This window comes from Tursiops truncatus, chromosome 5, assembly GCF_011762595.2.
Source record: "Tursiops truncatus isolate mTurTru1 chromosome 5, mTurTru1.mat.Y, whole genome shotgun sequence".
Lineage (NCBI taxonomy): Eukaryota > Metazoa > Chordata > Mammalia > Artiodactyla > Delphinidae > Tursiops > Tursiops truncatus.
The window spans coordinates 35,994,594-36,458,216 of record NC_047038.1 but is presented as its reverse complement, the minus strand read 5'-3'; the positions used below and the strand labels follow the sequence as shown (position 1 = coordinate 36,458,216).

The window sequence follows — 463,623 nt, the reverse complement described above, 5'->3', positions numbered from 1 at the left end:
TAAATGATGCCTGCATTTGCAGACCAGGGGCGTCAGGATGGTGCAGTAGAAAGAGATGGGCTTTGGAGTCAGACAGACCTGAGTTAGAAACCCAGCTCTGGAATTTGCAAAGCTGGTGGCTCTTAGGGAGATATTTACTCTATCTGAAGCCCACTTTCCAGAGGTAAATGGGAATAGTAATATCCACTTCTGAGTCTAAAGAGTTCTGAGGAGTTGGGCTTCCCTGGTGGCGCAGTGGTTGAGAGTCCGCCTGCCGATGCAGGGGACATGGGTTCATGCCCCGGTCCGCGAAGATCCCACATGCCGCGGAGCGGCTGGACCCGTGAGCCATGGCCGCTGAGCCTGCGCGTCTGGAGCCTGTGCTCCGCAACGGGAGAGGCCACAGCAGTGAGAGGCCCGCGTACCGCAAAAAAAAAAAAAAAGAAAAAAGAGTTCTGAGGAGTAAATGAGAATGTCCACAGAAGAAACAGCACACAGAAGCCCTAGCTTCGTCCTCTCATAATAAAAAAGTCTCAACCATTTCCGGTCTCCCACTGGCCACATGAGAATTCAGCAGAGATTTTGAGTTGCCCACCAGTACCCTTTATTCCACTTCTATTTTACTAGAGAGCCCCAGTTTGGGCGATGCCATTTCCAAATGACGTTTCGCATCCTCCCTTGCACTTGGGGTTGTCATGTGATTTAGTTCAGGCCAATAATTTGCAAGCAGACCTTATGAAGTGGAGCTTCTAGTAAAGCTCTTTAAAGGGGATTGCCACATCTGGTATATTTTGCTCTTCTCCTTCCTCTTTCCCTCAGCCTAGAATGAAGATGTTATGATTGGAGTTGCAGCAGCCATCTTGGGACCATGAGATAACCGGGAGGATGGAAGCCATGCACCTAGGATGGCTGAGCAGAAAGATGGCACTGGTGACATTGTGGAACTTCTGTCCCAGCCTGGATGTCACTTCTAGATTGTGTGTCATGTGAGAGAAAATTAAACTCCTACCTTATTTACATCACTATTACCTTTTTTTTTCTGTTACATGCAGCAGAACTCAATCTGTAACTGAAACTACGAGTGTCTGCTGATACGCAAATCTACCCAATCATAGCACAATAGAAAAACTGGTAAGAAAAGTTGATTTTAAGTTTTATTATTGTTATGTGAAGTAGGTTTTAGATACTCCTAAATGAGGAATATGATTAGAAGGTAAATTATGAAAATTATTTTCTTTATACCAAATTTCTGATTTTAGATACCATTTTGTGCACTTATCTGATTACAAAGGCAATAGAGATTCATTTTAACAAATTTAGAAGCTACTTAGAAGCACAAAGGAAAAGTAAAAGAAAATCATCTGTAATCAATTCTCCAGGGGCAAGTAATGTTAACATTTTACTCTACTTTCTTCAAGTTCTTTTTTTATTCTACATAATCATTTGAAAAACAAGGTTCCTTCTTTCCTTCCTCCCTCACTTCCTTCCTTCCTTCCTTCCTTCCTTCCTTCCTTCCTCTCTTCCTTTCTTCCTTCCTTCCTTTCTTCCTCCCTCCCTTCCTCCCTCCCTCCTTTCCTGTTTTATTAATTCATTTACTGAACAGACATTGATTAAATGCTAAACATCGTTATCTCTCATAAGTCTGCTTTTTTTTTACTTATTTGTATTTGTTAAAGCTCTCCTTTGTCATTAAATATTCATGAACACCACTAAACAACTGAATAGCAACAATAAAACTGAATAAAATATAGAATATTTATATTATGTTATACTACCATAAAAACTCCATAACAACACAATCAGCCAACATTTGTTAAGCCCTTAATATGTGCTGGGCATTGGGAGTTTGCTTTTTCTTTTCATCCTCTCAACAACCATAAGATGGGTACTATTTCATATCCTCACTGTACAGGTGAATAAAATTAGTATAGAGGTTGAGAAACTCTTCCAGAGTCCCACAGCTCGTCAGGGGGCAAAACAGAGCCTCAAGTTTGGGTCTGTCTCATGCAGTGTTCTTCTTTCTCCAGCTTCTTAATGCAGAAACTTAGATTATTGATTTTAGATCTTTTGTCTTTTCTACTACACCCATTTGATGGTATACATTTCCCCATACATACTTCTTTGGCTGCATCCATACATTTTGTTAGGTTGTATTTTCATTTTCCTTCAACTCAAAAAATGTTTTTAAATTTTCTCGAGACACTTTTGGAGGATCCATATGTTCTTTAGAAGTGTGTTGTTTAATACCAAATACTTGTGTGATTTTCCAGCTGTCTCTCTGTTTTTGATTTTTAGTTTAATTACACTGTGATCTGATAACATACTTTGTATAAGTTCTATTCTTTTAGATTTTTTTTAGTTGTGTTTTATGGCCCACAATGTGGTTTATCTTTGCGAATTTTGTACGTGAACTTGAGAAGAGTGCATATTCAGCTGCTGTTAGATGGAGTATTTCTCCTTGTAGTTCTATCAGTTTTTGCCTCATGTATTTTGATACACAGTTGTTAGGTGCAAACATATTTAGGATTGCTATGTCTTCCTGGAGAACTGACTCATTTATTAATAGGTAATGTCTTCTTTATCCATGATAATTCCCTTTGTTCTGAAGTCTGATTTGCTTCACTGTATAAATCCAGACTTTTCTTTCTCTTTTTGGTTAGTGTTGGCATGCATGGAATGTCTGTCTCCATCCCTTTACATAGAATCTGTCTGAGTCTTGGGTCTTGGCTGTGACTCTCCTGATTGGCCCATCCCTCCAGATTTTAGGGGGGGAGTTTGCCCTGTGACTTCAGTTCTCTGATAGGATCCAGAAAAGACATTGGTTTTCAGTTTTTTCAGCTTTTCTTCTTGTTGGAAAGACAGAAGTTCTGACTTCTAAGCTGAACATGTCAGAGCTGAAACCAGAAGTGGTGTGAACTCTTTTTATATCTTCTGTTTCTCCCATCATGTTTATGTTTTCTCCTTCATTTTGAACATATGGGGAATGTATAATAGCTGATTTAATGTCAACATATGTTAATATTTTCATATCTGTCATTTCTAAGTCAGTTTCGTGACCAGGTGTTTTTTTTCATACTTATGAATCTTATATTCTTGCTTCTTTGCTTGCCTGGTAATTTTAAAATTTTTTATTGGAGTATAGTTGATTTACAATGTTGTGTTAGTTTCTGCTGTACAGAAAGTGAATCAGCCATGTATATACATGTATCCTCTCTTCTAGACTCCATTCCCATATAAGTCATTACAGAGCACCGAATAGAGTTCCCTGTGCTATACAGTAGGTTTTTATTAGTTATCTTTTAGTTATAGTAGTGTGTATATATCAATCTCAGTCTCCCAATTTATCTCCCCCTCTTGGTAACCATAAGTTTGTTTTCTACATCTGTGACTCAATTTCTGTTTTGTAAATAGGTTCATTTGTACCATTTTTTTAGATTCCATATGTAAGTGATATCATATATTTGTCTTTCTATGTCTGACTTCACTCAGTATGACAATCTCTAGGTCCATCCATGTTGCTGCAAATGGCATTATTTTGGTCTTTTTTATTTGCCTAGTAATTTTGGATTGGCTCCAGGCATAGGTGAGTTTATGTTTCGGGGGCACTGGATTATCTTGTATTCCTGTAAGTGGCTTCGGACTTCGTTCTGGCATGCTGTGAAGTCACTTGAGATCAGTTTAAATTGTTTGAGTCTTGTTTTCTTCTTCTTTTTTTTTTTAAATGGTTTTATCAAGATAGAATTTACATACCATAAAGTTCACCCACTTGAAGTGTACAGTTCCCTGTGTTTTTTGTATATTTACAGAGTTGTGCAATCATAGCTATAATCTAATTTTATAAAATTTGCGTTACCTCAAAATGTACCCATCAGTCATCACTCTCCACAATCCCCATGCTCCTGCCCAACCCTCATGATTCCAGGCAACTACTTTCTGTCTTTATAGATTTGTTGAGACTTGCTTTTAAGCTTTGCTATGGTGAATCCAGAACTGTGAATTTATTCCCATTACCAAGGCAAGATCCACCAGAAGACCAGCTGATGCATCACACTCTGGCTGGTGGGAATGGGAAATATTCCCAGTCCTTGGTGAGCTTTGGGAATTGTTTGGAAACTACGTCTTTCTGGTGGTTCTTTCTCCCCACTGACAGTTCACCCTCATGTACACATGGCTCAGTATTCAGACAAAGACTCAAGGGGGTCCTTTTATTGATGCGAACGTGCCCTCCCTCTTTCTCTTTCTCTCTCCCTCTCTGTGTCTCTCCTCTATATTCTGCCTCGTAAATCCCAGTTGCCTCAGCCTCCCTGAATTCCGCTCTCTGTCTCCTCAACTCAGGGAGACTGCTGGGCTCTGTTTGGGTTTTCCCTTCCTGATCTGCAGCCTTAAAACTGCCTCCAGGCACTAAGCTAGGGCAGTCATAGGGCTCCCTTCATTTATTTCCCTTTTTTTAGATATCACGGTCCCATGCTGCCTATTGCTCAATGTCTGAAAATAGTTCTTTCCTGTATTTTGGCTAGTTCTCTAGTTGTTTAAGTTGGAAGTTTAAATTCAGTCTGTGTTACTCTATCATGGCCAGATGTCCTTTCATGTTATGTTGAAGTGAATCTCTAACAACATATAATTTCGTCCATAAATATTTCAGTATGTTTCTCCAAAAGATGAGTTTTTTTTTTTTTTACCATAACTATCAATTATTCCTAGCCAATTGTTAACTCTAGGGAAAATGAAAAGTTACACCAAAAAGGAAATGTAATTAAAATGCACTACATGGATCAGCTTCAAATAAAATTTTATTAGTTATAATAACATAAATGCTGAATATTTAGTGAAAATTGGACTTTAATTGCATTAGATAACTGGAGAGGAAGGGTGTGTGTGTTTACATGTGTATAAGAAAGCTAAATTCTCATCTGCTGTAATAGAAGGTCAATATATGTTATGAATGATACAGCACTGAGAAGTTGCACTATGTTCCTAATAGTATAAATCTTGATGCCACAAGAAACAGCTAAACAGTTGAAATTAGTTGCTCCTGGAAAAGAAGAAATTAAAGGTAAGGAGTAGTGGTCAGGGGACTACAGGGGGCTGTAAGAGACTGTACTTTAATCTTAAATAGAAAAAAAGAAATACTAAAATTTGTTGTATCAGAAGTCAAAGAAACTGAAAATAGGACAATAGAAACAAATCAAGAAAACATAAAACCAGTTCTTGGAAAAGATCAATAAAATCAATATACATGTAGCCATGTTAATCAAGGGAGAGAAAAAGAGAATAAGCTCATTACATATTGGAAATGGAAGAGTGGTCATCACAACTATTCTCTTGGACGTTAAAAGGAAAACAAAGGAATATTTTCCAAAACTTTATGCTTGCACATTTGATAACTTATATGAAATAGACCAATTTCTCAAGAGACACATGCTACCAAAACTCACACAAGAAGTAACAGACAATCTAAATAGGCTTATATCTATTAAGGTAACTGAATCAATAATTAATACCCTTCCAAAACAGAAAGCACTAGGCCCAGATGGATTCACTGGTGAAACTATTCCATATGATAATTATTATTATTCAAGGAAGAAGTGATACCAATTCTCTACAATCTCTCCCAGATAGTAGAAGCAGAGGAAACACTTCCTAAATCATTCTATGGGACCAGCACTACCTTAATATCAGATAAAGATATTATAAGAAAGGAAAACAACAAACCAATATCTTTCATAAATGCAGATGCAAAAATCCTCAACAAAACATTAGCAAATCAAATCCAATAAGAGTGACATCTTTAAAGTAGTGAAAGAAAAAAATTTAAACACTGGAAACCTAGAACTCTACACTCAGTAAAAACAGCTTTTGAAAATGAAGGCAATAGAGAGACTTTTGACACAAAGTGTGAGAAAACTCATCACCAGAAAACTTGCACTAGAAGAAATATTATGGGACATTTTTTATGAAGAAGGTAAGTGATACAGATGGAAATATGGATCTACATAAAAGAAAAATGAGCACCAGAAGGTGCAAATATTTGTAAAAACATATTCTTCTAATTTTAAGTCTTTAAAAGATAACTGCATATAAAAAGTAGAGTATCATCAATGTACATGGGAGTTTAACACAGATAGAAGCAAAAATGTGGTTAACAATAGCAGAGAGGATAGAGCAGGGAAATGGAAGTGTATTGTCGCAAGATTCTTACACTATATGTGAAGGTACGTAATACTATTTGAAGATGGAATATAAGTAAAAAATGTATATTGTAAAACCTAGGACAGCCTCTAAAAAAAAGATATGATAGGATTTCCCTGGTGGTGCAGTGGTTAAGAATCCACCTGCTAATGCAGGGAACACGGGTTCAAGCCCTGGTCTGGGAAGATTCCACATGCCGCAGAGCAACTAAGCCCGTGCGCCACAACTACTGAAGCCCATGTGCCTAGAGCCCCCACTCTGCAACAAGAGAAGCCACTGCAATGAGAAGCCCACGCACCGCAACGAAGAGTAGCCCCCACTCACAGCAACTAGAGAAAGCGCACGTGCAGCAGTGAAGACCCAAGCAGCCAAAAATAAATAAATAAAGTTAAAAAAAGAAGTATGATAATAATCCAACAGAGAAAATAAAACTGAATCATAAAAGATACTCAATACCAAAAAGGCAGGAATGGAGGGAAAAGAGAACAAATAACATGTCAAAGAATGGAAAACGAAATAGCAATTTGGTAGATTAAAATGCAAACACAACAAATATCAACAAATACATTAAATATAATGGTCTAAACACCCCCGTTAAATAAAAGGCAGAGATCTTTAGCATCACCCCCACAGCCTGTAAGGAAACTCTGGGAGTCAGTGATGGTTCATCTCCTGGGGCTGGCAGAGGAATCCCCTTCCCCTGAACATGTTACCACACAAATGAAGTAGGGGTGCAGTAAAATCAGGGAGGAAGTACTCTCAGGTGGGTGAGAAATGGTCGTTCCCATATACATTAATGATGAGTAAGGTCATTTCATAGCAGGTTATCTGTCAAATAAGATTAGTAACATCTCCTCTACCTGGTCTTCTTGAGGATTAGGAAAAATTTAGATAAATCTTCAAGTGATGTGCCTGATCCAGAGAAAGCAAACTCACGAGTAATGGTGTTAGTGCTGTTGTTGGTGGAGTGGTTGCTGGTAATTTTGGCAAACAAAGGCCAGACAAGCAAGGACGCATACAAAGCAGAAACAGAATTATCTCCACACTCCCTACCTGTAGCTGTGTATTGGAATACAGAAGCCAATAAAAAGCCCAAGTAACTGCTTCTACTCCTGGACCATCCTCCATAAGACCTTTAGAGTTCCTTTCTAAAACAAATCATATCATGTCACTCTGTTTACAAACTTTCTAAGACAACAATAATAGCTAGCATTTATTGTGTGTTCCCTGCAGCAGACACATTACAGTATCACTTCATTAATCCTATAAAACAGGCGAGGGAAACAGAGGTTCACAGAAATTAGGTAGCTTCTCTAGGGCCACAGAGTAAATGGCAGATCCAGGAGGCAAACCCAGATCCACCTTCTTCTTTGTGTCTCATTGCCAATCAGTGGCTCCGTGGAAAGTAGAGGCTTCCCCTAGAGACACGGGTAGGAAGGTTATTAGCAGATAATTCATGGAGGTCTTGTAGGCATTGAAAAGTTTTTGGAGGTCTTTCAGCAAGGGAGTGACTCAGATATGGCTACCATAGAACAAATTGACTTGAGACAACCTGGAAAGAATGGACGCTGCTGGCACCATCCAGGAGAGACATGGCCTGGGAAGGAGTGGAGGGGAGGAAGAGGGCATCAATGTGAAGGTTAATGCAGTAGTCCAATCAGCAAGACGTAGTCATCATATTTGGGGGTTGAAAACAGGAAGATGTCTAGGATGACATGTAGGTTTCTGACTTGGTACCATCTACTCAGAGATGAGACATCCCATAGTGGAACAGGTTTCATAGGAAGCCAATGGGTTCAGGGCTGGACAGGCATCTGTGACAAATGTGTCTGGAGCCCAAGAGGAAGTCCAGTCTGGAGATAAAGATTTGGGGTCAAAAGCTTAAAGCTGTCCCCAAATATCCCCAGTCAGGCTGCATCTCACTCCCAAACTCCCACAGCATGGTTTTCAGAACTCTATTTTATCCCTTGCACTTAACGATGATTGATTTTTGTGTCTGTCAACTTAACTAGACTGAACTCTTAGAAGACATGATCCATGGGACACTGAGCCTCAGAGAGGTTAGCAATTTTCTCAAATTCTTCCAACTTGTAAGTAATGGAGCCCCATCTTGAAACCAAGTCCTCTCAATTCAAGTTCCCTGGAGCTTCTCTCTTATGAATAGGCTTCCATGTATTGTGGCAGGTACAGCCCTTCTAGAAGGGTCACTGTCTTCATGTTGGGTGAAAACAGGAATGAAAGGAACCACAAAGCTCAATGTTGTATGTAAAAACATAATAAATAAGCTACATTTATTGCATATCAACATTTTATTGAACACAAACATTTTATATAATATCCAATATCTTCACTCTTTGTGACATCCCTACCCTAAGGTAGGTATTAGGACCCCTGTTTTACAGATGAGGAGACTAAGATTCAGAGTGGTAAAGTGACTTGCTTAAAAGTTGTAGAGCCAGGATTTAAACCTGAGCTACCAGATTCCAGGAGCACAAGATTTCCCTATCACATCTTCGTGTTTCTCATGCAGTGAGTTTAGAGAAATTAAAGCAATAGCTAGTCTTTGTCTATTAACATAACGAGTTATTATTAGGTTCAAATGCTGTATTTTGAATAGTTTGAGCACCTCCTGTTGTTGCTAATAATATATTCAATCAGCCTTCAGCCCATAATTTTGACCTATTTTTTCGAATCCTTATGTGCAATCTATTTTCAACCATGCATAATTCTAGCAGAGTCCTAGAATCAGGAAATTATTAGAAAGGCAGATGGGTCACCTTCAAGGAATACAGAAGGACATAGATGTGGCAGGTGCACACCACCACCAAACACTTTACTGATCCAGTTTCATCTAATCCTCATAACAAGGGATTCTCATCATCCTTTTGTTGATGAAGAATATGAGGCTCTGAAAGGTCAGGTGAGTTCCACAGGACACACAGCTCACGAGCAGCAGAGCAGGATCTGAACTTAAGTAAGCTTACATCAAAGACCATGCATTTTCCACTCCACTATCCTGTGTGAAAATCACTGTTCTTTCTCTCCTCTCTCTTCTCACTTGAGCTTCTGATGGGAAAACTGACCCCATCCACTCTTCTCTCCTGCATTTTAACTGCTTACTTGTGCATATCTGCTAATGCAGAGATATGGCCAACTGGCAGCCACTATGATGGTACACAGCTGCCCCCGGAAGAAGTGCAACTCCAGGCAAAGATCCCTGATCACCATGCTGCACGCATGCTGATGGGAAACTGCAAATAAGACTTGACCTTCAGGTTGCCAAAGGCAATGCGATGTCTCATGGCAGGTAAGGGTTTGAAAGCTAGGAGACTTGGGTTCAAAGTGAGGATTCCTCCCTTACACATGGTGTGATCACAGGCGAGTTACTTAAACTTTCTGAGTCTCAGTTTCCTTGGCTGTAAAACGGGAGTAGTGATCCTCATCTGCTGGGTATTGTCAAGGATTAAGAAGTGGGTTCAATAAAAAGGAACGAAGTTGGGTCATTTGTAGAGACGTGGATGGATCTAGAGACTGTCATACAGAGTGAAGTAAGAATGAGAAAAACAAATATCGTATATTAACACATATATGTGGAACCTAGAAAAATGGTACAGATGAATTGGTTTGCAGGGCAGAAATTGAGACACAGATGTAGAGAATAAACATATGGACACCAAGGGGGGAAAGTGGCGGCGGTGGTGGTGGTGTGATGAATTGGGAGATTGGGATTGACATATGTACACTAATATGTATAAAATAGATAACTAATAAGAACCTGCTGTATATATAAAAAAAAAGTGGGTTCAAGTAGCTGTAAGGGTCTAGAAGCAACTCTCATGTAAGAGATGCTTCATCAGAATCCCTTTTCTTCTCGTTGGTGACAGGATTCCCTCCCTAATCATTTCCCACGCTTAGGAAAGACCCATTATAATTGTATTCTTTGCCTGGTTCTCAGAAAAGCTCATATAATGATCCAACCACACTGTGAGGATGGAGAGGGTCAGGGCACAGGAAAGCACTTTGTGCAACACGAGGACCTGTGTGCAGTCAGTTTGCTGGCAAACACCTGAGGGCAGGTATGTGTCCATTTACCAAGTCCAGGAGAAGGGACAAGGGTTTGGGGCCGTAAAGAGTTCAGTGAGTCCTGACTTTGTTACTTAGTGGCTTTATCATCTTGCCTAAATCCCCTCACCTTCTTAAGCCTGAGTTTCCTGATTTGAGTTGGATATGGTATCGCCCAGTGGTTGGCGCATCTTCTGGCCCCTGGAAAGATGGAGGGCAAATTTCCATTGAACATCATGATGGCCAAAACCCAAGAAGGGATTAAAAATAAATGGTTCCTACAGAAAGCAAAGACGAGTTCCCTTGAGAAGAGCTTTAGGGAAAATGCTCTTCTTTCAAAAGCTCCCTTGATAAAAATAGCATATGTAACAAACACACAATGTGAGAGAAGAGAGAGCCTTGCCTTCAACATACAGCCCACTCTTCAGCCAGGTGTTGAGGGGATGTGAATTAGGGGCCCGGGACTCCTCTAGACCTTCAGCAAGGTGGGACTGAAAGCAACGAGGGTTCACGGGCTGGTCCCCCGTCTCTTCATGTCCTTTGCGATGCTGAAGGGAAATGGGCCATCTGGGAATTCATGGGACCAGATTAAACTGAGTCCATGAAAGTCGTGGTGAGGGAGGGAGAGTGGATGTATCTGTCCTCTGCAAGTGCAATTAACACCTGCAAGTTGTACATTATAAACGCATACACACACTCACGTGGGCAGGAGAAAACAAATCTTTCTGTCTTCAGACTCCCTGGAGCTTTCCTTTGGGCTAGTTCATGCCCAAGGCCCAAGTGGCCTTTTTGGCATTCAGAAAGTTCTTCTTCTTTTTCCTGGGAGGAAGGTGCAGTGAGATCTCCGGCTCCTTTGGATTTCTGAAGATAAAGAGCTTTTCGCCAGTGTTTAATAAATCAATGGTTTCTGCCCCTACAATGGGCACCGGGGCCAGTTCACCAACGGACTCCAGTGACAGGTGTGGCCAACTGCCTTTTCCAGAGAATATCACCCTCTCTCTGAGAGGGGGACACGTCTTCTTTAATAAGCTAAAGAAAGAACAGAAGATCAGATACGACGTTTTTGGCAACTGACTCTCCCGTGTCCTGAAAGAGTTCTCTAGGAAAACCCCCTCTTGTCCCTAGGGCCCCAATCAAGTGTCTTTTAAAGAAAGGTTTTTCCCTGTGGTTGCCAGGTTGCCCCTGAGATTAGCTGAAGCCTGTGGCAGCGGTGGCTGCAGACAGCTCTCACCAACTCATGACTGTTCACTTTTGTGGAGTTTTGTGAGCCTGTGGTCATCATATTGTCAGCACGGAATCAGCCATGGTGGGAGTGTTTCACACCACGGAAACTAAGTGCTACAAATCAGAGCTCCCATCTGCCCCCGGAACAATTGTGAGACATTTCCTAGGACACGCCTGCCTGTGGGCTTCACACTAAAAGCAGGCTGATAAAACCTGATTATAAAGCAACAGTTAGAAGTTAGGTAAAATGTGTTTGAAATAGGACAGAGCAACACACTTCGAGAATATCCTGTAAAAGGACTGCTGGAATCCTGCCCATAAGCAGTCCAGTCTCTTGATAATGGTTCTGACTCCTCCTGAGAGCGCTCTACAACCTGAAAGCCACAGGGTCCTGTGCCCAAGTGGTGCAGGACGAGGCCATGTCACTGGGGGTCGACCTACTGGAGGCCACTGGTAGGCTCGTGGGCCCTTCCTGAACAGGCGTGGCCAATGAGGCTCCATCCCCCTCAGCACGAACTCCTGCCCTGGCAGCTGCATGATCTGAGCAAGGACTCAAAGGCAACTCGGACTGATTCACAGTCTCTCCTCCTCCCACCATTGTACACAGCATCTCAAGGCAAAAAGGCGAGTACAGTGATCCGAGACAGTGGCGCCAGGGTTCTCCTGATCTGTACTCGCCCACCCGTGTCAGTGCAGCCCAGGAAGGCATTCAGCGGCCCCATCCCCATGCTAATCTAGAACAACTGACTTCCGTTCCTTCGTGGAGCGCTTCACAGTACACAGCTTGAATTTAATTTTCTTGGTTTGGGCTCAGTATCCGGTTCTAATTTCTCTGGGACTAAATTCTGATACCTGGCCCATTATCAATGGCTCCCAGAGTTTTATTCATGGACTATTTGGGAAGCTTGTCTCTGCGGCTTCACCGGAGCCCTGAGAAATTATGGAAGGGGCAGGACACTTCTCTTGGACATCTTCTGTTTCCAGAGCACACTTTGGTTATCACATTTTAACCTTGTATGTTAAACGGTCTAACGTAACTCTTGTGACTCACGTTACCCTTTTTCCGAATCTCTAGTGGGAAACACGCGAGACCCTTGGTCTGTTGTTTGTAGCACCCTAAAACCACACTGCCTCTAACTTGCCTCTGCTCTCCAGGTGAGCAATCACCACAGCTGAAAGAGAAGGCACTCAAGAGAGTGAGCAGAGCGCTGGCCCAGAAGTTCAGGGAAATAAAGGGACCCTAAATCCCACGGTCACTTTTAACAGCTGCAGGCATGGGGTCTCTTCCTCTGACCTCCCTGAGCTGGTGAGGCGTGGCCGTGGCATTTCCCTCACTTTCCAGGAAGTGGGGAGGCTCAGTGCAGCAAGGCGAGAGAGGGCTTTGTAAACTATAAAGTCTGAACATTTATAAGGACTTATTCTCCTTCTAATGAGATTCCATTTAAAAAGAGCCATTAGTTAAAATAAATACTGCAATTAAAATGCTAATAAGTGACAACATTCTCCCACTGATAGCTGGTGGCTATCTTCAGCTCATAAACTAAGTGCACTTTGCATTTATTTTTTCAATTGAAGTATAGTTGATTTACAATATTGTGTTCGTTTCAGGTGTACAGCAAAGTGCACCTTTTCCATTTTAGGTTATTACAAGCTATTGAATATAGTTCCCCGTGCTATACAGTAAATCCTTGTTGCTTATCTATTTTATATCTAGTAGTTTGTATCTGTTAATCCCATACTCCTAATTTATCCCTCCCCACCCTGCCCCCGCTATCCCCTTTGGTAACCGTAAGTTGGTATTCTATGTCTGTGAGTCTATTTCTGTTTTGTAAATAAGTTCATCTGTATGACTTTTAAAATTCCACATATAAGTGGTATCATATGATATCTGTCTTTCTCTGCTTACTTCACTTCAAACTAAGCCCACTTTGAATAAAGACTGCGGTCTTTAGGGAAGGAATGTTGACATGTTTGCAGTAACCCTCCCTTTGTGGTCCCCTCCGCCTCCCCTTCCCAGCTCACAGGCAGCCTGGCTGCCCTCCTCAGCCCACCTGAGCAGATGCCCTCATTACCTCTCCTTCCTCTTGTGAGCCCAGAGCATCTTTTCTAATCCTCTGCTTATCAGTTCTCCTCGAAGTTTGCTCTCAAAGGCTTGCCACCAGCCCTGATGTTTCCTGAGGGCAAGAAGGGAGCGTTCTTATATTTTCAAAAAGAACAGAATCTTCAAGCGAAGCAAAATCTTAAAAAGCACTATGGGGACTCCTTCCCTCAGCTTGACCTTTGGCTGACATGAGAAACCCTGAGAGTTTTCACGTTTGTTCTCTCATTCACTCTGTGAACACCGATCAAGGATCTTTTCTGGCCGAGTCAAGACACGGTCTCTGCCGCAAGGGGTCCCCAATCCACGGGTCACAGACAGGTCCCAGGTGACATCAGTCAGATAAAGGAAGGCTGCCGAGATGCGGGACACTTGAGCTGGATCTTGGTAGCCCAGCAGGGAGCGCATGGTGCATTCGAGAAGGAAAGGGCTCCTGCCTTGGCTTCTGTGCAGTCCACCTCCCCCGCTGGAGCGGACACCCCATGCAGCAGGACTGCCCCTTACTCTCCCACGTGCACCAGTGCCTAAGACAGTCGACATGCTAGGATCTCAGTGAGTGTTCATGAATATATGAATAAGAAGGTTGAGAAGGCACAGTGGAAGCTTGGAAGGTGGGTGAGGCAGGGAGTCCTCATGCCATGTGAAGAGGTGTGATTCTCGACCGAAGAAGGGACAGTGCATAAGGAATAGGGGGTGGGGAGGTGTTCGCAGGCTTGGGCTCAAGTTAAGTCAGTAAAGATCAGCGTAGCAGAGAGTCCTGTCTATGCCTGCCTCTGGCCAAGTTCATACTCTGCCTCAGCTGGTTCACACTGCCCAGCTGGTGGGGTGAAGGACCCTTGCCCACGCTGGGCCAGGCTCTCTGTCCCAGGAGTCTAGCTCTTGGGCAGAGAAGGCTGGTCCTCTGAAGGGAGCACCCAGAGAGGATGGTCTCCGTGCTCTCCTTGTCCTGCCCATACAGGGACCCGGCGTACAGCTCTTCCTGGATTCTGACAGGTCCCTCACACACCCTTTCTTGCTTAGATTCATCAGTCAGTTTCTGCTGCGTGAAACCCAAGACTCTGAACTGACGGTGTGCCCAGGTACCAGTCGCTCGGGACACAGGAGTAGTGACTGCCCTGCCCTCAGAGGCTATGGTGAGTGGCTTTTGACTCCAGACGTCATCCAGTCTACTTGGCCATGAGGTCGGGCTACACAAGGGCATGCCCATGCTCCACACTCCTGGCGACACGCCACCTGGGCGCTCCTGCTTTGTCCCACATCCACCTGCCCATGCCGGCTTACCAGCCTCCCAAACTAAACTGGCCGAAGGGGAGCCCGTCAATAAGGTCCTCGTGGGCAGCCCTCAGGCAGAGGTGACATCGCTGTGACCCTGCACATTCCTGCTCCAGCGTCACCACCGACATCTGCCACCTTCATGCTCTTGCCTGACTGGGCACTGAGAGAAACCAGGCTGAGACATGCAACTCTCTGACCGCACCCAGCTCTCTGACCACGCCCACACCAGCCCTGGCCCCACCCACACCCCAGCTCCTGTGACCACACTCACATCCAGCCCTCGTGGTGGGCCCCACCAACTCTAGGAAGGCTCGTCCCAGCCCCTGTGGACTCCCACCCCTGCTCAACAGCTGTTGTTCCCAGGCTCCTATCCTTCCTTTCACCCTAACCCTACTCTTAGCCCTCAGCTGAGTCAGGGACCCCCTTTACGCGTCAGGAAAAATAATGTATATACACACCTTTCCACACAATCATGCCATTTTGGAAGACTCATGGGCTCCGAGACACCCGTCCCCAGCCTCCTGTGGGTCCTGGTTGAGGACCTCGGCTTCACTGCCTGGCCTTCAACACTTTCAGGTCTGCTCGCGGCTTTCCCTGTAGCCTCACCCCCAGCAAATTCTGCTCTCAAGTGGCACCACTGGCTGCCCCAAACCCACCTTATCCACAGCCACGCTTCATGTCTTGACTTATAAAGACCCTTAACTGATCAAACGCACACCTGAAACTTGACCCTAAAAAAGTAGCTCTGCAACATTACCCATAATTGAGGAGAAATGAACGCAAACTAAATGTCCAGTAAGAGGATAACAGTTACATACCCTATGCTACACACCTCAGTGGAACAACAGGCAGCTGTTAAAAATAGTATCTATGGAGATGTTTCAATAACTGGGAAAAGTATGAATTTTAATTTGTTAATAAAAACAGCAGAAATAGCGTCAAAATAGTGTGATGATTAGAAAGCCGTCTGCACGTGGACAAGAGTCAAAAGGTAATAAGCAAACTTGCCTCTGATATAAGGTTCTGAAAAGCACGACACAAGGTTGTATATACTGGGATTCCTATACACACACACACACACACACACACACACACACACACAATGCACACACTCATAAAACCCAGCAGAGGAAACATGTTCTGGAGGAAGAATGGTAGCAAAACGCTAACAGCCATTTTCTCCAGCTGATAGAACCATGGATATATTTTTCTTCTTTTTCTTTATGTATTTATTGTATTTATTTATTTCCTTTATTATTTATTCCTTGGGCTGTAAATATGCATATATGGCATATTTACAGCCCAAGGCAACTTATTCTCTTAAGATCCTACTGGGGAAATGAATTGGTGATGAAAAGAGAAGCTGTGGACAAAATACTTGGGTCTGCCGTGACTTACACAGAGGATGCATAGCGACTCTCTGGGATGCTGTCTGTTTCTTGAGCAAAGAAACTCCCCTGGGAAGGCGGGTGTGCTTGTGCCCCGTGGTCCCGCTCCCCTCTCCCATCCGTTCTCTCTACAGGGACCTCGTTTTCCCACCCTGTACTCACCCCCTCCTGCCCAGGTCAGCCTGCACCCCGCCACCGTCACTCTCCGCTGTGTGGTCCTGATGCCTCTGGCCCACGGGATCCAGCACGGAGAGCAGCTCGGGCTGCAAGGCTGCAGGCGCAGCCACGCTCAGGAGCCAACGCAGCGTGCTCCCCGGCAGCATCGCCAGCTTCGACAGGTAGGACGCCAGTCTCAGCTCCTAGAGGAGTGAACGCAGGGACTCAGGGCCTCACGGCTCTAACCTTGACGAACAGCACGTTTTAACGGATCACAGTCTTAGGACTTTTTGTCCCAGGGAGATAAGTATTTTAGTACCTCAGTCTTGAAACCGTGTTCCCAAAGTCACAGAGCTGTCAGGAAAAATCTATTTGGCCAGCAGCCTTGGCTTGCCATGACATTCCCCAAGCCTTTATCCATCCCTTCCAACTTCTCTCCACTCACTCTTCACAGCTGCAGCCTGGGCCCATTAGTAATTTCTCCTTCTGCTCATGTTCGATGAGGCGATAGGGCTCAGAGGGAACAGCACAGACTGGAAACGACTGAAATGTGCCCAAATCCGTGGATGGTTAAAGAAACTGTGCTATGGCCGTGCCATGGAATACCAGTCTGCAGGGAAAGGAAAGAACTGGATGGATCCCTAGGGCGTTTCGCTGCGTAAAAAGAGCCAGGCCCCGCTGTACTTCCACGTGAATAACATTCCAGAGGTGACAAAGTTTAGAGATGGGGAACAGAGCTTAGCGGCCGGGGTTGGGGGTGTGGAGGGGAAGTGGATATAACTATGAAAGCGTAGCACAAACAGGTCTTCGTGGTGACCAAACAGTTCGACATCTTAAATGCGGTGTCATGCTAAACTACATGTGGTAAAATGACACAGAACTATACATGCATTTTATATGCATGTCAACTTTCTGGTTTTGATATTGTCCTAGGGTCCTGTAAGATGCAACCATGGGGGGGAACAGTGAAACAGGGGTCAGGGCACTGGAACTCCCCATACTAGCTTTGCAACGTCTTGTGAACCTAAAAGTATTTCAGAAAAAGGTTTGAAAAGGAGAAAGAGTACAGGCAGGCTCCGCACGCCCCTAAACCTGTGTTGGCTCCCAGCCCCACTGCACAGAACTGTGTGTCCTTGGGAAGTGTCTTTATTTCTCTTCGGGCCCCAGCTCCCTCATATTGTAAAATGAGTTAACAATAATACCTATGTCAAAAGGCTTTGTGAGGACAAAATGAGCTGTGACGTGTAAAACTGGTCTGTGTTAAGAAGGCAAACTCCCTTTCCTAGCAACAGCGTGGGCATGCCTGGCCACCTGGCCAACCAGAGACCTTCCCTGGGATTTTACACAGCAAACCCAGGAGAAAAAAGCACTTTATACAGCAAAACCAGGAGAGCTGGATGCTGAAAGGCCATCAGCTCGGGGCTGTCAGCTTTCATGTCCCTTCCTGTGTGGAATAAGCTTATTAGTGGACACAAAGAAACAGGGGAGAGAGACAGAGAAGGAGAGAGAACCACAAAGAGTCCTTTGCCAGTTGAGCCCCCAGAGCTCAGCTCTGCTCTTGGAGGGGACAGTCAGGGTATTAATACATTTCGTTTACACTCAAACTAGTTTGAAATGAATTTCTGTTACCTTCACCTAAAAAGAATTCTGACTTTACAAGACATCTAAGTGCCGTGCTTGACAAATCAAGGTCATTCAGTGAGTGCTGGTCGTTGCTGTTGTTACAGTATTTGTATGAGCTTCCTATTGCAGCTGTAACAGATCACCCCAAACTTGGGCTTAAAACAACACACATTTATTCTCTTACGGTTCTGGAGGCCAGAAGTCTGAAATCAGTGTCACTGGGCTAAAGTCAAGGTCACCCAGGCTGGCTCCTTCTGGAGGCTCCCGGGGAGAATCCCTTCCCTGGCCTTCCCTAGCGTCAGCTGCTGCCTGCATTCTTTGGCGTATGGCCCCTTCCTCCACCTTCAAAGTTCATCCTCCAATCCCTGCTTCTGTCATTCTCACATGGCCTTCTCTTCAAGCTGTGACTCCTGCTTTCCTCTTGTAAGGACACTTGTGATTATATTTAGGGCCCACTGGGATAATCGAGGATAACACCCTCATCTTAAAATCCTTAATCACATCTGCAAAATCCCCTTTGCCATAGAAGGTCATATTCACAGGTTCTGGGAATTAGGACTTAGACATGTTTGGTGGGCCATTGTGCCAGATTATTAGTACACTTATTCATTCAACCAACACCACGATGGGGTCCTACTGGGCGCCAGACCCTGTTCCAGGCACTGGAGGCAGAGCAGTAAGTAGCACAGACAAAGTCTCTGCCTTCATGAGGCTCACAGTCAGTCAAAGAGACAGATGGTAAGCCTACAAAGAAACCCCATATCAGGCAGTGTAGGTGCCAGGACGCAAAACAAGGCAGGATAAAGAGACAGAGGGTGAGGGGCGGGGGTGGCTGATATATGAGACAGGTAGTCAGGGAAGGCTTCTCCGAGGAGGTGACGTCTGAGCAGGGACCTGAATGAAGTGAGGAAGTGAACCACGGGCACATGGAAGGGAAGAGCTTTCCAGGCAGAGGGAAGGCAAGGGCAAAGACCCTGAGGTGGGGATATCCTTGGCACGTTTCATGGAGAGCGAAGGAGGCCAGTGTGGCTGGCATGGACCGTGTGAGAAGGAGAGTGACAACAGTTAAGTTGGGACAAGTGGCGGGGGATCAGCTCATACGGACCTTTTCATCGTAGGGAGAATTTTGACTTGTCTTCATGGTGAGCTGGGGAGTCACTGCAGGAATTTAAGCAGTGGGAATGGCATGAGCTGATTCTCATTTTTTAAAGATGACTTCGGATGACACAGGGGCCATGAACCATCTGCAACAAGTGAGGTAGCAGAGGGGCAGCATCTCAGGCAAGAGATGGTAGCTGTGTGAGCCAGAGTGGTGGAGGGGAGGTGGTGAGAAGTGGTGGGACGCGGGAGACTCTTTGATGGTAGAGCCAACAAGGTTCATTGAAAGACAAGAATAAAGGATGACTCCACCATCTTTCACTTGGGCTGCTGGGTAACTGGTGTCATTTACTCAGATGAGTGGAGCAAGCCTGGGACAGGGGACTGTCAGTCACTCGGAGTTCTGTTTGGACAGGTTAAGTCACTAATGGCAATGTCAAGTCTCAAGTTCAGGGCAGGGGTCTGGAGCTAAGATTAGATGGTAATCAGTGTGGTGATGACATCAGCAAGGGAGTGAATGTAGATGAGAGGGAATGAGGTCCAACGACCGAGTCCTCAGGCTCGCAACGTCCAAAGGCCACGATGCATCCAACACAGGGGCTTGACCACAGGTAGCCAGAGGGCTGGGAGAGAACCAGGTGTCCAGGGTTTGGAAGCCAAGGAGGGAACATATTCAAGAAAAGGGCAGTGGATCAAGTGCCACAGAGAGGTCAAGAAGGACAAAGACATGGACTTGACCACTGGATTTGGAAACATGGGGCTGCTTACTACTCTGACCAATGCTTTCAGTGCCGTGATGGGGAAAAGTGTTATTATAAATACCAAGCTCTTTCCTTGCGACCCGTGTGCTTCCTTCTGCCTGTAGTACACTCTTCCCCAACGTGCTCTCTGTCTGGCTCTCCTCAACTCATTCTTTTGGTTTTTACACCCGTGTGGGGCTCCTGGAAGCCTTTCCTGACCGCACATTCTGGGACAGATGCCTCTCCTCTGCTTTTCTCTGGTGTTAATCAACTCTCTTCTGTCCAATTCTTGTATAAAATTCAGTTGTCCAATTTCTCATGTATCTCTGCAGGGAGGTTTTAGGATGGGGTCAGCATCATATGCGTCTCTACCTCCAGCATTTAACCCGGTTCCCAGCACAGAGAAAAACATCAACAGACGTGGGTCGAATAAATGAAGGATAAACTCCATCAACACCCTGTAGACTCACTTCTTCCTGAGGCAGAGGAGTAACCCTTCATCACCGGGATCCCCACTGGTGAATATGGGGACCCGCCGGCCCACTGCCATGGCTCTCCCAGCTCTGAAGCTTTCTGATCAATAAAATAATCCTTAACAAAGGTCAATTAACTGGGTCGAGTCTTCCTGAAGGTGGTGACACAAAAAGCATCTGTGTGGGTCACTTCTAGAGACTGAAATGAATCACAAAGCAATGTGGGGACCGGCTGTTCATGCAGAAGACGGTGGCAGAAAGACCAGGCTTAACAGCAGGCCCTGCCTGTCCCTCTCTCCTGTTCTGCTTCACCACCACTGGACCCGGCACGGATTTCCGTTGTTTGGGTGTATCTTGGCATATTTCATCCTTGCCTTGATCTTTAAGAAATACTGCTAATTTAAAGGAATCAAACAATGTAGAAAAGCATAAAAATGTTAAAGTAATTATTCCAAATGCCACTATCCAGAAATAGTTATCAGTACCATTAGGCAAACCACGTTCCAGGAATATTTTTAGGCATATACATAAGTAGATGAATGGAGGGATGGATGGACGGGTACACAGATGGACAGATGGGTGAATGGATAGATGGATGATGGATAGTGGGTGGATGGATGGATGGGTGGTTAGGTGGCTAGATGGACGAGTGGCCAGATGGACAGATGGATAGATGGATGGATGGATGGTGGGTGGGTGGATGGATGGATGGACAGACAGATGGACTGATGGATAGATGGGTGGATGGATGGACGGGTAGACAAATGGACAAGTGAATGGATGGATGGATAGACAGACAGATGGAGTGACGGCCAGATGGATGGATGGACATGACTATAAAAATGAGATCATAATCCACATAAAATACTATTTGGTTTATGTATTTATTTTGTTAATTGCCTGCTTTCCCCACCAGAATATCAGCTCCTGAGAGCATGGGCTTTATCTGTTTTTTTTTTTTTTTTTTTTTTTTTTGCGGTACGCAGGCCTCTCACTGTTGCGGGTCCTCCCGTTGCGGAGCACAGGCTCCGGACGCGCAGGCTCAGCGGCCATGGCTCACGGGCCCAGCCGCTCCGCGGCATGTGGGATCTTCTCGGACCGGGGCACGAACCCGCGTCCCCTGCATCGGCAGGCGGACTCTCAACCACTGCGCCACCAGGGAAGCCCTATCTGTTTTGTTTGCTGCTAAAATCCCAGTGCCTAGGATAGCACTTGCCACTTACTAGGAGCACAGTCAATATTATTCAAGAACAAAGCCCGTTTAGAAGATCTTAAGCTGAATCTAAGTCATCCTTTATGTGGTTAGAAAAGAATGCCACTCTGTTGTCTACAGTGGCTGCAGTCATGCTGGAGCCCCAGGGGAGAAAGGAGGCGAGTTCAGTGAGGACCACAGATGGGGTCCCAGCCTCTCCCCACAGCACAGGGAAACTTCCTGCCTTGTGGGGTTAGTACCATTCATTTTTAAATGAGCACCCCCTTCCTGTTTTATTCATGAAGCAATTAGGAAATACTTTGCTTTAAAGGGAATTGTGCAGTAGCATGAAATGGAATGAGGAGAGCCTTTAAAGGGAAAAAATCCCTGATTTTAAACCAGCCCCCACTGACTGGCTATGGGACCCCGGCTAAGTCACATCACCTCTCTGACCCTCAGTTTCTTCATCTGTCAGGTGATGATCCTCTCCATGCCTGTCCTCAACGCTGGGCTGATATCAGCTGCTGTTTGTATCATCACCATCACAGAAGGGCTGATGGATTTGCAGCAGTGCCCTGGGGAGGCTCTTCCCACTGCCAGGGTCCCCAGAGCAATGGTGAGCGTGAACTGGGATGATGTGTGATGTGTCTAGCACAGAGCAGGCATTCGAGAGTGTTATTTAGATATTGTCATAAACATGCAAAAAAGGAGGAGTTGGCAAAGTTGCATAAACATGAAAACATGGGTGCTCGTGTGGAAACTATCCTTCATGCAAATTTGGGAATTCAAACTATGCTGTCCCTAAGGCAGTGTAACCATGAGGAAAGAAAACAGAAGAGAGAGAGAGAGACAGAGACAGAGAGATCACAAGAGAAAGAAGAAGAAAAAGGAGGAGAAGGAGGAAGAGGAGGAGGGGAGGAGGAGTAGAGTAGGAGGAAGAACAGGGAGACAGGGAGGGAGACCTGGGCCTCCTTCGTTATCATCTTGCCTGGTACAGAGAAGAAACAGGTGAAATACAGGAGTCCTCTAAACAGGGAGTGATGGTTAACTTTACAGGTCATCTTGTCTGGGCCACAGTGTCAAGATATTTGGACAAACATCATTCTGGATATTTCTCTGAAGGAGCTTTTGGATGAGATTAACATTTAAGTCAGTGGACTTAAAGCAGATTGCTTTGATGTGGGTGGGCCCCATCTAAGCAGGTGAAGACCCAAACAGAAAAAAGACTGACCTCTGAGCCACAGGGAATTCTGCCAGTAGTGGGCCTTTGGACTTGAACTATTAACATCAGCTCTTCCCTGGGTCTCCAGCCTGGTGGTCTATACTGCCAGCCTACTTGGACTTGCCAGTCTCCATAATCACATGAGCTAATTCCTTAAAGTAAGTCTCTCTCTCCTTCTCTCCCCCCGCAAGTCTTTGTGGTTCTGTTTCTCTGAAAAATCCTCACTAATACACAGGGGCTGGAAAAGAAACAAATCAGTTGAGTAGACTTTGCTGAGGGGACTCTACAAGGCACAGGGTTGGGGGCAGAGAAAAACCACCCCCTGACCATAGGGCCAATTCTTCAGCAGAATTCACAGTTTAAAAGAGCCAACAAATCAGAAATGAATCTGGATGAAATTCCACATGTGACACTTTGGCCGTCTGTCAATTCTCTTAGTTACAAAGAAGAAAGGGGGTGGGGGGGCAATCAGAGTGAGTGTGGAGATGGCTCAGTTCCCCCAGAGACCCAGGCCAGGGGCATCATGTGCTCTGCAGGGAAACTGAGCAGAAAGAGCACACCCTGTGTAGTCACCTACCCCAGGCTGAATCCTGAGCTCCAAGGAACGGCAGTGAGCCCTGGAGCCCTCACGCCACCAATCTGGGCATGGTTCCTCTATTTGAAAAATGGATATATTAAATGTATATATTAAACTTACTTAAGACTGAGAAGAAGAAGGTTTGGGTGCCTGTCTAATTACAGAAACTGACCAGGGCAATGATTACTATTGTCATTGCTGCTGCCGTGACCCCCGATCAAATGTCCTCTATGTGCTGGCCCTGGGCCAGGGGTTTTCACAGATCTGCTTGGTAGCTCCCAAGGTTCGTGTTATCATCCCCATCCTGAGGGTGAGGAATCGTGGACACTGAGAAAAGGGTGAAGTGACGACCTGGCAAGGGATGGACCCAGGACATGGCAAACTTGTTCTCACCTGGCTGTACAGGGTCACAAAGGTGTCCGTCTCCATATTCTCCAGCAAATCTTCAAGCATGACACTGTTCTCTTGCTCCTCTCTCAAACTAGAGTGAAAACAAAATCTATATGAGTCCAGTTTTGTTATAAAGCTAGTTATTTAAATCCTAGTTATTTAAACAACAAGGGATCACAGATCTAATCAACATGATTTAAAAAAAAAATCCATCCAAAAAGGTGGTCAGAAGAAGCTTGCTGGTTTTTAGCTAGATTACCTTGCAAATAATGTTATCAGGGAGGGCTCAGCAGGATGGAGAGCTCCTCGAAGCAAGAAGTTTTGTGGGAGCCACATGGAGACTTTTCTGTGGCTTTGCAGGGCAATCTGTGATCTGCATGGCTATTAGCGTAACTGATGCCATCTTGGGCCCTTACAGTCTCTCCTGTCCTTCTGCTGACCCACCTAGGACTGTGCAGTGAATCACTTCTCTGTCATCAGGGCTTTGTACTTAATAGATATTGTTTAATAATCATTAGGACCAGGTAGCCTCTATGCTTTGTTCGTCCCCAGACAAGGATGAAAACCTTCCCTGAAGTATTCCTGGCACCCACGAGACTAGCTACCCGTTCATAAATCTTGACTTGGGAATGCACGTCCTATTTCCAAGCACCTATCCCCATACCTTAGGTTAACTATCAAATTGTCCCAATGGCCCCTTGGTGGTGCGGAATGCAGCTGTGAAGGCTTCTGGATTATCGTCTGCTTGACCCCACCTTGTGAGGATGTTACCCTAGATAAACAGATCCATTGGTTATACGGAGCTGCCTGCCTTGTTTTTCGGTCTCCAGATGCCTGCTCAGTTCGGTGGGCACTTTTCGTTCCCTCTGACCTCCAACCGTGATCCTAAGTTGAAAACTCTCAGTATTAGTTGTCATGCTTGTGCTCAAGAACACCAAGATCTGGAGTCTTCAATTACCATGTGACCTTGTGTTGAAGCGGGCCCAGAACCATCTCCCAAGGATGGACCTGACTCTGACCACAGAGGCTGGATGGCACCTTATCACACGAGGTCTCTATCAGGCGTCTTGACTTCCCCACAAGGAGGTCCTCCCAGCCTATCCCTCAGCCAATCAAAGTTGGCATCTTGGGTTATCCATCCTGCATTCCTGCTGGTTAATACAATCCAAACCCAATCTGCAGGTACACTTCATACCAAAAGCTCGATCATCAGCATTTTCCACCATGAAGCATGGAATACGTTACTAAAATCCTAAATCAAGTCTAAATAAAGTCAACATCTCTGAGCATTTTCCTCTGATCAAACAGATTCAGTCTTTTATGCAATTATTTCAATGGAAAACAGAACTGCACTTTGATGTTGTGTTTACACAGAAAAGCGTAATCAAATACATTAAAATAACCTGCAATCTCACCACACAGAAATCACATCTATTACAATTTGGCCTATTTGCTTCAGTTAATTTGTGTGTATGTTTTCAAAAATGAAATCATGCTGTATATATAGTTTCTACCCTGTCCTTCACATGTCAACATTATATTCACAATGGAAAATTATGAAGCTGTTAACAATTATGTTTTCCAGAAGATATATGTACCTCTATGTTCACTGCAACACTATTTACAATAGCTAAGATATGGAAGCCACCTAAGTGTCCATCCATAGATGAATGGACAGAGAAGATGTGGTATATATACACAGTGGAATATCATTCAGCTGTAAAAAACGGATGAAATCTTGCGTTTGGAGCAACATGGATAGACCTGGAGGGTATTATGCTAGGTGAAATAAGTCAGACAGAGACAAACAAATACCGTATGGTTTCACTTATATATATGGAATGTAAAAAACAAAACAAACGAACAAACAAGACAGAAACAGACTCATGGATACAGAGAACAAACTGGTGGTTGCTGGGTTGGGTTGAGGGGAAGGGGATGGGAGGAAAGTCAAAATAGGTGAAGGGGATTAAGAGATACAAACTTCCAACTATAAAATAAATAAGTTATGGGGATGTAATATACACATAGGGAATATAGTCAGTAATACTGTAACAACTTTGTATGGTGATGGATGGTAACTGGTTTTACTGCAGTGATCATTTCATAATGTATAAAAATATTGAATCACTATGTTGTACACCTGAAACTAATATAATCTTGTATGTTAATTGTAACTCAAAAATAAAATAAAATACCTAGACTCTGTAAGGGAAAAAGTATTTTTTTTCAACAGTTCTTAATGCCATGGGCAAAGGCTAATTGTCTAATTAATTGAAAAAGAATGCAAAAAACAACAACAAAAAAGAAGATCAGGGGGTTCTGTCTGTTTTATAATTTTACAAAAGCAGGATATAAATATTATGTTTATGGTGAGGCCTGAGTAAGGCCTGTATTCACTGCATCGTGCAAATGTCAATTCCTGGTCTGGATAATGTGTTGTTATCCTGTGAGATGTTGCCATTGGGGGAAGCTGGGTGATGGGCCATGGAACCTCTGCACTATTTTTTTCAACTTCTTGTGAGTCTATAATTATTTCAAAATAAAAAGCTGAAAAATATTACCTTCAGTAAAACCTCAATATTAAATATTCAACAGAAATTAAATATTAAAAGACTCAAAAAATGAAGTATAAAAAGATGTCAGGGAAGAAGCCTGTTACAAAGTTAACAGCTCGTGCCTGAGTGCTGGGAGGACCTCTCAGACGGCAGCACGACAGCCCAGGTGGGCCTTATCCCGCTGAGTCTGAGAGGCCAGGTGCCCCCCTGGCCTGCGGGGACTGAGCCTACACACTGCCCTTGGGCCCTTGGCTCACCTCTGCTGGTGATGCTCCAGTAACTTCTGACCCTTGCTCAGGGCCCGTCGCAGGACAGCCGAAACCTGCCTTTCAGAATCTGTCTCCTCCTCCGGCTCGTGCAGAAGCCCAGGCCCCTCACCTGCCCACTGCTGCCGACTCTCCAGGGCCCGCTGCAGCTGGGCCGCCTCTTGGTGCGCCAGCTGGTCCTCCAGCTTCCTCTCCAGTTCCTGGAGCTCCTGCACACAGAGGGGCAGGTGATGAGCCCAAGGCAGGTGGACCGCAGGATAAAATCCGCCCCGCTTGGCACGGCGCTGCAAGCCTAGCACCACCTCCTTTTGCTGCCTCCCGGATCTGGCCGTGCCAAACAGCATGAAGAGACTGCATCTGGGTCTCTCACCCCTCCGTGCCTTTGCACACACTGTACACCCACCTGCAGGGCCTTTCCCCGTTTGCCTGGCCAACTCTGAGTCTTCTTTCAAGGACTGGCTTTAGAAGAACCTCCTCAGGAAAGAGCTCTGTTCTGTGTTGGTCTCAGCCTGTGGACTGTGACGGTACTAGCTGGAGATGCCTGGGGGTCCACACTCCCTGGGGCAGCGCCCACAGGCATTTTCCTGATGGGCTGATGTCAAGGTTGAACTGGCCCTTGTGGTTCTTATGATTGCAAGACTCAACCTCAGCAACAACCATCAGGGACCTTGAAAAAACAAGGTTTATTCCTCACAGGCCCTGGAGGGTACACGGCACACCCAGGCCACACAGCAGGGTCGCAAAGAGAGAGACAGCATGGCCCTTGGATGGTCAAGGGTGGGGTGCCTAGTGTTTCACTGGTTCACTCTTTGTTGGTGAACTTAAATCATAAGAGCAGGAATTGAGGCGCAGGGAGGGCAAAGCAGGGTCACTCAAGAGGTCAGGTATGTAGGTCAACCAGAGCTTTCCAAAAAAGGGAAATTCATGGGTGGGGCAGCCTGACTTTTATCTAGTTGTTTAGTTGGCAACCTGTTTATTTTCAGACGATGTCTTTGAAACGGATGCCTCGACAATCAGAAGCTGAATGTCAGGCACTTATATTACAATCAAAAAAGCTAATTGTCAGGCACTTACTAACGGCTCCCTAAGTCCCCTGGGAGATGCAGACTCCCCCTCCTCAACTGTCCACTCACCATCCTTCGTATTTTCCCATCACAGACTGAATGAATATTTGTGGTCCCTCAAAATCCACATGCTGAATCCCTAATCCCCAGCGGGATGGGGCTTGGAGGTGTGGCCTTTGGGGGTAATTAGGTTTAGATAAAGTTACAAGGATGGGGCCCCCAAGATGGGATTAGTCCCCTTATAGAATGAGGAAGAGACCAGAGCTCCCTCTCTCTGCCATGCGAGGACACAGTGAGAAGGCAGCCGTCTGCAAGCCAGGAAGGATTCTTCTCAACAGAAACAGAATCAGCCGGCACTTTGAGCTTAGACTTCCCAGTCTCCAAAACTGTGAGAAAATAAATGTTTGTTATCTAAGCCCTGCAGTCTATGGTATTTGGATACAACAGCACGAGCAGATTAGGACAATGCTCCACTTTCTGCTAGAGTGTGAGCTCCTGGGGGGCAGGGCTGCATTTCCATCCCCCAACCTGCAGCACATAGCAGCTCCCTGGCAGCTCCCACCTGTTTCTAAAACACATGGGTTGGGCTTCCCTGGTGGCGCAGTGGTTGGAAGTCCGCCTGCCGATGCGGGGGACGCGGGTTCGTGCCTCGGTCCGGGTGGGCCATGGCCGCTGCGCCTGCGCGTCCAGAGCCTGTGCTCCGCAACGGGAGAGGCCACAGCAGTGAGAGGCCCGCGTACCGCAAAAAAAAAAAAAAAAAGTTAAAACACATGGGTTATCAGCACGTAACCTTTCGTGGCGAAAGCTGTGCTGGACCAGCAACCATGGATAACACCTAACACTGACAGTACGCAGGTCAAGCCTGACCCACTCTAAGTGCTCTGTGTTTATTCATCTCATTGAATCCTTATAACAACTGTAAGGAATATATACTTATTTTCCCTGTTACAAATGATGCAACTGAGGCAGGGAGACAAAGTAATTTTCCAGGCCATGCAATTCTTAAGTGGCAGAACCAGAATACGGGGCCAGGCCAGCCGGCTCCAGGGTTTGTGTCCTTAACCCCCAGGCTATACTGTCTCTCACTGGCCAGACAGAAGAAATCTGCATTCTGAGGCCACCAGAGTCAGAGAATCTGGGTACAAGAGACTGTCCACAGCCTGCTTAGATGGGTAAGAGAGGGCGAGCAGGAAGGTCCCAAGCCTTGTAAAATGCACACACACCGAACCTATTATTCACCAACTGGCCAGTGTTCTATGTGGGGTGGAGTGAGGATGGGGCTCAATCGTAAGAGGCCTTGGTTAGGTGTCATCAGGAGATGGTGGCCCTTGGTCCTCCTAAATTTTGTGCAAAACCGTCTGCCTGTCTGCAGAGGGGCCAAAGCTTGCATCAAGCGCTCAGAAGGGTCTCAAAGTCCCCCAGAGGCTCAGAAACCAAGGCAGAAGAGAAAATGGCCAGAGAGGTAAACTGAAGTCGTAGTGTGGAGAGTGCCTGGGTTGTGCCGTCAGGGCCGTGGAAGCTTTGGAATGCTCTGAGCGTGGGCTACCATCACATTGAGATTTCCAGTTATGACCATCCTTCTCGTTGCTGCGTCCCAAATTGGAAACATAACCAAACACAGCATTTCCAACAGCACTAATGAGTTTCCCTCAGCGTGTTCTGTCAGCATGCCCGGAGCCTGGTCACGGACCAGGCTTCCACTGAGGCAGCCCCCAGCCCACAGTGTGGGGAAGGAAAGGACAGACCCACGCCTGCCAGCGTCCCCAAAACAGGCAGAGCACAGAGAGCTGGCGAGTCACACTTTGATTTTCCGAGACTGGGTTAGCCCTGGTTAGGAACAGGAAACAAGGTGGGAACCTGGTATCCTGCAGGTTCTAAGATGCTGATGGGAGGTTCTCCCAGAGGTCAGTTCTCCTCCAAACCCCTGCCACTTAGCATAACTGGAATCCAAGATTCGGTTCTAGAACTGTCTTCCTTAATGCCTGCTCTCTTCACTAGAGTTTAGATGCTCAGGTAGGGGCTCTGGGACTGTCTTGTTCATCCTTCTCCCCAGCAGGAAGCAGGCACCTGGCTTGTGGACGAGTCACAGTAATCAGCAACATCTTACTAATAGTAATAATAACAACAATTAGCACATACCAAATGCCCACCTTGCGCTAGATTTGATTCACGCTATCTTTACATGAATTAGTTTATTTAATCTTCACAAAATAGCACAAGGTAGTCCCATTTTATCGATAAGGTAGCTCAGGTGCAGACAGTGTAAGGAAATCTCCTGAAGTCCCAAGAACCCAAGAGAGGAGTGATTTTAATTTCTCTGACTCTGGGCCCCATCTCTCGCTTCTATTGTCTCTGGAAAGCATTATGTAGGCATCTTTTGAATGAATGGGTGGTTGGACAGATGGACAAATGATGATGATGATGAAGACAGACAGACAGGCAGATAGAGAGACAGTTCCAGGCCTTTTATTGGGCACAAGGGATGCTGGGGTGAATGAGACATGGCCCCTAGACTCTGGAAACTCACGGTTTAGCGCGGGAGACAGTTGTTCAAACACAGTAACAGTGACAGGTAACAGCCCGTCTCTGGGAATCGCGATGGAGAGTTATTTGAGTACAGAGCTGGGAGAAACCAACTCTGTCCAAGGGAATCATGGATGGCTTCACAGAGGAGGCAACATTTGGCTTGTCTAAGAATATGGAGAGGAGTTTGTACGTGGGCAGCAGAAGCATTCTAGGCAGAGGTCCTTCCAAGGAATGGAGGCCTGAATGTGTCTCAAGTGTTCAGGAAGCTGCAAGAAGGTCCAGGGGCTAAAACTCAGAGTCCGAGGGAGGGAGGGGTAGAGGATAAATATTAAAATATGGAGCTGGGAATGGGGCTGTCACTGATCATTTTTATTTTTCAGAAAGCCTCCTCTGGCTGCAGTGTGGAGGAGATTGCAGAGGGAAAGAGGAAGGCGGGTGGAAATCAATGTCAGGACAGGAGCCAGGCTTTGCAGGCAGGAGGTGTGGGCTCTGCTTTCCAGCTGTGGGACCCTGGTGAAATGCGTTAACCGTCCTAAGCTTCAACTCCATCTGTAGAATGGGAATAAAATCATCCTGGGGTTGACAGAAAGTTTACACACTTAACACGATGCCTTGGGCTTAACGAGAGCTCAATGAGTGCAAGCTACTCTTGGTGTGATTTTTGGTTTTCAGATTTGTCTGAAGAGTGAAGCTGGGCGGCAAAGGTCAGAAGTGAGAAAATTCCAGCAGGATCGACAGACTGGGTGACTGGCAGCAAGTGGGCAGTAAGGCAGAGGGGAGAAGAGAAAGATGTCCAGTCCAGGCTTGGAAAAGTGGATATGCAGCCACTGAAATTGAAATGCAAATACAGTGGGTACAGTCAGTCTGGGGTCACATTATCTGTATGAGTAAGTCCATCCCATTTAAATTTGCCCATGATTCAGTTATGCCTTTGCCTATGTCCCAATTTCACAAAATGAGTCTAAATCTTTCATCAAGTGAGGGGAACTTGATATAGTTTTCTTAGGAGTCATTGCTTCCAAAGCATTTCATTTCATGCTTTTTTAAATTCTCCTGAATGTGAAACAGCTTAAAAGCCCGTTCCCAATGGGAAAGTGGTTTTCCCAGAATGATCAGATTGCAGAATGAAAGTCTCATACCAGGAGCAAAATGACAGGTTTGTCTTCCCTCCAAATGCAGATTTTCGCCGCAAAAAAACCCGGCATCGTATCCATCGCTGTACCAGGAATTTAATAATGCAACATCCTCTGATTTATCATCAGTTGCTTCCAATTCAGGACACATTAACTCTTCTATTCTAAACACGCTTGAGAATAAGAAAGCTTTGATGTTACTCAAAAGGGCTTTAAGATAAAACTGAAAATGTAAGTGTTGTGCTGCCCAATTACTAATGGGAATAAGGGTCATTCCAAGTGGAAAGGGCCATTCGGTGTCTTAGGGCTTAACTGAGGTGCTCCTCAGAGCATTTATGATGAAGAGGTGAACTGGGAACTGAAAGCCAGAGGTTCCTAGTGTCTTATTTTGTTCCTCATTTGTTTGATACATGACCTTGGACCTGCCCTTCCTCTGAAGGCCTCACCTGCTTCATCTATAATTCCTGGCAATGTCCACCTCCATGCCAATCACCCGGCAGTGATACTTACTGTGGGTTTTGGGTAAACATCCTGCAGGTATTTCCTCCTATTATGAATTTGCTAAGGAGTCTTAAGTTGAATGGGTGCTGAATTCAATAAAATACTTGTTCTGTATATACTGAAATGATCATAGGAGTCATTTCTTTAATCTGTTAATCTAATGAATTTTGTACATGAATGTTTTAATGTTAAGCCAACCTTACATTCCTGAGAAAAACTCAGTCCGGTCATGCTGTATTAAATCCTTTTTACAGACGGCTGGATTAGGTCAATATTTTGTTTATGAATTGTACATCTATGCTCAAAGTAAGACAACTGTAATTGTTCTTTCTTGTATTATTCATGTCTGCTTTTGGTGTCAAGGTTATCTGAGCTTCATGAAATGAGGAATATTCCCTATTTTTTTAACATCAGAAATAATCCTTATATGAGATTGGAAAAACTTGCTACCTTAAGGTTTGGTGGAGCTCACCTGTAAAACTATCAAGGTAAGATATCTTTGCACGTGTGTCAGAAGATTTCAAGACTACTGAGTCAATTTCTTTCGTGGTAATAGACCTATACAGATTTTTTTTCTAGTTGAACCAATTTTGGTGATCTATAATTTTTTAGAAAATTTTCTTTCATTGCAATGTCTAAAGTCATCTACATAAAATTATTGTTCACAGAATTCTCTTATTTTTTAAAACTCTAGGGCATCTATTGTTATGTTGATTTTTATACTTCTGATATTACTTGTCCCTTATCTCTTTTTTAAATGGTCAGTCTTTCTGGATATTTGTATATTTATTAGACTTTTCTCAAAAAATTCAACATTTCACTTTATTGATTCTCTCTACTGTAGTTTTGTTTTTAATTTTATTTATTCTCTCTTCCTTCCCTCTACTTTCTACAGGTTCATTTGTGGTTATTATCCCCCTAACTTTTTGTTTTGTTTTGTTTTTTGGGGGTTTTTTTGCGGTACGTGGGCCTCTCACTGTTGTGGCCTCTCCCGCCGCGGAGCACAGGCTCCGGACGCGCAGGCTCAGCGGCCATGGCTCACAGGCCCAGCCGCTCCGCGGCATGTGGGATCCTCCCGGACCGGGGCACGAACCCGCGTCCCCTGCATCGGCAGGCGGACTCTCAACGACTGCGCCACTAGGGAAGCCCCCCACTAACTTTTTATATGATTTCAATTGTGAGCCTTTCTTCTTTTTCAATATAAGTTAAGGGCATAAATTTCTCTCTAACAACTGCTTTTTTAGAGGGAAAAAAAGCAGTTAGAAACGTCGTATCTACATTATTTTTCTGTTCTTTGAATTTTAAAATTTCCATTTCTTTGATTTGAAAATTTCCATTCTTTTGATTTGAAAATTTCCATTTCTTTGAAAATTTGATTTCTTTGATCCATGAATTATTAAGAAGTATGTTTAATACTTCCAAAGTATGGAAGTTTTAATCTCTTAAAAAAACGGATTTAAACTTAATTGTCCTTTTTCAAAAAGGTGGTCAACAGGGTAATGCGTGGTCAATGACTTTTTAACTGTCCTAATATGTGCTGAAGAAAAACGTATGTTCGTTAACCGTTAGCTGTGAGATTTTGCATGTGTGCATTAAATACAGGTTGTTAAATGTGTGATTCAGTCCATCTGTATCTTCACTGGTGTTTCATCTGATCAATGTTCAACCACAGAAGGAGCTGTGCTGAAAGTTCCCACCATGATGAGAGATCTCTCAATTTCTCCCTGTTTGGTCGATTTTTCTTTTTGTTGTTTTGGGTCTTTTACCACATACATGCAAGTTGAGAACTCTCTGCTCTCTGGGTGAATGAAACTTTGAAATCATTTTGGAATTATCTTTAACTTTTTAAATCATTTCATAAATCATTCTTTTATACTCTATACTGATAATTCAGACATCTACAGTCCTTGGGGATTTTAATCTGCTGGTGTTTTGTTTCTCTTACCCACAGGTCCTCTTGTCTTGCATCTTTATGTGTTCAGTGACTCTTTAAATTTTAATTGAGAACTCATAGAAATCCTGAGGTGCCCGGATTGAGAATATTTTCCTCTGGACAGGATCTGCCTTAGCTTTAGCCATGCACCAGGGCAGGCATCCCACCTGGACCTATTTAAATTTAATTTATCACCTTGGAGATTTCCCGACTGAATGGCTAAAGTACTTTTGGATTCCTTCGTCACATTAGAAGAAGCCTTTGGTGACAAATTCAGAGGAGGCTCACACCCCGACCCCCTCACCCCCTGCCACCAGCAGGGCTGAAGATGGACAGGTTACCCTGGTGGCTGCTTTGACCACAGGTGGCTTTCTCCTCCCGCCTCACTGGGCATTCTGTCTCCTCAGGACATCCCACAGCCCCATCTCCTAGTCCTTCAAATTAATCCCCTATCCCTGGGCGTTCTGGGTTTCACCCTTTGCCCCTAGATTTCAGCCTCTGGAATTGCTTCTATCTCCCTCTATGAGTTCAGCTTCTCCAGGCTATCCTTAGCCCTTGGGGATTTCCCTCATTCTCTTGCAAAGTCACAAAGCATTAAAAAGTATGTTTATTTTTATTTACCCAGCGTTTGGATGTTTTGTGCTGGGATATCAGCAAAGCTTCCCCTTCTTTCCTATCCCTACGAACAGGCGTCACAGTGCAGGGTGCACCATGTTTGCTGGAAAAATAGCTTGGACTCTTCAGGGTCTCATGTTATTTATGACTTCTGTAAAGAAATGACGGGAACCCCCATTAGCAAGATCAACTAGTCCATGAACATGACCCAGGGGTCTGAAGTGAGAAAGGGATACATTTCTGGCTCCTGTCACTCAGTAGCTCTGTGGACCTCGGAAAGAACTTGACCTGCCACCTGCCTGAATCTCATTTCTTTACTTGAGAATTGAGCACAGAAAAGGTACCGACTTCATGGCATGGCTCGATGATTAACTGGCATAATGCCTGACAAAGCGCGTAACTGCAAAGCGGCATAAAATCGCAACTTATTAATAATCATGCTTAAATGATCATCTTAAGACGCACAATTAAGTAATGAATTGTTAATGCTTAAATGAGAGTACACCCATTTCACAGCTCATTAGTGCTTGCCTGCCACACACGTGACACTCGATAAATGTGAGTTCCCTTTCCTCACTGTAACTATTATAATAATACATGAAATTCTAAAATTATACATACATCCTCAAAACCATTACGTCGGTAGCTTTTGTTTTACGAGTATACCTCCCACGCCTTGTAAAAAATGCAGCAGGTAGGAATAATTAGAATTTTGAAAATAAAAAATAATCCGTTATTTCACAGCATCTAAGGCGCCATTCATTGAAAGCGACACAGCTATTTTTCATAGTAGTATGAAAGATACAATACCGCTGTTGGCTGCAAGAGGCATCCCAGTTTCCCAGATTTTAAAAATGTTAAAATTCAAAAGGTTTGCTTCCTTGGAGGCAATGAAATAGAGCAGCCTTGGGCTGCAAGGGTGCACCACGCTCCCATGGAAGTTTCCTCACTCAACCCTCTCCAGGACGCTGCAGTGGGCACAGGGCAGTTGACCACCCACCTAATGGTGGGAGAAGTGGAGGTGGCCACCAGAACGAAACACCAAGGTATGTGGTGCGGCCCCCCGCGCCTTCCTTCCCAGGTCTGTCACTCACCGGGCTGTGCGACTCCAGGATCTGCGTGCAGGCTGCCTTGGTCAGGGTCTCTGACGCGCTCAGCTCCTCCAGGAGCAGGTCCTGGATGGTCAGGAGCGCAGTGTATGCCCACAGGGTCTTGGCCATCCTGGCCGCCTTCTGGAACTGCAGGGAGACGAGGGACTCGGCAAAGCGTCCCTCCTGGGCCTCCAGCTGCTGCACCCTCTCGCGAAGCAACTCTCCTCGGACCTGGGAGGGGCGGCCAGAGAACCAGAGAACAGTAAGTGGAGGGACGGCGGAGGACAGAGCACGCGGCTGACAAAAGCCGGTGTATGTATATTCCTGCAGGCAGGCAGCCGGTCATCGATTCGGGATTCTGAAGAAGGTCTCAAGGCAGCAGCGTTGGAATCTCAGTGCGCAGTTTAAGACAGCAAGGGCCTCTCTGCTTATAAAGATGCTGCGGGGCTTTCAGAGTCCAGCTGTTCATTCCACATGTATCACTCTCGGAGGTAAATCGAACTGTGTTGCTCTCCAGGGCAAATTCCTTCAAGCCTCCCATCTTAAAGGATGAAAATTCAGTCTTCCTAACACAGCCCCTAAGGCCCTCCCCTCCCCGATCCCAGCGAAGGTACAGCTGGAAAGGTCTGGTCTGTTCTGCCACCTCCACCCACATACGTGGGACTTCCATTGCTCCTGACAGTTCAGGGCCTTGCACACCATGCTCTTTGTGTCTGCCATCCGAGCACTTCGCTATGATTCAAACATCCCTCATCTTTGTCCTCCTGAAAATCTCCTACTTGGCCTTTGCGTCTCTGGTTCCCAAGGAGCCACTCTGAAGCATCCTCACTCTGCACATCTGTCGCCCTCCTTGTGTTTCTTTTGTCTCTCAAGCTCCTCTCCCCAGCTGGTACCACACTGTTTACCCCACCAGGACAGAGCTCTTGCAGGGGAGGGCCCAACACCCGAGGGGCCCAGCAGCCTCTAGATGAGAGAATCCATTCATTATACTCATTCACTCAACTAAGTAGTTCATTCCAGCTTCTCTACATTTTTTCTCTGCTATCACTACCTCTTACACTTTCTCTAGGAAACTTGCTACAGGGAACAACATAGTCTACTGCTTCTCTGATTTCACCACCCGAGCCCCTAAAGCCAGGTCCCTGTAAGTGTGCACGCCTCTCCCCTGCACAGGAAGCTAAAGTACAACCCCAAAAGTAGCCTACACAAGCATCGTATCTCGATGAAGCCTTTCATTTCATCTTTAAAGGTTTGTGGAATATATTGACAATAGCCAAAGTCAAAGCAACCCAAGGACCCCCTCAACAGATGTACGGATAAACAAAATGGGGTCTATCTATACAGTGGAATATTATGCAGCCTTAAAAAGGAAGGAAATTCGAGCACATGCTACAACATGGATGACATTAGAGCCGAGAGAAATCGACCAGTCACGAAAGGACAAATCCCGTATGATTCCACTTATATGAGTTTCCTAGAGTAGTCAAATTCACAGAGTCAGAAAGTAGGACGGTGGTTGCCAAGGGCTGGGGAGAGGAGGGGGTGGGAGTTAGTGCTTCATGGGGACAGAGTGTCAGTTTGGGAAGATTAAAAGTTCTGGAGATGGATGGTGGTGACAGCTGCATACAACATGAATATACTTAATGCCACTGAACTGGATCCTGAAAAAATGGTTAAGGTGGTACGTTTCATGTTACGTGTATTGTACCACAATAAAAAAAATGGAATTTTGTTTGCTGCTACGTAACCTATTTTTAAGATTTGTATGTTTATATTCAGAGGTTATAAAGTAGCTGGCCCAAGGGAAAATATTTACACGGCACAGAGGCTGGCAGAAGATGGTGGCCCGGGTTCTCCCAGGGCTGTGCAATTTTCCTGTGCCCATTGTGTGTCCTTCAGAGGAAGGCAAATCCCAGGTTAAAGAGATCAGATTTCACCTGTGTGATCTGTCCTTCAGGAAAAACTCTGCTGCAGGAAGGAGGAAAAAGTGCCCCAAAGAAGCAAAGAGCCCACTTTGTGTATTATTGGCTGGAAAAGAAAACTCTGCTGGGGGACCTGCAAAGGCTTCTTGGAGAGGTGGTGCTTACCACAGGCCATGGAGAAGGAAGGACAACAAGTGAAACTAGCTCTTCAAAGACACGCTGTGGGGACCTGCATATTTGCAGCCCACGAGCAACAGGGATCAGAGGCAATAACACACAGAACTACGGCATGAAAACAGCTTCTCTGGAAGAAGACACTTCATTTCCCTGCTTGAAAGGAAACATGAAGTCTTGTTATCAAAAGGATGCTACCAGACCCCAGTCTTTCCCTAGTTTGGAGCACCAGGTGACAGCCACTTGTGACAGTCCGGTGATCTGTTTCCACGGTAATTACAGATCACTGGCCTGCGCCTTCCAGGTGGGCTTTCTTCGAGGGCCAGCAGCTATACTCAGCTTGTGTGGAGGAGCCTGCACAGCTCGTAGAGGTGGTCCAATGTCCTTGCAAGACTGGGCGATGCCCTGTGAGAATGGGGCCCCAAGAGCGCTGTCTGATTACTTCCTCATGGGGACACTTGGAAACTGAGTCTCTGAAGTGCTTTATAGATCCTAACGGTCTTCCAGCAAACTCTTTTTTCCCACCGTTATTTTTTTCACAGTAAGTTCACAAACAGGAAATATATTTACATCTTTGTTCATTCATCCAAAAAAATTTAATGAGCACCAAATATGTATAATATAAAGGAATGTGTGACGCACCCAGGGAATGGGGACGGGTTCGTCACTAGACACGTATCTAATCCTGAAAGCTCAGAATTGAGGAGGGAAGTAGGCACCATGGTGAAAGGCACAGGCTCCAGAGCCAGTACTCTAAATTGGTTTGATATTTTTGCACTTTAATTATCTAGATGATGGGGTGGGTGGCAATGTCTTTCCAGGCATAGAAATCAATTTTTCTATCTTAAATTTAAGCACTAATGATGTTTACTCAGCCGGGTGTTATGTTTATTTAGTCATGCACATGACTTAGCTTCTCCGAATTCCTAGCTTTGTCTTCTTCACTCGAGGAGTCCACCAGGTTCTGCCTGGTTTCCTTCCCCTGCGCCATGGCCTGGAAGCTCTTTCAGGGCCGCACCCAGGACAGTCACAGGGCTCAACTCATTTGCTCCCTGTTTCTCAGGGATCACTTTTGACTGTTGTCCAGTATTTTAAAAAACACATTATTTCATACATTTTGTTCATTGTTTTTGTTTTGTTTTAGGTGAGGGGATAATTTGAGGCTTCAATTCCGTTATGGCCAGAAGCAAAATAAGTCCCCAGTAAGGTTATTTTGATTATTAAATAATCTACTACTTTGAGAAAACCATAATTCAAAAAGAGTCATGTACCAAAATGTTCACTGCAGCTCTATTTACAATAGGCAGGATGTGGAAGCAACCTAAGTGTCCATCGACAGATGAATGGATAAAGAAGATGTGGCACATGTATACAATGGAATATTACTCAGCCATAAAAAGAAATGAAATTGAGTTATTTGTAGTGAGGTGGATGGACCTAGAGTCTGTCATACAGAGTGAAGTAAGTCAGAAAGAGAAAAACAAGTACTGTATGCTAACACATATATATGGAATCTAAAAAAAAAAAAATGGTCATGAAGAGCCTAGGGCAAGACAGGAATAAAGACACAGACCTACTAGAGAATGGACTTGAGGATATGGGGAGGGGGAAGGGTAAGCTGTGACAAAGTGAGAGAGAGGCATGGACATATATACACTACCAAACGTAAAATAGATAGCTAGTGGGAAGCAGCCGCATAGCACAGGGAGATCAGCTCAGTGCTTTGTGACCGCCTGGAGGGGTGGGAGAGGGAGGGTGGGAGGGAGGAAGGTGCAACAGGGAAGAGATATGGGAACATATGTATATGTATAACTGATTCACTTTGTTATAAAGCAGAAACTGACACACCATTGTAACGCAACTATACTCCAATAAAACTGTTAAAAAACAAAAAAAAACCCAAAAACAAATACTTGAAAGAAAATAAATAAATAAATAAATAATCTACTACTTTTCATTGACTGTAACAGTGCCTGACACACTGAAGTGTTGAATGATGGCTAGCTGTTGTTGTTTATTGTTTTTTTTTTTTTTTTGCAGTACGCGGGCCTCTCACTGTTGTGGCCTCTCCCGTTGCGGAGCACAGGCTCCGGACACGCAGGCTCAGCGGCCATGGCTCACGGGCCCAGCCGCTCTGCGGCATGTGGGATCTTCCCGGACCGGGGCACGAACCCGTGTCCCCTGCATCAGCAGGCGGACTCTCAACCACTGCACCACCAGGGAAGCCCTGTTTATTGTTAGTATTAATTTTATTATTAAAGGTAGAACATGGTTGGTGGCATAAAGGAGGTCCATATATAGCGCTATGATATTTTAGAGGATGGAAGAGGGGGAGGGGTCAGGGAAGGTTGTGAAGATATCAGCTTTTGAACTGGATATTGAAGGATCCAAGCATTAAGGAAGAGGGAACAGCACAACCAAAGGCACTGAGGCAGGAGTGTATGGGGTCTCTATGGGGTTAGTGAGAGGGTGAATTAGACCAAAGCTGAAAGGAAAAGTGGAAGATAAGGACCTAGAAGTCAGACAGAAACCACATTACAGAGACCCTCACTGCTAAGGGGAGGTAGGTAGCCTTTCTCTGGAGACAACAGAAAGGGCTTTGGCAAGCCTGTTAAAGTTACTAAAAAGGAAAAACATGAGTGACAGGCAGGTGAACAAGAAATGGATGAGAGGCCCCCTCCTTACACACCTGCATGAGCTCATCCATATTTCCTCCGTGTGGTTTCAATCTTCCCCACCACTGGACAGGTAGTGGCCCAAATACCCTGTAAGGCCTAGTCCCCTGCAGAGACGCAGGGCAGAGTAAGGTGGCCATGAGGGATATCTCATTTTACTTATGCAAAGTCATTCCTAAAATGTGGGATAAACGTAAAGCCTTTTGCATGTACTTCGAGAACAACTTGCAGTGAAATTAACAGAAGAAAGAGTCTCTAACATCCTCTTTCTTCTTCGGAAAGCTTAATTTCTTAATTCTAGCCCTATGAGAATACGCCTCCGAAGAGGGCTTTCATCCTTGTTTAAAAGAACTCCTGGGAAAAGATACAGATTTGCATTTCTATGAGGTATTAATGACAGGCTTAATTAAATATTCAAGCTACCTAAATTAATAAAAATTCATTTGCAAAACAATATGCTGCTAAATACTCTTATTTTAGATGTGAAGTTCAAACAACTTCCTAACTGGTTTCCCTGGTAGAATGTGCAGTTTTGAAGGAGTAGTTTCTTCTATTCATTGGGATGTCCTTTAAACACAAAATAAAATCAACCTGTCAATCATCAGAGAATTACTGAGATTCTAAGAAGTTCAAGACCTTACACCCCTCCTCCTTGCACAAGTTTGGAAACATATACAACTGGATGCATGGGTGAGCCAGACGGACACCAAATGTCAGCTCTGATATTGATGGAAACTAGACTGGAGAATGCGGCTCAGATGTGTTTGCAAAGGAGTGGACAGTCCTCCAAACAGCAGGCCTCCCCCCTAGCTCATCACATTGTAGTCAGAAAATGGGGGCTTCCTGCAGGCAGGCTGGCTTCCAAAGAGAGGAGGGAGTTGCGCTGAGCATGCTCAGTTCCTACTTTAATCTCACCAATCAGGTAACACTCCTTGGAGAGAAGTGGGCAAGGAATGCAGAGAGGCCAGGATGTCACTAGCAAAGTCCCTCCATGTGGAAAGAGAGGGGTCAGAAAGGAGTCACATTAGGAATCTCACATCCAAATGCTGGGAGGAGATGCTGATGAAACACTATTTAAATATAAGAATGTACTCATATTCTAGTGGCTGGCCCTCTCAAAAAGCAGGTCAGTTTAAACCATGCTTTGCAGGATGGGTTTGAAATTTAAGACTCTCTCCTTTATCTTGCATCAGGAGGGGAGTGGACTCAGTAAAGGTGTGTTGGGTTAATGTTTATTGAATGAAATAACACCCGGCTAAATAAACATCATTAGTGCTTAAATTTAAGATAGAAACTTGATTTCTATGCCTGGAAAGACATTGCCACTCAACCCCTCATCTGCATAATTAAAGTGCAAAAATCTCAAACGAATTAAGAGCACTGCCTTAAACTAGTCAGCATAGTTTTATTTCTTGTGTTTATGGCTGATCTGTTATCTCCTACGTAAAAACTTACCACCTAACTAGCTGTGTGACCTGGACAAGCTGCTTAACCTCTCTGAGTCTCAGTTTTATCTCTGAAAAGCAAACAATAAAATGACAGGGAACAATCCCTGTAGAGTCTGTGGTACCTAATGAGCCCCTAATAAATAGTAGCTGCTGTATTCTTACCACTAGTATTATTTTGGTATCATTACTATAATTAGTTACATAGAGTCTCCTTTGGGTTGCAGGAAAAAGATAAAACAATAGTTTATAATATTGAGAGTTTTCTTTCCTCCTTTAAAAAGTTTTTTCATTTCTAATTATAAAAAAACATGCACAATGTAGAAAAATATTAACAACTGAGATTCCTGGAGAAAGACAGTAGATTTATAACATGCATCTACTGCTCTCTTTAAGGCAGAAGGACTTAAGTAAAACTCTACATACTGACTACTAAAATCTCAGTTCTCTTCCCTCATTTGGCTCCTGACATATGGGCAGCAAGGCCTTTACCATTTAGGCAGGAGACTGGTCTTCTCTGGGCACTCTGACCAGATTTTAAGAAAGCTCTAAAGTTACAGACATTGGGAATTCACCAAGTGCGTGGTCCAGCCCAGTCACAGCAGCGTGAAGGTCACAGTCTGCAAGGCCTACTTACAGGTCAGAGCCTCCAAGTAGCTTTTAAGTACTCGACTCTTTTTTTTTTTTTTTTTTTTTTTGCGGTACGCGGGCCTCTCACTGTGTGGCTTCTCCCGTTGCGGAGCACAGGCTCTGGATGCGCAGGCTCAGCGGCCATGGCTCACGGGCCCAGCCGCTCCGCGGCATGTGGGATCTTCTCGGACCGGGGCACGAACCTGTATCCCCTGCATCGGCAGGCGGACTCTCAACCACTGTGCCACCAGGGAAGCCCAAGTACTCCACTCTTAAATATGAGCAGACCATCAAGGATGGCCACATACCTGGGAAAGCCTCTAATGAACGTAGAGGTAATAATAAATATGCAGGAATTTTTTGAAAAACTTAATGTTCTCAGAGAGATACAAGAGTTATTGTAGCCTTAAAGCAACAAGACAATGTTATTTCATAGAGAGCATTCAGAGAGAAAAAACTCTTGAAAAATTAGAAATTAAAAATATAAGTGGGCTGCTTTGGGAGCAGTGGGAAACTATGAAGCTTCCCTTAGGAACTCTGTTCAATATTCTGTAATAACCTAAATGGGAAAAGAATTTGAAAAAGAATAGATATGTATATGTAAAACTGAATCACTTTGCTGTACACCTGAAACTAACACAACATTGTTAATCAACTATGCTCCAATATTAGATAAAAATTTTAAAAAAAGGAAGAAACTTTCCTTAAAATGGTGTTTCAGACTTTGACAGAGTCTGCCTCAAGGGATAAAACAGGGGCAAGAGTAGACATGAAGAGAACCGTCTGGAGGCTTTCCCAGTCTTGGTAGGTGGATGAAGGGATTTTCTCGCCTCTTCCTAAAATGCATTCCCTTCCAATATGCCTTCTTTTCTAAGCTTTATAAAGACCTGTACCATCAGTTTTCTCTCTTGTCATGTCATCTGAAAATGAGCACATTATTCTCATGCTTAAGCTCTAGCCACTTCTGAAATGACAGGTGTGTGAAGAGCTGTTCCTGACAGAAGCGCCAGCCACCTCTGCATAATTGCCGAGGCTGCTGCAGAAACACACTAGGATGCGTGGTTGATTGCACTGCAAGAGTTCCACTCCTGATGGAGGGGTTGCTAATGAAGTATGCAAGCATGGCATCTCGTGAAACCCAGAAATAGTGAGTGAATAATGGATGGGTGAATGGTTATGTGGTAGACACACCACCCAGATGGAAGCAACATCATTAAAATAGTACCAGAAATCGTGGGTGAGCAGAAAATACGGTCATGTCACTTTCATTTATATTGAAGTGCTCCTAGAGAAAATTTATGAGAAATTTATATATACTTTGTGCAAAACCAGCAAGAGAACGCACCGAAGATGAACTGAAATATTGCCTTCGTTTCTAGATCCATCAATTAAAATTCTGCTAACAGAACACAGAGGTGGGCATCGAGAGACTGGAACCTTATCCTTGCTGAAGTGTCTGGCCTCAGGGCCCCTCAGTCCCCAGAAACCAGTCCAGCTCTTGACGGGGGCTGGGACTGCAACCCTAACCTCCATCTCACACTGACAAGTAGAAGGAAGAGAACAGGTCAGACTAAGACACGGTCCCCAACCCCTAGAACCAACGAGAGCAGAGGTCAGGAGAGGAGGACTGGCCAACAGAGACTGACTTCTAGAACTACTAATGAATATATCCTGAGAGATACTCTCTACGAAGTGCCTAAATCTTGTCAATTTTCCCTCAAAAGGTCTGAGCTTCTCAGTTAGCTGTCAGGATTCTCATGACCTGGGTCCTCCCTGCCTCTACTGCCCTTGTCTCCATATCTAACAGAAAATACTCAGCCTTTTTGAGGACAAATAAAGCCACGAGGTAAGCCTCAATAAATTCCAAAGACTTGTTACCATATACACTTTGTTCTCTATCTAAAACATACTAAAAGTAGAAATCAATAACAGAAGGATAGGGTTTTTTTCTTTTTAAGGATCTGTTAGAAGTAAAAATCAATCAAAAAGGGATAGGTTAGAAAGTTCTGCTTCTGGCCATGATACAGGAACAGGGAACAAATTTACTCTGTAACCAGATTTGCTTTCCCACAGCTAGAAAACTAGACAAATCACATGATGCAATGGTTTTCAGACACTGGACAACAGGCAGCACAGAACTGGGATACTTGAGAGAAGGGAAATAGACAAGGTGAGCCCCACGGTTGCCCCAGCTTACAGCCTGAATGCAGTTCCTAGTACACAAAAGGATGTGTTGGGGAACCCAGGGAGAGACCAGCAGGCTCAGTACTTTCAGAAAACAAAAGCAGAGTTTGGGAGGCCCCTGTGCCTAGAATTTGTGGGGCAGAGTCCTAAAGAGGAGGGAGCTGCTGAGAGAGAGAGAGAGAGAGAGAGAGAGAGAGAGAGAGAGAGAGAGAGAGAGATCCAGAGATTTGCAAGGGGCTTTGGCTGAATACTGTGCATGTTTGAAAAAAACCCAAATAACAAACCAATGTCAGGCCAGGGAAAGAACCACCAGAAATAATAGGCAGAACCATTGCTGGAGCTCACACAGAGCTGGGAAGAGCTTGTGTTCCCACAACCCAGAGTGAAAAGATCCCATGACACACAAAGTATCAGGTAGAGTCCTCAGAAGTGTGTTGCCTCAGCAGCGGGGATACGTTAGTCCTCGACTAAAGGCAGCTCTTGACCCAACCTAACAAAGCTTAAAAGCAAGCCTTGAGGTGAGCTGTGACAAAGCGAGAGAGAGACATGGACATATATACACTACCCAACGTAAGGTAGATAGCTAGTGGGAAGCAGCCGCATAGCACAGGGAGATCAGCTCGGTGCTTTGTGACCACCTGGAGGGGTGGGATAGGGAGGGTGGGAGGGAGGGAGACGCAAGAGGGAAGAGATATGGGAACATATGTGTATGTATAACTGATTCACTTTGTTATACAGCAGAAACTAACACACCATTGTAAAGCAATTATACCCCAATAAAGATGTTTAAAAAAAAAGCAAGTCTTGAAAGGATAAAATTAATCCAAAAGAACATACCTACACGTCAAAACTCCACTATTAAAGAAAATACAAAATCCAGTACCCAACATGTAAAATCTACAATGCCTACCATCCAATCAAAAATTACCATGCAAGCAAAGAAGAAGGAAACGATCCATAATCCAGGGGAAAATCAACCAATGGAAATGAGTGAGATGATGGAATAAGCAGACGAGGACATTGACACACTGCTAAGAAAAAGAAATGAGGCGTAAGAATCAGAAAGGAGGCTACGAAGCTGTGATTATTTGTAGACGTTACGACCAAATGCAAAAAATCAACAGACACATTCTCACAAGAATCTTAAGAGGTAGGTGTACCTATCATGCACACTTGAAAGATGAGTATGCTAGGGCATAGAGTGGTTAAGTGACTTGCTCAAGGTCACAGGGCTATAAGTGACAGAGATAGGGACTTTGGACCCAGCAGTCTGGCTCCAGAGATAGAATAAGGGAGTCTGGAAAGACTTATAAAAATTAGTAACATTTCTTTACATCAGTATCAAATAAGCCCAAAACATAACTGAAAATAGGTAATAACTCACAATTGCAACTAAACCTATCATGTGTCTGGGAATCATCAAAAAGAATACACAAGACCTTATGTATATGTATAGCTTACCCATAAGGTGACCCTATGATTTCTCGCCCAAGTTGAGAGTAAAAGGAAGAGCTAACAGGAAGGGACGTGGGGATGACAGGGGAGACTGGGACTGTCCCAAGCATATCGACTTAATGGAAGCAAATATAAAATCTATTAAAGATCTTAAAAGAAGATCCACATAAAATAAGAAACATTCCACCTTTTCGGAGGGGAAGACAATTCTCAAATTAACCTGTAATTTCAGTTCAATCCAACAGAAATTTATCTTGGAACTTGATTAACTTATTCTCAAATGTACCTGCCCTCCAGAGTCCTCCAGGTTGAAAACCATGCATCTGTGCATTTGTAAGGAGCCCATCAGAAGGACTGGGATGTCTGTGGAGTGTCACAGGTGCACAACAGCCACTCAGGATGGCTGCCTCTGACCGGAGCTGGTAACCCATCAGCTGGACAGAAAAAGTGGGCAGGCAGGAAGTCCACTTTCATCCCTCTGCCTGTCTCTTCCTCCCTGAATCAGTCGTACAAGTCTTTCTGAATGAGTCACGTACCACTCATTCAAGGCGGAGCTCAGCATAGTCAGGTGGCTTCTATGTGAAAGCAGGAGGCAAACCTGTAAACGGTCGATGTACAAACTTGCTGCTCATCTAAAACCGTGAACATCTCAAGTGCAGGATCCTGCAACAGCGCCCGGCCCAGAAAACAGGCTACAAAATGTTCTAAAGGAGGAAGTGAAGGAGAATGAGGGAAAGGGGAAAGCTGAGCAGGGCAAGGAAAAGGAAAGAGGTGGAAGAAAGGGAGGGGACGTGGGGAAGAGGACCAAACAGCCCTGCTGGGAGGCTGAAGCCTTCTCGCTGTCACTGTGGACCCAGCACCATGATGGAAAGGACATGGGTGATGGAAGCAGACGTGCCTTGTGGGAGCCCCAGCTCAACCACTCACTGATGGCGTGACCTTGGGCAATTCTGCCGACCTCTCCAGATGGCAGAGTCCAGACCAGGGACATATCAACCTGGGGCTGAGGGTTGCAGATTCTAGTAAAGAAAGGGGGCACCTGGCAGGTGCTTCCAGCATGCTCTGCAAACCCCAGCTGTGAAGCCACAGTCCCTTTGGGGACAGCATGCTGCCAGCCAGGCAGTGGCTTGACAGTGGGTCTTGGGACAGTGGCCATTAGGTCCCTGCTCCATCTTGATAGCTACATGAGCTTGGAAGGGGTTCCCAGTGCTGCTGGCATCCCCCCAAGGGCTGTCATTTCTGTGCAATTACCCTGCAAATAAAAAATCTGAACAATTGCCACTCAGATGCTAAGAGATGCAGTCGACCGACTTCAGGAGGAACATCAAAGCCGCTGACTGGGGAGTACCTATTGTATTGGCACTTGCCACAGTGAGATAGCCATTTGTGAAGATGGCCTGTCATGAAAAGGTCACGGCTGGCAAATGACTCTTGGCTGCCTTTCTCCATGAGGCCGGAATTAGGTAGCCTATGAGTTGCTCCATTATTGGGGAAATGGGCACTGGAGCCCACTCCAAAGTTAAAAAGCACCTTCCGATCCATTTGTTCCTCACAAATCCGGTGACTAGTGGGTTATCATTGTCTCAATCCTGATTTTACGGATGTGGGAGCCAAGGCACGTTTATCTAACATTACACAACCGTGGGAAATAACCATGTTCCGTGAGAATATTCCCTGTCAAAGATGAAGAAGAGATAGAGCTTTAGTTTGAAGTGCTGGATCCACCACCGCCTGGCTGCAGAAACCTGGATGAACTCACTGTGGAGACTCAGTTTCCACATCTGTAAAATAGGGATATGGACCGTTCCTACTTCTTTAGGAAGTCGGGAGGGGTAAAGCACATAATGGAATGAAAGAGACAGGCTAGAATGGGGGAAGCACGTGCGGTCAGGTGAACTCACGGTGGGTGGGCTGCTGAGTTCGGCTCAGGAAACCTCGGGACCTTCTCAACCCATCCTTCATCCTGTCCCTCTCCTCCTTCTACAGCACTGGTGAGACTCGGCCCATCTTCCCAGACAGGCACTTGAGACCCTCCACCCCAGGTCTGTTCCCCCATCCCCTCGGGAGACCCAGCACCCCAGCAAAGCAGCCTTTTCAGGGGGCTGCAGACTCTCTGGGCTCCCCTGAACCTGCATTGTGTCCTTGGCCACGGCTCAGGCCATGCATTCCTTCCACCAAATCAAATCCCCACTTTTCCTTCTCTGACAATAGCTACCTTAAGTGTGACAATGGGTCACAAACCAGCGTGCACTGGAGGAAATGCCCTGCCCCGCCCCCCATGCGGCTAGTTCCTCCATGTAGTCCCTGCCTCACTCCACCCCTCTCCTCGTCCCCTCCTGGGTGAACTGGGAATCCACCCCACTGGGCAGGCTTGGCTCAGCTCTGCTCTGGGAGCCCCACTTCTGCTCCTCCAGGTAGGCTGCTGCCAGGACCCCCCCAGGGACACCTGTGATCGTGTGACTGAGTCTGTCTAATTCTGGAATGTTTAGCAAGCCCATCTGGCTCTCATACTAATTTCTATCTTCTGAATTAGCCTTTAACTGTAAGACAGATGATATTTCCACCTGTACCTGCCTTAGTCTTTGTCTTGTGTCTCAATTTTATATAGAACACAAGTGGGAATAGGGTGCTACTTCTGTGTCCCTTAAGACATCAACAACCTGTACACACCTGGAAGGAGCCATGACCTTGCCTGGAGCAGGTTCTATGGCTCTCTGCTGGATTACGCATTTGTGTTCTGAGAAATACACTTACATTAAAAAAAAAAAATTAAAATAACTAGGTAAAGGACCCGAGGGACAGAAGGTAGGAACAAGACGAGCAGCTCTAGAATATGGTCTGCGCATCCACTCACTGACAGTCCTCTGGGAGTCTGCCCTTTGCTGGGGAAGGCAGCGGGCCCCCGGCAGTGACAACACGGTGTCGACTCTTAAATGTCACCTCCTCAGAGACATCTCACCTGACTCTCCCACCTACAGTGGATCCCACTTCCCCCTCGCCATCCCCCCACCCCGTCACTATCATACCGTCTTGTTCATTTCTTTATCGGCACTGATCATGATCTATCATTTTAAGTGCTCTTTGTCTAGAATGTGCATTTCTGAGAGCTGGGACCACCCCAGCGGTCGTGAACACGATGCCTGGGACATTGCTGCCTCCTCAGCATCCCAGAGGAATGAAGGAACAGCGTGAGATATGCTAGGACGGGAAAGGAAGTTGGCAGGGGGAGGGGTAAGTGGGAGAACTGGGTGTTCCGGGAAGGCTTCTTGGAAGAGGGGGTACCTGAGGACAGAGGTTGTGCCTTAGGACAGCTGAGGACAGAGTCCACTTGTTCAGATAAAAAGAGGTGGAAAGGTAAATCCAAGAAGAGGGAAGGACACGGGTAAGCAGCACGTGGTCATACGCAGTACGCGCAGAAACAGAAGTGTAACAAAAGGGGGCTGGTGAGGGAGGCTGGGCTGCTTGTGGCGCACAGAGGAGGGTGTGCAAGATAAATGCAGAGATAGAAGTGAAGCAGCACAAGTGAACCCCTCAGCACAGAGCCAGGCACAGGGATGGTGGCAACCACAGGCCACGGAGGCAGCACCAGAGATGAGGCCAGAAGAATGGACCAGAGAGAGACCTCCTGGGGGAGAAGTGGAGGAAGAGGGTTCCAGGCAGAAAGACCAGGTGAAAAGGGGCGGGGGTGGGGGTGGGGTGGGTCCCACCTGCAGGAACACAAGGTAAAACCCAGGTGCTGCGGGGAGGGGGAAGGGTAAGCTGGGGCGAAGTGAGAGAGTGGCATGGACATACATACACTACCAAACGTAAAATATATAGCTAGTGGGAAGCAGCCGCATAGCACAGGGAGCTCAGCTCCGTGCTCTGTGACCACCTAGAGGGGTGGGATAGGGAGGGTGGGAGGGAGACACAAGAGGGAGGAGATATGGGGATATATGTATATATATAGCTGATTCACTTTGTTATACAGCAGAAACTAACACACCATCGTAAAGCAATTATACTCCAATAAAGATGGAAAAAGAAAAAAACAGGTGCTGGGTGGAGATGGACAGTCACAGCCCCCAAGGGCTCTGTGTGCCCTTAAACTGGGCGGCTGCCAGCCCTGCCGTGTGCTATGAGGAGTGACAGATCGAACACTGACCTTTTCAACCAGGTCTTCGGGGGCCTGTTCCTCAAAGAGCTGAATTTTATCTTCAGTGCACTTCTTCAAAAGGTCTGTCTTGCTTTTGCTCTTGGAGCGTGGCTTCCTTGCCTTGGACTGTGGCTGGAGAGAGGGGAGAAAACATGGGCGAGAAAGTGATCACCAGTAGGTTGGTGCAGCCCCTGGTCTCCCCAAGCCCAGAGAGGCTCCTGCAGCTCTTGGCACCGCACAGCTGTCTTAGCCAGAGAGGGGAGGAGAGATGAACACTCTCCTGGAATGAACTCCGTTCATGGGCCTTCGGTCTTGGCATACTTTGGGAGCTTGTCCCGCCAAAGGGAGGAGAGGGATGCTCGTGGGCAGAGCCGGAGCTTTGCAGTCAGACAGATAGCGGCCCCACCTGCGTCCACCTCCTCTCCAGTGGGGGACCTCAACCCGTCAGCCTCTGTGAGCAGGCACAGGACGGAAGAGGTGCTTGTCCTTGGGAAGCTTACAGAAGAGCGGAGGAAAAAATCAGTAAACGTGAAAACAAATAACCGACCAAGACATTCTCAGAGGGTTGGTGAGTGCCATGAAGACAAGGAGACAGATATTCTCTGGGTATTATCTTACATTAGGCGGACGGGGACACGTCTGCAGAGGTGAACGGCTGCTGAGGACATCCGCATGCATGCATTCACGGAGGCATTATGCGTGGGCTTTCACACATACCATCCTCCTAGAATAACAGCTGCACAACCTACACACACATACCAGCTCCTCACAAATGTAAAGAAGTGACATTGCAGCTGAGCCCCGCATGACAAGGTGTCAGGAGTGTGAAAATGTGGGAATAGAAGGTTCCAGACCCTGAAGACCTGAAGCCCAGAGCAAGGGTGAGAGGGGTCGAAGAAGAGGTTGTGTGGGACTTCCCTGGTGGTCCAGTGGTAAAGAATCTGCCTTCCAACGCAGGGGAACCAGATTCGATCCCTGGTCAGGGAACTAAGATCCCACACGTGGCGGGGCAACGAAGCCTGCGTAACACAACTACTGAGCTTGCACGCCTCAATGAGAGAGTCCATGTACCGCAAAAACTACAGAGCCCACGTACGCGCTCTGGAGCCTGCCCGGAGCCCGCACACCACAAAGAGAAGCCCGCGCTTCCATAACGAAGACCCAACACAGCCAGAGGAAAAAAAAAAAGAAAGAAAAGAAATAAATAAAATAAATAATTTAAAAAGAGAAGAGGTTGTGGGTGCTCAGTAAATTGATATTCAGCGAATGAATGAATGAGTGTAGAAGATGCTACCCTCTCTGAGCCTCAGTTTCCAGACCTGTAAAATGGAGCTAATGATACCTACCTCATAGGATTACCGCAAGAACATAACACAATGGAACATAAATGGAACATAATCTAACATAATAAACAGAAAAATATAACAACACAGCATACTGTAACACAACACGATAGAACATAACAACATGCTTAGAATGTAGCCTAAATGAGAATATAACAATAGGACATGACATCACATAGCAAAACAAAACAGCATGCAGTAGGGCATAATGTAGCATGACCAACACAACACGCACCACATCTAAGATGCTTGGTGCAGTACGTGGCCGCTGGTCACTCCCCATGAGGGCCAGTCCTCCTCCCTTCCCGGCTCACATACCCACCCTTCCTCTACTCTTTCACTGGCACGATCTCCCAGAGCCTGCTCTAGACCTGGACTCAGGCCTGCCCACCAGACTCTGACCCGGCGCCTATGGCCGTGGTGTTAATGCAAGAGAAGACCCCCATGTCCTCAGGGCCGGCCCCAGCGCACTCAGAGGAAGCAAGCACGTACACAGCAATTCACTGAGTTCAGAGACCCCATGTGACAGAGGAGGAGACTGAGGCCAGAACAGAATCGGTGGCCTCAGCCACATCATGGGAGCCCTAAGAACTAGATGGTGAGCTTCCTGACTCCTGCACCCAATGCCTTTAAAAACTCGGGCTGGGCTCAGCTAATCCCATGAGTGAACTATAGTTTTTATCTCCTGATCTAATGGTGATAATACCAAAAAGAGGAAATTGGGGGTCAACCCCTCTTAGGAACAGAGCTAGGCTGGTGGGTAAGACCCTGACGCCCAGAGCAAGGACTGGCACTGGAAGCGGGGGAAGCCAGAGTGGGGCGGGGGTGGGGCAGATCGTGTGCATCCCTCCCAGCCCCACGCACAGTGATGTCAAGTCGGTAGCCTGAAATTGGCCTTGGAAGGAGTATTTACACCAGGGAAATAGGCAAATGCTACAAGTCAGGAACTCTGAACCCCCAGTGAGAGTCAGTTTACCAGCACGTGACTGATCAGGGGTCAGACCACAGGGGGTCTTGAGATCATGGTAGAACTTATAGCTGGGCAGAGAGCACCAAGGATGTGCCTGAATTCTGTTTTCTCCTCAAGGAGAAGCAGTAGGTTTAAAGTCAGAAAGCACCAGCTCCAAGATGAGTCCTTCTACTTCCTCCTACGTCGGTCAATCACTTCTCCTCTGCTGGTTGGTGCTTTCATCTGTAGAATGGGGACAAACTATCTACCTCCTGGCCCTGCTGTGAACCACAGATGAGCTACTGGAAGTGTAAGTGATTCGAAATGTTTTCAATCTCAACATAATATCAACTCAAGGGAAGTCCCCGCATTCCGCCCACATCCGGTGGTTGGTTGGTTCAGTCAATAAAGTTTATTGCACACCTATTATGCACCAGGCACCTTCTAGGTGCTGGGATGGAGTGGTGAACGGGAACTACAAACAGGGAGCTTGTTGGCAGTGGGAGCACAGACCGTGAGTTAAGTCGAGAAACCAGGACATTGCAGATAGCAATCAATTCTCTGAAGACGTGGGAACGCAGCATGGGATAAAGGATGGCTGGGAAAGTGGTGATCTTGGATAGTGGGCAGGGAAGACCACTGTGCAGGTGACACATTTGAACTGAGATGTGAAGAGACCATAAAGAGCTGGCCCTGTGATGTTCTCGGCAGAGGAAACAGCAAATTCAAAGGCCTTGTCTCCGGTGGGATTCCCCAGAGGCAGAGCCAGAGACGGGGACTGGGGTGCACGCAGTTTCCGGAGAGAGGACCTCTGAGCAAGGCGTAGGGGGTGAGGGAACCAGGACAGGAGGGGGAAAGGGCCACGCACGGTGGAGGTCTCAGGTAGGGTCTGGCCTTGACTGGTCCATAAGGGGCTCCAGAGTAAACCCTGCACCCAAGAGTTGCCTCGTCTGCGGCCCATAACACGTGCTCACCACAGGCATCTGTCAATCATCACCCTCCGAGGCCCAGGGTGAGAGATGCCCTTTTCCACCTGAGCTGAGCATCCTCCTTGTGCCACTTACAGAAGTACTCTGAGTGGGTCACTGGCTGTGGCCAAGGGAGGGGGCAGGAGGAAGAGTCACCTTTCAGGGCAGGTGGCTCCCATCACTGAGGGGAAAGCTCAGGAGAGGGGCGCAGCTGTGAGCCGTGAGTGGCAGAGACTCAGGGCCACTGGTGGACAGTGCAAAGTCCAGGTACCAGTGTGTCCACTACAGAACTTAAGGTGCTTCCAGGAACAGCTGACGCCAACAGGGCCAGAGAGGAGAGGGTGGGAGATGAGCTGAGGGTGGGTGGTGGAGCGAGATCCTACAGTATCAACTGCCGGAGGAGGCCCCGCTTCTGCACCCACGAGGCCCCGAGATGCCCATCCTACCTGCAGCTCAGGGGCAGCCAGCGCCTGGTCCAATTTCAGGAACTCTGCTTCTCGCCATGCGGTTTGAAATTGCTGCAGCAGGACTCGGGCCCGGATTTTGGGAAGGGCCAAGCTCCTGTCCATCTGAGCGAAGCAGCCGTGAACTTCCTGCCTCATCCCGAGCAGCTCCTCTTCGGACAGGGAGAAGGCAGAGGACCAGAGCTTTCTGGAAAAGCAAGAACAGTGATATGTTTTAGTGGAGAGAAGACAGTGCGGGTTGTGCTGGGGGGAAAGTGTAAATTCAAGGCTCAAACTCCACTAGTCAAATCCACGTCTGGAAAAAAAAACGCCATCTCCTTAATCGGGCATTCATTCCACAAGGATTTCTTGAGCATCTAATGTGTGTCATGATGGACACAATATCATATCGGGGCTAGGAATTCAGAGTTGAATGAGACAAGCCTGTGAGCAGGCAACAGGTGTCCCGGCACTCACGACCTTGAAGAGAACCTGTCTCTGTTTAGAACAGACATGAAGACAAAGAACTGTCCACCGAGCCTGGCCAGCAGCAGACTGTAAGTAGGGACCAGCAGCCCGGAGGAGAGATGCCCAACTCGGCAGGCCATGGGGAAGGGGGGGCCTTGTGCTGGGTCTTTCTAGGATGATGAGTGACAGCTCTCATTTAGGGAAAACCTATTCCGTGCTGGAAACCATGCAGGGTGATTTACCATTAGGGGCTGACTGTGTCCTCCCAAAAGATATGTTCAAGTCCCAACCCCTGGTACCTCTGAATGTGATATTTGGAAATAGGGTCTTTGCAGAGGCAGTTTAGAAGTAAGTTAAGATGGGGTCATGTTGCAATAGGGTGGACCCTTAATCCAATATGACTGGTGTCCTTCAAAGAAGAGAAGACACACACACAAGAAGGCCATGCGATGAGGGTCTACGAGCCAACAAGTGCTGAGGATTGTAGCAACAGCAGAAGCTAAGAGAAAGGCGGGGATCAGATTCTCCCTGGAACCTTCAGACAGAGCATGACCCTGCCAACACCTGGATTTGGACTTCTGGCCTCCAGAACTGGGAGCCAATACATTTTTGTTGTTTTAAAGCCCCTGGTCTGTGGTGCTTTATTATGCCAGCCCCAGGAAACATCTACCTGCATCCTCACTGATCCTTTGGCAACTCAATCCTCAATTTACAAATGAGGAAATTTTTTTTTTTTTTTGGTACGTGGGCCTTTCACTGTTGTGGCCTCTCCCGTTGCGGAGCACAGGCTCCGGACGCGCAGGCTCAGCGGCCATGGCTCACAGGCCCAGCCGCTCCGCGGCATGTGGGATCTTCCCGGACCGGGGCACGAAACCGTGTGCCCTGCATCAGCAGGCGACTCTCAACCACTGCGCCACCAGGGAAGCCCACAAATGAGGAAATTAAGGAATGTCCCCCTCTTCCTCCCAGGCAAGGCCTACAGCCACTCTACAGGGGAGAATGGCCACAGGCTCTCTTTCCCACCTCTGGGGATCCAGTCTGGCCAACGAGATGGAAGAGGAGGTCGGCTGGGACTTCTGGACAGAACGTCCTCCCTGACCCAGGAGACAGCATCTGGGGGGAGGCCATCTCTTCTGTCCTGCTTTGGGCAACGTGTGTCTGTTCATTGATCACTCAAAAAATCTTCATGTCGGCCTGTGGGACTTCAGCTCACCTAGAAAGTTCTCTCGTGGAAGCAGAATAAGACCGAAAGGGCTGACTTGGGCCCCCAGACAGAAGCAGTCTAAAGGCCCCAAGCCCATGTCTTGGGTTCCCTGGGACTCACCAATTTTTCTGAAGTACTTTAGGAAACTGCAGCTGTTCCTTTGTACCTTCCCTCGTGGAGAATCTTTGCCCCACGTGTTTGCTGCTTACGTGGACTCCAAGGTGAGAGCAACTCTGAAATGAATCTGAGTTTTTAGTCTTGCCAATCTTCAAACCAGATTGGCCCAGGGTGGTCTGGCTTTAATGCCTCCACTAGGTAGGCACCAACGTAATACAGAAATATAGGAGATAGGGTCTTTGCCCTGAAGGAATTTAAAATCCAGGCAGGAGTTTAGCAAAAAGCTCTCAAAGACACTTTCCCTGGCAAAATATGCAACCTTATTAATTCTTATTTTATAGGACCAGGTTGACAGGAACTCTCTCTTGCTTGAAATTGAGAAGCTTATAAAAATATGTTTCAAAACTATTGTGCAAAGCCATTTCTACTTAATGCCTCAGAAATAAAGGCTACAACCTTTTAGGGTCTTAAATAAGCAAAGTATATAAGCAGACTCAGATTGTGTGTATTGTTAGTTGACCCCCTTTAACCCTTAGGAAAATCATAAAGCGTTTTCTGATACCAAAGTGAGATCTCTCTTTTCCTGTTGAACGACTCAATCGGCGGCCGCTTTAATAATACTCCCTGCAAAATGGAACCACATGAATCAAAGAAGATGACCACCCAATAATGGGAAGGTCACGTCCAATCCACACACTTTGAAGAGCCCAAAGCAGGCTGGATGGAGCAAAGAGACTTTGGTCGAATGTAGATTGAGCTGAATAATTACTGCTGAGAACAATTAGTGGGAATAAGAAGTGGCATTGAAGCATCTGACTTGTGTGGGCTTGGAGAAGACAGCAACTTGTTTGTTCAAGAAAACAAAAACGAACAAAGATGGCGAACTGAACAAGGACAGAACCATAAAGAAAGAGAGATGAGAAGGAGGGGAGAGGTCACTTCATCTAAACCAAGACAATCTCACCCTCTGCGAACACCTGGGACCTCTCCTCCCTGGCAGCAAGGTCAGTGCCTGGGAATGAGCACTTAAGGAGGAGGCACTGCATCCTTGAGGCCAGGAAGACCTTGTTCCATGGGATGTCACTGCCACCGAGGAAGGATGGGCACTGCAGAACGATGCTCTGCTATTTGGTATCCCTGAAAGGGTTCAAGGAGAGCTCAGGCCTTGGTGCAGATGGGGAGGACCACCGACGTCCAGCGAGCAGCATGCAGGATCAGTAGAGGAGGGGGACAGAGGGACCAAGCAGACAGACTGAGAAGGGCGCCTTCCCCTACCCTCCCCCAACGCCCACCCCCAACACCCCCTCCACAATCCACAATCCTATGTCGATGCAACCTTTTCTAATCAAAAGGGCTTCAATTCAATTCAGAATTGAAATTGTGGCTAAGATCCAAACTGAACTGTGGAGTGGCCATACCGAGGGAAGAATAGTCAAAGGGCTTTGGTTTTGTTTATTCGCTTCAATAGTGTTTTCTGGGTTGGTTGGTTCCTTTAAGGAACATTGATGGGTGGGTCCATTGGTTAAAAGGAAAAGAGCGCTATGTTATAGCCAAACGGGCACCGTTACGCCCTTATGTGTAAACAGTCTACACTACTCTAAATAAACAGACTGGGAAGGTGGTGGTTACTGTTCATCTTCACTGCGCTGCTGTTGCTGGGGGGTTTGATTCTGTCTTTCATGCGGTGAGACTGGTCTCCCCTCTTCACACCCAGACAAGGACCCACCCAGCTGTTCCACCGCCTGGTCTTGCCCCGCCTCAGCAAGGCAACTGTGGGCAGTGTCCCCTTGTCTCCGGCTCCCAGTACCAGGTCAGTGGCCGGCGCCCAACATGTACCTTCTTCAGAGTTGGTACCTGGTTAATTACTCCTGCTTTGTGTATCACAATCATCTAGTTATGTGTCTGTTTTCCTCCTGATAATCTGAGTTCTTCCAGCACAGGAATGATGGTGGTGATGATAGCAGCTACCTCTTATCATCCACTTATTGCAGACCAAGGGTTGTGTTAAAAGACTGACATAGGGCTTCCTTGGTGGCGCAGTGGTTGAGAGTCCGCCTGCCGATGCAGCGGACGCGGGTTCGTGCCCCGGTCCGGGAAGATCCCACGTGCCGCGGAGCGGCTGGGCCCGTGAGCCATGGCCGCTGAGCCTGCGCGTCCGGAGCCTGTGCTCCGCAACGGGAGAGGCCACAACAGTGAGAGGCCCGTGTACCGCAAAAAAAAAAAAGAGAGATGATGTATGTGACACCTGGAGCTGCAGCAGCCATCCTGAAACCATGTGGGGCTGAGCCCAAAGACCAAAGCGGCACACTGAGTATAGTGGAGCAGAAGGATGTTGAGGGCTGGATCCTTGATAGTATCATTGGGTCATGGAATCAAAACTAGAAAATTTACCCCCCGACTTCTTATAAAATGCTTTCTTCACCTTCTAACAACCCAATAGTATCATGTGCTGCTGAAAGCACCGTAAATGATTTATCATTGTCATCCCATTCTACAGGCAAGAAAGATGAGGCTCAGAGAAGTTAAGTAACTTGCCTACACTCAGACAGTTGGTGGCAGTGCTGGGATTTAAACCCAGGTTTTTGGTCTACACTGCCCACCTTTCATTCCTCTCTGTAGCCCCATGTGGGCCGTGTTCGAGGCTCCTCCAGTTTCCAATCTGACGTGCCAGCCCTAAACAGTTGCCAGATAGCTGTGTCTATCACACAGCTGATGGCCCCTTCTGGGCAACGTCAAATCTCAGTCTGCACAAAGAGCTGGCGAATGCTGCAGGGCAGTGAAGGACTGTCAACAGTGGCCCCTCTGGAATCTGATTTTAACTTGTCCTCATTGCTTCCATAGCTCTCCAGTGGCTTTGAAAACATGAGTGGTGCAAATTATCCATTATTTTATAATTATTACACCAGGATTGCTGGCGGGCAATGGCTTACAGCATCCTAGTCAGAAGTGGATGTCATTCCATGGTTCTTGAATTCAATGAATGAAGGGGACCCATAAAGAGATGGTGCAGCGGGCCGTAAGGCCTGGAATGAAGGCCCACTACCATGTGCTCCCTGACATCTGCTGACACAGGGAGGGCCTCATGTGGCTTAACTATAAGTTCCCCTCCCCATCCTGCTCCTGTGGACAAGCTCCCCTCTTCACACAACACTTCTCATCAAGGGGACCAGGTGCAATTCCTGCTTACTCATGAGCAGTGGGTTTCAGTGCCCTGCCAGCCTGTAATTCTCCAAACAAGCCCATCACATCCTCCCACGGGAACCAGGGGGCACCTCACCCTCCTGTTGCTCTTGCGTTGGCCAAAAAATTTGTTTGTTTCCCCGCTCACATGAAAAACCCAAACTTTTTGGCCAACCCAAATACAAAGCCTGCCTCCCACGAGCCCTGGTTGTTTGCTCTGCAACCCCTGAGTGGCCTGGGGGGGGGACATGCACTGCCCGTCTTCCCTGGGCTGTGGGTATAAGTAACTAATACACTGCTGTCCAGCGTCAGATGGCACGTGTCTGGCCATCCCCGTAACCAGGCGGTGGAATCCCTCCCCCACTAGTGGGAGGAGAGGAGGTGATGAAAACACACAGGGATTAAAACTCACGTGAAGATCAAGTGCTCCCAGTGTCTCAGCTCCGCCTGCTCCTCCGTGGAGGCCTCCAGAGCATCGTCCTTCAGTCTCTGCCTCACGCTCTGAATGCCCTCCTGGCCTCTGTCCCTCTCCTCGCCCTCGAGCCGCTCGGCCCGGGCGGCCAGGTCCCTGCTGTGCTCCTCCAGGATCTGCTGCAGGAAGAGCCAGGGGACCCCGCGCTTGAGCAGCTCCTGGGTCATCACCGAGTTCTGCAGCCGCCGCAGCTGCTCTGTGGCTTTCTCGGACAGTGAGAGGGTCAGGGCCCTGAGCTCGTCCAGGGCAGCCTGGTCCAGGCGCTCCTGCAGCTCCTCCAGGGTGGCGCTGTGCTCAGCCACCAGGCTCCGCCACTGGCCCATGTACTGGCGAGCATCCTCGGCCGCCCCGAAGGCTTCAGCGATGGACAGCCGCTCCCTCCGCTGCTCCTTGTGCTGGCAGGAGTTCCAGAACAGACAATTAACGGGGGGCGGGACTCGGTTGTACAGCTCTTGGGGAAAACACTCTGGTTGCAGGAAGCACCGAATGTCAACATCTCTTTCCCCAATCACCTCACATTCAGCAAATTATTCTTGAAAACAAAAAAAGTAACATAATAGAAAGACCAATGGAGATTGCCAAAGTAGCAGCAGAGGAGAATTGAGCCACGAAATGGAAACTTTGAATAAATGCTTTGCTCTTCTAAAACCTACTAAGATTTTTATGCAAGTAGGCTAATAGGACAGAAATACTGCACGAGCGTGTTCAGAACTGGAAGGACTCTTGATTTCTCCCCATAGTCAAGTCTTAGACAACAAGAGAGGAAATTTCTATTAAGGTTTTTACCTTCTTAACACATCCTCCCCAAAGGAGAAGAGTGCATAACCTGGTTGATCTTTAGCAAAATGTGACCACCTTTTACTCATTTGTTTCAAAGAAGGATCCAGGACATCTTTTTTTCTCTTCCTTCACTCAGATATAATATTCTCTCTATTCTCTCTATCTTGCTCTCTTCTTCTGGACTAGACAAAACCTGCCTCTGTCTATGTTAATCACAGTATTCCAGAGGCAAGGGGTGGCAAATTTCATAATTCAAAGATTTAGGGTGAAGATTTAAGCAAAAGGCTTAAGCTGCCTCACCCAACTGAGCTTTTAGCAGTACCTCCTTTGTTTGAGGTTGCATCGTTTTTAAATGAATCAATAAAGTTGATCGTCGTTCCCCCCTCCCAAAAAAACAAAATTATTCTTTAGAAAATAAGCCAACATGTAGTGAAAACTTCATTTGTTCAACATTTATTGAACACGTATCTATTGAGTAGTAAAACCCAAGAGGCAGACCACCTGGGCTCCTATCCTGGCTTCTCCACTTACAAGCTGAGCCACCTAAAACGAGTGTCTGGCCCTGTCTGGGCCTCTACTGCCTAATCTGTAAAATGGGGATAATGATAGGATCTACTTCATAGAGTAGTTGTGAGGATGCAATGAGTTGCTGAAGACATGTGTAACTCTTAGAGGAGGGCCTGGTGCAGAATTGGCATCAATGAATGTCTGCTATTATTATTACCAAGTCCCAGGCACATGGGAACTGAAAATTGAGATATCCTAAGAGAAAACCCCCCTGAGATCCATGAGAGACAATTTAAATGAGGAGGTCACAGAAGGCCTTTTAAAGAAGGAGACCCAAATGGATAAACAACAAGGTCCTATTGTACAGCACGGGGAACTATATTCAATATCCTGTAGTAAAACATAATGGAAAAAAAAAAACAAACAACAAAGGCTAATCACCACCAAGAGTAATTATAGTAATAATATGCTACTACTAATTTTAAAAAGTTAAAAAAATAAAGAAGGAGACCCAGGCTTCCCTGGTGGCACAGTGGTTGGGAGTCTGCCTGCTAATGCTGGGGACACGGGTTCGAGCTCTGGTCTGGGAGGATCCCACATGCCGCGGAGCGACTGGGCCCGTGGGCCACAACTACTGAGGCTGCGTGTCTGGAGCCTGTGCTCCGCAACAAGAGAGGCCGCGATAGTGAGAGGCCCGCGCACCGTGATGAGTGGCCCCTGCTTGCCACAACTAGAGAAAGCCCACGCACAGAAACGAAGACCCAACACAGCAAAAATAAATAAATTAATTAATAAACTCCTACCCCCAACATCTTCTTCTTTAAAAAAAAAATAAGGAGACCCAAGGGAGACCTGAGGGATGAGGTCATATCTCAGCTGGGTTAAGATGGGGGAAAGGATATTCCTGGGAGAAAGAGCAGTAGGCATAAAGGCCCTGTGCTGGGAAAAAGCTGACATGCATAGAGATGGACATCACGGTGTTATTAACAATAGTGCATCTGTGGACAGTCTGGGTTCTATTTTGTGCAAATATGTCTTGTTCATGGGTCCGGGTGACCAGAGAGTGTCAATTCCTTCCTTCTACACTATTGGCTGAGCACCTACAATGTGTCCTCAGAGCTGAGGATATGACACAAACCTTTGCCTTGGTGGAGCTATGTTCTCACTCTGTACCACTCACAAGATTTATCAAAAGCAGCTGTAAGAAACAGTACTCATGGGAAACTGCTGAAATATCTGCAGTTCTTCCATCCTTCCAGACCCTAGCCTGGAACCAGGCCAGACCATCAGAGAAGTGTGTTCTTGGGCCTCATTGCTTTGATCCTTGAGCCAATGGAGATGGATGAGGTGATGCTAAAGATGGGGTGGAGTTCAACGGTCCAGGTGAGAATGCTGGGCCCAACACTTGATAATAAAAGCAGAGTTTTTAATCAACCAAATTAAGTTATTGTTTCCCTTTCCCTCCCGAATGGCATCAGACCACCCCCTGTGTTATCCCATGTATCTAGTATCTCCTCTGAATCTGTCCTTGTTCCCATGCTCAGGACATGCTCTCATCCGTTTTGACCTGGTCAAGGTCTACAGCCTCCCATTGGTCCCATTGTAGACCTGCTCAAGGTCTACAGCCTGGGGCTCCTCCAACTCTATGGCAGGCTGCTCACAGGAGCTTCCTAAATCCCAAATCTGATCTTCCTTCTGAAACTGAGCAGGACCTGTGGGGCTCCTGGGCACGGGAGCCTTTTGAACAGCTGCTAATCAGGGAAGGGAGGGGAGGCAGAGACAAGGGAGGGGCAGCCAAGAAACAATAGTGCAGCCTTGGGGCGGGGTCCCGGTTCCGCCTCAAGGGATACACATAACAGTATCTTTGAGCTCTTTTACAGAACTAAAACCCCCGACAAATGGAAGATATTAGCATTCTTCATTCCAGAGAAGGTAATGACCTTCAGGAGACCACCTGAGGCCAGATTAAGGAACTGCGGGCACTGCACACACCCTGACCCTTAGCAGCAACTCCGCCCTTGAACCACTGCTACAAAACTCATCACCAAATCCTCCCCGGTTGGGACACACAGTTTTTCAGGGCACGAGCCCACTGCGTCCTTCTTTGCCTAACAAAGCAATAAAGCTGTTCTTTTCCACTTCACCCAAAACTCTGTCTCCAAGATTTGATTCAGCGCTGGTGCACAGAGGCCGAGTTTTTGGCATCACTTCTCCTCCTGAAAACCCTTCAGTGTTCCCCACTGTCCTCGAATGAAGGTCAGCTGCTAGCCCGGCACACTGCCCTCATTGACGAGGTGCTGCTTCCTGGGAGTGCCTCCTCCAGCCCCCGCCCTCTGCCCTCCCAGCTCTCAAGTTCTCGGAGCTCCACGCACAGCGGGGCACCCTCGCCTGAGTGCTTCACCTTTGAACAAGACGCCTCCCCATCCCCTGCAGTGTCCTTCCTGCCTTGCTCGCATCAGATGCTCATCTGTCCCCCAGAACTCGGGTACCCCAGGAGACGGTGACTTCCTCTCTGTGCTACCAGAGCATGTAGGGAGCACATGATGTCTTTCTGTGGTTGCTGGTTGGTCTCTCCCCTCTCGAGGTTCACAAACAGCTGAGCGGGTCAGTGTCAAGGACAAGACTGAGGCTCTAAGTCAGACAGGCCTGGGCTCAATTCCACATCTGCCACTCACTAAACATGTGACCTTGACCTCATTACTTAATACTGTGATCTGAATGCTTGTGTTCCCCCAACATCCATAGGTTGAAACCTAACATGGGACATGGTGGTGTTAGGAGAGGGGGCCTTGGGGAGGTGCTTAGGTCATGAGGGTGGAGCCCCCCGAATGGGATTAGTGCCCTTATAAAAGAGGCCCCACACTCACCCACCAAGCTTCCTCCCCCTTTCCACCCTTCTGACTTCTTCTACCAGCAAGAAGTCAGCTGTCTGCAGCCAGAAGAGGGCCTTCACCAGAACCCGACCTTGCCGGCACCCTGACCTTGGACTCCCAGCCTCCAGAACCGTGAGATATAAATTGTGGTTCTCTATAAGCCACCCAGTCTGGTACTTCGTTATAGCAGCGCAAATAGACCACAACACTTAAGCCCTGTCAGCCTCGAAGTCTTCATTAAAAAAAGAGAAAACAGGGCTTCCCTGGTGGCGCAGTGGTTGAGAGTCCGCCTGCCGATGCAGGGGACATGGGTTCTTGCCCCGGTCCGGGAAGATCCCACATGCCGCGGAGCGGCTAGGCCCGTGAGCCATGGCCACTGAGCCTGCGCGTCCGGAGCCTGTGCTCCGCAACGGGAGAGGCCACAACAGTGAGAGGCCCGCGTACCATAAAAAAAAAAACAAAAACAGAAAACAGTAGCATCTACCTCATAGGGTTAATGTAAGGATTAAATAAAATGCATAATACACTTAGCACAGTGCCAATTAAACACTCCATAAATGTTGTAGCACCCATCGGTCATTATTCACTGGAACCAGCACTCCTATTCCCTTGCCCTGGCAGACATTACTAACCTACCGCAACCCTCAGCTTTGCTAGGACCTGTAGAGATCTTGACGCAGCATTCCAAAAAGTCACTACCAATCAACTGTAGATGGCACATCAGGATGCCTGCCCAGCTGCCCTTCGGATCCTAGCCCTCTGATGGCAGTGCCTGGCATGGAACCCGGCACTTGGTGGGTGTTCACAATGGTTATGTAAAGAATCAAGAGCATAATTCCTTATATACCTTTTGCAGCATCTCTCGTCTTCTCTTAATTATTAATTTTTGGTGGAGTTTTTTCTTTTCCTGCTTTAAGTCATTGTCCAACCTCTGTTTTACAGAAAAGACTTCTGTCTGAGCCCGCTCCAAGAGCACCCGCATCTGATCTTCATCCAAGTAGCCTGCTCTAGATGAAAAAGATGCAGGGTTAGTTAACACACTATCCAAACTCACCTGCAGCTTGGCTGTGCTGTGGCTGAATGTTTATCTCCATATTAGTTCGGTTCGAATCAGAGAAATCTCTACCATCAGAAGGAGCAGGAGAACAGGCAGCTAAGACGTTACGAAAATGCAGGAAGGGTAAGGTCAGCTTTTTCAGAGATGTGCAGAGAAAGAGAGAAATTACAATTGGGCAAGAGTTCTCGGAGGCAGCAACATTCAAGGGGACCACTGTGGAACAGATAGAATCTTCCAAGAGGAGATGGTAGATTAGGAAGTCCTAGTGACAGGAATGGCACAAGTAAAGTCCAAGAGGTAAAATGCAGGGAAAACTCGCTGTGAGGGTTAATTCTGTTTATCAACTTGACTGGCCAGGGCGCCCAGATTAAAGATCACTTCTGAGTGTGTCTGTGCAGGGGTTTCCAGGTGAGACTAACATTTGAATGGGTGGGCTCAGTAAAGCAGAGGATCCTCCCCAATGTGGGTGGGCACCCAGTCCACTGAGGGCCTGAACAGAATAAAAGGTGGAGGAGTAAGGAATTCACTTTTTTTTCCTGCCTCACTGTTGAGCTGGGACATTTCATCTCATCCTCTCCTGCTCTAGGGCTGGGATTCCCCTGGTTCTCAGGCCTCTGGACTGCATTACACCACTGGCTTTCCTGGGCCTCCAGCTTGCAGACGGCAGATTTTGGGTCTTCTCAGCCTCCACAGTCACACGACACAATTCCTCATACATATCCTACTGGTTCTGTTTTTCTGTTGCTACCACTATCACCACTACCATTCCCAGTCTGTCTGCATCCTTGGGCTGGGCCCCCTGCTTGGCATACCGTAGATTCCCCATGGAAGCTTCCTGAAGGAGTGAATAGGTGACTGAGCAAATGGCAGATATGCATTTCAGAAATATAAGTCTGTGCCAACCTATTAAAATAGGATTTAAAAATCAGAGGTACAGAACACTTCCCTGGTAACTGCTCCCCATGGTATAACCAGCTGTTGGGTGCTTCCATTCAAGGCAAGGAGCTGTTTCTTTCACTCGAGTGAAAATGAATCAGGAATGTCAAGTTAACTGCAGGGACAAATTCATTAGCATCTTTGGGTGGGAAGTGTTCACATAACTTGCACCTTACTGAATCCTCATTAAAGAGGACAAGAGACGGCTTCCCTGGTGGCTCAGTGGTTGAGAGTCCGCCTGCCGATGCAGGGGACACGGGTTCGTGCCCTGGTCCGGGAGGGTCCCACATGCCGCGGAGCGGCTGGGCCAGTGAGCCACGGCCGCTGAGCCTGCGCGTCCGGAGTCTGTGCTCCACAACGGGAGAGGCCACAACAGTGAGAGGCCCGCGTACCGCAAAAAATAAAAATAAAAAATAAAAAATAAATAAAGAGGGCAAGAGAGCTGCCAAGTTCTAGTACAATTACTCAGGTAGTAGAACCAATTCATAAAAGCACGGCTTGTCCTAAGAAAGCCAACCTTATCGTCATGGCCCTACTCATTTTAAAGCTTGTAACCTACAAAGAATAAATTTCATTGTTGACAATTATGCGTCTCATAGACTAGCTGAGAAGGAACGCTGCCGAAGGGCTAGAGGCTGCAGCGAACAGCACCATTTACCTGGCTGCATGGTACCCCAGTGCTGCTGAGAAAAGATACTCAGAGTCCAAGATAAGCATCTGTGTATTTATACTTAATTCCAAAGGCCAAGACATGGAGGCAACCTAAATGTCCATTGACAGATGAATGAATGAAGAAGATGTGGCATATATATATATATATATATATAATGGAATATTACTCAGCCATAAAAAAGAATGAAATAATGCCATTTGCAGCAACATGGATGGACCTAGAGATTATCATACTAAGTGAAGTAAGTCAGACAGAGAAAGACAAATACCATATGATGTCACTTATATGTGGAAGCTAAAATATGATACAAATGAACTTATTTACAAAACAGACTCACAGACGTAGAAAACAAACTTACGGTTGCCAAAGGGGAAAGGCATGGAGGGATAAATTAGGAATTTGGGATTAGCAGATACACACTACTATATATAAAATAGATAACCAACCAGGACCTACTGTATAGCACAGGGAACTATACTGAATATTTTGTAATAACTTATAAGGGAAAAGAATGTGATAAAGAATAGATATATATATGTATGTATAACTGAATCACTGTGCTGTACACCTGAAACTAAGTCAACTATACTTCAATTAAAAAAATACAAAAATAAAAACAAACTCCCCCCCCCGAAAAAAAAGAAAAACAAAGGTGAATGCAAGAGCCAGCGGTGTCCTAGAGCTCAAGGAGAAGTGGGCTATCCCATCACACAGTTCATGAAAGCCTCCACCATTGATTTCTCTATGAAATGTTGGGGATTTGCTTTAAGATAACTCAGGGCAGGGATGTATAGCTACATCAAGATTGCCCACAAGCTGTACCTACTGAAGCTGATGACGGGCACACGTCGGCTCACTGTATGGTTGTCTCGACTATGGGGTATGTTTTAAAAATTCTGTAATGCAAAGGATTCTTCCAACTAGAGAATTCTTAAGAAATAAGTCAGGAGCAGCCAGTGCATGCGCTGCATGAACAGAAGTAGATGGTCTTTGATGAGGAACGTTGGGGGCAAGGCTGTTTGTCTGCATCATTTTGGGTGGTTTGGGGGTTTTACCTCTCGTGTTTCTGGATAAGGAGGGTCAGCTGAGCAGAAGCAGTGCTAAGCAGGCCCTGCACACGGGTCTCTGATGACTGTATGTTCTGGACCAGATACTCCCTGTGGCCAAATCTTTTACTGAGATGGTATCTCTTACTGGCCTGGAAAAAGTCCATTAGCTCTTCTACATTGTCCTGTTTAAAAAAAAAAAATCAAGAAAGTATGCTTAAATAAAATTTAAAGACAATTCTTTCTAGTCAGTTAAAATATTACATTTCCTTTCTGAAGAAAATACACGGGGATAGAAGCCCTGGGATTAACACCTTAAATGTCCCTGCCTCGAACAAAAGCTCAGAAGAAATGAGGGCTTTGAGAAGTGCATTTGAGACCCAGATGGTAAAGAGTTATCAAAACAACTAACTTTGCTTCCCTAGAAATGGAATATAAATTTCTCTCAGGCATCCTTCACCCACGCGCACAGTCACACCTGTGGTGCTCCCCAAACACAGCACCAGGACAGGTGCTGAAGTTCTGGGATAAATTAGCCACCGGCTCTGACCCCAGAACTCCCACTCTCATGGAGGACATGAGATGAGCCTGGTCACAGAGTAGCACAAAGTTCTTATAATGTACAAAATGCATAAGAACCCAAGCAACACAAGAGAGTAATAATAGCCTTGCATATACTGGGTGTTTTTGCTGGGCCTGGCATTGGACCCAGAGCATTTCTCGTCTTTTGTAACTTAATTTAGGGACAGGATACTATTATTCCCATTTCACAGATGAGGAAACTGAGTCCATATCACACAGCTGGTAAATGACTGAGCAGGGATTTGAACTCAGCCATCTAATTCCAGGGCCTGTGTTTTAACTTCATAATAGGCTGTCTCCCAAATCCAGCTTCAACCAGTAGCATAATAATCAGACCAGCAGTAATTGAACCCACGGTAATTAAAACATCAGCCTCAGTGTACTATCCCACTGACTGGCTCTGCTGTCTTTTTTCCATCTGGGGAAATACTCTCCATGCAGTGGGTTACCCGAAAGTTCAACATTTTGTTCAATAAGAAACGTATGATGTTTTTCTTTCCACACAAAAGCTATAATCTCTCCAGGTCCAACACCTGAGGATTTGCACTCTCCTGACAGTGAAAAGCAGAATGGTCGGTGGGATGTGGCCAAATGCCAGCTTCCCTCTGAGAGCTCCTGGCAGCAGAATCAATACAGCAGGAACACTGTGGTGACATTTCTATCCTCTACGGAGCTGGATCACGTGAGTCAGCTGACCTGAGCCCTTGCCGTCGGGAAGCTCAGAGTCGGGATCCTCAAATCCTAATCTGTCTGTGCCTTGGGACGGTCACCAGGGCTGTTACTTTTTTGTCCCCAGTATTATTAACAATAACACGTGTTCTTTCCAACATGGAGAGTCAGCCACAGCTTATCACGAGGAGCGGGCAAAACGACAGCAAAATCTGTTAATCCCTAAGTGATGCTGTGGGGTCTGAATACCTACCCAGGACTTTATTTACTCTCCTAAAGTTTTACTGGGAAAAACCAAGAGCAAAACGGAGAGGCTGGCCGGCTCTCTTCATGCCAAGATGCCCAGTGCTTTCTGACAGTGGTCCTCTCTTCCCAAAAGGCTCACGAGAGCCGCCTGGTCTCCTCGTGGGACAGCCCTGATCTGTTGCAGCTCTCACTCACGAGGCCTGTGCCAGGACCAGAAATCTGGTGCTTTATTGCACACCAGTGATGCACTGTGTGTACAGGCACAGGTAAAATGCCTCAGGCAGGCCTCATAAAAATAGTGACAGTCTCATAAACTATTTTCACAGTCATCTAGGAATTTATTCAGTCTGGGTTAATGACACTCACACTCAAGCTTACATGCAAAAACACCCACAAATTCACCCAAGAATATCGAGACAGAGAACATAAACCCTAGGCATACATTGCCATACATACGTGTATGCACATATATATTTATATTTTTAACCACTATATATATTAACCATATATTGTGCCAAGCACTGGCTTTCCATGAATTAGATCATGAAATCTCCATCATGCCCCTTTTAGTGTGGGGACTCTATTACCCTCATTTTACAGGTGAGGCAACTGAGTCTCAGAGAAGTTAGGCAATTTGCTTAAATTCACAGAGCTGATGGGTAGTGGAACTGGAATGCAGGTCCAGGTGAGCCTGAGTCTAAGGCCTGTGCTTCAAGCCCCCATTTGCCCTGCTTATTGGAAACTCAGCCGCCGCATCAAGAGGTCGAAGGAAGACAGCATTAGTTCACTGGAACCCAGCACAAAAGAGATAGGACTTAGCTCAGAAAGAGGAGAAATTTACTGAAACAGTTCAGGAAAATGACTCCTCCATCAGAGAGAGCCTCATTTGAGGCATTACCTGTATTTTAGAGTAATCTTGCAGCAGCATTTTCGCTGCCTCTGGCTTCAGTTCCCCTTTGAAAATAGCACTTTTTATCTGGGTAAAAAAGATACTGTGCAGTTCATTCCTCTGGAAAATGGCCAGCTGCCTGTGGGCCTTGGCAAAATCTTCCTCCTGCTGCAGAGCAAGGGACCTCCTCAGGTGCTCCTGTTCTAGGCCATGGAGGGTCCGCAGGAGGCTGCTGCATTCGATAGCGGACTGTGGAGAAGAGCGGGGCACGTGGGAGGTGACACACTGGTCAGGCATGCACAGGCACATGTGTACAACATGTGAGCACACACATGCATGCGTGTGCACATGTACATACACGCATGCACCAACACACATGTGCACAGTGCATCCAGCAATAATGCACATACAGGCACACGTACATGCATGTGCATATGCACACACGTGTACAGAGGACACATACATGCACCATCAACATACACACATGCACAGTGCATACCAATGCCCACAGCAGTAATGCACATGCACGCACACACATGCATGCACGTGCACAGGCACATACACATACGCTCAGCACACAGACATGCACCACCAACACACATGTGCACACATGCACATGCACAGTGCATATAAACGCGCACAGCAACGAACAGTGCACACACATGCACAAAGATACAGGCACACACAGCAATACAAATACAGAGCACGCATGTGCACATGCACACACAAGCATGTGTGTGCACACCCACATGGAACACACACATGTATACACACAGGCATACACACACACTGAATCCCAAATTTGCCATGAGGAAGCTGCTAAACTCTGGGAAATGCTGTTGTAACCTGTCCTCCCTGTTATCTTAATGTTTTCCAGAACCATCTCAAAGAAAAAAATTCACAAGAGTGGAAATTTTCAAATCAAACTGCCTGAAAATAGCCCGCAAAACGGAAACATCAATGGACTGTGCTGTTAGGCTCTCACGCTTATTTCCATCATCTTTCATCCTTAACTTAGATGAAGAAAAAAATACGAGCAATCAGGCCCAAGCTGATAACCTTTGTGTTAAAAGGGAGGCAAAGGGGAGGTAGGAAGTGGCTCCTGGGATGCCTCCACTTTATGTGGTCCAGAGGGAGGGCAGCAGGGGGGTGACACGCCTTCACTAAGTTCCTGATGCATCTGCACTCCCATTACCTCAAAAGACTCATGCCGCAGGAGGGTGTCTTAGTCATTCCACGTGCAGAGGCGGAATTCTAAGAAGCCCCCAAGATTCCTGGCCCCCGGTGTAAGACGTCACAGAAATTCCCTCCCTCTGAGTGTGGACATAAACTTTGAATATGATGGGACTGTCACTCCAATGGTCAGATTATTATGTGGCAAAGCTGAAGGGGTCTTCTCTTCTGGAGAGAAGTAGTTATCCACAGCTGACTTGATCTAAATTACAGAATGCAAGTCACCCACAATGAGGGTGTTGGGCCCCTGGTTCTGGGCAGCACAGGGATGCTCTGCTACCAGGGGAGTAGCTGGTGCCCAGGTAGGTCCATTCATCCATGAAAGTGACCTTCTATTTTGACAGTATGCAATTCGACAAGCTCCAAACCTCAATTTATTTTAATTAATAGGAATGAAACAGGGGTGAAATCCATTTAACTCCTCACAGCCAGGACAAAAAGCAAGCACACAGCACACGTGCACGCGCGCACACACACACGCATACACACGTGCTTGAGTGCGCGCGTGCAAATCCTAAAACGTAATTATCTGTCCTTGCTTAGAATAGTATTTCTGAAGAATAAGGCATGAGGAAATGTGTTTGTGTCATAGTGAAATGCTCCTTAAAATAACTTTTGGTGGGAGTCCCCCCCATTTCCATGTATACTGCCCTCCTAAGGGGGTCCAGAGACCCACAGAAATGTGTTCATCCCCTGCTCTAGTTCAATCCTTCTGTGGCACAGAGGAGAAGACTAAATCCTAAAACAGGGGACACCACGGAGGCCTGCCAAGCAGGGGAGGTCATGTGAGGTAGCCTGGGAAGCACTGTACTAGGGGGCATTGGGGACTGGGGTATAGTAGAGAGAGCAAGCCCTGCTTACGGGGTCAGCCACTGCTCAGCCCACCAAAGGGGGCGCTGCAGGACTACGCACCTGGTGTGGCCATATCTTTCCATTTTTTTTTAAGAGAAGCTGAAAGTCTGGATTTTCTATCCAAAATTTTATATTTTAAATATTGGCAACAAATGTGCATTTTTAAAGGTACATTAAAATAATGGTCACTCACCCCCAACTCCCTATTGAACTTTCCACTAAAATAGACTTCTCAGAGAAATGAGGCATGTTTATCCTTCGGCTTAAAAGGCCTAAAAAAGCAACTTGCATGGAGAGATTGGGAGGCCTGGATCAGGATAGGGTACTTCGATCCTGGCTCGAGAATCGCAGGCCTGTGCCAGGCTGTTCTGACAACTGCTCATCGCGCTGACTCTAGGCCATCAAAAATGTGAAATCGCGTCAGGAAATTATGACTGTACTAAATGACACTCCCTGTACTCAATTTAGCAAGCTGGACAAATTGTGAAAATGTTTTATAGAAATAAAACCCCCAGAGATGGTTCCAGCGTTAAGAGTTCTTGCCCTTAAGGCATCTTTTCCTTTAAGACACACTCAAAGGAGTTAGGAAACCTCTGGCAGCTCAGGGCAGGATGCGCTGCTGCTGCCTCTTCTCCAAGTAGCTGGGAAGCACGTGGATCTGGAAGAGGGTCCCCCTACAAAGTACACACGCTGAACGGCCAGTGGCTGCTTGCAGGAAGCTGGGCACGACACTTCTCCTCTGGGTTTCTGTTTCTCCAGCTTGAACTGGAAAGATTTCACATCCTGACTGTTTTATGTCATGGGCTTCTTTAAAGATTACACTAAATAATGAAACTGGATAGAACAGGGCTGACACTGCCAAGCATCGGTCTAAGTACTATACAAGTATTGACAGTCCTACATGACAGGCATCATTATTACGCCCAGTTTAAGGATGGGGAAACCGAGACCCAAGGAGCCTGAACAAGGCATCTTCTGGAGGAAGAAAGTGAGATCTAAACCGAAGCCACCTGCCTTCAGAGTCTATATTTGCCACTACCCTTAAGAGCTTCTCCATGCAGAAACGCTTTACAGACTGTACGGGATCATATAGATGTTTAAATGTGAACAGATTTCATCGCTATACTAATTACTGGAATTCCTAAACTTTACTCAAAAAAACTGATACTCCTCATTTAGCTTTTTTTTTAAAAAAAAACAAAACAAAATCTAATTCTTGGAGGAATAATATGGCCAAAATATTTTCATGCATTTTATTTAAAGAATACTACAATAAATGAATAGATGACAAAGTCACTCTAAGATGGAATGACTTGCACAGATGGGGTCCCCTTAGCATAGTGGCGTCTCCAGGCTCAGACACACAGCAGGAACTCAACAAACAGGCTGAATGAATGTTTGTCTACTGTTGACTGGTGGAATGTGTTTCAATTTTTTTCTGGGTTTTTCCTTTTATGCTTTGGAGCTGGAGTTGGCAGACTTTCAGTAAAGGCCAGATAAATATTTTAGGCTTTGCAGGACACATCAGGGTTCTGTCACATATTCTTTTTTTGTTTTTACTTTTTACAATCCTTTAAAAATGTAAAAACCATTCTCAACTCAAGGGCCAGGAAAAACAGGCCGGGCAGGATTGGACTCATGGGTCCCAGTTTGCCGACCTCTGTTTCTGAGTACCTTCCAAGCCTCCCTCATTGAATGCGTATTATTTTTATCAGAAAAAAATATATAACAAATTGAGGACATAAGAGAGAGAGAGAATGAGACTGTTTGGGGCTGAAACAGTGAACAGTGTGTTTAACACATTCTTTTAAAGTGCTGGACTCAAGGAAACACAGTGCTGACCTGTGCAATCATGGATGGAGGTCAGAGAGCACGGTCAGCCAGGGGAACAGTGGTGGGCTGAACGTTGCCCCCTCTCCAAAAAGATACATCCACATCGTAATCCCAGAACCTATGAACATGACCTTATTCGGAATAAGGGTCTTTGCAGATAATAATACAGGGTCATTTAGCTAGGTCCTAAATCAAAAGATGAGTGTCCTTAAAAGAGGCAAAAGTGGAGGTGACAGGGTCATGGGGCCATGTGAAGACCAAGGTCAAGATTGGAGGGATGGGGCTTCCCTGGTGGCGCAGTGGTTGAGAGTCCGCCTGCTGATGCAGGGGACGCGGGTTCGTGCCCCGGTCCGGGAAGATCCCACATGCCGCGGAGCGGCTGGGCCCGTGAGCCATGGCCGCTGAGCCTGCGCGTCCGGAGCCTGTGCTCCGCAACGGGAGAGGCCACAACAGTGAGAAGCCCGCGTACCGAAAAAAAAAAAAAAGATTGGAGGGATGCAGCCACAAGCTAAGGAATGCTTGGAGCCACCAGAAGCTGGCAGAGGCAAGGAAGGATTCTCCCCAAGAGATTTCAGAAGGGCCATGCCTGGCTGACACCTTGATTTTGGACTTCTGGCCTCCAGAACTGTGAGAGAATAAATTTCTGTTGTTTTAAGCCACAGATTTCTGTTGTTTTAAGTCTGTGGTCATTTGTTACAGCAGCTACAGGAAATCCATACAGGAGCCAAACAGAAAATAAGCCACACCCTAAAATGAGATGTGTGTTGAGGCGAGGGGATCCCAGCTGCAGGGGAGTGGCTGGGGGTGAGACAGCGTGAATCGCACCTCTCTGCTTAAGTGCCCAGCCCGTAGTCTGACCACAGGTGACCGACCATCTGAGAGCCAGGCGCTGTCACCCTGAGAGCTCTCTACTCTCTCCCAGAGGATTTCTGTGCACGGCTGCCAGTCTGCAGAAGGGAGGTTAGGAGTTCAGAAGCTCGTTCCTAAGATGTTAGACCTCCCTAGGTTGATAAATTTTCAGAACAGGTTATGTGGGCTCAAGTCACCAGAGGGAACCAGCCATCTCTTCCATGGAGGAAGGTAGAAATCAGACTGGATTTGGTGCGCCCGGGAAAAAACTCTGGCGTGATTCCTTTCAAGACGGAAACTGACACTCTCTTAGGAAAATGAGAGCTGATCTCCGATCAACAGAGACCAGCCCTGGGAAGGCCGAGAGGTCAGAGATCCCAGAACTGGGCACTGTGCACGAGAGCCTACTGCAGCCCACACCGGGGCTCCTTTCCTGCATTACTTCTTCCAGCTGCTCTGAGAGGGGGGCGCCCTCGGCCTTGACTCACAGACTTACAGAGGCTAGTTAAGGCCTTCTGGAGCTGAGCTGGAGTGTACTAGAATATGAGTCCAGGTTTGTCTGACGCCAGAGCCCGTGCTGGAGAGAACTTAGTGTGGTGCAGTCCAGACGGACACACGTGTGCACTGACATCACAACCCCCCTGAGCTGTGCTCTTGTGGACATGCTTTTCTGTGAATGAAGCCATTCTACCTGTCCCATGACACCCCACAGCACTGTGAACGTACCTCTATTACAACATGGCTGAATGAATTCACATGTGTTATATGCGAGAATCCTTCATTAGACTGTGAGCTTCTCAAATGCAAGAACCATGTCTCAGTGCTCTCTGTACCTTCACTGCCTAGACAGTAGTGATCAGTAAATGCTTTCTAAATGAATTCTGGATGGATGGATGGAAGTGTAGATGGGCAGGTGGATAGAAGGGTGGTAGGCGGATGGATGGATGGGTTGGAGTTTGGATGAATGGATGCATGGATGGGTGGTGAGTGAATAAATGGATGGATGGATGAGTACATGGACAGATAGATGGAAGGGTGGTAGGTGGGGAGAATGGATGGATGGGTGGGTGGATGGATGAATGGGCAGGTAGATGTATGTATGTATGGATGGACGGATAAATGATGAAGGAGGGAGGCAAAGGAAAGCCTTCCTTTCAAAGTTGCCTTACCCTCTCACTAACACGTTTCAGCATCTCTTCTGCTTCCTCCATTGCTGCCATCTCCCTCTGGTACTGGCTTTCTGTCTTCTTTTTTGTTTCTAGGTCACACTCAGCTGTCAAGGCCACCATCTTCCGATCATACTCGTCTTGAATTTCTTTCTCCAGCAACAGAAACTGCTTTTTGAAAACAGCACCCATCCTCCTCTCTACCTGAGGGGAGAGATGGCCACTGCTGGTCAGATTTTTCAGTAGAAGAGCAATGATATCTTTGCTGATTTGGGTTCGACAAGCTTCCAGATCTGAGTCTGCCCGATTCAGGGTTGCAATTTCCAGCCTGGGAAACACAAAGGTCAAGAGAATTCCATTACATAAAATCACAGCAGAAACCAAAGGTCCCTCAGAGCTCTGAGGTTTCAACTTATTTGTAAAGTAAGGTCTTTCTTTTTTCCTTTTCCTTCCTTCTCTTCCTTTTCTCCCTCTCTTCTGCTCCATCCAGTTATTGAAGGACAGTGACTAAATTAGCAGAATATTATTTAGTAAATTTGCAGGGTACCATGTTGGAAACTACAAGGAATATAATTAATATAAGACATGGTCTTTGTCAACAAGCAACAAGTCAACAAAAACAAGAAGACCAGGAGAAAAATGGTTAAATATTTGGAGGATTTGAAAAATTAGGTTCATTTTACTTTTTTCCAATTAAAAATTAATTTATAGATATGTCAAGTAAATGTAATGTAATACCCTGGATTGAATCCTGGAACAGAAAAAGGACATTAAGTAAAAACTAGGGAAATCTGAATGAGTATGGACTTTAGTTAATAAAAACGTATCAGTATTGGGTCATTAATTTTAACAAATGTACCACAGTAATAGAAGATTTTAATAACAGGGGAAACTATGTACAGGGTATGTAGGAACTCTCTGTACTATCTTCTCAATTGTTCTGTAAATCTAAAACTGCTCTAAAAATGAAGTCTACTCAAGAAATATTTGTGAGATACTTCACAGAGTCACAGGTTCTAAAACTTGATTGTAATGTTGTAATGGTGGTTGTACAGCTATATATAGTTACACATATATATCAGACTGTACTCTTAATGTGGGTGAATTTTATGGTTTGTTGGTTATACCTTTATAAAACTATTACAAGATGCACAGGACAAAACTATGTCTATGATAGAAAAATCTGGAAAATAAACACAGAAAAAGACTTCATTCACAGTAGGTCTATCACCCAGTCAGAACCAATGGAGGTATTTGTTGTATTTGCTTCCAGTTTTTTTTTTTTGTCTACACATATTTTCCCCGTGGATGTATATTGTTTACATAGATGCAAGTATAGTTTTGTCCTGTTTTCAATTAATGTTGTAACAGGCATCTTCCAGTTGTATTTAAACACTGTAAAAGTTTCCTTTATGATGGTTGCAAAATACTTCATGATGTGGTGTACCATGATTCAATTAACCATTCTTCTAGTGGTGCACATTTGGGTTACTTGCAAAATTCAAAGTCTAAGATAAACTGAAGTGAACATCTTTGTAAAGAGTTTTTGATATTCACAATGAATTTTTCAGTACGATTTCTACAAAGGGAATCACTGGGTCAAATGCTAGCAATATTTTAAGCCTCTTAGGGCATCCTGCCAAACTGCTTTCCAGAAGTTCCCCAGCAATGCAGTAGGATCCTTATTTCACCCCTCCCTGTAAAATGTTTAAATATATTTAATAATTTGATAGGAGAAAATGGCATCTGACTGTAAAAATATAAGGGTTTTAAGAAAACCTTATTATGGGGCTTCCCTGGTGGCACAGTGGTTAAGAATCCGCCTGCCAATGCAGGGGACATGTGTTCAAGCCCTGGTCCAGGAAGATCCCACATGCCGCGGAGCAACTAAGCCCATAGGCCACAACTACTTAGCCTGCACTCTAGAGCACGCGAGCCACAACTACTGAGCCCGTGTGCCACAACCACTGAAGCCCGTGCACCTAGAGCCCATGCTCTGCAACAAGAGAAGCCACTGCAATGAGAAGCCCGCGCACTGCAACAAAGAGTAGCCCCTGCTCACCACAACTAGAGAAAGCCCATGCACAGCAACAAAGACCCAATGCAGCCAAAAATAAATAAATAAAATAAATAAAAATTTTAAAACTTATGAAAAGAAAAAAAAAGAAAACTTTATTATGGAAATTTTCAGGCACTTAAAGTAGGTAGAATAATCAGACTCCCAATGTAATCATTACTCAACTTGGAAAACTGTCAATATTTGCCAATCTTGTTTTAGTTACTCCCTTCAAAGTTTGCTTAGCTGGGCTTCCCTGGTGGCGCAGTGGTTGAGAGTCCTCCTGCCGATACAGGGGACACGGTTTCGCGCCCCGGTCCGGGAAGATCCCACATGCCGCGGAGCGGCTGGGCCCGTGAGCCATGGCCGCTGAGCCTGCGCGTCCGGAGCCTGTGCTCCGCAACGGGAGAGGCCACAACAGTGAGAGGTCCGTGTACCGCAAAAAAAAAAAAAAGTTTGCTTAGCATTTTAAAGCAAACCCCAGATTTTTCATTTTACCTTTAATTTCCTCAGTATGCATCGTTAACTGTCAACTGTATATATATATATATATATATATACATATATACATATATACACACACACGTGCATATGTATGTCTATATATGTGTATATATGTGTTTATGTATATCAGTTTTGCCTAACCTTGATGTCATTATCATATTCAATACCATTTAACCGTATCATATTTAAAGTGTTAAACAATAATTCCAATAATTAATATCAGTCATTATTCAAACTACCTCAAGTGTCCCAAAATAATTTTTACAGTTGAAAGTTTAATTCAAGAACCAAACAAAATCCCACAATGTTGACTAAGTCCACTTTATTCTATATCATTCTGCCCTTCCTTTTTTTTTTTTTTTTGCGGTACGCGGGCCTCTCACTGTTGTGGCCTCTCCCGTTGCGGAGCACAGGCTCCGGACGCGCAGGCTCAGCGGCCATGGCTCACGGGCCCAGCTGCTCCGCGGCATGTGGGATCTTCCCGGACCGGGGCACGAAGCCGTGTCCCCTGCATCGGCAGGCGGACTCTCAACCGCTGCGCCACCAGAGAAGCCCTCTGCCCTTCCATTTTCCCTTCCATGATTTGCTGGGGAAACCTGGTCGTTCATCCTGCAGAACGTCCCACATTCTGGACTTGGCTGATTGCTTCCAAAGGGTGTCATTGTTCCTCTATCCCTTGTATTTCCACAAACTACTAGTTAGATCTAAGGTCTTGATTAGAGTCAGATTAAATTTGTTTTTTTAAAATGTACCATAAGTAGTACCGTGTGCTTCCTGTAGGATCATACAATGGGTAAATACTAAGATGGATCACAAGTTCAAGTGGTTCCAGCATGATCCCTATATTATGAAATTCCCTATCTACCTTTCACCTAATGGTTTTAGTATACATTGTAATTGTTACCTAGATCCATGATATCATCAGGGGTTGAAAAATCACACTTTCTAATTCTATCATTTCTTCTGTATTTTTTTAAGCTGGAATTCTTCACAAAGAACTTTCTCTCCTCAATAATGCAGTTACTCTGACATAAAGCTTATAATTATGATAGATGTTTGATTCTTTGCTAGTTAAAGAGCTGGTGTCATCGCAACCTCCCATGGTGACAAATGAGTTGGGGTCTGTTTGTTAGTTGGTTTATTTGCTTGTTTAGGTATGAGAGCAAAAGGTTAATAAAACTTTTTCCAACTTCCTGAGAATCTGAGCTTTGGCTTTTACCTGAAAACCTCAGAAGGACAAGAACATCAAATGTCATAAAAAATGAAACCTGATTGGTAAATTACATCTGGATGGGAGGACCTGTAAATGAACCATAAATCCCTAACAGGGAAGCAGACACTGTGCTTTGAACTTTCCCGAGTGAGGTCATTCTTGGACCTGGGCATGTCCCTTGTGGAAATGCTGGAACCCATGCCCGCGAGTTATTACAAAAGATGCTGGCAACTCTGGGGTATGAAGCGTTTAAGCCAGGAAGGCTCCCATAGCTGCCTGATGTAGACTGAACCTCCTTGCACTAGAGCTGTGTGACTTGGGGAGAAAATACCTCCTGGACAGCTATAGGTTGCAGTGTGACCTGAGGCAAGGGCACCCACATGCCCTCGAGTTACATAGAAGGGGTCAAGTGTGGCCTATGGGAGTCTGAAGAGTGCAAATGTTGAGCTGAATCTAGGAAGACCCCATGCCTCTGCATAGAATCACTATGAAATTGTATATATTTGGTGGGTTTCAATCGACTACAGCCATTATTCTTTTTAATGCTCAAATTTTACCATCTTAGATCAAAATGTCTCCCGTGTCCTTTAGACCAAATTAATATAGTTTTAAACAACAGTTCGTTCATTTCATTCTTTCATTTCCTCAACGGGTACTTACTGAACATGGCATGTGCGGAGAGTGTTTGCAGGTTACAAAGCAAGGAAAAAGCAAAGAGATGCTTCCAGGTGGTGTGTGCATGGTTAAATATCCAAGGAACCAAACAAACCATGTTCCACAGTCTCAGAAAAGAATTACTTCTCTACTGAGACAGACAAAATAGATTTCACACCTTTAATGAAGCTTTTTGTGGTAGACAAAATAATGCCCCCGGCAAAGATGTTCACGTCCTAATCCCCAGAGGCTGTGAATCTGTTAGGTGACATGGTAAAGGAGAAATAAGGTTGCAGATGGAACTAAGGCTGCTAATCAGAGATTGATAACAAGGTCTTTAAAAGTGGAAGAGGGAGGTAGAAGAGGAATGGGAATCAGAGGGAGATTCGATGAAGGAAGCGGGGGTAGGGGGGTAGGAGTGATGGAATCATCAGCTTTGAAGATGGAGGAAGGGGTCACGAGCCTAGGAATGTAGGCAGCTTCAGGAGGATGGATAAGGCAACGAAATGGATTCTCCCCTACAGTTGACATCTTGAGTTTTCCTAGCGAGGCCCGTGTTGGACTTCGATGTCCAGAACTGTAAGATAATACATTCGTGTTCTTTTAAGCCACCAAGTTTGTGGTCACTTGTTACAGCTGCATATGAAACTCATACACCTTATCTGACTCACTCCATCCATCATCCATTCATTCATTCATTTATTAACTTGTATTAGAAAATGGGTGGCTGCCTATTGGGTAAACTGCAAGTGCTTTGCCAGGTACATGGGGATTGAAATGAACAGGAGGACATTTCCATAAGTTCTCTGCTGTTAAATCGCTTCCTAGCTTAAGCGAGCTGGGTAAAGGACTCGGCTTCCCCACCGCACAATGGGGACCATCCTCATAGGTAGTTGTTCAGGGCTAAAAGAGATAAGATATAGAAAATACATGGTGCGGAGTCCGGCATTTTGTTGTTTCTAAATACAGTAGTTTCCTTATTCTTTTCTATTCTCTCTCCCAGGAAATTGGTGGCAGAAGAGAGTCGGTCCTCACAGCTCACCCTTCCCGATCCCCTGGGAACACAAGCTCACAGACACTTTCTGTTTTAATGGTATTAATGTTAATCACCATGGATAAACTCTCAGAAGTAACAATAAAACTGTCAGGGTGTTCCAAAGCCACAAAAGAAAGAAAAATGTCCCTTTAAACCAATTAAAATAGCATGCAATTAATGAAGGTGTCATCTGTTAATTTCCCAACCAGCCACAGAAGAACTAAATGCATATTAAGAATGCATAGTTTACATACAGGATTGGATCCACTGGTAAAATTCTCATCACCCCCTATGGTACTTTTAATTATTTAGACAACAATGAAATACACATATTTTCCCACTCCCCGCCCCCTCCAAAAGTCCCTAATGCCTCCATGAAACAAAGACATTTTGAGTTGCACAGGCTGGACTGGGATTCTTCACCTTCTTTACTACTTCAACAAGTTGGCAAAGTTAGCAAGATTCAAACGCTTCTTTCCTAGAGAACATTTAATTTTTTCAGGTCACAGAAGTGTCAGCTTTTGTCACTGTACTTTAGAGAGGAATGTACTTACTCTGGCCAGTTTTGCTGCTTATACATCCTGTACAAGCAACAGCCCTCTTATAAATGAGTGATTTCCCATGGGAGTTAGAACAATGACCAGCACCGAGGGAGCGCTTCATAAATATAAGCCGTTAAGATGTATTAGTGGCTTTTTCCCATGACAACATCTTTGCAAAAGAAATGGTACAGCTTAACTTATCCCAGAACTGATTAATACTTTGCGTAGCTACGGACGATACAAAAGAAACAAAGACATAGGTGTCTTTTTCCTTATTTATTTTGTATAAAAATGAATCAAGTTCTCACCAAATGGCAAGCAAGGTGTCAGAAAGAAACTACAGTAGGATTTGCTACAGAAGGCGGTAGGTGTTCTCCTGAATGAGAAAGAGGACTCATTAACGTGGAGGGTAACTCATTCAGAGTGAAAATGAAATGGCCATGCCATTTTTTATAATACAAGTCTCCATGTTGGCTGATGTAAGCATAACAGACCCACAAAAACCAACTGAGTATTAGTGAAAACAAAATTTTCCTCATAGGAGCCAATTTCCCTGGCATCTTACTGCAGCAAGATTCCATGTAGAGACCATAAATCATATTTATATCCAATCGATTTGAGGGCCTGGACAATAAGAATTCAGGGGAAAATACCTCCTGGGTATCCTCACTGTCAAAACTGTAATGGCAGGTTAAATCAGAGTAAGACTAACTACTGTGTGTGAGTGAAACACTGGTTGAAGTTATGATAAACCCTAAATTTTTTAGTTTGGTATAAACTCAAATAGATTGTCAGATCCAGGGTCAGCATCCTTGTCTTTGACTTTTTCCTCTTAAAGATCTCTTGGTTTAGAAGTCAGCTTGGGCCCTCCCTCTCCAAGCTTGAAGCAGAGGCTCGTTAACTCCTTCCATCCTGGCGTTTCCACATCACTGCTCACTCCCCAACCCCTCGGTGGCCAGACCTGACGGGACAGCTCTGGAACAGGCGAAAAATGTAAGGGAGAGTTCCTCTCTCCACTTGGCCGTTTCTCAAGAGATGGTGTTTCACTACGTCTGAAAACATCATGAGCTCGGGAGTCACGCCAACTTAGCTTCCAATCTCAGCTCCCCCTCTTAGGCGCCGGGTGACTCAGGTGAGTTATTTGATGTCTCTGATCCTAGATCCCTAGTTGGTTAGTAAGAATATTATCACCCATGTCAAATGAAGGCCACTGAGATGCACATGAACTTATCTACAAAACAGAAACAGACTCACAGATGTAGAGACAAGACCTGCGGTTGCCAAGGGCAAGGGGGTTGGGGGAGGGGAGGATTGGGAGTTTGGGATTAGCAGATGCAAATTATTATATATAGGATAGATAAACAACAAGGTCCTACTGTATAGCCACGGGAACTATAGTCGATATCCTGTAATAAATCATAATGGAAAAGAATATGAAAAAGAAGATATTTATGTATAACTGAATCACTTTGCTGTACAGCAGAAATTAACATTGTAAATCAACTATACTTCAATAAAATACATTTTTTTTAAAATGAAGGTCATTGAGAGGGTTAATAGTGCCTTTTATGCACAGGCTTTGTTTTAATAGCTTGATGGATATCAAGCCATTTAATCCCCATGATGATCTTATAAGGTAGGTGAAGAAACTGAGACACAGAAAAATTACCTTGTTGAAAGTCACAATGCTATTAGGTGGCAGAACTGGGATTTGAAGGCATGACATGTCTCCAGAGTCCTGGCACTATACTCTGCCCCACTGCCTCACACTGACACACACAAAGCACTTAGCTGGTGCCCGGCACAAAACAGATGCTGGAAAATGTTACTTCACACTGTTGTTGCTGTGGTTATGGCCATCAGAGTCTTCCTTGGTGTCATTCTTTATGGCAAAGAAAAGAAAATTTGAAGGGAACATAAACAGATGGATAGATGGATGGAGAAGTGGAGAGATGAATGTTACATAAATAGATTACATTTGAAATTCTTATTTGTATAGCTGGATCTTGCTCTACCTGGAGATTAGATGACAGTGATGGGAAAGAAAATATAAGGTGGAACATTTAAAGACGGCTTTAGAAATGAGATCAACCTTGGACATCAGCTAAGTCATCTTTCCAACCAACGCCCAGGTGTCCTCATTATCTTTCCTGCAGAAGTCCCCCAGCCACCACTCTGCACACGCATGGTGAGGGGTGCTAACTGCCTCTCTGGGCGGGCTTTCCATCGTGGGAGAGCTCAGACAGTCAGAATGGTCTTCTTTGTAATCCACTAGAAGCCACCTCCCTAAAATGTCTATTGTTGTTCCAGGTTCCACCATCTTCTTGATGATTTCAGAGGTATCTGGCAATGGTGACCATGTGTACACTATTTCCAGTTGGGGCAGACGACACTGGTTTACCAAGAGCAACAGGAGGCTGGCAAAGCCGGGGTCAGTGAAAAGAATGGATTGAGGGTCCGGGATGGACGTGAGGTGAGTGCAGGTGGCCGGTGAAGCCATGGCAATGACCAGGAATCGGGTGGTAAAGGTGAGATGGAAAGAGGGGAGAGGTCTGGGAGAGAGAGGTGAGGGGCCCCAAGGAGAGGCCGTGTCGGGATGACGCCCACAGTTCACCAGGCTGTTTGCTTGCTCACGTGGAACCTTGAATGGGGACTCCTGGTTAAAGATGAGGAGGGCCTTTCAAGGACTACAAGCTGCCTACACTGAGATGGACGACTTATTGGTTTCCTGGAGCTGCTGTAACAGAGTCTCACAAACCAGGTGGCTCAGGACAACAGAAATGCCTTGTGTCACAGAAGAAGTCTGGATCAAGAGGTGGGAAGCTATGCAGGGGGGTTAAGACCCTCAGGAGCATCCTTCAGGCAGTGAGGGCTCGGAGTTGCAGATGAATGGTCCAGGGTAAGAGAGACAGAGGGCTGGAGGGTTTGCAGTTTTACACGGGGAAGCTTGGGACTCTAGAACCAACTAGAGGATGCACGGTTTGGGCACACGGGTCTCCAGCAGAGGCTCTCGAACTATTAGGCATCAGAAGGACCAGAATGACTTCAAGTCATGTTAAGATGCAGATTCCCAGCACTACTCTCAGATTCTGATTCCGAACAAATGGATTAAGGTGCTGTATTGGTTTCCTAGGACTGCCTCATTAACAAAGTACCACCAACCAGGTGGCTTCAAAGAACAGAAATGTATTCTCTCCCACTTCTGGAGGCCAGAGTCTAAAGGCAAGGTGTCCACGGGGTTGGTTCCTTCTGAGGACCATGAAGGAGAATCTGTCCCATACCTCTCTCCCAGTTTCTGGTGTTGCCAGCAATCTTTGGCATTCCTTGGCTTGTAGAGACATCACTAGTCTTTACCTCTGTCTTCACATGATGTTCCTCCTTTCTGTTTCTGTGTCCAAATTTCCCTCTTATAAGGACACCAGTCATACTGGCATCTTAATTGTATCTGTAAAGATTCTACTTCCAAATAAAGTCATATTCACTGGTGCTGGGGTTTAGGACTTCAATATATCTTTCTGCAAGGACACAATTCAAGCTCTAACAGCAGCCTCCCAAGAATGGAAGCCCCTCACTGTCAATGAGATATCCAAGTAGAAATGGGTTGACCATCTGTTGGGTGTACTAGAGACAATGGAATGGAGAAGGACCCCATGGTCCTTGCCCTCCACCTGCCTCTTGTCTATAGAAAAACTTTAGCCAAAGAATAAAATTAATCAGAGAGGGCTTCCCTGGTGGCACAGTGATTGAGAGTCCACCTGCCGATGCAGGGGACACGGGTTCGTGCCCCAGTACGGGAAGATCCCACGTGCTGCGGAGCGGCTGGGCCTGTGAGTCATGGCCGCTGAGCCTGCGCGTCCGGAGGCTGTGCTCCACAACGGGAGAGGCCACAACAGTGAGTGGCCCGCGTACCGCAAAAACAAACAAATAAACAAACAAAAATTAATCAGAGGGTGAGAAAATGCAGAAGCAAAGGAAAACAGTCAAACACGACCAAATAACAATAGTTCAGTCATTAAGCAAAGTCAAGGACTTTTAGTTCTTCTTCAAGGGCTATAGATAATATTCTGAGCCATGGCCATATCCTCTGAGCTGTTCTGTAGATACTGAAACCCCCGCCAGGTGGAAGAAGTTAACTACATGATAATCAGACTGTAGCCATGACATAAGCTGCCACAATTCTGAGAACTAGCCTCAAAGAAATAGGAACAAACTGACCCAGAAACTGAAGATTAACTGTACTTAAAACAATCAAGATGACGCTGATCAGACCACTGCATGACCAATTTCCAGATGACTGTCAGAGCTGACTGTGCTGCTTCTGCACGTAGCCCCCTCCCTCCACCTACACACCCCTGAAAATTCCCTTCAAAAGCTCTTGTCCACTGATTATCAGGGGAGAGTTGGCCTTTGGACACGAGTCTGCCTTCTCCCCCGGTTGCTGGCCTCCAAAATAAACGAAACTTTCCTTTCCACCAACCTTGACTCTCGAGTATTGGCTTTCAAGCAGCGAGCAGCCGACCTAACTTTTGGTAACAGAATACTTTTTCCCTGGCCAAGAATTTAGACCAGATGACCTCTAAGATCCTTTGCAGCATCAAAACTCTAAGACTCTATCCTCCCAGGAAAGTAGAAATCACTTTATACTTGATGTTAGCTAACAGATGATCAGCAATTTGTGAAAATGGTTTTCATCCCACATCTATCCTTTCACTAGTTTATAAGGGTGTACTCTTACATAACCAAGAAAAGCTTATTTTCCCACTCATTGATCATACATATAAAATGTGCCCTTTGTTGCTCATTTAACCTTCACCACATCCCAACATATCATGACAACCACCTCCAAGGTGTGCCATCCTGGCAGCCCCTCACGAGCTCAGCCACCACTGTTTCAGGAGGTGAACGAATTTCTGGGCTTTTTATTGTCGCACTTGCACAGTTTACGATTTTTCACTTTACGTGCACTGGACACAATCACAGCATTAATCCTATTCTTGTTCACTCGTTCACCAACATTTACTGAGCACTCGGGGTGACTTGTCCACTTCTCGGGACTGGTGCTGATTACAGGGCGGACACGTGCTAAGGGCAAGGAGATAAAGCTTCACGGTGCCCAGCACGGTGTGGAATCATGTATTTTTCCATGTGGTCCTCTGCTGATTGTCTGTCTCCCTCAGTAGACTATAAGCCCCGAGGGCCAGGACCCTGCCTGTTGAGCTCACCCTTGCATTTCCAGCCCCTTGCCACCTACTGTAGACTGAATGACTCATGCGTGGGCAGTGGAATAAGGAGTCAGGAGTCACCGAGGAAATGCTGGCCATTTTTGCAAAATCCATGAAACTGAGCCATAGAAAGAAACCATGGGGTTCAGTGGGCAGAATAGAGCCAAGAGCTAAAATGACTGGAAACAGGTGAATCACTTACTGTGAGCCAGGCATCGCCACGCTCAGGTCTGGGTGTGTGGGAGCTCATTAAACCTTCACCATCCCCGTGTTCAGATGAGGACACTGACACACAGGAAGGTTATGGGTTGTGGTCAAGGTCATTAAATGATTAAATGGCGGAGCCAGGAGTGGGGAAGAACCTTGCAACTCAAGCAGCCCTGCGCTAAGCCCAGGCGACCTCCTCTGCTAACCAGACAAGAAAACACAACTACACCTTCAACGTATGAAAAGCTGTCCAACCTCACACATTATAAGAAAAGTGAAAAATTAGAGCTCCAGGGAGGTGCAATGGTTTCCTATCAGACCGACACAGGTAGAAAGATCAGCTGCCCCTATGACTAGGGTGTGGGAAAGAGAGATCCCAAACACTGGGGGTGGCAAACTGGTCTGGCCTCTATGGTGGGCAATACCTATTTTTAAAAATACACACTAATGCAGCAACTTGACTTTGAAGAATTCATGCTACAGATGACCTTGCACACGTGCATCAAGACGTCTGTGCCGGACAGGCACCGCAGCACTGTGGGAGGGTGTGGTTAAGATGGTAGGCTCTGGGGGCTTCCCTGGTGGCACAGTGGTTGAGAGTCCGCCTGCCGATGCAGGGGACACGGGTTCGTGCCCTGGTCCGGGAGGATCCCACATGCCGCGGAGCGGCTGGGCCCGTGAGCCATGGCCGCTGAGCCTGCGCGTCCGGAGCCTGTGCTCCGCAACGGGAGAGGCCACAGCAGTGATAGGCCCGCGTACCGGACGCATGTCCTGACCACACCTCCTACTTGCCTTGTGACCTCTGGAAAGTGACTTAAACTCTCTGGGCTTTAGTTTCCTCATCTGTAAACAGTACTTAGCTCAGAGGCTGCTCTGAAGGGTAAATATGTTAGTGTCAATGTCAATAAAAAAACCAGATCAGTGTCTCATTCGTATTAAATTCTCCAAAAATTCAGTTATGATTATTGTTATTGGAATATTATGCAGCCACTTAAAAGAGCAAGGTCGCTGTGTATAGATCTCCAAGACTGCTGCAAAGTGGGAGAAAAGGGAGCAAAACAGTGGGTAAAGTATGTGATTATTTTGCATTTTAATAAAGGAGTATACGTGTAAATATACATATAGTCATCAATGATCTCCAAAGGGTACATGACATGGGTAATAGACTGCCTTTGCCTCTGGGGATGACAACCAGAGTGCAGGTGATGAGAAGACAATTTGGTTTTTACAGTATGGCCTCTTCTGTCATTCTAGTTCTTGGCCATGTTCATTAGTTACTATTCAAAAAACTGAGTACAGAAACAGAAAAAAAGCAAACATGGGTGTTACCAGAGTCAGGGACTAAGTGTCCCTGCAGGACAGAATGAATTTCTGGGTCGCTTCTGACAACCTCTCTTCTGGCCGCTCTCTGTGGCTGATGCCAGACCAATGTGGGTAGTGATGTCAAGATGGTGGCCCAGGCCAGGGCCTCAGAAGTCGGCTAGAAGCACCACCACACCCAGAGCACCCAGCCCTACCTGCCAGCACACACAAACTTCCATGAACTAGTGTCCATCACTGCAGCTGACTGATGGCCTGTGCTGGGGAGGAGCCATGTGCCTTTTCCCCCTGCTTACGGCCCTTCCACGTGGAGAAGATCTGGGAGCGGAAGTGACGGAGGACCGAAGCAGGAATCCCCTGCAGTCAGTTTTAGGGAGAGGCCTGCAGTGGGGCTGGCTATGCTTCCAGATAAAAGCCGCATCCTCCAGCCTAGCTCTTCTAAGCAATAAAAGTGATGGGTGATTTTTCTGGCTGGACTGGACAACATGCCTGATGTATGTCTTATCTCCCAATTGGCTCAGAACTCAAGGCGGTGGGAGATGGGAGCTGTTTACTGACCCCTCAGACACGCCCAACTGTTGAGATGATTCCTGTTATGTCTAAGAAACTCCTAAGAGGATGCACGAACCTTGTGATTTGGAAGGGGTGTTGTGAGGAAGGGGAGATGCTGAGTCAGAGAGCACACCCATCACAGCCTGCAGTTGTTAAATGGACCATTTGTAACTCCTTGGCACACAGGCGAGGGGCTGCAGTGGGGGTGAGGGTGCTAGTCGACGATCATCCCAGCCTGCACCGCGTCTCCCTGCACTGCATTTAGTCGTCTGGGTTGATTCTCCCCGTAGACGGCTGCATGTTGGGTCCTCACTTGGTCTGGCTTCCTCTCCAGCACCTCACCCAGCTCTGCGCCAAGCACTCAGCGGGAGCTCGGTAAACACTTGCCGAAAGAAGGTGTCTGTGGGACACAGAACTTCTCCGACAAACACCTGGCTGCAAAGACGAGTGAGGGTCACCATGGAAACCAGAGTGGCACTGCTGCTGCTCTGCTCAGCAGCGGTCTCATTATGTCCCCATGAAAATCCCCCTCTGGCTGGTCGGGCACTGGTGGGACCCGGGGCAAGGCACAGGTGTGAGGACAGGGCTATTTTCTGCCTCGGTCGGCCTGTGTAGCAAGATGCTTGGCCATTTGATGCTCTAGGTGAACTTGCTCCTTCCAGAAAGCCAGGAACGGCCCAGGCTTGGGTTATTTTCTTAAGAGCCCATTCACTTCCTGACAATGTCTCAATGACCCTTCAACATCCAGTGCAAATTTCACCCACTCATTCATTCACAAGACGATGGCTGATGCTTACCTAGTACCACCAGACTGGTTCCCTCCGAGGGCTCAGGGTCTAATGTGGAAACAGACACACAATCTGGGCATCACAAAACCATGTGGTAAGGGCCTGACGGGGGCCCAGGGGTGGGAGCACGGGTGACTCTTGTTTGTGTCCCACCATATGGCACGGTATCTGACACATACTAGATGCTTAATCAATACACGAAGAAAAAAAAAAATGAAGGAAGAAAAAGGAAAGAAGGAAGGGAGGGGGGAGGGGAGGAGAGGGAAGGGAAAGAGGTATCTTCAAAGTCATTTAGAATTTGGGAAGAAAAGAGGAGGGAGTTATTTACTGGCCTCCTAAAACCCACCACGACCCTACTAGTCTCCAGTGGGACATCCAGCCCCAGGCGACGAGGTGCGATTCTTCAAGGCCATAAGTATTTTCTGAACCCCTGCCACCTGCAAGCTGCCACTTCTATCCCAATCCCACTGAGGGAAGTGGGGAAGCTGTACCATGAGGGGGAAGGCTGCCCCCACCTGGATCAGGACGCTTTTCCCTCCTGGGAAGTCTCCTTTTGCTTATTTTGAGAAGACTCTCCATCAAATGCTTTGTAGACAATGAGGAAGCGCTAGAGGGTACCCAGCCTTGGTGTCCGGAGACTCACATTTGAGCCCTGGACCAACTACTTCTTAATAGAGAGAAGACCGTTTCCAACAGCGCTTGTCTGAAGAGAACCCTCAGGAACATTCCAGAAACAATGCTATAACCCACCTCTTTGAAACCCCCCAACCCACAGACCCCCTCCTCTCACTTCTTCATGAGACCCCTCAAGTCTCCACTCCCTTCCTCATTCTTTTGAGATTTCCTGATCATTTGCTGGAATAATGGCCACCCAAAGATATCAGGTCCTAATCCCTGGAATCTGTAAATGTGGCCTTATTTGAAAAAAGGAACTTTGCAGATGTAAGTGAATAATCACGACTGGGGAGACCATCCTGGATTATCTGGTGAGCCCTCAATCCAATCACGAGTGTCTTCCTAGGAAGAAGCAGAGGGATTGGATACATACAGAAGAGGAGGAGGCCACGTGGGGGAGAGATTGGAGTGATACGGCCACAAGTGAAGGACTGCTGGCTGCCCCCTGATGCTGGAAGAGGCAGGAATGACTCTCCCCAGGAATATCTGCAGGGAATGCAAGCCTTCAACACCTTGACTTCAGCCCGGTGAAACCGACCTTGGACTTCCGGTCTCCAGAACTGTGGGACAATAAGTTTCTGCTGCTTGAAGCCATCGTTTATAGTGCTTTGTTAAAGCAGCCACAGGAGAATACCACACTCCCCTCGTCCCTCTCCTGCTCACCTGGAAAAGCCCTTTCTGTGCAGAGCAGGGGACCAGCCACTGTCCTAGCACTCTCCGAAGCAGGCACAGTTATCCCCATTTTATAGAAAAGGCAACCAGAGTCACACAACGGCCAAGTGGCAGAACTTGGACCCCCACCAGGAGGCCTGGTTTCTCAGCCTGAGTTCCTAAACCCTGGGCTCTACAACCAACCTTCAGCTGTCTCTGCATCCACCCAGAGTGCTTTAAGCATTTCCCTCTCATGGGCCCATGTTCTCCTTAAGCTTCGGCTCCGTTTCTCTGCTCCCCTTCATAGCAAAGCACCTTGAAGGAACTGCCCATACTTCTTGTCAGCATTCTACTCACTCTGTTCTGGTTTTCTGCCCCTGCCTCTCCCCGAGAGCTGCTCTGATCTTCAATGGTATCCCAGTAGCTGAAAGCAAGACACTTGACTGAACTCCAGGCAATATCAGGCATGGTCAGTCACCTCTTTTTTCTAGGACCCCTTTTCTCTTGACTTTCCAGACCTCCTTGTTCTCCTGGGTTCCTCTTACTTTTCTCACTTCTAAATGCTGGCATTCCTTAGGGGATCGTCCTGGTTCCCTTCCTTCTTGTCCTCTCCCATAAGTTCCCCCATGAACCCCCATCTCTACCTAGCACCTCCATCCAGACTTTCAGCCAATAACAGACCTACACAGCTGACTGCCCACCTGACACCTCCATCTGGGTGTCTCAAAGGCATCTTTCAGTCACCATGTCCAAAACTGACTTCCAATCTTTTCGTCAAAATGCAATCCTGCCCTCTCCTTCCTCATCTTAGGAAATAGCACCACATTCTCCCTGTTTGTCAGCCTGAAACTTCGGCATCATGCTTGATGGCCCTTTCTCCCTCAAACCCCATTCTCAATCCATCATCAGGTCCTGCTGAGTCTCCCTCATCATTCCTCAGTTCCACGAGTATATATAGAACCTGTAGGATGGACTTTGGACAGACCTACATCCTAGCGGTTCTAGTTTGAGTAGCCTTGCACCTTCTAATCTTTGCCATCAAATTAACCAACAGTGATTGTAAAAAGCATCATATGGTTGGTACATAAAAAACTACTCAATGCCGGCAGACCTTGTTTTATTGGGCTCTGCTTTACTGAACTTCACAGCTACAGTATTTTTTACAAATTGAAGGTTTGTGGCAACCCTGTGCTGAGCAAGTCTATCGGTGCTATTTTTCTAACATCGTTTGCTCACTTCCTGTCTCTGTGTCGCATTTTGGCACTCTCACAATATGTCCGATTTTTTCATCATTATTATGTTTGTTAAGGTAACCTGTGATCAGTGATCTCTGATGATACTATTGTAATTGTTTTGGGGCGCCACGAACGGCGCCCATACAAGATGGCAAACTTAACCAATACCGTGTGTGTTCTGACTGCTCCACAGACTAGCCATTCCCTCATCTCTCTCTCCCTCTCTTCGGTCCTCCTTATTCCCTGAGACACAACAATATTGAAATGAGGCCAATTAATAACCTGTAACAGGGAAGAGCCAATTTTGACTCCACGTTGGATGCTTTTCTTTGACTTTAGCCTTTGCTTTTTGTTGCTTTTGTTATTATAATCATACATATTGGCCTGCTTCAGGGAACCCTACCCACCTGTGGATGGCTGCAAGAAAGAAGAAATTAACACATCCCCTCCCCCCTCCCCTAGGCTGGCCATTCCAGGAGATGTTTTGCAAGACTGATGGCCCTTTTTACTTTACTTCCTCTCCACCTCTTCCTCTCTATTCTGCCCTTTTACTTTACCTCCCCCTCTGATTCTATAAAAGAAACTGGCATCCAGACCCCTACGAAATGGTTTTTTGGGGGACCCTAGTCCACCATCATCTCGGTCTGCCGGTTTTCCGAATAAAGTCATGCTCCTTGCCTCAACACCTCGTCTCCAATTTATTGACCTGTTGTACAGCGAGCAGAGCGAGCTTGGACTCCGTAACAGCCCCACAATGACCTCTAAGGGTTCAAGTGAAAGGAAGTTACACATCTCTCACTTTAAATCAAAAGCATTTTTTGGCAATAAAGTATTTTTAAATTAAGGTATGTGCATTGTTTTCTTAGACATAATGCTATTGTACATTTAATAGACTACAGTATAATGTAAACATAACTTTTACACGCACTGGGAAACCAAAAAATTCATGGAACTTGCTTTACTGCGGTGGCCTGGAACAGAACCTGCAGTATCTCCCAGGTATGCCTAGACACAGGTTTAAAGGCCTCAGTTTTACAAATACTCTGAACACCCACTTGGTACTGATGCCAAAAGCTCAGCCCCTCAGCACAGGTGTCGAATCAAGTCTTGGAAACAGAGTTTTGGGTGAAGTAGAAAAGAATAGCTTTATTGTTTTGCCAGGCAAAGGGGAACACTGCAGGTCCCTGACCTTGAAAACTATGTGTCCCAACCCAGGAGGATTTGCAGGTCCCTGACCTTGAAAACTATGTGTCCCAACCCAGGAGGATTTGATGGGGAGTTTTATAGCAACGGTTCAAGGGTGGGGTTGCTGATAAGGTTAGGATGTATGCTTGGCCTGCACCTCTAATCTGGTCTCAGGTAATCTTCTCGATGAGCTTCTCTGGTTCCTTTAATGTAGCCTCAGGTGGTCCTTCTCCTATGAAGAACGTGGACATCTTAAAGAGCTTAAAGGCACTGCTATGTGTATCCCTTGAGTTGGAACCAGGACCCTGCCCCAAGGCTGCACTACTGTTTCTTGGCTGCCCCTCCCTTGTCTTCGCATCCCTTCCCTTTGTGGATTAGCAACTGTTTGAATCTGCCCTTTGGAACTCAGGGAAGGTCATGGAGGTTAGAGTCAAGAAATGGGACATAAAGACTTCTGTGCCAGGAGCCCCACAGGGTCTTGCTCGATTTCAGTACAAAACATGATTCTGAGGCAGTTTAGAAGGTAATGTCGGTAGCATCGAAAGATAACAGTAAGCTTCCTTTTAATAACAAAGGAAATAAACGCAGACCTGGACTTACTAGCTACTCCTATTTTTCTTTGCCTCTCTAGAAAAACCTAAGCTCAGTCTTTAAAAAGCTGTTCTGTCAATAGAACGGTGGATTTGAAAGCACTCAGGCCTGGACAAAATCTATCACCACTTGTGTGACCTCAGGCAAAACCAATAAACCTTCCCGAACGTCAGCTTCCTTTGTTAGAGTTGCTATGAGGATGAAGTAAGGGCATGGGTGTGAGATGCTTGGTGGTGGTCAGAGCCAGAGCAAGGCTGGAGCTAAAACCCTGTGGGCACACTATGCTTCCAGAAGCTTCCAGGACCAGCAAGTCGTGGTCATTTCCTCCTTTCTCCTGTCCCAGCATGACTGGGGCTGAGCCACCTCCATTATAACCATTGCTGGGGAGCCTGATAAATATCAAAGGAAATATTCCTTCCTCAAATGCTCTGTGTAGGAGGCAGCCTATGAATAAACAATGTAAAAGATAAACAACCAAGCAAACCAAGGAAATGCTCTTTGTCAAAAATAAATCAGCAATATAGGGCAAAGTTATGGCTCTGATGGGTCTCGGAAATGAGGTGGCAATCAAATCACAGGCCTATTTAGAATCCCAGCTAAACCTCAGGTAAGAATTACAAATGGGATAAATGATTTGCTGCAGAAAAACTCTATTTTTAGTGGGGAGACTATCACAGATTCCCATGCATATTAATCCCCTGACATTCTGAGTGACATTTTTCTTTCTGGGAGTTTCTACGCCTGACATAAATCAAGATGGAAAGATTAAAAGTAATTGGCAATGTTACGATTTTTAAAATAATCACCAGGTCCCAAAATGAGCGTCCAATCACAGTGCTTTAAACAGACCTGGCATGCAGTAAATATTGAGTGTCAGGATGGGGAGGGAGGGCAGAGAGATGGGAGAGGAAGCGAGGAGAAAATTTAGTTCTCTAGGTGAGGATTTTCAGGTCATGCTTGATAATCAATGTTAAACACTCCTCAGACAAAATAAGATCAGTTCCCAAGGAGAAATAAATATAAAAGTCCAGAGCTACTAAGTAATTTACAAGAATAAAATCTTGGTGAGCCCCAATATCCCTATTGCATTCACACACCAGGATCAGCAAATTGCAGCAGCTGAGAATAATCTCATAAAATATAGGGGTAAAGGAAGACTTTATCCCTATATTTAGTGTTAGCTTTTCATAGGCTAACACGTCTTGAATCTAAAACAAAACCGGGATGATCAATACTTTCCTATTTTATAGTACTAATGACACCGAGCAAGACCCTATGGTGCTCCTGGGCAAAAAGCCTTTCTGTGTCCCCCATTTCTTGATCACAGGAAATAGGTTTCATTCAGCCTCTATGACCTTCCCTGAGTACCAAAGGGCAGGTTCAACCAGATGTTAATTAGGGAAAGGAGAGGATACTAGACAAGGGAGGAACAGTCAAGAAATAGTGCAGCCTCGGGGCAGGGTGCTGGTTCCCCCTCAAGGGATACACATAACAGTTCTGCAGATACTGAGACCCCCACCAGGTAGGAGAAATTAACTGTGTGCTACCCACAAGCCCATAGACCCCAGGCCGGTTGGAACCAGAAGGTTGGTGATGCTGACTCCCGCTTACCTCACCCCCAACCAATCAGAAGAATGTCCACGAGCTGATCACGCCCTGTTTGAACTATTACTATAAAACTTCTCTCTACCCGCTCCAGGTTGGCACACACAGTTTTTTTGTTTTGTTTTGTTTTTAAATTTTTATTTATTTATTTATTTTTTTGCGGTACGCGGGCCTCTCACTGTTGGCCTCTCCCGTTGTGGAGCACAGGCTCCGGATGCGCAGGCTCAGCGGCCATGGCTCACGGGCCGAGCCGCTCCGCGGCATGTGGGATCTTCCCAGACCGGGGCACGAACCCGTGTCCCCTGCATCGGCAGGCGGACTCTCAACCACTGCACCACCAGGGAAGCCCGGCACACACAGTTCTGCGGGCAATATCCCACTGTGGCCCCCTTTGCCTGGCAAAGAAATAAAGCTATTCTTTTCTACTTCACCCAAAACTCTGTCTCCAAGATTTAATTCGGTGTCAGCGTACAAAAACTGGATTTGGCTTCATTAATTAGGTCAGAAGGTGACAGAGTCTGATCTACTCGCAAAATGAAACATCTAAGTGCTGATCACACAAACCAAATCATTTCACTCTACTCATTTTCAAGTTTTGGAAGAAAACAGACTTTTAGTTACAAAATACATTGATAATCACCTGCTCCTACCACTTAATATAATTAGAGATATTTACGAATCACCGCCATAACCACCCCCCTTCTCCCCACTGCCTGTCCTCCCTCCGCTCTCTCAGACAGTGTGGAGGATTTTAATTTGTCGCCCTTGGCATTCTGATGAGGGAATTCAGCTAAAATGAAGGCTCACAACTGAATGGCTGCACAACCATGACACCCAGCAATGGATTAACAGGCCCAATTCCCAGCTGGGTGCCAGGTCAGCCCAGCACTCACGAAGCTGATGGCCTGGCCCTGCACCGAGGCACTCACTCAGCTGGGAAGGAGCTGCCTTTCAAGCAGGAGGAAAGCCCCTCTCTGCTTAGAATACCCTCAGCCCACAAAGTGCTGGGAGTCAGACGCAACAGAGTTCTCCTCTCGGGCCGATAAGCGGTCCCTCTGAAGACGAGGAGGCCACACTCTCTGTTTCTGACTCTATCTTGGGTCCATGTCTATTCACCATCAGGTTCCATGGAGAGAGGATCACACAGATGCTCAGTTTTGCCTCTGAGCTTGTAACAGAGCAGGACCCTATGGGGCCTTCCTGGGACAGACCCCTCCCCCATATCCTCTGCTGTAGCTCCTCTCCGAAGGACCTAGATAACAGTATCGGATGCACATTTCTTGAGCTGTTTTACAGATGCTAAAACGCCTACCAAATGGAAGAAATAAACCACTTGAGCATGTAGCCCACCCCCCCCACCCCCCCCCCCCCCCCGCCACCCCCTGGACCTACTGGTGCCTGAGGACTGATAACGTTAACTCTTGTGACTCCACCCTGTTACCTCACCATCAACCAATCAGAGAACAGTGCAGGAGCTGATCACATACCCTGGGACAGTCCTGTCTCACCTGGCCTTTAAAAATGCCTTGCTGATGGACTCAGTGCCCTGTGGTGACCTAAGGGGGAAGGAAATCTAAATAAGAATGGATATATATATATGTATAACTGATTCACATTGCTGTACAGCAGAAACTAATACAACATTGTGAAGCAACTATACTCCAATAAAAATTTTTTTTTAAAATGCTTTGCTGAAAACTATTATATATAGAATGGATGAACAACAAGGTCCTACTGTATAGCACAGGGAACTATATTCAGTATCTAGCGATAAACCATAATGAAAAAGAATATGGAAAAGAATGTATATATGTATAACTGAATCACTCTGATGTACAGTAGAAATTAACACAACACTGTAAATCAACTATACTTCAATAAAATAAAAGTTAAAGAATTCTTTGATGAAACCTACCCGGGAGTTCGGGGTTTTAAGCTCCAGCTGCCCTGAACTCCTTGCTTGGCGCCCTGCAATCAAGCTGTACTTTCCTTCACCACAAGCGGGTGTCAGCAGATTGGCTTTACTGCACACAGGGGAGTGGACCCCAGTTTGGTTCGGTGACAAGCTCTTCCATTTTCGGTTCTATCTGCAATGTTCTTGAGAAAGACTCAAGAAAGTGCTGATCATCTTGAACATTTCTCTTCAGCATCTGCTAATCTCCCTTGAACTGAGATCCAGGCTTAGAGGTAACATCGCAGTGAAAACTCTACCATCATGTATCTTTCATATCAGTACACTTCACAGTATCCCAGAGCAGTAGGTTATGGTTTCTCCAGATGAGAGATGAGGAAACTGAGGCTCAGGGAATATTTGTAAAGTATCATGTGCTCAATATTAAATTCTGAGAGCTCGAGACCTGTTCTGTCACCTACTAGATGTGTGACTATGGATAAACCTCTTTACTTAGCCATGCATCAGATTCTCCAACTATCAACTACTAAAAATAAGATGCCCTAAACAGCATCAGGATGAGGACCAAATTAACTAAGGCCTGGGAGAGAGACTGTACATGTTTATACACTACCCAAATATGAGTTATTATACAAGAGTATAAGGCATTATAACTTATCAGTATGGTAATGACTCAAAATTCATAGAAATTACTCCCCAGTGGAAAATGGGCAGATGAAGCTATGCCTCTTGACTCTAGACTCAGAAAAAGGTTGCTGTACATGGAATCCAGTTTGAAGAGTTCCCACATGGTCCCAGTATTAATAATCAGCAGTCAATCAATAATCAACAAGAAAGCAAAGAAAGCATAAATAAAAAGCGGATAAAACCAAATGAGAATCCAATCTCTTCAGATGGTATATTTGGCATACATAGATCTTCCAAAGACCTCTGCCCCAGATTCAGCATCTAACTACTGTCCTGAAAGTGAGCCCCTCTCCTTCCTCCAATCTCCTGGACACTTCTGCAGCCTCTGGATCTACTGAGCAGCTGGAACTGTTGGGTGGTCCCCCCCGCCTCAAACACAAATACATAAATAAACTAACAAACAAAACCCAGAACCCTGGGGAGTCATCCAAAAATGTTCCCTCCCCTTCAATGTCCAAACTGCACCCACCCTGTGCATACACACACAGTAAGGTAACAACGAGTTACCCGGTTCTGTAGGCTCTTCTCACTTGACCCTCTCCTCCTCAAGTCTACCATTCCCACCCGACATCACACCTCAACATCTCCCGCAAAGTCTCCCTCACTCTCCCCTCTAAGCCATTTGCCATCTGCATTCAGAGTAGTCTTTTAAAACAAAATCTACCCGTGTTAATAAACCATTGGCTGGGTCTCCAATGCCTACTCTGGAGCCCTGACATCCAGAGATCTCTGTGACCCAGCTCCTCTTCTCCATCCTAAGCCATCACTTAAGCAAGTAAACCAAGGCCACATGGGGATACAGCCCAGATTTAAACCTGACCTAACTCCAGGGACCATGGTCTTAACCAATGCACTCAATAGTCCTATTGCTCTATGCTATTTTGAGCCTTGTCTGTTTCCACACCAATCTCCCTCCTAGGCTGCCACTGATAACAGGGACTGTATCTGGTTCATTGTGGAGAGTATGAGTTACACAAAGAAGGATTCTGTTCCTATTAACAGTGGTCTAGGTAATTTTGACAAACTATCCCACTGAAAACAGTTAGAAAATTTGGACAAAAACAAAATCTGTTTGAAAGCATCTGAGAGCTAACAAGGCAGTGAGTAAATATGAGGCTAAGATCTAGGAGAATAAGGAAGCTCAGAGATGGCAGTCCCATATTTGGGGTCACTGTGTTCCTAAGAGCATCTTGTGGTTCTAGAAGAGGCAGCCCAGGGGCTGAAAAGCTGAGCAGAATTTCTGATGATGAAAACTGGAGTCCAAAGACTGCAGAGGAGATGTCACCATGATAAAATCCCTTGGCCTTTTGTTTAGTATTCATACCTTAGTAGTAAAGGACACCTGAAACAGATCAGCCCTTGGAGGAAATGAAGCCCAGCTTCGAATGAACTCAATTTCTGATGAGATTGAGGTAATCCATAATAAAACCCTTAGTTGCCTGGAGGAAGATAACATCATCCTAGTCCTCAAACTGTCTTCTCCATTTTCATTTACAATGTCTGGCACACAATCAAAACTACCTAGGCATACAAGGAGACAGGAAGATAGGATCATAAACTAAGAGGAACAAGAGGTAATAGACACAGGACAGGGGTAAAGATAATGAAGTTTTCAGACAGAGACTTAATAAGTATACTTAATATTCTTCAGGAAATAAAAGATAAGACTGAGAATTTTAGCAACAACTGAAAAAAGGGAACATATAAAGAAGTCACCTGCCAATTATCTGTGAAGTGAAAGAAGGAAAGGCCAAATTGATGAAACTTACTGAGCTACAGTCAGCCAGCAGACTGTGTCCATTGCCTGGCCAGGAGAAATTGTGGTCAGTGCAGCACCCTGATTAAGGGCATGTACCCTGGAGCCACAGCAAGTGGGTTTGAAACCTGCCCCTCTCATTTACTAGTGTGTGCCCTAGGGCAAGCTTTTTAACCTTAAGTCCTCACCTGTAAGATGGTAAAAACATCAATGCCTGCTTCCTAGGGTTGTTGAGAGGATTATACATATTTGCAAAGTTCTTAGAACCATGTCTGGTTCTACGTTCTATTACTCATACATAGAACATTATAAGTATTTGTTAAATAAATAAAAATAAATGGGTGGACTGGAGGACATCAGCATCATGGTGGAGTGAGACACTCTCTTTGTCTCCCCTTCAATCAGTAACCAGTAAGGCACCCACAATGCAACAAAGGTGCCTCTGCCCGACAGGATGCCAGAGAATTCCACATATTTGTACATCTAAAGGTGAGCAGACTGGAACACACAGAGGGGGCAGAACTGGGGGAACAGCAGGACTGGTGCCTGCAGTCCTGGCCCCCCAAGCCATGGCAGATGAACCCACAGCCCCCGAGATCCCAGTAGCAGCAGGGGGAAGAAGCACACAAGACTGACATCCTGGCCGCAGCAGCGCCCATGGCCATAGGTAAGTGGGCAGCAGTGGCAGTGGGGTCTGGGACCCCGTCCCTCCAGCCACTGAGGCACCCATGACTCTGAACCCTCAACCCCCTAGCCCCCAGCAGCAGAGCTCATGAACTGTGCAACACTGGACAAGGCAGAGGTGCCTGTGTGAATCCAGCTCCCCTCTACTACCCCTTGTGGTGGCAGAGCCTGCAACTCAAGGATTCCCAGACGCGGCAGAAAAGCCTTTCCTCCTGGTGCCCCAGGTAGCAATGCCAGTGACCGTGGCAACAGCAAGGCACCAACAAACCCGGAGACACAAGAAATGATAAGGAAGACATGGAGCCACACCTCTGACAGAGGCAGTGGAGGATGAAAAGTGCCAACTCTCAGATCTAACTAGGGGCAGCTCAGAACCAAGCACAAAGGTGTTTGCTACTTCAGATGCACTGGCAGGGGAACAACTCATCAAGCACCATGAAGAACCACAGTAACACTGCACCACAAAAAGAAAATGACAATCTCCAGAAACCAAACTTAAAGTCACGGAATACTGGGATCTAACATATAAAGAATTCAAAATAGCTGTCATGAAGAAACTCAGTGAGCTACAAGAAAACTCAGAAAAGCAGCTCAATGGGCTGAGAAATAAAATGAATGAATAGAAGGAATGCTTTACCAAAGAAATTGAAACTCAAAACAAGAATCAAACAGAAATTCTAGAGCTGAAGAACTCATAAACAAGGTAAATAATGCATTAGAATGTTTTGGAAATAGAGCAGCCCATATGGAGGAGAGAATTAGTGAGCTCAAAAATAGAAATCTAGAAAGATACAAGTAGAAGAGGAAAGAGAAATCAGATGTTAAAAAACAGGGAAATTCTATGAGAGCTATTCAACTCATTTAGGAAGGGTAACATTAAGGTAATGAGTATTCCAGGGAAGAGAGGGAGAAAAGAACAGAGAGTTTATTTAAAGAAATGATAACTGAGAATTCACAAAGTTGGGAAAGGAACTGGATAAACAAGTCTGTGAAGCTAAGAGAACACCTAATTACTTCAAGGCAAAAAGACCCTCTCCAAGACACACTACACTAAAATTGTCAAAAGTCAATGACAAGGAAAGAATTTTAAAGGCAGCCAGAGAAAAAGGTTCCTACAAAGGAATCACCATTAGGCTATCACCAGATTTCTCCACAGAAGCTTTATGGGCCAGGAGGGAGCAGAATGACATTCTCAAAATACTGAAAGATAAAAACTGTCACCCAATAATATTCTATCCAGCAAAGTTATCATTCATATATGAAGGAGAAATAAAGGTTTTCCCAGACAACAACAGCGGAGGGAGTTCATCACCACTAGACCTGTCTTACAAGAAATGTTAAAAGCAGCCCTTTGTTCAGAAACAAAAAGGCAAAGTACCCCAAAGTTTGAGTAAGGTGATAAATAGAATCAGAAAATTGTTACTCTTTCCCAGAATAGGTTTTACAATATTTTGTCATAGCATAAAGGTTAAAGGAGGGGGAAAAAGCAGAAAAAATAATGATAACTACTTCAGTTTGGTAACTCACAACATAAAAATGGATAATTTGAGAAAACAAAAAGGGGAAGAGGAAAAAGGTGGAACCCATAGAGTTGAACGAAGATAAGATGCCATCAGCATAAAAAGGACTATTTTATCTATGAAAAGTATTACACAAACCACAAAACATAAATCTAGGGCAGAGACATGAAACATAAAAAAGGAAACTGAGAAAAACATCAGAGAAAACCACCAAATCAAAATGGCAGACAGAAACATAGGGGGAAAGAAAACAGTGGAGAGACAGAGCAACCAGAAACAAAAGGTAAAATGGCAGTACTAAGTCCTCATCTATCAATAATAACCTTAAATGTAAATGGACTGAATTCACCCATCAAAAGACATGGGGTGGTTGGATGGATTAAAAAACAAAACCCAACTACATGCTACCTCCAGGAGGCCCATCTCAGCTCTAAAGAAAAACACATGTTCAAAGTGAAGGGATGGAAGATGATACTTCAAGCAAATGACAGCCAAAAAAGGGGGTGTAGCCATACTCATATCAGACAAAATAGACTTCAAGCCCAAAAGGTAACAAGAGACAAAAATGAACAGTATATAATTATAAAGGGGAAAATTCACTAAGAAGACATAACAGTTATTAATGTATATGCACCTAACATAGGAGCACCAAAATATATAAAACAATTATTAACAGACCTAAAGGGAGAAATTATTTCACACAGTATTGGAAGTCCTAGACAGAATAATTAGGGAAGAAAAAAACTAAAGTTATCCAAATTGGAAAGAAAGAAGTAAAGCTGTCACTATTTGCAGATGACCTAATTTTATACATAGAAAACCCTAAAGACTCCACCAAAAAAACTAAAAGAAATAATAAACAAACACATAAAATTGCAGGGTACAAAATCAACATACAAAAATCTGTTGCATTTCTATATGCTAACAATGAGCTACCAGAAAGAGAAATTAAGAAAAAAAGTCCCATTTACAATCACAGCAAAAAATATAAAATAACTAAGAATAAATTTAACCAAAGAAGTGAAAATATGTACACTGAAACTTATAAAACACTGTTGAAAGAAACTGAAGGAGGCACAAAGAAATGGAAAGATATTCCATGCTAGTGGATTGGAAGAATGACATTGTTAAAGCATCCATATTACCTAAAGTAATCTACAGATTCAGTGCAATCTCTATCAAAATCTCAAGGACATTTTTCACAGAAATAGAACAAAAATTCTAAAATTTATGTGGAACCACAAAAGACCCTGAATAGCCAAAGCAATCCTGAGAAAAAAGAACAAAGCTGGAGGTATCACACGCCCTGATTTCAAACTATATTACAAGGCCATAGTAATCAAAATGGTGTGGTACTGGCACAAAAACAGATATATAGATCAATGGAACAGAATTGAGAGCCCAGAAGTAAACCCATGCATCTATGGACAATTAATTTACAACAAAGGAGCAAAGAACATACAATGGATAAAGGACAGTCTCTTCAATAAATGGTGTTGGGAAAGCTGGACAACCACATGCAAAAAAAAAAGTGAAACTAGATCACTATCTCATATCATACACCAAAGTCAATTCAAAATGGATTGAAAACTTAAATGTAAAACCTGAAACCATAAAACTCCTAGAAGAAAACATAGGTGGTATGCTCTTGGTCATGGGTCTTAACAATATCTTTCCAGATATGTCTCCTCAGGCAAAGGAATCTAAAGCAAAAATAAACAAATGGAACTCCATCAAACTAAAAAGATTCTGCACAGCAAAGGAAACGAAACTATCAGCAAAACCGAAAAACAACCTACCGGATGGAAGATATTTGTAAACAATATATCTGATAAGTAGTAATACCCAAAATATATAAAGAACAGATACAACTCAACAACAAAACAACCCAATTGAAAAATGGGTGGAGCTGAATAGACATTTTTTCAAAGAAGACATACAGATGGCCAACAGGCACATGAAAACAATAGCATGAATTATTAGGGAAATGCAAATTAAAACCACAATGCGATATCACCTCACACCTGTTGGAATGACTATTATCAAAAAGGCAAGAAATAACAAGTGTTGGTGGGAATGTAAATTGGTGCAGCCATTATGGAAAACAGTATCGAGATTCCTCAAAAAAAATAAGAACAGAACCACTATCCAGCTATCCCACTTCTGGGTATTTATCCAAAGAATATGAAAACATTAATTTGAAAAAAATACATTCACTCCTATGCTCACTGCATCACTACAATTGCCAAAATATGGACGCAACCTAAGTGCCCATTAACAGATGAATGGATAAAGATGTGATATGTGTATGGAATATTACTCAGCCATAAAAAGACGAAATCTTGCCATTTGCAACAACATAGATGGACCTTGAGGGTATTATGTAAGTGAAATAAGTCAGGTGGAGAAAGAAAATATCATATGATTTCAGTCATATGTGGAATATAGAAAATAAACAAAAACACAAAATAAATGAACAAAATCAAACATGTATATACAGAGATCAGAATAGTGGTTACCACAGAGGAATGGTGGGGGAGGGCAAAATGGGTAAAGGGGATCAACTGTATGGTGATGGATGAAGACTAAATTTTTGGTGGTGAACATACTGCAGGGTATACAGAAGTAGAAATATTTAATGTGGTACACGTGAAATATATAATGTTATAAACCAACATTACCTCAATAAGTAATAAAATAAAATAAAGATACTCAGGTCCTGTCCTTAAAAGTAAATTATAGATAGATAAATAGACAAAAATTTAAAATAAAATAAAAAATAAAAAGAACTGAATTCAGTTTAGCCAACAATCACATCACCTGGTCTGGCCTCTCTCTCAAGGTGTTACTTCCTCTCCTTCAATACACTACTCAATACTCCAATCAACACATCAATCATACTGAGCTCCTTACACTTCACCAAATGTACATATCTTGGTCACTTCCTATCTTGGCATCTGTCCTGTCTTTCCTCTGCCTGAAAAGCCTCTCCTCCCTTCATCTACTTGAAAAACTTCTGCCCGTGCTTCAAAAATTAGTTAAAATATCTCTTCCTCTGGGAAGCATCTCCATGGCCTGCTCAGAGGTAATTACTTTTTCTCCTGGGCTCAGCTAGCCCCGATCTTAGCATGGTACTCATCAAACTTTTATGGTCACTTCTGTTTCTGTGTTTGTCTTCCCACTAGGTCAGACTGCCTCACAGCTCAACCTATGTCTTATCTCTTTTCTCAAATACCAAGCATAGTGTTCAGGGCATGGCAGTTGTTCGATTATGACTACTGAATGACAAATTAATGATTAAGAGGATGAATTAATGAATGAAACACACTCAGTGTTTGCTCTCATGCTGCTATAGGTAAAACATTCATCATATCCATGGAAGTATAATGTGACTTAGAATTCTTACTCTTCTAAGGCTTGAAGCATGCTCCCGGGGTCCTCTGAAGACAGAATGTCTATCATTTGGTCATTTAGCGCGAGATCTTCATTCATACCATCAGCTGAGGTGAACTGGGAGCGCTCCAGCTTGCTCTCGTGATGCTGAACCTTCAGGAGAATTTCAGAAACCACAATTGAGTAGGCCTTGTGAACGTCACAAGCTGGAAAAGTCATGAGGGTAGGTGGGGATCTGCAGTCAGAGAACCTAGCTGGCCCCACCCACTTGTGAGCTGGTAAGACTCAGGCAAGACATTGCACGTCCTTGAGCCTCATTTTCTCATCAAAGAAGTGGGATAATAATTCTGGTAGCCCTGCACAGGCTTGTTGTGTGGATAAAGCAGAGCAATGGATGGAAAGACCTTTATAACTATAAAGATGTAATAAAAATACTTCACCATCATCATCACCACCATCATCATCACCATCCCCATCATCATCATCACCATTATCACCATCATCATCACCATCCCCATCGTCATCATCACCATTATCACCAACAGCATCACCATCCCCATCATCATCATCACCATTATCACCAACATCATCACCATCCCCATCATCATCACCATCCCCATCATCATCATCACCATTATCACCAACATCATCACCACCCCCAGCATCATCATCACCATTATCACCAATATCATCACCATCACCATCATCATCATCACCATTATCACCAACATCATCACCATCATCATCACCACCATCATCATCACCATCATCACCATTATCACCAACATCATCACCATCACCATCATCATCACCACCAACATCATCACCATCACCATCATCATCACCATCATGCAGAGGAAAATTACAGTTGGCAGATGGACGTCAACATCATGGATCTGGCTGGTTTCTAATCAGACTATAGAGTTGTCACATGGAAGTGACATCAGAGATAATTAAGCTCACCCTCCGATTGGGTAGATGATATATCTGTTTTGCTCACTATCATCATTATTTCTGCAGAAATGCATGATAATTATAACCAACATTTAAGAATTCCTGTCCCTGTGCCTGTATGTGTCATACCATGAAACCGTCACACCAAGTCAGTGTTGATGCCCCCACTTTACGTATATGGAACTGCAGCTCAGAGAGATGAAATGACATTATCTGAGTTCACACAGCTCATAAAGAGCCTGCTTGGTTTTTGACCCAAAGTCTATCTAACTCTAAAGGCTGCCTTCTGTTTACAGCATGTTGTCTCCTTGGTTACTACCACGATGGAAAAAAATTTTTTTAATGTGAAGAGAGATCGTTTTGTGATGTCGGGAAAAAAAAATTCTATAAGAGGCTTCAGATCTTAAGTCAAATTCACACTGTGCTTTCCTCCTGCGGTTGTAACAATCAGCCTTTAATCTCCAAGAAATGAATCCTGCTCCTTCATCGAAGTAGCAGGATGAGTTCTGTTCTGTGATTGATAACAGCTTTGGGAGAGTAAGTGGAATGTCTTTTTTGGAGAGTAAGTGGAATGTCTTTTTAGATGGGCCATTTTTCTTTTCCTCACTTCTGCCTGCCAAGGAGACTGTGGGCTGACCTCACTTTGAAATAACAACTCTCTTCTCCAGGAAGCAGAAACAAAAGGAACAATGGCACAGGACTGCCAGCCTCCAGAGAGGGCGGCAAGGTGGTCCTCGGAAGCCAGGTCCAGCCTACACTCGGCCACGTGAAGCAGGTTGTTGAGCTTCACGGGCCTCAGTTTCCTCACTGTACGGTGAGGGAGAAAGATGATCGATGTTCCTTCCAAGCTGCTGGACCTCTGGGTGACAGAGTCACAGCAGCTGCAGCCTCCATGGCCCTGAAGGAACAAACAACCTACCAGGGTGCTCAGTCCCAGCAGTGCCTTCTCACCCTAGGACTGTGCCCTGCTTTCCTTCCTCTGTCTGCCCATCCTCTGGCTGGGGGCTCATTCATTCCTTCACACATTTACTGAGTGCCTTCTAAGCGCCAGGCTCTGTACAAGGCAATGGGGATTACAGCAGCCAGCATCCATGCTTCATCCGTGTCCCCTCGCCCTTGCCACTCAGTGCCTTTTAGCCCAAGATCCACCGGCCAACACCTATGCTGCTTCCTCCCCTGAAGGCTCCTGCTGGCTTTCAGAGCCTATGCCAGGGAAATAACGTTACCCTTTGTCCTGGCCCCCTCACCCCCTTGTCGTCAACCAATGACCAATGGGATTTGATGGCTAAATACCCTGGCTCCTTCTCCCCTCAGGCTTTATCCTGGGTGGGATAAAGCCCCAGGTGCCCACAGTGGAAGCTTGACTGACTGCCTTCCCTTCCCGCCTCACTTCCCCACCTCCTACCATTACTTCCTGGCATCACTTCCCATATAAACTGTTTGCATTTGGGTCCTAGTCTCAGGATGTGCTTCTGTGGGAACCCAGGCCAAGACAGGAAAACAGAGATTGAGGAGTTCACAGGTGGGGATAAATGCTGGGTGGGGTCCAAAAGCTAGTGCAGTAACCCAGAGAGAGAGTCCCCAACTCAGCCAGGAAGTGGCCAGGGATGACTTCCAAGGAGAGGCAAGGCCCGAGATGAGTCTTAAAGGATGCGTCAGAGCTCTGCTCATTGAAGAGCGGAGAGAGGATTATAAAAGCATCCAGGTGAGTGTGGAGAGCTCAGCAGTCATTGGGTAGAGCCGGAAGTTGAGGTGTGAAGCTGGACCACAGGGGACTTTCTTTATAAGCCATGCTAAGGCATCCGGGCTTCACCCTGAGGTCAAACAAAGTAAGTCTTCAAAGACTTTTCAGAGGGAAGTGTACACCAGGACCTGAGTCAGGGTGTGGCATGAGTGCACAGCTGGCCATACAGGTGGGCGCTCAGTTATTCAGTCAGACTGCAGGGGTTCCCAATCCTGGTCGTTTTTTAGAATCATCCAGGGAGCTTTTAAAAACCACTAATGATTGGGCATGGCTCCCAGGACAAAGCAGTCAGAGTCTGTGCAGGAGGGCCTGGGAATGAGCATGCCTCACGGTTCCCTGGGGGTCCCGACATCGATACAGAGTTGAGACTGACTGACTGAAGGATCAACTTCAACCTCACATCTACCACCAACCAACTACCCTCCAGGGAGAGGATGCACGTGGACTCCCACCTGATGTCTGGTAAGCATGCTTCCCTTCAGACACTGATATCGAACCATGAAGAAAAGCACAGCCCAGGTCAGCACCAGGGAGAGGATGAAGGCCACGAAGAACCCTGCTGCGTGGAGGCCGTGGTTTGGTAGAACCTATGGGGATAAGAGAGAGAGATTTGTTTGTGGCCACACTTTACATTTTTCAAGTCAAGTTACAACTGCGTTAAAGCAGAACAAGCGCAGAGTTAGTGAAACCGACCTGGGTTTAGACCGAGCTCTGCCACCTATTAGCTGGTTGCCTTGAGACCATTGCTGGACCTCTCCGGGCCCAAGTTAAACGGGGCAAGCACTTCAAGGAGCTGAGCATGGAGGCCTGCACACAGTAGGACCAACCACCCCAAGCCTGGCACATCACAGGTGCTCAGGAATGTTAAATTCTCAAATCAAATATGTAACAAACCTAAGGCAGCACTAAGGATCTGTGAAATGTTTTGAGTCGGGCAGAAGTTTGCAGAGGGCAGAGGAAGAATCCAGGGTGCCCTCAACTTCCCTCAAAGCTGTCCGCTCTCCCCGCCCTGGGAACACGTCCCATTAGGGGTGCAGCCCGCTCTGGACTTCAGGATCACCCTGGAGGATGCACGTGGCTGGGGAGGCATCACACAGCGGGAGGCAGACCAGCTGCCAGGCAATCCAGTAAATGACCCGCCAGGGGGAGCTCGAGAGTTCACGTGAGCTTCACTTAATGTGCTCAGCGTACTTCTCCCTCCTCAAAGGCTTCCTCCGGGCTCCAGTCAGCGACATCCTGGGACCAGTGTGAGTCCACTGATGGGCCAGAAGGGGCTGGCACCAAATAACAACTGTGAGAAGCAGTAAGTTCTAGACACCCCACATTCCTCCCCTCCCTCCACCATTTCTTTGGGATCTAGAACGTGATGCCAAAGACAGCAGCAGCTGCTGCTGCACTCAGCATGGGGCAGGCTTGGGGCTAAGGCTGTGCTCCTACGTCGGAGCTCACATCAGAATCACCTGCAGGGTCTGTGCAAACAAATTGCTGGGCCCCTCCCTCGGGGATTCTGAGTCACTAGACCTGGGGCAGGAACCGAGAAGAGGCATTTCTAGCAAGCTCCCAGGGGAAGCTCCCACCCTTTGAGAACCCCTAGGCTAAGGGTTTCACAAGAATTAACTTCTTGAATTCTCCCAAAGACACTCTGAGCAAAATAAAAACAGCTCTGGTTTCAAATCCTACAGGCCTGGGGCATCCCTGGTGGCGCAGTGGATAGGAATCTGCCTGCCAATGCAGGGGACACGTGTTCGAGCCCCGGTCCGGGAAGATCCCACATGCCGTGGAGCAACTAAGCCCGTGCGCCACAACTACTGAGCCTGCGCTCTAGAGCCCGCGAGCCACAACGACTGCGCCCACGTGCCACAACTACTCTAGCCAGCAGCCTAGAGCCCGTGCTCTGCAACAAGAGAGAAGCCACCGCAACGAGAAACCCGCACACCGCAACCAAGAGTAGCCTCCGCTCGCTGCAACTAGAGAAAGCCCACGTGCAGCAATGAAGACCCAACACAGCCAAAAAAAAAAAAAAAAAAAAAAAATCCTACAGGCCTGAATTACAATGCCTCCTCTATCGAAACAGCTCTATACTTTGGGCAAGTGACTTGACCTCTGGAAACCTGAGTTCTCTCATCTGTAACATGGGGATAAAAATACCTCACAGCATGAAGATTAAACAAAATAATAATGTAGAGGAGTTTGGTGTAAAGTTTGGCTTATCTATTTAGTCGACAAATAGGTACTGGGTGTCCCCTGTGTACCAGGCAATATGCTAGAAACTAAGAAGATGCTGATGCGTTCTCCCCTCGTGTGATTACACTCTTCCTGTGGACACTGACCGGGGCTGACCCAGCCTACTTGCTTCTCACAGATAAGGGCCTGTAACAGCACAGAGAGTGAAGTTTGGGCTCTAGACTCAGACCCCTGGGTGTGGGACCCATCTCTGCTACTTACTGGCCGTGTGGCATTGGGGCAAGTAACTTCATCTCTCCTTGCCTTTGCTCTTCCCTTGTAAGACAGAGACAAGAGCCTTCCAAAGGTTGTACTGAGGATTAAACATGAGACATGAACAGAGTCCAATGAAGTCACTAGAAGAGGGCCTAACCCATGGCACTCACTGACTAAATGTAAGTGATTCTGGCCCTGCCTTCCTTTGTGGGTTGGGTGACCCAAGGCCACCCCACTGGTACAGAAAGGGAGATGCTACGTGGTGACCGTTACCCAGTCATTTCTTCAGAACGTGACCTCGAAAACAGGCCTGGACAAAAAGAGACTAAGATTTTTATGATACTTCCATCCTTTGGAGTGCTCTCACCAAAATGTCTATACTCAAAAATGAAAGGGAAAAAATGTCTGTGTCCATAACAAGGGGCTTTAAAATGTTCACCCCTTTAACCTAGTGATTTCATATCCAGGATTCACTCCTCAGGAGATAATACAAAAATAGGCATAAAAGCTTATACACAGGTTGGTTTGATCCAGAAATATGCATGAAGATTTATTTATATATAAGGCTGCTTTTAAGAACATCATATAAAATAACACAAATGGGACGTATCCTAAATGCTGCACAACACAAAGAAGGGTTAAATATTTTAAGCTTCTATGAGTTATTCTATCCATAACGGCCAATCATGCAGTCATTTTACAAGTTTTGAGAAGCAGAATAATGCATGCCTGCTAGGGGAAAAAAAGGTGTTTAACAGAAACCAAGGGTTTAAAAAGAGAAGCAAATATCCTGTGTGTCCTTCTGCATCCTCTTCTAACCCCACTTCCCAGAGGCAACTATCTTAGAGATACTGGTTTCAGTTTCTATGGTTTAGTGAACCAGAATGGTTAGTTAACTTAAATACTCTAAAAATTATGCAGACATCTTTATTCCTTGATGTGTCAACATTACTTATGAATTCCTGCTACGACAGATGTGGATTTTAGCTGACGAATTTTTACCCCCAAATTTTGAAGGATTGTTACCTACAAATAACCCTCCCTACACTTTCTCCCAATTTCAATGGTTATATTCAGTTAGCTACCTTTGTCTAACTTTAAAAAAATGAAACAGTTTGTATATCTTCTTTGGAGAAATGCCTATTCAAGTCTCTTACCAATTTTTTAATCTGGTTGTTTGGTTATTATTGTTATTGAATTGTAGGACATTAGGGACTGAATGTTTGTGTGTATTCCCAAAATTCATATGTTGAAATTCTAACCGCCCTTGTGATGGTATTAGGAGATGGGGCCTTTGGGAGGTAAATGGTGTCCTTATAAAGAGACAAATGGACCAGAGCTCTTTCTGCTCTCTGCCAAAGGCGGATTCAATGAGAAGATGGCCATCTACAAACCAGGAAATGGGTTCTCAGCAGATACCATATCTACTGGCGTATCTACTTTGACCTTGAACTTCCCAGCCTAAAGAACTGTGAGAAATAAATGTGGGTTGTATAAGCCATTCAGTCTATGACACTTTGTTATAGCGGCCCAGACTAAGACATAGGATTTCTTTATGTGGTATAGATATTATCCTTTTATCATATAAATGATTTGCAAATACTTCCCCCCATTCTGTGAGCTGCCCTTCACTCTGTTGATTGTGTCCTTTGGTGCACAGAAGTTATTAATTTTGGTGTAGTCCAATTTATCTGTTTTTTTTTTTTTCTTTTGTTACCTGTGCTCTTGGGTCATATCCAATAAATCAGTGCCAAATGCAATGTTATGAAGCTTTCCCACATGTTTGCTTCTAAGAGCTTTATAGTTTTAGGTCTTACATTTAAGTCTTTGATTAAAATTAACAAAATTAACAAAATTAACAAAAATTAATGAGTTAATTTTTGTACATGGTATAAGGTAGGGGTCCAACTTTATTTTGGACCCCAACTTTATTTTGGATATCCAGTTTCCCCAACATCATTTACTGAAATGACTATCCTTTCCCCACAGAATAGTCTTGGCACTCTTGTTGAAAATCATTTTATTATAGATGTGAGGGTTTTTTTTTTTCCTGGGCTCTCTATTCTTTTCATTGGTCTTTATGTCTGTCTTCATGACATTACCACACTGCTTTGATTATTGCAGCTCTGTAATAAGTTTTGAAATCAGGAAGCGTGAGACTTCTAACTTTGTTCTTTTTCAAGATTGTCTTGGCTGTTTGGGTTCCTTTGAGATTTCATATGAATGTTAGGATGGGTTTTCTTTCTATTTCTACAAAAAAAATGTCATTGGAATTTTGACAGAGATTGCACTGCATCTGTAGATCATAGCAATATGAAGTCTTCCAGTCTATGGACAAGGGATGATTTTCCACTTATTGGTCTTTAATTTTCTCTTGGCAGTGTTTTGTAGCTTTCAGTGTACAAGTCTTTTACCTCTTGGTTAAGCTTATTCCTAAGTGTTTTATTCTTTTTGATGCTACTGTAAATTAAATTGTTTTCTTAATTTCCTTTTTGGATTGTTCATTGTGTATGTATATAAAAGCAACTGACTTCTGCGTGCTGAATTTTTAGTAATATAAAAAATGTCTATATGCTAGCATAATATTTTAAAAGAAGACACAAAGTTGTATATACATAAAAATTCCAATTACATTAAAATAATACATATACACCCATATACATATGGAACCTTTGAAGAAAATATTCCAGGATTTTGTTGAGCGTAATTACTTGATGAATTTTCTCCTTATGTTTCTGTGTTTTCTATAATGGGCATGTATTACTTGTATAATCAGGAGACAAAAAATGATAATAATGAGTTCTAAAGGTAAGTTTGGTAGACAAGGAGATGCACCACCCAGATCTCCCTTCAGGGAAGGACTAGGTGTCCAGCTATGGGCAGTGTGGTCAGTAGACCTCCCACTTCATGGTCTAGATCAGCTGCAGAGAGCCACCTCACCTAGGTCATGCCGACATCTGGTAACAGAACAAGGCAGAGGCATAATGGCCAGCCATTTAGCCTGATGAGGTACGCTCAGACAGGTGACAACACTTGCCCCACAGCTCTCTGCAAGGTGAAGCTTTGTCAGCCTGGATCACACTTGACTTCTTTCTCTGCCCAAACCTGCTTCCTCCTCCTCCCCTTCACAGGTGATCTGATTGTGTTGGGGGAACCCCACGACCACCCCCAGGTTAGATGATTCACTAAGACTCATATATAATCACAAAGTACTCAGCATATAATCATTCTCACAGCTATGATTACAGTGAAAGGATACAAAGAAAACTCAGCAAAAGGAAAAGGCATGTGGGGCAAAGTCCGGGGAAACCAGGAGCAAGCTTCTAAGGTCCTCTCTCAGCGGAGCTACAAAGCGCACACTTAATTCCTGCAGCAATGAGCATAAACGCTGTCCACCAGTGAAGCTCATTTGAGACTCGGTATCCAGGGTTTTTATTCAGGACTAGTCACTTAGGCACCCTCTGCCTGGCATGTACCAAAATCCCAGACTCCAGACGGAAATGAGGTGTTCAACATAAAATATATTCTTTATAAAAACAGTTTAGGTGGGTGAGCCACCCATAGTTCAGTAAATGGTGAGAATCATCCTGAAATCCAAGTTCCCAGATGCCAGCCAAGGGCTAACCTTGTAAGTAGGGCTTTCTAAGGATAGCAGTCTCAGGCCAGCTATGTCAACTTTTCTGCACACTGGTTACCATGTTATACCCCAACTCTGTCTTGGCATCTGCTTCCAGAGAAGCCAACCTGTGACAAGTTTAATTCAAAATGGTTGCAGGCCCCAATGTTCATTGCAGCACTATTTATAATAGTCAAGACATGGAAGCAACCTAAATATCCATCAACAGATGAGTGGATGAAGAAGACGTGGTACATATATACAATGGAATATTACTCAGCCATAAAAAAGAATGAAATAATACCATTTGCAGCAACATGGATGGACCTAGAGATGATCATACTAAGTGAATTAAACCAGACAGAAAGACAAATATCCTAAGATATCACTTATATGTGGAATCTAAAAATATGATATAAATGAACTTATATACAAAATAGAAATAAACCCACAGACATAGGAAACAAACTCATGGTTACCAAAGGGGACAGGTTGGGAGGAGGGATAAATTAAGAATTTGGGATTAACATATATACACTACTATATGTAAAATAACCAACAAGATCCTACTGTATAGCACAGGGAACTATACTCAATATTTTTTAATAACTTACAAAGGAAAAGAATATGAATAAGAATATATATATGTATAACTGAATCACTTTTCTGTACACCTGAAACTTATGCAACATTGTAAATCAACTATACTTCAGTAAAAAAGTGGCTGCAGATTACGGGAACATTTGATGCATTATGTAGGAGCTGGAAGACAACTAACGCATTCCTCATTACTGTGGTCACAATGCACACTGTAGTTAAGGTTAAATTTTTCTGACAGACCAACAAAGCCAACCTGACCTTCCAAACAGTCAAAGCCAAGCTAGGTTGGGAACAGGAGCTTCGGTCCAGACAATTACTGGAACCTGAATCAAAGTGTGTTGCCACATATGACTCACCTATGATGAATCAGCCTCTGTCCATAGAGGCTGTTATCAGAGGTGGTCAGGAAACCAATTCTGTTTTCAGACTCAAACATCCTGATTCTAAATCTTACATTTTCATTAGCACCAAATTGAAACGCAAGTTCTCCATTTGCACTGGAAATAGCCTTCTAAGCTCTGATTTGTGAACCTATCAGATAAGAAGAAAATCAATAAACTGGGTAACTATGAAAAGCAGTGCAAACAGGTTACATTAAAATACTGATGGAAAGGAGACAAAACATCTGTGTCTAAAGAGAACAAAAGGCTATAGATCAGCGATTTGTCTTCAAAGTTCGCTACTGACAGAAGGCAAACACTTCTAATGTTACAGCCTTAGGGAGAAGAATGGAGAGGTAAGGGAATGAATGACATTTGATCACCTACAATATGCCACTCCCTGGGCTAGATGCATGTAGGGGGTTGAACTGTGTCCTCCAAAAAGCTATGCTGAAATCTTAACCCTCAGTACCTATGCGTGTGACCTCATTTGGAAATGAGGTCTTTGCACACATAGTCAAGTTAAGATGAGGTCATACTGGATTAGGGTGGGTCCTAAATCCGGTGACTGTATCCTTATAAGGAGAGGGAGATTTGGAGACAGACACACACAGAGAAAAGACTACATGACCATGGAGGCAGAGATTGGAGTGATGTAGCTACAACCAAGGAAGCATTTCCAGGAGCCACTTGAAGCCGGGAAGAAGCAAGGAAGGATTCTTCCCTAGAGTCTTCAAAGGGAGCATGACCCTGCCGACACCTTGATTTCAGTCTTCGAACCTCCAGAACGGTGAGAGAATAAATTTCTGTTGTTCTAAGCTTTGTGATAATTTGTTATGTCAGCCCTAGGAAACTGAAAAAGTGTGGTATTGCTTTATCTCACTCAATCTTCAGCAATCCTGCAGGGGATGTATTATTCCCATTCCACTGATAGATAAATGGAGATGCAAAGAGATCAGGTAGTTAATCAAAGTCCATAGTTAAAGAGGGACAGACTAGCTCTGCTTAATTCCAAAGTCTGTGTTCTCCCCGGTACATTACACTACTTGCCGTCCAGGGGGCTGTGTGGTTTTCTAAACACATTTTTAGTCTCAACCTCCCACACCGTGGTAGAAGTTACTTGTCTGATGGATGAGAACCAGAAACAGATATTGGGACAGAATTACAGGCAGGCAGCATCCACGTACTAAAAAAATCAGGAACAAAACTAACTCATTCTCTCAAAGTCTCCCTCCCTTCCTGCTTTAGGAAGTAGAACAGCCAAGACAAGCCACCTCACTCCTCCTCTTCCCACCTCCACCTTCTCTGAATCTCCACGTTGAGATCTTGCAATTCCTACTTTCCAATACCAGGTGATAAGCCAACCTAGGTAAAGACTGCCTACTTGGGGCAAGCCCACTCACAAGTCCCACTTTCTTCTTTTCAACCGTCTTCATTTACCTCTGTTACTAACTTAAGCTAGGTCCTGATCCCCTGACCTGTCCACAACGCCTCTAGTCTTCAACTTCCCTCCTCCATATAAATGGCCAAAGAAGACTGAATCTCAAGATTTAGCTTTATGGGAAGGAAAATCCCCATAATCGCTCATATCACCATCATCATCATCATCATCATCATCACCATCAACATCACCATCACCACCACCATCATCATCCTTACCATAACATCACCATCATCACCATCAATATCATCATTATCACCATCATCACCACCATCATTATAGCTAATACGTATTGAGCAGATACTGAGTGCCAAGGATAGTTCCAAGTGCTTTACATGTTTTATCCATTCACTCCCCATGGCAATAGTATAAAGTGGGCACTGTTTTAATCCATATTTTACAGATTACAATGCCAAAGTATAAATAAGTTAAATAAATGGCCCAAGGTCACAGAGCTAACAAGTAACAGACCCAGGATTCACACCCCATGGTCTAGGCAGTAGTCTTCAGACCACAGCTGCCTCTCCAGGACTCAGGCTCCAGCCTGGCCTTTTACCAGGAGCCCTGCATTGAGTCATCAGGGGCTTGTGCCGCTGTGAACACTTTGACTCCCTCTCTGAGTATACAGCTCACCCTTTTGCGGTAAGTGACTAGCAGGGCAGAATTTTAGAATTCCTGAGTCTCTGGCTAAAAGCCATCCCTTCAAAACTACACTTAACTATCAATATCTTTATTGAACTTTCATCAGAGGCCAAGTAATTCCTTTGAAATCTTTAGAACAATGCTTTAAATACAGAATTCACACTTCATGGGTACAAAAACCAAGCTTTGCTATAATTCCATTTCCCTGAAAATTTCTATTAAGTGGCTATATCACAATTACTGCCAGGTTTGACTCAATGTCTAGATGTGGTGGTAACCTTTCTTGACAAGGAAAGACAAGGAGGAAAGAGACCCAGGCCCTGCTCCGAGGAGCTCAGCATCCTATAGAGGAATGGCCAGGCACACAGGCTGGGGCAACATGTGTGACTAGGGCAAGGAGAGAAGAGGGGCAGTCCCTAACCCAGCTCAAAGGACAAAGAAGACCTTCCAAGAGGTGACCCGTGGGGAGAGGACAATGAACCATGCCAGGAGGAGGGTGAGCCAGGCAGAGGGAACAACATGGGCAGGACTTGCAGATGGCAAGAGACACAGCCCAGGTCCCAGAGGGCCTTCAAGAGAAGGTTAGGGATTTGCGACATCAACCTTCAGGCTTAGGGGGCTCCCTGCAGGGTTTTAAGCCAGGAAGTAACATGGTCATATCAGTATTTTAGAAAGAGAAAGCCTGGAGGAGGGTGAACCTGGATGACACAGCCAATGGAGAAATGATGAGAACCACAAACAATGCTATGGGAAGCAGCAGAACATACTCGTAAAGACCATGGACTTGGGCCCTCATTGCGGGGGGCTCAACTCTCAGCTCCTCCCCTACCACACTGTGGGACCCTGAGCCTTTCCCTCCCTGAGCTGCAGTTTCCCCATCTGTAAAATGAGGGCAAAAATCTTGCAGAAAAATTCCACTGATAATCATTGTAAGTACAGAATTTCAAAGAGCCTATCTACCTTAAACTTCATTATCTAAGAATAAAGAAAAAGAGGTGGCTCAGTGATCCCAGCTGTCTCACCCCCAGAGCCCGCACTAACTTTCCTTCTTGTCTCTGGAAAAGGATCCGTTATTATCACCACTTTAATCACATATTAGCTGGTAGCAGATTCCTTTGATGCGTTCCACCACTGCATTTATGAAGAGCAATGCCAGACAAAAAAAGATTTTCAAAAGAAATGCTTTAAATGCTTCAAATCCGATAACAAGTTACAAGAGCATGAGGAAAAATTGTTTATACAATTTGACTTCAATTATGTAATAAATATATTTATAGACTTGCAGAAGGCAAGGAACTACCATGCTAGCAATGGTTATCTCTGGTGGCGGGGATATGAAGAAATGTTATCTTATTCTTCTAACTTTCTCCTTGTGTCTGTCTGTCTGTCTGTGTGTGTGTGTGTGTGTGTGTGTGTGTGTGTGTGTGTGTGTGTCTGTGTGTGTGGAAGGGTTTTTTGTTTAAAGTGTCCATAATAGACATATATTAAATCCCACCCCCTCCCCAAACCAGGAAAAGTTTGAAGGGGAGAGCATACAGAATGATTTCTCTGAAAGACATTTTAGGAGTAATTTAGTTGAAATCCTTCAACTGCTTGAAGAAGCAGAGGAGTCAGTGACTTGCTGACCCTTGTCCTACAGCCCTTGAGGGGCAGCTCTGAGGGCAGAAACTCTGATAACTCTGGCAAGAGCAAGAGCTTGAAGGTAACCATAAACAGAGACGATCACACTCACTAACAGAGGTCTGTAAGTTACAATCCAGTGAATAAGGCTTGGACTACAGAAGAAGCTGCACAGCACGATTCCATTCCTCAATGTTGTATCAAGCTTCAGGACCTTGGCCAGTTCCCAAAGCCTCTCAGGACTTGAGTTTTTTTCACTCTTAAATGAGGAAGTAAAACTAGATAATCTTTAAAGTCTCCCCCTGGGCAAAAATTCTATTCTGATGTCAACAAAAATGTATTAAGTGCCAACCAGGGGAATAGTCTCAATGTCACAGAGTGACAATGTTTATCAGATGTCCCAATGCCACTAGATCCCAGCAAGGGGTGCCACCAGCCTGCTTGGGGGATGTGAAGGAATCACAGAGGTGGAGAAAGTTGGTCAGGGTCCTGCAGGATGTTTACGAGCTGCCAGAGGACAGGAAGGAAAGGATCAGCATGTGTAAAACCGGAGCGATGTGGAAAACACAGGAACCCCACGGCACAGGGAGCTAGCAGAGGTCACCTTTCCTGATGGAGCCTGAATCCTAACTAACTTAAGGGAATTGGGCTTTATCCAGCAGGCAACGGGGAGCCCCTCCAGAATAGAAAGTGAGCAGGCTTGTGTTTCAGGATGATGGGCTGGAGGGGAGCAGGACTGAACAGGCAGAAGGCTGGTAAGTCATCCAAAGAAGTGATCCAGAGAAGGCAGACGTGATGATATGCGACTGCATGCTTCCAGCCCTCCGAGTTAAACCCAAAGCCAAATGGTTTTGCCAGTGGAGTTACACGTTCCCTCCACTGTGCTCAAGGGCACACGCTGTAAATCTTTGTGTTTGAGAAATTCTCATATCGTACATAGCTATCTACTGAGGCATTCTTTACCTTATTAATGAATGGGAGCTCTTTATAATATATTATAAAGACATTAATCCTTTTTAATGTATGCTACAAATATTTTCCCAAGTTTACCCCTGACCTTTTTTAATACTGTTTTCAAATGTAAAGTTTTCAACTATTTTGTGTACTCAGACCCATGGTTTTGCCCCATGGTTTTTTTCATAGCATATTAACCGATATTTACTCTTTAAAAATTGTTTTATCCATTTAGATTTAAATCTGTTGAGGGAATTCATCTTCATTTTTCTTCCAAAAGATCCTGTCAGTTGTCCCCCAAATTACAAGAAGCTGGCGTGAAGTCCAGCTCAATCAGAACACCTCCACTCAACTACTATCCGTAGGATAAACAAGGTCCTACTGTATAGCACTGGAAACTATACTCAGTATCCTGTGATAAACTACAATGGAAAAGAATACGAAAAAGTATATGTATATGTATAACTGAGTCACTCCGCTGTACAGCAGAAATTAACACAACATTGTAAACTGTAAATCAACTATACTTCAATACAATTTTTAAAAAAAAGAACACCTGCACTCAATGTCCGGCACAGGGTGGAGGGATTCTTTTCCTCTCTATTCATCCAGGAGGCAGAAAGGGTAAGAAGATTTCTTGGGGTCTTAGTTGACATCTATCAGTTTCACCCTCAGGAAATTAATAAGAAATTAAGGAGGTGATGGCGTCTCTTCCAAGTGTTGCAGTTCCCAAGTTACACAATGGGTTACTCAATGTCTTTGCTTTGTAGTTTTTAGCTGCTTGATAAAAATGTCAGAGGAGCTTATACCTCACTGCTGAGTTCCTCCTATTCATCACTGTCACACTTTCCTAGTATAACGACGTTATCTCTGCAGGTGCCCAAGTCAACCATGCTAGAACACACGCTGCAGCTGGCAAGGGCTGAGCCTCCTCCTTACGTATACCTAAAAGGTGCCAGGCACTGTGCTCGAGCCCAGTAAACCTTGGTTCACGTCCAACCGACAGTCAAACAGGCTTAACCTTGACGTCAGATCTTCAGATACATATTTTAGAAACCTCTCCTCCACCCTTAATTAACTCCTTCAAGATCCAAGTGAATTCTTACCTCCTCCAAGAGGCCTGCCATCCACCCAGCCCGCCCAGCCCATCCTTTCTCCCTTGTCAGTACCCCCAGCACCTATGATCTGTACGTTGGGTCACAACCTCACAAGTTCAGTCATAGCTGATGTACGTGGTTTGTTTGTCTTTTTGCCCTTGTTTAATGTCTCAGTGTGGGGGAGGGATGGTGGGTGATGGTCGATCGGAATCTCCAGGCTGCCTCAGACTCCTCTGCGCCCTAGAATCTTGCGTGGGCCTGACTCACACACTTACAGCACCGGCGCGGCCCTCGTGGGAATTTAAGCTTGAGACCCTGATACATAACATTCTTTTCGCAATTAACACAGAACACTTGCACAGCAGCGTTATTTCCATGTGTAATGATACTGATGATGTTTATTGAGCGCTTACAGGATGCAAGGCACTGTGCCGAGCGCTTTGCCTGCATCAATCCTTTTACTTTGACGACCACCCTATGAAGCGGGTACTATTATTATTCTCATTTTACAACCAGGATACTGAGGTCCAGGGAGGTAAGTAATGTGCCCAAGGTCACATACAATCTGTGGAAAAACAGGGATGCAAGTCCAGGCCTCTGGTGCAAGGGCCCGTTGTTCCCACAACACTCTAGGGCCATCACCTGCATATGTCTCATCTCCCCACTCGATAATGACCTCCTTGAACATGATCCACAGGCAGAGGTCACCTGGCCCAGGGGCCAGCGGGGCTGAAATCCAACCCATTGCTCCACTGCCAAGCCTTGCACCCATGGGACTGCAGCCCAGGGGGGCCACCTATGCCTGTTTCTCCTGAAGGCAATGAGCTGGAGACAGCCCTGAAGACCTGGGTGTGGCTCGTCTCCATCTATGTGAGGCGGTCTGGGCCACGGAGAAAGGGCTCATAAATACTGATTAAATGAATGTCCTCTGACCTTTATTGCAATCACGCAGCATTGACAACAACCAGCTCAGTCACGGGATATTTACCCGTTGAGTGCCACCCACAATGTAAGGCACCGTGCGGGATGCAGGAAGGAATCAGACATGGTGCCGCCCGGAGAACTGTCTGCACCTGTGTGCCTGACTCGGGTTTTGTGCTGGCCTCATCTGTGCAGCCATTCGGCTCACTAGGAGGCAGTGTGGCCCGCTGCCCAGCAGCAGGGCTCTGGAGCCAAAGGGCCTGGGTTCATATCTTATTCTAACACTACCTGTGCGGAATGGCGTTCACACAGCAGGTCTGAGACTTCCATCCTCTGGGAGGGCCTGCTTAACGTGCTGGGCCTTGGCTGGTGTCTGGGAACTCAGGTTTCAGAGGGTTCCCACCATCTCCTGATAGGAGGGGCTCACAGGGCCTAAACTGTTGGGCAAAGGATGTGGTGTACACTGAATACATGCTGTCCTCCTGGGAGGTACCAGGCAGAGGGTGCCCCGTGCCCAGCTCCCAGTACAAACCCTGGCACTGGGTCTCTAATGAGCTTCCCTGGTAGACAGCACTTCACATGTGCTGTCACAACCTGATGCCAGAGGCATTAAGCATGTCCTACGGGTCTCCACTGGGAGAGGACCCTGGAAGCCTGCACCTGGTGTCCTCCAGACCTCGCCCTGAGTCCCTGTTCCCTTTGCTGATTCTGCTTTGCATCCTTTCTCTGTCATAAATCAGCCTGAGTAAGACTATGTGTGCGGTCCTGTGAGCCCTCCTAGGGAATCACTGCACCTGGGAGTGGTCTTGGGCACACTGATACCCTAGCCATGTGACGTTGGGCAAATGACTTGACCTAAGTGTGCCTCAGTTTCTCCATCTATGAAATGGAGGTGATTTAAAATACAATCTCTTCCCTCAGATTATGGTGAAGATGTCACAATTCAGCAAATGAAGACCGCTTAGGATGCCTGGCACCTAGTAGGTGCTTAAGAAATGTGGAGCGTGGTTATATAGTGAATAAACACTTGATGAACATGTGAATGAGTGAATGCATGAGCTGTGGGTGATTGAATGATGAACAAAAATGGAGAAATGTTAATGGTGAACAGCAGAAGCAGGCCTGCAGGGCCCTGGGCAGCTCTGGGAAGACAAAACATGACCACCCACTAGCCGTGGGGTGAACACTGCAGGGCGGGTACCAGCCGGCTGATGGGTGGGTGAGGTCCCAGCCTGTCCAGGCAGTGACCGACCCGTCTTGCCCAGATGAAAGGGTCATCCGGGAAACTAGCCAGACAGCCTCAGGCCACACTGGGGGACCCCAGACTGCACAGAGCCCCCAGCCTTGGCTCGTGTCTGGGAGGCTAAGGCCAGCGGTAGGCTCCTACCCTTGGCTCTGAGGACAGCAAGAGACCACACACCAAAGACATAAAAAGACACACTGGGGGCATAAAGCGGGTGTCCAGGTCAAAGATTTTCTCCTACCGTGATCTTTTCTTCTGTTGTTATGGTGAAAAGGGCTTTTAGCTGGGCTCTGTTCTAGAAAAAGGAAAAAGAAAGCACTTCAGTAAATAGGTTTTGACATCTGAGACACGGGGTAACATTTCGTGTTTCTGACCCACTGACCCACCGTGCCTGGGCCCCTGACTTTGCGGGTGGAGGCTTGTGGAGGTCTTAAAATCCCTTTGGGGGAAAGGTCTATGAAACCGTGATGCCTCCTTCTCTCCTAGAGGCGTGTATGAAATCCAAACACCAGTTTCCCTAATTGCCAGGGAAACCCAGGCAGTGTGCCCTGGTGGTGAAACACTTGGGGTTACGGTCAGGTCGGGCTGGGGTGAGGGATGACCCTGTGACCTGGAGCAGCCGCTTTCACCCTCTGGGATCTAGTCTGTACCCTTCAGGAAGGGGGAGAGAATCACAGGCTCTGATGGCATTGCTCCAATTGTCAGCTCTCTTTCCAATGCCCCCAACACCCCTAAACCCCAACTCCCTATGTGTCTCCTCCCAATACCTTCTAATACTCCTCTGCTTAGAAAACACAGGAAATGGAAAAATGAAGGGTGAGCGTTATGACTGCTATCTGTCCAGCCATGTAGTATCTGAGGAGACTCAACATGAGATCATACTTCTTCCTGAGGGTAGAGTCAGAATATCTTGCAACTGAAAGGCCGTGCAGGGTAGTCTGGAGAGAACCAGACTACCCCAGTTCATGCCTGGCTCTATCACTCTCCAGCACTCTGGCTTTGGACAAGTTATTGACCTCTCTGTGCCTCAGTTTCCTCATCTGTACAATGGGAATTATATTCAACTCGGAGGGTTGCTGTGAGGATTAATTAGAAGAGTGCCTGGCACATAGGGAGGAGTGCTGTGAAAGTATTACTGCTATTGGGTGTAGCAGGTGGTGATGGGTGGTTGTATCAATGTAGGTAACCCGGCCTAGAGACTTGGAACCCGAAGTCCAGTGAGCTAGGCAACCCCTGTGTAATCCTATCACGGCCACTTGGAGGCATTTTCCCTTGACCTGAGTGATGGTCCACCTGAGGTAGGAAACCTCCTGATCCATGCCCTACAGTTGTTACAGCAGCCACACTGGGAGCACTGGGGCATCCCAAACGCATCATGGGCCAGCAGGACAAGCTGATGGAGGCTTCCAAGGGAAGTCGAAATGCCACAAGCTTTCCTTTTCAGGAGGGAAATGGAAATTTTAAGAAACAAACAAATAAACAAACAAGTCTTTAAAGAAGAGACACCTATGAAGCAATAACTTGGCCCTTTCTGTTCCTGAGTTGTCTGTGCTTTGGAATATTCATGGTGCCCTGTGAGTTTCAGGGTCTCCTGAACTAGTGGGTTCAAAGGCCAGTTTCCTCTCTCTTCACTCCCTCTGGGTCCCTCTTCCCTGTGTTTCCTGACACTCAAAGTCTCAGCAGAAAGGGGCTGAAAGTGTACTTCATCTCTTTGCAAAACATGAATCCTCAGCCCCGCGCCTACAAAAACTTCAAGGCCTGAGAAACATGTTTTAGATCACAGCCTGAAGTCAGGAAACATGGACCACGTGAGATCCAGTGATGGTTTTATAAGGTGGGCAGCATGTTTATACAATAAATGGTAAGGAACTGGAGATGAATGTTCTAGATTTTCCCCTTTGACCTCCCTTCATCTAGGTCCTGTCTCATCTACCCTTGTATGAATTTGAGGTGCATGTGTGTATGTGTGCATATCCACATGCATGTGTGTATCCATGTGCATGCGTGTATGTGGGCACATCCACATGCACGTGTATGCATGTGTGTCCACGTGCATTTCCATGTGCACACCCACGTGCACATGTGTGTGCGTGTGCATCCACGCACACATGTGTGTATCCATGTGCATATATCCACGTGCACATGTGTGCATCCATGTGCATGTGTGCATATCCACGTGCATGTGTGTGTATCCATGTGCATTATGTGTGCACATCTGTGTGTGTGTGTTTGAGAAAGTAGTTTCCAGATCTAAACATAATGCATTTCTGACAGTACCTACCTCATGCTGTGAGGATTAGTAAGTGGTAACTATTTTTATTACCCTCTCCACTGCTCTCATACCATGTGAAAATGTCAGAACTAGAAGAGATTGCGGGGAGTCTTCCTACCCCTCTCATTTCTCAGGTAGGAAAACTGAAACTCAGAGACACCGAACTGTTCTGAAAACACAGCGAGGACAGCATTCCCACCTCTGAAATACCAGACACCAGCTCCACACTAACTTGAAGGACTTCAAGTTGGGCACCTGCATTTTTAAATAACTCCTTTATTCTCCCATTTGTAGTGTCAGCCTCTTCATGGCTGACAAGCAGAGCAGACCAATGTTCTCTTGGGGAGTTGTCGTGAGTCTCACTCAAACTTTGATCATGTTCAGCCCCAAATACACTGGACCTTCTTGCCATCCCGCAGGAAGGCCTAGGAGTCACCCAAAGAAACTGTGAAGTCCAAATGGGTGAACCGATTGGAGAACGAGGCATAGGAGCCACTCACCATTATCAACACTCATCCACTCAGCAAATGCCGGCCTTCCACGGGCCTTTTCTAAGGCAGGGCCAGGAAGGGTGATGCTGACAGTCTAACGCAGGCAGGAACCTACAACACATGGAATCTCCAGGTGGGCAGGGGGGCTCTCCGCTCTGTCTACAGAACTGCCCAGAGAGCACCTGAAGGCTTGGAAGGGGACGGAAAGAAACTGCAGGCCACGTGCAAATATAAAATCACCTCTTTTATCCCCACAAGAGACTGGAGACTATAGAACAATCTCCCTTTTACTGATGAGAAACTAGAGGCTCAGAGAAGTTAAAAAAGAAAACAACCACACCTGCCCAAGAACCATTAGTTCACTGATCTATTCATTCGTTCACTCAACAAATATTTACTGAGCAACTAGTGTGGGTGGGGCTCTATTTTTGGCACTGAGAACACACCTGGGAATAGGGCCAATGGGGTTCCTGGTCTCATGGAGTGACATCCTAGTGGCGGATGGGGGTTTACTGGGGGGATGCGGTTGACATGACACAGACAGGCACCAAGCAAAGCAATGGACAGGACCCGTCAGGGGGTGACAGCCAAGGAGGTCGCCCTGGGATGAGAGGCCCCGGACCTCATGCCTCCTGCTTGCCCCACCAGCCTCCCCAGGCTCTTCTGGGAGGTGAAGCTGCCCTGGCCTAACGTCCCCTCCCTACACGAGGAGGTGGAGGCTTCCAATTTCACTGGGTTTCTGAGTTTCTCACTGTTGGTTTCTCACTGTTGCCTTATCTTAAATTTTGATTTTAACATATTTGGTTTCCTCTCCTTTGAAATTCGGATGGTATTTCTTCTGGGACATTTTATCTCCATTTTTGTATCCTTTGTCCTCTGTTCTTGACTTTGCACTTAATTGTGTTCGGAGACATCTGTCTTTTCTGACAGTTTTATACAGTTTTCTCATATCTGGTCTTTACCTTTTGGGAATCTTTCATTTTATTTAATCTTATCCAGGACTATTTTTCTTATTGCAGCAGAAACACTGCACACAGGCTCCCCAGCCTTGGATGGAAGGATCCGGCAGCTGTGGGGTCCGATATTGATTCTGCCACGTGACCTGGGGCAGTCACCCTTGGAGCCTCATTTTCTAAGTCTATTATAAAAGGTACTTTCTCCAGGGACTGAAATCAGAACAAAATGACCAGAGTAACTAGAGCACGAGCTCCTTGATCTCGAGGCCAGAGATCTTGATAATACTGTCTTGACAACACAGACAATACCGGTGATGAACTCTGGAAGGAGAGCTGGGCAGGAAGCATCGGAACCTCTCCACTCCCAATATCTCCGGCCTTGAGCGGAGCACAGATCTCCTCCTCTGTATTCCCAGAAGTGTACAGCATGTACCACGGGTCATGCAACCAACCACATTCACTGCCTACGTGGATTAACAAAAAAGTGAATGGAAAATGAAGGTGCTAATAGTAATGCGCTTACAGGTTAAATCACGTCCCCCCCAAATCCATACGTTGAAGCCCTAATCCCCAGTATTTCAGAATGTGTCTATATTTGGAGACAACCTTTACAGACGTGATTAAGGTAAAATGAGACCACCAAGGTGAACTCTGATCTCACCTGAAAAGTGTCCTTCAAAGAAGAGGACACTAGGACACAGACACACAGAGAGGCACGACCATGTGAGGACACAGGGAGAAGACAGCCATCTACAAGCCAAGGACAGAGGCCTCAAAAGGAACCAACCCTGCCCACACCTTGATCTGGACTTCCAGCCTCCAGGACTGTGCACAAACAAATTTCTGTTGTTTTTGAGCCATCTGGTCTGTGGTACTTTTTCACAGCAGCTCTAGCAAACCAATACAAATGGGAGATATTTAGTTGTGCTTACTACGCCCAAGACACAGCGATGAGAGATAATCAGGTCCACAGAAGTTAAAGTAATTAAGGTCACAAGGAGCTTCGAGGGAGCCTGATTCGTGGTGAAGCGCGTGAGATTCCAGGGCCTGCGCATTCATCCAGAATTGGGTATCACTGAACAAATGAAGGATGGAACGAAGAAAAGAATGAACTAACAGATGTTGTGTCCAGGGTTTCTAAAACAACAGTGACAAGAAAGAAATCAAAGTAACAAAGACAATACCGGTGATGAACTCTGGAAGGAGAGCTCGGCAGGAAGCATCAGGACCTCTCCACTCCCAACGTCTCTGGCCTCGAGCGATGCTGTGTAGCTGACGGAGAAGGAGTCTCCAACTGCTCAGAGAGAAGGCACATGTGGGTCAAGAACGGGGCCCCTGCCACACCCCAGACACAGCCAAGCAACCAGAGGCGGCTGGCATCACAGCTGACAGCGGCAGCAAGAGCCCCTTTGATCCCACGTACTTTTTATCAGGGAGAAGAAACTGGGCAGGTGTGCTCTTGGACCCCCTCTTTTTTCACTTGGAAGGGCTGTCAGCACCCTTACAAGGAGCTTTACCTGGGTTCCACTCCATCCTGGGGCTGGGCAGCCAGTCCTCCTAATTCAGGATGTCATACACTTAGGAAATCCAGAACCTTTTTGTTTTGTTCTGAATCCAGGTGGGGACCTATTTGTTCCCAATGATCCCATCCACACAATGATGAGACAGAGTTTTTATAGGACTTTTGGGCGACACTAGCTGCCGCTTTGACACCTCCAGCTGGTTCTGAAAGCCCAGCACACAGCACAGGGAAGCAGTGCCAGACTGGGCCCGGGAGGGGGCAGTGGAGAAGGTCACTCAGGCTCACGTAGGGTCTCCTCCAACCTCACGGTCTCTGGCTGGCCTTCGATGGCTTAGTTACACAAACAGAGAAGCTTCCTAGGAGATGGGGTTTCTGACTCAAAGCTCCCCTTAGTCAGAAGCCAGGACTGGTTAGAAGAAGACGGCTCTGCTATAGGGAGGGGCCACACTCAGTCACACCCCCAGGTGAACAAGCAGGCTCTGGAGGCATGGGTGGAAAAAGAGGGACCCCCAAAGAAAGCGGGTGACAGGGTGGCCACCACTGCAGGTTTCCAGTTTTGTAGGAGGCAGGGATGTCTCAGCCCCACCTTCTGGCGGTAGAGCCGGCGTGCCCTGGGGACCCTTCTGTCTGATGTTGGAAATAGACTGTGCCCACCGTAACTACTAAAGGCGGAGTTCTTCCACTGAGCTGACGTTCTCAGGTGGGCTCCAGATATCCAGCAGAAACCGAAGGCACCTGTGAACTAAAGCAACATCTGTCCTTGCTCTTTCTGACGGATGGCTCTAAGCCCCAGCCATGGCCTGGGGAGGATGCTGAGTGCTGCTCTGGGGACACGGCCGTGTCTGTCCAGAGGCTCAGACTGGCGGCTGGTTGTCTGAATAGGGTGGATGTGGAAATGAGATTGTGATATTTTTTTTTTTTTTTTTTTCGGTACGCGGCCCTCTCAATGTTGTGGCCTCTCCCGTTGCGGAGCACAGGCTCCGGACGCGCAGGCTCAGCGGCCATGGCTCACGGGCCTAGCCACTCCGCGGCATGTGGGATCTTCCCGGACCGGGGCACGAACCCGTGTCCCCCGCATCGGCAGGCGGACTCCCAACCACTGAGCCACCAGGGAAGCCCGAGATTGTGATACTTTTTTTAAAAAAAAAAAACAGCTTTGAGATAAAATTTATACATCACCCAATTCACCTGTTCTAAGCGTGAGATTTAGAGAATTTTGTATACTTACAGAGTTGTACAGCCATCACCACAGTCTGATTTCAGAACATCCTTATCACCCTAAAAAGTAGCCTGGTGCCCAATGGCAGTTACTCTCCATTGCCACCCCCAGCCCTAGGCAACCACTATTCCACTTTTTGGGGACTAATTGGCCTTTTTGGACATCTCATAGAAATGAACTCATACGAGCTGTGTTCTTTGTGTCAGGTTTCTTTTTCTTGAGGTTCATACACGTCGTAGCGTGTACCAATACTTCAGTCCTTTCTACTGCAGAGTAATATCCCACCGTATGGATAGACCACATTTTGTTTATATGATACTCTCATGTCCCTTACCTCCATAGAAATTTTTTAAAGTGAAGCATATGAAAAAATTGGGGTTCAATGAATTTCAGCTTCTGAGTCAAGGAGCTGCACCCTTCTGCTGAAGGAACCCCAACTCCTCCCAGCAGCAACAACCATCAGGGGGAGTCTGGACAGAATAAGACAATGGGAAGATGGTCTGGGGAAGCTTAATTTAAGAGTTTTGACTGTGGACTTCAAAACTTACAAGGGCAAAGATTTTGATCTCAGATTTTAATTCCTTTTGGACTTGAATATATTTGGATTTCTATCCGTCAGGGATTCATTCCTGAACTTTTCACTTCTCTGGGAGAATTTGCAAAAGGGAGGTGCTGGCAGGTCATTGTTGGAGGATCTTGATGCGAATGAACTCAGGGTTGTCCTTGAATCCTACTGCAAAACCCCTGACATACTTTGTTTAATAGCATAGCAGGATGTGATCTGAATGGGCTTTAGAATTAGGGAGAATTTCCAGCATTGGGTCTGGAGTATCCTTTGAGTTTATTTCAATAATGTAACACTCGAGTCATTTCCAAAACCTTCATGGGGCTGGAAAAAAGATTTCTTCCACCAACCAGCAGTCCCAGAGGGACACACACAGGGGCAACGAATGTGGGTTTGGGGGAGCAGGGCTGTCCTGAGTCCCGACCAACAGCTGTTCTCCTTCCCCAGGGCACTAGTCACCCCCCTGACAATCCTCAGATTAACCAGAAGCCCAGTGGGTTTGGAGAACAAAACGACGGAGATCGGCAAGGGAAGCACATACCCACCACCCTTGAGGTTTCTGTCCCTGAGCATGGGTGCCCCACCTGAAACAGGGCTGGCCTCTCCCTGCCCCTCTCTCACTGAGCAATGCACACCATCCGATGGAAAGTTTGCGTATGCATTGCCAGTCAGCCTATCTTACTCGTGGGAGTGGGCTACTGGCAGAAAGCAAGACTCAGCTTGCTTGTTTGTCAGGATGGGGGAGCCATCCCAACATGTCCAGTGGGTGACAAAGCCTGTCCAACTCTGCTGGTCAGCCAGCCAGCCCACCTGATCTCACCTACACTTGTCCTCTGACTCTGTCTGTACCTGTATCAGGGGTGATATTTTATCCCTAATACGCTATAATGTGCTTCATCTCTCAATGTACTGAGACCTCAAAAAGATGTAAAGAAAAGAGGAGAAATTAGCACTGAGCCTGTGGAATCCCTAAGATTTTTGTTTTAAAAATCTTCAACATTTTAACTTTGTGTATAATGATAAAAGTTAGATCATAAAGATAAGCTGATAAAGATTAAATTGCTAATTAAAATGATAATACCGGTGAAGGTCATTATAATCAGACCTGGCAGTGATTTTATCACCCTCAAAATGTCTGCAGGACATCAACCAGTTGATCCCCAAATGGTGTCCTGAGACAGATGGAAAGTACAATACTTCCTGTTGCAGACAGAAGAGAAAACTGAGACTGACGGAGATGAAGTGACTCGTTTAGGGTCACCCAGTTAATAAGTAGGAAGCCACCCCTCCCTCTTGGACTTGTAGCTCTTTTAGAGCAGCAAATGATGATGATGAAAATGATATTGATAATGTCAGAGCATCAATGAGCTGGGGTCGGATGGGTCATTTGATTCTGTAGTTCTATACTTATTCTTTGGGAAAAAAGTTTCATGCCACTAAGTTGAAAACCAATGTCATATCCCTTGAGATTGCAGTAAGTTACAGACAAACATAGTTTGGATATTACTCTCAGGGCATGTAGAATCTAGCAGGCAGAGGTAAGGCGAGGGCATACATACAATAATATACAGTCACAAGAGTAAACATAGTTGGCGGCGGCTGGGAGGCGGGGGGCAATGGAGTTGCTATTCAATGGGGATAGAGTTTCAGTCACGCAGGATGAAAAATTTCTACAGATCTGCTGTACGACAGTTAACAGTACTGTACTGTACACTTAAAAGCTTGTTAAGAGGGCAGATCTTATGTGTTTTTTACCAAACACAAAAATAAAAAATAAAGATAATCACAACAAAATAGCCATGGACTTGGGAGCACTTCCCACGGGCTAGGCTGTGTTGCTTTTCATGAACGAACTAGCTTCTCCTTAGAAGGACTCCCTGAAGTGTGTCACCAGCACCCACAGTTCACAGAAGCAGAGGCTGAGGTTTAAGGGTGTGCAGAGCTCATGTGCTGGGGTGGAAGTCAGTGAGTTCATGCATGAAGTGCCTGGGTGGTCCAGGCTCCAAGCAGGTGAAATGCAGGAGGGGCAGGTGAATGAGATGCAGGGAAGGAGAGAAGGACCCTCCAGACGGACACAAGAGCAGGAGCTGATGCCGAGCCATGGGAGAAAAGTGACAAGTTCGGTCCGCAGGAGCATGGACTACAAAATACCACTGGAGCAACAAGACAAGAGAGGCAAGCCACACTGGAGCAGGCAGAGCTCCAGGCCACATCACCTCGTCTCGCCTCTGCAACAGCTCTACGAGGCTGTTATCCGCATGCCACATCTGGAGTTCAGAGACGGTGATTTACAGGGGCCACACAGCTCCAAAATGGCTAAGTTAGGAGTCAAGCTAGGTCTGTCTGAGACCGAGTCTGTGCTCTGCTTACAGCCCCACGTTCTTTTCTCTGAGCACCAGTTTAAGAATTGGGGGGATTTATTTTTACATCATTGAAGAAAGGCACTGAAGATCACTTAGCTGGGATGTATCATACAGTTTTTATGACACTGCTTAAACCAGAGCCAGCAAAGAGGTCATTACTTGTGGGCCAACTCCACTGGTGGCTTCTGTCAATAATATGGTGTTAAGAAGGATTCTGAGGCTTCATCTAGACTCAGAGAGAAAGAGTGGTGGATTGATGAGCAACGTGGGCCATGTGTATGGAAGTGGAGAGGTTGGTAAGCGTCCCAGGCGTGTGAGAGGCACTAGAGCATCCTGGGTACGGGGTGGATGGAGGAATCCAGACTTTCTGAGTTTGAATCTCAGCCTTGAGTGCCAGTCCTATGGCCTTGGGCAAGTTCCTAACCACCTTAGTCTCTTTATCTGAAGACAGAGCACGTACTCAGAATAAAAGAAATCTCACCTTCCTAGGAAAACTGACAGTTCTGAAGTCATAGTAACAACTGCATCCAGAATTGGTTTTAAATCTCCTTAATTAACCAATGACAACTCGCCTCAGGAAACACATCTCTGAAAGCCAATGAGTGACGGTGTCATACCTTGACCAATCAGTAGCGGAGTTACTCCCGTGAACACGCCTGAACACGCTTGAACATGTCAAGAGCATGCTTCCAGGGCTGATGTCAGACCACGCCCATGTCTGTCCAGCACTCCCCAAAACAAGCTCTTCATTTTACTGAGTGATGGTCATTTTGGTCATCTGGGTGATGGATATATTGGGGTTCACTCTAATCTCTGTGCATGTTTGAAATTTTTCATAATAAATGTTGAATATATATATATTTCAAAAACTCTTTCCCCAAATCCCACCTCTCTCAACCTAAGTGACAAGCCAGCTACCTGGCTGCAGATACTGAGCAGTGGCCTCCTCCTCTGATGCCCTGATAGTACAATCCGTTGTGAGGACCAGCTGCATGAACACATGTCACGTGTCTAAGAAGATGCCTGCTGCACATCCCGTGCTCTGTGAGTATCTGTACGTATTTTCATCATTTTCCACCCCTGACTTCATACACATGGCTATTACCTTGCAGAAACTTCTTCCTGAAAGCCTGGAACCCTCTTGAGGTCTGGTTTCCAGCCGACTCCCTAACGGTGAGGCCGGTGATGTTGTCCAGTAAGAGCAGGTCAGAGAGGTTGGCAGCCGCGGGCGTCCTGGTGTTGTTCACAGACAGTCGCACATGAGCTGTCGGCCACTCGCTCTGCACGGACACCTAGGACAGGAGGCAAAGTGAGGATGGGCTTGCTGGCAAACCCGACTTCCCAAAACGAGGCCCCAGCTCAACCTGTGCCCGTGGGAGGGGATTAAGGTCTCACAAAGGTTCTAGAATTTATCAGGTTTGATTTCAAAGGCCCCAGGAGAATTTTGACTCCCACTTGCCAAGTTGTTGCTCAGAGATCATCTCAAAGAAACCGGGACCCTGAAATGCAGTGAAATGATGCCCACAGAGAAACTTAGAAGAAAAAACAGCCACGCACAGGACCACAGTCAGGCTGGGGAGATTGTGACAACTGGTGTCCCCAGGAAAAGCAAACAGTGGCTCTTTCTTACTCTACTAGTTTGAAGATTCAGCCCCAGCCAGTCCACGGCCTCTGACTGCCATCTGATCTCCAGGTTTGCCCCAAGCTGGTCTCCTGTCTCCTGGCCAGTCGCCCCCTTCAGGGTTCTGCCTGCCCATGTGTTTGAATAGCTCAGGGCTAGGGACTTCCCTGGTGGCCTAGTGGTTAGGATTCCAGGCTTTCACTGCTGTGACCTAGGTTCAATCCCTAGCCGGGGAACTGAGATCCCCCAAGCCATGTGGTGAGGCCAGAAAAAAAAAAAGTTAAATGAATAGCTCAGCTATTCAAAGCCAATGGCCCACCAGCAGCCTGGCTCCCCACCTGGCCTCTGTGACGTTGCCCTGCTCCCTCTCTCGAACCCTATCTCCCACCACTCCTGCCCTTCCTTCATCCCAGCTCTGCTGAAACAGACACAGGAGCTGAGAAAAGAGAGGGCAGCCATGTATATCCCAAGAAGAGTGAGCTCTGGAACATAATAAATGAAAAAAGCAAGTTGTAAAACTTCGGGTATGGAATAGTGGCACCAACGCAAAAAGGGGAAGAAGGAAGGTGTGTGTATGTACCTACGTGCATACGCACAGACACACACACACACTCATAACTGAGTGCATGTGGCAGGAAACATCTTTAGAAGGACACAGGAGAAACTGGTAGTACCAATTTTATCCAGGAAGAGGAGCAAGACAGCTGAGGGCCTGGGCTGAAATGAGGGCTGTGCAGTACATGGTCAGCTCAGCAGGCTTGGATTGTCCAAACCTTGCACATCCCAAAGAGAGCACCAGCTCCTGGGAGACTAACCTCTAAAGCCCTTGGCATATCCTGCCTGATAAGAGTGTCTTTATATCCTACGGCTTTGGGCCGCCCCAGGTAGTCTCTGCAAACAATGTGGTTCACGGTGAGGGCCTTGGGCCAAGCTATGCTCAGGTGACCTGAATAACGGAGGTCAGCGACATGGGTGCTCCATGCCTACGTGGTGGATCCTTAATAAAAGTCCTGAATTCCATGGCTTGGGTGAGCATCCCGGGTTGCTGCCACACATCACTGCTGGGCAAATTAAACGCCGTTCCTTCAACTCCACCAGGAGAAGACTGGCTGTCTTGGGCCTGGTCTCCCCAGAACTCTGTCCTATGTGCCTTTTGCTTTGCTGACTATAATCTATATCATTTTGCTGCTATAAACTGTAACTGTGTGTAGAACCGCTTTTCTGAGTTCTGTGAGTCCTTCTAGGGAAGCATTGAACCTGAGGGTGGTCTCGGGGACCCTCAACACAGGATCATGTGAAAGCCATCTCATGAGATTAGTAAGGGTCAAAGACCTAAAAGACATTAAGTGAGTTTTTAAACTGTCGGGCATCATATCAATGTTAAAATCTGAGAGAAAATATATACTTTCTCGTTTTAAATGATCACAGAGGATTTTCACTGCCAATAATTTTATTGTTACCAAAAAATCTTAGTCCTAGTGCTGCCGTGTAAAATATAAGATCCCTGTGGGTCGCGTCATCACCCGTGTCCAGACATGGGTAGATAACCACGTGATTCGCCAGTTCTTTAAGTACATAACTCTGCTAAGATATGATTTGGGCAAATTCAATTATTTTCTCTTTAAGTATAAACTACCTATGAATACTCACCACTGCACATTTCTGAAAAATTACTCCATTCTCAGAAGTTCCTTGAATGTCTCTTGAAATGTCTCCATACTACAACAAAATATAGAAATCATTAGAAAATGAAAAATATTTCGTGCTACATTTGTCAAGTAAAAGTACAAGATGAACTTTATTTTTTTTTTTTTTTTGCTGTACGCGGGCCTCTCACTGTTGTGGAGCACAGGCTCCGGACGCGCAGGCTCAGCGGCCATGGCTCACGGGCCCAGCCGCTCCGCGGCACGTGGGATCTTCCCGGACCGGGGCACGAACCCGCGTCCCCTGCATCGGCAGGCAGACTCCCAACCACTGCGCCACCAGGGAAGCCCAAGATGAACTTTTAAAAGGGCCAGGCAGAGGGGTTACTTCTGCTGGTGTAGTAACTCCCATCAATCCTGAAAATTTTTTTAAAAGGAGTATTACAGGACTGGAACTTAAAACCTATGAGGGAAGAAGAACGTGGACGTGGATCACATGGGGCTATGTCCTGGTCTGGGGTGCGTGTCAATGACACCATTATCACAGGGACTCAGCAAACCAGGGTTGACACTTCAGCAGGAGGAATGTGAGAAGAGCTATGGAAAAGTCCTTTAAGGACTGCACGCATGTCCTGTGTGGGGTACAACAGCCACACAGCAGGGACTGAGTGAACGTGGACCACAGCATGGTGGGGCACCTCCCATGAGCTGGATGCATCATCAACAGGGAGAGAATCAACCCGGGATTGGGCTCCTCCAGCCCCACGATGGCTCCCCTGGAAGGACACCAGTGGAAAGCCAGAGCTCGCCCACCAGATGCCAGCCCGGCTGCCCCTCGTAATCACAACCGGTCCCTGCTCATTTCCGCCCTTGCCAAGTGCCCCGTGACCCCAGGCCATGCCTCCCCGCTGTCTGCCCTGCCCCCCTCCATCTGCAGTGGGTGGGGCCATACTCTCAGTCACAGACCACGGCAGCTCTCAGTGATACCAACGATCATAACAATGGCTATTCTTTCCCAAGTGCCAGGCATATGCCCATCACTGTACACACATGAATTCTATTACTCCCATTTTACAGAGGAGGAAACTAAGCCTCACGAGGGTTAACGCACTTGCCCAAGGCCGCATAGGCAGGAAGCTTGGACTCCACCCCAGGCTGTGTGCTCTGTATCCTATGATCCTCCCACACCACACACCCTCTCCAGAGCGCGACCCCCTCATTGTACAGAAGCGAACAAAGACACAGAAAGGGGAAGTGATGTTCCTGAGAACACGCTGACCACATGCAGCAGCATAAGCTGACCAGGCCTCCGATTCCAGTTGAGTCTCTGTCCACGATCCCACCCTCGTGCTCTGACGTGCCAGGCCCCCAGTGAGTCCTTGAGGGCAGACGCCTGGCTTTCTACTCTTCTGATCCCCACACAGCATCTTGCAAACGACAACTGAACAAACATAGCTTGTTGGGCAAAGACACACAGGAGGGGGGATGGAGGTGCTGCCTCCATCCTGGGCAAAGCACAGGAGGGGTTGAGTCACCTTTCACTGGAGAGGGTTGGAAGGACGATGACCAACATGGTGGGTTGAATGTGGCTCCACGTCCTAAAGCCCAGAAGCTGGGAATGTCACGCTATTTGGAAAAGGGGTCTTTGAAGATGTAATTTAGCCAAGGCTCTCAGGATGAGATCATTCTGGATTTAGGTGGATTGGATTTAGCTAGGCCCTAAATCCAACGACAAGTGTCCTTATCAGTGACAGAAAAGGAGAATACACACCCACAGAGAAGAGGCCACAAGAAGGTGGAAACAGAGTGACAGTAAATGTTACACGTCAACTGGCTGGGCCATGGTACCCAGCCATGGTACCCAGATATTTAGTCAAACACGTCCAGATGTCACTGTGAAGGTATTTTAGATGAGAGCAATGTTTAGGTCAATGGACTTTGAATAAAGCCAATGACCCTCCATGAGGTGGGTGGGCCTCGCCCAATCAGGTGAGGCCTTCATGGAAAAGACTGAGGTTTTCCCTAAGGAAAAGGGAATTCTGTGGCAGACACCTTTCCAACTTGAGCACCAGCTCTTCCCTGGGTCTCCAGCCTGCCCTGCAGAGTGTGGACTTGCCAGTTCCCACAATCACATGAGCCATTCCTTAAAATAAATCCCCCCCTCTCTCTCGCTCACATGTGTCCTACCTGTTTTGTTTCTACCAGTTTTGTTTCTCCAGGGAATCCTAATATAGAGATTGGAGTGAGGCAGCCACAAACCAAGGAAAGCTATCAGGACCTGGAAGAAACAAGGATGGGTCTTCTCCTACAAGCCCCCAGGGACAGCACGCCTCTGCTGACACCTTGACTTCCCACCTCCAGAATAGGGAGAGAATAAATGTCATTGTTTCAAGCCACCACGTTGGTGGAAATTTGTTACACAGTCTAGGAAACTAATACAAACATGTAGCCGGGGGCCAAGAAGGGGCTTGTGGTCATGGTAGCCTGTTGGCCGAACGCAGTGGTCCTCAAGGCATTTTAAGTCATGAAAGCTTAGGTGAAAGTCAGCGCTTTGTGAAGCCAACACATTACACAGAATATGAAGGACAGCGGGGCAGGGCCAGTGGTTAAGAGCAGGGGCTCCAAATCCTGGCTCTGCCACTTCGGCCTGTGGGACCCTGAACAAGCCTCTTAATCTCTCCAATCCTCATTTCCTCTCTGTAAAATGGGAATTAAAACAGTACCTATTTAAGAAACTCGTAATGAGGCCCCAGTGAGATTATGCATAGTCAGTGCTAAGCCTCATGCCTGGCAAATAGAAAATATTTGTTAAACACCTAGCCCTATTGTCGGTAGCAGCATTTTTATAACAGGGGCAAGTGAATCAGTCTGGTTAAAACAGGACCCCCTCCCCCGCTTTAGAACCAGCTGACGCGGGGGCCCAATGCTCAGATTCACACATCCTGTTCATCTAAATACTGTATATTGTACGGAAGCAGCAGCTCTCTGGAAAGTAAGAGGGATTTGCTTCCTAATGATAACTCTATTCAGTGAAAGAGGAAGAATAGGTTTTTTGGAGGAACAAAAGCCTGTGATATTTTCTACACATATGGTCCAAAATTGGCTTCTTTACAACTTCTGATATGTCTTTTAAAGAACTGAACATGTTACTTACCAAGTGGTGTGTTACAGCAGACTCTCTTTTAAACAAGGTCTTCTTGGGCCACGAGGGTATAAAAGCAAATATGGAATGAATCCATGGCCCACTAGAGGCTGCAGAAGTCGGGGGTGGGTTAAAGGCTTCAGTTTTCTTACTGAATTTCATTCTAAATGGTGCTTCTACTGCAAAATAACAACGCACATGCATTACATGATACAGAAAGGCAGCGGTTAAACTCCAGAGGCAAACCACGTGGTACGTGAAGGCACTTGGAAAATCTTTGCTGAGTAAGTGAATAAATGAGTGAATGAATGAATGGCTTACCATCTCTTTGCCAAGAAGATGAGGCATTCTCATTGGGAGACACAGAGCTTAAGGACAGTGTTTCTCGAAGTCTGTGCTCCTTACCTGGGCTGTAGGCTGAAATGTACATTCCTGGGCCCTGCCCCAGACCTACTGAGTCAGAACCACTAGGCAAGGGAGGAGCCATAGGTGATTCTTACACACCCGGCATCAGACACGCCCTGTGTTCGAATCCTGGCTCTGTCACTCACCAGCTGTGTCCTTGGGAAACTCATCTGACCACTGTGTAAATTTATATTTTGAAGTGACCTGAATTGTGGAGTTGTGCCTTTTCAACATTTATCTTCTATCCAGATATAAACTTACACTGACTGAGAACGAGTCCTGTTATTCAGTCTTTCTTACACAGAGTATTGATAGCAAGGTCTTTAGAAGTGCTTTTGAACCCTTTTTTAATAGAATTTCTAAATATATGTAGGAAAAATTAAAATTAAAAGAAAAAGGACGTGGAACTGGAATCCTAGATAAAATCGATATCTTTTTTTCTAGAATAGTATCTGTGGTTGATTCAGTTCGTGATGCTGGAATGGCAACGAAGGTGAGCATCGGGGAATTGACAGCCCTCACACGGAAAGAGGCAGGAGCTCTCCCAGGCTGGCTGCTCAGTCGGGATTGTTTGAGCCAATCACACAAGTGGGACAGGACACCCACCTCTGGACCGCAGCCCAGCCCCTCGGGCTAAGAACAAATGCTTTCCCAGGAGACTTGCTGGATGTAAAATCCTAAGGCCACTCTGGGCTTTATCTCTGGTGCAGGCATCCTGCAGGTACCCCCTGCTCCTCCAGGCCTTCAGAAGGCCCAGCCGCAGGCTCTGATGAGGACCTGAATGAGGCAGCCACTGCTACTGTCCACAGACAGTATAGAAGGAAGTCAAGCTCCGAAGTGACCATCACCACCCACTGCATCATTGCCCAGAGCCTCCCCACTAGTGCCACTGTCACGTGGGTCACCTGTACTATTTGTGCAGGTGTTTGGATGCACCCTTACTCCCTCGCCTCTGAGCTGCCACAGGCCTGGAAGCCTCTCCCTCCATCCCCTTGTCCTGCTAACTACCACTCCTCAGGACTCAGTTGAGCAGCACCTCCTCCAGGAAGCCCTCCCTGAAGCCCTCCCAGTGGCCTTAGTCCTCCACCCCCTGCTCTCACTACAACCACAGTCCTTAGTGCACTGCACTCCCTTTGACAGACAAGTCTGCTTAATCAGCGGCTAAAAGGTCTCTGTGATTTCTGTGATATCACCTCAACCTATTTTATGCAAATGAAAACATTGGATTTTGTAAAATGTAAAGACTGCAGAGAGTAATAAAAGATATAAAAAGTACTTTTAACTCCCCCAGGAAATGAAATATGTTTATCCCTGGTATAAAACAAAGAGGTGTATTCATAATCTGTGCCGAGAAGATTCTGGACAAAAAAACTATTCTGCCTGCCCAGTACCCCTGCCTTCATGGTAGCCCCCCCCCACACACACACACACTAGTCAGTAAGATTCTTAGTCTATATAGAAAAACCTGGATCCCAGCCCATCCTGGTCCCCAGGAGGCCAGAATTAGGCACAGAACCCAGAACACTCTCCCCACAAGCCCCAGTGACAGAGTCAGGGACTGGCATGGGACCCAGGCTGCACCCACTGGTCTTTCCTGAACTTTTGCTGAGCTACTGGGAAGTCTCTTCCTTTCTGCAAGTGGCAGCAGTCAGACTCCTGGAAGTCCAGGGCTGCCAGTGGTTGTCTTTCCCACCACGTGGAAAGAATGTTCCTGAAAATCACACTCACCAGAGGAAAGCAGGGGCCGTGATGAAAAGAGAAAGGCAGAGCCCTGACATATATACACTACCATGTGTGAAACAGATAGCTAGTGGGAACCTGCTGTATGCTCAGGGAGCTCAGCTTGGCGCTCTGTGATGACCTAGATGGGTGGGATGGGGGGCAGGTGGGAGGGAGGTCCAAGAGGGAGGGGATATATGCATACATACAGCTGATTCACTTCATTGTACAGCAGAAACTAACACAACATTGTAAAGCAACTATACCCCAATTAAAAAAAAAAAAGAGAGAGAGAGAGAGAAAGGCAGAGTCCTGAGAACACCACTCCCGCGTCCAGCAGTGCCGAGGGCCTGCGAGGCCCAGTTATAGGGACCAACAAATTCCTCTTTGCTTAAGTTAGTTTCAGTTGAATTTCTGTCACCCAGTGTGGTAGGCTGAATGACAGGCCCCAAAGATACCCAGGTCCTAATCCCAGGAACCTGTGAATATATTACCTTATATGGCAACAGGGACTCTGCAGATGTGATTAAATTATGGGCCTTGTGATGGGGAAGTAACCTGGATTACCCAGGGGCCCATAAATGTAATCCCAGGTGTCCTTAAAGAGGGAGGTAGAGAGAGATCTGAGAGGCAGAAGAGAAGGCCATATGCCCGCTGAGGCAAGATGCTAGTCTGCTGGCCTGGAGGCTGGAGGAAGGGGCCATGACCTGCAGAATGCAAGGAATACAGCTCCAGATCCTGGAGAAGGAAAGGCCTTCTTCCTAGGGCCTCAGAGGGCGTGAGGCCCTGCTGACACCTTGACTCAGACCAGTTAGACTGATTTTGGACTTCGGCCCTCCAGAACCATAAGAGAATATCTTTGTGCTGTTTTCACCACTAAATGTGTAATAACTTGTTACAGCAGCAAAAAGAAACTCATACACTTGGCTAATACAAACGTTCTGCATTTTCTTTATCAGATGCCTTCGGGGGGAATGAAGACAGACCACCTCACCCTGAATTCTGGGCTGTGCAGCCAAACTCCAACGTGCTGCTGTAGCAGGTGACACATTGCCTTGCTCTGTAAGGCACGCTGGTGAGCAGGGGGCAAGGGAGGCAGAAGTAGGAGGGCTATGGCTTTAGGGTCTGGTTCTCTCTCGTGGTCACATCAATAAAAAATCAACCAAAAGAAAAACTTACCTGCAGTCAGAAAGTGAGAGCTTTCCACACTGGGCCAAATCCTATGGGGCAAGTCCTAAAAAGAGTCAAAAGGCACAAAGACATTAACGAAGGACATACTAGGAGTGGCTGAAAGCCATTTTTGTAAATGGCTCACGTGGAGAGGAGCTGCACTTTTATCCAGAAGTCTGATGTAAATCTTTCTAAGTCGATCATCCCACCAGCTTTTGAGTATAGGATGATGTAACTGCAGTTCTGGGAGCTGTCTAGGGAGGCAGCAGGGTGTAGGGGAAATTTTATATAGTTGGACAGACCTGGGTTCAAATCCCATCTCTGCTTTTCACAAACCCCGTGATGCTGGGAGAGCCTCAAATCTCTGAACTCCCAAGATCGTGCAAGTTTTCACAGAGTGGCACATAAAACACTAGCCCGGGAGTCCGGAGAACTGGATTCGAACTGGACCATTTACTCGCTGTGTGTCCTTGGCCAAGTCTCCCAGCCTCTCTGAGCCTCAGATTCCTCCTCTGAAAACTGTGGACCTCAAAGCGTCCTCCCAGCTTGCTTCACCTCGTTCAGTGATGAAAACTTGTCTAAATGGGGCCCAGCCAACCCCTCCACTCTACTTTTGTAAAATACTGAGGCTTGGAAAGGCCCAGATCCCACCACCATAAAATAATGATAATAATAATTACTGTTATTATAGTGCCCTGGCTACAGCCATTGAAGTGGGCCAAGCCCAGTCTGTTCGCAGCAGCATTATTCACAGTAGCCAAAAGGTGGAAGCAACCCAGCGTCCACTGATGGATGGATAAGTAAAAGTGGTCCATGCATACAATTCTACTTATAGGAGGTATGTCAAATTCATAGACAGAAAGTAGAATGGTGGTGGCCAGGGGCTGGGGGACAAAAGAATAGGGGGGGTTGTTGATTAATGGGGACAGAGTTTCAGTTTCACAAGACGAAAAGAGTTCTGGAGATGGAAGCACTAGAGTGTGAATGTATTTAACATCGCTGAACTGTTAAGAGGGTAAATTTCGTTATGTGTCTCGTGCAACAATTACAAATATAAACAAAGAAATAAATAAAGCAGATCTGTGATCACCTAGAAAGAACTCTAATATATATCAAGTAAGATCCCTAGGTCATAAAATTATGAATAATATGGTTTCATTTAATAAAAATGGCATTTTTGTATGCTTAAGACATTATTATATATTTAATAATTACATTTATGTATTTATATTATCTTTAGTTTTATATAAATTACAGTTAGTTTACTAGTATATATTTACATATTTACTTACATATTTAATAACTTGAAAGTATATCTATATATGTAGATATTTAACAATATAATTAATACTAATTATTTATACATTTAATATATAATTACACGTTTTAACAACATATAATATCATAACCACACATTATTTTTAAAAGCCTAGAAAGGAGTATGCTGAAATTTTAGACTTTGGGTCTTGGGGACCAAGTCTGTGCACAGTAGAGGGGAGAATCCCTTGTTTCCACGCCACCTATATTGTTTCATTTCTTGTAAGAGGAGCGTGTGCCCATGTGTCATTGCAACACCAGCAATAAGGAGAACATAGACTGAGTGATGGGAACTACGCCTGTTCCTTCAGGGTCTTCCAGGCCCCCCACCCCCAATGTGAACGTTGTCCCCGACACCCCCTCGGACAGGTGTGTGTGGCCAGGACAACCACTAATCCATAACGTGCCTTCCACAAGGTGGAAAGAGATGCCACTTCCTCAGAAGAAGAATGCCGTGTGCCAGACACTGATGTGGATGGAATAAGTCTTTGCTGCCATCTGGCAGGAAAAAACAATCTCCTAAGAGCATACATCCAGCCTGCGCATAGTGACCTCCTTCTAACAAGTACGGTGCAGGGGAGGGGGTAATTTCACAGTGGAGCAACCTGGCCAGCGCTGGTCCAGCTGGGAGTTCAAGGTCAACACCGACAGCGAAACATCCCAGAAAACTTCCTCTTAATGGCTAATCTCTACTTCTGAAATTGAAGACCGTGGCATAGTTTCCAACTTATTTAATATTTCTTTCCCTTTGACTGGGAATCCACTAAAGAATCATTTTTGTCATTGTGTGTTTCATTTAAGGAAACATTTACTAATATGATCATTTTTACTGTGTGAGCAGATGTCTTTTCCCAATTTAATTCCTGGAAGCCAGGAAGAATTCCAAGCAACTCACAATTATTTGACAGTCTTCCATCTTTGTTTCCACTGGTAGAAACAGCCTTCTTAAATGTTCAACTCTTTCAAGTAAATTAATAACATCTTGAATTTATGTTCATGTCTAATCTAATGTTCCCAAACTGGGATAATTTCTAGTCAGAGAAAATTCCCCAAAGCTGTTTTGTAGGACAAGGTGTTCTGTACATTATTTTTTATGTGGTTGCATATCATTATAAACATAGAAACAACAGTTTAATGTATCTAAATCTGTCTTCCTTTGATGCTCATAAATTGAATATGCCCTTAGGACCATGTGGGTGTTTTTTCACTGTTATAAACTATAGTGAAATCTGAAAACAAACAAATGAAAAAAAAAAAAAAAACGCCAATAGCGATAAATCATGTTACTAGATGCGCCAAGATGAATCCCAACAGAGGACACCCTGCAAAGTACCTGCCCAGTCCTCTCTAAACTGCTGAGGTCCTCAAGACAAGGAAAGTGACAGCTACACGTAAAGTGGTGTCCTGGATGGGGTCCTGGGACAGAAAAGGACATTGGGCACAAAAGCTAAGGAAATCCGAATAAACTATGGACTTCTACAATAGCATATCAAGGTTAGACCATTAACTGTAATAAATGTATCTTACTAATGTAAGACACTAATAGTAGGGGAAACTGTGTATTGGGGGGGATATATATGAATTTTCTTTACCATGTGTACAATTTTTCTAAAATCAAAAACTGTTCTAAAAACTAAAGTCTGTTAACCAGAGAAGACTAGAATTCATTCGTGAGGTCTCTGGGGCAAACAGTGGTGCTACGGGGCACCCAACTCCGACACGACTGCCTATACGACCCCTGCCCCTGGAACTTTCCATCCATTCTTTCACCCAGCCTTTGCCACTCGGCAGGCTCTGTGGCAGGTCCCTGACCTCACCGACGGACAGAGGTCCCCTTCCCAACAGACGCTTCCGCTTGAGGGGGAGGGGCAGGATCCCAGGTAGCAAATGACTCGGGAAGCCCTCAAGTGCCAGGGACCCTTGGGGACCCTTGGCTGTGGCTCCCTGAGGTCTCGCCGGATCCTGGGTCTCACTAGCCTAGGGGTGACTCTCTGGGGGCTCCTTGGCCGCCGTGAGCAGCCTGCTCTCACAGACACCACACCAACTGCCAGTCGATACCCACCTTCAATATCCAGCCTTCCCCTCCCTGGTGATCCCCTTCTCCGAGATGACACAGCTCCTGACAAGGTCACCAGGACCTCTACAAGGCCTCAGTGCACAGCCAGCTCTCCATCCTTATTGCACACAACTCACCAGCAGCATTTGGTATGTGAGTGTATTAGCATCCTATGGCTGCTGTAACAAATCATCACAAACTGAGCGGCTTAAAGCAAACACATGTCTATTACTGTGCGGTTCTGGAGGTTAGGAGTCTGACATGGGTCTCACTGAGCTAAAATCAAAGTGTCTGCAGGGCTGCATTCTTTTCTGGAGGCTCTGGGTAAGCCTCTTCCAGCCTCTAGAGGCAGCCCACACTCCTTAGCTCACGGCCCCTTCCTCCATCTTCAAAGCCAGCAGTGGTGGGTTGAGGCCTCCCCGTGCATCCCTCTGACCTTCCGATGTTACATCTTCTGACTCTCTCCTGCCTCCCTCTTCCATTTTTAAGGACCCTTGGGATTACCCTGGGACCACCGGGATGTTCCAAGATAACCTCCCTTTATAAGGTCAGCTGATTAGCGACCTGAACACCACCTGCAATGTTAATCTCCCTTTGCCATGTGATGTAATACGCTCACAGGTTCCAGGGATCAGTATGTGAACATCTTTGGGGAGCCCTCTCTCCCTCTGAAATACTTTCCTCCCTTGACCTGGGGGTCACAGTCTTGGTCTTACCTCCTTTGCTGGATGCCTGGCCCTGGTGTTGCTCCAGGCCTCTGCCCTAAGGCCTCACTCTTCTCAAACCAAACCATACCTACTCCCAAGGGGAACTCAGCCAGGCCCTGTGGGGTTAAAGGCCTGTGTACACTGTCCACTCCTTGATATAGATCTCCAGCTCAGATTCCTCCCCCAGATCAAGACTCACCCATCCCCCACTCTCCTGTACATCTCCACCTGGATGCCTCATAGGTACGTCAAACTCAACAAGACCAAATCAGAATTCCTGATTGCCTCCAAGGTTTCTGCATATTAGCTAATGGTATCTCTAGTCTCTCATCTGCTCAGGCCCAAATCCTTGGTTTCATCCTTGACTCCTCTTCCTCTCTCTCAACCCACATCCAATCCCAGCAAATCCCCTGGCTCTACTTTCAAAGTATATCCCCAATCCACAACTTCTCAGCAGCCCTCCACTAACCTCCCTGGTCCATTTCACCTCCATCGTCTGCCTGGTCTCCCACATGCCTCCTCTCTTGGTTTTTCTTTCCACCTCTGCCCTCTATCCTCTACTCCCACACCTGCCATGGGGATGCTTTAAAAAGACGAGTCAGGGCTTCCCTGGTGGCGCAGTGGTTGAGAGTCCACCTGCCGATGCAGGGGACACGGGTTCGTGCCCCTGTCCGGCAAGATCCCACATGCCGCGGAGCAGCTGGGCCCGTGAGCCATGGCCGCTGAGCCTGCGTGTCCGGAGCCTGTGCTCCGCAACGGGAGAGGCCACAACAGTGAGAGGCCCGCGTACCTCATAAAAAAAAAAAGGACAAGTCAGAGCAAGCCACTTTTCTGCTCAAAACTCACCCATGGCTTCCATCTAACTCAAAATAACAGCCAGTCTTAACCATGGGCCACAGGGTCTTTCCTGATCTGGCCCCCCTCACCCTCTAGCTTCACCTCGTCCCCCTCCTCCCTTCTCCCCCGACCCCTACTCAGGCCACACCAGCCTCCTTACGGGTCCTGGGCCACACTAAGCACTTCCCACCTCTGGCCTTTGTCCTCACTATGATCTCACTCTGGAAAGTTTTTCTCCAGAAGCACCCATGCCCCTCCCTCATTCCATCCAAGGCTCTGCTCCACTGTCATCTCCTAAAAGCGCCTTCCACCCTGACCACGGCTCTCAAGGTCATCTCTGCCAGTCCACTTTGCCCACTGTATTTCTCTCTACAGCCTGACCACCAACTGCCACACTATAGACTAACACCATTTAGTGTCTTTCTCCTGCCCCAAGAATGCAGGTCTAAGAGCAGAGACTGTCTTGTCCCCTTGTATCTCAAGCGCCCAGGACAGTCTGGCACCCAAAGGCCCTTCCATAAACACTCAGAAGCCTCTTGTCCACTCAAGCCTTCACTGTTTCTCTCCTTCTGACAAACTTCCAATAGCACTTTCTGGGATGATGGAAATGCTCTATGGTCTGGGCTGTCCGATATGGGAGCCACTAGCACATGGGGCCATCGGGCACCTGAAACGTTTAAATTCAAACAGCCACAGCGTGGCCGGAGCCAATGTACTGGACACAGCAGTTTTAGAACAACTGGGAAACAGTTGTAAACTGGCTGTTAGCTTGCCCTCTGCAGGAGGGGAGAGACAATAAGTTAATGTGAGCATTTGGGTTCCAGTTTTCAAAGCACTCTTTTGCAGAGCCTGGCATCCATGTAAATGTTCTGGCATTGGCTTCCCAAAGGAAAGATCAGGCGAGGACAGGTGAGTGAGCTCTGAACGGGAGAGCCATTGTGAGAGCACACGACAGGCCTGGGGGTTTGGCTCCCTGGGCCTTGGTTTTCTCATCAGCAAAATGGGCCAGATACTTCCCACCACACCAGACAGGAGCAAGTGAAAGGACCTTGTGAAAATGTTCATCATGAGCTTTATAAAAGCTCAGTAAATTGACACAGCATTATTACTTTGTCTTCTCTAGTGAAAACCTAAGAACTAATCATAGACAGGGAAGGGAATCTCATTTAAGGGACCTAAAAATCTGTAGCAAGTGTAGCAGGCACCCTGGGGTCTACAGGGAGAAAACTCAAAAGGACAAGAGGAGCCGGGCCCTGGGGGAGGGCTGGGAGGACCACAGGGCAGCGAAGCGCCAGACCACTGGACAGACGTTCCTGGGAACAGAAGCCTGGATTTGCAACAGGGGTCAGGGTGGAAAGGGGATATAAGTGGCGAGTGGGGGGCGGGGCAGAGTGGTCAGGTGTCTACCATGGACAGGTCACCTAGAGGTGGGGGGAGGAATGGACGGGAAATTAGGGTGTGAGGGTGACCCAGAGGAAACAACCGTCAAAGGCCAGAGGCTGAGGGGTGGGGACTGACCCTAGTGGATGCAGCCGGGTGAGCAAGGGAGTGGGGAGTAGACATCAGAACTGATTAGGAGGAAAAGGCAGGGGGACTGGTGACCAGATTTGGCGGAGGGAGAGGGGAAATCTAGGGTGACAGCCAGAGCTCTGTGCCCTCCCAAGTTAGGGACCACACAGGAAGGGGCAGGGTGAAGTAGAAAGTAACTAAATTTGCAGTCACGGGAAACCCCAACAATAGTGCCTTGTATCAACTGCTACACTCTCCCGAAGCGCTCACCTGTGTGAGATGCGCTACCTACATTCCTGAGCTCATCTAAACTCTCACATCGACCCTCTGGGGTGGACCCTGCAACAGTTACAGATCAGGAGACCGAGGCACGAGAAGTGAAGCTACCTGCCCTAGGTCACAGAGCTCTTAGGTTGCTGAGGGGGGTCGACCCGGCCTCTGGCAAGGTCCAAACCCACAGCCACCAGCCACACCGCTGTCTCCACCTTTCCAGGGAGTTTTCTGGCCACAAGCGTTAAGGAACACGGGTTGCATCCTACTCAGATCCCGCCCTCCCGTTAGGGTAATTTCCCTAACCCGAAGGGGCCTCCCCGCCGCGGGTATAGGGTGAAGCCAAACTTCCCAACTCAGTCCCAAGACTGGGGGCGGGCCCTCCTTACCTCCGCGGTCTGCTCGGGCCCCACCCCGGGAGCGGAGCGGGGATCCTGGGGAGGCTGGGCACCGAGGGGGCGCCGGAGGGGCCCCGGGTCCGCGGGGAGCCGGCCTCGGTCCCCGGACCCCGCAGGCAGCGCCAGGGCGGCAGCCAGGAGGCCCCCGGCCAGCACCCACGTGGCGCGCCCCCGGGCGCCCGCCGAGCCCATCGCCAGCCAGGGACGCGAGACCCCAGACGTGGCTGGGGAAGGCCGAGTTGGAGCAGCTTCCGGACCCCAGGCCCGCCCCGCCGCCGAGCATGCTCAGTGAGAGCCTCCGCGGAAAGTTTCCTGGAACAGACACAGGCATCTGGGGCTTGGCGGGACCGGAGGAGGCTGAGGACCAAGACTGGCGAGGGAGGGAGGGAGCCAGGCTGGCGCGGCGAGCGCTGGGCGGCCACACTTGAGTTTGATCGCGCCCCAGACGGGGTCTCTACCAAAATCAGATTGGGTGACCCCTGCTTCCAAAGATTTCAGGGGTTCCAAGTGCCCCTCCATTAATGCCTCCTCCGTTCTCTAAGTCTCAGCTCAGACTCACCTGCTCCAGCAAGGCTTCCCTGACACACACACACCGCGCTGAATCTGGAGTCTGCCCAGGCCCACCAGCCCCCTATTAGAGAACTGTGAAACTTTTGGAGAGGCAGGGTCATGGGGACACAGGACAGCAAGGAGAGGGGCTGGGAGGGAAAAGGCAGCTCAGAGGCTAGAAAGGAAGGCCGCTGTTCATGTCCTGTTGGGTTCTGTTCAACCCAGTGAGGTTCCCACTGTGTGAACCCTTGCTGTGGATGAGCCCTTGAACATGTCCAAGAAGCCACCCTCACGTTCCCCCAGGAGGGAGGGGTGGGCAGGTGGTCAGGACAGCCACTGGGGGACCTCTCTGGGGAACCAAAAATAGGGGAGCTGGTGTCTGGAGCCAGGAGGCAGCAGCTGAGCGAACTCCCAGAACTCTCCATGGCAGGAGGGCTGTTACTACCCTGGGCCCCCAGCGACAGCTTACACCTCTTCACCCTCCTGCAGCCTTCCTGCAGGGCAGCCTCAGGCCAGGAAGCCTGGCACCTGTGCTCCTTCTTACCCAGCCCCTCCGAGGATCGTCCTTTCCTGACTTGACAGGGACAAGACAGTGGGGTTTGGGAATCTGAGAGTTTATTAGCCAAGCTTTCCACACAGGGTACACTGTCCTTGGGGGTATGCAGCGTGTGCCAGGAGTGAGACAAGGCCAAAGACTAAATGCTAGCATATTGCTGGAGCATTAATTCTATTAGTGAGAAATGTAAAGGATGATTTCGATATGCAACCAATTTTATAATAAACATGCAAAGAACACTACATTTTAAGAAATGAAAGCCTGAGTATCCAAGGAAATAGCCAGCATAAAGCAAGAACTTCTGGTTGCCCTCATACATGTTCCCAGGAGCCTTGGAGCTGCTCCCAAGCAAACATTTAAGAAGCACCGCATGGCAGAGAGTGTGAGTCCTGAAACCAGACAGACACGGGTGTGAACATATGTGCCCAGTTTCCTATTGCAACACCTTGAATGAGCCACTTCTCCTGTCTGGCTGTCAGTTTCTTCATCTATAAAAAGTAAATCTAGGTAATAGTTCCCATCTTGACAACTTGGAAGGAGTGAAGAGGAAACGAGTTAAAAAGCCAGAAACTTGAGCTGGACGTCCAGGTCAAGGACAAAAAACCCCTCTCTGGATCCCCAGAGATCCCCATGGTACCCCTGCTCTGGCCCTCACAGGGAATTAAGCTCCAAAGGGTAGGGGTGTGAGTGCATTCATGCGCGCATGCACGTGTGTGTGTGTGTGTGTGTGTGTGTGTGTGTGTGTGTGTGTGTACCCCAGCACCCAGAAAGAGAGCTAGCATCAGTAAATGTTGCTTAAAGAAAACAGTTGCTGAATTCTGCCTATCTCCCCACATAGCTGTGAAATCCTCACTGGTGGACCTTGTCTGGTTGGTGGCTGCCCTGGTGCTGGTTCAAACAGCAGGGTCTCTGGAAATGCTGAGTGAATGAATGACCACGCAGCATCTCCTGGCTAGCAGGGGCTGAGGGTAACAATCTCCCTACACGTAGTCTTAGAGGAAAGCATTGACCATCCTGGAAGAAAATAGTATTAAAACAGGAGTCTGCAGGCAAACAAGTTCAGAGGCACGGCCGGACTGTGCGGTCCAAAGGGGGCCAATTGGTAGAGGTCAGGAGCAAGGCTGAGTCAGACTCGCAATGTATCACTTGGTGCTGACCCTGAGCCTCTCAGCAGGAAGGGCGCGTTAATAGTGCCCATCTCCAGAAACTAACACGCCATTGTAAAGCAATTATACTCCAATAAAGATGTTAAAAATTAAAAAAAAAAATAGTGCCCATCTCCGAAGGTTGTTAAGAAAGTTACTCGGATCATCAGGCTAAATGCTTAACAAATCCTAAGCACTCAGTAAACAACCGAGCAACACCCTCCTCCCTGGCTGTGGTCCCCTCCCCCTCTGGAAGTCAAGAGGCCCGTGCAAAACAAGACTCCTCTCAAAAGGTCCTCCTGGCTGAGAAGCACGCCTCTGGCCGGGCATGCTCAGTGCAAAGGCAGGGCTGGAGGCGGGGGTGGTTCAAAGTTTTGGGCGGAGGGTCCAGGCTCCTCCCTCTGGCTGGGCAGCGCCGGGAAGCTGGAAGGGGAGCTGGAGGAAGGAGGCTGCACAGGCCGGAGGAGTCGGCGGAGCGCGCCGCGCCCCTGGCCCGCCGGGGACCAGGTCCACGGAGGACCCGGCGGGGATGGAGCTCCGAGCGGCGGGAGTGGGCAGCGCGCGGCAGCGGGTGGGATGCGGCGGGCCGGCCGCCTGAGCACCCCCGATGGCCCGTGGCGCGGCGACCTGCGGGAGCGACGCGCGGCTGCAGCTGGGCCGGGACGCGGTGCGGCCGGCACCCGCGCTGCTGGTCCCCGCCGTGCTGCTGGGCACCGCGCTCGGCCTCGGCCTCGGCCTTGGCCTCTGGCTCGGCTGCCGCGCCGCCCGCCCGCGTCCGCCGCACCAGGTGGGTCGGCCGAGCGTGCAACCGGGGTGTGGGGCGCGGGGACGCGGTCTTCCTCGGCTCTGTGGTACGGGTTTCCATCCCCCTTCTCTGAGCCCATTTGAGCGTGATCTTGGGCATCGCTTGCAAAAGGTCTTGCCCTGGGGGATTCCCCTTCAGCTGCGGGAGGCGGCTGGAGACAGTGATTTCAGGGGGAGCCGGCCAAGTGACAGCAGGGCTCTGGCTTGGAGTTGCCCCGAAGTGTCTGCTCCATCTGACAACGCTGTGTGACCTTAGCTGATGAAGGCCTGCAGGCCTCAGTCTCCTCATCTGTAGCACTAAGCGTTTGGACTTATGGGCGGAGCTCAGCGTGGTGGACAGGAGGGCAGGGGATTTCCCCGCCCCTGGATGTCCGTTCTGCTTCCTTGCTGTGTGCATTACCCAGTTAACTCCTCTTGAGTCCCAGCTGCTACATCAGCATGCATTCAACATTCGATCACACAGCAAGAGTTTGCTGAGCACCTTCTACTGCCAAGCATGGCCTAGGGGCTTAGAGACCACATCAATGTACAGGATAAACCCTGATCCTGCCCCTGGAGGTTCACAGCCTCTGGATGGACAGATTACAAGTAAACACTTGATTATAACACAGCCTCATCAATGAGTTGTGTGATGGAGGAATGAAAATGCTAGGATTTATTGAATTCTGGCTGTATGCTGGGTGTTGAGCTACACTTTCTACCTGAAAATGATCTCATTGACTCTGCAAAACAGCTTGTGAGCTTGTTCCATTAATGGCCCCATTTTGCAGATGAGAAAACCGAGGCACAGAGGGTTAAAATAACTTGCCAAATGACAGGCGTGTGTGTCTAACCCCAAAGCCACTGTATAGGAGGTGGATGGGATTGGTCACAGGTGGCTGCCTGAAAGGGATTCATGGATGCTTCATATGGCAGTTGTTATGGGATCGGATGTTGTGTGGAGGTATCGGGCATGCAGCAGGGATTCCATCACTGGTGGTATGATCGCTGTCTTAGGTTCCTGCAGCTTTGACCTCTTTGAGGGATGAAATCTGGTGGGATCTGAGATAAGGTGGTGTGGTTTTGTTCCCCCATTCCTGGCCCACACAAGAAGGGGATGCATCCAGCAGATGTAAGCATCTCACATGGCAGGGGAATTCAGGGGTGTGTCGTGCTGCAAAGTGGTGATAAAAGTTGAAATTAACATAGTGCAAGATGCTCGTAGGTAAGTTTGAGATTGTCACATCCCGCTGGTGATTAAGAGACACTGGCTCCTTGTGTGAAGAGGGAAATAACACGTCAGAGCCTTTCCTGGGTGCCGGGCCCCTTGCCAGGAGTTTGCGGGCATTTGTTTCTATATTCTCACTCCAAGCCTTTGAGTGGGGGGGACTGTCAGCCTCACTTTCCAGGTGAGGACATCTAGGCTCTGCAAGGTTGTTCTCTGTCTGGGGTCACATGATGAATAAACAGTGGCTGGACTTCAACTGCAGTCTGTCTGAACCCCTAAGTCAGAGTGTTTAGTCATCCGCTACCTGGTAAGGTGGCAGTTGGTATCTGTCTTAGTCTGGGCTGCTATAACATAAATACCATCAGCTGGGTAGCTGATAAACAACACAAACTTATTTCTCACAGTTCTGGAGGCCGAGAGTCCAAGATCAGGGTGCCAGCATGGTTGGGTTCTGGCTAAGGTCCTCTTCCAGGTTGCAGATGACTGACTTCTCGCTGTGTCCTCATAGAGCAGAAGGGACAGGGGAGCTGCTGGGTCCTCTTTTATCAGGGCACTAATCCCATTCAGGGGGGGCTCCACCCTCATGACCTAATCACCTCCCAAAGGCCCCACCTCCAAATACCATCACCTTGGGGGTTAGAATTTCAACACATTAACTGAGAGGGAAAGGGACACAAGCATTCAGACCATAGAGCAGCCCATTTCGCAGCTGAGTAAGCCGAGGCTGACAGAGACTCACCAAGCTGTCTGGGTTTCCACAGCTGGTCGGTCACAGCTGCACTAGTCCAGTTGAGGGTGGTCGTGGCTCAGACCAGGTTTGTAGCTATGGAGGGGGCTCTGGCTCAAGGGTAGGGCTGATTGGATTTTCTGATGTTTGGATGTGACCTTTGTAGCACTCCTTTCTAAGTGTCCTCCTTTCCTCCGTCTCCCGCCTCTAGTTTCTATTTCTAAAATAGAAGCAATATGACTGTCCTAGTTAAAAACCTCCAGTGGCTCCTGGTTACCTGAACAAGATCACATCCAGTTTCCTTGCATGGTATATAAGGTGACTGACCTTCCCTGGGACATGGGCGCCCATGCATCCAGCCACCCAGAATCCCCTTGATTCCCAGATGTCGCTGCACTTCTGCACATCTGTTCCTTGCCTCTTGTCCCACCCATCCTTCAGGACCCAGAAAGAAAACCATGTAGGGAAGTGTTCCCAACCTCAGGCTGGATCAGACACTTCCTCCCTCTTGGGTCCCGGGTACTCTGTTCTCCTCCTGTGGTCCAGGTCACCCAGCTCATAATTCTGTCTTGCACCCCTTTCCCTTTGTGGTTTCTGTTTTATTTTGTTTATTAGTTTTATTTATTTCATCATTAAAACTTTTTTTTTTGCATCAAAGTTACACATTCACATAATTTAAAACGTTCATTTGCAACCATTTCCCACTTTTCAGAAGCCATCACATTCGACTCTTGTTCAGCTGGCCATCTTGGTCATTTACTTCTAAATAACCTGCTGACATGGCTGCTTGACTTCCCACTGAGGAAGTGCGCAGTGATTTAGCTCTCTTCTCCCCTCCTTCCTATTTCCACCCTCCCCATCCACCGTCACCACCTCCCTATGTGGTTATGGGGTAATTTTGGTGAAATCAGTATTTGGTGTTTTCGCTATTACAATTCTGTAAACATAATTCACTGTCAACCAAGGATCCGCTGTACTTAGGATTACTTTCCTTTTTTGCACAATACTTTGTTTTCCCTGAAATGAATAATTACCCGTTTTTTTCATTTGCTTAGACTCTGTGTACTTATCATCTGTTTAACAGTAAACTTTCCCCCATTTGTCTACATTTTCTTTTAAGACATTTGAATACATTAGGTATTTGATCAGTTTTATCTTCTAGGAAAACTTCTCTCCCAGAAAGCTTCTGAACTCTCCAATATGAGCCGGTTGCCTCTAGACCGTTGCTGCTCTCATAGTGAACCAGAGCAATCTCATCAGCGTCACCTGGGAGCTTGTTAGAAATGCCAGTTCTTGGGCCCCACCCCAGATTTACCGATGAGAATCTCTGGAGGTGGGTCCAGCAAGCTGTGTTTAACAAGCCCTCCCATGGTCTCTTTATTCTTAAAGTTCGAGAAACATCTGCTGTAGGCTTTTGCTGTCACCATTGGCACCTCTTGGGGCCATCATGCTGGAACTTCTTCACCTCTTTCCTGGGTTGGACTCTCTTTCAGGATCTCCTGCACTGCCTTTATTGGCTAATTTCCTCATTTGGGTGGAGCACATCTTCCAGTAGCTTTCTGAGAAAAGGATAGGTGGAAGTTCTTTTGAGAATTTCTATGTCTGAAAATATCTTTTTTCTATCTTTATACTTAATTTGGTTAGAGTAGTTAAGTGATAGAATTCCAGCTTGGAAATAATTTCCCCCCAGAATTTTGAAGGCATTTTCTCCATTTGTCTTTCAATTTCCATTGTTGATGTTGAGAAATCAGGTTGTATTCTGATCCTTGATATTTTGCATGGTATCTCTTTTTCCTTCTGTTCCTCAATAGAATCTTAAAGGATCTTTTCTTTACTCCCAGTATGTGAAATGCACCAGGATGGGTCTTGGTGGAAATCGAATGCTACTTATTGTGCTGTGCTTTCAGAAGGCCCTTTCAATCTAGAAGTTCATTTTCTTGATGTCTTTAATGACTCTTTTCTTCCTCTATGTTCTGGTGCTTCTTTCAGGAACTCCTATCAGTTTTTGATTAAATTGGGCCTCTAATTATCTTCCTTCTCTCCTATTTTTGATCTCTTTATGCTGTTTTTTGGGAGACTTTTCTCAACTTTATACTTGTACTGAGTTTTTCATATTCGTAATTTTCAAGAGTTCTTTTTGTCCTCAGAATATTCTATGTTTTTACTAGCCTGTTCTTATTTTGTGACTGTAAAATCTTCTCTTATCTCTCTGAGGATATTATAAGTGTTTGTTTTTAGTTTTCTTTTCCCCATGCAGTGTCTATTTCCTGCCTGCTTTTTCCTTTTGTTTGTTTTGGGGTTTGTCTTTCATATTAGAATCTGTCCTGAAATGGCTGGTGACCCTTGATCCCCAGGCCATTTTTAATTGGGGAGCAAAAAATCTGATACTCTTTCTTGGGTGACTGAGGTTTTTCTCCTGGAGTCTTTACTGTACAGTGATTGGACCGGGTCCTTCCCTGCAGAAGCCTTGTGCTGGTCAGCTATGGCTGCTAAACAAACAACCCCCAAATCTCTGGCTTCATCTAACCTTGCCTACCCCACCCCCAACTGCTCCAGACACATGGGCTTCCCTGGGCATGCTGAGCACGCTTGTGCCTCAGGGCCTTTGCACTTGCTGTGCCCTTACCCTGAAATGCTTGTCCCTGTGATATCTGAATGGCTTGCTCTCTCACTTCCATCAAGTTTCTTTTCAAATGCCACCTTGTCCAAGAGGCCTTCCCCTCCCATCACTCACCATTCCCCCATCCTCCATTGATTTTCCCTATAGCACTTACGCCTCCAACACACTATATATTTATTTCTTTGTTTGCTTATGTCTCTCTTCTGTCACTAGAATGTAAACTCCATGAAGGCAGCAGCTTTGTTTGTTTTGTTCATTACTCTATTCCCAGTGACTAGATTAAGGCTTGTCACTGAGTAGATGCTCTATAATAGTTGGTTACTAACTCAATGACAAACTGGTGATATAACCTCGGTTCAAGATTATATCTATGAGCAGCCAGTGGTCAAAGAGAGGCTTGATAAGTGTCTCTGGCATAATAGGATTTTCAATACAGTAGATAATTATGTTCTATAAAATCAGTGCAAACATAGGATTAGCAAATACTGAAGCATTGCTCCCAGGGGAGACGCAGGGTTTTGTTTCTACAAGATCCTGGTCACAATATTTTCATTAACCAATCAATACGTGTGTTTATGTGTGTTTCTGTTTAAAGATGCCTCATTTAACATGGCTGATTCATTAACCTTGAACTCACAGCCGATAGCACTATAACTCATGCCTGAACAAAGGGAATCTCATACATACATTTTCTCCATAAGGCACATCACAGTCTTCTTGTCCTTAGAAACACTAGACAGCACTTAGGGGTCATTTTCAACAAAATCACCAACAAAAATGCTAAAAAAGAATGGTACTAAATAGAACATAGAAAGGACACTTGTTTGCAGTATGAGCTCAGACAGAAAGTAGAGTGTGGCCTTGTTCAGTCTCATTTGGAAACCGCACATCGGGCAATTCACATTTTTCACATTTCTGCTCGTGTCCAGGAAGGACCGCAAGTGCACCCCAAGTGTAGGTTTGGGGGATTACAAATAAATTTACCAAGTAGGCAAATTTGCAAATACAGAATCCACAAATAATGAGCATAAACTGTAGCTCACAACAGAAACCATTCTATAGTTTAAGGTTACCTAAGATATTGTCTTAAAAATTATCCAATCACATTATAGGAAGTAACAGGAATTTTAATATTTATGTGTCATTCTCCATGTTAAGCGGTTACCCCACCCCAAGGAGCTCACAGGCTACAGGAGCTGGGGAAGTGGGGACCAACTCAGAAAAACAATGGAATGAGCTTTTTAAAAATTAATTAATTAATTAACTGATTTACTTTTGGCTGCGTTGGGTCTTCGTTGCTGCATGCGGGCTTTCTCTAGTTGCAGTGAGCAGGGACTACTCTTCGTTGCAATGCACGGGCTTCAGTAGTTGTGGCATGAGGGCTCAGTAGTTGTGGCTGGCGGGCTCAGTAGTTGTGGCTCGCGGGCTCTAGAGTGCAGGCTATAGTAGTTGTGGCACACGGGCTTAGTTGCTCTGCGGCATGTGAGATCTTCCTGGCCCGGGGCTCGAACCCATGTCCCCTGAATTGGCAGGCGGATTCTTAACCACTGCACCACCAAGGAAGCCCTGGAATGAGCTTTGATCCAAGTATTGCCTCCAGGTCCTGAGGACATGCTGAGATGGGGCTTTGGGGCTTGTCAGGAGGGTGACACCTGGACAGTCTTGAAGGATGTGGACCTGACTCCAGGTGGAGAGAAGCACTGCACACAGAGGGCCAGGCCCGGAGCAGAGATGAGCAGCTGTGATGGCTGGGGGTGGGGAGTAGATGGCTAATGTCACAGGGGCACTAGGCTGACCAATTTCAATGTGTTCCCCCCACCCCCACCTTTGGATTTTAGAAAGATGACTCTCAGAGTCTGCTCAAGAATTTGGAACCTAACGTTCAGACGCCGTCGGAAACCGGCTCCCCATCCAGGAGGAGGAAGAGAGAAGCACTGACTTCAAAGGATGAGGAGGCTCTGAACGTAAGCTGGGTATTTGGGGTGCATTGGAAGAGACTCACGCTGGGTGTCCCGTGCCCTACCTGGATTTCATCCAGAGGAGCCCCAACAGATCTCATGTCCCAGTAGGCTTCTTTTTGAGGTATAATTTACATAGAAAAAATGCACAAATTTTAAGCTTACAGTTTAATGAGTGACAAGTGTATACACCCCTGTAACCAACACCCCAATCGGGAACGTTCCTTTACTCCGGGAAGTTCTCTAGTGCCCCTTTCATAGGCAGCCACTGCTGTGATTTCCATCGCCATGATTGGTTTTGCTGTTCTAGAATTTTACATGAATACAATCACATGCTTTCCTGTGCCTGCTGGTCCAGGTCGTCGTTGCACTTGTCCCTATTAATTGCTCAGCCTACTATGGGGATGTGTCACAGTGTGGGTTGTTTTCCAGTGCTTGGCTGTTCTGAACAAGGCTTCTGTGAATGTTTGTGTGTAAGTTTGTTTGTTTTCATTTTGTTTTATTTCTTTTAAGTAAATATCTAGGAGTGGGAGTTTTGGGCCTCTGATGGAGATGTTAAAAGATGGGTGCTCCCTGTACCTTCCTCGTTGCTCCTCTCCCCGCTCCATCCAGCCTGAATCAGCCCATAGGGCATCACTTCCTGCATAAGCTCCATGGATGGAGAGGGCGTTTCTTCCAAAGATGTGTTCTTTCTAGTCACTTCCTGGTCCCTAGAAAGGACCAGACTCCAGTCATTTGCCCATTTGACTCCAGCCTCAATTGCCCAAAGGTGAATATAGACATCTAGGTAGGTAGGTAGGGGGAGAGAGAGAGAGAGAGAGAGAGAGAGAGAGGTGCTGGGAAAAGGGGAAAGATTGGAACCAAGTTTCTTATTTAGCATCTACTGAATTCCAGGCATTTTCACGTGTCATTTTTGAGTCCTGTAAACACTCGTGTGAATTCTCTCATGCAATCTTCTCAGCACCCCATGATGTAGACCTTGTTTATTTGCCCATTTTCCAGATGGGGAAACTGAGGCTCGTGGAGCCAGGTCACTGTCCTCAGTCACGTAGCTGACATTTGGGCCTGGGGGTGTTCAGCTCCTGCCCGGGAGGGCTGCTTCCCCACACCCCGCAGCCTCTGACACTCAGTCATGTTCTGCAGCTTCTGCTTACCAATCAAGGAAAGTGCGTTGGGTATTCTAAAACAAATTTCACCAAAAAGTTGGAAATGAATAGGAAAAGCTTCTAATTAAGCTGAAAATTCAGTGCTCGAGTCACCCCCCTGTCTGTACTTCCCAGGGGTTCTGGAGACAGGGCTTCCCTTCCCCACGCTGGGCCAGATCCCGTGGAGCAATCAGCTGCCCTCCCAGGGCTGAGGCGTGGGGAGCTGGAGAGGAAGAGAGAGTGCCTGGCTGCTCCCGGAGATGAGTCCTCCCTTCCTTGTCTGTGCTGTGTGTCTTGAGCTCACACTCCCAGCCTCTCTGTTTCCAGGTGCTTGTCTTTCCATGTGTGTCTGTCTATGTGTGTATCAGTGCATCTCGCTGCATGTCCATCTCTGTTTTTGTGTATCTCTCTCCATGTGCATCTCTGTGGGCCTGTGTGTGAGAGTGTGACAGTGTAGCTTTGTGATGTCTCCCTGTCTTAGTTTCTCTCTCTCCCTCATCTATCCCTATGCCTCTGTTCCCCTCACCCCATAGGATTAAAACCCTGCTCACAGCAATGAAACATACGTCCACGCAAAAACATGTGCACAAATGTTCCTGACAGCCCTAATCACAATAGCCAAAACGTGGAAGCCCAAATGTCCATCAGCTGAGGAATGAATGAACAGAATGTGGTCCTTCCATACAATGGAATACTGTTCAGCCACAAAAACAACATGACTGAAACTTGAAAATAGTACGCTAACTGAAAGAAGCCAGTCACAAAGGACCACATGTTATAGGATTCCATTCATCTGAAATGTCCAGAACAGGTAAACTTACAGACACCAAAAGTAGACTGGTGGTCGCTTAGGGTGGGGCGGGGAATGGAAGGGGTAGGGGTAATAGCTAAAGGGTACAGGTTTCCTACTGAGATGATAAAAATGTTCTAACACTGACTGTGGTAATGGTTGCACATATCTGTAAATATACCAAAAAGTATTCAATTTACATGGTTCAGTTGCATAAATTATATCTCAATAAACCTATCTGAAAAAAAAAAAAACCCTTCTCACAGAGAGGGCAGCCTCAGATATGATACAAACAACGTTGGCTTTGGGATCCAGAATCCTGGACCCCAGGCCCAGCTCTGCCACCTGTGTGCTGTGTGATGTTGGGCAAGAGAAATAACCTCTCTGAGCCTCAGGGTTCTCAGTTTTGTGTTGACAGTAGTGGTGGCGGCCCCACAGGGTCACCCATGAATCAACCCTGTGAACAGTCCTACCACAGAATGAGTCAGTCTTTGCCAGGGAGCCAAGTCTCTCCACGTCCCCAGAAGTCTATCTAACCCATTTCTTCCACCTAGTAATGTTTTACCTGTTAACCATTAGCTGTGCCTCGCCGATGCCCATTATCAAGCTAATAATTGCCAAGAGTTAAGTTAAAGGTCTGCCCGTTCCAGTGACCGGCTTTGCCAAAATGCCCCTGCCCTCTGCAGGCTGAGCTTGTCAAGGAATGAGGACAGGACTGATTTTGACAGGGCCAGTTGAGCTGTAACTCTGACATCCTCCAATGCCCAGAAAACCAAGGCATGTGGGGTCCACGGCACTCCTTGCATGAACTCTGTTTTGATAAATAGCTCACGTTAGCCACAAACAAACAAAATTCCAGAAGGCTCTGAGGCATGCTACTCCCCAGCCTCCTCCTGTCCTTTGGCTGTGGAGGAGGGAGGGTGCATACCTCCCCTCTGGAGGTATTTGTGCATTTGCCGCAAAGAGCACCTTTTGTCAGAGAGTGAAATGGCTTTTCTTTTCCTACAATTATGTTTTAGCTAATTTTCAGAATAATCGCACTGGTTCAGTTGAAGAAGTATTACACTGTAAATTTGCACTACGGCCAATTTTCTGAATAATTGTGTTGCTGTGGTTGGGGAGATGATCAGACTTTGGAGGACTTCTGAACTTAATAAGAAGAGCCGTGAAAAACTGAAAACAGCCCAGGCTCCCGGTTCCCAGGTTCTGCTTCTGTCCATCTCAGGTGGACCCCTGTGTCTATATTCTTTGCTTCCTATATTATGTTTTTCCCCTGAAATGCAATGTTTGGTGTCTCCTCTTTAGAAGATGCACTCCTGGAAGGCAGAGACCAAGCCTTCCTCTCATTTTCTACCCCTTTCATTCCGTCCTTTCTTTTCACCTTTGTTTGGAAGGAGTTTAAAAATGCGCAGTGCAGGCTTCCCTGGTGGCGCAGTCGTTGAGAGTCCGCCTGCCGATGCAGGGGACACGGGTTCGTGCCCCGGTCCGGGAAGATCCACATGCCGCGGAGTGGCTGGGCCCGTGAGCCATGGCCGCTGAGCCTGAGCCTGTGCTCCGCAGCGGGAGAGGCCACAACAGTGAGAGGCCCGCGTATCGCAAAAAAAAAAAAAAAAAAATGCACAGTGCTCTTTCTGCTTGTGCATCGTTCCTTGAAAAAGTGTGTTTCCACTGGACCATCAGCCAGGGCCGGCTTCATAGGTGGACATGCCCTATGGTCACACAGACCCCGTGCCCAGTCACCACGCCCCCTTCTCCCCCCGCCCCCCGCCAGTTTCTGGACTCTGCTGTCTTGAAATTCTTAATCATTTTGACTAAGACCCACCTGCCCTGCCGCTGTTTTCATTTTGCACGGGGCCCCGCAGATTATGTCACCCGTTTTGAAGTCAGCCTTTTTGGTCTTACTGCCATGCTTTGCTGTTGTACCAGTCCCCCAGCTAAGAGAGTGGGACTGGCTGCTGGGAGCTGGGGACGGACCTTGCCCTGCTCCCTCGGATCCAAGGAAAGCCAGGAAGGGTTTTAGCACCAACCTCCCCAAGCTGACTGTCGTGTGATAAGGAAATGAGCAAACACGCGTCAAATGCCAGCACATAGTAGGCCCTCAATACATGGATGGGGAGCCAGGGAAGAGGCTGTTGCTGCCCCTTGGGGTAAATATAATGGTGGCTTGGGCCAGGGCTGTGGATTTGAGAGATGTTTAGGAGGTGAAGTTGGTGGGATTTGTGGTCGATTGGATGTGGTAGATATGGGAGCGACCAGTATCTCAGGATCCAACTTGTGTCCCTGGGGTGTGGTGAAGCATGGCTTTTCCTCTTGTTCTCATTTGTGTCATGTCGAAGGAGATGGATGGTGTCAGCTGAAGAGGAGGGACTCTGGAGCCAGGGAATTTGATTCAAATCCTGATTCTGACATTTAATAGCTGTGTCACCTTGGGCGCACAGCTCAACCTCTCTGTGTCATCTTCCCCATCTGGGAAATGGCAGGATCCTTGGAAGTTTAAGGATGGATAGATGGACATATGAATGGTCCTTAAGTTTAAGGACCACATGTTGGTGGTCTTTCCCCATTCTTGTCATCTAAATCTGTTTTTGCGAGTCCGAAGAGAGAGATAGACATGACAAGAACTGGGGCCCTTGCCCCAGAGCTTCCCCCCCTGCCCTGCTCAGAAGGGCACACGGCGTCACCCTCTCAGGAGATGTATACGGGCCACGTCACGGGCTCTGTCAGGTGCTGTTTCAACGTCACACAACGTGAGGAAGCCATAAATTCTTCTGCTTTCCTCGTGATAGGATATGTAATTCCAAGGAGAACTCAGCAATCAGAAATCAGTCATTGGTTATGGAGTTGTTTTTTTTAAGATTTAGTTGCAAAGCATTGGAATCGATGTGGATGCAGTTTTCACCTGCCAGCCAGTTCAGAATTGCTGAGTAGAGATTCCTCCCGGCCTGGAGTGCCGGGTTCCTGAACTGCTGCCCGCTCAACTTCATTCACCCGCTGGTTGTGGCCAAGCATTTGTTCAGCACCGACCGTGCAAAGTGCGGGGGCGACCCTGACAGGAGAGCGATATGGAAAGGATGTGGGGCCTTTCTATGTCGTGTGGAGCAGGCACGAGTCAGTCCATCCAGCTGCGGGTGGGGAGATGATCCCTGCGCAGTGTTTGTTGGTGGCTCTTCACTACCGTGACTTAAGCTGTCCATCGCCTCACTTCTGCTGTGTTCCAGCAGCTCTGCTGGGAGCTTTATCCACACCGTCCCTGGGGGCAGATGCGCTACCTGCTTACTGCCTAGGAACACTGAGGCTCAGAAAAGTGAAAAGACCTGTCCAACCACTATTTTTTGTTTGTTTGTTTGTTTTGCGTTACGCGGGCCTCTCACTGTTGTGGCCTCTCCCGTTGCGGAGCACAGGCTCCGGACGCGCAGGCTCAGCGGCCATGGCTCACGGGCCCAGCCGCTCTGCGGCATGTGGGATCTTCCCGGACCGGGGCACGAACCCGTGTCCCCTGCACCGGCAGGCGGACTCTCAACCACTGCGCCACCAGGGAAGCCCCAACCACTACTTTTCATTTAAGGGTCTAATCAAAAGCCTTGCATGCATATTGCCACACGTAAGTGCTTATACACCTGGCAATGCTAAAAATATATGCTTCCTTATTCCACCAAAAAGTGGTTCACAAGTTTTAGGAAACCTTTTGGTGTTGTCAAGTTATTTAAATCCTTACTTCTTCCAAAGCTGACCGCTTGGAATTAAATGAAGAATGTGCTATTTAACTTTGGTCCGTTCGCCCACCCACCCATCTGTACATCTACCCCTCCCACACCCATCCCTACACCCATCTATCCATCCATCCACCTGCCCATTCATCTGTCCATCTGTCCATCCATTCATATGTCTATCTATCCATCCATTCATCCATCCATCCATCCATCCATCCATCCATCCTTCCATCCATCCATCCATCCAACCTTCCATCCCTCCATCCATCCCTCTAGCAAGTGAGCACTAAATGTACTTATTATGGGCCCTTCCCGAGGCCACTGTTACACACGGGATGTGGCATTTTGGAAACTCTTGGTGGTTTGTCCTTCATTTTGCTGAAAGCCCCCATATGCCGTTTGTTTTTTTTCCTTCCCAGGAATGTGAGCCGTCTTTCAAGGGCAATATCACAGCGTTTGCACTGAAGGCAAAAGTCGTCTATCCCATCAATCAGAAGTTCCGGGTGAGAGTCCTGAGCTCCGTCTTAGAAATGCAATTAACCAGTAATGTGCTAGAGATTGGGGTAGGAGAAGGGGGATTCAATGTGCAATTTGGGGTCCTTTTTGAGGATTTTATGGCAAGTCATTTTAATAGAGATGATTTTGTGGCTGTGTAATGGAGCATAACTTTAGGGTTAGTCCATTTCATGACAGTGTTGTCAGGGACAGGGTATGCCCGTGGTATATACAGCAAGGTATCCACAGGGACACCAGGTGACAGCACAGTAGGGCAGCATCTGCCCTGACCTTTTAACACTAGTACAAATACTAACAAGTTACTGACATTAATCCTTACAGACCCTGGGACTAATGCCAGCAGCTGATGCTGAACATTTACTGCGGGGCTGGCACAGTGCTAAGCATTGTCATACAGTACACATTTCAGTATTCCTTGCAACATTCCTAGAAGGTAAATAATATTGTTCTCTCCACTTTATGCATGAGGAAACTGAGGCCAGGAGAGGTTAATGATCTGCTCAAGGTCATACTGCAGGAAGTGGCAGGGCAAGAGTCGTACCCTCAGGTCTTACACCTGGAGCCAGGAGTTCACACCTGTGGCTGGGAGTTTTGCAGAGAGCAGCATATTCCTTGATGTTTCAAGGAGGCCTCGGCCTATGGGATGCTCCACGAAAAAAATAGTTCCCTGGTCAAGTAAGTGGAGGAAAGTGCTGCCTGCTCTCCTGGAGATAAAGAGGACAGACTCAAACCCAGCTCCTATCTCAGCCGTTTACTCTTGGCCATTTCCTGACTTCTCAGGACCTCAGTTTCTTCATCAATAAAATGGGGGTAAAGGGCCCTCCTGCCTCACCCAGTTGTCTTGAGGATGAGATAGGGAATTAGGCATAGGGCTTAGAACAGTGTGTGATGTCTGCGCACTCAGTACGTGTTCCGTTTTTTAAATTATTATTTGCTTTTGAGGACAGCCAGAGCCTATCGAAGGCTCTGAGAATTCCTGTACCAAAGAAATGATTCTACCTTGTTCATGCAGACTTTCCCAAACTAATTTTTCTGTGGGACCCTCACCGTGAGCAGTAACTGGTTATAGTTCATGGGACTGCTCCCCGGAACACACATTGGGAACCACTTCCTTCACCATCTGGTGGGTGCGGGAAGGTGCAAAACTCCCAGAACTGGGACATTCATTCGTCATCAGCACCCGTGCCAGGCAGGCTCTGTGGTGGGCACTGGTGATTATCCAGTGGTCAGGAGAGCACTGTCCTCACCCTGGAGGCCCTCCCAGCCTGGCGGACATTGCAGGATGGCGTGTGATAGCAGGCAGGACAGAAATGACCAGGGTCCTGTGGAACCCGGTGTGGGCCAGGCCCGGGGATCAGGGTAGGAAGATTCAGGGGTCTGTGTCTGGAGGGAGGGATGCTTCAGCCCAGCAGACAGTGAGTTAGGGGTGTTTCAGGCAGGGGGACAAGAGTCTGGAAAGGCTCAGAAGCATGAAATGATAGTGAGGGTTGGAGCTGGCCACCAGCTCAGTGCTACCTGGGCATGCACCTCTGGGGGCAGCAGGAGACGAAGCTGGACATAGGGATGGCTGACATTTGCTGAGCTCTCTGGCTGTGCCAGGCACTAGGCTATGACCTCATGTGGTCATGGCAGTGCAAGGGGCTTGAGTTCCTCGTTAAGGGGCTTTGAGTCTATCCGAGGGCAGGTCAGTGGACAGAGCGGGCCTGGGGTCTGGGTCAGCAGCCAGAGAGGTGGGGCAGGGCAGGCGGGCTGCTGGGGAGGCCAGAGCTGGCGGCCGAGGGTGGGTACAGGTGGGCCATCGGGGAACAGACCCAGGCTAATAGCTGGAGGGGAGGAGCCTGGTGCAGAGGGGCTGGGCTTTGGGGACAAATGATGTGACAAGAGCTGTGACGAAGGCCCCTAGGGCCGTGGCCGTGCCCCTGGGGCAGAAGCTCCACGGTGTCCGCTCATACCCTCCCTGCCTGTCCCGGCTTGGCCTTCCTGGGAGCCACCGCGTGTGTCACTGGCGGAATTACGGAAACACTCATGAGGGGTCATGTGGATTGAGAGTACGCTTTCTTTCCTGCCCCAGCCTCTGGCCGACGGTTCCTCCAACCCATCTCTCCATGAAACCTTAAAGCAGGCAGTCTTGCCGAACCAGCCCGTGGAGGCATCGCCTTCCAGCAGCCTGGGGAGCCTGAGCCAGGCTGAGAAGGACGACTGCAGCTCCTCGTCCAGCGTGCACTCGGCCGCCAGTGACGACAGGTTCCTCGGTCGCACCTTCCTGGGGGCGAGCAGCTTCCCCGAGGCACTGACCTGCGAGAGGTGAGGAGGGGGTGGGATGGAGGATGCAGACTGATAGGCTGTATCATGCTCAGTGGAGGAAGTGGAGGCCCAGAGAGGTTAAGGACTCAGCCATGGACACACAGTGACCCAGTGTCAGAGCTGGAGCTGAATGTGTGCTGTTGGCCAGCATGGGGGTCAGGGAGCCAGGCCTGAGCCCTGGGGAGAGACAGAGGGGACCTCCTTTAATCACTGACCTGCCCCGTGCACTGCATAGCAGCAGCTAGCACTGGTTAAATGTCTTCTGTGTACAAAATAGTAAGCACTTTGCAGGGATTAATTCTCTTTTGAGCACGAGGAGAAGGTCTGTCTTATTCACAGCTGTGCACGACCACCCAGTGGGAGCCTGGGACAGGCACAGTGATGAGCAAGTATTAATCAGTCAATGAATTAATTCCTCTTAACAGCCCTATGTTGTTAAGGTTGTATAGTAGATGCTAATATTGCCCTCATTTTCAAAGAATAAAATGAGACACAGAGAGGCAGAGTGACTTGCCCAAGGTCACGCAGCAGGTGAGTGTTGGAGCCTGGTGTGACCCCACCACCTTATCTTGCAGCCCATGCTCTAAATCGCCAAACTGTCCAGCCCAGAGTAAGGCTTGGCACCCAGTAGGTGCTCAAAAAACTAGTCAGCAGGTTTGCACGTCAGTCCTCAGGCCTCTCTCAGATCTGAATTTCCGTGAGTCCAAGGAGCCCTGGGTGATTTGAACCAGGCATGGCCTGGCTCAGGGCTGTGCAAAGAGTGGGCTCAGAACTCTGAGCTTGGTGTTGACTCTGAAGGTGGACCCGGGAAGGAGGGACTTCGTTTAATTGCAGCCTTCTTGGCTCCCCTGCCTGGCTGGGAAGGGGTGTTTCTTCCCATTCGGACAAAGAGGACTTGAACAGTTCAGGTGGGAGTGTAGTCATTTAAGATGCATTTGCCTATGTCGGAGAAAAGGTCAAAGGCCTTTATCTTCACACTGTCAGTTATCTGCCCCCGTGACCACGTGACCACGACTTGATTTCTCTGACCCTTGATTTCCTGAGTCAGTTTCCTCATCTGTAAATGGCTGTGAGAATGTGTACATGATGGCAGAAAGGAAGGATGACACGTGACACTAGACATGAAAATGCCGGGGGGGGGGCCTGGGGGGGCGTGCTCTTTTTCATCTCTCACCTTCCGTCTCTTCCTGTGTCCTGTCTTTGATGTCTCGGGGAGCCGTTGCCTTCTAGTCACAGGTGGCTTTCAGAGGCTACTTGGATTGCTCCTCGTGCACCTGGGGTGGCTGTGAGCAATCTCTGCGTGCCGCAGAATTTAAAATCTGGAGTCAGGATGCACCATGGCTTATCCTGCAGGGATGCACTGATAACTCGGTAACCTTACCCCCCACATCAAATACTCTGAAAGTCTCTTCTGTTTCTCTTTGGACTTTGCAGCGTGGACCTCGACTTGTGTATCTACAACCTTCACTTGAAAGACCTGCTGCATCTGGACACGGCGCTGAGGCAGGAGAAGCACATGGTAGGTAGAGGACTCGAGACCCGGGAGACAGGCTCTCCGTGTGCATGGAGTCCCGGAGACCCTTGGGAAACGGGTGTCGGTGACAGTGGAGCCGCCACAGGGGAAGGCAGAGCAGGGTTAGGCGTCCGACCGCAAAATGGAAAAGCAATTCGTGCCTGCAGACGGGAAGCAGGATTTACCTTACCCAGTGCCACTGGGGTTAAAAGCAGAAAGCTGGGTACCTACTCTCTGCGCACACCTCCTGATGGAGACCAAAGAGCACAGAATTTTTAGCGGAATGATAATAGGGATCATAAGGTTTATGAGTGCTCACTATGTACTAGGTCCTGGGGGTGTTACACAGGTGGTTATTTTAAAGCTCACACAACCTGGCGAGGTGGGTGCCATCCTTATGTCCACTTTACAGATGGGGAAACTGAGGCACAGAGTGGAGACTGGCCCTAAGTCATAAAGTTCTAAGTTGGGGCTGAGATGGGAAGTTGAGTACCTTCGTATGGGTGTGCATTCTCCGAGTGAAGGAAGGAGAAGTCAGAGCCACGGAGGAAACAAGATTGGTCCCTGCCAGATGCACATGGGTCCACACTGGATCCAGGTCACAGAAAGTCAGAGGGATGCGTCCCACTGTAGCTGCAGAGCCTCCATGGGTTAGCCAGGCAGCAAGGCCACTGGGGTTTAAAAAAGAAAAAGAATGATTTCGGGCTTCCCTGGTGGCGCAGTGGTTAAGAATCCGCCTGCCAATGCAGGAGACACGGGTTCGATCCCTGCACCAGGAAGATCCCACATGCTGCGGAGCAACTAAGCCTGTGCACCACAACTACTGAGCCTGCTCTCTAGAGCCCGTGAGCCACAACTACTGAGCCTGCGTGCCACAACTACTGAAGTCTGTGCACCTAGAGCCCATGCTCTGCAACAAGGGAAGCCATCACAGTGAGAAACCTGTGCACCGCAACGAAGAGTAGCCCCCGCTCGCCGCAACTAGAGAAAGCCTGCGCGCAGCAACGAAGAGCCAACACAGCCAAAGATAAATAATGAAAATGAAAAAAATTTAAAAAAAGAATTATTTCTCCATGAGACACATCCTCTGAATGACTGAATGAGGGAGGAGACCTACAGAGAGAAGGGAGGAGAGAGAAGGCCTGTTGGGAAGAGAAAGGGAGGGGTAGATGGAGAGAGTGACAGACAGACAAAGATATGCCCGCAGGTGCTTCATTGTAAACAGGAGAAATAAAAGAATATTAAGTTGAGGATGCAACAGAAAGAAATTTTGCTCTGTGTGAGCAGAACGGGCCTCGTAAACAGGTGCCAGTATTTGAAACCATAAATCATCCTAGGATTCCAGAAATCGAGCCTGTTCCTACAGCCCCACAGACCCCTGTGCAGAGGCTCATGGACATGAGGCACGAGCCCACCTGCAGCTGCAGGCTGCTTTCACTTAGCCACACCTGGTTCTGCTTGGGGGCAGGTGGCCCTGGCGATTTTCTCAAAGGCTGTGCTCCCTGGAGGGTGATTGTTTCTGTGCTCAGAGCCCCATCCAGCTGGTGAGTGACGTGGTCCTGGCCCCTCGCCCCTGGAGCAGCCAGCAAATGCCCACAGGGAAGCAGCCTACTGTCATGAAGAGAGCATTCACTGTCACTCATCTGTGGGCAGCCTCCCCGCCCTTCTGGACACAATACTGGGGACAGCCCCTGCCTTTATGGAGCCCACTGTCCAGGAGAGAGATGGCAGTCAATGGACTGCACAAAATGCACAGAGGCAAAAAGTATGACAAAGCGAATGATGGAGTACCATGAGGGCATGTAAGAGAGGACCTGAGGGTGTGTAGGCTTCAGGGAGGTGGTCAGGCTTCCCTGGAGGGAGATACTTAAGCTGGAACCTGGGAAAGTTCCAGGAGCACCAGATTAGGAATTAGAAACTTGGGTTCTAATCCACCCTTTGACACTTAAGAGCTGTGTGACTTTTTGTAAGTCACTTCCCCTCTCTGGGCCACTTTAGGAAAGGTGTGAAAATAATATACTTCCAGCTTTTACTCCATGGAATTACTAGAAGTGAAGTCCCACTTTGAAAGTTCTCTGTAGGCAAAGTTCTGGGCTCTGTTGGGCTGTGTGATCTGCGTCATCACAGCATCATTTATGAAGCACTGAAACTCTGCTAGGCTAAACACTTTAAATGTCTGATCTCATTGAAACCTCAGTGCTGTTCCACTCATGAGGAACCTGAGTCTCAGAGAGGTCTAGTCAGTTGCCCACGATCACACAGCTGGTAAACTGCAGAGTCAGAACCCAAATGAGGTTTGTCTGAGTCCAAGGTCTGTGTATCCTCAGAGCCCAGAACAGTGCCCTACACATAGTAGGTGCTCAATGGAAATGTGTCTGGTTGACACCGTCGCCACCCTGGGAGAGCTGCTTTCTAAGCATGGCCTTCCATTCACTGCAGGGCATGTCTTCATTGTGTGTAAGACCTAGAGAAACATGGGGAACAGGAGGGAACCATGTTACACAAAGACTTCAAATTTCATCTCTCTGGTAGAGATCCACTGTCACAGGTCAGGATTCAGAAGTGACTCAGACCAGATGTGACCACCATGCAGCCAAGAAGCTTAGAGCTCTCTGGTGGCCCTTGAGGAGGAAGACACTGGTGCTGGGCTTGTCTAGGAAGTGGTAACCTTTAAAAGCAGAATGGCAGAAAAGAAAATAGATCAGGGGATGTGGGAGCGGGGTGGCTAATATCAGAGGAGCACTAGGACTAGCGGATTTCTCCTGGTGCTGGAAAATTCTCTATCTTGATTGTGGCAATACATGGGGAAAAATTGCATAGATCCACACGCACACATATACGCACAAATGAGTGCATGTAAAAATGGGTGAAAACTGAGTAAGGTCTGTAGTTAACTGTATTGGACCTATGTCCATTTTCAGGTTTGATATTGTACCACAGTGATGTAAGATGTCACCCCTGGGGACAAAGCGCACAGAACTCTGTACTGTTTTTCATCTTCCTCTAAGTCCATAATTATTCCAAATTAAAAAGTGTTTACAATTCAAAGGAATGGGACAAGACCTGTAAACGTTACTGATTCAGTTTGGGGTCAAAAAGAAAATAGGTTTGAGATTAACATCTTGAGAAAAGAATGTTACTGTACATAGCCTCAGACTTCAGTGGTTGGAAAGTCAAGACAATTTTTGTCTTTTTAGAGCTTATTAGCATTGGCAAGCATAATGAAGGTTGGTGAAGAGTTCTGGGTCTGTCCCTCATGGATGTCCCTTGTGACATGAGGCCAGTTGTCCAGATTTCTCAACTGAGAGTTCCTCATCTGTAAAATGGGGAATATTGTACCAACCTCCCACTGTGATGATCATTTGAGGTAATAGATATATTAGCCTGGCACAGAAGAGTGTTTAACAAACCTTAAAACAAGGATCATAAACTATGGCCCTTGGGCCAATCTGGCCATACTATTCTTTTACACATCACCTATGGCTGCCTTCGTGCTGTAACAGCAGAGTTCAGTAGTTGCAAAGAGATAGTTTGGCCTGCAAACCCCAAAATATTTACTTTGTGGACATTTGGAGAAAAGCATTTGCTCACCCGTGCATTTAAAAGTGTCTTACCATGGGGGCAGTCCAAGATGACTGCGTAGGAAGATCCTGTTCTCACCTCCTCCCATGGACACACTGAATCTATAGCTACGTATGAAATAGATCCCTCTGAAAAAGACCTAAAAACTGGTGAACATCTCCTTCATGACTAACACTCTTGGCATACCCTCAACAAGTGGGACCCATCAAGAATAAATTAGGCTGCTGCGGAGCAACTAAGCCCGTGAGCCACAACTACTGAAGCCCACACGCCTAGAGCCCATGCTCCACAACAAGAGAAGCCACCGCAATGAGAAGCCCACTCACCGCAACGAAGAGTAGCCCCTGCTCACTGCAACCAGAGAAAGCCCGCGTGCAGCAATGAAGACCCAACACAGCCAAAAATAAATTAATTAATTTAAAAAAAAAAAGAATGAAAAAGAATATATTAGGCTGCTTAGATAATCACAAAGGTTTGAGAGACAACCATGAGCTAGGGCAAGGTTGAAAGATAAAGTTCATCTTTTACAAGTCCACTTCTTCAAGACTGGGAGAGGTAGCTGTTTTGCCTAATACATAGAAACCAACACAGTCAATCAAAATGAGGAAACAGAGCAATATGTTCAAACAAAAGAACAAGATAAAACGTCAGGAAAAAAGCCTTAATGAAAAGGAGATAAGTAATTTACCTGATTAAAGAGTTCAAATAATGGTCATAGAATGCTCATCAAACTCGGGAGAAGAATGGATGAACAGAGTGAGAACTTCAAAAAAGAGATAGAAAATATAAGTACCAAACAGAAGTCACAGAGCCAAAGTATACAATAACTGAACTGAAAAATACACTAGGGGGTTTAACAGTAGACTAGGTGAAGCAGAAGAAAAAATCAGTGGTCTAGAAGACAGGGCACCCAAGCAGAACAGCAAAAGGAAAACAGAATTTTAAAAAGTGAGGATAGCTTAAGGGACCTATGGGACAATATCACATGAAATAATGTTCGCAATACCAGGGGTCCCAGAAGGAGAAGAGAGAGAGGGGCAGGAAACATATTTAAAGAAATAATGGCTGAAACTTTCCTAACCAGGGGAAGGAAACAGACATCCAGATCCAGAAAGCCCAGAGAGTTCCAAAAAAGATGAACCCAAAAAGATCCACACCAAGATACATTAAGATTTAAAAGTCAAAAGTTAAAGAGAGAATCTTAGGGCAACAAGATTAAAAAACAACTTGTTAACTACAAGGGAACCCCCAAAAGACAATAAGCAGATTTTTCAGCAGAAACTTTGCAGGCCAGAAGGAGTGCCACGATATATTTAAAATGCTGAGAGGCAAAAACTTCCAATCAAGAATACTCTACCCAGCAAGGTTATTGTTTAGAATTGGAGAGATAAAGGGTTTTCCAGACAAGCCAAAGCTAAAGGAGATTATCACCACTAAAGCAACCTTACAAGAATTGTTAAAGGGACTTCTTTAACCTGAGAAGAAAGAGCATTAATTAGTAACAAGAAAGCATACAAAAGTAAAAATCTTACTAGTAAAGGTAATTATATAGTAAAGGTAGTTAATTAATCACTTATAAAGTTGGTATGAAGATTGAAAGACAAAAGCAGTAAAACTATAACTATAATAATCACAGAAACACAAAATAAAAAGATGTAAAATGTGACATCAAGAAGCATAATATGTGTGTGCCAGGAGCAGAGGGTGGGTGGGAAATGTAGAGTTTTAGATTGCACTCAAACTTAATTTGCTATCAACTTAAAATATACTGTTAAATATATAAATATTATATGAGCATCATGGTACCCACAAAACAAAAACCTATATTAGATACACAAAAGATAGTAAGAAAAGAATCTAAGCAAAACACTAAAGAAAGTCATCAAACCACAAGGGAAGAGAGCAAGAGTAAAAGAAAGGAACAGAAAGTAACAACAAAACAGCCAGAAAACAATTAACAAAATGGCAATAAGTACATACCTATCAATAATTACTTTAAATGTAAAAGTACTAAATTCTTTAATCAAAAGACATAGAGTGACTGAATGGATTAAAAAAACAAGACCCAGCTATATACTGCCTACAAGAGACTCATTAAAGGTATATGTACACAAGTACACACATGGACTGAAGGTGAAGACATGGAAAAAGATGTTCCATGCAAATGGAAAGCAAAAGAAAGCTGGTATAGCTATACTTACATGAGAAAAAAGTAGTCTTTAAAATAAAGATTGTAATAAAAGAAAAAGAAGGGGATTATATAATGATAAAGGGGTCAGTGCAACAAGAGGATATAACATTTGTAAATATTTATGCGTCCAATATAGGGGCAACTAAACATCTAAAGCAAATATTAACAGATCTAAAGGGAGAAACTGACAACAATACAATTATAGCAGGGGGCTTTAATATCCCATTTACATCAATGCATTGATCATCCAGACAGAAATTCAGTGAGGAAACGTCAACCTTACAGTACGCATTAGACCACATAGTCTTAATATATATAAACAGAATATTTCATCCAAAAGCAGCAGAATTCACACTCTTCTCAAGTGCACATGGAACATTCTCCAGAATAGATGATATGTTAAGTCACAAAACAAGCCCCAATAAATTTAAGATCAAAATCACATCAAGCATCTTTTCCAACCACAATGGTATGAAACTAGACATCAATTACAGGCATACCTTGGAGATATTGTGGGTTCAGTTCCAGATGACTGCAATAAAGCAAATATCACAATAAAGTGAGTCACATGAATTTTTGGTTTCCCAGTGCATATGAAAGTTATGTTTATACTGTAGTCTATTAAGTGTGCAATGGCATTATGTCTATGAGAACAATGTACATACCTTAATTAAAAAATACTTCGTTGTTTAAAAATGCTAACCATTATCTGAGCCTACAGCAAACTGTAATCCTTTTGCTGGTGAAGGGTTTGAAATATTGCAAGAATTACCAAAATGTTACACAGAAACACAAAGTGAGAAAATGCTGTTGGAAAAATGATGCCGATAGACTTGCTCAACACATGGTTGCTACAAACCTTCAATTTATAAAAAATGAAATATCTGCAAAGTGCAATAAAGCACAGTTCAATAAAACGAGGGATACCTGTACAGGAAGAAAACTGGAAAAATCACAAATATGTGAATATTAAACAATGTGCTACTGAACAGCCAATGGGTCAATGAATAAATCAAAGGAGAAATCACAAAATGCCTTGAGACAAATAAAAGTGGAAATGTAATTTACCAAAATCTATGGGATGCAGCAAAAGCAGTTTCTAGAGGGAAGTTCATAGCCATACAGGCCTACCTCAAAAAAAACAAGAAAAATCTCAGAAAAACAATCCAATTTTACACCTAAGGAACTAGAAAAAGAAGAAAAAACCAAGCCCAAAGTTAGCAGAAGAAGGGAGAATAAAGATCAGAGCAGAAATAAATGAAATAGACTTTAAAAAAAGCATAGAACAGGTCAATGAAACAGTGGCTGGTTCTTTGAAAAGATAAACAGAACTGACAAACTTTTAACTAGCTTCACCAATAAAAGAAGCGAATGGGCTCAAATAAATAAAATCTGAAATGAAAGAGCAGTTACAACTGATACCACAGAAATACAAAGGATCATAAGAGACTACTATGAACAATTACGTGCCAACGATTGGACAACCAAGAAGAAATGGATAAATTCCTAGAAACATGGACTCTTCCAAGATGGAATCACGAAAAGAGAAAATCTGAATAAACTGATTACTAGTAAGAGGATTGAATCAGTATGCAAAAACTTCCCGACAGACAAAAGTACAGGACCAGATGGCTTCACTGGTAAATTCTACCAACACTTAAAGAAGATTTAATACCTATCCTTCTCAAACTCTTACAAAAAATTGAAGAGTAGGGAATGCTTCCAAACTCATTTCACTAGGCCAGCATTTTCCTGATACCAAAACCAGACAAGGATGCCAGAAAAAAAAAGAAGAAAATTACAGGCGAATATCTCAGATAAACATAGATGCAAAAATCCTCAACAAAATATTAGCAAACCAAATTCAGCAACAGATTAAAATGATCATATACCATAATTAAGTGGGATTTATTCCAGGAATGCAAGAATGGTCAACATGCACAAATCAGTCAACATGATATACCACATTAACAAAATGAAAGATAGAAATCATACCATCTCAAAACAGAAAAAGCATTTAACAAAATTCAACATGCATTTGTGATAAAAACTCAACAAAGTAGGTATAGAGAGAATGTACCTCAACATAATAAAAGTCCTTATATGACAAACCTGCAACTAACATCATACTCAACAGTGAAAAGCTGAAAGCTTTTCCTCTAAGATCAAGAACAATACAAGGATGCCCACTCTCGCCACCTTTATTCAACATAATATTGGAATTACTATCCAGAGCAGTTAGGCAAGGAAAAGAAATAAAAGGCATCCAAAATGGAAAGGAAGAAGTAAAGCTGTCAGTGTTTTCAGAAGACATGATTTTATACATAGAAAAGACTGGACAAAACCTGTTAGAACTGATAAATTCAGTCAAGTTACAGGGTACAATGTACAAAAATCTGTTGTTTCTATACACTAAAAACAAACTATCAGAAAGAGAAATTGGGAAAACAATCCCATTTACAATTCAATCAAAAAGAATAAAAGACCTAGGAATAAATTTAGCTGAGGAGGTGAAAAACTTGTACACTGAAAACTTGACATTGATGGAAGAAATCAAAGAAGCCACAAATAAATGGAAAGGTATTCCATGCTCATGGGTTGAAAGAATTAGTATTGTTAAAATGTCTGTCTTACCCAAAGTAATCTACAGATTCAATGCAATCCCTATCAAAATCTGAATGGCATGTTTCAAATAGAACAAACAATCCTAAAATTTGTATGAACCCACAAGACCCCAAATAGCCAAAGCAGTCTTGAGAAAGAACAAAGCTGGTTATGTCAATTATTCTTCAAAAAAAAAAAAAGCGCCTTACTACACAAATATGTCTAACTGACCTTTGACAGAGGTGCAAATGGAGTTCAGTGGAGGAATGATAAGCTTTTCATTAAATCATGCAGTTGGACATCCATAAGCAAAACAAAATGAACCTCAAGCTAAACCTCATACCTCATACAAAAACTAACTTAAAATGGATCATGTACTTAAATGTAGAATATAAAACTATGAATCTTTTAGAAAAAAAAAACAAAGGGGAAAATCTTTGGGATCTAAGGAAAGAGTTCTTAGATTAACACCAAAAGTGTGGCCCATAAAACGGAAAACAAATTGAAACTCATCAAAATAAAAAACTTCTGCTCTGCAAAAAATCGTGTTAAGAAGATGAAAAGACTGAGGCAATATTTTGCAAGCCACATTCTAAAAAAGGACTAGTACCTAGAATATATGAGGAACTCTCAAACCTCAATCCTAGAGTCTGTCATACAGAGTGAAGTTAAGTCAGAAAGAGAAAAACAAATACCATGTGCTAACACATATATATGGAATCTAAAAGAAAAAAAAAAAAAACTGTCCTGAAGAACCTAGGGGCAGGACAGGAATAAAGATGCAGACGTAGAGAATGGACTTGAGGACATGGGGAGGGGGCAGGGAAAGCTGGGATGAAATGAGAGAGTGCTACGGACTTATATATACTACCAAATGTAAAATAGATAGCTAGCGGGAAGCAGCCGAGTAGCACAGGGAGATCAGCTGGGTGCTTTGTGACCACCTAGAGGGGTGGGATAGGGAGGGTGGGAGGGAGACTGAAGAGGGAGGAGATATGGGGATATATGCATATATATAGCCGATTCACTTTGTTATAAAGCAGAAACTAACACACCATTGTAAAGCAATTATACTCCAATAAAGATGTTAAAAAATAATAATAATAATAGAAAAAGAAAAAGAAATAAGTAAACAATCCGATTAGAAAATGGGCAAAAGACATGAACAGATTATTTCACCGAAAAGAATATACGGCTGGCAAGGAAACACACACAAAAGCACATGAAAAGATGTTCAACATCATTAAGCCATTAGGGAAATGCAAATTAAAACCACATGAGATATGACTACACACCTATCAGAATGACAAAAATAAAAATAACAACGCCACCAAATGCTTGTGGGGTTGTAATGAAACTGGATCACTCATACATTGCTGGTGGGAATATAAAATGCCACTCTGGAAGACAGGTGATTTCTCATAAAACGAAATATACAATTACCAGGAGACCCAGCAGTTGCAGTCTTGGACATTCATCTCAGAAACACATATGTGCAGTCAAAAACCTGTATGTGAATGTCCATAGCAGCTTTATTTGTAATAGCCCCAAACTGGAAATACTCAGATGTCCAGCAATAGGTGAATGATTAAACCAATTGTGGACACAGCACCCTTGGACTTGCCAGGGTGTCCCTGCCTATGGAGGACCCTTCTTGGGTCCATGTCCATCCATTGAGACAGGGGGTTGGAGTAGATGACTTTACACATCCCATTTCTGTACAACCATCTCTCTGATTCTTTCCACAAAGAAGCAACCCCCCTTCGCCTCGTCTGTTTTCTTGACTCATGGAAACGGGGAAAGTGGGGGCTTCCCACAGAGTGGGCTCCTCATAGATATGTGCAGAAGAAATGAAGCATTTTTCTTTAGAGGCTTCATGAAAATGCAGTCCATTACAGGCCATTGTCATGACTTTTAATCTGAGGTCTTTTCCTAGAGCAAAAAGTGTGTGGGCAGTTGGGGGAGAGAGAAAGAAGGAGGTAGGAGAAAAAGGAGGGAAGAGAAATACCATTGTTGAAACCTTTCTCTTTGTTATGTTTCCCTTTTTGGCAATAGATGTTTATTCAGATTTTTAAAATGTGCCTCCTTGACCTTCTTCCTAAAAAGAAGACGGATGATGAATTATACCAGAAGATTCTCTCAAAACAAGAAAATGTAAGTCTTCAACCTATATTTCAAAGTAACTTAAAAATAGTTTATTATGATATATAAAACACATTATAGTAAAGTATTTTTTATGTATAAACATAGTTTATTACAATATATACTTTTCAACAAATATGGTGTATAAAAGTATAGCTATAAACATAAAACTAACAGTGCGTATTATTAAAATGTGGAAAAATATTAGAAGTAGAAAAAAAAAGGATGTTGGTCATACCCACTACTCAAAGAGAACCACTATTGATTCTATTTTCTGTACAAATGTGGGGTATTTTAAAATATATAATTCGCTTATTGGTTATAACTCTTCCTACTACTTTGCATTCTTCTCATTTCAGTCTTTTATACAAGCTTTATATTGTTTTATGTGCAGCAAAATGAGTCAGGGCTACCCTGGAGTCACAGTGGTGGAGATTGATATCCTGGTCCTGTCTTTCACAAACACTCAGAATCCTAGGTTGTTCCTTTGTGCAATGGGATTCTAATTCCCATCCTGTGGGATTACAGAAAGAAGAAAATTTGTATGAAGCACCTAGCAAAGTAACAACCAGACCCTGATTATATGATCGCTGCCGTCATTCCCATTCCCACCAACACCAGCACAATCATCTTCATCATCATCATCGTCATTATTATTGTTTTATTACCAACACAGTCACCACCACCACTATCATTAGCATCATCATCGCCATCGCCACCACCATCTTTATTATTTTCATCATTGTCGTAATCATTCTTATTATGACCATCACCACTGTTATCATTATCTTCCTCATCATTCTCATCATCCTCATTACCACCACCATCACCATCCTCCTCATTACCACCACCACTACCAACATTTCATCATCGCCACCATCATTGTTGCCATCATTCTTACTCCTCCCATTGCCACCGTCATCCTCATCTGCATCGTTATTCTCATCCTCGTTACCGTGACCATCACCACCTCCACCATCATCCTCATCATCCTCACTTCTGCCATCACGACTTTCATCTTCATTATCATATCATTGTCATAATCCTCATTCCTTCCATCACCACCCTTATCTTCATCATAGTCATCATTACCATCCTTATCACTGCAACCATGAGATTTGGGGGACTGGGAGGAGGGAGTGTTTCTTCCTCACTCTTCTGGATTCCAAGGGGGAGGATTCATCACTCCCTCCCAGGGAGAAGGCAGTACGTCTTCATTTTTGTTAACATCATTGTCATCATCCTCAGTACCACCACTACTGTGATCGTCCTCATCAGGCGATGCACAGAGTGCTTTACACACATTATTTAATCTTCACAACAGCCCTGTGAGTGACCATCATTCTTTTTGTTTATAGCTGAGGAAGTTGAGGCTCAACGAGTTTAAATGACTCTCCAATGACAAAAAGAATGATAATGGTGGCGATACTTGTAATTGTACTAGTAATGAATGTCATATGGAAAGAATAAGAGCTTTGGTATCTGCAGGCCTGGGATCAAATCCCACCTCTACCGCTTTCAGAGCATCTTAATTATGTCAGTGGCTACTGTTCAGTGGAGGTAGTCTGACCAAGGGCTTTAAATGCATACTTTCCTATAATATTGACAACAGCCTCAGAACTTCTAGATGAAGATGAGAAGTGCCCAGAAATAGCAGCTGCTTTGGAGAGAAGCAGCATAGTGTGTGCAGTTAGAAGAGTGGGGCTCTGGAGTCAGTGAGCCTAAGGGGCCTCGCCTAGCACACCACTTCCTACTGGGAGACTTTGGACGAAATATCTCAACGTCCCATAGATAAGATTCCTCATCTGGAAAAGAACCCTCATTTCTCTCTTGTAGAGACGCTGTGAGAATTAGAAGTCACATATGGCTTCTGCTTGGATAATCAATAATGGATTTGGACCCACACCAGCATTGATTACATGTCAGTGAACATAGGTCTAGAGAAAGCAGAACAGCCCAGAAAACAGGACAGAACAGAAAACAAACCCTCCACACTCCAGGTTGGGGTTTGAAGGACTCCATACATAGGGTTCCCCTTTTCCTTCTAAGTTCTGAGTTAATTAAGAGAAAGCGTTGGGGAGACAGAGAAATGTCAGCTTCATCACTGAAAGGGGCCAGCTTGGAAGACATAGCTTAGGTGCACAGCGATCATGGCTTGCTTCCTAACACTGAATCCCAGGATTAGCTAAATTGCTTACTGGCAAAGCTGGGCCACCTCAGGCCTCCCCACACAGAAGATGGACCTTTGCTGCCCAGCTCACTCTGGGATGAGGCCACACCAGAGCAGTGGCCTCCCCTGAATGGTCCATCCCAAAGAGGAAGAGGTTGGGCAAGCTAGGGGCTGTGCTCACTTCCTGCTTTGGAACCGCCAGTCAAATACATATCACTTCCTCCCTGGGGTGTACTAAGTAATCCTTCCCCATGGAAACCAGAGGAGTGGGGAGGAGACATTCCATCCCACACCCCAGATGTCATGACATGTTCCCGGACTTCACAAAGATAGGAAGATACTATTTCATTGTTTTTAAAATATGGCCTATTTTGGGGGGATGAGGGAAAAACTATAGAAGAAAATACGTAATCCATTATTCCCGAAGCCCTTTGATGATTTTTATCATCAGTCCTTCAGTAGGACAACACCCAAAGCATTTAATTATGGTTAAGAAATATTTTATGATAATGGGGCGAAAATAAAAGCATTTCTTCTCTAGAATTTAAGATACATTAGGTTTTTTTCTGTATTTACCTTTTTCTTTTTTTCTCCAGGATTTGGAGGAATTAGAAAAGAGACTTCAGGTCCGACTGTCAAACACGGAGATGTTGGGTGCTGGTGACTCTGAATACATCACCCTGGCAGATGTAGAAAAGAAAGAGAGAGAATATTCTGAGCATCTAATAGCTAATGTATGTGGTGGGTTTTCCTTCCCATATAAAAAGCGTGGTTTCTGGGACAGTTCGTTTGGCGAGATTAAAGAGATGGTACCTAGAAGCATGTTTAATGCTGGAATTCCCTGTTGCATTCTGCTCTGGAGCCAGGGATCCAGTTTCTGAAGTTAGTGATAGAGAAGGTATAATTAAGGGGCCAAGATTTACTGAGGGAGTCTTTTTTTCCTCTTAATGAATTCTCCTTGTTTAAATTTTACATCGATCTTTTTATCATTCAAAGCAAAGATCACTCTAACCCTATGTGTCCTTACCGCCTTGTGGCTTAGAGCAGATGCCAGCTGCTAACTTCTCAAACTCCAGGCATCACTCATAAAAGCATGTTTTAAATTCTAGAGAGGATGGCTTCCCTCAAACTCTCTTTTTTGCTTTGAGGTTCTACTACCTGCTGTTCACATATTACAAATTAAACAAATATTTTCTTGGCACGCAGGTGTTGTGTTGGACTCTGGGAATTCAAAATGAACTTAGACCTGGCCCCGCCAGGGAGATGCCCAGGCCTGTCTGGTGGGGGGGACTGACAGGCGAACGGATGAGGACTTTGTGGGTTACAAGTGCCATGATAGATAGAAGTATGGGAAGACTGAGGTACAGTGGGGAGAACGATTCATTTTACCCCAGGGTTGTGAAGGTCTTTGTAGAAGAAAGGGTCATCGAGAAGCTTTTGGAGAGAAGTGTGGATGGATGCTGTCCAGTGGGTGGGTAGAGAAGGGAGCCAGGGCTACGAAGCAGGCTGAGCAGGATAAAGCCAGAGGTCTTCCCTGAGGGTTTTCGTCTCATGCCAAGGAGATGGGAGTCACTGAAGCAGCAGAGGGTGGCTTGGCCGTGTTTTAGAAGGACTGCCCAGGCTGCTGTGTGGAGGGTTGTTAGGGACTTTGGGGCTAATCCAGTAGGAATTTCAGGAAGGCAATTGCAGTAGGGATGGAGAGGTAAGAAAAAGTGGGAGAGCTGATAGGGTGGTATCTAAGGAGGTGGTGGGAAGAGGAGGGTATAGAGGATCCGGTCTACAGAAATAAGGATCCCAGAAGGAGAACAAGTTGGGAGGGAAGATGGTGAGTGTGGCTTGACATCCTGAGTTGGAGATGCCTGGGGGTGGAGAGTCCCCACTAAGCTCAGGTAGGATCACACGGAGAGCGGGGATATTCTCGGGATGAGATGGCTAAGGGAGGGCACTCAGCCCAGATTCTGGTGGTGCATGGACTCCCCAAAGCCGTGGAATATCTTGTCCGTGTCTGCACATTTCAGGCAGAGGATTGATCATTCTCATAAGAGTCTCTGAAGTATTGGTGTCCTTCACTAACTGAGATGCTTCTGGTCCAGGGGTGTGTGTGGAAGGGGTAAAGAAAGGAGCCTCATGCCAGATCTTGGATCTTGGCAGCACTGAAGGAGCCGGAATCAAGGAGAATCAAGACAAGAAGCAGAGTATGGACCTTTAAGAAGCAGGAGAAAGTCAGGTCATGGATGCCAGGGGCATCACGAGTTTTTCAGAAGAGCGGAGTGGGCATCCTCGTTCTCTGCGATGGGAAGAGAAGAGGCGAAGCTGCTTGGATGTAGAGCTCTGGTTCCGGGTGTGCAGGAATTCACAGATGATAGTCCACATTCTCTGATAGTTGGAAAGGAAGTCGTCTGATGGGGCGAGAGGGGGCGAGAGCCGGGTGTGAATGTGAGGGAGGAGGTGGCCAGTGAAGATAAAGGGTTTGCTGAGCTGCCACGAGGCCCTTGAGACAGGACAGCAAACTTACGAAGAGGTGCTGGTTCGCGCAGGTGTGGGTTTTCTCCTGACCCTGCCCAGCAAGCAACATCCTTCTCAGCATCTGAGAGGTGGAACCAAGATGGAGAAAATCACAGCTGTGGGACTTGAAGGGACCTGCATCAAATATGCCTCTGCTTCTTGTTGCCTCTGTGACCCTTGACGAGTGACCTAACTTCCTGAGCCTGTTCCCTGTACCTCCGATACATATTTTATCTAGAAATAAAATGCGTGAAGGACGGAGCCTGGCTTGTAACCTGCGTGCCGTAAAGGAAAGTTGCTATGACTATGGGCATCGTTGTTCTTAGGGTCTGGAAGGCTGCAGCGACAAAAATTTAGCCCCCAACATTCTAAACCACTTGGCGATTCCCTACTCTGCTCCTGATAAGATGGTGGAGAAAGGAAAAAGATTTGAAGGCAAAATGTTTTTATGGTCGTCGTCATCTCTGTCATATTGTTCTTTTATACTTTTAGGACAATAATCAATAATTAAATGGCCATTCGTGCTTTTATTTCCAGGATGCGTTTAATCCCCTTTAAAGATCTGGAAGCTTCCAGGAGCGCATTGTGGAATTTCATGCACCCACCCCGCTCCCTACCCCACTGCCGGGCAGTCTTTCAGCTGTTTGAGAGATTCATGGTGCTTGCCTTTCTTATCAGCAGCCCGTTGGTGTTTGCTGAAAAGCCACCTCCAAACTGACTGGCACCTACAAAGAGAATGGAGAATGTGATCGTTGCCAAGATAACTTTCTCCAACTTGTAGAATTGTTTCTAATCTCAGTTTGTGATAAGGGGTGAATAGTAATGCCCAAGCCTGAGCCGGACAGCTTTAAAGCTTTCTTAAATAAGTTTTCTCCCCCCACCTCTTGCATCTCATTCTCATTTCACAGATGGAAGCTTTCTGGAAACAGATGGAAAACATCCAGCACTTTCTGGTGGACCAATTTAAGTGTTCCAGCTCCAAAGCCCGACAGCTCATGATGACTCTGACAGAAAGAATGATTGCAGCTGAAGGGCTATTGCGTGATTCTCAGGATTTGCAGGCTCTGGTAACGCTGGAGGGGGCAGGGAGGGACCGTGATATTCAAACTAGAGGCGTGGAATCCGGAAGCTTGGAGCACCCGTCGGGGTCATTAAGTTCAAAACCTGCAGATTGTAGAAAGGGATATAGAGGCCAGAGAAAAGCAGTGTGTCCATCCATCCCTCCATCTATCCATCAGTCATTTATCTGTCCGTCCATCCATCTAACCATTCCTTCAGTGGAGAGACTGGCCCGCCCCACATCACTACAGCATAGGACACTGGTGGTTCTCAATCCTGGCTGCACGTTGAAGTTATCTGAGGAGGTTTAAATAGTACTGATGCTTGGGTCCAAGATGGGTCCCCACCCCAAAGATTCTTAGTCTGGATTTTTTAAGGTTCCAGGTGACCACAGTGAGTAGTCATAGTTGATGCTCACTGGTGTGGACGGAGCTTTGGTTAGCTCTCCTGGACGGCCCCATGTACCACCTAGGGGGCTTAAAATAATGCCCATGTCCTGGGCCTCTTACACAGAGATCCAATCTGATTGGTCTGAAGTGGAGGACCTGGCATTGCTGTTTTTAAAACTCCCCAAACAATTCTGATGTATAGCTGGGAATGCAAACCACTGGCGCAGAGGAATCCACAAATCCAAATCTGACTTTGAATCTAAGCTTAGCCACTTGAAGCTGTGTGATCTCGAAGAGGTTACTTAACCCTTCTGAGCTTCAATGACTGTACTTAAAAAAGGTGGTCCCAGGAGTTGCTGCAGGCAGGGCCCGGGGAAATGCTCGGTCACTGCTGGGTTTTGTTGTGGAGGTTTCGGTCTAGCCCTGCTGTGTGCAAAGGCCAGGGTACCTACCCACCCATTTCCCCTTCCTCTGACCTTGAGAACTCATGAATTACATTTCAGACCTGTGCACCTGCCCAGGGCACTCCTGACTCAGAAACCTGCAGCAGCCGCCCTGCCCTCAGCTCAGAGACTCAGCTCCTCAGACTCCGCACAAACTGCTCTGCTTCTCAAAGTGTGGTCCGCAGACCGGTAGCATCAGCGTCACCTGAGAGCTGGTTAGAAATGCAGAATCTCGTCCCCCCTCCCGAATCAGGATCTGCATTTTTAACAAATTCCCAGGTGCACACAGCTGTTTGAGAACTTTCTTTGCTTTTGCTTGTCACGTACACGTATAGTTTCCTTTCCCTCCTCCGCACTGCTGAAAGACACACAGATATTTCATCCCCGAAGAGCAGAGGAGCCAGCTAAGCGACTCACCTAGGACTCCCATGTTGCCTAATGATATCGCTCAGCCTGTGCCCCAGGCTTCCTGGTTTGCCGTCCAAACCCTTTGAATTGGATTTTGATTTGATAATGCTGCCGATATGAATGCTTATCAAAGAGAAAGATCTTTTTCCTTTTATTCTTTTTTTCTTTGTATTTAATTATTATTCCATCAGCAGGATATTGATGCAGAAGAAAAACGTATCCTTAGCTGACTCTGGCCCGAGTGTTAGCCGGTCACTTCCACATAGGAAGAAGGGAAATAATTTTCTCCAGGTTATCTGTAGGCCTTTCCTTCTGTCAGCATTTCATGAGCACCTGCCGTGTGCCACATCCTGTTACAGGAACAGTGTTGCAGACGGGAGCTAGAAACCTGAGCTCATCCCACAGTTGCCTTTTATTAGCTGTATGACGTTGAACAGGTTACTTAACCTCTGTGACTCAGTTTCATCATCTGTAAAATGGGAATCTGAATAGCATCAGCTCTGAGAGTGTTAGAAAGTGGACAACATGTAGGACCTTTAGAACAGAGCCTGGCCCAGGGGAAGTGCTCAGTATGTGATACGGATTAGACAATGGCAGGCCAAGTGTCAGCAAACAAAAGAGACGTAAACAAGTCATCGTAATGATGTGTGGAAAGAGCTACAGTCTGTGTTTGTACAGAGAGGGACGGGTTGGCTCTGCCTGTGTGTCAGAGTATGTTGTTGATAAACTCCAGAAGAATTCAAATTCTCAGGCTGCAGGCGTCTGAGAACTCTGGCCTGGGCAGTCGGAATGTGTCGCATGGAGTTGCTGAATATCAGAACTGGAAGAGCCCTGGAAAGGGCCCCAGAGGTCATCAGAATCAGCTTCTAGGGATGCTCGAGAGAAAGAGGATGGTAGGAGGGATGTGGGGACCTGCTGTACGTAATTATGACGACAGCTTGCATTCATGAGCACCTACTGTCTTCTGGTTGCTATTTTAAGTGCATTACCTATTTTAACTTATTTAATGCTCACATCCACTCTGTAAGTCAGGCGTAGGTGAGGACTCTGTGCCCAAGGTCATGCAGGTCTGGAGCCAAGTTTGAGCCCGGGCACGTCTGAGGACTGGCTACAGCTCTCAGAGCCAGCGGTGGCCCCCTCGCCTCCCACGCAAGTCCCTTTACTCCTCCCACCTTCCATCTGATGCCCCTCTGCTCATGCTCGCCTCTCGACTCTACTCCCGTCTTTCCTTGAATATAAATCCAGAGGCTGAGCTGTCACTCTCCAGCCGGGTGGCGTGACCGTGATGCCTCAGAGGTGGCTGCTCTGGGCACTGGGCGCTGTCCCCCACGCCCTGAGCCTCGCTGGATCCCTTGCCGTCCACACCTGCACCGAGCGCTTATCCTCTTGCGCCCTCTAGCGGTCATGGGTCCGCTGACGGCCGTCGGGCTCATGTAGTTGGCGGAGAGGAAGGTTCAGAGCCGCTGTCCCTGGGCTATTTGGGTGGCGTTCCAGAATAAACCTCAGTGCTCTTGTCCATAACTGGGGGAATCATTGTCCTTGCCCTGTTCACACGTTGCTCAAACACAGACCAATGCAGTTCAGCAAACAGTGAGCCCCAGGGCTGGTTACTGGGTGTTGCAGTTATGGCCGCTGTCTCAAGGGCTGTCAGTCCAGCCTGGGACTGTCCCTATGCTTAGACAGAGGCACAGGAGCAGCAGAGACGAGAGGAGGGGGCCGTGGAGGTGGAGGGGGTCAGGGAAGGTGCCACACAGCGCGTAAGGACGAGCAGGACCTGGCCAGGCAGGGGAGTGAGAGGAGGCCGGGAGGGTGTTGCAGTGTGTGCAAAGGCCGGGTGTGCTGGGCAGCCAGGAGCAAGGAGGTGTGTGGGACGAGGCTGGAGACTCAGCCAGGCTTGGTCCTGAAGGGCCTCGTGCACCGTGCCCAGAAGTTTAGACTTGGTTTGAAGGCAGTGACTGCAGGGTTTGGGCCCCAGGATGGCAGAGCCACGTTTGCACCTCAGAAAGGCCCTCTGCCTGCCATGCGTGGGGGGGGCGGGGCGGGGTGGAGCGGAGCGGGCAGGTGGGAGGCTGGCAGAGCAGGTACTGCCCAGGGCGGAAGTGACCTGGGCCTGAGCTGGCCGTGGCTCTGGGCCAGCTGGAAGGAGACGGAGTGGAGGGGTGTGAAGGAGGCCAGGGTGCCGGCGTGGTGGGGAAGAAGGGCAGAGGCGAACTCAGGCCGCCGTGCCGGGGGTCCTGGGGGCCCACCCCTAGGTGGGAAAGGTGTCCTTCTGAGGCGCAGGGCGTGCAGCTTTAACGTGGTGCACGTGCTCTCATTCTACAAGGTTCCTGGAGCGGCTGCTCTCTGAGACGCGAGGACAGGAGACGCAGACTGCAGGGTCCGCCCCTGCCCCTGGTGGACATGTCCTCCACGGGGGAGGCGTGCTGTCCGAGAGCCGTGTCCTAAGTGAAGGACAGCGTGGCAGGGCAGGCAGGCCTGTTCTAAAGTCTGACGGCCGGGGCCCCCCTCCAGGTCAGGCTTACCCAGCAAATCTCTTTAATCCCCAGCACTCAGGTTCCCGGAGGCTCGAAAGCCAAAGGTCCCGCGACCTTTATTGTTTCTCTAATGTCTCTCCTCCAGGGCTGTGGAGGCCCGAGGCCCCGTCGACTGGGGGGGGATGACAATGGGAAAGGGGGACTTCCCTCTTTGGTCGTGTGCATTTATTAAATTCCTCCCCAGAAGCCTGGACCACTCACCGAGTACCCAGCGCTTTCCTTGTGTTATGCGGCGTCAGCCTCACCACGTCCCCGTGCGGGACCATTTTGTCCCCATCTGAGGCACACACACGAAGCTCGTGAGAGCGGTTTGGCCTGTGCTCTGCTCCTAGGGAGGTGGGGCCCCAGGACCAAGCCCGTGACTGTTTACAGACCCTCATGGCCAAGGACTGACCCAGGGCGTTCCAGCCCCTTGTCGCCTGTGTTTCTCTTCTTAGGACGCCCTGGAGAGGACAATGGGGCGGGCACACGTGGCCAAAACAATCGAGTTCCTGAAGCTGCAGATCCGGGAGGAGACCAGATGCCGCCTGGCCGCCATCTCCCACAGCCTGGAGCTGCTGACCGTCGAGGGGAAGCTGTCGGGACGGCAGAGGGAGGAGTTGCTGACTCAGCAGCACAAGGCCTTCTGGGAGGAGGCGGAGCGCTTCGGCAGGGGTGAGCGAGTGGGCCAGGCCCGGGCGCCCGGCACCCCGTGTGTGCTGCAGGCTGTGTGGGCCAGGGCTGGTGGCGGCACCTGCAGGCGTCGGGAGCAGCTCCCGTGAGGCTAGCGCAGGCTGCCATCCCAGGTCACCTCCTCGGGTCCGGGATTGCACATCGCCATCAGTGATTCAGGCTGCCAGAGAAGCACCCGGAACATGCAGAGGGCGAAGGAGGAGGGAACGCCCGGAAGCCCTGCATGTGGCCCGGGGCCCGGCTCAGCTGCAGGTGGGTGAGCGTGGACAGGGGTCAGTCACGTGGGGCAGGAGAGGGAACCCAGCGTGGCTGTTCCCCACACGTGCTGCTGCTCCCGGGCCGACCCTGGGAAATGGGCAGATCAGGGCTCAAGACATCAAGGGCATCTGAGAATTAGTCCAGGTCACACCGCTGGTGGGACCCGCAAGAGGAAACCCAGGTGTTTCACCTGCAGGAGGTGACCACGTGGAAAACTTTCTGTTGGCTAGAACTTTGGACCATGTAGAATCTGAATGCATCTGGCCTTGGGGGTCACCACACACAGTGGTCTGGGCTTTATCAGTGGGAAGCGAGTGGCTGGGATGGGATGGTGAAGCAGCCCCCTAGGTGGGGCTCTGTTGAACTTGGACAAGATGGGGGAGACAAGGAGACAGTCAGGGCTGGAGGGAGGAGTCTAGGCAGAGGGAGGACTCCGGTCTCTCCTGGCCACACTCTTTTCTTTGGTGCCAGAGGCTAAACAGATTCTCAGGTCAAACCTAAGGAAGTGTGCCTGCCTTAGGCCAAGTGCAGAAGGAGGTGTGACGTGTGTGTGTGTGCGTGTGTGTGTGTGTGTGTGTGTGTGTGTGTGTTTGTGTGTGGCGGTGGGGATGGTGTGAGATGCTGAAACCAACACTTCCGAGGACTGCAGACCTCTCGTCGCCAGGCCCTCACTTGCTTCAGCAGCTTCTTGCTCAGCATCTCCCCCAAAACCCAAGTGGACAGAATCTGACCAACCTCGTCCTTGGCGCTACTCCCAGGAGCCTTCTCCGGGGTCCCACGCTGCGCGTGCCCCCTCTTCCGCCCACCCCCCCGCCCTGCCACCGCCCTGGCCCTCATGCAGCATAATTTCTTCTCCTGCATTCCATGAACATCTTGAGAGCTGGGCTGGGTCCTGCTCACTGGTAGACCCCAGTTCCTGGCCCTGTACTTGGCGCACTGCTGGGGCCGAAAGACGCAGGTGGGCTGAAGGGTGGTTTTAGGCCCCGCCCCTCTCTCCCCAAGTTCACCTTCCCCTGCCACAGGGTGCCTTGCCCTTGGGTTCACCCTGCTTCTCTTCTGCTGATCTAATAACTCACCCTGGCAGTTTTTGAATCTCGACTCCAGTCTGACGTGTCACTATCTTCCTGAAGACTCAGGCTCTCTGTACCCTGTGTCACCTGTCCCTCCCTCTGCCACCTACCCCTCCCTCACACTCTTTTCTCCGGGAAAATACCCCTTTGTTTACTTCTTGGTCAGGTTGGCCGGCCGCCCTGCACAGCAATTACATGAAACCTCTTATGTTGCTCTGAGTCCTGGACCCCAGGGAGAGGGCCCTGAATGATAAAACCAGAATAAAAAGGGGACTTGCCCCAGAGTTTCTGACCCTCCACGTGCTGGCAGAAGCAGCCAGTGGAGGTTTCGCTGGGGGAGCAACCTTGTTTTATTTCAATTTCAGAGTTTGTCCAGCGAGGCAGAGACCTGGTCAAAGCGTCACTGGTTCACCAGGCGGAGGGGATGGCAAGGATCACGCTGGCCCAGCAAAAGGAACAGAGGAGCTTCCTGGCCACGGCACCGCAGACCGCCGACCCCGAGGAGTTCCTCCAGGTGACCTGCTCCTGACTCGCTCCCACGTCCGCGGGCACAGCCGTCCCAGGGAGCCACGCGGGTTGATCAGGGTGGCAGGAGGGGGCTCGGCCCCCCGCTACTGCGCTTGGGAAGCCAGAGGCCTTGGCATTTGCCATTCGGGAGGTCTCTCCTTGCCTCCCACCTGTCAGCCCAGTCACCTTAGCCAGCTCCCTTGGGCTCTGCATCCCTAGCTTCCTGGTCTGTAAGCCAGTGGCTCGAGCAGCACCGCCCTCACTGGGACGATGGAAAGACGGTGGGAGGGGCCGTGGAGAGGGCTTCACACAGATGGCTCAGGGCGAGGGCCCAACCTGCGATGCAGACCAGCGTGCGATGTCCCCAGAGGGGACAGGCGTGTCCTGGATGTAAGGCAGGCTGTCACACAGGGATGGCCCCCCTCGCTGGGTCAGGTGGCAAGTCAGGGGAGGACCCTGCATGGGGGGCTGAGCAGGCAGGACCAGCGAGGTGGCCAAGGTAGCCAACGCTCGTGGTCTTGACTGGGAAAAAGACAAGGAGACCGGCTGGAGGGCAGGAAGCAAGGTGTCACTCTGCTTGAAGGATAGCAAGGGAGCTGGCGCCAGCACAGGCTGGAAGGACCAGGGCTTGCAGTTCGCAGAGAGAGAGCAGGACTCTGCCTCAGTTTCCCTGTTGGTGGAGGGGGCGGGGATAGGCAGGGCTGCTTGTCAGTGGCGTCCCCCAGGGTTGGTAAGCATTTGGGCGCTGAGGCAGCAGGACCTGGGTTTAGATGCTGACTCTGCCGCTGTGTCTGAGCGACCTTGCTAACCCTCTGGCTTCCTCATCTGTGCAATGGGCGTCATAGCGCCGCCTTGCCGGGTTGTTGAGGCTCAGCCAGACCAGTAAGGGGCAGCCACGGCCTGTGTCTCTGGGTCCTTCTCTCCTCGCTAGCATTTGCTTGTCTCAGCTCTGCCGAGGGGATGGCAGGACTGTAGCTGGGTCCAGGCTCAGGCCAGAGCCCAGACACGTGCCCTCCTTGGGGGCCGGCATGGTGGCGGCGGCTATACCCGAGTGAGAAGCCAGCGGCCAGAACGGAGGAGAGGTCTTCACATCCCTGGTTCCCTGGTCCAGTGCCCTTCCGCACCCACAGAGCCTCCTCCCAGGGCCCACGCCTGGGGTTTCTGGGGTTTGTCATACCGTGGGGTGGGGGGCTGTTTCTGTCTTGAAGAAGATCCATTTGAAATGAGAGTGAAAAGATACGATTATACAGCAGTTTGTTACTCTGAGATTTCTAGGCCCTTCTCTCTGACATCACATTGCTCAGTGCAAGTCCTGAGTGTGGAAACGGTGACAGCGTCAGCTCTGCAACCCAGGACTTCAGCACAGCCAGGACCTGGTGCTCAGGAAACATGCTGGTGCTCAGGAAACGTGGGACCAAGGAGGGAAGGGTTGAGCGCATGCATGCATGCGTGCATGAAGGAATGAGGGAATAACTGAATGGACAAATGAATCAATGAATGATGGATGGAAGAACAAAGGAACACATAATTGAATGAACAAAGAAATGAATGAAGAACCAACAAATGAAAGAAAAGTCAAACAAATGAATGAAGGAAAGAATGAATGAACACGTGAACAAATGGATGGATACAAAAGAACAAATAATTGAATGAATGAACAAACAACAAAAAAGTGATTGAATGAACAAGGAACTGATGAATGAGCACGGCCTTTGGCACCACGTGCAGCCCCTCCCTCTCAGCTCCCCTCCCACTCTGCCCCCACCAAGGCCAGAGGGTTCTAACTGCCTGGTCTCTGTTGCTGTAGCTCCTTGAGCTGGGACTGGGTTGGCCCCCCACCTTCCTTCCAGGAACCGCTCCTTGTCCTTCAAGACTCAGCTTACTCATTTCCCCCATGGGGCCTCTTCCCCCACAGCTGCCCCCTAAGAGGAGTCCACCGTCCGTGGTTTCGCCTTGCGGTGCCTTCTGCCTGTGTCTGGGGCACCTGGCGCACGCCTCCCTGTCACTCTGCTGGGCTCCTTGAGGTCCATTGGTCAGAGCGGAGTCTGGCTGGCCACTGACCGCGCTGACCTCCAGTGGCCCTGCTGGGCCTCGGGCTCCACTGGGTGGGCCTCCCAGGGCCTGGATGGTGGTCCCCAGCAACTGAAATCAGAAAATGATGTCTGGGTGGCCAGGAGAGAAGGGTGACAGGGATGCTGGTCCCACCTTCTCCTGCTGGGTACACAGACAGAATCACAGTCTGTGGTTTTCCTGGAGGTCGAATTCACTGGTCCCGGCCTCAGCCACAACTCACAAGCCATGAAAGTCACATACATCCCTGTGCCTCAGTTTCCTTGTGTATAAGTTGGGGTGAACATCCTTCCAACCTGAGAGGCGGGGTCCGTTGAGGTTTTTCTGGGAAGAACATCAGCATTTTCCTTCCAGATTCAGCTCCCGTTTTACTCACAGGGTTTTCACGAGGTCCTGGAGAGGCAAAGGCTGAGTCGGAGTGACCTGGAGGAAGAGGAGGATGTCAGAGCCACCAAGGCCGTGGCCGCGCTCTGCCAGGTATGTGGTTTTCAAGTGGGACTGGCAGGAAAACCTCAGGATCCAGGCATGTGTGAGAACCTCACGTCCTCCTGGGCGGGGGACCCCGAGACCCTCTTTGGCAGAAACCAGGGAGGGAGGTTGGCCCAGGTCACATCTGAGGCCCTTTCCATTTCTGAGGTGCTCGGGACCCTCACCTCCAAATGTCCCTAGAGGCAAAGGTCTTTGGAAGTCAGCTCACCCAGGATGAAAATAGGCCAGCGTTTGTGGGCGTCATGAGTGTAGAGCGGTGATGAGGAAGGAGGGTTGGGCTTGAAACGGAGGCCTGAGTTTCAGTGCTGGTGCCACCTCTTTCTCCCTGGGCAACCTCGTGCAGCTCTGGAATGACGGCTGGCTTTCAGATAATAGGAAGAGAGCACCCGAGCCCTCCAAAGCCAGAGGGGCTCCCGGGATATGGCAGTGACCGAGACAGGCAGAGCTCCTTGCCCCGGGCAGGACCCAGAGCTGCTGGGAAGGTGGAATGTGGCCCCGGTCAAGAAGGAAGGTCACAAGTGCCACCGTGGTGGGGAGCACCCTGGAGAAGTTTCACCTGGACCCAGAGTGCTTGTGTCTGCGTCCTGGCTCTCCTCCCTCCTCGCTGTGTGGCCTCCAGAACATTACTTGGCCTCTCTAGTTCTCAGTTTGCCCATCTGTGAAATGGGGCCAGTGATGCCCATCTTCATGGTGGTGGTGTGAACACCAAATGCACGTGAGGCCCTTGGACAGCAGCTTGCACCTGGGACATGCCCAGTCCAAATTGGCTGCCCTTACAAAATCCCTGCTGACGGGTGCAAAGAGGAGGGTTGAGAGACATAGGGGTGAAGGTGAGGTCAAGGATGGCCATCCGCTGGAGGTGATGCCTGAGATGGGCTTTGAATCAGGAGGTGAGCTCCAAGTGGACCAGGAGTCAGGGGGCAGCCCAGACAGGACAGGAGGAAGGACAGGGAGTGCAGCCCCTCGTCATGATGGCGACTGTGTGGGGTTCAGTGGTGTCTGTGAGTTTTCAGAGGCTGCCGTAGCAAAGGACCCCAGCCTGTGCCTTAAACACAGACATTTATTTTCTCACTGCTCTGGAGGCTGGAAGTCCAAGATCAAGGTATCATCTAGGTTGGGTTCTAGTGAGGCCTCTCTTCCTGGCTTGGAGATGGCTGCCTTCTCACTGTGTCCTCGCGTGGCAGAGAAAGAGCTTGGGTGTCTCTTCCTCTTACAAGGACACCAGTCCTGTCAGGTTAGGACCTCACCCTGTGACCTTTCTTAAGCTTCATTATCTCCTTAAAGGCCCTATCTCCAGATATAGTCACATTGGGGGTTAGGGCTTTAGCATATGAATTTTGGAGGGACATAATTCAGTCCATAATAGTGTACCTCAAATTTCATGTGCACCAGGAACCTCAGAATGTGAACTTATGTGGAAATAGAGGGGCTTTGCAGATGTGATTAGTTAAGAAGAGATCATTCTGGATTAGCATGGGCCCTAAATCTAATGACTGGTGTCCTTATGAGAAAGTCATTGTGGAGACAGACACACAGGTAGGTGGCCGTGTGAAGACAGGCAGAGACTGGAGTGATGTGGCCACAAGCCAAGGAACACCTGGGGCCTCCAGAAGCCAGAAGGGGCAGGAAGGGTCCCTCCAGAACCTCCAGAGGTAGCTGACACCTTGATTTCTGGCCTCTATAGCTGTGAGAGAATAGACTTCTGTAGTCTTGGCTACCCAGGAAACTGATACCAGAGCCAGTCTTGTTCAGAGCCAGCCACTGTTGTAAGTGCTTTCTGAGTATTTGATCATTTTGTCCTCATGAGAATCCTGTGAGGCAGAAACTGCATTTTCCTTCCTTCACAGATAAGGAACCAGGAAGGATTTTCTTGGGAAAAGTGCAGGGTGGGATTCAACTTGTCAAAGCCCCAGGCTCCCAGGCGGGAAAGGAACACCACCATGCCTGGGGGGAGTCAGGACTCAAATCCCTGGGCTGGGAGTGAGCACACTGAATTCCAGTCCCCTTCTGGGCACTAACATGCTGTGTGACCTTGAATTGGTTACATAATCTCTCTGTGCTGGCCCAACCATCCTGCTCGAGTCCTACAGCCAACAAGCAGAGAGATGGGATCTAAAGTAAGTCTCTCTAACCTCAGTGCTGATGTCCTCGCCATGACCCATGCTGCTGAGCGTGGGCTGTGAATCCTGCAGTGAGGACAGGCTCTGGACTCAGATGGCCTGGGGTCCAGTCCCAGCCCAGCCATTGACCAGCTGTGTGGTCGGCAGCAGGTTATCTAACTTGTACCTCAGTTTCCTCTGATGCACAGCAGAGTCTGAGGACCGCTGCCTTGGGGGGATGGGGTGAGAGTCCAATGGACTTAAGACTCATGGGCAGATGCCATTGATGATGCGCCCACCTGAGCTCTTGTCCAGCAGGGGACAGTGTGTCCAGCAGGCTGACACTTCCTCCTTGGAGCTGCAGTTAGAATCTAAAGTCTTGGTCGACTAAATGCCACTTTCGTCCTCCACAAAGCAAGGATAAAACACTGAGCACTGCTACAGGGAGGAAATACATGTGGAAGCGCCGCGCCAGTCTCAGTGGGTGGCAGTGAATACATCATTTTCAGTAAAGATTTGATGATGCTGATGTGACCACAGCCTCACGCCCCAGCAACGTCCTTAGGATATTGTACACTTGGCTTACCGTTGCCAGCCCGTTGAAGTTTGGGCCGAGGAAGTAAAGACGCCCTTGTTTCTAGCATCAGGAGAACCCAGCAGGTGTGCGTGAGGGGTGGTGGCTGCTGGAGTCTCTGTCTTGGAAGCAGGCACTTGGCAATGCCCTGCATGAGGAGGGGTCAGCGGCAAGGTGAAGGGGGGCCAGCAGTTCTGTGCATCTGTGCAGGTCCTTCTGAAAGCAATGGCCCAAGGCCTGTGCCAGCTTCTCTCCCAGAGTCAGTGCAGAGCTCTTTCCTATGATTCACGTCGTCATTGCACATCAGGCCCTCTGGTACCAGATAACTTTGGTTTATTTTACATCCCTTAATTGTGGAAATCATTGCCTTGGGTATTGGAAACTGCTTTATCTGATATTTCCAAAAGGTGGAGGTTGAAATCCTCTGGTGTGGTGGAAAGAAGCCAATTGGAAGATTGGAATGCTTGGCGAGGACATTCCCGGGTGGGCGCCCAACATTCCTGGGTGGGCGACCTTGGGCAAGAGCCTTAACTGCTCCAAGCCCATTTCCTTATCTGTGAGATGGAGACAGAGAGCCTGGTGACCATTATGGCAGCTCAGGAGGGCAGGGCTGAGGGCCTCACGTGGCAGGTGCTCAGTTAACACCTTCCCTTCTGCCCCGTCACTGAGCGTGTTGATCAGGAAGCCTTGAGCCCAGGGATGGTGAGCATGACTCTGGACCCGGGGCCTGGGGGAGAGTGTGGCTTCCTCGCCGACCAGCTGTAAGCTTGCGAGCCTGTTGGTTCATTCATTCAATGAATATTATCGAGCACTGCTTTGTGCAACCCACAGTCTCAGCACCGGGGCCTCAGCAGTGAACCAAACAGATAAAGGGCTTATTTTTGTGGAGCTGGAGAGACAGCAGCACATGTGGGGTTCCAGCAGCCGCCGCAGCAAGGAGGCCAGTGTGGCAGCTCTGGGGGAAGGGGAGACAGGTACGGGCTAAGGTCAGAGTCTTGTAGGGCCTTGCAGTCCATCCGAAGACGTTTGCATTGACTTCTGAGGGAGATGGGAAATTGCCGGCATGTTTTGAGTAGGGAGATGACTTGCCTTATGTTCCCAAGGATCCCTCTGGATTCTGTATGGCGGATGGACTGTAGGGGGCAAAAGTGGAAGCAGGGAGGCCTGGGGAGGCATCGCAGCGGTCCAGGCAAGAGATGCTGGGGGCCTGGGCCAGGATGGTGCGGGTGAGGATGGTGAGGAGGCCTGGGCTTGGGGTCTGTTTTGATGGTCAGTATCTGGGTCTCCTCTTAAAATGGGGTTGGTCACTATCTGGGTCTTCATATGGCTATTCAGAGGTTTGGATAAGTTCACACATGCTAAGCATATAGAAGAGTGTGAGGCCCACAGTGAGCACTTAAATCTGTTACCATGGTCCTGGTTAGTATCACTCACCGTCTAAGCAGGTGTGTGTGCACATAATTCCCCCCTTTCTTTGGGCACTGATCACGATATTGTAGGCATGGCGGCTGTGAGATAAATTTGATCACCACCTAACGGTTCTCAGGCTGTAGAGAAAAGTGCATTTTTCTAAACCCCCACTGTCTCTTGGCCTCTAAACAAACAGTGAATTCTCATTTTGACTGAGATGGATGCCTTGTAGAGAGATTCCTGAAATGAGCCCAGAGTCTTGCTGATAATGACAGGCGCAGAGCTGAGTTTGCCACGGTTGCATCACAGGGTGCCCCGGAGACCTGCTTGTTTATTTGTTCATTTCTGACTGTCCTCCCCCTACTGTTTCTCCTGAAGGGCTCCTGGGGGAGTAGGGTGATAACAGCCCTGCCAAGGTCAACCGTCTCAGCTTCAGAGTCTCATGGGAAGTTAGGGCTGAGGAAACTAAGAGAAAAAGTGAAGCTCTGTCCTCAAAGAAGACAGGAATAATAATGGTCAGCACTCATGAAGTGTTTGGGAGTAGACCACCCTCGCTTCTGATACCAAATGCAAGTCCAGAGGTCCCCAGGACCACCCTCAGGTTCTTCATGTCTCTAGAAAGACTCATACTGAAAGCTGTTCTGCTCACGGTTATGGTTTATTTCAGCAAAAGGATACAGATTTAAGTCAGCCGAGAGAAGAGGCACATGGGCAGAGTCTAAAGTTCTAACTGCAAAGCTCCCAGGTATCCTGTCCTGGTGGCGTCGTGGACAGTGCTCACTTCTCCTGGGAACAATGCGTGGCATTACACACTGAGCGTTGCCATCCAGGGAAGCTCACCCAAGCCTCAGTGTCCACAGTTCTTACTGGGGCTCAGTCACATAGATGTGGTTGACCACCACCGTGGCTGACCTTAAGCCCCAGCCCCTCTAGAGGTGGAGCTGATGCCACATGGCCCAAGGGCCCCACCCTAAATCGCATCACTGTCATAGATTGTCTGAAGCTGCCCGAGGTTCCCAGGTAAATAGAGACCCTCTTATCAGGCAGGACATTCCAAGAACTTACAAGTCACTTCTCAAGAACCGTGGACCAAGGCCAGGCCTCTCTTTCAGCAAGGTCAGTTCTTCACTGCACAGCACTGAAAGGTTAAAGTATTTTGTTCAAGGTCACACAGCTGGGGGCCTGGGTTACAGGCCCAGGGCTGTAACCTTCAGGTGGGGAGAAGTGATTTGGTGGACAAGAGGAAGGCGGGGGTGTGGAGTCCTTGCTGGGAGGGCTGCGGTGTGTTCTGCAGAATCCAGCTGGGGATGACACATTACAGGCAATCAGGCAACACTGATGAGTAAATGAATGGGTGAATCAATGCATCAGTGAATATATCAATCAGCTGAAACATTGGCATCCTGAAGATGGTGTGTTATTGCTGATAGAACAAACTACCACAACTTAAACTTAAAAACAACTTAAAAACAACGAGAGTTATTACCTTACGTTTTTGGAGGTCAGAAGTCCAAAATGGGTTTTAGTGGGCTGACGTGAAGGTATCGGCAGGGCTGGTTCCTTCTGGAGGCTCCAGGGAAGAATTCATGTCCTTGCCTTCTCCAGCTTCTAGAGGTGCCTGCATTGCTTGGCTTGTGGCCTCTTCCTCCATCTCCAGGCCACAGCCATACTCTTCCTGCCTCTGCTTCCATCCTACATCTCCTTTCACTCTGACTGCCTGCCTCTCTCTTTCATTTACAAGGACCCTTATAATTATGTGGGCCCCACTGAGATAACCCTGGATAATCTCATCTCAGGATCCTTGCTTTTCACTTAGTCCTTTCATCACATCCACAAAATCTCTGACTGTGTGGCACATTCAGAGGTTTCAGGGATTAGAACATGGACATCTTGGGGAGCCATTATTTTGCCTATCACAGGTGGGAAACAGTAAGTTTCCAAAGAGTAGAAGAAACTAGGTTTGGGAGAAATACCAAAACAATGATTTGGGGGCAGTGTTCTATTGGAAGTAGATCTTGAGAAGGAAATTGACAAGTGTAGGCACCATACAGCTCCTGTCACTGGAAAGAGGATTTCTGTAGGTGCTACAGAGGGTGAGTCAATTCCATGGTCCTTTATCAAGGTTAAAGTGTGATAAATCATCACTAAGTATGACAGGTCTGAGAAAGATAGACTGGCATGCTTATATCTACTTTACTGTAGCAAGCTACGGGAACGTGGCTTTTTGTTTTATTTTAGCAAGACTAGTAGAGTAATTCATTTATGTTTTCTTCATGTACAGAAGTAAAACTTGCCGGTGCCCTCAGGGTACCACTGCTACCCGATTATACCTCTCCCTCCTTTTAGTAATTTTCACAGTCAGCTCACCTCCCTGCAAAGAGTTGCAAACTGCAAAGGAGAGAAGAGTCACCCAGGAATCAGACAGGCCAGGCTGTGGGCCTGATTCAGCTCTGTACCAGCTATGCGGCCTGGTCCATATCATTTAACCTCTCTGATGTAGGAATTCTTAGCTGCCTTCTTTTGTAGATTGACCATATGAAAGAACCCACTTAGTACCCCAGAATGCCACCCATAGCTCTCAGGATAAAGTCCAACATCCTTAACCTGGCCATGGTGACCACCCAGCCTGGCCAATGAAGTGTTCACGTGGCCTGACCCATGAGACCCATCTGACTTGGCCCAAAGGCCAACCTAGTCTGGTCCATGAGACCCACCCAACCTGGCCCATAAGGCCCCCTGACCTAGCCCACAAGGCTCATGTGACACAGCCCACTCACCACTTGTTTGGAGGCATGTCCCTTGCTCCCTGCCTTCCAGCCAACCTCAGACATCCCTCAGCTCCCCAAAGGTGGCCCAGTCCCTCCTGCCCCAGTGCCTTTGCATGTGCTCTTCTGCGGCCTGAAATACCATTCCCTCCATCCCCTCAGTTTGGCTTGTTCTCATCTTATCTCAGCTTACCTGTCACTTCTTCGGGGAGCCCTTCTCCGACTCCCCCTCAGATCGGTTAGATTCCCTGGTCTGTCCCTAGGGCTCCCAGCCTCCCTGTCATCACACTTGCCATAGGATATCGTGAGTTCCTGTGCGATGTCTGCCCCCTCACTGGGGGTGCGTTCTCTAAAGTCAGGGTCCACGTCAGCTTTGTTCACCCTGGCACAGAGCCTTCCTGCAGTAGGTGCTCAAGAGACATTTGCAGGATGAACCCGTGAAGGCTGTGAGGATATGACACCTTTACCCCAGAGCTTTCACCTTTAGGGCCCCTTCTGTCCGGTGTGGTATCACGTGATTATGACCACAGTAATGCTGTGCAACAAGATACCTCAAAACCCTGTTGCTGAAAATGACAGTGATTTATCCCCAGGGTCTGTGCGTCAGCTGGTGGTTGTCTGATCTAGGCGTGACTAACACAACTTGGCCACGCACACAACCGTCTCTACTCTTCCTAGGACCAGTGGGCTGGCCTGGGAATGTTCTCATAGCGATGACAGGGGTCTAGCCTCCAAACTAGCCCATTTCACCTCCACCTCATTCTGTTGACCAACACAAGTCACATGACTGACCCGAAGTTAAAGGGTTGGGGAGGCGCTTCCCACTCCCTGTGGGAAGGCGTGCAAGGTTATGTGGCAAAGGGCATGGCTCTGGGGGAGAGGAAGATCTGGAGACACTGTGCCCATCCACGCACACGTCTCCTGTGTCGCATGTCCTCAGGAAGCAGGTATCATTTTCCTCCTCTGTTGGGTGAAGCCCCAGAGAGGAAGAGAGTCGCCCCTTGTCACACTGCTGGCAAGTGACCCAGTGCAGGTGGGTTCCCAGGCTCCTGACCCTTGATCCAACCTACTTCCAGTTTTGTGGGTTTTTTAACATCTTTATTGGAGTATAATTGCTTTACAATGGTGTGTTAGTTTCTGCTTTATAACAAAGTGAATCAGCTATACATATACATATATCCCCATATCCCCTCCCTCTTGTGTCTCCCTCGCTCCCTCCCTATCCCACCCTCTAGGTGGTCACAAAGCCCCGAGCTGATCTCCCTGTGCTATGCGGCTGCTTCCCACTAGCTATCTATGGACTTATATATAAGTCCATGCCACTCTCTCACTTCATCCCAGCTTCCCCTTCCCGTTTTTAAGAGACCCAGTTTCACCTGTGCTCTCAGCACTGCTCTGTCCCAGGATCCTGTGCACACCTGACTCTGAAGGAGTTAACTGTGCATCTTCAAAACTGTCAGGGTGTGGTCCCTGCAGAGGAACATTTCTGGTTCCTGTGATGAACCGGAAACTCACAGGGAGCCGGGCCATGTCCATGGGATCCTGGAAGTACATGTTTTATTCCCTCAGTCAGCACTCACCCTCATCAGTACATCTTCAGACCTGGCCACATCCGCGCCTTGTGTGAGCTCCTTCACGGGTGCAGGCTGCCAGGTCTTGACTCCTCCGCATGGCATTGAGCTCCCTGCCCCCCGGAAGGCTGACCCCCTGCTGCTTCTCTGCTTCCACACATCCTGTGCTTCCGCCCACTGGTCCACCTGGCTTTCTCCCAAGGGCACCTGCCCACCTCTGCTGGGAACGCCCCCTTCCCTTCCCTCTCTCCTCCCCACCCTGCAAGCAAATGGAAACACACACTGCCTTTTCTCCAAAATGCTCTGTTCTGGGAATGAAAAGAGCAACAGGTAACATTTATTGAGAGCCACACGCTGACTTTCCCAACCTCTCTGGAATGAGAATAGCCGGCGTTTATGAAGCGTTCGCTCTGTGCTGTGTCCTGTATCTAATCCCTGGCAATCAGCCCTCAAGGCAGGTGCTGTCTTTACAGATGTAGTTCGCATCTTATTCCTTTTGCAGGCACGAAAACTGAGACTTCTTTTCAAAGGTTTCAGAATGTGTGCCCTTCCCCTGCCCCAGTCCTTTCTCTGCAAGAAGCCTGGAGAGGACGCTGGATCCTCTGGGTCAGGCTGCAGAGGTGGAAACCTCAGTGAAGGACGAGTCAGGGTGAAATCCCGCCCTAGCCTGGGTTCTGTGTGCTTCTATTTGAGGAAAAGTGCAGGGCTGAGGCCCAGGGCCAGCCTCTCCCCTGACCAGTGTCCCCTGCTGTCCGACCCCTCACACACGCTGAGAGAGAAGAACACGGATTAATTCCTGTTCTATTTCAGGCACAGGATAAATCATCATCTCCCAAACGAAACGTGTCAGCGTTAAGTGGGAAGCCATGTGTTTCATGGCCTATCAGAGCACGTGCGATGACGCGGATGTGTCTCTGTCCAGGGAGCAGACAGAATCCAGCACATTTTTTTATTAGAAAGAGCCTTGACTAATGGACCATGTAGTTTTTACAAAGTTCACCTTTCTTGAATTTGCAAACAGTGTATTTTTGCAGTTTGACCATCATGAACACAAAAGAAAAAGGTGTGTCTTAGTATCCCCAACTGCTGCTGTGGAAGGATAGATTCCAACATAGGAGAATCAATTTTTAAAATCTGTCTCCTAGCAGAAAATTGGGATTTCCAGAGGCTGGAAGAAAATGTAAATCACTCCCATCTTATTAAACCATTTTTATTGTGAAATGTAATAGACACAAATACATGGATAACATGTAACCTTATGGATTAACAAATGACTATTAAAAACACCCATCTATGTAACACATAACCCTATGGATTAACAAATGACTATTAAAAACACCCATCTATGCAACCCCCATCCAGATCAAGAAAGAGATCATAACCAGGACCTCTGAAGCCCCCTCACACCTCCTCCCAATCCCAATCCACTCCCTGCTCACAAAACAATATTAAGAAAAATTAATAAGACCTAAATAAATGTAAAGATATACCATGTTTCTGGATTGGAAGATTTGATATTGTCAAGATGTTCATCCTCACCAAGTTGATCTATAAATTCAAAATGTTAATCAAATTGGTGGCTACTAGTTATGGAGGATATGGACTGAAGCTACACACACACATAGCCCAACAATTCTGCTCCTTGGCATATGCCCAAGAGAAACAAGTGCACATGTGTATCAAACGGCATCCACGAGAAAGTTCATGTCAGCAGAATGTGTGATAGTCTAAAATAAGAGGCCACACAAATGTCCCTCAACAGTAGAACGGATAAATGGTGGTGTATTTATACAGTGAAACACTACAGACCAGTGAGGAAGAATGAACTACTGCTACACACGACAGCACAGAGGAATCTCACAAGGACATAGAAAGTTGAGATACACAAACCTAACATGCTATATGATTCCATTTACATAAAATCAGGACCTTTGTAGTTTCCACCCTCAGGTATAATGTTTGCTATAGTTTTTTTCTTTTTTCAGATTGAGGAAGTTTCCTTCCATTTCCTATTTTGCTAAGAGTGTTTCTTCTGCATGGAAATTAAATTTTGTGAAGTACTTTTTTCTTCATTTATTCACATAATCATCTTGATGCTTTTCAGCTTTATTTTGTTAATGTGACAAATTGCATCGATTTGGGTAATGCCATTAAGTGCATACAAATTTAGAACCTTTACATCTTTCTGGTGAATTAAAGCTTTTGGTGCTATGAGCTGATCCCCTTTCTCTCTAGAAGAGCTTTTTTTCTTAAAAACTATTTCATCTACTTTTTAAAAAAAATTTATTTGTTTTTATTTTTGGCTGTGTTGGGTCTTCATTGCTGTGCACGGGCTTTCTCTAGTTGCGGCGAGCGGGGGCTACTCTTCGTTGCGATGCACAGGCTTCTCATTGTGGTGGCTTCTCTTGCTGCGGAGCACGGGCTCTAGGTGCACAGGCTTCAGTAGTCGTGGCACGTGGGCTCTAGAGCACAGGCTCAGTATTTATAGCACGCGGGCTTAGTTGCTCTGTGGTATGCGGGATCCACCAGGGCCAGGGATCGAACTCGTGTCCCCTGCATTGGCAGGCAGATTCTTAACCACTGTGCTACCAGGGAAGCCCTTTATCTACTATTAATGTCACAAAAAGTGACCCTGTGTTTATTAGGTGCTGCTTATTCTCTCATCCATTCTTTGTTAAAAAAAATTACCTAAGAGCATCATGGTTAGATCAAGGGTGCAGGAGCCTGACCATCGGGGCCCTGTGTGTGAACTTATGCAATTTATTTAACCTCTCTTTTACATGTACAGATAAAGCCTCAGTTTCCTCATCTGTAAATTTCTTTCATCAGTTTTGAGAGATTTCTCAGCCATTATCACTTCAAATATGACTACTGCCTGGACTCTCCCTTCTTTCCTTTGGGGACTCCAATTAAACATTTTGGACTTTCTCACTGTATCTTTTAGCCTTTATCTTCTCCTCCATATTTTCCATCCCTTAGTCTCTCTTTACTTTGTTCTGGATTTTCTCCTGATCTTTCTTCCAGTACTAATTCTCTCTCCAGCTGCATCTAAACTGCAATGAAACCTATACATTGGGTTCATATTATTGAGCAGTGTTCGTCAATTCTAGAAGTTCTGACTTTTTTTTAAACTAAGTAACGTTACTTTTTATAATTTCTAGCTCTTTGCTTTAAGGTTTAAGAGTGGCTTTTAACGTCATGAGCACGGTAAGCATCAATCCTTTAAAGTCCTTGTCTTCTAATTACACTCTCTGGACTACCCGTGGGTTTGTTTTTCATGTCTGTAGTTTGTATAGGTCTTTGGTCATATTCTTATCTCCTTGTGTACCTGTTTATTTTTTCTACATATGCCTTGTCTCAGATTTGTACATATATTGGTAAAAATATTTTCAAGCATGCAGTGAGGCTCTCCTCCCGCAGAGAGGATTTTCCTTTGCTTCTGCCCAATGACTGGGCCTCTGATGATTCAGAGTCATGTTAATTCAAGGTCTGGACTTGAAATATGCTGGGTCACCCACATGACCAGACTGCAGGTTGCCATCTGTTTAAACCAGTCAGATCTGGTTTCCTTCCATTTCAATCATGTATCTCTGGTGCTGCTTTTTGGGTTCCAGCCCTAGGTGTGGAATGGTTTACGAGGCCCCAACCCATATGAGCTGTGAACTCCACCTTCTGTCCCTTCGACTGCTTGAGGCTGTCATAGGTCCATCAGCTGTGCAGCCATCTCCCCTGGATTGACCTACACCCCTTACGTAAACACAGCCCAAGGGCTGGGCACACTTCTCTGACTGCATCTTCGCCCGACCTTGGGCACCACATCCTTCACTACCTTGTTAGCTCTTTCGGACTTCTATGATGATTTAATAAACATTTTGTCCTGCTTTTTAAAAAAATTCATCTTCAGTGGGAGAAATTGGTTCAAGTTACCTGGTTGGCCACTCTCGGAAGCAGGATCTCTAAATCTTTTAAAAAGGTGTGGGTCCCTTGTGCCCCTGTCATGGTCACTTTATTACAAACAAAGTTCAGCTTGGCCATGAACTTTTTAAAACATGGCATTCATTGGGTTTCGTTAACACTGATTTGAGTTAAATTTAACTTATATTCATTGAGCACACCAAGTATGACTTCAGTACACCAGAGGAGGTGCTGAGAATTTTTTTTTCCAAAAATAACCAATTATCCTTGTAGCATACAGGTTAAGAGCATGAGTCCAATAGTCCAACAGCCAGGACCCAACCTCTACAAATGTCCAGTTACTTATCTTCTCTGGGTCTTAGTTTCCTCATCTGTAAAATAATGGTAATTATAATAACATCTTCATTGGACTGTTAGAAGGATGAATGGGATTATACAAGAAAAGCGTTTATGACACTCTCTGGCACATGGTAAGAATTCATAATTATTAACAATTATTATTACCTGATATTTGCCAGGTGCTTTTCTAGGCCCTATAGATGCTAAAGTAATAAGACTTTATTCGTAAAAAACCCTGTGGTCGGCATACATATGGAATCTAAAAGAAAAAAAAGGTTTCTGAAGAACGTAGGGGCAGGACAGGAATAAAGATGCAGATGTAGAGAATGGACTTGAGGACACAGGGAGGGAGAAGGGTAAGCTGGGATGAAGTGAGGGAGTGGCATGGACTTATATATACTACCTAATGTAAAAGAGATAGCTAGTGGGAAGCAGCCACATAGCACAGGGAGATCAGCTCAGTGCTTTGTGACCACCTAGAGGGGTGGGATAGGGCGGGTGGGAGGGAGACGCAAGAGGGAGGAGATATGGAGATATATGTATATGTATAACTGATTCACTTTGTTATAAAGCAGAAACTAACACACCATTGTAAAGCAATTATACTCTAATAAAGATATTAAAAAAACAAACAAACAAAAAAAACAACCCTGTGGTCGGGAGGCCTTCCCAGAAGAGGAGACCTCAAATTGAGTTTGGAACATGTGAGGGGAGTTTCTAGATGGAGAAGGGGAAATGGGCATTCTGCATCATGTTGGTGTGTGATGCATTCAGAAACTGCAGTCAGGTGCTTAGTCTAGGAGGGTGTGAGATGTGGGTGCAGATCTGAGTATGATGCAGCCTCTGCTCTTGGGAAGTTGTGGCCCAAGAAGGATGACAGATAAACTGTAGTTTTGATGCCCTGGTGGGGCTAACCAAAGAGCTGCAGGAGCCCAGGGTGAGAAATGTCCATGTTAGTCTGAGTGGCCCAGGCAAGGCTTCACAGAGAAGGGATTATTTTGCAGGGGTTTTGCAGGGTGAAGAGGAGTCCATTTCAGATGTGAAAGTGCCTGGAGGTGGGGAGAAGGGGAGAGGCTTTAAAAAGCATCCATATAATGAAACATGCAACGAGATGCCATTTATGTGAAGTAACACACACACCAAAAGCCACATTTATGGGCATCATATATAGTGAAAGTATAAAAATATAAATTGGAGACAGAGATGCTGAATTCATGGGGATGGCTATCTCTGAGGACACTGGGAGGGAGGGGAAAAGAATTGCAGAGCGAACTTAAAGGATTCCAACTTAACCTGTAAGGTTTAGTGTTTTTAGTCTGAAACAAAAAGGAAAACTGAGTGGTGGATTCAGAGATGTTTAATGTATTATTATCTACAGGTTTTTGTTTTTCACAATTAAAAAGAGTTTTAGAAAGAGAATGGAGTGGGGGAGGTGGGATGAAGGTAACAGAATGGTGAGAAATGAGGCAGCCCCTGAAGTCCTGCTAGGCAGGTCTGATTGCGATGGGAAGAGAGGTCTTCCAGGTTATTTGAGCTGGAATTGAAGGATCTATGCTTGTGCAAATAACTCGCCTAAGTGTGGAGGGTGGAGGGAGGCAGGGAGACCAGTGAGGGGTCGTGAAAATAATCTGGATGGAGGTTTAGAGGAAGTGCCAGTGATTAAGGGCTCATTGGGTCAAAAGCGCAGGCCTGGCACTTGACAGGGTGAGGGTGAGAGGGCTGGAAGGCAGTGGGCGTTTCCCAAGACCGAGTGTGTTTGTGTGCATGTGTGTGCGTGCACGCGCCTGTGTGTGATTTGAGAGCTCCCTTCGCTGGATTTCCTCTGTGTCCTGCGTGAAACACTCGGCCCTGCCCTGGTGAGAGCCTGACACGTAGCTCCGTCGTGTGGCTCTCGGCTTCAGGAGCTGTATCGCAGCACCATGGAAACGTTCCAGAAGTTTGTGGACGTCCTGTTCCTCCAGACGCTCCCCTGTGTGACTGACCTCTCCCAGGCAGAGTGTGAATACCTCAGGCAGGAGGCCCAGGAGAACGCGGCCCAGCAGCTGGAGAAGTTGGATCGCTTCCGGAGTCAGCAGTGGAAACTCTTCCAAGATCTCCTGGAGCAAGAAAAGCAGGTGCAGCATTTTGTAAACTGGGTCTGGAGTCTGCCTTTTTTTTAAACTTCTGAAGAATAATGAGGGATTTCCATCTCTGAGCATCCCCTAGTGCCTATGCTAGATGCTTTACCAAGATTCTGGTTGCCAACCTTTCACAATGGGGAGAGGGGGAGAAGACAGCAAGAGCCCTCCTCTCCCAGGATAGGAGGTCAGTAGATGATGCCTTCGGTTAATCCGACAAGAAGGGCAGCAAAGCCTTCTTTAGAATAATAGAAATAAATGACAGAGAGCGGTTCTTCAAGGGAGTGGACTGGTTGCGGGGAGGAGCTGCACACACGAGACTCCTGTTTTTCAGTGAAAGTCTATTTCATTATTAAAACCATGTATATATGTGGTAGACAGAATAATGTCGCCACATCCTCATCCCCAGGACCTGTGAATATGTTACCTAACAGGGCAAAGGGACCTGATTGCGTGCTATCAAATTAAGGATCTGGGGATGTGAAGATTATTCTGGATTATCTGAGTGGCCCAGTGTGATCACAAGGGTCCTTTTAAAAGGGAAGGAGGAGGGTCAGAGTCAGAGGAGATGTGAGGACCTAAGCAGAGGCTAGAGTGATGTGCGCATCGGCCAAGGAATGCGAGAGGCCTCGAGAAGCTGGAAGAGGCAAGGAACAGATTCCCCCCAGGGTCTCCAGAAGGAACTCAGCCCTGTTCCCTTCATTTCAGACTTCTGACCTCCAGAAATGTAAGATACTAAATTTGTGTCATTTGAGGCCACAGCGTTTGTGGCCATGTGTTACGATAGTTATGTAAGCTAATATACCTCAATTTTATTTTTAAAGAATTAAGTTTTTTTTGTTTTTTTTTTGCGGTACGCGGGCCTCTCACTGTTGTGGCCTCTCCCGTTGCGGAGCACAGGCTCCGGACACGCAGGCTCAGCGGCCATGGCTCACAGGCCCAGCTGCTCCGTGGCATGTGGGATCCTCCCGGACTGGGGCACGAACCCGTGTCCCCTGCATCGGCAGGTGGACTCTCAACCACTGCGCCACCAGGGAAGCCCTCAAATTTCTAAATGAAAACGCCCACATTTCCTTTCTCTCTTGCTTTCCTGCATGCTAGAGGCTGTAAAACTAACATGCTCAATATCCCAGCATCTAGAAGTGGCCGCGTGCAGTTCTAGCCTATGAGAGAGGGTATGGTACCTGCACAAGGCTTCTGTTCCCTAATACAGAGGCCAAGTGTTGCTAGGAGACATCCTCCTCTTCAGTGTTCCCTGTTCTTTGTGCCCAGAGCAGGTACAGGAGGACTGGAGGTATGCTGGCCTTCTTCTGACTTAGAGGCAGGATTCAGGAGGGTGGGGCAGAAAGGCGGACTGTCTCAGCCCTGGACTGCCTACCCCAAGGTGCTTGTTATGAGAAACACCCTGTCTTTTTACATTGAGTGTTCAGTTAGGTACAAAAGAGCGCTCAACTGATGCAACCAACAGAGGTTTTCTAAAGCAACTAACGGGAGCTGTCCAAAATACCAATAAATAAAGGGAAGCATCATGGGGCCATTTCCAGCCAGGGACGAGCATAGCGCCTAGTTTCCTGCCTGTCCAATTTATTAGACCTCCTTCTAATTAATTTCAGTCCGCCGTCAGCTGCATTGTGTTGTCCTGTCACTGGTACCTTGCAGTCTCCTCCATATGGCTGTAGGCTCCTGGAGGACAGCAACCCTGCTTTTCATATTTCACTTCCTTAATCAAAGCCCAGTAGCTGGGATATAGCAAATGCTCAGGAAAACTTGGCTGCATTTCCAGCAACAATAGTGCAGCTTTGGAAATTATCACAGGGTCACCAAGGGTAAATAAAGCTGAATTCCTCTGATTCTTAACCAATCCTGGGCCCCAGACCATATAATTTACCATCTCCAGGGAAAGAGGGGAGAAACCTGGGCCTCAGCAGTTTGGAAAGATCACCAGATAAGTCTGATGTGCCTCTGATGTCGGCTCCCAAATGGGGATCAGGCCTTGTAGAGACAGTTGTGGTCTGAAGACAGGCTTCTAATGTTGGAAGCTGAATGCCTGGGTTTGAACCAGAGCAACCCCGTTAATGGGCTGGGTGACTCTTGCCGGTCACCTGGCAGATTTCCCACAACTCTGCTTTTGCACAGCTCGCTAAATTTCTCTGAACCTCAGCTTTCATGTGAAAAATAGGGATCAAAATACCCAACAGGGTTGCTGCGAGATAATGCAGGTTAAGACCCTTCAAGCAGTATCTGTTCAATTGCTTAATGACTGACACTGAAAAAAATCTAGAACTTCATTTCTGATAAATTATTAGGCAAACAGCCATGATTCATCTAAAAACCTCTAGTTATGAGTCTTAAGTTACTTTACGCAGATGTCAGACAATGCATCGCTTCTGGTTTTTATTTTTTATTTATTTACTTTGTGAGCATATACATGCGTGTGAGTATTCCTTTGCTTGTGCAGAAGTATTTCAAGAGGAGTTCTGCATGCAAGAAGCAAGCAGAAGTTAATAACCTCATCAACTGATTAAATAAGTATGACCCAAGTCTGTTTTCTCAAAGTTTGGATGTCAAAATTAATTTACTGATTGATTGTTTAATTGCCTTAAATTACCACATTTAGAGATCCAGATTCTCTCTCACTTGGCATATTTCCTTGTTGATGACAAAAATGAGATGAACTTTCTGTGGTCAAGATGAATATTTAGTCATAAGATGAAAAGGCCCACAAAACTATTCCTGGAAAACCTAACACACACCCAGACTATGAAATGCATTTTCCACTTATTTTCTATCCAAAAGGCCTTGGTGATTTCATATCCTGTTACTCAGAGAAGTTGTTAAATGTTGTGGAGTTTGTCAGTCACACAATTGGAACAGGTTGTAGAATGGTGGTTCTCAAAATGTGATCCGTTCTAATGCAGGTTTGTGGGCTTCTCCTCAGTCTGCTGAGAGCAAGCCCTCTGGTCTCCCTGAATCTACGGCCCCTTGTGGTCTATTCTCAACCTCCAACCAGAGTGATACTTTCACTTAAAACTTTTTTTTCTCTTCCATTTTATTAAAAAAATTTTTTTTCTCTTCCATTTTATTAAAAACATTTTTTTCTCTTCCATTTTTACCGAGATGTAATTGACATTATAGCACTGTGTAAGTTTAAGGTGTACAGCATAATGAGTTGACTTCCATTCATCATGAAATGATGACCACAGTAGGTTTAGTGAACACCCATCATCTCCTATAGATACAAATTCAAAGAAATAGAAAAAAATATTTTTTCCTTGTGGTGTGAGGATTTACTCTCTTAGCAATTTTCATACAGAACATAGAGCAGTGTTCATTATACTTGCCATGTTGTGCATTACATCCCTGGTACTTATTTATCTTACAAGTGGAAGTTTATACCTTTTGACTATTTTTATCCAATTCCTCCTCCTCCTTCTCCGGTAACCACAAATCTGATCTCTTTTTCTATGGGTTTGTTTGTTTCTTGTTTGTTTTTGAAATATAAATGACCTCAACACTACGTTGGTTCCTGTTACACAACACAGTGATTCAATGTGTCTGTACATTTCAAAATTATCACCATGATATGTCTAGTTATGACATGTCACCATACAAAGATATTAAATAATTATTGACTGTATTACCCACAGTGCATACCCCTGACTCATTTATTTTGTAACTGAAGTTTGTGTCTCTTAACCTCCCTCACCCATTTCTCTCCTCCCCCCTCCCCCCTCCCCTCTGGCAAGCACCTGTTTGTTCTCTGTGTCTCTCTCTTTTGTTACGTTTGTTCATTTGTTTTGTTTTTAAAAATCCACATAGACGTGAAATCATACAGTATTTGTGTTTCTCTGTCTGACTTACTTCACTTAGCATAATAGCCTCTAGGTCTGTCCGTATTGTCACAAATGGCAAGATTGCATTCTTTTTTATGGCTGGGTAGTATTCCATTGTATATACCACATCTTCTTTATCCATTCATCTATCAAGGGGCACGAGTTTGCTCCCATATCTTGACTATTGTAAATAATTCTGCAATGAACATAGAGGTGTGGATATCTTTTCTAATTAGTGTTTTAATTTTCTTCGAATAAACACCCAGGAGTGGTATCGCTGCCTTATATGGTAGTTCTGTTTTTAATATTTTGAGGAATTTCCATATTGTCTTCCATATTGGCTGCACCAATTTACATTCCCACCAACAGTATATAAGGGTTCCCTTTTCTTCACATCCTCGTCAAAACTTATTTGTTGTCTTTTTGATAATAGCATTCTGACAGACATAAGATGATACCTTATTGTGGTTTTGATTTGCATTTCCCTGACGACTGATGATGTTGAGCATCTTTTCATGTGCCTGTTGGCCATCTGTATGTCTTCTTTGGGAAAACGTCTATTCAGATCCTCTGCCCAACTTTTAATTGGGTTGTTTGTGTTTTTGATGTTGAGTTGTATGAGTTCTTTGTATATTTTGGATATGAACCCCTTAGAGGATACATCATTTGCAAATATCTTCTCCCGTTCAATAGGCAGCCTTTCCGTTTTGTTGATAGTTTCCTTCACTGTACAAAATCTTTTCAGTTTGATTTAGTCCCGTTTGTTTATTTTTGCTTTTGTTTCCCTTGCCTGAGGAGACATATCCAAAAAAATCTTACTAAGACCACTGGAAGGTGAGGCTGGCCTTGGGGCTAGTGCTGGCCCACCGGTGGGCGGAGCCAGGTCCCGGGACCTCTGGCTGCAGGGTCCTGGGGGTCCTAGAGTTGGTGTTGGACCACTGGTGGGCAGGGTAGGGTCCTGGGCCAGCTGGAGGCTCTCAGGGGTCCTAAGGCCGTTGGCCTACTGGTGGGTAGGGCTGTGTCCCTGCCTGGTTAGCTGCTTGGCTTGAGGTGTCCCAGTACTGGTGCCGACAGGCTGGTGGGTAGGCTGGATCCCTGCGCTAATGAACCAGAGGGAGGCTTCCGAAAGGGCGCTTACCAGCACCAGTGTCCTTGTGGTAGAATGAGCTCCCCGAAATGGCTGCTGCCGGCCTCTGTGCCCCCAGGGGGAGCGCCAGTTGCCTCCTGCCTCTCTGGGAGGCTCTCCAAGATCAGCAGGTGGGTCTGACCCAGCCTTCTTTCAAATTACTGCTTCTGCCCTGGGTCCTGGACCTTGTGAGATTTTGTGCGCACCCTTTAAGGATGGCTCTCTATTTCCCATGGTCCTCTGGCTCTCCCGAAAACATAAGCCCCACTGGCCTTCAAAGCCAAATGCTCTGGGGGTTCATCTTCCCAATGCAGGACCCCTGGGCTGGGGAGCCTGATGGGCCTCGGACCCCTTACTCCTTGGGGAGAACCACTGAAGTTGGAATTATTCTACTGTTTGTGGGTCACCCACCTGGAATTATGGAACTTGACTTTACCGTGACTCTGTCCCTCCTACCCATCTCTTTGTGGTCCCTTCTTTATACCTCTAGTTGTAATTTTTTTTCTGCTAGTCTTCAGGTCTTTCTCATCAATAGTTGCTCTGTAAATAGTCATTTTGATGTGCCGTGGGAGGAGGTGAGCTCAGGGTCTTCCTATTCTGCCATCTTGGCCAGTCACTGCTCCATAGGGAGCATATCATATACCACTCTTTTTTTTTTTTTTTTTTTGCGGTACGCGGGCCTCTCACTGCTGTGGCCTCTCCCGTTGCGGAGCACAGGCTCCGGACGCGCAGGCTCAGCGGCCATGGCTCACAGGCCCAGCCGCTCCACGGCATGCGGGATCCTTCCGGACCGGGGCATGAACCCGTGTCCCCTGCATCGGCAGGCGGACTCCCAACCACTGCGCCACCAGGGAAGCCACCACTCATTTTTAAGATGCAGATTTTAATACCATTTTAACATCTCTGAGATTGAGGTGCATCTTAATGTAATTAGCAGTGATTTTTCTCTCTGTGTGGTACCTCAAATAACTGCATCTCATAATTACTGGCACATTAGATTTGATGAAAGACACTGTGTCACATCGTGTCATTTCTCAGCTCTAAACCCCCTTCTCATTTTATGCAGTGGAAAAGCCAGAGTCCTCACCATGCCCTACACAGCCCTGCCTGTCAGGACCTGGTTACCCTCTGACCCCCTCCCTGTCTCCCCCTCTCACCCCATTCCAGCCTCCCCGGCATCCTTGTGTCCCTCCAGCTCCCTGGGCGCTCCTGCCTCACTCGTCCTGCTTCAGATCTTTATCCTGAAGCCACCTTCACCTTGAGGCCTCCTCTGACTGTGCTTTTAAAACTGCAGTGCCTCCCTCCTCCCAGCACTCCAGTGTCTGCCTTAGGTGTTGACTTTTCCACCGGCCCTACCTCTAAACCCACCGCTTTTATAGGAGCATGTACCGGGCATGCACTGCCTGTTGGTTCCTTTTCCCTTTCTCTCCTTAGTAAATGAAAATTTGAAACAAAGAGTAAACATATGGGAAACCACAGAATAACCTGGTAGCAATGAACAGGGTCAGCGCTCTAGCCCACGGAAGCAGCTTTTTGCGTCGGAATTTAAACATTCATGAACCTGCGTTCGATAACGTTGAAGAGGGTGGTGTGACCATTGCAGGCACCATCTGATCCTATGATCTCCGTCCTCTTGATCGGCCTTGGATCCCGTTGCTAGTCTTATCTGCCTTCTCAAAACGCACACCAAAGACCCCCATGTTCTTAGTGACGATGTTAATTTACCTTTTAGAGAATCTGCACTGTGTAGAATTTTCTAGAATGTTCTGGTTTCCCAAGCACTTTGACAGGTTATTGTAGACCCCTCACAAGAGGAGTCAGAGACTGACTTAAAGGAAGAGTTCTGAGTCACACAGTGTGATTTTGTGAGATTCAGTATGAGCTATGAATCTAGAAGGAGAGAATGAAGGAGAGATAAAATTCAAAGTGATAACAGATAAGAAATTTTCAGAAGTGCTGACTGTCATGAATTCTAAGGTAAAAGAAATGTTGATTAACTTAAGATTTCTGGAGGTGGGAATGTACATTAAAAATTTTAAACCACTGAAGAAATAGAAACAGAATAGGTAACTTTCAAAGCAGTAGAGGAGAACAGTGATAACATAAAGATCCTCTTCAGAATAAAAGCTACAGGGAGCCTGAAACATCCCCTTCAGTATCAAAGCTACAGGGTGCCTAAAAATAAATCTGACCAATGTTTATAAGAGCTTAACAGAGAAGTTTATAAAATGTTGTTGAAAGGATAAAGCAAGAATTGAGAGAAAAGCCTTGTTTTTGGATAGGACAACTCAATTTTGGAAAAACAGTGATTCTCTACAAATTAATCTGTAAATTCAATCCAATTAGAAGAAAATCTAAAAAAAGCTGTTTTCCCAAACTTGATAAACTGATCCTAAAATTCATATGTAAAGAAAAGCAACCAGGGCTTCCCTGGTGGCGCAGTGGTTGAGAGTCCGCCTGCCGATGCAGGGGACGCGGATTCGTGCCCCGGTCCGGGAAGATCCCACATGCCGCGGAGTGGCTGGGCCCGTGGGCCATGGCCGCTGAGCCTGCATGTCCAGAGCCTGTGCTCCGCAACGGGAGAGGCCACAACAGTGAGAGGCCCACGTACCGCAAAAAAAAAAAAAAAAAAAAAGGCAACCAAGCATAGTTAAAACAGTTTTGTACAAAAGAATATGGAAGACTTGCCCTAGCAGCTATGAAGTCTTCCTATAAACTACAGGAATTAAAGCAGTGAGGCATTTATATAGAAATAAACAGACAGATCCACAGAATAAAAGAAGGAGCCTGGAATGAAATTCATATATATATGGAAACTACATCAGACAAGGTGGCATGACAGGCCCATCATAAAAAGATAAATTATCTAATAAATGGTGCTAGGACAATTAGTATCAATTTATCCAAAGAAAATTAGATCCCTTCCTCATGCCACAGAAAATATGTATTAAATGCCTTAAGATGTACGTGCAAATAGGAAACATTTTTAAACTTTAGCCGAAAATATAAGAGAAAAATGTAATTAAATCAAGGGAGAAAGGGATTTTTAAAAAATAAGAAACGAAAGATATGATCCAACAAAGCAATGATGGATGAAATGAACTTGAGTTGACCCCTGTCCCTCTGTCCTGGGGTTTAGGTATGGATGGAGGAGGGACTTTTAAAAAAATCCCTTAAGAAAGGGATTTAAAAAAAATAAGAAACAAAAGGTATGATCCAACAAAGCAATGATGGATGACATGAACTTGAGTTGACCCCTGTCCCTCTGTCCTGGGGTTTAGGTGTGGATGGAGGAGCACACACTGTCCACTGTGCTGCAGACACACCTGCGGGATGACCAGGACAGCATCGTCCACCGAGTCTTGGGCCAACTTGGCGGCCTCAGTGAAGAGTGAGTACAGCCTTCTGGAGGGTGGGGGCCTGTGTCCTGTGTGATACTCCGTGCTAACCTCAGAGTCCTCATCCGTAAGGTTAACCGTACCCCGGCCTCCCTTACAGTGTGATCTCGAGACCACATTGTGAATATAAATGTGAAATAGAGCGATAGCAGAGTGCCGCGGATGAAAGCTCGGAGTCAGAATTGATGTGGGTGCATGACTTACTGGATATTTTACATGTCTCTATATTTTCAACCCCATGAGATACTAGTTTTGGTTTCTGCAGTGAGTATTCATTTAGACTTACCCTTTCCGTTGCTCTTGATGGTTTCCTGTATCATTAAGTTTCCACCTAGGAGTATTTTCTTTGGCATGAAGGTTCTCATTATTTTAGATGTGCTGGTGACAAATTCTCTTAGGTTTTGTTTGTCTGAAAATGTCTATCTCATCTTCATTTTTGAGGAATGTTTTCATTGGGTATAGAATCCTAGTTTGGTTGGTTTTTTTTAAATACTTTTAAAGGTAATATTTTGTCTTCTGATTTCAATTGTTTCTGGTTGCTTTTAAGATTTTCTTTTGTTCTTTGGTTTTCATCAGTTTATTATAATATGCCTAAACATGGATGTGGTTTTTTGTGAAACTCTTGTTTGCTTGTTTTAAATAAATTTGTAGTGCTTCTTGAACCTGTGATTTGCTATATTCCATCAGTTTTTGAAAATTCTGAGCCTCTATCTCTTTAAATATTCCTTCTGCCTATTCTGTCCCTATTTTTCCTGGGGCTGCAGTTACACGTTTATTAGATTATTTTCACCTTATGTCCTTTGCCTCTTAGAAGCTATTCTGTATTTTTGTTCCCTGTGGTTCAGTCTAGATACTCATTTTGAACTATCTTCCAGTTCATGCTCTCTTCAGCTGTGTCTTATCTGCTGTTAAACCCATGTACTGAATTCTTAATGTTGGTTACTATGTTTTCAGTTCTAAAATTTCCATTTTATTTTTGTCATAGTTTCCAGTTATCTGCTAAAGTTCATCTTATCATTTAATTTCCTAAACATGTTCATCATAGCTGATTATTCTAATGTCCAATATCTTGTGGGTATGTTTCTATTATCCATTTTTTCTTGTTATTTTTGGTCACTTCTTATCTGTTTGCAAGTCTGGTTATTTTTACTGAACACTGGACAGTGTTATTAAAAATTGTAGAGATAATTTGAGACTTTGAATGATGGGATCTTCCTCCAGAGAGGATTTATCTTACTTCTAGCAGGGATTTCAGAAAGTGACAAATCAACCACTCCATTGGTGAATTTAGCTGATTCAAAATTAGGTCTTTATAAGGGATGATTCCTTATTCTTAGGATGAGGGCCCCCGGCTGGAAGCCTGGAGTGTTTGCCAGGTCTCTTCTCCTTGGTAAACTGACTGACAGTGCCTTGTTCAACTTCTCAGGCTGTCAGAAAATACCTCAAGTTATAAAGCCAAATGTCGAGGCTGCTGGGTAGACCGAGGTTTTCTACTTGACTCATTGGGATAGGAACTCAAAAATAGCTCATGATTTCAGTTTTGGATGTGTTAATTTTGAGAGCTATTATGTAAGAAATTTGAGTGGATATGTACTGAAGGCAGCTGCATATATGCACCTGAAACTTGGGGCAGAACGTGATAAAGTTAAAAGGATTAGTAAAGGAACAGTTGGCTGAATATAACCCAGGTCAGCACCACGTCTAAGAGGATGGGCAGCAGGGGATGGGATAATTCCAACCTACGACCTCTGTAAAGGCTCCCTGTGGGGCATGACTATTGGGGGCATTTCTTGGTGGGTCAGTGTACTAGGATTCTCCAGAGAAACAGAACCTATAGATATAGATGTAGATATACAGAGAGAAGCTGAGATGTCCCAAGATCTGCAGCTGACAAGCTGGGGACTCAGGAGAACCAATATGTAGTTTCAGTCCCAAGTCCAAAGGCCTAAGAACCAGGAGGGCTAATGGGGTAAGAGCCAGTCTGAAGGCAGCAGTCTCAAGACCCAGGAAAAGCCAGTGTTTCAGTTTGAGTCCAAAACGAGAAACCTATATCCCACTCAAGGCCTTCAGGCAGGAGGAGTTCCCTCTTACTCATGGGTAAGTCAGCTTTTTCCTGTCTTCAGACCTTCAACTGATTGGATGAGGCCCACCCACATTAGGGAGGACAGTCTGCTTTACACAGTCTACCAATTCAAATGTTAACCTCATACAGAAACACCCTCACAGAAGTTCTCAGAATGATGTTTGATCGCATGTCCAGGCACCCCACGGCCCAGTCAAGCTGTCACATAACATTAACCAGTCACACTCAGTGGAGCCGAGAATATTGACCCCTCAGCCCGGCCCCCACTTTCTCCAAAGGTCCACGCAGTGCATCCTGCAGGGGCATGACCTGCTCTTACGCTCAGCTCTCCGGAGGCTGGCTCTCCGCAGCAGCGCCATCACCACCCTGACCCAGATGAGGCTGTCAGGGAAGAAGAGCCTTCTCCAGGAGTTGCGGGAACAGCACGCCCTGGAGCAGGACTCCTCCCAGTGTCTGGACGAGCATCAGTGGCAGCTGCTCAGAGCCTTGGTAAGACTGTGCGTCAGCCCCCTGCCCCGCAGACAGGAGTGCTGCTTCCTCAGCCTCCAGGTTCCAGCCCGGTTTAGCCAAAACCCCAACCCTGCCCCAGCATCGTTGTGGGGTCAGGACAATGGCAGCCCCCCCGTACTGGGTCACCCAGTATGCCCAAAGTTTCTGGTGTACGTTATAATTATACTAAAAACGCACGTGAAATCAGAGCACGGATAGGTACAGTCGTCACCGGGCGTTGGGAGAAAAGGGCTCTGTAGTCTGTGTTAAGGTTTTAACAAATCAAAAGAAAGACTGTAAATTGTGGGACTGGGATTTAAACCCAAGCAAGCTGACTGCAGGTCTCCTGTAGCCACTGAGCTATAGGAGCAGCTGACGTTTTCTGACCCCTTCGCGAGGGACAAGCTCACAGTCTCTTTTGCTCGGCCCAGGAGGGCTTGGTGGGAAGCAGGCAGGACTTACTGCCCTACCTCTGATTCCCCCACCTCCTTCTCCAGCTCTTATTCCTTCAGGGAAAGGAATCCCCGTAGGCCTTGTGTTGGCCTCCATGATGTCCCAGACGACTCGCGGACTCAGACGTGACTTTAGAACCCGCTCTGCTGGGGGACTTATAGAAAGTTACTTAGCCTCTCTGAGCCTCTGTGCCCTCATCGCTGCTAGTGTTCAGGCCTCGCGGTGTTTGGGATGAATGAGGAAGTGCTTGTATATGAAGCCACATGGCACTGGGCACGTGGTTGGTGCTCAATAAATGCCTTGGGGGATCGTCAATATACCCAGGCCCGTCAAGTGCGTATAGAGGTCCTCACTTTCCACCCCTTCTCCATTCCTTCTCCAACCTTCCTGGGACCCCGGGCAGGGCCGACCGTACATCCTGGTCCTGGCCCTGACCGGAGCATCCGTGCAGGGCAGCAGTGGGGCTCCAACCTCTCCCCGCCCGTCCTTTTCAGGAGGCGCGCGTCCTGGAGGAGGCTGGCCGGCTGGAGGAGGAGACGCAGCAGACACGGCTGCAGCTTCGGCAGCAGCTCCTGGCCGAGGCCCAGGAAGTCGGGCAGCTCCTACAGCAGCACACAGAGCGGGCCATCGGGCAGACGCTGCTGGGCCACGCGCGGAACATGGCCTCCAAAAGCCGGGCCAAGGACAGGGATGACTTCAAGGTGCGAGGCCACCCCGGCCCCAGGGAGCCCGAGGCACTTTGGGCTGGGGTGGGGGGCGGGGGCGGACAAGAGGCAGGATTTGGGCAGAGCAGCAGCCGGGGCCTGCCCAGGGGCTTCTGGCCTCGCAGGGCTGACCTGGCTCCCTGAGCCTCCTTTTCCTCACCCGTAAGAGGGAAGGCCTCCCCCGTGGAGCAGTGAGGACTTGTGCCTGCTGCCTGGCCCCGTGTCGCACCGTTCTGAGCCCTGGCTCGGTCCTTGCAGCAGCTCCGAGAGGGACGTGGTTTCACTCAGAGCTGCCCTGCCCAGCCGGTCAGTGGCTGACGCAGGATTCGAACCGAAGCCCCTCTCCTGGGGAGAGACATGGACACTCCCTGCCTCTGGCCGCCTCTGCGGAGACCTGAGGGTTGGTGGCGTTGGCCCTGACAGCTGAGCAATGCAGCTAAAATCAGTCTGACTTGAGTAAGCAGTGGTTTACTCCTTGTACTGACGGTGATGGAACCCCAGGTGTGCAAATAGCCGTGTAAGAAGTGACGTGAGCGTCGCCCTCCTACGTCTGCAGGAGGGCTTTGCCTGCCTCGTCTCACTGGGCTCTCACCACAGCCCTTGCACGGAAAGGATGATTTTTCTTTCCATCATTCGAGTGGGAAGACTGAGGCTTATCGTTGGGCAAAAGACATGTTTAAAGCCTCCCAGCCTCAGTGAGTGGCTGGGACCGGAGGTGGCCTTGCCCTGCATGACCGACCCCTTGGCTGCCTCCTCACTCGAGCCATAAGAAAAGGCAAGGCACCCCGTGTATTGCAGACCACGGCAGAGAGAGTCCGTGGCCGGCACCCACGGGAGGTGGCGCAGATCTGCGGCTGGCAGCAGACCCACATCAGGATATGCCAGGACGCTTGTGGGCACCTTCCATGAGTCCTTTCATTTATGTAAAGTCACACATCTGCACAGTAAAGAGGTTGGACCCACATTTCTGAGACACCCCTTGTCGTTCTAAATCTCTCACGTCTGCCGCACATGATCCAGACGTCAGGGCTAGCGATGCTGGACGGGTCTCTTCCTTCCCCTAAAATTCTATAACTCTGACCTAATCAACGGTCGTTACAGGAAAACAGAATGAAGTATGAGTTTGGCATATTTTGTCCTCACCTTCCCCAAGGGACTCTGATTCAGAATTAGATGATGATGAACACCCCTCCCCGCCCCCAGTACACACACGCACCAGAAAGAACATGGGCTCAGTATCTGGAAGGATGTTCATTTCACAGGGCTCCTTGGCCCCAGGCCCTGCGGCAGGTGCTGGGATAGAGAGTAGCCAGGTGGCAGCATTCCTGCCTTCAAGGAGCTTACGATCTACTGGGAGAGGACACGCTAACCCTTGAGAAGTTTTGCAGAAACTGAGACAACAGGGCGTGCCTGAGGGGGATCGAGAGAGGGCTGAAAAGTTGGAGCTACTCAAGCGAATGTGTTTGCTGATTCGAATGGTACACCAGCTGGAAAAACTAACGAGGAGGAGAGAATGGTGGAGGCCCTGGAGAGGGGGGGAGGGGTGGGATGCAGAGGGGGTAGACACCACTTCCCTGTGGCAGGAAGACAGACGGACAGAAGGCGTGATGTACAGGTGGGTTTGCTGACCTGAGAGGGGAGAAGAGGGACTTCCTGTCTTCTGCCTTCCATGTGCTAAATGAAATTCAAGGAAGGCCACTGGCCGTCAGTGGGAGCTCCTGACCGGAAGTGCAAGGCCAGAGCCCAGAGTCCTCGTGGGCGGTGGAATCAGATGTAGATGTCCGACAGAGAGGGAGAGAGAACCGGCCACAGTAAGGGAGGAGCAGGGCCCGGGAGTGAGAAGGTGGGCTCTCACCTGCTCCGCACCCTGAGCTGCAACCCTCCTCACCTCCACAGCTTCCGTCCACACCTGCAGATCAGGGAACATTTCTTAGGCCTTGGAACATAACCAATCACTCAACAGTAATAAATGGGTATTTTTTTCTTGCCCAAAGCTTGGAACCATTCAATAAATGCTGAAATGGGGGCTCTGGAACCTGACTTTTGCCCATTATCTTATGAAGTAAAAGACGGTGATTTTGCCAGTGCACAACCAACATGTCCCTGATGATGGGACATCTCAGCATTTCCTTTCTGTTCTGCTTTGGGTCTGAAAGTATATCATTGAGGAATGCATGTAACTGCAAGGGACAAAAATAAATAGAAGTTACTGATCTCACATAACAAGAAATGTGGAAGTAGGTGGTTCCAGGCTGGCACAGAGGCTCTGTGATAGGACCAAGGACCAGACTCTCTCTTTCTGATCCATCATTCTTGGTGTTGGTTGGTTGCCTCATAGTCTCAAAATGGCCACTGCCACTCCAGACATCAAGTTTGCATTCTAGGCAGGAAGAGGGAAACAGCAAAGTCTGTCACCCCCACCAAGGCTTTGCCTTAATGTTCGGAAAGGGTTGGCCCTCAGCAGACTTTCCCTAATATTTCATCTCATTGACCAGAACTGGGTCATACAGTCAGTCTCCATCCCTGACAAAGGAAAATAAGATTATCGAAACTGGTTTAAACCAGCCACGCACTGTCTGCCTGCTCCTGGCCAGCCAAGGTTGGCAGTGGGTGGAAGATGGGAGCCAGGACCATGTTGGCCATGGCTGGCTCCGAGTGTGCCCTCTGCCGAGACTTGTCCCTCCTGCCCACAGAGAACACTGATGGAGGCGGCTGTGGAAAGCGTCTACGTGACCAGCGCTGGTGTCGGCCGGCTCGTGCACGCGTATTACCAGCAGATCAGGAGGGCCATGCAGGACCACGAGGAGAGAAAGCGGCATCACCTGAAGACCCTACAGGGTATAGTGCCCTTCCACCGGGAAGCCCTGCCAGCCACGAGCCAGACATGCTCTTAGCTGGGGACAGGGCAAGATGTCAGGTCTTTCAAATTTTATTTTGGGAGATTTAATTTTTTTAATGTTTTATGTATTTATTTATCTCCTGCTCTGTCCCCAAAAGGCTTTTGAGAAAGCACTTAAAGAAATATATCCATACAGTACAGTAGCATTTTTTTTTAAAGTAGGCTAATCAGAACAAGGACAGGACAGTGAGGTGGAGTTGGGGCTATGCCGTCATCTGGGACATATGTCATCAGATCCCTACTTAGAGGTGACATGGGTTTGGCTCTGGACGTCCTGGTGGCCAAAGAGATAGAAATTTCCTCAAGTAAAGCTGTCACAGTGTCCATAAGAAAAGGCTAGTGGGGGCTTTCCTGGTGGCGCGGTGGTTGAGAGTCCGCCTACCTACGGGTTCGTGCCCCGGTCCGGGAAGATCCCACATGCCGCAGAGCGGCTGGGCCCGTGAGCCGTGGCCGCTGAGCCTGTGCGTCCAGAGCCTGTGCTCCGCAACGGGAGAGGCCGCAACAGTGAGAGGCCCGCGTACCGCAAAAAAAAAAAAAAAAGAAAGAAAAGGCTAGTGGCTCATAAATGTGCCTGAGGCCCAGACAGTTTTCCCCTGTGGGCTCTTGTAAGAGGCCACCCAGGGGATGGAATGGACAAGATCCCCAAGGCCAGCAAGAACATGGTGTAGTAACAGACATAATCCAGTTCCTTAAGGCCTGTTCTTGTACCATCCCTCCGTGCATCCAGGGCTTCAGAACAAAGTAGAATCCCATGTTCTCTGACGGATGCTTCCTGGACGGTCCAAGATCCCCAAACGAAGGACCGGCAGGGTCCTGGGGGCAGGTCTCCTGTGAATATTATGTTTCTCAATAAGCTCAGCTGCCACTTTTCTCTTCCCCTGGCCCTGGGGAATTTAAGCCCTACATTCAGATACAATCTGGGACACGCCCAGAAATCTACCAGCTGGCTACAGATCCCTCCTGCTGTTTTTCCAAAGTAAGGGTTGGTCTCCTTGGGCAGGAGACAGATGAGGCTGATCGCCTCTGCAGAACGTTCAGGGACCAGGGTGCTCACATCCCCTCTCTAGGCCTTGGTTTCTGCATCTGCAGGGCTACGGTTGGGCTCCCCCTTCATACATCCTCTCATTATAACTACGGTCCAATAAATAGGCAGTTAATTCAGGTGGTAGTAAGAATCCAGTAGAAAATAATTTTAGGCTTCATCATCTGTTTCAAAATATACCATTGTTTTAATTTAAAAAAGAAAAGAATAAGCAGGTTCTGATATGCAGACCAGTGCACCTCGGACTCAGAGGCTAAACCTCCCGGCTCCTTGGAAAGCACCCAGTTCAGCACCCACGTCTGTAAGGCTAACTGCACCCCTGCAGCTCTGAATGGGGTTTGAATGGCTTTTCCTTCCTGGTGTGGATTTTTATCCATTTGTGGTGGCCCTTTAGCGTTAACTCTTTCCTATTCGGCTCCCCTTTCTCCTGATACTGACAAGAAAGCCGGGCCTGAGCAGTTGCAGGGAGAGCCGGGGTGCTGCCCTCCCGGGTTCGCAGGGTGTGACGGAAGCTGCAGCATCCTCACGCACACGAAGTCCTTCCCAGCGTGAACTGTGGCGCTGGTGGAGGCACACCTGAGAGCACGTGTGACCTGCTGATCCCTGCACCTCAGCGCCCGGGCCAGACCTGGCAGTGTCAGTCCTTCAGACATGCACGCTGACCGTTGTGTGTATGTTAAATGCTCTAGGTGAGAGAATGGAACATTTCAAGCTGCGGAAAAAGCAGGAACTCGGTGATCCTTCGTCAGGGGCCGAGGTAGCGGGTGGAGCTCAGGAAGCCTCCGGAGCTGTGCACCAGAGGTGAGGCCTCACTGCTGTCTGCGGGTCCCCACGCAGGCCATCCCGGCCCCTGTGCATTGCACGTGTCTCTCGGCACTGACCTTACACTCAGTGCAAGTGACACTGACACTCTCGGCAGCTGACCTCCCACACATTCGCCTGCGGACCCGGGTCTCCTCTGCCTCCCCCACTGCGTGGAAGCCCATGAGCCCCTGTCTGGCTCTCCCTTCTACGCACGGCCCCTGCAAGGGACCTGGCACAAGGGCGGAAGTCAAGGTGTGGCGGGAGCTTCCTTTCCAGGTCTGAGCGGTCTTCACAGCCCTGAACTGGCATCTCCTCTCTGATCCGTGCTGAGGGTTCCCCCAGAAGCAGACCCTGAGCCAAGGACCTGGGGGGCAGGTGAGCCCAGGAAGCACAGGGAGGGAGCAGGGGAATGAGGACGAAGGCTGTTTGCCATAACATGGACCCACCGCCAATCACACGCTGTGTTATCTCAGGGATCCAGAGGTCAGAAGTCGGGCGGGCGCCGCCGGTTTCTCTGGGCCTCACAGGCCGAAATCAAGGTGTTGCTGGCCAGGCTCTCATCGGAGGCTCTGGAAGTTTCCATGCTTCTTCAGGTGTCGGCAGAATCCAGTTCCTTGTAGAACGGAGGTCCCATTTCCTTGTGGCTACCGGCTGGCCCTCCCGGTGTCCCATCGGCCACTCTCTGGTCTTTGCACGTGGCCCCTGCATCTCGGAGCATTAAGTCCTGCCTACACTTGGAATCTCTTCTGCTGCATCTCTCTGACCCCAGCTGGGGAAGCTTCTCTGCTTTTATGGGCTCTGGTGATTGAGACCCACCAAGATAATCCAGGATCATCTCCAAGTTTAAATCAGGAACCTTAATCACGCCTATGAAGTCCCGATTGCCGTGTAACAGAACATCTTCACACATTCCAGGGAGGAGGGCGTGGACACCTTTGGGGGCCGCTGAGCAGCCTACCACATGGGAGAAAAGCCAGTAAGGCCTGTGATGCTGAGGGGTTTCCGTGGCAACTGAGGCCCAGCCCTGGTCTGGACCTCCTGAGAGATTGTGCAGAACTCAACTTCCAGTTACGCCAGCAAGGGGCAAGGAAAATAGGGGATTTGTCTACCAGCCCCCTTCCACATTGGTTGAGGGTCTGTCCTGGAGGCGTTAACTCTCCAGCCTTCCCAGGCATCCCTGAGCTGGCCAAGCCCCCCGCCCCCTTCACGGCCGGAGGAAGCCCCGGTACCTGGTCGCAGGTGCTTGTAAGATGCCAGTGGTGCGTGCGGGAACTGTCCACTGAAGGGCAGCCGGCCACCAGGTGGGCTGAGGAGATGTGGGCTCCGCACCGACAAGTCCATGTAAGCACATACTTAGGTCCTGAGCTAGGCACGGGGGACAGCGCCTCCCACCCGACTGCTCGCAGCCTGCAGGGAGAGACGGACAAGTAAAGAGGTGGCAGGAAGTTGGTGCGGGCACTACGATGAGGGGAGGGGGCAGAGGGGAGGCATCCCGCCGGCTGGAAGCAGCAGCAGGACCACCGCTCTGCAGGGTAGAGGAGAGCAGGTCCGTGCCATGCCATGAGTAATCCCAGCCCTCATCTCACGCTCATTTAGGAAACAGGAACCACGGCGTCCCCTGGGTCACAGTGAGTCCAGCATCCCCTCTGTAAATCCTCTGGCCATTAACAGCGGTCAGTAAATGCCCTGCCATTGGGTTGAGGCTGGGGCTTGCTCTGACTGTCGCATATCCATCAAACTACAGTCCAGCGGTTCTCAGATCTGGGGGACATCCATCTCACTTGGCTTTCTGCTGAACATGCAGGGCCGCCCCACACCTGGAGACCCAGACTCAGGAACTTTGAGGGAGGCCCAGGCATCTAATTGCTGACACACTCCCTCCCTCCAGGGATTCTGACGGATGTGGTGCAAGGGCTCCACTTTGACCCCAGTGACCCAAGAGGAGGGGCCTTGGTCACCACCTGGTCCAGCCCTGCTGGGTTTATGGAAAATAAAAGCAAAGCCCAGTGCGGGTGTGGGTGCATGACCCAGTCTCACTGATTTACAGGCTCATACATGGCCGTTGATGCCCTTCCCTCCATGCCCATCTCCTTGAGTTCATAAGTGCAGTTTCTAGTGAAAGTCAGCCAGAGCTCCTAGGGACAGAGCAGTGTGGTGATGACAGGTATTGACTTTAAAAAATGAGATGTCAATAAGCACAATTCTCAGTCAGATGGTAAATTTCAAATTGCATCTCTGGCAAGGGGTGGGATTGTGAGTGAGCTTGCCTAGGGATACCAGGTGACGCGGTGGCGACCCCTCCCATGAGCCACATAGTGGCTGGGTCCCTTCACGCCCCGAGCCCCAGGTTCCCCATCTGTAAAATGGGGTTGCAGTAACACCTGTGTCATGGATGTATAACTGTGCAGATGAGCAACGCAAAGCCTGCACAACGCCCACACACAGGCCAGCACGTGGCCAGGGCGCTGATGTCCATCATTGCCGTCAGTGCTGTCATTGCCGAGCCATGGGGCACTGCACAGTGCAATGTGAACTTCAAATAGTTCTGGAATCAGAACTCTTTCAGAATGGATTTTTTTTTTTTTTTAATGTTCATTTCCATAGTCAAATCTGAGTCCAAACACAAGAAGTCGATGAACTTACGCATCTCACTGGATGACTCAGATCCCACAGCCAGGCCTACAGTCAGGCCGTTTCCTCCCTCCAGGACGTGCCAGGGGTCAGCAGTCCTGTAGGGGCTCCTGCTCCCAAGCTCGGGCACCACCTGGCTGTCCCAGCACAGCCTCTGTCCTCTGTGGGCTCTCTTGTCCAGGGCCCTTGTTGCTCCCCTCCTGGCTTAGAGCTGTGGCCTCTGACCAGAATCCTGCTCGTCCTCCCTGCTTCCCGTGCTGCAACCAGGGCATCGCAGAAAACACGAGGCAGCCCATGTCTCAGATGCTCCTGGACCCTCGCGCGGCTCCCCAGGCCTCGAGCGTGAAGCCCTGCCCCTAACCCGGGCACACAGGCCCTTCCTGGGCAGGCCTGTCACTTCCCTGCGTTCCCAAGAGCCAGGTCCATGGGGGAGCAGACAAGCCAGCAGGATGATGGTCGAGAGTGGCCAGGACTGGTGACAGAGCGGGTCTGGGGAGGAGGATGCTCACAGAAAGAAGCCACCCAGCTTCTGTAGTGAGCTGAACGGGGCCCGCAGAAGATATGTCCATGTCCCTAATCCCTGAACCTATGCATGTGACCTTATTTAGAAAAAGGTCTTTGCAGATGTCATTTATGTAAAAGATCTTGAGATGAGGACATCACCCTGGGTTATCCCAGCGGGTCCTGAATCCAATGGCAAGGGAAGCAGAGGGACATTTGACCACACACAGAGAAGATGATGTGACGACAGAGGCAGAGATTGGAGTGACACAGCCACAAGCCAAGGGGTGCCAGCGGCCACCAGAAGAGGCAAGGGACATGTTCACCTCTAGAACCTCCAGAGGAAGGATGGCCCTGTCAACTCCTTGACTGAAGATTTCTGGGATCTTCTGTGAGAGGACAGATTTCTGTTTTTTTAAGCCCCCTAGTTTGTGGTCATTTGTTAGAGCAGTGCCAGGAAAGTAATGCATCCTCCTTGAGGGTGTGAAAGAGAACCACAATGCAGAGCACTGACCTCAGCCGTATCACAGTTATTTGTTCGATATCTATCTCCCTCCCCAGCTCAGAGTGGGGCCCCATGAGGGCAGAGGCTATGAGTCTCTTATTCACAACTGTGTCTTCAAAACCCAGCATAGCACCTGGAAGCCCAGAAATACTTTTATGAATAAAGGAATGAGCGGATAGATGGATGGATGACGGATGATGGGGTCTTGTAGGATGAATAGGAGTTTGCCAGACAAAGACAACGAAGAGGGGAAAGGCATTACTGGTAGAAGGAAGAGCAGAAGCAAAAGCAGGTGGAATTTTGTGCTTTCAGATATACTCCATGGACACCTGCCTATTGATGCTAAAAGTGACTTCTGCCTTCAGGTCTAGAAATTTAGCCCCTTTCAGAAAATCAACCACAAGATTGACAGGAAGAAGGCAGAGAACGATTACAGAAACAGAGTGGGTGGTATTGAATGTTCCTGTTTGCTGAGGACTAGAGGAAGGTCAGCCAAGGAGGGGAGGGTATTCAAAGCAGGAGGGGAGGGGTCTCTGCTGCTGAAAGGGAGGTGGGGTCTCTCTCCAGGTCAGGGACCCTGCTTCAGCCCCAGCTCTGTCCTCTGCCACTAGCAGTAATGAGGCTGCTGTAGGCAGGGTTTCTCAGACTCTGCATCCTAGGAAACGAGCCTTCTGTTTTACAAGGGAGGAGCTAGCGCAATTCTGAGATTTTAAATAAAGACGGGTGCTATCAGGGGACCATCTCCCTGCTCCCTGCCACACCCTGGGGTTAAAATGATTTTCTCATATGAAGAAGCCACTTGCAGCCCAGCCGCTTTGCAGCTGTGGGACCTCAGGGTTGCCCCCGGCCCTCTGAGCTTCTCTCGAGCTTTTCTCCTCTCTGTCCTGCTGATGTCACCAAGCCACCCTGAAGATCAAGTGAAAAATGTATGTGTGAGACTCTGTAAATTCTCAAGTGTTAATCAGACAGCATCTGCTTTTCTGATGAGTCAGCCGCTGGTGGAGGGACTCGAGCTGTGTCCACGGGGCATGTGGCCGCAGTAAATCGTGCCCGCGATGGCCATTCTTCTGGCTCCGAGGGCTCAAGGATGGCTATCGGTCACTAGTTCCCACGACGCAGCAGGCCTTGGGGAAAGGTTCGTGCTGGGTCTAACGAGCCTGCCGGAAGGGCAGCGCTGACGGCCTTCGTTCCTTCCCTCAGGATGTTGGCGCAGCAGAAAAAGTTCCTGGCCCAGTTCACGGCACACCAGCGGACCCGCCAGGACGCGTGGAAGCAGAGCGCGAGGGTCATGGACCATCTGGGAGCCCAGCTTGAGACCCAGCTACAGGTACAGCTTCTGAAAATGGGCCTTTGCAAAGTGGGCAGTGGTTTACAGGGGAGTGGAAATAGTAAAAGGCTAAGCTCATGATCACAGGTCAGCACTGGAGCCTTTGTGAGGACCACACGCCCTGCTCGGGACCCCTTCAGCCCCCGCTAGTCTCACAGGCTGATGACACATCAGCCTCGCTGCTCAACTGTGAACTTTGATTCCCCCGGGTCTGCAGCACCCAGCTCCGGGCCAGGCCCTGACCACTCGTCAGTTTTGTCTGTTGAGCTGAAAGGAATGAGCGTCTCCCTGTGTGTGAATCGCCACCGTGTGGGCCTCTTGGTGTCACGGCAAACATCGGTATCATTCAGGCAGTGCTGCTGTGACCAAGGTTTGCACTTTACCTAGAACATACAGGAAGCTCAGCTTTCGTGATACCTGTGGATATCTCATCCCAGAAAAATCTCATCAGCGTGAGATTATAAGGTGCGGCTTGAAAGCAAAGTGGCTGCCTGTAAAAAAATCAAATATCCAGAATGGCAGGGCTGAGCGGAGTGCTGGCGCCGTCTGAGTGTTCGCCGCCAGTGTGGCAGTGACATCTGAGACGATGATGAGAAAGACGTTCATGGTGGTTAACGTCTATTCCCTGAGGGTCTCTTGTAGACAGTCACTGAGCAGAGAGCTTTACATCCACCACCTAAAGTCCTACTCCGACAGCCAAGGTGCGGGTTACACCCAGTCTCCCATTTACAGATGAGGAAACTGAGGCCCCGAGAGGTAGGTCACCTCCCAGTGCCCCACAGTTAATAAGCCACGGACTTCGGGTCTGGCTGATAATCAATGGTGTTGGCAGTTAAGGACTCAGACTCGAGTCACCAGGGGTGCGCTTGCTCCTGGTGCTGCTGCCCTCACCGAGCCCCTCGCGCCTCAGTGTTCGCATCTGTAAAGTGGGATCCGTGGCTGGTGTGAGCGAGGATGGGTGGGTAGCTCCCCCACATCACACGTGCGTCTGCCTGCTCCTGGCGTTTCTGGATGCCTCTTGGAGAGTCCTCCTCCACATGGGGACGCGGTCCTGTCCCCACTCTCAGAGCGCCCCCTCGTGCTGATGGAAGGCGATGTAGAGGCGGAGCAGGGCAGAGGCAGGCCCAGCTGACCCTCTCTCTCTGCATCCAGGAAGCTGAGCAGAGCTTCATCTCAGAGTTGGCGGCGTTGGCCCGGGTGCCCCTTGCCGAAAGCAAACCGTTTTCCAATAAGCATGGGCTGTCAGGTGAGTCATAGAAGGCGATGCCCTGCAGGCTCTCTGGGCTGGGAGTATAGGTTCCAGCACCGGGTGTACCACTAACTGGCGTGTGGCCCCAGGCACTGCACTTACCCTCTCTGGGCTTCTGTGTCCTGTCTGTAGATGAGCAGCTAGGCTAGGATGCCCCTGTGTCCCTAGCCCTTCAAAATGCAATAATTCCGATTCCTGGGTCTGCTGCTCAGTAGCTGACTCTCATCTCTGACTCTGTTTCCCCATCTGTAAAGTGGGGATAATTAGCCCTCCTCCTTTGGCCAGCAGAACTTCAGGGACATCATAGTTGTAACCTCTAACGGGATAGCAAGGGGAAGGTGTGTAAAGTCATGGAGGGCTATTAAAATAAAAGCTATGGTACTGGAGCTGTGTTCTAGGTTCTTAACTGCTTCGGAAGGGAAGGCTGCCCGTCCGCGGGGTGTGGCAGAAACACAGCAGGAGCCTGGCCGACTGAGTTTGAATCCTAGCTCTGCCACCTTTCAGCCTTGTGGGCTTGGGATAGCTCTCGCCCCCCGCGAGGTCTCAGCCTCCTCACAAGTTAAACGGGTCTAAAAGCAGTAGATACCGAGTGCATACTCGGTCCCCAGAGGTACTCAAACAATGCTGGGGTGGCGTGAGGCCTAGAGATGCTGTCACCTACCCAGAGTCACAGAGCCGGTTTCTGGGTTCACGTGTCTCCTGCAGAGAAACCCCTAAGGACCAAAAGGAAGAAGCCGGCACCCCGGGACAGAGGAGACTTTGGGGGGCCCAAGGACGACGACCCTGCCTCAGGGGGTGCCCCCCCAGGATCGCTCAGGTACAACGGGGCCCTTGTTGATCTCCTAAACCTGGGCAGGAAATCCAGCGCCTCTCAGAGGCGTTGACTCGGGTCTGAGAAATGATGGGTGATAATGGGAAGTGTTGGTATTACTGTTACTGCTATTATTAGTGTCCCATTTGGCGGGTCAGCCACGACCCACCCCCCAGCCCGTCAGCATCCAGCCTGAATAGCTGGCAATCCCAGGCCTCAACAGGGCGCTGCCAGCTACAGATGCTTCCGGATTTGTGGTAGCGTGCCTCAGTCATCTGAGCATGGGTCGGACCTCCCACCAAAGAGAGGGAACCTGGGAGTTTCTTAACAGCCCATGTCAAAATGCAGACTGTGTTGATGGCCTGTCACCGCCTTTTCATGGGATCAGATTGGATGCATTGTTATTGCATCTAGACAGACCTGGAATCAAAGTTCTGACCAATTGCGTTTCTTCCATATTTTAAGCAGCAAAAGGCTGAGCCAGCAAGAAAGTGAGGTTGGTGACGGTGAGAATTCCAAGAAGATGCTAAAGAGAAGAAGCAACCTGTAGCTTAAGGCTGGTCGGGGGGACGGAACCTGAAGACCCCGTCTGTATGCCACCTGCCTCTCCCCCAGGCAGTGAGAAGGGACTGGCCACCCCGGGGTGGGGGTGGGGTCTCCCCTCTGCCCACAGGCTTGCTGTGCAGGGATGCAGAATGGGTATCAAAGTCCCAGAAAAAGGCCTAAACGAGCAGGGCGGACCCTACCGCCTGTGAAGATGATACCCACCCCCACCCCTGCGGCGGGCCGTTTCCGACCAGCAGAATAACGAGCCGCCACACGCAAGATTCTTCTCGTATCACACTTTATTGGAGCACAGCTTGGTTGAAGAAGGATGGAAGGAAGACCCCGCAATCCTATAGCAGTCTGCTTATATAGGGATTAAGAACATGTGTCGCTCTGTGATTGGCTTTCGCCGATGGTGCGATTTGTGAGCCAACATCGGATAGGTCGCTACTTTACGCAAGCGCAGTGGCCACAGGAAGGATGATTCAGCTTATTTCAGCTTCCTGCCGCGTAGCAGTTAGCTGACCGCGCCCTACATCTCCCCCTTTTTTATTTATTAGAACACCAAGCAGAACATAGCCCGTACGAGGGCAGTTTTCTGTTGGCATGTCTGAGGCACCCTCCTGCGTGCAATGCCAACAAGGGCCGCAGGGTGCAAGGGCTGCCTCAGAATAATGGCTGATTCCCTATAGAGGTGCGATGGCGACAAGGCCTCTCTGTGCAAGGGCAATCAGGACAATGGATGACTCCCTATAGAGGTGCAATGGCAACAAGGCCTCTCTGTGCAAGGGCAATCATTTCGAATTATTCAGGGCGGAGAGCCAGGCTGCGGGAGAATCTCCTTCATTAATAGCCAGAAGTGCCTGAGTGAGCAGGACCCTATCTCGATGTGCCCTGATGCGCACACGACAGACCAACCAGAGACACAGCATAATCCCAAATACACAGCAGACTCCAAAGATTCCTACCCCCACCCACTCCCCAAAGAAGGAAAAGGCAGAAGAGAGCCAAGAGGCAAAATCTCCAAAGGCAACGGGCTCCAGCCCGGCAGCACTCAGTTGCACAATCTGAATAATCCTTTGTGGAATTCCAACTAATACAAAGACTTCGATTAAGAATCATCAGGAACATCCAGCTCAGCATCTTCTCCGAAGTTTTCTTCAACAATTCTCGTCAGTCTTGATGGCACCCAGATCGGATCTTGATCCGACGGTTCACTCCGTGTGTCGAGTTCTGAATCGGTCCTCCATGCAGGGCGCGAAGTTCCCGGGTTTCGGCACCACTTGCGGCGGGCCGTTTCCGACCAGCAGAATAACGAGCCGCCACACGCAAGATTCTTCTCGTATCACACTTTATTGGAGCACAGCTTGGTTGAAGAAGGATGGAAGGAAGACCCCGCAATCCTATAGCAGTCTGCTTATATAGGGATTAAGAACATGTGTCGCTCTGTGATTGGCTTTCGCCGATGGTGCGATTTGTGAGCCAACATCGGATAGGTCGCTACTTTACGCAAGCGCAGTGGCCACAGGAAGGATGATTCAGCTTATTTCAGCTTCCTGCCGCGTAGCAGTTAGCTGACCGCGCCCTACACACCCCTGTGTTGGGAACACGTCTGCTCCAGTTTTTCAGTGTCGCCTTGGCTTCGAGATGTGGCTCCGTTCCTTGGGAAGCCCCTCCTTCCTGGCTCCCTGTGCTTCCCAACCCCGTGTCCCAATGTCACCCCGAACCAGCGTTCCGCGAGCGCTAAGTGGTCTCACTCCCGCCCTGGGGGCCCTCTGCTCGCCAGCCTCCCGGTGGAGTTCCGCCTATAATAAAGGGTGTTTTCTGGGTCCGAGGCCTTTTCTCCTCCGTTCCCATCACCCCCGCTCTCTCTGTCCCCTGCACCGTGGGCACTGGCCAACATGGATTCTCCTCAGGACCCAGTCCCTTCTTTGGTTCAGCCAGCAGCGACGGCCTGGTCTCAGTGAGGGCATCTGAGGAGTCTCAGGGCCCCATGCCATAGACCATGGAACCCCTGGCCGGCAGGCCTATCCTTATCCACCCTGGGGACCTAAGGACCCACAGATACATGACACCTGCGTTAGGGTCTTCTGTTAGAGACAGTTAAAGTGCTAGGAAGTAGGCCCTGCCCAGGAGGACTTCCCCTGGGAGGGATGAGTTCTTCTGCCAGACAGCAGCCCTCCCCTAAGGAGAAATGCTTCTCCCAGTGGATGCTGAGAATATCCAGCTTTCAGACCAGCCAGTGCCTTTCCCACCCGGAAAGAAAATTGCCCTTTTCATCGAAATCAGGGATTCTCAGTCTTGGCACTGTGGATACGTGGAGTGAGAAAATTTCTTTTTTGGGGGGTGGGGCTGAGCTGTGCGTTACAAGATGGTTAGCAGCTTCCCTGGCCTCTTCCCACCAGATGCTGGAAGCACTCCCCAGTTGTGTCAACCAAAAATGTCTCCAAACATGGCCAGATGTTCCCTTGGGGGCATCACCCACTGATGTAAGTCAGAGCATGCTAACCCCGGGCAAGTCTGGGATGGGGAGTACAGGGTTTCCACAAATTCCCAGTACAGAGTGGGCTCCAGGTTATAGAAGCTTCTGTCTCAGGGATTTTCTGGACCATTTGTGGTCTGAATTTTTATTTCTTACAACCTAGATTAGTCTCTCTTATTCAGGAAAGCGAGGTTACTTAACAAAAGAAGTAATCCATACTAGTTACATCGTTTGTCAAGGATACTAACCATCGGAGATCCTCAAATCCTGACTGGTCACCAGGCGAATTTCCAAAGTTAGCCAACAGCCCCCTCTAGTGGCTAAATAAAATATTTCCTTATTCTGCAGAGTCTTGTAACAAGTTTTGACTTCCTGCGATATTTTGAGAACCTGTTTTATATAGCAATTGCTTTTGTCACATGGGTCCTGTGCACAGAGGCATTCTGAAGGCAGATGCCTCCTATGCTGGTAACGTCTGAGTTGGTGACGTGAGTTTGGTAAATGGAGATGCCCTGGCAGCACCAGGATCTCTGGAAGATCCGAGCAGTATAGGTTCAGCCTCCACGGATCTTGCATGGGTGACGCTTTTGCTTAAGTGTAGCTCCCTTAGTCCAGGGGACATGTCACCTGTCACCTGTCACATGCCACTGGACTGCTCGGCACAGTGTGGGGCGCATAGCTCTCCATAAAGGCGTGTGGACTGCGTCTGTTTCCATCACATCAAAAATCGACTCTAGAGGTGCCTTTCATAATGGAATTGCATCCTTGTTCAAAACAAAATGCGACTCGCTCAGAAAGAGAAAGACAAATACCGTATGCTAACACATATATATGGAGTTTAAGGGGAAAAAAATGTCATGAAGAACCTAGGGGTAAGACAGGAATAAAGACACAGACCTACTAGAGAATGGACTTGAGGATATGGGGAGGGGGAAGGGTAAGCTGTGACAAAGCGAGAGAGAGGCATGGACATATATACACTACCAAACGTAAGGTAGATAGCTAGTGGGAAGCAGCCGCATAGCACAGGGAGATCAGCTCAGTGCTTTGTGACCGTCTGGAGGGGTGGGATAGGGAGGGTGGGAGGGAGGGAGACACAAGAGGGAGGAGATATGGGAACATATGTATATGTATAGCTGATTCATTTTGTTATAAAGCAGAAACTAACACACCATTGTAAAGCAATTATACTCCAATAAAGATGTTAAAAAAAAAAAACGCGACTCTCACATCTGGAAGGACTCTCCGCTGTGTTGGGCGCAGGCTCTGGGACACCGGGGTGTGGAGGAGGACTTTCAGGCCTGATACTGAGCTGCATGAACACAGCACACCGAGGGCCGGGGAGAGAGAAGGAACAGCAAGAAGACCCCGAGGACACATCTCAGCCGCCCTCCCTCCATCTGGGTTGTGTCCCCAGTTCTTATTATGGGCTGTGATGGAAGGAGGTAAAAATAGAAGGGGTTCATGAATGATGATATATTGAAGAGTTTAATGGATTAATTTTTATGCAAAGTTAGCCTCTCTGATCTGGTCTGAGCTGCTAGATGAAGCCAATGTGGTATATAAGGTCAGCAGAGTCTCCAGCCGACCTGGGCTTTGTCTTGCCGTCATCACTCGGGGGCTGATATTGCTGCTGCTGCAGAAGCCTCCTAACTGCTCCTGCTCTTGTCCTGCCCTGCCCCACCCTCCTCTTATCTGTCCACACTTCTTAAAACACAGATCTGACTGCTGCTCTTTAGTGGCGTTCCCTTGCTCTTAGGAGAAAAAGCAAACTCTTTAACATGGACCACGGGGCCTTGCGAGGTCTGGTATCCGCCACCCCTCCAGCCCAGCTGATGCTGCTGCCCCCACCCAGCCTCTGTCTCCTCTCACAGCCTCATATGTGCCACACCTCCTGCCTACCACAGGGCCTTGGCACATGACAGTCTTCTGTCTGGAACCCTTCTGCCTCCTCCCATCCCCTTTGCCTCATCAGCTCCTAGCCATTGTTCACATCTCAACAGGGCTCACTCACGACTTCAAGAACCACCCCTGCCCACCTTGATAAGATCAGACCCCCCTTTTTTGCTCTTAAAAACTGTCTGTGGGCTTCCCTGGTGGCGCAGTGGTTGAGAGTCCGCCTGCCGAGGCAGGGGACACGGGTTCGTGCCCCGGTCCGGGAAGATCCCACATGCCGCGGAGCGGCTGGGCCCGTGAGCCATGGCCGCTGAGCCTGCGCGTCCGGAGCCTGTGCTCCACAACGGGAGAGGCCACAACAGTGAGAGGCCTGCATACAGCAAAAAAAAAAAAAAAAAAACTGTCTGTATAGGGCTTCCCTGGTGGCGCAGTGGTTGAGAATCCACCTGCCGACGCAGGGGAAACGGGTTTGTGCCCCAGTCCGGGAAGATCCCACATGCCGCGGAGCGGCTGGGCCCGTGAGCCATGGCCGCTGAGCCTGCGCATCCGGAGCCTGTGCTCCACAACGGGAGAGGCCACAACAGTGAGAGGCCTGCGTACCGCAAAAAAAAAAAAAAAAAAAAAACTGTCTGTATATTTTGTTGCTGGGATGGGGGAGGGGATGGTAGATACATTCCTTTATTTCTCATCCAAGTTTGGAACCGGTTGAGATAGAGGCAGAGCAGCCAGAGATCTGCATATCAGCTCTATAACTGATGAGGCCAAACTGGGGGACTCTGTGTCCACAAAGAGCCTGCTCATACTTACCCCTGAACTAAACTTGCCCACCCCCAACACAGACATAGACGTCGCCCCAGTCACAGGCTTCTACCATGGGGACACCCCCAAAACACATCGAGAGGAGTGGCGAGGGGGCCCAGATTTGGTGGGGGGGTTAGGGTGGGGTGGGAGGATGGGAGGGTGTCTGGAACTTGTACATTTGGGCAAGGAGAGTTTCATAAAAAGCCAATAAAGTTACAAAAGGTATAAAAGAGAATATATGTTTAGAATGAGAGAGGAGAGCAGAACAAATATTTTTAGAACCTGATGAATTCCACAAAATCACAAATACAAAAATATAATTTTTTAAGTCAATGAATTGCCTAACCCACTTCTGTAATACTTTGTTCTAACATTTCTCCACTCACTGTTGTGTGCATCGGATGGCTAGATTTCCATGGACCGGTTTCTGGCTCTGCACACTTGCCTCAGTGCTCCCTCTCCTTGTTGCTGGGCACACTTCCGGTCTGGGCGCACTTCTGGTGCCAGGTGCCACGGGATGAATTTGCGTCGTGTCCCCTGGCCTGCGCTCTGTGTCACGATGCAGGGGAGTTGGCACAGGGGGTGGCCATTTGTGCCCGGGCTGACTGGAATTACGTCCACTTGACACGTGCCCATGCCCACTGAACCCAACTCAGTCTGCCCTAACCCAGATCCCAGATACGCCCATGGCCTCCCGGTGTCAGCTGACGAGCATCACTAACTTCATGGTAAATTTGCATCCAAGGAAGTGTGTCCTGAGGCCGGTCATCTCCGTGGAGGGAGGAAGGGAGCTACTTAGCACTCTCAGTTCTGAAAAATCAGGTGGTTTCCCTCTGCTGGGGAAGAATGAGTGAGACAGAGGCCAGGAGAGCCTCCACATTTCTCCCCTGGAGAGCGGACGCCTCTCTCTGGGGGACATGAAGAGTGGGAGATGAGCATTCTCTACTCCCTGCAAAATGCTTCCTTTATAGCATTTAGCATGGTGTGTAATTAGATGCTTTGGGTAATAATTTGGTTAATATCTGACCTTCCCCCTGGAATATATACCCATTGCTTTCCCCTACTAGGACGATGCCTAGTACTAAACAGGCACTCCTCGTACACTGGTGGAAGGAAAAATGTAGGGAAGGAGGGAGGAGGGAAACTTCATTTTGGTAGAAGCCCTTTTTGTTCAGGAATTCTCTTGCTCTCTTGCTCCATGAATTGACGTCACTGAAGGAAAACTTGAAGCCAATGACACCAAATGTACTGGCATTTACTGGGACACCAGACCCGACTTACATTGCATGGATGGAAAGCTCACTGGCTTCACGTTGGTAGCTTGAAATTGGCTACAGTGAGAGTATTGGCACCATAGAAGTTAGCAGACACTACAAACTGGGGCTCCCACCCCAGCCCAGCCAAGCTCAGTGTCCAGTGTTTATTTAGCAGTGTACCTCAGGACCACTGGGTTAGAAGCCCATGCACTATGGTCACCCTGGTCTACAACCAAGGCTCTGCTGCAGCTGAATGAGGGAAAGGATGGTCTTTTCAATAAATGGCACTGGGTCGATTGGATTCTATATGGAAAAAAAGCAAGCCTTGAGCCCTGTTTTACACTGTGTACAAAGATGAATGAGAGATGGGTCATAGATCTAAATGTGAAAGATGAAACTTCTAGAAGGAAACTCAGAAGACTATTGTGGTAGCAGAACAGTGCCCCCTCCCCAAGACTTCCACATGCTAATTCCTGGAAACTGTGACCGTGCTATGCTCTCTGCAAAGGGGAAGTAAGGGTGCAGATGAATGAACAGGAGAATAGATAGCCTTCCCCTAAAGTTCCCCACCTCCTCCTACCATTTCAAGAGATGAATGAAAAGAACGTTACTTAAAAGGAATGCTGCAGGGCTTCCCTGGTGGCGCAGTGGTTGAGAGTCCGCCTGCCGATGCCAGGGGACACGGGTTCGTGCCCCGGTCCGGGAAGATCCCACATGCCGCGGAGCGGCTAGGCCCGTGAGCCATGGCCGCTGAGCCTGCGCGTCCGGAGCCTGTGCTCTGCAATGGGAGAGGCCACAACAGTGAGAGGCCCGCGTACCGCAAAAAAAAAAAAAAAAAAAAAAAGGAATGCTGCAGCTCAGCCTCCTAGAATTAAGGCTTGTCTGTCTTGCAGCTGCCAGGACCCCGTGCCTGTGCCTCTTGGGAAGCTAATGTAGGACAGGGGTGCTGGCAACCTCAGCAGGTGATGCTGACTGGGCAGTGGTCCGGTGACTTGGCAGCCGGGCAAAGGCCCCATCAGAGTCGGTCCTAGAGGGAGGATGTTAAGGCTGCTTCCACTTCAGCTTCTGCTCCCTGATAGGCTGGGGGAGTGATGCGGGAGAGAGGAAGTGCCTTCCAGAGAGCAGGGTGGGTAACTTATTGTTGCCAACTTTACTCTTCTGGAAGTTTCTGCGATGTCCTCCAGTAGTCCCAATGGGCCAAGGCCAAATATCAAGTCATTACCCTCCATTCTTGATCTTTCTTAGTATTTAGCTTTGTTTCAAGAAAATCCGTAACTGACCCTAAGCCACCACCTCTCTGGGCCTTAAAGTATCCTAACCCAGTGAGGGTGGGGGGAGAAGACACTAGAAGCATAAAGTAGACGTATACCCATCCAAAGCCATCCCGCCTCAAATGACGAAGCTTAGCAGTTAGAAGCAAGGAGCTTTGGACATGTGGGTCCCGGATTTAAATATTGGCTGTGCCACTTCCTGTGTGATCTTAGATGAATTATTGACCTCTCTAGGACTCATCTGTAAATGCTGTTAATAATAGTGCCCACCTTACAGAGCACCTGACATATAGCATGTGCTGTACAGATAATGCCGCCATCATTATCACCACGACCACCACCACCATCACCATCATCACCATCACCATCATCACCATCACCATCATCACGTGACATCACCATCAGCATCATCACCACCATCAGCATCAGCATCACCATCATCACCAGCAGCATCATCACGTGACATCACCATCAGCATCATCACCACCATCAGCATCAGCATCACCATCATCACCAGCAGCATCATCATGTGACATCACCATCAGCATCATCACCACCATCAGCATCAGCATCACCATCATCACCAGCAGCAGCATCACGTGACATCACCATCAGCATCATCACCACCATCACCAACAGCATCAGCATCATCACCATCAGCATCACCATCAGCATCAGCATCAGCATCAGCATCAGCATCAGCAGCATCACCATCACTACTAACTGGTAATCAAGACAAACAACTTTGAGGTTTTACTCCTCCTTAGAATGTATACATCCCGTGGGACTGGAGGTCAGAAATGTGAAGCTCAGGAGCTGGGCACTTCCAATCTGAGGCAGTCTGACCCACATAACACACAGGAAGAGACAGCACACCAAGGAAAGGCTGGGCAGGAGGGAAGGGACATGATGTGATTTCAACCTATTTCACAGAAGCCCTTGGCCAGCCATCGTCCTCCTCTTCTCATCCTTGTTCTCATGACCTAACACTCCCCAAATCATGACTGGCTCCCTCTTCTCCCTCCTCCGCTCCCCCGGCTACCTAACAAGAGCGGGTCCTGCGGAAGCAAGCACCGCTGTCCCGTTACTACAAAGGGGAGCACAAAGCATGAGCATCTGAGCAGCCATCCATCACTTAAATGCAAACACCCCAGTCAGGGAGTGGGCCATTTATTTTCTTTATTTTTTCACAAGCTTTGAATTCAGAAATAAGAGTCACAATAAGTCAGTTGTTAAGTAAAAATGAGGGTGATTACAAAGGAAAACTATGTACAAAACTTTAAAAATCTGACGGCCTCGTCATCCACCTGGGAGGGACCAGGACATGGGCGCCGGGAGCAGCTGTGGCCACACCGTGGTCAGCCCTGAATGAGGGTGGGAGACCCCTTTCTGAGTGTGAACCTGGCTAGGCCTGCAGTCTGGAGCGGGATGGAAGGACACACACAGACCGGAAAGACGTCATGGCGAGTTACAGGTGCCACGGAGACCAGGGTTCCTGACACAGGACGAGAGTGATGCTTCTCTGGCGGTGGGGCGGGCTTCCTTCTCGTGTAGACCTGGGGGAGGGGACGATGAGGACACATCTTCCTGCTGTGAGTTTTGGAGCTGCCCCCGAGGGCTTGAGGTCTGGGCTTTGTGTCTATGTAGGGCCTCGGCTGTCTTCTGTCGGACGCACTCACAGACTCGCAGACATAACTTAGTAACATGCATCAACTATCCTAGAACAGCTACAGGGGTGCAAGGGAACCACTCAGAGAATCGTGGAGCCCGTGGCGTCAGAAGTGGGAGGGACAGTACAAGACGAGGCTGGAACCTGTGTTCACTAAGGAGGGGCCTGGAGACACCATGCTCTGAGGTGGACTCAGATGAACACACGACTGTGGGCAAGGGATTTCCAAGCAAACACACCACACTAGTACCACTTCTTCCTAAACCAAAAAGGAAAGAACATCATTCCATTTTCCCCCCATCAGTACCAAACGATACTGTGGGTTTCCAAACACTGACAGGGCAAGGGATGGACATCCTTCCCAGAATCCTTCACGCTTGCTCATCCACGAGTTGCCTTCACCCGAGGCTGGTGATGTTGGAGCGGCCACCAGGGGGCGCCACGATGCGGTGGCCGGTGCGCCGGGGGTTGTTGTCATCTATCTGGGCACCTGGAAGAGACAGAGCCAGTCACTCCAGCGAGATCTGCTGACACCAGCTCCATGTGCTGCTCCTGTGGGCTGGGTGCCCTCTCATGTCATGTCCCCCAGCCTCTGGGACGCCGAGCCCTCGTCTCAACACGCCTTCCTTCCTCACCATCCTTCAGTCCAGGCTGACCTCTGGGAAGGCTCCCTGACCTCCACGGGGTCCGTTGCTCCCCCTTCTATGCCCCCCAGGCCCCGGGGCCACCCTCCTGCAGCCCTGACCACGCTGTGCTCCTTCTTGTCTGGCTTCATGTTCTTGAGACGAGTGGGCAAACACTTATTGAGTGCCTACTGCGTGCAGACACAGACTTGGTGCTTTAACATATGCTGTCGAATTCAGGGCTCACAGCAACCCTATGAAGGGAGCATTGTTTTAGCCCCAGTTTACAGATGAGGAATTTGAGGCCTGGGTCACGCATTGTAGGGGGCACCACTAGAGGGCAGGGAAGCCAGGATCGTAGCCCCACTGGTTTGTCCCCAAAGCCCCAGCTCCTACCACACACTCACAACAACACTTGGCAGTGCCCATTGTTCCCAGGGTGTTTTATGCGCTATGCACGGGGGCACACGTATGTGCATTTGTATATTGCGTGCATGCACGTGTGTATCTGTGCATGTGTGTGCATGCGTGCACGCTGTGTGTGAACACTTGGAGCTGGGTTTACCCACCCTGTTTGCAGTGGGCAGGTCTGCATGGGCGGGGGTGGGGGGCGGCCTTTTTGTTTTAAATCTGCAAAGCCAGCCATCCACGCCAACCTCACGCATTCTCTTGCAGTTAAAGAAAGACTTAAAATTGGAGCAATAAGCTCAGTGCCTGGCGCTCAGTGAATATGTATTAAACGAAGACTGAATGACGGATAATGCTGGGAAGGAGGGATGTTGTGGAGACGGGTCCAGTCGGGAGACTTCACTTCCAGCACAAAGGGTGCCTGGAATTTGGGTAAGTTGGAATCAGACACTCCCCTCTCCCGGCCTCATTTCCTTTTCTGTAAAATAAAAGCCGACTCCGATCCACGGTATTGTGTACTCTATTGCCTCAAACCACAGGATCAATTTTAGGGCAAAGCAGGTGTAACAATGAGCACACGACAACAGGATTCACTGGATTCACCGTGAACCTCATTGATCGGAAGATGCTGGCCTGATACGAAGTCGGGATGGTCTACATTGAGAGCTCTGCTAGGCTGCCCGCTAGGGTCAGGCGCTGCCTCCCAGGGTACAATATGTGTACTGAACCAATGCCCGATATTCGATGTCTTGTTCCCAGGAACCAGGAGGTGGAAACTGGGTTATCCCTTCTCACCATCACTCCCAATGATTTCACCAAAGAGGAAATTTAAAATAAACACATGAAAAACGCTGACCCTCATAAGGAATCAAAGATTTACCAATTAAGACTTCAATGAAAATGACGACAAAAATAACTAGATGAGGTCTTTCTACCTCTGACTTTATACGATCTGTGTAAGCCACAACGAATTTGGTTTAGAGTACTGACTGATTTTCTCTCATTGTTTCATTGATAGACAGTGTGTCTTCCTAGACCCAGAAATCAGGCCAAGTGCTTAATATCCTTCTACCTCATAAGCATCTGTACCTTGCTTGGTTACATGCCAGGTACTTTGAAAATACCTGTTGTACAAAAGGACAGTACTTCAATAAACCATGCTATGTCTTTATGATGTAACCTCACTCAGATATTTAAAAGGACATCTGTGGGGCTTCCCTGGTGGCGCAGTGGTTGAGAATCTGCCTGCCAATGCAGGGGACACGGGTTCGAGCCCTGCTCTGGGAAGATCCCACATGCTGCAGAGCAACTAGGCCCGTGAGCCATGGCTGCTGAGCCTGCGCGTCCGGAGCCTGTGCTCTGCAACGGGAGAGGCCACAGCAGTGAGAGGCCTGCACACCGCAATGAAGAGTGGCCCCCGCTCACCGCAACTAGAGAAAGCCCACGCACAGAAACAAAGACCCAACACAGCCAAAAATAAATAAATAAATAAATTAATTAATTAAAAGGACATCTGTGAAGTCCATCCTGATGTTTGAAAGTGTCTGTGCGGTTGGTATCCAATGGAGTCACCTGTGAAACTGCTGAGGGGCTGGTCAAAGGCAGTGCTGGGGCTTTAGAGAGAAGTGGGTGCTGAGCAGGGAGAAGAAGGATGGTTGGGGGACACTTCCTGCAGACTTTCCATTTCATTGTTTTTTTGTTGTTCTAAAAGGGAGGGAATGTCTCTCAGCATTTAATTGCAATCGTGAATTGCATAACATGAGACCAGAGATCCAGTGTGCAAACTCCCTGAGAGGTTCTGTGTTGTCACACACAGACAGTTTTCCAAGCATTGCAACCAATCCCTGTTCTGCTGACTGAGCATCAGAGGAAATATTCCAGTTGTGTTTAGGGTCCACTTGTGCAAAAATATTAGTTTTCTTTAGACACTGGATCACACGGTGTGGGAGAAACTCTTCCATGACAGGCTCAGGGAAAGTGAGATGGACTGGACTGGGGGACCCTCTGATTCATGCTCCCCACTGCGTAATCCCTGAATGGATGGTAGGTTGTCACCCCTGCAATTTAAACTGGTATTTCATCTTCTCTCTGCCCCTTTCATTCTCTCTTTTGCCAACTACATCGCCTTTTCTGTTTAAATGTCCTTCACTCCTGCTGGACCACAAGTCAGCCCGTTGAGAAAACTCAGCCCTGTTTTTTGTTTGTTTGTTTGTTTTTGCGGTACGTGGGCCTCTCACTGTTGTGGCCTCTCCCGTTGCAGAGCACAGGCTCCGGACGTGCAGGCTCAGTGGCCATGGCTCACGGGCCCAGCCGCTCCGTGGCATGTGGGATCTTCCCGGACCGGGGCACGAACCCATGTCCCCTGCATCGGCAGGCGGACTCTCAACCACTGCGCCACCAGGGAAGCCCTCAGCCCTGTTTTTACAGCCCATGAGCTAAGAATAGTTTTTTGCGTTTTTAAATGGTTCCATTTCAAATGGTCTTAGATATTGCCTCTTGGCTCACAAAGCTTAAAATATTTACTACCTGGCCTTTTAAGAAAAAGTTTGCTGACCTCTAGAATAGACTGAGCCTGCCCAGCTGTGTCTTATTCATCGCCGTATTCCTGGCACCTAGCACAGCATACAACTCATGCTAACACCTCAAATATTCGAAATTCCAAGGCAATGTCCCAACATGTGCACACCTGCCCTTGTGTGGCGATCTGATGACACTGCAGACACACGGCCCAGGAGCCTTCAGAAAGTCTGAAGGAGCACGTGGCTTTTGATTTTGTCTGCACACATTTGCTGAGCACCAAGTCCTGGCATTTTGACACTGAATGTCTTGGAGGCTTAAGAATAACACCACTCTACACACAGGGCTGTTGTGAAGATGAAACAGTCATGAGTTACGAGAATGTGTGCTGTACTACCATGGATGGCTGAAGACCCGACCCAGAACGTACATACAGCAAAGACAGCTACTCTGATTCCCCTCTCCACACTTAGCTTCACGGGTAAGAGTGTAAAATGTCCCCAAGAGTGTTAAGGAAGAGCATAAGGCCAATTTTCAGGCAGACTCTTCATAAATCAGGGTCAGGTATCTCTGTGCTGCTCCCACGGACCCTCTCTGCTCTCTGACCTCCCCCAGCCCTCTCTGCCCAACCCCGGGAGGGGAGGGGAACCCACACTCCCATCTTCGGCTCCTGATTGAGTGCCTGAGGCCGTGGATTCATTTCTCAGGAGTTCAGGGCTCTGGGAGCCGCTGTGGGGTGGGGAACCTTGGCCGCTGTAGTTTCGTACCTGATAAACTGAAGTTGGACTGGTGGAGGTTTCTGATCGGTGGAGGCTGGTGTTTGGAAGGCGAAGATTTGACAGAAGGAGCAGGGGTTGCATATTTGGGTGTGGCTGGCACCTCGTACACAGGACCGTCATACATGCCCCTGGGAACGCCCTGCAACCCGGAAACCTAAACAGACAAGAAGAGCAACTGATTGACAAGATGCATGTATGCATTCCCGCGTGCAGGAGAGTGACCATGGTCTCCTCGGGGATACACACACGTATGCACAAACATGCACACATGTGCTCGTACACACACCACACAAGGCACCCGCTCACACACGTGCACAGGCATACATATATGCACGTGCACAAACATGCACACACACATATGCATGCACACCCCACACACACTCCACATACACATAATTCACACACGTGCGTGCACACACATGCCTGCACACACCAATATGCAGAGTACACAATCACATGCATACACACAATTCATACATGTACTGCACGTACATGCCTGCATACACACCGTTTGATATACACACTAACGTATATAACACACACATCACACACACATACAATCCAACACACATTCATAAAAAGGCAAGTGCACACTCACATGCACACACACATATACACACACACACAAGCACAGACACATACACAGCTTCGTGCAGGAGGACTCCAAAGCTATTTCCAAGAGGAAAACACTTCCCTGACACCCTGACAAGGACTCGGGGACTGGTGGCATCAGGGGGTCGTCTTCATCGTGGATTTGGGGGCAAGGAGTTTGGAAGGTGATCCCGCAAAGGAGGAGGGAGAGAGGAGGGAGAACACCCACCACAGGGAGAGAGAACGAGAAGGCCGCCTCTGAGGGCACCTGGCTCAGGGCTACTGCAGGGGGCAAACCTCCTGGACGGGACACAGCGCACGGCCTCCATCCCCGTGGGTGGAGAGTTGTCCTGGGAGAGAGAGCCATGAGGCAGAGAAGCCAAAAGCTACAGGGGCTCCGGTGGGAGGCTGGGAGCCTGCTGGTGAGCTCAGAGCCGGCCAGGGGAGTGTGGGCGTCCGTCCCAGGCCCTGGGAGACAGAGTGTGGCCACTGTGAGTCAGTGACAGTGCCCTGACCCCAGCTTCACGTCCCTCTTCCCCTGCACAGGTGACAGCGCCCGACCCCAGCCCTAGGCTCCCTCCTCTACAACAAAGGGGTCCTTTTTCAGCACCAATATCAAGGGCCCAGCACTGCTTGGTGATAACCCATCCTCCTCCCCCAGGAGCCCTGCTCCCCTGACGCCCTGGGACCTCATTGTCTCTGCCCCATCCCTCTCAATACCTGCTTCCTGCGCCTCTGGGCTTCCCTGGTTCCAGCCGGTTCCAGGCCTGTGTTCCTGCCCCCCAGTTCCCTTCAGTGACCTCTGAACTCAGCTTGGCCAGACGTAGGTTCTGGGGCAGGGCCCGTCCCCCACCTGGCCTGGCCTCCGTGCTCTGCCCTCAGGCATGCGGGGAGGGTGGCCCTGTGCCAGGGGACCTGTCCGCCTGGCCACTGCAGATCACGTCTTGGCATCGAGGTCAGGCATCCACCTCTCACAGATGCTGACTGTTAACCACAGACCTCAGGTTCAAACTGATTTAGAGGGAATGAAGCCAGCCAAGGTGTGTTTCTGCCCCCTTGGTGGGTGTCCCAAACAGGAGTTTACACGAGTCCCTTTGTCTCTCAGCCTGCTGTGGCCACATCGCTATCCCTGGCCATCTTTCGGATCTAACTTGCCAATTCTCCATGTCCATCATTTCCCCATCTGACGCATAACATCTGTGCAATTTGGTATCCTTGACCTGGGATGCTACATTTTAACGCGTGGAGAGGGACAGTAAACAGACATAGAGCATTGCGATGGTTGGCCTGGGAGTCTGGGAATGCCAGGAGGCCTCTGGGCTCTTGCATCTATATTGGAAGCACAAGAAGAGTGGGACCATACACAGGTGGGCACACATGCACACACACATATACAAACACATAAGCGAGCACAGGAGCACATACACACAGGAGCACCCCATGCATATACACATACACCCGTGCACATACACAAATAAAGCTGGGCTTTCTGGCAGACATGAGCCGTTTTAGTGCGGGAAGCAGGTTGTCATGGTGATGGGAGGGACCTAATTAGGGAAGATGATTGATCACAGATGGGAGTCTTTCTGAAGCATGAGCAAACTTCCTCCTCTGAACTGGACTGGGGACGGGACAGAGCCCGTGCCTACTCCATGCCCTTTGACCTCCTGAGTCCATGCTAAGACTCCTTAAGAAAAAGGGGGGAAGGAGGATGCAGAATGGAAGGGGAGCAAGGAGAAGGAGAAAAGAGGGCAGATCGAAGGGAGTCTAGAGGCAGTTCTGCCACCCCTCAAGTGGGCTAGGGAGGTTTATTTTTACCAAACGGCACTAAGGGCTTCGGAGCTCTCCCAGCTGTGTGATGCTGGGCAGTCCTGCACTGCCTTGAGAGCCAGGGTTCTGATCTACGGAAGGAAGGTCATGACACCTAAAAGAGGGAGTGGTGAAGACCCCCCCCCCCCAGGATGATGCAGGATGTGTGTCCTGGCTGGTGTACTCCCAGGACTCCTCCCATCGCCCCACACGCACAGCCCTTTACAGTTGGCACATCTCTGGCACCTCGTTGGTCTCGTCTGGTCCTCACTCCAGCCTGAGACGCAGGCGGGTCACATCCCAGCTCATCTGACACGTGAGGAAGGGGGGGCTCGTGCAGCTGTGACATTTGCTTGCTCTGCACACGACATACCCTGGCTCCACATACCTTGTTCCTGATCCTGACGCGCTGGTAGAGGTACTCGGGGAAGGGCTTCCTCGGGATGAAGCGGCCTGCGCCCTTGTTGACGTTGATGCTGCCGTCCTCAAAGACGATCTTGCCCTGGCTGATGACCACCAGCGGGGAGCCGTGGCACTCCATGCCTTCGAAGATGTTGTACTCCACAGCCTGCACGGCGAGAACCACAGGCTTTTATCCAGCTTCCGGGGCTTTTCTCCGCATCAGCCCTGTCATCCTAATGGTGATCCTGCTACACATCCTATCACAGCCACTTTCCAATGCTTGCTCTGTCTGGAAAACACCTTTAGGACTGTGTAATGTTCCTGTGTACACTTTCATTTGCATAATCAGCCCCTCACTGTCGGGCGTTTACGTGGCTGGTGGTTTTATATAATCTAACTAATATCGTCTGGGGTATCGTGAAAGTGAATGGGGCTCCTGGAGTTAGGCAATGAAGCCCCTCTGACTATAACTGAACATTTTGGGGTCTTCTTTTAAAAACATTTTCTTTCATTTTTCCTAAAACTAAATTACTGGGTCAAAGGATATGAGCTTTTGAAAGACTGCCAAATTATTTTCTGAAGGCATCGGACCAATTGACGCGACATGGGCAGCGGGGGAATATTTCGTAATTTCATGTCTATGAAATGACCTCCAGCACCAGGTAAGGTCATATTTATTTATTTACTCATTTGAAAGACAAAACATTTCCTAGAAAATATGCATTCCTTTCATTAGTCCTAAAGTGAATATAACTACCACCAGCCAAACTCTTTGATTATTCAAAAAGTAGGGTAAAAATACGGTAAGAATTCAAACGGTACAAAAGATATGTAACTTTTTTTTGCGGTACGCGGGCCTCTCACTGCTGTGGCCTCTCCCGTTGCGGATCACAGGCTCCGGACGCGCAGGCTCAACGGCCATGGCTCACGGGCCCAGCCGCTCCGCGGCATGTGGGATCTTCCCGGACCCGTGTCCCTCTGCATCCGCAGGCGTGTCCTCTGCATCCGCAGGCGGACTCTCAACCACTGCGCCACCAGGGAAGCCCAAGATACGTAACTTTAAAAAGCAGGTCTCTCTTTGACCTCAGACCGAGATGCCTGCCCCACAGTGACCTTTCTGGAGCCCCATATATTTTCTGTGCGTGAGTAACTTTCTCATGTTCCAAGCGCTTTGGACAGTTTCACCTTTGTTTTTCTCCTTACCTCACAGAATGCTCCCCATCAGCGAATGTTCCCATGTCGTGGGTTAAAAATGTTTTGATATTCCTTAAACTGCTGCACTGGATTCCACCCCAGGGACATACTATCATTTACTCATCCAATTCTCAAGGACAAGCATGTGGGTCTTTGCCCTGCTTTTGCAAAATAAACACACTTGAGTGTCCACACCGGCACGTGTGAGTATCTTCGTAGATGTGGACTTTGGACCAAAGTGTAAACAAATTTTAACTTTGACAGATTTGCCTTCCAAAAAAGGCAGCGCTGATTTCCATTCCCGACAAAACTCCATGAGTTTGTCGGCATGCTAGTCCCACCTCAGCTCCATCCTATTAAACCCCGGCATCTCAGACACTGGCACAAGTAAAAACAGCATCTCACTGCAGTGATTTGTATTTGAGATCGGATCTGTTTTTAAATGAATAGAAACCCTTTGTATATTTCTTCTTCTGTCACTGCGTTTCTGCACCCTGTTCTATTAGGTTCTTGGTATTTTCCTTAATGGTTTCTAAGGACATATTCAATGTTAAAAAATCTCTCCCTTTGTTTGTCCTGTGTATTGCCAATACTGTGTATTACCAAACTTCCCTGTCTGTCCTCTGCCTTTTGATCTCATAAAGTATTAATTATCATTTGCTGCAATGTAGAGGGGTTTTTTTTCTTGGTTTAATTTGTATGTAGTCAGTGGTCAAACAGACCAATCTTCTCCTTTGTATTTTCTAGGTTTTGTGTCTTGCTCAGAAAGGTCTTCTCCCCTTCAAAATGATCATTTTAAAAAATGTGTTTTATTCTAGTCCTTTTATAACTTTATTTTATTTCAATCTTCAACCCATTTTGAATTAGTTTTGAATTAGTTTTGTGGTCAAGAGTACAGCAGCCGCCTAGCCCTAATGAGCCGGGTATTCAAACACAATTGGTTGAATAACTGTCTGTGTAATTTTAACAGTCTCCTTTGTTGAAACCAAACTCTCATATATGCGGTCGGTCTATTGCCTGGCTCTCTTTTCTCTTCTGCTAATACCAATCTGCCTCAATCATTGTAGCTTTATAATATGCTTTAATAACTGGGATGATTAGCGCTCTCTTTAGTTTTCGTTTTCTTAGAAATGTTTTGGCTAATCTCAAATTGTCTATCTAGGAACTCTGTTATTCTAGTTAAAAAACAATTCCATTCCATTTTCTGATGCGATGACTTCAACTTTATAAATTAGAAAGAACTGGTATTTTTACTCTGTTGAATGTTTTTAGCATAAAAGGACTTGCGCTTATGGAACTCTTTAGTTTTGATTGTTATTAGAAACAGGGTTTTGATTTCCATTCTGTTTTTCAAAGTGCTCTTTAATTATCTCATAGAAAAGGTATCAATTCTTTATATTGATTTGGAATCAGCTGATGGATTCTCTTATTGTTTTTGATGGTTTTTAGGTGCATACTCAGGGCTTCGATGCTGATTTTTTACAAACAGCTGCTAATACCATGCTTTAGACTCTTTGTGGCCGCTGCCTCCCAGGCCCCAGGCAGAAGATCTGTTTTCAGTTTTAACATCTGCTCATCTAGCACTTCCTGAGTCACCCTGAAGTGACCCCGCTAGGCAGTAATTTACAATTTTGCTGAAGCCCAAGTGTCCATTGTAAATACTGAAAGGCAGTGCAAGAAGCAAATCACTTACCTTGCAGTCAAAACTAGACAACTGCCCAACTCATTCAGCCCAGCATGGTCTGTTAGTTGTCTTCTTAGAGGAAGGACACATTACACGCCACAGTGGCATTCCTCAATTGGGGAATTCTTATGAGGCTCAGGTTATACTACCCACACATGTCACATTCTACATTTCACAACTACATGGAGTTTTTGGCTGTTGTTGTTTGTTTAATTTTTCTATTTCTGTCCACACCGCATGGCTTGTGGGATCTCAGTTCCCCGACCAGGGTCCTACCAGGGATCGAACCCGCGCCCTTGGCAGTGAGAGCACAGAGTCCTAACCACTGGACTGCCAGGGAAGTCCCACAACCACATAGAGTTTTAAAAGCGAATTGTTTCTTGCGTCTCCCTCCCACCCTCCCTATCCCACGGGGATATTTGTACATGTATAGCTGATTCACTTTGTTATAAAGCAGAAACTAACACACCCTTGTAAAGCAATTATACTCCAATAAAGATGTTAAAAAAAATAAATAAAAGCTAATTGTTTTATTTCTAAAGGTACTTACGAACAATGTAAAAACTCAAATAATACAAAAGACTATGATTTAAAAAACTGTTGTGTCTCCCATCCTGGAGCCCCAGTTCCCCAGTACCTCTCCCAGGAAGCAACTACTGTTCCTCAGTCTTTTATGTCCTATAAAAGATAGCCTGGGGCTTCCCTGGTGGCACAGGGGTTGAGAGTCCGCCTGCCGATGCAGGGGACACGGGTTCGTGCCCCGGTCCGGGAAGATCCCACATGCCGCGGAGCGGCTGGGCCCGTGAGCCATGGCCGCTGAGCCTGCGCGTCCGGAGCGCAGAGGCCACAGCAGTGAGAGGCCTGCGTACGGCAGAAAAAAAAAAAAAAAAAAGATAGCCTGACACTGATGAGTGGATAAGCGTGGTATATGTTTATATCCATCAATGGATTAACGTGGTTTATCCAAGCAGTGGAAGACTATTCAACCACAAAAAGGAATGGATTGATACCTACTACAGTGTGGGTGGGCCTCCAAAACATGATACCAGGTAAACAGAAACAGAAACAAAAGGCCACATACTGTGTGATGCCATTTACAGGAAATGTCCTGAATAAACAAATCCAGAAAGAAAGCAGATTTGTGGTTGACAGGGGCCTGGGGAGGAGGAATGGGGAATAACTGCTGATGGGTACTGGGTTTCTTTCTGAGGGGGTGAAAACGTTCTGGAATTAGTAGCGGTGATTGTACGACTTTCTCAGTATACTAAACACACTGCTGCACTGTACATTTTAAAATGGTGAAATTTATGTCACGTGAATTACATCTAAACAAAGACTGTAAAAAAACGAGGTAGTCTCTGGATATACAAGCATGTATGTGACCTATGGGGTGATACTTTGAAGCAAATACTTTTCCCACGAAGATATGAAAGAATAAAAATTGTGTTCTTTTTACAGAAAAGTAGATTTAAATTTTTAATCACCGATCAAGATATAAGAAATGATTTTCACTGTCAAAAGGAATGTTTTTAAAACTGAAAAAATAGGGCTTCCCTGGTGGCGCAGTGGTTGAGAGTCCGCCTGCCGATGCAGGGGACGCGGGTTCGTGCCCCGGTCCGGGAAGATCCCACATGCCGCGGAGCGGCTGGGCCCGTGAGCCATGGCCGCTGAGCCTGCGCATCCGGAGCCTGTGCTCCGCAACGGGAGAGGCCATAACAGCGAGAGGCCCGCGTACCACAAAAAAAAAAAAAAAAACTGAAAAAATAAAACCAACCTCTAAGACAGCATTTTTCGATCCATGTTCTGAAAAACATTTGTTTCTTGTACTATGTGAATTGCATTGCTTTAAACAGAGAAAATGGAACAGAAAAAATGCTGTGGCCAACTGGTCTCATGGCATCCTGAATTGTCCTCTTCTTATTATGAAAATAATTCAAATCTGGCTTGGGACAGAGAGGGCACGCTTTTCAAGTATAACGAATCGGAAACATTCCTTCTCACATGGGTAATCTCAGGTCTGTGACTTATTATTATAGGTTCAATTGTCCCCAAAAAGGTATGTTGAAGTCTTCACCCCCAGTACTTCAGAATGTGACTGTATTTGGAAATAGGGTCATTGCAGATGTAATTAGTTAAGATGAGGTCACACTGGGGTAGAGTGGGCGCTAAATCCAATGACTGGTGTCCTTATAAGATGATAAGACATAGGGAGACAGCCAGAGATCGGAGTGACGCATCTACAGACCAAGGATGGCCAGCGACACCAAAAGCCAGGAGAAAGGCATGGAACAGATTCTCTCCAAGAGCCTTCAGGGGAGCCCGGCCCTGCTGACATCTTGATTTCAGACTTCAGGCCTCCGGAACTGTGAGAAAGTCAATTTCTGTTGTTTCAAGCCACCAGTTTGTGGTACTTTGTGACAGCAGCCCCAGGAGACTCATACACGTATCCTCTCTCTGTCCATTTTCTTACTTATTCATAAATAATAACATACCTAACTTAGAAGATTATTGTATTAAGTGAGATGATGTATGGAAAATGTAAGCACAGAGTAACTACAAGATAATATTTGATAATATTTGGAATTTGATAACAGTTGGAACCCCTGCTCCTTGACCCAGTGTCCTCTTCTTCCCTGGACCACAACGGCCTTGTGAGCTGACACCACTGGGGGGCAGCGTGCCTCTCCTGCCTTCCCAGAGCCCACCTGGTCTGTGCACATCACCGCGTCCATAGTAATTAAAACGGAGTCGTGTGTCTGCTGGGCGGTGAGTGTGGAGAACAGCATACACCTTTCTCCAGGGGAGGCTACCTCAGGCTCATTTCCTCCTGACCTGTCCCCAGGGAGGGGGGTGAGGGAAGCCAGCCTGTCATCAGGGAGCTCTGGTTATGTTAAGAATGACCACTGGTTGATAAGCTGGACAGACCTCTCTGTCCCCAGGCCATGGGTCTTGTGGCCGAGGGGGACCTGGGGGCCACACTCATGAGCTGCTACAAGTGGTCCTTGTCACTTTCTCTTGAGGCTTCCTTGTGCCTGGTGTTCTGTCCCCATGCACGTGGTCTCGCCCCTCACCAGCAAGTGACCACTGGGCTGGGGAATGGCAGCCGAGGGGGGTGAGGACTCCCATCGCAGACTGATGCTGTGTGCACATGCTCTGCCTCCCAGCCCACGCCCTGTAACAGACTTTGGTGAACCAGGGACCAGGCTGAGGACTCTGTGTCTTGTGAGTGTGAACATTGATCTGGACCCAAGACTGCTGCTGACCATGCAGAGTGGGTCTGAAGCAAGCACTCAGGGAGGGAAAGATGTCCTGTGTCTCTCTGCATCCTTAGAGGTTTGATGGATGAGTGAAGAAATCAAGGGCATGTAAGACACGAAGGGCAGAGAAAACCCACACCCGTAAGCTTGGGGCTTGGAGCCCGGGAGAGTGTGCACGAGTCAGTCCAATCCTTTCCTTTGATGACTGCGAGCCCGGCCCCAAACTGAAGTGGGTTTCTGATATAGCAGATCAGACCCTCTCCAGCTTGATAGGTAAATTGGAGAAAGAATCTTGGACCTTATGCGTCCCCTCTCTGAGCCTGATGGCTTGCTCCATGGAATTAGGAGCAGAGTCAGCTGTTTAAGAATGCATGCATCTGTACACAGGAGCCCCAGAGAGAGAGAGAGAGAGAGCAAGCGAGAGAGAGAGAGACGCGGGAGAGACACATGCAAGAACAGCTTAGTTGAGCCTGCTCCAAACCCTTCTCCCAATCTCTCCAACTGGAGGAGAAATCTGAAAGACCGAGTCATGCCAGATATCAGATCACATTCTAGTTGGAAAATTCGTTAAGTCATTTTTAACCAGAGGCTTCTAAAATGATTGCAGAGCAAGAATTGCTCACCCAAGCCAGGAGTGTCACTGATAAACCAGGACTTACCGACTTGTGACTCTTGGCCGTTATGGTCTTCACCTTGTCAGGGTCCCAGATGACCACGTCGGCGTCTGAGCCCACGGCAATCCGCCCTTTTCTGGGGTACAGGTTAAAGATCTTGGCTGCATTCGTGCTGGTAACAGCAACAAACTGGTTCTCATCCATCTTGCCAGTAGCCTGAAGACAAGATCCATTGGTGAAAAGAGCATCTCATAACAGGACCAGAAGGGGCAGACAGGCACAGATCGAAACCAGCCAACAGGAGTCCTTACAAGGACTCTGGAGTTTTCTCCTCTCCCTGCTGAAACCAGGCCACCCTGAAAGAGTGCCAGAGGCCTGGCTTCATCAGAGCGGAAACGTAATTAACCGTTCAGAGGTGTGATGACATTTCCACAACGGCCACCCTGACATCTGGTCGGTTTCATTGGGCCCAAGTTTAACAGAAAATAAAAATCTACTGTTTCCAAGTGAGTGATCAAGGTGTGACCCGGGGATTCCTTACGCAACAGGAAGCCTCCATACCCACTCTCAACCCTAAACCCGAACACACACAGTTTACAAAGTCATCTTTACGTGGACAAAGATGTGGTTCAAAACAAAACAGAACACTTTCATCCTCAAAGACTAAAGGACAGCTGCTGTCACATCTGCAAATGCAAAGGACACCACAGGACTCGCGCTGCGTTCTTAAGGGTCACGTGTTTTCCGTGTGCCCTCCTAGTGCATTCTGCTTCTGCCTCAAAGTAAGAAGGGAATTTTAAGAACCAGAAGTGCATAATGCATGGCTTTGATGGGCAGGAGGGGTGTTTCTAGAATATTCCAGGAGGGAGACGGTGCCGCCTTACCACTGCCTTGTCCCAGACCACGGTCATCCGCTCCTCTATCCCGTTGACGCCCTCAGGGATCAGAGTGAAGTTGTCCTTGCCCACCGCCTTCTGGGCAGTGCTGTAGGGACAGTGGCCGCTGCCTGTGACCTGCAGGTCTCCACTGGCAAAGACAGAACAGGGTGGGGTTCAGACCTGAGCTCATGGTGAGGAGCGGACCCTGACTTCAGACGCCCAAGGAGGCTGTGAAACTCAAACCCCACAGAGATCTGGGGCACATCACAGGCCTTACTGAGTGACACCGGAAGGCCCTGTGGCCTTTGGTGTCTTGTTGAAGACGGGAAAGAGGCCTGTGCATCAGGAGAGGGTTCTGTTCGAGTGTGGGCTCCAGCTGGTCCAGGTAAGGCTCTCCGGGTCAGCCTCCTCCTGCCCTAAAACGCTCTGATCCTGGGGCAGTGGGTCTGTTCTTTCACCCCCCAGAGAGCCCACAAGGCCTCAAGATGCTGCAGGCATCTGTGAGGAGAGACTTGCTGAGAACAGAAGATGCTAGAGGCCAACAGAGTGACTCTGCTTCCATGCATCTCACTAGACCCGTGAACAGCCCCTGATGCAATCTGACTTTGCAAATCCAGCAGGTCTGCTTTTAAATCCCAGAACTGCCACCTCCTGGCCCGGCTAGTCACTCCTTTTCTTCATGCGTAAAATGGAAAAGAGAATGGAACCTTCCATCCCGGATCACCCTGAGGAGACAATGAGCTACTTGCCTGGCGCACGGCAGGCGCCAAAGATGCCAACTCCCTCGCTCCTCTCTCCATCCTCCACCTCTTCTCTTTAAAATCGAGTGCTCGGTGAATTTTATGCTACGTGAATTGTATCTCAATGTTTAAAAAAGAAGAAAAGAAGCTGAGTGGAGCCAATGAATGAATGGATGAGTGACTGAATGAATATATAAATAAGTGAGTGAATAAAACCCAGCCTCCAGCACGTGCCTGTGTGTCTCACAGAGTCACGGATGTTCGTGCTGGAAGGATGGTCATGTCCCTGGCCTCGTGTCTCCGCCAGGTCACGTGGGAAACCATAATGTGCTGACCTTGGTCTCCCTCTGTGAGGCTGTTGATGTAAGGTCTGGCTAATGTTTCTGTGCTGTGCCGGGAGGACAAAATGCTATTCATTGGTTGTAGCAAAGTGACACAAGCTCACTGGGTTTGCTCTTCTGTCACTCAGGCTTTGGAGAGAAAATACTCTGGGGCTATATGATGAGCCCCTAACTGGCATCTGAATTAATGGAATAAGTGGAGCTTTATTTTGTGATTTTCAGCGAGGGGCCAGCCTCCATTTCGGGGCCCCAGGGCATGTTAGCAATCATGTAGACGTACAGAAATATATGTGGATGTGACATTCGCTCATTTATTCAACAAAGGTGTGTTGCACACTTCCTGTGTCTGGCATGGTCTTAGGCAATGGGGATGCATCTATAAGCAGAAAGAGACAAATTCCTGTGTTCATTAGCTGACATTCCAGTGCAGGGTGAGCGGGGGGCGGGAGTCAGGAACATACAGTCAGGAGAATGAGAGTTAGGGTGAGTGGGGGGGTGATGGGGTAGCGCTGGGACTGCCGATTTTAAGAAGATGATCAGAACTATCTCACTGAGAAGAAATCTTCCAGCAAAGATCTGAAGTTGGCAAAGAGCAAACCGCAAGATGACGAAGAAAAGAGTGCTAGGCAGGGGTAGGGTGAGTGCAAGGGCCCTGTGGCACCATCCTGCCTGGGGTCTAGTTAGCGCGACACCAGTGGGATGGACCGAGGGAGCCAAGGGGGGAAGAGGACCAGGCGAGGTTAGTGAGGAGCGAGGGCAAGATCAGGCTCAGCCTTGAGGGACATTGTGGGAACTTGTGTTTCTCTTTGAGAGGAAAGGACCCTGGAGGTCTTCTGGCAGAGGGCTGGCTTGGTCTGATTTCGGTTTTAAAATATCTGAGTGTCTTTTGAGAACAGATTGTGATGCGATAAGGGTGTGGAAGGGGCAGTATGGAAATAGAGAGCCTTGTCAGGAGGTGAGAAATGATGGCCCTTGAGCCAGGATGGCTGCAGCCAAGGGGGCGAGAAGCGGCCAGATGCCATGGCCTTTGGTCCGTGTCCTGCCGTCTCCCGAGATGGGCAAGACTGTGGGAGCAGCAGCTTCACGGGGGAAGATGGGGGGTTTGTTTTGGACTTGGAGCTGCCCACCAGCCATCGGGCTGCAGACGCCAGGTGTGTCATGGGCTGCTGCAGCATTTAGGGAAAAGGAGAACACACCCTCACCACCTTACAGTCCTTTCTGATTAGAAGTCCCACCTTATTCTCGCCCCTCAGGAAAACTCTTATGCATCCCCTGGCTCTGGGCCTGATGTCACTTCCTCCAGAAAGCCTTCCAAGCTTGCATCTCCGCTTCCAGAGCAGCCTGCACACCTCACCGCTTAGCCTTCTCCCATGGCCTTAAGTGTTCCTCCCTCACACTGGCTGATGGCAGAGAAGGGGTTAAAGTAGCTGTGCGCCTACTGTGTGCAGGAAGCAGAGTGTAACGCAGTGGCCGCCGTGAGCTCTGAATTCCAGGCCTTTTACCTACGCCGTCTCACACCCGCCTCTGCAGTAGGTACTGTATTCTCCCCACTTTGCCGATGCGTCAGCTGAGACACAGACATTACAGGTTATGTGACATGGCCAGGGTGACACAGCCCATTAGGGGTTGAGGCAGGATTAGGGTCCTGGTCTCACGTTCCTAATTCTGGGTGTTTCCCAACACACCACAGTGCCAGGCACACAGAAGGTGCTTAAATACCGCTGAATGAGTGGGAGGTGACCTATAGACATGAATGGAGCGGTTACTGACTCAAAGGCCCAAAGGCCTGCTGTAAACAGCCCGGGGTTTTGTCCTGAGGTCTCCCGGGCAGCCAACCCAAGGCCCCCTCCCAAGTGTGTCTGAACCAGCTGCGATTTCCTATCCTTCAACCCTCCGCTCCCAAAAGTCCTGCCCCGCTGCCCAGGCCCACGAGCCCGTCACCCCCGGGGCTCTCACCAGGCCAGCAGGGAGGTCAGGTAGTCGGGCGTGGTAGGGTCCGGGCTCAGGGGAGGGGAGGTCACGAAGGCCGCCGCCTTGGCCCAGTTCTTGCTCCAGTAATGGGTACCATCCGTCCCCAGACTGGCAGCGATGGGCTCGCCGAAAACGACGGGGCCTTGGGAGGCAAACACAAACACGCGTGGTTGAGAGCGAATGGTCTCTCATGGGAGATGCGGGCGCAGGAAAGTAGAATCTCGAGGCTGGAGAATGAGACTGGGGATAAGTCGCCCATCCTTCCCCCAGGCTCCACCACACACACACACTCCCCCAGAGCCCCAGCTCCTCGGCCACCAGGCACTCAGTGCCCTGCTGTCCTGCTCAGCAACCTTCTGGACTGTGAATGCTTTTAGCATTTGGATTTGACTATTTTTGACTATTATCTCTTTTTACGATGCTCAACCAAAGCACAGAGACCTGATGTCTCAGTTTGGATTCCGCCAAAAGCAGATCTTCAAATGAAAAATCGCGTTCAAGAGTTTTATTCGGAGGTGATTCCGGGAAACAACTCGGTGGGGACTGAGGATGTGACACAAGGCAGAGACAGAAGCCAAGGAAAGATGAGTTGTCATGGCCTTGGGCATGCGCAGCTCAGTGCACTGGGGACCCCGGGAGCCTCAGAGCCATCCCACGCCACAGGAGCGAAGGGGCCAGGACGTGCGGCCACCAACCCCCTACGGGAGGGCTCCTTTCTGAGCATTCACTTTCATGAAAGTCCAGTTTGCCTTCCAGGGAGTGGACCACATGTGTTTCTGCCGGAACAAAACCCCAGGGGCAAAGTCCCAAGTGAGAATCCCCGCAGCAGAGAGAGTGCCAAGGGGACGACGTGGGCCCAGGGTTCTGTGGCATCAGTCCGAGGCCACCCTGCTGACAAGCGAGAGGTAGGCTTTGGGTTCCAGCAGCCTGGCTCTGGGACGGCAACTCCCAACAGCACAGCGGTGCTGGGACTGCTCTGGACGGTTCTGCCCAAGACAGCAGCCACCAGCCTCACGTGGCCCTGGAGCGTAAGAAACAGGGCTAACGCGACTGAGGAGCCAACTGAAAAAGTGTACTTAACTTTACTTAAATTGAAATAGCCACGAGAGGGTGGTGGTCGCTTTATTTCTCGGCAGCTCCAGGACCTGCAGGCTTAGCTCGCCGGCACGCTTACCGCTGCTTCCAGATTCTTGTTACCTCTCTGAGCGGCAGTTTCCTCATCTGTAACCTGGGGCTGGTCCTCAGCAAGCTGTGCTAACCTAGATCACTCTCTGTACAATGCCTCTACTCGTCAGCTTGCCCTCAAAAATACTACAACTAGGTGTTTGGGGTTCACCGCTGCTCTGTCCCACACGGAAACCACCTGCCGCGTGTGGCTTTCAGGCATTTGGTCTGAGTCGAGATGTGCTGTAAGGGTGAAATACACACTGGATTTCAAGGACGGCACAGAAAAATAATGCAAAATATCTTAATCCGTTTACACTGACTACACGTGGAATGACTATTCTGGATATATTAGGTGAAATAATATACATAATTAAAGATTTTTAAGAATAGAGCCACTTACACTTCCCATGAAGGGTTCCTGTAAGAAAGGAGGGGCATCCTGCATGCAGAGGTGGTGGATGCAGTCAGGGCTGTGTGGCTGTTGTGGATTTCCACCCGGCTGCGCCCTCCGACCCAGAGCTGCCGGTCAACCTCATACGACTCCCAGAAAGTAGACGGGTGGACCTTGTCCGGGTGGTGAACATCCTTGGTGAATGTCCACAGGACGAAAGGATTCTAGTGACTGTCTTCGTGTGACGTGTGCTACCCGCTCTGTCATTCTCTCTCTCCCTCTCACCCTGAATTAGGGAAGGAAGGCTGCTTTGGGCAACCTTCATTCTCTATGTGGTGGGTGCTGGGGACTGTGGGCCTCAGTCAAGAAGGCCTGGGGACCACACTCGGGCGGTTCCTCTGAGTCTCCTGGGGAATGGCCACCACACAGGTCAGAGCCGCTCAGAGCACCAGTGGCGCCTGTGCCCCAGGGTCCTCAGGAGCCCTCGGGACCCGCCAAGGACTTGGCTGGAACTTCACACCTGTGAGCCCATCGGGTCCGTTTCGAGATGAAACAACAGTAGCTCAGAGAGGTTAAGTAGTGCGTCCAAGTCTTAGAGCTGGAGGCTGCCTTCCTGCCACACTCCCTTGATGTCCAGCACGGGGCTGTCCCCAGACCCTCTGGCTCTGGAAGAACACCTTCCTCCTTCCCAACCTGCAGCTGAGACTCTGTGTGGGCCCCACGGTGGAGCCTGGGTGCAGGCATCCGCTAAGAGGCCCTAGATAGGGGACCCAGGATGAAGGGCCCAGAGAGAGGACCAGAAAGGGGGCGGGCAGGGACCAAGAGCTGATGCAGCCCTGGCTCCATCACTTCTTTGATGTGAAACCCAGGGGAGAACTTGGAACTCTTCACAGATCTTTAAGATACACGGTCTCATGTGACCCACAAGGAGGGGATAATTACCTTAGCTACAAATGGGGAAACCGAAGCTCAGACCTCTTACCCAAGGTCACACCCGGGGCCCATGGCACCCCAGGAATCAAACCTGAAAACGCCTGCAAATCTTGTGCCTACCCACCATCCCAAGCTCCCTTTTCAACCTGGCCTACTGAGCCCAGGCTGCAGGCAACTGGCAGAATGTCTCTGCCCTGGGGAGTGGCTCCGTCAGTGAACTTGAGCCTGTTGGACACGCCCCTTCCTCACCCCGCAGCTTCCCGCAGGAGGCCCACGCGCTGGGCTGCGTACCCTTCTTCCTGGCCAGGGTGATGATGTCCGCCGCGCTCCTGCTCATCACCTTGGTGATGTACACAGGGCAGTTGATCCGACCCGCGATGGTGATGGCTCGGAACACGGCCTCGGCCTCCAGCTGCAGACACAGCAAATACATGGGTCACAGGAGGGAGAGGTGGGAGGCAGCACCCACCCTGAGTTCCTAGGGCCTCTCCCTGACCAGGCTCCTGTGATTCTCCTTAAGTGTGGTCAGAGGGAAATCTACTGCATCAAGAGAGGAAAATACTGTAGATTTTTCAAAAGGAAGGAAAAACTAAGAATGTATCTGGCTAGAGGGCTGGAAGGCAGAATTATGTTTTTCCTTTGCTTGGAAGTATTCTGCACACTCTGTTAGAAGGAGATCGCCTAGGCAGTAGAGTCATCAAAAGGCCCATAAAGTGGTCGGTTACCTATGAAATGCCTGACATCAGGGAATACAGGTGTCCAACATGCATTCCTTCCTTCGTTTGTTCAATAACCAAGTGAAACCACCTGCTGCTGGGTTTGGCCTCTGCCCCCGCTAGAGCAGACAGTAGGACCTGTGAGGTATTGTTTTAATTTCCGGTCTGCCGAGCTGCTAGTGGCTGGCAGGAAGCCACAGCCACGTGCCAGGAGTCCAGCCACACCCAGAAGGGTCCCCAGGCTGCTCACATGCCTGAAGGTGGTGGCAACGTCCACGTGCTATAAGGGTTTGTAGACACTGTCTCAGGTTTGTCCTGGTCTCACCAGGGACTGGGAACCCAGCTCGTGGGTGTGGAGCTCACGTCTGGAGCACTGGGCCCGATCGGGAACCTGCGGGTAAGGAGTCTGTGTACTCGTGTGTTGGGTCCCATGTCCGGCACAGGCTGGCCTAGAGCGGAGGTCCGGGAAGACTACTAATGATCTCATGAGACACCAGAAAATACTGGATGTCCGTCCTGTTCCATGCCCAACCTGCTTGCCTTCCTTCTACCCGCCGTGTCCCACCACACATGTGCCGTATCACTCCCAGGGGATTCGTCCCTTGTCGAGTCTTAGAGCACAGCGGATAGGAGGTCCGCGCAAGGGCAGTTGTTTTGAAGTCCTCTGCCTGGGACGTGGGGCTCCACTTTCCTGTCATCAAATACACCTTGTCCTCAGTAGGGATTCTGAAGTGTCTATAGGACTATGGTGTGAAGTTCCCGGGCCCTGGGAGAGGCAGAACCTTTCCCCGCTCCTCTGATCGACCTGCAGGCCCCAGGGCTCCCAAGCCCGAGGGCAGACCCGGAGAGGACCACACATGCTGGGGTGCTCACGCAGGGGAAATGAGACGGAGACGGGGGCTCTAGCCGGGCTGTTCCAGGTGGAACAGCATCGGGGTGAGCTCTCAGCTATGTCAGAGTCACACCCAGTGGAGGCTCCTTTACCTCTTCAGGTCTGCTCAGAGCGTGGCCCTCAGGACCCGTGATGCCCATCTCTAAGATCCGCTTTTGTTCCTACAAGACAAGAACGAATGAGTCAGTGATTACGGAATGTCAGAGCCGGGAGAGGCCAATCCTCCAGCCCCGTTAGACAGATGGGGCAGCTGAGCCCAGGACAGCGAGTGGTCTGCATGGGGTCTAACGGGCTGCGGCGATCCACAGCTTCTTTGCTCCCTCCACTACCCCTGCCCCGCTTCCCCCTTTGCAACCCTGGATATCCCCGTCCACACCTGCTCTATTCAACACCACGGGACCAGTGAGAGGAAGTAGGGTTATACGAAATTAGCCTTAAAGGCCACCCAGCGCTCTTCCAACTTCCAAGTCTCTGCTGCAGGGTAAGAGAGAAGGAAGATGAGTGGTGTTTGGGTATGACATGGATGCAGAAATCAAACTGGGCATCCAGCCCCGGAACCGACCGTCTCTGTCGGTTCTGAGCCTCAAGGTTCTCTTCTTTTTTTTAAAATTGAAGTGTAGCTGACCTACAATGTTGTGTTAGTTTCAGGTGTGCAGCAAAGTGATTCAGTTATACACACACACTCATATATATATTCCTTTCAGATATTTTTCCCTTACAGGTTTACAAAATATTGAGTAGTTCCCTGTGCTATACAGTTGGTCCTTGTTGGTTCTCTATTTTATATATAGTACTGTGTATATGTTAATCCCAAACTCCTAATTTATCCCTCCTCCGCTTCTCCTGTGGTAACCATAAGTTTGTTTTCTATGCCTGTGAGTCTGTTTCTGTTTTGTAAATAAGCTCATTTGTATCATTTTTTTAGATTCCACATATAAGCGATACCACATATTTGTCTCTGTCTCAGTATGATAATCTCTAGGTCCATCCATGTCACCGCAAATGGCATTATTTCATTAATCTTCTCTTCTTTACATTGGAAACAACAGCACCTACCCACCGGAGTTGCTATAATACATCACTGAGGTGGCAGATGTGAAATGCTCGCACGATACCTGGTGTATAGTAAGGGCTCGTTGATGGTCAGCCAGCTCTCATTTTCTCTACTGTAGTTTCCTCTTCCTGGTACCTGTCTTTCTAGCAGGACAACTCTACCTCAAGCTTATCATATAAATGAAACGGTTCCCTGAGCCATTGTAGCCCAGATACAAATCCATTTGCTGCAAGGCTCCAAGGTGCCCCCTCCTTAGGAATACTGTAGTATCTCAAAACTAATATTTTTACGTTGCCCAGGTGTCAGCTGTGCTGCTAATTTTAACTTCCGCAGTTTCTGTAACATCATTCTGGAACACAGCCCTACGGGGAGCCCCAGGCCCTATCAACCATAAAACGATCATAATTTCAACTGCATTTATGGTTATTAAGCTCGAGTTTATTATAAGAACATAAGCTGGAAACAGTTTCAAGATCTAACAGCTGGGGTGGATTTAAGTAAAGAATGGAATAATGTCAGCTCTTGAAGATGGTGTTTACAAGGCATTTTTGTAAACTGTTTACAACAAGATTTATGATAGGGAGACATCCCTCTGAAAGAGTATTTAAATGTCAGTTACTATTTCTGTTGGAAGGAAGGAGGAGAAAAAAGGAGGGAGGACAAAAGATGATGTAGTGGGGGAAAAACACAGATCACAGAAGACTAGAGTAGGGTTTCTAGTCAAAATTCATGGGCTGAGCACACACGTTATTTTTACTCCATCCTGAAACTCTGCTAAAGTGACAGAAATGGTACACAAGAACCAAGAGAATGCAGGGAAGGTAACAGAAACAAAATTTTGGAAGCTGGGAAGCAGATGTACAAAAGGTAACAGATTTATTGGAGCTGAGAAAACTCAATCTTAAGTTGGCAGCGAGGAAAGCTAAGAATTCCCTGATGTAAAGCTTAAGAACTGGGGACTCCAAACTCAACTTCTCACACACATTTGGTGGGATATAGGTTGGTACATCCTGGAAAACAGGGTAGCAGTAACTGTAAGACCTGAATATGTGCGCACCCACGACCCAGAAATCCCCCTCCTACGTACTTACCAACAGAAATGGGAACATATGTTTAACAAAAGACTGAACAAGAATGTTTAAGGACGCTTTATGCACAGTAATCCTAAATTTGAAACTATCCAAACATCTATCAACTGAAGAACAAATTGTGACCTATCACTGCAGTGGAATTCTACACCATGATGACAGAGAGAATACTATTGCTTCAGGTAACAATAGGGATGAATCTCACAAACCTATTGATCAAAAGAAGCCAGATGTAGGGCTTCCCTGGTGGCGCAGTGGTTGAGAGTCCGCCTGCCGATGCAGGGGACACGGGTTCGTGCCCCGGTCCGGGAGGATCCCACAGGCCGCGGAGCGGCTGGGCCCGTGAGCCATGGCCGCTGGGCCCGTGCGTCTGGAGCCTGTGCTCCGCAACGGGAGAGGCCACAACAGTGAGAGGCCTGCGTACCGCAAAAAAAAAAAAAAAAAAAGAAGCTGGATGTAAAAGAGTACCTACTGTGTGGTTTCATGTTTATGAAGTTCAAAACCAGGCAAACCTATGATACATGTGTTGGGCAGCTTTTAAGAGGTTCGCAGTGAGCCTGCCTCTGCTTGCACGTGGGCTGGACCTGGCACCCTGCTTCCAATGAGCAGAACGCGAGGAAAGAGATGGGATGTCATTTCTGAGGTTAGGTTACAAAGGGACTCCCACTTCTCCCTTGCTCACCCTCTCCTGCTCTCTCACTTGGAAGGAAACAGGTCACCATGCTGTAGCTGCCCACGTGGCAGAGAACCAAGGCGGCCTCTGTCTAACAGCCATCAAAGAATAAAGGACAACAGTGTGATAGCGTGCAAGGAACTGAATCCTAGAAGCAACCCTCTGAGTGGGAATCCTGCAACCCTCTGGAAAGGAATCCTGCCCCAGACCAGCCCTGAGATGACTGCAGCCCTGCCTGACACCTTCACGGCAGCCGGTGAGAGACCCTGAGCCCGAAAACCCAGCCAAGCCACACCTGGACTCCAGACCCACAGGACCATGACGTAGAAAACGTTTTTTGTTTGACGATGCTCAATTTAGGGGGTAATTTGTTATGCAGCCACAGAGAACTGAAACAGATTTTGGAATTCAGAAGTAGGGTGCCGCCACAGCAATTAACTAAAACTGTGGGCGTGGCTTTGGGAGCGGGCAGTGAATGGAGGCTGGAAGAATTTCAAGACATGTGTTAGGGAAAGCTGATCTCAAATGGACTGTTTGTAGAAATATGGACTTTGAGGACCTTGCTAGTGAGAGCTCTAAAGGAAATGAGGCGTCTGTTATTGAAAACTGGAGGAAGGGGAATCTTGTTATGTAGTAGCAGAAAGCTTGGCAACACTGTCACCTGTAGTGATGTGGCAAGGGGCAAATGCGTCTAATGAACTCAAGGATCTAGCTGAGGAGAGTCCCCAGCAAATTGTCAAGGTACTGCCTGGTTTCTTCTTGCTGCTCATAGTAAACAGTAAAATGTGAGAGGGACAGATAATTGAGGGTGTGCCCACAGATCCTCTCAATCAAGTTAAGGCCTCTAGGAAGCTCAAGGATGTACCTCTTGGCGGTCTGACCAGGAGGAGGGCTTATTGAAAAGAAATCTGTGGGTATCTTTTGTCTAATGGGGTGAATTCCAGTGAGATTCAGAGGAGGCCCACAAAGGTTTTGGGAAGATTATCTTAGCAAAACACCGGCAGCCTGGACTGGACGGGATAAGACATACCAAATGAATGGAGGCAGTTGGACTCCTAAAATTCTACTGTGCAGGAAGCAGGCTGAGAAAATTCCTCAGCTGCAAGCATGGGCTACCTTTCATGAAAAGGAAGGATGGGACCAATAGCCCAGAAGGTGGAGCCAAGAGCCATGGAGAATTATTCTCAGGCTTCGAGACCTAATCAAGGAACTGCCAACACTTGTCTAACTGGATTTCAGAACTGCTATGGACCAATGACTCCTGGTGTCTTCCACTGTCCCTTTTTCAACAAGAATGCCCACCCCACCACTATATGTCGTGTGTTGAGTGTGGGGGGGGGGGGCGGGGGAGAGATAACTTGCCTATTTTCTTCAAAGACCTACAGATTGTAGGGACTAGACCCAAGAAGCCTCATCCACACCTAGACCTGGCTTAGATGATTCCAGTCTTTGATGGTGTAATGAGGTGAGAGTTTGGAGGACCCTGGAAAGGAATGAATGTGTTTTGCATGTGAGAGGGTCATCAATCACTGGGGGGCCAGAGGAGAGGCTGGCAGACAACCTCTGATACGGCTCCCAGTGACCCTCATTTCCCGGCATTCATACCTTTGTACCATCCCAACTTTTGGGGTGAGGGCTGGATTTAGTGACCTCTTGCCAATGACCAGAATACTGCTGTGTGATGGTACTGAGTTGTTGTTTTTTTTATTTTGAATTTGAAAGAATTTCAATTTTACAGAAAAACTGCAAGAACACAAATAGTAAGAAATAAAGACAATAGCTGACCTTAAGAGTGAAGCTTCAGATCTCATGCCCTTAACCGTCATGCTGCAATTCCACTGGGCTTTGGAACCAGATGGAACTGTATTCACATCCTGGCTCTGATGCCCCATATAACAGTGGGCAAGTTATTACTATCTGAGCCTCAGTTTCCCTACCTAGGAAATGAGGATGTACATACTCCTTAGCATCACGCACGGCATTAACTACTTTCATTGGATGCATCCAAACCTTCCATATGCCTGATCTTGATTCGTGGCATCGTGATCAACCCTGCACAGGGACCAAGCAGCCATTCTTGACTTCCTCTCCTTCTTCCCCCATCCAATCAATCGATGAGTCCTGTAGATTGTGCACCTTCCCTATCATATTCTTGCCTCTTCCACCTCCGCTCTGTCTCCTCTCTACATTTCCTATGAGAATTGCTGGAGCAAAACCTAGCTGACTTTATTCTATTCCCATCAAATTATCCACCCTGTAGCCAGAATGATCAAAATGGGTTCACGTCTCACACTACCCGAAACTTCTGAATGGCTACAGCCTGTTACATGTCCGACATTGCTCTATACATACACGGTATCATTTAATCCTCACAACCACACTGCAAGGCAGATGCTTCTAAATGAAGCACAGGAGCCTTTGTGGGGTAGAGCTCCTCGCCCAACGTCAGGAGGCCAGACTGGAACACCTGCTCCCGGCCTGAGCTCGTCCATTAGCCCCGCTCTCAAGTCATGGGGGATGATGAGCAACCCCAGCTTCCAAGCATTTTCTTTCAGATCCTTATTTGTTGCTCATGCAAACCCGCCATGGTTCACAGGGCAGTAATATTACCCCCATTGTACGGGTGAGAAAATCGAGGTTCGCAAGGAGGAGGCGATTATGACCTGCCAAAGGCCACGCTGCAGGTAGTGTGTGCGTGACTCACACCTGGAGTGCCTGACATGCCATCCGGTTCTTGGCTTGACCCTTCATTGTCTGGTGACCTGGCTGACCAATGCCTCCACCCCCTTTTCTCATATCCTTTACAAGGAGAAGGAGACTGAGGCGGAAGGGGTGGAAACTCACACCACTCACCTGAGCTATCAAATCTCCATTTTCTGCGTGGACCAGGATCACAGCTCCCAGCCCCTTAAGGAAGGTGAAGGCTTCGTAGAGCTAAGGAGGGATAAAGGGGGGTTGGGGTGAGATAAAGATATCACAGCACAAGCATTTGCAAAGACTGCCCTTACTACTAACACACAGTCATCCACCTGCCAGGATGCTCCACCCACCTCAATGGAATGCGTCGCTCAACAAGTAAGAACTGGAAAAGATTTTCCCTTGACCCTGACACCCTCCAGATCCAAGAGCAGAAAGCCTGGGTGGGGGAGAGGCGCACAGCTGATAAAAGTGACACCAAGGCGTGATTATATCCACAATTATACCCACGCGAGCCTTTGCTTTCTTTGTGGCTTTGCTCCCCTGGAGCGTGACGTTGTTAACGGTGACAACTGCAGCTGAGAAGCTGTCTTCGGTTTTACTGAAATTGTATAACTAAACCTGCTATGCCTGTACCTTAGCCACCACCGATCATAGGACATGTGTACATCTTTACAAAAATTCCAACTCCTGTCATTTTATAGACCAATTGGGGTCGAGAGACCAAGTCCTCTAATAACTTGAATACTCAGATAACATGTATCCTGCCAAGCGTCACCTTATTTCGCCAATCCAGGCCCTGTCCACTGTCCCGTGCCCTCTTCCCACCTGTAAAGGATCTGCAATCAGACGTTTGCACCTGCTGAGGACCAAAGCCACAGGTTCCCTCCCCAGGGACTCCTGAATCTCAACTTTGCCCTCCTTGCATATAAGATAACGCCTCCCTTGTCCAGGATGTGTGCTTTCAGATGTAGACAGCAGGTGGGGGAGGCACTTGGAGGCATGAAGCACTTTTGAGGACCCACACCCAAAGTCTGCTCAACTCCAACTCTAACCAGGGCTTCAGTGAAACAGACATTAGAATGAAACAGGTGAAAATTTCAATCACACTAGAGAGACACATGCTATTGTTTCCATGAAACTGAACAAACTTTCAGCTTTTGGTTTCCAGGCCATCTCAGGGTAAGTTATATTATGTAACTCCAAGGGTCTATTTTGAAAGGTAAGACATGGGTGCTTCTTCCATTGCACATGAGACCCCACGGGGATAATGAAAACCAGCTTATTAACACTCGTATGCCTGCTGTGTGCCAGGCACTGCCCTAGAGCTTTACTTGTATTAAATCACTTAATCCTCCGACATCTTCTCTGAGGCAAGTGCCATGAAGGGCCTAAAGCACAGAGAGGTTAGGAAATCTGCCCCAGGCTGCACAGCAAAGTCAGGGCTTGCTGCCAAGCAGCCTGGCTCCAGCAGCCGTGCCCTTTGCCACCACACTGTCCCACCTTTTTAACAAGCAGAGGGCAGGGCAATAATAACAAAACCAAACCAAGAGTCCCAGTGGTGTAAGAAGGCCAGGTGCCTGATAAATTGTACCCCCTACACCTGTACTCCTTAGACCACCTTCTTCCTTGACTCATCTCATCCACAGAACAGCTGTTGGAGGTTGTTAGGGCCAGAGATGATCACGTCGTATAGATGAGAAAACTGAGAAAGGACGTGACTTGCAATTGGCTGGAGGGACAGCCAGGGCTCTCCTCCAGGTCAGAGCTAAGGTAATGGTCCCCAAACTCACTTGAGCCCCAGAATCAGCTGCAGAGGTTTAAGAAAGTACAGACTCCTGAACCTTACCCCCGAGCATATGTGATGCAATATGAGTCTGTATTTAGTGAGCTCTTTAGATGAGGCTGAAGATGAGCCGAGTTCGGGAACCACCAAGCAGGGGATCCCTGCTCCACGCCACTCGTACAGGCAGAAAGGAATGCAGGTCCAGGGAAGGGCGATGACTGACAGCTCAGCGTCAGAACCAGGACTTGAACCCAGAGCCCTCCCTGGCCCGCTCTGACATCTCCCCTGCCCTGTGCCGCTTTGCCTGACAAGGCAGGCCTATTCCTGCCCAAGGGAGGCGGGGGGTGTGCAAGGACCTACCTGGCTGTCGGACATTTGGTAGAGATCCTTATAGGCCATGTAGACTTGGAAGGAATTGACACCTGTTTCAAGATAAAAAAGAGAGTAGAAAAATGCATTTAAGAGGAAAGGACATGTCTTTCCAGTAAATCGATAAGCACTGCGCAGGGTGGTAACAACCAAGACAGAAGGGTGCCACCAGAATTCACAGCAGGGGCACCTAAGCCAGCCTGGGGGTGTGGGTGAGGGTCCGAGGAGGCCTCCAGGGAAGGTGACATGTCAGCTGAGTCTGAAGGAGAAGGAAGAGGAGGGGGGAAAGGAAGAAGGGGAGGGGGAGGAGCCGGGGGAAGGCAATTATCTGGGCTGAGAGGGATGGGTATGCATGGCATGGACAGCAAGGAGGATAAAAAGACATTAGGTATGCGGGTACTGGAAAGTGTCCTGCGGCTGAAGCAAAAAGGAGCATGTGCTTAAAAAAAAAAAAATCACTTTTATTATGGTAAAATACACATAACAAAATTTATCATCATAACCGTTTTTAAAGTGTACAATTCAGTGGCATTTAGAGCATTTACAATGTTGTGCAGCCATCACTACTATCTCGTAGAACATGTGCTTTTAAAGCAAGGGAATGACACGATCAGACTTTGTCTCAGAAGGACAGTTCTGGAAGGAGGATGGGTGTGCAGAACAGCAGGGAGAAACGGAGAAATAGAGTTGGAGGATGCTGAAGGCAAAAGGGACGGGTGGGCTGAGGCTCTGAGCGGGAGGATGCAAAAAGGTTGAAATGACAGGACTTATTGTGCAGCCAGCGGGGAGCAGAGGAGGTGGGGGGAGGACTGTTTCTTAATATGCCTTCAAGTGGTTGAGGACAGGGACCACATCTTATGTATTATTTCATCTTGCACATCCACAACATGTGCTGTGCCATTAATGTTTGTTGATGGAATCAGGAATCCTTTGGATAAGAAAAAGAAGAAATTCAGGCAAAAGTACTAAATGAGATTGAGACTTCTTTTACACTAAGCAACAGTGAAGACAAGCCAAAAATCGTTTCTGGTCTAGAAAACCTTGGCAACAAAAATTTCTTTTCCCAAAAGATTAAGAAAAATTAAAAGAAAAAATAATATTCAGAGATTAACATAAAAGTATCAGTCTCTATTTAATCAAGTATACTTACATACAAAAACAAAAACCCAGTTATATACACAGACACAGAAGAACCATCACTGGGTAAAACAGGTAAATCCACAGTGAGAGGTAAATTCATAGCCTTAAATGCCTCATTATTTTTTGAAGGAGAGAGGGAGCATACATCAACTGAGTAAGCTTCTATGATAAGAATCTTTAAAAGAAGAAAATGGAAATTCACCAGAAATTAGAAGTAAACAATACAAATAAAAGCAGAAATAATGAATTGGCAGAATTGATAAATATGCCCTAGAACTGGTTCTTGTGGGTGGGTGGATGGGGTAAAGCTATCTCAGATTAGAAGCTTTCCTCCAAATCATGATAGATTTGACTTGTTATAAATGGAAACTTTCTGTAAGTTATTTCTTAAAAATTCAAAATAAAAAGCAAACAACCAACATGGTGAACATATCTGCAACAAATTTAACAAAGGTTTTTTTAAAAAAACCTCTTATTTAGGGCTTCCCTGGTGGCACAGTGGTTGAGAGTCCGCCTGCCGATGCAGGGGACACAGGTTCGTGCCCCGGTCCGGGAGGATCCCACATGCCGCGGAGCGGCTAGGCCCGTGAGCCATGGCCGCTGAGCCTGTGTGTCCGGAGCCTGTGCTCCGCAATAGGAGAGGCCACAACAATGAGAGGTCTGCATACTGCAAAAAAACAAAACAAAAAACAAACAAAAAAAACCCCCCAAAAACCTCTTATTTAAAAAACACCAGACAGTGGTTACTTTTGGGGGGAGGAAGGAGTTGTGGCTACAATGGGGGGCCATGAGGCGTTTGTTGGGGGTCTTTGTTTGGGGCAAAGTTCTATTTCTTACCTGGAAAGGGTAATCTCATAATTCACAAAGCCACATTTTTTCCTTGTGTGGTTTTCTGTATGTTTTGTTTTATATTTAAAAATGCTTAAAATAAAAACAATGAAGCAAAAAAGGCAAACAGAATTTTTAGCCAGTTTTTTTTAAATGCCTAACAAATAAAGGTGAGAATAAGATTTGGTCTCATTTGGAATCAAAGTAATTCAGATGAAAACCTCAGTACTGTACCACTACCATATGACCCAGCAATTCCACTACTGGGCATATACTCTGAGAAAACCATAATTCAAAAAGAGTCAAGTACCACAATGTTCATTGCAGCTCTATTTACGATATCCAGGACATGGAAGCAACCGAAGTGTCCATCGACAGATGAATGGATAAAGAAAATGTGGAACATATATACAATGGAATATTACTCAGCCATAAAAAGAAACGAAATCGAGTTATTTGTAGTGAGGTGGATGGACCTACAGTCTGTCATACAGAGTGAAGTAAGTCAGAAAGAGAAAAACAAATACCGTATGCTAACACATACATATGAAATCTAAAAAAAAAGGTCATGAAGAACCTAGGGGCAAGACGGGAATAAAGATGCAGACCTAGACCTACTAGAGAGTGGACTTGAGGGCACAGGGAGGGGGAAGGGTAAGCTGGGACGAAGTGAGAGAGTGGCATGGACAGATATACACTACCAAATGTAAAATAGATAGCTAGTGGGAAGCAGCCGCATAGCACAGGGAGATCAGCTCGGTGCTTTGTGACGACCTAGAGGGGTAGGATAGTGAGGGTGGGAGGGAGGGATACGCAAGAGGGAGATATGGGGATATATGTATACGTATAGCTGATTCACTTTGTGATACAGCAGAAACTAACACACCATTGTAAAGCAATTATACTCCAATAAAGATGTTAAAAAGTAAATAAAAGAATATTCAAGAATAGAATAAACAGGGAGCATTTCCAAAACTTATGAGACCCCAGAAGTCCTTTTTCATGGAATATTTATTTTCTCACTCATCAAATATTCACTGAGTACTTACTATGTACAAGCACCTTTCTAGAAGCTAGAGATACAGCTGTGAACGAGGTAGGAAGGATACCTGTCTACATTCTAGTGGAAATAAGCAATGAACAAACAAACAAATAAGATAATTTCATGTAGAAGTAGGAGGCAGAAAGAGACTAAACTGGCTGATAATAGTTTACAGTTTCACAAAACATTTGCAGTGACCCTTCTCAAGAGGTAGAACCTATTTCCTCACTCCTTGAGCGTGGGCTGCTCTCGAGACTGGCTCCGCCCAGCAGAACGAAGCGGAAGTGTCAATGGACACATTCCAAGCCTGGGCCTCAGAGGGCTTGCAGCTCCACTCACCCTTGCGGAGCCACCAAGGGAAGAAGCCCACGAGAGCCTGCTGGGGAAGGGAGGGTGTAGAGAGCGGTCGCACCTGCCCCATCCTCCCAGCTGGGGCGCAAGGCATGAGTGAGCCACGGTGGGCAGAACCGCCCAGCTGAGCCCAAACCAAAGTGCCTTTCCACAGAGCTGTGAGCAAAGAAATAACTGCTGCTTTTCATTAGTTGTGGTAAAATATACCTCACATGAAATTTACCATCGGAGCCATTTGCAAGTGCAGGGGCATTAAGTACGTTCACATTGTTGTGCTTCCATCTCCAGAACGCTTCACCTTGGCAAAACTGAAACTCTGTCCCCATTAAACACTAATTCCACGTTGCCCCTCCCCCAGCCCCTGGCAACCACCATTCTACTCTGTGTCGCTCTATGAACTGGACGATTCTAGGCATCTCACATGAGCACAGTCGTACAGCATGTCTTTTCTGTGACTGGCTTATTTCACTTGATGTAATGTTCTCAAGGTTCATCCGTGTCGTAGCAGGTGTCAGAATTTCCTTCCTTTTCAAAGCTGAATGACATTCCACTGTAAGGATGGACCGCATTTTGTTTATCCAATCATCCTTTAATGGACATATGGGTTGTTTCCTTCTTTTGACTGGAGAATTAACACTGAGTTCAGACCAGGAGTCTCACGCCTGGTACCAGAGCTCTGACACTATGTATGGGGAGTCAGTGGGCGAGCCTCAGAGAGGTCAGCTTGGTGACTTGCCCAGTGTCACAAGGCCAAGAAGTGTGAGGGCAGGATTCAGATTCAGGCAGCACAACTGCTGGGATCTTTCTACAACCTGGACTATGATTCTGTACAAAACAAGAGTGTGATTCACAGCAACTTCAATGAAGGGATAAAACCATCTGGATATAGAAGCTCAGACTTACGAGACCCAAACTGGTAAATGGGCAAGGAACACAATCGGACATTCACACAAAGGAAAAATGTAAGCAAAATGTTTAAGGTAATTAGCAGTTAAAGAACTGCAATGTTCAATGGTAGACTGACTTTTATTCATCAAATTAGCAAGGATTTCATACAATAACACCCAATGGTGCAAACATGCACGGAGTGAGAGACATGGGCTGTGGGCATGCAAGTGGGTGCACTTCTGGGGAAAGCAATTTGGCGGTAAGTGTCATGATTTTGAAAAATGTTAAAACCTTGACCCCCGTAATGCCATCTCTGGATGGCATTACAAAGATGTTCACCAAACACGATTTACAGTAAAGCAAACAGAAAACCTAAATGCCCAATAAAAAGGAAATAGCTACGCAAATTAACCATTACATTGTGTATTACGAGCCATTAAAAAGTAATTAATGAAGAGTAATGATTACTCATAAAACGTTAGGTGAAACACGGATTCCAAATAACTGCTATCGTATAACTATATATGGAGAAAACTGTCTAAATAGATGGGGAACAGAAAGCAATAATCCTTAATATTAATGGTAAGTGGCAACTGGGGGGGTAAGACCAGAGGGAAAAACTTTTTCCTTTTCTTGATTTTCTGACTTTTTTTTGTATTTGGGCGATGATACTTTTACGAGAAAACACAGTATATATATTTAAAAACTTGAAAACACCCCCCATCTCTCCTTGAAGCATCTCATTCATTCGATGGTGCTTCCTCAGAGAGCCTCAGAACGGCCTCTTTCCGAGGGACCCCTCACGCCTGGTTTATTCTGTTCTCTTGCTCTGTGTTTCTGTGGGTGTTCAGTTCAATTCACCTCCATTTGGTGTAAGGCACACAGTAAAGTACCCACACTGTGCAGAGATGTCTGGTTTGAGCTCACACAGAGGGGAGAGAGGGTGGGGTACAGAGATGCACAGACATAATCCCCTCCCTCGTAAGCTCAGGGTTTAACAGAAGAGCCAGACAGACCACCAGTGTCCCGTAATCCAAAAATAATGGAAAAGGGGACCCCAAAGAGGCCCAAGTAACCTATGGATATTCAAGGGATGAAGCAGTTCTGAAGTTCTGATTGGGGAAACTGGGATAGTTGAGCTGGGAAGCAGAGTAGAAGAAAGGGCATCCCTGGTAGCGGGTGTGGGGACTGCAACAGCAAAGGCCCAGTGGAGCAGCAGGTTTCAGGGGATGGCGTCCAGGATAATAAGCACCTAGATGAGTTTATGGCAGAGAAAGAAAAGTGAGGCTAGATCAATGGGGGCCTTGTGCGCCAGGCTAAGGAAATCGGGCTTTCTTCTATAAACAGGGGGAACCTCCAAAGGGCCTGAAGGAGAGGAAGACAGACTCCTTAAGGAGGGTCCAATTTTTCCACTGTTTCTGGGGCAGGGCACAGCTCACAGTTGGGATCGTAGCAGATGCAGATAAAGGGATTCTAACTCCACAAATCAGACCCACAAACAAAACGGGGATTCCAGAACTGTGCCCCCATTCTGGGGCTTTAACTGACCTTTGTCCTGCACCAGCACCTCGAGCTCTTCCCTAACACCGTCGTGCCAGCTGGTGATGTCCACGTGCAGGGAGTAGTCGCAGCAGGATTTAGTGTCCGCCGCTTCATGCCATTTCTCGAAGGAGGTCAGCAGGCTGGACCCAGGTTCAGGGACAACATGGTCAACTGGGACAGAAACATATGTGTCACATTCCAAGATGCTGAGGACCCAAGTCAACCCAGTGGTAGCCTCTTCACTGCCGTCATCACCATCATTATCTCCAATGTTAGCGTAATCGTCGTGACCTTCCCTATCCCCCCCATCACCACCATCACCGTGACCATCATCATCACCACCACCACTTACATCATCAAGATGAGCATCCTCGTCATCACCATCCTTTTCATCATCATTCCCACCATCATCAACATCAGTACTGCCATCGCTGTCACCATCATTATCATAGCCATCAGCAGTGACATGGTCACCACCATCTTTAGTCTTCATTACCACCACTGTCCCCACCACCGTTACCGTCATTTCATCCTCCTCCTCGTCGTCACCACCACCATCGTTATCATGACTGTTTATTGAATGTTTCTGATGTGTCAGATACCGCCACAAGGGCTTTATATAAATTATCTCATTAAATCCTCGCAACTACCCTATGAAGAGAATAAAAATATCCCCATCTGACAGATGAGGAAACTTAGGCTCAAAGAGGGTGAAAAGCTTGTCCAGGGTCACACAACTAGTAAGCAGTACGGAGAAGATTCCCAGAGTCCTGTCAGCTGCAGAGTCTGGACCCTTTCCCGCTACTCCATGCTGCCTTCGTGGGCACAGAACGCCAAGGCGAAAAGGACCTAAAAGAATATGAACTTCATCAGCCCCTTTTCCAATAAAGTCTTAAATGTAAAGCAGATCAAAGGGGAGACAACTGTCTTTTAAACCTCACTGGCCTTCGCACATCCCTCTAGCTCCCACCCTTTTTTTAACATCCACCCTTCACGGCCAGACGTCTGTAAAGAGCAGTCTCTGCCCCCCACTCCCGCTCACTCCTCCACCCACCGAGAGCATCAGCCTTTGCTAATTCGACCTTCCAGTCCTCACTCTACTTGACCTCTCAGAAATCAGTGAATCATTCCCTCCTTCTTTAAACTCGCTCCTCCCTGGCTTCCATGGCAACGGCTTTCTGGCTTTTTGTCCCACTTCTGTGGCCATTTTTTCCTTGAAGACTCTTCCTCCTCTGCTTGACCATTAAGTGATCAAACTCCTTATGACTTGGCCCTAGAACTTTCTTTCTACGTGGCTGCTCATTCAAATGTATCCCCCCCTCTCAGCCACAGCATTCTGAACTCTCCACTAGGATGACTCAAGAGCTCCTCAAGGTGAGAACGTCCAGAACCTCATGCCACATCGTCCCCTCCCCGACCCCACTGGCAAAGCTGGTCCCCCACCCCCGCCCCAGAATGGTAAGGATACCGCCTCACCATTCCAAAAGCTAGAAGCCAAGGGGTTACTCTTGACCCTTCGCTTCCCTCATGCACCTCCATTGCGGATCCATCACCACTGCTGATTTCCCTCTGATATGTCACCGGAGCTGTCCACATCTGGCCACCTCCTGGTCACACTCCTAGTCCAAGCCACCCTCAACTCTCAGCTGAACGACTGCAACCACCTCCCACTGGTCTAGTCATATTCAACCTAGGCCACTCTATTCAGGTCTCTTTAAAACAGATCACATCACTCCCTTGCTTAACATCCCTCAATGGCCGCTCATCACCCATATGAAAAAGACCAAAATCCTGACCTTGGCCATCAAGGCCCAGTACCATCCTCTCCTCCCAGCCGTATCTCACAGGATTCCAGCCCTCAATCTCCGCACCTTTGCCTCCTAGGCCTTCTTTCAATTTCTTAAACACAAGATGTGTTCCCCCACCACAGGGCCTTTGCATGTGCTGTTCCCTCTTCCTGGAGCTCTGCTCCCCTACACCCTCTTCACCCAGTTAACTCCCACTCATCCTTCAGATCGATGCACAAATGCCACTTCTTCAGGGAAGCCTCCCCGAGCACAGCTCAAAGCACTGTGCCCCTTTCTTCTGTAGAACTAATCCGCGTATAGTCATTTGTGTGGGTGGTTAGTGACTCCCCATGGACTGCGAGGCCCTGGAGAATAAGCATCATGGCTGCTTTGTTCCTTCTCTTCCCCACCACCTAGCACAGTGCCTGGTGCAGAGCAACCCTCAATAAATATCTGTTAAATGAAGAAATGGGGTGGGGACTCAGAACCTCCCTGCCACCCCCCACACCTCCTAACTGTGGTTCTCACGGTGACTTCATAGGCTCTTGGTGCTCCATGAAACATACTTTGAAAACCACTCTTGTGTAGATGGGGAAGATGAGGCCCATGGGGTTGGTGGAGGGGTCCCCCAGGGGTTTCACAGCTGGTGATGGGAAAAGAGCCAAGGGGAACTCCAGGGATCCCGATTCTTCATCCAGGGCTCTGTCCTCTACCTCACACAGGTCCCCTGAGCCTGGAGCTTCCATCTCCAGCTCTCAGAATATCCCAGCTCCTGTTCCCAAAGCACTTACCACCACATGCCATGCACCATGTTAAGGAGCCACATGTATGGGCTGGGGGGCACATTACAAAGTCCATGTTACTGACGAGGAAGCTGAGGCTCACAGAGGCTTAATACTGCCCAGTGGTGCAGCTGCTGAGTGGCCGTGACCAGTGCAAACCCTGGCAGCTAGGATCCAAGTCCCAAATCTGGGCTCCTCCCACATTCCTAACCAGCAGACACAGGGCTGCTTTTTGGAAAAGGGATCAGAACGGTGCTTGAGCTGGGCCATACCCTCCTGGCTCAGGGGGACGGGAACTCTGATACATGAGCTCTGCTCACAGTGGCCAACTCCAGTCAGCGTGCACCTCCAGAGGAACTCTTTGATGGGGAGAGATGGGCAGGGTTGGGACCAGCTCAGGGACAAGCCACCTAGATGTGGAGTCTAACTATTGAAAGAATATTTCAAATACACTGCTGCCTATTTAATCAAAATTGCTCATTAAAATGGAATCCAAACAAAAGCTCTGTTGGATTAAAAAAAAAATACAACAATCTGGCTGCAAAGGGCAGTAGAGGAAGAGTCCAGCAACCCAGACAGACCACTGTGGTAGATGGCGTTATTTGTCCACAATTCTTTCCCTTCCCACCCTCACCATGGTTCACTGTGGACAGAATGCAATTTCAGGGACTTTGCGCTTGGCCGTGTGATTTGCTTTGGCCAACGGAACAGAGGGCTGAAGTCACAGTGTGTAGGTGAAGAAATGAGGTGGTAAGAGGAGGAGCAAGTTTCTGCCAGACACTGCCTGCACTTCTGCCTTCCACTTGGAGAAGAGCACGGTTGAGTTGATCATTGGTTCCAGAATGGGAGAGCCATGGTACCCCCACCCCAAAGCCAACCCACAGCCTAAAGCAGACCCACACCAGTCCTGCTCCTATTCCTGTGGACCCTTGAATAAGAAAAACAAGTGTTTGCTTGAAGTTTGGGGACTGTTTGTTATGCAGCATTATCATAGCATTACGGCAGCAACACTGTCTAACACAACCACTTCCCAGCTGCGTAACCTTCAGCAACTTATCTCACTTCTCTGAGCCCTTACAGCCCCATCTGTCATAACAACATCTACATCACTGGTTCCAAAACTTTAGCCACCTGCACACCAGGTACCCTGAGCAAAGTGCCTGGTGTTACTCGAGATGCTGAGGATGCATTAGAGCTGTCACAGCCTCTGCCCTAAGGCAGGGGTACGACTCACTGATCATCGTGGTCCCTCCTGCCAGTGCTGCCTTGGTCCCTTGGAAGAAGTCATCAGCGGCCGTCATCCCCTGGGAGGGCTTCTGCAGGTACGTGTTGACATCGATACCTCCGGGAATAACCATCCGCCCATTGGCCTCAATGGTCTTCACTCCACCGGGAACAATTAAGTTCTCTCCTATTTGCCTGGGCACAAACAACAGAGACGGACTTTGGTTCTTAAAAGAAAAACAAAATGGCTGTCAACCGTGCAGCTTCAGTTCCATTAGATAAACATTTCTGAGGCAGGTCCTACGCAGGCCACTGGGTGAACAGAGATAACTGAGGCAGGGTCCCTGCCCTCCAGGGGCTCACAGCCTAACGAGGAGGAAAGGCATGTAAAGCAGATGGTTACAATCCAGTTCATACAGGGTGTGGGGAGCGCAAGGTGGGCCATTTCACCAGCCTGGTTATCTGGGAGGGCTTCCAGGGGGAGGCAGTGGCAGAGCTGAATCCAACAGCAGTGAGACCAGCATCGGGTTCTCTGAACAGCCCGACACTCCAGAGCACTTCACACACTTTTGGCAACTGCTTTGGGGACACAGAGGTGAGCGATGGGGGGAAAGCAGTGAAAAGTCCCCTTAGCTCTGCAAGTCTTCAGAGACAGGGCCGTGAAGTGAACTGTGATGCCCCAAAGTCTATATTTTGAAGTCCTAACCCCCTAGCCCTTCACAATGTGACTGAATTTGGAGAGAAGGCCTTTAAAGGGGTCATTACATTAAAACGAGGCTGCTAGGGTGGACCCTGACCCAAACTGACTGGTGTCTTTATGAGAAGAGGAGATTAGGACACAGACATGCAGAGAGAGGACCATGTGAGGACACAGGGAGAAGACGGCCGTCTATAAGCCAAGGAGAGAGGCCTCAGAAGAAACCAACCTGCCCACACCCTGACCTCAGACATCCAGCCTTCAGAACTGTGAGAAACAAATATCTGTTGTTTAAACCTCCGAGTCTGTGGACTTTGTTATGTCAGCCCCCGCAAACTGATACTGACAGGCAACCTGGGTTCTCATTTGCAACAGTCACGAGCACCAGCCTCGGGAAAGCTTCTTAAGCCCCCGTAAGACCTGCCATGAGGGAATCACACGGCGGGTGGCAGAGCTCTCCTAGGCAGGCTGACCAACACTTTTGTTTCCCCATGTGCTTGGTGCCTGGAAACTTCCTCTAGAAGGAGGGCAAATTCCAAAAGCTGGGAAACGAGGAAGAAGAGCCTAGGAATTTCAAAGCCTTGCCCCTGCGGTGTCCACTGTGTCTTATGTGTTGGAACCAGAGTCAGGTGACGTATCCCTCACCAGGGTGGGGTGAGGGAGGCTCAGCCAGACCAGGACAGATTCAACAGCTCCACGGTCAGTGCCCGGCTGACAGCACTACATCTGACCACGAGCAATTTTTATTTAAAAAAGAAATCCAGTTGTTCTAAACTCTTGGGATGTGGCCCCAATATTGGTTTTTCTAAGTTACCTAAAAATACCAGTGATGAAGACATAGGAAAATATTCCTTCAGTGACCGCAATGTCAGGCCCCAAACAGAATCCACTCGCAGGTGCGAAAGCTCCTTGCTTTTCTGGACTCCTGGGCCGGCTGGTCCAGGCACGTCGGGGCACAGAAGTGACGGGGCTCTACCTGGGGCTCTTCCACAGAACTGGAGCATCGCACACTGTCTACCCTGAAACCAGAAACTGGTCTAGTCCAAGCGCAGTGCCAGGGCCATGGCGAGCCCCAGGAAATGTCAGCATTTCTGCCAATTCCACCAGCACTACAACTGCGGCCGCTGCTGCTTCTAATCGCCACCCCACTCCCTCCGTAATTCCCATCGTCATGTACAGAATCCTGCCTGGTCCAATCTTCTCACCGTCCATCTCCAAGCTCATGGCCATGTGCCAGGAGCTGAAGGGAATGGGGTTCAGAGAAGTCACCCCCAAGCTTTACACCAAGAGCAGTGAACCGCTATTGAGCACCAACTATAGGATTCTCTTCTAATAAGCCCTTCACCGACGGTCTCACTTGCGCTCACACTATCTTCTAAAGAAGACGGGGTGATGTTCAGAATGCGTAGCACTGGCAAAGGAACGGGCTCAGCCCCATGAGAATGCGCATGCGCAGACACTCGGCACAGCCCAATCCGATCCCGGTCTGTGACTCAGCCGCCACACCGCGGTGCCAAAAGCTCTACGGCTCAGGGCCGTTCTTAGCAGGCAGATCATCGCCTATTAACAAACGCTCTCTAATCCCCTGCCAACAACCTGTGACGGAGGAAGTATTCACATTCTGCAAAAGAGGAAAACGGAAGCCGGGGCGGGGCGGTGACTTATCGAAGGCCACGCAGCAAGTCAGCGCTGGATCTGGATTCAAGCCCATTGTCCCCAAGTCTAGTATCAGGCTCTGCCCACCAAGCTCGGCTGTCTCCCTGCTTCCCTTCTGCAGAAGCAGCAGATTCTCCCCGAACTGGGAGTAAACTAAATGGAACCCCGCCCCCCATGAATTAGGAGGAAGATTCCCCGAATGGTTCTCAGCGGCAGTGTGCACGGAAGGAAAGGGAAGAGAGGAAGGAAGCCGGAGAAGCAGACCCCTGCCCTTACCCCAACGTCACCCTCACCATCACTCAGAAAAAAGTCCTGCGCCATCAGCATCTGATTCTCCAATGCTTAGCCAATTGGATGGAGCCCTCGATGAATCATAACGGATTCTGCACAAACCCGGCTGAACAGCTTTTAGTAAAACTTGGCGAATGGCCGCAAAATGAAAGGATTCTTGGGGTTTAATCAAAGTGAAGGGAAATAACCGAGCCTCCTCATGCCAAGCGGTTCCTCAGGCTCTCCCCCCTTCCACACCTCCTTCTCAGTCAGCGGGGACCCGTGCCCCACGTGACCATCTGAAGACCCTGCAAGACATTCAGGCACAGACACTCGCTCTGCTTAATAAGGCAGGAAAAGCAGCCCCAGTGCTTAGAAAGCTTTTCAGCAACACGGTTAAAAGTAAAAGGCGTCTCCCACTAAGAGGAGCGGACAAATATTGAATTTACGGAAACTGCCTATTTCCTGAATACCCTGGGTGGCCTAAGTCTCCAGGTGTTCACACAGCCTTCCAACCTCCAACTCTGTGTCGCTGCAGGGAATGGTGGTCCCATGACAGGGTTCTCCGCGTCTCTTTGTCCCCAGGACTCCAGAGGCCCCGCATAAGTGGGGAACTCGGTGCCGATTGGTTGTGCCTTATCTAAGCAGTGGTGACTTAGAAACCTCACTTTATCATGCATCTCACCACACCCCACCCCACCCCCTGCCTTTATCTCCTTTCTGGTTCCAGGCTGTACCCTGGCTGAGGTCGAGGTCCCCACCATCTGATGTGTCAGTGTTTGTATGTTACACTCACTTCAACACTCCAGGGTCCCATCCATCCTTGGCATCGTGCCAGGTCCCTGGCTGGGAGGCAATAAGGCAAGACCCCTCGTCAGGGGCAAATGCACAACCGGGGGGAGAGGCAGCCAGCACAGGGGGAGCGGTAGCCAGTACAGAGGAAGAGCCTGGGCTCCGGAAGGCTTCCTGGAGGAGGAGCCACACAAGCTGGGCCCATAGGACAAACAGGAGTTGGGGGGCAGGGGCATGAAACGAGAATAGGGGGAGGAGCAAGGCATTTCAGGCAGAGAATTTATGGGTGCAAGGTTGTTCCCAGGCAAGAGTGCTTGGCAAGTTCTGCAAACATCAAGTTTTCAGTGGGGCTGGAAAGAGTGAGCTGGGCAGCGGGGGGAATGAACTGGAGGAGGTGAGGCCTGAGCTGGCCCAGAAATGGTCAGATCCATCCAGGACTAGGGGTGGGGGCAGGCAGAGGGAGGCAGGGGAGGGCTCAATGCTGCCTTGAGCACCTACTCTTCACAGGGTCTTTGCACAGATGGTCTCTTAATGATCATGACAGTCCACAGCCCCCTTCTCTCCCCTCCTCACCATCATCATCGTCGTCATCAGCGCATACATGGCCCCAGGATGGGCCCACCAACAGACCCCACCCCCTCTGCCTTTCCTTCCAGTGCCAGCTGCCAAACTGGATCCTGAGATGGTCTCTGACTCTACTCTCCCAGACTCCAGAAGAAGAGGCCGAGCAGCAGATGGTAAAATGTGGAAACCACGTAAAAACCACTGTCTGGTGTTTAATGGACTGAATTGTGTCCCCCAAATCCACATACTGAAGCCCCAATACCTCCGAATGTGACTGTGCTTGGAAATAAGGTGTATAAACAGGTAATTAAGTTAAAATGAGGCTGCTAGGTCGGGGGTCCTAATGCAATAGGGCTGACGTCCTTATAAGAGGAAGAGAAGAGCAAAGGCCACGTGAGCACACAGCAAGAAGACGGCTGTCTGCAAGCCAGGGAGAGAGGCCTCAGGAGAAACCATCCCGCTGGCACCTTGATCCTGGCCTTCAGCCTCCAGAACTGGGAGAAATAAATTTCTGTTGTGTAGGCCATGCCATCTGGGGTACTGTGTTATGGCAGCCCAGACAGACTAACACACTTGGGAGGTCCTAGCAGGGCTGAAGGGGCAGCCAATGGGGAGGAGGCAAAGGAGAGCTCCAGTCCCAAGGCATGTCTTCCCTTTAAATGCCAAGGCTCTGCCTGGGGGCTAAACATGACTCCTTCTCTCCCAGCCCCCTCCACCCAATTCCAGAAATTCTGGGCAGGGAGAAAAAAGAGCTGTGAATCAGTCAGATGAGCTAGGTTGGATTCGAGGCCTTGACCCTAACTCATTCTGCAACGTGGGGCAGCCACTTAACCCCACGGCCCCCCCTCCCAAGAACAGAAGAGGGGCCAGCGTGTGTACTTCACAGCCTCTGTGGGCATCGTGGCCTGTGTCAGCGCCGTGGCAGGGAGCCTGGTGCGGTCACGGGGCGCTCAACAAACACAAGCCCCTTCTACAGCCATGGTTTGCACCTCCCCACATCTCTCCATCCCTGAGAGTCACAAGAGCTGGCACATTCATTCTGGGGCAGAACACCAGCCTTCCAGTCCCTCTAAGGGCCAGGCAGCCTAGGGAGACGGGCTTCTTAAAAGGTCTGTTTGGTCAACCCACTTTATGAGTCCATCTTCCAGGTAGACATCGGCATAGAAGGACTGGTCATCGTTGATGATTCGTCCACCCTTGATGAGGAGTCGGTCACTCTGAAAAGCCAAGCAAAGTAGTAAATGTCATTAGAGAAGAGCCAGGAAATGTTTTTTTTCTTTCTAACTTTTAACATAAAAATTTTCAACTCTTTTCTAAAGTAATGGTATCAAAAAGCCCCCTGTGAACCTTCACCCAGATTCTTTAAATACTTCACCCTTCTCCTTTCACCTCTTTCCCCTCCAAGCACTTTGGCTTTGTTTTCGCTGAGGTATTATAAAGCAAATCCCAAATATCATATAATTTCACCTATAAATACTTTAGTCCATGATCTCTAACTGTTGAATATAATAAAACTCAATTTAGAGACATTTTAAGAGACAGTGAAATGATCAAAAAATAAATGCAACTCCCCCAGAAAAACTCCAATCAACGTTCTGATGTTTTTCTCCCATTTCCCTCTATTTTCCATACTTGTCATTCTAGCACACACAGCCATTCACTCACCCATGCACCCATTAGATACCAGCCGATTGCCTCGGCTCCAAGCCCGGGGCCAGGCCCTGATGAGCCAGGGTAGAATGAGCTCTCGTGGAGCTGATGAGGGAGAGACAGAAGTTTAACAAATCCTGGGAGCAGGTGGGGTTCCAAAAGGGGAGAAGTATAGGGTGCCCACCGTGGCCACAAAGTAAAAGGGCTGCCAACCTTATTAAAGGTCAGGTAAGGCAAGCTCAGATCGAGAAAATAATTCTAGATAAGCTGAACCAAACAAAGGGTGGGGGAGAAGGCCAGTATGGTGAGTGCTGGGTGTCTGGGCAGAGAAATGGTGTGCCAGGTCCCAGAGGCAGCAAGGGAGGTAGCAAATTCTAGGAGCTAAAAAGAAAACAGGATCGTGTCCTTTTTGCATTTTACCATAACCATAGTTTTTAAGTGGCTGCAAAAGATTCCATTTTGTGGATGCACAATAGATGGTTAATTTCCCCCATTGTTCTTTCTAATGTTTCACAATGATACATATTGCTATAATGAACATCTTTATGCACAAAGCTTTTCCCTGAATTTGTACTGTTTGTTAGGCTAAATTCTCAGAAATGTAACAACTGAGTCAAACAGTATAAACCTTGCGTTCAGCCCTTGATAAATATGACCAGATTGCCTTCCAAAAGTACCTCCCCAGTTTGCCATCCCAAGACCACCAAAACACCCTTGGTTATCATTAATATTTGTTAATTTGCATTTCTTGGAGGCTGAGAATTTTTTTTGCCACATGCATATTGACTATTTGTATTATCTCCTAGCTGGAGATGGGGTGATGGATAAAACACAGCTTCTGCCCTTAAGCCCCACCCTTTGGTCAGGAAGACAGACAGGAAACAGACAGCAATGATTCAGGGTAGCCAACCTCAGAAGGAGTGTCTTGCATGGGTTCCCCTGGAGGCAGAGCCTGAGACAAGGATTTAGAGGCAAGCAGTGATTCTGGGAGGTTATTCCACAAGGTGGAGTGAGGGAGGCAGGCACTGATCTGGCTAACACTGTGAGCAACTGGGGCTCGATCCCGCCGGGACACTCTTAGGAACCCTCTATCACAGAATGTGCCTCAGATCCGTGCCAGTGGTCCCAAAGCACTGACCATGAGAGGAAGGCAGAGGATGCTGCGCAAGCCTGGAAAAGAAGGGCTTCACCCAAACTCAGGAATCAGGCAAGCCTTGCTGAGCAGACACAGAGCACGCAGCCTGCTGCGCAGAGCCCTCCAGTGGGTTCTTGTCGCGGTATATTTTCCCCCGGAGTGAAAGCCAGGTCAGCAAGACCCTTTTTAACCTGGAATCCTACTATGTAGGCAAAATTCACTCTCTCATTTGATTCAGGTCTCTGCTCAGTGTCACTTACCTGACAGCCCTCCCCTTGGCTGCCCTGTTTGGAACACCTTACACCGCTGCCCTGCCTGCAGACCCCTCACCTCTTACCCACTTTATGTTTACATGGTACTTAATATAGTATATCTGACATAGTCTCTATTTACATGTTTGTTTAAAAATGTGACTTGTCCCACTGACATCAGAGCTGTGGTGTGTTACCCCACTGGCTGTGTCAGGCACAACTCACAGGGGGCCAATCATAGACACGTTGCTGTGGATGGATGGTACCACCTAGAGTTGCCCCTGCAGTTTCTTAAGAGACTTAGCTCCATGGGGGCAGAGATTTCATCTATTTTCTTCATTGTTGCATCTCTGATACTTTGGACACAGCCTGGCAGGATGGATGGATGGATGGATGGATGGATGGATGCCTGAACTGATTCTTGAAGGATGAATGGGTGAAGATGGAGAGAAAAGGCATCACAGCCGTAAGACAAAGAACTATGAGCCGCGAGCCAAGCAAGAGAAGTATGTCCTGTTCTCGAGGAGAGGGGTCTCTGGAGGAAGGGGCTTCAAGCTCAGTCACTCCCAGGGCCGACAACCTCCCTCTTAGCCGTAAGACTGAAGCCAGGACCTAGGGAAAGAGGCATGGGCCCTGCATATCCAGAAGCAGAGACACGCTGGTGTGCAGGTTTCCCCGGACACCAGAAAGCAGGAAACTGTGATTCATCGGCAGCTGGTGCTTGGCTTCTGGAACATGGCCTCCCACAGGCAGCCTTCTGCCTTGTCACATTTAATAGAGGGCTTTTCAGGCTAGTCCTGAAAGGTGGTATTTAATGCGCTGCACGCCAGAAGATCAGCCCCGCCTTGCTCTGCCCTTCCCAGAATCAGATGTTCAAATCCACGCCCCCTCCCTACCAACTACCAGCAGATACTGTGGGCAGCTACCACCGGGGTCCCGGCTCTTTCTGTTCTCAGGGGCCAGCATGTTTCTAAAAAATAAGCCCACCAGAAGGCAAGAGCTGATGTGACTTTTTTCTTTTCTTCCTTACAGTTAGTACTGTGTTTGCCTTTTAACTGGCACTTTCAAAACCGTGTTCTTTTCTAGCCCAGAGGGGTTTTGTTAGAGGCTGAGCCCAAAGGAGATTCCCAGGTGTAGTGAGTTTAGAAAATTCTGGGTTAAACAGAAGCAAAGATCGTTTTTATGTCAGGAATTCCCAGATCCTTTACTCTGCTGATGTGTAATGTGAATATTCAAGAGGGGAACTGAGTTTGATCTCTTCCAAATTTAGACCCTTCATTTTGCGAGACATTTGACAAAGGGACTCCTCCTCAGAAGACACCTTAGGAAATGTGATTTACGACAGTGACGCTCTCCACGCCTGGTTGTGCTGAGTGGTTCTTGTGGAATGTGAGGTCTAGTCAACCTCAGATGGAAATGGGGCTCGAGATGAGCTGAACTCTCAAATTCACACAACCAACAGGCGTGGAGGTTAGACCCAAGGTTTCCTGACTTCCTGTCCAGCATTCGCTCCAGCAAACACACTTCTGTCACGTTTTTAAACACGTTCACCCTGTAGAATCCATGACACCCCATAATCAGATGCAATTTAGAAAGAACCTGAGGACCTAGCTCTCCAGGATTCCCTTTCTTCATGCAGGAAGTGTGAGTGTGAAAGCCTAAAGAACCATCCCCTCCCCAAACAGTGAATTTTATGATACATAACTTTTAAGAATTTAATAAAAGTCACACCTTTAAAAGAAAAAAGACAATACCCTGACTCTCCCAGGATTACCAAGAGGAGCAAATAGTCGACAGATATGAACAGTGACGAACTCCGTACAAAATTCATCGTTTAAATACCTTGAAAGAAAATGAACTCTCTCATTAAAAACTCAACAGAAATCAAACAGCAAGGGTAGGCCAGAGACCGCCCGTTCCTTCCAGGATGACAGCAGTGACCTAAAGAGACTTATGCTCAGCACGGCTCACGTCCTTGGATCAGTGCTGTACAACAATAAAATGCCCAGAGTCAGACAGATGCAGCTTCCGATTCTTGCCCATTTGCTAGCCACACGACTTAACCTCTCCAAGCCTCAGTTTCCTCATCTATAAATTGGGGATAACTGTCCCTGCCTCACAGGGCCGTGGGAGAACCCCACGGGGTACATATATAAAGCACTTTGCCCACGCCCACCAGTGGGGACTACTCAGCTGAGTTACACATTGTTTATTCTGTGCCATTTTCTGTAGCAGGAAGTACAATCAATATTTGCTTAAGGAAAGAATATGTGCAGCTAAAAGACATAGGCCAGTGGGGGAGACTGAGTCATAACCAGACCTTTGCACTCCAGTGTGGGAAGGGCTGGGACAGAGGGGTGGTGGGAGCAGAGGAGGACTCCACTCCAGCCCTTCCAGGGGAATCATGCCCATTCTGAGCTTGAAGAATGAGTAGGAATTAGCCACATGGCAAAGGAGAGAAGAGACTGCAGAGAGAGGGAATGGTGGGGCAAAGGTATGGGGTTCGGGGGAGCCTGGTGTGCTTGGGGGTCTGTAAGTGGTTTCCCTGGCTGAAGTATGACCTCAGGGTGGTCAGGCTGGAGGGGCAAGCAGGTGCTGGCTCATGGGGACTCTAAGGCCACGAGCTGGGGCAAGGCTAGGCTGGTGTCGATGCTAATGAAAGGGCTTTCATCACGGAAGAATTCAAACCTACAAAAGTTTCTGAACTGAAGCATCATCCAAAAACTGGGCAGAAGTGGAACAAGAGGAACTGATAACCTTTACATTTTCCTCCAAGCGGGGATTTCTCAATAAGAGTAGGCGTCAGCCGCGTTTACAAAATGTATGAAGAGTCTTAAAATTGTTCACGACTTTTTTTTTTTTTCTTTTGCGGTACGCGGGCCTCTCACTGTTGTGGCCTCTCCCGCTGCGGAGCACGGGCTCCAGATGCACAGGCTCAGTGGCCATGGCTCACGGGCCCAGCCGCTCCGCGGCATGTGGGATCTTCCTGGACCGGGGCACGAACCCGTGTCCCCTGCATCGGCAGGCGGACCCTCATCCACTGCGCCACCAGGGAAGCCCTTGTTCACGACTTTTGACCTAGAAATCTGATGCTGAGAATTTGTCTTCAGGAAAATATCCCAAACAGAGTCAAAGAATTATACACAAAGAGGTGAACCAGAATTACAGACAATCTTGCAACCACACCACTAATGGGGTGACATACAGCTACTAAAATATTCTCCAGGAATATTTAAGGATAAATAAGAGCACTAGACAATAAAATGTTAGGTGGGAAAGCAAAATACCAAACTCTCCACAAGGTAGATCTTTCTGGTAGTTCTTGACCTGAGGTGCCTCCCTATGTCCCCGTGGCCCCTTGCACACATCTCCCCAACAATACTCATTACACCACGGTCACTGTTCAAGTGCCCATCTCCTGCTGGGCTGGACACCCCTCCACGGCCAGGACAGCCCTGTGTGAGTCATCTCCAAATCCCCAGGGACCAGGCATAAACCTTACACAGTGCTTAGCAAGTGTTTGCTGAGTGGGCGGAGAGCGGGTGATAGCCAGGAGGCAAGGAGAGAGGCAGGGAGAAAAAGAGAGTGTTTGAAATGACAGAGGGAGTGAGGATAGAAGAGGAAAGTGAGATAAAGGAGTGATAAAAGGGAAGGGAATATGAAGGAAAGAGGGAAGAACGAAAGGGAGGAAATGGGGAGGGGAGAAATAAAGGAAAAAGGAGGAAAGAGTAGACTGACAGATCAGAAACCTCTCTTCTCTGCTTTTAGAATTCCCTGAAAGCCTAACCCTGTGGCTTGGGAACAGAAGCCTGCTTAATGCAAAGCCTACCTAATACAGATGAGGCTGGAAGGCCTTCTCACAAGGGGCCCACCTAAACCTCATCACTTCTCTATTGCCAAATATCCTGGGAGTCAGAGGAGTAGCCCAGAGAAGGGAAGGCCTTCTTCTCCAAACCTACCGTTAATCTCCGCTCCAGCCCAACCGGGAGGAAAGAGCTGGTGTTGGCGGGATGGATGCCTTTGCTCTCTTCACAATCATTAACTGCTATGTTGAGTGCCGCTTACAAAAATGAACCTTTAAAGCTTCAGACATTCTTACCCACACAACAGCAAAATAAACAACAGTCGGCCTCAACCAGGAGGGGAGGTCTGGATCACAGTGCATCTTTTGCATCACTGTCTGTCCCTGAGTGAAGCATGACGCCTCCCTGCATTCTGTTCTCCCTCCTTTCCTGCATGGTGGGAATAAAGTCGGTCGTTTCCAATCCAAAGTCAGAGGAGTAGAAAACTCATTACGGTCTGCGGAGCCTCGGAAGAAAAAAGAGGTGCTACTCTCATCAAACCAACAACTTACCCCCAAATCACTAGTTTAGCAACCTTGGCTCTCTGAAAAACTGTAGAGAACAAAAGCTGTTATTACAGAGACAGAGAAAGGCAGTGACTTTATCATCAAGGAGAAGATGTTTGATCTGGGTTCTGAAATATGAGAAGTTCATGAAGCCGAAAAAACGAAGGAGAAGGAGAACAGTCCAGCAAAATACATAGTATATACACAGCAGTGTTCTGCAGTTTCCAGGTTCCACGCTGTAAACGAGGAAAGCAAAGGGGAATGTTGTGCTGTCCGTGGTCCTGAAACACCACTGGGCACTGGGACAGTGAGGTTTCTCCAAACCCTGGGACCCTGTCCCTCTCCCTCCTACCTCACCCAGGCTTGGAGTTCCTCACTGCTTTTCTTTCTCGGCTCACAGGCATATCTGTAATCTTTACATTGCCACGGAACAAAAACAATCATAGATTATGTTTCACAATGTATGTAGTTGGTTTCAAATACATTTCACTCTGAGTGCCATCCTATCAATACTTTAATTATCCCACCCAGGAAGTTGTGGGGAGGGCATGTGACACTCCCATGTCCCCTCTCCTACAATTCTTCACTAATACACACATCGGAATCTGGGGTCAGTGAATGAATGAGTGCCAAAAACGGATCTCAGAGGTCTGGCCTTCACACGAAAAGGGCAGCTCCATCCCGGGGCTGCAGGCGCACACAGATTCTCATGAGGCTGCCTGATTTATCCGTGGGAAGGGGCTCAGAGAAATTAAATGAAAAGTTACTCCTGGAAAGATGAAGAATATCTTCCTCTCCAAAGGGTAATAGTGAAAACGAGTCTCAAAAAGATAAGGGAAGCCGCATTTGGTAGAAATGTGCTTGCCCGTGCATTGAGTGCAGGTGAAACGGCTTTCTCGTAAGGCAAGATGTCAAGGTGAGTTCTGAAAGTTATTAGTCCTTCAGACTCTACAAGTCACTGACACTAAGGCTCACGCTGCAACTCAAACATTCAATAGGACAGGTAGGCACACCCCTCACTCATGCAAGTACAACTCACAACATGGCACCAGAGCCTAGATTAATCCTGAAAATCCACTGGGATTGTCTGCTAAAAACTCCAATCCAGGTGTTTTTGTCAAGATTTTCATTTGCCAGGTCTAGTTTATGGGCCAGGAATTTGTTATTAACAAACATGTAGGATAATCTTGATGGAGACCCTCGGTGGTAGATTGTGTTATTTCTTTCACAATCCTTCCTGCCTTCCCACACTTGCCATGTTCCAATGTGGGTGCAGGGCTCTCCCAGCCGCACTGACTGTGGGTGTGCCTACTCGAGTTGCTTTGACCAACAGAATGAGAGTGGATGTGACTGCACCAGTCTGAGCACGAGCTTTTAAGAGGCAGGTGGGTTCCAGCTCCATTTCTTGGGAGTCCATCCTCCACCATGAAAACCACAAGACCCAAGGAATGGTGTCTCCTTCAGTCTGAGTCCCAGTATGAGATGCTATGAGGAGCATGCCTGACCCAAAAAGAAGCCTGAAGATAAATCTAGCTAAGCCCTCCTAAGTCTCTGCCACCCGCAGACCTGTGAACAACAAACAACTATTTGCTATTGTGAGCCACGGAATTACAAGGTTGTTTGTTACGTGGCATTATTGCATCAAAGCGAATTGATACACCTTCCAAATTCTGTGCTGGGAGTCACAGACACCGTGATTGCTGTCTGAGAGATTTTCCAGCTCAAATACTTCATAAACCCAGGACTCTGTTCCTTCCTTTCATGACCAGAGCCCCCTTCCTCCCTGGCTCCGCTCACAGATCGCCCAACCAGACTCCTTGCGGTGGCAAGTGCTGCCTGCAGTGCAGCTGCACGCTCTTATTATTTATTCACAGAAACCCAGTCCATTTGCCTTTGATTCTGCCTCAGGGGACGGCCTGTCAGCCGGTGGTGCTTTGCCACACTTTTCAGGAAAGCAACCCTGGAAGCGGCAACAGGCCTGAGATTGAATATAACGAGCACACATTTGTTCCCACCCGCATGGGTCAAGGACACAGTGGCATTTTCCTCCTTCATGAATCAGAAATACAGGAGGTCGGGCTTCCCTGGTGGCGCAGTGGTTGGGAGTCCGCCTGCTGATGCAGGGCACACAGGTTCGTGCCCCGGTCCGGGAACATCCCACGTGCCGCAGAGCGGCTGGACCCGTGAGCCATGGCCGCTGAGCCTGCGCGTCCGGAGCCTGTGCTCCGCAGCGGGAGAGGCCACAACGGTGAGAGGCCGGCGTACAGCAAAAAACAACAACAACAACAAAAAAAAAAAAAACAAAGAAATACAGGAGGTCTCCATGGATTGCAGGCCTTTTCTGTGAGCTGAGGCCCATTTCCATGACAACTGCAATGTTAACAGCGAGATTTCAAGCTCCATTGTACCTGACAGACATTCAGGAAATATTCCCTGATGGAGTATCTGGCGTTAACATAACACACCTCTGTCATGACCCCAGGAGTGGGCAAGGCCTTCAGGCTCCCTATAGAAGGATGATGCTGGCTAAATCTGTATATACGTGTAGACCCATTTCTGCATTTTTTCATCTCTGCCTTTTACCTTATATAAAGCAATCTGAACAGGAATCCTTGGCCTTCAAGAAAACCACATTCCTGAGTACACACTAAGTATCACTTCTGCATTACATGGGTTTTCATGTTTAATTCTGAAGTCACCTTAAGAAGTGGGTATTATTGCTACAAATAAGGAAACTCAGAGAAGGGAAGTGATTCTGCCCAAGGTCACACAGCCAGGAGACGGTGGAGTCAGATGTGAACCTAGTCACCTGGTACCTACAAAGTGATGGCCCAGCATCCCGTGGTAGTTATCCCGGTGTTCTCCTCACTCTACCTAGTTAAGATGTCTGAGCCTCAGTTCCTTCCTTTGAAAAACGGGAATAAGCAGGAATAGACCATACATCTCAAGCCCATTCCCAATGCCATGCACCTCACCGGTCCTTCTGACAGGATGGTTGCGACTGTGGCCAAAAGGGAGTAAGGCAGATTAAAGGGCTCTGGAAGTTGGAAAGGGCTCTCCAGTATTAAGACATTCAAGGCAGAGCCCTGTTCACCTGATAAACACTGACAACGCCTCCTGTAAGCCAGATGCTTCTACAACTATTATCTCATTCAATACTCATTTAACAAAGAGGCAGCGCTGTCTGCTGGTTAAGGACACGGCAGTAGAGGCCAGAACACCTGAGCTCTAATCGGGTCCCGCACTTACTACCCTTGTGCCTTAGGCACGTTGACCTCTCTGCGCTTCAGTGTTCCATCTATAACGCAGAGCGTGGTTTTGAAAGTAAAATGAATTAATGCGTGGACAGAGCTCAGTGCCTGATTTTTAAAGTCTTCCCATTGTGGGGAGATAAATCTCATTCAAATGCCCAGTTCCATCTTCAGCTTCTCTCTAACCTCTCACACCCCAAACCCAACTCTTTTGTAGACCTTGCTGCATCTGCTCCATTGTTCTCATACCCCCCTGCTGATTTCCACCTCCCACAGCACCTGCTCCAGGTCAGCCCTCCCCACCTGTCTCCCTGCTGCCTGCCTTGTCCCCTCCACACGACAGCCAGTGACCTTTCTGGTCACAAATGCAACTATGGCGTGCCTCTCCTTAAACCCTTCACCAGCTTGTCCTCACATGCAGGACAAAGTATGCCCTCCCAGGCTCTGGCCTGACCCCTGCCCTCTCCTGGCCTTGTGCTATACTCGTATACTCACACTATATGCTGGCTCTCTGAGCTGCACTTTCACACCCTGTGCCTTTGTCTGTGGCATCTGCTACCTGGATTTCTTGCAACTCACCTTGTCAGGGGCAGTGTCCTGCTTCCAGGAACATGTGCTTACCTCCTGGAGTTCCTAAAGCGTAAGGCTTGCACCCTTGTTAGCATTGTTTCCCAACTGCACAGAACTTCGTCTACTGGCTCATTTTTATATGTCCATTTCCCGCATGAGACTATGAGATCCTTCACACCAGAGACTACAGCTTGTTCCCACACAGCTTCTTAGCTGGGTGACCTGCGGCAATAACGTAATCTCTGTGTTTCCGTTGTTTTTTGTTTTCTTTCTATTAGTGGAGCTACTCAAAGTACCCAACTCACAGGATTACTTAAGATGAGTAACAGCTCACGACACAACGAATACCAGCCTATGAAGCCCAGTGCTCTCTGATGAATGTTCTGTGGCTGTGCATTTGAGGAAGCTGGGAAAAGTTTCCATTGTTTTTATCAGTTTCTCAAAGGAGTCTATGGACCCGGAAAGTATTTAAACCAGTTTAAAAGGTGCCCAATAATTAAAGTTTTATTTTGGATCCATTTTGTTCTACATGCTCAGAAATAAAGGACAGCAAAAAGAAAAAAAGCAGAAAAGAAGGGAAAAAAGGAGAGAAAAATCCAAACACTGTACTTGGAAATTGCAGTAAAGAACTGGGGCTATTTTGGAAAAGAGAAGGTCCTAAGTAACTGAGAAATATTGTCCAGAGCCTCTAGGAATATCAGTGTGGAAGAGGAAGAAACCTGTGGAAAATTCTGAGGGCAAAAGGTAGACTCTCCCTTCTACATGCAAAAGACTTTCCAACAACACAGCTGGTCCAAGAGTGAAGCAGGCTGCTGTGTGAAGTGGTGAGATCTCCCTGCCACTGGAGGTGGGCAAGGAGAGGTACTTGCAATTCCTACACTAGAGGGGAGACTGGGGGTGGGGAAGAAGCAATGGACACTCCTCTCTGCAGCCTCAAATGCACAAACACAGAAAAATTTACATAATTTAAAAGGTTCCTTTCAACTTTGAGGTTGTATAAGTCAAATATTTGCTTCGGATTTAAACCCTGAGGGGCTATGAATATGGTCTGATATAAAGTACATGGCAGCATAATTTGGGGACAGGTACAAAATCTCGAACAGCCACCTCTTTGCTTTATGCAATTCTGCATCAGAACCGTGGAGTTTTCCCATGGAATTGACCCCAAGTTCTAACGCCAAGCAGTTATTCGGTCAAGACCCTGGGGAAATGTGTACTTTAATGATTCAACATATATATATGGAAGATTCCTCTTGTAAAAGCTTGCTTTCAGTGTGAAATGCAGTGAAGCCCATTAATATGCCAGGCCTGCCTTCTCCCCACTGCCAAAGTACCACTTGGGAAGTCTTTATTTTTTACCTCCAGAAACCCTTCACGCCACCCTCATCTCCTTCTGGATGGTAACTACCTAAATGCTAAATCCATGGATAGGACATTTGTTAAGGTCAAATGCAAGAGTGTCTTAAGACCTCACTCAGCGAAGATGCAAAGCTTGCAATCTAGTGGTTTTTGTTTGTTTGTTTTGCGGTACGCGGGCCTCTCACTGTTGTAGCCTCTCCTGTCGCGGAGCACAGGCTCCGGACCCGCAGGCCCAGCGGCCACGGTTCACGGGCCCAGCCGCTCCACGGCATGTAGGATCTTCTCGGACCGGGGCACGAACCCGCGTCCCCCGCATCGGCAGGCGGACTCCCATCCACTGCGCCACCAGGGAAGCCCTGCAATCTAGTTTTTATTCATCCACTCACAGAATATGGAGTCCCTGCTATGAGTCACCAATGCATAAGAGTGCTCCTGAGGAGATGCTGAGGAAAAGTAGATGTTGTCCCAATCCTCCAAGTGTGCACAGTCAAGTGGACAAACCAAAGTTACCCAAGTGGGAGTGCACCTGGGGCACAGGCCCAAGGAAGGAGTAGGAAGCTGAAACTTCATACGTCCATAGCCATCACTTCCCTCCTATTACCTGTTTACTCTTGTTTTCTAGACCAGCCTCTCTGTGAAGTATCCTAGATCCCATTCCATTTCCTAAGCCACCAATGCAGAGTTGTCTTTTCTCACTAAGAGCAAAGTTAGGATTTGGTCTTTGCATCTCTCTACGGCAATGAATCTCAAATTTTCTGTGTTCAGGACATAGTGACCAATGGTATAAAAATTTGCAGCAGTCTTGAAGGGATTAAAGACATGAAACACCACCAAATGAGTCAGCAGCAATCACTACCATGTCATCCCAACTACAGTGTGACTGTGTCCATCTCAGAGGGCCTTTCGTGTCTCCTTAATTGAACTTGCTTACTCTTCAGCACCATGGCGCTGTGCTGTCCACTGCCCTGACCCTATTCTCTTATATGCTCAAGGGGCAAAGTCTTCTGATGTCCCCTTTCCATTACAAGAGCTTCCTTTTCCTCACAAAAAAATTAGACACTATTCCATACTGTTCCGTTCGTGAGTGCTCAGGGATCTACCTGATAGATGTTACGAGAACAAGTTTTAGACTTGGTTGTAGTAAACATAAACTTTAAATGCTGATCAAAATTTAGCAGCACATCCACACAGGATTTTTTCAGTACACCACTGTGCTCACAGCACATGGGCTGAGAACCACTGGTTGCTGGAATATCTTGCATTTTCCTATTTTCCACCAGCGCCTCTTGTACATGGGTCCTTAATCTCTATCTCTGGGCCTTGCCTCTCACCCCCATGCCGATCTGTTTCTAATTGCCCAGTGAGACGCCTCAATTTGGTGATCATTCCTAACTCTAATTCAGCCTAGGAAACAATGCAGGCCTTTTCTTTCAAACTCACCCCTTAGACTTCCTGACCACCTCGTTATCAGCTCCAACAGGTGTTTATTAGCATCTCCAATGGGCCACGATGTTCACATTTAATCCTCATATATCTGCTCCAGAAAGACTAACACTGGGCTCTTTGCCATCAGTTTAGGCCTTGATCATGCAACTTGCTTTGGCCAATGGTTATGAGCAGATATGAAACGTACCATAGCTGAGCAGGACTTCTTAAAGGCATTTGTGCTTCAAGCCTCTGCTCCTTCAGCCTGTGTCTCAAGGTGAGGAGATCCAAGGGGCAGACCCATTGCTCGCAACAGCCAGGGGCAAAGCCACAGCCAATCCAGGTCCTCATGTAACATGAGCAAGAAATAAATGTATGTTGCTGAAAACCACTGAGACTTCGGATTGTTTGCTATGGAACAAAGCTAACTAATACACCATCTTGCAGTAAGAATAATAACCGCTAACCCATTGAGCATGTACTATGTGCAGGTACTATTCTAAATATCTCACATATATTAAGTCATTTAATTCTCAAGGGGAAAAAACCCCTATGGAGTATTACTATTATTACCACTTTACAAATTAGAAAATTGCTGCATAGAGAAAATAAGTGATTTGCCAAAATTACACAGCAAGTAAGTGGAGCAGCTAGGATTCAAATCCCAATAGTCTGGCTTCAGAATCCACATTCTTCCATGTTGCCTTCATTATACCATCCTCCCAGTCCAAGAACTTCCAGAGGCTTCCTATTACCCACAGAATCAAGTCAGAATATCCTATAACTAGGAGCTGAATTATCTAATCTAACTCTGTAAAGAAAAGGAATCTGAGACCTAGAGAACTGACTTGTCCAAGATCAAACACCCCATTTGCATTTAAGCCAGACTTAGAACCCATGGGCTATTTCCATCACTTTGGGTGCATTCTGCCTGACTTCCAAAGCCTTGTAGAATTCCCCAGTCCCCCAGCCATTCAAATTTATTTCAAGATCCTCACCCTCGGATTTAGCTATGTAAAACTCTTATTCTCTTCTGACAACATTCACTCCCCAGCCCAGGTCTCGACCCTGCTGTTCCACCTGCCTTGCATGTTCTTCCTTTGTCTCCACCAATCAAATCCCTCAACACCTAGCTCATGCCATCCCCTAAGCCCCAAGAGGGCACCTCTTCTTGCTTCTGCCAATGCTGAGCCCTCCCTTCCCTGAACTTCTCTAACACCTGTGCTCTATTCCACACTTACCCTTTGGTCATTTTTAAGTCGTTCCATGTATGTGCAATTTTTCACTTAGATGGAAAGGTCAGGATCATGAAATACGTATTTTTCAACTGCTCATGACACCTTGCACAGCTCAAGGAACAAAACGGTTAAGATATGCAGTTAACAGTCGTTGATTACCTGCCATTCTGAATTTTCATCTCCTCAAAGAGAGCCTGAGTTCGGGGAAGGGAACTATCGTCTATCTGTTAGCCGCTTACTATGTGCCTGGTACATTCACATATGTCATATCATGTGTTTCTGGGTAGTCAGTCTTGGCCAAGTTCATTACAAGACACAGGCAATCAGGGCTCAGTTGGCATCGTTATGTTATGGAAGATGTCACAACTCAGTATCACTTGTATGCTCACAAACACTTTTTAAGAATGTAATTTAAAATAATTCTTCCCCAAAGAAAATGGCCCACTTCTTCCTGTCTGATCATGAACTTGACCTAACTGAGAATGTCTGCTTCTCTGCCCTGGATGACAGAAGCTCTGAATCAGGACCATATGTCCAGAAGCACACCCCCAGTGGTCCAAATCACTGGCAGGTTTGGTCTCTGCTTTTCTTTGAGCCTCAGTCTTGCTATTCGACTTCCCTCTGATTTCACTATATGCAGGATAAATCACTCTAGGCGTCTCAAATCCTTTGCATAAAAATGCAATGAGGGCTTCCCTGGTGGCGCAGTGGTTGAGAGTCCGCCTGCCGATGCAGGGGACACGGGTTCGTGCCCCGGTCCGGGAAGATCCCACATGCCGCGGAGCGGCTAAGCCCGTGAGCCATGGCCGCTGGGCCTGCACGTCTGGAGCCTGTGCTCCGCAATAGGAGAGACCACAGCGGTGAGAAGCCAGCGTACCAAAAAAAAAAAAAAAAAGGCAATGAGATAATCTAGATACTTATAAGGTAGGCTGAATGCTATCCTCAGGAAGAAGCAAGTTTTTTGCATATTTGTCCATTAGAATAACTAATTCAGTCCGATGTAATTTTTATTTAATAATCTTTCTCTTCTCTGCTCATCTTTACTGTTTTACTGTTTGATCTAACACACACACACACACACACACACACGCAAACACACAGATTTCAATCAGACAGTGACTCTCTTACCAGGCAGACCAGCCCATCTACCCTCCCTGCTTGAACAGGACCTCTTCATTCCTCCACAAGCCATTGAAGAAGCTTCCAAGTCTCTATAATCCTGTTTACTCTTTGGGAAACAGGCTGCCTTCCTCACAGGACTGTTCTGAAAACCCAATGAAAGATCACGGAAATCCTTCTGAATGCTGTAATGGTCTGCAAACTCATGATGTCTTCTCTGTAATAACAATACTTCATAACCATGGTGGTGGACACTCCTGCTTCCCCCTTCAGTGGCTCTGTTGGGACAGCTGCTTCTGCAGGGCCACGAGCCCTGTGCCTTTGTTTGCTCAGAGCCACGCCCAGGATGCCCCTACTCACTTAACCACCACAGTGGGCACCGAAAAACCATTTTAACTAAATTAATCCCGGCTATGCCATTAGTTTTTGAAAAAAAAGCCATACATGAAAGAGAGCTTTATTAATGTTTTAAACAATCCTTGGGGGCAGAAGCCAAGTGTTTTGGCTTCTTCCCTCTTCTCTAGCAGGCTACTCTAGCATCTCAGAAAAAGGCTGAGGCAGAGAAAAGAGGAAAAGACACCATAGTCAACATGAGTAGAGCATTTTTGTGATTCAGCCGTGCCCCTGCCTCTGTCCACACTGTGCCCTGTCTGGAGTGTCCCTTTTCCTCCTCTGCTCACATACTCTCTCTCCTATCTCTAATTTCACTGCTGAATCTGAGACCTTACCCTCTTTGTTCAGATGAGCAAACTGAGGCTCACAGGAGGAGTGACCCAACATCAAGCAGGTGGGGACCTGGAGATGCAGCTGACAGCTGTATCTTGGTCCTTTCTTAAGCCCCACTGGGTCCCTCCACAGGCCACACATACCGTGGCTGCCAAAAACGTCTTAACCGTCTCCAGGATTTGCTCTAACTGCACAGAGAAGCCACACTTGGTCACAGAGGTCAGGCTCCTGCAATGCTGACTTTCCTTCAGTTTCTCCAACGGGCCACACTCTTTTGCCACAGAACCCCTCCCTCCTCAGCCACCAGGACTAGGCTGGGTGTCCCTGCTGTGGTCTCCTCAGCCTCCTGTACTTCCCCTTATAACACCCCCCCACCAACATTTTGTGGCTATTTCAGGCTGAAATGTCAGTCTTTGCTAAACTCTGTGAAGGCAAAGGGCATGCCCATCTCATGCCCACTTTCCTTAGCACCCAGACAGCGGCAGGCACAGACCAGTTGCTTATTATTAACTTACCAAATGAGTTCTATTGATTGAACAGGTTAAGGGTGCAGCATGTGGAAAGCCACAATGCCTATCCGTTCATTTAATGGCATTCTGGTTCCTGTCAGATCACGTACATTATCAGCAAAAGGTCCTCAGGAAGCTGTGGGTCCTACAGAGGAGCTCCATCCAAGTCCATCCTCTCTGGCTTCTCCCTTAAACCACACATTTTTCTAGCTGGAACGGACTATGTGGGCCAAATTAAACACAAATGTTTCATCAAGGACAGCTTTCCCAGGAAATAAGGCGCATTTTCAGCATCTCTCCTCCCCATGCTATTGAAGCTGTGGGATCCACTCCATGTGATTCTCTTTTTTTTTTTTTGTGGTACGCGGGCCTCTCACTGCTGTGGCCTCTCCTGTTGCGGAGCACAGGCTCCGGACGCACAGGCTCAGCGGCCATGGCTCACGGGCCCAGCCGCTCCGCGGCATGTGGGATCCTCCCGGACCGGGGCATGAACCCGTGTCCCCTGCATCGGCAGGTGGACTCTCAACCACTGCGCCACCAGGGAAGTCCCCATGTGATTCTCTTTTACACATGCGTTGACTACCTGCTTCGCACAAAAGACTAAAGCAGCAGGATCAGCCAGCAGTTCTGAAGCCCTTACTGTGTGCCTACGAAACACTAAGCACTTTGCCAGTGTCCTCTCAGATGCTCAAGGGTCCTGTGAAATGGCCAGTGCTAAGCCCACTTTGGATATAAGAGCACGGAGGCTCAGAAAGGAGGCAGAGCAGAGATGCACACCCAGATCCGTCTGCTGCAAAAGCCTGGGCAGTTTATCTCCACTCCAGAGGGCCACAGTCTGCAGGCAGGGTGACCGCTGCGGCTGTGCAGGCAGAACTACACAACTCTGGAGGCACTGTTCCCATACACCTGCCTCAAAGACCATCTGGCTAAACGTGCTTCTTGGAAACCGGGATCCTGAATGGGGCATAGACCTGCTATGGGCAATAGTCACAAAGGTACCCTGGGTTCCTGACTCATCAGTCATTGCATCCCCTCTACCTCCATCTCCTGCCTCAGTTCCCCTGGGGTCAGGGTTGAAGAGGAGGAAAGCCCGACCGGCGTATGCAAATATCCAGTTCGTTCCTCCCACACTGCCTAGCCCAGGGCAACCACATCCCTTCCATTGATGCTTAGCCGACTACAGTGTTAAGGGATTGGTCACTTACACTGCTGTGTCTCAGACGGCAAGGATTAGGGATGGGCAAGAGGTGGTCCCCACCGTCAGGGGGCACGTCTCTGGACGGTAACTCAGCAAAGGTCTGCTGACAAGACCTGAAGCTGGGCGGAAGAGTTTTCTAAGAGAGACTCAATCCAGAATTGGGCAGAATGCAGGGCTGTTCTGGGGAGGCAAGGGGTCCCAGTTCTTTCCCAACCTTCCTCTCAATTGCCTCCCCAACCAGTGCTCCAGCCTCTGAGAACTTTATGTGGACAATGCCTGCTTCGAAAGATTTATTGAGAAGATTCAAGAAAACAAGATCCACAATATACTGGGCAGGCAAGTGGGAAATGTCAGCTTCTTCACCCCTACCCACGGCTGCCCTCTCCAAGGTGTTCTGGGACCATCCTTGAGCCTGGATTCTGGATAAAGGAGGATGCTAGGTCTCCTGCCCTCAAACCTCAAGCATTGCCCTGGAGGATTCCATCATGCCTTCCAGCACCTGGCTGCTCAGATATCAGCCACCCAAGGCCCATGGGTTTCACCAGCACCTGTGGTCCACATCCCTCAGGAATGGTTTGGTTCAACTCTGGTGCCAGACAGGGAATGAGGCGGAGGCCAGGTCTCTGGACCCGCTGTGTCCTCAGCTCCCCACCCTGAGACAAAGCATAAAGACCAGGGATCCTTTGTTTCCGGCCACACCCAGAGACACCGAGAACTGCTCAGCCACCGCCACCATTCCCACCCCCCAGTGTTAACCCTTCCCGGGACACAGCCGCCAGGGCCGCCCCATCAGGTTATTTTTAGCTGCAGTGAGGAATGGGAGGGGCTCCTCCATCATGGCGCTGTCTCTAGGTCCAGACTTCCACTTCATCGGTTTGGGCGGGGAGTGGCGGGGGGGGGAGTGGGGGAGGGGCGGTGGTCGATCATTTTCCTTACTCTGGCGGGGAAGAAACGCTGCCGCGAGGTGCAACAGCTAGACTGTGCAAAGGGCGCCCGCTGGAGGCTCAGCTCCAGGGCCGGAGGGAGGGGGTTCGGACACCGAGCCCCTCCCTCTTTTGTTCAGCTCCGCATCCTCCGGGTCCAAGCCATCCGCTGCAAGCCCGCGGGGAGAGGGACCCGAGGCTCCCGCCCCGCCCCGCCACGCCGGGCTGCCCTCCCCCGCATTGTCCCCAGAGGCTGGGGGGAGGAGGCTGCAAGGCCGAGACCGGCCCCGCCCCACCCGCCGCGACGCAGGAAAGCCCCTCGGGGGCCTCCCGTTAGGTCCCCCAGCGGATCCCGACCCCGGCGGCGACCACCACCACCTCGCCAAGAGCAGCGGGGCCAGGGCGGGGGCCCAGCTTACCGTGATATGCGGAATGCTCTTCTTGCCCTGGTAAGACATGGCCCCCCTCTGGCGCCCTCCGCCCGGCCGGTGGACCTGTGGGGCTGGCTTTCGCCCTGTCTGGCTGTCTCTCGGTCCCGCTCCCCGCGGGCGCGGTGACAAAGGCCCGGGATCAGTGAAGAGAGAGACGGAGGCTCGGCGCCCGCGGCTGCCCACGCGCCCGGCTGCCCCGGCTGCTCGGCCCGCCCGCCGCCGCTGCCACTCCGGCTGCCAGCACCGCCCGGCTCCGCGAGGAGGGCGGGAGGAGGAGGGAGAGGCGAGGGCGGGAGGAGGGGGCTGCAGACAGACAGCTCCTCCCGGCGGCGCGCAGCCGAGCGCGATTCGCCCCTCTCGGCTCGAACCAGGAAGCGCTTCCCTTCAGATCTCCCCCACTCCGCCCCCCGCCCCCGCCCCTCCCCAACCAACCAGCCCCGCCGACCCCCACCCCGCGCACACGCCCTCTGCTGGGCCCCGGCCTCGCTCTCGGATTGGGTAGGTCTGGTTTTCAGGGCTCCTTTAAAAGCCAGAGATGAACTTCGGGTGCGCAGGCAGAGGCCGTGGGCAGCGCCACAGGTGTGCAGCAGTGCATCTGCAGGCCTCCCCAACATCTGCGTGGGGGAGGGAGTGTGGGCCGGGTGCCCAGAACCCGCCCCGGCTGCTGGTGCGCTCGAGGCCCTCCAGGATCCAGCCCAGGCCTCTCGTTCCACAGCCTGCGTTAGTCCCTCCGCTGCGCCACTCCCTGAATAGACCGAGCACATCTCCAGCCCCAAGTCCAAGCCTTTATTCAAACTGTGTCCTCTCTCTGAATATCTTACCTCAGACAGAAGTCTATCTATTCTCCCAGACTCACCTCCTAGGGCTTCTCCATAAAACCTTTCCCTGCCACTCCTCCCACCCCCATCATTGAACCAGCCTCCCTCCCTCCCTGCAGCAGGGACCCCAGAGACAAAGGCCTAATTAGTGACTGACCTGCTCTACTGCCTGCAGCCCCTCTCTCATCACAGGGCCCCCTGCCATTGGGGCCACCGGCTTATCCCCAGAGCCTTGTCTACCAGACAGTGCTTGCTGATTGCAGAGCCAGACCATTGGCACTAAGGAGCCCAGAGCCCCTAGGACAGGCTAGCGGTCAGGAGGGGGAAAAGGATGTCCTGGTTCCCAGTGGAGAGTGGACACCAGCCCCAGCGCCCATAATCCAGGCGTTGCTTTGGGGAGAGGTGGGCAGGAGTCCTGGGCTAGCTTGATTAACTTCTTGACAGAAGAGGAAAGAGGGAAGAGGGGGAAAGCGGGGGAGCCCTAGTAAGCCCCCGTAGGGCTAGACAGGTGCCTCCCAAATCCAGGCAGATTAAAATGCCAACCTTCTACTTTCTGCCTATAAAACCCAAACCCACAGGCTCGGTAAAAAGACCCCACCTTCTTTACTTCCAGCTGCCACACAGAGGGCGGGGTGCCAGGCCTGGTGAAGCTCCCGCCACTCAGGTTAGGGCCTGAAGCCTTTACCTCCACTGCCACCTGGAGGCCAGTCCTCCAGTCCAGGACAGAAGGCCAGAGACGCCTGGGCCTTAAAGTGGAGATAGGGTTTTATGTTCACAAAACAGAAACGGCTTAGTATCCCAGGAACACTAGGCCATAAGTTTCCCATTTCACAGGGGCGAAATTGAGGCTTACAGAGATAGAATGAAATCTTAGATACAAAGCATGTGAGCTGCAGCAGAGCAGTATCTGGAAGCCAGGTTCCTGCACAACTTGTCTAGAGCTCACTCTTGGCTCTGAGTTGGGTCCTAAATTCTTGTTGCTGACCGGAAATTGCAGGTCTCCCTCTCTCTGACACTACATCCCCTTCCTCAGCGTTGCTAAGGGCTAGGTTCCACGAACCAGGGCCCCTCCCAGGCTTCAGTTTGGGCAGGGAAGCTCCAGGATTGGAGAGGAGACCTCCTGCGTATAGGGGGAGGGGCACTCGTCTGCTATTGGCCAAACAGACCACCGCTCCCAAGCGGACTTCCCGGGTACAAAGCGCCGCAGTTGCACAGCCTCGGGCCTCGGCAAACGCTGCGCCTGCGCCGCAGAAACCCCTCCTCCCTCCCCGGGAAAGAGCTTTACGGGCGCGGGGGAAGGGCCCCGGCACCCTCTGCAAAGCTCAGGAGCAGCGAGGCCCGCCGGCCCCCGAACCCGAACCCCGTGGCTGCTCGGTCCGCAGAAAGTAAAACTCTCCCCCACAAGGGAGACCGCGAGCACCTAGGCTCCACAGTTCCGAACCTCGCGTGCTCCTGGAGCCCTTGGCGCGCCGGAGGCGCTGCCTTTTGTCCAGTACCCGAGAAGCCATGGAGAAAGGGGAGAAGGCTAGAGGGGGAGAAGAAAGAGGAGTGGGAGAGGTGAAGGGATCAGCGTCCCCAGGGGCCGAGGCGCGGCTGTGGAGCCGTCCCAGACAGAGCCCAGGGGCGATGCTGGCTTTGGTGACATTGACTGCAGGTCCGTCAGGGACGCTCTTGCACAGCTCCCGGCCGTGCACAAAGCTCTCTCGCCTCCCTGATACTCCACCACGCCTTGAGAGAGGCTGGGAGATGCCACCCCATTTCACAGATGAAGAAGCTGAGGCTCAAGAGGACGCCCAGCCTTGACTGGAAACTAGGATTCTCCGGTATTGGCCCCGGCTTCTTGGTCCGCGGCCCCGAAGCCTCCCGCTCGGGCTGTGAAGCCTAGATCCCAAGCGAGGTCGGACACTAGGGAAGGAGGTGGGCAGGGCAAGATATAGAAGGGATAGGGACAAGGAGACGGGATCCTCTCGATATCTCCATTCCTTGCACACACACCCCCACAGACACACACACCCTCACTGTAGACTTTCATCTCGCGAGGCTCAGGATTCAGGACCACGGAGAGTTCCCGAGCTACCGAGACTGAAGACCCGGGGCGTGGGGGTGGGGGCAGGAGGAGACCCACTATTGGGTCGTAGCAGCCACAGGCCAGCCCAGCCCCCCCCCCACTCCTCCAGGAAGCCCTCCCAGATTTCTGTCCAGATCAAACTCTGCCTCCTCCGCGCTCACTGTATGCCTCTCAGAGCATTTAAGGGGAGAAGGGTTAATAAAAATGATGATAAGGATCAAACTCAAATAAACAACAAACACTTATTGTATGCTCACTACCTAGCGGCATTAACTGATTTAATTTTCACAATGAATTTGTTACCCACCCTGGCCTAGGGTGGGGCCGGAGTGCTAAACAGGGAACCCAGCACCTATCAGGGGCCTGGGACCTGAGCAGTGCTCAGACATGGAGTTCTGGGGTAAGGCTACAGCTCGTCGGCCCTCGGGTGCTCCAACTTCCGTTTTCCAAGCACCTCACCCATATATCCCAAAGCTGGGTCGTCTACCCATCTTCCCCCAATGCTCTGGCGACCCCAGCTAAAGGGAGATGAGCCATAGGGCCCAAGGCCTGGCGTTCCCTCTCCCTGATGTTTCCCCACTTTCGTGGGGGGGGGACCTCCAAGTCTAGGAGGCTACTGACCCCGGTTCAAACCCCCTCTCTGCCTCCAACTTGCTCTGTGAAGTGAGCACAGAGGCGTTGTGCTGTGGGACTCAGGAGCATCCTCTGAAGATGTCGGTGATTGCGGCTAGCGGTTTCCAGTTCTGTCTGCCCCACGATCTAAATCTTTAACCAAATCCTTGCCCCGGAAAATACAGAGGGAGCACTCAGGAATGGCTTAAGCTTTAAGCCATGTGACCACAGGCATTTCACTGAACCTCTCCCAGCGCCTGGTACATAGTAGGTGCTCTATAATTCCTCATGAGTGAGTGAATACATGAAGGGATAAATGCGGAACAGAGCTCCCTGTCTTTTCGTAAAGCAGAAAATGAGGATCCTTGGATGAAATTAACCCCAGAGGTCCCTCTGCGCTTTAAGGGACCATGTGGCGGCTTTAGCCAACTTACTTCCCTTCTCAGAACCTCGCTCTCCCTTTCTGCAGTGGAGGAGCGGGGGTGCTGGACCTCGAAAGACCCTTTGGAGTCTCACGGACCATGCTGGCCAACGCTGACCGAGTCGCACAACCTCTCCGAACCTCCTGAATGATAGGGTGGGGGAGGGGCGTTCCGTAGCTCTCCCAAGCCTGGCCGCAGTGGCCCCAGCACTCCTGCCCGGGCACTGCCCTCGGGCGGCCCCACGCCCAGCGACCCGAGGGTCCCGTCCCCTCCGTCCGGCCCACGCGCGCCCCGAGGGTACCTGGGCATTGTCCCGGCCGAGTGGCAGGGCGCGGGGCGCGGGGCAGCGGATGCGCAGCGCAGTTGGTCGCTCGTCGCGCTCGCCCGGCGAACTGACTGCCGAGCCCGAGGGATCGCTCACGTCGCTGGCCGTGTCCTCGCTGCCTCCGGGCCCCGGCAGGCCGACCGCGTCGAGCCGGCCAGCACTGCGCGGTGTGCGCGCGGAGCCTCGGCGGCCCACGCTGTACGCGTCGAAGTCGATGGTCTTATTCTCGTAGGCGCCCTCCACCGCGGCGAACATGCCGCCGTACTTCTGGCGCGGGGTCTGCGCCGCGCTGCCCGGCCGCGCCAGGTACACGGGCAGGTCGTCCTCCGTGTTCCACGCGCGCCGCCGATCCGCCATACCGGTCCAAAGCCGGCAGCCCGCCCGCGCTCCCGCCCACCCGCGGCCCTAGCCACCGCTGTGTGCCGAGCTCAGCGCTCCGTGAGGGCCGAGTCTGCCCAGGCGAGACTGCGGCCCGAGGAGGGGAGGGGCGGGGCGGGGCGGGACGCGAGGCGGGGCGGGGCAGGGGCGGGGCCTCCGGGCGGCTGTCTGAGAGCGCAGCGGCAGGCTACAAAGGACCGGGAGGCGGGGACCGCAGCGAGGGCGGGGAGGGACCGTGACGAGCCCTCGCCGCAGCGCGGAGGGCGGGCAGCAGAACCGCAGTGCCCTCGCCGCCCACCCCGCTCCCCGCCCCCAGGCTGAGCGCGGGACGCGAGGAGTGCGAGGGTTGCTAACCGCGAGCACGCACACACACAAGCTCCCGGGGCACACACAGGTTGGTACTAGCACACCAGACAATTATGCCATACAAACACGTGACAATTGCACAAACATGCTGGCACACACAAGAGTCGATTACACTACACACTCCCTAGACATATGTAGGCTCTTTCACGCACATCAGAGACAATTTTGCACACACATACATGCTTGTACATATTCCTAGTCAGACACACACACACACACACACACACACACACACACACACAGACACCAGAAATTCTCAGTCACGCAACCCAGTGCATAGACAGAAACACTCTGAGATTGATTGCACAGCCAGAGAGAGACTCTCACACACTGGACACTGCATTCATTCACTCAGCACTATTACATTGAGTGCTCTGCTGGTGCCTGGCACGTTGTTGGCACTGGGGACAGTACTGTGAACAAAATAGACCGAGTTCTGCCCTCTGGGAGCTGACATCCTAAGGAGGAAAGAGACAAACAGACACATAGTGTACCGGGCAGTGCTGCACACCAGGAAGGATGAAACAGCAAAGAAAGAGGGATTCTTTCCTGTGCTGGGTCCACATTCACACTGACAGACAACAGAAGAACACACTTACATGTGAACCAACGACTCACACATGTACACGAGGCTCATGCCTGCAACATCCACACAACAAAGAGATTTTCACACCGAAGGCAAACTCACAAGATGACTCCACGCGCATAAACCCCGACAGGACGCCCACACACAAATCCACACCAGAAATATGGGCAGTCGGGAGCTTAAATAGAAACACTCCAGAAAAAGACACACAAAGAGATAGATCATCTCACACACGTGCACACACTCCTGTCAGTCACCCAGACAAATATTCCCCATTCCAGGGTCACTTCCCATGACCCCTGATGCAGCGTACCCCTGCTGAGCTAGGAGCTTGCAGCCTGGGAGTCCCAGGCTTCCTCTGACTAGGGCCAGGGTGAAGGACCAGGGGCCTGGGGGTCACTCTGCTGGGGCTCCCCTCTACCCCTCTTCAAAGCCAGGTGCCATGTGCCTTCCCTAGATACCCTTGCTCGTTTCTCCCTGATCATTATCAGGCAGAGAGTCCTAAGAGTCTCCAGGGACATGGTGGTCCCAGCTGCTCTTTCTGGATGGGTGGAATCACCAGCTGCCGACCCACTCCTCGAGCAAGTTCAGACATGCGGCAACAGGCTGGGTGGGGACCCAGCTGGGAACTTCAGTGCCTTGTGCTGCACCCCACCTCTCACCCTGCCAGCTTCCAGTGCTGGGAACTGTCCCTTCAGTACCCGGCCTCACCGGCTCCAGGAGTCCCAGACTCTGCAAGACCCTGGGTGCAGCGCAAGTGTGTTTTTAATGAAACCTTCTATCTGTCCTGTGAAATACTGTTCCCAGCACATTCCAGGCAAGGAAATTTCCTGTTGAAGACCACATAGAAACTTCTAAAGCTCCAAAACTATTTGTGGTGACCAAACTCATAGAAACATCAGAGAAACCAAGAATCTGAGTTAGATGAAATTTTGAGGTCAATCCTCGTACTTGGTTGCCTGAATCTGCTCTCACATCTTGAGGAGACTGTCTCTCCAGCTTTGCTTAAATACCGCTGGTGATGGAGATCTCACTACTTTCCAAGAAAACCCTTTTCATTGGGAGAAAGGGTAGGCAGTTGTCAAGATTAGGAGGGAGTAACACAGAGGGAGGAGAGAAAGAGTTGTCTTTGTGCAGAAGCAAGAAAGTATAAGAATAATTCCCACCTACAGGGTTTACTACATGCCAAGGACCATTGTAGACTTTTTACATACAGTTACTCTTTTAAGACTCACAAAGACCTTTGAGATATGTACCGTTTTAGCCACCTTTTACAAATGAGAAAACTGAGTCTCAGGGAGATAAGTACCTTGTCTAGGGTCACAGCTGGTAAATGATGCCACTTTGAATTGAAACACAGTAGTCTGGTCCCAGAGTCTGCATCTTAACCAGTATCATTTTCCCTCCCCCAAGAAGCCTGGCTGAAGAGCTCCCACTGGGAAAGGGCAGACAAAGGCATGAACCTGGCATAGTTAGAAGAGACTAGATTTTTGAGTTTGAATCCTGTCCTCCATGCAACCTTGGGCAACTAATCATTCCACATTCATCCAACACACATCTTGGGCACCCACTGTGTCACTGACTTTATTTTCCTCCTGACTTTACTAGAGAAGGGGGATCTGACTTTTATTGAGCTCCTGCCATAGGTCAGGGTCTATGAACACACTGTTTATTTCCACACATTACATCGTGCTTTCAGCAGCCCCCTTGGGAGATGTTGTCCCCTCCGTTTCTAGGCTGGAATGCTGGGGATGACAAAGCTTCAACCTACTTCTCAAGTTAACCTCCAGGAAGCGACCATGCTGGGATTCCAACTCAGGCTTGTCTGAGTTCTTTCTACAACATCTCCTCATCTCAAGACCAGTAAACCCAGTGTAACAGAAGAAGGGAGGCAGGAAAAAAAGCCAGGGTATAAGTTAGGAAATGCACCCACCAGCCTGCAGGGAGACCAAGGGGAGCAGCGTCTGTCAGAGGCCAATAGAGGAAAGCCCAGGAGACCTGAGCAAACTGCACTTGGTCCAGAGGATGGCTGTCACCTTCCCCTCCTGCCCTCTGATGGCTCTCAGTCCTCCAGGGAAGGAGTGCTCATAAGTGGATTAAACCATGACATCTGGTGAAGGACAGGCCTCTGGCTATCCTGTCAGATCAGGAAGGCTTCGGGGTGAGGGCAGCGAACAGAGTGGGCAGGGAGAGGACAGGAGATGCCACTCAGCTCTGATCCGTCAGGACTTTTTTGGCAAGCACACACACAAAAAAAGATTTTTTAAAAAACCTCATAAGTTATAAAAATGAGAAAAAGGGAATTGTAGTTTATTGTTAGGTGCATAACACTCAGCAAATCTGTGAGGCAAGTAATGGATTAGCGCACTCATTGTGGAAATAAGGAAAAAGGTTCAGAGAAGTAAAGCAACCTCCCTAAAGTTATATGGCCAGAAAGTGGCAGGGATCCAGTGCAAATGCAGGCCTGTTTGATTCTAAAATGTTTGTTTTCCTCTGCTGCCTCCAAATCAGTTCATAGGGGATTGTGGTGGGCAGAATAATGATGCCCTTTTCACAAAGACGTTTACCTCCTAATCCCAGAACCTGTTCTGTATACATGTTACCTTACATTGCAAAAGGTAACTTGCAGATGTGATAAAGTTCAGGATCTTGAGATGGGGAGATTATCCTGGTTTATCCAGGTTGGCCTAATGTAATCACAAGAGTCCGTAATAAGTGAAAGAGGGAAGGAGACAGGAGGGTCAGAGTCAGAGAAGGAGATGTGACAACAGAAGCAGGTGCCACAGCCACAGCAAGATTTGCAGATGCAATGCTGTTGGCTTTGAAGACGGAGGAAGGGAGCCCGAGCCCAAGAATGCTGGCAGCTTACAGAATCTGGAAAAAGCAAGGAAGCCAATTCTTCCCTACAGTCTCCAGTAAGAACACAGCCTGCCAATACCTTGATTTATAGCCCAGTGAGACCCGTTCCGGACCTCTCTTCTCCATAACTGTAAGATATTAAATATGTGTTGTTTTAAGCCCCTAGATTCATGGAAATTTGTTACAGCAAAAATGGTAAACCAATGCAGGCATATAACGGATCGTACAGGACATCACTCGATTACTTGTGAGAAGTGGATTTGACTTCTGGGAAGATCATTTATTCCCCACCAAAAATGAAGAGTCTTGGGTTCGTTGCCTTTTTGTATTGTGTTAGGGTCGACAACACTATGTAAGGAACCATCAATAAGTTAAACATTCAAAAAAGAAAAAAACAACTTTAACTGTGAAAAAGGATACATTTTAATGTACAAAATTACACAAATTATACATTTAACTAACATAGAAAAATACATCTTGGTAACAAGAGAAAATGCCAGCCTATTTTACACAAGATTGAGCAATCATTACAAATCTTGAAAACACAGAAATGGGTATTGAGTCCGATTCACAACTGGTCAGGAATCTGATGGGCATCTCCGAGGACTGATTGCTCTGTTCATTTCACTGCAGGCAGGAGTTTGGGGACAGCCACTGCTCCAGGACCCAAGGGAGGGTCCCACTGCAAAACATCCAAAAGGAAGTGGGGTCCGCCTATGTTGCCAGACCACTTCCATGTGAACCAATGCTTCTAACCGAGGGGAGGGGCAGAGCATGGACTGCCAAAATTCTGACCCGGTGTTGAGTAATAGAGATGTATAATATAGGAGTCCTTTTAGATTCATGCAATTGCAAGGTGTCTAGTTATTGTGCATTTGGGATCCAGGAGGAAAGTACACAGTTTCCAAACTGATGTCTGTGCTTCACAGCTTTCATGTGATATCTGCCCAGGATTCAACCTGGAAGAGTGAGGAGACCGGGGAGGTTCTGCCAGAATGAACTCACGAGCCACATTCGTCACCTTTGCCAGTGACACCCAAGTCCCTTTCCTGCTTCACCAGAAAAGTTGGTTGTGCAAATCTGAACGTTGGGAGATCATCTCAGTCACCCAGCTGAGGTTGGTGGTGCATGTCCCACCATGGCACTGAAATGTGTCTGGACCATTTTCAAAATGTTGAGGGAAGGTTCTCAATGTTCACAGAGCACTAATATGTGCTGAGTGCTTTTAAAAAAAAACCTGTGCTCTCTCATTAAGGCTCACACCTTCCCTAATGTTTCCCTGGAGGACATTGAGACTGCGAGAGGTAAGTATTCCGTTCAAGCTTGCACAACCAGTTGGTGGCAGAGTCATAGTTCGAACCCCAGGTATCTGGCCCATAACCCATTCTCCAATGTCTGTGACAGGCAGAACTTGTCCTTGTCCCGATGTAAAGTCTAAGAGTTAATAGTTATAACATTGCTGCATAGATATTTATTGTCCCCATCACTTTCAATGTCCTATTTGCAAACAATGTGTTATATCACTTTACTTTAAAAAGAAAATATGGATAGAGTTGATACCGAGTTTTCAGCACATTCGTCTTTCTCTTCCCTTATTCTACCACCATATAAAGGTATCATCAGTCTACCTTTGGGCATAGCCTGATGATGTTTTTCAAAGACAAAAAAAATCATTATTAAAGCAAACCTTATTTTGATGGTATCAATTCCCGCATTAGTCTTCCCACGACTCTATGTAATACCTTTATGCCAAGGATGCAGACGTCAGATTGGACGGGAGCTGTGCTTGCTGAAACCAGAGTAGGATTTAGAGAAACGGGATAAAGCAAGCCCAATCCTTCCATCCTAAGCCTATTGACTTTTTAAAAGCAGTTTTAGATCCAAGGCATATACTATCTTTTTCTAGAAACTCTCACAAAACAGGAAAGAGGACCTAATACATCCACAAACCCCAGGGCTTTCTTCTTCTCTGCCCATTAAAGTACCAGAGAATTTCCAAAAAATTTATTTCAGAGCCGGGTAGGAACCCAGCTGGCCATTGGTGCAAACGCCGAATAGAAATCTGTTTCTATTTGCTTACACAACTGGTCAATTTATATATCACACTGGACTTAGAATATCTACTTCTGGAAGATTTCAGGATTCAAGCAACTGTACCCAAGAAATCTCCTTTGTGTACCTATTGCATCGCTCAATTGTATAATCTGAACTTTCGTGTAACCATGCCCTGATCAGCCCCCAAGTGCTTGGCATCCAGCTCTGCTCTCAGTGGAGTTGAATGCTACAGCATGCTACGTATTTCATTTTCATAGGTCCGCTAGCTGCTTAAAAGGTGAAGTTACCACGCTGACGCATGGTCCAAAATATTCCAAAGATGAGAACTATCTTCCTGTCAACTCTGAGGATACATCTCTTTCCTAGCAAGGAACAAAAATAAATGAGTCTGACACAAAAGAAACACACGATGGCATCTGGGAATTTAATTAACACACGGGATGGGAGAACGAAAAGGGACTGTGAGGCTATAGCGTTGTGGTTCTCTCCCTGGCTGCCCATTAGAATCACTGGGGGGCTCTTTAAAGATCTCTGCCTGGGACCCACGCAAGACAACCTGACTTAGGTGGCCTGGAGAGGGAGCTGGGCATCGGACTTCTAACTGCTCTCCAGGTGAGTCCAACATGCAACCAGGGTGAAGAATGATCACTACAGAGGGCAATCTTCTACTGGTAGCCTAGAGAGGGGGCGTGGCAGGGTTCATGCCACACCTGTCCCCTGACTCCCAGCCCAGAGCCCCTCCATCTGCAAGGCACTGTCTGAATACAGAAAAAGAGGCTGATGTCTAAAATATGTCAGAAATGTCTAGCACCCTATTTTCCGATGTGGACTGAGTTCTCAAGAAGTTTCTCATTCCAGACCTGGAACTTCACCCTGGAATTAAACAAGAGCTGTGAATCTCTTAAAAAATAGCTTACTAGCCTGAATGTAAAAAGCCACAGTCGAGTCTGGAAGTTTACTCAACAAATTGCTGAGTAACACAAATAGAAAGAAAGAAGCTCATCTTTTAAAGGATTTGGGCTCCCCGTCCTCTGCAATGATGGATAAGTAAGCTCATACAGTAATCTCATCACAGAGAGATTCATAAACTTTTGATCAACTTCATTTTTTTTGATAAACTTTTGATGCTGCTTCATTTTCACACTGGGAAACTAAGGTAGGGAAGGCTGTGAAGGGGTGGATTTAAACTACAATCATCTCAGCCTAGCTAAGAAGTAAGTGAGTTTTCGTGATATCTTGGGATTCAGGGCTTCCCCAGGGTGAAACGTGGGGAAAATTCTTTGATAGAATAAATGTTGGTAAGTGATGACATGTGGATTGTAATCATTAGAAAATTAGTTGCATCAGACCCAGATCTAAAATTCCAAATCAGAAGAACAGGCATCGTGGCACAGCTGGAGAACCCTGTATGAAATATCAGAACCAGATTCGGCTCCATACGCCATCAAGAGGCTGTGTGACTATGGGTGTTCACTTAACCTCTCTGGGCTTCAGTTTCCTCACCTATCAAACGGGAAAAGGCAAGGTGCTACTGCTAAAGTCTCTAGCTCTAACAATGGACGCTTCCAGATCTGTTATTTTAATTACTGCACTACTGGCCTGCCTGGGAAGGGCAGAGCCATCAGACCACGTGGACTCCGTGTGTCTTCGCTTCTGCCACACCTCTAGTGAACCTATTTTAAGTACACTGCCTAGCAGTTCATGGGGAAATGTTGCCATGCCAACTCGCTGGCTGTTGCTAATCACGATCTATGAATGTGCAGTACAACCATCTGACAAGCAATTCTCTTCTTCCTTAGCCTGGATACCTCTTCCAAACTGTCATAAGACAGACCACCTTGTTCATAATAGCACACAGTAGGTACATAATGGGTGTGCATTTAACTAATGATGTGAATTAATGACATGAAAGTGTATGCACCACACTGAAGTCTGCAAAGTGCTTTCCCATAATGCAGTGTATCTATTAACGCTCCCAGCAGGTGCTAAGGCAGGTATTTTATTGCTCCATTTGCCAAGTGAGTAAACTGAGGAGGGGAAGTGAAGTTCCCATGATCTCGGAGCTAAGAGGTTGCAGAACCCAGACTCCAGACCAGTGATTCTGTTTTAAACCCTAATCTCTCTCCTACACCAGGTAGTCTCTCATCTCTCCATCACGTGAAGGTCAAATCCTATATATTTATGCAGAACTTAAGAGCTGACCAAGGGCTTTTTCCATCCACCTTCCCGTTTCACCCATCCAAAGCCTAAAGGTAAAGAGGTGAGGCTCTGCCGGGGCCACACCTGGCCTCTTAGGTTTCCCAGGTACAGTGGGACGGACGGCTCCCCTCAGGAGGGTCTCACTGGCCCTGAAGTGACTCAGAGGCCCCTGGCAGGGACTCTGAGATGGACCGAGGTAACAGAAACAGCACGGTGGGTAGAAAGACCCAGTAGTGGGTGACAGTAGGGGCTCAGGACAAGCATGCCTTGTGGGGCAAAGCACATGCAGCAACAGAGATGAGCCTTGAGGGTGAAGCCAGGGCCCCTCGTAAAGCCAGCTCAGAAGAAGAACTTCATGAGCAATGATCAGCCGACTAACCTGTTGACTGATACAAAACCTGCCCACGGGAACAGGAATTTGGTCTGTTTGTTCCCTGCTGTAACTCCAGGTCTGTAGCGGTCCCTGGCACTTATGCTGGTTGGATGAAGGAAGGAACCCCAGTGAGCGACACACCTCAACCCCAAGAACACACGAACCCGGGAGAGCTCCAGTGGGAGGCTAGAAACTACACTTTTTCCTCTTTTTTTTTTTGGAAATATTCGGAAAACATGCCATACTTTTCACCTGAGAGAGAGACTTCTGCTTGGGAAGGGAAGGAGGGAAACTAAACTCTATTGAGCATCGACTCTGTGCCAAGCACCTTACGTTTCTCACCCACCTTGTGCTGGGGGTCTGCAGCTCAGAGAGGCGGCTGACCTGCCAGGGCCCCCAGAAGGTAAAAGGCAGAGGGTAGGCTCTGAAATCAGGCTGAAGGACTCGGCAGCCAGGCTGTCCCGGTGACACCAGGACATCACATCTCTTGCTGGGTGTTGCTCTGCTGCCGTGGGGATTTGGAGCCCTTGAACGCAGCCCTCACCTGTTCCAAAGTAACCCGTGTGAAGCACCTGCTGTGTGCCAAGCCCTCTGCTGCGGCTCTAGGCTTCCCTGTCTCAGTTACTCCTCAGAATAAGCCCGTGGGGGAGGCATGGTCCCTTTTCCCATTTTGCAGATGAAGAAACAGACCCCCAAACCCTAAGCTGCCTGCCCCGTCTGTGCTGTTAATAAGCCCCTCATATCCCAACCCCACATTCCAGTCACCACGCATCCCCTTCTTTCTGTCTCAACGATTCCGTAAGGATGTTGGAGAAGGTTCCGTCTCTCCCATTTCCCTCCGAAAGAGGAATCTTAGGCTCAGAAAGGTCAAGGTCACAGGGGCAGGCAAGTGGCAGAGCTGGAACCAGACTCCAGTCCAAGCCTTCCTGGATGACAGCAGTCACATCACAATCCCACCCATGAGACCTTGGGCACAGCTCACTGTGCCTCTCTGGTCTCTGTTTCTACCCATAACCGGAGGGTGCTGGGCAGACCAGGCAGGTGAGGTGGGGAGCGAGGAGGAGACCAGGAGGGATTGGGGACCTGAGGCACCCCAGGCTGTGTGCCTGGCGGTAGGGGAGGGAGTGGCTGGCCTCGTTCAGCTCTGAGTGTGGCCAGGAAGCTAGAAGCCCTGAGTTGCCATTCACTATTTTTCCAAAAGAAGCCAGAAATCCAGATATTAATGAGAAATCTCTTGGCTTTTACATGTTATTTGCTAATTCCAATAATAACAAATACAACATAGGTATTTGTACCCCCATGTTCATGGCATTATTCACTATAGCCAAGAGAGGGAAGCAACCCAATTGTCCATCGACAGGTAGATGGATAAGCAAAATGTGATCTACCCACACAATGGAGTACTACTTAGCCTTGAAAAGGAAGGAAATTCTGACACATGCTACCGCATGGATGAAACCTGAGGACATTACGCTGAGTGAAATAAATCAGCCCCAGAAGAAAAAATTCTGTGTGATTCCGCTTATATGAGGTCCCTGGAGTCAACAAACTCATAGAGACAGAAAGTAGAAGGGAGCTTGCTAGGGGTTGGGGAAGGGGAAAATAGGGGATCAGTGTTTAATGGGGACAGAGTTTCAAACTGGGGAGATGGAAATCTTCTGGAGACGGATGGTGGTGATCGTTCCACAATGACGTGAATGCATTTAATGCCAGCGAACTGGGCATTTAAAAAGGGTTAAGATGGTAAATTTGATGCTACACATGTTTTAACCTCAATTAAAAAACAAAACAAAAAACATAAGCTAAACAAGACATGTCTGTGAGCCAGATCTGGCCTGAGGACTACAGACTAGGAACTCTCTGAGGTCTGTCCTATGGGTCGTGGGACCTGTGTGAGCCCAGCCCTGGTTCTGCTGAGGTCCCAGACGTGAGGGCAGACCCCACCCCCACCAGCTGCCTTCCTGCCATCAACCTCTGCCTCAGGAAAGAACTCAGCCAATCAGGTTGCGCCATGCACAGCCTGCTTTTCATTCGGCCTTTCTCGGGGTGCTAAGGTTTCAGCTGTCCCTGTTAGCCCCTTGGCTGCTGAATGAGGTGGCCTCACAGCCCTGCAGTTTACAGGGAAGTCTTTAAGAAGGGGCGAACCCTCTCGGTCTGAGCACAGCCACTGGGCCACAAGGCTCTTTAACTGCTGGGCCAGACGAGCAGAAACGGGGCTGCAGTACTTCGGGCACTTTGGGGTGCTTTGGTTATTTGTATGGGGTGGGAAATTCATGGACACAGTGGCCTGAAGTGACTTATGTTTAGGAAAGAAGAAATCTCCGCTTATTCTGGAAGCAAGGAGGCTGGGTTCGGGACCTTCCCAGCTGACCAGAGGCTACCCCACAGAAAGGACCCAGATGATGTTTGCTGCAGCGGGACGAGCCTCCTCTGACGGAGGACTCAACGCACGAAGGGGCTACAGACTCATCAGAGGTCCAAGCAGGGAGGGATGCTGGAGGGCACGCGGTCACACCCATTTCACAGATGAGGAACTGAGGCCCAGAGATGCCAAGGGATGGCCTCAAAGTCACTGGCCAGTTAGAGGCAGAGCTGGGTCTCCAGGTTCCTTAGTAAGAGTCCTTCCCCCCTAGACTAGCAGTGCTTGACGCTTGGGGGGTCCCAGTCTCATTTGAGAATCTAGTGAAATCCATGGCCTCTCTCCCTAGGAAAGTGCTCACACACATACAATGTTTTGCACAGGCTAGCCCAGCAGGAGCTCTAGAATAGCAAGATGACTACTCAGATGTCTCTTAAACCATCATGCTGCCAGGCCTCACATCACCCATCTTGGGTGGCAGCTGCGTAGAACTGTGATGAGTACTTACGGCAGACAGCCCTCCTGAGCAGACGTCAGTGCATGAGTGAGAGAGGATGGAATCACACTTTACCAACAGCAATGATCCCTGACACATGGGAAACACCTTAGTGTTCAGGGCACTTTCGCAGCCACGAGCTCATTAGGTTGTCGGAACAAAACTCTCAAGTAGGCTTTAGGCCCCTCAAACCGATGAAGAGGTGGAAATTCTAAGAAGGTTAGTAATCCGTGCAGGAACAAAGCTTAGGAGTGGCTGAGCCAGCCAGGACCTTGGGACTCCAGCCCCCGGCTCCTTCCGCCACTCTGTGCCAATACGTACGGGCTTCTGACAGTTAACAGCCATCTCTTTGGTTCCCTGGTTGGTATTATACAGAGTAGAGACGTTGTCAAGAGTGACTTGAAATAGGAAGATGGTCGTTTGGCTTGTAGCTCAGCTCCCTGGAAGGGATCGCAAATCATGGGGCCACCTCGGCTCCGCTAGTCAGTTGGGAGGGATGTAAATATTTTCCAGTTTGGTGTGCTTGCCTCTGTGCTGTCTTCTTTCCTGCAACAACAACAACAACAAAAAAAAAACCCAGGGAGATGAGTTCTTAAAGGGAACACACCAACCAGCATGGTATCTACATGAAGCCATCTGAACACATAAGCTTTTAAGATGCTGGGAGTCTCACATTCATCTCAAGTTGTGTTGGGTTTAAATCATGATACGTGTATACAATTCATAAGCTGCTCTCTCTAGAAAAGTACCTTAGCTTAGAATAAACAATGCCCTTTTTATCTGGAATTTTAAAAATATTTTATTGAAGTATAGTTGCTTTACAATGTTGTGTTAATTTCTGCCGTACAGCAAAGTGATTCAGTTATACATATATATTCATTTTCATATTCTTTTCCATTATGGCTTATCACAGGATACTGAATATAGTTTCCTGTGCTATACAGTAGGGCCTTGTTGTTTATCCATCCTATATATAATAGTTTGTTTCTGCTAATCCCAAACAGAAATATGGAACACTTCATTAATTTGCATGTCATCTCTGTGCAGGGGCCATGCTAATCTACTCTGTATTGTTCCAATTTTAGTATATGTGCTGCCGAAGCAAGCACTTTATCTGGGGTGTTTTTGAACCTTGAAACAATATGGGAGTTTTATGTGAAGAAGTATTCATGTATATCTGTACAGAGAGGGTTTCTAGGTTTCGTGAGACTCTCAAAGGGGCCAATGGCCAAAAGAAGTTTAAGAACGACTGATCCAAAGGAAGAGAGAGATTGAGGTTCTCAAGGCTGTCTTCTTTCACCCATTTCACAAAGTTATCAGGCACCTGCTGTATGTCAGGCTCGGTGCCAGGCATTGAGGTTACAGTGCTTGCTCTCTTGTGGTCAAGGAGACAGAGGGCAACCTAGGAATCACAAAAGAAATGTTATGTCCCAGATGTGAAGGAGGGCAGAGTAAGACAACTGCAGGGTGCCAGGAAGGAACAATTTAGGTGGGGGACAGCAGGAATGTGAGGGGAGAGGAGCATTCCAGGCGGAAGACTGACACAGCCTGTGCAAAGGTCCTGCAGAGAGAGGAAGGGAGCACGGGAAGCCATCGTGGACAGACCAGGGAAGTGAGGGGAAGCATCACAGGAGATGAGGCTGGGAAGGTCTGCAGTGTGGCAGACACTGGGATGGAGGGAAGTTGGGGGGCTCCGGTGTAGTGCTAGGACATGATAAGGGCTTAATTAATGAAGGACAAAAGGAAGGAAGGAAATGAAGAAGGTGGAGGAGGACTGCCTCTGGGCAGAGGAAACAGCTTGGGCAGAAGCCAAGAGGTGTCTTGGCTTCTGAGTGAACATGGGCTGGGAGGACTCAGCAAGGCAGATCAGTTTGCCAGGAGGAGTCTTCTTGGGTGTTGCCAGACCAATAGGTGTATTTGAGCAATCTGACAGTTTGCAGAAGGGGACCCCAGAAACATTAAAATCCTATCAAAGAGCAGCATCCCTTTGCAGTTCTATTGTTACTTCCATAATTGATTTCACTGAGTTGGGCTTTTAATGTTGAGGGTCTCTAGAGATGGATAATAATGGCTCACACCTCACTCACAGCCACATCCAAGATGAGGATGTTGGTGAGGACGCCAACCACAACGTTACCCTGTGTGTCTCCAGTCTTGGGGTGAAGTCAGATCTCACTTGCTTAGGTTATTTATTTGTGTAGGTGGTTTTTAAGTCTGCTTTTCAAAATGTATTTACATATATCTTGTAAGCTGCTTTCAATCCTTTTATTTAAAGGAAATAAACAAGACAAAAATAAATCCAAGTACAATCCTTAAAGCTTATAGGACCACTGGTACCGAAACTTCACTATACCTCAGAATCATATGGAAAGCTGTATAAAAATTCATATTCCCAGGCTCAAGCCCAGACTTATGTAGTCAGTACCCAGGAAATGAATCTCAGAAATCTGTGTTTTCACTGAGTCCCATGCTCATGCATTTAGCTGGGTGGCTTTTATACAGTAAGTACATGCATTAAGAACCTGGCATCTGGGTATCACTGAACTGGGTGATGCTCCAGTCTGAGGACAAAGCAGACATGTAAAGTTAATGTCGCTGGAATCAGGTGAGGGAGACCAAACACAAGAAATCATCGTCTCTTGCCTACATCATGCACAAGGTTGGTGCCCAAATCCTTGCACTGATCTTGCATTCATCAAGAAATTAATGTAGGGCTTCCTTGGTGGCTCAGTGGTTAAGAATCCGCCTGCCAGTGCAGGGGACATGGGTTCGAGCCCTGGTCCCCGAAGATCCCACATGCCGCAGAGCAACAAAGCCCGTGTGCCACAACTAATGAGCCTGCACCCTAGAGCCCATGAGCCACAACTACTGAGCCTGCGTGCCACAACTACTGAAGCTCATGCACCTAGAGCCTGTGCTCCACAACAAGAGAAGCCACCGCAGTGAGAAGCCCACGCACCACAACAAAGAGTAGCCCCACTCACTGCAACTAGAGAAAGCCCATGCACAGCAACGAAGACTCAACGCAGCCAAAAATTAAATAAACAAATAAAAAGAAATTAACAACTCTTCCAGGATTCATGAACATGGTAGGTCACCTCTGTAACACATGTGGCTCACTCATAGATGATAATTCCTGATAAAGTTACATCTTAAAAATTACAACAATTACAAAAATACTCAACTCCTGAGAGATGATCAGATACAATAAATTGGAGAAATCTCTATTGGGGCATTACACAGAGATTCTAAAAAGGATTTTAAAATAAGAATGCTTACAATATTCACATATACATTCTATGAATGAAAGTAGAGTAACTGATATGAGACCTCAGTCAGCAGGTTAGACAGACACAGATGAAGAGAGATTTAGTGAACTGGAAGATGAATCAGAGGAAATCACCCCAAATCAGCACAGAGAGATAAAGAGGTGAAGGGGCAAAGGGAGTTACTCTAGATTGAGTGGTTAGAAATGGTCTTTTTGAGGAGGTGATATCTGAGCTAAGACCCAAATGACAAGAAGGCCATTAAAGAAATGAGAGTCAAGTGTCCTAGGCAGAAAGGGCAGATGTATAAAATGCTTAAAGTGGGAAAAAGCTTATCAGGAACAGGTTGGTATGTTTGAAGAACATAAGCAGGTTGCTGTGGTTCCACCAGGTGAGAAGCCACCACGGGGAAGAGGAAAGTGTGATCCTGTGTGGTATGAACTTCAGCTCAGAAAGTGGTGCTTAGCAGGAAAACTGTTTCAGCTGAGGGTAAAGAAGAACTTTCTAACACTGAAAGCTAACCACTCACTCACTCGTTCATTTACTCATTTGTCCATTCATTCAGTCATTTACTTGTTATCAAGTACCTACTCTATGCCAGACACTGTGTACAAGGCTATGGGGAATGTTGAGATGAATAAAACACATGCATCTTAGTCCTCAAAGGCCTCACAGTTGAGTGAGCAAAACAGACAGGTAAACTGTAAGGTCAGACAGAATGAAATGCTGGCTTCACAGAAATATCAGTGGCTGTGGAGGGTCAGAAAAAGGAGTCACGAAGGTGATCCACCTGAGATGCCAGGACTGCCTCTTGGGGGAAGAGTGTGCTCAATGCACTGCAGATGTGTGGATATCAGGGGGAACTACTGCACTTGGAGGAACACTTAACCAGCAGACTCTAAGCTCCCTTCCAATCCTAGAATCGATGATTCTATAAAACAACAGCAGGCATTTATATGCCCAGAGGAGTTGGAGAGGACTAGGCTGCAGCTTCACCTCCTAGTCCGTTGGGGGAAGCAAATGTCTGAGCAGATAATGGTGGAGATCCCAGGCAGGGAGACAACCACGTGATGGGGAGAGGGGAAGCCCTTGGGTATAAGAAAATGAGGGCAAAAATGGGGACACTAGTCCATGCCCTACTTAGTTCCAGACCTTTGTGAAGACAAGAGCTCCTCAATGAGAGAATGCACTCTGACAAGAGGGGCCCACACAGACATGACTGTCCTTGACACCATTCACTTAACACCCAAGGTCATGCAGCCTTTTTTAGGGGGAGGTATAGATGAGATGAGAAAGTCATACTCAGGGACCACTGTGTCACTGCCCTTTCTCTTGCTGTGATCTGTAAATCAAAGCAGTGCTGAATTGACCTACTTCACAGGTTAAAGACACTTGGGAAGTACAGAACTGGTATTCGCTGTTCCCTCTCCTCCTCTCCCCCAGCCCAGACCACCACCATCTCTTACCTGAATCACTGAAACAGCTTCCTAACCAGGCTCCCTGCTGCCAGGCTGGCCCCACCCCAATCCACTCTCTAAACAGCTGTCAGAATTACTAGAAAGCTGGTCACATCACTCCCTTGCTTCCACTCCCTGTCTTTCTCTGCTCTTAGGATAAAACCAAGCTCCTTAGCAAGACCTCCAGGACACTGTAATGTCGAGCCCCCCTGTCTTATCTCATCTGTCGAAAGGCAAACCCTTCCACTTCACGCAGCAGCCACACAACCTCTTTGCACACCGAGTGTACTTGTCTTGGTTGCACAAGCAGTGTTAGGTGCCTAGGGTTGGAACGAATGAGTCGGTGCTTGATGGCAAGTGCTCCTGGCACTGATGGGCACGTTCAGTGGGTTCTCCCTTCAACTCTATTCTCCTCTGGGTATTTGGGGAATAGGAGCTTCCATTCCACCAATGCTTCATCAGGAGGAGTTCCTGGGCCAGAAATCGCTTCCCTTTTTCTAGTGTCTCTCATCTGAATGTCAAGTCCAGCTTGGTCAATTAAGCAGGTGCTCAGCTCCCTGGACATGCTAGACAGTGGGTCGAATGCTCTAGATTTCCACAAATGCAAAGTTTGTGCTCTCAGGAGCTTGCAGGACAAGACAGAAGGAACTGCAGCCTCCACAAGACAATCAGGACCAGGAAGGAGGGAGTCTGTGGAAATGGAGGTGAGGAGGGTTTTGTGGGGGCCTCTTCCCTGGGGAGCCAGTGCTCCAGGTAGGAGGACCAGCAGGGGCAGAACTTGATAATCCAAGAGTTACAAGGAGAGCAATCCTGGACCACACCTACTATGTGTCAGCTACTGCCCTGAGCCCTTGACAGATATCACCACACTGAATCCTCACAACTCCCCATGATCCATGTTTATCATTTTCCCCATTTACAGAGGAGGACATCGAGAGGCTTAGAGAGAAATTTCCCCAAGATTCTATAGCAGGTAAGTGGTGGGGCTGGGATTTTAAACAAGACCTATCAGACTCCAGGGCCCACAGAGAAAGGCATGTGAAATGGCCCAAGCAGATGAGAAACTGTGGCTGAAGAGAGCAGATGCTGACAAGGAACTGATTAAATGTGGATCAACTTAATGTGATTCTCATTGAATGCAAACCAGTTCCAACATATTTCCTCAGGGAATATTCAGCATTTTCTTGCAGGTAAATGGAATCGAATGCAAAATTCATGATTTTTTTTTCAAACAGAAGTCTTCAACATTTAAGAACCTTCTCAATCTGCTCCATCTGGCCGTTAATTTTTGTACTTTAAATGATGTCTGTTTGTGATACACATTATGCTATAAACAGGTTTGGTGTGAATCATGGTGTTTTAGTTAGAATACTAGTTATTCTCAAGAAGTCATCTAAAATAAGCCTTGTATAATTACTTGAGGAAACAGACCTCCAGAGAGAAGGCGACCCCGCAGTAATCACGCAACTTGATCGATAAGGGTGAGCTTGGACTAGCTTCCCAATCCCCTAACTAATGCCATCGTTGATCCAGAAACTTCTAGGTGCCTGGCACTGGGCAAGAACCTATTGTGGTGTCAGAGGAAAAATGAAATAAAGTCCCTTCCCTCAAGCTGCTCACATTATTTTTTTCTTTTTTGGTGCCTCCTTATTGAACTTGAAAGCAGTACCATGTCCCTTAACCCCTAACATAGCATCAGATCCCATATGTTAAGGGCTTAGTCCCACAGTACTGCTCCCACTTCAGATGCCAATTGCAAATCTATGTTGTTACCTGTGCTTCTGACCAATTGGCTATAAATTGGAAGTTCCTATGACCCCCTCCTTATGTTTGATTAATTTGCCAGAGGGGCTCACAGAACTCAAAGAAACATTTGCTTATGTTTACCAGTTTATTATAAAGGGTGTTGTAAAGGATACAGATGAAGGGTACATAGGGCTGGGTTCAGAAGGGTCCCCAGTGTAGGAATGTCTGTCCCCATGGAGTTTGGTGTGCACAGTCCTCCAGGCACATGGATGAGTTCTGGTTCACCAACCTGGAAGCTCTGTGAACCCATCTTTTTTTTATATAAAGCCTTGTTATAAAGAAACAACAGGCCCCAAATGGAGTCACTTGTGCTAAGCCCCATGTCAGCAAACCAAGACAACATACCTAGCCTGACTGCAGTCTCAGCCTCTCCCAGTAATGTAGTCTTAACCAGTCAGTCTGGAATTTCCTGATTAGCAGTAGTGAGGTAATCCCCCTGATAGACCCTTTCATCCCTCCCCCAAAAGATGAGGCAATCCACTTTTTCCTTGTCCTTGCCCCCTCTGTCTGTAAAAGCCTTCTACTTTGTATAGCTCCTTGGAGCTCATTTCTACTTGCTAGATGGGATGCTGCCTGATTCATGAATCCTTGAATAAAGCCAATTGGATCTTTAACTTTACTCAGTCGAATTGTGTTTGTTAACAGGCTTATTTTATAGGCATGATTGATTAAATCATTGGCCCTTGGTGATAGAACTGAATCTCCAGGCCCTCTCTCCTCCCCAGATCTCCGGGGTGGGACTGAAAGTTCCAACCCTCTAATCACGTGGTTGCTTCCCCTGGCAACCAGCCCCCACCTTCAGGTTACCTGGGGGCTTCCCCCAAATCATTTCATTAACATAACACAGCCATCTTTATCTTAACAGTTAGGAAATTTCAAGCGTTTTAGGAGCTATGTGCCAGGAACAGTGGATGGAGATGAAATATACATTTCTTTTTATAAATCATAATGTCACTGAGGAGTTGGTAGACAATGTTCACAAGCAGCTCTGGCCAGCCAGGAGGAGCCAGCGCCAGCACACCACTGTGTGTGTGTGTGTGTGTGTGTGTGTGTGTGTGTATTTGGGGAGAGTGGATGCATAAAGAATGCATGAATGAATGAAACAGAGAGAGATACCAATTCTGCAAAAGTGATAGGAGAGAACTGGAATGAATGGGATGTTTTTATAACTGCAGTAAATAGACTTTACAAATAAAATAGGCCAGGATCAGTGTAAAAAGCATCTTAAACAGCTTTTCCAAATTACTTTCAAAGAATCACGCCTGTTTTTTCATAAAGGGCCATGATGACAAAGTGCAGAGGTCACTACCTCTGTGACCTTGGGCACGATACTTAACCTCTCTCTAAGTCTCCCCATCTGTAAATGAGGGCAATAATACCCATCACAGGGCTAGTATGACGAGGGCACCAAGCAGAGGCCTTACCAAACGGCAGAGCTAGCATCTGAGCCTGGGCAAAGAACTGAGGTGCAGGCTACATCCTAGAGGATGAGTATACCCCCAGCAGCCTGCACAATTCCTGGAAAATGGCAGATGTGCAATGATTCTTCTTGAAATAAATTTAGAGTAAGGGTAGTGGGGGTCAGCATGCTAGTGTGTAATGTGGAAAGAGCATACACTATGAAACAACCTCTATTCATTTTCCATGAGCTTCCTAATTGTACGGGATACAAAAAACATAGATAAAGATAAAATGCTTTTTTCCCCCCAAAATGCCCTAATCTGTGCTTCAATATCAAGATTCACTGGGACTATTTTCACTTTCACTGTTCTTAGCATTCTGATCTAATTGGTGGATTCCTACATGAGCTGAGGCCCTGCTGAATTTCATTATACTAGGTCTTCTGGGCATATTGATTCTCTTTAGAAATAAGGCAATAAATTGTCCACAGACATAATGACCAAACTCACTGCCAAGGGAGAGAATACAGAGGCAGGTTTCCTCACTGCATTGTCTGTCTTTAACTGAACTTTTATCACGAGTTTGAATTTCTGAATCAGCAGTGGGTATCAATGGCTTTAAAAATAGTTGTTCCCTTTGAGATAGTAATCCCAATTCCGAGAATCAATATCCAAGAAATAGTTTTCTATGAAGACAAAATTTTATACACAATCATAAGCATCACATTATTTATTATGAAGAGAAAAGGAAGCCACTCAAATGATCAATAACAGGGTCAAGAAAGTTTCGTGTTATGTAACCATGAGAAGTGAAGTTTACAAAAACTATGTTAGCATGGGGAAAAAGCCTACAAGATGAGATTAGATAAAAGCAGCATAGGGCTTCCCTGGTGGCATGGTGGCTGGGAGTCCGCCTGCCGATGCAGGGGACACGGGTTCGTGCCCCGGTCCGGGAGGATCCCACATGCCGTGGAGCGGCTGGGCCCGTGAGCCATGGCCACTGAGCCTGCGCGTCCGGAGCCTGTGCTCCACAGCGGGAGAGGCCACAACAGTGAGAGGCCCACGTACCGCGAAAAAACAAACAAAAAAAGCAGCATATAAAATTGTACATTGATTATGATTATGAATATCGTAGGGAAACTTACCCATGGGGATAGAAAGGACATGGGCCAAAATAGCAACAGTGATTTGTTTTTATGGTTTTTGATGTTTTCTTCTTAACAATTTTTCTCCATTTAATACATTTTTTGTAATAAGCGTACATCACTTGAAGTTAATCTTTACAATTTGAATTTTTTAATAGTATATGTAAGTACACTATAGCCTTTCTAATGTGGCCAGCAGATCTATATGAAGGAACGTGTACAACAGTATTTCCCATTTTTCGCTTGTTGGAAATACTTAGTCTAACGTCCTATTCTATAGTGTTAATGTGATTTGCACTCACTCTCCCATGGATGCAACCTTGAGTTCGTTTTATGTGGCAGAGTCAGTAACTTAACGTGGCCTGGAATTTGCTTACGCACACAGAAATGCAAAGAAGAGCCACTTTCATCATCTGAAAAATCGGATGTAGGCGCCAGATCATAGTCTCTCTCTCCACTAGGATAAATTCTTCTGTATTTCTCAAGAGTTTTAGTTTAGTCTCATTTTTCTGTCCAGTCACTTCCTTGATCCAATAAATAGCTCAGGAAGGAGTTACTCTAAATTCTATGCCTGTAAATACTATGTTCAATCCACAGGATGGGCACTGGGAACACCTCTAACTTGCTTTCAGTCCAATTCCCCTCCAAGCCACCCTCCAGGTAATAGCCAGGGTCATCTTTCTAGAATGTAACTCTGGTCCTGACACTCCTCCACCTGGCTTAAGCATCTTCAGTGGCTCCCATGGGCATGTCAGGTCCTCCTCCATCTTGCCTGTTAGCATCCTTTTCCCCCACCCTCTAAGGGCCACTCACATCCAGTTCCTACCATTCCGAGACACAGCATATTATTGGTGCTCATACTACTAGGGAAAGACACAAGTTGTTGGCCAACCCACAGCTTTTCCCAAACCCTTTTTCTTTTGTCACCTCCCAGCCTAGAGGTTGGAAAGGTGGAAATTGGCTCTCAGGTAGGAATGGCCATGGGACATATTTATGGGCAGATTTGGCCAATGAGGTACAAAACAGTCTGCTGGAGGCATCTGGGAAAGGTTTGCCTTCCCCTTTCCTCTGAGGACACAGATGTGAAGCCTGAAGCTGGAGCAGTCCCGCTGTGACCATGAGGCAATTATCAGCAGGAAGAAACACCAACAAGCGGCAGACAGTGGATCTGAAGGAGGGAAAGCAGCTGAGTGGTTACTGGTATCACTGAGATGCCAGACCAGCCTTGAGGCCATGCAGCTCTGACTCCTTGAAGAGTGAATAAGGGGTTCTATTGCTTGCAGCTACATTTCTCCTACCAGACTCACTCTTCCCTCACATTAGGAAATGTACACAAAGTGGTGACTTCAGTGCCTGGAACATTCTAGAAGGTCAATCCATGTTATTCTCCTCTCTCTTCCTCCTTAGTATCCCTTTTGGGCCAACTTACTCACCTGTTGGGAATACACTGTACCCCAAATTGTAAATTTTACTGAGAAATACCAGGTTGTGTATCTGTATACATGATTTGACTGCCTGTGACAGAAATGAAGTTGAAGTGGCTGAAGCAAAAATGGGACCTCATGGAAAGGATCCCTCCCATCTGCAGGGATGGAGTGGTTTCCACACACAGCTGTCACCAGCAACACAGGCATCGCCAGGAAGCTCTCACCACCTTTCTGTTTCTCCTTAGCTGTGACTTTTTTCTTTCTTACCCTGCAATGGCTTCCTTCACGGTGACAGGGAACTGACACACTGACAACTCCTGAAGTTACTGTGGAACCCGTGCCCAGAGAGAATGGTTCTCAGTTTCAGAGTGAAAAATCCTAGAATTCTGATTGGTCTGCTTGGGTCAGGTGTCTAGCTGTGGGCCAATCAACAATGAGGGGGTGAAGCAAAGCCACATACGTTCTACCCACTGCAGGGCTGGTGTGGAGCAGGCTCTGTGCTCAGCTGGACCCCGGGTGACAGGTTGGTGTCCCTCACACCACAGCCCCTGCCCACCTTCCCCAGTACGCAGAACCGGTCACCCTAAAGCAGCATAAGTTACCCAAGGGCAAAAGCCATTATTCGGCATGTTCATAAAAACCGTCTTGGTTTGGGTGTCCCCAAAAGCAGAGCCTGAGGCTTCTAAGAAGCGCAGAGAAGTCCCTTTCCTGCTTAGAGGATGGGAGCCCGTGCTTGAGGTGGGCACAACGTGGTCTGAGCGCCCTGGAATGAGTCACTGCAGCTGAGAGAAGAGACAGGCTTGGAGATGTCATATCAGGGCCCAAACATGTCTGCTACACAGACAGAGGAGGGTGTAATTCCAGAGCTGCCTTTTCTTAGACGTTAGAAGGGTCCTTGGTTCAGTACAGAGCTAGCCTGACCTAAGTAAAGATTTGGCCAAAAAAAGTGGACCCAGACAACAAGGTCCTCCTGTATAGCACAGGGAACTATGTTCAATATCCTGTGATAAACCATAGTGAAAAATAATATGAAAAAGAATATACATATATGTATAACTGAATCACTTGGCTGTACAGCAGAAATGAACACATTGTAGATAAACTATACTTCAATAAAATTTTTTAAAAAGTGGACCCAAGATTTCCAGACCACCTACATGGTGCCTACCCTACCAGATGCCCCCAACATTATTTTGGATGAAATTCTGTAATCCTAACGTTACTGTCTCCTCGTCCCCATGTTAAAGAAGACAGAACTAAGACTCAGAGATGTCAAGTAACTTGTCCAAAATCACCCAGCTGGAAAGTGGCAAAACTGGCGTTCGAATCCAGAGCTGCCTTGGTCCACGAAGCCCAGATTCTCACACAGCACCTTGCTGTCCCCAGAAAGGTTCAGCGCAAAGGGAAAGCCAGTGCCTGAGAGTCTCTGAGACGGTGACCTCACAGCCCTGCTCAGCTAGCCTGGGTTGCAAAAGCTGGACATTTTTAGCACGTACCCAAAAGAAAATTAAAACATGCAGAAAAGTACAACCGAAAAATCTCAGTGATCTTAACAACAAAAAGTAATAGGAATAACAATGGTGGGCCAGGATGCAGGGAAGTTTGTGGGTTTCAGTTCCTCCGTTTCTACCTTGAGTCTTGAGGCACAACCCCAACCCCAGAGGACATTTCCTTGTCGAGCTCTCTAGTGCTGCAGTGGTCGCCTCAGGTCTCAGTATGCACAGGTCATCCGGAGACATCCAGCCTCGGATGCCTGTAACTCATCGTGAGCCAAGCAGAGGCCCAGGGCCAGGAGGTGCAATCAGCTCAGAGTGCAATGAGATGCCGCAGTCATTCATCAGAGATCCAGGGACTGGATGGACGCAAATGATGACTCAGAAAAATGATGATGCCAGGGCCGAGGGTGAGGCATGGAGTGAAAGGGCAACATTAGACAAAGAAACCACAGTGTCACTTCTGTCTTCAGGAAGCTCCAAGAAGAAGCCCCCAGAGACAGGAGACCCCAAAAATTCAACAGCAAGAAGCAAAAGATGAGGAGGGGTTCCCTGGCACGACCCCCTCCACCATAGCAAGGGTGTCAATCATCGGGTATCACAGAGCAGAAAGGGTGGTCGGCCCTGGGTTAGAATCTTTTTCATGTCTTGTGTGAAAATTCACATGAAGCAATGCAGGTGACCCTGACACACAGCATGTGTCCAATCACTGGTGGCTTCTTTCTCTTCCCTCCTTCCCCAACCATCGCCCCAAGCCCCAATTCTGTCTGAATGTGATGATTTTGTCATTTGAACTTTTCAGCTCATCGTGATGCTCAGCTCCCTGGGGCTCCCTCACTGGTCTTTCTCCCCTTCACCTGTGACCCTGCAATCAACCTTCCAAACAAGCAGAGACAGTGAACCAATGCCAGGGCAGGTCACACCCCTGCTTAAAAACTCTCCAGCAGCACTCAGAAGAAAATGCAAAGTGCCCCCCTTCCAGCCTCCTGAACGGCCAGCCTCCCTGACCACATCTCCCAACACTGATTCCCGTACTCAGTGCCCTCCAGGGACGCTGGCCTTCACGCCGTCCCTTGAGTCTCCAGGTTCTTTCTTGCCTCAGGACTTACACATGCTGTTCCCTCTGCTGTGATGCTCTTCCCCACAATACCCAGAGGGCCTCTACTCATCCTCCAGATCTTAGCTTAGCTGTTACTTCCTCTGGAAGTTTCCCCACCCAGAGGCCCCTGTCATGGCCCCCATGTCCCTCTTCATAGCAATTATAAGAATTGAAACTGATTTATTTCTCGTGTAAGAAATGAATCATTTATGTACCATTTCAGTCTGCTTTAAGCTGTGTGTGGCTAGGATGGTGTGTCTGTCTCACTCCTGGCTGAAGCTCCCATACCAAGCCCAGCACCTGGCACATCAGAGGTATTTAATAAATATTTGATAAATAAAATGTTTAATAAAGAGATAAATGTCACTTATCCTGGACAGATAACATGTTATCCTGGGTTAAAAGACCTTCAAAGGAGTTGCCTATTCTTCATTCACATTTGGGCTTTAATGGTTAGTCATCTTTCTTTTCAGAGAAACCAAAAAGCCGAAACAAAATAAAATAAAAAGAATTTTGCACCCTTCACTGACAATGAACACCAGTGTTTCTCTCTCCTTTAAGAAATGATCTAGGGCTTCCCTGGTGGTGCAGTGGTTGAGAGTCCGCCTGCCGATGCAGGGGACACGGGTTCGTGCTCCGGTCCGGGAAGATCCCACATGCTGTGGAGCGGCTGGGCCCGTGAGCCATGGCCGCTGAGCCTGTGTGTCTGGAGCCTGTGCTCCGCAACGGGAGAGGCCACAAGAGTGAGAGGCCCGCGTACCGCAAAAAAAAAAAAAAAGAAAAGAAATGATCTTATAATCATAATGGTCATCATCACGCAGTATTTAGGGTGTGCTGTGTTGAGAGCTGGACTCAGCTCATCCTCACAGCCACCCCAGGGTGGAGCATTGCCCTCACCTCCCATGTCACGGATGAGCAAAGGGAGTCATGGGTGCTGAATGCCTTGCCCAGGTGACCCGCCTAGAAAGCAGTGTTCTGGAGGCCAAATCTGGGCAGTTTGGGTCCTGAGCCACGTTCCTGACCACTCACATCACCACCTTTGGAAAGAAAAAAAGCAACCCAATCTCTTTGCGCAGCTAAGTCTTTACCAGCAGTCAAGGTCATCGGTAATGAACTTGTCTCCTGCTCCGTGCTGGGCCCCCAGAGGCTGGCGCCGCAAAGAGGAGGGGAGTCAGGGCTGGGCCTGGCCTGGACACAGCACGTGATCTCAGAAGGAAGCTTCAGGGGAACGTGAGAGCAAATCACATCTTAGCTGCTTGCTGGTAAATCGACTTTCCCCGCAGCCACCTCTCAAAGGCATTTTAGGGAAACTGACCGCGTCTGTGGCCCTTCTGAATTTAGTTAGTCTCTTTTGCAAGCAGCCCTAGAAGCTCCTGCCTGGCCAAGTGGGCCACCCCGGGGGTCACCTGAGCCCGGACTTCATATCAAAACCGGCTGGAAGCTTTCAGAAGTGTCAATCCCTGGACCCCTCCCAAACCAAGTGGAGGGAGTCTCTGGGCCTGGGGAGCAGGCATCACAGTCATTGAAAACTCCTCTGGGTGTCTCTAATGTGCGGCCATGGCTGGAATCCTGACCCAGACCACATTCCTCTCCAGGCAGATGGAGAGACTGGGGCCTGGAGATGCTGAGGGCTAACTCAAGGGCCCATGGGGCCTGGTGGTTTTCTTCTTTAAAATTTTTACATTTATTTTTATTTTTGGCTGCGTTGGGTCTTCGTCGCTGTGCCCGGGCTTTTCTCTAGTTGCCGCGGGCGGAGTCTACTCTTCGCTGCAGTGCGCGGGCTTTTTATTGCCGTGGCTTCTCTTGTTGCAGAGCACGGGTTCTAGGCACTCAGGCTTCAATAGTTCTGGCGCACAGCCTCAGTAGTTTTGGCTTGCAGGCTCTAGAGTGCAGGCTCAGTAGTTGTGGTGCACGGGCTTAGTTGCTCCGCAGCATATGGGATCTTCCCGGACCAGGGCTCAAACCCATGTCCCCTGCATTGGAAGGCAGATTCTTAACCACTGCGCCACCAGGGAAGCCCTGGCCTGGTGGTTTTCAAAGAGAACTTGTTAATACGGCCTCTGTCGGAACAGATAATAGTCTGTGTTTCTCAGGTGAGGACGTTGCCAGTGAGCTGCAGGGCGGGGCTGATGGCAGCTCTCAGGGCTCCTCTTTCTCGTTCGGGTCCCTTGGCTGTGCCCTTTCCGGAGCTGGAGGTGCTGCTGCCGACTCTGGGGCCTATTTTCAGCTCAGAGGAAGCCCTAGCTCTTCAAGTTAGCAGATCTAGTGTGCAGTTTTGGTGGATATCGCAGCTCAGGCAGGTTCTGGAAGTCTGGCTGGGCTAACTGGGGATGACACATCAAGTCTGCCCTGCTCACTCCTCATAAGTTGTGGACTGAGGCAGGTGCAGATGGGGTAGGGGTGGGGGGCACATCCCTTCTTGGGGGGGCTTATCTGCCTCAGTGCCTCCAGCAGCCCTACTGAGCCCCTGCCAGGCGGCTGGGTTCAGGACGTTCCCTGGAACATTCCCTGGGGACAAGCCACAGAAGCATGGACAGTGAGGATGGCTGCTCTGTCTCCAAGAGCCTCCTTTGTATCTTTCCTGAAACCAGGGTCAGTGAACACAGCGCTGAGCGGAAGCCCCTTTGCAGGGTTTACTGCTGTGAGCAAGACGGGGACACTGCTTGGTGCTCAGGGGACTCCAGAAGGACCACAGCAGGTGAAATCGCTGCTGGAATGGAGGTGGGTAGAGAAGGAATGCTCACGCCCTAGTTATCATCATGTGTTGCAGAGCTGTTAGAAGCTTGGCCACGGAGCCAGCCTTACCAGTTCGCTTCCCGCCTCTGCACTCACTGCACTGTGATCATGGGCAAATCAGTTAACCTCTCTGTTTCCACGTCTATAAAGAGGCATGATAATAATATCTACTTCACAGCCTTGGTTGTGATGATGGAGTGAGTTGATGTGTGCAAAATGCTTCTAAAACAGCCTGGAGCATTATAAGCACTTATGTGTTAGCTGCTGTCTTAATCCATTCAGGCTGCTATAAAAAGTAGCATAGGCTGGGTAGCTTATAAACCACAGAAATGTACTGCTTGCAATTCTGGAGGCTGGAGGCCCAAGATCAGGATGCCAGCATGATCGTGTTCTGCTTAGAGCCCTCTTCCAGCTTGCAGACTTCCAACTTCTCTCTGTGTCCTCACAGGGCAGAAGAGGTGAGGGAGCTCTCTGAGGCTTCTTTAATCAGGGCGCTAATCCTGTTCGTGAGGGTCCCACCCTCATGACCTAAACACCTCCCAAAGGCTCCACCTCCTAATACCATCATATTGGGGGTTAGGGCTTCAACATATGAATTTGCAGGGGTACAAACACTCAGTCTATAACAGTTGTGACCATTGTTTCAGCTTGTGTGATGAGGGCAGGAGAATAAATAGTGAATTTGAGTTTTAATTGCAGGTACTATGATAGTAGAGCAAAAGTAAACAACTTTGTTCTGATCAGCAAGAAAGATGTGATGTTAGTTCTGCAGGTGAGTAAAAATTGGTCCCTTTGGGCAGAGGCTGAACCACTAGGAAGTCTCGGTTTGTGCCCCATGACCACGAGTGACCCTTGGACCACAAGTCAGGGTAACTGTGGGATGTGGCCTGCTGATTTGGCTGATACCTCTAGCCCTGGGCTAGCTGCTGGGGTGGGGGTCAAAAGGACCCCATCCATCCATTTATGGTCTCTTCCGTCTTGGGAGGATCCCAGGAGAAGAGAAATGTCCCAGTGGGGCTGTGAGATTGCTTGCTGTAGAGTAGGTGATGGAGGTAAGTAGTCTCCTGTACTTACTCTTCAGGCAGTTCTGCATTGCTCAGTACTGCCTGGGTAAGGGATTCTTTGGGGTCTTAGAGAGAAGCCAAGGGCTCATCCCAGTTGAGCAGTGAGCTGGGGAAATAAAATATGACTCCCATGGACACAGGAGCCTGAGCCCTGGGATACATGCCATCTGGGAATATACATACGTGTGTGTCTGTGTAATGTATATGAAGGTACGTGTCTTCATGTGCACACACAGGGAAAGGGATGAATGCCGTAAGACGGTGCAGATAAAGTGGAATGTGGGTTAGAGGTTGCTTCCAGCTGATGGAAACTGCTGAAGCCTTCGAGGAAGAAGTTGCTTTTGAGGCAGCGTCCAAGGGCGGGAGGGTTTAGGTGTGGCGTAAGCTGTGAGAAGGACATGGGGTGGGGAAAGGCAGCATGTGTCTCTCGAGGAGCCATAGGGTTGGGTGTGTTGGCAGGTGGGGCTGGAGATGGAGGAGCAGGAGGGAGAACTGGAGAGGGTGGCAAAGGCTACCAACGCTGAGTTTAGGAATTTGGACTTTTCCCTGCAGATAACAGTGAGATAGATTCAAGAACTATTTTTGCACACTGGAGTGATATAAAAAGTGCTGCTCTTTGAAAGAAAGAGCAGTCTGTTGGCTGGTACAGAGAGGTGAGAAAATGGGGACGGGGGAGCTGGTCTGAGGGTGCTGGTGGTGGAAGGCGGAGAAGAGCTCAGCTCCTCCATCAGACACAAAAGGCAACTGAGCAGCTCTCTGATCCCACTTGGACGTCCCTGTAGGAACTGGTAACTGGAGCAGCGATAGCCCAGCCCTTGATCCCCAGCGCACTGGTTTCTGCAAAGGGCGGAAGTGACAGGAACCCAGAGAAAATGCAAATAGAAAGATCTCAGGGTGACTGCCCAGCTCAGACATGAGCACTGTCGGAAGACAAATGAATAACCTTGTGGGTTGGAGTAATGCACGTCTGGTCCCTGAGTGCCTAGAGACTGGCTTTTATTAAGTTAGTTCAACTCAACGCTCATCCATCCACATCTTCCAGGTGCCTCGTCCTGTGCTGGGTGTTGGGGAAACGCAGGGGACAAGACAAGAGTCCTTGGCCTCAAGGAACTTATAGTCTGGGGGCCGGGGTGAGGCGAATGAACCCACAAAAGGACTGGCACTGCACATGACGGGTAACTCCATAGAAGAGGTCACAGGGGGAGAGTTCTGACTTACACATCACTTTCCTGGCTCACGCGTGGACTGTTGGCACTTGAGGGCAGGAGCAGGGCTGTCTGCCAGCGCCAGTACCCGCGGCAGTTCCGGGCACAGGGTGGATCTATCATGTGTTTATTGAATGGAGGGAGGGATGGATACACAGGAGCTGAAGGTGTGGAGGGACCCAGGGAGTTTGGTGGTCATCAGTCTCCACGCTCCAAGTAACACGCCCCTCACAAGCTCTTAATTGGTTATGTTTTCTCACTGAGTCTCTAAACGACCCCCTGAAGGCAGGAGGATAGAGTTTCATCTCACACCATGCGTCTCTCCTGGCTGCCCTAAATTTTAATCAGTCTTAATCATTATCAACATGTTCATAGCACTTTCGCATTTCCAAACCACTCTCCACACATTATTCTCCCTGGGATCTCATGCAACTCTGAAGGGCTGGACAATGATCAACTTTACCGAGGGTGTTCGTGATTTTCCGTGTCATGGGAGAGAAGGGAAGCAATGTTTTACCTGTGTCCTCATGCGCTGCTTGCCTTCCACATGCTGTTATTATCTTTTCTTTTACACATGTAGCTTATTTAATTTAATTATCTCAGCAACAATGCCAGGCAATTATAATTCCTATTTTGCACATGAGAAACTGATATTCAGAGAAGTCAAGCATTGTCCCCAAGGGTGCACAGCAAGCGAGTTGGGATTCAAACCTGGTTCTGTCTGATTCCAAGTCAAGAAATAATGACAACAAACATGACGAGGATGATGATGATGATGATGGTGGTGGTGGTGGGCGTTTGCTGAGTGCTAACTCTGGGCCAAGCACTGAGCCTGGCATGTCATGTGTTTTATTAAATTAATAGTCAATTTAATACTCACTGAGTATTAACTTAATACTCAACACTAATTTAATACTCCTGACAATCCCATAGGGTAGCTACTATTGTTATCCGTGGTGCTTCTTTCACCGGGTCAGATGCACTGCGTATTGTGTATTTCAGGGAAGGTGATGGGGGCCATTACCTGATGCTTCACAGGCATTGAGTAGCTCCAGGTTAAATGCTTTGTGCTACCAGTTTAGGGCTCAGTATGCAGCACGGCGATAATGTATGGAAAATAGAAATGAACCGGACATCGGGAGACTTCCTCCCAAGAAGCATAAATGAAATGTACCTTTAGACTTGATAGGATTTGAATTTTGTTTTAAAATGCTTATTCTCATGGACCCTAAAAAGGATGACTTCAGCTCTGAAGGATGAAGATTTTTCTAAGAATTCAAGATGGACTAGGCAGCCTGGGGCAATACTGAGCTCCCTGTTGCCAGAGATGTCCAGGTAAAAGGGGCAAAAAGCTAAACATCCAGGATATAACAGTTCTGTGCTGGGGCGGGCAGGGGGTGGGGTCGGTCTCTCCACAGAAAGGGGAGCACCAAAGCAAGTAAACAGGCGTATAAATATTTACAAGGCAGTGAGGAAGAGAAGGGCATCCCTGGGAGCTGGAGCAGGCCGGGGCTGTCAGTGGCTGGTGCCGGCAGCTGGCAACACTCACAGCCCAGGTGTCCTCCGCCTTGGTGGAGGTGAATTCCACCTTGCGGAACATCAATATCAGACCAGGCCTCTCTGGGCCTGAGATGAAGTGAGACCCAAAACAAGAACATTCTGCTACCTTCCTTAAGAACAGGCTAAACAGGGTAGGTGCAAAGCACAGAAATGACCAAACACCCCCTATGCTGGCTGCCTTTATTTCCTACGGCTGCTCCAACAAATTACCGCAAACATAGTGCCTTGACACCACACTACTGTGTTCTCCTACTGTTCTGAAGGTCAGAAGCCTGAAATGGGCCTCAGTGGCTAAAATTAAGTGTCTGCAGGGATGTGTTCCATCCTGGAGGCTCCAGGGGAGAACCCATTCCCTTGCTTTTTCCAGCTCCTAAAAGCTGCCACATTCCTTGGCTTGTGGCCCCTTCCTCCATCTTCAAAGCCAGCCATGGTGGGTTGAGTCCTTCTCATTCTGTCTCACTCTGACACGTGTATTCTTCTGTCTTCCTTGTCTACATTTAAGGACCTCGAGATGACACTGGGCCTGCCTGGATAACCCAGGGTGGCCTCTGTATCCGAAGGTCAGCTGATTTGCCACGTTCGTTCCCCTTGCCGTGGACCATAATATGTTCACAGGTGCTGGGACGTGTTTGAGGAACATTATTCTGCCTGCACACTGGCTAATATGAGTGAGGGCTGTTGCTCCACCAGTGCATCTGTGCCTTTGCTCAATCGAGGCTTCCCTGCTTTGAGATGAGATTTAACGCGACGCCCAGTTGCAGGATGAGCCCTGCTTCCTGACAGCATCCAATGCAGAACAAAGCCCTTCCTCCCTGAAACCTGCCCCAATCCACGTCCTAGAAGCCCACATCTTGCAATCAGGCCTCTCTAGCATGTTCTAACTGGACGCCCCACATTCCCAGTGGTGTGTGTCCTTTCATCTCACCAAGCAACAGACCCAACTTGGTCAGCGGCTGGGGAGTTCTTGGTGGTCTTTGGTGGGAACCCTTGGGACAGCTGGGGTGAGAGGATGGAGTGTGCATGGCCGTGGAGGCAGAGGCTGGAGTGGCCAGCTCGGCATGCGGCAGGGTTAAGAAGAAAGTTCCAGGAGGCCATGACTTTCCAGCTAAGTATAAATGGAAAGAAGGAGCTTCTGGATGAGAAGCCCAAGGCGGAGAAACTGTGCTGCAGAGGCTGGGGGCACACCGGTGGGTGCTCGTGGGTTTGGTAGGGTCTGGAGTTTCAGGGGGGCTATGATGACGAGCCAGGGGCTGCACAGCTCCTCGGCAGCCCAACGGTGGAGATTAATTGTCACTCCTTTGTGATAGAGGAGGAAATGGCCTCCGAGGGTCACAGGACCCAGGGCCAGTAAGAGGGGCATGTGGGAAAGGCGAGCAAGAACCCACCGCAGGGCCTAAAGGGGCGTCCACCAGCACGAGGGCAGGCCCTGGCCCCCAAACCACAGCCCATCTGACTGGCCGGGTCTCCTCCCTCAGGGAGGAAAGGCAGAGGCTGCGTCCAGCCAGCAATCTGGAACCAGAGGTTCTGTGTAAACGTGAGGTGGGAGGCAGGGACGGGGGTGTCCGCTTGCCACAGTTTAAACAGCGTCAGAGGGGCAGCGTTACCGATGAGGATAACACGCACCCCCCCACCCTGCCCCGCTTTAGACCCGCTTGAGTTTCAGTTGCTGTGGGTCATCTGAGCAGGATTAGGAAGGAGGCTGATGAAGGAACAGGAAGGTTGTAAGGTCCGGAGGGAGGTCTGGGCTGGAGCCAGACGCCAGGCCAAGGAGCATACCCTGGGGAAGAGAGCATCAGCGGGCAGGAAGAGGCTGGGGATTCCACAGGCAGGAAGGAGAGCGGGAGAGGGCGGCGCCCAGGCCCAGGGAGAGAATTCTGCACAGAGTGGGCTGAGAGATCAAGTACACAAAGACCAGCAGGTGGCCTCGGAGCTGCCCAGATGGAGACCTGGGGGCAGTGGTGTCTGATGAGTGGGGCAGGGAGCAGCGTGGGGTGGGCAGCAGCCGGGCAGAGTGAGTGGAGGGCCGGGTGAGCCAGGAAGCGGAGGAGCTGCAAACACAGACTGGGGATCGGCAGAGAGGACACGCGGAGGAAAGCAGGGACTTGTCAGTTTGGTCTGTGCTTAGCCTGAGGCAAAAAACCAGGGGTTTGGGGGTGCTTGACAGGAACAGCTGATGGCGGGCATTCTAAGAGGAGGCACAGGGCAGGGGCAGAAGTGGCAGAGAGGGAGCCCCCTTCCTTTGGAACTGCAAGAAAATGAAGTATATTGGGGAGGGGTGTTGGTGACCTCCAAGACTCAGGGTCCCATATTCTTTGTGGAGAACTATTCCAGGCAGAGAGGGTCTGGGGAGCACAGGGGATTGTGTAGGAAGTGGTCACCATTTTTTCTGCAGCCTGAGAGCTAGAATATAAACAAACTTGACCCAAAGCCACAGGGCCAGGCAGGCCAATGGTCACCCCGTGGGGTGGGCTGTAACCACGGAGGTTCTGGAAGGGCCGAGTGACCCCCGTAGGCAACCAGTCTGTCACTGGAAACATTAACAGAAGGGTGGCTGCATCAGAGACGGGTCCCTCTCCTAGGCATCCCCAAATTGGGTTTCTATGGCAACCTGCCTCCGACCTGCATATCCCTCAAACATTTAGCTCCAGCAAAGCACTTTCTGAGCATGGGCTCTGCACTCTCAGAGACAAGGAGGTGTGGTCTCGGCCCTGGAAAGCCGTGGTCTTGTCGGGGAGGCTGGAGAGAGACAGACACTCCACCTGGGTTTAGGATGAGGACGGCGCTGGGGAAACTGAGGCCAACTCCGGACTCGTCCTCGGGAACCAGGGATGACTTCCAGAGGTGGCAATACCTAATAAGAGTTGAAAGTGAGCTGGAGCTAGTGAGGCAAAGGAAGCTGGGGCCTGAGGGAGCTGGGAAGAGTGGCAGCCCAGGGAAAGTTCTCAGCAATACAGAGAAGAACTTGAAGAGGAGACAGGGCAGATGGTAAGGTGATGGTGTGGTGGTGGTGACGTGGGCCTCAAGGAAACTTTCCCTTTACCGTATGTATGTATTTCTGTCAGGTTTACACTTTTATAAGGAACCTGTATTAATTTGGTAACTTAAATATTCATAAGAGTCAAAAAATGGGAACCTCCCAAATGCCCATCAACTGATGACTGGATAAGCAAAGGGTGGCATAGCCACACAGTGGATTATTATCCAGCCATAAAGAGGAAGGAAGTGCTGATGCTACAACGTGGATGAACCTTGAAACCACGTGCTGAGTGAAAGAAGCCGGACACGAAAGGCCAAATACGCTATGATTCCATTTACGTGAATTGTCCGGAAGAGGCGAATCCACAGAGACAGTAAGATGGATGGTTACCGGGAGCTGGGAGGGGAGGGAATGGGGATTGTCTGCTTACTGGGTATGGAGTTTGTTTCCTGGATGTTGAAAATGTTCTGAAATCAGAGAGTGTTGTTGGCTGTTCAATATTGGGAATGCACTAAAAGCCACTGAATTGTAAACATTAAAATGATTAGAAAGATGAATTTTACATTATTTACCTCCATTAAAAAAAAAAAAAGGATGACCCAGCAGAGCACCTGTACCCTTTGACCTGGAGACCACATGTCTGATCCAGAGGAAGAGCTAAATAAGTTGATTGAAATAAACCAGTTTAGGGACTTCCCTGGTGGTCCAGCGGTAAAGAATCCAACTTCCAATGCAGGGGATGCGGGTTCGATCCCTGGGTGGGGAACTGAGATCCCACATGCCTCAGGGCAACTAAGCCCGCAAGCCACAACTACTAAGCTCACGCACCTCAGTGAGAGAGCCTGCGTGCCACTAACTACAGAGCCCACGTGCCCTGGAGCCCGCGCACCACAACTAGAGAGAGAAAACCTGCATGTCACAACTAGAGAGAAGCCGGCGAGCCACAACAAAGAGCCCACGCCACAACGAAAGATCCCTCAGGCCTCCACTAAGACCCGACACAGCCAAAAAAATAAAGAAAATAAATAAATTTAAAAAAAGAAATAAACTAATTTATAAGTAGCAAATGTCACACACCCACACCCCATGACCATTCATTCCCTGTTTCCCACCCTGCCAGGATGCCTGCTCACGGGCCTTAAGAAGAACCACAGTGCTTCCATCGTCCATTCAGGTTCACTCATTTACCCACTCATTCATTCAGTAAGTATTTTACGGGCGCTTTCCGTGTGCCCACATTTGAGGTGAAATGCATGGCGGTGCCGCCCTCTCAGATCTCAGCTGTGGAGGGGAAGGCAGCCCAGGAGCCAATGCACATGGTCAATGGCCATGAGCGCTGTGAAGCCACCCAGGAGGGTCAGGGGTGGGGAGAGGACTGGTGTGCAGCCTCTCTTGCAGCCAGCTGTGCCTCGGAGCCAAAGGACAGGTCATTCAGAGGTGACTTGGTAACAGGGCCTCAAAAGCAGGTCTCGTGGCAACAGATGAGTTAGCTGCACGTGTCTAGGGTCACCATTGGGCCTCCCGTGCCTCAAGGGCCGGGAGTCCCTCCAGACCCTGTCGCCTTCTCCAGCCCATCACTGACCACGCCCCCCTGCAGCCACACTCAACGCCTCGCCGTTGTTCTAGCTTCTGGCCCTTGTCCATTTTGTTTCCTTTGCTTAGAACTTTCCTGCTTTCTACGCCTGCCCTCTGCCTGGTAACTTTTCCGATCTTCGTGTTTCAGCTTAGACGTGGCCTCCTCCAGGAAGCCTTCCTCAACTATACTGCCGATCCAGGGTCAGGCACCACCTCTGGCTCTCAGCACTGATCACACAGCGTCGCTATTGTTTGATTTCAGCCATGTGTCCCTGAATGGACCCTGAGCTCTGCCGGGACCAGAGACCTGACTGTCATCTCTGTGACCCAGTTCCAGCTAGGTGGAGAGGTCTGCAAATATGGAACGAAATTAATACACAGAACTTGCAATATTAAGGAACATAAGGTTTATAGTCTTCTATAAACATTAAATGTTCATAATACACCTGATAATTTCATTGAGATAGAGCTTATTAAGTCAAAAGTAGAAATAAAAATCTTTCACAAAATTTCCCTGAACAATGTGTCTTAATTCATTTCATATTCATTGAGTGAAGGAATAAGAACTGCAGAGTATTTAATCTTACAAGGTCAAAGACAAAAGCAGTAAACAATAAACAAAGCTCTTTGGCAGGTGGGCTGGCTCTCTCTCCCTTTCATAGACACACACACACACACACACACACACACACACACACACGTGCGCGTGCGCGCACACACACACACACACGCGGACAGCTACCTGAGACAGCAGCAGTTCTCAGTCACCAGGGAGTGCAGGGAGCCTATGATAAAGTACCTTTGTTTGTTCTCACTGGGAGCTGTAGGGAAGCAGCCGGCAGGTCCACGGGGACAGGACAAAAATGGAGAAGGCGAGATTCTCCATGAGCTTCTGGAGGAAGAAGGGTGGGCATAGCATTAACTGGAGGCAAAAACACCCCGCACCTCCCAGTGATAAAACATCTCCCAGGGACTATGAGCTGTTCTTACCACGGAGGACACCTCCTGTCATTTCCAAAGGGGCAGTGACTTCTGACATACAATTCCTAAGAGTGACACCTCCAAATTAATATGTCAAAATGCTTTTTTAAAATTTCTTTTTCCCTACTCTATAATTTTTATGTGCATCTTAGTGCTTTTTGGGAAAATAGATAAAAAACAAAGGTATTTGGGGAAATAAACACAAAAATTTAGTCAGCTTCCCAGAAAATACATTTGTGTGTGTTTTCAACAGAATCAAGATTATAAAATTTCACAAGCATTCTGACTTAGCATTATAAGATTTCCTCAAAGCATAATGTTTGTAGCAGCTGTTGTAAACAGCTGTAAATCTGCCGTTTTATCTTTGTATACCCACCTCCTAACCCTGTCCTTGGTACACAGTAGGCACTTAATAAGTATCGCTATGTGTCGCAGGAAGGCTAAATGGCCAATATTTCATTGATGGGATACACTGCCATTTACTTAACCATTTCCTGCCGTTGGACGTTGAGGTTGTTTCTACAGACCGGCTGTTATAAATCATTCTGTGATAAATTGTGCATATTATATCTGTGTGTCAATGATCAACCAAGTAGAGAATCCCCTAAAAGGGGTTTACCCAGTCAAAGGGTGTGAATAATTTTCAGGCTGCTGGCTCATCTGCCAGCAGACATTTTTTTCAAGCCAATATCTGCCTTATATTAAAGATTGGAAGTTGGGTAAATATTCCTTTATCCCAAACCCAACACCAAGGTAGCTAGAATTTACATTTTGTTTTGCCAAAGCAAGTGCATTCTCCTTTAGGAATAACATTGCATTTTCTTGACATGAATGTCAATATGAAATACATACTTTCGAGAAGTCCAAGAGAACTGACTCTGACGGGAATTGTATTTTAATAACAGTGACTTGCATTGAAAGCCAAAGGATGGAAGGAAAGGAGATGGGAAATTTACAAGTTACTTCTTATAAACAGAACAAATACAAGGGAGAAACTCGGGGAAATGAATCCTCTGTCCCTTAAGCACGTCTTGAATAAATACAGTGGCAGCAAAAAGCCAGAAGCTGCCCGGAGCTCTGTTTGAGCCAAACCCAGAGCCTCCATCAGGAGACATCACAGTAAAATTGGGAGAGAGTTAAAAGTTCAAGTGCCTGATCCAGCTACCTAATTCTGCTATCATCTAATAAAGTGTGATGAAGTGTTGAAGACACTAGATCCTTAAGGGCTGTTGTGACAACAAGCAGCTTCAAATATCAGACATCCCACAGCCACTGAAGTTTACTGAGCGCTGTTTACTGTGGTTTTCACAGGAGAGGTTTGTAGCCTCATGAATGTGTATGACCTTTAACATCTGCTCCTGTGTTCATAGACTCAGATGACACCTCCAGGCATGATGACAACCAGGTGTTGTATGGATATCGTTAGGTCCTGGCAGAGGCTGCCTGTATTGGGGGATGGGTGCAGGACTGAAAATCTGGGAACCTGGGCTCTGAATGCTGTGACACTTTAGCACTGACTTGCTTTGGGTCCTTGGTCAAGGCGCTGCCTCTCCCTGGCCCCAGATTCATCCCCCTTCAGTGAGGACCTTAGACTGGATGGTCTCTGTGCGCCTTCCATTTCTTTGAAAATATCAACTAGTGATAAGAGCCAACATTATTGGGTGTTTACTACGTGCCAAGGGTCTCAAAAGCTCTACGGGACCAACCCTTGCCACCCCGGTCCCATCCCGAGCTCTCCTTTCTATCACCTCAGACTGACTCTGGCTTCAAGTGTTAGCTCAAACCATCCTCAAATTCCTCTGAGCATTTTTTTTTTTCAGTTGACCACCTCCTAGGGCTACCCGAGAGGCAAAACATTGAGGTTTCATAAACTGTGAAATAATAGACAATTTTAATCATTTTAATCAGCGCATACGTATCTGAGTGGCCCGTCCCCAGTGTCACACTGTGTGGACAGGTGTGGCAGCTTTATAATGGGGTGCACGGAGCCCCCCAAGCCCAGACCACCTGAGGAGGTCAGATCGCTCCTCCAGAGCCTGGGTCACCCTTCCAATAGGGGTGCAATCAGCTCCAGTTTCCGTCTCCCCTGGGAGCACGTGAGTCCCCTGAGGGCAGGGACCACGTTTAGATTCAAACCTGCCATTCATGGTGCTGGGTCCAGGCCTGGGAGATGCTCCAAAAAATGTTGAAACGCATAGGTGGAAGGAGAGAGGTGGGGAGGGGACAAAGGAAGGAAAGGGGGATGGGGGACTGCCCCGGGCAGGATGGCATCAATGCCTCATGCTTAGTGAGCAAACAGTTCAGCCCGACTGGCAACCTCGCAATGAAGTGAGATCTGTTCTCCTGGGTCTGTTCCAAGGAGACTAGGATGAAAGCGCGGTGCCCGGGATTTCACAGGTCACTGGAATCCGTCTCTGTCAGGCCCAGCTGAAAAGACATTCCCAGAGTCTGGGACTGAGCTGGTAACACCCCACAATGAACCCCCAGGGCCTCACCATCCAGGCACTTGGCTGGTGTGTTCCCATGACCTCGGGGGTTTGTAGCCAGGGCAAAGGAAGGAGAAAAACAGAAGCGGCTCTAAGAGGGTTTCCAGGAGGAGGCATATTTGGTCTCCTGCGTAGAGGAACACACCCTCACGTTGGTGAAGATTTTCCACTGTTAATCTCCCAATGGAGAGATAGAATAATTGACCAGGATTCTCACTTCATGGAGGAGAAAAAAGACTTAGGAACAAAGAGCTATTTACCCTGCAGCTCTTAAGAGGCCAAGCAGAACTAAAAACCTGCCCATTTTGACCCTGAGTCCACTCTCCAAACACCATGCTCTGGCTTTGCCCTTATTCTCTCCATCCTAACACAGAAGGCCTCCCCTGCTCCTAAGATGACCCTGCTCCACTTTCTCAGCAGGAGGATTCCTCGTATCCACCTCCTCCAGGAAGTCTTCTCCGATTAGGCATGCCTGCTCCCCCCATCCACCCACTCATCCCCTGGCCGGACCAGGTCTCTTTCTTTGGGCTTTAACACAGAATTCACCACCCTGTGTTGTACTTGTCTTCGATGTCATTTCCTCCCTCTATTCATTTATTCAAGAAAATTTATAGAGCGCCTAGAGGAAAGGAGACTGAGGCTGGGAAGTCCAATTGTGCAAAGCCATACAGAAAGCTAGATCAGAAGCCATGTGACTGTATGTTCACTCAGTGAATTTAGAGAGAGTTGCCACATGACTCCCAAACACTCAGCTCTTTCTAACACCTGCCGCTTTATGGGGCCTCATTTCTGCACAATATTTGGATTTCGGCCCATCCTCCCGGTCAGGACGGCAGGTGTAACTTAGTAACAGGAATTAGCCCAGTGGCCACCTGTCTACACAGGCACGTGGACCACGCCCACAGGACTTGACTGAACGCCCCGTAGAGCAGAGAGGGTATCATTTTCACTCTAGCATCTTCCGTCCTTGGTCCATTTATGGAGTGAAGCAGTGAAGCTGGGCTCCTTTAGAGAATCCAGCCATCCAAGAGCGGCGTTTAACTCCCAGATCTGCCACCAGATAGAGAGTAACTCTTTGGAACCTCAGTTTCCTTTGCTGCAAGATGAGAATATCACTAGTTCATAGATTGGTATAGATGATGCATTAATGATGACATGCAGCCCAGCTCCTCCTGGGCACTCAATAAATGGCACACACATCATTATCATTACTGTTAAATGCTACCATCTCTGCCCTACAGCTTTTCTAGATAAGTTTCCTTTTAGAAGAGCTACCCCACAAACCAGGGATCTGGAGGAACACTGGGGTGAGAAGAGCTCGGGTTTGCTGCATGGACTGTAAGCAACCCAGCACGTTCTTGAGACCATTAGTCCTTCTGCTGCTCAGTTTTCCCATCTGTAAAATGGAGATTGTCGGACCTGCCCTCCTCTCTCACAGAGGGCGGAGGAAGGATCCGACGCAGTGAGGCACATGAAAACGCTTTTTAAAAGAGTTCTTTAAAATTCACTTCGCAGAATACAAATATATGCTGTGACTGCCCCACTGAAAAACTCCGGATGGCTCCCTACTGATTCTGGGAGGAGATCCAAATTCCCGAGGCTACCATTCCCAGAACTTTGTGACTGGGGCTTTTTCTACTTCTCCAGCCTCTTTGAATGGCAGTTCCTGCCTGCCTCCTCCCATTCCCACCCCCATATCCTCCATCTGTTGCGGGCGGGAACCTCTCTGACCTCTGCTCTCCCGTCGAGCATCCATCACATCAGGCTACACTCCAATTACTTGCTCATGTGACCAGAGTCCCCGAGGGCTGGCGCTGTCTCGCTCAACGCCGTGTCCCCGACACCAGCACTCGGCCAGCCCAGACTTGCTAAATGTCTGCTGCAGGAAAGAAGGGGGTAGATGGCTGTCTGAGGCACGGGCTGTTTTTGTCCTGTCCTATGGTGGCTTCTCCCTGCAGTGCTTAGTCGCTTGTGGGAAACAGGCCGGGGCAGCAGCAAGGTCCTCTCTGGCCTGGGCCCACACGGAGGACCCATTCTGGAGGCTAGTGCTCAGGCAGCCTTGGGAGGCATGGAGGTCAGCCCCCTTCAGGACAGAGAAAAGCCAAAGCACTGGATCCTGGCGATGTGGCTGCAGTGGGGAGGGGTGGGAGGAGGAGGGCAGAGGAGAAGGAGAGGGGAGACAAAGGGGGAGCAGAGGAGGACAGGGAACAGGCCTGCCTCCCCCTCTTTCTTTTAAAACTGGAGAGGGGGCTTCCCTGGTGGCGCAGTGGTTGGGAGTCTGCCTGTGGATGCAGGGGACACGAGTTCGTGCCCCGGTCCGGGAAGATCCTACGTGCTGCGGAGCGGCTGGGCCTGTGAGCCATGGTCGCTGAGCCTGCGCGTCCGGAGCCTGTGCTCTGCAGCGGGAGAGGCCACAACAGTGAAAGGCCCGCGTACCGCAAAAAAAACAAAACCAAAAACAAAAAAACTAGAGAGGTCAGGTGGTATACGGGTTGAAAGCGGACTCCAGGACCAGCCTCTCACCACCTGAGCCACCACTTAACCGCTCCATGCCTCAGTTTCCTCATCTGTAAGAAGGGATAATCAAACAAAAGTCTACACATGACAAATGCTGGAGAGGGTGTGGAGAAAAGGGCACCCTCCTACACTGTTGATGGGAATGTAAGTTGGTGCAGCCACTATGGAGAACAGTATGGAAGTTCCTCAGAAAACTAAAAACAGAATTACCATATGATCCAGCAATCCCACTCCTGGGCATATATCCAGACAAAACTATAATTCAAAAGATACATGCACCCCCTATGTTCATAGCAGCACTCTTTGCAACAGCCAAGACATGGAAACAACCTAAATGTCCATCAACAGCGGAATGGATAAAGAAGATGTGGTACATGTATACAGTGGAATACTACTCAACCATAAGAAAAGCATGACATAATGCCACTTGCAGCAACATGGATGGATCTAAAGATTATCATACTAAGTGAAGTGAGTCAGAAAGACAAATACCATACGATATCACTTATATGTGGAATCTAAAATATGACACAAAAGAACCTATGTATGAAACAGAAACAGACTCAGGGACGTAGAGAACAGACTGGTGGTTGCTAAGGGGGAGGCGGTTAAGAGAGGGATGGAGTGGGAGGTTTGGGTTAGCACATGTAAACTTTTATATATGGAATGGATAAACAACAAGGCCTACTGCATAGCACAGAGAACTATATTAAATATCCTATGATAAACCATAGTGGAAAAGAATATTTTAAAAAATGTATATATATGTTCAACTGAATCACTTTGCTGTATAGCAGTAATTAACACAACATTGTAAATCAACTATACTTCAATTAAATTTTTTTTTTTTTTTTTTTTTTTTTTGGGGTATGCGGGCCTCTCACTGTTGTGGCCTCTCCCGTTGTGGAGGACAGGCTCCGGACGCGCAGGCTCAGCGGCCATGGCTCACGGGCCCAGCCACTCCGCGGCATGTGAGATCCTCCCGGACCGGGGCACGAACCCGCGTCCCCTGCATCGGCAGGCGAACTCTCAACCACTGCACCACCAGGGAAGCCCCCCCCCAATTTTTTTTAATTAAATAAAGCGCAGGACTCCACAGGGTGGCTGTGAAGCTTAAAAGACTAAATAGTAATGAGTGCCTGGCACCTAGTGAGCGCACAGGAAGTGTCAGCTGCTATTCTTAAAAATCAGGCATCATTCAAACGTATTGATCCTTTCCACTCCACCACTGTCTTTATTATCTTTCTGTCCAAATATCATCAATTCAAAATTTTCAGCAAGTTTCCTTTTATGGGAAAACTCAACACAGAATTGAACTTAAAAAAAAAAAAATCATTTGCCACTCCCCTACACCAGAACTTTCTCAGCTCTTCATTTCCTACCGGAGAATTCCTCTCTTCCTTGTCTGGCCTCCAGTGTCCTCTGAGATCTGGTCCAATCAGCCTTTGCTCTGTGTCCTGCTGCTCTGTGAATGCTCATCCCAGTCACACCGATCACTGGCACATGCCTTGCCCATGCCTTAGCTTCAAATCACCTGCCACATCTCAGACACCCAACCTCCCAAATTCTAAACTCATCCTCATCTCATATGTCACTTCTGCAGCCAGGCTGGGAGAAGCAAGCATTCCTTCCATATGTGGATCTGGGGGTCCCGGGCCATGAGATCCTAGGGCCTGGGAACAGGATTTACTTGTAAATAATAACAATAATAGTGGTAGTAATAACAATAATACATTTATAATAATAATGCTAATGGCCACTGTTGTATAACCATGTTTATGGACCAAAGACCATGCCAAGCATCTTCTCATAGCCTGGGAGGCAGCACAGTGTCGGCTTAATAGCCTGCATTTGGACCTAGACCACCTAGGTTCAGATCTAGCTCCCCACTTTCTGGCTGGATGACCAGCGCTGTGCCCCTGGGTGACAGTGCTGTGCCTCATTTTCCCAGCTGTAACACAGGGTTAGTAATTGTGTGCGTATACGATTGCTGTGATGCCTGAGTTAATACACATGAATGCTGAAAGCAGTGCTTGGCACAGAGAAGCTCTAGACTCATGACTGCTGTTATTAAAGGTCGTTATTTTTTTCCACCCAGCAGCTCTATAAGGAAAGCGTTTTGCAGAAGAGGGAACCAAGGCTCACGGAGGTGAAAAACAATCTGGAATGGGGGGAAAGAGCCACACGGGATTCAGATTCGACCCGTTTGTTTAACCCTGAGGCCTGAGCTCACGTCTTCTCCGCATCGCCAGCATTGACTGGAGTTTTGCTCTCATGTTTCCACAGGATCAATTTGTGATCACTGGAACTTGCTGGAAATGCAGAATCAGACCCATACCTATGGGCTTGACTGCTTGTTGACAAGACCCCCAGGTGATCACGTGCACTCTGACCTCCGAGTGCCCAGCGGGACACGCATTCACTGTCCTGTAAGGCAATGGCTACCTTAGTTACTGCTGTGCTCGGGGCATGGAGAGCATCAGGCTGAACAAGAAACGTTTGTTAACTGACCTCAGGAAGAATATCATACCCTCCAATTAAGTTCCTGCTGTCCTCCTTCCAGGCATGGTCTCCTGTGCTTAGGACCAGATTCCTGAGCGGATGGAGACGTGGTTCCAAGTGGTGGCCAAGGCCTGGGCTCTTAGGTGGCCAATCATCCAGTCTGTCCATTCGGCAAATATTTCTCGAGTCCAAGCTTGATCTGGGCTCCATGCAAGGTGTGAGGTTGTGAAGTTGTGAGGAAGACCAAGGAAGACTTTGGTCTCCCCCAGTATGGCAGATGGGATAATTTCCTGCTGGATAAAGCACTTAAGGCATCTTCTGCATGAAGGGTTGAACTCACAAGCCCGGAAGTCTACCTGATAGATGCTGCCCTGGGAAGGCTGTGCTGTTCTCTGTAAATTAGGGGAATGGGATTTAACACTTATGCAGAGACAGTCATGACCCTGGAACTGAGACCACCACATAAGCTAGGACCCTTGAAGGAATGGTCCCTCAGCAAAAGAATAGATCAGATGGAGAAATTCTACCTTTAGCACAAAAGATCACAGGAATGCTTGTCTTTCTCAGCCAGAGCTCTAGGTGAGGAAAAAATATCTCCCTTGAGAACATGTGACCACAGGCCTGTATCTCATGGGAATGTGGGGTTGAACTCATACCGTCCAAATGGCCCATAAATCTCCAGTGAGTAAATAAACAGGAAACGGTTTTCTGAGCCAGTGAAACTCTGGTTATTATTCTCCTAATATTCCTAACACCCACAGGCCAGTGATATTCCAGAAATTCCTGGGCCAGTAATGCCCCTGATATCGTTGAGCCTATAATACTGTTATGGCTGAAGCTGAGACACCCAGGACTCACACCAGTAAAGCCCCACAGACCAAGATTACAGAACACCCAAGGAAGCAAGTTTTTCATGAATGGAGACCTAAGACATAATCAGCAGAGTTAAGTTCCCCAAGAACATCAAATAGTAGAACTATTGGATAGAGACCATAAAGTAGATCCTAAAAATAACATCTAACTTTTATCTAGCACTTATTATGGGTCAGGTACTGCTCTAAGAGTTTTTGTTAATATATTGACTCGTTTATCCTCAAAATAACTTTAGGTAGGTAGGTGTTATTGTAACTTCCACTTTAAAGATGATAACACTGACGTACAGAAAGATCACAGGATCTAAATTTGAACCCCAGTAGTCTGAATACAGAGACTTCCTGCTGCAGAAAAATACAGCAACCTTGAAGATTCATCTGAGGAAATTAACTAGAACGTTACTTAGAGAGATAGACTTAGAAAACATGAAAGAGAGGTTATGAGCTGAGGAAAAATAAGGTAGTCCAACAATACTAGTATGAGTTCCAGAAGGAAAGAAAGGAAAAAGGAAGGAGGGTAATAGTCAAATATATAATGACAGAATTTTACAGAAATACTGAAAAATATAAATTCTCAGATTCAAGAGTTATGTTCCAAGTGGGATAGATAAAAATAAATATGTCTTACAGCAGAACTTTATAATCCCAAGAGAAAGAGAAGATCCTAAAAGCAACCAGAGAGAAAGTGACAGATTACCTAAAAACATACAGCAATTACACCAATAGCAGGTGTTTTGACAGAAGCCAGAAGACAATGGAATAACATCGTCATATTACCAAGAAGAAATAACTGAGGATCTAGAATTCTATATCCAGCTAAATGATCACTCAATAGTGAAAGCAAAATAAAGACATTTTCAGGCAAAAACTGAGAAGGCTAACTGCTAAGGTGCCTTGCTGATAAAATGCTAGCAATCCACAGGCTCCTGGGAGAACTAAACTGAACCCGAAAGGAAAACATAAAATACAAGAGGGAATGGTAGGCAAAGAAATTGGTAATCTAAACAAGTAATGACTATATAAACTAATAATGACTAATTTGAGATGTATAAAAACAGAGTGGAAATATATTATTGGACAATATGAAAGATGCAAAAAGATATATCATAATTAAAGTCTTCTAAGATCCTGTGTACAGGTGGAAGATAGAGATATTAATCCAAGGACGCACATTGAAACATTAAAGAGTAGTCACTAAAAGAGTAGAAATATAATGTATACCTGGGGTAAAATGTGAAATAAAGAAAACAATCAGTTTTACAGAAAGCAAGAAAGGAGAAAAATAAGAATCATAGCAAAGACAGGGTAAATAATAGGCACAAAACAAGATGATGGAAATCAAATGTATATATCAGTTATTATAATAATTATAAATGGACTAAACTCTCCATTAGAGATCAGGGAACATCCATTGGATTTCTAAAATAAAGCTACATGCTGTTACCAGAGACACACCTAAAATATATGGACAGAGAAAGATTGACTTTTAAAAGAATAGGAAAAGTTGTACCAAGCAAATACTAACCACCAAAAGAAACTCAATATAGCTATTTAACTTTAAACAAAATAGACCTGAAAACACAAAATGTTATAAGGATAAGGAGGGTCACTACCTAACTGTAAAACAAAGATTGATAGCATGCTAGAAAAATATTAGACTTAAATGCATTGAATAATATAGCCTCAAAATACGCAAAGCAAAACTTAAGAAAATTAGAAAGAGAAATCGCTAAATCTACACAATAGTTGGATGTTTAAACACACCTTCCTCAGACCTTGACAGATCAAGCATACAAAAGCACCAGTCAGGACAAATCACATTTGAAGAACACAGTTAACAAGCTTGATACAATGATATATATAGGAGTCTGAAAGTAATAATAATTCAATACATTTCATTTTCAAACACACGTGGAACATTTGCAAGAAGTAATCATAATCTTGGAAATAGAGCAAGTCCCCACAAGTAAAAAAGATATTAGGGGGGTTTTGTAATCCATTTACTGGGTCCCCTAAGCAGGCCATTTTTCTCCCTGGGCTTCAGTTTCCTCAGATGAGATAGTTGAACCGATTTATCCCCAGGTCTCAGATAACTGCTTTATTTTTTAAGCTTAATTTAGATTATCCCCAGTTTCACTACTGCTAAATATCACACGGATCAAGACAAATTCTTCTTTCTCACTGTAAAAACCTGTCAAATCCCTTTCACAATATAATGTCAGTTTTCTTCTCTTTCTTATCATTTCAAACAAATGACGCCTCTTTCGGCTTGCCTTCACCTTAACCTTCCCAAGTTGGCTGTTGAGACAGACGGCCCATTCATGTTTATCTGCTTCATTGATTCATGAAAGAAATAGACCAAACCAGTCATCATGCAGCCCCTCAGTCATCGTCCACAGCCAGGCAGCATCCTCACACCGTCCTGTCTCCACGGTTCTCTCCCCTCCGATCTTTTCTCCACACTGGGTCCAGAATGGTCTTCCTAAACACACAAAGTCATCCCCCTGCTGGAAGCTCCCCTATGGCTGCAAGGGAGCCACAGGCTCAAATCCCTACAGCAGCCCAGCAGCATGCTCAATGGGTCCTTTGCCTGGCAAAGCCTGAATGGGGATCCTTTTCTTCTGAGGATCTAGACTATGGAAAACTCTGCTCTATTGTTCAAAGGCTTTCTTCTTGGTTTATCTACTCCCCACCCTGCACAGCTTTAGAAACTGGCAAATGTCTGGAGGAGAAAATGAACCGGGTATTTGACTCCCCTACCCCCATCTCTAATTCTGTCTATCTGGCCCCATGAGTGGGCATCTCTCTGTACCTAGCACCAGCATCCACTGTACCAGGCCTGGGCTCATGGCCTTGCCCCCAGGTAGCAAAAGACCCCAGAGAAAAAGCAGCAGCTGGCCCTCCACGGTTCTCCCCTCTCCAGAGCCTGGCTCCCTCTAGTTCTCACTGTTTCAGCGGCTCCCTGAGGATTTAAACGGATAACTTTTATATTTTATATAAAACAGACTTTCTCATTGTTCTTGGCAGGAGTGGTTGTCTGCTAACAACTCCATCCTATCCAGGACTGCAGCTCATTTTTTAACCCCGAACTTGCTGGCTTCAGAAGTCCAGAGGCAGGAGCAATGAGCTTGCGGAAGAAGTGCTGTGTCCAAAGTACCCTGAACTATGTGTCCAGGACATCGGAAAGTGACCTGACCAAGAGCTCCCGCAAGACAGATTGTGGCTAGGTCATTCTATTCCCCCTGTCAATTCAGGCCCCTCAAAAACCATGCACCTCTCTCTTCCTTAGAGCCTAGGGAGAACTACACACCTCTGCTGATATTAACATGTTTCTCATCAACAAAATCCACATGACTTTGCCATCTGACCCCTCAAAAGAAATCTTACCTCTCATCTGTAACTCAGTTGGCTATTCTGCATTTTATTCAAATCCTGCATTTCTCAGTGACAGAAAAAGCCCTAGTGCCCTCCTCCCAGCTCCTAGTCTGCAGCCTGGATCCCAACATCTCAGTCATTTTAAGGGGTCTGCAGACGTGGCTGGAATGTTCCTAGTATAGTGAAGTCCTTGAAGCTAATTTTCCTGTGTGGATAATGGCTATGGAAGCCAATGCACCTGGCCTCAAAAATGTTAGCTGCTTCTGTGGAGGACTGTTTGCAAAGCTGGTCAAAAGAATCCCTCCCTCTTCTGTGTTCATATGCATTTGTAATGTGATTCCCCCGCCTTGTCACATGGTTGGAGCAATAGAGAGGGGCAGAAGTGACCGTTGTGGGTTTTCTGAGCCTGGGTCTCTGAAACTCTTAAAGCACCTGCTCTCTCTCTTTTGGAACGCTGCCTTGGGACCACCAGGTGCAGAAGCTTGAGCTAGCCTCCTGGAGGATGAGAAGCCTCCTGGAGCAGAGATGAGCATCCTACCTGAACAGAACAGCTGACTGCTGGCTGGAGCCAACCACCAGGTTTGAGGCCATCTTAGACCACCCAACCCCAATCAAACTGTCGGATGAGCATGGCCACATGAGTGACCCAGGTGAGATAAGCAAAAAAACTACCTGTCAAGCCAATCCAAACTCCTCACCAATATAGGTGAACAAATGAAACAGTAATGGTTTTAATCCGTAAGCTTTGGGAGTGGTTTATTACTCAACAATATCTAACTAATGCGCCTTCCTTCTGCCAATTACATAAAGTGTTCTGATGATGATGATGATTTATGTTAACTGGGTGCTTCCTCTGCGCCGGGCTCTAAGTGTTTTCCAAGTTTAAAGCTCTTATGTTCTTACAACAATGCTATGAGTTAAGGACTCTCATTGCTAACGAGGAGACTGAGGCCCCAAGAGATGAGGCAATTTGCATAAGGCCGCAGAGCAAGCAGGTAGTGGAGTGGGAACCGGAACTCCGGGATGCTGGCCCCAATTCCTACATCCTTTGCCACTGCCCACACCACTTCTCTCTCATCCTGAAATTCTGCCCCCCGCCCGGCAACCCCCCATTCCCTCCCCACCTCCTGGTAACTTCCCTCTGGGGCCTGCATAGAATGACACGGAAGGAAGAACTCATATTTGTCTACTGAGTATTCATTTACACAATAACATGCACCACACCTGCTGGGTGCCCAATACTCTTCTAGAAATTAAGGATACCAATTGCTAGAACACAGTAGACCAGACCTCTGCTCTTAAAGTCTAAACACGTGCCTAGCACATACAACCACTCTTAGCACATTCCCTCATGGGATCCTCACGGCAGCATCATGAGATAGACAGCACCATCCCCCTCTTACAGATGAGGCTGAGGGGAATAAGGACACTCACTCAAGGTCACCTAGGGCTTGGGACCCAGGGTGTCCTGACCCCAGACCTAGGCTTTCCCCAATTCACCATGAGACCTTCTTCCACCCACAGCTCCTTGAGGATGGATGTCCTCCAAGTCTTCTCCAAACTAAAGACCCCATTTCCCTTCTTTGTCCTTCTTATGTTTTGGTTTCAATCCCAAGAACCTCCTGTTCACCAATGTTTATTTTTAAGACTTGATTTCAGCTCAATTGTGTGCACATTTATGGAGTGCGGGGCATCTGCCAGGCACTGGGTAAGGGGATGGCGCTCAGGGGGAATCCCAGTCCAACTGCTTAAGAAAACTGCAGAAGAGGTGGCTGCTGGCTTGAAATAATATGGGGTGGAGCGTGGGTTACATATGGACTGAAAAGGTCTCCCTTTCCACACACCCCACCCCAGGGAGCAGCAACAACCAATGCCAGCCAAATAAATAATAGCATCTATTGCACCCATCTGGTTTGCTCAGAGCTAAGATCAGGCACGGGGCGGTCCGAGAACAGACCAGGGGCTTGAGGGTCCTATTGGACCCAAAGCAGTTGGAATCTCGCCTGTGCCAATCGCTGTACGACTTGGACAGTGACTTGTCTGCTCCAAGTCTCAGTTTCAACATCTGCAAAATGGGAGACAATACCGATTTCTTGGCATCATTACACAAATTAAATGTAGCAACATGTGTGAAAAGGCCTTGAAAGATGCCCAGCATAAATTCAGTAGCATGTGGGGCTTCAATAATTTTACCCAAAATAATAATACTATCCAATATTTAGTGAGGACTTGTATGCCAATCCCTGTTTTAAGCACATTACATATTTGGTTCAGTTCCTCCTACAAATATATGACAGGTGCTATGCTCACTGCTTTTCATTTGAGGCAATGGAGGCACAGAGGGATTAAGTCCATTTACCCACAGCTAATAAGTGGCCTGAGAGGCCAGCTCCAGAATCCACAATCTTAACCAACACGCTCTCCTGCCCCAATAAAATAATATGATGACAGTGCAAGGTTGAAAGGGAGGTACTAGTAAATACAATACACGATATGATCTCAGGTTGAGAAAAGTCTGGCTGCATCCGATGAACGTCAAAATGTTGAAAGTGAACATCTCCTAATGGTGGGATTCCATGTGTTTTTGTTTCTTTATTTTTTGTATTTTCCAAACTTACTGGAATAAACATATATCAATTTTTAGAAGCAGGGAAAAAATCGTTATTTAAAATGTTTCTTAGTAGCTACCATGCCAGGCTTGGTTAGGCACTGTGCATATCTTTAAGGATATTATATTATCCTGGGTTTTCAGGCACTATCTGGAAAGTTTCTAGCCTGACACAGAATAGATACTCAATACATGTTTATCCTCTTTCCTCTCAGGAGCAACAGCTATTTCTAGTGTCCCACAAAGCACCCATGGCATGCTTCTTCCTAAAGTGGGCCCTAAAACTGTTATGAAGGCAACAGAACCAAACAATAGCTTAATGATTTTGTTTCTTTACATTCACTCTGAAGATAAGCTCCCAAGTTTTCCCAGTTCATATTTTGGATCCCTGAACTTAATTTTGGGATTTTACTGTGGGAGCACCTCTGGGTTGATGTCCAGGCACCAGCAGGTGGAATCTGGGGTAATATGGAGGTATATGCGGTGTTCTTTCCATTCCATGGGAAGCAGGGAGGTAGGAGTAAATCCACCCTCTGCCCTTCACCCCAGCTCTGTGACCTTGAGCAGATGCATAAAAACTTCAGTTTCCTTATCTGTAAAATGCTATCCTCTTCTTTATCCCTGGTATGGTTGTCAGGAGACTCCAAACAAGAGCACACACAAGGAAATACTTTGAAAACTTTAAAGTTCCATCCAGAAACAAGAGGTGGGAAATACCTAGAGGAAGCCACGCAGCCTCTAAGCCACTTGCTATGGTCTGAACATTTGTGTCCCCCCAAATTTCATATGTTGAAATCCTAATGCTCAATGTGACAGTATTAGGAGGTGGGGCCTTTGAGAAGTGCTTAGGTCATGAGGGTGTAGTCCCCATGAATGGGATTAGTGGCCTCGTAAAAGGACGCCACAGAGCTTCCTTCTGCCATGTGAGGACACAACAAGGAGTCAGCTGTCTGTAACCCAGAAGAAGATGTCCCGCCTTCCAGAACCCAACCATGCTGGGTTGAACTCAGACTTCCAGAACCGTGAGAAATAAATTTATGCTGTTTATAAGACCCCAGTTTGTGGGATTTTATTTTAGCTACCTGGATGGACTGAGACAACACTGAGCACACAGTGGATGGAAAACAGACAGGAAATTGAGAACCTGACAATAATCCCTGGCAACTCGGGAAATTACGTTTCATTCAAGTTCACTTCCCTATATAATATTACACTATCAGAAGTTTATTTCTCAGACTGTGAATTTTTTTTAATTTTTAGTGGAGTATAGTTGCTTTACAATATTGTGTTAGTTTATACCGTACAGCAAAGTGAATCAGCTATATGTATACATATATCACCTCTTTTTTGGATTTCCTTCTCATTTAGGTCACCAAAGAGCATTGAGTAGAGTTCCCTCTACTATACAGAAGGTCCTCATTAGTTATCTATTTTATACATAGTATCAATAGTCTGTATATGTCAATCCCAATCTCCCAATTCATCCCACCCACCCCTTCCCCTTTGGTATTCATACGTTTGTTCTCTACATCTGTGTCTCTATTTCTGCTTTGTAAATAAGATCGTCTGTACCAATTTTTAGATGCAGAAAAAGCTTTTGACAAAATTCAACACCAATTTATGATAAAATACTCTCCAGAAGGTAGGTATTGAGGGAATATACCTCAACGTAATAAAGGCCATATACGACAAACGCACAACAAACATCATTCTCAATGGTGAAAAACTGAAAGCATTTCCTTTAAGATCAGGAAGAAGACAAGGTTGCCCACTGTCACCACTATTATTCAACATAGTTTTGGAAGTCCTAGACATGGCAATCAGAGAAGAAAAAGACATAAAAGGAATATAAGTTGGAAAAGAAGAAGTAAAACTATCACTGTTTGCTGATGACATGATACTCTACATAGAAAATCCTAAAGATGCCACCAGAAAACTACTAGAGCTCATCAATGAATTTAGTAAAGTTGCAGGATACAAAATTAATGCACAGAAATCTCTTGCATTCCTATGCACTAACAGCGAAAGATCAGAAACAGAAATTAAGGAAACAATCCCATTTACCACTGCAACAAAAAGAATAAAATACCTAGGAATAAACCTACCTAAGGAGGCAAAAGACCTGTACGTAGAAAACTATAAGATACCAATGCAAGAAAGCAAGGCAACACAAACAGATGGAGAGATATACCATGTTCTCGGATTGGAAGAATCAACATTGTGAAAATGACTATACTACCCAAAGCAATCTACAGATTCAATGCAATCCCTATCAAATTACCAACGGCATTTTTCACAGAACTAGAACAAAACATTTTACAATTTGTATGGAAACACAAAAGACCTCGAATAGCCAAAGCCATCTTGAGAAACAAAAATGGAGGTGGAGGAATCAGGCTTCCCGTGAGTTCTTTTTGAAAGTGAAGGTATTTAGATATTTAGATGTTACGTAGACCCTATAGCGGTCTAAATATGAAAGTGGATTCTCAGAGGACACGGTTAGACAGCGGGTCAGAGACTCCCCCCCCACGCACCCGACAGCCCCGGGGAGGGTGAGAACAGCTGTCTCTTCCGGAGGCCTCTGCAAGCAGCTCTTTGAACTCCATATCTCTCCTGCCAGCATCTCTGACAGACTGTGTCTTGGCCGATGGGACACAGCCCTGGACAGGAAGGCACAAGACCCACACTCTGGTCACCGCACGTCACTGGTTCTTAGGTCCCTCCCCTGCCTCCTGGACGGTCACAGGGCACAGCCTCCGAGTTCCCTTCAGCTCTGAGACTGGGTTCTCAGCCTGTCCTGGGCTCTCCCTGGGGAGCTCCTCCCTGACCCCCAGTGGGGTCGGACCCCGCTGCTGCCCCCACAGCTCACTGCAGGGGGATAGCCTGTTTACAGGGCCGTCTCTCTCTCCTCCAGGAGTTCTTTCTCCTCTTCTCTGCTCCCCGGCACCTCGGAGATGCTAGGTGAACCTCTGTGGAATGAAGGAGTGACTGAACAAAGGGGTGGAGTGGAAGACAGAGCAGCAAGACAGAAAGCATGACCCGGAGCAGCCCCACACAGCCTCCGCTCAGACCCGTGAGCAGAGCTCATATCCTGGAGAACCTTCTGGAGCCTCCGCCCTCCCAGGCTGTGCTGGGCTGGAGGAGAGAGATGAGAAGGCAGGTCTGTCTTTGAGGAGCACAGAGCTTGGTGGGGAGACAGGCAAGTGACAAGACAGCAAAGAGCAAGGCATCTGGGACAGGGCTGCTGGGTGCAGTGGGAAATGGGAGTCTGGGAAGCCCAGGGGCAGGGGGTCCAGGGTCTGGGAAGGCTTCTGGGGACTGGGAGGTAAGAAAGGGGAGGGCTAACACTTTCTAAGCACTGAATATAGGCCAGGCACCCTGCCCTGATTCACTCATGCCTCATAAAAATCTGTCTTACAGGGAGGGAAACTGAAGCACAGCCCCTAGAGAACACCTGTCCAAGGCCCCAGTAGTTGGTAAGAGGTGTGGCTGGAATTCACACTGAGAGAGGCTGGGGCCTGGGCCCCTTTGCTGCAGTGCTTGCACCTGAACAAACATCTCTTCAAGCAACAGAATACAAAGAAACTATCAGGGACTAAAAATAACCGCACACGTGGACAATTGCGAACAAGGCACCAGAAAGCCAAAACCCAACTGCCACTTCCAAGGTGTCAAGAGCGAAAGCAGGGTCCCGCGCAGGATCCCTGCACACAGCACCACGCAGGTGGAGGCAGGGGCAGACCCCCTAAGCCACCCCTCAGGCCGGACCAACCAGTCCACCCCCAGCCTCACCCCATTTAAGGAACCAGCTCATCCCCCTTCAGGGAGTGAGCAAGGGAACCTGTTACTTGTTTTCGTCCCTCCTGCGACAGCCCGAGCCCCAGTAAAGCCTTGCCTGAATTTCTCATCTGGCCTCCTATCAATTTCTATTGATTAAAGAGTCCAAGAACCCAGGTCAGTAACAGCACCTGGCACATCTGACCCCATGGCGTGTCCTCGGATTTATAGAATAAATCTCAATAAAAGACTCCATCACTTGATCTGCACAGGGAGGTGCTCTGCGATGAGAATTCTAAAGCCCTTCCGGTGAAGCAGAGGATCTGGCTGGGTCCTCAGAGCCCCAGCTCCCACTGCATTAGGGGAGCCAAGGCAGAGAGCGGAGGGTCTCCCTTAGTAAGCAGCATTCTGATTAGACAGCCCGGCAACAGCGTGACATCTTAATCAATCCTCCTTGAGGGGCTGTTCCTGACTCAGCCTGGCGCACGGATTTCCCAGGGGCTGAGCGGCTGCTGCTTCCCGGTCCCCCTAAGGCCAGACCTCGGGGACTCACTTCATTTTCCTCCATGTCATCTTCCGCAGCACTGATTAGCCTGCTGGAGCTCCAGGGGAGGGAAAGCCCTACATTGTATTCCCAGCCGTGCTTCACGATCATGAGCTCCGAGCATCTGTGCATCAGTGATTCACTGGGGGGCCCCAGTGAGCAGGACTGGGGGTACTTCGGAGCTGCCGCCCTAGGAGACATAGCTCAGACTTGCCTGGCCTCCTGACTCCTTAAGAAGCCTCTTTCTCTCCATCTCATGAGATGGAGACATGAGTGTCCACCATGTGCTGGGCCCTGAGCTAGGCTCTGATCGACCGTGGCCAGCTGAGTTTCCTCTCTGTTTTCATACACCCTGCTGTCCTCCGGGCCACGAGCTCTGTCCGTTTTCTGGGCTCCAAGAAGCCTGACCCCTAAGGACAACCCCAGGAAGCTGACCCCAAGGCTGACCTCTCGTTTGATCTCTGGCTTCCAGTTTGGTTCAGCCAATGAGAGGCACGAGGAGGAGTCTGGAGGGAGGTGGGATAGAAGGTTCTAGAATTTGTTCTCCACCCATTGAGAGTAGGTCTGCAGTGGCTGAGTGTCCCTACCACGGCCCAGCTCTCGGCAGCCTCGGGGGGTAGCAGCACCCTCTCCTGGCCCTGCAGCCCGGGGAAGGCACCTGCTTCCCTTCTGGCCATCCTCTGCCCCCTCCTCACCCTGCCCCCCAATAGCAAGTACACCCTCTTCAGTCACCCTTTTTTGGGGGTGTCTCCTCTCTCCTGCCAGGACCTGGTTTGTGGGATGAGGAAGCAGCTCTATCCAACCTCCAGACATGAACCTTGAGGACAGTATGCTGAGTGAAATAAGTCAGTCACAGTAGCACAGACGTTGTACAATTCCGTTTCAATGAGGTACTTGGAGACACAAAGTAGAATGGTGGTCGCCAGGGGCTGGGCGGGGTGTTTAATGGGGACAGAGTTTCAGTTTGGGAAGATGAAGACGTTCTGGAGATGATGGTGGTGATGGCTGCATAACAATGTGAACATACATATTGGTTAAAAAGGTACATTTTATGCTATGTATAGCTGGCCACCAAGAAAGACACACCAGTCAATCACTGTGTGAAGACCTTATTTAGATCCTGATTCAAACAGACTGCAAAAAAAGTTAACTCTAAATTTATAAGATAATGAGAAACTGGAACACGGATTGGATATTTGATGAAATTAAGGAATTGCTTGAGGTATGGTGATGGTATGATGGTTTCAAAAACTATGTACGAATTAAGCGATGAGTTGTCTAGTTTTACTTCAAAATAATATGTGTGGGGGGAAGGGTGTTGTACAGATGAAACAAGATTGTCCTTGAATTGGTAATTTTTTTTTTTTTTTTTTTTTGCACTACGTGGGCCTCTCACTGTTGTGGCGTCTCCCATTGCAGAGCACAGGCTCAGCGAGCCCGCTCCGCAGCATGTGGGATCCTCCCTGACCGGGGCACGAACCCATGTCCCCTGCATCGGCAGGCGGACTCTCAACCACTGCGCCACCAGGGAAGCCCGAATTGGTAATTTTTGAAGCTGAGTGACATCTACATGGGGACTTCTATTATTCTGTCTACTTTTGTAACTGTTTGAATTCGTTCACAGTAAAATGTTTTCCAAAACGAGGTTAAATCTCAGTCCTGTCTTTTACTAGCTGGGTCCTCTCGGGCACGCTACTTCACCTCTCTCCTGCATTCCTTCTTCAAGAAGTTTTCTCCTCAAAGCATCACCTGCTCTGAGCAGCCTGGGAGGATGGTATGTATAACAGCACCCTCCTCATTTCCTACCCCCTTCTCCCCCTCTTCTTCCACTTCATCAATCATGACTTGAAATTACACCACGTATGAGTCTGGGTATAGCCTTCCTCTCCCCTCTGACTTGTTCATAGCTGCATCTCCTACATCAAGGAGCATGCCCGGCACATAAGAGATGATCGGTAAGGATCGCTCGAATGAGTGAATGCATGAATCATCTGTAGAATTAAGGAGGTAACAACAGCCCCGCCAGGTCAGTATGAGCATGAGTGAGATGAAGCTTTCAGCCCAAGACCCAGAGGAGAATAGATGCTCACTGATCACTATATATTTCCCTTTTCTTCTCTCCATCTTAAAAGCAACACCTGCCTTTCTTGCACTTTATCTTCCTGAACCCACAACTCCTGGGTGAATGATTCTGTGTGTGTGTATGTGTGTGATAAAAAAACACATAACATAAAATTTACCATCTTAACCATTTATAGACGTGTATACTGTTGTCCAACAGCTCTCTAGAACTTCTTCAACTTGCAAAACTGAAACTTCCATCCAATGAACAGCCATCCCCTGTCCCCGCCAACCGCCATTCTACTCCCTGTCTCTATGAATTTGTCTCCTCTACTTACCCCATATAAGTAGTACCTAAATCACACAGTATTTGTGCTGTTGTGACTGCCTTATTTCGCTTAACACAATGTCCTCAAGACTCATTCACATTATAGCATGTGTCAGAATGTCCTTCCTTTTGAGGCTGAATCCTAGCCCATTGTAGGGATAGACGGCTCTTTCTTTTCCATTCATCCGTTGATGGACACCTGGGCTGCTTCCACATCTTGGCTACAGAGAATAATGCTGCAGTGAATATGGGAGTGAAGATCTCTCTTTGAGATGGTGATCTCAGTTCTTTTGGACGTATACCCAGAGATGGGATGGCTGGATCATATGATGGTTCTATTTTCAACTTTTTGAGGAAACTGGCTGTCTTTTGACTAGAACTAGAGAGCCCCTCTAGAGTTCTGGTTCTTATATATATATATATATATATAAAACGGGACACTGATTTCTGTTGGGGTTGCCATGTGTCCAACTAACAGGCTATATTCCCAGTTTCCTTTGTAGCTAAGTATGGCCATATGACTAGGTTCTAGACTTTGGAAAATATCAGTGGAAAATGCCTAAAGGGTTCCTTAGGGGGTCAGTTCTCCCACCACTCCACTACCAACAATAACATTTTCTGTTTCCTGGAACTTGGACTTGATGGCTGACACTTCTGCAGCCATCTTGGATCATGAGGTGACTTTGAGAATGGAAGTTTTGAGCTGAGATCTTACAGAATAAAGAAGGAGCATGATGCCACGGCTCCCCCATGAGACCCCTGGATGCTCAGCCCTGAGGTACATAAAGAAACTTCTATTTCATTTAAGCCATTATTATTTGGGACTTCATTAGATGCAGCCAGATCCATTTTTAATTGAAACAGCCTCCCCTGCATGTTAGGACCCATCTGGTCTCAGGGTCACAGGGGGACTTGGAAGCTTGAAGTGGAAAAAAATCTGAGTTCCTTTTATATCAACTACCCTGATTTTTTTTCTCCCCCCGTCCTCCCAGTACTCAGTGCTTACAGTTCAGGCCCTGCCCCTGAAAACTTCCTGTCAAATCAAGCCTTTCTTATACTCATCCAGCCCATCCTTCCTCTCAGGGGCAGGAAGGGGGACTGTCTCTGGCCTCCAGAAGCTTCCATGTAATGAATGATATCATTTCCATCCCCTTATTCCTGCTGCTGGTCCCTCAGACTCCCTCTTTTTGAAAACCCCTGATCACTCATTTTCTCATTATTCCCAAGAGGAGTGACTTGTTGTTTGGGTTGAATAAGACTCAAATTAACATGGCTGACAAAATAAAAAATAAGACTGCACATGCTAAGGGATCATTGTTGGAGGAGGAATTATGATATGTTCTCTCCATGTTGTATCAGTGCAGACATACAGTTTACATGACACAGGCCCATACCCCATGGAAAACTTTCCCCTGCATTCAATGCATAGAAAGAGTACCAGACAGTGTGGGAATCAGAAGTCCCAGGCCCCATGCTCAGCTCTATCTCTGACTTCCTGTGTGACAAAGGGAGCCACTCTCCCCTTCTCTGAGCCTCGATACCCTCATCTATAAAGCAAGGGCACTCTGAGGCATCAGTTCATTTTATCTCTCTGCCCCCAGATCTGCCAACTGAAATTTCCCCTGTGCTAGTGAGTATCTTCTTCACAAAATACAAATGTCCCTAGAAACTATCAGTCATTCATCACATAGTATGAAATAGTTAAACAAGATGACTTTCCTAATAACAGGACGGTAAAGCCACCTGTACTGAATGCATTGGAATGATTGTTCTGATGGAGGGAGGAGGGTTATGGTTATGAAGCAAGGGAAACTGTGGAATGAGAAACTGAGACTCAAAGAGAATATGTCTCTGTAGGTCCCATCGCTAGCTAGTGACAGATCCGGTACTGGTATTCCAGTCTGTGTCATTCCAAGTTGCTGTCCACTACCCTGCAAACCAACACTTGGAGAAACTCTTCATGATACAAGAAATACAAATATAAAGCTGAGAAAAGATGTCACCTTATCTATAAGGTGACATTTATGGTCCTACTATTTACAATAGCCAGGACATGGAAGCCACTTAAATGTCCATCAACAGAGGAACGGATAAAGAAGATGTGGTACATATATACAATGGAATATTACTCAGCCATAAAAAGGAATGAAATTGGGTCATCTGTAGAGACGTGGATGGACCTAGCGAGTGTCATACAGAGTGAAGTAACTCAGAAAGAGAAAAGCAAATACCGTATAATAACGCATTTATGTGGAATCTAGAAAAATGGTAGAGATGATCTTATTTGCAAAGCAGAAATAGAGACACATATGTAGAGAACAAAGGTACGGATACCAAGGGGGAAAGGGGTGGGGTGGGAGGAATTGGGAGATTGGGACTGACACATATACACTATTGATACTATGTATAAAATAGACAACTGAGCATACTGTACAGCACAGGGAACTCTACCTAATGCACAGTAGTGATCTAAATGGGAGGGAAGTCCAAAAGGGAGGGGATATAAGTATGTGTATGGAGGATTCATTTTGTTGCAGCGGAGGCTAACACAACATTGTAAAGCAACGATACTCCAATAAAAAGTAAAAGAAAAATTCATGGTCCTAATAATAATGGCACAGATGAAGCGTCTGTATCAAATGGAGTAAGACAGACAGTGCATAATAAATACCAGTCCTTCCAAGGGAAAAATTCCAAGGATGAGGAGTGAGTCTGAAATCTCCCTTCCTTCCCACCCTCCCAACCTCCACCTCCTTCTCAATCCCTGCCTGTGACGTCTCCACTCTCTGACCCACCTTCCTTGCATCCCAGACCCCTAGCAATGCCTGGGCCCTTGACTCCTTCAGCAGCTGATGGCAAAACTCTCGGTGCAGGAGGAATGGGGTGGGGAGGGGAGCTGGGTTAGAATTCAGCTCTCCCTTCTGCTGAATCACTTCCTTCCTGTTCTCCCAAGCAAAAATGAAAAGGATAGTAATATTTTCTCATCCAGCAGGATCTGTACTAGAGACAACCAGATACAGTAAAATGGGAGCTTGGAGCACCATTAAAAGAAAATTGAGCAACTAACCTATGCATTCATTCAACAAACATTTATTGAGCCCCTAGTGGAAACCAGGCACAGTTCTAGGCACTGGGGATGGGGCTGAAAAAAAAAGTGTTGGGGGCCATAAGAAGTGGGCAGATCTTGGATATATTCTAACGGTAGAGCTGAGGATTTACTGATCTGCGGACGGACACACACACACAGGGCAAGAGAAGGAGGAGGAAGAAGAGAAGAAAGAGAGCATAGAAGTTAAGCTCACTTTGCAGCTTTCTTTGCTCTACTGAATTCCTGCAGGAAGCAGCAAAATCACACCTCAGAATACTGAAAAGGCTGGCAACGGGCCCGGGACACCTCTGAGTGTGGAAAGGCAGAGCAGGACTAAATACAGGAGGACTGAAATCTGTACAGAAAGCAGCTGGGTGCTGGGGTCACTGCCCCCGGGGCTGCTCAGCCAGGAGACCACCTCCCAGCCCCTGGCTGCCAGTGGGAAGCAGGTCCCAGGCCTGGGACTTCAGGAAGCCATCTGTTCGCACTCCACTTCGCTTCCTTAAGGGAACTTTGGGGAAAATATTCCAAACTTGCTGCGTAATCAGGGGCTGAAGGAAAAAGTACTGCCTGGCCCCTTTGAGGATGGACTTGATTTGATCACTCTTTTCTGGATGTCTTGGTTTAGATGTGTTTGGAGAAGTCAGAAGGAAAGCCAGGTGTTTCCAGGAGGCAGAGTGGGGAGGAAGATGTCAGAGGAGCCGGAAAACTGAGCGGGCCCTTCAGCTGGGTGCTCTGACCGTGAAGGGTGACCGTGCTATGCGCCACCAGGCCCTTGGGCCCTTACTCCACGGAGAGCACATGAATTTTCTTTTTAAAATTTTTTAAAACTTATTTATTTTAATTTTGGCTGCATTGGGTCTTTGCTGCTGCACGCGGGCTTCCTCTAGTTGCGGCGAGCGGGGGCTACTCTTCGTTGTGGTGCGCGGGCTTCTCATTGTGGTGGCTTCCCTTGTTGCGGAGCACGGGCTCTAGGCACGCGGGCTTCAGTAGCTGTGGCACGCAGGTTCCGTAGCTGTGGCTTGCGGGCTCTAGAGCGCAGGCTCAGTAGTTATTGCGCACGGGCTTAGTTGCTTAGTTGTCCAGCCCTTGGCAGACAGGAGGGCCGCGCTGGGAAGGCCTTGGGGGCTCCCTGACTCCTCTAAGACCTGCTGACCTCAGCCTGCTGACTTGGCACTTCTGGGTCTGAGTCGGCAAAAATAAGGTGCTGAAGCTAGTCTGGAGCGTTTGTGCGGAATCACAGAAAGATGCCCACTCCAGGTGGCTGCAGCCCACAGGTCTCTGGGTGAACTTGTAAAAGGCACCACCTCCTCCAGCCAGGCACAGTCTCCCGGCAAGGACAGAGCTGGGGGATTTAACCCCCTTTTGCCTCTGGACCATATACTTTGTTCAGTACACAATGTGAACAACCAGACCGGCAGCCCTGGAAGAGCGAGGTCGCCTCCTGCTGCCTGACCACGGACCCGACTACCCCACGCACACCCTCAGCAGGTGTGCTCAGATCCTGCTCTGCTGATCGCACCCAGGATAGCACCGGGGCACAACAGGCCCTCGGTGTTGACCTGTGTCTCATGAATAGACCGTCAGGAACAATAGGGAGTTGTCCATTGAGGCCACTAGGACTTAACCCATCAGCTTCTGTCTGCAGTCTTCCCCTTGTGTGTGTGGTAGAGGATATTGACTCTGGGGTCTGGTCTGGTGTGAGGCAAACACCAGGGTGTCCCAGTCCCAGGGATGGAGATGGGGATGGCGGAAGCGACAGCAGCTGGAGGCAGCGAGACCCAGCCCCGCCCCCCTCCAGCCTCACACCTGCTTCCCGTTGCTAAATTACTCTCAGCTGCCAGCAGACAGAGCTGCTAGTCTTGGAGCTGAGCCCTGGAAGGCTTGGGGGCCGTAGGGAGCATTTGGCTGAGATTTTAGCAAAGGGGAGAATTGATGTGCGTTGGGGAGGCATGCAGAGGGATGGGGGAGGGGTGTATGAGGGGAGAGCAGGAAGGGGAAGGGGAAGGGCTTGGGAGGAGTAATTGGGGGGGGATTAGCTCTGGGCAATAATCCAAGCGGCAGGGCCTCCCTGAGCTGGGCAGTGCAGCAGAAGGGAAAGAGCTTAGGAGCACGGCAGGCCTGCGCTGGTTCTGAGATTCCTGTCCCCCACAAACGAAGAAAACTTACGTGGGAGTCGAGGTCTCTCTATGCGTTCTCGTCTGTAAAGGACAAGTGATGATGCTGAGCCCAAGGAGCTGTGAGAACCCCATGAAGGCAGGTGTGGACCTCTGGCACAGGCAGAGGCAGGAAGCAGCTTCTATCAGATGTTCCTTCCCACTTCCAAGGTTGGGGAGCTGGGCTACCAGGGACACAAGTCACCATTTATCCCCCATTCACTGTATAGAAACCTGCAGGATGATTCCCCTCAGAGCTCAGAGCTGAGGAAAAGATCTCCAGAGCTGCTTCCTTTTATTGGCAATTCAATGCCGTCAAACCCATGTTATTCTCCTTTTTGCCTTGACTACCAGGAAGCTCAGACCTCATTTTTCCATTCAACTCTCATAGCTGCCCATAGCCTTAGTGCCGGGTATAATTATTCTCTCCTACCATCAGTTATTATCTGACCCTAAGTTTTCACTCTCTGTAATACAGATTCTTTTTATTGTATCCATGTCTTTTATTTTAAGTCTCTTTAACTCCTTCTTGGAAGTAGGTAGGGACATATATAGCATGCCTGGGGGGTGGATTACACGGGTACAGGTGTGAGGACCCGTGTGTCAGGTACTGGGATCTGAGCTCCAATGGAGGAAAAATTGATTTCAGAGTCAGAGCCAGAGAGACTGGGGCTCAAATCCTGGCTCTATCAGTCTGGGCATCTGTGAGCCTCAGTTTTCTCAGCTGTAAAATGGGATAAACCCCCATCCCTCACAGGCTAGTCAGCGAGGAATTTCAGAGACACACTGTGATAAAGCCATGCATGCCCAATGCCTGGGGCGACGACGGCTGTCATTTGGCCAGTGGGGGCACTATATTTTATACAACTCCGGAAATGGGAAGACATGCTGAGCCCTGACTTTAGCAGGTGGCGAATGTAACAGCAACAACAACAATAATAATAGCTTGCACGGTGAGCCAGGCTCCGTGCTCCATGCCTCACTGAATTGTCTTCCTAAGATATGAGGTCGTGTCCCCATTTTACAGATGAGAACACCGAGGCCCAGAGGGGGTCCAGTGTCATACGGAAAGGAAATGGCGGGCAGAATTTGAGGCCAGAGCCTGCTTTGTTGCATCCTGTAACTGCTCTCAAGGTCGACAGGCCAGGCAGAGGGGACAGAAGAGGCCGGGCCCCGTGGCCGTGCTTGGTCACCCTGTGGCTAGAGTAGGGGTGGGGGGGATGAAGCTGGAGGGGCTTGTCCATCAGATCCCTGAGGGGCTGAAGGCCAGTGCCTGGGGCTGGGCTGCATCCTGTAGACTTGAACTCAAAGGGAGGAGGAAGTAGCTCAGGAAATTATTTTCCATGCCTAACAGTAATTTCTGTGTTTTTGAAAACGCTTTTTCTGGATGGCAGGGGATACTGGCTTTCTACTTGAAGGCATGGTGGCGAGTTGCACTTGAAGCTAACATCAACACTGCAAATGGCCAAGAGGCAGGCATTTAGCCTCTCCTTAACCCTTCTGAGATAGATACACTTTGGGAGGTGGGTCTGCTATTTGCATCATTTTTCCAGGGGAGGAAACTGAGGCACAGAGAGGGTAAGCAGCTTGCTCAAGGTCACACAGCTGATGGTGGCAGAGCTGGATGTTAGAGCAGCTGCACAGCGTGTACTCTACCACCTGTGTTAGGTTTGTTCATTTTAACAAGGGTCAAATGAAGTGAGAAGGCCTGGCCCAAGCAGTGGAAACGAGCATCCTCATGGGTGTTAAACAGGGGCTTTTAGGAAATGGGAGACACCAGCCCAGACCACCTCCTGAAGGCCTGGACACTCTTGAATCCGTGGGAAGGCTTTCCAGGAAGAGGCAGACCAAGGAAGAGGACCAAAGACCCTGGAGGGAACTGCAGCGGTTTGAGCCGGGTGGGGAGGGTCAGCGCAAAGCTGCACAGGGATTGAGCTCCTGTGACTGTTAAGTGTTGAAAAGCCCTGGATGAGCTTGGCTGCATCATCACCCACAGACCCGACACAGCACCATCACTTCCCCCAATCTCTTTACACCTGCCTCTCCTCAGGGAGGCTTTTCGGTCCTAAGCTCTGTCTCCATCTGTACCACCAGCGATCCGCGCCCTCTCCTTACACCCTGGACTTCACCGATTCTTCATCTTCTGCTTTTTAACATCACATGCGTCAAGAGGAAACAATGGCAGCATTCCCACAGCTCTCATCACATCCCAGGGCCTCTCTTTAGTGCTTTTACTCACTCACTCCTCACAAACCACCCTAGGCTGTAGGCACCCCCATTGTACAGATTAAAAAACTGAGGCACAGAGAGGAGAGGTGAGGAGAGGAGCCAGAGCCCAAACCCAGGCAGGGCATGTGTGCTCAGCTCCTGGGCCACCTGCCTCCCAGCATTAGAGGGAAAGAAGGAGGGATGCGCACCTGGGCTGGGAGGGCCATGGGCGAGGTGCTGGTCATGGGGCATCTCCTGTGAGATGCCAGTGAGGTAAGACGAGGTTATGATGCTGTTATTTCCATTTTCTCAGGAGGAAGCCAAGCCTGCAGGGGCCTTGGCTCAAGGCCCACAGGTGGGGAGCATGGTGGGGCTGGGATGTGAAGGCAGGACTCTGTGTTCAGGGTCCACACCCCATCCACCTGCTCGGGAGAGCCGGCCCGGGTACCAACTGCCACGTGGGACCGTCCGCCCGTGCCTCCTCTGCCCTGGCCCCTGCCAGCCCTCCTCCGGCTTCCTCTGCCCTAGCCAGGCTTCTACATCTGGGGGAAACCCGGGCTGGAGTGTCCACCACTGAGCACAGTGTCTGGCATAAGCGTAGCTCAGAAGCCCTAGGTCCCTTCCTGACTGGCCTCCACCCAGGCCACCACTTCTGCTCTCAGGACAATATCGCCCATCATGGCTCAGCCCAGACGCGACCTTCTCTCCTCCCCCTTGGCCTCCAAATTCCTCAGAGCCTTATCAGCTGTCCGTTCCTGGTGGCCAGATCCCAGCTTCCCTGCACTGAGGTCACTCATGCCCACGCATCACCCTCCTGTCCAGGCGGTCAGTGCCTGCAGGATGGAAACACGGACGGTCCCTCGCTGGGGTCCTGTTCACTGAGCCGTCTCCCCAGTCTGATGTATCCCCTCCTCTTGAGGGCAGGGCCCCATATGTCTAGTTCACCGCTTCAAACCACGCTGGTCCATGGGTGAGGCTCAAAAAATAAATGTTGAATTGAATCAGCACATCCTAGGGTGCATGATGGCGGGGACCCCCAAGCATCGTGAGGGGGAGCGAAAACTGTACAGTCTCAAAGTGGGGCGGGGAGTGGGTGTGGACAGGGCTCTCAAAGTGACAAAGGCTTCTGTGCTCTGACCCAGAAATTCCTCTTCTAGGAATCTGCCCTCAGATGAATTCACACGTGAGTGAAGGGATGTATGTACAAGCATCTTCAAGACAGCACCGGTTTTAACAGCAAAAGATCAGAAACAATGCGAACGTCTGTTGAAAGGGAGCTAGTAAAACCCACACAATGGAAAACAGTGCAAGTGTTTAAAAACGGAATGAACAAAATTTATGTTCTGATGGGGAATGATCACCGAGATAAATGAACTGAAAAAACCAGAGCACAGGCATCGAGGTAAAACGGGTGTGTGTGTGTGCGGGTGTGTGACTGCTTAGAATACACAGGGTATCTCTGGAAGGAGTCATAAGGAACTGGGGTCATGTTTGCCTCTGGGAGGGGAACCGGGAACAGGGCTGGGAAGGAGGTTTGCACCATATAGATTTCTGTGCCTTCTGAATCTTGAAGCATGAAAATGTCTTCCCTACACTAAAGACACATGTAAAATCAAACAGGAAAGTCACGGTGGGATTGCACAAAAAGGCAGCACCTTCCACCGGGGGATTATAGAAGCACATGTGTATCCATCCACCTCTGGTTTCCTACCCCCAACACCCCCCCAAGCCTGTGCCTGTGTGTTTGCCCCCGCCCGCAAGGACTCTCTCCCTGGCTGAGCCCTGCTCATCTGTGGGGCCCACCTCAGTCACCACTGACGCCTCCCTCGCTGGGCAGCCACTGCTTTGTGCCCCTGGACCCTGCATTCTCCCTGCTGCACCCTGCTTATGCCACTCGGTCTCCAGCTATCTGCACATCCGTCCCCGCAGGAGCCTGGAGGTTGGGGACCTGGAGTGAGATCCCTGAGACCCAGCCCCCCAGTGCCTCATCTGCCCCGGCAGGTTCTCAGGGAAATTTTTGCTGAACAGACCGCTTTGCTGTAGGAGCAAAATGCCTCCCAGAAGGGCATGGCAGTGAATGGCAGTGAATCAGGCGCAGGGAGAGGCTGCACTGAGCACCTGAACCGCTTGGCCAGGGGTTAAGCCAGCCCTCTCATCCGATTTGCCTAAAAGCCCAGGTGGTTCGCAGCAGCGGGGGTGGGGGGTGCATTTACCTCACTGTGTTCAGGGCTCCTTCTCTGCGTAGCTCGGCCAGGCGCCCCCAAGAAGGCGTCCACTGCTGCTTGCTGACAGCCCCGTGTGACAAATTGTTTTCTGCAGAGGCAGCTGGGCTGGTCCATCTGGCTGATCTCCAGAGGCCTTGGGTCACTCGTGGTGGGAGGGGCGGCCCGAGCCAGCTCCTGCGGGCTGGGTTCCTGCCTGTCCCCACTCGGTCGCCCGAGCAGGTCCTGTCCCTCGCCTGGGAGCATCTGACCAGGCTGGGCCCTGGCCCCATCAGGCCCACCAAGGGGGCAGCAGGGGAACACGGGGCCCCTTCCAAGGATGGGAGTCTTCGGTCGAGGCAAGGAAAATGCCGCAGTCTACCATCCACCATCGCAAACGTGTCACCAGGAGGAATCACAGCACAAAGCAGTGACCCAGCTTGAGGAAATCCAAAGTGCAGCCCCAGGCAGATTCACGGCTCAGGTTAATAATAAGTGGCTCCTGGCTTCAGAACGTGATTTATCACGGAATCATCGGGCCACGCTGCAAAGATTGCCGCGGCTTCTTTAATGGATTTTCCCCGGTGGCCTTTCTGCTGAAGCCCAGCATGTGAGCAGAGGCGGGAGGGAGAATTCAAGGGACAGAACACGGATGTCTGAACCTGGTGGGAGAATCTGGGGACCAGAAATGGCCTTGACTGCCTCCGGCAGGCTCAGCCCTGTGGCTTAGCTAGCTGCTCACCCCGACATCAGCCGGTTCATAGCCTGTCTTCAGCGTACTCCCGGTGCTCAAAGCTGATGGCATTGTCCCAGGAAAAAGGGAGGAGAGGGCAGAAGAGGTGAGCGCAAACCAGTGTACAGATCAGCTCTGCAGGACGCCGCACAATGGCAGTTATGGGGTGGCGGTGCTGATTCAAACCGTGAAAGTGATGACTGCAGTGGTTTCCAACCTGGGGACTCCTTGGTGTGTGATGGGGCCACAGGGCTCACAGGTTCTGGAGGATGGAGATGGGCATCTTCTGGATTCTTGTTTCCCAGCACCTACCCGAGGTTCCGGAGCTCACATGGCAGTTAAATTAAATGCTTAATGAACAAATGAATGGGTGGACCCATTGGTAACCTAATCCAGGGAACTGTGGACGGACGTGATGACCCATGACAGTCCCGTGGGCTAATGAAGATGTTGGCGGCTTGATGAGCTGATGCTCGCTCATGGATGTGCTTTTCTTATGCCTTGATGCCCCCCCCCCCCCCAGTTTTCCTCAAAATAAATGCATTCATTTCTGTCCTTGGGCTATGGTTAGGTACGTAAGGTGTTAACGTCAGGGGAAGCTGGGTGAGGGTGTGTGGGAACTCTTTGCGCTTTTCATTTCCACATACAAAGCTAAAATACATTAAAATAAAATCAATATGCTTTGCCTACTGCCCCGGGAGCCCTCGGTTTCTTGTCCTGGTCCTTCCTTGTCCTTATGTGACAAGCCCCTCACCAGCCCCTCCTAAGGAGAGAGATGATGTCTCTGATCGGTGAGCCCGGGCACAGGATCTGGGCACCTGTGGCCCAAGCCCCCTTGACTCTTCTTCTACCTCTGGGTCCCACACCTGGGTCAGGGCAGGGTCCTGTTCCCGGAGGAAGTAAGTGGTGCTGGGTAGGGATGAGGCAGTGACTCTTTGCACCTGGCTTGGCAAAGGGCTACTCTGCACATCCCCCCTCTGGTGGCACACCAAGGTTCAGTTTCATCCTCAGAGCCTTTGCCCATGCTGTTCCCTCCTTCCCCACCTCACCCATGTACTGAACACCTTACCTCGTTGGGTCTATGGGCTCTGCTCAGCCATTCCTTCTGGAATGACCTCCCACTCCCCAAAGCCAGGCAGAACTGGCTTCAAAGCCCTTTGTCTCACATCTCATGGCACACTTAACCATGACGGCACGGTCAGTTGTTTACGTGTGTGCCTCTGCTGCCCTGTGAGCCCCTGCGGCAGGGGCCAACGTGGACTCACCTCTTTCTCCCTCATATCATATTGCCTGGTGTATAGTAGATGTCCACAAATGTCTGTTGAATGAATGGACTTCTCAGAAAGTTCTGACTGGTTTTAAGGTTTTAAAATGTGAAAGAGATAATTACTTAAATTGTCTCCTTTGGTAGAAAAAAAATCTTTTAAAACATGGGGAAGGGCCCCAGGCAGGAAAATAACAAAACAGTTCTCTGCAGCTGACAATGTTAGGAGCTATTAGATCAGGGCAGAGTCTCCCAACCCCGGCACTGCTGACATTTGGGCTGGACAATTCTTTGTTCTAGAAGGTTGTCCTGTGCACTGTAGGTGTTTAGCAGCATCCCTGGCCTCTACCCACTAGATGCCAGTGGCAGCTTCCCAGCTGTGACAACAAATAATTTCTCCAGACGTTGTCAAATTTTGCCCTGCGGGATGGGGGGATCATACCCAGTGGAGAGCCACTGGGCCGGTCACTCGGTAGGTTTTGGAACAGAAAATATTCCCTTTGCTGCCTAGATATTTGCAAAGCTGGACTCCTAAGAATTTGCAAGTCCAGTATTTCTCTTGAATTCTGACAGTCAACACAGATCCCCAAGCCACAGGCAAAGCCACTTGCCACTGAATGAGGGTTCTGATTGCTACCAATTTCTTAAGACGTTCTCTGAAAGTTCTGCTTCAGATATTTACGGAGTCTAGGAAATGGCCCCAGAGAGTAAGTGGTCCTATTCCATTTATAACTCCAACGGTGATTTATTGACCTGGGAAGTGCTGCAGATGCTTTGTCGAAGTTCTTGATGCAAAGCCAGGATCCTTGCGGGGCTCAGGAGCTCGGGGGATGGCAGGAGGTGCTCAGCTTGGAGGCCAGGCCAGGACATTCCACCTTTTTCTTGCAGACGTTGTACAGGGAGCCCTGGTTCCACAGCGATGGAAGCCTGGCACATTCCAGGGTCGGGCGTCGGCCCCGAGGGCCAGGGAAGCTGGAGGCAAGAGCACAACGAAATGGTCTCTACTTTTACACGTCCATAAAAGCCCCTTTGGCCCCACAGTTTATCCAAGGAAGAGATGGCAACAATAACAAACATTTATTGAGCACTTTCTGTGCCAAGCTGCTATTACATGTCAGTGAGGCACACGCCATCAGCACTGAGTTATAGACGAGGCAGTGGGGATTGGGGTGGGGAAGGCTCGAAGCCCAGGCCATCTAAAGGCCTGACAAGAGGCGATCACCGACGGTCTCTCCATAGAGTCATGTCCTCTGTAAATTTTGTTGTTCACGGTGACAAGAGATGATGACCTTTCCATTAAAAGGAAAGCAATATCCAACCTCCTACTCCCCTGTTTTTGTTTTTTTTTCCCTCTAAGCTCAACCATAAAATAATTGTGACATATGACAAATCTGGTTACTTCCCTTCAGAAATGACCTCATTTTCCTTCTAGGTCACTAATGCCCTGGTGTCGTTTAGAGTTCGTTTTCACCATGGGAAGCTCGTACCAAAAGCCGGCCCAGAGAGACGGCTTGCAATCTGTTTTTCCTAGGGCAGAGAGCTCTGCTCCCCAATGCCTGTTACAGCTGAACAGAACCAAGGCTGTGGGCAAAATGCAATGCTGGGGATAAGGACAAGGTGGCTGCATGAGCTTCTAGAGAAAGAGCCCAACAGCCTCCTCCTACCGCCTCACTCTTCATCCAAATCTACCCAACAAGGCCTCCTGTGGACCGGGTACTGTGTAAAGCACTCGAACAAAGACATTTACATGGACTATTCTGTCCTCTGGCTATAAAGAAACAAAATTATCCTGTGGCCTTGAAATCATGTCCAATAAAGGAGGAGATTTTATCCAGCAGCATTCTACAGTGTGGTGAGAACTCTGAAGAAGGTTGAGGAACACTTGAGAAACTTGGAACCATAAGAGTATTAAGATGCTCTTGGGTTCATGCATTCATTCAATTTATGCTCCAACTATTTCCTCCAAAGCTTTGCTATCAGTTTCTGGCCAGTATCACTGAGTGCAGACATTGGAGGGTTTTTTTCTCACATTGAACTCCAGATTGTAACCTCAAGGGGGGGCAGGAGAGACAACTCTCATCTCCCCAGTGAAGGCCCAGCACAATCTGGACACATAATGACCAGAGCATCAGCTCTAGAACCAGACTGCCTGTGTTGGAACCCCAACTCTTTAGCTGTGTGACCTGGGGCTGGCTACTTACCCTCTCTGTGCCTCACCTTTTCTCACAGGTGAAGTGGAGTGAATGTCAAGATCTATTTTGTGGGCCTATAGTGAGTACTGGAAAAGCTGATGCATTGCACATAGTAACCATTCAAGAAATGGAAGCAGGGGTTTTCTTTCTTATTGTTGTTCTTATCAACATCATCATTATGATCTCCTAGACTCCTCTCTCCTTTATGCTGCGGCCTCATTTAATTGCTTACCAATCCCCCAATGCTTCAGGAGCATTTGCCCCTCTGTCTTTGCAGGTATCATTCCCTTTGCCTAAAATGCCTTCTACCTGCTTGTAATAAGGTAGGTCAAAGATCAAAAGTCAGATGTAATTTTCCTAGAAAAAGATCAAAGCTGGAAAGAAGTTCTCATTACTAGATAATAAGCCTGCAGATAAGTAATTTGAAATGAAAGTCACCAGTTAGAAAAAAAAGTTTAAGGTCAATCAATAACACCAGCTGTCTTTTATTGAACACCGCCTGTGGCAGGCAGTACAATAATTATGTTATGTGCATGATTTCATTGAATTGTCCCAAAGACCCCGAGAAGTAAATATTAGCTCCATTTGTTAGATTAAAAAAATTAGTATGAGCATGAAGGCAAGAGAGAAGCCACAGGAATAAAAGGAAGAAGAAAAACAATAATAATAAGTTGAAATAAAATGCCAAGAATAAGATCAGTTTCTTCCTAAGTAATGGCTGCTTTTTTTTTTCTTTTTTGAGCATCTCTTATTTTCCAGAGACATATTCAACTCTGCTTATCTGATTTTATCCTCACATCAGCAGTAGGCAGCATTATCCCCATTTTACAGATGAGGAGATTTAAGCACAGAAAAAGTAAGTAATCCACCCAACATCACACTGAATTACAGCTGAGATTTGAACTCAGGCCTGTCAGACTCCAAATATCATAAGTAAAGTAGGTTTTCTCTGGGAAAACAGAGTGCTTCTCTGGTTCTGACTGATGAGGACATTTTGGACCAAACCTCCAGCAAGAGCATCTAGGAAAGCTGGACAAAATATAGCAAAAGATCTATTTGAAACCATCTGAGAGCTACAAAGGCTGTGAGGATTTGTGGGACTAAAATTCAAGATAGGACAGAAGCCAAGAGTAGTTGGCCCAGACTGAAGGCTGTATTTCCCTCCAAGTGAAGGTGAAGCCTGTGTGTGATTGTGATGGCTGAGAGACAGAAAGCTAAGCAGAGATTTTGACAGCCTCATGGAGTGGGAAGTGGCTGGGGAAGGACACTGATAAACATTACAGGTTTTTGCTTGGAACCATGAAAGGCTATGCCCTAAGAGTAAGAGTGAGCAAGAAATAAAACAGATCTCATAAGTACTAAAATTCTCTCTGAATCAGTTCTGATGTGCAGAACAAAGGAAGTCCTGTCTGGATGAAGACACTATTAAATTACATCTTCACATTTTCACACATGATGTCTAGCACTCAGTGAAAAATAACAAGACACAGAACACATGCTATGACCCAATACACAAAATTTAAAAACAGATAATAAAAAGAGACTAGAAGGGGAAAACAGAGGGGTGCTTGGTGGCCACTTTCTAGTTCTGGACCTGGTGATGTCTTTATGGGCACATACCACTCCATGACAATTCACTGAGCTGTACATTTCCAAGTTGTTCCCTTTTCTGCATGTGAGTTATACTTTCAATAAAAACATTTATTTGAGAAATTAAGTGACTGACATCCTCTCACCTTCAAAGAACCCAGTTGAGCTGTCTGTGCTGGCCACTCAGCCTCTGGAATAGGCCAGGACTCTGAATGCAACGGTCTTTGGAGGACACTGTCCATTTCAGGATTCAGGAGGTATTTCTGAGCTAGAAGAGAATGTTCTCAGTCAAGCCTCAGTTCAGACGTCTATTCTAAAAATCAACAAGTCAGACTTCCCTGGTGGCGCAGTGATTAAGAATCCGCCTGCCAGTGCAGGGGACACGGGTTCAAGCCCTGGTCCGGGAAGATCCCACATGCCCCGGAGCAACTAAGCCCATGCACCACAACTACTGAGCCTGTGCTCTAGAGCCTGCAAGCCACAACTACTGAGCCCGCGTGCCACAACTACTGAAGCCTGCGTGCCTAGAGCCCGTGATCTGCCACAAAGAGAAGCCACGACGAGAAGACTGAGCACCGCAACAAAGAGTAGCCCCTGCGCACCGCAACTGGAGAAAGCCCACGCGCAGCAACAAAGACCCAACGCAGCCAAAAATGAATAAACAAATGAATAAATTAAGAAACACCCTATATGTCATAAAATAACCTTAAAAAAAAATCAACAAGTCTCTGAGCTTTTTCATTGTCTTTCATTCCCAGATTCCTTCACCCCACAACAGAGGCCCTCTTGGGTGCATTTGAACTCTGAGTGCCACATTCACAGCCCTCTGATGGTACTGCCACGGTCTTGGGATATCCTAGAAAATTGCCTGCCTGCTTCACTGTCCACTACCAGGCTGTAAGCTCCTTCAGCACAAGGATCACCGCCTTTGAAGCTGACTCATTTTTGTAAGCCCTACAACACCTATCAGAGATCTGGCACACGGCAGCCTTCTAGATATGCTGAATGAATAAGTAACTAAATTAATCTAGTATATTTCCTTCTTTTAAAGGTGAGGAACCGAGCCCGGAGAAGGGACGACACTTGCATAAACTAGTGGCAGAAGCAGGACCAGCTAGAATTTATGCGCCTCCAACTGTGAAAACAGATGCCAACTCAGACTTTAGGGATAGAAGACAAAGGTACAGAAGGGCAGGCCCATCCTGACCAGCTAAAAACTGAAGCCAGGTACCTCTTCTTGTTTCTTGGTGCCCTGCAGTGTGTCAGGCACTAACACTTCTAAAAAAGATCATGTTATCCTCCTTTTAAAGATAGGCGTCTGGGGCTCAGAGAGGTTAATTAACTCATCCAAGATCACACAGCTTTAAGAACAGCATCTAGTAATAAGAATTGCTAAGTGAACAGTTATCAAGAGCAGCTCAGTTGCCTAAAGGTAACTCTATCCATACTTTCTTCACTTTTATATTGAGCACCTGAAAACAAAGTAACCCTAAACAAACCCTTAGGAACCCCCCTCCCCCAGTGCCGATAGTACACTGCACTTGTAAAACAAGGCCCAGGGAAATTCTCTCTGGCCAGATAGCATCTTAATTTTCTTGTTAACAATAAGAATAACCCCACCCATGTTACCATCTAAGTAACCACTGTTGGTATTTTAGTTTATCTTCTAGCCTAAGTTGCCAATCATTCACAGATGTTCACGTACAGTTGTATCATTGTAGTCATCCGATACATTCCATTTTGTATCCTTTTTGAACTTAGTAGGATATCCTAATTCCCATGCTATCCCATGGTCCTTATCAGCACCATTTTAGTGACTAGCACTTCATACTCAGTGAATATGGGTTAATTAACAATACTGGAGTTTTTCTCCACAGTTTTTCACTGTTCTAAATACCCTGGTATGAATATGCCTGTCCATTGAGCTTTTCCACATATAGAATTATTTACTTAGGATAAATTTCCGGGACTGAAACTACAGGGCTGCAGAATTTGCCCAAGTGGCAGTATTTTTCGAATGCGTTCTCCTTAAGTAGTGAAATGAAAAGGCAGAGTCAGTAGGGAAGAGAGTGCAAGATAGTGGGGTCAGGTTTCCTTTAGTCATCTGTACTTGACCGTGGGCTTTTCTCCACCCTGGCCCACCTGTCAGATTGTCCTGCCGGTGTGGACTGTGTCTGAGCCTGCAGACTATTCCTAACTGAAAATCACACTGACCTCTGACAACCGTTGTCTTCTCAGACTCGATGTCCAGGTGATGGCTCGTCTGCAAGAAAAGACATCTCAGCAGTTATTCTTCATGACACAGCTGGAAAAGCCTTCTACAGACAACTGCAACTGGAAAAATCAGCCCCCTCACCGCTGCAGAAAGTGCATTCTAGGACCAGATCCACTCCTCCCCGTGTGTGCAAAAATACAGGCAGGACCTCCCTTCTGCCTACAATCCTCAGAGGGGTCCAGGATTTGCTCCCAGGGATACAGGTGCAAGGAAAAGCTTCCACTTCCTTTACTCAAATTGAATCTCCAGAGGGAAACTGATGACTGCATTTTAAAAGCTGTTAAAAGGGAGAAAATGAGGGCAGCCGGACGGCAGAGTCTCCAGGAGAAATACTCTCTCTGTGTGGAAGTCCCTTCGACACCTTGTGAGAGCTGATTGCTGAGCTGCACGGGGGACTCCTGACTGAGTCACCCAGGAAACCAGGTCGGGCTGGACCTGAGTCCCTGCACCACCCCCTGGTGGACTAGTCCTCCTGGACCCCACATGCACACAGGAAGAGGTGAAGCGGCAATGGTAACTCTGCTCTGAGAGCACTTCACTTACATCCCCTAAAACTGTGTGTCTTTGAGTAGCATGACCCTTCACACCCCAGTGCCTTTGCTCATACAGGTCTCCCAGCCTAGAGGGCCTTCCCTCCATCCTTCCAGCTACTAAAACTCTTCTTTTTTTAATCCTTCAAGGCCTATTTTGTGTGCTTCCTTCTCCAGGGGTTATATTCCCAAATAAGTCTCCTTCTCTCTGCTCATTGCTGTGTTGCAAGTGAATGCTTTTGTTCACACTTGGGTTGGGAGCTAGTCTTACTAGACACAGACTTCAAAGTGATACTGAGGTTTCATTGACTTCTGTGTCCACAGAGTAGCCTCACAGGCACTGAACTGCTTCTGGAGTCACTGCATTCAGTACCTGATCAGAGATCTATAGATCCTTCCCCTGCTCTCTGCTCCTCATTTATCCCATAGGCCTGGCAAGGCTTAGAGCCAGGCAGCCTCAGGTTGAATCCTGGCTCTGCTGCTTACGGGCTCCATGGTCTTGGCCGAGTCAGCTGAACTCTCTGAGCCTTGTCCTCTCCATCTGCAGAGTGGAGCCACTAATATGGTACTTGCAGGGTTTTGTCAGAGTGAAATAAGAATGAACATCTGCTAAATGTTCCACATACAGTAGCAGACGGATAAAGACTCACCCTACACACTCCACTCCCCCACCTCTCTCCCCAGGTAAACTTTTGGGGGAATATTCTCAACTTCGTAAAAGGTAGGACATCAAGAGAAAATAATTGCTTGGATCCTTGGGGGCCCAGGCTCGGGGTCGTTGATTTAATGAATTAAGGGAGTTTAGGACTCTCAGTCTCACTGCTTCTTTCAAGATGAGATTCCATTTCCAAAGGCCCATATATAGATCTTGTTGACCAATGCCCAGAGGAGAGCAAGATTTCCAGGACATGGAAAAAAGAGGAAAAAGCAGGGCAGGAGGAAGTGGAATTAGCAGCCTCCTTGCCAGGTGGCTTGCATCTCTCCGAGGCTGGGGTCTCCTTGACCCTCAGGTGTTAGTACACCAATCCCCTGACCTCCCCCAGTGGAGCAATATTTTGGTTCTGCTTGAAGGGACCCTACACCCTCTGTGAGTGTCTTTATGTGACAGCACTGTGAGGGGAGTTTCAGGTAGGATCTTGTTCAACCCTCACAGAGCCTTACAAGAAGTCAGCAACCCCCGCCCCTTGCTTCCAAGGCCTAAGAGAGCAGGCGGCTTGGGGAGGTGAAGGACGAGCACCGAGTGGCTTGGCACAGAGGACTGTCACAGAGTGGCAGTTCTTCAGGATCTGGGGTGTCTTTATCTGCCAGGTGAAACTTGGTGTCTGAAGAGAGGGCGATAATCCTCACGTCCCAGGAACTGCAGGGAGTCAGGCAGGGCGAACCCATCCAGGTCTCTGATGGACCTTCCATTTGTTGAGCTGACCCCAGGCTGGACCCTGCAAGCATGGGCAGGAGGGCACCCCTGAACCACTTCCCCCTGGCACCCGGGCATCTGCCTCCAAGAAGGGGATGACACCTGAGCACAAGCAACAAAGAAGGTGTCTCACTCTTGGCTTGGGAATGTCAATAGCCTAGGTCCTGGTGAAATCCAGAAAAAATAGGTGGCCTGGGACTGGAGAGGGGGGTAGGAACTTAAGAGGCCCTGAGAAGGTGCCCTGAGCCCTGCCCAGTCAAGCCAGTTTGGGGGATGGGGTGGAACTGAGAACCCCCTGTTTCCATTTAGGAGTCCAAGAATGGAAGAACCCGCCCTCCCTGTGCTCCCATCTCAGCCTAAGCCAGGGAGGTGGCAAGATCCCATGTTCCCAGATGGAAGACAGTAGGAGAGCTGGCCAAGCTAGCCTCATGGAATCCTCCTGCTTCAGGACCAATGCCCGAGCTGAAGAGAACCAGCAGAGCTAGAAGAAGGACGCCAGGGCGGATGCAAGGCCAACCTGTGGACAGTGGCAGCCGAGATTCTAAGGGATGGACAATACACCAGCTCAGGGAGATGGCAGCTCTGAGGGCCGGGTAGCCCCCATCCACCCATGCACCTGTCCTGGTCCCTCAGTGGGTATTTGGAGGTGGGGTCTTGGGGAGGTTATCAGGTCCTAAAGACAGAGTCCTCAGGATGGAATTGGTGCCCTTATAAGAAAAGGTGTGAGAGAGCCGGCCTCTCTGTTCACCATGTGAGGACACAGTGAGAAGGTGGCCGTCTGCTCCCCAGGAAGAGAGCCCCCACCACCGTGCAGCACCTAGATCCCCAGCTTTCAGTCTCCAGAACTGTGAGAAATGAATGTTTGCTGCTTAAGCTGCCCAGTCTGCGGTATTTTTGTTAAATTAGTCCCAACAGACTAAGATACTTAGATGCAGCCCCGAAGAAAGGACACAGATGCTGAGCCGGCCGAGGCTCAGTTTCTATCTCCCACCCGACCAGGGCAAGAAAAGGAAGTCAATGGGAGGCGGTGAACGACCCTGAGCCACCGCCGTGGGGTGAGCACCCTCTTCCTGAAAGGGTAGGAGCTCAGACGTACCCCAGCTCTGAACCCCCAGCCCGCCACCCCTGCTTGTGACCTCGACCAGCTCTCTGACCACCCTGGGCCTCAGTCTCCTCCTTGACAAAGATGGATGTTGGGAGGATGAAGTGAGTGAACCACAGAAAGTGCTGGCTCAGAGGAGGCTCTGTGGGTCTCAGCCGTCATCACCGCTTCCAGGGAAAATATGAACGGCAGCCTGTCCGGGTGGGCTCCCCCCACCCCGTCCTCTCTCAGGTGTCTGTGGTTAGTGTGGGCTCCCTCCCAAGGGCAGGGGCCGGGGCACATGAGCTTCCCGGGGCCCAAGTGCTTCTGGGGCTCCCCTGCTTCTCTGCTCTGGCACATCCCCTCCACAAGCCCGTGAGTGTCCCCCCCACCCCAGCCAGCCGGGCAGCCCTCCCGGGCTCTGAGCCCAATGTCCCCAGCAGGAATTCCATCTGTGTTCTCTGAAACGAGAATCAGCACCCATAAAACCCACGTCCTGCCCAGCTGCCAGCAGGAGGAGCTGCCACCACAGCCACCAGGGTCTCTGTGCCCCCAGAGCTCTGCTCGGCTGCCTGGGCCTTGGGTGTTCCCGGCCGGAGCCAACTGGCTGCCGTGTGCATGGCCTGCCTGGGACTCGGCAGCTCAGTCCAGCCCACAGGCCTGCAGGGTTCCTCTTCCCAAAGCACATGGATCCTGTTCCACCCCTTCAGCAGCTCCCCATTCACTGAAGAACCAAATGCAAACACCCCTGCGGGCAGTCAGGTGTCCGTGACCTCCCATCCAGCCTCTCAGAACTCCTCCGCTTGGGATCCCTGACTCCAGCCAGCCTGGAGCCCTCTTTGCTTCTCAAACACATCACAGGGTTTTTTTTCCCCACTGCCTTTTATCTGCGCACTGAGGATTGGCCTTCCAGCGACAAGAGGGACAGACTCACTGAAGGCCTAGTCTGTATGTGCCAGAGCCCGTGCTGCTGCCCACATGCCCCACAGCCCTGCAAGACACCCAACACACCCCCCTTCGCATAGGGGTCGCAGCTTCAGTGCACAGAATCCCACGGCCAGGTTCAAATCCCAGCTCCCCTCAGGCAAACGATTTAACACACAAAAAGGTGAGCTAGAAAGCTGCTATAGACATGTGTCTTTGGGCACGACTTGTAACCCCTTTGAGCCTCAGTTTTCCAGTCTGGAAAGGGGGATAATAATAGCACCTCCCCCGCGGAAGGACTACCTGAGTCAGTTACATAAAGCCCCCACAGTAAGTGATACATGTCAGTGTCCCCTCCTAAGGCCACAGAGCTAGACAGCGGCAGAGCTAAGATTTGAAGCCAGGGTTCATGGGTGCCAGAACCCGCCCCCTCGGCAACTGCCTACCCGAAGACCAGGTTCCTAACTCGTGGGACATCCCTGCACCAGGTGCTTCATGATCTCCATCTGTCTTCATGTCCATTCTGCCAAGTAGGTCGTAATATTCCCATTTTACAGATGAGCAAACTGAGGCTCAGAGCAATTAAGGTCTTTTCCAAAGACACACACACAGTCTCTGTCTAAGCCCTTCCTTCTTGACACTTGCTATAATTTATGATTATTTCTCTCCTTGACTGCATGCACGTTTTGGCCTGTTTGGTTCACCATTTCTCCCCAACCCCAAGTGCCATGCCTGACTTGTGGCAACAGGTGCTCAATAAATATTTGTGGAATAAAATGGCAGAGCCAGGCTTTTGTGGTCTGTGGAGGGATCAGTGAGTCACCCCCCAGATCATGAAAGTGGGGGTGTTCTTGGTGAGCTGAACTGCAAAATAATGCAAAATGGAGGATTCAAAGTCACCTTAAAAGGAGGAAGTAGAAGCTTATGATTGCCCATAGCCTTTCAAAAGGTCTGGGTGGGGAGACACCCTGGCCCCAGGGGAGGCATGCAGAGCACATCCTTCAGGAAACTAACGCATCAAGCTGATGACACCATTAACACTCTCTGTTCTCATTGAATAACCTTCTGACTATAAATATATATTGACTTACAAATGAACAAATGAATGAATGAACTTGACTTTCTAGATGACTCCACTATAGGGAGAGAATATGCTGATTATTTTTTCATCCATCCAATATTTCATCCTGCACATAATTTGATCTCTCATGGGAAATTATTCAGTTAGTGTTCAGGTTTATAGCTCAGTCTCTGTGAATTTGGTCAATGTAAGTCAGCCTGTTTAATCCCAGTGAACAAATCGGGTCTAATTTCAGAGCCTGCCAGACCGACAGCAGCCCTTGGAGGGTGGGGCCCTCACTGCAATGATGCCTTCTCAGCACGCAGCCAGCCTCCCTCCCAGGTGACACCTGCCGCATCCAACATCTTCCCTGGAACTCTGCACACAGGGACTGTGCCCGGTCCCTTGACAAGATGCTGACCTCTCTCCCCATCCTTATTCTGCCTCTGAAGAGGCTTGAAACCCTCGGGCAAAGGGATGAGCACTGGACCGGGAGTCTGGGGCTCTGGATTCAAATTCTGGCTCTGAACCAAGTCGCCATGGCCCTGAGCAGGCTCCCTGGCCTCCTGGTGTCCATGTCCGCTGTGTGGCAATTTGGACGAGAGGACATCTAAAACCCTGAAGGCTGTGGGGGAAGGAAGGGACAGGGAGGGTCGGCCTGCAGAGGCTGGGCTGGGAAGGCTGAGGAAGGTGACGCAGGCCTGGGGCTACACTGCCCAAAGCAGGCCCCCCTGAGGGCAGATGGAAAACAGGGCTGGCTGCGTGCACAGCAGCAGTTGCATTTCGCCCTCGCATCATCAGGAGCTGAGCTAGTCTGGTGGGGGCACAGCTGGCTGGTCCCCAGTAATGGGGCTGTGCGCCTGAGTATGTATGCGCGCTTGCGTGTGTGTTTGTGCATGTGCGTGTGCGCACGCATGCTCATGGGCAGACTCAGCTGAGCACCTGAGGGTGCTGCACGCACACAGACACCCAGGTACCACTGTTGAGAGCCAGGCGGAGACCCGGGAGCATGTTTACTAGACCTGGGTCAGAACCGGTATCCATCACCATCTGCACTACCTCGTAGCTGTGTGACCTCAAGAGAGACTTCCAACCTCTCTGAGCCTGTTTCCTCCCTCTTCTGTAGACCATTAGGAGAGGAGATGCTCATTCATTTACTTCATTGCTTCATTCATTCAACAAATATTACCTGAGCAGCTTTTCTGTGCCAGGCACTAGGGAGACAGAAATGGATATGAAGCAGCTCTGGTTTCAACAGAGAAACGCTGACAAAACTCCCCTAACAGTAGGGGGCAAATCCCTCGAATGTCCCACGTCAGTCATATCCACGTACAATGAAGGACGGAGGGGCGTGTGGCTAATCCTGTGGCCCGTGGAATTTAGAGCAGACTCCTGGGCAAGGTCACACCCGAACTGTGCCCTGAAGGATGGATGGGAGGGCTACAGGACAGACGAAAAACTCTGCCAGAGGAAGCAGTAAGTGCTAAGGTCCTGAGGCACACGTGAAAGACCCATCTAGTGAAATAAACGCCACGGTGCTTGTCTGATGCTGAATTGACACAGGGCAGGGCAGGCAGGTGGAGGGTAGGTTGCTGAGCTCACAGCCCCAAAAGGAAGAGGGCAGGGCTGTCTGTGGGAATCTACCTGTGGGACCCCCGGAGCCAGGAAGGTGGCCGCGTACTCAGCCAGCGCCGCGTCATTCACCATGTTGCTTGCCGTCTCGGAGAGCTGGTGGTTCTCCACCCCGTGTCTGTGCAGCTCCTGGAGCAGGTGTGTGATCAGGTGGTTCCTCTCCCGACACTTCTGGACCAGGGAAGCCAGCTTAGCCTGAAAGGGTGGGAGGGAAGACACAGTCAGGTGGGTCCATGCATGCAGGACTCCCGGGGGGCTGGATGACTGAGCTGGGGGGCAGGGCATCGGCTCCCTGCTCTGCATCCCGCAGCCCTGCCTTAGCTCAGCCTCCTCCCTGCAATCCCTCCCTCCACCCAGAAGCTAGAGGCAGCTTTGAAAACAATGGGCCGCACTGCTGCCCACCATCCCAGGGGCCCTTCACTGCTGTCTGGATGCCTTCTGGGTGGGTAGGCGGCGTGGGCTTCAGCCAGCTATGAGACAAGCTCCTCTCTAGCCCTCGACTTGCTCATCTGTACCCTGGGCATCATCAGGGCACCAGGACCAAAGGAGATGGTGCAGGCAAAGCACACACACGGGGCCAGCCCAGCCAGGCCCTCATGCACAAAAGGTCAGACCTGTCCCTGTGCCTCTCCAGCCCGATCACGACAACCCTCCTTCTCACTCCTCTTTTTCCGGACACACTGGTCCACTCCCCAACCCTGGTGCCCCAGAACTTCCTCAGCACTCCTTTGTAGCTCATGTCCCGAGCCCAGAAAAGCCTTGCACAGATCCATTCAGAGGCCAGACTGGGCATCGTCTCCCCAGGCAGGCTTCCCTCATGCTCAGGACCTGGGTCTCTCTGTGCCCAGGCTCCTGGCTTCCTTCTGTCCCAGCAGTTAATCTTTGTATCTCTGGGTCTGTCTCCCACATAGCCTGGGGGATCCTCAAGGTCAAGACTGACACTCCCCTGGATCGCCGGCACCATCCCTACGCCGTGGCTGGGCACAGCATGGCCCATGGGAGAGATGTGTTACATGAGTGATGCGAGTTCGTGACCCTCCCACCATGAAATGACCTCCCACATTTGTGCATGTCTGGAGGGACTGATAGACTCTCGCCATCTCCTGCTCCATCGGAGGAGGTGATGACCCCTTCTTGCCAGAACTCCCTTCTAAGCCCATCCCAGAGGGTCATGGACCTTTGCACATCAGTTTCTAGGCAGTGATGTCTGGGTGCCCAGTACTGCAGGCAGGCAGCACAGGAGGGTGGTCTGACCTGGACGCTGGGGTGCCCCAGGCCCCCTGAATCACATCCTTAAAACATCGGGGCCTCTTCATCCAGCCAGCATCAGCTGAACACCTACCATGTGCAGCTCTCCCAAGAAAGAGGCCATTGTTGATGCTGACAATGACTCCACTGGGCTCTTGGAGAGACAGCGAGGCCAAGGGGAAGGTTGCAGCCTTTGGCATCAGACAGAACTGGGTTAAATCTTGGTTCTGCCACTGAGTAGCTCTGTGTGACTATGGGAAAGGCACTGCATCTCTCTGAGCTTCAGTTTCCCTATCCATAGAGTAGCGTTCGTGTTCCTGACACGTTCCTGACATGTTGAGAAACTGTGCTATTGAGAAAATATGTCTGGAGTACCTGGCACATGGCAAGCATTCAACAGAGAGTGGCCATCGTCGTTAGAATCCTTACAAAACCTCCCGCGCCAGGTTACGAATCACAGTTCCCATCTGCAGATGAGAAAACTGAGCCCCCAGCGGTGAACGCCGCCCCTGGGGAGAGGCTGGATCTTGAACCCAGATCGCTATGGCTCCTCCCTCCAGTCTGACCTCTTCTGCTTAGGCCTTGCCTCGTGTGAATGACGTGGTGCTGATACCGTTTCCCTTTCCGTCTTGAGTTTGTAAAGCGCTTTGTCGTGTACAAGGGGTTACGGTCCTCATTTAAGTAAATGGCATATAGCAAATGATGAAAATAATGAAGGAGCAAGAAAGCCTCCCATTTTCAAGAGCTTTACACTTTGTTCTCCATTTTTCCATGGACACCATCCATGGAGGGTCTGAAGAAGCTGTGAGAGCAGCCGAGCAGAATTACTGTTATTTCAGAGTGAGTGGGATTTGGCAAGTCAGTGGGGTCCCGGGGCTCAACCATGTCCTTCTAACTCCCAGCCAGAGCCCCTCCTAGCCCACCCTGCCCAGAGAGTGGAAAGAAAAAGCAGCCCCGCCAGGTCCACTGCCCAAATCCAAGGGTCATATTTGAGGTGACATGTGTCACCTCAACCAAACTACACTTTCAATGAGCACGTTAAACCCTGTGAGCCAGTAATGTCATTTCTGGGAATCTGTCCTCAAGAAATGTCTAGATGTGTGGGGAAAACTTTCCTAGTAAAAAATGTGCATCATGGTGTTTATGTGCAATAATGCAAAAGAGAGAGGGAGGGAGGGAGAGAGGGAAGGAGAGTGGACAGAGGGATTTGAACACCCGAAAGGGTCTGTACATATGTACATAGCCTTTGACCCAGTAACTGCGGTGGCTCCTGCTTTAGACTGCGGCATGAACAGCAGCTTCAAAGGCTGGTAAAGACAAGGACAGCCCCTATATGGGTTATACTCCCAAGTGGAAAAAGCCAGACACAGACGTACAGGTATAGTAGGACCTCAGACACATGGAAAATATACGGGAAGAAAATACATGCAAATGCTAGATTCAAATAGGGACTTGGGGTGCCACTTGCCCCTTTCCTTCTTCTTTCCAGTGTTTTTACACAATAGAAATGGACTACCTCCTAATGGGAAAAATACTAAGCTCTTTTTTCTTTTGAAAGGGACGTTTCATACTGATTTCACACACGTATTACCTTCAGAGGAGTCACAGCCAAATTTGCTTCCTGGTGCTTTTTCTGAAGTGCATCAAGCTGAAAGAGAACCGAGATTTTTGGAAACGTTGAGCCGTGGATTACACAGCTCGGTGCGTCCACAGGCGAGCCATGCTCAGAGAGGTTGGCTCTTATGCCCCTCTTTCCCCACAGGAGCCCTCGGTGGGAACAGGGACATTTCCCATCAGCTCCTCGGCCGGATCAGAGGAGGAAGGATGCTCTGAGCACTGGAGAATGAGCTCTGCCAGACTGCAGTTGCCAGGGCCAGTTCTGTTGCCTCATACTTCAGGAAGGAAGCCTTCCCCATTCCCCATGCAGAGGCGCCAGCGTTCTTTGGTGTGGTGTTAAACCTGTAGGTTCCCTAGCCAGACACCCTAACCCCAGCCCAGCCACTCACGAGAACTGTGACCCCGTGCAACTCAAGTCTTTCTCTGCCTCAGCTTTCTCATCTGTAAAGTGGGGTTAGTACTAGTGTCCACCTAACGGTGAGGATTGGATAAAGACTCTGTGAATCGATTCCTGTAAAGTGCTTAGACAAGGCCTGGCATCTGGTCAACATTCGATGAATAGAAATCATTATTACTCTCTGTGGCAGGCACATGTGTGAAGCCACCTTGGACCTTCCAGCCCAGCCCAGCATCCAGCTGACTACCACCAAGGGATCCCCACTGATGCTTTGCAGAGCAGAATTGCCCAGCCGAGTCCTGCCTAAATTCCTGTTCCACAAAATGAACATGTCTATGCATCTATTTCGGCACACATTTCTGAATATATTTGAAGAGTAAAAGGCCGGCTCCAAGCAGACTGTCTTCTATTCAAAAGACACACAGTAATAAGCTACAATACCACAGGTGCTCTGTGAATTCTTCTCACTCACTCTCTGATTCCCTCTGTAGTCAGTACAAGAAAGCTAGATAAATAAATGTACTTCTTCCTCTCCCCTTGAGCTCTTCTGACCTCTAATACTATTTTCAATCTTACATACCCATAATCAGAATTCACATGTGTATATACACACACACACACATACACACATGAAACTATACTATACAAAATGTATTACAGCTTGCTTTTGTCATTTAATATAAAATCGTGGTGTTAATTCCATGTTATTACATACAAACCGATCACATTCTTTTAAAATCTTGCATATTAGTTAATCATGAGGTTGAAACAAAATTTATTTAACCAATTCTTTGTTTATGAAAATGTATACTGTTTCCGTTTTTTTGCTTTACAAAAAGGCTTTAATGAACATTTCTATATTCCTATTTTGGCACACGTTTCTGAATATATTTGAAGAGTAAAATGCCAGCTCCAAGCAGACTGTCCTCTATTTGGAAGGTACACGATAATATTTGCCGGCTTGGGTGAAATCTTCTCTCTACTTCAGTTTAAGAAATAGCATGAATATGTTTCTGTGAGCTGTGTATTGGGGCATTTGCAATTAAAAAACAGACGAGAAGAAAGTGAAAAGACAACAGAATGGGAGAAAATTTTGCACATCCCATAGCTAATAAGGGACTATATCTAGAATATATAGCAAATGCTTACAACTCAACAACAAAAAAAGAAACGACCCAATCACAAAGTGGACAAAGGATCTGAATAGACATTTCTCCAAAAAAGATATATGAATTGCAAATAAACACATGAAAAGATGCTCAACACTATAGCCATTAAGGAAATGCAAGTCAAAACCACAGTGAGAATACCCACTTCACACCCACTAGGATGGTTAGCAACAGAAAGACAGACAGTAGCAAATGTGAGAATGTGGAGAAGTTGGGACCTTCATCCATTGTTAGTGGGAATAAAATGGAGCTATCAGAGACAGACCTGAACATAACTTTGATTGAAATGTTTAATAATTATATTACAAGAATTTCATCAGAGAACTGGAAGCTATGAAAAATTAGTCAAATGGAAATTCTAAGACTGCAAAATACAATACCTGAAATGAAGAACTAAAATAATGAGTTTAAGAGCAAATTCGACTCACCTAAAGAGTATTACATAACTGGAAGATGGATTAGAAAGAAATATCCAAACTGAAGCAGAGAAAGACAAAAAGAATGAAAAGAATAAAAAATAGACTTAAACATATATTGGATAGGGTAAAAAGGTCTAACGTGTGTAACTGGAGTTCTATTTTTCACAGGTCAGTGACAGACAGGACAAAAACATCATCATACCTCCTACGCTGGTTGAGGGCACAGTGACAAATATACCTTCATTAATTGCCTTGGCTTTGGAGGTAGGTGCCAATACTTTGGAAAGCAAATTTGCAATATGTATTTAGAATGAACACTGTTTCTTCTCTTAAACCAGTAATCCCAGTTCTCTGAACTATTGTATATAAACAATGATATATAAATTAATGGAAATAACTATAGATCCAACAGTAGGGGAACAGAAATCACATCCACCCCATAGATTACTGCACAGTCCAAAAAATAAGGGACAAAAAGGCTATGAAGCAACATGGACAGAGGACATAAAACTCCATGTACAGTGTATTCGATTATACAAAGAATGCATAAGAAGGAGTCGGAAATCACTCCAAAATGTTGATAGTGTATTTTCACCCATCGCTTTGCCAAAAAAATGTAAAGTGTAATATGATTCAGGGTAACAAGTTGTAGCCAAACAAATACACTCATTTATTTATGGTGGGAGTATACATGATGCAACATTTTGGAGGGCTATTTGCCATTATCGATCAAAGTTAATTATGTACATAGCCTTTGACCCAGTAACTCTTTCCCTAGGATGTAGCAGAAACATATCCCAAGACAGATGTATAAAATGTTCGTTTGTAAAGCAAAGTAACAGAAACAATTTAGATTTCCATAAACCAAGAATTGGTTAAGGAAGTTATGGTTTGGTCTCTTGAAAAATAATATGCAAGAGTTTAAAATAATGAAGTTCAGTTTGCATGTATTGATATGGAAATATCACCAAAATTTTTTATTAAATGATAATAGCAAGATGCAGAATGTTTCTTATGGTATGATTTCATATATGTACACACACGTACTGAATGTGGGTAGATAGGGTTAAAATAAAGGAAGTTAGAAGGAGTTGGGGCTGAGGGGGAGAAAGGACTATATTTTTCTGCATTTTTTAAAGGTTGAGATAATTTTAGATTTACATACAGTTTAAAAAAATAATACAGAGAGATCCCTTGTGTACTTTGCCTGGTTTCCTCTAATGGGAACATTGTGCAAAACTATAGAATATTACAACCAGGTATTGATGTGGATACAATCCACCATTCTTTTTTTAAAGGTTTATTTTATTGAAGTATAGTTGATTTACAATGTTGTGTTAATTTCTGCTATACAGCAAAGTGATGTATATATATATATATTATTTTTTGTATTCTTTTCCATTATGGTTTATCACAGGATATTGAATATAGTTCCCTGAGCTATACAGTAGGACCTTGTTTATCCATCCTATATATAATGGTTTGCATCTGCTAATCCCAATCCACCATTCTTACTCGGATCTCTCCTGTGTACGTTTGTGTGTGTGTGTGTGTGTGTGTGTGTGTGTGTGTGTGTGTTCCAAGTTCTGTACAATTTTATCACCTGTGTAGGCTTGTGTCTCCACCACCACAGACAAGATACTGAACCGTTCCAACTCCACAAGGACCTCTCCTGTTGCTCTTTTATATTCACACGCACTTCCTCCTTACAGAGAAAGGACTTTTATTTATGTAACATTTAAAAAACTGTTTGACAAAAAGGAGGACATGTCAATCCATGGAGGAAATATGCCTTCTGAAAAGAATGAAGTTATATTTGGTTATCTACTTGGAGAAAAAGGTAATCAAATGCCTTCCTCATAATCTATCCCAAAATAAATTGCAGATGGATTTATTTAAAAAAAACTGTTTGATTTTTTAAAAAGCCATACACATGTATTATTATTTTTAGATCTAACAAAGGTTACCTGGATGGAGGGATTACAGGCTGGTTTTTCTTCCCTATACTGCTCTGCACTTTCAAAATCTAATAAATACTTACAAACTGCGGGAAAGGGCCAGTGAGATCTTACCTACTTCTTTTTTCTACTCTCAAAACTTTCCCAAGTGAGGGAACCTTGGTGTTCAGGAGGGAAAGGGAAGCGTGGGCCCAGCCTACCTTGTCCTTGAGCTCACACCGGAGACGGGCAGCCTCATCCCGAGAAGCCTGCAGCTCCTGGTGTGCAGACCCTTGGTCTCGGAGCTGGCACTGCAGGGTCAGCACTTGGTGACGCAGTTGTCTGACGCACAGCCTGAGGTCCTCCTTGGAAGCCTCAGCTTCAGGGTCCTGGAGCTGTGGAATCACAGATTTGACTGTAATTCTTAGGTAATCTTCCAAGTAATTGGCCTTAGCCAACAGACAGTACCCGTTTTCCTTCTTAATTTGTTCTCCTGCTTACAATAAATTCCACAAAATAAAGTAACAGAGATCATTCCAAAAACTATTAGCCAGATAAACATCATTATTATCCATATATTACCTTATATTTTCAGTCTTTCTGCTATGCCCTTACCCAGGTGCCCTTACCCTTGAATGGGAGAGTTGGAGAGGGTCTAGGGAATCACAGAATAGCATTCTAGAGTGTTATTTAAAAAAAAAAAAAATTTTTTTTCACACATGAAGAATATGTGAAATGGCATGGTATTCCAGAGTCTGTTTTAATAGACATCAGTCACCATTATACTGAAACACAGTATGATGAATGAAATTTAGTGTTCAAGTCCAATTATGAGATGCTTATTACACTAAACCTTCATGTATTTCTATGGAACAGAATATACTGCACTTTCCCAAAACACTCTTCTTAAATCAGTACAAAATAGCCTCTCACCCTTCTTGGGTCAAACACGAGTGGGTTGCATATGAACATCAAATAGGGAATTTCTGGGAGGGCAGAAAGTGAGAAAAAAGAGGCTGATTTATCACCATGGGAAGTGTGGTCAAATGGCAGTGATGCCACTGCCCCCACTGGTTCTGGACTCTAAATTTTTATTTTTTAATAACATACATACATATACATAAACATGCATATATAGGTATATATGCATATATATATATATATATACACACACACACACACACACACACACACACACACACATACATCCCCACATATTTTTTTCTATATACGTTTATATGCCATAGATATCTTTTGTATTCTGTTTTCCTCCCTTAATACCATGTCATGGTCATTTTTCCATATCATTAAATAATGTCGAAAACCCTGTTGTTAGTATCTATGCAGTATTCTGTGGCATGGTGAACGCTCAGATTATTCTAATATACTGATGCTATAATTGGGGCTGAGATAGAAAGCCTTATCTGACACACCTCTGTTTCTTCCCCTGAGATCATCAGAGGGGAATTTCTATGTCAAGGCCCTGAGCATCATTAAGCTCTTGATTCATGCTACTAAGGTGGCCTTGGGCAAGAGCAGCCCTGCTAATAGTAAACATTCCAATTGCAATGTGTCCAGGGTCCCAGAAACTCAGAGATGTCTCAAATGCCTTTGCTCCCGGCCCTGGCAGTCTAGCTTTCATTGAAAGCAGCCACCCCGGGAATGGAAAGCCCACAGAGATCATCTCTTCCACGTGTTCCTGACCTGGGTGTGAGATGGCAGGAGGGGCAGGAGAGAGAGGATGGAAGGGAGACAGAGACAGCAGAGTCAAGGCGACTCGGTGGCCCATCAGGCCTCTCCGTTGTAAGCAAGGAATACGACAGCAGAATGTGTTGTTTTGTTTTTTTTAGTTAATAGAAATTCACAGATTGTGGGCCTGAGATTCACAGGCTGGGCCCTGTCAAAAACAGATGGGTGCTCCGAATGGTTCCGTAAGATCCAGCTCCAAGATTTGCAAAACGACTTGGCCTTTCCGGGAAGTTTGGTGCCTTTGCTGCCTCTCTCCTCTGCGGTGATTTGGGCTTCATCCCCAGGGTCCTAAGACAGCATCCACAGGACATTATTCTAAAGAGAATAAAAGTGTGGGGTGGAGGCCGGCCCTGCCTGCCACGTGGGACCGCCCCACTCAGTGACCCTTGTGAACGACCCATGACTCACTTGCTCCCTAAGAGACCTCAGAGGCACGTGCTCCAGCCACAGGCTGCACTTGGGCTGGGAGCCCTGGGGAACACGGCCCTCGGGGAGCTCTGTCTGGTGGGGGAGGTTGACGCAGAGATAAGCCACTAGCACAGGGCGGTGAGGAGAAGCCAGGAGGCCGCCGGAGCCCCAGGGAAGCACTAAATCAAAGGCGTCCACTGCCACCCAGCAGTGTGTGGTGAATGCGTAACAACCACTCTCCAGGGAGGGAGAGGCACACGGATGTGTAGCATGTGCTGATTTCCGTGGTTTAAATACCATCGTGGCCAACTGCAAGCTACCAAAATGGCACCACGGAAAGCAGAGCTGGGGAGAGACGTGCCTGAGTCGCCTCTGCACCGAATCCATCCCGGGGGATTGGGAGGAGATGCCCTAAAATGAGACCTAGATGGTGAGCAGCAGTTCTCAGGAGAAAGCTGGGGTGTGGGAGGGCCGGGTTGAGGAACTAGGAGCGCGGAGACTAGGGAATGTACCTAGCAACGGCTGAAGCTCCCCAGGGGCCAGTTTATAACTCACCAAAAGGAGTTTGGACTTCATACCAAGTGTGACGGGAAGACCCGGAGGGTTTAAGGTTTTTATTTTAAGCAAATAAAAACAAGATCAGGTTTGTAACTTGGGACGAGGGAAACAGGAAGCTTTCTTCACCCTCTGCCTCCTGTCCATCAACAAATCCCATTGATTCTAACTCTAGTTTTTACCTGGACTCCTCTCTTTTTTAAAAAAAAAATTCCTCTATTCTAGCATCATCTCTTGGCAAAAATCCTCTTGACTGTTCTCCCTGTGTCCTCTCTGTGTCTTTACAGCATCAAAGATCACATCATTTTACGACAGAAATTTAATCATGTTGTCCTGCTGAAAACCCTCCAATAGTCTCCCACTGCATTTGGAAGTGATCATAACCAGAGCCTACAAGGCCTCCCGTTACCTTTCTCATGACAACTTTTCCATCCTCATCTCATACCACGCCCCACCCATGCCCACCGTGATCCAGCCACACTGGCTACTTTCTGCTTTTCAGCAAGCTAGGCTCATTCCTGCCTCAGGGGCTGGCCACTTGCTTCTCCCTCTGCCTGGAATGTTCTTCCTTCGCTGCTCCTTTCAAATCTTGAGACTCTCAGCTTGAAATTCACCTTCTCAGAGTTTTAGTTCCCACCAGGTCTTACTAGCTGGGATTTGACAAGATATGAGGGAACTACATAAAAACAATTCTTTGCAGGCATTAAATGGCAGCCAATGCAGGGCTACAATCCCTGAGAAAAAGGAAGCACAACAAGGTGAGCTCTACATCGTCCCTGAACATTTTCCAAACCATGGTTCAGAGAAATAGATCCCATGCTGAGCACAGTGGTCCTGCTAAGTGGAATCAGAGACTGGGGTTCAGGGATGCTATGACAGCTGGGGTTTGTGGGACAAAGCAGCAGAGAGAGGTGAGCCGCAGAGAAGAAATCCAGACACTGTCCTAGAAATACCCTTGGGTCCTGGGCTGAGTCATACGTGGTGCAACATAGTGTAAGACTCTGAGGCCTAGCAGAGAACAGCAGCTGGGAGATCAATTGCTAAAGAGGTTTTGGAGGTCACGCACTGCTACAAAGATAGCAAAGTTCTGGCGTAGCCGAAGTGGAGAGTCTTTGGTGAATGCTCTGGGAACTCAGTTGATACCACTGAAAGGCCATGCCCTAGAAGCAAGGACCACCCTTGAGGAGTAAAATCACGCCCTGGTACTGAGGGGAAAACTGAAGTAGACCTGCACAGGAATAATGGTCTGCTGATCATTCAGCTACCTACCAGAGCAAAACTTACAACATGCTTTAGAGGAAGCTAATAAGCAGGAATCTCTACATGTTCCACATAACGTCCAACATTTAAAAAAAAATTACTAGTCACATGAAGAAGCAGAAAAGTGGGCCTTAACCAAGAAATAAAATAGCCAATAGAAACAGACTCAGAGATAATCTAGATATTGGGGTTAGAAGACAAGACCTTCAAAATAACTATGATTCTATTTTTTAACAACATAGGAAAAGACAGACAAAAATGAATGAAAATGTGGAGTATTTCAACAGAGAATCAGAATCTCTTTAAAAAGGATAAAATGGATATGCTACTGCAAAATACAGTAAATGAAATTAAGAACTAATGGATGGGTGTATTAGAAGACAGGACACAGCAGAACTGAACAGCAGAACTTTTAGTGAACTAAAAGACAGGTCAATAGAAAATTCAAACTGATAACACAAAGAGAAAAAAATAGAACAGTTCCAAAAGATGTGGGATAAAGTGAAAAAACAGTCTAGGTTTTTAGGAGAGGAGAGAAAAATAGAAAGGAACAAAATATTTGACGAACTAATGGCCAAGAATTTTCCAAATCTGATTAAAGGTATGACTCCACAGTTTCAAGAGGCTCAGAAAAACCAAGCAGGATAAACATAAATAACACTTCATGTAAGCACATCATAGTCTAACTGCCAAAACCCAAAGATGAAAAGCAAACCTTTAAAATAGTCTGAGGTAAAATGACACATTTCTTTCAGGCGAAAAAAGATAAATTATTCCATTTCTGAACAGAAACTGTGGGAGCCAGAAGACAATGAAATGAGATCTTTAAAGTGTCAAAAGAGGGAAACATATCTTCCTATCTAAAATTGTGAATCCAGAGTGAAAAAAATCTTTTAAAAGTGGAATTGAAAAATTGTTTTCATAAAAAGAAATTTGAGGGGATTCATCACCAGCGAAAAATAACAAAGTTCTTCAGGTGGGTGTAAAACAGACCCACACAAGTAGAAGACAGAATGAACAGCACAAGAATGTAGAAAGATATGAATAAACATAAAAGATTATTGAGTGTTTAAAACAACAACAGTAATAGCACTTTGTAAGGTATATATACGTAGAAGTAACATAGTTGACAAAAATAAACAATGAAAAGGATGAAAAGGAATAAATGGAGTAAACTATTAAAAGATTTTTGAATTATTTGAGACATGGTAAAAGTACTAATTTAAAGTAAATTTTAATAATTAATACCTACAATTTGAAATTTCTAGGGTAACCACTAAAAGAATGACACTAAAATGTGTATCAAAATAAGCTAATAGAGAAGAAAATGGAATAATAGAAGATAGTTTACTAATACCAAAAACAAAGGCAGAAAGAAGGAATAAAAGAAAAGAGAACAGAACAGACAAACAGAAGAAACAGCAAGAAGGTAAACATAGAGCCAATTACACAATTATGTATGTGAAATGTAAATGGACCAAACACTCCAACTAAAAAGCAGAGGATGTCAAACTGAACTAAGTTTAAAAAAAAAACAAAAACAGCCATATGTTGTTTCTAAGAAACATACTTTAAAGATACTGATAGCTCAAAAGCAAAAAGATGGATGGTGTAAAAAATTTATATACCATGAAAATACTAATGAAAAGAAACTGATGTTGTACTTTAATATCAGACAAAGTCAACCTTAGGGCAAGAAATGTGAGAGATAATGACAGATATTTCATCATGATAAGAGTCAATTCACCAGGAATACAATCATAATCCTACATCAATGCGTATCTAATAAATAATTTCAAAACATATGAATTAAAACTAACATAACAAAAATAAGAAATAAACAAATGCACACTCAGAGTTGGAAATTTCAAAAGGCATCTCAGGGCTTCCCTGGTGGCGCAGTGGTTGAGAGTCCGCCTGCCGATGCAGGGGACACGGGTTCGTGCCCCGGTCTGGGAAGATCCCACATGCTGCGGAGTGGCTAGGCTCGTGAGCTATGGCCGCTGAGCCTGTGCTCCACAACGGGAGAGGCCACAACAGTGAGAGGCCCGCATACCGCAAAAAAAAAAAAAAAGCCATCTCGGTAGATGACAAAACGAATAGACCATACATCAGTAATGATACTGAAGATTTGATCAGCATAATTAATCTGCTTGGGCTAATTAATACCCAGCAACTGCAGAATATTCATTCTTTGCAAGGGCACATAGAATATTTACCAAAATAGACCATAACATGGTCAATGAAAAAAATCTCAACAAATTTCAAGATTAAAATAATATAGTGGGGCTTCCCTGGTGGCGCAGTGGTTGAGAGTTCTCCTGCCAATGCGGGGGACACGGGTTCATGCCCCGGTCCGGGAAGATCCCACATGCCGCGGAGCGGCTGGGCCCGTGAGCCATGAACGCTGGGCCTGCACGTCTGGAGCCTGTGCTCCGCAGAGGGAGAGGCCACAACAGTAGAGGCCCCCATACAGAAAAAAACAATAATAATAAAAAAAATAAAATAATATAGTGTATGTTTTCTGACAACAATGAAATAAAACTAGACATCAATAGCAAAACTATAACTAAAAAATTCTACAGATGCTTGGAAATTCAACAACACACTTCTAGATGACCCATGGGTCAAGGAAGAAATTACAATAGAAATTAAAAGCTAAACTTTGAACTGAACAGACATAAAAAGTACAACTTATCAAAATGTGTGGGTTGTACTTGAAACAGTGCTTAGAGAGAAATGCATAGATTTAAATGCATAAATCACAAAAGAAGAACAGTTGAAAATCAATGATCCAAACTTTCAACACAGGAAGCCTGAAAAAGAACAGCCAATGAAACCAAAAGAAAGTAGAAGAAAGGAAACCATGAAGATATTAGAAGAAACCAATGAAATAAAATACAGACATACAATAAAGAACATCAATAAAACCAAAAAATGATCCTGTGAAATGACTGATAAAATTGGAGAGAAAGAGAGAGCGACAGAGACAGAGAGACAGAGACAGAGAGGCAGAGAGATCGGATATGAATATATACAAAGGACTCAACACTAAATATCCTACAGACACATTCAAGACCACTGGAAAAATAAATTTCATCCTAGCAGTCCTGAATGTCGAGTACTGTCCACAGATGAGGAAAACAACTCAGAGAAGTCACGGATGTAGTCAGCACAGACCTGGGTTTGAACCCTGTTTGACTGAGTTCTAAAGCCCACTGCTCTCTCCTTTCAAGACCCAGTATTCAGTGTGACAGAGGTGTTGGCTAAAGCTATGGTGGTAATCAGATTGCAATATAGAAATGTATCAACTCAACACACTGCACATCTTAAACTTACCCAGTGTTAGATATCAATTATGTCTCAATATAAATACATAAATACCAACAAAAAAAAAAGACTCAGTGTGCAGAATTATAACTTGAGGTGCTTGAAAAACTCCTTGGTCTGAAAATAAAAGTTCTAATATTAAAGTGTAAACACCCACTCCATGTCCCACCAGATATCAACTTGAACAGCCTGAGCAGAGGGGCAGACTCGCATTATCTTGTCCAGGGTAAGAATAAAGACTCTGGAGCCTGACTGCCCAGGTAGAGTCTGGGCTCAACCCCTCCTAGCTGTGTGACTCTGGGCAACTCACTTAACTTCTCTGTGCCTATGTTTTCTCATCTGGGAAATGGGGGTGGTGACTGTTCCTCCCTCCTAGGGCTGCTGGAGGACACGGTAGTAAAGGGTGTGGTCAGTGCTATAAGTCAGCAAGATGATTAAACAACCATGCAGAGTCAACCTACCCGGGGGCCACTGCGTGGGGACTTCAGAGCTCGCCCTTGGTCTGCAGAACACCGTGGTCTTTTGTCGTCCTTCTCCAAATGTGCTTCGTTCACTCCTGCCCCATCGGTGTTTCCTTGCAGGGCACTGGATCCTGCGGCGTTTCCCCAGACCAGTGATGTAGCAGGAGAATCAGCACCGCACCTGGAATTCTCCAGGCCTAAACAAGGTTCCGTCCACACTCCAGCCAGACCCATTTCCTGCTCCGAGGGTGGCCCAGGGCCTCTTGCAGTCAGTTGCCCTGAAAGCTCAGTCACCTGCACCCCCCTTTCTACCGCGTTCACCTGGTCCACCGCCATCATGTTTTTTCCCTGGAGATACTCCTCTGCTCTCACCAAAGGTCCCACATCTGTGCTGCTCCCCCACACGACTTCCCCCTCCAGGACTTGGATCCTTTGTAGAAGGTGTTCATTCTCCCCCCTGAAGGCTTGGATCATGTCTTCTATTCCCAGCACTATATCCTTTATCAGATCTTTATAACTGACCCCAAGCTCCGAAATCAGTGCACTGAGCTCCCAGTTTTCCAGGGTGATGCACTCCATCACGCCTTTGGATTTTCGGATGCTCGCAGACATGGCTTTCCGGAGCTGCCCAAGGTGCCCTTTCAATCTCTCGTTTTCCTCTTCGAGCTCAGAAATTTTGCAGTAACTTTTCCTGTTACAGTCTTCAAGGTCTGAAATGACCTGCACGTACTGGTCCAGCTCCCTCTTTACGTGAGAGATGTCTCCTAACAGCACGCCGTTATCCTGTTTGAGCGCAGATATTTTTTTCACATTTCTCGCCCTCTCTTTTTCCAGGACACGCAGTTTTCTGTGGCATCGTTCCTGATCTACCTGAAGCTTGGCGTTGTCACGTAAAACTTTGCTTCTCTCCGTCTTCAATCCAGAAATGAGCTGACGAAACCTCGTCCTCGCTCTCTCGAGGGCTCTCGGCTGCTCAGAGAGCTGGTTCCGACCCCACTCAGAGGGCCCCTCTGGCGGGCCCGGGCTCAGGTTGGCCAAATCCAGCACCGGCCCTGGAAGAACTTCGCCAGTGCCTAGGGCCTCATTCTCTCCCCGCTTAACGTCTTCATCAGGCTCCTCGGGGTTTGCTTCCTTGGCATAACAAATATCGAGATCCTGGTTTGCCAAAGCCTGCTGAGGATACGCGTCCTCCTGGCAGCTGTACCATCTCCGAGCAAAGCTCCAGTTCTCTCCTGCCAACGAGGAAGCTTTCCGGCCATGCCCCCCAGTCCCAGGCTTCAGGATGGAGAGTTGCTGGAAACAAGCCTCCATCTCCTCTTCAAATTCCTCTATTTTTAACGCAGATCCCTCACGGCCTTTGCTCGGAGCCCAGGGGTGACTGGTAGGTCGGGCCCCCTCGGGCCATAAAGCCAATCCAGGAGACGGTGGCAAACCTCCCTCCTGCAGTAGGAAAAGCATTTCCTTGGCTTCACAGTCCTCGGAGCCAGGCTCCTCCCGGACATCCCTGTGGCCCGGGCTGCACCCTTGGAGATGCGACAATTCCTCCTCCTCTTCCTGTCCTTTGTCCTCAGGGCTTTCCTCTGGGAGAAGCAGAGCATTTCCAGACCACACGCAGTCTTCCTCCTTGCCCAGAACTCTCCTGACGGCTCTGCCCTGCTCTGCAAGGGCTGGAGCACCTGCCGGAGGCGGCCCATTGGTGCCGTGGGCCCTGGAGAAGGCGGCTGTGGGGGCCTCTTCCTCCTCTGATGATGAAAGCCCTCCTCCCCCTTCTCCCCCTTCTCCTCCTTCTTGGGGGCTCCAGACATGCCTTCCCCCCCACCCCCTCCTGCTCAGGGATTCAGGACCCTCTGTTGACACTGAGGCCTCCCCCTGAAGAAGGGGCAGTGGAAGCTCCCGCCTGGGCCCAGGGCAGGAGGTTGCAGCCGGGGGTTTGGAAGCCCCGTGCTCATTCCATACACCCTCTGGGGCCCTGACACCAGCCTCCAGGCTCAGGTTCTCACGGCTTTCCTGACTTGACTGAGCCCTGGCACCGAGGTCGTCCTCCTTCCTGCCGCAGGTCCTCCTCGCCTCCCGCATCTCCGGTCTCCGCCCTGGGGTTCCTCCTCCCTCCTTGCAAGAGTCTTTTAGGTCCCTGGGGCCTCTCCTGGGAAATCGGTGATTTGAAATGCATGGGGACTCCCGGCAGAGGGAGGCATCGTGGCTCCTTGCCTGGCGGTGATCCCGGCTGGGGTGTCCTGCAGCGGAGGAAGCAGGCGGGGGCCTGGCCTCCAGCACCTGTTGGGCTTGCAGTTCTTCTGGGGAATCTTCCAGGAGCAGCTGCAGCAGTGGCAGGGGAGCCGAGTCCCCAGCCTGCCCCCAGGGAGGGCCTGTGCATGTCTGCACTGGGAGGAAGGACACCTGGGTCAGGGTGGCTGCTAGGTTCTGCTCTGAAATCCAGGCCAGCTCCACCGGGAGGAGTGAGCTGTCCATGTCCTGCCCCGGGGGGCAGCCACAGATGAGAAGGAGAGTCTGTTCGCCCAAGCTGGGCTCAGCCGGAGTAAACTAGGGGAGGGAAGAGAAGAGAAGAGAAGGGGTGAAGCGGCCCCTTCCCCCATAGAGCCTCTCCCCGTCTCTCTGAGCTCATCTCCTCACCCAGCCATACAGGTCTTCCAAACACCCCGGGTCTGTTAGCACTCCAGGGCCTCTGCCCCTGCCCTTCCCTCTGCCCCCCCCCCGCCCCCCCTGCCACGGCTCACCCTCTGGCTTCCTTAACATCTCAGCTCAAACGTTACTTCCTCAAAAAGGCCTTGCTGACCACTTCCACCACTGTCTGTCCATTCACCCCCTTTCCCTCGCTCTGTGGCGCCCTCCCCTCACTCACATCATGTAGGATATGTGTGTGTGTAATTGTTTAACTCCTCCCACAGCCCTGCACTGTCCAATACGGTAGCCGCACAGGCCACACGGGGCTCTTCCAATTTAAAGCAATTCAGTGGAAGTTAACACTCAGTTCTGCAGTCACACCAGCCACGTTTCAAGTGCTCAGAAACCACGCATGGTTCACAGCTCCTACACTGGACCGCACAGGTGCGGAATATTGCCAGCACTGTGGAAGGCTCTAGTGGACAGCACGGTGTAGACCATCTGCCTAGAATAGTCCCGGGCACACAGGAGGGGTTTCATAGATATTTTTGAATATCTTTTTATATTTACTTATTCAATGAGCTTAACCAGAGAGGAGGACTGGCCTGACTCAGAACAAACTCGGGCTGGGCTGAGGCCCGGGAGAGGAAACTTGGCTTCATCCAGGCTCGGTAGGAGCCCTCAGCTCACATGCGACCACGACCCCACTCGCACCTCGCAGCGCTCCCAGCCTCACCACCTTTACCTGCCGGGTCTTCCCACCTGGCCTGCCCTTTCGCTGTCCATCCCTGGTTTCCTGTCTGTCTAACTACTTCCCCAGCTTCTCTGTGAAGCTCTCCCCACCCCAGGGGCTGCTCTGCTCTTTTCCCACTTTGGGTGTGACACAGCACACCACGCAGTGGCTCAGAGCAGGAGGTGAATGAATGAAAGTAGGTGAGCAAGGAAGGCCCCCTCTTTAGAACCACAGAACCGCATCAGGGCCGGCTGGAGCCAGGCTCCTGAACCGTAGGGCAGAGTGTGGTGCAGAGTGTGGGCTATGGAGACGTGAGGACCCCAGTCCCCTAGAGGGCTGTGAGGCCTTGGGAAATCACGACTTCCTCATATGCAGAAGCGGGGGGGTCATGGCTCCTTCCCCATCGCTGGCGGAGAGGTTTCAATGAGATGAAGTTTGCTACGTGGCAGCTGGGTCTGGGCACACAGCTGGGGCACACAGCCTTCCTGCCCACTCCCCACTCAGGGCTCAAATCTCCCTCTCAATTATTTCCAGAATGTTCTTCCAAACCCCAAGCTTCTTTACCTTCTTCTCCCCTCTTCTGCGTGGTGGCCACACCGTGCAGCACACACAGTAGGGCTGATCAGACCCAGCTGGCACCCCAGGCACGCAGAAAGCCTCTGGCCTCACCTGTCCACGGGCAGATCCTGCGAGGTCTCCTGGGAGCTTGTCCGTGGTCTCCGGGCCTGGGATCAAGACAGCAGTGCTTTGTCCAGCCCCGATGCAGTCCCAGGCGCGGGGCCCCTCGGAGGGCTGGCCTGGGAAATGACAGGACCGGAGAGTTAAGAAGACCCTCCTAGGAGCTTTCCCATGATTGCCACCAGCAGTGCCATCTGCTGTTAGGATGAGACAGCACTTCTCATGACTCAGGGCCTTTGAGCCTCCACAAGTGGCCTGCTGGCCACCACTGCCTGTCAGGTGAGAAACCGAGGCTCAGGGATGGGGAATGACATTCACTGATGAGCAGCAGAATCGGGTCTGGAAGCCACCTCTTCTGACCACAAAGCCCACGACATCTCCCTGGCCCCACACCGTCATGGTCACACAGGGTCATGATCCCTGGCCCCCAGCCCCTCATGGTCAGCACGTAGATAGCGGAGTTGATGCCCAGGCTTTGCCAGACACGCCCTGCCCCCTTCCCCAAGGACAAACCTGACCTCGTTTGACCTGTCAGCTCTGTTCCCCAGAAATGGGATGGAGGGGAAAGGTCAGCTTTGCTGGTCAACAGCCCCGCTGGGTATAACTGACCCCCTCATCCTTAAGTTGAATTTCACCTTGGAAAACTACATAAACCACAGATGGCCAGTTGGACACCATGGCTTTGGGGCTCCCTGCGTGCAGTGGCTTTTGCAGCAGGGACCCTGGAAGCTGCACCCGAGAATATTAGCAGAGATATTGGTTCCCGTTAGGGACAACTTAGGGATAAGGGGGTCCCAGCAACTCCCAGGCTGCACACTTGTCTCACACCTGAGCTGTCACTGGGGCGGGGGCGGGGAATAGAACAGCTCCCGGTCATGACACGGTCTTCTGCGAAGACAAATCCCCCTGAAGGGACCCCTGCTGCCCGAGGCTGGCACGGGCGTCGCCTGGTTGGCACCTTCTGAGGGCTGAGGGCTGAGCCTGAATGTCGGGTTGATCCTAAGTCACAGACCTTGCCGTGGGCATTGTGGACTCTGATCCTACCTCTCCCAGCTGTGTGGCAACAAGCAAGCAACACTACCTCTCTGAGCCTCAGCTTCCTGACCGTAGAGCAGGGACCGCCACCCTGCTGCGTCATCAGGATGTCGTAAGAGAGCTGGCCCATCAGCGGATGTCCACATGGGGCCCCCCACGCACCTGCCGAGCCCCTTGGTCCAGGGGCCCCGTCAGGGCCTCGGTTTCCGCAGGCATCCGGAGCCTCCTCCCAGGGCAGGGGCAGCGATTCATCCTGAACACAGCCCAGGGCCTCCTTGAGGAAAAAAACACAAGAAGACAAGACAGCTGTGAGTGTCCCTGGTTGCAAGGGACCCTCCAAGCCTGTCCCAGCCAAGTCCCTCCCAAGGACCCCTGGAGGGAGTTGCATCCCCTCCCCAGGTGAGGACAGCAGAGGGCAGTGGCCTGGCCATAGGGCCCTGGTCCTGCGTTCTCGGTCCTGCCAACCAAACTGCCTCCTGTGAGCACCCAGCAAGCATTTAGCAGACAATGGGGGGCTTGTCCCTTCAGCCAAGATTTTTCTGGGCCCCCCAAGGTGGCACCAAAGGCTCCAGTCCCCTTTCCTTCCGGTGCGGAAGTTCCCTCTGTATCCACCCGAGGTGGGAGCCTGTCCCTCTGGGCAGTCCTGTCCCTCAACTGTCCACAGGCCCCAAACACCGCAGCCAGGCATCTCCGGGCGGCACCCTCCTCCTCTGGATCTCACCCCAAAAGGCAAGCTGGGCTGCAGCAAGGAGCTTCCCTAACCCAACGCCCACCCCCCGCCCCGCAGAGCACGTTAGAGGCAGCACCTTGACTGCGGCTCCAGCCACCACCCACGAGGGGCCAGGGCACAAGTGTCCTGCAGGTTCCCACTGCCCCGGGTACGCCTAGCCCGGTTCTAAGGGGCGCTGTTTGCTTCCCACCTGCTCCCACACTAGACCTGAGGTCGTTCAGGAAGGAAACTGGCCTTCATTCGGTCCGCACTGACACTCCAGCCTGGCACACAGTAGGTGCTTAATAAAGGTTTGACAGTTGGATGGATAGACAGAGCCTGCAGAAAGGCAGACATTTCGGACTCGCCGTGCATTAATTCAGCAAACGTTCATTAAGCTCCTACTGTGGGTCAGGTGCTCTTCTAGGGGAGGGAGAAACGGAAATGGACAGGTCATGCCCCGTGCCCGTCCCCAGGTCCTCACCTGCTCTCAGCAGACCCCTGCGTTGGCCACTAACTGGGCCTCCTGCTTCCCCTCCCGTCCTGCCCGCAGCTGCCAGGGACCCTCTGACCTGCAAGTCCGCCCTCACCTCCCCCACTCAGTCCACGGGATCAGCTCCTGGGCTGCGGTCAGGCACGGAGGCCGTCCAGGGCTGTCACCGCAGCCCCTGACGCTCCTGGTCCTGGCTTCCTCTCACAGTGCCTCCCTGTTCCCCCACGCTGGCTCCTGCTGGCCTCCGCACGTGCGGTTCTTCCTGCCTGCCTGGTGCACCCTCCTGGGAAGGGTACTGGTTGCAGGCTGCTTCTTGCAAAGCCCTCCCTGCCCCTGGCTCTCTGCCCCTCCTTTCCACACCCTTTGGCAGCCGAGCAATTGCACTGAAATGGAAACAGGCTCAGGTTGCCCTCCTGTTTCCAACCCTTTCATGCTTCCCACTGCCCTGAAAGATAAAACCCCTGCCTGTGCGGCCTCACCACACCCATCTCTGCTCTTTGGATGGACCCTTCTCCCTCCTGCCTTGGGGCCTCGCACCCCTTGTGCCTGCTGCCTACACCTCTCCTCCCCACCCTTCTGCCTGGCCCAGCTGCTCCCTTCTGGGCTTAACTTAAAGGCCAGATCCTTAATGAGGCCTCCCTGAGCCTCCCCCAAATGAAGCCCCTCCCTCACTGCAGCATCTTCTCCTCATACCCCAAGGTTGTGACCTTCCAGTTACTGTGCGACAGTTTGTGTCTTGTCCAGTTCTCCTCAGAGACCAGGGGAGACCAGGCCCTGGCCACACCTTAGGATCACCCAGAAGCTTTTAACAAGTACCAGAACAGGGCCCCAGCCAAGACCAGTGAAAACCAGAGGGGTCTGGGCACAGCCCTGCTCTGCATCCAGACGGGCCCGGACAACCTGCCACAGGTGCCTTCTGCCCACAGACCTTGGGGTACCTCACGGTTTTCTCCACTAGCTTCCCACTCGATCAGAATTAAACACTCTTGTCAAGAACTTAAAATCACTATTGGAAGGAGGTGGAGATGAGAAAATGGAGAGAGAGAGAAGGCACAAGAGAAAGGAAGAGAGAGAAGGCAAATGAGAAAGAAAAAAAAGAGAGGAAATAGGATGCAAGAAGGGAGACAGAAATTCAAAGACATGAGAGCAAGCAAGAGAGAGAAGCAGAAGGAAGGAGGAGGGAACAGATGAAGGGGAGGCGGAGGGCAGTGTCGAAGGCCACCACTGTTCTGCTGTTCATTTCTATTTGGATTTTGCTCCAGTACCAAGTTTACTTCCATTCAGTTCAACAAATACTTTCTGAGCACCTACTATGTGGCAGGCTTTGTCCTGGGGCTGGGACACAGCCATGGGTGACACACACAGACCCCTGCCTCGAGGAGCTAACATCCAGGGGAGGACTTCCAAGATGATGCTATACCCGCTTCATGTCACAAGTGATGAAATCAATACTCGGAGAGGGACAGTGACTTGTCCAAGGTCACACAGCACACACAGTGGGAGAACAGGACCTGAACTCAGGTCTCCGAACTTGATCCGGGCCTTCTCTCCCGCTTCCTGCCCCCCTCTGCTCAGTGTTGCCAGCCCTCCCTGCTTTTCAACACTCACAGGAGCATTTGCCTGTAACTTTACTTGGCTTTAGTTTTAACGTGTAATTATTTTGAAAGAAGAAAATGAGGAATACAGTGATATCCAAACACAAATATTACAAATGTGTGAGAATATATCCCTCTGGGCTTTTTTTCTGTGCAGAGACATTTAAATTCTTCCAAAAGTCTGTTTCTACAAAATGTTGACTTTCGCTTTGTGCATTTTTCATGTGATGGTATCGAAGGATCATTTCTCCACAACTTCTTCTGTAATGTGGTGTTTTAGGGCTGCCGAATGATCTCTGACGTAAGGAATGCCTTCACTTACCAAATCAGGTCCCTCTGATCAGACATTTAGGTTGTTTCCAATTTTTACCAACTATAAACAGTATTGAGGTACCTTTAATATATGACAAATATTCAGAATACAGTGGAATCGTGAGGTTTTGCTCATTCGTATTTTGTTTTTAAGTAATGGACCTTTTTTGTAAGACCACGGGCCATCTGTATTTCCTTTTTACGTTATTTGTATGTTCGTGGCTTTTGCCTATGTTTTGTTTTTTGACATTATCGAAACTGTTTTAAAGCCCTTGCTCGCTTGCAGGAGTGAGTGACAAGTTACAAAAAAGTAACGGGCACTTCTGCTCAGGTGCAAGCTGTGAGCAGGAACGGGCTGCCTGTACTCAGGAAACAATCAAGACATTCTCATACTCGCCACCAGGCGTCGCTCTACTCAGATCGCCGGGGTCGAGAAGCTGGCCTGAGCAGCCCGCATTCCTGAGGCCACTGTCACAAGGAGCGGGGTCGCAGCTCTGGGATGACAGCCTGACACTGACATCATAAGACAGTGACTTTTAATCTCTTTATACGAGCCTCCTTGATACCCTCCAGGCCAGGCCACTGCCCCAGGGTGTCCCCTGCTGTAGTGGTCATCACCCAAATTGCCCTTTCTGCCCCTGTGTCTATCTCCCCTATAAACTTTTGAAGAGAAGGATCGCCTCCCCAGCCCCAGTGGTCGGCACGGTGCCTGGAACATACAGGATGCCCAGTGCACGCTTGCTAAAAAGCATCTGGACACATCTGCAGAGAGGCTTTGCTTCTCTTGCAAACCAGAGTCCTCTTAAACTTTCTTTCACCTGGGATTCTGACCAGAAACCCCCTCTCCAAACTCCTCCCCGAGCTGGGCGCTTGTCCTCGCAATGGCTATTCCTGTGGGGACCTGGGCTCCAAGCAACTTGTTCTCGAAACTATAAACTGTGTGATCCTGGGCAAGGCATGTGCCTCCTCTGTGGGGCTGGGGACAAAATCACTGATCTCTGCCTGGCTACCTCCCAGCATCAAGGAGATCCTGTTTGGGGAAGCGCTGTGTAAATAAGAATCAAAATATCTTCTCATAACGATTACCCTCACCATAAATCACACCATGACACACATCAGATGTAACCAAGGGGCTGGTTTGGGTTGGAGGCACCCTAATAATTTGCAATGATTTTCAATATGATACACACTTCCCTGGGGCTAGACCTCCCTCTCGTTTCCCAATTTCTACACCTCACTTCCCAGCATTGCCATCTCAGGCTGTTCCCTTCGTCTGGAAGTTTCCATTTCCCATGGGCAATGGAGCAAATATCTTCTTTTGGCCATTTATTCACTGAGTCACTTCCTCACCAAGTATTCCACAGCCTGTGGACAGGGGCTGGGATTTATGGCTGAATCAGACCCAGTTGGTGATGACGATGAAGGAACAGCTACGGGGGGGTGGGCAGCCAGGCCCAGCACAGTGAGAATTAGGGTCGCCAGAGGTGGGTCATATCATAATGGGGGCACCAAGGAGGGAAGGAGCTGGCGTAAAATCAGGAAAGTCTTCTTGGAGGAAGAGACATTCTCACCAAATGGAGAGAAAGAAGCAGGGGTTTACCAAGGGGCCATGGGGAGCAGACGGTAGAAGTCTCTAGACACAGGAAAAGTAAGCAGGCTGGAGGAGTCTGGCATATTTAGGGACCTGCAGGACCACAGGGTGGGAGGAAGGGGTGGGCAGTGAGCCTGGAGGCAGCGGCTAGAGCAGCTGGGGCCTTGAATGCCGAGGTTAGGAAGTGGAGCTGGATCCCAAGGCGATGGAGCTGCTGGGGGCTTATGAAAAGAGATCATTTGGGGGTTACACCGCTATCCAGAGAAGGGCGCTGAAGATCTGCCGCGTGGCTCTTAACCATTCTGGGTCCTGCCCCTTTGGAAATGCACTGTCAGCCTTGGGAAATCATGCATGCATGCATGCAATGCTCTCAGAACACTGAGTACAATCTCATACGTGCACAGCCATGGCCACAGGCCAGACCAAGACCTGAGGGACACCATCTGGCTTTACAGTGTTGTTATCAATAGATTCTAGCATTTTAACTTTAAAATTGCAAGCCATGCTGCCCCGTGACCTGGTGACTGACTGGCATTTCCCATCTCTCCAGCGCGCTCTCTGGAGGATTTCTTCCTTTCAAGGTGGCCCTTTTCGACTCCAAGGTGCTCAGAGTCAGGGCTGTCAGTGCCCGCTGAGAGTAGGACAGTTTGGAAGACTCTGACATACCCTGTGGCCCTGTCATGGGGAATGGTCCATTCCCCATTCCAAACACCAAGATCCCCAACAGTGACCCACAGATTGTCAGGCCCCTTCCCCCTTCCTCTGTCTGCACCCTCTTTCTCCAGGCAGTCTTGTCATCCCGTGCAGGCAGGGGTCTTGTCTTATTTCCCAGCCCTGGTACCAAGCTCAGGCCCGAGTACACCTCGTTGTACGGCACCCGTTAAATGCTGATTTTGGACCCACTGACCACTAGTTACCGGAGGAACAGAGCATGGCACTCACAGGCTCATCTCAGGGTCAGCCTGCCGGGACGCAAATCCTGCCCCACCACTTACTATCTGTGGGACCCTGGGACTCTCCGGGCCTTCACTTCCTCATCTGTAAAATGGGGGTAAAATAGTGCCTCCCTTGAAGGTCGTTGAGGGACAAAATGAGTGGACAACAGATGCAGAGCACGAGAGATGGCGTCTAGTGCAAAGACTCCCTCATAAATATAGGAATCGTTTTGTACCCCCATGAAGCCGGCGAAGAAGCACATCAAGGAACTAGAACCGACAGTTCTACTGTTTCACGGGGCCTCATAATGGTGCATCCAAGGAGGGCACTTGTTATGAGTTCAATTGTGTCCCCCCCGCAAACTTCCTAAGTTGACTCTTAACCCCCAGGACCTCAGAACGTGACCTGATTTGGAAATAGAGACACAACTGATTCAATTAAGATGGGGTCATTCGGGTGGGCCCTAATCCAACATGACTGGTGTCCTTATAAAAGGGGGACGTTTGGACACAGAGATGCATAGAAGGAAGACAATGAGACACAGGGAGAAGACAGCCGCCCACAAGCTAAGGAGAGAGGCCCGGAACAGATCTTCATTCACAGGCCTTGGAAGGAACGACCCTGCCGACACCTCGATCTCGGGCTTCCAGCCTCCAGGACTATTGTTGAAACCACACAGTTTGTGGTTCTTTGCTAGGGTAGCCCCAGGAAACTCTCAGAGTACCTACATTTCTATTTGCTCAATAAAGATATTAAGGCATAGAAATAAGATGACTGGCAAGGCTCCTGGGGCTCCTAGAAGGCAGGGCCAGGCTCCAGGCCCACCAGCTGGGGGGACTCGGCCCTGCTTGTCTCCATCTGGGAGAACTGCTAACGTCTGGCTGGAGCAAGAAGCTGGTCGCCCTGGTGCCAAGCCCCCCGTGGAGAGATCATGAGCAAGGGGATGGGAGCCACTTCCCGGAAGTGAGAGCAAGCCACGCAGGAAATGCACAAACCACGATGACATGGACGCCGACGGCCAAAGCAAGCCCTTGCTAATATCACTCTCCCAGCCCGGATGCTCCCAGGCCGCCATTTAGATTGCTAAAAGCCAGGATCAGTGACCGTCCCATGACACTCTATGCTGAAACGGTAACTGACATTTGTTCCGTCTTTAAAGGGCTCTTGCATTCACGCTCCCATGGGCTCTTCACTCTGACACACTCAGAGGACAGCAAGTGCTACTACCCCTTCACCCAGCGGAATCCACCGCCTCTGTCCACTCCGGGTCCCACCTGCCATCTTAGAGCATGAGCATGTCACCCCAGTGTGTATGGCTCCCATGTTTAAGGATCAACATTTTCTATTCCACGGGCCCCTGCTTCCTCTGCTACTCATCTGATAACAGGCTGGCTTCTCCGGATGCTATAGAGGCAGAATTGGCTGGGGACCACACTTTATGGGAAATTTAGGGAATTTTTGAGAGACTTTTGACTGTGCACAGCAGCCTCCAGGAAGGTCTTGAGAGCATGCAGTTCTCCTTGGGCACTGGGTCTTTTAAATGATAAGACATGAAACATCGAGAAGGTCACAGATGCATGTCAACAAGGGGCTTATAACTGATCACACAAGCCGCCAAACGCAGCCACTGACACTGCCCCAAACTCCGCAAGAACCAACGCTGGCCCCAGCATCTTAAGGTAAGGACAGCCTCTTGGAGTCACAGCCTTGATCTGGCCCATGTCCCCTTGCTGGCCCTAATACTTTGGAGCTGCATGCCTGTGGTCAAGTCACTTAACCTCCTGGGTCTCAGTTTCTCCATCTAGTCAGTGGGATAATAGCACCTGGCTTGCAAGGCTGTACTAAAGATTAAATGAGAGAACACAAAACGTACAAAACATTAGGAGGCATCTCTAAAATATTTAGGTATCCACCCTTTTCCTTAGATAAAAGAAAGAGTAGAAGTGCACGGGAAGGCAGAAAGATTGGGAGAATAAGGATGTAAGCCGACAGCCTAAATTAAAATCTTACGTTTAGAAAAATTACAGAAAGGATTCTAAATGACAATTTCCATCTCTGCACGATTTATTTTCTGAAATTACAACAAGGTGCCAATATTAAAGGTACACTGTATTCCTTTTACCTGATGAACATAATGGAGGAAGAACGAACAGGACACGCAGAAGTAACATGAGTAGAATGAAGTACTAAAAAGATAAAATATAACCACAGATAAACTCAGTATTAAAATGATCTAGGCAGGATACACTTCATTATCTTGAGAAGACTAAAGTTCCAGTTAATTTGAAATAGGTTGTCCAGGTCCAAAGATAAATTTAATTTTTTTTTTAATGAGTCATCTTCTTTGGGCTAAAGTGTCTCCCTTATTTTTCCTTAAATGCAGATTAACCCAGTGGGATCTGGATGTCTTGGAGGGAGCTGAGTTAACTCTCCCTTTTCAGGGAGGCAGCCTGGTGCAGGAGACACAAAGTACTCTGGACTCACATCCAATTTGGATCCAATTCTACTTCTGCCTCTTCTGAGCTGTGTGACAACAGGTCAGTGCACTGCCTCTCTGAGCCTCAGCCTCCTCTCTGTGGAGTGCGGACATTAATAGTACCTGCTTTACAGTTTTATGAGCATTAAATGATGCCTTTGAAAACACCGTAGGGTGCCAAGCACATGGCAGGAGTATATTAAACGTTAAGTTTTTGCTCGTCTATCAGTTAGGTGATAACATCGGTGCCCAGCCTGCTCTCAACTCCAGAACTTAAGAAACTTGCTTGGGGTCACAGCTAGCAAATAGGAGAACTGGAAAGGAGCTGAACCCTGCATGTGCTCTACTGCACAGTCCTGAGGGCCTCCTGTGTGCTGCTGCTGGGGGGGGCCGCTACAGAAGCCATCTGACCTGCCCTCAAGGGGCTCACAGTCTAAAGAAGGAGAAATGAAGGTGCACGTACAGCACCGGCACGCTGGGGACCGTGGTCACCTTTGGAGCTGTGAGGGAGGTGGGAAAGGTTGATGGCTTTCCCAGGGAGGGGCGGATCGGGGTGGAAGTCACGAGACCATGACAGTTAATGTCATACTGCACGTGGAGGAGCTCGCCCAGCACGGGGCCTGGCACAGGCAGGGACCCATCAAATGTCAGATAGATGGACGGACAGGAGGAAACAGACGAGGAGGGGTGAAGGGTAACTGGATGACTGCCTGGAGAGTGGCTGCAAGGAGAGATGGACAAGCAGATGGTCGGGTGAAAGAGATGATGGAGTGTGGGTAGAGGGGTGGGTGGGTGGGTAGACAAGACGGTGCATGAGGGCATGGACAGGTGGACGGTGGCCGAGCAGGTGGACAGGTGGTGGGGAGGTGGCTGGCTTGGTGAACGGGTGAGTGAAGCTGTAGGGGTGGATGGGCACCACCAGGTGGGTAGATGCGCGGATGGAATGAAGGGTGGGTGAAGGGGGCTGGTGGGTTGCAGGGGTGGTTGAAGAGGAAAACGGGGGAATGACGGAGCCCGTGACTTGACCAAGCGGCAGAAAGTTAGAGAAAAGCAGAAAATCACTCGTGCTCTGGGTTGCGGCCACTTACCAGGCTACCGTGACCAGCAGGAGCCGTGCTGAGCGCTCTCTCTCGGGGGGCCTGGGCTCCCAGCTCCTCTCGCAGGCACCTGTTTTGCTGGGCGAGCTCCTCCACCTGGCCCTGCAGGCCGATCTCCGACAGCTTCAGCCCATAGATGCAGCAGCGCAGTTCCTCCAGCTGCCCGCGGAGCAGCCGCTCGGTGGCGCGCTGCTCCCGCAGCCGGCGCGCCGCCCGGTCCCGCTCGCGCTCGCCGCGCTCGGCCCTGGCCCGCAGCGCGCGCGGCTCCGCGGCCTCCTCGGGAGCGCCTCGGGGACTGGTCGGGCCCGGGGGTCGGGGGCCACCCTGGTTCGGGGCGTCCAGTTCGGCCAGCAGGAGGCCCGCGGCGTGGCAGAGGCGCCGCACGTCCAACTCCAGCCGCTGCACCTGCGCTCGCAGGATGCGCTCCTGCTCGCGCACCAGTCGCAGCTGGCGCCGCTGGAGCCGCCGGCCGCGCTCCAGGGCCGCCGCCTGCAGCCCCAGCGCCTCGTCTTTGCGCCGCAGCCGCTCCCGCAGCCGCCGCAGCCGCCACCGCTGCCGCCGGGCCGCGCGCTCCTTCTCCTGAACCTACGGGTTGGCGGTGGAGGAGGGCGTCAGGAAGGCGGCCGGGGACGCACCGTAGCTCGCATTGAGCCTGTCTTTATTTGAAACTTCGATATTTTGTTGTTCAGCGCGCCTTTTCTTTTTGCATTAATTTTTGCATTAAAACATTGCTGCAAAATATTATTGATCTCGATGACTGTTTTTTGGCGCCCCCTTAAAGTTTGCCCAGGAGACGAGCACCTTACCTCCCCCTAGTGTGGGCCCTGCACATCCGTGAGCTCCCCGAGTTCTTGGAAGGAAACTGTGCAACGGGCAGGAGGGGGATGGGCTGGTGCACACTGGGAGGGCCAGTGGTTCCAACATGTGATTCCCCCACACCAGTTTGTAAAGAGCTGCCACCTGGAACCCCCTGAGTGTCCCCACTTCCTCACTTGCAGAACTTCCCAGACCTCTCCATTTCCCAGTGCCTACAGGGTTAATGCCTGAACCAATAAGGATCAGCTGACCATGGCTTCTGGCTGGTGAGACAGGACCACCAGTGTCACAGCAGTTGTTCCTTCCTGTGAATACGCCCTGTGGAGCTACTCAGAAGTGACCTGCACAATGTCACACGACTAAAAGTCACTGAACCGCCATGTACTTGACTCAAGACCTTTCCTTTTTCCGCTTGGCCCGCTGCCTGTCCAAGGAACACATCTCCCTGTTCTTAAACCTTGCCCTCCCCCCACGCATGAGCTGTAGGCTGGACTGGGGTGACCCATGCACTGCAAAAATGGGCGTCCTTGCCCAATTTTCAGAATTAATTGATGCAAATGGATAGAACGGCCTTCATGTTAAGCTCTCTGTCAACTGCTAGTCCCTGCTGCTCATACTCAGTCACAGCCACGAGAGCTTGCAGAAGACAAAACAAACAAGCAAGAGCAAATGTGAAAGAGGAAACTTGGGAACAGCCCGGCAGGCTTTGTTTGACAGCGTGTTTTGGGGGGAATTTGGGCAGATAAAACTGGAGTTAGATTCCCTGCGAGGAAAATTGCTCGGGGTCTTCCCAATGGTATGAATCCTGTACTCGGTGATGCTAGGTGGACGGTGCCCCATCACCTGGATGGGTCTACATTTATCACCTTTGGGAATGACCACGGGTCACCACAGAAGTGAGGTGTCTTTGTATGCAAATGCTTACTGCAAATATTGACAACAATGGGGCAAATTGCCATTTGGCAGATATCAGGTACAAAGGGCAGAGTTCATGCACTCCTGCAAAATATGCTCTGAAATGCAGATAGCTCCGGGGAGAGATCGAGGGTTAGTGTCTGGGCTGGGTTGAAGCTGGGCCAAGTGGTCTCCGAGGGGACCCAAGCCAGACCCCTCACCTCTCTGAAATCTTGCCCTTCATCTGGAAATGCGGTTTTGTGACAGGACATTCCCAGGAGCATACAGACTACAAGAGAATGCAATGAAGAAATGTGTGTGGGCCACATAACTGCGGGTCCTGCAGTGCCCCGAGCTCGCTCATGTCATTTCGTTTGCTTGTCACCCTCATCCTCTGTCTCCCCATCATACTAGGAACCTCTGGTGATTGCAGGACTGTGTCTATTCACTTGGGAAACCCTATATGTATATAAGGCATGACAAAAAATATTAATTACAGGATTTTCCATGGAGAGATTATGTTCTTGATGGTGGGATCCCACGTAACACTACTATACCTCGGGTTAAAAACTCCCGGACCCTGACAATGATGTGCTGTGAACCAAGGAGGATGAACTCAACTTTCTGCACCTGAAGTTCAATGCCAAGGGGAAAAGTGGCACTTGCATGTCTCCCTGGCATCTCAGAGACTAATTTCAATTTAATGGAACTTCTTAGCTTTCCATGCTTCACTTCTATTTCAGTTGAAAGCTAATCAATCTGGTGTTTTTCAAACATTCTGGACTACTTCCCATGGTAAAAAATACATTTAAGAACATGCCCCGTTATACATATGCACGTGTTGACAACTGAAACAGAAGTTTCAGGAAACAGCACTCCCCTTCGTACACGTGATGCCCTTTCATAATTCCTAGTCAATTCCATTTTTAAAATTGCTGGTTGTGAGTTACGGAATTGATTTCACAACCCACTTACGGGTGTCAACCTGCAATTTAACAGTCGCTGTGCTGCCCCGTGAGTAGCAATTTACTGAAACTGATGCCTCTCGGGATCTTTGGGTCTCTGCCTGCCAAGTCTCTGCCCTCCAGCCTTCATCATCTCTCCCCTGGAATATTTCAGTAAAGACTAGTAATTACAAAGGCAGCTAGGGCTATCCAAATGCCTACCGTTGTGAGTGTTTTACACGTATTACCTTCCTTTACCCACACAACAATTGAACAGGGTTGGTACTGTATCATTCCCATTTCACAGATGAGGAAACTGAGGTCCAGAGAGGTTAAGTCATTTGGCCTAGATCACACAGCTCATGAGTAGCAGAGCCAGGGTTTGGCTCCAGGCATCTGCTTCCAGAGCCTATCCTCTTAACCACCCACTCCCTCTCCAATCACGCTCTAACTTGCCCCCTGCCCCTGCCGCCTCTCTCTCCCATGCAGTTAGAGTGATATCCCCCAAAACCCTGACTATGAGCCTCTCCTGCTAAGGCCCCCCTAAGTCCTGCTCCCCCTTGCCTCCAGAATTTGGGTCATGCCAGGGCCCTGGCGACCTGTCCTCCCTGCAACCCTCTTGCCTCACCAACTCTGTCTCCCCACCACACACCACATTCCCCACGGCTCCCAGCATCCAGCTTTGGAGTTACTTGTTTCCCATCTGTGTCCCTGCCCGCAAGCCAGCTCCTGAGGGCAGAGACCCCGCATCAGTCCTCTCCTTGTCCTTAGGCCAGAGCCGGCTCCCCTGACAGGCACCAAGTCCACAGAAAGGAACCTCTGGCCAGAGCTCCCAGCAAGTGCACAGCCCCCGCATGCCACCCAGTGGATCCCAGCCAGAGCCCTATGAGGCAGGCAGGACAGGATGGGAGCCCCGTTTTACAGATGGGGCAGCCGAGGCCCAGGGAGGCCACGTGACCTTGCCCAGGTCCAGCGGCCCCTGCCTGCACTGTTAGAATTGGGACCTCTCTTACCCCTCCTGGCTAGGCTCTCCAGGCCCGCCCCACTGTCTATGTTCAAGGGCAGCTGCTACCACGTCCAAACCTATGGGGTGACTCTGCTGGGACAAGAAACAAGTACTGGAAAGAAGGAGGAGGGACTCGGTACCTGGCTGGCGAGCTCCCCCTGCAGCGCCTCCAGCTGCTCCTGGGCCCGGAGAGAGGCACTTCTCTCCTGGAACACGAGGGCGCTCAGCTGGTCCACCTTCTGGAGGAGTTTCCTCTCCGACAGCTCCAGCTCCTGAATTCTGCGCATTGAAGCAGTAAGGCGTTTACTCAGGATGCTGTAAGCGTGGCCTAAGCTTTTCACAGACACCAGGATCTTCTTTGTTTCTTCTGTTATTTGGCCAATTTGATATTCTGACAAAATGACATTTTGTAAAACATTCATACCTATCTTTTTGAAGATGATCTAAAATACTTCAGAGACCTCTTTTGAATAGTAAGTCACTGGGAATCTTAACAACGTTCTCATCCCTAAACCAGTAATCCCCAGTTCAGGTCATACCAATGAAAAAGGACTGAACCAAACATCTGAACCATACATCTGCATTGTCTCAATTAATCCTTACAGGTGGATTCCCTTCCCCCTACTTCGCACATGAGAAAACAAGATCAGAGAGGCCGGGCAACTTGCCCAAGGTCACAGAGCATTATAGAGTCCAGGCTGCATGGCTCCCAAACTCATGCTTTAACCCTGTGCTCTGTTGCCTCCCATTTAAGCTAAATTATTGTAAATCTTTTCTAAGGAAATGACTGAAATGCAGAAAAAAAGGTTTCTGCAATTTAAAAAATTAATCTCTGGATTACAAAAGTGAGACGTTGGAAATGACCAACCAGTTAGGGATGGCTAAGCCACCTGAAGTCTTCAGCACTTCAGAAAGTGCTGAAGTTGTACAATATGCAAAGTAATACCCAGGCTGGAAGTGAACCCTGACCTCAGCTACATAGAAAGGAGGAGCACATGTGAATGGAGGGAAGCCAGAAGGAACATCTGCCTAGTGGTCCCATGAGGAGCGGCGGAGCCACATAGACTCACTTGTCTGTCTCCTGCTCGCACCTAGTAGCCAAGTCCCCTCAATGTGCCAATCTTACTTCTATAATAGAAGACCATGAAACGCGTGGCAAGTGCATTCTCAGCCTACATGGACAAGCTCTGCACAGCCTCACTCCTTTACCCAGCTCCACACCAGGTGACCTGCTCATCCAGGACAGACTCTGTTTCCCTGGGCGAGGACTTAGCTTTGCCTCCTGGCTCTGCCACTTACCTGCCATGAGGCCTTAACTGGGCTCATCCACCACTATGACCCTCAGTATCTTCATCCGTAAAACAGGTAATTGCACCTTGCTCAGAGGGTTATTGTGAAGATTAAATAAAGTGAGTCACTCTTATTAATAATAGGGCCAAGAGTCCCCTCTCCTGCTCTAGTTTTGAGGCCCTGGGGGAGGGTCTCTAAAGTGACAGAAGGGAGGGGGCCCTCTTGTGTAGATTAAAATTAAGTTCCTTCCAAAATGAACCAGAGGAGTGGCCGCACGTTTATCAGTCAGAGGCTTGGGTGGAGTGCCTTCTGATTGATTATAAAACGTGGTGATATCTGAATGGGAAAAGAAAAGTTTAACTTTTTAGTTTTTTTTTTTTTTTTTTTTTTTTTGGGTTATGCGGGCCTCTCACAGTGCCCCCCCCCCCCCCCATTGCGGAGCACAGGCTCCGGATGCGCAGGCTCAGCGGCCCAGCCGCTCCACATGTGGGATCCTCCTGGACCGGGGCACAAACCCGTGTCCCCTGCATCGGCAGGTGGACTCTCAACCACTGCGCCACCAGGGAAGCCCTAACTTTTTAGGGCTTAACCGCAATTACGAAAGTCCTCATGAGAGGGAGGCAGAAGGGGAGGCCATGTGACCACTGAAGCAAGATGCTACCCTGCTGGCTTGAAGACGGGGAGGGGCTAGAAGCCAAGGAATGCAGCTATAGATGCTGGAAAAGGCAGACACAGGTTTCCCCTACAGCTTCTGGAGAGAGCACAGCCCTGCGGACACCATGACTGTAGCCCAGTGAGACTGCTTTAGGACTTCTGCCTCCAGAGCTGAAAGGCAATGAATGTGTGTTGTTTCAAGGCAGCACGTTTGCAGTAATTTGTTTTAGCAGCCATAGGAAACATATACACACATAAACAGGAACTAGGCAATGAAGTACCATTTTCCACTGATTAATGACAAGTTAAAAATATACATATTACAGTGTAGAGCTGCAAAGAGTGCTACGGAACTGGGAGACTCCATCAGGGAATATCCCCCAGGATAAATCGGGCAGGCAGCCTGGGTGGTCCCAGTGCCCCCATGTAGCCGGGTGTGTGACCACGGAGAAGTTACTTAAGCCAGCACCTTAATTTCCCCATCTAGAAATTGAAGATATTGCTATTACTTCATTTCTAGTAATTTATTTTTAGGGATTAAGTCTGTTAATATGCGTCAAGCATGTAAATAGTGCCTAGCCCAAAGGAAACACTCAACAAGTGTTCAGCTCTTATTAATTTTGTTGCATTTAGATTGTAAATGAATTTGCAGCAATGATAGTGTTACGGAGGTGGGAGTGGGGTTCTCGTTCTCAAATTTCTAACATCGTGGTTGCATTAGATTTGCAATAAATACTTTTAAATATTAACTCTTTAACTGAAGTGAAATCCAATGTACATTATCAATCTTTTACTATCCCCTACTTAGAGCAAACCCATGGTGAAATTAGCCTGAAATCTATATTCACAGTTGTGCATTCAGACCCTGGCTTCAGCTCTCCGTGACACTGAGTAATGTATTTCATCCACTGAGCCTCAGTTTCCTCATCTGGAAAAGGGGATCATATCACTCTATGTGCCACAGGGTTCAAGGGAGCAGCGATGGAGGCATGGTGGGGGGAGGTCAGCCCTGTGCCCTGCACCACAGGCTCTTGGTAAGCCTTAACTCTTTTTTCTCCCAACCCCTGCTGCAGATCGGGCCTCCCCTCCCGAAGCCCTGCTTCTACAGGATGGTGCATCCCACCTTCAGAGAACTAAGGACACAGCCCACATTTCTCCACAGGCAGGTCCAGGACACCGCCTCCAGGATGGCTTCACCCCAGGCCCCAGCCACAGAGGCCCCTCCTCTCCGCCACTCATGGTGCCTCCAGGCTGCCTGTCTCTCCCTCACATAGAGGGGTCTCCTCTGGCAGAGGTTTCCCACCCATCTTTCCCAGGCCTTGTGACCATCTGGTTTTCACTGCCATGTACAACCTTGCGCAAGCTATACTTCTATCTCTCCAGGGCTGGGGCCCTGCCTTTCCAGCTCTCAACCCCTAGAACTCATGTTTTGGGCTGAATATGTCCTCCCAAATTCATATGTTGAAGTTAGCTAACCCTAGTACCTCAGAATGTGACTGTATTTGGAGATAGGGTTTTTAAAGAGGTAATTTAGTTAAAATGAGGTCATTAGGGTGGGCCCTGATCCACTATGACTGGTGTCCTTATAAGAAGAGGAGATTAGGACACAGACACGCACAGAAGGAAGACCACAGGAAGACACAGGGAGAAGGCAGACATCACCAAGCCAAGGAGAGAGGTCTCAGAAGGAAACAACCTTGTCCACACTTTGATCTTTTACTTCCATCCACCAGGACTATGAGAAAATAAAGCCCCCCAGTCTGTGGTGCTTTGTTTAAGCCCCCCAGTTTAAGCCCCCCAGTCTGTGGGGCTGTTATGGCAGCCCCAGCAGACTCATACAACAAACAGTATGTGATTCCCGAGGGCTGAGTGCACGTTGTAGAATGAGTGAATGAATGAGGGAATGAATGAATAAATGGATGAATGAGTGAATCCAATGAGTGAATGGACAATCACATAGACAATCTGTGAATGGACAATCACAGATACTGAAGGTGACAGAATAATTTTTCTCATATGTGAATTTTTTCACGTGAAAAGTTTTACAAAGAGGAGAAAAAGTAAAGATCATGTAAATACACATTTACTGACTTGCCTTTACTAAAATGAAGGAAAACACACCAAAAGCGTGAAGTCGGACAAATTTAAGACACTTGGTTGTTGGCATATTGGTAAACCTGTCAGACCCCAGCCATAACCGTACTGCATTTCCATGCTGGTTTCTCCTTTGATATGTATGCAAGACCCCAGCTCATTCTACTGGCCTAGGTATCAAAACAGAGCATGGGCTTTGGAGAAAGACCTGGATTCAAATGCCCCACCTCTGGACCATGTCGGTTCCATCAGGAAAATAGAGCCTACACCAGAAGGTTCAGCAGTGAGAATCAAACAAACATAGGGATGGAAGAGATGAAAGGCCAGACAGAGATGACAGGCAACCCAGAGGTTAGCAGCTGCTGGGAGCCACTTCTGCCCCTGGGGCTGGAGGGATAGACAGGGAGGAGGTGATGATACTGGGGCCCAGAAGCAGGACCACAGAGGAAGCCGAAAGCATGACTGAATGGCAGCCATAGTGAGAGACGTCACCCAGAGCAGAAGAGAAGGGGAGAACACCCTGGCTTCTCCCGTCGTCCTCCCTTCAGCGTCTCCCATTGGCTGGACCCAGATGGAAGTCAGTGAGCGAGGGAGCCTGGGAAATAGGCTCAGCCCCTATGATACGGAGCAGAGGAAGGGGAAGACAGAGAAGTAGCAGGGACTGCTGTGGCGGGTTATGGAACACTGACTGTTTTGCCTGCATCCTCAGTCACAGAAATGATTCAACACTCCATCCTGACACAATTAGGATGCCCCAGGATTCATACATACACAAAGAAGAGGTCCAAAGGGTATATTTACCTGCTCCTCAGCCCAGACTCCGACATCACGTACTTGTCCACAGCTACCAACAGCTTCTGTTCTGAGGATTCCAGTTGCTTCCTGAGTGTTCCCGTGTCCATGTCTGGGCTTCTAGCTGCTTCTTCTGGAAGACATCCCGGCTCCTCACCAGCCTCCTCTACATCCTGGAAGATCCAGGACGTGTCGATCTTCACATCGACGTTCATTATATCAAACCCATCGCTGCTGGGGGCTCTGACAACGTAGCTGAAACTTTTTTCAGTCCGTCCTTTAGCTGTCGGCTCCATCCCAGACATAGTTCATGGGCCAAGACTTAATACAATTAAGTGAATCTGCAACATGGACTTTCTGTAGATTTCAAGGTGGCTGTGGTGCCTTCAGATTGTGCAGGAAAATACCCTTTGAGGAGGGCAAGAACAGGTGGATTATTTATGAGTGGGGGACTTGGGTTACACCTGCAGAAATGTCATACAATATGAATGAAAGCCTCTCGTTTTACAAGCCAGCATGCCGGCAGTCACCCAAAGCAGAAAAGCCACTTGGAATTGAAAACTTAATAATGTGTACAAAGAGCGAAAATAAGATTTCTAGGCAGGACCATCAGAATGTTATAAATTCTCAGCAGTGAAGCTCAAGTTTTCACCAGGTAATACATGAAGTTCTAAACCTCCTTTCTGAGTCCAGCAAACATTTATCACAGGCTTGGAGTTTACTAGGGGAAGGGGAAGGGAAACTAGCACTGCACTGGGTCATCTCACCTTACCTAGTCCGATTCTCCTGGAAACCCCAGGAGATGGGCATTTTCATAACCATTTTACAAATGCTGAAGCAGAGGCTCTGGAAGCTGGGGGAGTTGGCCAGGCCCCACAGATGGGCAGTGGCAGAGTCAGGATTCAAATCCAAGTCTGACTCCAAAACTCAAGGGGTAAGGGATGAACCCAGACACCGAACAGGAGGAAACACATCCTGCTGTGGAGGAGACTGAGGCTGTATAGGTGGCCAAGGGATGACCCATCGCAGATGGCAGAGGTGGGAAGAAGGCTCCTCCAGGCGGAGGGAGTCTCAGGACCATAGCCCAAGGACAGAGTCAGGACAGGTGAAGGGAGTGGGAGTGGTCGGGTGTGGCTGGCCCAGTGCACACCCTGAGGGGGAAGTGAGGACCCAGGACAGAAGGTGACTTGGAGCCATAACCCTGTGGGCCTTGGACTCCAGGACGTGGCATCTCTGTGTGGGAAGTGAGGGGGTCCTGGAGTGTTTAGAGCCAAGGAGGGTCCTGGTCAGATCTCTGAGGATGGGGTACCGCGGGGGGTGCAGGAGGTGAGAACGGAAGGAGCTGGCCAGGGAAGAGTGCAATAAATAGGCCTGATGCAGAGTGGTACAGGAATAAATAGAAACTTAAACTACAGGACTTAACCCTCCCTGTGAAAAATGATGGAAGAGACTTCCCCCACCCTTTTCTGAGAGCTCCTACTTTAGAAAACTTGTCGTTCTTTCTTCATCTCTTTGAAATATATGTTGATTCTTTTAAAAGCTATATAGGCCCTTTGCTGCTTTTCTGACCCAGGAACGTGTTTCTGAAGATCCTGGGAGCCATCTCTTTGGCATGCAAACACCCAAGGAAAATAGAACCCTGTCTCCCGGTTCCTGTGGGAGGGTCGGAGCCTAACTTCCTGGTCTCCCGGCTCCAAGTTGCAAAACCACCTCCTGTCATAGAGATAGGAGAAATTCCACTTTTCTTTGTACGAAACAAATGAACAAACACAGAGGGTCACTCCAATGGCCAGGTGGATTTAGGGTGACCTATATGTAATAAATAGTGCTGCCAAGTTCTCTTACGTGACAACAAATTCTTGTTTATCCCGAGGACCTGTACGAATTGGGCTGTATCTCCTTGGCTAACAAGAAGTGAGATTCTTTTCTGTCTTTGCAAATCTCTTAGCGGATGGTCTGTGATGCACATCACATTCTGGTTTGATGCTCTTTCGATAATAAAATTGTTTTCTTTCTTGTCTACCTTAGTGAAGAGATTGTCTCGGTCGGGAGAAAATTTTGTTTTAGAGTGTATTTCCCAACCATAATGGGAAAAAGATTTTTTTAAACCCAATGAGGTCCTATTATAGACTACAGGGAACTATATTGAATATCCTGTAATAAGCCATAATGCAAAGGAAAAAAATTAAAATCTACTTCCTCAAAAGTGGCTGTGTAGGGTGGCGCAGGGGGCTTGCAGTAGACAAGGAGCGGTCAGAGGCAGCAGGGCGGGGTATCGGCCAAGAGGGGGCGCAGTGGGGCAACTCAGATCTCCGGTGTTTCTTAGATGGAATCTTGGACAAATCACTTAACTTCTCATAAAAGGTGGGCGTGGGTAGTGAAAATAGTACCCATATCAAGAGCTGTTTAGGCATAAATTAGTGGCTGTAGGGTAGGCAGTGCACAGCGCCGGGCACACAGTGAATGCAGCGTGCAGGCGGTGCGTGACAGGCAGAAGCAACATGTAGTTCAGATCGCCTGCCTGGGCTGTGTCCAGCTCTGCCTCTTATGCGCCAGGATCTTAGGCACTTAACCCAGCTCCCTGCGAAATGAGATGAACAGCAGTCCCCTCCCTGCTGTTGCACGAGTCACTTAGCTCTCAAGTGCCTGGTGCTCTGCCTGGCACAGCGAGCCCGCAGGGACCTTAGCTGCCAGGAGCATCCTCGAGCAGAAGGATTAATTGATAGCCGACGGGGGCCAAGTGACCACCTGAAAAATCATGTGCCAGGCCTGCAAGGAGGAGGAAGCAGGTATTCTAGACCTTTCTCAGGGGAGCAGCCTAGAGGAAAGGTGCAGCCGGGACAGGTAAAGGGCATTTGAGCCCCAGGGCCTCTGCCTGGGGAAGTGTCTTCAGACCTTTCTTGGATAAATGACTAAGACTGTGGGCTTCATTTGGAATGAACCATCTGTGTCTGAGGGAGAAGGACAGGAGCGCGGCTTGCCCGTACATTATCACCCCTGCGGGCTTCTCAGGGCTGGAGACCTGAGAAAAGGGGACAGATGGCCGTGGAACTGCTGTAAGGACGTGGCCCTGCATCGTTCGCAGCGTGGGTGAGGTTCCCCAAGGCGGACGGCGACCGCAGGAAGGACACAGAGCTTGGCTGAGGGCCGGACGCAGGGGTCCCCACTTCAGATGAAATGGCAGCCCCAGAGAGATGGTGGGGAGGGGGCCGGGCTTCCGGAGACCGGCAGCTCTGCCCCTCAGCTGGAACCAGGGTCACAGTGCGGGATCTGCAGGAGTCCCCAGGGCTTCTCAGACAACCTGGAGGGCACCCCAAATCGGCTGGTTGGGATCCCCAATTTGGCAGGCCTCTATCAGGTCCTGGTTAAATGTGAGAAAAGAGAAACAAACGTGCTTTTCTGTACTGGAAGCGGCAGGTGGGATTCCCGCTTATCAGCTCTTCACAAGCAGGTTCTGGAAGGTGAGGGGAGAGCAGGAGACCCGGACCCTGAGGCTCAACTGCGGAACGCGAGAATCCAGAAAGAGGGAAGGAGGGCTGGCCAATGGAAGGAGAGAGAATGATGAATTCACCGAGAAAGGTGCTGAGTGGGCGCTAAATCGCAGAGTCCAGCTCTCCAGGTGACCAGGGCCTGCGCGTGCGCAGTGCACCTGCGGTGCCACCACCCTCCCCCCGCCCCCGCCCCCTCCAGCCCCGCCCCACCCTCCGCCCACAGGGCCCTGGGCACCGAGTCAGTGCGCCTGGGACCTCTAGGGTGAACAGACTCAAGAAGCTTCAGCTCCCGCACACGCCCGCCTGTTGCATTTCACCAGACTCCAACTCAGTACGTGCAGCGGGGGGGAAGTGCCCAGTGTGCCCGGGACTTCCCCATTTTAGAACTGGAAGTCCTGACCTGGGCAAACCGGATGGCTGGTCACCCGCAGGGCTGGTCTCCGGGCCCACACCGCTGCCAGACGGTGGCGGCGGGGCACGGTCTGCGCCCTGGACTTTTCTACCCTGCCCCTCACTGGTTTCCACTGCCTGTAGAGGACTGAGGGATATGATGGGGGGGGAGTGAGGGGAGGGGAGGAATGAAGTATGAGGTGTGAGGGGAGGGGAGGGGTGAGATGTGAGGGGAGTGGGAAACAGCACATTTAAGTGGCATAGCATGGCGTCCCTGTGTCAGGAACTTGACCTGGGCTCTCCCTTCACCCCCCAAGTAGATCTGTGAGGAGGCTGGTGGTAAAGGGTGGACCCAACCCTTCTCCTTTCTGTGTGAGAAACTGACTTGGGTTCCGTTGCGTCTGTAGCTCTACCACCTGGAAACCTCATCTGGGCAGAAGGTCAGTTGCATTACTAGGTGACAAGCACAACGGCAGCTCTGAGCTGTGTGTCTCATCTGGGCGCAGAGGGCAGAGGATGACGTATGAGTACACGAGTACGCACCTGGTGGGCCGCCAGAACTCGGAGGCCCCCTGTGGCTCTTGTGACTGGGCCTGTCCCCGGCAGGAACCTTGGAAGCGATGCCTGGGACCGTCACAAGAAATGCCGACTCGTTGTTGGCTCCCTGCACCTGCCTGTATGAGCCTCACTCGCTCGCACCTGAACTGTCTCCTGGGGGCCAAAGAGACTGGCCCCTGGTCCCCTGTGGGCCGTGTGGTCTCCTCGGAGGACGACTTCCACAGGGGTACATCAGATGCTGCCTGCTGCATCTCCTGCCAGTATCGGAGGGTCTTTGGGTCTAACTGTCTAGCTGTGCCCAAAGAAGACCTCTTGCGAGGTGCTACGTGGGAACTATCACCCACCATTCCACAGATGAAGAAATTAAGACTCCGAGCGGCAAGTACTTTGCCAGTGTCCACTGCAGGGGAGTGGCTGGTCTAGGAGTGGACCTGGATGTGTCTGACTTCAAAGCCACTGCCATTGGCATCCTGTTGTCCGAGTAGGAGAGCTGAGAAGACAGAAGCGCGGGGCAGTAGGGCATGAGGCCCACACTCCTGCAGCAGGGAGGGATGGACACTCTGTGCTGTGGGACTAGCTTCCCAGAGACCTTGCACACCTCCTGGACTTCTGCTACTAAGTTAGCAAAGCAAGGCTTCTCTGTGTTTCTCTGGCCCCAGAGAAAGCAGACGTGCTTTTCATTTTCAGTTGCTGTGTGGTTCCACATTCCCATTGCTGCCTGGAGTTCTCAGATGCCTGCTTTTTTCAAGCAAAGACATCAGTTCATTTGCTTTTGGTTATCAGATGTGGGAAAGTCATGGGGGCTGCTGTGGTGGTGCTTTGGGTTTAGATTTCAAAAGAGAATGATCACTTCTCAGCTATCTTGGGTGTGTGTTTTCTTAGAGCCCCCTAATCCTTTGGTTTGGTTTGAGTATCCTTCTCCATCTGGTTGGGTGCCCCTTCTGTGCTGAGCTCCATGTCTTTCTCCATCCTTGGGTTTATCCTTCTGAGAACTTTCAGCTCCTCTGTTGGATTCCCTGCCCTCCTTGATTCCTTTGGTAGCCTGCATTTCAGTCATTTTAGTTTTCTCCAAAGGTTATTCTCACTAGAAATTATAGGATTGCTCTTGCAGCCCAACAAACACAGAGCAATGAATCTTTCCATCCTTGGGATCAACCCATCCTTGCCTTCAGCTGCTCCTTCCAACAACGTGCAGCTGTCCTTTGCTTCACATTCACTACCTTCCATTTCACTTGATGTACTTTGATTCCCAACGTCTTCCTTCCAGAAGTTTGGGAGGGATCAGTCATATGAGCAGGTGCCTTTTCCTGGAGATGCTCCCCCACCCACCTGCTCACCCTAGAATAACAACAGCAACAACAGCCGAAAGTAACTTCTCTTCTCCAGGATTTGCTCCTGGGCTTGACTTCCACCAGCTGGTGTCCTGGCCTCCTCGGCAGCCCCACCCAATCCATCGTTCTCCTGGGAGGCGTGGTGCAGAGGCAGGTCTCCTGGGATCAGGAATGGCTGAGGTTGTAAGAAAGTGGACCTGGTCTCAGACCACTGCGGAAGGAGCCTCATTTCCCGCGGGTGCTCCAGGGATCACTCCACAACCCAGCATTTCTTCCTGGCCAGCCCCTTGCAAATTACCACCCAGATGTGAGACAGCCCGAGTGTGGTCTAGGCGGGGATGCTGTCCACCTCTCAATCCTTGATCTACAATGGCCCAGGTGCAGTCGAGCTCTGGGACTTTCACCCTCAAGAGTAAGGGAGCCTGTGGCTTCCCCCTTGTAAATCCGAGGTCCTGGGGTCCACCGTCCACAGTGGGCGAGGCTCCAGTCCTCTCTCTCTGGCCAACGGCTGCTGAATTCAGCTGCACACAGATCTGGAGGGTTTTGTTGACTGGGGCTTGACTTTGGGTTCAGATCACAGGGACATTTGCGAGTCACTCTGGCTGACAGACTCCAGGATTCACATGGCACGGTTCATGGAGACATATGTACACAGTCAGTGTCTAGCCGGGCACACACACCACAGCTAGGGGAGGCATGCTGTGCAGGGACAAGGATGCAGTCTGTCCCCAGACAGTGCAGTGGCTCTCCAATCAATCCATTTCTAGTAATTGCACTTGGTTTCCTGGTATTCAGGTCTCTGCCCCTCGGGCTCTTGAAGGTGCCACAGTGGGGACTTGGATGTGGCCCTGAGCTTGACAAATTCCCCATCATCCTTGCAGAGCTCCTACGGCTTGGCCCAGCCAGGACCCAGCCATAGATCCTAAATGCCTCCCGTTCAAGCTGTCGTGTAGTATCTGTGAATTCTGGTTTCAGTTTCTGGGCTTGGAATAGCTTGTTTTGCTGTTGAATTTTGGTTTGAGTGGGGTTGGGTTTGCCACAGGACTCAGTTTATTCCATAAGCTCTTTTTCTATCCTGGAAAATTAAAAAATAATTTGACATGACACAAGAACCAAGGGGGAGAATGGCTGGGGAAGCCCCTGGCTATCTGCCCTCACCTGTTCCCATCACTGTCCTGAACTCTCCAGCTGAGCCCACTGAGGGACCTTCCCCGACAATCCAGGGAGCGAGGAAATAGGGTTCAGATGGCCTGTCTCCCAGCACCCACCCCCAACCCACTATGGCAACCCCCACTCCCAGTCTGCTCAGACCTGGGATCATTCCTTTATTTGCTGCACAAGCACGGCATGAGCATCAACCATGTGCCAAGCGCTGTCCTAGGACCAGGGCACAGAGGGTCCAAGGAAGAGCCCTGTGTGCAGGGATTGGGCTCAGGGTATCCACAGTATCAGGCAGGGACAGGTGTCAGAGCTCAGCCTGGGGGTCCAGGCGGCTAGTAGGCTGTGGGCATCCTCAGAATTCACAGGGCCCTCACCTGGGCTGGATTCAGCAGCGGAATTCTAGACTCTAGGGGCCCTGGCAGACCCCAGTCCATGGTGGACACTCAGAACAGGGAGAACGGGGGAGGCCTGGGTGCCAAAGAAGGAACTCAGGATGAGACACACTCAGGGTCCAACGATCAGAGAAGGACCAGCTGCCGGGATGGCATCAAAACCAGGCCTGGGGTCCAGGGCAGGTGGTGGGGGAGAGGCAAGGAGCTTGGGCTCTTTACACAGGCTTCCTGGGCATTTTGTATGCAGGTCATGGACTTGCCCATCAGCCTCCTACTCCTGCAGACCCCTGATCCCAGAAGCCCACCCTGGTCTGGACCCTACGGTGAATTTACTGTCCCACAGGCAATAGAGAGCACCCAAAACCAAAGCCAAAATAGAAAGAACCTTGGGGAAAAGCCACAACCGCCTTCTCAAGATAAAATACAACAGGGGGACAACCAGGTCCCCATTGTCCAATCCTATTCACAGAGCGCTCCCTGATCTTCCTCTCAGGGGTGGAACTCGCCAGTGACCCCTGGATGCCCCGGGGCCAGTGAGCCTGACCAGGGGCAATCTACCACAGGGCCACTTTCCATGGCACCTAAAGGAACGTTACAGTCAGAGCTGGGAGGAAATCTCCTTTTTAGAAAAATCATTTTTATCAGTGAAAATGAAAGGATACCAACCCGAGTTCCTGGCTCACTGACGTCATCAAGGCCACAGAATGAATGCTAGTGAGAAAAACAAAAAAAGGAACAAAAACTATAAAATAAGACCAAAAGAAAATGAGGGGGAAAAAAAGAAAAGAAAAAAAGATGTAAGATATGTAGTATGGAACTCAATGACAGCATTTCACAAGAACTACACCACCGGGGTTGGGTTTGGAAAGAGAAACAGGAAGTCAGTGGGCTGTAGGAGTGGATTTCACCGGAGAAACCCATCCTGTGGGATGTGTCACCCAGGGTGGGTTGTCCCTACACAGTCCCCAAACATCTGGCTAATTTAGACAGGGGAGATGTACACCATGGACCAGGGCTTTTTGGTGCAGAGGTGTGACTTTCTTGAAGAACCTGGCAGGACAGCATATATAGAGGAAGACCTCTCCAATAGTCCTAGCTGATGGTCCCACCAAAGGCCAGGCATGACATGCGTACAAGGATCAAGGAAGATTCCACCCAGGTCACAGGTCATCCAGTCCGACCTGCGGACCGGCCCCTATACCATCCCTGCCAGGGCCCCCTCTCCCAAGAGATTCCACTGTTTAAAATCTTTTTACCATTTGATTAGTCTACTTTAAAAAGAAAAAATTTGCAGAAAAAAATGACTTTAAGGGAATGAAAAATTATACAGGTCAGTTTGAGAGTAGAGTTTTTTCCCTTAGTTTATTTATTACTTGCGTTATTCAAAAAGAATTGCTGGTGAGTAGGTGAAACGTCTGAACATTATCCAGGGCTTTTGAAAAGAATTCATTATTTTTTTCCTAAATTGTTATTGAAAAAATGAAAATCCAAACAGACAGCCACCAAATTTTAAACAAAATTTAGAATCACTGGAAGTTAGAGCTAGAAGGGGCATTTAGAATCACCTAGCTCTTCATATTCTACATGAGGAAACTGAGGCCCGGGGTAGGGGAGGTCCTTGCCAAGACCAGCCTGTGGAGTTCGGCAGGGACAGAGTTCCTGACCACTGACCATGGTGGCTGGAGTTATTTTTCTACCAGCCCAGGCCAGTAGTGCCCGCGGGGAAATCCTTGAAGTATCCTTGAGATCCCCTCAGCTCCTCAAAATAACCTTGGAAGCTGGGGAGGGGGGATGGCATACAGCAGATGGGGACTCTAGGAATCTGCTTAAATTGAATTTCCATGGGATTTCCAGGGCGCCAACAGGAGAACTGGTCCAAATCCTCCAGCCATGACCCTCTGCTGCCCCGCTGCTGGTTGTGCAGGCTGGTAGGCCCCAGGGCTCCAGGTGCAGATGGGAAGATGCCAAGAAGGTGAATTAACCTGTGTAATAGCTGACTCCCAGGAGAGAAGCTGGTGTACCATCTGAAGAGCTGTTCTGTCTCTTTGGGCCATTGTATTGGATTCCCTCTAGACAGAGCGGGCCGTCATCCCATTTGTAGATAGCCCTGAATCTGCTCTCTGGTGGCTTTCGTGACTTTGGCCTCACTCTGTCCATGGAATGAGACGGCTTCCTCTCTCCAAAGGCCAGCCTCAGATACCTGAAGCCCAGAAATGCCCTTTCTCCAACTGCTTCCCCGGGGTGACGGCACATCACCCTTCAAGCTTCCTGGGGCACATTGTCCCCAACGGACCAGCCCGATGGGGTCAGAGCCCTTCACCTGTTCCCACATGTGAGCATACCTGTGCGATATAAAATGTGCAGCTGTAGGTTTTCTCTCTACTCATCTGTCACTCATTCTGCAAACACTTGATGATGCCCTATTCTGTGGCAAGAACTGTCTTGGATAAAGAGATGAATAAAAGCTAGTGGATGGACAGGAAGTGGTAAGTGCCCTGACAAAGATGCCGCATGTGTGGACTCATTTGTCCGTCTGGACCAACAACGTGTGGCGGGGGCACTGGTGTGACATCCCTGGAGACCCCGGCTGTCACTTTCCAGCTGTGGGATCATCCACAAGTGTCTGAATCTTTCTCAGGCTCAACGTTCTCACTCTTAAAATGGTGACAGCCGTAGGGAGACAATGGGGCTGGGTGTCAGCCATACTTCCTGCTGGAGGGAGGAGACTTCTAAGAACGCTCACTGGTTTTTGGCATATATGTCGTTCAAGGTGAATGAGTCCAATGTCTGTGGCTGGTTTACGGCTCACAAAAGAAGGTGAGGTAGTGTCAGAGGGGGTTCACCTGAAGGTCTTTGGTGGAAAAAAAAATAGACATCCTCCTCCTCCCTCACACAAAGTTGATCCCAGACTGTACTTTTCTTTTTTTTCTTTTTTTGTGGTACGCGGGCCTCTCACTGTTGTGGCCTCTCCCGTTGTGGAGCACAGGCTCCGGATGCGCAGGCTCAGCGGCCATGGCTCACGGGCCCAGCCGCTCCGCGGCATGTGGGATCTTCCCGGACCGGGGCACGAACCCGTGTCCCCTGCATCGGCAGGCGGACTCTCAACCACTGCACCACCAGGGAAGCCCCCGGACTGTGCTTTTCTTCCCTAGAAAAGTACTTGATGAGGCTATCTACTTCTTGGACTGCCAGTTTGGGGGACATGGGCAGAGAAGGGAGGGCTGGAGACAGAGCCCATTCCTTGGGTTGCATGAAACTGACAGGAGAAGAGAATATTCCATGTGAACGACTCATGGAGAGAAGCCCAGGGGCTGGTCTGAGCTCACACCACTCACCTTTTCCTCCAGCTCTTTCAGATGTCGCTTCTGGACCTCCAGTTTATCCTCCAATTCTCGGATTCTCTGCAACACATTAAGTTCTGTATCAGAAAAAGTAACATTTCCAGGTTCAAACCTTACTCTTCGTTGTTTATCATGGTGTGGCGTATAAGCAGTGACACATACAAATAATAAGTGGGCAGCTCGACTAACTTTTATACGTGTGCAGGCCTGTCTCTCCACCCCGTGAATCAAGACTGAGGGCTTCCCCAGCACCCAGGAGGCTCCCTCAGGCCCCCATGGGACTCTATTCTGACCTCTGTCACTAAAAGTAGATTTTGCCTCTTCTTGAAATGCATCGTAATGGAATTATACAGCGCGTACTCTTTTCAAAACATAAACATCAAGACTAGACCAGGACACGGAGGTGCCCGGGGCAGGTTAATAGAGATCACGGATTTGAAGCAGCGCCAAATGACTTGTCCAAGATTTATTTAGCTGGAGCCTCAGAGCTGGTGCAGAGATGAGTGCCAGTGGTAGGCATGGCTGTAGCGTCCACTCAGATTCTCAGAAGCCCACGTAGTGCTAGGTTTTAGGATGACAAACTGTCCCCATTTGCCTGGGACTTTCCTGGTTTTAGCACTGAAAGTCCAGAGTCCTGAGAAACTCATCAGTCCCGGGGAGACAGGGACAGTTGGTCACCTACTTGGCTCTGCGCCTGCCGAATGCCCCTGGGGGTGCACACCAAGCCTCGGTGGTTTATCCATCTGTTCCTTCCAGTTACACACAGCATCCCACCCAGGGGGTCTGGCAAGTACAGCCTTTTCCAGATTGTCATGTGTCCAGTAGCACTTCAATACCCCTCAAGGGCTGATACCCCCGGACAGCTGCTTAGCTGGCTACAGCCTTGCCAACCCTGAATGTACATGGAGACCTCACTCCTCTGGAGAACGCTGTCGGGCTGAAGGGCGGCGACCCAGGTCAGCCCGAGTTAAGCCTGTGGACCATCATCAGTCCGGAGAAGCCTTCTGTCCAGATTCTCAAACTCAGATCGGCATCCCCTGGAGGCCCTACGGGTCCCAGGAGCCCTTCCCCAGAGCTTCTGACTCAGCAGTTCAGGGTGGGACCTGAGAAGCTGTATTCCTCACAGGTCCCCAGGTGATGCGGTTGCTGCTGGTCGGGGGACCCCACCCTGAGAACCACCACTGTGGGCACATTCACCCACTCGGCAAATATGGCTCAGTATGCCCGGGGCCTCGAGTGTGTGGTCCCATCAAGTTCAGACGATGGTATTACGCAAATACATAGATGGTGCCCTGGATGAATACAGATGTCATGGAGAAAGTCGAGCAGAGGTAAGGAAGGAATGGGGTGCTATTTCACAGGGGTGCTCAGGGAAGATCACACTTGAGCAGAGGTGAGGGGTGTAAGGAGTTGAAGTGTGGGCTGGGGGGTCCAGAGGAAACACAAAACCCAGCCCTCTGTGGTTTTCCAGACGCCAAAGAGGGAAGGGAACTCCAGGCAGAAGGAATGTTGTGTGTGTGTGCAGGGAGCTGGGAGTGCAGGGGGGCAGAGCTCAGAGGGTCTGGAATGTCCCGATGAGGAACTTACAGATTTGGGGGTGTCATGGAGAACTCATGAAGGATTTCAAGTAAGGAAATAATGAGATTTTGATTCTGGAAAGATCACACTGGCAGCAAAACAGAAGATGGATTGGCACGGAAGAGAGATGAAAAATACTTCTGCTCTCAGATATGTGACCTTGGGCAAGTAGTTCAGCCTCTCTGGCCTTGGTTTCCTTATCTGTAAATTGGGGGTAATAGTGCTGCCCACATCTGAGGATTTAGCAAGTGAATCTGTGCAAAGTACTTATAGCAAAGTCGGCAGAGAGTACCTGCTCTATAAAGGACGAGAAACCTAGTATGTTTCTAATTCTCTTCCACCTGAGGGAGACTGTGACCACCCTCCAGAGACCCCCTTGCAAGGCGGGCAGGCAGAGAGCATCTGAGAATGAGCACAGAACTCGGCTAGACCCTTGCTTGGATCCCGGGTCCCCAATTTACCAGAGGGTGGACTTTGGAGAGTCATGTAATCAAATAATCTCTCTGTGTGGAACGCCTCTTCTGTAATAACTGCACAGTGACCCTGTAATCCTGGGGGTGAAATGGGGACCTGGGGGAAAGTGCCTTGCAAATCACAATGCCACGTGGAGGGAGGACAATGCTTTATAGCTTTCGAAGGATTTGCAAAAATCTCCCAGGAACAACTTCTGGGCTTTAAAAATCAGCCTGAGTCCATTTGTATCATTTTTTTAGATTCCAAATATAAGTGATATCATATGATATTTGTTTTTCTCTGTCTGACTTAGTATGATAATCTCTAGGTTCATCCTTCTTGCTGCAAATGGCATTATTTCATTCTTTTTTATGGCTGAGTAATATTCCATTGTACATATGTACCACATCTTCTTTATCCATTCATCAGTTGATGGACATTTAGGCTGCTTCCATGTCTTGACTATTGTAAACAGTGCTTCTATGAATAGACACTGGGGTGCATGTATCTTTTCAAAGTATGGTTTTCTCTGGATATATGCCCAGGAGTGGGATTGCTGGATCATATGGTAGCTCTATTTTTAGTTTTTTTGAGGAACCTCCATACTGTTCTCCATAGTGGCTGTACAATTTACATTCCCACTAACAGTGCAGGAGGGCTCCCTTTTCTCCACACCCTCTCCAGCATTTATTGTTTGTAGACTTTTTAATGATGGCCATTCTGACCAGTGTGAGGTGATACCTCATTGTAGTTTTGATTTGCATTTCTCTAATAATTAGTGATGTTAAGCATCTTTTCATGTGCTTTTTGACCATCTGTATGTCTTCTTTGGAGAAATGTCTATTTAGATCTTCTGCCCATTTTTTGCACTTATTTACAAAAGAGAAACAGATTCACAGACTTTGAAAACAAACTTACGGTTACCAAAAGGGAAAGATGGGGGGGGATAAATTAGGAGTTTGGGATTAACATATACACACTATTATATATGTAATAGATCATCAACAAGGATCTACTGTATAGCACAGGGAACTCTACTCAATATTCTGTAATAACCTATATGGGAAAAGAATCTGAAAAAAATGGATATATGCATATGTATAATTGAATCACTTTGCTGTACACCTGAAACTAATACAACATTGTAAATCAACTATGCCCCAATATAAATTTTTTTAAAAAGATTAAGTGAAAAAAAAGTAAATAAATATTTTTATTTAAAAAAACTCAGCCTGAGAAGCTGATTCTCATTCTAGTCTTTCCTGAATTTTTTTAATAACTAGGGTCAGTCTCTCATCCAGTCATGGGAGGCTGGAAGGGGCAGTGCTTAAGAGCTTTGTCATCTCATGACATGGGTTCACATTCCAGCTCTGCTACTTCCTGGCTGTGTGACCTTGGGCAAGTTGCTTACCCTCTCTGAGAACTCACTCACCTCACCTGTGAAACTGCATCAATGGCTCCCACTCAGAGGGTTGGTGTGACCATCAGTGAACCAACATTTATGGAGCCCCTTCTATGTGCCATCACTGATCTGTCTCCCTGCACTGGAATATAAGCTTCATGAGAGCAAGTGCTGTATCCCAGCACCTAGAACAGAGCCTGGTATGTAGATGTTAGAAAAATTACAGATGAAAATGGTGTGACATGGAGCAGGAGAAGCTCGTGAGAGAGGCAGCCAGTGCATTTGTAGAGGTGAGCACAGCGCCCAGGGGCTCAGGGTGTGAGGCTAAGCAACCCAGACTTCATCTTTGGGGCACAGGGGAGCCAGGGAGGGTCTTTGGGGAGGGGTGGCGCTATGTCGTGCTAGGAAGGCTTCTGCGGTGCAGTGGATGGATTGGCAGGGAGGGGCAGTGAGGGGTGAGGGTGGTACTGCAATTGCTTGTGGTCCCAGCAGATATCTGTGGTGCAGGCCAGCTGGTGCTGGGGAGTAAAGCCTGGGGAGGGAGAGGACAAAGCAAGTTTATATGAGTGGATCGACTCCAATCTTCACGCCGGGAGAACATTTTGCAAATATGCAGAATCGTTCTGTTGGGAAAGGTACCATGGGCTGATTGATTTTTTTCCTGCACCCACTTTTCCCCTTACTTAATAGGGCTTGAAAACTGAAATGCCCACTGGGGCCAGGCTGATAACGTCACATCACTGCATCCCATGGGCCAAATGCAGGCAAAACGGACAGGGGCCATCCAGGGCAAACTGGGACGCATTCTTCCCATCAACGCAGGCAGCTGGTGCTCCAGGCCGGGTCAGATGCAGCTCAGTGCTGCCAGAATGCCTGGCAGTGCTGTGCTGTGTTGTGTTGTGTGTGTGTTGTACTATGTTGTGTTGTGTGTGCTGTACTGTGCTGTGTTGTGTGTGCTGTGCTGTGTTCTGAAAGTTGTGTGTTGTGTTGTGTTGTGTGTGCTGTGTGTTATACGTACTGTGTTGTGCATTGTGTGTGCTGTGCCGTGTTGTGTGTGCTGTGAGTTGTGTGTTATATTTACTGTGTTGTGCATTGTGTGTGCTGTGCTGTGTGTGCTGTGTGTTGTGCGTGCTGTGTTGTGCCTCTGTGCTGTGCTTGCACTCAGCATTGTTCTGGACACTGGGACACAGCAGCTCCCCTGCCCTCAGAGCCTCGTGGGGAGACAGTCAGCAAAGACCAAGTAGTGAGAAGTGACAGGAAGAAAAGTCAATCAGGGGAGCAGCTGGTTAAGCAAGACCATGGGGCAGCCGCTCTCGGGTGACATTTGAGGAATGTGTCCCCAGCAGGGGGACAGCAGATGCAAGGCTGGATCTGGGCACAAGGGCTGGGGTGACACGGGGCCAGAGTGCACGCACCTGGGATCTTCTTCCAAGAATGAAGGGAAGACTTGGGGGGTTTTGGGCAGGGCCCATTCCTTCCTACCCTCAGGTGTACATGTCGAGGTCCCCCCCACCAGCAGGTCTCTCCCTGACTCCCAGCACCCCCCAACCCCCGTCACGGCCACCCCCTGACCAGGGCCAGCCTCTGTGTTCACTGTACCAGATGTGAGCTCTACAAGGCCAAGGGCATCTCACTCTCCCTCTTCCCAGTCCTGGAGCACAGCCTGGACCGCACTTGCCTGATCAGCATGTGCTGGGGACTCCAGCAGGGGTCTTGTTACTGCGAGTGACAGAACCTACAGTGGAGGCCAGGCTGGGTGGGAAAGGCCCAGGGCAGCGGGTAGGAGCTGACACCTGTCCAGGGCTTAATTCATGGTGGGTTCTCTTCCAAATGCTTCACAGAAATTCTCCATTGACCTCAACCCTTGAGATGTGTGCTGGCAGTGTCCCCATTCTGCAGATGAGGACACCCACGAGAGGCTCACAGAGCTGAAGTACCTTGTCTCAGGTTACGCGGGCGGGGCCGGGGGGATTTGAATCCAGACCTGTCTGACCCAAGACCCTGTGCTCCTAACGCCACATCGTAGCTCTCCATTCGAAGCTTTAAAATGTTGTTTTTTATGTTCCTGGAGGGAAAAAAAATCACTGGGATGCACGTTTGAAATTCTCAGGCTCCTAACGCCCTTCTCCCATTGGAAATGTGGCTTCTTCTAAATTATTTTTTTTTAATGCCAGATTTCTGGAGACTCTTATCAAATTCAGGACAAACACTTGCCAAAAACAAATAGTAAACCTCAGGGAATTAGTATGACGTGAACTCAGAACTGGCCCCTAGCGCAATGGCCACTGCTTCCTAAAGGCGGGTTGGCCTTAATCAAGTTGTTTTGGCCCCTGGGCCTCTGTTTCCCATCAATTAAACTGGGTCAAACACTTAGATAGCCAAGAGTTTTACAAGTCATGTGATACTCTACAAACTGGGGTTTTAACAATGCTCATTACAACTATTGTTTCGGGTTGATGGTCCCTTTTAAAAATTCTGTATGTGGTGGGAACTGCTTTTGAAAACTACAGCTGATGAACAATGTAAACATTTTCTCCAGCATAATAAGCCTGTTCCCACCTCAGGGCCTTTGTACTTGCTGTTCTCTCTTCAAATAGCTGAATGGCTCACCTCTCACATCATTTTAGCCTCAAGTCTCACCGTTTCTGATATCTACATGCATGTTGCCTGTTTCCCCTCAGTGAGATATGAAAAGACACCCCCCAGGAAAGCAGGAACTTTGCCCACTGCTGCATCTCCAGCGGCCAGACCTGTGCCCAGCACGTGACTGGTGCCCAGTGATACGCTGTTGAATGAAAGCTCGAGACAGGAGGGTCTCTCTGTCCCCAGCATCACGCTGTCACGGGGCTGGTTGTAAGGAAAGTCTCTCTACCCAGGCATCACCTGGATGAACCAAATCCAGCCCATCCCTTTAAAGGAAACACCCAGTAAAACAGATGTACTCTGAACTCTGAGCATCTTTTGCAAAGGCCCTGAGATGCTGCCTGGGCTCCTGCTTCCTGCTGCTATTACACGTGTGATGCTGGGCTGGGAGAGGGGGGAGCAAGAATCTGTGAATGTCATGGCATCATCGGTTACATCGGTGCCACACTGGGAGAGTTTGGCCAAGCATTTCTGCCTACAGGGTGACACAGGACCCTTAAGACAAAGCCTGGAGCTAGAGCTGCTCCGAACCACCCACGAAGAACAGGAGGCCAGGAGGGCGTAGCCTTGCTGACAGTTCCGGAGCTGAGCCCAGAGAAGGGAGGAGGTGGAACCTTTCCCCTGGATTCTGTGGCATGATGTGATGGAGGAGGGGCTCACCTGAGCTGAGTCAGGGAAGAAGGCATGAGAACTCATTTCCTTACAAAGCCAAAAATGTAACGGGAAACCTGCTATGGACGGAATTGTGACCCCTCTAAATTCTTATGTTGAAGCCCTAATAAGGTCATAGGTGGGACCCTAATCTGGTAGGATTGGTGGTCTTATAACAAAAGGACAATCTCTCTCCCTCCCATCTTTGCCCCAATCTGCCCCCCGCATCCCCCTTGCCATGTGGGGGTCACAGAGAGAAGGTGGCTGTCTGCAAACCAGGAAAAGAGCCTTCCCCAGCAACCCAATCAGCCAGGCCTTGATTTTGGACATCTAACCTCTGTTGTTTAAGCCATGCAGTCTGTAGTATTTTGCTATGGCAGCCCAAGTAAACTAATACAGACACTTACACCCCTCTCTAACTCACAGCCATGTATCTCTCAGACTAACTAGCATTTAACAACTTAACTTGCACAGAAATCTCCTGGGAATCTTGTAGACACAGAATCCTATTCAGTAGGTCTGGGGTGGGCACTGAGAGTCTGCATTTCTAAGAGCTCCCAGGAGATGCTCCATGGACCACACTTTGAGTAGCCAGGGTGGACAGAACAGAACGCGGCCTCGGGTGTCAACATCCACGTTTGTAATTATATAAAGAGAGTCCTCCTTTTACTAGACACCTCCCAGGCACCAGGCGCTCACTAACTGATTTGCATGTCCTACCTCACTAATGCCTCAGAGTGATATATCATCTGTCATTGGTATTGGCTGACAGACGCCTATCAGTGCATATTAATGAGAGTGAGGGCATTTTCGGTGGGAGGAAGGGTATCTACCATTTACCCTCAGCAGAATTCTCAACTGATTTGAAAATGTTCCAGAGATAAAGGAAAAGCAGCTCCCAGCCCTGGGTCACGCTCTTAGTCAACTTTCCCCATGCTTAGGTACATGCAATTTACTAGGTAGGTCAAGAGAAATGAAAAGGAAGTGATTGGTCCCATACGATCTTACACAAACACTCCAAAACACTTGTATTTGAAATGATTTTCTTCTTTAAGGGAGACTAGTCCTCAATCGACCACACAGCCAGCATGGCTTGCTTTCTGCTGCTTTTTTTTTAATCACCTGAGTCCCTTTTTCTCTTCGTATGTGGGACATGGTGCTTTTCAGGGAGTCACGGCCACATGTGGCATTGCCCTTTGGGTTTAGGGTGCGCTCACTGGCCCCTCCATCACACTTTCTGGACTTAGACTGTAACCAGCACCTTCCTGAGATCTGGATCCTCAGGTGGGTAATGACTTTTTGGTTCAAATACACAAATGCTCTGCTTTGAGCTGGATTTGCTGAACATGAAATCAACCCCTTCATTCACACTCAGTTGGCAAGTCCTGCAAACGACACCCAGTGCTGGGCATTAGCTAATCCAGCATCCAGCTCTTAGCCTGGTCTGGTCCTGGTCCTGCTACACCTACTCACAGCCTACACTTGGCAACAATAACGCTGCCTACACTTACCGAGAGCACTTTCCATGTAATAGTTCACTTAAACCTTACAGCATCCCAGTGAGTAGGCATTATTAACCATCTCAGGAAAGTGAGACCCAGAGAGGTTAAGTCACTTGTCCAAAGCCACACAGCCAATAAGTGGGAAAACAGGGTTCAAAGCCAGGCTGTCTTGTCCCAGGGTCTGTTTTTTAAACCACTGCTACTCCAGCTGACCACCCCTGCTCTGCTGCTGCCTGAAACACTGCTCCCCCAATGGCCACCTGGCTTCTTCCTATTTACCTTCAAAACCTGGCTCAGCTGGGCCCTCCATCGGGACCTTCACAGCTTGCCCTGGGAAGGGACCTCCCCATACCCCCAGCACTCTGTGTGCACCGACTGAAGAGCCCCAGTCACGCTAGATGCTCGGGATCTGTCCCGCTGGGGTGCGGGCACCTCAGGGGACTTTTCATTAGCGATGTGACCATAACAGAGATGGTTCAGTGACAGTGTCCTTGTCACACCCCCTCCATGCTTTTCCCTTCTCTCCCCTCCATCTCCATCCTCTCCCTCCTGGTGTCCCCAGCATTCCTAGCATGTGCCAGACATCATACCAGCTCAGGAGCTATGCCCATCGGAGCCAGGTCACTCGGGAGCTAGCGAGCAGATCACACTGGCACAGACGGGGCAGTGCGGGAGCCCAGGTGGAGGGTCGTGGGGGATGCCCGAAGTCCTCTCACCCAAATCAAGTGTGGAATGAAGAGTTCGCCGTCATAACCTCCAGTTACCCTTTCCCCCTTCATCACGGTCCTTTCAGTCCTCAACCGAATGCAGTCGGCTGTGCCCCCCACACCCCTTCCAAACCCACCGGGGATCTTGGCTTCTCAGTCCTAATGGGGGCTTCTGCTGCTTCGGACACAGCTCTCTACCTGCTCCTTCTTCCAATTCTCTGTCTCTGTCTCTCTCCTTCTGTGACACCGACCCCCACTGGTTATCTAGATCCTTCCTCACAGACAGGATTCCTTATGAGCTGTGTGACCTTTAGGCACGTGAGTAAATCTTCCTGAGCCTCAGTTTTCTCACCAGGAAAATGGACATAATCATCCCACCTGCAGGAGTGCCGTGAGGTAAAGGATCTAAAACAGTGCGTGCCCAATGCATGCCAGAGCGACTGCTGCATCCTCATCTTTGTCCCCCTCACGAGTCCCGGGAAGCTGGTCCCCGTGCGCTCGGCAGCACATGACGTTCGCACAGGACCCCAAACACATTTAGGAATACAGAGGTAACAACTAATACAGCCTACAGGTCCAGTCCTCAAAGTAGCCGTCATCACAAGATCAGCCCCAGAGCAAACCGTCCAGCCCGCACCTCCTGGTTACAAGAACCTGAGTTTAAACAGAACACAAATGCTGGAGGAAGAGGGGACGCCTTGCTTTGGTTTGTGTTACCATTTAGCTGGGGCGGGGACTGTGTTGTTTAAGTGTGTGATTAGAAACAGTTGGCGGTATAGTGGGCCCGAGAGCCCCGCGTCTCCCCATCACTGAGGATTCACCTGTGGGCTATGAGGGCGTCACGGGAAGACCTCCCTGCTTCACGGAAACTTGATTTCCTGCTAGCTCTCCAACGACTGTGCCCGTCAGAGGTGTCAGTGTGCCGACAGGGGACGGGAGGGGTGGAGGAGCGGGGATGGTGGCCAATGGTGGCCAGTGGCGCCCAGCTGGGCCCCTGCCCCTACCTGCTGGGCCTGCTGCAGCAGCTCCATGCGCTCCCGCAAGATCTGGCTGTCAAACTCCCGGCTCTGCCGCAGGATCTGCCTGCGCAGCTTCTCCACGGCGGCCTGCAGGTCCTCCCGCTGGCCCTCGCTCAGCGCCTCGCTGGCCCGCCGCCCCGGCTCCTGCTGCAGTGCATCGTACAGCGTGGCCTCCAGCTCCTGGATTTTCTGAGCGGCCCAAATCACACAGACAGTGGGAGGTCACAGGTGGGTGGACGGGAACCCCTAGGACACTGCAGCCGAGCGAGGCCCAGCTGGGGGATCTTGGGCAGGGAGGGGAGGCATGCAGGGGCCGAGCAGAGCGGCCAGCGGCCTCGGGGGTGGGCATGGGGGCGAGGGAGCCCCTTTCAGCCCTGTGCACACGGTTTTGAGAACACTTCTTAACTCTGTTCAATCAAGACACCGTGCTCTGTACAGGAGGGGACTAGGGCAATAAGAAGAAATAGTCATAACCGCCCCTTAAGATGTGTGATTCAGAGAGGTTTGACTCAACTGGTCTTTATTTTTGTCTTTGGCTTCCAATTTACTGCCCCCAGCTTGGGAACAAATCTCGCCTTTTATCTTGAGTAGCGTGGAAAATGTGTCCCAAATGCCATGCACTTGGCATTCAGCTGCCTAGTTAGAAAAGCAATTTCAACCCCAAGCAAATGGGGACAGTGTCCTCATTGCTCTCTCCTCCCCCTGAAAAGCAAGACACCCCTGGTTAGCAGAGCACATGAGAGACTAGTAGCCAGGGGAGGAGATCCTTGTGAAAGCTCAGAGTTTTCATCATGAGAGGAAGTTATTTCTTTTCAGCCTCACGGCGAGACACTTAAATACGTTTACCTCATGGGAATATCTAGGGATAGAAGAGAGAAGTATCTCCTTCTCTGCCATCCTAAATCCCCACCCACGTCCCTTGCTAGGAACAGCTCTTTCTCCTCCAAAGACGCTATAGACCAATCACCCATTTTAATGGTAATTGCTGTGAAGACGCAGGAGGAGGTTTGAAGCAGTGGGTCCACACGGGTGGCCCTCTGTGCCTGTGGCCACCTGCTCCTGCAGCCTCCCCGGCTTCAGCATGGCTGTGCTAACCTCCCCCGCAAGGGAATTCCAGGCCCATCAGACCGATCTTAGCCAGCAGGCATCAAATTCCCCTGTCCTGACCCTAGTCGTCGCCCCTGGGAAACTAGAATGTGGGAATCTGTCCGCTGACACAGCCAAGGGATCCACATGGAGCCGGAGCTTGCCTGTGCCTGCTGGCCGCCCCCTCCCCCTGCAGCAGCTGGGCTCCTAGGAGACCCGCATGTGGCCAGCTTCCAGCCAGGACCCCACCATCCAATTCTGGAAGCTCCACTGTGGCCTTGCACCATCTCACTCAGCTCAACGACAAAGGAACACAGGTGTGACTTTGGCACCTGCTGTCCTCCCTTCTGCCCGCGGCCACGGCACTGCCACCCTCTGGAGACTTTTCTTCCCTGACCGTTCAGATCAGCCGAGCGCTGATCACAGCTCCAATCTCGTCATGTGCCTGAAAGCCCACTTGAGGCTTTGGAATATTCTTTGGGTAAGAATGTCATTTCTACCCAGTGGCAGGATCAGCACGCCCAGGGGCCTCCTCTGTGGAACCTGGACTCAGGGTCCCCAAGGGCCTTTCTGCACATGGCACTTAGAGAGCCAAAGGAGGACACCAATTTTCCAAAGTGTGTTGGGAAACACCCATCTTGCAAGATGTCCCTTGAAAGAGGGCCCCAAGAACCACTGAACTTGGACATGGCTTGCTCTGTTCCTCTTGAAGTCTCAGCCCATCCTTTAGGACCCAAGAAGTCCTCAGAGTTTTCCAAACTTACTCTCCGGCAGCCTCTCCCTCCTTTTGGGGCCATGCGTTTCTACGTTATCTCCTGAAATCATATTCCTCAGAACTTTCTGGGGAAGGCCAGGGAAGGACAGAGGTGGTGTATAGTGCAGCGGCAAAGGGCGCTTGCAAAAGGCTGGAGAATGGACAGAATCAAGGAAAACCCAAAAAAGTGAAAGAGGGAAGAAAAGGATGAGTATGTTTTCATTCCTAAATTGCCCTTAACAGCACGTGCCCAGAAGTAAGAACCGAATGGGAAAATGCCACTTCTTGATGAGGCTCAAACCGTTCTGACCTTCTCCATCTGCTGCCCCCTGCCCTGGGGATTCAAGCCTCAGAGCCTTGATACAAAGGCTCGAGGGTCGCAGCGAGGTGGACCAGCCTTCACATCCAGAATCTCCCACCTGTGCTAAGCCCAGCGTCCTACTCTCTGTCTTCATGGAGACGGGGACTTTTAGTTATTGATTCTGCATTGCTTAGGTACAAACCCACTTTGTAAAATGATTTTAGCTACAAATGACCTGAGCAAAGCCTTGCTCCAGACTCTATATACTCACTGCTTCTTCCTGCAAGAGCGGTGTTGAACTCCAAGTGCGCTCTGCTGTGAGGACATCCTGGAAATGCCCCCTCAAAGCCATATGAACCTGAGCATGGTCCCACCTCATGTTCATCACCAGTAAGTCCAGAACCAGTTCTGTGACCCAGGCGCAATGCTGCACAGGACCTCACAACAAGTAATTCTTGTTCTGATCGTCACCCACCCTCCACTCATGGCTTTACCTTTGTTCCTCTGTGACTGTCTCTTTTTGCTATTTACGGGAAAACTTGCTCTGGGCTTTAAGCATAAATAAATATTAATAAGAAATATTAACAAGCAGAAAGTTTCTTTTCCTTCATCTCCAATGATTACTAGAACTGAATAAGTATGCCCAAAGAAACCACCAAGCTAACTAAATGCTTTTGAAAAATCATGACTGATTTGGAAAAAGTGACAATTTATCTGTATGGTCATTCGGGTTGAAACCAGTCGAAAATGTGGAGATGGCATCGGTATCGCGCCACGCGGCATTTCAAGGACCCCAAATGTGCCGTCAGCCCCAAAAGGAAGAGCAGCCTGTAATGCTGAGTCTAAAGAATCAGAACATGCAACCCACTTCCGGTCCTACCAGGTAAGCCTGGTCGAGGGCTTGCTTCCGGTAGTCTAGCTCCTCCTCCAGGTAGCCCTTCTGCCTGCTGAATAGGTCCTGAAAAAGAGCAGGTGCCCAAGGTCAAGGTCAGTGTGAGAAGCCATCACCGGGCAGCTCTTCAGAGCCAACCTTCTCACATTTGATGGACAGTGACGGTCCCACCGAGTTGGGGACCTGCCAGGCGCTTGGGTGAGAAGGGATGTCAGGTCTGCCCTGCTTGCTCCTGCGTGAATCCCCAGCAGGAGCCTCGCTGGCCCAGGAGCCTTGATCAAGCCTGTCCCAACTCCTCCCAGCTTCCTTCCTCTCAGGTGTCTGACCTGGTTCCCACGCCCCGGGCTACAGGAATCCTTCTCGATTCCTCTTGTCACATCCCGGTGGACCCTGGATGCGGCTGGTTCTCAGATGTGGCTCTTCTTCCCCACACCAGTGGCATCACCCACCTCCTGATTACTCTCCCTGCTGCACGCATCCTCCCCACTCTCTGGTCACTCAGTCCCTGAAAGCGTGATCTCTCCGAAACCCAAATCTCTTTTTTATTACTGATCGGAGGGTTTCAGGTTTAGAGCTCAGCTGTTGCAGCCACTTGATTTTATAGAGGAGGAAACAGAGGGCCAGAGAGGACCAGTGCCTTGCCCTAGATGCCACAGTTCACTGGTGACAGAGGTGGGACTAGACACCCAGGCCCGGTGATTCAGCCCAGGGCTCTTCCCACCCAACACGCTGCTTCCGGGCCTTAGGCTCTTCCTTGGTCCTTCCCCTCTCATTTCTACTTAGAAAACTCGATTTGGTCTTTGAAGGCTCAAGAACCCTCTCTTCTGGGAAGACTTCTCTGACATCCCCAGGCTGGGGAAGATGGATCCCGCTGTACACTCACGGCACCTGGTGAAGAGCTGGCATCACTGTTTATCAGGTACCGCGTGTGCCAAGCACAGCGTGAAAACGGGCCATGTGTCCAGTATCTCTCATCCCTATGGCCCAGCGAGGCGGAGATAGGAAACCCCATTAGCAATGAGGAAGCAAAGTCCAGTGTGTCTCTCCCAAACTCATGGCCAAGAAGGGGCAAGTGAAGCCTGGAGCTCCACCTTGGTGTGTCTGAGCCCCTGGTCCATGTGCCCCCCTACCACCAAAGTGCCTCCCCTAATGTTCCCACACGACGCTGCCGCTGCCAGCTCCCGTGCATACACCCCCAAGGGCTTGCAGGCTAGACAAGGCAGGGACCCCGCTATTCATTACTGAACCCCTAATCCTGACATAGTGTCCAGGAGAGCAGAGGCTCCAAAAATATGTATCAAGTGAATAACTGAGTGAATGGATGATACTTAACAGAACAGCCACGAGAGCAAAAGCAAAATTTAGCAATGCATTGCAAATCAATACGAAACACACGCCAAGCCTTCCTGGGAAGCGAATTCTCTGAGCTGCCAACCCCCCTCCCTCCTAGGGGGTTGCATCTCTTACCTTCTCTTTCTCCAAGTCTAGCATCTTCTGGGTCAGGGCCGCCTCCGTTCCCTCTATTTGCTTCAGCCACTGGAAAACAGCAGGGACAGAGCGCACAGCTAGTGAGAACAAGAGCTCCCTGGGGGCCGTCCTCCAAGAGGAGGCTCCTGGCCCGGAGAGGGTCCCCATCATGTCCCAAGGTGGTCCTCGAAATGGAATTTCCAAGTCCATCCCGATGTTTCAGCTTCGACAGATGTTAGCACAGGGATCGTGGGTACACACACGTGCGTACGTGCATGCAGGTAGGTGTGGGGTGTGAGCCCAGGCAAGCCTGTAAGTGGGGGAGGTTGTGGGTGTGCGTGGTGGATACACGAGGAAGGCTGCGAGTGTGTGCCCTGGGATCCCCGCAGCCGGGCGGGCGAGCCTCCCTGGGTTCTACCCTGCCGAGCGCTGTGCTGGCGGCTTCACGCCTGGGACCTCGTCCGGCCCCCTCATGACCACCCCATGGAGAAGGCAGCATCGCCCCATTTAGCAGGTGAAGACATGGCAGCTGAGTTAAGTCACTTGTCCAAGGTCACACAGGTGAGAAGTGGGGATTTCAAACCCAGCCTGCGGGACTGCACCCCTGCAGCCACTGGGGCGTGTCTGAGCAGCTGGGGGCACCACGGGGTGCAGGCGTGAAAGGGGGTCTGGCCGTGCAGGGTGTGAGGGCCTGAGAGCACGGGCGGGGGCACCTGCCATGGGCTGGTGATGGGGGTCCGTCTGCCTGTTCTCAGGTCTGGGAGGGGGTGAGCAGGAGGCGACCCGCTGTTCCTCAGGTGTAGGCACGTGGGTGTCTCTTTCGAGGAGCCCACCTGAGACACGGTGGGAGGTCCACACACCTGGCTAATGCCCTGTGGGGACGTTTTAGGTTTTAGGGGTGTCAGTTTGACAACATGTATAAATGTGTATATTCAACCTCCTCGTTGCTAAAGCCATCGGACGACCTCCCTGCCGTGGGCCTGCCTGCTGCCCAGCTGTGGACGCGCCCCTTCCCGACGGCCCAGACCCTTCCTCCTCCTCCTCTGGCTGCGGCTGCCCGTCCTGGACTCTTGGCGCCCTTTTCAAAGGCCCCACCCTTGCCCATCCCCTCTCCTCAGCACTCCCCTGGCGGTACCACCCTCCCCTATGCTCTCTCCCTCTCTGAAACGTCCCCCTCCAGCCCAGATCTGCCCCCCACACCCCGATGCCTCAAGCTCCCTGAGAAAGGGCTTCCCTCGAACGGGAAGAGCCCCAGCTCACCTTGACTGGGGAACTGGGAGCAGCCACGGCTCCTCCCCCTTCACTTCCCAAACGTTGGTTCTACCCCCTCCCGTTTCAAAACCCCACCCACCACACTCCACAACCACCACCCAGCGCAGGCCCCCTCTCAGCCCTCAGGCTCACGTCGGACCCCAAATCCCCTTCTGCCTACCAGCCAGCGTGTTCTCTCCAAACACTTAGCATCTCTCATGGACCTTCCCTGCTCCCACTGAAAGCCTCCCCAAGGAGATCTCATCGCTCCTGACAATGGCTGGGGGACCAGCCATGCCTTCCCTCACCTCAGGGCCTTTGCACATGCTGCTCTCTCTGCCTGGAACATCACCACCTCTCCCATCCCCAGCTTCAGCCCCAGGCCTTTTTACCTACTCAGCCTCTGGACCTGAGTTAGCTGTCGCCTCCTCCAGGAAGCCTGCCCGGCTTCCTGAGTCTGTGGGGCCTGGTGCCCTCCATGGATCCCCTGTCACAGCACTCACCTGACAGATTGCTGTTTCCCTTTTCCCACGACATGGGATGTGTTCTGTTAAATTTCCTTACCCTGCACAGGGCCTGGCGTGAGGCAAGCACCTAATAGACGTTTGCTTAGGGAAGGAGGATGCAGGGGTCTGGAGGTCTGTGGGGTGTGTTCTGGCTCCATAGTGGGAACGAACAAGCCTAGATAAAGCTCCGCCCACAGAGCCTCCCCGCTAAAGTCCATGTTAGCATGGCCCCCAAGAGCGGCCCCAGAGCCAGCCGCAGAAGCAGGCACCCAATGCAGCATTGCTTTAGACGGTGCTGAGCCGGTGTGCAATGTCTTAGAAACAGGTAAGCATATTTTTGACAAGGAATGAAAAATATTTCGTTTTTTACTATCCTAATGCAAGCAGTCATAAAATGAATAAAATAAAATGGAAAAAAAAATTCCAGTTTTGAATCACTACAAGCTGCTCTTAGGTTTTGTAGAACAAAATGTCCAGTTTTTTCTCATTGTTAAAAAACAAAGATTTGACAGGCATATTATGCACATAAAGAAAAAACTTGACAGGTCCTCTTCAGCCACTGGGAGAGTAAAGTGAGAACAGAAAATGCTGGCCCTGGGCCTCCTGGGCGTGTGAGGGCATGGATTTCTTATCGGAGTCCGGCCAGATGTCTATGGGGCCTCGCTCTGGGGTGAGAACCTGGGGAGTGGAGACAGGGTGCCTGCCTGCCCCCAAACCCTCAGGGAGAAGTGAGTCAGCCCACAGGGCACGGGAAGAGGACTCTCGTGGGAGGTGTGGCTGGTGCACCTCCGCCCCAACCGGCACTTTGCCCACAGGTGCAGGACCCTGATCTCAGAGCTGGGGAATGGGGAACCTCCCCCCTCTAACCCTCAACCCTCCCTTCAGAGAAGGGTCCTAAGGCCTTGACGCTGGGCCAACTATTAGAAAGCTTGCCTGTGGCCTAAGCTGCCTCTTCTCATCTGTTGTTACCAGTGAGAGCGTGGATTTTTGAAAACTTCCATCTTTCTGATTGATCTTGAACTCGAGGGAGCAGAGGCATGACTTGTGATCACTTGTAAGTCCCCCTGACGCCCCATGTTCTCTGCTCAGCATGTGTGCTGTGTGTTTGGGTTGAGGCAGCAAGGCGACGTCCCCAATCTTGGACTCCGCTAACCAGAGGCGGGTCTGGAGGGCGCTGAGATGGGCCGGCATGTGTTTCTCTGAACCTTCCAGACAGAGCAGGGCTTCCCCAGGTGGTGATGGGAGGAGGGCAAGCGCCCAGGGCAAGATGCCATTTGCAGCAAGAATGCCAAGGGACATGCGAACTAGTTTGAGTCGCACTTCGTGACTCAAAGGAGTCTTGAAAGGAGCCTTGTGCTCCTAAGTAGAAAATGGAAGTGGACCTCAGTACCGCCAGTCAGATACCAGTACTGAATCGCAATTTTTTAAATGAGGTATAACTTGGTTGAGGGGGGTTGACTGTGGACGTCGCAGGGGCCTCTGAGCCCCACTGCGAGATTTTCTTCGCACCCATCAGCCCCAGGGTGACCAACTCGCCCCCGTTTGCCTGGAACTGTCCCCGTTTCGGCACTGAAAGTCCCATGCATCCTGGGGAAACCGGACAGTCGGACACACTGGCTGTCCTGTAGGTGCTCCCAGGGGAGTCCCGTTGACCGACTTTTCTTCCGGGGGTGCACTCAGCACTGAGTTCTCTCCACGGGGGAGACACAGCACCTCCCGAACACTGGGCCTTCAATCACAGACATGCGGCAGAGCTAGTGTCCCTGAGGATATGAGGCAACACCAGTCTAAGTCCAGTCCCCACAGACTGTCCCAAATGGGGAACTGGGCCCCTCTCACCTGGTCCAGAGTCGGGCCTCTAAAGGCCAGCGCCGGGCACCGCCTCTCCTGCCACCACCCTTGTGGGATTTCGGGAGGAGCTGGCAGGCCAGGGCAGCAGAGCGTAGCGCCAGCCAGCCAGCTTGGCAGGGCTCTGTGGTCATTGGCAGACAGGCAGCAGCCGGCAGGGGCTGGTACAGGTGGGCACGGGGTGGGCGACAGGGTGAAAGCAGACAGCAGCCGCATGCCAGGCAGGCCCCATGTCCTCTGTGTCCAGGGACCCGTGCTGCTAACCTTGCACAGTTGTGGAGAAGAAGAGGAGCCCTGAAAGCCTGAGCTGGGGCCAAGGCCGTGGGTCTGGAACCTGGTGTGGGGAGGAGAGTGTCGGGAAGGGCCCGGGGCGGGAGAACTCGGTAACTGGCAGAGGGCTGGGGATTCCCGACAGTCTGCCCCCCTCCAGGAGTCTCTGGGGGCAGGAGAGAGGGAGAGCCCCCTCCCCAGGACCACTGCCCCAGCCCCACCCCGAGTCCCTGGCAGTCGCTGCTCTTTGCTCACTGACCACAACCATCGCTCAGACACCTCTCAGTCCCCAGCCTTGCCCCAGGTGCTCGGCAGCGAGGCTCGGTCCCGTTTAGAAGTGCCGTGTCCTGGAGTCCTGACACTAGCTCTGCAAGGCTCGCGGCTCAGAGGGAGGAAGGCGCTGGCCTGCAGCAGCCCCTGCAGTTGGCGGGTTGCGGGGGGCTAAGAGCCAGCCCAGGAGGGGCCTCTGGGGGATAAGGAAGGAGGCCTGGGTCTGGCATCGCCACGTCCTCCGGGCGCGCTGGGCGCTGGGCGCTGGGAGGCTCGTTCTCAGTGAACGTTGGTGTGAACGAGGAATAAACTGGAAGTGTCTGCTGGGCTCTCTGCGTGACCCCCTGGAGGCTACGCTGTAGCCTTTGGCTCTCCTGGTGAGAGGGATGCTTACTGAACGCACACTTACCATCACCTGTATCTGAGGGGCCACCAGCCAGCCAGGTATGAGTCATCCTCATCTCCCGACCCACCTGAGGACACAGACTCAGCCAGGTGACAGTAGCAGTGATGTGGGCATCGCCACTTAACCACCTGTGTGACCTCAGCAAGGGTCTGCCATAAGTCTGTTACCAACGTCTAGTGCCCTGTACTCGGGGAAGGATGGACAGGTGCTCAGGGAAGAAAACTATATTTTAAATGCCCTTCCAAAGATTCTGGAAGGAATCCTGATTAAGATCATGAAGACTTCATCAAGATATAAGTAGCACTTTAAAGTTTAACTCATGTGCTTTCAAAGAAAAAGATCTATAGACCAGACTACATTAACAAGTTGGATATGCCTAAAACACCCTAAATTAATGGAAAAGGCAAACCAGGATATATTTTTAATAAATACGGCAGTAAGTTATTATATTTAGTATGTAAAGCACATAGATAAGTCAGTAAGAAAAACCATAGTTATGACCAAATACGTATTAAGTAAGTGAATAGATGAATGCATGATTGAATTAATGTATGAATGAATAAGTAACAAAGAAGGGCAATGGAATGTAATTACGATTCACAAGAAAGAAGAAAATGGATAATACACAAAAATCCATTATCACTAGCACTCAAATAAATGAAAATTAAAATAATGACATCATATAATTTCTGCCTATCCTATCAGCAGAGTTCTTAGTGGTGATATATGCCTTGTTGAACAAGAAACCGGCAGCGGTAACACTCAGGTAGAGGGGAATTGGTACCACTTTTCTGGAAAACGTTTGACAGCATGAAAGCTCTTAAAAACTCTCTTACCCATCAGCCCAGTGATTCCACTTCTAGACTCTATCCTGTAGAAGTGTTTTAATATGTAGATAGAAACTTATGGGTAAAGACGCTCATCGCTGCATGATGGTAAATAGAAAAAAAGAGCAGAAACGCCCTCAATATCTTAACAGCGAAAGAATCAGCACCGAGCGTGTGGCTATAGGTGGAATGATGCAGGGCCGTTCATTCTCATGGTGGAAGCTTATGAAGCAGGATTAAAAACTCAAGTATGATCCTGACCAAGTTTTTTAAAAGGGCGTGGGAAAAAACTGGAAGGAAATAGCCCAACTGTCGCAGATGGTTTCCTTGAAGGGGGTTTTGATTTCCTTTCACGGTCTCTAAGTTTTCTACCGTAAGTATGAGTGACGTTAATCAGAAAACAAAAAGGCATGCACGTGCGCATGCAGACACAGACAGACCAGAACCATGCTTCCAGAACAAAGCGAGACGCCAATGTACAGTTTCTTGTATGGTGCCGGGAAGCTCAGACACGGTGTATGGACAGAAATGCCGCTGGGCTCTACCTTTTCACACAGGGCAAGCACAGTTCCAGCCTGGATTATTGCAACCTGTTCTTCATTTCTCAAATTCTAAAACACAAAAATGGGCAAGGGCGTTTTACACTGATCTCACATCACGTGCAGACAGTCAGCCCTACACAACGCTGACAGCGGCCTCCCCAGGGTCAGCCCCACTCACTGACGGGACCAGATGTGACATATCTGAGGACTGGCCCTCGGGGTGGGAATGTCTCATGTAGTGGCACTGAGCCTTTTAGAAATAGGGCCTCGCTCAAGCTGATCTTTTGAGAAGGCAGAAGTCTCACTTTCTGATTTCAGAAACCTCGACTGATTCCACTTTCTTCCTGGACATTCATTTTTAGGCTTTCTCCCCCCTCATCACTCACGGGCTATCAGGACGATCTAACTTCAGAACCCCACTTCTGATGGATGTGGACCCAGCCACCCACGCAGGAATGTGGCCATACAAAAGCCTTACATTGTACTTAGTAGATCTCTTAAATTAGGAAGAAATTAAAACGAAACGAAACAAAAGCCACACAGAGTACACCCGAATCAAAACAAGAACACGAAACCGGAAACCGATCGCTCATAGTTACCCCATTATCGCCAAGGATATCTAATTTCTTCATAAGTTCAGAAATATTCACATCCTGGAAAAGATGTCCAACGTTCATTTTGTGTGAGCTACAAAGACCATGCACACCAATCTAGGGCCTCAGCCCTCAGTCCTCGATAAGACACCTCTCCCTTTCTCGTCTCTTAGAGCCTAAGGCCGGGCAGAGAGTTACTCTTAGCAGTTCCTTCAGGGAGGGAGGGAGGACTGGTAACTGCTGCGCATTGGCTGAGTTTTACGCCAGCACAAACACCGCTTTCTAGAAAGGCTCACGGAATCCTGTGGGTCAGAAGGACCCCTCTGTGCCCGCGGGCCTAGCGGGACTCCAGGGTCACGGCAAACACTGAGCTGCTAGAACGACCACAGCTACTGTCTCTAGAATACTCAGCACACTCTGGGCACTGCACTGAGCCCTTCATGTTCACTATCTAATTTAACTGTCACACCCACTTCACGGTGTGGGTGTTGCCACTCAGCTCTCCTAGATGAAGAGACTGAGGGTCAGAGAGGTTACAGGCCAGAGCTGGGAAGTAGCCAAGCTGTTACCTTCAAGGCTGCATCCCAAGGCTCTGCTCTTTTAACATGAGTACAGGTAGAGTAACCTTTGGTGACCCACTGGAATAATGAACTCTGACTTTCAAAATATAGTGGAGGGACGGGGGTATCTTGTTAAAATCATTTCTACCCCTGGCACCGGCACACGATCCCCTTTCCAGCTGAGCCTAGCGTTTGAGCAGGCTGTGGCCGTAGTAGAGCGGGGGCACCCCCCAGGCACGCTACCTTAACTCCTTCCTGGTGACAGAACAGCTGGAGGGCGCTGCTGTTGTTCTCGGGGAAGGTGCTGATTTGGAGGTTAAATGCTGGCGACCTCCGCTCTCTCTCCTGGGGAAAAGATTTGGTTTAAAAACAGAACTTTATTGGATTATTTACCACTTGCCATTTTCCCACGTTACTCAGCAAAAACCAACGAATTCCAGTTGGCAAAGGTGTTACTAGAAAGCACGCATTCAGGCTACAATCTTGATGGAGACTGTGTCCTGTCTGCACCACAGTGGATCTCCTGTGGACACGGGGTTACTTCTTAATCTAATCAGCTGGGAAGAAGTGGTTAGCAGAGTGTCCTGAGTTAACCTGCTGATGGAAGCTCAGGAAGTCACACTATCATCATGAAATACTCGGGAAGAACAAGCGCGTGAAATTTCAACAGAAATCATCGTTATCTCATTTCATCCTCACACAACCCCATGAGGCAGCCATGACTGCCTCCGTTTTGTGGACAAAGAGAAGGAGGCTGGGGAGGCAGAGACCCCCGAGGTCCCACATGAGTGAGTGGCAGGGCCAGGACCCTGACCCTGGCTTCACATCTTTTTCAATATAATCTGCTGACTTTGTTCACAATTTGTTTTTGAACCACACTAACACTGCAATGATCATTCTACCTCTGCCTTAGATTAATAGTCAAATCTCAACTACTCAGGAGGGAGAGCAAGCATTTTCCCAGAAGCAGTACATTAATCATGTATAAAGTGACAAGTTTTTAAAAAGGACAGGAGAAGCCCAATTACTTACAGAAATAAAATACAGCAGCAGAATAGTACTCTGGTCTCAAATGTGTTTTCTACACAGAGCTGCCTTTAAACCCTGAGCAATGGACAGGCCAGCCAGCAGAGAAGACCTTTTCCAAATGATACCTTGAAATCAAACTGCTTTTATTTTCTCAAAATTATGGTAAGTAAGCTTGCCTTGGACCATGCCTGCAGAACCTAGCTACAGAACCAAATGGGCTTCTTTACCCATTCAACTAAGAAATGTAGCCAAGATGAGCACCAGATGGCAGGTCTTAAGCAGATGCTCTAAAGGAGAGAGGAAGGGTGGGGCCATTAATTCAATTAATTTCCACCAAGCCCCAATCTGCCTAACCTGGTTTGAATCGGTTTAGATAGAAAACCTTATTAGACAAGAACACCACAATTCACAATGGTTCTGTGCTACAGATGCCTTTCCTACCTGTAATGCTTACTTAAATGGGGTCTCCACAGAAAAGGTGACAAAAGAAAGCTCATGTTTTATATGAACAAAAGGCAAAAGACTGGTTTCCAATGGCTCCAAAGGATGGTGGAGACACTCAAAGAAAGTTCTAGTAAAGCGACCGATGCTTATGGAATTCTCATGAGAAAGACACAAAGAGACGTGAAAGGTTTTCTAACAGTGGCAGTAGTATTAACCATGACCTTTCCTAACTTCTACTCCTGCTGCATGAATGAAGGAAGGACTCAGTTCAGGTTCAAGCTAGAGCTGAGTTGCACGGCAACACTTGGTTCTGAGATATTCAGGCCACGGTCCATGTCAGCACAACAAAGAACAAGATGGGAAGTTCCAGTGCAAGCAGAATTTTAACTGAGGCCGGGAGGAGAAAACAAAATCAGAGAAACACCAACATTGCCAAGGAGCTCGCTTTTACTGAGGGTTCTGGACATGCAAAGGCTTCAGCGGAGGGACAGCAG

At 48.4% G+C, this 463,623-nt stretch overlaps 4 protein-coding genes and 1 non-coding gene across 22 annotated transcripts; 1 reads left to right on the top strand and 4 right to left on the bottom strand.

Annotated features, from left to right (window-relative positions):
* Positions 1-8,454: 8,454 nt before the first annotated feature.
* EVC2 (EvC ciliary complex subunit 2) lies at positions 8,455-149,411 on the bottom strand. Of its 10 annotated transcripts, none has more exons than XM_073805036.1 (24): positions 149,141-149,410; positions 142,065-142,119; positions 138,774-138,940; positions 135,627-135,695; positions 133,461-133,647; positions 127,871-127,980; positions 123,209-123,262; positions 108,467-108,601; positions 105,330-105,469; positions 96,873-96,920; positions 75,332-75,656; positions 69,405-69,644; positions 67,019-67,194; positions 64,145-64,304; positions 59,078-59,532; positions 53,700-53,904; positions 50,003-50,125; positions 35,377-35,604; positions 26,502-26,719; positions 24,351-24,458; positions 23,690-23,777; positions 16,378-16,574; positions 13,527-13,628; positions 8,455-11,259 (listed from the first exon to the last, which is right to left on the bottom strand). In XM_073805036.1, exons 1-24 carry the CDS (start codon positions 149,339-149,341, stop codon positions 10,989-10,991), a joined length of 4,062 nt encoding a protein of 1,353 aa, XP_073661137.1. In that variant the 5' UTR covers positions 149,342-149,410; the 3' UTR covers positions 8,455-10,988. The 10 variants fall into 10 exon arrangements, 8 of the variants coding, with proteins under 8 accessions (XP_073661137.1, XP_073661138.1, XP_073661139.1 ...); XM_073805037.1 differs by having other exon boundaries at positions 138,774-138,937; XM_073805038.1 differs by lacking the exon at positions 123,209-123,262.
* A 2,390-nt stretch (positions 149,412-151,801) lies between these two features.
* On the top strand, positions 151,802-235,806 carry EVC (EvC ciliary complex subunit 1). Of its 8 annotated transcripts, none has more exons than XM_033856833.2 (21): positions 151,803-152,186; positions 158,596-158,721; positions 164,780-164,863; positions 166,948-167,180; positions 168,615-168,699; positions 179,126-179,224; positions 181,979-182,116; positions 184,796-184,954; positions 189,158-189,374; positions 191,086-191,234; positions 193,676-193,774; positions 208,421-208,573; positions 216,817-216,926; positions 219,295-219,505; positions 220,453-220,659; positions 223,356-223,500; positions 225,293-225,404; positions 230,245-230,371; positions 231,524-231,617; positions 232,326-232,437; positions 232,897-235,806. In XM_033856833.2, exons 1-21 carry the CDS (start codon positions 152,007-152,009, stop codon positions 232,979-232,981), a joined length of 2,925 nt encoding a protein of 974 aa, XP_033712724.1. In that variant the 5' UTR covers positions 151,803-152,006; the 3' UTR covers positions 232,982-235,806. The 8 variants fall into 8 exon arrangements, 6 of the variants coding, with proteins under 6 accessions (XP_073661136.1, XP_033712725.1, XP_033712724.1 ...); XM_033856832.2 differs by having other exon boundaries at positions 208,361-208,573; positions 232,900-235,806; XM_033856831.2 differs by having other exon boundaries at positions 208,361-208,573.
* A 6,045-nt stretch (positions 235,807-241,851) lies between these two features.
* Positions 241,852-310,224, bottom strand: CRMP1 (collapsin response mediator protein 1). 2 transcript variants are annotated; one of them, XM_019928054.3, is made up of 14 exons: positions 309,844-310,224; positions 286,618-286,706; positions 281,521-281,705; positions 277,724-277,888; positions 271,918-271,979; positions 269,928-270,008; positions 264,352-264,420; positions 262,943-263,063; positions 260,146-260,302; positions 257,115-257,256; positions 256,276-256,446; positions 249,468-249,647; positions 246,668-246,833; positions 241,852-242,842 (listed from the first exon to the last, which is right to left on the bottom strand). In XM_019928054.3, the coding sequence occupies exons 1-14, from the start codon at positions 310,222-310,224 to the stop codon at positions 242,751-242,753; spliced, it is 2,061 nt and encodes a 686-aa protein (XP_019783613.1). In that variant the 3' UTR covers positions 241,852-242,750. The 2 variants fall into 2 exon arrangements, with proteins under 2 accessions (XP_019783613.1, XP_019783614.2); XM_019928055.3 differs by lacking the exon at positions 309,844-310,224 and adding an exon at positions 305,611-305,916.
* A 12,316-nt stretch (positions 310,225-322,540) lies between these two features.
* LOC117312513 (U6 spliceosomal RNA) lies at positions 322,541-322,647 on the bottom strand. Its single transcript, XR_004526837.1, has one exon. It is a non-coding gene; the product is annotated as a U6 spliceosomal RNA (small nuclear RNA).
* A 57,528-nt stretch (positions 322,648-380,175) lies between these two features.
* C5H4orf50 (chromosome 5 C4orf50 homolog) lies at positions 380,176-429,857 on the bottom strand. Its single transcript, XM_033856394.2, has 12 exons — positions 429,474-429,857; positions 424,775-424,913; positions 420,966-421,559; positions 411,928-412,039; positions 410,722-410,849; positions 406,698-409,238; positions 399,156-399,329; positions 394,987-395,043; positions 392,160-392,342; positions 385,446-385,494; positions 383,378-383,499; positions 380,176-380,421 (listed from the first exon to the last, which is right to left on the bottom strand). The coding sequence occupies exons 1-12, from the start codon at positions 429,767-429,769 to the stop codon at positions 380,176-380,178; spliced, it is 4,641 nt and encodes a 1,546-aa protein (XP_033712285.1). The 5' UTR covers positions 429,770-429,857.
* Positions 429,858-463,623: the final 33,766 nt, after the last annotated feature.

Coding starts and splice junctions, on each gene's coding strand:
- EVC2 (XM_073805036.1), bottom strand. CDS start 149,341: ATGGGCTCGGCGGGCGCCCGGGGGCGCGCCACGTGGGTGCTGGCCGGG. Junction 35,605..50,002: donor CCGAAGACCTGGTTGAAAAG/GTCAGTGTTCGA, acceptor CGCCCCTCCCAG/GTCCGAGGAGAGTTGCTTCG. Junction 26,720..35,376: donor TCCTGGAGTCGCACAGCCCG/GTGAGTGACAGA, acceptor CTCTGTGTGCAG/GAGCTCCAGGAACTGGAGAG.
- EVC (XM_033856831.2), top strand. CDS start 152,007: ATGGCCCGTGGCGCGGCGACCTGCGGGAGCGACGCGCGGCTGCAGCTG. Junction 168,700..179,125: donor TGAGGCAGGAGAAGCACATG/GTAGGTAGAGGA, acceptor TTTTGGCAATAG/ATGTTTATTCAGATTTTTAA. Junction 216,927..219,294: donor CTTGGCGGCCTCAGTGAAGA/GTGAGTACAGCC, acceptor CTTTCTCCAAAG/GTCCACGCAGTGCATCCTGC.
- CRMP1 (XM_019928054.3), bottom strand. CDS start 310,224: ATGGCGGATCGGCGGCGCGCGTGGAACACGGAGGACGACCTGCCCGTG. Junction 281,706..286,617: donor CTGGAAGATGGACTCATAAA/GTGGGTTGACCA, acceptor GTTTGTGCCCAG/GCAAATAGGAGAGAACTTAA. Junction 246,834..249,467: donor GCGTCAGGATCAGGAACAAG/GTATGTGGAGCC, acceptor TTGTCTGTTTAG/GTTTCCGGGTTGCAGGGCGT.
- C5H4orf50 (XM_033856394.2), bottom strand. CDS start 429,769: ATGTCTGGGATGGAGCCGACAGCTAAAGGACGGACTGAAAAAAGTTTC. Junction 383,500..385,445: donor GAAGACAACGGTTGTCAGAG/GTCAGTGTGATT, acceptor ATTCTCTTCTAG/CTCAGAAATACCTCCTGAAT. Junction 380,422..383,377: donor CTCAACTGGGTTCTTTGAAG/GTGAGAGGATGT, acceptor TCTTGCCTCCAG/CTTCCCTGGCCCTCGGGGCC.